Source organism: Prionailurus bengalensis, chromosome C2, assembly GCF_016509475.1.
Source record: "Prionailurus bengalensis isolate Pbe53 chromosome C2, Fcat_Pben_1.1_paternal_pri, whole genome shotgun sequence".
Lineage (NCBI taxonomy): Eukaryota > Metazoa > Chordata > Mammalia > Carnivora > Felidae > Prionailurus > Prionailurus bengalensis.
The window spans coordinates 59,937,239-60,467,752 of NC_057350.1; the positions used below are offsets into that span (position 1 = coordinate 59,937,239).

A 530,514-nucleotide genomic window follows, 5' to 3' on the forward strand; every position below is an offset into this window, starting at 1 on the left:
TGTGGGGCCTGGGGGCTGGAGCCAGGAGAGGGGTTAGTTAGCAAATACTGTCCTCCGTGTTCCTGAGGGATTCCTGGCAGAGCCCATCAGAGCTGCCTTTTCTCACCGCTGCACGCTTTATTGCGTCTGTCATGGCTCGCAGACATCATGTTCCTCGCTGGATTAATCCCGCCTGCCTTCATACTCAGGATGTGGGACAGAGAGGCAGAGGGTGGGGAGGGGAGGGAAATAAAGTGAAAGGTGAAAAAGAAACTTTGTAAGTACCAAGTGACAGACCTAGGAAGAAAAGCAAAATTAATTTACAAAAACAGAGGGAAATACAGTTTTGACAAATTAAAGGCAAAGGTCTGAAAAGAGAACAAAGGAATGAAAAAAAGGGGGGGGGTAAACTCTAAGCCCCAGAATGTGAGCGACATTCAGTATTGGAGCAGAGAGACTCAAGCTGCAAGGCTAGTGCTGTCATAAGTGGTTTATTATTTTTAGAAGGTTATAAAGCAGATCGATCATTCACAGATTCATTCTTTCCCTTAGTGCACATTTAGTGAGGGTCTATTATGTGTGGGCCCCATGCTAGCACATACTTGGGAGTTCTCATGTACTCAGTTCTGCCATAAGCTTACTCTGTAATGTAGAGAAGGAAGTTTAATACATCAGAGCCTCAGTTTTCCCTGTGTAAAGCTTATACCTAAATCAAACCTGTTAGAAAAGCACCTCAGCATCCCCTTTGTAATAGTCATTCTAGAAGGAAAAGGACGGCTGGCTTGGCACACAATGAACTCCAGTTATTACAGTGCCTGTGCATCTTAATGTCACAAAGAGCCTTCCCATCTGGACCCACTGACACTTCGATCTCTTCCGGTGCTATGGTTCTGAGACACAAAGACATGAGATCTCTGTCACTCTGAGTGAGTGTCTTGAAGACAGACTGAACCTAGTTCATTTCTATTTCCTCTTTGCCCATTGAACCTGATACTTAGTAGGTACTCACTTAATTTTGTTGATTGTTTCAAAGGATTCAGGGAAAGCATCAGAGAATCCATAAATATGAGCTGGGCCTTGAAACCTTAATGTACAGGCTGCATTTAGCATACAGAAGGTACTCAATAAAGGAAACTCAGTAAGTTCATGCAGACGAAAAGAAGAGTAAGGCAGGGGGACTGAGAAGTAAAATGCATGTTGAATTCAAGGAACAGTTTGCTGAGTGTGGCTCGATCAGTGTCTCCAAACCTTTTGTGTTTATAATAATTGCTGGAGGAGCTAGTTTTGACATGCAGAGTCCTGAGGTCTCTACACCCAGAATTTCTGTTTCAGTAGCCCCGAGGTCCAGCAAGGATAGCTGCACCTTAAACAGATACCGTCAATTTATTTTCTTAGGAGTCTGCAAGGTGCACTTTGAGAAGCACAGGCCCAGAGATTTGGGAGGGGTGGGGAGAAGGTGGGAGTGGCATGACTGTGTGGAAAGATGAGACCAGGGTTGGTTGAGAAGAGTTTGGACTCTATCCAGAAGGGGAGCCCTCCAGGGTTTCTAAGCAGGGGAGTGACAGGGCCAGGTCTGTGATGGAAATCAACTGTTCTTACTAACGCTCAGGGCATTTTCTTTTTGCTTCTGCTCCATTAGATATCATTGCTTCAAGGGCCCTGAACAAATAATGTTCCATTAAAGCCTCCAGGTTTTGTAGGACCCAGAGTTCCAGTTACCAGTGGAATGTGAAGTTCACAGGCCCCGTTCAGGCTTGCAAGGAGAGGATTAATTAGGTAAAAAGGCAGTTGCACACATAAGTGGGTGCCCACACCCCAGTCTGGCCTGGTGTTTTGGTGCACTCATTCAGCCATACAATACTCTTTTCAGTTCTAAGCGCCACCTCTTGAAACAAGTTAAAAAGCGAGTTCCAAGCGAGATGCCCAAGTGCTCTGTTTTACACAGACTAATGATCAACAGCCTTCTGTTTTTATGGTCCTGGCAGCCAGACTGGCTCACTGCTAAAGAAGCTACAGAAAAGAATTGTTACGTCTCACATCTTGCTACATAGCTAAGTGCTGAAAAATATGTTTTAGGTTAAAAAAATGGATTGTTTTACTGAAATTATTTGTTTCTAAAAATTTGTGCCTTGTGGGTATTTTTTTTTTTTACATTTAAGAAATGCCATATGTGTCATTGTGTTGGGACAGTGAAATTAAAATTAACATTTGTAAAGTGTTTTACCCTTTGAAAAGTACTTTCTCATGTAATATCTCCATTGATTCTCAAAATAATCATGTGAGATAGGTAATTGTCACTATCCCATTTTGCAGATCAGAAGACAAGCTGTAAATGTTAGTGATTTGTAAAAAGCCATATAGCTCGAAAACACGTGGTTCCAAGGGGCCAACCTGAGGTCTTCTGACCCCAACATCCATGATTTTAAGGTGGCTGAGGGAACCCTGGCAATCAGTGGGAATGCAGATACATCAGTTATCCCCTTCACACCTCAACACTGGGCCACAGCTCAGCTTCATAGTAGATGCCTCAACATTTTGTTCATTCCAAGTGTCCTCGACAGTGAGAGAGGTGGATAAGATCATGTGCACCATGTCTATGTTGGTGGTTGACTAGATTGGAAACAAGATTAACTAGGAGAATGAAACTATAACGTTAACTCTAATAGTTAACAAAAGATTAACATTAACAAAAGGTATTCCAGGTCACTTGAGAGGTAGACTAGCTTCCAGACCTGTGAAATGTGATTATCTGAATGGATATCTTAATGTGTCTAAAAAATAATGTGGCAGACAGAAGGGGGAATTGGTCATCCCAGAAACAAATGTTTCAGGACCCACTTGAGCTCTTGTTAGCTGAGGAGATATTATAGCCTAATGATTTGACCCATGTAGGCCTAGTGGCGTGGACGTATTCACTCTAGTAATAGACTCCAGTCAACGTTGGACCTTAACCCTGTTGTGTTATTTCCATGTTCATTGTCCCCCATTTGCGTTCTCTCAAAAACGAATAACACTTAAAAAAAATTGTTTTTAATGCTTATTTATTTTTGAGAGAGAGAGAGAGTGCACGAGTGGGGAAGGGTCAGAGAGAGAGAGAGAGAGAGGGGAAGACACAGAATCTGAAGCAGGCTCTAGGCTCTGAGTTGTCAGCACAGAGCCCGACACGACACTTGAACTCCCAAACTACGAGTTCATGACCTGAGCCTAAGTCAGACACTTAACCTACTGAGCCACTCAGGCACCCCAAACATTTTTTGAAAAAAAGAAAAACAAGAAACAAAAATAAAAATATTTCTGTCTCCCTGCTCCACTGAGCCATTCTGAATTCTCCTTCATTCCCAAAGTGCATGTTGTCCTCTCTCAGAGGATTTCAAACATGCCTTCCCCCCCTTTTCCTCTCTTGTCCCCCTCTCCCATTTTACCTGCATGATCTCCACTTGTTTTTTTTCAATTTTATATTTTAAGTAACTTTACAGAAAAGTTGCAAAGATAGTACAATGAATTCTCATATACACTTCCCCTAGTTTCTCCTATTGTTATCATCATTAATAACCCAGGCCAATAATCAAAACTAAGAAACTAATGTCATTACAGTTCTATTAACTAAACTATGAACTTATTTAGATTTCACCAGTTTTTCCACTGCTGCCTTTTTTCTGTTGTAGAATTCAATTCAGTATTTCATGTTGCATTCAGTTGTCATATCTCATTGGCTTATTGGTCTTAATAGTTCCTTAGTCTTTTCTTGACCTTGACACATTTGAAGAGTATTAGTTATTTTGTGGAATGCCCCTTAATTTCAATTTGTCTGATGTTTTCCAATTTAGGGCAAGAATACCACAGAAGCGAGATGTCTTTCTCAATGTATCATACTGGGGGTACATAACATCAATATATCTTATTATTAGTGATGTCAACATGAGTCATTTGGTTGAGGAGGTGTCTACTCTGTTTCTTCACAGTAAAGGCAGTTAAAAAAAACCTTTGTGATTCATAAATATCTTGAGGTGATATTTTGAGACTATGCAAATATCTTTTGCCCACTAAAGTTAAGCATCCTAAAATACTGTTGATGTGGTGTTCTATAAATATTTTCTATTTTCCTAACTCCTCATTTATTATTTGGAATTATTCTGTAATAAAGAGATTCCCCTTGTACTCTATTCTGCTCATTCACTCATTCAATTATATATATTAGTTTGGATTCAGGGATACTTGTTTTGTTCTATGGGTTATAATCCAATACAAGTGCTAGTTATTTTGTTACTGAAACTGTATCCAGCTTTAGCTGCAGGTTGGCTCCTTTGCCCTTGCCACATCCTCTCACCCTTTTTCTAGTACTTCCTTTCTTTTTGGCAACATGAGATGTTACTGGATCATCTTGTATTTTTCCTGTCCTAGCCCTAGAATCAAACTCTTTTTTTCCAAGAATCTCTAATTCCTTTTATTGGAGAATGGTATATAGAAACCAAGATTTGAGTGCTGGGTGTTTTCAGTTACTGGGATGTCATTGCTGCTAGGCCCTCTAAGCAGATAAAGCTAGGAAATGTATATATGAATACTAGGAGCATACTAGGTGCATGCACACATCTATGATTATTTCTGTACATGTCTCCCTATATATACACTTCATAAATCACAAGTTCATACCGATACCTCTGACTCTTACTTAACATCACAGCATTCATTCTAATCTTCCCCTTTTCCTTATTTGTAATGTCTTTCTCTGACAGTGAAACGCTTGGCTTTCATTTCTACAATGAAATTTTACATTTATCCACTGTATTTATTTGTTCAACCCTAGCATATGCACACAATAGTTTCAGAATTCCTAATCCATATCAGTGTGAGAAATAAATTTCTAACTAGAATACCATTTTTGTGTACAGTGGTTTTTGTAGGTTGTAGCTTTTTTTGTTTTTTGGAGGGTTGTTTTTGTTTTTTGTTTTTATCTTTTTTGCTTTTAGCCTTATGATATCTAATCAAACACTGTTTCCAAAGAAACTTGGGTTAGTTCTTTTCTTCCCCCCTCTACATTATCATTGGGTTATTAATTTGTATTATATAGTTATGTTCAGTTGTTACAGTTTGTGTTATATTTTGGATCCCCCTCATCCTGGTTAATTTGTAAAAAAAAATTGAATATAGTAACATTCTCTTTGTGGAGTAGCATAGTTTTATAACTTTTGACAATTGCGTGTTACGCATTTTTAAGTTATTTTTCTTTGTCCATAAAACATTTCTTTCTCACCTTGGATATTTCAACAATTTCTATTTTTCAAAATGCTGCATGACAACTTTATGAATTAGTCATTCTTGAGGAAGATAAGTATCAGTATCTCCATATTTGATATCAAAAGACCCCAAATTGAGGGGCGAGTTAACTGCCTGTACACAGCCACTGCTTCAAATTTGGTCAAATCATTATTTTCTATCACCTGAGCCACCTGTGCCTGCACAATCAGATTGGCTGTGCTGTCGATCTATATTAACTCCTAAGACATCAAACAGCTGAGGGAGGGGGAGACTAAGTGGGACCAGGGCTGGGAGAGAAAGAAATACTATACTTTGGCAGCTATGTTTCTTCCTCTTTTTCTCTCTCCTTTCTTTCCTTTCTTTGGCAAACAACTGCCTGCTGCCTACCTTATTCCAGAAGTTGTGCAAGGCATTAGGACTACAGTGGTGATCAGGGGTTTCAAGGGGATCACATCAGTAGGGGAAAATTGAAAATACACTACAGTGTGAATGGCATCCCCTGCGGTCGGAAACATGACCACTTAAAATACTTTATTGCAAAACAATGCAGTAGGTGCTATAATAAGGGTAAACACCACGTGATATGTGAGCCCTTGGATAATAAGCCCGTATCATGTTGGGAATGTATGGTGGGCAAGGAAGGTCAGAGAAGCTAACAAGTGAGCTCATTTTTTGCAGGACAAGTAGGAGCTTGGTGCGGCAGGCAGTAAAGATTAAACAAGGTTAACCTTGCTCCAGCAAGGTTACCATGTACACAAAGGTCCAGAGACATGAATGATCCTGGGACTTTCTGAAGAAGTTCTGTAAAGTAATGGAGGGGACAGGGTCAGGGTTGGGGAATGATGGGAGACCACATTCAGGAGATACTTGTTTGGGACTGGTGTGAAAAGTTTCACGTTCTTTGCTTAAGAGTTTGATTTCATCCAAAAGTGATGAGGTCATTGAACAATTTCAGGTGGAGGGAGAGATATGACCTCATCAAACTTGACATTTCTAAAGATGTCTCCATCAGGAGTGTGGAAAATGGACCAGATGGGAGGTAGGGCGATTAATAAAGAGGGTTTTGCAATATTCCACACACAAAAACATGATGAAGGTCTAGACTAGGGCAATTGCAGAGTAATGAATGCATTAGTGAATTTTGGAGAGACTTTGGATATGACACTATAGGAGTTAGTGACCACTGAATAAAAAGAGTGAAGAAAAAAGGCATCAAGGATGTTTTCCAAGTTTCTTTCTCAGACAGCTAGGTAGATCGTGGTGTTACTCACTGAGGCAGTTTGATTTAAGACTTTTTAAATTTTACATCAGATGTAAAGAAAGAAGTAAGTAGACTGTGTTTTTATGATAAATAAATGGGGCTTTGCTAATTTACTCATTTTCACTGAGGAGGGATCAGATATAAGAGAGTCTCGCTGCTCCAAGACATCATTGCTAGATTTTACTGGAGAATAAAAGAGAGGACCTAGTCCCAGAGAGACTAGAAGTTTTCACTTTCAGGTAGGTTTGGGTTTGGTGTATTCAGGCAACTTCATGGGTGTATGGCCAGTGCAGCTGCACAGAGCCTTGCACTCAGAAAGGTCTCACACTTGGTTTTAAATCTCTGCTGCTATCTTGATATTTTTCTCTTTGAATTTGTATTTTGTAAGGGAAGTTCAACTGAATGGTGGAGCATGCACTGGAGTTTTGGAGTCTCAGCTTGCATGTGGTCCTGCCTCCCACTGCCTCTTTGGGATAGGGGCTCAGCTATCCACTCGCTTGACCCCTGGTACCCTGACCTTCCCCAGCCTTTCCCACCATATGCTTGCTCCTTGGCTTCAGTCACCCTCTGCCCATGATGATGGGGGCATAAGTGTGGAGAGGGTTGAACTAGGGCATGTACCCCATTGCATCTCAGGGAAGGGTGAGGCAGTGGCTCTCCCCCCACCATGGCTGGCAGTTTCACAGTGCTTTTGGTAGGCATCTGGGCAGGGGCCTCTAGCCCGTCTCCTAGAGTATCTTAGTATGGACATTACAATCCCTTGGGGTTTAGCCATCTGCTGTGGGTATAAAAAAGGGATATTGACTTTCCCACTCCTGACTGGGACTCTGCATTTTTATTTTGCACTGGACTCTGCAAAATATGTAGCCTACCCTGGGTATGTTGGCTGATGGCAGAGAAGGGTGGATGGAATTGTTCCAACTCTTCAATGGATCCTCCAGGAAAACTGGCTCCTTTCTTGTCCTGTCAGAGGAGGAATAAGACATTCTACAGTGGGGTTTCAGAGAGTGCAAAGCAGAGACTTGATCAGGGATGAATCCTGTTACTATAAGCTTTTTGGGAGACACTCAAGCCCTTTCTTTATGGGGCCAGCTGGGCATGATCCTGACTCTTAACTGATTGTGGCCAGACATTCAGGGGCTAGGCTGCACAGACACAATAACCTACAAATCATTTCCAAAACGTACAACTATGTCATATGGAACACAAATGAATGTGCAAGTAAAACAGGCAAAATCTGAATAAGGTTGATAACTGTATCAAACTTGATTAAGATATTAAGACATCTTTGATTAAGATACTATGCTATAATTAGGCTAGGTATTGTGTTGTATTTAGGGAGAAACTAGGTATATGGGAACTGTCAGTAGTATTTCCTATAACTCATGTGAATCTATAATTATCTCAAAATAAAAAGTAAAAAAGAAATAGAGCTGAAAGTCAGTCATGTGCTGTCATTTCAAATATACCATTAGCATCTACATGCAGAATACTGTATGATAGCCATCCAACTTTGTATCTAAGACATATCAGTCATCACTTGCTTTAGGCACAGATCTGGTTTTGGTTTTAAAACTATGATTCTACCCCAGGTTCAGTATTGGTTATGGTATCCTTTCAGCATTCCAGCCCACATGGATCCAATTAAGCTCCAACTACTATGACAGATACTTGATTTCATTAACTCTTCATTCATCCATTTGATATATTTTATATGTTGGTCACCAAGTATGTGCTAGGTATCATGCTAAGCACTGGGGGTGGAAAGATGAATCGGGAATTGCCTTTTCATTTGGAGATATTCTGGCTGAGGGAAGTCAGATGGACCCACGGTCCCAACTACAATGTTCATGATGGATGCTGTCATAAAGGAGAGAAGAGGGTTCCATGGGCAGACAACTGGAGTTGGGGAGGGAAGGTTCAGGCAAGTGTTCCTAGAGGAGGTGATGCTAGGAGGAAGTCTTAAAGAGTAAATAGGAAGTAGATGACTGCAAAAGGAAGCATTTGAGTCAGAGGGACAGAAATGGGGCAGGTTGGGAAGCATGAGAAAGTATGATCTTTTGAGGAAGAGAAAAGAGATGCTGGAACACAAGACACAGGTAGGTAGGCCATTGGGGGGCCAGGCTGTAGAGGTGGGCTAGACCAGAGCAGGGAGCTCATGTCCCTTATATTAAAGGAACTGGGAGCCACTAAAGAACTTTAAGGTAGTGAGTGATGTGATGTGATATGATGTGATCTGATCTTCATCTGTCCTGGATAAATAAAAACAAGGTTCATGGGTTTTTTGTTTGATTTGGTGTTTTGTTCTTATTTTTTCTTTTAAAGGAATGAGGAAATTAGTGTAGTGGACTGTGTGATTAAATTTTTTTAGTCCTTCCTTATCCTAGGCGAGGTCCATAGGTAACGTACTTGTCAAATTGGGTCCACCAAGCCTCAAATGATTCCATTTCCTCATCAATGAACCAACAGAAGGCAACGATGATGAAATTGGTTCCTGAGTCTGAGTGGAACAGGTAGTAGGGAGTAGGGAGCCTCAGTATCTCTGTCTTTTAACTCCTCTTCCTACACTGTGGCCTCCACCGTAAGGGCTGCTCCCCAAAACCTAAAGAAGTGGCATGGGGTGAAGCAGGCTGGGTCATAGCTGGTTTTCTGTTGCTATGGCCAAAAGTCTTAGTGAATCCCTGGTACCTCATGAAGGAGAAAGAAAATATAGTGGGAGCAAAACAAGGCAGAACACTACCTATCTCTAAGCTTGCAACAGCAGCTTTGACATTTGATTCTGCCCTGCTCAGTCCCCGGAACATTGATTCCTCTCCGTGGAAGCATCCCATCACTAAACACCCTTACAGGATGTGTGAGAAACTCCTTCCCTCTTAAATGGCTGACTGAACAAATTTAACGGAGGCTGTTACCCACTGAGTTTGGTATCAAAGCTCTGAGGTCCAGTTCTCTTTGAGTTTTTGCTTTCATCTGGAGTCTCTAGCCCCCTGCCCTCGGCTGCCATCAGCCCGCACAATATCAAACAGCTGGAGTCTGGGTAGCTCCAGGATCCAAGTTTCTCAGCCTAACACGTTATGTGGGGGGGAGGGTGGGGAGGGTAGGAGAACAGACAGAGTTGTAGAAGGTAGAGGTATCATGTGGGACTAAATGGGTCCTGTGCTTGCTTCAGAGAATCTGATAGCTTAGAAAAATGGAATCTCTTAGAGCTCAGTGTCAACAGATTCTATTTTTCTGAGACTTAAGGAGTGTGCAAAATCAAGCATGCAGCACGGGTCACAAAAATGGCCTTGGATTATCCTGTTTTCCATTTCTCTGTCCTAGTTTCACCTCTGACTCAAACTTTTACTAATATAACTGCCGTTTATGGAGTGCCCACTAAAGGTTACGTATGTATATATACAACATATGTTATATATGTGTGTGTGTGTGTGTGTGTGTATATATATATATATATATATGCAATATTGGACATTGCATGACCAATCAGAACAAATGCTAGCCATAAGCAACCAGTATAGTTGTGTCAGATAACCCACTAACAATCATATACCGGGAGAGATACTTCATATGTATTTCTAATCTTCACAGATGAAAGAACTGGGATTCAGAGTGTCTAAGCTCACAAGCTTGTTTAAAGACCAGATCCAAACCTACATTTGTCTTGATTGCAGAATTTCAGTTTGTTAAATGTCATCCTCCCTCTAGGGTACCCTCATCCATAGGCAGCCTCAAGGGAATCTGAAGACTGATTCCTTAAAGTCAGGAGAACACTGGTGAGTAGGAATGCCTGAGTTTGGCAGCACTGGACTAGAGAAGTCAGTCCCAGCCAGCTCAACTTGTATGGGGAGTAGATGGCACTGTACCAGGCTCACCTGTAATTCTGCCTGAACCATGCAATTTAGAGTTTAATTACATGCTGTCTTGCATTGCTTACTAATTGTTGCAGAGGTCAATCTTATACTTGCATTCATCATTCAGTCATCAAATATTTTGGAGCAACTGTGCACACTTCTTCTTTGGCAGCCCTTGTGATATTCAGCATGGAGAGGAAGGTAAATGGCCCACTAACGAGCAAATGAGGGCTAATTTTCCTAGTAATAAACTAATGAGTTTTTGTATTTATTTTCAAAATGTTTGGGGACATTCCCTTAATAAATAAAGACTTTATACATTCAACAGCTAGAATTTGAAAGTAGGAAGTTGGATCCAATATTTCATTTCTGACACCTCTGATCAAGATAAAAAGTGTTAATCCAAACATTAGCTTTGAGAATAGGAATGTATACAAAAGCCAGTTTAGGAATTACTATTAATACTATGAATTTTAGTATCTAGCCTTTAATCTTAACTCCTACCTCAGAGCTGCATGCTCTTATGGTATACACTCCTTGGACTTTTCTATCAATTACAGTTTGTGAATTACCTTAGCTCTTTGAATGAACTTGGATGCCCTTAAAAAAATCAGTCATTCAGAAGCCCAGAAGAGATTCTTTAATAGCTTAACAAAATTCAAGCATCTTCTAAATATGCTTTTCTTACCCCACTAAGTAGCCTATACCTCATGAAACAGTTATAGGAAATGTCATACTGGAAAAACTTCAGGGTTAGGAATTAGTACCACCAATTAGTTATTGGGGATCTCAGGCAAGTTACTTAATTGTTCATATCTGTAAAATGGGCTGTTGTGGAGATTCAAGGTCATATGTACACACAGAATCAAGCACAGAGGCTGTGAGAGGTAGTAAATGTTACCTTATTTCTCAAGGGGTTGTTGGAAAGATTAAATAAGATCATAAATATAACTGAGCTCACACAGTAAGCAATTATTGTTCAACTTTTCCCACTTGAGTGCTGTCTCCAGTGTAGTGAATATATGGCAGCTGTTTTCTTTATCTGGTTAGTGCAGTCACCCAAACTGGATAATTCAATCAGGTCTCCACTTGGGGCCTTGTGTCTGATGATCTCATTGTTGTTGAGATCTGAGAGATGAAAATGTACATTGGAGCCACTAGAGGACAATTTTGCAATACCAACCAAAAGTGTTTAAAATGTTATTTCTGTTGATCCAAAGTGCCTCCTCATAGGAATTCACCCTTAGGAAATAATCAGAATTATAAATAAAGATTTATGACAAGATGTTTAGTTAACTGTGATGTATTATAATAAAAATGGAAACAATCTAAATATATGACAATAGGATAGTGGTTGAATAAATAACAATGTCTCTCTTTGGTGGGATAGTACACAGCTGTTAAAGCTGAACTTTGGAGAAGATTTAATCATATAGGCCATTAAAGTTTATTTATTTATCTATGTATTTAATTTATTTTAAAGTTTATTTTTTATTTATATTGAGAGAGAGAGAGAACATAAGTACAAGCAAGGGAAGGGCAGAGAGGGAGAGAGAGAGAGAGAGAGGGAGGGAGAGAGAATCACAAGCAGGCTCTGCACTGTCAGTGCAGACAGAGTCTGATGCGGGGCTCAAACTCATGAACCAGAGATCATGACCTCAACCAAAGTCAAGAGTCAGATGCTTACCTGACTGAGCCATCCTGGAACCCCTAGAATTTAAATTTAAAAAGTAGGATAACAACTTTTATATACAATAAACACAATTTTGTAAAATACGAAAGGACCAGATAAATCAACAGCAAAACTGGCTCCTGCTTAAATTACCAAATGCATTTAAAAAAAGTATAAAATGTTGAATACAGGTATCTTTTATGTTGCCTTTTAAATATCTTCCAATTCTGATCAATTAGAATCATATACTCAGTATAGAAAAGTATGTATTTGTATTGATGAGGGAAAAAAAAGAAAAACAAGAGAGAAAAATGACCAGAAAAAATACCTCACTCTGTTAACGGGGTTATTCCTAGGTAGTGGGTTTAAGATGATTTTCCCCCTTCTTTGTGCTTTTCTGTATTTTCCAAATTTTCTTCAATGAACATAGGTTTATACTCAGGAAGACAGATTTATATTAAAAGAGGGGAAATTATCACATTTGTCTACAAATTGGTCCCTATTTGTCTACATGTTAGTAATTTTTTCAGTACAATCCTCTCCAGATATGCTTCACAACCTAGGAGTTCTCTGTTTGTACATTAACGGGTAGAGAGTCTGTAGCACACTGCAGAGGAACACCCCTCTCTTGATGTCGCTCAATGGGATTCCTTCTAGTTCACTCTGAACAGTCTTAGCCATATAGTGACTTATATAGAGACAGTACTATACAGATACAGATACTGTATATAGATATAGTCCCTGCCTGCTTCTCCCCAACATAATAAATGTGATGATCACTTTCATGCTAAATGAAAGTGATGGAGGCCAGAAAGCCCGCAAGAAAGCAAGATGCCAAAGGGAAATCACCATGAACGGACTGGAGAGTAGCAGAAAGCACCTTACGCGGCCCAGACTCTGTTTTGAGATGGCTGGGAGCTAGTGTTGGTGGGGAGGGTTAGCATAGGGAAACTAACAGAGAGGGGAGGAGAGAATTAGACAAGGAACTTGCTCCAGGCAAAGGGGGAGAGGTCAGAGATTCAATGTTCTTATAGGAATAATAATAATAAACATAATTATGTTAATACAAAGAACCATGAAAACAATGAACACTTCTTAGGTGCCAACAATGTGCGTGGTGCCACTACAGAATTAAACCCTCTCAGTTAAACTGTGATCTACATTCTGTCTAAACTCTGGGAAAGACAAGCAGCCATGTGAACAGCCTGGGATGGAAGGAAGTACAAGGGTCTTTATCCTGGTTCAATACTGTTGGTAGGGACTGTGATCTTCTCTGTTTTCTGCTGTGCTCTGACTTGTTGACTCAGAGCTCAGTGCGAGACCCAGAGAGGAGAATGGAGAATGCTAGGAGAAAGTCTGAGGAAGAAGACAATGTAAAGGGATAAGGGACATCTTTGAGATGTTGAGCAATGAAGAGTATGTATAGAAATATAGAAGAATCGATCTGAGAACTTCATGCATGGTGTTTGCATTGGAATCCCACAATGCCAGTGGAAATGGTACTACTTGGAGTCATCTTTGAAAAACAGATAGCTGGATACCCTGCCTGGGACTAGGAGAGAGGGAGCATTCCAGTGCAGTGGAGGCTGCTGACCTATTCCCCTTGGGGAATTAAGAGTTGTGTATCCAGGGCGGACTCCAGGCCTTGTAGTCCTGAATTGTGCTACGGGAGGAGGACAATAAGAGTGGAAGCTAACAAGGTCATTGAGTGGGGAGAAAAACAGGTCTTGGAGAAAGCTTGGGGGAGAATGCTGGAGATCACAGGAGAAGAAAAATGAGGGAGGGAATTGGAGAAGAAAGAAGAGGAAAGAATACAGGTGCCCCCTTCAAAGAGGGAGCTCATTGTATTTTTCACCTTCTTGTTTGAAGGTGGATCATCCTGTTTTTCATTTTGCCACCAGGACAGGCCCAAGAATCCAGGCACACATTGTTGAAAGTACCAGATAAGTCAACAAAAGCCTGGCTGCCCGAATTACCAAATACATGGGGGGAGGGGGGGGAAGCAGTACAGCATAGTGAATAAAATGTTTATGTTGCCCTTTTAAACACCTTTTGATTCAATTCTATTAAAGTCATAAACTCAGTGTAAAGTATGTATTTTTACTGAGGCCCAGAGAGGTTTAAGGATATGGGACTTTATCAAAGTCACACGTGACTTCCTGACTCCCAGGGCAGCTCTCCTGCCAGAGGGGCAGCAGCACCCTCAAACTCCCACTGCTGGCCTGCGCGACCACCTGCGAGGCAGCTCCCTTCCCACGTTGGCACAGACCTGAGGTTCACTTTGAATAAATGCCTCAGCCTTTCTGGATCTTGGTTTCTTCAGCTGCAGCATAACGTATGGCCGCGAATGGCCCTACACCATCTCGGTTTGCATCCCTCAGCTGCTTGCCAGCAAGTCAGCCTACGTTTGACCTGCCCATTCCCTAGAACGGTGTCTTTAAAATGTGGCCCCAGAGCAGCAGCAGCAGTAGTATCACCTGGGAACTTACTAGAAATGCCAGTTCTCAGGCCCACCCCAGACCCTACGGAATCAGAAACCTGGGGGCGGGGCCTAGCAGTCTGTTTTAAGAAGCCTCCAGGAGGCTCTGATGCAGCTCAAGTTTGAGAACCGCTACTCTGAATTGTTTTCTGCCCAGCACTAAACCGAGGGTTTAACACACTCCTGCACACACACACAGAGGTGACCAACTTTTCTCTACCGCCACTATGCCTCCCTTCCCCCCACCCCCCCCACCCCCCCACCCCCCCACCCCCCCCCCGCCTCCCCGGAATCCTTTTCCTGCTTCATCATCCTGGGATGATGAATGGAGGTCAGGGCAGGGCGCTGTCAACGCAGGACGCTGCAATCCCTCCCTACCAACCCCACCCGGTGGGTCGTGGGTCGGCGTATGTGGCGTTGGGGCTTCCCCCAAAACTGGTTTCTTTATCATTTCTTGACAACCACTGCCCCACTTGGGGGGTGGGGGCGGGGCGTTTAATAACAAAGTTTGCTTTTAATGATTTATCCAATAGTTTGCAGAATGCTTGCTTTTACTGACTTATCCAATAGTTTGCAGAATGAAGACTGTTGAGAGAGGGGTGTCAGAAAAAGTCTTGGAGAGAAATGCCTGGGGGAGAGAAGAGAAAGATAGCATACGAGAGCAAGGGTCTGAGGTGAAGCTAAAGAGAAAATGAGGGTTCGGGGGTGGGGGGTGGAAGGCAGGCACAGGACATTGCTCTTGGAATGGGAAAGAGAGACGTTGGGGAAGAGCTCCGGGCTGGAGCTCAACAGAAAGAAAATGGGCGTTAGGAGAAAAACTGAGTTTGGGGGACTTTTTTTTTTCCAGCTTCCTTTCCTTTCCAAGAGTTTTTCTCTGCTCCATTTTGCTCCTCCCCCTCCTCCCCGCCTCCTCTGCTCCCCCTCCTTCCCCGCCTCGCGCGGCAACGGGAGGCTCCTAGGCAGGAGAAGCAAAAGAAGGAATTGTTTGCGAGTTCAGTCATCCAAAAAAGCTTCTTCCATATGGAGGGACCGGGTGCGCCGGGCGCGGCGTCCCCTGCCTTGTCCTCCTGCTGCTGCCGCCGCCGCCGCCGCGACCCCCGCTTCCTGCCGCAGGGACCCTGAGCCCCGGCTCGCCGGTGTCAGCCTCCGGGCGCGCGCACGCACACTCACCCTTGCACACACACACACACACACACACACTCACTCACTCACTCACGCCCGCCACAGCCACACGCGCCCGCACGCGCCCTCCCTCCCCGGCCGGCAACTTCTCGGGCCGGGGCTCCTTTGTTGCTCCCGCGGCGGCCGCTCTCCGGTTTTGCGAGTCCTCTGGTGTCACCGTGCGGGTTGTGTGTCCTTTCGGCGCGGTGCTGTGCGGCTCCCTCCGCGCCCGCCACGCCGGCCCCAGACGCCGCTCGCCCTCCCCAGAAGCTGCCGCACCAGAGGTGAGTCACGTCGCGGAAGTTTGTTTTCTTTTCGCAAAAAGTTGTGTTCCTGGGTTGGTGGGGGCGGGGGTGCGGGAGGCGGCCGCAGGCCCGGCGAACCCCAGGGAGCGCCGTCGGCGGGAGCGGGTCCCCCGCGGGGGCTGCGGCCGAGGCGGGCGCGCGGGGCGCAGGGACGCAGGAGTTGGGGCGAGACGGAGCCGCGGGACTGCCGCAACCCGGCCCGGGCAGCCGCATCTGGCTCCCTGCGGGGCGGTGTGGCCGTCGTTCCCGGAAGCCTGTCGGGTGGAAGCGGGGCCCGGACCGCCTCCGAAACTTGCCCCGAGGAGGCTTGACACCCGGCCTCCTGCTCCGGGAGCCTGGCGGCCACGGCGAGAAGCAGAACCCGCGGCAGAAGCCGGTGGCCTGTCCGGCAGAGCGGGTCATCCTCTGGGCGTTGGCCAGGAACACCGAAACGAGGCGCCGAACGGACCCGAGCGAAACAGCCCCAGGAGAGCATCGCCGGCGGAGGGGCGCGAGGGGCGAGGCTGCGGTGGGGTGTCCCGGACTGGGCGTGGGGAGCGTGAGCATTCCTTCTCGCGCGCGGCGTCCGCCTGGGGTCGTGCTCCTAGGTTTTGCCGGTGTTAACTGTGAGAGGTGGGGAAATGAACCTCTGGAACAGGTGGGAAGGGGCCGTAGGGAGGGCCGAGCGACCCAGGCACGAGTTTCTTCAGGGGTTTTGAAGGCCTGGCTTAGCTTCAGGGGGCCAAGTGTTAGTTAGCTCTTCCAGGGGATGGGCCAGTTTGGAGGGGCAGGGGGCAGACAGACTTGGGGGATTTGTTTGGTTTTGTTTGGGGGATGGGGGTGGCAGTGGCAGGGTTACTGGGAAGGTTGTTGAGTCCTTCCAGAGATGTGGCAGTGGAGCTAAGAATACCCAAACCACACACCAGTAATCCTAAGCAGGCACTTCATGGGCGTGGTGGGGTATTCTGTCGCTCCCCCACCCCCTCTGAGCAAGTTCAAATGGGTTCCAAGAACTTTTTGACTCAGTTACCTCTTTGACTGGACTGAGTGACTTCCAGGTCCTTGGGCCACCCCCCTTACCCTGTGCCCAGCTCACATTTGTCACCTAGTTCTTTGTTGTCCAGAACTTTGTAGACGCTGGACATCGAATAAATGGGATTCTCAAAATTCTTGACTACGCAAATGTTTTTGATTGATTCCATAACTGGGCCCTAAACCGCTCAGCTCTGTGATGGTTTTTTTCGTCCCTCTGGTTACAGCCAATAAATCAATCTCCATTTCCTCAAGGTCACCGTGGACGATATTATAACACAGTCTTGTTGGACTGAGGTGGGGGCTGGGGCACCTATACATCTGGGCGCCCTGTTTTCTGAACTTTACTTAAAGTGAATCTGAGGCAAGAGCTTCGCTGTTTTGAGGTGTGTACCAGGTTTCCCAAGAACGTTTCTGAGGTCTTATAATTGGCACTTTTTAATGGTCTCATAATTGAAACCCAGGAGGTTCCCGTGGTAATCTTGAAGCACCTTGGGGTCAGTGGGACAGAAGCAGGATGGAAACAGCAGTGGAGTTATGATTTTCCTGCCAGATGAGTTTTACAGTGAGTTTATGCAAGAGGTAGAAATGAAAGAGAGTTGCCTCACTGTGCCACTTTGCTGACACTGCCCACCCCTCCCCCCCTTTATTACTCAGTTTGGCCCTTTCAGGAGACTGGAGGCTGTCTATTCCTATGAAATCTGAGGGTTGAGAACTCAGACAGTGTCCCTTTCATCCTCTTTCAAGAGATCTGAGAATGCAAGAGACATTTCCTCAGGAGAAATTGCCCAAGACACAGGCATTGGCTTTACTCTGGAGAGGTTGCTAGAGGCGGTGGTGATTGCTCCTTGGCCATAGGAGTGGGTGGGAGACAGAGGACCCTGCTTAGCTGTTGATCGGTTTGCCAGCTTGTGATAAGATGGTGATTTATGTTCCTTTCCATCCTCCAAATGGACTTGGAGATTTTCCTTTCTTTGAAGTGCTCTTTCAAGTGTTTGGGCTCCTACCTCTCTTCGGCAACTTATCTGTGGTTTCCATTCCCTAAGAAGGAGTAGGGGACTTTACTCATTAAATAATTCAGTGGGCTTCCTCAGGGACCCCCAGGGTTTAAACAAGAAGACAAGAAGCGAGCCTGGTGGTCACAGTATTCCACGAGACCCTATGGGGTCTGGGTTCAGATTTCAGCAAAGTCCCTGATAGGGTTAATGAATAAGGGGTTTTCTGTCTGTCTTTCAAACAAGTAGGAAGAAGCTGAAGAAGAGCCAAATGCACCAGTTAATTGATGTCCAGTACTTTCTGGCCTCTGAGTAAGGAAGTATTAACTTGGCATCAAGGATATTATACATTTGAAGTCTGCTTTCTGGGGAAATCAGAGAAAGGGGAAGGGAATGGAAATTGGGAAGGCAGAGGAAGGAAAGTGATTTGTTACATTTAAAAAATCTAATAACTTTATCATTTAGAACTTCTTGTCATCTCCATACTTCAATTCAGCAAACATTTCTAATATACCAGACCCTGGGCTGGGAGCTGTCTTGTCCCAGGAGAATAAACTTTCTTAGTCAAAGGGTATTTCTCCAAACTAAATCCTCCCCCTGCCCCCAATTTTTATTTATTGCACAGCATCTACTAATAATTAAAAAATGTTTTTTTTGAGTGACCCGCATTCCTATACAATAGCACAACTCAATTTTCATCCATGTGCATATGTACTTTTCACACAGTTGTGATAAAAGTATAGACCTTTTTGTAGTCAACGGTGAAGCATCTAGAGATTTTTGTCCAAAGACTCACAGAGAACAGATATGTCCAGCCCACTTCTCCATTGGTGGGAACAACCTAAATCCTAAGAGTGCTCCCACATGGAGTCTTTACGTGTAGTATTTTCATCATTTATGAGGCTGAATCAAATATCTGGGACTGAGGGAGGTGGAATGGAAGAGGGTGTTTTTAATCTACAAATCGGTGTTTACAGAAAGCCTCTCTAAATAGGGCTTTTGCCTCCTTGGAGCCCTCAGGGTTGGTAATGGGTAGAGAAGGGGAGGAGGAGGGCAGGAAGTAGGGGTTAGAGGATCCATCTCAAGTGGCACTGCCCTGGGGATTAGGAAACTTGGGTGGGAGCCCTGGCTCTTCCTGTGGACTCCGTTCACACTGACTCAAACCACTGAACCAACTAATCGATCCCTGCATCCCCACTGCCACTGTGTTAGCCTCCCTCTCCAAGCTTGCCCATCTATCGCCTCTTTTCCATGCCTGCTACCACCATCCTTCTTCCTGCCCTTGACAATTGGTGCTAGACTCCCCACTGGCTACCTATCACACCATCCGTCCTCCATCAGTCCCATAAACAAGTCACCACCCAGCTTAAAAACAGCCTAAGTCTACAATCCAGATTTCTTAGCCCTCTCACACGTGGCACTGTCCCACCTCATGATACTAATACCTTACTAGGAACGTTCTGCTCCAGCCCAAACCTATCTGGTAGCTGACCCTTGATTTTTGCTGGACTCATTCCTTGCTTGCTGCCTTAACACCCCAAACCCCTTTCCTATAAGCCCACCTTACTTTGTATGAGACCTCCTAATAATGTATTCTTGAGAGGTGTTTATGAGTATTGATAACAATGGATTGCCGGATGCAAAGGTAATGGTTTTATAAGATCAGACTTTTTTCAATGTGATCATTATCCTTTAATCCATTGTTCATTTCGTTTCTACAAGGGGCCAGGTAACTGGAGACTTAAGGAAGACTAGGGTCTTAGAAAAACTGTTTTTTTCTGTTTTCTTATTTATAAAAGGGATTAATAAGGAAACACTATGCTTTATAGCACCGCCCCTTATGAAAAGCCAGTACTCCAGAGCTGTTTATTTTGTTGTTCAAAAGATAAGACACTTCTCTTTTTCCCCAGTCCCAGCACGAACTTCCTGGAACCCATGACCCATGAAGTCTTGTCAACACTCACACCATCTGAGGGTAGCAGCCATGAAGTAGAAGAAGCAGGTGAGGTTTTCTGCCCACAGTCTAATACCTCTGGCCTATCGGGTCAGTCATACTTTTTCATGTTTCGTGTTGCCACTTGAGGATAGAGTACTTCTCCATCCTTTAGTATTAGGAAGGGTCTGGCTCTGAGTGGAATCTGGACCAAACAGATCAGTGCTAGTTCATTTCAGATGCTTTTTCAGTCAGAGCCTATGGGGACCTCTTTCCCCTGGAGTGGCTGTGTGAATCTCCCTTTCCTTGAGGCAACTCTGTTTGACATGTTGGCCACAAACCATTTACTATGGAATTTGGAGTCTGAGGCTCCTGTGGAAAAGTCCTGCTTAGGTCTGGGTGAGGAGAGCCCTGTGTTTATGTCTCTGTCAGTGGTATTACAGCGAATGCCTTGTGATCTGCTGTACTGGGCAGTGTTTATCTCACAAAACCCAGAGGGATTCTGTGTCATCCCGACTTTTGAAATAAGGTTAGGAAATAATAATTCTCCTTTCCTAATGGTGAATTTGGCCTTATCTTCAAAGAAGCTCTTTGATGTTTGGGATAGGATTATTGGGCAGCAGAGGAAATCATAAGAGAAAGATCAGAGCCAATAATACACAGTCAACCTCATTTGGTTGCCAGAGAAAATGTTGAGGAAAGTCTCAACTAGTCCTCCTGGTAAGTAACAGGAAAGCACATAATATGGCCAGGGTAAGTGGGGCTGAATAAAAAAAATAACTCAAAAGGAGCTGAACAGCAGAAAGTATGGCAGAGGAATGTTTGTTCTTCTCTAAAAGGAGTTTGGATGGCATTGGACAAGATGAGGGTGATGATGTGTATGTAGGCTGGAGCCTTCATCCTCTCAGCAAGCTTTTATTGGGCACTTGCTGTGTACCTGGGATCCATACTGGAGCCCACGCTGTCCAGAATTCCATCACTGAAGGGAAAGCAACGCTGCAGTGCAACCTGTAGTGTTACAGTACTTGGACAGGGCCAGTTAAGAAAGGCTTCTTGAGGGAGGAAAGTCAGCGTCTCAGATGATGTCTTAAAGGCGGAGATGGGACTGGTCTGCCATCTGTGACCTCTGCTTGTAGGTGCTGTTCATTATTTTCTCCCTGAAGACTCACTTTTCCTCAGCAGATGATAGGCCGAAGTAGTCTTGAGACAGGCGATGGCAAGTTCAGGGTAGTTTTGTTAGTTTCAGGAAAGTTAAAAACAGGCAGCTCTTCATTGAATACAAATCTCAGAAATTCGAGCCTTAGACAAGTTTGTAAAACCAGTTACGGAATAGCTTTCGGGGGGAAAAGGAGAAACGTGTGATTTGTTTTTTTCTTTCTCATCTATGTCAGATTTCCGCTGAGAATTTTAGAAACACATGCCTGAACTCAGCTTTTTACCTTTGAATTTCATTTGCCCTTTATTCTACTGTCTGCACTAGGTTTGCTAACTCTGAAATCACTCCCAGAGTAGCCAGTGAGGAAGTGTTTGTTTTAGGGACAAATAAAAACCTCCTTGGTTGCCGAGAGGTAACAATCATAAGCATGGGAGCTACAGGTAAGAAGAAGAGGGCCTGTCGAGGTGGCTGACCTTGGAGGTCCCCCCCAGGCAGGGCTGGACTGGACTCTTGAACAGAACCTTTCCCCACCTTCCCTGGTCCTGCCAGGATTTTTCCAGAGTAGTCCCAGCCAAGTGCCTTTACTAGTCTGAGTTTACCTAACATTACAATCACGGCAGGTTTATTAGGTATGGGTCACAGTTAATTGGAGAGGAAAATTGGGGGGTTCTGGGTTTATTACTTTTCTATGAAAGTAGAGGCTGCTCTTAATTATTTCCCAGATCATCCCTGCTACTTGACTCTCTCTGCTCGCTAATGCCTGTCAGCCCACAGCAGTGCTATGGTAGCTCTGCCTTTTTTATGTACCTGTGTCCACGTGAGGGCGATTTCATAATGCAGTCAGTCAGCACAGTGAGACCACATAAAGCAATGGAAATTCACGGTTGTTTACCTCTGTCATTGTGAGTGGATGTCTTGTAGTGAACAAGTTACATAAAAATCCACTGTGTCATATAGCCAAGAGTTAGATTCTAATGACCCTTCCAGTGTGCAGGCCCTCCAAGCAATCACCTGCAACCTTCCTTGAGACCACTGGCGGTCTGCCATCATGAAGGCTGCGTTAGCTTCAGGCGAAAGCCTCACGATCAGGTGCTTTGCATTCTGTAGCCTTGTGTTACAGAGATGGAGCTTGGGTGGTTGGGCCCAGCTTTCGCCTGTCTGGACTGTGGCAGTTTGCCAGCAAGTTTCACTGGGTGGTCTTTGACAATGGGAGAGGGGAGGAGTGGGGGAGCTCAGCTCTCCTGCCCAAAGGGGAACGAGAAGGTTGGCAACCAATGCCCCGTCACCGAAACACCACCAAAGTCTTGAGCAGTGGTGAATAAAATGGAACAGGTTGCTGAGGGCGGTGTTGTGAAGGAGTTCATTTTTGTCCCCCCCTCCCCGATTTTATAGACGGAGCCTTGCGTTTATGCTGTGAGACCCCCTCAAGAGGGTGAGCACACACAGTGGCAGGTACCCTTTATCACAGGAGGGGGGAATTACTATTCTCACCTCGTCACTCAGGGAATCAGCTGTGGACCTAGAGGGCAGGCTGAGATCCTTGAAGGCCAGTGCCAAGGAGGCAGCCCTACCTGCCTCTCCCGTCCTTCCGGAGACGTGGAGAATGATAGCTGCCTTTAGTGGGCCCTGTGTACCAGGCCCTGTGCTAAGTCCACAGGCATTCTCCCTGCACACACCCCCCCCCCCCCCACTGTCCTGTGGAGACAGGCAGTGTGATCTTGTTCTGCAGACAAGGGGCCAAAGCTTGAAGCACTGGAGTGACTTGTTCTGCCCTCACAGCCATTAAGTGGCAGAGCCAAGGTTTCGTTGCAAGACTGCTGACTCTAAAACTCAGGCTCTGCAGGAAAAGAAAATGCCCAGTCTCTCCCCCTAAGCAGAGCCCCCTTAGCTTGGGGCTGTTTCCTTTTCAACTAACAAAGTGGAAGGGGCAGGTGGGGGCCTTTATGAGACTTGCCTTAAGAGACACGAACCGAAACCTGGGACCACAGCTGGAACGTTTTGACGGGGGGCGGCAGCACAGGGGAAGACACGCTTTGTCACGCAGCTCCCGTCAGACTTTGCAGACAGTTCTGAAAGCCGCCTGCACTTGGGGCTCATCTCGGAACATGTTTCCTGCCTCTCCCGCATCCCCTCCCCCCACCCCCCTCGCAGGACATCATCTGAACGGGCTGTCTGAGCCTCCGTGTCCATTGTAGATGCCGGCTGAACCCACTTGCTCCCTGGGTTTCTGCAAGTCTGATCAAGCAGGTCCTCTGTGCCCTCAGTGGGGAGAGGGGGAGAAGGTGCTTGGCCCAGCAGATACTTTTACTGGTCAGGAGAAGTGGCAGCTTGTACAGAAAAATAGCCTGGGGAAGGAGGTAGCAGCTCTGACAGACAGGTAACTGACAGGAGATGGTACCTTCCAGGCAAATACTCCCAGGACAGCCAGCGGAAAGAATTCTACAGGCAGTTACCTGCAGGAGAGCACAACAGACCTCTCCCTACTGGCTGAGGGGAGTGGTGGAGATTTGGCTGTGGACTCATAGCTGCTCTTAGTTGCTTGTTTTTCTTTAACAAATATGGATAGCCTGAAGCCAGGTGGGGCAGGGGAGGGGGGAGGAGGAACGACACAGGACACTTGGGTTTAAGAAACAATTATGCAAGATACCAGGGTGGCTCAGTCAGTTGATCATCTGACCCCTGATATCTGCTCAGGTCATGATCTCACAGTTCTTGAGATCGAGCACCACGTTGGGCTCCGTGCTGAGAGCACAGAGTCTGCTTGGGATTCTCTCTCTCCCTCTCAGTCTGCCCCTCCCCTGCTCACTGCTCACTCTCTCAAAATAAATAAATAAACTTTTTTTTTTTTAAAGAAAGAAACAATTATGTGACCAACTTGTCGGGTAACTGAGAGGAGTCCCAGAAACTGAATGAAACTTGACTCCTCTGTCCCCACAGAGCTGCCTTTTAGAGCACTATTGCGATGCAGAGAGAGAGCACAAGAGAATGCTTGGGATTGAGAATGTTTCTGCTCACATGAAAATCCCAAGTCCCCTGGCATCTGTGCTCTCCCAAGATGAGTTAGGAGACAAGGCATGCTGGGAACTGGCCAGAGGTCAGAGTGTGGGCCTATGGGCTGCATCTGCTTCTGGGGTTGGGTGGGTTTCTGTTTTCTGAGGGCAGGAGCCTGGACTAGAGGTGATTCATCCTATTACCAGAAAGCCTTCCCCATCTCCGGACAAGCTGTCTTTCCCCCTCTTGCAACAAGAGGCAATGAGGGGGTCTCAGGGTCTGGCGGGAGTTGGGAGAGGAAAAGATCTCATGGCCAGGGGATCCTGATTACCATTCTTCCTGAGAGAGGAACAACGGAGGAGTCTGGGGAGTGTCTGGGGCATCCCCTCTAAGAGGACAGAGGAGAATCTTATTACAAGGTTGTTCAGGAGGGAGCGGCATTTCAGGACCACTTCCAGGTTGGAGATGTGTGGCATCCTGGTTAAGTGTGGGCCTTGGAACCAGCCGGGCCTGGGTTTGAATCCTGGCCTCACCAATCTCTAGGTGTATGACCCTGGGCTAGTTATCTAGACCCTGAGAATCCAATCTCTTAAGGTTGTAGAAAGGAAGCAAGATATGGCATATAATGCATATTAACTGCATTGTGAGCATTCAGTAGAAGGCGGCTCTTAGGAGGAAGGGAAAGAATAGGAGAGAGGAGCAGTGGAAGTGGGGGTTATTGAGGAATCGGGCAGCTAGAAGGGTGAGTAGGTAGAGGGCTGCACTGAGGGAAGGCCCACTGCTGAAGGCTCTGCAGAGATACAGGAATGAGAAGATGGGGACAGAGGAGCCCACAATAGGGAAAGGCCCTTAGGTACCAGTCCTCAGACCTGGTCAGTAGGAAGGGAATCCTCACCCAGTTGCCTCCTCTGCTTCTCTCCAATTCAGCACCTTCCATGCTACCAGTGAGGCCAAAAACCTTGGAGTCCTCTTTGACTCCGGCCTTTCTCTCACACTGCACTTTAAATTGGCAAATAATATTGGCTTTGCCTTGAAAATGTATCCAGAATCTTGCAACTTCTTACCACCCTGGTCTGGTCTTGTATCACTTCTTACCTGGGCTGTTACAGTAGCTTCCTCAGGGTTTTCCCTGCTTCCACTCCCATGCCCGACCTCAATACACTTTAGTCTGTCTACAAGCTCAACTTCCCGCAGAGCAGAGCAGCCCAGAGCAACCGGAGGAGGTCACTTCCCTGCTCAGAACTCTCCAGGGAGTCCTGTTTAATTCAGAGAAAAACTAAAGCCTCAGTGCCCTCAGCCCCACCCCCTGCAGCTCTGCCCTCACCTTCCCCCAGCCCACTCCGCGGCCACCCCACCCCCACCCGGGCCTCCTTGCTGCCCCCCACCCCACCCCGCTGAGCAACTTGCTTTGCCTTCTGCAATGAACCTGAACCTAGCTGCCCTTTATTAACTCATGGTTCTGTCTCCCTGCAACCTAATTTATTTTCCCTCGAAGTTACCACTTCCCCGACAGGTGTTCATTTGTTCATTTGCTTACTGCCTACTTCCCCTCCAGAATGAAAGATCCATGAAGCCAGGGACTTTTTTCCCCCACTGTCTTCCAAGTGCCTGGAATGGAACTGGGTATGTAATTGGTGTTCTCCCCCCAATTCCCCACCTCCAACCACCACCACTAGCCTGCAGGGCTTTTTAGAAAGGAGTGCAATACGAGTTTTAAACAAAAGTAAATAATTACATATGGATTTATATAAGAAAAATACGTCCTGGGTGTATGTATAGGGGAGTGTGTGGGAGAGCGATGCAGAAAATTCTAATACTGTTTGAGTGTCTGTTTCAGAAATACCAGGGAGCTGTGTGCTAGGCCACGGCAGAAGTAGCCCAGTTCTCCTTTCTTCCTCAAGGCGATGGACTGCAGTATGGTCCATGGATGTGACAGGTGCCAGCTGTAAGGGGAGCATAAGAATGGCTGTCTCCTCTGCCCTTCCTCATCACTCACTTCACAAGAATTTGTTGAGTGTGTACTTTATGCCTAGCACTGTGCTAAGCCTGGCTAGGAGACGCGGAGAAGCCCAGCTCATTCCCTCATCCCACCAAGAGCTCTACAGTCTAGTTGTTCACCTGGGATTTCCTAAGTGTGCCTGGACAATCCATTTTACCGCTCCCTTCCGGTAGCACAGGGACCAGAGTTGAATTGGAGCTCTGTTGAATAGGGTTTGGAACCACAAGCCAGGGACATGAGGAGCGTGTGATGAATTTGAGAATAGTTCTGTTCCCTACACGCAGGAGGCCTGGTGGGTGTCGGGCCCCACACTAGGCACTCAGGCCACAGAGATGGTCTCCGCTGCTGGAGAGCTGACAACCATGTACAAGGGACAGCATGATTTGGGTGTCTGCCCAGAGGGAGATAGTTCTGACTTCAAATTGCATCTCAGTCATTTCTGACTTGCTTCTAGATTTAGAAGCTTGAGGAAGAATAAAAATAGGGATAAAGATCCCAGAAGGTCTTGTGCTGACAACAAATGTGCCTGAGAAATTACACTATCAGGATCCCCAGACCCAACATCTGCAGCATCTCAGGTTACTGAAGGCTTGAGCTTCCTCCTCTAGTTTTTAATTTTTTTTTTTTAACATTTTTTAATGTTGATTTATTTTTGAGAGAGAGAGAGAACGAGAGAACAAGTCCGGGAGGGGCAGAGAGAGGGAGACACAGAATCTGGAGTGGGCTCCAGGCTCTGAGCTGTCAGCACAGAACCCGACATGGGGCTCAAACCCACAGAGTGTGAGATCATGACCTGAGCCAAAGTCAGACGCTTAACTGACTGAGCCACCCAGGTGCCCCTTAATTTCTTAACTCTGAAAAATTAATGGCAATTTTAGGTTTACAGAAAACATTAAGTGAAAAATATAGAGTTGCCACATACGTCTCACCCCCAGAACAGTGCCCATATTATTGACATCAGATGTTGGTACAATTCATTTGTTACAATTGTACAGTTGATAAGTCAACCTAGATCCACTATCAATAACTAAAGCTCATGGTTTATGTCGACTGTATTATACATTGTATGGGTTTTGGCAAATGCATAGTGACCAACTCTTCACCATTACAGTGTCATACGGAATACAAGTCTCACTGCCTAAAAATCTCCTGTGCTTCACTCATGAGGCCCTCCCTCCTTCCATTCACCAATCCCTGGTGACCATTGCTCCTTTTTACTGATTGTCTTTTCCAGATTGTCATATAGTTGGAATCGCACAATGTATAGTGTTTCCAGGTCGGCTTCTTTTACTTGGCAAACCCTTCCAGTTTTAAACATGACCTTCTGTCCCCTCCCCCTCCCCCATGTACATCCATGCGTCTGGAGTAAGAGGGGTTGGCAGGGGAGGGTTCCAAAGCCTTGTGCTGATACCCAGCTGACCAGAGCGGGGGGGTCCTATCCCTTCGTCATCTCCCAGTGAGCATGCCTGGCCCTGGTGCTACCGGAGTTTAGCCCAGGCTAGTAAACTGTCAGGAGCTGCCTGTGTTTGGGTTCCACATCTGGAAGTATCAGCTGTGCAGACCTTCCTGTCCCATTCCTAAGTAGAGGCAGGAGGAGCACATGGGGCTGTTTGTCTTCCTCCTCGGTAGTTTGTTTTACTTGCTTTGGAGCCGGGTAGGAGGGTGGGGAAGTGAGCTTCCCCCAGTCAGGCAGCACTCCTTCACACCCACATCCGCTGGCCGGCCACACGTCCCCCAGCCTCTGCTGCTGTCAGCCCTGCGCAGGTCCCAGCGGTGTCTGCGCTGAGCCCTGAGAGCAAGCACTGGGGCCTGTTTTGTGGTCGTTTGGGAGGAACATGGGTAGGGAGCAGAGAGACTGAGAACATTTTCCCTGCCCAGAGAGGTTTCCTTCCTGAGTCAGCCTGGCAAGCCAGGATTCCTTGGGAGCTGGAGGCAGGAACCTCAGTATTCCGTGCACTCACCAGTCACTCCAAACAGGAAGGCGCTCTGGGGGAATAAGTGGTAATGATGGATATTGTAATGGAAGCAGAAGGAGGGAGCCCCTTAAATCCCACTCAAACCAGGGCCCCGGCTAGGGGAAGGAAAGCACATGTGAATGGGGTCCTGTGGGTTATCTGGTTGAACTTGGCTGAGAAGTTTCAGGGACTGAGGAAAGGCGGTTACTAGGTACAGAGAGTTACAACCCTGGGGAACAGGAAGTGAAATTTAGACCCCAGGTTTCGTTGCTTCCTGTCTGGAATAAACACCGAGCTGAGGTCAGCTAGAACTCTCTCGTGCTGAAGGACTCCAGCCAGGTGTGTCAGAGTTCACAGTGAAGGAACAAGAAGACTCTGGCTCCCCTGGAAGGTCAGCTTTTGGACTATGGAAATTCCATGCTGATGGTCCATGCCCATAGCCCGTCCTCCTCCGGTTTTTCCTTTTTCACCCAGTCCGCCACCTTCCATTCTGTATCCTGATCAGTGACTCACTAAAGAGCCCCAGGTTGCCATACATTGGCTCTGCCGAGTTGTCCCGGTGCAAGTCGAGACTAATAGTGCCGGTCCCACGTTTGCCACTAAGATTGTGAGCACAATTGCAATGGAGTGTAGGATACTCTCTACAGGCAAACTGCCCTTGACTTTGTTGTTAACTATGGATTCAGGGTAGAGCGTCCTGGCCTTTTGTCTTCCTGGGTCTCGTTCCAGAGCCTAGGAGGCTGGGACAGTGATTACTGACCATCAACACAAGGGGACCCTTGGCCCTTGCCTCAGTTTCCCCAAAGAGGCAGACGACAGAGGGCTGCTGAATCATGTTAGTGTGGGCCCCATATTCCTTACCAAACCCAGCCTTCACCCCTGCTTCCCTCCTAACATTCTGTCCCCACAGGAGGTACGGTGAGAGTCCTGAGAAAAAGAATCCCAGAGCAGCTTCTGTAGGTACATGCTAAGTAGAGTGTGTCTAGTAGCTGGGGCACTTTTCCTGAACCAAGAGATAAATATCTGATCTGCTAAAGCATTTGGGTTTTGGGGTTTTTTCCTACGGATTTGTGGGTGGAGGAAATCTCGGGAAGGTTGATTTTATAGCCTTTATATTTACTAAAATACAAATTTATAAATGCAATGCACTTAAAATTTATTTATTTATTTATTTATTTATTTGTTTATTTATTTATTTATTTATTTAGAGAGTGAGAGCAGGGGAGGGGCAGAGAGAAAGGGAGAGAGAGAGAATCCCAAGCAGGCTCCATGCTGTCAGTGCAGAGCCCAATGTGGGGCTTGATCTCACAGACCATGAGCTCATGACCTGAGCTGAAATCAAGAGTCGAACCCTTAACCGACTGAGCCACCCAGGCACCCCTATGATGCATTTAAAAAAAAAATCACCTTGCGGCGCCTGGGTGGCTCAGTTGGGTAAGTGTCGACTTTGGCTCAGGTCATGATCTCACAGTTCGTGAGTTCGAGCCCCGCATCGGGCTCTGTGCTGGCAGCTTAGAGCCTGGAGACTGCTTCAAATTCTATGTCTCCCTCTCTCTCTGCTCCTCCCCCACTCACGCTCTGTCTCTCTCTCTCTCCTTCAAAAATAAATGAAAACATTGATAAAAAAAAAATTTTTTTTAAATTACCTTTAGGATAAGGAATGGCATTCTATACAGTGGGGATCATGCCAGGACATCCCAAGATGTGATTGCCTGTTAGTACGGGATGCTCAAGGAGGCACGGCATGGGCTTTGCTCAATTTGGGGAGCTTCAGCAAGTGTTCATGGAAGAAAGTCTCTGGTGCAGTCTGGGTCTTCTCTAGTACTTTCCAGAGCAATATGCAGAAACCCAATTTTACCCACTGCCACTCTCCTCCCCTCTTTAGAAAAAGCCAGCCTGAATAGTAGTGGAACAGGGAGGCTCCTTATTAACTGTGCTTTCAGAGTCAGAAAGTATAGAGGAATAGCATGCCAAATTGAGCTGGAATCCTAAGTAGGCAGAACTAATTTTCCCCGCATGGGAAATGAACAAAAATTCCAGTGCTAACATCCTTGGTCTGCATGGGGGAAAGGCAGTGAGACCTTGTTTCTTTGCATCTCAGACAAGACGGGGTATGTTTCGCTGCCCCAGGATGGAGGGTCTGAGCTGTCTCCCTAGTGTGAAGCATGCCATCCTTTGGACCTCATGATGCCCACAGACTGCTTCTCTTCAGTTGCTTAAGGTTTCCTTTCATACAGCCAGCAGTAAGCCTTGCTTGAGAGCAGTCTTATTTATGCTTCTTCAGGCACTTTCCAGGTAGGCCCAAGACACGTTCAAAACCATGAAATAGTGGCCTAAGTTTCAGTTGATCAGTCAACAGATTATTGAGCACTGAGCCTGCTGCCCACAAGACACTTCTAACCTAGATTATGAATATCTCTGAAATCCAGACAAGAGGTCATTTCACATTGAATTGCATTATCTTCATTCTCTCATTAGAAAAGTGCTTGGTCTGAGTACATGCTGGATGCTCCTCATTCTCCTCCTCCTCCCCCTCCTCCCCCCTCCTCCTCCTCCCCTCCTCCTCTTCCTCCTCTTCCCTCCCCTCCCCTCCCTCTCCTCCTCCTCCTCCCCATTATCATCATCATCGTTATTACTTTGGCTTGAGATAAATGGCCAATTTGGAATTCTTACCCAAGAGCCAATATTCTTAGAGCATTTGGCTATTTAGAAGAGTTTGTCAATTATGATATGCTTGGGAATTTTATAGTAGAGAAAGAAATGGAGGCCCAGAGAAAAGTGATAGATTCAGAAGTTCAAGCCAGTTTTCTTGATGGTCTTTTTTTTCCTGGACCTTGAGGCATCTGCACTTGGTTAGTTCTGCAGTCAGAGAAAAGCCAGCCAGAGAAGTTGGGGATGTGTTGCTGGTGAGGGCACATTCTGGACAGAAAACCCCAGAAAGGAAACAGAGGGCATGGCGATGGGGGGATAGTCAGTGAGCTCTGGGTCTCTGCACCAGAGAGCTAGGGAGATAGACTCTGCAGGTCTCCCATGGCTGTGGCCAGCGGTCCCCTTTCAGGGATGGGGCTGCCTCTTTGGCCCAATACTGGGGAGACTTTCAAGGTCAAAAAGAACAACCCTCCCCCACCAGAACCTGAGCACTCCCTGACACCTGCTTTTGAAAATGCTGTTTGGTTAAACCAAGAGGACATTGGGAGGTTAGTGGCTAGGTGGGGGGGCGGGGGGGCGGTTCCTGGAAGTTAGTGTGGGGTTGGGAAGGTTTGAGAAGTTCTAGTTATCCTTTGGGAAAAAAAAAAAACAAGTTTCATTATTACTTGTTTATTTAAAACTCAAGCACACAAAAGCGGAAAGAATCATATCATGGACCCCATCTACCCGTCATCTAGATCGTCACCGTTTTCAGGACAAAGAGGTGCTTTAGTTTGCTTTCATGACTATCCTCTGTGCCAGATGGGACAAGGATGGGTGCCACAAGATTGCTCTTTCGAGAAGATGTGTGTGATCCAGTGTCCCCACCCGCCTCACAGTGGTGGGGAAAGGAAGGAACACCAGCCTGGGGCAATCAAGTATGATTCCCAGTTGTCCCGTGGGCTCTGAGATGCTTCTGTGTGACTTCCTACCAGATGCTGAGCTCTTCGAGCCCGAACTTTATCTCTGGATTCTGAGGACCTAGGATCAAATGGGTGTTCAGTAAACATTGACTGACTTGTAAGACAAGTCATTCCGCGAGACAGGGAGGGAGGGGGGCTTCCATCTGGGCAGGTGCAAGTCATGTGAGTGCTTAGTTCACCGTTTGGGGAGCACTTCACCCAAAGTGGGCGGATGGTAGGATTCAGAATTGGATAAGACATGATTATCTGAACCTGGGGAATCCTGAGCGTGTGGAGGGTTAGACATCATCATTCTAGAGGGAAGGGGCTCCTGCTTTTGCCTAGGAAGAGGGAAAGAAGAATGCAGCAACAAGAAACAACACGAGAGAGCTGGACTGAGGCTTCTCTCTGCCTGGCCCCCGGAATCTGGAGCCCGAGGGCTGTGGGTGTGGTGGAGCGGGCTCTGGGAACGGAGGCTCCAGCCCCAGACCCGTTTCTCTGGGTGGCCACAAACAGCCCACAAGCCGCCTGCACCACCAGGCCTGCGTGTCAGTCCAAGTGCTGTGTTATTTACTGTGGAGTTGGCAAGGAACAGGGTTCCTTCGAGTGTGGGGAATGGAGTCCACTTCCAGCCTTCGCAGTGCTGGGCAGCTCCGTGGCTCTGTACCCCTCTGGGCAGGGCTGGGGACGTCAGTGGATAGGAAATGGGGTGTTGGAGGAACATGAGGGCAGATGCTGCAAACACGTCCCTCTCAGATCCAACCCTGGGTGTAGCCAGCGGGGGGCCTCCGAAGGCCTACAGCAGACCCCAGGGAAACTCTCCAGGCCCTGACTTTCATCAGTGACCTGCCCCGCCCCACTCCCCGCCTGCTCTTTTTCAGTTTAAGCTCCCAGCCCTGTCCTCCCCTCCCATGCACGCATGATGTGTGTGTTAGTGTTTTAATTTTTATTCTTGGCAGAAGTTAAGACACAAGATGGATTTGGAAGGAGATGAAACCAGTCTGGGTATATGTTGGGCAGCAGCAGCTTCATTCCTGGAGTGGGTGGGCCGTGGAGGGGGAGGGGTTGGGGTGGGGAGCTGTCTCCTCCTCTGGTAGGGACCATACTGAAAATCCTGTCCTCTTTGGGGAAGGCCGGCAGCTAGAGGCTGTTAACCCTTTGGGACATCAAGGAGACAGTTCCAGTGGAGCCAGAACCCTCTGGTCCAGTATGGTGTTAAGTGGGTGTGGGAGCCCTGGATGGTCAACGCCTGTCCCACTTCCTAGTGGTCTGTGAGCCCCGGGAGACTGCTCTGCTTTGTGAAGGGAGTCCTCACTGCTATTTCAGGTTCCGATGTGCAAGCACTAGAATGCACTTGTGCTTGAAAAATTCCTGTCTTCTGGTAACGTCCCAGGCCCCAGAAGTAGTGGTGATGGCCCCAGACTGGCAAGGGTTACTGTGGCCCAGGAACCTGTTTGAATCTCATTTTCTACCGCGGAGGCTCTCTTGGCCCCCAAAGTAGGTGCTCTTCCCAGTGGTGGCCTCTCCTTGGGTTTTTATTTCTGGGTGAAGAATCTAAAAGTCCAGAAAATATCTGAGGGAATCTAAGAGAAACTTTGAGAAAATGTTTTTTTTGTTTGTTTTTTAATTTTTTTTTAACGTTTATTTATTTTTGAGACAGAGAGAGACAGAGCATGAACAGGGGAGGAGCAGAGAGAGAGGGAGACACAGAATCTGAAACAGGCTCCAGGCTCTGAGCTGTCAGCACAGAGCCCGACGCGGGGCTCAAACTCACAGACGGTGAGATCATGACCTGAGCCGAAGTCGGACGCTTAGCCGACCAAGCCACCCAGGCGCCCCAAAAATGTTTTATTCCTTAAAAATATATTAAGATACTCAATTTTGGGAATTGAAAAAAAAATTAGCTTTAAAAATTACAAGAATTTCTTTAAAATAATTTAGTAAGGAACATTTTTATACAAAATGCTCAATTCCAACGACGGCATCTAATGTAACCAAGGCATTTCTGATAGACATTCTTTATCAAAATGGTCCCCCAAACCACGGCAGAAACACCCAGTGGTTCCCCAGCTTGGCTGCACCTTATAGTTTCCAGGAAGGAGGTTGGAAATACTGATGCCTTGCCCCCGCCTCCACGGTGGGTTTATATTTATTTGTGTGAGGTGCTTCCAAGGCCTTGGTGTGTTTCAGTGTCCCCAGATGATTCTTCTGTGCAGCCAGAGTTGGCAACCTTCGATCTAATGCTTGTGTAACAACAGGAGGAAGATGAGAGAGGCCAGATTAAGAAGTGGAAGAGTTTTATTATCTCTTGCTGCATGCTGGTGCATAGAACTTGGATCCAGACCCAAAACACTGCTGCCAACTTTTGGATGAGATTCAGGCACTCAGACCTCAGGGCTGACTCTGAGTGGGGTTGGGGGCGACGCGTCTTCAGGAGGAGGCAGATGCAGCAGCGTGCAGTGTGGGACCTGCCAAACCACTCCCTCTGAAAACATAGTAGCTAGAGCATGACTCCGACTCAGAATGACTTTGGCTTTTTCCAGCCTTTCTGAGTTCCTTCTTTGGAAAACGGCTCATTGTCTGCTTGAAGTGACCAGGAACATCAAGACCCAACAGTCAGAGGAAGGAGAAAACCCCTGGCTTTGAAGCCTTCGCCTGAGCAAGATGCTTAATCTCTCTAAGCCTCAATCACTGCATCTGTAGAATAGGGATGGAAGTACGGCCTACTCGATAGGGTTTTTAGAGGTTAGACAAGATAATGCATGTGTACACGGTCCCACATGGAGTAACTCAACAGATGGTCGAGTACTTTTCTTTGATTTACACTGACTGATGATTTCTTCTAATTGTAAATATCTGCCTTAATCTCATATTGCAACACACCTGGTAGGTTCCATTTACTACATCTCAATGAATTTTGATTACATTCACAAATCAGTTAAATTAGGAAATCAGTAATTTAGGAGGAAAAGAGAGTCTTGAAATGTTCATGTGCCCAACACGATAATTTCAGCAAACTAACTTCTTGGTGGATACCTTACAAACCAAAGGAGTTGATTGTTAGAGATAGACACAGGAATCTCTTTGGATACGACAACGGGACAAAGAGCAGTCTTTTTATGGCCCAAGGGGTTGTTGGGTATTGAAGTCCTTGGCCTGTGGGAACATTAAATAGCAGTGATCACATCCTACTTGGATATAGCTTTTTTTTTTTTTTCAAATTTATCTTTTGAATTACAGAAGTGATAACTACATAGCTAACCACTTTGAATATTTCTGAAACATTTAATGTAAAAAGTACAAATCCCCTAATCTTCAAACATAAATGATGTTAACATTTAAGTGTCTCATGACCTCCAAATAACTATACCCCACATATCATAATGCAATTTTTTAAATTACAAAAATGGAATCATGCTGTTTTACAAGTTGCTTTTGGGATATCTTCCAGGAACCTCTTAGGCCAGCATTTCCCAAAGTATATTTGGTGAAATTCTCCTCACTAATGGTACTCTGAGAAAAAAGAGTAGTGTGGTCAACTAAGTCCGGGCCTGTGGTCATGTAAGTCCAGGCCTGTGGTTAAGTGAGTTCAGACTTCAGTGCATACTCTATCCCCCTCTTGGTGATTCATGATACATAACAGCATATTAAAGGCTCTGAAAAGGCCTGTAGTAAAAAAAGAAAGCTAATTAGTTTTTCGTAACATAGCATTTCCCTAAATTCTTCTTTTTTTTTTTTTTAAGGTTTTTTAATGTTTATTTATTTTTGAGAGAGAGACAGAGAGACAGACAGAGTGTGAGCCGGGGAGGGGCAGAGAGAGAGGGAGACACAGAATCCGAAGCAGGCTCCAGGCTCTGAGCTATCAGCACAGAGCCTGATGCGGGGCTCAAACTCATGAACCATGAGATCATGACCTGAGCCGAAGTTGGATGCTTAACCGACTAAACCACCCAGGTGCCCCCCTAGATTATTTTTTCTATCACATTTTAACATCCAGTAGTTTTAAAAGTGCCCTTTTAGGCATTCCTCTCTAACATCTCCTTCACCTATTTCCCTCTTCCCTCTGTGGCATAATCTTTTGGGGTAGGCAGGAGGAAAGGAGCTCATCTATTCATTTAATCAGCAAATACTGATTGCACTCCTACTATGTGCCAAGCATTGAGATGCTGGGGACACAATCATGAGCAAGATAGCAGGCTCTCTGCCCTCAAAGACGTTCAGTTTCCTGCCTGCGCGGTGATGGGATTAGTCATACCAGGATGGCTTGCACCTGGGAATGGCAGGGGATCCTCTTTGCAGCTGTTGGAGCCCGGGAACAGCAGGCTAGAATTATCCCCACCCCCGCTGCTCCTGACCCTTCACCACGCTGCTCCAATTCCCCACTCTCTGCCCCTGCTATAAATAGTGATGCCTGACCCAGCTGGCAAGACTCCATGTGTTTGCTTACTCTGCATGTGCCAGCCCTGCACTGAGGCCACTGTGCTTTACAAGTTGGAGATGGAGTAGGGGGCTTCCAGCAGAAGCAGGAACTGACAGACGGACCGAGGCGTGCTTCAGGTTTCCAGATGGGTATTTATTTTACATTTTAGGTGATTTAAAAGAGCTTTGTAATTGAGAAAAAGTGGGGGTGGGCTGCAGACTAAATGTGTATATTTGGGGGTCAAGGAAATGGTGAAGAAAGTGGGTTTGTATGAGGTCAGATGGGAAAGAAAGTAAACTGTCATGGTTATGAAGCACACTTCCCAGTTGGAACTGGAGTTGTTTGCTGTGTGGGCACACGTGTGCACACATGTGTGTGTATGCACCTCTGTTTTAGAGGTTGTGAATGCATATGCCCAGAGAGCAAGTGGGGGTGTCTGGCCCCTGAGATATTACCTATTCGTAAGACTCCTTTGTTGAGATACGAGGGATAAATCTGCAATGAGGATCAGACTAATGAAAAGTTTTCTTAAGGGGAATTCCTAAAGGGAAAGTAACCCTAAAGGGAATTATTCAAATTTAATAAGTGGTTGTCACTTATTGAGCAACTACTTTGTACCAGTCATTATTCTAGATTATTTACTAATGTGTTTTTTTCTTCATCATCCCCGTGTGTGATAGGTTTTATTGTCCTACATCAAAGTCATTCCTTCTAAGTTCAGGGTAAGAGTTTCTGGCTCGCAGAAAAGTCTAGGAGAGACCTTGTCCTTGTCACTGTGCAGTCAGATGCCAACTATAGACCGGTAGCTCCTGATGTCCCATCGTGGCCCTGACTTCAGCTAAGGTTGGCTATTTTACTCCGAGGCTTAGCTGTTCATTTGAACGCTTCGGATTTCCTGTCAGCACGCATGAGCCTGTTAGAGCGTAGTGTATGTGTTGGTATGTTGGGGTTGGGGCTGCTCTTGCCCAGCATTTGGTTGAATCAGTCTAGGAACCAGGAACCAGATAGACCAAGAAGCAGCAGCCTGATGGTCATTCATTCTGGGTCCCAGAACCTGAGTCTGGATTTGAGTCACGTGGAGGGTGTGGATATGCACCTGGTGGCATTGGTTGCCTAATCATCAGGAGGAGAGGGTATGGAGAAGGACTGTAGTTGACAGCTAAATTGGAGTTGGTGGTGATTATGTCACCTAGCAGAGTAAATCAAAGTCTTTTCAGCCCCAAAGCTTCCTAAATGTCCAGCTTCTCCTACTGAGGAAAAGCTCCCTCCTTGACTAGATGACTAGAGTTCTTTCCTATCTCTGCCATGTCCTTTGTGTCTCAGGTGGTTATTGGTGCACTCAACAGGTATTTGCTGAATACCTGGCACTATTTTACGCATTGACAGTGCCCTTGTGAATATCCTCACCATTCCTGATCCCTGAAGCCTTTGTTCTAGTAGCCAGGCAGACTGAAAATAGTGTGATGGTACTTGCACAGGGGAAATGCAGGACTCTAGGGGGATAAGAGCTGGGTTCCAAACCACTGCCTGACACACAGCGGGTGCCGGGGACCTGCCTCTTGAACGGAAGAGCATTTCCTCAGGTGCATACTTCTCTTCACATTTTCTGCCCCACCTCCTCCTTGGCAAGCCGGCCCCCACCCACCTCATGCTTGGATGCCATCACAGGAAAGATCTGTGTCATGCTTGCCTTCTCCACTTAATAAGAACCCCAGACCAGATCCTGGTGGGAGATGGGAACAGGGATATCAGACACTCAAGCATCATCTTCCCCAACTCAAGCAAGTTCTGCTTTGCAGTGAGAGTACCTTTGGGGGTTCGTCAGAGCCAGACTCCAAGGATCCAATAGTTGGACTTGGAAAAGCCCTTGGAGGTAGGTCTTTATAGCTTATCAAACATTCACTGAGCACCTACTATGTGTCCAGAAGAGAGACTTGTAAACAGGTTACGATACACTGTGGGGGGTGACGGTGACAAAGCTGAGGCTTAAGAGATCCTTGTTGACCTCTGTTAGCTCTAAGCCTCTATCCTACCTTAGCTGATGTACTGTGATCTTCTAGGACTATGCTAGGAATAAACATGGATGATAGAAAGGGGCTTTATTGGAGGACTGACCTTCTGTACTGAGCAGGGCCTGAGAATGTGCGCGTGCGTGCACATGTGCACGCTCAGCTGTGTGACCCATTTCTTTTGTCAATCCCCTAATGCCTTTGTTAGTGGGTCTGGTTCCTTGCCTGTGTTGAGTAAAATCTATGGTTTATCTTTGATCTTTTCCTGAGGTCGTGATGCATGTTAATTTTGGTGTAATAGAAAGATGTTGTCAAAGCTGAACGTTGACTGGGTTCCAAGTTCTTTAAGGGTAGGAGGCTGCCTCCACTCTCTGGCAGTGTGTGGCACCTAGTGGGTACTCCGTGGGGGTTTGCCGAACTGACCTGAATTCTGCCCCAGGGACTGTACTTCTCATCAGGTGTGACTTGGGGTTGCCAGCCGCACTGCCTGCTCTTAGCGCGATCGCGATGGTTCTGTGGAATGCCCTCGTTTGTCTTTCTGTGCTTCTGAGGCAAATCCTGCTACTGCTCCTGATGATTCGGGGAAGATGCTGTCTCTGTGGTTCTGTGTATGTGCAGACTGAGCAGTGCTTGCTCTCTGGTGTGCTTGCAGGCATTATACTTCCTGTTCTGAGGGCTCCATTGCTTTCAGTGGATGCTTTCAGATGGAGTGGAGTCCTGGCCTTAGGTAGTAAGGCTTGTGTTAACACACTGATCGCTTAAACGGGATCATTTTTCCTTTTTCCTAAGAGAGAACATTAAGCAGTTAAGATCTACTTTCAGCGCTCAGGTCCTGGAACAGGTTTGTTTTATATACCCTGTTTGTGCTTTCTATCTGGACTCTAATTAATGCATTTTACATTGACTCTTTTGTCTGCCATGAGCACCAGAAAGTTTGAGAGTGGATGCTCCTGTTTCCTCTCCAGTCACTATGTTACCATTTTACTTCATTGTTTACCTGTGTGGCTATAGCCCTGGCCTTGGGCTGTAATTAGAAACAGGTAGGTGGAAAAGAGCAGGTGGCTTTGTTGTGGCTTTGTTCGCTTGCTGATGAGGTTGGAGGTGAGCTCCTTTCTGGGGCTGGGAGGGGGGTTAGAAGGAGGGATCAGGGGAATGTTTTCCTCTCTATAAACACTTCTTTGTAACTTCTTGTCCCAAATGACCTATTGTCTGATGAGGATCTTTTCCCCTTTCTCTGTGAACATGTAGAGACACTACAGAGAAATTATGATCATTATCATCATTATCATCATCAAGAGAGTGCAGAGAGAGGGCATAAACAGGGTGAGGGAGAGGTGGTGGGGAGCAGTTATTAGCTTCAGTGATGTAAATGTGGGCTAGTGTTGGATGGAGGATAAGAGGCTGGAAACCAAGTCTTGCCAGAAACTTGAGAACACTATAGCACTGTCCACAGATTTATTGTCCCACGGGGCTATTGTGAAGCTCTGTAAAACACTATATAGGATATAGGTATTACTGCTTCTATTTTCCAACAGAGACTATCTCTTGAACTTGTGATGTGTGTGTGTAGTGCAGCAAAATCAGGCCATTGCTTAATTTTGGACAGCCTATAAGGAACAAGCAGAGATGGTACCACATGTGTCTGGAGTTGTTAAAATGCAACATCTTTAAGTCTTAAAGGACATTCATCGAGGGGCGCCTGGGTGGCGCAGTCGGTTAAGCGTCCGACTTCAGCCAGGTCACGATCTCGCGGTCCGTGAGTTTGAGCCCCGCGTCAGGCTCTGGGCTGATGGCTCAGAGCCTGGAGCCTGTTTCCGATTCTGTGTCTCCCTCTCTCTCTGCCCCTCCCCCATTCATGCTCTGTCTCTCTCTGTCCCAAAAATAAATAAACGTTGAAAGGAAAAAAAAAAAAAAACATTCATCGAAAAGCCCCCTCGGTGGCAGTGCTACTGTATGAAATTAGACCTCCAGTGAATGGCTTTCAGCAGAAAAGTTCCAGGACACCCTCAAATTATTGTGTGATTGCTATATGCCAGGCTGCTTTCACACTCAATCTCATTAACTCTTTTTAGCAGCTCAGAAAAGCAGGTGTTTACATTTTCATGTTCACAGAGAGTAAACTGAGACTCGGTGATTAAGCACTTTACCCAAAGCTGCCGTCTACCAAGGGAGAGAAGTGGCACAGCTCATATCTAAACCCCAGCCTCATGGTTTCTTAGTACCTGATCTTGCTGAGTCCCAACATCATCACTTAGCAGAAGAGCAATTCTATAATAAAAATTTGAGATGACTCCTAAAACCGTAATGTGCTAAAGCATTGAGAAGGGCTTTGATAACCTCTCCCTCCATCTGTAAAGTGGGGACAGTAACGCTCCCTGGGTTGTGAAGATTAAAACTGATCACATGCATGAAGCCCCCAGCACCCGGCTTGGAGCTCAACACATTTAGCTGCCTTTCCCACATCTCTGCTCTTGTTCCTCCTCCCTTCCCCATGCTTTCTCTTCAGGCCCGAATCCATCCTTCTCTTTCTGACTCAACAGTGTTCTGATTTCTTCTTCTCCCATGTCTCCATGCCTATCTCCTTCCACCCTGGCCTCAAGGTTAGGGTCATATTGATAATGGCCAGATATTACCTACTCACAATATCCTCCTAGATTAGATTCCTTGCAGTTCAGTGGCTGCAGGAAGCCAGATGTCTCAAGCTTGGTAGGGTGTTTGTTTTGGGAAGAGAGATAAGGAAAACCAAGAAGGTTCTTGAATGAGACCCCAAGCCATAGGAGTGTCTGCAGAGGCACTGACTTCTGTCAAACAACTTGGCCCTCCCCTCCAGGGATGCCTACACTGTTCTAAGGGCCATTTGGTTTTGGGAAATAAGGGCCATGGTTATAGTCCTTTTCGTGTAGAAAAACCCCTTGGTCCCACCACTGATAACCCTTCTGTATGCATTTTTCCTATAGGTCCAAGGTCAGATAACAGTCCTTCTCAATCTCAAATTTCTAATCTGGACAAACCCTTCAGTTTAGCAAACATTGGCTGAGCCCCCGCGATGTGCCAAAGGTTTTCTGGATGCTAGGGTTACTAAGATAAAGTTAACACATCCTTGCCTTCAGGAAGTTTGTAGTCGGGTCAGAGGGTAGATATCAGAGGCACATTACGCACACATGATCAAATCCATAAATTATTATGGAAATGTTATAATGTGCAAAACACTGTGGAAGTCATTGGAGGCATCGTACGGTGACATTTGCAATAAGTTTTGAAGGACAATTAAGAATTCCCCTGATGCAATGAAGGGAGAAGGGGGAGGTGGTTTTGCTAGAAGAGAGAGTGTGAAAATGCAGCTTGCCCAGATTTGGGGGCTTGTGGGAGGAAGACCTGGAAAAGGTTGACTGTAGCCCACTTACAAAGAACCCGGAAGGTTGTGCGAAGGAGTTTGGACTTCATTTAATCATACTTAGATAGGAAATTGTGGAAAGTGGGTCTGTTAGTTGCTTTGTTTTGAACCAACCTGAAAAGAGAAAAAATCACTCCTACTTCCTTCACATTTTCAAATCAGCTGCTGGTGTTTCCTATTCCTTTCTAGGCCTCCCCCAACTGCTTACATGTTTTATGACAAAATGATATGTTTTTCCCTTAACATTCTTTACACATTTTTCATGTTGCTGCTTGACCTTTATAGTTACCATTTTAATGGCTGCATAACAATCCATCAATTATTTTGCTATACTTTATTTAAAGCACTAGAGGGAAAAGAACCAAAAGGGTTTTAGAGTTAGAACCTGTTCAAATCCTGACTGACTTACCATCTGTATAATCTTGGACAAACTACGTAACCGCTCTGAGTTTTAATTTCTTCATTTATAAAATGTGTTGATCATATATACTGGCCTTACAGGGCCATTGGGAGGATTATATCAAATTAGATGAATTATGAAGTGTGGCCTGGAGGAGACAGGCCACAATTCATAATTGTGTATTCAGTGGGTGGTAGCTACCCATTTATCATCTTTACTGATTGGCTGAGCTTGATGTTCTAGAAGGAAGGTAGGTGACGATGGGGAGGCAGATTAGATGGGGGGAGGAGAGCGTCAGGGAGCCAGCTGGAGGGCTCTAGGCCTGTGGTGTCCAGGAGTAGCCTTTACTACGTGTGACTGTTGAGCACCTGAAATGTGGGTTGTCCAAATTGGGATGTGTAGTAAATATAAAATACACACTAGGTTTAGGAGACTTAGTATGAAACAATATAAAACACCTTATTAATTTATATATTACCTATTTAAATTATACTCTTTGGGGTATATTGTGTTGAAAGATATTAAAAGTTATTTTCACCTGATGTAAAATGTGTCTACTAGAAAATTGTAAATGACATATGCGGCTTGTGTTGTGTTTCTCTGGCTGCCTTTGGTACTTTATTTTTATTTTCTGTTTTTAAGAGAGGGCACGCACGTGTGTGGGGGGAGGCACAGAGGGAGAGAGGGAGAGTCTTAAGCAGGCTCCACGCTGTGGCTCCCACGACCATGAGGTCATGACCTGAGCTGAAATCAAGAGTCGGACGCTTAACCAACTGAGCCACCCAGGTGCCCCTCTGTGGCTGCTTTGAATCCATATGACTGACCATAGATGGGAAAGATGGGAGGAGAAGGTGAAGTGGAATATATGTGTGTATGCTCAAACTAGTGGGTGTCCTCTGAACAGTGAAATGAAAAGCAAGTATTTGTTCTAGACCGGAGAAGCTGTCTCCGCTTTCCCCGAGTGGCCGTTCTGGCCTTTACCACATCATGCACGTCAGTGGTAAGATTATTGACCAGAGTGTCCATTGCAGGGAAGCCTGGGGAGAGCGTGACTGCTCTGCTGAGCTCCCAGAGTGCTTCAGGAGTGGCTTTCAGTGACGCTCCAGGCATCCCCACTCGCTCTTCTGTGGAGCACCTCTCTGTAACACATGCAGTATGTTGGGGTCGAACAACTGGGAATGAAACCATGCAGAAAAAAGGAAGTGGGAGGGGCAGGCTTCCTCTGTAGAGAGGATAAGTGCTCTGAGTCCTGTACAACCCTGTTCTTTTGCGTGTCTTCACCTTCTCTGGTGTAGAGTCCCCAGGGAAGAAGGATTATCACCTTTATGGGTCCCTCATGGATATAAATGGGTTTGATGCTGAGGCTGGCATTTCAGATAACCACATGCTGTTTAGGTGTTCTAGCCAGGAATTGAAATTGTACCTTGGCTCTTAAAGTACCCACTGTACCATTTCTTGGAGGGTTGTTAGGTAATATAGCCTTAAAATCAAGCTAAAAGAAGCAAAGAAAAATTGTAAGGACTTTTATGTACTTTCCTACTGTTGGTCTCCCCTGGGTTGAGCTCAGGAAACCACAGATTTTGGATGCATCTCAGTGGGGTAAGAGCAAGGCAAGTGGAAGATACCAGGTTTGGAGGGCAAAAACTAGACCACAACCGGCACCGGTATCTGCCTTGCTTGAGAAGTTTCCTGTGACTTAGCCTGTCTGACTGTGGCATTTGGTTGATGTGGATAACAAAAAGGCCTCCTGGTAGATACTGGCGTCACTGTGGCACTGTCACAATGGCATTGCTGTACCTTCGCTAGGAGCATTATGCTTCTGCTAAAGCACTGTTCCCCATCTGAACCCTGATTGTGGTCATCAGTTGGATAAATAAAGAGTTTCAAGTTCTCTGTCAGCAGTGGTGAAACTATAGGAGCAAATATGTGTTTTTTTCATTCAGCAACCATTTACTGGTCTCTTTCTACATGCTAGACACCACAGGGCTAATGTTTCAGCCATAGGGGTGTATACGAAGGTTTTGATAGCTTTTCTTTGCTTTTATTTTCTATCTTGATTTTAAATTTGTGACTTTTACAGTCACAGGACAAATGGCTTCCACGACTTACGAAACCGATGCTTTACTCTTTGAGGACTTCTTGTGTCCTGGTTACCGATTTTACCTTTTCTAAGAAACTGGGAGAAATGCGTCCTTTTCCCCTCCCACGTTATCAGCCCTCCTTCCCTTGGAGGCGTTGAGGAAGGATCACTTCTGCTCTCCAGGACTCCCAAGTCTCACTTCCAGCAGATATACTTATGACAAGGCTTAATCTGCTAGAGAGCCCGCTCCCCCAGTGCAAAGGGCCCTGCATGCCCTAGTTTGGCTCTGGCCGACTACAGCTGCCACCTTTTCCTCAGTGCCAGCCAGCCAGAGGAGGAGGTGGGCCCCAGCATGGCAGGCTGGTGGATCCTCTGCCCCTATAGGGATTTATTTATCTTTGAAGTGGTTTCATCCCATTGCGTGGCCTGTGACTTTTCAAGGCAACTGTGGGGAGCCGGGAATTGGCCGAAGGCCTGACACCTCAGGGAGGTAGATGCCACTGGCTTTAATGACCTTAAATTGACTGGCATTAGAGACTGGGGTGATGTTGGGAGACCTAGGCGTAGGTGGCAGAATAAATGAGAAGGTTTCTTTGCTCCAAGGCCCCGATGGGCCGTGTCTACCCACGACCCACCACATGCTCTCTTACACTCTAGCCAGCGCACGCGTCCCCTTGCAGGTGCCGCACCTCTCTCCCCACTCGACCGCCCTGGGAGCCCCACTTCTCCCTTCTCCCCACCAACTCCACGTCCCACCCCAGCACTGTCCTTCCCAACCCCAAAGCCCAGCCTTTCTGCCAGCTGAGACCTCTCCAGGTTAGAGCTCTCTGGGGGCCGTTCCTTTTGAAAGGAAGAAAGAAAGTAAAAGGGAGGAAAACCAGAAAGAAAGAGGAAAGCAGAAGAATGAAACTGGACCGAAGGGGCAGTGGTGCCTTGAGCTATCTCACTGCATTACAATGAATATGGACTCTATTAAGCTCCGTTCTGCCTGTTAGTGTTTCCCAGGGCAACACAGCCCCCATATGGCAAGCATGCAGCAGATTAGGGTAGGCCCCTGGGCCTCATTGAAGGCGGGGGGCTTGACTGGCAGTTGAACCCCCTCCCACCTCCCCCTACTCCTCACACTTGACACTGCCTGTGTTTATCTAAAGCAAGGAGGGAGGGGGGTGCTTTTGGAAGGTTTTTGTCCCTCAGAGGAGGGAGAGCAGGCTGGAGGCAGGGTGGGTAGAGGGAGGTTGACGGAGGAAGGTGGGGTGGAGGTGGGGTGGAAGGGGGATAGGCTGGGAGGGAAGACCTCATAAATATTCACGAGGAGTGGTGAATGGAGAGGGAGAAATAAAGCAGATGGAATCCCTGTTAAAGAAGGGCACAATCACCCTGTTTTGAGCCCTCCAAAAACAAAAAAAAGAAAAGGGAATGGCTTTCTAGGAGTGTAGGAGTTGCGTTTATCCAATTAGCAGGGTTGTCAAATTGAATTTATATGGAATAGGGTGGGGGAATTGAGAAGGGAGTGGAGAAGAAAGGAAGTGGTTTTCCTTTTCTCTTAAGGTTTGTGGGTTCCTCCTCCCCCCCTTATGGCTAGATTTTTAAATTTTTCTTAAAGAGAAATTGAAGGAAGGGGTATATGTGACAAAGAAAGGTGACTTCCCCGGTAACGTTTTCCTCAAGTGGTGCAGGTGGGAGAAAATTAGATTTTGTCCAGTGGGCAAATCAAGAGACCACATCGTCCTTTTCCTCAGAAGGCAGAGGTGGCTTCTCTCTGTGGGGGGGATTCCTCTGCAGAACCAAATGGTATGTCTAGACTCCTCCTTTCCAGTTCCATGGGTGGTAAAGCGGTTCGCCTACCTGGGTGGAAATAGACTCTGAACATGTTGGTTAGCAGCTTGTTGTAAATTTTGGGTTCAGTGAATGAGGAGCCCAGGTTGTGCAAATGCCACTTTAGTTATATATTCCCTCTTCAAAAACCATCTGTCTGTGGTGTTAATTTAAAATTCTTTTCCCTAGGCTTCCGCAACATGACCTGATCTCAATTTCCTACCTTGCCTCTTTCCATTCTTCTGGAAGTCTCAAAATAGAGCGCAAGCTCCACAGGGGAAATATAAGAAAGTCCATTGGAATAGGAAAGAAATTCAGCTTTCCTGATGTTTAATATTAAGCGTTGACACTGGTACCTTTAGCCTGTACATCACAGTAATGTGCACAACAGTAGCAAGAGATCTCTATGGTGTGACAGTGGGGACCACACTTGCTTATTCACTCCCCAGTTTTCCTGTTCTCTTAAGTGGACTTACAGGTTATAGAATTTAGTCTTAACTAAAATAATGCTCATGAAAGGACAAGGTGGCTTAAAGAGCTTGCTTCAAAGAAACTATGGCGGAAGACTATGCAGATAATCCAAGCACACGCTCACAGGAAGTAAAAAGCAGAGCTGACCCTCTTCAAGCCGCATAAGGAAGTAAAAATAATGATAATGGAACCCTATCTGATGAGAAGTTAGCAAAATATTTAACATTCGGGGTCACTGTTTGAAAGAGGTTACATCCATATCGGTAGGGACACACCTAATCCTAAATAGGCTTTTCTGTCTTAAGCTATTAGCTTTAATTATATTATAAAATAATCATGATCAATAAGTCATTGAAACACCGGTTCACTTTTACCTACTCTTTTTAAATTTTAGTTCGGCAGCCCATGCATTTAATTTATGAATAAACGTGAATGTAGTGAGGATATTTGCCCAGAATATTTTACTCATAAGAAAGCAAGATCAGAAAAGTGTGGTGACCACTGTTCAGATAAGCCTTCTGTAACAGCCAAATTGCTCGATGTACTGTCCTCCAGACAGATCTTTCCCACCAGCCTTGCCCTCAGCTCTTTACATATGCATATCCCAAGGGGCCTTCCCAACCCCTTATCCAGAAAACCTTTCCTGAAGACCCAATATTGAAAATGCTCCCTTCCTGCTGCTCTCACTTGCCACTGTAATCAGTTAAGTAAGGTTTTAGAGTAAAGAATGCTAAAGTTGTTACATGAGAGGAATCCCCAAAATTTCAGTGGTTTTTTGCAAACAATGGTTTATTTTTTCTCCTGTCCTAGATTGCATTGACTTCTTTCATCTTGTAGCTATGCTTTCTGGAACCTGTGATGGTCACCAGGACTAGAGAAACGGAGAAATGGAAGCAGAGCTCTGGTTCTGTAGCTCTTAATAGCCTTAGCCTAGAAGCGACTCTTGACATGTTCACTTACACTTGATTGGCCAGCAGTAGTCACATGGCTCTAAGCCAGCTGCAGAGGCAGCTGGGTAATGAGGAGCTTATGGATATGTGCTGAACACTGGCTGACTTAATCCCCCAAGCCGTAAGTTACTCAGGACAGAATCCATCTTTTAGTACAGGGACTTGCATGCTGTCTTCAATGGTAGATCACAGTATTATTTTTTCATACCTGATAATAGTGAAATTGTAATATAATTTTTTTAATAGACAAAATTTGGACAAGAAAGAAGCTAGAATTATATTTAGAGACTGGCTAGAACATGGCTCAAACTTAAGAATATCAAATCTTTGCTGTTCCCTCCTGTTTAACATCAGAGTGGTCTGGGTAGTTATTCTAGATCTCAGTCTAAAACTGTACTGCCCCATGTGGTAACCACCAGCCTATCTGGTAACATTAAAAATGTGGTTCCTCAGTCACATTACCCACACTTCAAGTATTTGATAGCCACAAGTGGCTAGTGACTAGCGCTTAGAGTACAAATACAGAATATTTTCACCATTGCAGAAAATCTGCGAACAACAGTAAGAGAATGTTCTAGATTAGGATGTAAATGGTAAAAGAATGAAAATAACCACAGAGAAAGTTATAGATAATGATCCAGATGCATCATTTTTCTGCATAAGAAAGTAGATTCAAAAATATTCCAAATTTAGTTCTAAAAGTAGTTCCAAAAAGTTGGTAAATATGACCTCAGAAACCATTTGTTGGGAGGCAGTACTGGAATAGTAGAGAAAGCCGGGACTAGCAGTCCGAAGGCCTGACTTAGAGTCCTAAATCTCTCTTAAGTAGCTGGGAGACCTTCTGCAAATCACTTAGCCTCTCTGCCCCTTGCTTTTCTCATTTATAACACTCCATACCCATAGGTGTTATTCTAAGCTATTATTTCATTTTCTCTGAGGTCCCTGCTAATTAAAAATTTTTCTTTTTAATTAGGTCTGTGGGTAAAAGTACAACTTTTTAAGTAAAAATGACCTTTCTTAAACCGTTCTCCTAAGTCTATTTAAACTCACATCTTCAGCCCTCTGAGAATTAGAATCACTTGTTTCCCTGAGATTTCCCCGATGTCACTCCTCTGAGCAGGAGTGCACCCTCTTTTTGAGGCAGGGGGGTGGCTGCCAGCACTCACCCCTGCCCCACTCTTTGCTCTCCCCCGTTGGCACTTGGGAGCATCTCTTATGAGCAAAACTTCTGCCTGCCTTCAAAGACCTTTGGGAAAAGTGAATCTTACTCTACAGAATTGGGAATTTGCAAAAAAAATAATAATAATAATAATTTCGGGTCAGAAATATTTCTTTTTTCCGGGGCGCCTGGGTGGCTCAGTCAGTTAAGCATCTGACTTCAGCTCAGGTCTGATCTCCATGGTTTGTGAGTTCGAGCCCCGCGTCAGGCTCTGTGCTGACAGCTCAGAGCCTGGAGCCTGCTTCAGATTCTGTCTGCCTCTCTCTCTGCCCCTCCTCTGCTTGCACTCTGTCTCTCTCTCCCTCAAAATAAACATTAAAATTTTTTTAAAAATATGTTTATTTTTTCATGTAGCTAGCTCCCCTGAACGAAACTTTGTCATGTCTTGTTCTTGTCACTGAAAGAATGTTTTGTTTTTGATTTTTAGAAATAGGTCCCTCTATGGTATCTGTTAGATCACATGCTCTTCTCTTTACCTCATCTTGGTTATTGGCCATAGGATATCCAACGGGTGGGTTTTGTGTTTAAGACCAGGAAGTCTTCCCTTCCTTTCCGAGAGAGAGCTGCAGTGCCTGGGGGATCAGGTCAGGGATGAGCTGTGGCCTCCCGTTCCTCTGTCTCACTTATGCTCCAGCCAGTCCTCTTGGGAGAAGGTGGAGCTGGCTGCCTCCTGCTTTTGATCGATTCTCAGTTGTTTGTAATTTTCTCACAAAATAAATACTCCGAGGCTATAATTTCTCATTGGTCTCAACCCCAGAAGTATATTCTGTTGTTGTTTTGGGAAAGTTTAAAAACGTCTGCTTGGTGGAGATTGTTTCAGTGGGAACATGTATGTCAGCAGTTAAATTTCTCAGATACCTTTTCTTTTTCTTGTCCAAATAACGCTTAAAACTAGCAAGTACCTAAGCCGCAGTCAGGAATTCTTGTCAATAATTTATTTTCCCTTTCCTCGGCTTCTGATTTCTCCCCCCTTTTCTGAGAAAATGCATAGAAAATGAGAAGGATCTAGATGCAGTTTGCATTGCCAAGAAAAATAACAGGCCTTACTGTTGCCTTCAACCAACTTTGAAATTGTACCTTGTTCATTTCACAGTGGGACAGAGTTACACTGCAATTAGGTATTCCAAATAAGCCTTAGTTGCCTTTTATCTTTATCATCACCACAAAATTCTCAGAAACTTAGGTCTCTGGAATCTAGACCAAGCTCACTAGGTAACTTGGTCCAGGAAGCAACTCAATTTTCCTAGCTGCTAAATATATGCATCACAGCTGTAGTGATCCCCTGCTTCCCTATTTTTGTCAGAGTTCTGCTTTTTGTGAATGAGGCTCCATGTGACCTGCTTTGGGGTCATTAAGTGGTATCTGCTTACAACTCCATAGTGGGGATTAATGAGCTAACTAACTCCTTTCTCCCTCTTTAGATACCTGCTTCCTCTCACTCTCTCCTGCTCCCCAAATCCATTCTTTTCTCCTGGTTGCTTATAAAAGCAGGATGGTGGCCGGCAGCAAAAGTGGGGTCTGTTTTCATTTTGAATCCTATAAATTACCAAGGGTACAGAAGTAACAGTAATTGTTTGGCTGGTCCTCATTAAGCAGGAGGGGGTCTGGGCTGAATTTCCTCAGTAAAACCTTTGTCGACTTTACAACCCAAACACCTCTGGAGCCCCCCCTCCCTGTGCTCAGATAAGAAACAGCCCCCGTGTCCTCTTTGTCTGCTTGTCTTCTCTTTGCCCATTATTGCTTTGTATTCATATTCTTCGTCCTTGCCTCCTCCTTCCTTTCTTTCCCCTCCTTCCTTTCTTGGGGCAGAGATGGAACAGGTGTGAACAGTCTTCTTAAGGAGTTGAGGAAGCTGGAACACGTCAAGATCAAGTTCCCTACAGTCCTCTAATTGGTAATTCATGCAGTGTTCTAGATAAATGTTACTTCATTGGGGAAAAGTAGAGAATTAAAACAAGTAGCTGGAAAATTCAGAGGACACCAAAAGCTTGCGTTTTGGTACTAGTTTATGAATCTATTAATGTAAATTTCCTCTAGAAACCACTGTTAAAATCCCTCCCCATTCTACAGCACACCTTCTCCAACTCTGTCTGCTAAGCACCCACCGGGTGCAGAGCACGGATAGAAAGAATGTGAAAAGGCTCCTCTTGTGGGTTAAAAGTACAGAGCTTTGAAAAGAGCCCAGCCTGGGTTTCATTCCCAGTCTCTGGTTCTGGGACCTTGGGCAAGTTACTGAGCTTCTGGAGCTCAGCTGCCTCACCTGTAAAATGGAGGATAACAATCCCCACCTTGTAGCGTTTGTATGAAGATTGAAAGAAGACTTGTGCAAAGAGCTTAGCAAGACTCCCTCCCACATTGCTGCCGCCCCAGCCACATTCCCCCTTTGCCGCTTTTTCCCTAATTGCACTTTGCTGATAACATGACTTATTGGGTTGTCTGAGAAAGAGTAAAAGTTCTCTCTACACCATGAGGAGATTATTGTAACTTGACAGGAAAAACGTGAAAAGCTTCCTCAAAAATTTTCTTTCAAACCTCCAGAAAAGGCCCCCTTGTCCTTTCCAGGGCAGTGGAGGAGTCTTGGGGGTCCTTTGTTGTCCAAGACATGAAGCAAAGGGAGGGATTAAGAATCCAGGGAAAAGGACTCCGCCTTGGAAAACATTCTGAACGTGAGTGTGGGGCTAGGGCCCAGATCTGGTTTGGAGGGGTGCTTGTTGGACAGAGCAAATATGACCCTCTTAGCCAGGTAAAAAAAAAAACAAAGGAGCCTAGAGAAAGGAAAAGTTGAGGCAAATCCCAAGCACTTCCTGGCACAGAGCAAGAGTCTTGAAGGCCAGCTTTCCATCTGCCTGTTGGGAGTGATGGGGTTGGAGGGCTGAAGACGGGCTCTTACAGCAGACTGTATAGGTGCCCAGAATTCCGGAGACTGGTAAGCACAATATTTCTCTCCATTGGGCAGCTTAGCTACTTCCCTTCACTTTTCAGTGGTGACTATAGGCCTTTGATGGGGTCCCTGGTTAGGTAAACGGGTCCAAGGGAGTGGACAGTTTGAATATAGGTCACCCTCCTGGAAATCTACCATTTGTATTGGCGCATGTGCATGGTTCAGGAAGATGCATCCACTGCCTAGATCACTGACATGTTACCTTTGATGTTATCTGAAGTTCGTTCTAATGCCTCCCTACCTAATAAGGATGTTGGCCTTGTTGGCCTAATGTTCTGTAAGTACGACAGTTCTGTAAGTACCACGACAATAGACGCAAATCTTGATTTAAGCCGTGACAGAGGTACGTGTTACAATGTACACTTGCCTGCATATGACTTTGGTGAATCTTTTAAGGACCATAGCTTAAGGAAGGAGGCATGAGGAATTACTGCTGTGGAAGATGCAGAGTCAAAGCTCCAGGCAGGCAGTAAGAGGGCGGCTGAGAGCGGAGATGTGCCATCCAGTAGCTGGAGGTACAGTGTAGTGTAGAGCCTCAAAGTAACGTTGTTCCAGGGGTGGGGATGCATCACGGACAATGGTCAAGAGTACAAATTTTGTAGAGATGGAAAACACTAGGATTCTAGCACCCAGGGGCAAGAGAAGGCGAGGGGCCTTGGTGATGTGTGACTTCTGTCTGTGTTTGTGTTTGGGGGGTAGAGGTTACACACAAGCTGAGGAGGGTAGGCTGATCCCAGGAATCGAGAGAGTTGATAGGAAAATAGGTGAGGAGCCAGGGGTGAATCAAAACAGGAGATCTTCCTGGAATCTCTGAGACTTCAGGATTCATTAGTAACATCCCCTACAGGAGGGGTTTGGCATGCATGACAGTATTGTCTACAGGTCTCGTACCAGCGGCATGGCATGCCGTGTGGCCGTGGACATCTGGCTTTCTGCAAGCAAATGGTAAAGATCACGTCATCCTTTCCAGCATGTGTGTGAGGCACTCACTGCCTGGAGCCCTGAACGTGGCTGCCGAGCCCAGCCCCTCTAGTCCTGGGCTCCCCTGCCCTTGTCGCTGCTGGTATGCTGCGCAAGGCTTTAGCTGTTGTACCACAATAAAATCCTCTTCTAGCTCAAGGGGTCTAAAAAGAAGCTTCTTCTGGATGAGAAGTGACATGACCGTGTTCCTTGGTCTTCCAGCAGCCGGTCAGGTCAACATTCTGAATGTTGCCAGCACGTGTGATGGAGGCAGGGGGCAAGGGCACAAAGTCAGGCGCTGTGGCTATCACAGTGGCATCCCGAGCATCGTCACTCACCGCAGCCATTTCTCTCTTTCTCACGACAGAGTGGTGCAGGGGATTGTAGTAGCCATCTGAGTGACTCCGGTGGCTTATGGGACGTTGGCTTGGACCCTTTGTGACACCGTGCTGCATGGGATGATGACGACCCGGAGAGAAAAAAGGCCTGCGGTCACCCTCGCTTGCCTCCTCTTAGCCACAGCAGGCTGCTTCGCTGACTTGAGTGAGTGCTTTCCTTCCCTTTCTCAGCCTGCCCGTCTAAAAGAACATTTGCCCCTCGTGTCAAGTAGAAATACTACACATTCAGTAGTAACCTTTTAAAAAGGCCTGCCTTTTCCTGGATTTCGAAGAACACTTCATTCCCACTGGCCTCCAGGGGCACACTCAGGAATACAAGATGACAAATCATCTTGGCAAGACCGTATCAGTTATATTTTAGTATCATCATCATTTCGAATATATACCAGAGGAGAATGAATACTAACAACTGCCTTTTATTGAGGACGTACATGAGGTTATGGCAGGCAGTTCACGTGCATTTGTTGTGAGCTTCACGACAACCCTGTGAAGCGAGTATTACTAGCCCCGTTTTGTAGGCAAGAAATGGAGACACAAAAAGGCAAAAGTGACCTGGCTCAGAAGCAGTGGTGCTGGGATGGGGGCCCGGGTCTGTCCAACCCCAGAGCCTAAGCTCTTGCCTCTACATCATGCTGCCACTCCAGTCTGCCTTTGAGAACGAACACAGGTTCGAGAACGGACCAAGGACAGTAGAGTTCTTCAGAGAAAGACCAACCCCTCTGGGTTGCTCAGTTCTGAAAGGCTGCCTGGGGGCTGTGCTTCTAAAAAGGTCATGTTATTGGTATCATGAAGGTTGTCCGTTCACTTCTACGTCCCCGTTCTTCCTCCAGACCAGGTCCCCCAGGTCACTGTCCAGCCCTCTTCCACCGTCCAGAAGCTGGGAGGAACTGTGATCCTGGGCTGCGTGGTGGAGCCCCCGTGGATGAATGCCACCTGGCGCCTGAACGGGAAGGAGCTGAATGGTTCGGATGATGCTCTGGGCATCCTCATCACCCGCGGGACGCTGGTCGTCACTGCCCTCAACAACCACACGGTGGGACGGTACCAGTGTGTGGCCCGCATGCCTGCAGGAGCCGTGGCCAGCGTGCCAGCCACTGTGACACTAGCCAGTGAGTGCTGTTCCTTTGTTCTTCTGCCACGGTGCCCTCTTTCTCACTCTCTCCCGTTCTTGCTCTCTCCCCCAGGCCCTTCACACCCCATGTCATTTGTCTTCATATAAAAGGAGGCCTTACAATTTGACATTTCAAACCAGAGAGTGGTAGCTGCCGAGCAGTCCCCGATGGTGGGGGACCACTGTGCCCTGGGGACACTGTTTTCTCTGAGTAGGGACACTGTCTGCAGAGGGTGTCTAGAAAGAGGGGAACTCAGCATGGTTGAACTGTTTGTGTGGGCCCCAGAAATGGGCCACACTATGTGGCCGTGCCTTTCTACGTGGTTACCTGGGGGCGCTTGTGCCAGCTGCCCCTGTCCCTTCATCCCCCACACTCCATCCTCATGGCGGTTACTGTCAGAGCACTTACACGGCCATGTGTGGGTCTGAGCAGAGCTGCCCGTCCCACACCGGGCCTCCTGTTTCAGGGGCAGACATGGTCCACATGCCTGGGATACAAATAGTAGAGCACAACAGAAAGGAAACTGTGACAAAGAGTAAAACGAACAGAAAAGAGGATGAGATTGGGGATGGTTTGGTCCAAGGGGGATGCTGGGAGAACGCTTTATACTCCTCTTAATATGTAATTACCACTTGGGAATATTATGGTACCCAGGTGCAAAGCACACATTACCTGGTTTTCTACCCATTGTATACATATGAGAGACCAGACTTATCTGACGAAATAAACTTCAGAAGGCTGCAGGGCAGCCCCAACATCCATTCTTAATGTGGAGTCTGTAGCCAGGATATATTAAGAATGACCTCTTCTTTCCTGGAGCCTGAAGTATGGGGAATAGGGAGCCTTGTTGAGACTTTAGTGGTATTTGTATTAGAATGTTGAGATGTCCAGAGCTTATTTGCTCATGACCTAGCAGTGTCCCCTTACCCCTGACAGCCTTGCTTTGGAGTTCCATGTCACCATCATTGTCACCCTCCTGAGTATGTTAGGGGTCATGCCAAAGCAGCAAACTTGGGAAATGCTTCGCTCCTTAAAGTTTGGTTGGGGTCCCTGGGGGTATGTGAGGCATGAGGCCTGGGAGGAAAGTGGGAGGAGATGGTGAAGCAGAAAAGCAGGGGATAAAAGACACCCGCCCTGGTTCCCAGGTCCCTGGAGGGACTTCACTCCAAGAGAGAACAGAACAGAGACACCCCGCAGGCAATATTCATGTTCTTTTGGAAAGCGTCAGGCAGCCCCACCCTTTTCTCTGAGAAAGGAGAAGGCAGGGAGGGTTCCTCATCTGTCTCCCCAGGGGACTGGGAGGAGCCTGACTGCATCTTAGAGCCTCCCCACACAGTGAGAGCCATTTGCTGTGGTGGCAGAAGGAGCACCCATTGAATGTGAGCTCTAGGTCTCTGGGAAGCAGGGTAGCATACTCTGCATGCTCCGGGAGAGAGGCAGACCCTCACTGTGCTTGTGGGGTGCAAGGAAGGTGCTGGCTGATGTAGGTGAGGAGGGTAGTGGGCAGGGAGGGGTTATCTCATCCTATAAGAAGGGCTGAGGTCAGAGCTACACTTCTTCTGTCATATCCTCTTTCATGTTTTTATTTATTTTTTTTTTCCATGTTTTTAAATTGTAATGGAAACTGCATTACAGAAAGTACAGAATTCACAGGAGATACCATTTCCCCTCACCCCACCGTCATCACACAACCATTACCATTCCCATTTGGAGTGTGCATTTCCAGTCTTTATCCATACCAATACTTGCTTTTTTACTGAAGTATATAATTGACATACAATATTAGTTTCACGTGTATAGCATAGTGATTTAACGTTTGTGTACATTGTGAAATGATCACCGCAATGAGTCTCGTTACCATCTGTCACCATACAATGTCACTGTTACTGATTGTATTCCCTGTGCTATACATTATTATCCCCATGGCCTATTTTATAACCTGGAAGCTTGTACCTCTTGATCTCCTTCACCCATTTTTCCATCCCCACCCCCGCCGACCCCAAACCTCCCCCACTCTGGCAACCAGCACTCTCTTCTCTGTATCCATGAGTCTGGGTTGTGCTTTGTTTATTAGATGCTACCTGTGAGTGAAATCATGGGGTATTTGTCTCTAACTTACTCAATTAGCATAATGGCATGCCCGTACCTTCACACTATTTTAATGATACTAGTGAATATACAGTTTCTATCCTTATTCTCTCCCCCTTGACATTGTGTGATTAGCATTTTTCTGTTGGCCGTATGACCATATTTACTTGTTCTTTTGTATTGAGTATAAAATGCATCCAGTAAAGTACACACAGTGCACTAATAAGTGAATAGCCTGATGCATTTTTCATATGTATACAACTGTGTGGCCATCACTCTAGAAGGTTTGCCCATGCCCTTCACTAGTTAACCTGTCCCCCTACCTTAAACCCCCATCAGAGCAGGTTCATAGTTACTGATGGCCCTAGAACATCCCCTGAGGGACTCTGTCATATGTACTGAGCACTTTTTCTATTCGTGTGCAATTAGGTTGCTTCCATTAGTTTCTTATTACAAGTAAGATGTGCCTTTTAGCAGTGTTCGCGCCTTTAAAGGATAATCCTGCTCATCTACAAGGATTGCTCATCTGCAAATGGTCAGCACGTGTCTGTGAAGACTCAGGAAACTCCATAACCATTCATTCGGCCTAATTAGGAGCCAGCCTGAACCTTTTATATGGAGGAAGGGATAGTTGGAGAGTTGAAGATTTATGGTGGAGCCCTCCTTCTGCTTCAAGGTGCATCTGTGTGAGGAGAGACCATTTTTAGCCTTTATTTCTAAAAAATTCCTGGCCACTTCTTTCTCTGGTGCTCGAAGGGATCTGTGGTTGGCAGTGAGGACAAAGGGGAGGGTTTGGTTGCAACCCAGAAGGCACAGTGAGAGAAGAGGAGGCTTGTGCAGAAGCCCAGAGAGTCTTGCTTGAAAGCCAAGAGCTGTTGGCTCGTCATTGAGACATGAATCAGAAGTGACATGTTTGGGGCTGACCAGAGGGCCCGAGAAGCGCTGGAGACAGAGAGAGCGGGCTTCGAGGGGCCGCATCCCAGAGAACAGGGAGTCAGTGGGGTGGAACTGCAGCCTCCCGGGCTTGGAGGAGGCAGCGGGAAGGCGGGAGCAGCGGCAGAACGGGGTGCTGTCTTTGGGTTCGTGCCATGGGGGATTTGGCCCAGACCCGGCAGTTAGATTAAGTTTCCGAAAGCACATTCCTGAGCAGAATGGGGGCTGTGTTTTGCTGGTTGGCTGATGGAGGGCGGCCGAGCGGCGAAGGGATTACCGAGGCCTGGTCTGCATTTAGAGGGAAGGCCAGGCAGTGGCGTGCCCCTGCACACGCACACACACCCGCCCACACTGGCCACTTAAGGCTTCCTTTTCCTCTGGCCTCTTTTGCATGCATTCAGATGTCCATCCTAAGACAAAGCACTTGCTGTTCGGCCTACCTAGCAAGATGCCGCCTCCCCTGTCTTAGTGAACTCCTAGATCACTCAGACCTCTCCGTAGTGGGGGCTGGGAGCTGGCTTGAGGATTCAGGGGTGGGGAGGAGGCCCCCAGGCAGACCTTTTCCTGGTACACATCTCTTTTACTTAGATGCTGGAGGCTGGGGGTACTCTTGGACTTCACCCCTGGCTGTTGACCTGAGGCTTCTGGTCTTCAGGTAAAATGGAACCCACACGGGTAAATACCGTCTTCATTCCATGTGGCGGTGTCCATCCCACTCCTCTGCACAGAACTTGTTTTCCTGTTGAACCTAGACTTTGTGGTAGATAGACTTCGCTCTTGCTGCTGATGCCTCACCTCAGACCACCTTGTCTAATTCTTGAATTTTGAAATACTTTTCACTTTGATCTCCTTTCTTCCTTTCTCCTTTTCTATAAGCTTTACGCCAGGAGGTCAGCCACACTACGTGGCTCAAGTGTTCCCACTCTGCACCTGAACCAACAGCAGACCTTGCCAGGGAACACCGTATTCCTTTTTTCTGTACTCTGATTCAGGCTTAGAATTGTTCTCAACACAGCCTGGCAAGGAGTCACAATTCATCAGAGCTGGCATACAGTGTGAAAGCTCTTTTCTATCCCTTACCTCTAATAATTCAACTAAACTCCTACATAATTCTTCATTTTTAACTTTCTCCCATTTTTTTATCCTTTAATGCTGCCAATTATCCTATCACCCCAGGTCCCCTTCATTGTGGGAAATACAACAGGTGGTCACTGGGTAGTAATCCTATAGCTGGAAACTTGAGTCCTCAAGCTAATGTGGAGTCTTAAGCTGATGCTGGTTTAATTGAGACCGGATCTGTAACCCCTCTATAAGGCCTTTAAGCACTAAGACCCAGGCATGTACCTGAATTATCCTCTCTCTGCCCTCAGATCTTAGAAGGTGAGTCTGCTGACAGGAAAGGAAGGAGCTCCCCTTAGGCAGCTGTCTCTATGACTGGCTCTGAGGAATGTTCAGAAGGTGACAGGGCCCTTTGTCACCATAACTTAACCCGTGAATAAAATGAAGAGACAAACTAATATGGCGGGTGGGGGAGAAGAAAGTTAAAAAAAAAAACCCTGGGTTTAAGTTTTAACTCTGCCCCTAGAAGTCGGTGTGACTTTGGGCAAGTCACTAAATCACTTAGATTACCACAACTATGAAGTGAGCACAGTGATAGTTATAGCATCCGTCTCCTGAGTTTTCTTGTTTTTTGTTTTTGGGTTTTATTTATTTATTTATTTTTTAAGGATTGGATGATATGCTAGTAATATGTTGAAACATTTTATAAATTCTGGGCTTTCCTCATTCACCCCTTAGGTTGGTGAACTTTCGTGGAGTGCCCTCCCGCAGGAGGCTCTGGGGCCTGTGGCCAGCCATGTGCTGCCCAGCTCCATTCTGGGAACAGTCTTCAGAAGCTCAAGTCCAGGGAGTGGCAAAGCCTTCACTCCTACCAGACCCAAGACAAAGGGCTAGCTTGTTGGGAAGAGAGAACTAACTACCCCACCTCCTGCGAATTTCTCAGCTCTTTGTATACACACACTCTCCAACCCAGATTCCTACCTCCTAGCTGCCTTGGAGAATAGCCATGGTGTCCCTGCACTGCGTGCTGTCCCCATAGCCCACAGAGCTACTCCATTTCTGCTCCTGCTGGCTCACCACTGCTTGTTCTTCTAACCAGGTACTCGCTGGTTTGTGCTGGCAGGCTGGGCTGACCCTGGCCCTCGGGACAGTGATTCCACAAACAGAAAGCTGTGTTTCCTTTTGTTCAGCTTCCCCCACCTCTGATTTCCATCAGACACTTCCTTAAGGTCTTCTAGGCTCGGACCCTGAACTGGAATAGGCCATAAAGGACCACTGTGGACATGTCTTTATTACAGTATTTCTAGGGGCGCCCGGGTGGCTCTTTTCGGTTGTGTCCGATTCTTGATTTCGACTCAGGTTGTGATCTCATGGTTTGCAAGTTTGAGCCCCTCATTGGGCTCTGTGCTGACAGCATAGAGTCTGCTTGGGATTCTCACTCTCCTTCTCCCTCTCTCTCTGCCCCTCCCCCCCCTCAAATATTAAAAAAAAAAAAAAAAACAATAAATAGAATACCTCTAGCTTCCTTTATCCCTGGTTTGGTCAGGCTTTCCAGAGAAGATGAACCAGTTACACATACAGGCATACTTTGGAGATAATGCGAGTTTCGTTCCAGACTACTCACAAGAAAGTGAGTCAAATGAACTTTTTGGTCTCCTGGTGCTTATAAAAGTTGTATTTATACTATATTGTAGTCCATTAAGTGTGCAATAGCATTATGACTTAAAAAAGTACATACCTTAATTTAAAAATACTTCATTGTTAAAAACACTAGCCATCAACTGAGCTTTCAGTGAGTTGTAATCACTGATCACAGATCACCATAACAAACATAATAATGATGACAGGATTTGAAATATTGTGGGAATTCATAAAATGTGACACAGAAAATGAGCAAATGCTATTGGAAAATGGCACTGGTAGACTTGCTCTATGTAGGCTTGCCAAAAAACTTCAAGTTGTAAAAAACAAACAAAAACCCCAGTATCCACAAAGTGCAATAAAATGAGGCATGCCTGCCTAGATATATGGAGAAGGAAATAAAAGGAAAAATAGATTTATTTTACAGAATTGCTTCACATGATTGTGGAGGCTGTTAAGTCCAAAATTCACAGGGCAAGCCAGCAGTCTGGAGGTGAGGAAGTCCCACTGGGGAACAGCACTCATTCTCCAGCACTGAGTTTAGTGTGTGGGTGTTTTGGAGATTGGTGTCCTGAGAATTGGGGAGTGTTCAGAATTCCAGCAGAGTACCGTAAGACCTAACCCTTGCCTTTGAGGAGCTCTTAACCTAATGGAGAAGATTGACTGCAGTAACATGGTAGCCACAAAGCAAGTCAAACCCATGAGTTCCCTGACAGAGATATAAACAGATTTTACTGGGAGCTCAGGCTAACCGTGATTCATCTCAATTTCAGGGAATTGAGGAAGACTTGGGAGTTGAGCCTTAAAGAATGTGTGTGGGACAACCTTTCTCATTTTTTGAGTTCTCTCCTACCTTTCTCAGACCTACAACTGAATTTAACTCTTAGCATCGTGTACTTGGATTTAAGCCCAGTGTATTTTCTGGGATGGTGCAGACACTTCCATAGCGATTTTAATTTCCAGAGTGAGGTAATTCCGTGGGGAGTTCAATCAAACCCTGAAAGTCGCTACTAAGTGATTGTCTCTCTCTTGCTACCCCATCTGATTCCCCCGTAACTCCCCCCATTTCTCACCGTTTCTCTTTTCCCTTTGGGAATGTATGTTTTGTGATTAAGAAAGGAAACTTCAGAGCATTTTCTCCAATGCCATTCCTCTCCGCCAGTCTGCTTCAGCCAGCTGGTGAGTCCTTGACAAAACAAGAAGGAACCATTCGCTCCAAGTTGGAAAAACATTTGTTGTTAGCTTAGGCATCTTGGGGAATCCTGTGCAAGCCCTTTGCTTTGCAGTGAAGGGGCGGTGGCAGGAAGAAGAGCTGGGGAGGGAAAGGAAACACAGGTGGCCTCCTGAGCTGGTCCAGGAGGGGGAGGGAGTCTGCCGCTGAAAGCTGGGCTGGCGGTACTGGCAGGCTGAGTGGGAGAGACTGAGGCAGCTCTATGGTGGGGAATACACCGTTGGAAAGGGAGAATGAGCCTAAGGGTGAAATTCAGCTGCTTTATACTGTAAGGTTTGTTTTGCTTTGCCAGTTGGACAAGAAAATTATTGACAGCTTCAACCCAAAAGGAGCTAAGCAGCTTGAATGTCTAAATAGGAAATAACTAAGGAATACCTTACAGTATTAAACCGAAGTCCTATTAACCTTTTCTGTTTTGTACTGGATATAGGCGGTATCCGATATTCTAAATATCACAAGGATTTTCTGCTATTCTAAAGAAATCTCTAAATGACATTGGCAACACTAATCCCATCAGGCCTGGTATAAGTACTGAGACAAACGTGTGATGTGAGCTCAGCCCAGTGCATCATGGCAGTAACTGTCTACCCCAAATAGCCGGGGTTCCAATTCTCTATTTAGCAATGGTCAGAATTTACCAAAAGAAGATATCAAGTCCACAGTGCGTCTTCTACCGAGGGCACGCTTAGAACTCCTACCCTTTCCCCTCCTCAGCCTGTTCTTTGCACATACAGCCACATGCTTAAGTAAAATCTTAGGTCCACCTTCTAATCTAAGAGAGAAGGGGAGGACCTCCAGTTTGTTGAGCAGGTACTACCTATAAATTCAATGAGCCAGAACAGACTTTGAGAAGCCTTTTCTACAGGAAGGCCAGGGAAGCATTGATTAGCTCGCTTGAAATCCCTGGAGCCCTCTAAGGAACATGATGCAAGATGATTTAAAAAAAATAATAAAAAATCAAGACAGCCGATGAATCCCTTGGCTCCCCCTTTTTTGAGTGTGGAAAAATTTAGGAATTTCTACTTTGGCCCTTTTTTTTAGACTTTCAACCCTTCCTGGAATCTGGTAATAACCCCAAGAACAGTACAACCCCTGCAGGTGGGTCAGTGTTCCCATCTAAGATAAAGGACTATCACTGAATAGTGAGGAAAAAAAAAATGTAGGCAAAGGGGAAAAAAATCTAGCTGAGGCAAAACCAGCGTTTTGGGGGGTGAGGGAGAATCATGTTTAATGTTGAATGACTGTGTTCCTTTACTTAACAACCTGTGAAGACTCCAGGAATTACGGAATAGGACTCGGGCTGTGACATGGCCCATAAGCCTGTCTCTCGGCCTACCCTCTGGACCCACCAAACTCTGCCATTTCCTCATCTCATCTTGCACTTTCCCCTTATTTTGGGAATGGTGCCCCATCTACCTGCAACACTGTCCTCTCTACTCCCTTTCCTAGAGCATTGCCGTCTCCCTTGGGTTAACAAATTCCTTCTCAGTTTTTCAGATACGAATATCTTCTCTAGGGATCTTTTCTTGACACCCTCAACTTCCCAAGTATGGAGTGGGGTCTCCTCTTCCCAGCTTCCTTACCATCCTGTCTTTACTCCTGTAGCCCTCTCATTTGCCTGGAGGGCAGAGACTTTGTCATTTATCTCTGTGACCACAGGGCCTGGCACAGAGTAGGCCTCTAGGGAATGTCTAGAAAGAGGAAGACTCCTAGATAATATATGTTTGAAGTCCAGAAGGCCAAGAAGGGCATGCAAAAGGTGAACAAAGATTTCTTCACCAAATCCTGACATATTAAAAGGCTTAAAAAAAAAAAAAAATGAAGCAAGAACTCTGGGTATAAACAGGTTGAAGACACAAGTAGATTCAGGGAGGGCTCAGAAAAATTGATGGATGTCAGAAGTCTAAAGGTCTGTTTACAAGGAATTGAGATGTTTGGAGGAACCTCTGGAAACTTCGAAGGGAGATACCAGTGAATGTGGCTCCACGTCCTGTGAGACACTTCATGGGACACTCTCCGAGGTAGTGGGTGGTTGGCATCAAGTAGCCACCACTGCTTGTAGGAATATGTAATTTCCAGGTGTGTGGGCAGAAAAAGTAGCACCACTGTGGGCCCCAGTGGCCTTAGGGCAGCACCGCTGCCTCTCCGACCCAGAGTTCTGTATGTGAGGACCATGCTGAAGTGCTCATCTCCATTCTTCCCCAGTGCCTTGGCCTCCCGTTTTCTCTCCCCTCCCTCTTCCTGTGCAGGCTGCCAGCCTGCCAGACGTTCTGTCAGGATCCAGTTCTGGCTCTCATGATCCAGACCACCAGGATTCACATTAATTTTCCCATTGCTAAGTTTATAGTTTATATTTCGTTGATCAGAGAAATATGTATGATGTGGGTTACTGGCAACTAAATCTTTTTTTTTCCCTTCTCTTTCTCTTAAGTGTGTTTTTTCAAACCATTTCATTCCTTCATTTGGTCCAAAAGAAACTCCCAAGTTCTGCTAACCAGCCCTACCTCAGTGCAGAACTGAACTCAGATAAATGAGATGGTCTACAGACATCTCCGTGCATCTGGCTGCCAGACTCGGTGGAGACGTGGCTCCCATCCTTGCCTTGTCTTCAAGGATTAATCACGTCTCGCATTTTCTTATTTCTTTTGTAAAGAAGATTTTTAATGACTCGAGCCAAGAAATTCCTGAAACATTAGGCCAGTTTATTGCACATCGTTTTAGGTCCTTTTTATTTTCCCTTCTCTCTGTCCCACTCCTCCCTTTATATCCTCTCTCCTCTCCTGCCCACCTCCAGTCTTGATTTTGATCCTCTGCCCTCATTCTTGTGGCTCTTTCATCTCTTCTCTGCCCTCAGCTTTCTCCCACTGCTCAAATCTGAGTGCAAACCCCACCTCAACTCAAGGGGAAAGAAAGAAACACAAGATTGAACAACTAGTGTGTTTGGCATCTGCCAAGGCCTTTTTAGACACCCGTGGAGACTGTTTTTATTTAAATAAGAGAGAGCATATGCCTTGCTTTCATCAGAGAGTGTGTTTGAGAAATTTCATGTCATGTTTCCATGGCTCTCAGGAGAGAGGTTTGCAGCCAAAATTATTTGTGCAATTGGACAGGCAGAAAAAAATCCTAATGAAAGGAAATCTATTCATCCACTCTCGCGGCCTACGGAGGGAGGACGAGTACTCCCTCTGTCAATTCCCTTTGCCCTTTTAAGTTGCTCGGGAGCTCAAGGCCACCTGACCTAGGTTGGGATGCTCGTGGAGGTGGTAGGGACTAAGCCTGCCGACCCGACTCTTGCAAGCTATCGTACCCTGCTTTGCGTGTTGTTTTGACCTGTCTCATCTATCAAAGTACAGGTCTCTGAGGTTAGGAACTGCATTTTTGTCTTCATGATATCTTCTGCAGTGCCGGGCTTACTAGACAATTCTGTAGCTCCTGGCTGAATGAATAAATCAGTGATGCCTGGAGGGCATGGTGTGTGTCAAATGCCTACTATCAAGTAGGCTGATTTTGCCCAGCCTTGTGGGCTATAGTTGGGTTTGGCTTCAGCCGTCTGTGTGACAGGGCTACGTGCTGGCAAAAGGCTTAGTCACTACCCAGAACGTGTGGCTTCTGAGATGCTCACCCATTCCGCAGTAAACCCCATCCTTTCCGGGCGCCGGGCTTTCTGGCCTAATGGAAGCCCAGTTCTGCTCCAGGCTTCCTCTGTTTCTGTAGTTGGTTGCCATGGTTTCCCACCTGCAGAGCGCTTGATTTCAGAGGGCTCATCTTGGGGCCATGCCAAGGCATGGGTCCTCAGGTGAGTTGGAGGGTGAGAGTAGTGTTGTGATTCTCTGCCCACTGGTGAAGCAGTATGGGGCACGGGAGCGCCCCTGCACTGCCAGAGCCCACATAGGAAGGCGACGCCTAGGACCCTGCACCTTCTCAAACTCTACCCCCAAGTCCATCCTGCAGAGAGGTGAGCCATGGGTTCTGCCGGAGAAAGCTCTTTGTTTTACTTCCTTTGAAACTTTGCTGTCTTTCAAAAACCAATCGAGACGCAGAGAAGGGCCACCGGGTCAGCATGAGGGGTGCGATATTAGGGCAAAATCTTTCTATGCTTCGTAACATCAGCCATAGGCACAACAAGCCACCGCAGGGCCAGTTGAGGCCTGGAGGCCACAAGAGTTAGGCAGTAGAATCATCAGCCCGGAAACTTGCCACTGGCCAAGAGGCTACTAAGCTGTCCTGGCAGCATTGCCAAGCAAGCCCAATATGACACCCCCACAATCTGGTGGGTCCCGTCCAAACCTGAGCAGTCAAGTACATGCTTGTCCCTATGCAGGGGGAAAGGACAGGACTGACTGTACATAAGAATGCCTGGATGGGTAGAAGATGACTTTTTAAAATAAATATTGCGCAGAGTTCACGGAGATGGGGATGTCGGTGACCCCCTGTGACTTCCATACAAAGGCGCTGTCTTGCCTGACTTCTTAACTGTGACTTGCAGCCTAAGAGAGATCTCAGGGAGAGGAGGCCCAGATGAGGAAATGCCTTGAAGATCCTTACGGATTACACCAGAGGCATTCTGCTGTGATGCAATGCACCCTCTAACTGGATGTGTAAACTATAAAAATTGGGAGGATGAGCCTACAATTAAGATTTGACAATTTTGTGTCATGGGAATTCATGAACATAACCCAAATATTGTAATTTAATTCATAGTTCTGTTGAGCCAAAGGAAGGATCCAAGCTAGAAGGTGATAAGAAGTTCAAATGGACTTAACATAAAACCTGTCTATTTGTAGACAGATAGGTTTCTAAAAGTTCTTGTTTTCCTCCCCATTTTCCCTTGGCTCAGAAGGTAAGTGCCTGATGTACCCTGTAAATGGGAAGAGGAAACACTGAGCCTATCACATGACTTATGTCTGAACAAAGCCCTGTAATCTGTGTACCTAAGAGCCCTATGGAAGTAATATATCAGAAGATACATCTTCCATTAAGAAACTGAGGGCTTAGAAAAGAGGGAACTAGGCAGGGTTCTGTATGGAGCCTAAACTATTTTGGGCTTCTTAGAAAGCACAAAATCCTTTGAGAAGGAAATTCTATAAATCCAGAGATGGCCCTAAAGACCAGGGCTTCTGTTGAGAGCTGAGGAACAAGAGTTGGGTTTATTGGCATTTGATTAGTGCAGACAAGTTAATAAAATAGCCAAAAGAATACACAAAGAGGATGCACAAGAGGGGTCTGGGGGAAGGTAAGAGGATTAAAGCTGCAAAAAACATTCCTCTAATGGATTTCTCAAACACACCAGTCAACAGGCAAGGGCAGGTGTCCTGTCAAACCATTTCCCCATGAAACCCGATCCATCATTCTGCAGTGAGGCCTGTTAACCCCATTTGAAACTCAAGGGCCTGCCCCCCCCCCCCCCCCCCCCCAGTCCCAGTGAGGTGCCCTGAGCAGCCCCGGGGACTGGCCAGGAAACCGGCTTTGCAGACAAAGGAGCCTGGGAACAGACTGGTTTCCTTCACTTGCAGCCAACCAGATCTCTGCATCTGCCTCATCTGGTGGCTGCTTAGGCCATTACTGATCATGATGTCTCCACACCACCCCCGCCCCTACCCCCAGTCTCCTTCCTGCCTAAAAACACTAGAGAAGGGTGCTCTGATTTTCACATCCATCATCACTTTGTTACTCTGCCTTTGATCCCTTAGTGAAACTCAACTTTACTCCAGCAGCCAAATTGGATGTGTTTGTCTAGTGAAGCAGCAGCTAAGGCTTAAGCTTAGGAGGAACAAGGAGGGGACAGGGCCAAGGACCTAACTACTCCTTATTTCTTTTGAAGCCAGGAAGACTGGTCTGCCAGTGGGCCCTTGTGGGGAGCTGGATGCCCAGCTGGGGTGTCCTCAGTCCTGCCCACATGAGCTGTTGTGCACATGTTGGCATCAGAACAGAGGGGCTGTCTGGCCACATGGCTGACCGGTGCCCAGCTTTGCGCCTTCCCCACCGCACAGCCTTCTGTCTCCGACTTAGCAATTGTCACAGGGTGCAGAAGGAGCCAAGAGGGACTGAAGGAGGGGGTGGGGGTGCGTATGTTTTCTAGTATTGGGTCAGTGAGGTGGGTGGATGGAGGAGGACGTGAGCTGTGCCTGGATAAACTCTCAGTTACAATGGTAAGAGCCTGGGCCATTAACGTGGAGATGGCGTTCTGGTGCCAAACTCCTTTCTTGTAAAATGATCTGTTTAAGTATATTCTTGCTTGAGGCAAATTTCCTTGGAATGAAATAAAGAAGAGGAGGAGGAGGAGGAAGAGGAGGAGGAAAAAAACTCAATCTCTTGGTGGAGTAGTTTTAGATTTACTTTTTGATGACAGAATTTTCCAGATGCCCCTGAGCTGACAGTCGCTCACAGCTCTCTTTGTGGAGATCCTCCTGACTTGGCAGGTACAGCACGCACTGTGCCGAGGAGGATTAAGGCTTTTGCATTGTTTAAGTGCATTGCTTTTGAAAAGCAGTTAGTAATATTTAGCCAGAACACACTGCGCCCAGGCCATCCACCCCTTCCCGTAGTCCGTATCTCCTTCCTCTCCGAGAAAAAAAACACATCCGCTGTTTTCGCTGAGAAGCTCAGCCAGGACTGGGCTACGTAATTTTGGGGGTCTAATGCAAAATGAAAATGTGGGGTCTTTTGTGCAAACATTAAGAATTTGAAGACGGTGATGGCAGAGCATTGAGCCAAGTGCTGGCCCCTTCCAGGCTCAGAGCCACATTCAGCTATACAGATGGCAGTCCCATGAAGCGGGCCTGGGGCTCAACCTTTCAAATTGTTCATTCAGTTAACGAGGATTTGTGGGGAATTTGCTGTATCCTGCATACTGTGCAGTGGGGCTTAGGGCTGGGGCGTGGAGTGCAAAATTAATAGGCTGCCCCTTAGGAATTTCCAATTTAGCTGGACTCAGATATCACATATACAAAATTAAATAATGATGAGAAAATTCTTTAACAGCCCCAAAGACTCTACACCCACCCAAAGGAAGGAATCCTTGAGTGAGAGCTCCCCTTGACCCATGCGCCTCACTTGAGGCGTTTACTTACCCCAGAAAGTAAAAGGGGGCAGTAGAAATCAATCAGGCAGTCTGCCTTTGCTTTTGTCACCCGCTTGTGAACAGAATGTATTTCCTACTCCACATTCATGAGACTTATGTCACATCTTTTCTGTGACTCCGGAAGTGACCTCTTAAGAAACATTCTATTTTAAAAATAGCCATACTTTGATAAAAGTTTGGCCCATAAGTAGAGAGAAGATTTATAGAAAATTTGTTGTGCTAGGACTTTGTCCTTGAGCTTGTAGTATAGGTGAAACACAACTAGGAAAGTTGAGTTCATAGGCAACATAAATGGGTATCTGGTACCTACCTGATTTGAGGGTCCCAGTTTCTGAGATAGTCCCTCATTTGGTCATTCAGCATTTACTGAGCATCTAATGAGATCAGGCCCTGCATAGGTTTAGACTTGGCCCCTGCCCCTGAAAAGTCCTAGTGTTATAATCAGAGGGACAGTGATCCTTTCATAGAAACGAAAGGACTTTCCTGTCCTGGCACAGCTTGTCTAAGAGCTTCTGGCAAGTTCCATCAGGTGGGAAACCTTCTGACCTCACTACGTGCCTTGATCACTGTGGTCTCCCGTAGTGACAGTAGTTTGTTTTTGGTAACTAACTGCCTTTTCTGTGAGAAACCTGACTCCCACCTGCTCCCGTCACCTTCTTGCCTTCTCTGGGTCTCCAGGGAAAACAACACAGGCAAGTGGAGTCTTGCAGTGGAGTTGCGGTAAAAGCTCTGCGGGTGTCCGCTCTCAGGAGCTCACAGAATTTGGTGTAGACAGCAGAGAGGGTGCCTCCAGGGCTAAGTAGCTCTACGAAGGAGTGTTTGGGTAAATAGTCTCATCTTTCTTATCTTATGTCTTCTCTTCAATTCAGCTGCAGTCCTGATAAAATAAATTTGGCACGTGGCTTATGGCACAAGTATCTCGTTTTGTTCAGCAACTTCGGTGATTTGGCTCACGCAAAGAGAGTTTTGTTGTGTGAACTGTTAGATTGTTTGGGAAACATCCTGCTCTTGCTCCAGATGGATCTCCATCCTCTCCCAGTTTAGATTCCAGTCTTCCCACCAAGCCAAGTCAGAAGAGACAGCCACCATGCTGCAGACACTGCAGCCTGGCGTCAGGACCCTCAGCTCTCCCACATTCCACTGCCGTCAGCTACACTGGGGAGATCCCTCTTTGCCTTAGAAAGCCCTTAGAGCGTCCACAGATTCCCCCACCCCTAGCCCCGAGGAAGGATCAGCCGTGACATGGAGTATAGCTCGTGGGTACCATCAGCCTTCCTGTTATAACCATGGTTGGTAACTAAGCAGAATCTTGGGCCTGTCACTTTTATTGTGGATGACAAAGAAAAGCCAGGGAACTTGACTGAACTGGAAAAAAAAGAAATCACAATTCTCTTTCATCATTCCCTTCAGTCTCCGTTCGCTGAGCTGTGCCAGGGCACTTATGCCTTGATCATAACCCATCTCCAGCCAGGTTCAGTAGGGCCAATGGGCTTGGCCAACTTGCCGCCATGTCTCATTGTAACAGAAGAGGCTGGTGAGATATCGGAAGAGGTGAGATATCGCAGGCACCTCCTGATGGAATCCTGTATGTATGTCCCCACCCTCCAGCTTATATATACCAAGTTAAACTCCCATGTAGTGATAAAGGCCACACATTCCATCCTCAAACTCTTACAACAGAAAGCTGGAGGAAGGACTTAGACCACCCCCAGAAAGCCCCCAGCAGGTGAGGCTTCTGCAGCTGTTTCTTGTGACTGAAGACACCAAGGCATCAACCCACCCGGAAATGTCACTTTGTTTCTGTCCTCCATCACTGCCCAATTGGCACTTTTTCTTCTCTCCACAGATCTCCAGGATTTCAAGTTGGATGTGCAGCATGTGATTGAAGTAGATGAGGGGAACACAGCAGTCATTGCCTGCCACCTTCCTGAGAGCCACCCGAAAGCTCAGGTCCGATACAGTGTCAAGCAAGAGTGGCTGGAGGCATCTCGGGGTGAGTGAGCAAGCAGGAGCCCAGAGGCCAAGGCCAGGAGGGAAGCTGACCACCTCCAACTACCGCCTCCCGAACCCCCATCCACATGCCAGCAGTCCCCTCCTCACACCGGTCAGCTGTCTTCTATCTTGCTATTTAGCCCTGTAGGATGCTAGACTTCCAAAATGCAGGTCCTCTGCCCTGTTGCGAGGAATCTCTTCATCTTTTGAGGCTCTGGAAGACGTTGCTGAGCTTCCACCATTTGAACAAGACTGTTGGCATAGTGTTCCTTGCCTCCAGGCACACACCGAGAGGTCGCCCGATGAACCCAGCCATTGGTGGAGCTGCGGCATTCCCCGGGGGGCGGTGGAGCTCACCCCCCACCCAGCAGGGGAATCTCTTTAGTGGGACTTGGGTTTTTCCCTCTCCCCATCTTCTCGGTGATGCGGCTGTCTCAGCTGACCTAGCTCCTGCTCAGGCCACGACATACCGGTCCAGGGGGGGCCAAACTTGGGGTCACAGAATGCCCGTGAGGAGTGGGGATATCTCCCGAGATGAAGTCAGCTACTTCCCATAGCTGACCCTTCACTCAATGCCAGCTAGACCCTACGTGACTCAACCCACAGCTCAAAATGTATACCTTTTAAAATATCCTATAGAATTCAAACCTTTTCATCAACTTTTTCTGGTTATGAAGGGAAGATATGTTCCTATATTCTTATAAGGAATGTATATATGTTCACTGCAGAAAATGTAGAAAACCATTTTTTGGAAGGGTAAAACCCCTGATCCTGCCACTCAGAAATCACTGGAGAGTGCGAGGAATAGAGCAAGACTCTCCTTTGTCCCCAGCGGACACTTGGCAATAGCCTTCTGGAGGAAGCCTGCCCGTTCCATAGGAGGGGTCGAGGCGTTTTCTCTGTCAGGCATTTGCCTAAGCTGCTCTTACCTGGGGTGGCCCAGTGACAGGCAGGCACCAGGCTTAGTGAACCTGGATTTCAGACACCCCGGGACCACCAGGGCAGGCCACGCCACGCCACCAGAAAGCTTAGAGCTCAGGGCCAGTGCTTTGCCTGCCAGGAAGCCGACTGAACACCATCCCCAGCCAGTGGGGTGTCCAGAAGCCGTGAATCTGTCTCCTGTTGAAAGACAGGAAGCCCACCCCCGCGGCCCCTCTGGACCAGAAGCGGACAAAGTGTAGCAGACCCGCGACGCAAAGGGAAGGGTTTCAGTGACATGCGTGGAGAAGGTGGTGGTTGGGAGTGCGAATATTCCTCCCTGGTTGCAGAAATTCAGGAGTGAGGTGGCTTAGAGCTGTGACCATGACAGAGACCCACGGGAAGTCCTATGCATTTCCCTCCTTCCTGGTGGCTTGCAGGAATGATCATCTCCTCACCTGCGTGTGCAGCACGGGCCCTTCAGTCCTTACAGTAGGCTCTGAGGCGGCACATGTCATACCGTTCTACAAATGAGGAAACAGTATCTGAGAGGTCAGTCAGCTTGCCAAGAATCACAGAGTCCACAGCAGATCCAGCGCGTAAGCCCAGGTCTGGCAGACCCCAGACCTTGCTTCGTTTCCACCCTACTCCAGCTCCTTTAAAAGTATAAAGCGTTCTTCCCTAGACCTATGTGCTAACTCAGGGGTGTCCGCCAGCTAGCCAGTTGGTCAGCTAGTTGGTCAGGTTTACTCCTCAGCATTTCTGGCCCACTTGATTTGCAGTTTTGGTGGGAGAACAGCATTTTCAGTGTGGGCTTGTGGGGATTCAGGTATACAGCTCACAGCTCCTGCCCTGCCTGCCCCCCCGGGAGGTGCCGGCTGCAGCTTTCTGGACCCAAACTCATCCCGTGTCCCCTTTTCTCAGATAACTACCTGATCATGCCATCAGGAAACCTCCAGATTGTGAACGCGAGCCGGGAGGACGAGGGAACGTACAAGTGTGCTGCCTACAACCCGGTGACCCAAGAAGTGAAAACCTCGGGCTCCAGTGACAGGCTCCGCGTGCGCCGTAAGGGGCAACGGGGTGTCTCACTGATGGAAGAGGCTGGTCGGGCTGAGGAGGGGGGGGACTCGGGGTGGGCACAGTCCGTGCTCCAGGTCTGTGGTCTGTGCAGTGGGGGTGGGACCTGGGGGGCTTGGACCAGCAGAGCATCCGGGACTCAGACGGAGCGGGGGTCCTCTCCCCACCAGCCGGCCACTCGCGGCCTCCCGTAGGCCCTTGCCTCATTCTGGGGGGTGGCTGTGCTTGCTGGTCCCTTTCCCCTGCCCATTGAGAGCTTCCCTTCATTGTGGGACTTTCATAGCAGGGATCTGTTGGGGCGTGTCTGCTGGGGCAGGACGGCCTGGTGCTCAGCAGCTGACGGCACGTGCACGGGAGAGATGATGGTGTGCCCGTGCCCATGTGAGGCCACAGGGCCTGCCTGGCACAAGGCCAGGCTGTGCCTACACTGCTGCTCACTGAAGTGTGTCCAGCACCTCACTCTGGGGATGGTCCGTGGAGGCCCACACACTCCCCCAGTCGTATGAGAACAACACTCGCCTTTGCCAAGCATCTCCTGTGTGCCAGGCATTTTTCCAGCCTTCCCGCTTATTCACTGGAGGGACATCTCATGCGGAGTGTGGTCTTAGAGTCAGCACCAGAGGCAGATGTACTGTGAAGCTAAGGAAGCCAAGCTTCAGCATTCCCTCCCTCATGGAGTTTTGTATCCGTAATTTTGTATTCTGTTTCTTTTCATTTTTTTTTTTATGTTTTTTACTTATTTTTGAGAGAGACACAGAGACAGAGTGTGAGCAGGGGAGGGGCAGAGAGGGAGACACAGAATCTGAAGCAGTTCCAGGCTCCGAGCTGTCAGCACAGAGCCCGAAGCAGGTCTCAAACTCCCAAACTGTGAGATCATGACCTGAGCCGAGGTCACTTAACTGACTGAGCCACCCAGGCGCCTACATTATATTTCTTAAAGAAGGCCTCCCAACCTCTCAGGTCTTATAAAAGCTGGCTCTCCCCCTGGTTAGCTCATAAAGTAAAATCACACATAGTCCACGTGGAAGAGAGTGGCACATTGGAGAGCAACCAGCCTTCTGATGAGTGCTGTGCGGTTTCTTCCCCAGCATTGAAAAGAGGTCACGCCTTCCTTAGCTGAGCAGCCGACAAAGTAGTTGATTTGCTTTGGGGACCTGTAATACTGTGCAAGAAATGCATCTTTTTAAACAGTGGGTCCTGCTCAGCTCAGTGAGGTGCTCGCACTGTCAGGGACACTGGGAACCGAGACCTCTGGGTGGTGTGTGGGGGTTACCTCCGATCCTTGTCTCCTAGCTCATCCTCGGACTTGGGGTGCACTTTGCTTCTCTGTCTCATCTTTTTCTTTGCCAACATGCGTAGTTCTCCATGCATATGTTGGGTCAGTGCTGCTGCTCCGATATATTACCTCATCTCTTACAATAGCTCTCTGCAGAGGCAGGTCCTTGTCTTTGACAAGGAAACCAAGCCCAGGGGAATTCAGTCACTTTATGTAGGTCTCAAGCCCCTGAAGGGCTGTTTGATGCCAAATCCCCGGAGGACTGTTTCCTGGGCCCTGGCTGCCAAAGGCGGGGTGGAGGGGTTCCTCTGCACTGAGTCTTGGTCGCACGCTTTGCTCTTCACTTCCCGGCCCCTCCAGGCTCCACCGCCGAGGCTGCTCGTATCATCTACCCTCCAGAGGCCCAGACAATCATTGTCACCAAAGGCCAGAGTCTGATCCTGGAGTGCGTGGCCAGTGGGATTCCACCCCCGCGGGTCACCTGGGCCAAGGATGGGTCCAGTGTCGCTGGCTACAATAAGACACGCTTCCTGCTGAGCAACCTCCTCATTGATGCCACCAGTGAGGAGGACTCGGGGACTTACCGCTGCATGGCCGACAATGGGGTCGGGGAGCCTGGGGCAGCAGTCATACTCTACAACGTCCAGGTATTTGGTGAGTGTCTGTTGCAGACTTTCTTCTCCTCGGCCTCCTCTTTGGTCAGTGCGGCCTTTCTAGATGCTCATAACCCTAAGCCCTGGGTAGGGTCGTGTGCCTTGTGAGAGGTCCCATGCCCAGTGAGTAATGGAGGAGGAGAGAGATGGAGGTGCTTAGATCCCAGGGTCTAGGTGTATGTGCCTGACCGCCCTCTCCGGTCCCTTTCCGGGCATGACTCTGACAGAAGAGACACAGGACCTTTCCTTCCCTCTATCAACAGTCACAGGGAAGGAGGGAGCCATTCCTGACTGCAGTCCCTCCCCCCCCCCAGGCCTGTCTGGCCCTAAATGGGAGGACTCAGGCCCTTTGTCACCCCTGCTCCGGTTTCCTGGCAGAGCCCCCTGAGGTCACCATGGAGCTGTCCCAGCTGGTCATCCCATGGGGCCAGAGCGCCAAGCTCACCTGTGAAGTGCGTGGGAACCCCCCGCCATCTGTGCTGTGGCTGAGGAATGCCGTGCCCCTGGCCTCCAGCCAGCGCCTCCGACTGTCCCGCAGGGCCCTGCGGGTGGTCAGCGTGGGGCCTGAGGATGAAGGCGTCTACCAGTGCATGGCTGAGAATGAAGTTGGGAGTGCCCATGCTGTGGTCCAGCTGAGGACCGCCAGGCCAGGTAGGTGTCGCCCAAAAGGCTGGAGGAGATTTCAGCTGAACATTCACAGAACCCTTTCCTCAAGTGAAATCCAACTTAGAACCCCAGTATTATAAATGAGATAAAAGTGGCTTTTAGTTATGAGTGCAAGTTCACATTAACTTGTTAAAAAGTCAGAGGTGTACATTTTTACTAGTAGAAGTGATCTTACTATTGTATTTTTAAAAATGCTTTAGATCTGTGAGTTGCTAGGTTTCCATGGAATCCAGTTTAACAACCAGTGCTCTAGAGTAAAGAAAAGCAAATCTGCCCCTTTCAGCTTGATCCATTTCAGCTGACACCTACCCTGAGTAGTTACTTACATACTCAGTCTTGGACTAGACGGGGTGGCGGGGCGTGGGGGTAGGGTGCAGAAAGACATAACAAAGACCCAGTTTGCTCATCAAGGAGACAAAACTCACCAAGGAAACAATTTGAGGAAAATGTGACAACAAATAATGCTGAATCCTCACCATCAGATGCTAACCATCTGTGGTTCAGAGGTCAGCTAGAGGAGAAACTAGCGTGGGCACATTCTGCAGATGCTTCCTAAAGGAAGGGTTGCCTGTCCTGGGCTCTCAAGTTCTCAGAGGTGACTTCACAGGTGATTTACAGGTGACTTCACATCTCACATTCCAGGTGGCTGCAGTGGAGTAGGCAAAGGCCCAGAGTGTGCGTGGTGCTAAGACCCCACAGTGAAGGGACATGTCCTTCCCCCAATGTAGGCATGAGAAGGAGGGTGCAGGGTTCCTCAGGAGTAAGGAGAACACCTTCACGCAAGGTGAGGCTAGTCCGTGGGCTCAGGGAAACAAGCAGACGGCAGAGATGCTTGCCTGCTGCCCTGAGCCGTGGCGGGATGCCTGGGCACAAGGCCCAAGCCTGCCCTTCTCTCCCGGCAGGGCAGCAGTACAGTCCTGTCTCCTCCCACAAGGCCCGGCCATGTGTAGACTGGGCCCCTGGTCATCTCAGGCTCCCGCCCCAGGGGTTTCCTCTCTGACTTCTCTCTGCTTCCTCCCTCGAGGCAGCAACTCAGCCCATGACCAAGGGAACCAACATCCTCTTCCTCCGCTTCTCTTTCCTTCCTGGTCCTCCAGGCACGACCCTGAGGCCGTGGCGGGATGCTAAGCTGGACACTGCCACACCTCCCATGCTGCGCTCAAGACCTGGAAGCCCTGAGCAGATGCTGAGGGGACGCCCAGGGCTCCCCAAACCCCTGACGTCCATGCAGCCAGCTTCCCCACAGTGCGCTGGAGAGAAGGGGCAGGTGGCTCCTGCTGAGGCGCCCATCATCCTCAGCTCACCACGGACTTCCAAGACTGACTCGTACGAGCTGGTGTGGCGGCCTCGGCATGAGGGTGGCAGCCGGGCTCCTATCCTCTACTATGTGGTGAAACACCGCAAGGTATGGTGCCTGACCTCCCCTCCGTGAGGCTGGGTGTGGGTTTCTGCCTGCTGGCCACCTCCCCTTGAGTTCCTGCAATCCCTACCGCTGACCTTGACCTTCCTCTACTGAACTTTCCTACCACCTCCCAGGAAACTGGTTGTGATTGAGGCATTTAGGAACCTAAGAGGCCCAGGAAAAAGTCATGTGTGCCCCTTCAGGTTCTCTGTGCACTGGCTTCCCAGGAGCTAACACCACCAGCTTCTCCTCTCTGGGGAGAGTTAACAGTCTCCCTGGTAACCATCACCTGCCCTCCCCTCTTCCCTCTGTCATTTGTTGTTGATGTTGTTTTTTGTTTTGTTTTTTAACCAAAGTAAGCTCCTGTGGGTACATCCCTGCAAGAACTCTGCATGGCAAGCCAGCTCTAAGGCCAGGGAAACAAATATTTGTGAACAAGTGTTTTCTCTGAGGGCTATAAAATACCCCCTCGGTTTTGGGGACTCAACCATGGCTCAGGTTTGACAAGCAGGCGTTTGAGCTGAAAGCACATCGTGTTGTTCAGACCTCAGCTACTTCTCTTTGACAGAAGGAAGCCTGTCCGGGTAGATGTTTCAGGAGCTGTCAGCAGGGGGAACCTCAGGCCCTGGCAGGGTGTGGGGACAGCCAACTAGGCCATCCTCTTGGACACAATGTCCTGTGAGGCAGGACAGGGCCCCCAGCCTGCCCCCTTCATTCGAGGCTGAGCACTCACCTGATGTTACCCCCCTGGGGAGAAGGACATGAGATTTCCTTTAAGAAAATGTCCTTGAAGAGCATTTCTGTTCATCCCAGGTGTGTGCCTTTTTTTTCCCCCCTAAGGCCATTAGATGGTAGAAAATTATCGTTCTTAAATGGATTTTTAACAGTGTCATTTGATGATGTATTATAAATGCTGTATTTTATTATACCTTCATTGTTATTTTTGCCTATTAAAGTGCTATGTGCACTTAGTAGAAAGTATTGAAAACACGTGATTGTGGAACTGAAAGTATTTATCAACTCTTCTCCCCCCGCCAAAACCAACCAACCAACCCACCCAGCCCTGTGTGGTGCGAAGTGTTGGCCACACAGTAGCCATTCCCCTGCCCTGGACCCTGCCGGCAACCTCTGTTCTTTCTGTTCTTCTGTTCTTTCTGTTCATTCTGTTCTTTCCCTTCATGACCTTGGGTGAGGACAAGTTCACAGACATACGGGGCCGTCAGAAAGACACCTGAGGCGAAACTGCCTACGAGGTGGGGGCTGGGGGGTAGTTTCTCACTAACCCTTGGCCCCCTGGCCTCTTCGTAGACAGTCAGCAAAGGGGGTGAATACTTGTTTAACAAAAAGCTCATTGTTCAGACCAGGTTATGGGGCAGCCCTGGTCCTAATCCTTGTTTCCCCATGTAACCGGACACCTCCATCTCAGAGTTGTAGACAGAGATCAGGGCAGGCCAAGTGCTCCCGGTCCCCGCTAGACAAGAGCCAGCAATGAGAACAAGAATCATATTTTTCAGGCCAATAGGTGGCCATGAACCTGCCTCACCAAGAGGCAGGCTGGCAAAGGCGGTGCATGGTGATCCGGAAATGCCAGGCTGAGGCCACCGTCACCGTGTGTGTGTGTGTGTGTGTGTGTGTGTGTGTGTGACAGTGACTGATGACCATTCTAGTTCTTATTTTTGTTTCTGAGCCCAGTGGAAGTGTGAGGCCCGTGTTGGGAGGGCCAAGGGAGAAAGGGGCACAGGGAGAGGGAGAGGACCGTGCCCCAACCAGCTCTGGCTTCTGTCAGGCTCCGGCCTGAGGGGCACTGGGGCTGCTAGGTGGATGCCACCAAAGAGAAATGATGTCTCACAAGCAGTTCCTTTCCTGAGGGACTGACGGGTCTTAAAGATCATCTCACAAGAAAGGACTCTGAAGTGAAAAATCAGTGTTTGGGCTGTGTGTACAACCCCTTCTCTTGCAGGAGATTGGGAATCATTCCTCTCATTTTCACTTTTTCTTGTTCGGGAAGCCAGTTCCATTTCCTGCTGCATCTGCAGACCCTGGGCTACTGTGTTTGGGTTTCCAATACTACTGAGCATTCTCAGTTTGTGAAAACATCTCCCCTTGGAACAAATCCTGGAAGTCTGACATAAATGAGCCCAGACCATCCCTGTCCCTTGAATAGTAGGTTTTGTTCTACTCTGGAATATTCTGCTTGGGGATTAGGGCTTTTTCTACCAGCTGTTTGATTCTTCAGCAAACCACGGCTTTGGCTTCCAGCAGACTGGGAGATGTGCACAGTTGGCAGTTAAGCCTTTTGTCCTGAGAGGTGGGGTAGGTGAGAGGAAGCAGCCTCCCAGCATCGCCCTTTGGGGAGGGAGCCTGGACTCCTGTATTTTTTTTTTCTTTAAAGACCTAGAAATGTGGGGCCATTAAAGATCCATACTAGATATAATTCATCCACAGTTTTTAAGTACTAAGAAAGCAGTGAAGGCAGGAGCAGAAGGAGGAGGATTGAAATGGCAGAGACCTACTGAATGGAGGGTGTGGTGAAAGTCCAGAGAAGGGGGCCAGGCATCTGCTGGGAACCTGCTGTGTACCAAGTTCACTGCTTGACACTCTATGTAAATTATCTAGTTTAATCTTCAGAATAAGCTGAGAGCTTTTATTTGCCTCATTTTAGAAATGAAAAGATTAGGGATCAGAGAGGTTAGGGAACTTGCTCAGGGTTACACAGCTGGTAAGAGACATAACCGGGACTTAAACCCAAGATTTCCTGGCTCCCAGACTCTTTTTCTTTCTAGGAAGAGTTACATGTGATTATGAATGTGCTCTCTGGAGTCAAGTCACAGTTTCTGTACTCACTAGTGTTGTGGCCTTAGGCAAATTGCTCTCCAAGCCTTAGCTTTCATGAAGCGGGAACAAAACTAACACCTGTCTCTTGGGCTGTTGTCATGAAAGCACTTTATAGGGTACATAGTAAACACTCATCAGACAAAACTCTTTCTGTTGGTACTGCGGCTTTTATCATCATTATCGTCATCCCATAGTATGAAGAGACTGTGTTTATTTGGTTTAAATAGAGCAAGGAGAAAGAAAGTTAAATGTGGAGGTTTTCCGAAATACAGAGAGGAGGTCTTTGGAGAAACTCAGCAATGTCAGGACTTTTGACCCTCCCCACCGAGTGTTCTTTGATGGGCCAGTTAGCTGAGGGACCAGGGAGCTGACCTCGCTGTCCCAGAGCTGGCAGGACCAGCTTACGCCCTGCACAAACCCAGCCCATTCTCCTTCCCTGCCTCCTGCCCTGTTGGACTCCATTCTGCTTCTTATGTGAACCATAGCCACCGGTAGCTCCAGGCTGAGATGCCAGTGCTGAAACCAGCTACCTTCTCCAGCAGGTCACAAACTCCTCTGACAACTGGACTGTCTCCAGCATTGCAGCCAACCAGCACCGCCTGACCCTCACCAGACTTGACCCTGGGAGCTTGTATGAAGTGGAGATGGCAGCTTACAACTGTGCAGGGGAAGGCCAGACAGCCATGGTCACCTTCCGAACTGGTGAGGGTCAGATGTTGCCCCCAGCTTGGGGGTTTGTGGGCCTGAGCAAATCCTACCAGGCTCAGGTGAGAAGCCCTGCTCACCTTGCCCCACTAGTCACCTTGAACTTTATCTTCCTTTCAACTGTTGCTTCACCTTGGTTTGTGAGCCCAGGCTGAGGGTCCCAGCTCTCATGAGGAGAGCCGCCAGCTGGCCTCTCTGCCCTGCTCCCCACCCCACCCCCCAACCCCGCCAACACACATGCTAGGGTCAGGCACAATACCATGATGGTTAGGCAGAGCTAGGAATCAGTCCACACAGCCGGTGTCCTATATTATTTGTATCACTCTGCCAGATCCCCACCCCCCTGCAAAGTCTCAGGCAGAAATAACTGTCTGGAAAGGGACACCTAATCCACACTCTCCCACCCGCTGGTCTCCACCTACTTCCATCCAGGACGGCGGCCCAAACCTGAAATCATGGCCAGCAAGGAGCAGCAGATACAGAGAGACGACCCTGGAGCCAGCCCCCAAAGCAGCAGCCAGCCAGACCACGGCCGCCTCTCTCGTAAGCCCCCCCGGCGTTGGCGTCTCGGGGGCGGGGTGAGCAGCAGTCAGAACTGGAAGCAGGTTCACTCCCTCCCAAGGTTCTTTGTTGCAGGCGGAATGGGGTCTTGTTCTGCAGGTCTGGGAGGCCTTGTGACGTTTTCCTGGAATCTCCCCAGCCAACCCCATGAGAAAACGTAGATTGGAGTTTTTCAAGTAAAACGTAGTCTGACATGGGGAGGGAGCACTGGCCCTGTGGGTCCAGAGAATACAGAATGGAGAGCAGCTGACTTTCGGTCCTCCGCACTCTGACACTGCAGAAGCATGGCTTCTAGGGGTTCTAGCTGAAGGACTTCTGGGAGAGGGTGACCCAGGTAGCCCTGGAAGAGCTGATGTAGCCGCCAGAGGGCGAGGGCTGGGAGGAGAAATAGGTCCCAGTCAGGAGCAGGCTGAGTCCAGTCACAGTATATCACCTTATCGTGTCCCTCCTCCTGCTTCCCTCCTCCCTCGTGTCTGGTTTCCTCTAGCCCCAGAAGCCCCTGACAGGCCCACTATCTCCATGGCCTCTGAGACATCTGTGTATGTGACCTGGATTCCCCGTGGGAATGGTGGCTTCCCAATCCAGTCCTTCCGTGTAGAGTACAAGAAGCTAAAGAAAGTGGGGGACTGGATTCTGGCCACCAGCGCCATCCCTCCTTCCCGGCTCTCGGTGGAGATCACTGGTCTAGAGAAAGGTAGGGGTCTGGCCACTGTCCTACTTGGTCTCCTAGTTGTCCCCCACCACTCGGAGGAGGGTCAGAGCTTTGGAGGCTCTACTCTGTGCTGGTCCTCCACCTGCTATCTTGCTCACATTGGATGCTCTTGGTGGTGTCCCCTCCATCCTACAAGTCCTTCCTTCTCTGTCTCTCCATAGCGGTCCATAGCTATCCCCTCTGGGGCTCCTTTCCAAAAAAGATGGGAGTTCTTGTGTCCTTTGGGAGCAACCCAAAAGACCCTACCCTGGGTGTGCTGGGGTGGGTGGGTCAGAAGTGTTTCCCAGCTCCTTGGTTCAAGTGAGCGGCTCTCACCAGGCACCTCCTACAAGTTCCGTGTCAGGGCTCTGAACACGCTGGGGGAGAGCGAGCCCAGTGCCCCTTCCAGGCCATATGTGGTGTCCAGCTATAGTGGCCGCGTGTATGAGAGGCCTGTGGCAGGCCCTTATATCACCTTCACGGATGCTGTCAATGAGACCACCATCATGCTCAAGTGGATGGTAAGTGACCTTGTACAGACTGCAAAGGGGAGATGGGGCTGAGCTTCATGATGACAAGAGCTGGCTGTTGCAGTGGGGGCAGGAAGCAATCACTTTTCTATATTGCCCTTCTTCTAAGACCCCTTCCTGTATTTTTTCACAAAGGCTTCCTGTAAGTGGTCACCTCCCAACCCCCGTGTACCTGGGAATTGAGCCAGACTGACTTATCCTTACAGTACCCAGGCAGGTCAGAGGGGGCTCAGGTCTTTGGAGAAATGTCTGTTCCTTATCTCCAGAAGCTGGGGGACCTTTAGGCTAAATAACAAGTGACCTTCATAGCATTCCCCAGAAAGCCTTGGGGAGTATCATCAGAAGTATTTGCCAGACTCCTGCAGTGAATTTTTAAATCCAGGCTGGGGTAAAATTTCTGTCCACAAGCGGGTCTGCTCACATGAGGACTTCTCTGCTCCATTGTCAACTTGTTTCTTGTCCCTTCCCTATAGTATATTCCAGCAAGTAACAACAACACCCCAATCCATGGATTTTATATCTATTATCGACCCACAGACAGTGACAATGATAGTGACTACAAGAAGGATATGGTGGAAGGTAAGCACTTTGGGGACGCGGTTTTCTCTGTTGGCAAGGGTGTCTAGGTGTTGATGAAAGTTTAAAACTTGGTCATCTGGGTCCATATCATTGACTCCTGCCATGCGTGGGGTCATCAAGTTCATAAATCCACACACTTCCTTCCCTTGGTGATGGGACCACAGGAACTTGGGTGGCACCTAAAAAATTCCAATAGTTCTCCTCCACCTCATTCATGGCACCAGCCCAGACACACACGCCTGTCCAAGCCTGACTGCGATTGCTTCCAAGCGGACTAGGTGGTACACATCACCACGTGTGACTGACTCTCTTGCTGCCTTTTCCAGGGGATAGATACTGGCATTCCATCAGCCACCTGCAGCCAGAGACCTCCTACGACATTAAAATGCAGTGCTTCAATGAAGGAGGAGAGAGTGAGTTCAGCAACGTGATGATCTGTGAAACCAAAGGTGATTCTCTTTAGGCTCTCTACTCTCCCTGCTATTTTTAGCCCACCAGGACAAAGTCACTGCTCCATGTGACATGCTGGTCATGTCTTCCCCATGAAGACTCCTTATTGTCCAAATACCCCTAAACTTTGTCATTTTTAACCCTTCTCTTTATTTGCCTGTGCCTCAAGTATGAATTAGGTTGCCATGGTGATGGCTTCAGGGAACTTGGGAATTAACTCATACATGAACTTATGGAATAGAACCCATTCTTAAGGTTAGAACTTTCTATAAACACTATATTCCTATAAAATTTGGTACTTACATTGATTGGTTTACTTGTTTTAATTACAACCCCATGAGTTAGGAAAGAAACTGAGCATCAGGAATTGATGTATCTTGACCAAGGTCCTTTAGCCAGTTAGGGGTATTGAGCACACTCTGGGTCAAGTTTATCTAACTATAAGCCCAGATTCTTTCCTGCACTAAAACATGTTAAACATCTTCACAGAAAAGCTTAATATTTCCACATTGGTCAAGTGTTTAGATACCACCATCTCCATTTTGCAAATACTGCCAAGTGTATAACCCGAGTATATTGCGAAGAACATCATCAAGAGAAGATTACAAAGGAATAGGAACGGAGAGAAGAAAAGAACCCGTTTTCCTTATGTGGACAAGATTCTCTTTCTAGCTTTGTGCTCTTTCAGTCAGTTACTCAACAAATACTCAGTGCCTCCTGTGTGCACTCCTAACCTCTTTTGTTGTGCACAGTGAAGGGAAGGGGTAGACACAGGACTTCTGGCTGTGCATGTAGCAGGGGACTCACACAGAGTACCCAGGGCAAAGAGAGGCTTCACAAAGGCTTCGCACTGGTCTGGAGGGATTGACTCTTCAGGTGACTGAGAAGGGAGTAACCCGGGGGCAGGGCAAGCCTGAACACAGCTCCAGGTGGTTGGAGGGTGTGGGAAGGAGGACGAGAGAGAGAGAGTACTCAGAGAATGGCCAGGGATGGCAGTGGGCACTGTGGTCATTGAGAATTCTGTGGCTGTGAGGTTGAGAAAGCTCACAGGTATTTCTGCAGGCGTGGGCAGATGGGAGAGAGCTGAGAAGTAAGGTAGAAAGAAGGGACGAGATTGAGTCTCTTAAGTTTATGTACTTATCTTGAGAAAGAGAGAAGAGACAGAGGATCCCAAGAGTTTGGTGTAGGGCTCTAACTCATGAACCGTGAGATCATGAGCTGAGCTGAAATCAAGAGTCGGGTGTTTAACTGAGCTACCCAGCCGCCCAGAGTTTTAGTCTCTTTTGAGGCTGTGTGTAGGACCAGGGGTTGCTAGCATGTCAGGGCTGGGAGAGAATGAAGAGAGTTCAAAGCAAACCATGAGGTGTCCGGCATAATGTACACATGGGTGATATTGCCATTTATTGAACTGGGGAAGCCAGAAGAGAAGCAGAGTCCATGAGAAAGGAAGCAGTGACTTCCGGCAGCAGATTCTTCCGAGATGCTGAGAGAGAAGCAGGTCTCCCAGCAGGGGAGGGCCCTGGAGTATTTGGCAGTCACTGGGACACAGGCTGAAGTCATAGGAACAGAACAGAATACAGGATAGAGCCTGGAAGGGATTAGAAACCCTCGCAGATCTGAGAAGACAGAAAAATGTAAGCAGCAGCCTTCGGAGAGGTAGCGGGAAGTCACCGCCTGTGCTGTGGGAGAACCCAGGGGGAAGACGGCTCTGAAAGGGAGTTCTCAAGGTCAGGCACACCCTGACAATAGCACAACGCCGAGGAGGAGTCACCATCTTGTCACTGAGTTGGTGTTTCCCAGCTACTGGCTGTGCTAGAGTCCCTCCATCTCCTTGCTCTAGGCCCAGGCTCAGACTTGGCACTTTGCATCCCTTAATCTGCCCAGGAATAGCAAAACCATGGGTAGGATCTTCCATTCCCAGTTCTTTTGCTGGTTTCATGCATCCTGTTTTTACATTTTCTTCCAAAAGTTCACCAGCTGTTCTTTGAGAAAAGCCCTATACCTTTTCTGCCCAGAAGACCCATTCTGAGACCAGTGTTTGGGTTGTATTTTGAAGTAGAAGGTTCAGATGCCTTCTGCAGTAACAAATTTCCCATCAGAGGCCAGTTTCATGCTGAGCTTGGATACCACACTCATCTAACACAGAATTTTGAGGCCCTGCCTTGTGAGTTTGACCCCATTTCCCACACCCATGGAATCAGATCTGTTGATGTTTCCTGTTTGTTGTGAGAGAAATGTGAAGGAATCGATGCTGAAGTGTCTTGTTCACAATTATAGCCCGGAAGTCTTCTGGCCATCCTGGTCGGCTCCCACCCCCGACCCTGGCCCCACCTCAGCTGCCACCCCCTGAAACCATAGAACGGCCAGTGGGCACCGGGGCCATGGTGGCACGCTCCAGCGACCTGCCCTACCTGATTGTTGGGGTCGTCCTGGGCTCTGTCGTCCTCATCATCGTCGCCTTCATCCCCTTCTGTTTGTGGAGGGCCTGGTCTAAGCAAAGTGAGTGACCCCCTCAGCACCAAGGGGAAGGAGCCTGGGGAGGGGAGGAGAGGAGGAGGGGGCCTCCCAAGAGGCCAAGGAGGCCTCCACCCAAGGCAGGTTGGAGATGCCCTGCTTCACATGCATTAGAGCATAAGCTCCTGGGTCCCCCACAGAGCTTGGAGAGATAAGAATACATCAAGCCTGGGCCCTTTCCTCCCAGCTCATGGACCCTGGTGGATGGAAAGTATGAAGTGGAAAGTGGTCTGTCCCCTCTTTTCTGGAACTCAGTACTTGTCTGGCTTCAACTCCTTTTAAATTCTGAAGCTGCTGTTCTGACCACTTGCTCATGTTGAAAATGCATCCCACACTTTCCCTGCCCCCTCTCTCGGTCTGTAGATGCCTTGAGCTTTCCCTCTTGTCCTGTTGCTAATTTCTGCTTCAAATGACAACACATCGGGCCAGCTTGTCTCATTCAAACATTGCTTCTTCTGTTGGCTCACCGCTTCCTTGCCCAAACCTGCGCCCCTCTATCTCCTCACCTTTCTCCCCAATGAAGAAAAGAATCTAGATGTTAGGAGAAATGGGTGACTGAAAGAATATGTTCTGAGAGAAAATATTTTCATCCCTATGTGGTCAGAAATTTTCTGAGATTTCTATGGTATTGGAGGCTGCCTTGAGCTTCCTTGGCCTGAGCATACATCTGTCCTTCTGTCCTTCCAGAACATACAACAGACCTGGGTTTTCCTCGAAGTGCCCTTCTGTCCTCCTCCTGCCAATACACTATGGTACCACTGGGAGGACTCCCAGGCCACCGAGCCAGTGGGCAGCCCTACCTCAGTGGCACCAGTGGACGGGCCTGTGCCAATGGGATCCATGTGAACAGGGGCTGCCCTGCCGCTGCCATGGGCTACCCAGGCCTGAAACCTAAGCAACACTGCCCAGGGGCGCTTCGGCAGGTAACGTAGTCCTGGGAACGCAGACAAACAGGTGCGGGCCCACACGGGGGCGTTGGGGGGTGGGGGCTGCTTCCTGGGGCTCCTCCCTCCTAGCCTTTAATCCTGGGCTGCTGTGTCTGGCTTTCTTTAGTCAGGAGCAGCTCATTCTGTTGAACACGGAACAGGAAAGTTACTCGGACTGTGATGTGACCTTTCCGTTACTCTTTCTTTTGAGCAGCGGGATGACCCCAGCAGCCTGCTGAAGCAGACCGTTCTTGGCACTGGATATGACCCCCCCAGTCACCAGATTCCTAGGTAACTGGGCCTTCCCATCCCTGCCTTCCCCTCAAACCCAACCTCAGTCACTGAGAGGAGACGGGGGACCCACATCTGACAACCTGCTCAGCTGGACTCTTCTCAAGGTGTTGTGTTTGCAGTTATAATGCCCTTTCTGCTCTGAGGCATAGGTTGGCCTCCAGAAATCTGTCCTTCACTTGGCAGGCCAGAGTTGCACACATGGAGTTGGCTCTGTCCCCAGGCCTCTGGACACCTGACTGCATGTCCTCTTATGTACTCAGGACTTGCATGGAATAAAATGGAAATAGACTAGAATTACCCAGAGAAGTTGTGATACGACAATATCTTCATGTTCAAAGGGCACTAGTCCCTGCCCCATCTGAGCCCTGACCAGCCTCAGACAGGGCAGCAGCCAGGCACTGGGAATACAGGCCCACTCCACCCCCACCTCACCTCTCCATCTGGTCTCGTGCCTGCAGGGGTCCCAAGTCCAGCCCAGAGGATGGCTCTTTCTTATATACACTGCCTGATGACTCCACTCACCAGCTGCTCCAGCCCCACCAAGACTGTCACCACCTCCAGGAGCAGCCCGCCCCCACAGGCCAGTCAGGCATGAGGAGCGTACCCCAGGGTCCTGGGCTGGAAGCAACGTGGGACCCTCTTTTTCACCAAGGTTGGCGCCAGGGGCAGGGCTGGAAATTGACGAGGCTGGGAATGACCTGAGGGAGGCAGGCGTCCACAACCCAGAAGTGTCCTAGAGAGGTGGCCTGAAGTAGAGTCATCCACAGTTTTTCTGTGGGGGAGACACGGCCCCACAGATCCATGCGGATGAACCAGCTGGGTCCATGTCCATCTTGGCAAGCTGTGTCCTCAAAGGCCGAGAAGAGAACACGCTCCCATTTCAGAGAAAGAAGCCCTTTCGGTCTTGGCGTTTCACGACCATTCACAAATTCCAGCTGCCTCTCCTCACACCAAGAAGCGTTCCCTAATCACCCCAAATACCTTGCCCTGTTGGGTCTTGTCTCTTAATTAAGGAATGAGATTATATCAGTCATTAGGAAGCCGAGTTCTCACATCATCATAACTCTGCTTCCACAGAACTTTTTCTCCACGAGCCTCCATGCATGACCCCTGTCCTACCATCTTCCCTCGTGCCAGGCTCTTGGGAATCAGCGCACGCTGGTTGCAGTGAGGCTGGTTCCGTTGGCTAACGCTTCTTAGCTTCCATGGTAGGAATGGTCCGTTCGCATGCAGATCCTAGACACCGTCTCTGGGAGATAAAATTCTAAGACCGGCATCATCAAAACTGGACACCATCTGGGGTGGGATTATGCCCAGAAATCCTACCATACAGGTAGACTAGCCACTTGAATCTGGAAAGAACAGGGCTCTCTCCCACATTTCATGGCTCAGCTGACTTCATCCACCCCAGGTTACAGGCTAAGTAGTCGAGAGTCTCTGTGGTCCCACCACTGAAATGTGTAGGTGGGACATGGGCAACAAGTGGCCCACCCCATGTCTCTGAGACCTTAGAGGGAGCATAAATGTCACTGTCACAGTTGTTTCTGTCTTTCTCTTAGGGCTAGTATAACCAACTCCCATCACAGAGAGACACGGACCCAGTACCACTGAGCACTGATTCCTGGTCAGTCTGGATTTTAATGTTTCCCACCTTTCTCTCCCCTCAGGGCCCCCGTGCTGCTTGGGCCTTGTCCCAGTTGAAGAGGTGGACAGTCCTAACTCCTGCCAAGTGGGTGGAGGAGACTGGTGTTCCCAGCACCCCAAAGGAGCCTACACAGGGCAGGAGCTCGGGATACGGCTCTCCCCCAGCCCACCATTGCATGTATCTTTTGAAACACCACCTCCTACAATTTAGGCAGAAACCAGTATCCCAGAAAGACTATATATTGTTTTTAAAAAGAGACAGAAAATTGGTATTTATTTTTCTATAATAGTCATATTTATATATTTATGCACTTGTAAATAAATGTATATGTGTTTTTATAATTCTGGAGAGATGTAAGGAATCCTACCCATTGAGGTATGAGAAGGGAATCAAAGAAGCCCCAATACAGGATTCAACCAGGAAAGAGTAACATAGACTGAGAAGGCAGCCCTTCCCTAGAGCCTCTGTCACTGCCCAGGAGGCTGCAGAAGGCCCCCAGAGAAGCTTGCAGAAGGAAGAATCTTAGCACACTGTTCATGACAACGATGAAGGAAAAGCAAGGGCCCCGCTATCACAGGCTAGAGACACTCGTGAAGACGGCTGGAGCTGGTACTACAGGAGATGTTTTCAGAAGATGCCCACGAGAATGGACTAAGATGTGTATAGTCCTACAAGCATTAACAGACCTTCCAGAATCAATCTGTGGCAGCATATCTCTGTAAAAGCAAACACTGTAACTTCTAAATAAATGTTTAGTCTTCCCTGTACCGCTCAGCTTAGTCACATATGAGTCAGCATCCTCTTTAAACATTAGGATATGCTTTTTGAATATTTGAAGAAAACCTCCACTCGTGACATTTTTAGCTCTGTCAAGACAGAGCCGAGATCTGGAAGAGGTAGGAGACGTTTCATTTTTTTGTCTTTTAAAATACTGTGTCAGTAAGTGTTTCGTCCAAGAGGGAAATTGTGTGAAGGAGGCAAGGAGAAGCAGATTCGCAGTCTCTTACTGACTGGACTCGAGGGGAGGCTTTGGTCTTATCGGAGGAATGAAACTTCTCTTTTCTCTATACATACGTGTGGAAGACTACTTTCTCCAAAATACCATTTAGTTAAGTGCTAGGCTGCACATGCACACGTGGTGACTGATAAGATCCGCTTTCCTTCTTTCCTACAATAGACCAACATTGCCAGAGGAGTTGATTTTTAAACAACCAGGGAGTCAAGATTTACTTCTGTACAACCCTGGGACCAACCTTGATACGTGCAACTGGCACTAGATGGGGCTGAAGCTTTGCAGTGAAAGCGCTAGCACTCCCATTGTTCTCGTGAGGGAAAAGTATTTTCTAGATTGAAGGTAAGTTACAGATGAAATGCTGCTTGAGACAATCTGGTTAAGAGTCCGAGAGCCAGACTCCCCACTCTCTAGTAGATGCCAGAGGGAGAGACAAGATTCTAGGACAAGCGCACCCTCTGCTGGCCGGAAGAAATAGTGTGCCTGCTCTTAGCTTCCATGCTTTTTCCATCCAATAGCTAAATTGGATAAAGAGCTCTCATCGAGATGCAACATGATCTTCAGAAAAGCTGTATTTAAAAAAATATTTTAAGAAACAAAGTGAAAGCCTATAAGGAACATGGAAATGATAGAAGAACTAGCATGTAAGTTCAGCCACAACCTCGCACTGAGGACGGAGAAGTCGCTTCCCAGAGTGGGACAGAGCCAGTGCTCTCCATCTTTACTCAGTCCAGGGCCTCTCAGGTCTGGACTGTAACTCACGTCCTAGCTTAGTGGCTTAATTTTTTTTCTCTCCTTGATGATCCCAAATAGCTGTCAAAGTGAATTTTGGTGAACTTTGTGGAAGTGATACATAAAATTGCTTTCTATGCAGCCCTGGAACCATAACAATACTGAATGACTTTAGCTCCCCAAAAAAGTCCTAGGAAAGAAAAAACACTTCCAAGGCACATTAAATGAGATAAATATGTGTATTTACCTCAGCCAGCTGCAGGAAAAGAGGAAAGGCTGTGAGGCCTCTAAATTGTAGCCTAGAAAATGAAGTAGCTTATAAAATACACTGAAATTCAATATCTATTTCTTCAGGTTATTATAGTGCCTTTTAGAAGTCTGATTCAGCCTGCAAAGGCTGTATAATTTACTAAAGGAGGAGTAAGATCTAGAGGGCAGGCGTTGGTAGGGGTGCAGAGCCCTGCCCAGGGCCGACAGGCCTCTCCAGGCATGGCCGTCCTCTGTGACAAGACAGCCAGACTGAGCAGCAGTGGGTAACTGTGATGGAGGGGCTGCGCTCCATAGCTGCTTTTTTCTCCCAGTTTTGGTTTGTGATGGTACAATGGACGAGGGTTCAAAATTGCCAAGTTACATTAGCAGCTGACCCACGGGTGACTCAGTGTGGACAGATTTTGGCCTCACTCTCAGAAATAAGGCAGCCTTTTCTGAGACAGAGGCAGAGGCAGAGAACCGTTTGATCAGGGAAGCAGGAGTGAATGGAAAGTTATTCGCCCACAGCTGAAGCTGAACTTCCCAAAGACTCCGATGCTATACGTAACTATAGATTCAAGACTGAGTCTGGAGTCAAGTAGAAATGAAACTAAAGCTAGCTATAGGTCTTGTCCAATTCAAAATAAAAACTGAGTGTTAACTATACTGCCTACTGGATAAAAGCCTGAATATCGTGGACTTAGTGATGGTTTAGTCCAGTTTGATTTGGGAAAAACGGTAACGATCCTGGTTGGTTTTACAGAGTCGAAAGAGTCATGGAATCTTTGCCATGGCTCTCCCACAGACTCTAAAGTCATTCTTGCTGCAGTTAGAATCACAGAACTTCAGAATGGGAAAGAGACTTAGAGCTTATCCAAATCCTTCATTTGTTGGATAATAAAATGAGGCCCAGGAAATTACGTAACTTCCCCTGGCCCTCACTACCACCTAGGGCATGGCGTCTCCTCGGAGACCAAGCACTTGATCCAGGCAGTTGCTCATTGTGGTAGCTGGGTGAGGAGCGGAAGCCCGCAGCCAGACAGCCAAGCGAGTGAGGCTGGAAGGAGCCCTGCCTCCCCAGCCAAGCTTCAGATGGCTGCAGCCCCAACTCACAGCTTGACCGTAACCTCTTGAGGGACTCCATGCCCAAAACAGCCCGCTCAGCAGCTCCCAGATTCCTGACCCTCAGAAACTGGGTGAGATAAGCAGTTTTAAGCAATGTCTGGGGAAGAAATTTTCATGCAGCAGTAAACAGGTAAAACCCTCACGAGTAGCACTTTTTAAACGCTTGAAAGGCGCACACAGTTTAGGGCATACAGCAGAGAAAATGGCCTCCAATCTACTGGAGATAAGCTACTACACCACGGACAACAAGCACAGACTATTCGCGTCTCTTAAATAGGAACATGAAAGAATCTTTGAAAGGAAAGGAGTCCTATCTAATTTGGGAGACAGATCAGGCTAGTCGCAGGTTAGGAAGATTTGATGTTGCTGATGCATCTGCATGGATGCAATACTGCCTTCCTCACTGTTCCTTCTCTGTGACCAACTTCTATTCTGGGACAGTTCAATGGGATAGCTCATTAACATGGACCCACAGAACACTGGATCTAAAGTGCTATGTTCTCCCTCTTACTAATGGGAATCCAAATATCACATCATTCTTAGATGGGTACAGCCATGAATTCCCATGACCACTTACCCCCAAACGGAAAAGGACACTCTCAAATTAGTTCAGAACATTATGCACAATCAAAAGTGATTGTTAGAGGTGGTCTCTCAGCGTTATGTAATCATTCCTTACTTCTGGATCTACATCAGAAATAGGAAAAATGGCATAGGACATGAGAAGGTACTGGGCATACCTAGAATACTGTTAGAGCTGCAAACATCTACAAAGAAAAGCCGCCTTGTTGACCATTTTGCAAAACCCACTCTTCTCCATTCAGAGCTGAGGAGTTTGCTGACGCGAGGGGTGATTCAGGAAGCTGGGCAGTCTCCTGCTTCCTGCCAATCCAAAGGGATCTGTTCTGTCTGTCTGCATTTCCTGCATCCTGAGCTCCCAAATAACTGCTCTGTGAAGTTAACAATGTCAGAATCCTAATTTGCATTTCTTATGCTAAAATACTGTTGGCAGAATAGTTTGTGCTTTTCTTTTTTCATCCTCTCAGAGAATACTTAACATCAGAGTTTATTTTCCAAGGATTGAAAAACACAGATTTTCTCACAAATTGCTAGTTTTTCCTTGCTGATGGCTAAAAATTCAGATAACCAAACAAATTTCCCAAAACAGGATATGTCGCAGATGCTGAGATACAGCCTTCTCTGAGACTCCATATTCAATCCAGTAGTTTCCAAACAGATCTAAAATGGTTCAGTTCCATGGGAAATAAGATGTTGGCTGCGGTCATCTGTGCTAAGCTAACCAAATTGGAGAAAAATTATTAATACTATATAACTGGCTCTGGTCTTAGACTTTTAGATAAGACTTTAAAATAATAGGATTGCTGCAGGCAGCAAGGAACTTCTCTGGTAAGTTGTATGTCAGAAATCTGGGATGTATTGGAGAAAAAAGCAAACTCAAAGGCCCATGGGCTTCATCTCCTTCTCTTGTGGAGGCTGAATGGGTGGGAGGATGAGACCACCTTTCTTACGCAAAAGAGCGATCTCTTCCTTTAAGGCCAAGATCCTTTCTGCCTGGACTTGGATCAGTTCAGTGACCTTCTTTCTTGCCACAATGTCTGCTTTCCGAGGGCCCTGGAAGGCATTGCCCTGTTGAAAGAAAACACCTCCCTGCTTTAAGCATCATTTGGAGTGTGAAAAATTCCCCATCCTAATGTTAGTAGTGCAGACCCTACTGTCCATTTAAACACCATTGCTCCTTAATTTAAGGGGCTTTCAAGTCCTCCACTGAAATTCCACCATTAGAAATGTGTTTCTTTGGCCTACTGAGTAACTGTTAAAATGCAAGTCCCATTAAGCTAGCTATCCATCATTCCTGCTGAGGAGGGCTCAGCACTGCAACCATGAAAGACAAGGCACTTCCTTTTTTCATACAGCCTATATTTTGTTTTCCAAAAAGGAAATCTCTATTTCCTCATCTGACTCCTCCCCTTGTCCAGCCAACTCCTGCTCATGCTTCAGACATCACTTTTAGGGAGGCCTTTATCCTGTGGACTAGATAAAGACTTTTTGTTCTATGTTCTTTCAGAACATCCCTTATATATCATTGTGACTATGACATTGAACCTTCTGAAACTTCTATTTGAGACTCCTTTTTTAGGATTCAAAAAGTAGCGGTTTCATATGGTTCAACCTAAATGCCTGTTTGATGCCTGTCTTGCAAGATCCTGTGCCTGTAAGAGAGAAGGCCGGCGGGCCTCAATCTCACTACCCACCACTCGTCCCAGAGTTTGTTATAGAAGTATGGGCTCAATAGACTTTGAAGGCACATTAAAGGGAGGAAGATAGCAATTCTCTAGTGTCTACTCTGTGCCCAGTGCTTTCCATGTGCTATTTCATGTACCCCTCACAACTCTGAACAAGCTGTTATTCCAGTTCACAGATATGGACACTAGACCAAGAGATTCATTAAACTGGGCCTTGTCACTATATTCCTAAGGATTTGAAGCAGGGTGAGAACTGGGTTACCGGAAGCCAAAATCCCATGCTTTGTCCATTACCTCTACGGACTCACTTCATAGCTAAGTGGGGGTTACTGTTACCCAATACCTTCTGCCTCGTCTCCCCTGCCCACCTTCACTCTATGGGCTATAAAAGCTAAATATGCCTTCCCCAGTTTCTCTTCCATCTAGGGGTGGCCACATGGATATAAGCAGAAAACACTTGCTTTCTTAGTGAAAGGGACCTGAAAGGCTGACATTTGTATTCGGACGTGAAGCTTTGAGCTGAGGCAGCCATCATGTGACTTTGAAGGAAACTTCAAAGAATCACAAAGAATCAGAGGTATTGGCCCTGGTGTTACAGATCCACTAAGCCTAAAACCCTCAGATGTCTTCTCCAAACTTCTTGTTAAGTCAGGAAAAGAGCCCCTATTTTCAGCTACTCTCCATGAGGGCTTTGGGCCACTTGTAGCTAAACTTATGCACCAGCTCATGCTGTCATCACTCCTGGTGTTACCCCACCTAGTCACTTTGAAGTCACCTTAACATTCCCTCATTTTTCTCACCATATCCACTCAAAGTATGGCTATTCTTACTTTGAAATGTCCTCTGACACTTTTTTGTTCTTGCCATCTATATATCCCAATTCATGCCTAGATTGTTGGAAGAATGATAGCAATGGAGTCAACTTTGGAGGTGGACAGTCCTTGGTTTAAAAACTAAGCACCATGCAAAAACAAAAAAGCAAACCAAGAAATTAAGTACCATGCATTAGCTCTGAGCTAGTTACTTAACTACTCTGAGCTTAGGAAAGTAATATTTTGAGAGTAGTAGTATGAGACAGCTTATGTAAAGAGAATGTACATTTACATGTACAATGTATTACTTTATTGCTGTATGTATACCTATGTGTAAAAATATGTATATAAAGATATGTATATGCTATGTAAAGAGACATATACTATTAATTTCCTTTCCCATTCAACCAATCTTCTACTCAAACTCTTCAAACTCTTTTCTGTCCAACATGTCTAGACTTATCAAAGCACATAAAGTCAACAAAATGTTTATGACTGCTTATTCTGTGAAGGTCTTGTTTAGGCATTAACCTTCTGGAACACTATCTTGTTCTTCACTCAAAAAGTCTGGCGTGGCTAAATGGCCCTTGATACTCAGATTCCAGTCATCCTCTCATACTGAATCTCCAATTATTAGCCTCCCAAGTCCTCTTACTCATTCTTTCTTCTAGATTTGTGCTTGGACCAGTGATTCTTAAACTCTAGCCTGCATCAGAATCATCTAGAAGTCTTGTTAATGTAGTTGGCTGGGCGCCTCCCCCAATGCTGCTGATTCAGTAGATCTGCAGATGGAGCCCAAGAATCTGCAATTGTAGCAAATTCCCCAGGTGATGTTGACACTGTTCTTCAGGGGAACACACTTAGAGAGCCCTTGGCTTAAACCATTTCCAGTATGCTTAAAGAAAACAAAACAAAGAAAACCAAGAGAAACAATGGGCATTTTTGCAGATACTATTATAAGAATATGACATATATATTAAAATATGTCCTATGGGTCACCTGGGTGGCTCAGTCAGTTAAGTGTCTGACTCTTGGTTTCAGCTCAGGTCATGATCTTGTGATTGGTGAGTTCCAGCCCCACATCAGTCTCCATGCTGACAGTGCAGAGCCTGCTTGGGATTCTCTTTCTCTCTCTGCCCCTCCCCACCTCAAAATGAATAAAAAAACTTTAAAAAATAAAAAGCATTTAAAAAATAAAAATATGTCATGTATGTGTTAGGTTGCTAGAGGGTACCTCACCTAGGTGAACCTTGAATCAGGTGAACCTATATTAAATAAGAGTTATCTACCATATACTATGTATTATGTCAGGCTGAATAAGAATTATGTAAGAACAAGGTGAAAGCCATACAAAGTAACAAGTGTTTTAATAAGGTAATGTGAGATCCTACAATTAAAGATACCCACTTTAAATCAAATGAAATAAATATTGGAAATGGGTATTTAACACCAAATTTAGGGATTATATTGGTGTCATTTGTACCTAAATCTCATCTCACCAGGGCCAAGGTAAACCCCATAGGTTAATACATATGTAAATTCATGGCACCCAAATGGCATACAATAAAGCCAGTCCCTCAGACTCACTTATATAGTAGGTACCAGCAACTTCATGTCCTCCGGGACCCAGGTGGGCTGGACGTGGTCTTGAGATCAAAATTTGTGTAAATGCCAGTACTTGATAGTCTTGTGAATAGTTACCTTTAGAGTTTCCCCAACTGTGATAAAGGGTCTGAAAAGAAGTAACATACCTGCTGGTTCTGTAGTGTATTCAATCGAGAATCAAGTTTCTTCTTTTCGGTACATAAATCATTCATCTGATGAAGCTTTTTGGTGTGTTCCTTTGTCTTCATCATCAGCTCCCATCGTACTTGAGCAATCTTTTCCTGCCAGGGCAGGAAGATGCAAAATGGATTAAGTGAATAAGAGATGAATTAGAAAAATGCATGTCCAGATTTGATCAAAACCATTCAACAAACATGCATATGGAAAAATTTAATCAGAAATCAATATTAAGATGCAACCTGGGCCAACTGCCTTGTCTCTGGTTTGATTAGAGAAAAGCAGAATGTAGGTATGCTCAAGGATCAAAATAGGTAAAAATAAGATAGATACCGATTTATGTTGAAGAATGAAATGAGTGTGCATACTGAATGCTGCTATTCATTATTTAAAAGGAAGAACATTAATTGAAACAGCAAGCTCTCATATATTGTTCTTTTCCCAGTCTCGGCCCATGATCCTCAAGGTAGCCAGCTTGAATGGCCATAGGTGTCCTAATGGCTTTCTTTGTTCTCTTACTGCTTCAAAAAATTATTTTAGGTTGCCCCTATTATCTCCAGCATTCCCCTGAAAGGAACCAGTCCCACTGACATGAACGCTCCAGTAATTTGCTTCTTCAAAGCATTGTGGTGAATCTTGGATAGCAAAGATGAGACAAGATAGCACTAGGAACCTCTTCTCCTACCCTGTCTACGGATGAGGTAAAACTGGAAACTGAAGAAGTCACAGTGATCTGGTGACTTGCAAAGTTTTTATAAAAGCTCCTGTGTTTGAATCTGGCTGTAACTGGGGCACTGCCTCATCTCATAGCTCAGGCAACAATGTAGGCATTAACATCTTCTAAGATCCTACCAGCTAAATAGCCCATACCTGGTTATAGAATTTATTACTTAGAGATGTTTTCTAATTTCCAGATACTAAAAGCATGCAAAAGCAATAGGGAATAATATAATTGGGACCCTCAGAGCAGAGCAGTTCCATCTCTAACACTGCCAGAACATTTATTTATACATTAATGTAGACCTCAAAGTGGCATGTTTGTAATCATCCATGCCATTTTGTCATCGTATGTCCATGTACTTAAGACCCCAAAACCCAGTGCTGGTGTTTTCACTAGCACAAGATAGGCAAGTCCCTTAAACTAAATGAATGGTAAGGATGCAAGACAGGCTTAATATCATGGGGAGCCAAGTGGGGCTCACAGAATCATCTCTAGCTGCACAGATGTTTCATGGGAACCACTGACAGCATTTCTTGCCTCAACCCAAGTTCGACCAAGTTGGGTCACCTGTCCTCCCATCCGTTACCTCCCACATCTTCATTTCCTTTGCATTTGATAGCTCCTTTCGAAGTTTTTTGATCTTTAGCTCTTCAAGCGTTGTATTCACAGAAAGTGTCTGAAGGGCTTCTAGGTCTATCACACGGCCAAACTTGCTGATCATTAGCTGACGGACCGTTTCTTCCATTTCTAAAAGAAGACATCACCGTCTTAGGTTGTTCAGTAGTTCCATGGTTATTAAATGAACAATACCAGTAACAACAACATTCTATAGAACAGATTTTGCAAGAGGATGGTAAAGGATTTTATGTTACCAGTTGATTTTTCCTGTGAATCTTTACCTGCTCCTTTGCTCACCTACAATGCCCATTCCTGTGTTTTCACCTACTTGAAAATCCTGTATAAAGCCGACTCCGCTTTCCCCGCTGGCTTACATGCTATGAGGTGTCCCTCCGCAGACTGTTAATGGGCCCCAACTAGACTAGGGATGCTTCAGATTTTTTTTTAAATTACTTATCTCTATAGCATCTAGTGTTAGGAACAGAGCAGGCACTTAGAGGAAAAGTTCCATCCTACTCCAAGTAAAAATTAACGTCACTGCAGTAGTTCATGAGGCCTTACAAGGTCTGTCCTGCCCCTGTGATCTCTCCCCACCTCCTGCCCTATACTTCTCTCCTCATTAACTGCAGACACACTGGCCTCCTGTTTGCTTCTCAAACATTCCAGGCTCACTCCTTCTCAGTTCCCACTGACTGAAATGCTCTTCCCAAATAACCACATGGCTCCCTCTCCCCAGCGCATTTTCTGAAAGCAAGTTGTGAGATGGGTAAAAGGCTCATTTCCAATACACTCAGTCCTGAAGTGGTAACCAAGAGCAGGTCTTCATCCTCTAACCAGGGAAAACCACACCTTACCAGGTAAGCCATGTTTCCAGGGAGCAGTTCCTGGCCCCTACTCACCTGAGCACTCTCCTTTCAATTCCTTCTTAATTTCTCTTCTTAGCAATGATTTCCATCTAACATGCAATATATTTTACTTTTGTTTACTGCCTTTTCTCAACATGAGAACACTGGAACATCTGGAGAAAATTCCATTTGTGGGGTCTGAGCTCCCCCAGAAAATAAAATCTTGTAACAAGACTTTCTCAATCACCAGAGTGCCCCGTAAGTCTGAAGGCTTGAAAGTATAATGAGATGATACAATTCTGCTACAGTGCAGAAGTTTGTATTCTGGTATCATTGTTATGACTGAACATAATGGTGTAACCACGGCTGCCATTGTGCCCTATCCAGGGAGGGGTTATTCACTTCTATGTGAGTAGGGTTCCCAGTGACTTGTGTAATGTGGTCACGATAATCAGTGATACAAAAATTAAGGTTAGAACATTTGAACATGTGTGCTAGCCTGTGGCTGCCTGCTTGGCCTCTCAGTAAGAACTTCGACTCCCTTCAGCAAATGCCCTTTCTCAGGACAGCCTCATGTACTAGGACACGGACTCTGGTCCTTGCCATTCTCTCTGTGGAACCAGCCTATGCCTTTCTCCTACTCAGGCCAGCTAGTGTTCACTAGAGACATAAAGCCTTCTGGAATATTTACCACATGCATTCCCCATGGCTTAGAGCTGTGTCATCCTTGGAATGGAGTGAATGAACTTACCTCTTCCCATCACCATGTTCTAGACTCCCCTCTTCTTGCCCATGGGTCTGGGGAGGAAAGAAGGCAACAACAAGCCAACTGTGGTGTTTCTCATCACTGCTAAGCCTTTGCTTGCTGGCTTACAGAAAAGGAACCCATTCCTAGTTCTACTTTCAGATTCAGATCAGTCTTTAACCAGACTCACAACTTGCTTTTTAGAAAATGGGCCGGGGGATGGGTGAGAGAAGAACTGAAAGTTGCTGAAAAACCTTATATCACACAGATTATTCCCTTTTATTTCCATTCACATTCTGAAAATTTGAATACCTCATTTCATCTTCACACATTTTCCCAAACTGAGAGTTACCCAAAGGGAAACAAGCTTCTTTCCTTGTTTTTATACTAGCTTATTCCTTGGTTTGATGAATAGCACTTTCAAATATAAACAATATTCATGAGCTACAGAAGCCAGAGGAATGTGAAGTACATGAGAAGGCCTACACCTAAGAAAACTCTGTGTCTCAAATAAGTGTTATTTAAACCTGGAGTCTTAATGTGTATTTTTTTTAAATTTTATAATCCAGCCACCCATGAAGGCAGAACCATCAACACTCATTGGAAACTGGCCTCTACAAATCCAAGCAACTTGGATTGGTTGACCAGTTGACCACCATAGTCTTCCCATTTTTTCTTTTTCAAATTAAAAAATGTAAATATAGTTCAAACGTGGTAAAATACACAAAAGAAAAATGTATCATTTTAATCATTTTCAACTGTACAGTTCTGTGGCATTAAAGTAGTAAAGTATTGGCAATATTGTTATTTTTAAAGTTGAAAAATTCACAACTTACACTCATGTTCCATATATCAAATACTACAAAAAGTATTTTTTAAAGGATAGTACTCTTTATACTGTACATCTTATAGTAACCACCTTAACTCCAGATAGATTAAAAATGCAAATATGAAGAACACTAGTAATAGAGGAAACCGTAGACAAAATATCTTTATGATCACAAAACAGGAAAGGATTTCTTAAGACCTACACATAGACACAATGCAAAAAAAAAAAAAAATTGATAACATTAGCTATATTGATTTTAAATGTCTATATCCCAAAAAAGATACACTAAACAAAGTAAAAAAATTAACTCACAAACTAGAAGAAATTTGAAATGCACTTAATGGACAAAGACAGAATACAGAAAGAACTCCCCAAAATCAATAAGAAAACAAGAAATAGAAGTAAAAAATAGGCGAAGTATATAACAGACAATTTACAGAAAAGGAAACACAAATAAATGGCAATAAATGTATGCAAAGATGTTCAACCTCACCAGAATCCAGGAAACATGAATAAAAACCATAGTGAAACACAATTTAACATCCACAAGGCTGGCAAAAAAATATTAACACTTGACAGCATCAAATGTTCCTGAGAATATAGAGTCTAGACAATTCTCACACAGTGCTGGGGAAGAGGAGAGAGGCAGGAGTGAGATAAAATGGTACAACCACCCTAGAGGGCAACTTGGCAATATATAGGAGAGCTGAAAATGCATAATCCCCCTACAAACCAAAGACCCCGGTCCTGGGGATTCACCTTCTCACATGGGCAGGGAGAGGTGTACAAGAAGGTTTACTCTAACTCCATAATCACAAAAAATAGATATACCCTAAATATCCATCGACAGAAGATTGAAGAAATAAATTCTTTCCAAGTCCTATAATGGAATATGGTAGCAGCAGTTAAAGTGAATAAATTATCTATAACAATATGGATACCTCTCAAAAATTGGTTTAATAAAGTGAACTGAAAAATGATATGAACAATATAGTACAGTTATAAACATGCACAAGATTCCATATATTATGTGTGGATACATAGATATGCATGCGTACTTACCTGCCAGTTGACCCTGGGGAAGGGGATAGCAGATAATATCGGAAAGAGAAGGGGATTAAGTTGTCCCTTCCATGTTTTAATTTCTTAAACTTGGTTGTTAGCACACAGTTACCATGTTACTCTATATTTCATCATGCAAAAAAACCTTTTAAACTTAAGAGAAATAGTTTCTATGATAAAAGACTCATTCTTTTAAAACAAGAGGGGGACGCTTCAGTGATAGGAGGAGAGATGGCAGCTAGGAAGACAAGAAGGTGTTTCCTTGCTCTCAGTGGTTCTGATTCTGTGATTATTACTGTTTTCAGAGTTGGAGATGGTCACTTAATAGTTCCTTCTCTTATCAATAGATAGTGCTAGATAAACCATGGGCTTAGTTACTCACTGCTTATAGTTTTTGCCATCTCTCTCTTTTCTCGGATAAGCTGTTTACGCCTCTCCCGGCATTCTTTGTTGAGTTTTTGCTGCTTGGAATTTTCCTCATGAAGCTGTCTGATTCGCTCTTGCAGCCGTCCCAAGGAATGGTTAGAAAAGACCAAGGTTCCAGAAAGATCATTAGGTATTTCTCCAAACACTATATGCTCTATCTATCAAACAAACAAAAACAAAACAAAAACAAAGACCGAATGAAATGTAAGATCACAGAAAGCACTTCCTTCTCTGTCCCTTGTTTTAGGTCATTGCCTTTGGACTTCTATCATTCCCACTACTGAGTAAAGGAAAGCAGGAAGTGGCCTTCAGATAGTAAGCCACATTATGTCCCTTTAGAGACAGCAAATCTTCCCACAGACTATGCCTAATGTCTACTGCATAACCAAGGAACAAGCATTTCAGGGTGGGGATATTAGACAAATTGCTTTATATGGCTAATCCAGTTTGGGTCAGGTTACACAAAATATATGTGAGGCTGATCTAAGGCTTCCCTTCTAAAATACAGCTTTCCCTCTTTACCTGACAAAAGACCTGATAGGCCTTTTCTCTGATATGTATCTTTGCATTTAAATGTAAGTTGTAATTCAAATAGAGTGTGGAAATGGGCAAAGAGGGAAAAAAGAAAAAGGACGTTTTTCTTTTGTCTTGCCCTTCCTCATTAACAAGCAGCTGTTAAGACAATTCTTGCACCATTAGTTCTTGTCTACTTAAAGATGGTGTGAAAAGTGACCTGTACACAAGATCCAAGATTTCAACTTCTAAGACGTTTCTTTCTTAAGTCATAGGCTGGCTATTTGGAGCACCTGGCTGGCTCGGAAGAGCACGTGACTCTTGACCTTGGGGTCGTGAGTTCAAGCCTCACATTGGGTTTGAGGTTACTAGAAAAATAAATAAACTAAAAAGATAAATTAAAAAAAAATTGAGTCATAGGCTGCTCATTTCATCAGACTGAAACAATTAATTGGACTTTTGAAGTCATAATGGGCCATAGGGAAATACCTGTGTTTGGCTATTACTCTTTCATAACAATCTGAGAATGGATAAGAAAAGTTAGGGTGTCATTATTCAGACAGAATTCTCAGCAAAGGACTGCACTTCTTCCCACTAGTGATCTGCGAATCTTCCCTGGAAAAGCCTGGGTGTGGTGGCTTTTCTGCTCAGATGGGGTGGGGCATCCACTCCAGACCCATCACCTGGTGGAGCTTGAGGGGAACCACAACGAGCAGTTCATTCAGACGCTGCTGCTTCTCTCGTTGGTAAGCTTCCAGGGCCTCCTCCGCTGCATTCAGATTAGTTGCCACAATTTTTACCTGTGGAAAGCCCCATGTGTGAAATGTGGGCAAGAACCAGCAAACACTATACCTCAGGTGATAAAGGAGGACATCTTGGGAGATGAGCAGGACCTGGGCTGTGATTAAATGAATGATCCCAGTTTGCAGCCCAGAAATGTATGTTATTTTCTTTCTGCTAAGTCATGATCCACACCACTTTTTCAATCATTCCTATATCCCCAAGGTTGTAAAGGTGTTGTGAATAAAAGTTCAGAAGGCCTATCCTCATCTCCCTTTATTTGCTGCATGAAAAGCAGCACTTGGCATGGAATGTCTTGGTCAAAATGGTGGGAATCTCTTTTGGCCATAATGACCTCAATATATGAAAGGAAAAAAGCCCATTTAAAGCAACAAAACTACCAACTAAAGCATTCATAAAGCATGTTCTTCATTTAAAAAACTTGAAAATCCTCCAAATCATTTCCTATTTGCAAGAGGAGAAACAATCTATTAAAAATATTTGTGAATATGATTTAAGCAATGTGTCTCTAGAAAAGAGTATCTAAGAGGGAAAATGAGCAAATAAGGCGGCCATCCCTCAACATAATTATACCAGTTTAGCTTCATGGTCTCCAACATGGGATGCACGCACCCCAGAGGGTCAACAAAGTGATGTAATGGGGTACAGAAAGACCAGTTTCCATTCCCATTTATTTTTATCTTATTCTTTTTCATTTCTTTGTTTGTGAATGTACAAAATGTATTAGTACAGTAATTCATGAATATAATTTGTAAATAAATGTACATTTATTGTGGGGATACATGCTCCACAATTTTCTTTACATATAGAAGTATGTAGTAAAAAAAAGTTTAGGAATGCCTGGGGGGCTCCCTTGGTTAAGCATCTGACTTGCTTTTAGCTCAGGTCATGATCTCATGGTTTGTGGGCTTAAGCCCGTAGACACCATGGAGCCTGCTTGAGATTCTCTCTCTCCCTCTGTCTCTCTGCCCCTCCCCTACTCATAGGCACACATGTGCACATGCACTCTCTCTCTCTCTCTCTCAAAATAAATAAAAAAACATTAAAAAAAGTTTAGAGGTCAGTGATTTAGATAAAGGAATCCAGTCTTCAAAAGGGCAACAGCTGCCACCACAAATACACTTGAAGAGGAAACACTTAAAATGTAATAATTAAAATGTTTCTTCTCTGGAGAGAAGTCCTAACTTAGGTCATTGCTATGAAATGGCAGTACTGCAGCTGGAAGGACAAAAACAGCATGTTGGGAAAGGATAAACAAGTAGGCACACAACCGTACTTTTTTGGATAGTGTGTCATATTCCTTTTTGAGGTTATCTATAATTTTCTTTTCTTCAACTAAGGACTCCTCGATGTCCAGCCTTTTCTCTCGAAGTTGAAGGGCCAGTTCAAAAAGACCCACATCACAATCTGAAAAGACAGTCAAAATTAAAAAGAAGCCCCATTGCTATAGAATGTGGTAAGTTTAGAAGTGTAGACTTTGGAGCTTCAGAATTAATAATGACCAGGATGCCTGGGTGGCTCTGTCGATTAAGCATCTGACTCTTGTTTTTGGCTCAGGTCATGATCTCATGGTCCATGAGATTGGGCCCCACTTTGGGCTCCATGGTGTTAGTGTAGAGCCTGCTTGGAATTCTCTCTCTCTCTCTCTCTCTCTCTCTCTCTCTCTCTCTCTCTTTCTGTGCCCCCCCCCAAATAAATAAATAAACTTAAAAATAAAGAATTAATAATGACTACACTTAGGGCTCCATTGTTCCAGGTGGCAATTATTAATAGTATAAGTAATCATGATAGCAATTATGATACAGTATTGACATTCTGAGCAGTACTATGAGCCAGGCTTTCTGTTAAGCCCTTTATGCACATTATCTCACTCAAAACTCATAGGCCCCTGCAAGGTAGAAACTGTTGTTCCTACTTTATAGGTGAGGACCCTAAGTCTCAGAGAGGTCATGTAACTGATATGTGACACAGTGGGATTCACATTATCTATTAATTTCCACTATATCACATCACAGCCACATTTATACACCAAGCAATAGATAAAGAATGTGAAAATAAGAGTATTACAATAGAATTTAGAAACCTTAGTTCTGACCCTAGTTCCACCACTAATAGATGAGCTGTGAGACTTTTTTCAGACCATTTAATCCTGCTATAAAATAAGCTGTATTTAATCTTTTGAGCTCTATTTCACTCATGCATGTGATTTTAGGAAGTCTCTTGTTTACAACATTAAAACAAGATTTAAACTTTATTTGAAATGAAACTTTAAAATTTATATAAAATGGCTAGGAAGATCAATTTCAGACCAAAAAGAAACTGTTTTTCCTGCACTGGACTATTCATCTATTGAGACTGTAAGAATATTGGTCTAGCTGCTTCAGACTGCTTTTACCAGGGAAAACAGTGAACATAAACTGCTAAGCGTCTCCACGAAACTGGTACAAAGTACCCTTATACAAAGCAGATTTTAAATATGAAAATTTGAATGGGCACCTGTTGGGATGAGCACTGGGTGTTGTATGAAAACCAATTTGACAATAAATTTCATATTAAAAAGAAACAAAAATAAACAAAAATAGGCTTAAAAAATAAAGGTGATCATGATATATTGATAAGTTAAAAATAAACTAAATTAAAAATAAAAGTAAAAAAAGAAAATTTGAATGGGTTTGTCAAAATGGGAAAGCTTCATTAAAAATATACACACACAGTACAATCGATAATTTCTCTATAAAATGAAAATTTCTGCATAATTTGATTGTGAATAAACTATAAATTATCTGCAAATTATTTGCCATTCATTAATGGCTGCCTAAGGGAAAAGAAAATAAATCATCCAGAGAGCCAAAAAAAATAAATAAATAATCATTGACTATACTTCATACAACTTAAACCAGTCTTGCCTTAAATTTTATTATGAGACAACTGAGAAACCAAAAAAGGACCCCCTTGGTATGCTCAGTCCATCTCCACATTTCACAGAGAACACATGGCTTTTTCCAACTTACTTGTTGGGCAAATAGAATCATCAAAAACCTCATCATCAGATCCAGACTCATCTTCATCACTCTCTAGGCTGGATTCTTCTTCACTTGATTCATCACTATCTTCTTCTTCATCTAAATTGAGAGGAAGGCATTGTTAATAAGCAGAGAAGTTCCTGTGTTAAGCTAAATCCCAGATTTTAAAAAAAAGTATTTTTTCCAATGAGTTGGTCATTAGGAAAATAACAGAGAAATCAGGCACTTAGTCAATATGTTTGGAAGAGTTTAAAATGGTTAAAGACAATCCTATCCAAAGCAATCTACAGATTCAGTGCAATGCCTATCAAAACACCAATAGCATTTTTCACAGAATTAGAATGAATAATCCCAAAATTTGTATGGAATCACAAAAGACCTTGAATAGCCAAAACAAGTCTTAAAAGCACAAAACCAGAGGTATCACAATCCCAGGTTTCAAGATATGCTACTAAGTTATAATAATCAAAACAGCATGGCACTGGCAGAAAAATAGACACCTAGATCAAGAGAACAAAATACAGAGCCCAGAAATAACCCACATTTATACGATCAATCTGTGACAAAGGAGAGAAGAATAGACAATGGGGAAAACAGTCTGTTCAACAAATGGTGCTGGGAAAACTGGACAGATACATGCAAAAGAATGAAACTAGACCACTTTCTTTGGGGGGGGGGGGGGGCGGGAAGGCACTTTCTTATACCATACACAAAAATGAACTTAAAATGGATTAGAGACCTAAATGTGAGACCTAAAACTATAAAACTACTAGAAGAAAATATAGGAGGTAATTTCTTTGACACTGGCAAAAAAACCCATCTTTCTAGATATTCCTCCTAAAGCAAGGGAAACAAAAGCAAAAATAAACTATTGGAACTACACCAAAATAAAAATATTTTGCACAGTGAAGAAAACCGTCAACAAAACAAAAAGATAACATGGTGAATGGGAAAAGACATTGCAAATGATATAAACAATGAGTTAACATCCAAAATATATAAGGAACTTCTATGACACCAAAAAAAACCCCAAATAATTTGATTAAGAAATGGGCAGAGAACCTGAATAGGTATTTTTCCAAAGAAGACATACAGATGGCCAACAGACACACATGAAAAGATGCTCAACATCACTCATATTTCAGGGAAATGAAAATCAAAACCACAATGAGGTATCACCTTACACTTGTCAGAATGGCTAGAATCAAAAAGACAAGAAATACCAAGTGTTGGTGAGAATGCAGGGGAAAAGGAACCCTCTTGCACTGTTGGTGGGAATGTAAATTGGTGCAGCCACTGTGGAAAACAGTATGGAGACTCCTCAAAAAATTAAAAATAAAGCTACCATATGATCCAGTAATTCCACTATTGGGTATTTACTCAAAGGAAATGAAAACACTAGTTCAAAAAGATATATGCACCCTTACATTTATTGCAGCATTATTTACAATAGCCAAGATATGGAAGCAACCCAAGTGTCCATCAATACACACATATATACACAATGGAATATTACTCAGCCATAAAAGAGAGGTGAGCTCTTGCTACTTGCAACAACATGGATGGATCTAGAAGGCATAATGCTAAGTGAAGTAAGTCAGAGAAAGAGAAATACCATGTGATTTCACTTATAAATGGAATTTAAAAAACAAAAACAAATGAACTAAGAAACAAAAAAAGCAGGAGCAGAGCCATAAATAGAGAAAACAAACTGATGGTTGCCAGAGGGATGGGTGAATGGGAGTAGAAAGTATAGGCTTTCCAGTTATGGATGAATAAGTCATGAGACGAAAGGAACAGCATTGGGAATATTGTCAGTGGTACTGTACTAGTGTTGTCTGGTGACAGATGGTAGCTACACTTGTGGTGAGCAGAGTATAACATAGAGTCACTATGTTGTACACTTGAAACTAATGTAATATTGTTTGTCAAGTATACTTCAATCAAAAATTATTTTTATTTAAAAAAAATTTTTTTTAATGTTTATTTATTTTTGAGACAGAGAGAGACAGAGCATGAACAGGGGAGGGGCAGAGAGAGAGGGAGACACAGAATCCGAAACAGGCTCCAGGCTCTGAGTGGTCAGCACAGAGCCTGACGTGGGGCTCGAACTCACAGACCGTGAGATCATGACCTGAGCTGAAGTCGGATGCTTAACCAACTGAGCCCCCCAGGTGCCCCAAAAAATTATTTTTAAATAAATAAAATTCTACAAAATAAAATAACCAATTAAAAACAAACAAAAAATAAATAAATGGTTGAGGATGCAGAGACCATAAGCTCAAATGCCTGCAGAATGTTGTGCAATTAATTTCAATGCATTGAGTCCAAGAGGGTTGAGACCAAGCTGCCAAACTGCTTATGCTGTGACGCATCTAACACACCCTTGGTTTTATAGGTCCACAATTACTAAATCATAGTGCCTTGAAAAGAATATTTTCATAACTTCCCTTAAGTAATGCTATTTATAATCTTTATTTAACCTACTTTGTGTGAATATTTGTCTTGCTGCAAAAATATTAAGGTGTTTGATTTTAGAGATCCTGCACTAACCCCTGTTGGGGGTGTTAGTTGACAAAGTCTCTCTTCTTTGACAAAACTGAGTCAGGTTCCTCTGAGTCCTCTCTCTGACAAGTAGTGGACCATAGGTTTGGCTATTGACCCATTTGTCCAGTTTTAGCAAGAATCCTGCAGCATCAATTTAGTAAAATTCCCACACTCTTGTTTTTGATCAGATTCCTCCTTATTCCTTATCTTCACTATCTTTTTACTCTGGCCAGGCTTCAGTAAGAATCCTGTTAGGTCAGTCTTGCAAAGAATTACCCTACCTCTTAGTAATTTTCCACCCACTGACTCCCAACCTGTTCCTTGGCTATAACTCTCCACTTGTCCTTGTTATATTCAAAGCTGTGCTGATCTCTCTCCCCTATTATAAAATCCCACTGGGGGCACCTGGGTGGCTCAGTGGGTTGAGTGTTCGACTCTGGCTCAGGTCATGAGCTCATGGTTTGTGGGTTCAAGCCCACGTTGGTCTCACTGCTATCAGCACAGAGCCCACTTCTAATCCTCTGTCCCTTCTCTGTCTCCCCCCACTTATGCTCTCTCAAAAATAAATTTTAAAAATAAAATAAAATCCCCTTGTAGTAGTGACGCTGAATAAAGTCTGCTTTATTGTTCTTTAACAAGTGCCATAAATCATTTTTTCTTTAACAGTGCCATATACAAAGCTTTTATAAACTATAAAAAAATAAATACTAAAGCTCATCTGCTCCCAAGAGTTTTAGATAAGCGATTGTAGATTCCCACTCTATGCTGTTTTCTTTTTAAACACTTTGAGGCGATTTATGAGCCCTAGATCACCAATTGGCAATTTCTATTTTATGGAACATCAAATTAGAAATAAGACATGCACCTCATACTCTCTAGAAGATTTCTTAAATTTATTATCTCCTTAAAATTATTTTAGGTGGTCTGTATCATTTTATGAAATAAATCAGCAGAGTTTAAAATTAGACTAAAATTCTTTTCATAGATTTCAACTTTGAGGAAGATGAATTAGGCCCATTTTTTTCCTATTCCTCCTGCAAAATACAGCTAAAACTTGGACATTATATGTAAAATAAACAGAAGATTCTAAAAAATGGAAAGAAGGCAGACTAAATATGAACCTCAGGACCTGAGAAACAACACTGTGGTGAATTTTTTGGGTCTTCTTTTCCTCTTATATTTCAGACTTAGAAATGAATAAATTAGTGGCCTGGAAACACCAGTAGATACAGCTATAAAAAGGCCCAACAAGAGCCTGCTCTCTCTAGCCAAACAGCCAAGAAAGAGGAAGCCTAACAAGACAAATTTTTTAGATAATACTCTAAATAAACACCACAGGAAAAAAAATTGTGGTCCCACTCCCACCCCCATAAGTGAAGGTGAAGTGGGGGAACTAGACATTCACCCTTGCAAAGCTGCAGTCAGGTACCCCACATTCCCACCACCCAGGATGGTATCAGAGAAGACCAAGCAGGGAACCGGGATATTTGTTCCTGCTGGCTGGTAACCAGCCCTGCTTTCACCCCCCACCAAGATGTCTGTGGAGACCACATGGGCACCCTGTATTTCTACTTTTACCTGGCAACAATAAGACTCACTTCCTCCTCCCACACAGGTCATATTAGAAGAAACCTAATGGAGGAGGAGGAGGAGAGGAGGGGGAGGCGGAAGAAGAGGAAGGAGAAGGAGGGGAAGAATAAGAAGAGGAAGAAGAAGCAGAAGAAGCAGAAGCAGCAGCAGCAGAAGTAGAAGTAGAAGTAGAAGTAGAAGTAGAAGAAGAAGAACCCTAGTGGAGAGTCAGGACTTTCACCATTGCCCACAGGTACCAAGGCCACCCCCACTATGTTGTCAGTAGAGACTACATGGAGAATCAGAACTCCAGAACAAAGAGATCCTCCTTCCCTTGAGTGACAGTGAAGGCCGAGTACCTCCACCTGGCAATAAGGAATATACACATACCCTTTCTCTGTCAGAGCAGTGTTAGAGAAAGCCAAATAAAACAGAGGAATTAAGTAAGATACAAAGTCTCCTAACATAATATGAAAGTTTCCAGGTTTCAATTGAAAGTTACTAATCATACCAAGAACCAGGAAGATCTCCATCTGAATGGGAAAAGACAATGGATAAATGTCAACATTAAGACGACAGAAATGTTAGAATTAATTGACAAAATATTTAAAATAGCCATAATGAAAATTCTTCAGTGACCAATAATGAACACACTTTAAGCAAATAAAAAAATACAAAGCCTGTTCAAAGAAATAAAAAGTATCAGGAAATAAATGATACAAAGAAGAATTAAATGGAAATTTTAGAACTGAAAATACAATAACTAGAACAGAAACTTAGTGAATGGGCTCAACAGCAGAATGGAGGGAGACACAGGAAAGCATCTGTAAACCTGAAGAGGGAACAATGGAAATTAGCCAGTTTGAAAAACAGAAAGAAGACTAGAAAAACAACAACAACAACAACAACAAAAAACAAATTCCAAGCCTCAGAGCCTCAGGGACCTATGGGACTATAATGAAATGTCAAACAGTCATGCCATGAGTCCCAAAAGGACTCATGTAAAGGAGTAAAGAAAGAGGGGGTTCTCAAAAGCACTTGAAGAAACAATGACTAGAAACTTCTCAAATTTGGCGAAACATAAGCCTACAGATAAAAGGAGTGAAGCCCCATCAGTATGAACCCAAAGAATCTACTCCAAGGCACCTCATGGCCAATCTTCTGGAAACTAAAGATAAAAAAATCTTGAAGGCAGTGAGGGAAAAGTGATTCTTCACCTATAAGTGATGAACAATTTGAATATCAGGGTATTTCTCATCAGAAACCATGGAGGCCAGAAGGAAGTAGCACAATATTTTTCAAATGCAGAAAGAAAAAAAAAGTAAACCTAAAATCCTATACCCAGGGAGAATGTCTTTCTGAAATAGAGGAAATCAAAACACTTTCAGATTAAGGGGGGAAAAAAATTGCCACTAGTATACCTACCCCAAAAGAGCAGATAAAGGAAATTCTCTAAACAGAAGGAAAATTCTTTTTTTTTTAAGGAACTTGGAACATCAAGGAAGAATAAATATGATAAGCAAAACTATAGGTAAATATAATAGGCTTCCCTCCTCCGTTTGGGGGATTTAAAGGCAGATGAGGATTCTATACATGACTTAAACTGGTAAAATGATGACACTGGTGGTCTGGGATAAATTATGTATATATAATGCAATTTATAAATCAATCACTAAAGATGTTGCACAATGAGATACACTCAAAACACTAGAGAAAATTAAAATGGAATTCTAAAAAATGTTCAAGTAGCCCACAGGAGGACGGGAAAATGTAGAAGATAGAAAACAGAGAGAATAAAAAAAAAATTAAACGACAGACTTAAGCCCTAACACATCAAATGTAAATGGTTTAAGTATACCAATTAAAAGACAAAGAGTGGGTGAAAAACATTAACTATATGCTATCTGCTAGAAATTCACTTCTAATAATATAGTCAAATTGAAAGTAAAAGAAAAGATATATCATGCAAATATTAACCAAAGCCAAGCAAGAGTGGCTATATTAACATGAGATAAAGTAGACTTCAGAGCAAAAAAAAATTACTCTAGACAGAGAAAGACCTTATATAATGATAAAAGTGTCCATCTACCAAGAAGACATAGCAATCCTAAATGTGTATGCATAAAAATAACAGCGCTACAAAATATGAAGCAAAAACTGACAGAAATGAAAAGAGAAATAGATAAATTCATGATTATATTTGGAGACTTCAACACCGCCTCTCTCAGCATTTGATTAGAACTATACAGAAAATCAGACTACATACTACAGAAGTTGGTTAATAGCATCATTAACCAATAGGATCTAATTGACAGTAATAGAAGACTTAACCCAAAACAGCAGAATATACATTCTTTTCAAGTACCCACACCAAGACAGACCATATGTTAGACCATTAAACAAATTTCAACAACTACAAAAGAAGTATACATCATGCATAATGTGTTCTCTGACCACAATAGAATCAAACTAGGAATCACAAACAGAAAGAAAACAGGAAAATCTCAAAACACTTGGACCCAAACAACATACTTCTATATAATCCATGGGACCTAGAGGAAAGATCAATGCAAATTTTAAAACTGCATTAACATGAATGAAAATGAAAAAAAAAAAAACTTACCAAAATTTGTGGAATACAGCTAAAGCAGTGTTGGAAATTATAGCACTAAATTAGAAAAGAGAAAAAGTCTTAAATCAATAATTCACCTTAAAACCTAAAAACAGAAGTGCAGAATAAATCCCAAGCAAGCAGAAGGAAGGTAATATTAAAGATAAGAGCAGAAATCAATAAAATTAAAAGCAGAAAAAAGCAAAAAAAGTAGAAAAAAATCACTTCAGCAAAGAGCTGGTTTGTTCTCAAAAAGATCAATAAAATTGAGAAACCTCTAGCAAGTCTAAAAAAGTAGGGAAATAAGAAAAAAAGCTACCAATATCAAGAATGCAACAGGTGATATTACTACAGACATTACTAATGACCTTGCAGACATTAAAAAAGATAACGGAAATACAACATCCCTACACACATAAATTTGGCAACTTGGATGAGACAGACCACTTTCATACATACAAAAATACAAATTACCACATTTGAAAAGTTCTATAACTATTAAAAACATTGACTCTGTAATTTTAAAACTACCCTAAAGAAATCTATAGGTCCAAATAGTTTCTCTGGAGAACACTGCCAAACATTTACATGATTAACACCATACACATTATCTTCTAGAAAATCAAAGAGAAGACCTCCTGATTCATATTTTGAAGCTAATGTTATCCTGATACTAAAACCAGACAAAGACAGTACAAAAAGGAGAAACAAAGCAAGCTACAGACCAATGATCCACATGAATATATAGACATAAAATTTCTTTTTGTTTTGGGGGGGTTTAGGTATTTTTGCTGTGCGTGTGTGTGTGTGTGTGTGCGTGTGCGTGTGTGTGTGTGTGTGTGTGTGTGTGTTTTAAGTAAGTTCCACACCCAACATGGGGCTTACATCACAACTCCAAGAGCAAGAGTTGCATGCTCTACTGCCTGAGCTAGCCAGGCGCCCCTAGACACAACATTTTTAAATAAAATATTAGCAAATAGAATTCAACAACATATAAAAAGAATTATGTAACATAGGGAGAGGATATTTCAAGGGTGTAAGTCTGATTCAATAATCAGTAATCAGCCCATATAACCCACCATATTCACAGGCTAAAGAAAAAAAATCACATAATCATCAACCAATGCAGAAAAACATCTGAAAAAAATCAATACTCATTCATAATGAAAACTAGGAACAGAGGGGAACTTCCTCAACTTGATAGAGTATCTATGAAATACCTACAGGTAGCATACTTAATGGTGAAAGATTGAATGTTGTCCGCCTCAGATTAGGAATAAGGCAAGGATGTCAGCTCTTGGCACTCTATTTCAATATAATACTGGATGTTCTAATCAGTGCAATGAGGCAATAAAAGAAAATGGGCATAAAGATCAGAAAGAAAGAAATAAAACTGAACATATTTGCAGATGAAATTATTGTCTACATAGAAAATCCCAAGGAATCTATCAAAAACTCCTAGACTAAGTGATGTCACAAGTTAGGTGATCAATATCTAAAAAGCAACTGTATTTCTATATGCCAGTGTGAACATGTGACACCAAGATTAAAAATAAAACAGCATTGGGGCGCCTGGGTGGCTCAGTCGGTTGAGCGTCCGACTTCAGCTCAGGTCACGATCTTGCAGTCCGTGAGTTCGAGCCCCGCGTGGGGCTCTGTGCTGACTGCTCAGAGCCTGGAGCCTGTTTCAGATTCTGTGTCTCCCTCTCTCTCTGACCCTCCCCCGTTCATGCTCTGTCTCTCTCTGTCTCAAAAATAAATAAACGTTAAAAATAAATAAATAAATAAATAAATAAACAAACAGCATTATAAAATTGTACTAATGTGTATTATTAGTATGCCACTTATTTCATTTTCTAGGATTTTGTATGAGATTTTAATAAAATATTTCTACTGCTAAAAAAATTAAATAGCACTTAAAATCACTTTTAAAAAAGGAAATACTTGGTATAAATCTAACAGAACATGAACATGAGTTTTATGTTGAAAATGATGCAATGCTGATGAGAGAAATCAAAGCTCTAAATACACACTGTGCTCATTCACTGGATGATTCAATGGAGTAAGGATGCAAGTTCTCTCCAAACTGATATAAAGGTTTAATACAATTGCTGTCAAAATTCCACCAAGATTTTTTGTAGATATAAAAAAATATTCTAACATATGGGAAGTTACAGGAAATAGAATAGCTAAAATAATATTGGAGAAGATGAATAAAATAGAAGGAATTAGTCTACCTGACTTCAGAACTCAATGGCCTCTGTAATTAGGATTGTAGTATTGGTGAAGAGGAGACAAATTGATCAACAGAGCCAAACACGCAGAAATAGATCCACACAAATACACCCAAGTGATTTTTGACAAAGATCAAAAGCAATTCAATGGGAGAAAGCTTTTCCAACAAATGGTGCTAGAGCAATTGGACATTCACAGTAGGCAAAAACAGACCTTGGCCTAAGTCTCACGCCTTATATAAAAATTAAGCCCAAATGGATCGCAGACTTTAATGTAAAACTATAAAAATTTTGGAAATAGATAGGAGAGAATCCTTGGGACCCAGGGCTAGGCCATGAATTCCTAGACTTTGACACCAAAACAAGATCCAAAAAAAAGAAAAATTGATAAATTGGACCTCAACAAAAAATAAAACTTTTGTTCTGTCAAAGACCCTGTTGAGGGAATGAAAAGAACAAGCTGCAGACTGGAAAAAAATATCTGCAAAGCATCTGACACAGGACTAGTATCCAGACCATAACAAAGAACTCCTAAACTTCAAGAATACAAAAGCAAAAATCCCATTCAAACATGGGCAAAAGACATGAAGAGATATTTTATCAAAGATGACAATCAATTGGGAAATGAGAAGATGTGCTTATTAAATGAAACTACCCTAAAGCTGCCTTGGACCAGATACACACACACAAGTTAACTACAGATGGTTAGAGACCTACAGGTTTATAATCTCTTCTTCAACCTCAGAGCACCTCTGTCTATGTTGTAGTGAATAAAAGGTGAGAAATATGTCCTTAGCTACTTCTCCATTTCATGCTAACGAGAAAAAAGATAAGATCATATGTTAGAAAGAAATTCAAACCGGCATCTCCTTCAACCTCCTTTTTCTTCACCCGCTTAATCCTCTTCTTCAGGACTTTCATGAGAAAATTAGTAAATTTATTGTTTTCTCCAAGAGCTGCTTGGAAACCAGCATAGAGTGCTTTTTCTTGGTCCTGGAGCTTGGTGATTTCATTCTTTTTCTCTTCCATCTCTTTAAGAGTTTCATTTATTTTCCACTAAATGAACAAAAACAGGAACAAGTGATAGAGTATTTCTGATAAACCAGGCTCAGAGAACAAGGTATAGTACAATGTAAGGTTACAATTCACAAACATTTGGAGGGAGAAAAGACAAGAGAGGAGGATTAGAACAATGGAGGGAATTAAGCTGAGAAGATGAAGAAGGAAAAGAAGAATCAAGTCCCCTCCGTAACTAGAGGATACAGCCAGCCAGCACTCTCCTGTCCGTTCATACTTGCATATCCTGTTCTTCTTTGTCTAATGAATTAACACGCTCTTGAAGTATGTTCTCCTGTTTTTCAAAATTCTTGAGGAGAAGCATTTCTTGAAATAATGTGACATGGTGAAGGTCAGATAATTTCATCTGAATATCTAGTTTCAGTTTCTGATGCCTCAGAAGACGAAGCTCTGCATCAAAGGTGACAATCAGTTCTTTGATCTGAGGTGGAAAAAGATTTGAGAGTATATGAAAAGTTAAGACCAGGTAACTGTATTTTTAAAACTACCTAAAAATACCAGTTTGTTTAGGTAAAAGCATTTTCTCATTATACCCTTATTATGGAGAAATAATTATATGGGCTCATGTGGCATGTATGTGTAAGTCTTACAAATCAACTTAAGTGGTAGGGATTCTGTAACTATAGTCCTTCCAGCTGTTTCTTTACCATTGATTAAGCCATTAATTGAGAATGCCCTTCTTGCTGTACTGTATGGTTTAAATCGCAGACTATGAGCTCCTTGTGCATAGTGTTTATATCTGCCTCCACTTTACCCGACAGTATCTCTACAGTGCCTCTCATACAGGAAACACCAAACATTTCCCTCAACTTCTTATTCTGAAAATTTTCAAACATTTTAAAGGTGATTTAATTTTATAGAGTTGGGCTGAGAACAAAGTACTCCCCAAGCCCTGGTCTAAACCTTATCTCACGGCCATCCCAATGATTTTAAATTCTTGGTTTTGCTGATCGTGGCACAGTTTCCTCCTCACTCTATCCCGAAGGAGAGGAAGACATCAAGAGAGAGTCCCAAGGTCTGGTTCTCCTGAGGAAACTAGTACCATAGGTAGAAGACAAACCATTCCATGTTTTTCATCAGTCTGTGAATCATGGGGATCCTCAACAGTCAAAAACCTGAAATGAGTGAGGGCCCAGCATATGGCTGAAAAAAATTAAGAGATCTGTAGTTTGGGAACAGTGAAACTACTGCTAGAGAATTTGAGAGCTTAAAAAAAAAAAAAAAAGAGGAGTACCTGGGTGGCTCAGTCAGTTGGGTGTCTGACTTCGGCTCATGTCATGATCTCCCAGTTCGTGAGTTCGAGCCCCGCGTCGGGCTCTGTGCTGACAGCTCAGAGCCTGGACCCTGCTTCAGATTCTGTGTCTCCCTCTCTCTGTGCCCCTTCCCTACTTGTGCTCTCTCTCAGAAAGAATAAATGAATAAACTTTAAAAAAAAAGAAGAAACCTTTTAATTATCTATGGTTGTAGACTAAGTGGGCTCCTCTTTAATGTTTGTTCAACAAATTTGAATTATTTTGATATTTATTTCAAGGCAGGACTGTATTTATTTTAGTGTAACACCATTCTGGAACTGTAACACTTAAACACATAGGTGTTCACACTTGTTTTGCTGTCACTTATCTGATAGTCTATAAGCTTAATTAGGATAGAGAATATGTCTGGCTAGAGTACTGTTACATCCCTGCTACCTAACTACCACTATTCCTGCGCAAAGAATGTCCAATGCATATGTTAATACCATTAATACATTAGCTACAATGAAATCAATCAAACTCTTTATTGAATATCTACCATAGGTCTGGCATTTCCTAGACACTGTAGGCAAATCAAAAGATGATTATATGTGGCCTTTCTCTCAAGAGCTGTGAAATCTAATTTGCAAGACAAAAATAACACATTTGAGCACTGAGTGATGTACAGAATTGTTGAATCATTATATTGTACCCCTGAAACTAATACAATATTGTGTGTTCATTATACTTCAATAAAACAAAGAATACACATAAAACAGCAAGAAACATAAGTGCAAAACCTGAGGTGCTACTTATAGGTGCACTTGGAGCTTAGAAAAAAGATGAGTATGTAATGTGGACAGAAGGTTCTGGAGAAGATTTGGAACTGTGATGAGTTTTGAATGATGACTCACATTTGAAAGGAAAGCAATGCAAGTAGAAAGAGATAACAAAGGAAAAAGCAAATATAAAACTGAGAATGGGGTGGGGAACAGAAGCAGGGAGAGGGAGGAAGAGTAAGGCTGGATGAAGTACAGATATTGGGTGAAGAATACGTTTGGGAAACTTTCAGGGGTGCCTTCACAGGGTGGAGCTGGACAGACATTTAGGAACAAAATTCTACGCTGCTGGCAGCAGAGAGCTGTCTATCTGGGAAAGGTCCTTTTCCTTCCAGATTTAGAGCACCTCCTATACAACTGGCCCCAACCTGATCTTGTTTCCTAGGAAAAAAAATAGGTGCCATTCCAGCTCCAGAACAATTTTGAAGCCAGTCATCACCATGAACACTCCCACTAATGAGGCAAATCACACATTAGAGAAAGAGAAGGATGTAAAAACCAGAGGGAGTCCCATTTTCTCTGGAAAGTTTTTAAATTGTGTTCCATCCATCATCTGAAAGCTGCTCCATCACTTGCCCTTTACCAAGACTTGAGTTAGATGCTGATTAACATGGATTTGCTCTTAATTCTTAGCTTTGCAGAAAGCAAAATGTTTAAAAGCTCCAATGTTCTTGGGCAGAGGGCAATGATTTCCAGAAGGCCAGAGATGGGGAGGAAGCCAAGCCTTCAGTGGGCTGGTCAGTGAGAAAGATTATTATAGAGAGTGTGTACACACACACACACACACACACAATAGATCTAGTTCTTCCCTTCTCCTCTCTTTCAGCTTTAAAAGGCACAGTTTCACCCCTTACCCTGTTGGTCAAATACTCTTGCATGTACACATGCTTAATCTCGTCTCTCTTCATAATCTCCAGCTCTAGATCAATTGGATCTGCTTTTTCAAATTCCATTAACTTTGGAGTATCTACAATGAGTGCTAATGCCCTTGATGATCTAGACAATGAATCTCTTGTTGTCAAATCACCATCCTTTCCAGAAGAGAGTTTGAGAAATCCTCCACCTGCGCCTGTAGACTGTCTCTGTTCCAGTTCAGAGGGCTTTTCATCCTGAATTGTCATACGCTCTTGCTTAAAATTTAGGAGAATTTCCTCATCATAGTGAAATCTCTTTTCTGGAACTTCTTCTGGGTGTATCTGAGGGATTTCAGGAATAGGGATGTGCTTGGATATGTGAAGAGTTGACTGAATGCTCTTCAGTTCTTGCACCAGGCACTGTATTTCCTCAATAACAGCCACTTTAAGATCTCGAAGAGAGAGGATGCATTTGTTCATGTGCATTTTCTTTGAATGGGCCTAATAAAAAGAACAGAAGGAAACAAAATGACAACCCAGTTTGAAATATGATTTCTGTCCCTTGACAGGTATCCCTAGTAAAAAGCCAAAATAAAAATTTTGTTATCTAATTATATACAGGATTATTCCTATTCTCTACTAAGTTACTCTTTTGTCTAACTTTTAGGCTGTTTCCAATTTAGCTTCTCCAACAGAGGAAGACAGTATGGATGTGACCTCTGGTATCCCTCAGCTGGCCTGTAGGGCTAAGTTCTGCTGTTCTCTTCCTACCATCCAGGGGAAGTTCTTCCTGAAGGCTTGTACTCAGCCAAAACTTAGACAGTAAAAGCTCATTCTCTGGTCAGGAACACACACACATAACTGCCCTTCCCAGATGGAAACTCAAATTCCATTGGCTGAGACACATTTACGGTTGCCTACTTATGGCTAAACTACAGTTTAGCCTATATTTCTTCTGTATTTTGGCTACATTATTACTGTTATTTCTTGTGCAGGCACAAGAATTGCAATATCATAGCACACCAAGAGATTCCAGGATACTTCCTTTGTTCCTGATCCACTTATCTAAGCCAAGTTGTGGCCCCTACCTCAAGCCACAGGAGCCATTGCTCCCTCATTACGAGCTGTTTCCCCACTCTTTGTTTTCAAAATGTTCTTACAAGAGCCTATAGGCACATGCCACCCTAATCCTGTATACAATTAGGTAACAAGATGGTCCAAAGGCTATTAAGAGTTACTTTGCATAAATATACAGGTTAAAAAAAATCAAAATATACTTCTCCAAATTGACAGTAATTCTGTATTATTCAGGAACTTTAACAGCCAACTCACATCAATGGATACATGACCCAGATAGAGTATCAATAAGGAAACAGTAGCTTTGAATGACACATTAGACCAGATGAACCTAACAGATATATAAAAAATATTACATCTCAAAATGGAATACACATTCTTTTCAAGTACAAATGGAATATTCTCCAGGATAAATCACATGTTATGCCACAAAAAAAAATCTCAATAAATTTAAAAAGATGGAAATCATATCATGCATCTTTTTTGACCAAAGTGGTATGAAACTGGAAATAAATTACAAGAAAATATTAGAAAGAACATAAATATATGGAGGTTAAATAACATGTACTCAATAATGAATGGATCAACTGAGAAATCAAAGAAGCAGTAAAAAAAAAAATACATGGGGACTCATGAAAATGAAAAAAACAGTCCAAAATCTTTGTAATGCAGCAAAAGCATTTCTAAGAAGGAAGTTTATAGTGGTAGAGGTCTACTCAAGAAACAAGACAAAGCTCAAATAAACAACCTAATCTTACACCTAAAGGAGTTAGAAAAAGAACAAAGCCAAAAGCTAGTGAAAGGAATGAAATAATAAAGATTAGAGTAAAAGTAAATGAAATAGAGACAAACAAAACAAAGCAAACAACAATAAAAGATCATTAAACCAGGACCTGGTTTTTGAAAAGATAAACAAAAGTGATAAACATTTAGCTAGACTAATCAAGAAAAAAGAGAAGACTCAATAAATAAAATCAGAAATGAAGGAGGAGAAATAACAACTGACCTACAGAAATATAAGTTATAAGAGAATATTATGGAAAATTATACTCCAAGAAATTAGACAACCTAGAAGAAATTAATAAATTCCTAGAAGCATATAACTTTCTAAAACTGAAGAATAGAAAATATGAAGACTAATTATTAGCAATGAAATTGAATGAGTCATCAAAAAACAAAAGTCCAGGCCCAGATGGATTCGTAGGTTAATTCTACCGAATATTGAAAGAAGAGTTAATACCTATTCTTTTCCAAATCTTCCAAAATATATGAGGAAGGAAAGCTTCTAGGTACAGCCTATAAAGCCAGCATTACCCTGACATTAAAACCAGACAAAAATCACAATAATAACAATGAAAACTACTACTACTGCCACAGGCCAATATCTCTGATGAACATAGACACAGAAATCAATAAGATATTAGCAAACCAAATTCAACAATACATTGAAAAAATTATTCACCATAATCAAGTAGAATTTATTCTTGGGGTGCAAGGGTGGTTCAATATTTGGAAATCAATGTCATATATCACATTAATTAGAGAAAGAATTCACACTATATGATCATCCCAATAGATGCAGAAAAAGCATTTGACAAAATTCAACAACCATTCCTGATAAAAAATCTCCCAACAAAATAGGTTTATAGATAACATACCTCAACATAATAAAGGCCTTACATAAAAAACCCACAGCTAACATCATAACTCGATGGTGAAAAACTGAAAGCTCTTCTTCTGAGATCAGCAACAAGACAAGGATGTCCACTTTCACTACTTTTATTCAACATAATACTAGAAGTCCTAGCCACAGCAATCAGACAAGAAAAAGAAAGAAAAATGCATCCATATTGGTAAGGAAGAAGTAAAATTGTCACTATTTGTAGATGACATGATACTGTACATAGAAAAAACCCTAAGGACACCATCAAAGAATTACTAGAACTGGTCAATTAATTTTGTAAAGTTGCAAAATAAAAAAATTAATATACAAAAATTTGTTGCATTTCCATATCCTAATAATGAAGTAGCAGAAAGAGAAATTAAGAAAACAATCTCATTTACAATTGCACCAACAAAAATAAAATACCTAGCAAAACTTAACCAAAGAAGTGAATACTTGTACTCTGAAAACTATAAAACATTGGTGACACAAATTGAAGAAGACACAAATAAATGGAAAGATAGTCCATGCTCATGGATTGGAAGAATTAGTATTGTTAAAAATATCCACACTACCCAAAGCAATCCACAAATCTAATACAATCCCTATCAAAATATGAAAAGCATTTTTCACAGAACTACAACAAATAATTCTAAAATTTGTATGGAATCACAAAAGACCCCAAATAGCTAAAGCAATCTTAAGAAAAAATAACAACACTGGAGGTATCACACTCCCAGATTTCATGATATACTACAAAGCTGTAGTAATCAAAACAGTATGGTACTGGCACAAAAACGGACATGTAGATCAATGGGCAGAATTGAAAACCCAGAAATAAACCCACACTTATAGAGTCAATCTATGATAAATGATGCAGGAATATACAATAGGGAAAAAGGTAGTCTCTTCAACAAATGATGCTGGAAAATTGGACAGCTACATGCAAAAGAATGAAACTAGACCACTTTCATATACCATAGATAAAAATGAACTCAAAATGGATTAGAGACCTAAATGTGAGACCTTAAACCATAAAATTTCTAAAAGAAAACATAGGCAGGGGTGTCTGGGTGGCTCAGTTGGTTAAGTGTCCAACTCTTAGTTTTGGCTCAGATCATGATCTAACAGTTCATGAGTTTGAGCCCCACATGGGGCTCAGTGCTGACAGCATGGAGCCTGCTTGGGATTCTCTCTCCCCCTCTCTCTGCCCATCCCCTGCTTGTTCTCTCTCTCTCTCTCAAAAATAAATAAATAAACTTAAAAAACTTAAAAAAAATAAAGAAAATACAGGCAATAATTTCTTTGACATCAGCCATAGAAACATATTTCTAGATTTATCTCCTAAGGTAAGGGAAACAAGAGCAAAAATAAACTGTTGGAACTACACCAAAATAAAAAGTTTTTGCACAGCAAAGGAAACCAGCAACAAAACTGAAAGGCAATCCAGTGAATGGGAGAAGATATTTGTAAATGATATATGCAATAAGGAGTTAACATCCAAACTATATAAGGAACTTATACAACATGAAAAAAAATCCAATTAAAAAAAGGGCAGAGAACCTGAATAGACATTCTTCTAAAGGAAACATACATATGGCCAACAGACACATGAAAAGATTCCCAACATCACTAATGATCAGGGAAATACAAATCAAAACTACAATGAAATATTATCTTATGCCTATCAGAATGGCTAGTAACAGAAAGACAAGAAATAACAAATGTTGGCAAGAATGTGGAGAAATAGGAACACTTGTATACTGTTGGTAGAAACATAAATTGGTGCAACCACTATGGAAAACAGTATGGAGGCTCCTCAAAAAATTAACAATAGAATTAGCATATGAACCAATAATACCACTCATGAATAAATGAAAACACTAATTTGAAAAGACATATGCACCCCTATGTTTATTGCAGCATCATTTACAATCTTGATATGGAAGCAACCCAAATGTCCATCCACAGATGAATGGATAAATAGGTGGTATATGCATACAATGAAATATTATTCATCCATAAAAAGCAAGAGATCTTGCCATTTGGGACAACATGGATGGCCGTAGAGTATATTATGCTAAGGGAAATAAGTCAGAGAAAGACAAATACCATATGATTTCACTCGTATGTGGAATTTAAGAAACAAAACAAACAGAGAAACAAACAAACAAAAAAAACCCATACTCTTAAATACAGAGAACAAACTGGTGGTTGCCAGAGGTGGGGTGGGGAGATGGGTGAAACTGATAAAAGGATTAAGAGGTACAAACCTCTATTTAGAAAATAAGTCACATAAATGAAAAGTACAATATAGGGAATATAGTAAGATTGTAGTAATGTTGTTTAGTAACAAATGGTGACTACACGTATTGTGGTGAGCACTGAGTAATGTACAGATTTGATGAATCATTATATTGTTTACCTGAAACTCATATAACACTGAATGTTATACTTCAAAAACAAAAGGCACTTCTCCAGGCAGTCTTAGAAAACTTACCTGTATAATTACCACCTATGAACCAAGAACATTATAACAAAATAGAGGAGATTTTTTTTACATTCTTAAGAACAAACCTTTCAAGCATTAAAGTAAAACTCAAAATCCAGCACTTCTGTGAATGGTGGACCACTTGGAAGCACCTCAAGGACTAAGAATTAAGCTTAAAAGAACAAATCTAAGCCAGCCTGATGACTCTAAGGCTTGCCTCTTTGAAGAACCCTTTTTACATACCAACATTTTCTTTTTAGTTTTACAAATACCACACATGCCTAAATACTGGCCACAGGGAAGTGGGATATATAATATGTTATTTCCAAAAAAACTTGAAATGTTAGTAATTTTTAATTTAGTCATGACAGTAATGACCATTTGTTGACTTTGACCATCACATTAACGTTGTGAGGCAGACTAGATAAATTTTATTGTTGTTAATTGGTATTAATACTCTTTTAACAGACAATATAACTGAGGCTTAGGGAGATTTACATGACTAGCAAAGTTTATGTGCCTATTAAGTGGCAGAGATGGAAACAGAACTCTGATCTTCTGACTTGTAGAATAGCGTGCTCCACATTAATTTACACTGTTTTAATAAAATGGATTTCAGTGTAATGCAGTTCAGTTCAAGACATGATACATGTCCATCATCTCTAGCTAGACCATGAAGTTTCAGGTTGGATGACTGGCAATTGTGCTCAAAAAACATTCCTCTATGATGATGGATCAGACATGATAGATGAAATAAAAATTATCTTAAAGGAACAGCTAGAAAAACAATCTAGACACAAGAGAGAAAGATGGCAGTGTAGGAAGTCGCTGGGCTCACTGCATCCTGCTGATCACTTAGATTCCACCCACATTGGCCTAAATAACTCCAAAAACTGCCGGAAGAGTAGCAGAACGGACTCTCTGGAGCCAAGCGTAGACAAGAGACCCACGGAAGAGGGTAAGAACAGCGAGAGGCGGTGCATGCTATACAGGCTGGCGGGAGGGAGCTGGGGTGGTGGAGGGGCAGCCCACAGGGCAAGGCAAGCTCCTGAAATCTGGCTTGCAAAAGCAGAGGGGCTGGACTGCCTGAGTTCTGACAGCCAGTGGACTTAACACCTGGAATGTTAAAAGTCAACAGCTCTGCTCTCAGAGAGAATAGCAGGAGGGAGAGTTGTTGAGTCCCAGAAGGAGAGAGCTCAGCGGGGGATCAAAGGCGCTGGCAAGTACCATTTCCCTCTCCCATACCCCAGCTGAAATTCCAAAGGGAACCAGTTCCCAACGCCAAACTTGCTTGCACTGTGCAAACACCCAACACTGTGCTTCTGAGGATTCATTCCTCCGATGGGCCTGCCTCCCTCCTTATGCTGCAGGGCCTGTCCCACAGGGACCACTGATGGCAGAGCTAGCTAAGACTGCCCCTCCCACCCCTGTGCACCTTGTGGATCCACCCCATCTAATACACCCTGTCCAGATCCCATCGAAGCAGCACCACAAGCCTGGCAGTGTGCAAGCAGCCCAGACAGGGGCCACACCACTCCACAGTGAGTCCTGCCCCTGGGAGAGGGGAAGAGAAGGTACACACCAGTCTGACTGTGGCCCCACCCACCAACACAAGTTTCTCCAGACAGCACAGGGGAGGTGTCCTTCAGTTTAGAACTACCACAGGGATTAGCCAAAATGATAAAACGGAAGAATTCTCCTCAAAAGAAACTCCCAGAAGTAGCGACAGCTAACGAATTAATCAAAACTGATTTAAGTAATATAACGCAAGAAGAATTTAGAATAATAGTCATAAAATTAATCACTGCACTTAAAAAAAGCATAGAGGACAGCAGAGAATCTATTGCTACAGAAACTTAGGGAATAAAAAATAGTCATGAGGTGCAATACTAAATGCTATAATGCTATAAATGCTATAAATGCTAAACAATGCTATAAATGAGGTGCAAAATAAAATGGAGGCAGCCATAGCACAGAATGAAGAGGGAGAGGAGAGAATAGGTGAATTAGAAGATAAAATTATGGAAAAAGAGGAAGCTGAGAAAAAGAGATATAAAAAAAATCCAGGAGTATGAAGGGAGACTTAGAGAAAGTGATCCAATCAAACAGAACAATATCTGTATCATAGGAATTCCAGAAGAAGAGAGAGAGAAAGGGGCCGAAGGTGTACTTGAACAAATCATAGCTGAGAACTTCCTGATCTGGGGAAGAAAACAGGCATTGAAATCCGAGAGGCACAGAGAACTTTCTTCAGACGTAACTTGAATCGATCTTCTGCACTACATATCATAGTGAAACTGGCAAAATACAAGGATAAAGAGAGAACTCTGAAGGCAGCTTAGGGATAAACAGGCCCTAACATACAAAGGTACACACATACGGTTAGTAGCAGACCTATCTATTGAAACTTGGCAGGCCAGAAAACAATGGCAGGAAATCTTCAATGTGATGAACAGAAAAAAATATGAAGCCGAGAATCCTTTATCCAGCAAGTCTGTCATTCAGAATAGAAGGAGAGATAAAGGTTTTCCCAAACAAACAAAAAAAGAAGGAATTCAGCACCACTAAACCAACCCTACAAGAGATCCTAAGGGGAACTCTGTGAGTGAAATGTTGCAAGGACCACAAAGTACCAGAGACATCACTACAAGCATGAAACCTTCAGACATCACAATGACTCTAAACCCATATCTTTCTGTAATAACACTGAATGTAAATGGACTAAATGCGCCAACCAAAAGACATATGGTATCAGAATGGATAAAAAAAAAACAAGACCATTCTATTTGTGGTCTGCAAGAGACTCATTTTAGACTTGAGGACACCTTCACATTGAAAGTGAAGGGATGGAGAACTATCCATCATGCGACTGGAAGTCAAAAGAAAGCTGGAGTAGCCATACTTATATCAGACAAACTAGACTTTAAATTAAAGGCTGTAATAAGAGATGAAGAAGGGCGTTATATAATAATCACAGGGTCTATCCATCAGGAAGAGCTAACAATTATAAATGTCTATGTGCTGAATACGGAACCCCTAAATATATAAAGCAATCACAAACATAAGCAACCTTATTGATAAGAATGTGGTAATTGCAGGGGACTTTAATAATCCACTTACAACAATGGATAGATCATCTAGACACATGGTCAATAAAGAAACAAGGGCCCTGAATGATACATTGGATCAGATGGATTGACAGATACATTTAGAACTCCACATCCCAAAGCAAGAGACTATACTTTCTTCTCGAGTGCACACATGGAAAATTCTCCAAGATAGATCACATACTGGATCACAAAACAGCCCCTCAGAAGTATACAAGAATTGAGATCATAACATGCACAGTTTCAGACCACAACGCTATGAAACTTGAAATCAACCATAGGAAAAAGTCTGGAAAACCTTCAAAGGCATGGAGGTTAAAGAACACCCTACTAAAGAATGAATGGGTCAACCAGACAATTAGAGAAGAAATTTAAAAATATATGGAAACAAAAGAAAATGAAAATACAACAATCCAAACGCTTTGGGATGCAGCAAAGGCAGTCCTGAGAGGAAAATACATTGCAATCCAGGCCTATCTCAAGAAACAAGAAAAATCCCAAATACAAAATCTAACAGCACACCTAAAGGAAATAGAAGCAGAACAGCAAGGACAGCCTAAACCCAGCAGAACAAGAGCAATAATAAAGATCAGAGCAGAAATAAACAATATAGAATCTAAAACAACTATAGAGCAGACCAATGAAACCAAGAGTTGGTTTTTGAAAAAATAAACAAAATTGACAAACCTCTAGCCAGGCTTCTCAAAAAGAAAAGGGAGAGGACCCAAACAGATAAAATCATGAATGAAAATGGAATGATTACAACCAATCTCTCAGAGATACAAGCAATTATCAGGGAATACTATGAAAAATTATATGCCAACAAACTGGACAACCTGGAAGAAATGGACAAATTCCTAAGCACCCACATGCTTCCAAAACTCAAACAGGAAGAAGTAGAAAATATGAACAGACCCATAACCAGCGAAGAAATTGAATCAGTCATCAAAAATCTCCCAACAAATAAGAGTCCAGGACCAGATGGCTTCCCTGAGGAATTCTACCAGAAATTTAAAGCAGAGATAATACCTATCCTTCTCAAGCTGTTCCAAAAAAAATAGAAAAGGAAGGAAAACTTTCAGACTCATTCTATGAAGCCAGCATTACTTTGATTCCAAACCAGACAGAGACCCAGCAAAAAAAGAGAACTACAGGTCAATATCCCTGATGAAGATGGATGCAAAAATTCTCAACAAGATAATATCAAATAAAATTCAACAGCATATAAAAAGAATTATTCACCATGATCAAGTGTGATTCATTCCTGGGATGCAGGGCTGGTTCAACATTCACAAATCAATCAATGTGATACATCACATTAATAAAAGAAAAGATAAGAACCATATGATCCTGTCAATCGATGAAGAAAACGCATTTCACAAAATTCAGCATCCTTTCTTAATAAAAACCCTAGAGAAAGTCATGATAGAAGGAACATAATTACACATCATAAAAGCCATTTATGAAAAGCCCACAGCTAACATCATCCTCAATGGGGAAAAACTGAGAGCTTTTTCCCTGAGATCAGGAACACGACAGGGATGTATACTCTCACCGCTGTTGTTTAACATAGTGTTGAAAGTTCTAGCATCAGCAATCAGACAACAAAAGGAAATCAAAGGCATCAAAATTGGCAAAGATGAAGTCAAGCTTTCACTTTTTGCAGATGACGTGATATTATACATGGAAAACCTGATAGACTCCACCAAAAGTCTGCTAGAACTGTTATATGAATTCAGGAAAGTCGCAGGATACAAAATTAATGTACAGAAATCAGTTGCATTCTTATACACTAATAATGAAGCAACAGAAAGACAAATAAAGAAACTGATCCCATTCACAATTGCACCAAGAAGCATAAAATATCTAGAAATAAACCTAACCAAAGATGTAAAAGACCTGTATACTGAAAACTATTGAAAGCTTATGAAGGAAATTGAAGAAGATACAAGGAAATGGAAAAACATTCCGTGCTCATGGATTGGAAGAATAAATATTGTTAAAATGTCAATACTACCCAAAGCTATCTACACATTCAATGCAATCCCAATCAAAATTGTACCAGCATTCTTCTCAAAGCTAGAACAAGCTATCCTAAAATTTGTGTGGAACAACAAAACACCCCGAATAGCCAAAGTAATATTGAAGAAGAAGACCAATGTGGGAAGCATCACAATCCCAGACTTTAGCCTCTACTACAAAGCTGTAATCCTCAACACAGCATGGTATTGGCACAAAAACAGACACATAGACCAAAGGAATAGAATAGACTCCAGAATTGAACCCACAAAAGTATGGCCAACTAATCTTTGACAAAGCAGGAAGAATATTCAATGGAAAAAAGACAGTCTCTTTAACAAAGGGTGCTGGGAAAAATGGACAGCAACATGCAGAAGAATGAAACTAGACCACTTTCTTACACCATTCACAAAAATAAACTCAAACTGGATAAAGGACCTGAATGTGAGATAGGAAACCATCAAAACCCTAAAAGAAAAAGTAGGAAAAACCTCTCTGACCTCAGCTGCAGCAATTTCTTACTTGACACATCCCCAAAGGCAAGGGAATTAAAAGCAAAAATGAACTATTGGGACCTCATGAAGATGAAAAGCTTCTGCACTGCAAAGGAAACAGTCAACAAAGCGAAAAGGCAACCGACGGAATGGGAAAAGATATTTGCAAATGACATATCAGACAAAGGGCTAGTATCCAAAATCTATAAAGAGCTCACCAAACTCCACACCCGAAAAACAAATAATCCAGTGAAGATATGGGCAGAAGACATGAATAGGCACATCTCTAAGGAGACATCCAGATGGCCAACAGGCACATGAAAAGATGTTCAACATCACTCCTCATCAGGGAAATACAAATCAAAACCACACTCAGATATCACCTCACGCCAGTCAGAGTGGCCAAAATGAACAAATCAGGAGACTATAGATGCTGGAGAGGATGTGGAGAAATGGGAACCCTCTTGCACTGTTGGTGGGAATGCAAATTGGTACAGCCACTCTGGAAAACAGGGTGGAGGTTCCTCAAAAAATTAAAAATAGACCTACCCTATGACCCAGCAATAGCACTGCTAGGAATTTACCCAAGGGATACAGGAGTACTGATGCATAGGGGCACTTGTACCCCAATGTTTATAGCAGCACTCTCAACAACAGCCAAATTATGGGAAGAGCCTAAATGTCCATCAACTGATGAATGGATAAAGAAGTTGTGATTTATATATACGATGGAATACTATGTGGCAATGAGAAAGAATGAAATATGGCCTTTTGTAGCAACGTGGATGGAACTGCAGAGCGTTATGCTAAGTGAAATAAGTCATAGAGAAAGACAGATACCATATGTCTTCACTCCTATGTGGATCCTGAGAAACTTACCAGAAGACCATGGGGGAGGGGAAGGGGAAAAAAAAGTTACAGAGAGGGAAGGAAGCAAACCATGAGAGACTCTTAAAAACTGAGAATAAACTGAGGGTTGATAGGGGGTGGGAGGGAGGGGAAAGTGGGTGATGGGTATTGAGGAGAGCACCTGTTGGGATGAGTACTGGGTGTTATATGGAAACCAATTTGATAATAAATTTCATGTAAAAAAAAAAAAAGAGAAACAATCTAAATGATCACTAAGAAAATCTTCAAAATGTCTGTTTAAACAGAAAGGTATAGTTATGAGCTATGAACATTTATTTATGGATATTATTTGCCATACCAGGATCCTCCTACTTCTGGCACATATGGAATTTTTGGTGAAACTGAAAGACTTTTTTTTTCCTGAAGACACTTTACTGCCACTTGTCAGAAAATTATAAAATATTCTAATATGTTAGATCCGTGGTATGATTGGCACTTTCTCCAATGGGATGCCTTGTAGTGTCCAAACTGCATGTCCATAGTAGGTGGCCATGGACCACATTCTCCTCAAAATGGTAGCTAAGAGACTTTCTGAGTCTCTAAATGTGAAAAGTCACTTTTCAGTCCAAATTAAGGAATTACTATGACAGAGAGAGGAGACTTTAGTAAAAAAGGGGGGATGAGAAATCAGGATAATTGGAAGCAGTTTGGCAGAATGTAGATAAAAATTTTAAAAAGGAATATGTTAATAGGTTATTGTTGAGACACTTAAAAAATGTATAAGTCCTGGAAAAAAAAAGTCAAACAATGGCCTTTTCCCCTAAGTCTTTGGAAGTCTACAGCAGCCAAGGACATGTTTGAATTTCAGAAATTCAAAGTCTCTAAAATATAGAGCTTTAACCCATGAAACATATTGAGTCAAGTAATTAACTTGAAGGCTGGTTCTGCCATTTTAACTAAATAATCACAGATAAATCCCTTGTCCTCTCTGGGCCTCAGTTTCCTCATTTGTAAAAAGGGGGCATTATTCTAAATAATCATGAAGATCTTCTTTCAGTTCTAAGTTTCTATGACTATATATTCCTATAGACCATCTAGTGAAACAAGTGGTTTCAGCACAGAATACCACTAAAAACTCAAGGGTGCCTCTCATTGTCATGTAAGCAATGAGTAATAAGTACCATGGAGTCTAGATGTCCCAGCTCCTCTTCCTTCTTGGCAGCATTTACTCTCATGTGCTCAGGTATCTTGTAGTCTGGGGCTGTCTTCAGATTGAAGTCTCCCATATACAACTGGGCCTCTTTGATGGCTTGAACATCTTTGGGATCTTCATAGTCATCCTGAGGTTTACTCTTGTACCTATCAGAAAAAAAGGCAACCCAGCCACAAACTTAACAATAAAATTCAGTTTGTCCACTATATGTATATAATCAAATTCAGGCATCAAGCAAAAGTATAATTCTGAGTGTGTGGTACTACTTTTGTCCATAGCGCCCAAGCATTTTTTTTTAAGTTAATGACTACAGACCTTCCACAGCTTACAATGGGGTTATGTAGCAATAAACTCATAGTTGAAAATACCATAAATTGAAAATGTATTCAATATACCTAACCTACCTAACATAGTCTAGCCTAGTCCACCTTAAACATTAGCCTACAGTTGGGAAAAATTATCAAATACAAAGCATTTGACAATAAAGTGTTGAATATCTCATGTAATTTATTGACTACTGTACTGAAAGCGAAAAACAGAATGGTTGTAAATGTACTGATTGCTTATCCTCATGACCGTGTGGTTGACTTAGAGCCGTGGCTCACTGCTTCTGACCAGTATCATACTGCATACATCACTAGCCTGGGAAAATATCAAAATTCAAAGTATAGTTTCTACTGAATGCGTATCACTTTCACACCATTGTAAAGCCAAAAAATCATGAGTCAAACAATCAAAACTTGGGGATGATCTGTATTCTTAAGGCACCCCAAACAAAGTAACAATGAAATAAATAAAAACCAATTACCAATTGGTGCTGAAATAATCTGAATTATTCTTAGACTTTGGTTCACTTCTAAGTGATCTATATCAAGATGGTTATTTATTCCCTCAATAGACATTAAATCATAGAGATGGAGTGGGTATATTTTAATCACTAAAAGTTAATGTACCTTTTAAAAAATAACCTAAGTGATTGTCATTACATTTTCAAAAAGAGAATCTAATTAAAAATGATATAATGAGCATATATACTTGCCTCTCTCCCCCCAAACCCCCGTGTTCCATGAAAATGATGGGTAGAGGTATTAAAGGGAATAAATCAGTAAGGCTGAGAATAAGATAGAAAGCCATGAATAAACCAGTGATAGTAATTTTAAAGTAATTTTAAAGACCAGAGAAAACTGTGGCCCAGAATATCCCTAAGGTAAGATTATAAAAAGGATTTGATATGACCTTATTAGTAGATCATAGCCTCCTAGGAGGCCCCAAGCACAGAGCGGGCAGGTATGGTGCAGGTAACAGAATATTAGACATTATTTAGCAAAACTAATTAAAGGATTGAAAAGGAATTCCTGAACCAATTTAATCTTCTTCTCACTTTTCTCATTTCCACACATAAAAAGGAGTAGCAACTTTTACACCTCAATTAAAACTGGAAGAATGAGGGGTGCCTGGGTGGCTCAGATGGTTAAGTGACCAAAACTTGGTTTTGGCTCAGGTCATGATCTCACGGTTTGTGAGATCAAGCCCTGCAAGGGCTCCAAGCTGACAGTGTGATAACTGCTTGGGATTCTCTCTCTCACTCTCTCTCTTTTCTTCCCTGCTTCCCAAGATAAATTTTTTAAAACATGCATTTGTTTTTAAACTGAAGAACAAATCTCTATAGAAACTGACCTCCCTGCTTGGAAACTGCTAGTGCACCTGGGATAGGGGTTGGCACACCATTGTAGGAATCTTTATTGGAAGACCCCAACCTACATAATTCTTTAAAGTGAAGTCTTCCAGTCAACATGAACATGTACACAGAGCTTGCAGTCAGCCCTTAGGAAAACAAACATATACAATAACAGAGAAAACACATGTTATCTAAAGTATTAATTGACAATTGTTCCTTTGTGTAAAATAGCACTAAAAGGAAGGATTAAAATTTTTAAAAGGAAAGAAAGAGAGGTAGAAGGAAAGAAAAAGCAAGGAAATGAGGGAAGAAGGGAAGGGAAGGGAAGGGAAGGGAAGGGAAGGGAAGGGAAGGGAAGGGAAGGGAAGGGAAGGAAAGGAAAGGAAAAAAGAAAAGAACAACCAGATACTTCTGCTTTGACTGTGTGTGAGGGAAACATGGCCTATTTGTTATTCTCACGCTATAAATTATTATTATTCTCATGCTATAAATAACTAGAACACTGAACAAAAATTATGGAACAACTATGACATTGAAGGATAGGCAGCACAGGACTACATGCAAAAAGTGAAACAAAATAGCCAATCCTTAACTGTCTCTATTTCTGCATGGAGGAAATTAGCAAACTATGGAATAGTGTTGAGATCCCAAATATTAGTCCAGTAATCTCACTGATTAAGGATACAAAGTTCAGAGTTCAGAGAGGCCAGAGTGGTTAGAATTTTGTGGAAAAAATATTAGAGCTACAAACAAAATAATGCCTTCAGAAATTCACATAGAGTTCTTCTTGAGTTTTTGGCCAAGTATTAACTTATACATGTGTAATGTAAAACATCATAAAGATAAGTAAAGAACATCTAGGGAAAGTACAATTACTGGGAAATTATAAGACACATAATTCTCATAATTTACACTGTGCTGGAAATCACTCATGAATTCATCAGCTGGAGAGACCTTGTAAGGTAGGGAACATTCAGTAGAGATCCTTTAAAAAGTCATGCCTTCGGGGCTCCTGGGTGGCTCAGTCGGTTAAGCGTCCGACTTCAGCTCAGGTCACGATCTTGCGGTCCGTGAGTTCAAGCCCCGCCTCGGGCTCTGGGCTGATGGCTCAGAGCCTGGAGCCTGTTTCCGATTCTGTGTCTCCCTCTCTCTCTGCCCCTCCCCCGTTCATGCTCTGTCTCTCTCTGTCTCAAAAATAAATAAATGTTGAAAAAAATTTAAAATAAAATAAAATAAAATAAAAAAATTAAAAAAAATAAAAAGTCATGCCTTCAAAAATCTAGACAGTGTCATCAATCACTCTGTCCTCATTGCCATTTATATACAACTACACCAAGGAACACAAAAATATACATTCTTTCTCAAGCACACATGGAATTTTCATGAAGACAGACTTTATGCAGGCCCATACAATTCCCAATAAATTTATAAGAATTTAAATCATGCAAACTATTTTCTGTGACCACAAAAAAAATTATATTGGAAATAAAAAATATTTCTTTAAACCTCTGAATATTTGGAAATTAAACAGCATACTTAAAAACAAACCACAGCCAACAAGAAATCACAAGAGATAGTAGAAAATATTTTGGGAGGAATAGAGATCCTGGGAAGATGGCGGCATAGGAGGACGCTGGGCTCACGGCGCATCCTGCTGATCACTTAGATTCCACCTACACCTGCCTAAATAACCCAGAAAACCACCAGAAGACTAGCAGAACGGAGACTCCAGAGCCAAGCGCAGACGAGAGGCCCACGGAAGAGGGTAGGAAGGGCGGAGAGGTGGTGCACGCTGCACAGATTGGCGGGAGGGAGCCGGGGCGAGGGGCGGCCTGCTCGCCAAGCAGAGCCCCCGAGTCTGGCTTGCAAAAGCAGAGGGGCCAGACGGAGTGTGTTCGGACAGCAAGTGGGACTTAACATCTGGAAGGTTATAAGTTAACAGCTCTGCTCGGAGAGTGGGAAGGCTGGAGAACAATGGGAGGGAGAGTTGTTGAGCCCCAGACGACAGAGCTCAGCTTGGCGGGGAACAAAGGCACTCAACAGCGCCATCTCCCTTGCCCATCCCCCAGCCAAAATCCCAAAGGGAACCAGTTCATGTCAGGGAACTTGCCTGCACCGTGCAAACCCCCAACGCTGAGCTTCTGAGGATCCATCCCTCCGGCGGGTCTGACTCCCTCCCAGTGCCTCAGGGCTCCTCCCTCAGCAGATCTCTGAAGGAAGAGTGAGCTGAGCCTGCCCCTCCCGCCCCTGTGCACCTTGCTGATCCACCCCAGCTAATATGCCAGATCCCCAGCACCACAAGTCTGGCAGTGTGCAAGTAGCCCAGATGGTCCACACCACCCACAGTGAATCCTGCCCCTAGGAGAGGGGAAGAGAAGGCACACACCAGTCTGACTGTGGCCCCAGTGGTGGGCTGGGGGCAGACATCAAGTCTGACTGCAGTCCCACCCACCAACGCAAGTTATTCAAGACAGCACAGGGGAAGTGCCCTGCAGTTCCGCACCACTCCAGGGACTATCCAAAATGACAAAATGGAAGAATTCCCCTCAAAAAAACCTCCAGGAAATAACAGCTAACGAACTGATCAAAAACGATTTAAACAATATAACAGAAAGTGAATTTAGAATAATAGTCATAAAATTCATTGCTGGCCTTGAAAAAAGTATAAAGGACAGCAGAGAATCTCTTGCTACAGAGATCAAGGGATTAAGGAACATTCAGGAAGAGCTAAAAAAATGCTATCAATGAGCTGCAAAATAAAATGGAGACAGCCATGGCTTGGATTGAAGAGGCAGAGGAGAGAGTAGGTGAACTAGAAGATAAAATTATAGAAAAAGAAGAAGCTGAGAAAAAGAGAGATAAAAAATCCAGGAGTATGAGGGGAAAATTAGAGAACTAAGTGATGCACTAAAGAGAAATAATCTATGCATACTTGGTATCCCAGAGGAGGAAGAGAGAGGGAAAGGTGCTGAAGGTGTACTTGAAGAAATAATAGCTGAGAACTTCCCTGATATGGGGAAGGAAAAAGGCATTGAAATCCAAGAGGCACAGAGAACTCCCTTCAGACGTAACTTGAATCAATCTTCTGCACTACATATCATAGTGAAACTGGCAAAATACAAGGATAAAGAGAAAATTCTGAAAGCAGCTAGAGATAAACGTGCTCTAACATATAAAGGGAGACCTATAAGACTTGTGACCGATCTCTCTACTGAAACTTGGCAGGCCAGAAAGGAATGGCAGGAGATCTTCAATGTGATGAACAGAAAAAATATGCATCCGAGAATCCTTTATCCAGCCGGTCTGTCATTTAGAATATAAGGAGTGATAAAGGTCTTCCCAACCAAAAACTGAAGAAATTCATCGCCACTAAACCAACCATAGAAGAGATCCTAAGGGGGATCCTGTGAGACAAAGTACCAGAGATATCGCTACAAGCATGAAACCTCAGACATCACAATGACTCTAAACCCATATTTTTTTTATAATAACGCTGAATGTAAATGGACTAAATGCGCTAACCAAAAGACATAGGGTATCAGAATGGATAAAAAAACAAGACCCATCTATTTGCTGTCTACAAGAGACTCATTTTAGACCTGAGGACACCTTCAGATTGAGAGTGAAGGGATGGAGAACTATCTGTCATGCCACTGGAAATGAAAAGAAAGCTGGAGTAGCCATACTTATATCAGACAAACTGGACTTTAAATTAAAGGCTGTAACAAGAGATGAAGAAGGGCGTTATATAATAATCACAGGGTCTATCCATCAGGAAGAGCTAACAATTATAAATGTCTATGCACCGAATACGGAAGCCCCCAAATATATAAAACAATTAATCACAAACATAAGCAACCTTATTGATAAGAATGTGGTAATTTCAGGGGACTTTAACACCCCACTTACAGAAATGGATAGATCATCTAGACACACGGTCAATAAAGAAACAAGGGCCCTGAATGATACATTGGATCAGATGGATTTGACAGATATATTGAGAACTCTGCATCCCAAAGCAACAGAATATACTTTCTTCTCGAGTGCATGTGGAACATTCTCCAAGATAGATCACATACTGGGTCACAAAACAGCCCTTCATAAGTATACAAGAATTGAGATCATAACATGCACAGTTTCAGACCACAACACTATGAAACTTGAAATCAACCACAGGGGAAAGTCTGGAAAACCTCCAAAAGCATGGAAGTTAAAGAACACCCTACTAAAGAATGAATGGGTCAACCAGGCAATTAGAGAAGAAATTAAAAAATATATGGAAACAAACGAAAATGAAAATACAACAATCCAAACGCTTTGGGATGCAGCAAAGGCAGTCCTGAGAGGAAAAGACATTGCAATCCAGGCCTATCTCAAGAAACAAGAAAAATCCCAAATACAAAATCTAACAGCACACCTAAAGGAAATAGAAGCAGAACAGCAAAGGCAGCCTAAACCCAGCAGAAGAAGAGAAATAATAAAGATCAGAGCAGAAATAAACAATATAGAATCTAAAAAAACTGTAGAGCAGATCAACGAAACCAAGAGTTGGTTTTTTGAAAAAATAAACAAAATTGACAAACCTCTAGCCAGGCTTCTCAAAAAGAAAAGGGAGAGGACCCAAACAGATAAAATCATGAATGAAAATGGAATGATTACAACCAATCTCTCAGAGATACAAGCAATTATCAGGGAATACTATGAAAAATTATATGCCAACAAACTGGACAACCTGGAAGAAATGGACAAATTCCTAAGCACCCACACGCTTCCAAAACTCAATCAGGAGGAAATAGAAAGCTTGAACAGACCCATAACCAGCGAAGAAATTGAATCAGTCATCAAAAATCTCCCAACAAATAAGAGGACCAGATGGCTTCCCAGGGGAGTTCTACCAGACGTTTAAAGCAGAGACAATACCTATCCTTCTCAAGCTATTCCAAAAAATAGAAAGGGAAGGAAAACTTTCAGACTCATTCTATGAAGCCAGCATTACTTTGATTCCTAAACCAGACAGAGGCCCAGTAAAAAAAGAGAACTACAGGCCAATATCCCTGATGAATATGGATGCAAAAATTCTCAATAAGATACTAGCAAATCGAATTCAACAGCATATAAAAAGAATTATTCACCATGATCAAGTGGGAGTCATTCCTGGGATGCAGGGCTGGTTCAACATTCACAAATCAATCAACGTGATACATTACATTAATAAAAGAAAAGATAAGAACCATATAATCCTGGCAACCGATACAGAAAAGGCATTTGACAAAATTCAGCAACGTTTCATAATAAAAACCCTTGAGAAAGTCGGGATAGAAGGAACATAATTACACATCATAAAAGCCATTTATGAAAAGCCCACTTAACATCATCCTCAATGGGGAAAAACTGAGAGCTTTCTCCCTGAGATCAGGAACACGACAGGGATGTATACTCTCACCACTGTTGTTTAACATAGTGCTGGAAGTTCTAGCATCAGCAATCAGACAACAAAAGGAAATCAAAGGCATCAAAATTGGCAAAGATGAAGTCAAGCTTTCACTTTTTGCAGATGACGTGATATTATACATGGAAAATCCGATAGACTCCACCAAAAGTCTGCTAGAACTGTTATATGAATTCAGGAAAGTCACAGGATACAAAATTAATGTACAGAAATCAGTTGCATTCTTATACACTAATAATGAAGCAACAGAAAAACAAATAAAGAAACTGATCCCATTCACAATTGCACCAAGAAGCATAAAATACCGAGGAATAAACCTAACCAATGATGTAAAAGATCTGTATGCTGAAAACTATAGAAAGCTTATGAAGGAAATTGAAGAACATATAAAGAAATGGAAAAACATTCCATGCTCATGGATTTGAAGAATAAATGTTGTGAAAATGTCAATACTACCCAAAGCAATCTACACATTCAATGCAATCCCAATCAAAATTGCACCAGCATTCTTCTCAAAGCTAGAACAAGCAATCCTAAAATTTGTATGGAACCACAAAAGGCCCTGAATAGCCAAAGTAATTTTGAAGAAGAAGACCAAAGCAGGAGGCATCACAATCCCAGACTTTAGCCTCTACTACAAAGCTGTCATCCTCAAGACAGCATGGTATTGGCACAAAAACAGACACATAGACCAATGGAATAGAATAGAAACCCCAGTACTAGACCCACAAACGTATGGCCAACTCATCTTTGACAAAGCAGTAAAGAACATCCAATGGAAAAAAGACAGACACCTTAACAAAGGGTGCTGGGAGAACTGGACAGCAACATGCAAAAGATTGAAACTAGATCACTTTCTCACAGCATTCACAAAAATAAACTCAAACTGGATAAAGGACCTGAATGTGAGATAGGAAACCATCAAAACCCTAGAGAAGAAAGCAGGAAAAGACCTCTCTGACCTCAGCCGTAGCAATCTCTTACTTGACACATCCCCAGAGGCAAGGGAATTAAAAGCAAAAATGAATTACTGGGACCTTATGAAGGTAAAAAGCTTCTGCACAGCAAAGGAAACAACCAACAAAACTAAAAGGCAACCAACAGAATGGGAAAAGATATTTGCAAATGACATATCAGACAAAGGGCTAGTATCCAAAATCTATAAAGAACTCACCAAACTCCACACCCAAAAAACAAATAACCCAGTGAAGAAATGGGCAGAAAACATGAATAGATACTTTTCTAAAGAAGACATCTGGATGGCCAACAGGCACATGAAAAGATGCTCAACGTCGCTCCTCATCAGGGAAATACAAATCAAAACCACACTCAGGTATCACCTCACGCCAGTCAGAGTGGCCAAAATGAACAAATCATGAGACTATAGATGCTGGAGAGGATGTGGAGAAACGGGAACCCTCTTGCACTGTTGGTGGGAATGCAAATTGGTGCAGCCACTCTGGAAAACAGGGTGGAGGTTCCTCAGAAAATTAAAAATAGACCTACCCTATGACCCAGCAATAGCACTGCTAGGAATTTATCCAAGGGATACAGGAGTACTGATGCATAGGGGCACTTGTACCCCCATGTTTATAGCAGCATTCTCAACAATAGCCAAATTATGGAAAGAGCCTAAATGTCCATCAACTGACGAACGGATAAAGAAATTGTGGTTTATATACAGAATGGAGTACTACATGGCAGTGAGAAAGAATGAAATATGGTCCTTTGTAGCAACATGGATGGAACTGGAGAGTGTGATGCTAAGTGAAATAAGCCATACAGAGAAAGACAGATACCATATGTTTTCACTCTTAGGTGGATCCTGAGAAACTTAACAGAAACCCATGGGGGGAGGGGAAGGAAAAAAAAAAGGGGGTTAGAGTGGGAGAGAGCCAAAGCATAAGAGACTCTTAAAAACTGAGAACAAACTGAGGGTTGACGGGGGGTGGGAGGGAGGGGAGGGTGGGTGTTGGGTATTGAGGAGGGCACCTTTTGGGATGAACACTGGGTGTTGTATGGAAACCAATTTGACAATAGACTTCATATATATATTAAAAAAAAAGAAAATATTTTGGAATGAATAATGGTAAAGATACATAAGAACTTGCGAAATGTAGCTCAGTGTTTCATTTATACTTTATACTTCCATTTATACTGTAAATGCTCATAATTATAAAAGAATTAAAGTATAAGATCAAAGCTTATAGCCTAAACTTTAAGAAGAATTAACTAAGCCCAAATTAATTAGAATAAAGGAAATGACATGGAAAGCTGACAAGCAATAGTTCTAAAAATCTATGACCAAAAGTTAGCTCCTTGAAAGGATTAATAAAATTGATAAATCTTTGGCTGGAATGACCAAGAAAAAGACAATACAAATTCACAAAATCAAGAATAAAACAGGGACAACAGATACTAAAGAAACTAAAATAATAAGGCAACAGTATGAATTATTTTATGCCAAAAAATTTGATAACCTAGATGAAATTCACAAATTCCTTGAAAGACACAAATTACCTAAAGTGATCCAAGAGGAAATCCAAAATTTGAATAGCACTATAACAATGAAAAATTGGAATTTGCATTTATGAACTTCTCTCAAAGAATATTCCATGTCTAGATGCCTTCACTGATATCAAATATTTAAGAAATCAATCATATTAAGCCTACACAAAGTCTTCCAGAAAATAGAAGGAAAACTTCTCATCTCATTGTATGAAACCAGTATTATCCTGATAACAAACCAGAAAAGATATTACGTAACAGTGAAACTAGAGACCAATATTCTTCATTTAAAAAGACACAAAAGCCCTTTAAAAATGCCAGCAAATCAAATGCATTTTGGAAAATATCAAAAGCCTATTTTCCTGTTTATTAAGATATGATCAACACATAACATTGTATTAGTTTAGGGTGTACAATGTCATGATTTCATACATGTATCTATTACAAAATGTTTGCCACAGTAAGTTTAGTTAACATTGATCATACAGTTACAATTTTTTTTCTAGTGAAGAAAACTCTTTTTTTAATGTTTTTATTTATTTTTGAGACAGAGAGAGAGAATGTGTGTGAGTAGAGGAGGGGTAGAGATAGAGGGAGACAGAATCTGAAAAATCTCCAGGCTCCAAGCTGACAGCACAGAGTCCGACTCGGGGCTCAAACTCACAAACAGTGAGATGACGACCTGAGCTGAAGTCAGATGCTTAACCAACTGAACCACCCAGGCATCCCTTGTAATGAGAACTTTTAAGACCTACCTTCTTAGCAACTTTCAAATATACAATACACTATTGGTAACTATAGTCATCATATTGTAGACTACATCTCCAGAACTTATTTATCTTATAACTGGAAGTTTGTACCATTTGACTACCTTCATCCATTTCTCCATCCCCAACTCCCCACCTCTAGCAATCACCAATCTGTCCTGTTTCAATGAGTTCAGATTTGTTAGATTGAACATATAAGGAAGATCATACAGTTTTTATTTTCCTCTGACTTATTTCACTTAGTATATGCCCTCAAAGTCCATTTGTATCATTGCAAATGGAAGCATTTCTCTCTTTTTAAGGCTAAATAATACTCCATCGTATATATGTATCATAACTTCTTTATCCACTCAACCATTAATGGAGACTTAGGTTGTTTCCGTTTCTCAACTATTGTTATTAATGCTTCAATAAACATGGTAGTGCAGATATCTCTTCAAAGTCCAATTTTCATTTTCTTTGGCTATATACCCAGAAGTGAGATTGCTGGACCATGTGGTAGTCTTATTTTTAATTGTTTTAGGAAATTCCATACTGTTTTCCATAGTGGCTGCACAAATTTATGTTTTCATCAACAGTGTACAAGGTTTCCTTTTCTCCACATTTTTGCCAATGCTTATCTTTTATCTTTTTGATAATAGTGTTCAGCAGGTGTGAGGTCATATCTTGTTGTGATTTTGATTTGCATTTCCCTGATGATTAGTGATGTTCAGCACCTTTCCATGTATATGATGGCCTTTTGTATGTCTCTTTTGAAAACTGTCCACATAAGTCCTCTGCCCACATTTAAATCTGTTTGGGTTTTGGGTGGGTTTTTGTTGTTGTTTTGTTTTGTTTGTTTGTTTTGTTGCTATTAAGTTGTAAGAGTTCTCTATATATTTTGGATATTAACCCCTTATCACATGTATGATTGTGAATACATTCCCTAAGTTGCCCTTTCATTTGTTTGATGTTTGCCTTCACTGTAGAGAAGCTTTTTAGTTTGATGTAGTTGCACTTATTTATTTTCATTTTTCTTGCCTTTGCTTTTGGTGTCAAACCTAAAAAATCATTGACAAGACCAATGTTGAGGGTCTTACCATCTAGACTTTCTTCTAGGAGTTTTATGGTTTCAGGTCTTACATTCAAGTTGTTAATTCATTTTTCATTGATTTTCATGTTATGGTGAGAGACATTGGTCCAGTGTTATTCTTTTGTATGTGGCAGTTCAGTTTTCCCAACACCATTTACTGGAAAGACTGTCCTTTCCCCATTATATATTCTTGGTTCCTTGTCAAACTGACCACATACAAATGGGTTTATTTCTGGTCCCTATTCTATTTAATTGAATGTCTGTTTTTATGCTGATGTCATACTGTTTTGATTGCTATAGCTCTGTAATATAGTTTGAAGTCAAGGAGTATATTTCTAGTTTTGTTTTTATTTCTCAAGATGGCTTTGGCTATTCAGGGTCTTTTGTGGTTCTGTGCAATATTTTAGGATTTCTTTTACTATTTCTGTGAAAATGCCTTTGGAATTTTGATAGTGATTGCTGAAGCTATAAATTCCTTTGGATAGTATGGACATTTTAACAATATTAAGATGCTTCATGCATGAAATATCTTTCCATTTATTTATGTCTTCTTCAATTTCTTTCAAAGTGTACTGATATTTCATTTCCTTTGTTAAATTTATTCCTATGTATTTATTCTTTTTGATTTTATTGTGATGGAATTGTTTTCCTAATTTCTCTGAGAGTTCATTGGTAATGTATAGAAACACTGATTTTTATATATTTATTGTATCTTGCCACTTTACTGAATTCATTTATTAGTTCTAATGGTATTTTTTGTGGAGTCTTTAGGAGATAGATAGATAGATAGATAGATAGATAGATAGATAGATAGATATAGACATAGATAGATATAGATATAGATATAGATACAGATATATGTCATCTGCAAATAGAAAGATGTACTTCTTCCTTCCTAATTTTGATTTTTTTCCCCTAACTGTTCTAACTAGGACTTATACTACTGTGTTAAAAACAAGTAGCAAGAGTGAACATCTTTGTTCCTGATTTCAGAGGGAAAGCTTTCAGATTTTTGCCATTGAGTATGATGTTAGCTGACATCTTGTCATATTGTGGCCTTTATTTTGCTGAGGTATATTTCTGCTATATCAAATTTGGTGAGAATTTTTATCATGAGTAGATGTTGAATTTTGTTAAATGCTTTTTCTCCATCTATTGAGATGATTATATGATTTTTGATGGCTTGCACAAGCACAAAGTTCTGAGAGACAACTGAGCTCAGGCCAGGTTGATATAGTCCAAAATGGCAATAAAGGAAGACCTTGAGCCCATATCTTCCACAGACACACCAAATCTACACTTACTTATAAAGCAATTCCTTCTGAAGAAGAACTGAGGACTCACTTAACAGCTTCTACACAATAAAAGATATACCACACAGAGAACAGCAAGAGACATGAAGACACAGTAACAAAGGGAACTTTGCTTTGTTGAAGGTTAGTTGGCCATATAGTTGTGGTTTCATATCTGGGTTTTCTATTCTGTTCTATTTTTGTGTGTGTGTGTGCCAGTACCATACTGTCTTGATCACTACAGCTTTGTAATATAACTTGAAGTCTGGAATTGTGATGCCTTCAGCTTTGCTTTTTTTTTTTTTTTTCCAAGATTGCTTTGGCATTTGGGGTCTTTTGTGTTTCTATACAAATTTTAGAATTGTTCTAGCTCTGTGAAAAATGCTGGTGGTATTTTGGTAGAGATTGCATTAAAGGTGTAGATTGCTTTGGGTAGTGTGATATTTTAACAATATTTATTCTTCCAATCCATAAGTATGGAATGTTTTTCCATATCTTTGTGTCATCTTCAATTCCTTTTATCAATGTTTTTAGTTTTCAGAGTACAGATATTTTGCCTCTTTGGTTAGGTTTATTCCTAGGTATCTTATGGTTTTTAGTGCAATTGTGAATGGGACTAATTCCTTGATTTCTCTTTCTGCTGCTTCATTATTGGTATATAGAAATGAAACAGATTTCTGTACATTGATCTTTGATCCTGCAACTTTGCTAAATTCATATATTAGTTCTAGAAAATTTTAGGTAGAGTCTTTAGGGTTTTCTATACAGATTATCATGTCATCTGCAAATAGTGAAAGTATGACTTCTTCCTAGCCAATTTGGATGTCTTTTATTTCTTTGTGTTGTCTGACTGCTGTGGATAGAAATTTAACAAAACAAACAAAACAAACAAACATAGGTGGGAAAAAGAGGAAAACCAAGAAACAGGCTCTTAACTATAGAGAACAAACTGATGGTTACCAGAGGGGAGGTAGGTGGAGGGATGGGTTAATTAGGTGATTGGGATTAAGGAGGGCATTAATGGTGATTAATGGGTTAATTAAGGAGGGCACTTGTTGTGATAAGTGCCAGGTGTTGTATGTAAATGTTGAATCACCATATTGTACACCTGAAACCAATATTACACTGTGTTAACCAGCTGGAATTTAAAGGAAAACTTGGAAGAAAAGAAAAACTACTACAGGCTAATATCCCTGATGAACACAGATACAAAAATCCTCAAGTAAATATTAGCAAACTGCATTCAACAATACATTAAAAGGATATTCACCAAGATCAAGTAAGATTTATTTTGAGGATGCAAGGATGGTTCTATATTCACAAACTAATCAATGTCATTCACCACATTAACAAAATAAAGTATAAAAATCATATGATCATCTCAATAGGTACAGAAAAAGCGTCTGACAAAATTCACTATCCACTCATGATAAGAACTCTAAACAAAGTGACTGTAGAGGGAACATACCTTTACATAATAAAGGTATATATGAAAAACCCATGGCTAACATCATACTCAATGGTAAGAAACTGAGAGCTTTTCCTCCAGGATGAGAAACAAGAGAGAGAGATATCCCCTCTCAGCCCTCTTATTCAGCATAGTACTGGAAGTCCTAACCACAGCACTCATATAAGAAAAAAGAAAATGTATCCAAATTGGTAAGGAAGAAGCAAAACTGTCACTATTTGCAGATGATACGTACTATACATAGAAAACCCTCAAAGCTCCATCAAAAAACTATTAGAAGTAATAAGTGAATTTAATAAAGCCACAGGATACAAAATTAATATGGAGGAATTTGTTGCATTTTTATACATTAATAACAAATTATCAGAAAGAGAAATTAAGAAAACACTCCATGAGGATGTAAATGAAAAGAATTATGCACTCTTGGTAAGAATGCAAATTGGTGCAACCACTGTGGAAAATAGTATGGATGTTCCTCAAAAAAAATAGAAATACCTTATAATTAAATAATTCCACTACTGGGTATTTACCCAAAGAAAACAAGACACTAATTTAAAAAGATATAGGCGCCCCTAAATTTATTGCAGTATTATTTACAAAAAAAAATTATGGCAGCAACCTAAGTGTCCATCCATAGATGATGGATTAATTAAGTGGTACCATATACATAAACACACACACACAGACACACACACACACACAACACACACACACACACCATATACAAGAGAATATTACTCAGCTATAAAAAAGAATGCGATCTTGCCATTTCCAACAACACAGATGGACCTAGAGGGTATTATGCTAAATGAAATAAGTCAGACAGAGAAAGACAGATATATGATTTCACTTCTATGTGGAATCTAAAAACCAAATGTACAAAAAACAACAAAAAAGCAAAAACAGGTCCATAAGTACAGAAAACAAACTATGGTTACCAGAGCAGACAGGGGTAGGGAACTGGGCAAATAGGTGAATGGGAGTGGTAGGTACAGGCTTGCAGTTATGGAATGTATAAGCTACAGGGATGAAAGTTACAACATGGGCAATACAGTCAATGGTGTTGTAATAGTGTATGGTGACAGATAGTAGCTACACCTATGAGCACTGCATAATGTATAGAGTTGTTGAATCGCTATGTTGTACACCGGAGTGTGTCAACCACACTTCAGGTAAAAAATAAGGATTAAACAGAATTAGCATATCAGACCCAGCAAATCCACTCCTAGGTATCTATCCAAGAGAATTGAAAACACATGTCTACACAAAAATTACACAAATGTTAACAGTAGCAATATTCATAAATGTGAAATGGTAGAAACAACCTAAATGTGTTTCCACTGATGAACTGATAAATATGACATGGATTGTTTATTATTCATAAAAAGGAATGAAGTATTGAGGTACCTGCGTGGTTCAGTCAGTTAAGTGTCTGACTCTTGATTGTTGGCTCAGGTCATGATCCGCAGTTTGAGAGTTCAAACCCTGCCTCAGGCTCTGTGCTGACAGCGTGGAGCCTGCTTGGGATTTTGTCTCCCTCTCTTTCTGCCCCTCTTCCCCACTCTCTCTCTCAAAATAATAAACATTAAAAATATTATTAAAAAAGAGGAGTGAGGCATACATGTTACAACATGGATGAAATAAAAAGATGTACTAAGTGAAAAAAGCCAGTCACAAAGACCACAGAACCCATTATATATATAATTTCCAGAATAGACAAATCTATAGAGACAAAAAGTAGTTGCTTAGGGCTAAGAATGGGAGTTTGTGAAAATGGAGAGTGAATGCTAATGAGTAGGGTTTGTGGGGTGGGGGGCAGATAACGATATTAGAAAATAGTGATAATGGTTATGAAAGTCTGAATATACAAAAAAACCACATTGAATTGGACAGGAAATGAGAAAATTGTATGATATGTAAATTACATCTCCATAAAGTTGCTATAAAAAATTAGGAAATACAGATAAGAAAAAAGAAAAAAAAACCTGTAAGGTCCATAATCCTATCACTCCCAAATTATACTGTTGCCCTATGTGCTTTTTCATTAATAATATAGTGTAAACATCTTTCCATGTCAATTAACCCACTTCAACATCAAACAAAAGAGAGAGAGAGAGAGATTGAGTCTAGACCAGAATGAACATCTCCTACATGAGAACACATTCCATAAAGACTGGGAGAGATGGCTGTTTTATCTAATGTGCAGAAACCAACACATGGAGTCAAGGACAATGAAGAAACAGAAAAATATGTTCCAAAACAAAAGAACAAGATAAAACTCTAGAAAAAGACCTTAATGAAATAGAGAAAAGTGATTTACCTAATAAAGAGTTTAATATAATGTTTATAAAGACACTCACTGAGGTCGGGAAAACAACGTATAAACAAAGTGAATATTACAGCAAAGTGATAGAAAATATAAGAAAGCACCAAATAGAAAACATGGAGGTGAAGAATACAATAATTGAACTAAACGTTTACAAATGGTGTTCAACACCAAACTAGATCAAGCAGAAGAAAAGATTGATAAAGTCAAAAACAGAGCAGTGGAATTCATCTAATCAGAGGAGCAAAAGAAAAAAGAATTAAAAAGAGTAAAGATAAGGGACTTATGAGACATCATCAAACAAATATGCACATTATAGGGGTCCCAAAAAGAGAAAAGTGAGCAGCAGAAGTCTTATTCAAAGAAAGAATGGCTGAGGGGTACCTGGGTGGCTCAGGCAGTTGAGCATCCAGCTTCAGTTCAGGTCATGATCTCACAGTTCATGGTTTGGAGCCCTGCATCAGGCTCTACACTGGCAGTGAGGTGCCTACTTGTGATTCTCTCTCTCTCTCCCTCTCTCTGCCCCTCACTTGTGCTCTTTCTCAAAATAAATCAATACACTTTAAAAATTAAAAAGAAAGAATGGCTAAAAATTCTTTAACCTGGGGAAAGAAATAGACCTCCAGATCCAGGATGCCCAGAAAGTTTAAAACAAATAAATCCAAAAAGACCCATGCCAAAACACAGTATAATAAATTGTCAAAAATTAAAGACAAGGAGAAAATCTTTTTAAAACAGCAAGAGAAATACAAATTTTTACATATAAAGGAAGCCCTATAAGACTATAAGCAGATTTTTTAGCAGAAACTTTGTAGGCCAGAAGGGAGTGGCAGGATAAATTCAAGATGCTAAAAGAAAAAGACTGTCAACCAAAAATAACCTAACAAGCAAAGTTATCCTTCAGCATTGGGGAAATAGAGTTTTTCAGACAAAGAAATGTTGAAGAAGTTCGTCACCACTAGCCCAACCTTTTAAGAAATGCTAAAGGCATTTCTTCTATCTGAAGTACAAGGACACTAACTAGTAATAGGAAAACATATATAAGTATAAATTTCATTGATAAAGGCAGATATACAGTTAAATTCAGAACTTTAATGTTTTAATGGTGGTAGGTAAATCATTTATCAATTTAGTATAAGGGTTAAAAGACAAAAAATATTAAAAAATAACAATAACTACAATGGTTTGTTAATGGATATATAGGGTAAAGATGTGAACTGTGATATTAAAAACAAAGTGTTGGGGGTGTTAAACATACAGTTTTAACATGTGTTCAGAGTTGTTATCAGGTTAAAATACACCAATATGTTTTATGTTAAGTCTCACAGTAACCACAAAGCAAAAACCTATAATAGATACAAACAACATAAAGAGAAGGTATCCAAGCATACAACAACAGTGAGGTCATCCAGGCAAAAAAATCAATAAGGAAATATGGGACTTAAATGACATGTTAGACCAGATGGACTTAACACATATTTACAGACATTCTATTCAATAGTAGCAGAATACACATTCTTAAATGCACATGCAACATTCCCTAGGATAAATCATATTAGGCCACAAAACAAGTCTTAATTAATTTAAGAAACCTAAAATCATATCAAATATCTTATCTAACCACAACGGTATAAATTAGAAATCAATTACAAGAAGGAAACTTTAGAATTCATAAATATCTGGAGATTGAACAATGCACTCCGAACAACCAAAGAAAACATCAAAAGAGAAATGAAAAATGCCTTGTAATAAGTGAAAATAGAAATACAACATACCTAAACTTACAGGATTCAAGAAGAACAGTTCTAACAAGGAAGTTCATAGTGATAAATGCATACATCAAGAAACAAGAGAAATCTTAAATAACCAACTTAACCTTATACCTTAAGAAACTAGAAAAAAAAGCACAAAGTGAATGGAAAGAAGGAAATAACAAAACTCAGAGTAGAAATAAATGACATGAGATTTAAGAGATAGAAGGAGAGATCAATGAAACTAAGAGTGGGGTATTTTTTAAGATATAAAAAAATTGACTAACTTTTAGCTGGACTCATCAAAGAAAGAACTTAAATAAAATCAGAAATCAAGAAGGAGATATTACAACTGATACCACAGAAACACAAAGGATCCTAAGAGACTACTATGAATAATTATACACCACCAAATTGGACCACCTAAAGAAATGAATAAGTTCCTAAAATATACAACCTATCAAGACCAAATCATGAAGAAACAGAAAACCTGAGCAGATCAATTACTAGTAAGAAGATTGAATCAGTAATCAAAAACCTCCCCACAAACAAAAGCCCAGGACCATATGGCTTCAATGATGAGTTCTGTCAAATATTTAAAGAATTAATAAAAATTCTGGTCAAACTCTTCCAAAAATAAGAAAAGAGGAGGGAAGAGTTACAATTTTTTTTATGAGGCCAGCATTACCCTGATACCAAAACCAGACAAGAATACTACAAAAAAAAAAAAAAAAAATTCCAGCAATATTTTTAAAAGGAGAATACAACATGATCAAGTGAAATTTATCCTAGGAGTGCTGATTTAACATTTGATATCAGTAACAGTGACTCACAATATTAAAGAATAAAAATTTTAAAGCATATGATCATCTCAGTATGCATATAAGAATTATTTGATAAAATTCAATACTTACCCTTGATAAAAATAATAAATTAATTTTTTTTCAATAAACTAAGAACAAAAGGGAATTTCGTCAATCTGATACTGTGCTTCTAAAGAGCTGATATCACATTTCATAAAGAAAGACTTAATGTTTCTCCTTGGATTAGAAAAAGACAAGGATGTTTTTACCCCACCATTTTTATTGTATGCATTGTACAATACCATTGTACATATGCATTGTAGTGCATATCCTAGACAGCACAATGAGTCAAAAAATAAAAGACAGAGATTGGAAAGGAAGAATCTGTTTTACTCACATACAACATGACCATGTTCATAAGAAAGAAAAAAGTTACTAGCCCTAGTAAATGAGTTTAGCAAGATCACTGGATTAAGATAAATATAATAAAATCAGTGGAAAGAATTTCCACCTCTAGGAAGATGGAATAGACTTACATATTCTTATTTTTCCTGGCAAGTGCAAATAAAACCCCTAAACATTATATTTAAAAGATAAGAAGTTTCTGAAAAGTGAAAAGAAGATAGACTACAAAGAACCTTAGGACCCAAAGAAGTATATGATGGTAAGATCTCTAGACTTTCTTTTTGCCTTATATATCTCCACTTGGAGCTAAAGAAAATAGCAACTAGAAACACCATGGGGTTTAGACAATAAAAGCCCAACAAAATCTTCCTCTTCCTAGCTACAGGATCAATAAAAGAAAAGAATAGTAAGACCGAAAACTTTTAGATAATAAATGCTCTGAACTCTAGCCACACAGCACACATACACACAAATGTGGCCTATCTCCGCCCTGCCAGCAAATGTCAAGTGGGGACTCTACACTTTTACCACCACCAGGTTTTAACAAGGCAACACAACCCCTACAGGGATGGTGTTAAAGGTGAGCCCTGGGAACAGGACTTCATCTCATTATGAATATAGAATATATCCTGCTAAAGTCAGAGAAAGCCAGCTAAAACTGAATGTATAAATAAGATTCAGAGTCTCATAACATAATACCCCAAATGTCCATATTATAATAAAAAAACATTTGTCATACAAAGAGTTAGGATTATCTTAACTTGAATAAGAAAAGACAATTACTAGTTGCCAACCCCAACATGATAGAGATGTTAGAATAATCTGGCAAGGATTTTAAAGCAGCCATAATAAAGTGCTTCAACAAGTGATAGGAAGATGCTTGAAACAGATGAAAAAATAGAGTCTCGGAAAGAAATGAAAGATACAAGGAAAAACTAAATAGAAATTTTAGAACTGAAAAGTACAGTAACCAAATAAAACTTAATGAATGGGCTCAACACCAGAATGAAGGATACAGAGGAAAGAATCAATGAATTTGAAGATACAACAATAGAAATTACCCAATCTGAACCCCCCCCCAAAGACACTACAAACAAATAAACAACAAAAATTAAAAAGAAAAAAGCACACAAAGCGTCAGGGATCTAACATTTGTGATATTGAAACCCAAGAAAGGAAAGAAAAAGAGGACAGGGCTTCAAAAATCTATGTGAAATAATAGATGAAAACTCTCCAAATTTGGTCAGAGATACAAGCATACAGATTCAAGATGTTTTAATGAATCCCAAAAAGGATAAATTAAAAGATGTACCAAGACACATAATGGTCAAACTTCTGAAAACTAAGGACAAAAAAAAAAAAAAACCTTGAAAACAAAAAGAGAAAAATAATACCTTATATGAAGGGGGGAAACAATTTGAATGACAGAAGATTGATCATAAGAAACCATGGAGGCCAGGCTGACAGAAAGAAGCAAAACACTTTTTGCATGTTGAAAAGAACTGTCAACACAGAATTTTATGTCTAGTAAGAATATCCTTCCAGAATGAAGACGAAATCAAGCTATTCACAGATGAAGAAAAACTAAGAAATTGTCACTGGCATACCAACCCTAAAAGAATGACTAAAGGAAGTTTTCTAACCATAAATGAAATGATAGAAGAGGGAACTCTGGAACATGAAGAAGGAAGAGATTAAAATGTTAATGGTGAAAATACTGGCAAAAACATTTTACATCTACTATTGTCTAAGTTATGTTTAATGTTTAAAAAACTATGACACTGTCTGATGTAGTGCTAAAATGTGTGAGAAAATATTTATACAATTATATTATAAACAAAGGAAACAAGTGGCAATGGGAGGTGTAACGAGACATAAATGCAGGTAAGGTTTCTACATTTCATTCAAGCTGGTAAAATGTCAACTTGTGGACTGTGTTGTGTGTACATAATGTAATACCTAGAGTAAATGCTAAAAAGCTGTACAAGTGATATTCTCAAAAACACTATAAACACTTTGAAACTCTAAAATATTCAAGTAAACCACAGGAAAGCATGAAAAAGAAAACAGAAAACCAAAAAACAGAGAACAGAAAACAAAATATAAAATAGCAGATATAAGCCTGAAATGTCAATACTAACATGTGTAAATACATAAGTAAATACATGTGTAAATCATATAGGCGTAAGTGGCTAAATACACCAATTGAAGAACTGAGATTAACTGAGTAAGTTAAAAAAAACATAACTCCACTATATACTGCCAATAAAACACCAACTTCAAACCTAATAATATAGGTAGGCTGAAGAGCATGAAAACCATTCGAATACTGAATTCTTTCCCCCTAAGATTGGATACAAGTTATAGATGCCAGCTTTCCCTGTTTCAACATTATACTGGAAATTCTAATGAGTTCAATAAGAAAATAAAGGGAAATAAGGCAAACAAATTAGATTAGAAATAAAATTGTTCTTATTAAGAGATGACAAGATTGTCTACACAGAAAATCCTAAGGAACCTACCAAAAAACTCTCAGAATATGACACTTCAGCAAGGTCACAGGATACCAGATAAACATACAAAAATCCATTGTATACTAGCAATGAACATGCTTTGAATAACAAAGCACAATATCATTTACAACTGCCAAAAGAGTAAACTGTTTATGTCTAATTCTAACAAAATACGTGTAGGACTGAAAACAAAACACTGATGAAAGAAATTCAAAGAAGATCTAAATAAATGGATAATCATACCAGGTCCATGGATTAGAAGACTCAACATAATAAATACATCAGTTCCACCCCCCAAACTGATAACACAGGTTAACACAATTTCTATCATAATTCCAGCAAGACTTTATTTGTAAATACAGACAAGATTATTCTAAAATTTATATAAAAGGCAAAGTAACTAGAATAGTTAAAACAATTGAGAGGACCAATTTTAGGACCTATTACATAGCTACAGTAATCAAGACAGTGTGTTATTGGCAAAGGGATCAATGACACATAATAGTCAAATTATGAACCCAGAAGTAGACCTACACAAAACTCCCAGCTGATTTTTGACAAAGGTGCAAAATTGCAAAACAAATTCAATGGAGGAGAGAGAGAGACTTTTCAACAAATGGTGCTAGGGAAATTGCACATCCACAGGCAAAACAAACAAAAACCTAAAGCTCACATCTTATACAAAAATGAACACCAAATGGATCATAGACTTAAATGTAAAATGTAAAATTATAAAACTTTTAGGTAAATAGGAGAAAATCATTGGGAACTAGGCCTAGGCAGAGTTCTTAGACTTGACACCAAAAACAAGATTCATAGAAGGAAAAATTAATAAATTGGCTTTAAAAAGATAAAACCTTTTGCTCTGCAAAAGACCATGTTAAAGGAATGAAAAGACAAGCTACACACTGGGAGAAAATATTTGAAAACCACGTAACCAACCAAGGACTGATATCTAGAATATATGAAGAACTCTCAAAACTTAACAGTAAAATAGTAAACAATCTTATTTGAATATGGGCAAAAGACATGAAGAGATATTTCATCAAAAATATATGTAGGAGGCAAAAAAATGTAAAAAATGTGCTTGTTAAATAAAAGTACTTCATGCCAGAGTTTTTTTAAAGTCAACTTAAGATGACTAGACATCTAAAAATGAAAGCCAAAAACTATATGTTAGAAGAACATAAGGAAAAATAACTTGTTGGGATTGAAAAGAATTCCTCAATCCTTAAAAAAAAATTCCTGAGTATATTCACAAAATGGAATTCCTGGACCCCAAACCCTAAGAATCATAGAAGTTCCACCAAGGTATCACCACTCTGAAAAATACAGCTGATCTGTCTTCAATATCTCCATCTCTGTTTGTATTCAAAAATATTTTGGAACTCATATTAAAATGAAAGAGTTTAGGGAAAAAAAGAGAAAACTTACAGTTCCTCCCATTCCTTTCTTCGCTGCTGAATCTTAAATTGGGCCCTTTCAGCTTTTAATATAAGTTTCCTCGTTTTCTCAATTTGATTTTCCACCATAATTTCACTCAGGGTTTTAGGCCGAAATTTCTTCCCTTTGTCTATAATTGATTCTTCTGGTACATTAATACTCTCACCTGTACAGAGAGTCAACATTTTTCTTTTATTTGTTTTCAATTTTTCTGAAACATCAAAATGAAATTCTCAAATATGTTTTAAACCTGCCACATTAAAAGAAACAGAATACACTGAATTTGTAAATCACATTATTTGTTAAACAACTACCATGAATTCAATCCCATAATATGTATTTTAGAATACCAAAATAAAGAGATATAAGTCACAATATTTGCTCTAATGTACATTACTGAAAAGTTGGCAAGATAAAACATATATCAAATAATTTGAAAACAAAGTAAATAATGAGGGGGCACTGATGGATATACTGGGAAGTTGGGTAGGAACGCTTGTGATATGGTGGGAGAAGGAGGAATCAGCGAGTCCTATTTGACATATGTAATTTGAGGTGACCTATAGTGATTACAGTGGTCTGTGGCCAATTAAAACAGTAGTCAGGAACATACAATCAAACCTATGATTTAAAAATTTTTAAATTAAATATCTACTGAGGCAATTTCTTAATTCATGTTCAAGCTATGGAGAAATATACTCTAGAGATACTTTGGGGGGAAAGTTAAATAATAATATGGGATGGTCATATAGTTATAACTCACCATTTCACTTTTCATATTTCAAATATACGGTAATATGGAAAAGGAAGAGTTTAATGTGGCTTGGGTGGTCATGGAAAGACTTTATAACAAAAGTATAATTCAATCTGGAATCTCTAAAAACTGGTAGAATTCAGAGAAGAGAGGAGTGAATTGGTCATTCAGGTCAGAGCCTGGGTCTAAAAGTATCTGGCATATTTAGGGAGCATTAAGCAAGACAATAGGCTAAAAACACCAGTAGAACAGTATGAAAATGCACTAGGAAACAGAATTTGTAGGAAACAGAATAGGAATATACTGTGGAAGGATTAAATACCAGGATAATGATTTCAGAATTTATCCCAGAGGCAGAAAGGAGCCAGTAACGTTTTCTCAATAAAGAGGATAAACAGCATTAATGTCAGTACCGTATCATGGGCACTAGTTGCAGTGCCTTTTATTTATTTTTGACTGGGCTCTACAAGTCATTCCCAGAATTCTTATCCTCCTCTTACTCATCTGCAGTCACCCTGAGGGCAGTTACAACAGGCAGGCCACAGAGATTAAGTGCATTTCACACCTGAATTCTCAGCTCATCATTCTGTTTAAAGCATAAGCACTTAGAAGCTGGTTTGAAATGCTCTACCCCCACTCTCTGGGATGGAGCCCAAGAATCTGTAAAGAAACACTGCCTAGAAACCAGCAACTGGGGAAATCTTAGATTTAAGAAGAGTTAAAAGCGGGAAGTAAGAAATTAGCAGCATTAGGTATTCTTTACCCACTTCAGTCACATAACCAGGGTGGGTTTTCCTTAGCAACCTGCATCAAAGACCTGGTGTGAAGCATTTGCTGGAGGAACATGGCCTCTCATTCTCAGCCAAACCACTCACATCTGGCTCTCTTGATTATTATCCAAGGGAATAAGGAAAGGGAAATAACAGAGTGAGCTCAAGTCACCAGAAAGGGTTTGAAAGTTCTGCCCATAAAAAGATTATTCAGTTTTGAAATCTTAATAAAGATTCAAAGACTTTATGTCATTTAAGCTACCTGTATCTTTCTGGCTATCCTTTCTTCCAGCTCCCTCTTTTTCAAATCTCTCCAATTTGCTTGTTCTTCTTTCTGATTGACTTGGTCGTTTGGACTTGGAGTACTTAGAGGGCTTCACAAGCCTATAGGAGGATATCTTGTGATCACTTTGTATGGCGTGAACCACAATTGTATCACTTTCCAATGAATCACGAAATCTGAAAAAAAAATAGAAGATTTGCGATCATAGCCATTTTAATCATTTAATTATACCATTTTAATCATTCTGCATGATTAAGTAATAAAATAGGACCACAATAACTATGCTTATAAATGATACTGTATTGTGTGGATCCAAAGTTGGAAAATGCATTAACCAACAAGAATGTGATAGAAGTTGCATAGGACTTTGTTAAAGAGCAAGTGGAATTTTCTAATTAAAATATTAAACAACTGGTAGGAGGACGCTGGGCTCACCGCGCATCCTACTGATGACTTAGATTCCACCTAGACCTGCCTAAATAACCTAGAAAACCGCCAGAGGATTAGCAGAACGGAGTCACCGGAGCCAAGCACAGACGAGAGGCCCACGGAAGAGGGTAGGAAGGGCGGCGAGGCGGTGCGCACTCCACGGACTGGCGGGAGGGAGCCGGGGCGGAGGGGCGGCTCGCCGGCCAAGCAGAGCCCCCGAGTCTGGCTTGCAAAAGCGGAGGGGCCTGACGGACTGTGTTCCCACAGCAAGCGCGACTTAGCGTCTGGGAGGTCATAGGTTAACAGCTCTGCTCGGAAAGCGGGAAGGCTGGAGGACAAAGGGAGGGAGAGCTGCTGAGCCCACGGACGATAGAGCTCAGTTTGGTGGGGAACAAAGGCGCTCGCCAGCGCCATCTCCCCCGCCCATCCCCCAGCCAAATCCCAAAGAGAACCAGTTCCTGCCAGGGAACTTGCTCGCTCTGCGCAAACACCCAACTCTGCGCTCTGCGGAGCCAAACCTCCGGAAGCGGCAGCGGATCTGACTCCCTCCCGCTGCCACAGGGCCCCTCCTGAAGTGGATCACCTAAGGAGAAGCGAGCTAAGCCTGCCCCTCCTGCCCCTGTGCACCTTGCCTACCCACCCCAGCTAATACACCAGATCCGCAGCATCACAAGCCTGGCAGTGTGCAAGTAACCCAGACGGGCCACGCCACCCCACAGTGAATCCCACCCCTAGGAGAGGGGAAGAGAAGGCACACACCAGTCTGACTGTGGCCCCAGCAGTGGGCTGGGGGCAGACATCAGGTCTGACTGCGGCCCCGCCCACCAACTCCAGGTATACACCACAGCACAGGGGAAGTGCCCTGCAGGTCCTCACCACGCCAGGGACTATCCAAAATGACCAAGCGGAAGAATTCCCCTCAGAAGAATCTCCAGGAAATAACAACAGCTAATGAGCTGATCAAAAAGGATTTAAATAATATAACAGAAAGTGAATTTAGAATAATAGTCATAAAATTAATCGCTGGGCTTGAAAACAGTATAGAGGATAGCAGAGAATCTCTTGCTACAGAGATCAAGGGACTAAGGAACAGTCACGAGGAGATGAAAAACGCTTTAAACGAAATGCATAACAAAATGGAAACCACCACAGCTCGGCTTGAAGAGGCAGAGGAGAGAATAGGTGAACTAGAAGATAAAGTTATGGAAAAAGAGGAAGCTGAGAAAAAGAGAGGTAAAAAAATCCAGGAGTATGAGGGGAAAATTAGAGAACTAAGTGATACACTAAAAAGAAATAATATATGCATAATTGGTATCCCAGAGGAGGAAGAGAGAGGGAAAGGTGCTGAAAGGGTACTTGAAGAAATAATAGCTGAGAACTTCCCTGAACTGGGGAAGGAAAAAGGCATTGAAATCCAAGAGGCACAGAGAACTCCCTTCAGACGTAACTTGAATCGATCTTCTGCACGACATATCATAGTGAAACTGGCAAAATACAAGGATAAAGAGAAAATTCTGAAAGCAGCAAGGGGTAAACGTGCCCTCACATATAAAGGGAGACCTATAAGGCTCGTGACTGATCTCTCTTTTGAAACTTGGCAGGCCAGAAAGAATTGGCACGAGATTTTCAGGGTGCTAGACAGAAAAAATATGCAGCCAAGAATCCTTTATCCAGCAAGTCTGTCATTTAGAATAGAAGGAGAGATCAAGGTCTTCCCAAACAAACAAAAACTGAAGGAATTTGTCACCACTAAACCAGCCCTACAAGAGATCCTAAGGGGGACCCTGTGAGACAAAGTCCCAGAGATATCACTACAAGCATAAAACATACAGACATCACAATGACTCTAAACCCGTATCTTTCTATAATAACACTGAATGTAAATGGATTAAATGCGCCAACCAAAAGACATAGGGTATCAGAATGGATAAAAAAAACAAGACCCATCTATTTGCTGTCTACAAGAGACTCATTTTAGACCTGAGGACACCTTTAGATTGAGAGTGAGGGGATGGAGAACTATTTATCATGCGACTGGAAGCCAAAAGAAAGCTGGAGTAGCCATACTTATATCAGACAAACTAGACTTTAAATTAAAGGCTGTAACAAGAGATGAAGAAGGACATTATATAATAGTTACAGGGTCTATCCATCAGGAAGAGCTAACAATTATCAATGTCTATGCGCCGAATACCGGAGCCCCCAAATATATAAAACAATTACTCATAAACATAAGCAACCTTATTGAGAAGAATGTGGTAATTGCAGGGGACTTTAACACCCCACTTACAGAAATGGATAGATCATCTAGACACATGGTCAATAAAGAAACAAGGGCCCTGAATGAGACATTGGATCAGATGGACTTGACAGATCTATTTAGAACTCTGCATCCCAAAGCAACAGAATATACTTTCTTCTCGAGTGCACATGGAACATTCTCCAAGATAGATCATATACTGGGTCACAAAACAGCCCTTCATAAGTTTACAAGAATTGAAATTATACCATGCTTACTTTCAGACCACAATGCTATGAAGCTTGAAATCAACCACAGGAAAAAGTCTGGAAAACCTCCAAAAGCATGGAGGTTAAAGAACACCCTACTAACGAATGAGTGGGTCAACCAGGCAATTAGAGAAGAAATTAAAAAATATATGGAAACAAACGAAAATGAAAATACAACAATCCAAATGCTTTGGGACGCAGCGAAGGCAGTCCTGAGAGGAAAATACATTGCAATCCAGGCCTATCTCAAGAAACAAGAAAAATCCCAAATACAAAATCTAACAGCACACCTAAAGGAACTAGAAGCAGAACAGCAAAGGCAGCCTAAACCCAGCAGAAGAAGAGAAATAATAAAGATCAGAGCAGAAATAAACAATATAGAATCTAAAAAAACTGTAGAGCAGATCAACGAAACCAAGAGTTGGTTTTTTGAAAAAATAAACAAAATTGACAAACCTCTAGCCAGGCTTCTCAAAAAGAAAAGGGAGAGGACCCAAACAGATAAAATCATGAATGAAAATGGAATGATTACAACCAATCTCTCAGAGATACAAGCAATTATCAGGGAATACTATGAAAATTTATATGCCAACAAATTGGACAACCTGGAAGAAATGGACAAATTCCTGAACACCCACACTCTTCCAAAACTCAATCAGGAGGAAATAGAAAGCTTGAACAGACCCATAACCAGTGAAGAAATTGAATCGGTTATCAAAAATCTCCCAACAAATAAGAGTCCAGGACCAGATGGCTTCCCAGGGGAGTTCTACCAGACGTTTAAAGCAGAGATAATACCTATCCTTCTCAAGCTATTCCAAGAAATAGAAAGGGAAGGAAAACTGCCAGACTCATTCTATGAAGCCAGTATTACTTTGATTCCTAAACCAGACAGAGACCCAGTAAAAAAAGAGAACTACAGGCCAATATCCCTGATGAATATGGATGCAAAAATTCTCAATAAGATACTAGCAAATCGAATTCAATGGCATATAAAAAGAATTATTCACCATGATCAAGTGGGATTCATTCCTGGGATGCAGGGCTGGTTCAACATTCGCAAAACAATCAATGTGATACATCACATTAACAAAAAAAAAAGAGAAGAACCATATGATCCTGTCAATCGATGCAGAAAAGGCCTTTGACAAAATCCAGCACCCTTTCTTAATAAAAACCCTTGAGAAAGTCGGGATAGAAGGAACATACTTAAAGATCATAAAAGCCATTTATGAAAAGCCCACAGCTAACATCATCCTCAATGGGGAAAAACTGAGAGCTTTTTCCCTGAGATCAGGAACACGACAGGGATGCCCACTCTCACCGCTGTTGTTTAACATAGTGCTGGAAGTTCTAGCATCAGCAATCAGACAACAAAAGGAAATCAAAGGCATCAAAATTGGCAAAGATGAAGTCAAGCTTTCGCTTTTTGCAGATGACATGATATTATACATGGAAAATCCGATAGACTCCACCAAAAGTCTGCTAGAACTGATACAGGAATTCAGCAAAGTTGCAGGATACAAAATCAATGTACAGAAATCAGTTGCATTCTTATACACTAACAATGAAGCAACAGAAAGACAAATAAAGAAACTGATCCCATTCACAATTGCACCAAGAAGCATAAAATACCTAGGAATAAATCTAACCAAAGATGTAAAGGATCTGTATGCTGAAAACTATAGAAAGCTTATGAAGGAAATTGAAGAAGATTTAAAGAAATGGAAAGACATTCCCTGCTCATGGATTGGAAAAATAAATATTGTCAAAATGTCAATACTACCCAAAGCTATCTACACATTCAATGCAATCCCAATCAAAATTGCACCAGCATTCTTCTCGAAACTAGAACAAGCAATCCTAAAATTCATATGGAACCACAAAAGGCCCCGAATAGCCAAAGGAATTTTGAAGAAGAAGAAGACCAAAGCAGGAGGCATCACAATCCCAGACTTTAGCCTCTACTACAAAGCTGTCATCATCAAGACAGCATGGTATTGGCACAAAAACAGACACATAGACCAATGGAATAGAATAGAAACCCCAGAACTAGACCCACAAACGTATGGCCAACTCATCTTTGACAAAGCAGGAAAGAGTATTCAATGGAAAAAAGACAGTCTCTTTAACAAATGGTGCTGGGAGAACTGGACAGCAACATGCAGAAGGTTGAAACTAGACCACTTTCTCACACCATTCACAAAAATAAACTCAAAATGGATAAAGGACCTAAATGTGAGACAGGAAACCATCAAAACCTTAGAGGAGAAAGCAGGAAAAGACCTCTCTGACCTCAGCCGTAGCAATCTCTTACTCGACACATCCCCAAAGGCAAGGGAATTAAAAGCAAAAGTGAATTACTGGGACCTTATGAAGATAAAAAGCTTCTGCACAGCAAAGGAAACAACCAACAAAACTAAAAGGCAACCAACATAATGGGAAAAGATATTTGCAAATGACATATCAGACAAAGGGCTAGTATCCAAAATCTATAAAGAGCTCACCAAACTCCACACCCAAAAAACAAATAACCCAGTGAAGAAATGGGCAGAAAACATGAATAGACACTTCTCTAAAGAAAACATCCGGATGGCCAACAGGCACATGAAAAGATGTTCAGCGTCGCTCCTTATCAGGGAAATACAAATCAAAACCACACTCAGGCATCACCTCACGCCAGTCAGAGTGGCCAAAATGAACAAATCAGGAGACTATAGATGCTGGAGAGGATGTGGAGAAACGGGAACCCTATTGCACTGTTGGTGGGAATGCAAATTGGTGCAGCCACTCTGGAAAGCAGTGTGGAGGTTCCTCAGAAAATTAAAAATAGACCTACCCTATGACCCAGCAATAGCACTGCTAGGAATTTATCCAAGGGATACAGGAGCACTGATGCATAGGGCCACTTGTACCCCAATGTTCATAGCAGCACTCTCAACAATAGCCACATTATGGAAAGAGCCTAAATGTCCATCAACTGATGAATGGATAAAGAAATTGTGGTTTATATACACAATGGAATATTACGTGGCAATGAGAAAAAATGAAATCTGGCCTTTTGTAGCAACGTGGATGGAACTGCAGAGTGTGATGCTAAGTGAAATAAGCCATACAGAGAAAGACAGATACCATATGGTTTCACTCTTTTGTGGACCCTGAGAAACTTAACAGGAACCCATGGGGGAGGGGAAGGGAAAAAAAAAAAAGAGGTTAGAGTGGAGACAGCCAAAGCATAAGAGACTCAAAAACTGAGAACAAACTGAGGGTTGATGGGGGGTGGGAGGGAGGAGAGGGTGGGTGATGGGTATTGAGGAGGGCACCTTTTGGGATGAGCACTGGGTGTTGTATGGAAACCAATTTGACAATAAATTTCACATCTAAATAAATAAATAAATAAATACATAAATAAATAAATAAAGGTTAAAAAATTTTTTAAAAATAAATAAATAAATAAATAAATAAAATAAAATATTAAACAACTCATTATTAATCAGTATATAATGCCATTGTTTGGCTAATATGTAGAAAAACAAAAATTTTTTGTAATTTAATGGTAATTAATGGTAATGGTAATTTAATGGTAAATGTAATTTACTGGTAGTTTAATGGTAAATGGATCTTAAACTGTAAGAAAATATACTCTACTGCCTGTTATCTTATGAGATATCTATTATCATATGTATACATATATATCTCACATATGTTACCCTATTTGCTTCTATAAAAAATATTAAACTCAAATTCATACTACTCTACAGTTCACTTTTTTTTATAGCCCAAAGATATTTGTTCTTTATCAATTAATGCTTAATTCTTGCTATGTTTTTATCACTGGTTCATAATTATTTTCCCATCTTTTAATTTCAGAATTTAACTTATGTATATAGTAATTATTCCTAGTTTATCTTTCTTACTATTTTTCTAATTCAATCCTTTTAACTCTATTTCTTCTTTTAAAATGGCTTACTATTTCTGATTTTCCCTTTTCCCTCATAGCATAGTACCTTTCTCATCACTATAAAACTTTATTTTCTTGCCCACTGGAGTTTTACTCTTTAAATTTTAGTCTTTTCATGAGACACAGATAACATGAAGGAAAAATATGCATGGTTTTGATCCCATAAAAATATAAAACTTATGCACAGTTAGAAAAATGTGAACAAAGTTTAAGGCAAATGGCATTGGAGGATATAGCATTTGCAATATGTATAAAAGAAAAATACAGAAGTAGTGAATCAAATTAAGAAGAAAATCAGAACTCAAAGGAAAATGAACAAGGAATCTTCCTCCGAAGGTTAAATATAAATGAACTATAAACATACGAAAAGAAAGGTTCAGAAGACTAATCCTCTGAAGAACATCAGTGTATGAAAAGAAGTGCTTAACTTCACCAATAATCAGAAAAAATGCAAATGATTTAACCGAGAGTTATCACATTTGCTCTATTAGATTGGTGAAGATGAAAACACTGGTACTACCCAGTGTTACTCAGTGGTACCACGTTATTCTCTCCCCTAATCCCATCAGATATCTAGATAATGTGTTTCCTTCCATATGTTTGTTGAAGATGCAAAGCTGAGGAAGGAGGATGCAGCCTGGAAGGGAAGGGAAAGCCAGGAATTAAGGAAACAAGTATTTGAGGGCCAGAAGACTGGGGAGGAAGAGCTTCCACCTGACAAGGAGGAGGATGGGCAAATTGGGTCCTAGAGCTGTGGGTACATATTCCCTGCTTCCAACAGCCTCTGGGGAAACAAAAGTTCCCAAGGATAATGTTTGCAGGTGTGTTCGATTCTGGGAACAGGAGTTTCTGGCCTCACCAAAAACTGCCTGCTCCAGCAGAGCACAGAAGCCATAGAATCAAACAAATGAAAGAAGCAAGCAGCCTGGGAAAATGAGCTGCACTGGTTTGAGTCAAGATTCATACTTGCAATATATACACACTTACAAATATAGTATGAATATTTATTAAAGCCAAACATAGGATACTATGTCGAAGGTTCTTCCTGAGAGCACTTATAAGGTACTTTCATCTCTTGATAAGTAGTCATCTAGATATCATTCCAAGATTCAAATATTCATAGATTTAATATCAGGTAACAAGCCATGAATCACAGAGCAGAGTTTCAGAGAAGAAACTGCTGCACAGGAAGAGAGCTCTGGAGATCTGCAGACGTCTCTCTTCTAGCCTTCAGGTAATTACTGATCACCACGTGCATGTAAGGAGTCTACCTGAGGCTGGGGAAAGAATCACCAGAAGAGAACACAGAAAAATCCCCAGACCTCACACAGGTTGAAATAGCTTGTTTTCCCACAAGCCCAGTAATACATGGGAATAGGATAGAGCACTCAGGATTTTGTCTTAGTAGTGAGGAAAAATCAGCTCTAAAGGCTGCTTGACCCCCACTAACACAGATTAAAAGCAAGCCTCAAAAACTCAGACTACTTCTAAGTAACTTAACTGAATCCCAAAACAAAGTTCAAGAATATTTAAAAGTATAAAAAATATCGAGCACCCACATTGTGAAATTCATAATGTCTGGCATCCAATCTAAATTTTTCAGGAAGGCAAAGAAGCAGAAAAATATAACACAAAATAAACAAAAATTTTCAATTAATAGAAACAGACCCAGAAGCCTGCCTATCTATCTATCTATCTATCTATCTATCTATCTATCTACCTACCTACCTACATACCTATCTATCTAGCAGACAAGCACATTAAATCAGTTGTTATATTTTATATGCTCAGGACAGTAGAGGGGAAAGCATGAGCATATGTTTTTTAATGTTTCTTTTTTTTTTGAGAAAGAGAGACAGAGCATGAGTGGGGGAGGGGCAGAGAGAGAGAGAGGGAGACACAGAATCCAAAGCAGGCTCCAGGCTCTGAGCTGTCAGCACAGAGTCCAGTGTGGGGCTTGAACTCACGAACCATGAGATCATGACCTGAGCCAAAGCGGGATGCTTAACCAGCTGAGCCACCCAGGCACCCCAACATGAGTGTATTAAGGTAAACAAAATCCTTACCTGTGATACTAGGAAATCAGTAAGTAATGATTAATAAATTCATAGAAATACATTATTGAGATGTATGGTTGTAACCACTAGAAGAGATATTAAAAGTGTATTCTTTTCAGGATCTATCACATTTATGGATTGAAAGACTCAATATTTATTTTTAAAATCTATTATGTTGAAGTTGATCTATAGATTCAGTGTAATTCAGTCAACATCTTAGCAGGGTTTTTTGATGAAAATTGGCAAGTTGATTCTATTTAAAGGACCTACACAGTATTGAAGGTGAAGAACAAAGCCATAGGATTTAAGATATCAAATGTCAAGAATAATTAAAATAAAAGTTCTGAGATATATTATATATATATATATATATATATATATATATATATATTGACCTGATTTATGACAAAACTATCAATGCAATCTAGTGAGGAAAGGATGGCCTTTTCAACAAATGATACCAGGCCAATTGAATATCCATATAGAAACAAATGACACATGATGTCCATCTTAAACCTCCCCCCAAAAAATCAATATAGATAATGGCAAAACAATGGTGCTTTTAGAATAAAACATAGGAGAATTAGTTCATGAATTGGGAATTGGCAAATATTCCTTAGTTACAACATAAAAGCATCAACCATAAAGGAAAATATTGATAAAATGAACTTTATCAAAGTAAAAACGTCTGCTCAAAAAAAGCCACCATTAAAAGAATGAAAAGGAATACCACAGATTAGAGCAAGATATTTTACATGCATGCACACAATGTGTCATATATATACAGTGTCACAAATACCTGTGTCATTTATCTACAAGACAAAAGACTCCTATCTAGGAGATGTGAATAACTCTTACAATCCATTTTCAAAAATGAACAAAAAAACTTCAAAAAATACCTAATAAAAGAAAATACACAAATAACCAAGAAGTATAAGAAAAGGAGCTAAAAATAATCACTCACCAGGGAAATGCCAATTTAAATCACACTGAGATACTATGATAGAATGGCTGAAATTTAAAGAGATGAGAATATCAGGTGATGGCAAGCATGAGTGTTATGGTTGAATTGCGTCTACCCAGAAAGATACTTTGAAATCCCCCAGTCAATCAGAATGTGACCTTATTGGAAATAGGGTCTGGACAGAGGTAATCAAGTTGAAATGAGATCATTAGAGTGGTCCTAATCCAACATGTCGCTGTGCTTATAAAAAGTGGGGACTTGGACATGCACAGAGGGAAGATTATGTGGGGAAAACAAAGAGAGATAACACCACATAAAGGCAGAAGATTTGGAATAATGCATCTATAGGAAGGAACACCAAAGTTTGCTGGCCAATCACTAGAAGCTCAAAGAGGCATGGAACAGATTCTCCTACCCAGGTCTCAGAAGAAACTAATAAATAGTATTTTTCATGGAACTAGAACAAATAACCCTAAAATTTGTATGGAACCACAAAAGACCTCCAATAGCCAAAGCAATCTTGAGAAAAAACAACAAAGCTGGAGGTATGCCAATCCCAGATTCCATGATATGCTACAAAGCTATAGTATGGTACTGACACAAAAATAGACTCATAGATCAGTGGAACAGAATAGAAAGCCCAGAAATAAACCCATGCTCATATGGTCAATTAATCTTTAACAAAGGAGACAAGAATACACAATGGGAAAAACAGTCCGCTCAGCAAACGGTGCTGGGAAAACTGGACACTACATGTAAAAGAATGAAACTGGACCACTTTCTTACACCATACACAAAAATAAACTCAAAATGGATTAAAGATCTAAACAGAGATCTGAAACCATAAAACTCCTAAAAGAAAACATAAGCAGTAATTTCTTGGACATCACCCTCAGCAACATATTTATGGATATTTATCCTGAAGCAAGGGAAACAAAAGCAAAAATAAACTGTTGAGACTACAACAAAATAAAAAGCTTTGTACAACAAAGGAAACAATCAACAAAACATAAAGGCAACCCAGTGAATGAAAGAAGACATTTGCACATGATCTATCCGATAAGGGGTTAACATTCAAAATACAACTCAGCACCAAAAAACCCGAACAGTCCAATTTAAAAATGGGCAAAGGATAGGGCACCTGGCTGGCTTAATTGGTAGAGCATGTGACTCTTAAACTCAGGGTGATGAGAGTTCAAACGTCAAGTTGGGCATAGAGCTTACTTTTTTTAAAAAAAGTGGGCAGAGGACCTGATATTTTTTCAAAGACAAAGTGATAGCCAACAGACATGAAAAGATGCTCAACATCACTAATCACCAGAGAAATACAAATCAAAACCACAATGAAATATTCCTTCACACCTGTCAGAATGACTAGTATCAAAAAGAAATAACAAGTGTTGGTGAGGATGTGGAAAAAAGGGAACCTTCACATACTATTGATGGGAATGTAATTTGGTGGAACCATTGTGGAAAACAGTATTGAGGTTCCTCAAAAAAATAAAAATAGAACTACTATATGACCCAATAATTCCACTACTGGCTATTTACCCAAAGAAAACAAAAACACTAATTTGAAAAGATATATGCTATGCTACAGCAGTAGTATTTGTAATAGCCAAGATATGGAAGCAACTCAAGTGTCCATTTATAGATGAATAAAGAAGTTGTGGTATGTGTATATTACACACACACACACACACACACACACAATGGAATATTACTTAGTCATAAAATAGAATGAGATTTTGCCACTTCCAACAACCTGGATGGACCTTGAGGATATTATGCAAAGTGAAATAAGTCAGACGAGAAAGACAAATGCCATAGATTTCACTTACATATGGAATTTTTTAAACAAATTAACAAACAAAAACAGACTCAAATACAGAGAACAAACTGGAGGGGAGATGGGTGGGTGGACGGGTGAAATAGACAAAGGGGATTAAGAAGAGATTAATAGGGGTGCCTGGGCTGGCTCAGTTGGTAGGGCATGAAACTCTTGATCTTGGGATTGTGAGTTTGAGCCCCTTGCTGGGTGTAAAGATTACTTAAAAAAAAAAAAGAGGCAATTAGAAACTTCCAATTACAAATAAGTAAGTCATGGAGATGAAAAGTATAGCATAGGGAATATAGTCAATAACATTGTAATTGTGTATGGTGACTACACTTATTGTGGTGAGTACTGAGTGATACATAGAATTGTTGAATCGATATGCTGTTCATCTGAAACTAATATAACATCAAATGCCAATTATACTTCAACATAAATAGATAAATAAAACATATCTCCCCTCCAAGAAAACGTACCCCAACTTAACCAACACTTTGATTTTGGACTTCCAGCCTCCATTACTTTTGACTGTTATTTTAAGCCAACCAGTCTGTTGTACTTTGTTATGGAAACTCTAAGAAGCTAACACAATGGGGATCAATGGGAATTCTCATACACTGATAATCATGGTATAAAAATTGGTTGAACCATTTTTGGAAAACTATTTGGCAGTATCTAATAAAGCCAAACATGCATATAATCTTGACCCAGCAGTTCCACTCCTGATTATATAACAAATAAGTGTTTATGTCCACCAAAAAGCATGCACAAGAATGGTCATAGCCATTCATCATAGCCAAGAAGTAGAAATAACTCAAATATGCATCAACAGTAGAATGGATAAATAAATCATGGTATAAGCATTAAGACTATTACAAAACAATGAAAAAGAATAAGCTACTGCTACCTGCAACAACATAGACAATATTAGGCATGATGCTAAGTAAAAGAAGCCAAATACAAGATTTAGTACTGCAACATTCAATTTGTATGAAGTTCACAGACCAAACTAATGTGATAAACATTCATCTCTGGAGAGTAGATATTTACTGGGAGGGGGTCAAAGGTAACTTTTTGGAGTGCTATAAATGTTCTTAATTGGAGTAGTAGATAAATATATATATGGATATAGATAGATATATACATACATATATATACACACACATACATATATATGTATATATGTGCATATATATAATTTATTAAGCTGCTCAGTTAGAATTTTTGCATTTTGCTGAATGTAAATTACATCTCAAAAAGGCAAAGAAAAAGCAATTTCCTCTGAACAGTCTTATTGGACATGAGAGAGATTAGACAGGAAGTTGTTGGCTTTCATTATAAGTCTTTAGATTTTATTTTTGATTTTAAGATGTATATGCTCATGTGTTAACTAGATATAAAATAATTTGCCAAAAACAGAAAATAAATATGTATTTCATAATTTGGTTTGTAAAAAATCTAATTTTTTATTTATTAAAAAATTTGTATTGTATTATTTTTTTTTAATTTTCATGCCAGTAGAGTTAACATACAGTGTTCTATTAGTTTCAGGTGTACAATATAGTGATTCAACACTTCCATGCATCACCCGATGCTCATCATAAGTATACTCCTTAATCCCCATCACCTGTTTCACCCATCCCCTCACCTACCTCCCCTCTGGCAACCACCAGTTTGTTCAGTTTGTTCTCCATAGTTGAGTCTGTTTCCTGGGTTGTTTGGTTGTTGTTTTTTTTTCCTTTGCTCATTTGTTTTGTTTCTTAAATTCCATGAGTGAAATCATATGATATTTGTCTTTCTCTGACGGACTTATTCAGCTTAGCATTATCTTTCTAGCTCCAATCTATGTCATTTTAAATGGCAAGATTTCACTCTTTCTTATGGCTGAATACTATTCCATCTTCTTTATCTATTTATCAGTTGATGGATACTTGGACTATTTCCATAATTTGACTATTGTAAATAATGCTGTTATAAACACAGGAGTGCATTTATCCCTGTGAATTAGCATTTTTGTATCTTTTGAGTAAATATTTAGTAGTGCAATTACTGGATCATGGGATAGTTCTATTTTTAACTTTTTGAGGAACCTCTATACTGTTTTCCACAGTGGCTGCACCAGTTTGCATTGTCACTAATGCACAAGGGTTCCTTTTCCTTCACATCCTCACCAACATTTGTTGTTTCTTGTGTTTTTTAGTTTAGCCATTCTGACAAGTGTGAGGGGATATCTCATTGTGGGTTTTTTCCCTTTATACAACGAACATTTTTAATACACATTTTTTCCAGAAATTTGACTAAAAGAAAATGCATAGCCATGGAAAAATTAAGGCAGTTAATCAACAAAGTTGATTATAAATACACATATGTATACATATATGTAAATTTTAGGCCCTTTATAAGAAAAAATTTCACAAGTTCAAAAAAATTGCAAAAACAAATCTTTCCTTGATTACAAATGAAACCTTAACATACTTTTTTGAGAAATTTTTATCATACATTCTATAATTATAATCCAATAAAATTAGAAATAAATAATAAATGTTTACCTTAAAAACTTAATTGCTTGGAAATGAAGGAATATATCTTAAATAATTCTTAGCTCAAGGAATAAAAGCTTAATTACCAACTATCCAGAAATAAGTTAAAAATTGCAAAACCTAGGGAACACTGCAAAAATCCTCAAGGGAATATACGTAGCCTTAAATGTCCCTGTAGTTAAAAGTATAAAGAAAGGAACTTAATATCCATCTCAAGGCATTTTTTCAATGTTTATTTATTATTTCTGGAGGGGGGACAGGAGAAGAAAGTGCTGGAGCATGAGTGGGGAAGGGGCAGAGAAAGAGGGAGACAGAATCTGAAGCAGGCTCCAGGCTCCAAGCTGTTAGCACTGAGTCCTACACAGGGGTCAAACTCACAAGATCATGACCTGAGCTGAAGTAGGTCGCTTAACCGACTGAGCCACACAGGTGCCCCGTCAAGGCATTTTTAAAAACAGACATAAAATCAAAAGAAAATAGGCGAAGGGAATGCTTAAAGCTAAAATTGGAATTAATGAAATGGAAAAAAAAAAAGAATTAAAAATAGGATAAATAAGTCCAAAACCTGATTTTTAAAAAGTACAATAAAATAAGTAAGTCCTTTAGAAGCTTGATTAATACCTTCCTGATGGAATACTCAATATGTGTTGTTTTTTTAAGATTTAAGTAATATGGGGCACCTGGGTGCCTTAGTTGGTTGGGCATCCAACTTTGGCTCAGGTCATGATCTTGTGGTCCCTTCTAGCCCCACATGGAGCTCTCTGCTGTCAGTGCAGTGCCCACTTTAGATCCTCTGTCTCCCTCTCTCTCTACCCCTGCCCTGCTTGTGCATGCATGCACACATGCTCTTTCTCTCTCTCTCAAAAATAAATAAACAAAAAAGAGAAAGAGGACACCTTCCTTACCTCACCTTGACCTAGTGGGGTCACTATAAATATGTATCAAAAAATTCTTTTAAAAAAATAAAAATAAAGATTAAATAATACAAATTTGGAAGAAAAATTTGAAGACTTTATGTATAACTTAGGCTTTGAAGAGAAATTTTTAGCCAAGATGGGAAACCCAAAATATATTAAAGGAAAGAGAGACATATTTAGCTATATATACATTAACATATATCGCTTAGAAAAATATAGCATCAACAAAGTTTATAGGAAAATTATAGATAATAAAAAATATTTGAAACACACATGATAAATAACAAGTTAATGTCTATTACACAAAGAAGTTCTAAATTGATAACAAGAAAATATCCCAATACAAAAATTATAAGAATATTAAAATGCAATTCACAAAGGAGCACATCTAATTGACTGGTAAACACTAAAAATGTGCTAAACGTCCCTAGTAGTAAGGAAAATGCAAATTAAAAAAAAACAATTAGCTATATTATTTTACATCCATCAGATTTAAACTTTAATAGTGTTAGCCTCAAATATTGGTAAGAATGACAGTATAAAGTTATACACATTGCTGATGGAAATGTAAAAAGTTGCAACCTTTTTGGAAAGAAATATGGCAACAGATTTTAAATTAAAAAATGTATATACCCCTTTGGTCTAGCAATTCTACTTTTCAAAGTCTACTCTGTAGAACTAAAAGAAAGCATTAGTATGTAACAATATATATATGTAGGTATATTAAAGCAAATTACTTAATATTAAAAAACAGAAGTAAATGTTCTTTGGTATGGGTATGTTGAATATATTTTTAAAGAGAAAGCCTCTTATTATGGAAAGTTTTAACATACGTAAAGGTAGAGGGAATAATATAGTGAATTCCCACAAATTCATCAAATCATATTAAAAAATTATCAACTTTTTTCCCCCAATTTTATTTTATGTATCTATCCCTTTGTTTTTTTCTTTGGAATATCAAAACATATTTCACCCATAAATACTTCAAATAAGAATTCTTTTTAGAAAAGTAACTACCACAATATCATTATACCTAGGAAAATTAATAGTAAATATTTAATATCCAATATCCACTTGATGTTCAAATATTCTTTGATTCAAAAATGCTTTTTTACAATTGATTTATTTGAATAAGAATCCAAATAAGATCCGCACTTGGTGGATACTTTGTTGGTATATTTCTCAAGTTTCTTTTATTCCATCCCTCTTGTTTCTTCAGGCAATGTATTTGTTGAAGAAACTTGGTTTTTCTGTAGCATTTTCTTTTTGTTGTTGTTGTTTCAAGTTTTTATTTAAATTCTATTTAGTTAATATACAGTGTTAGTTAGTTAGTTAGTTAGTTAGTTAGTTAGTTTCAAGTCACTGTGATTTTGATTTGAATTTCCCTAATGATGAGTGATGTTGAGCATCTTTTCATGTGTCGTTGGCTATCTGGATGTCTTCTTTGGAGAAATATCTGTTCATGTCTTCTGCCCATTTCTAAATCATTTTTTGGGTGTTGAGTTCAAAAATCTACTAATTAAACAAATTTCCCAGAAAGCTCAAGAAGATATCAGTAGCAGTGACAGGAATATTCCTGGAGACTTCAAGAGTTAGAAGGTACTCAGGGTATTTCTTACCTGACCACTTCAATTAAGCCACTATGAACAACTTCATTCAAATACATGTTCTCAAACATCTTAACTTGCAGGAAATATGGATCCTACCTGTTCTGTAGCTTCATGAGGCCAAGTTGATGTTTCTCTTTTTCCCATGCTAATTCTTTTTCCACTTGTTGAATCTTATGAGCTGTTTTTCTGCCAATCTCAGCACGAATTTTGGAATCTAGATCAAAATCCTGCAAATAAGTAGATTTATTCATCGAAATGGGTACTTTCATCAATGTGCATTATCAATCCTATTTCATACACAGATACAGAATCAGTTTTGCACTCAATTTCATGTTGCATTATAATTTGCTCCCAGACATCATTAATTCTCTCTGTTCTAGAAAAAGAAAAGAACATACTTTTCATCTTACTTCCACAAAATATGGAGAAAAGTTCTCAGAAATCATTGACAATACTGTAAATAAAGTTGTATCTTAAAAGATTTTTCCCACAGTAAAAGCAGTGAATGATAACAGAATATTTGGAGAGTATACAGAGTTTAAAAAAAAAAAACTTCCACCACCCCAAAGCCACTACTGGTATATAACCAGCAGGGCACAGGGTAGAAGTTCATGGCACCCCTTCCCATGTGACCTCACCCAGGAAAGACAGCTAAGTCTTTGGTGTCTTCTTGAGGTCACCAAATTCTAGCTGAATGTCTGTCACCGGGGGAGCCATTCCTCCCATAAAGATACTTATGGGAGGGGGAAGGTCATGTTTTTTACCTGTACCCCGGGAAAAATATCAGGGCCCTCATTCAGACTAAATTGTAAGTAGTAGTTATTCTTTCCAAGGGTGTATCTGTTTTAAGTAATGATGTATGTAAAAATGCTTAGCCATAGAACTCACCTCAGGTGTTCTTTATTTTGAATTATGTTACCCATATTCTGTAAATGTCAACTTTTTTTTTTCATTTTATTTATTTTTGTAAGACAGAGCGAGAGAGGCAGAGCATGAGCAGGGGAGGGGCAGAGAGAGGAGACACAGAATCCAAAGCAGGCTCCAGGCTCACACTGTCAGCACAGAGCCCGATGCAGGGCTCAAACCCATGAACCGTTAGATCATGACTTATGCCAAAGTTGAACACTTAACCAATGGAGCCACCCAGGTGCCCCTGTCCAGCTTTTTCTTAGTAAAATAGCATAAACATCCTTTAACCATTATGATTTGGTCTTTTAACCAATACAATGAGTTAGCCATTATGATTTCACCAGAGCATTTTTCACATGGAATGGACTAGGGGCTTCAAGAATTATAGGTCATAGTCAGGATGATAAATTCTGGCTGTTTATTTGATTAGTTCTTGACAGCAGTTCCACTTAGGAAGAAGTACACAGTGGAAAAAAATCACGAACACGTAGATGGAAGCTTTGTGATAAGTCAGAAAAGAAAAACATTAATACAAAATTAGCTTAAATAATTTGTTAATCGTCCCCATAGCTACAACTATACTAAGCTCATTTTTCGGAAACTTTGTGGGACAACCAGGTACTATCTTTTTGATAGATTTGTTGAATTATAGAAATGGAATCACAGAGAATCAAAATATATGCGTACTTATACAAAGATTAGATATATTGGCTAGGTACACGAAGGGTTGAAAACCAGATTCAAACCTGTATTTATATATCTTGTCACCACAAGAAAAAGAAAAGTGAAGTACCTAAATCCAGAAGTAAACTGTGTTATATAAAGAGGTTCTTCTATATCCAAACCAAGTTGTATGTCAAATTCTACGGTATTTTAGCTGCTGCCAACACACTGGCCAGATAAAGGGAAGTTTAAAGATTTTTTAAGTGTTCCCCTTTATCAGAAAAAATCATAGTCTTGATCCAAAGAAATAGTGTATGTTAAAAATTAAAGTCAAATTTAATTAAGGCTTACTGTTCGCTTAAACTGCATATGCTTTGGTAATTCTTTATTCATTTCCAGAAGTTGCTGAAATTCATTCCTCAAAGCTTTGAGTTTTTCTCTCTTCCCAGCTTTTATTTCTTCCACTTCTTTCATTAACTTATCATGTTCTCTTTTTCTTCTAGCATTCTCAATACTGAAAACAGAAATTTAAAAGGATAGTAAGATCCAGAAACAGCATAAGAGGAATCAGGACTCAATAATTTGGAAATTCCATTGGCTTGGTCAACTTCTATAAAATGTTGTTTTGCAACAGCTCAAGGCTAGTATTTATCAAAAATTCTCATACCTATAGGCTTTGGGATCTTCAATATCTTCTGGAATTGGCTCTGCTTCAATTCCAAACTGTAGAAAGGGGAGAAACGGTTAACACTTTTAAATTGCATATTTCTCTTAAAATATCTAATAGGAAGTAAACTGAGCTTTTTCCCCCCTCTGCTGCCAATTTCTAATAATTATAGGCTTGCAACGTATTTTCACAAGAAATAATCTAGGGAAAACTAGAGGGAAATTTGTAGTTGACTAAATTTATTTGTTTCTGCTTGATTTAAAGAGGTACATAGAAAAAGTCTTAAAACCTAATATGCATGCAAAATGTTAATATCACCATAATTCCCCTTCAAAATGTGAATTACTAATATCATGTGTTATTAACAAAGGATACATGCAAAATTTCCTAGGTAATTTATTTTAAAATGCTATTTTTTTAGCATATCCCCTTTTATATATGCTTAATTCTCCCCCCAATACCTTATATGTATACAGGAAGGTTTTAAAATATATTTTTTAGGGGCAATAGGGTGGCTCAGTTGGTTAAGTATCTGACTTTTAATTTGGGGTTTTTTTTTAATTTTTTTTTTTAACGTTTATTCATTTTTGAGACAGAGAGAGACAGAGCATGAATGGGGGAGGGTCAGAGAGAGGGAGACACAGAATCTAAAACAGGCTCCAGGCTCTGAGCTGTCAGCACAGAGCCCAACACGGGGCTCGAATCCATGAACCACAAGATCATGACCTGGGCCAAAATCAGACGCTCAACCGACTGAGCCACTGAGGTGCCCCAAGACTTTTCAGTTTTTAAAGAATGAGTAATTTAACATTACTATTTTAAAATATTTTTTATCGTTGTTATTAGTTGCATACCCTTGGAGATGGCACTTTGGCTTTAATGGCTTTCATTAGTTCAAATTCAGAAAAAATGGTGAAAACAAAGATATTACTATCTGCTCCAGTGGTCACCAAGAAACGGTCATCAAAACTAGTAGATATGCCTTTGACACATCCATAATTATTGTCATGCAGGTTGAAATGCCAGTAGTCCACCATATTTGTCAATGAAGGATTATTCTGATTTAGGATATAGACTCGAATTGCTCCATTTTGCATTCCACAGAACATGAGATCTTGGTTAATGCTATGAAACATAAATTGTTCATATTAATTAGATATATAATTTTATACCTTTTTTAACATTTATTTATTTTTGAGAAAGAGCATGAGCAGGGGAGGGGCAGAAAGAGAAGGAGACACAGAATCTGAAGCAGGCTTCAGGTGCTGTGCTGTCAGCACAGAACCCAACGCAGGGCTCAAACTCATGGACCCGAAAACATGACCTGAGCAGAAGTTGCTCGCTCAACCAACTGAGCCACCCAGGCACCCCAGATATATAATTTTAAATTAATGACACGACTGAATTTTAATAACAAAGATGTTATGGACTTCATTGTGCACCCCCACTGTACATATTTTTAAGCCCTAACAAACTACTGCAAAAGAACAGAAGGGAAAAAGCCAATTTGAAATTTAGAGCTATTATATTTGATCTTCAAAAGAATGACTAGCATATATGCTTAATTCTCAATTATTAAAGGACTAAGGATTCAAGTTGTGATTTCTGTAGGATCACTGTAACACTGAACCTTCCTTATCTGACCATGCAGGAGAATCCTAAGTAACAGAAAGTAAGTCCATACAAACCTATTGTGTGATAAACAGAAATTCTGACAGAATATTTGACAGAGGGACTTGAAATAGTGTTTCATGACTAGCTTTGATTCTATTTATTCATTCAGTTTATTTAACTATAAAATGTTTGGGGCACTTGGGTGGCTTAGTAGGGTAAGCGTCCAACTTCAACTCAGGTCATGATCTCATGGTACATGAGTTCAAGCCCCACATCAGGCTCTGTGCTGACAGCTCAGAGCTTGGAACCTGCTTCAGATTCTTTGTCTCCCTCTCTTTCTCCTCCCTCTCTCTCTTTCTCTCTCTCTCAAAAATAAATAAGCACTAAAATTTTTTTAAAAAGAAAATATTTGAGTGCCCCTCCATTTGGACACATCTTTAAAAATGAACAATATTCATAATGGACAACAATAGAGACACAAATGAGTTTTTTTTAAGCTTTCTGAAATTTAGTTCACCTGAAAGTGATAGTATGGATGGGATTATCCTCTGTATCTTCAAGAAAACGAAAATCAAAAGGTTCATCCTTCTTTTCTGTGCCATTGATACTTTTCTCATATGGGGGGAACTCACAGTGATATAGAAAACCAGAATCATAGCCACCCTGGAAAAGAGATAAATAACATTGAAGGTAGTACTTGAATATAAGATACATATGACCACACAAGGATTTTTTTTTTATTCTTCAAATTTTAAAACCAAAAATAGATGTCTTAACACATCTATTTTTATATGACTTCTATTATTATAGATAGGTTTTATAAAGTAACTCATTGTCCATTTATATGGAACTATATGATTATGCAATAATAAAACACCTTACAATAATTTGCTTCCATTTAAAAGTCAATACAGGAGTTGCGGCAAGATGGCGGCTTAGGAGGACGCTGGGCTCACCGCACGTCCTGCTGATCACTTAGATTCCATCTACACCTGCCTAAATAACCCAGAAAACCGCCAGAAGATTAGCAGAATGGAGTCACCGGAGCCAAACGCAGACGAGAGGCCCACGGAAGAGGGTAGGAAGGGCGGCGAGGCGGTGCGCGCGCCACGGACTGGCGGGAGGGAGCCGGGGCGGAGGGGCGGCTCGCCGGCCAAGCAGAGCCCCCGAGTCTGCCTGGCAAAAGCGGAGGGGCCTGACGGACTGTGTTCCCACAACAAGCGCGACTTAGCGTCTGGGAGGTCATAAGTTAACAGCTCTGCTCGGAAAGCGGGAAGGCTGGAGGACAAAGGGAGGGAGAGCTGCTGAGCCCCCTGACAACAGAGCTCAGTTTGGTGGGGAACAAAAGGCGCTCGCCAGCGCCATCTCCCCCGCCCATCCCCCAGCCGAAATCCCAAAGGGAACCGGTTCCTGCCAGGGAACTTGCTCGCTCCGCGCAAACACCCAACTCTGCGCTTCTGCGGAGCCAAACCTCCAGCAGCGGATCTGACTCCCTCCCGCTGCCACAGGGCCCCTCCTGAAGTGGATCACCTAAGGAGAAGCGATCTAAGCCTGCCCCTCCTGCCCCCGAGCACCTTGCCTACCCACCCCAGCTAATACGCCAGATCCCCAGCATCACAAGCCTGGCAGGGTGCAAGTAGCCCAGACGAGCCACACCACCCCACAGTGAATCCCGCCCCTAGGAGAGGGGAAGAGAAGGCACACACCAGTCTGACTGTGGCCCCAGCAGTGGGCTGGGGGCAGACATCAGGTCTGACTGCGGCCCCGCCCACCAACTCCAGGTATACACCACAGCACAGGGGAAGTGCCCTGCAGGTCCTCACCATGCCAGGGACTATCCAAAATGACCAAGCGGAAGAATTCCCCTCAGAAGAATCTCCAGGAAATAACAACAGCTAATGAGCTGATCAAAAAGGACTTAAATAACATAACAGAAAGTGAATTTAGAATAATAGTCATAAAATTAATCGCTGGGCTTGAAAACAGTATACAGGACAGCAGAGAATCTCTTGCTACAGAGATCAAGGGACTAAGGAACAGTCACGAGGAGCTGAAAAACGCTTTAAACGAAATGCATAACAAAATGGAAACCACCACAGCTCGGCTTGAAGAGGCAGAGGAGAGAATAGGTGAACTAGAAGATAAAGTTATGGAAAAAGAGGAAGCTGAGAAAAAGAGAGGTAAAAAAATCCAGGAGTATGAGGGGAAAATTAGAGAACTAAGTGATACACTAAAAAGAAATAATATACGCATAATTGGTATCCCAGAGGAGGAAGAGAGAGGGAAAGGTGCTGAAGGGGTACTTGAAGAAATAATAGCTGAGAACTTCCCTGAACTGGGGAAGGAAAAAGGCATTGAAATCCAAGAGGCACAGAGAACTCCCTTCAGACGTAACTTGAATCGATCTTCTGCACGACATATCATAGTGAAACTGGCAAAATACAAGGATAAAGAGAAAATTCTGAAAGCAGCAAGGGGTAAACGTGCCCTCACATATAAAGGGAGACCTATAAGACTCGTGACTGATCTCTCTTTTGAAACTTGGCAGGCCAGAAAGAATTGGCACGAGATTTTCAGGGTGCTAGACAGAAAAAATATGCAGCCAAGAATCCTTTATCCAGCAAGTCTGTCATTTAGAATAGAAGGAGAGATAAAGGTCTTCCCAAACAAACAAAAACTGAAGGAATTTGTCACCACTAAACCAGCCCTACAAGAGATCCTAAGGGGGACCCTGTGAGACAAAGTCCCAGAGACATCACTATAAGCATAAAACATACAGACATCACAATGACTCTAAACCCGTATCTTTCTATAATAACACTGAATGTAAATGGATTAAATGCGCCAACCAAAAGACATAGGGTATCAGAATGGATAAAAAAACAAGACCCATCTATTTGCTGTCTACAAGAGACTCATTTTAGACCTGAGGACACCTTTAGATTGAGAGTGAGGGGATGGAGAACTATTTATCATGCGACTGGAAGCCAAAAGAAAGCTGGAGTAGCCATACTTATATCAGACAAACTAGACTTTAAATTAAAGGCTGTAACAAGAGATGAAGAAGGACATTATATAATAGTTACAGGGTCTATCCATCAGGAAGAGCTAACAATTATAAATGTCTATGCACCGAATACCGGAGCCCCCAAATATATAAAACAATTACTCATAAACATAAGCAACCTTATTGATAAGAATGTGGTAATTGCAGGGGACTTTAATACACCACTTACAGAAATGGATAGATCATCTAGACACACGGTCAATAAAGAAACAAGGGCCCTGAATGAGACATTGGATCAGATGGACTTGACAGATATATTTAGAACTCTGCATCCCAAAGCAACAGAATATACTTTCTTCTCGAGTGCACATGGAACATTCTCCAAGATAGATCATATACTGGGTCACAAAACAGCCCTTCATAAGTTTACAAGAATTGAAATTATACCATGCTTACTTTCAGACCACAATGCTATGAAGCTTGAAATCAACCACAGAAAAAAGTCTGGAAAACCTCCAAAAGCATGGAGGTTAAAGAACACCCTACTAACGAATGAGTGGGTCAACCAGGCAATTAGAGAAGAAATTAAAAAATATATGGAAACAAACGAAAATGAAAATACAACAATCCAAACGCTTTGGGACGCAGCAAAGGCAGTCCTGAGAGGAAAATACATTGCAATCCAGGCCTATCTCAAGAAACAAGAAAAATCCCAAATACAAAATCTAACAGCACACCTAAAGGAACTAGAAGCAGAACAGCAAAGGCAGCCTAAGCCCAGCAGAAGAAGAGAAATAATAAAGATCAGAGCAGAAATAAACAATATAGAAACTAAAAAAACTGTAGAGCAGATCAACGAAACCAAGAGTTGGTTTTTTGAAAAAATAAACAAAATTGACAAACCTCTAGCCAGGCTTCTCAAAAAGAAAAGGGAGATGACCCAAATAGATAAAATCATGAATGAAAATGGAATGATTACAACCAATCCCTCAGAGATACAAACAATTATCAGGGAATACTATGAAAAATTATATGCCAACAAATTGGACAACCTGGAAGAAATGGACAAATTCCTGAACACCCACACTCTTCCAAAACTCAATCAGGAGGAAATAGAAAGCTTGAACAGACCCATAACCAGTGAAGAAATTGAATCGGTTATCAAAAATCTCCCAACAAATAAGAGTCCAGGACCAGATGGCTTCCCAGGGGAGTTCTACCAGACGTTTAAAGCAGAGATAATACCTATCCTTCTCAAGCTATTCCAAGAAATAGAAAGGGAAGGAAAACTTCCAGACTCATTCTATGAAGCCAGTATTACTTTGATTCCTAAACCAGACAGAGACCCAGTAAAAAAAGAGAACTACAGGCCAATATCCCTGATGAATATGGATGCAAAAATTCTCAATAAGATACTAGCAAATCGAATTCAACAGCATATAAAAAGAATTATTCACCATGATCAAGTGGGATTCATTCCTGGGATGCAGGGCTGGTTCAACATTCGCAAATCAATCAACGTGATACATCACATTAACAAAAAAAAAGAGAAGAACCATATGATCCTGTCAATCGATGCAGAAAAGGCCTTCGACAAAATCCAGCACCCTTTCTTAATAAAAACCCTTGAGAAAGTCGGGATAGAAGGAACATACTTAAAGATCATAAAAGCCATTTATGAAAAGCCCACAGCTAACATCATCCTCAATGGGGAAAAACTGAGAGCTTTTTCCCTGAGATCAGGAACACGACAAGGATGCCCACTCTCACCGCTGCTGTTTAACATAGTGCTGGAAGTTCTAGCATCAGCAATCAGACAACAAAAGGAAATCAAAGGCATCAAAATTGGCAAAGATGAAGTCAAGCTTTCGCTTTTTGCAGATGACATGATATTATACATGGAAAATCCGATAGACTCCACCAAAAGTCTGCTAGAACTGATACATGAATTCAGCAAAGTTGCAGGATACAAAATCAATGTACAGAAATCAGTTGCATTCTTATACACTAACAATGAAGCAACAGAAAGACAAATAAAGAAACTGATCCCATTCACAATTGCACCAAGAAGCATAAAATACCTAGGAATAAATCTAACCAAAGATGTAAAGGATCTGTATGCTGAAAACTATAGAAAGCTTATGAAGGAAATTGAAGAAGATTTAAAGAAATGGAAAGACATTCCCTGCTCATGGATTGGAAAAATAAATATTGTCAAAATGTCAATACTACCCAAAGCTATCTACACATTCAATGCAATCCCAATCAAAATTGCACCAGCATTCTTCTCGAAACTAGAACAAGCAATCCTAAAATTCATATGGAACCACAAAAGGCCCCGAATAGCCAAAGGAATTTTGAAGGAGAAGAAGACCAAAGCAGGAGGCATCACAATCCCAGACTTTAGCCTCTACTACAAAGCTGTCATCATCAAGACAGCATGGTATTGGCACAAAAACAGACACATAGACCAATGGAATAGAATAGAAACCCCAGAACTAGACCCACAAACGTATGGCCAACTCATCTTTGACAAAGCAGGAAAGAACATCCAATGGAAAAAAGACAGCCTCTTTAACAAATGGTGCTGGGAGAACTGGACAGCAACATGCAGAAGGTTGAAACTAGACCACTTTCTCACACCATTCACAAAAATAAACTCAAAATGGATAAAGGACCTGAATGTGAGACAGGAAACCATCAAAACCTTAGAGGAGAAAGCAGGAAAAGACCTCTCTGACCTCAGCCGTAGCAATCTCTTACTCGACACATCCCCAAAGGCAAGGGAATTAAAAGCAAAAGTGAATTACTGGGACCTTATGAAGATAAAAAGCTTCTGCACAGCAAAGGAAACAACCAACAAAACTAAAAGGCAACCAACATAATGGGAAAAGATATTTGCAAATGACATATCGGACAAAGGGCTAGTATCCAAAATCTATAAAGAGCTCACCAAACTCCACACCCGAAAAACAAATAACCCAGTGAAGAAATGGGCAGAAAACATGAATAAACACTTCTCTAAAGAAGACATCTGGATGGCCAACAGGCACATGAAAAGATGTTCAGCGTCGCTCCTTATCAGGGAAATACAAATCAAAACCACACTCAGGTATCACCTCACGCCAGTCAGAGTGGCCAAAATGAACAAATCAGGAGACTATAGATGCTGGAGAGGATGTGGAGAAACGGGAACCCTCTTGCACTGTTGGTGGGAATGCAAATTGGTGCAGCCGCTCTGGAAAGCAGTGTGGAGGTTCCTCAGAAAATTAAAAATAGACCTACCCTATGACCCAGCAATAGCACTGCTAGGAATTTATCCAAGGGATACAGGAGCACTGATGCATAGGGCCACTTGTACCCCAATGTTCATAGCAGCACTCTCAACAATAGCCAAATTATGGAAAGAGCCTAAATGTCCATCAACTGATGAATGGATAAAGAAATTGTGGTTTATATACACAATGGAATATTACGTGGCAATGAGAAAAAATGAAATCTGGCCTTTTGTAGCAACGTGGATGGAACTGGAGAGTGTGATGCTAAGTGAAATAAGCCATACAGAGAAAGACAGATACCATATGGTTTCATTCTTATGTGGATCCTGAGAAACTGAACAGGAACCCATGGGGGAGGGGAAGGAAAAAAAAAAAAAAGAGGTTAGAATGGGAGAGAGCCAAAGCATAAGAGACTGTTAAAAACTGAGAACAAACTGAGGGTTGATGGGGGGTGGGAGGGAGGAGAGGGTGGGTGATGGGTATTGAGGAGGGCACCTTTTGGGATGAGCACTGGGTGTTGTATGGAAACCAATTTGTCAATAAATTTCAGGAAAAAAAAATATTGCAATAAAGTGAGTCAAATTATTTTTTTTGTTTCCTGGTACATATAAAAATTATGTTTACACTATAGCATAGACTATTAAGTGTGTAATAGCATTATGTCTAACAGTGTACATACCTTAAATTTAAAAATACTTTATTGCCCAAAATTTCCAACCATAATCTGAGCTTTTGGAAAGTCTTAATCTTTTTGCTGGGGGGGTCCTGCCTTGATGTTGATGGCTGCTGACTGATCAAGGTGGTGGCTGCTGAAGGATTCCATCTCACTTTCTTTGCTCATCCATAAAAAGCAACTGCTCATTTGTTAAAGTTGTATCATGAGATGGTAGACATTCAGTCACATCTTTAGGCTCTACTCAGTTCTAGTTCTCTTGCTGCTTCCACCACATCTTCAGTTACTTCCCCCACTCAAGTCTTGAACCCTCAAAGTCACCCATAAGGGTTGGAATCAACTTCTTCCAAGAACTCCTGCTAATGTCGATATTTTGACCTATTCCCATGAATCTAGAAGGGTAAATCCTTTCCAGAAGGTTTTCAATTGGCTTTGCCCAGATCCATTAGAGGAATCACTCTCTATGGCAGTTAAGCCTTACAAAATGTATTTCTTAAATAATAAGACTTGAAAGTCTACTTTACTCTTTGATCCACAGGCTACAAAATGGATGTTGTGCTAGGAGGCATAAAAACAACATTAATCTCATCATAGGTCTCCAGGAATCATGGGTAACCAGCTATGTTATCAATGAACAATAATATTTTAAAAGGAATCTTCTTTTTTTCTGAACAGGTCTCCCAGCTTTGTTGTTCCATTTATAGTGCACAGGCAGTAGGGATTTAGCACAATTCTTAAGGGCCCTAGGATATTCGGAATGGTAAATGAGCACTGGATTCAAATTTAAGTCACCAGCTGCATTAGCCCCTAACAAAAGGGTCAACCCATTCTTTGACACCAGGAATTGACATATCCTTTATGAAAGTCCTAGAGGACATCATCCAGTAGAAGGTTGTTTCATCTACATTGAAAATCTATTGTGGTGCACCTAGGTGGCTGACTGAGCATCTGACTTTGGCTCCGGTCATCTCATGGTTCATGAATTTGAGACCTATGTCTGGCTCTGTGTGGACAGCTCGGAGCCTGGAGCCTAGTTCAGATTCTGTGTCTCCCTCTCTATCTGCCCCTCCCCCATTCGCACTCTGTCTCTCTCTCAAAAATAAATAAACATTAAAAAATTTTTTAAGAAAATCTGTTGTTTAGGGGCGCCTGGGTGGCGCAGTCGGTTAAGCGTCCGACTTCAGCCAGGTCACGATCTCGCAGTCCGTGAGTTCGAGCCCCGCATCGGGCTCTGGGCTGATGGCTCAGAGCCTGGAGCCTGTTTCCGATTCTGTGTCTCCCTGTCTCTCTGCCCCTCCCCCGTTCATGCTCTGTCTCTCTCTGTCCCAAAAAATAAATAAACACTGAAAAAAAAATTAAAAAAAAAAAAAAAAAAAAAAAAAGAAAATCTGTTGTTTAGTGTAGCCACCTTCATGACTGATCTTTTTTTTAAATGTTTATTGATTTTTGACACACAGAGAGAGAGAGAGAGAGAGAGAGAGAGAGAGAGAGAGAGCATGAGCGGGGGAGGGGCAGAGAGAGAGGGAGACCACAGATTCTGAGGCAGGCTCCAGGCTCTGAGCTGTCAGCACAGAGCCCAATGCAGGGCTCGAACTCACAGACCGCGAGATCATGACCAGAGCCAAAGTCAGACGCTCAACCGACAACCACCCAGGCACCCCATGACTAATCTTAGCTAGATCCTCTGGATAACTTGCTGCAGCTTCTCCATCAGCACCTGCTGCTGTACCTCACACTTCTCTATTATGGAGATGGCCTCTTTCCTTCTTTGCTTAAACTTCATGGACCAATCCCTGCTAACTTCAAACTTTTCTTCTGAAGCTTCCTCACCTCTCCCAGAATTGGAGAGAGTTAGGGCATTGGTCTGTATTAGGCTTTGGCTGAAGAGAATGTTGTGGCTGGTTTTATCTTCCATCCAGGCCACTGAAATTTTCTCCATATCAGCAATAAGGCTATTTTGCTTTCTCGGTATTTGCGTGTTTACTGGAATAGCACTTTTAATTTCTTTCAAGAACTTCTCCTTTGGAGGGCATCTGGCTGGTTAGGAGATAGAGCATGTGACTATTGATCTCAGGGTAATGAGTTCAAACCCCATGTTGGGCATGGAGCCTACTAAAAAAAACCTTTTCCTTTGCATTAACATCTTGGCCTACTATTTGGCACAAGAGACCTAGCTTTTGGCCTGCCTTGGCTTTTGACATGCGTTCCTCACTAAGCTTAATCATTTCTTGTTTCTGATTTAAAGTGACAAACGTGTGACTCTTCCTTTCAAGTGAACAATTAGAAGCTATTGTAGGGTTATTAACTGGCCTAATTTAAATATTCTCAGGGAAATATCTCAGGGAAGGCCCAAGGAGAGGGAGAGAGATGGGGGAATGACTAGTTAGTGGAGCAGTGAAAATACACACAATATTTATCGTTAGGTTTGCTGTCTTATATGGGTGTGGTTCATGGCTCCCCAAAACAATTAAAATAGTAACAAAGATCAATGATCACAGATCACCATAACAATAATAATAAGTTTGGAATATCCCAAGAATTACCAAAATGTGACACACAGACATGAAGTGAGCCAATGTTGTAGAAATAATGATGCTGATTAGCTTGCTCAGCACAGGATGGCCACAAACCTTCAATTTGTGACAATCACAGTATGTGTGAAGTATAATAAAATCATGTCAATTATTAGTTTTTTTGTTAATGGAGCTGAAGTTTGTGACAAATTTATAACGAAGGAAATCTTGTTTTGCAATCAATTGTTTCATGACAGTAGAAAATATATAATTAGAGAATGTAATTATCACAACTTTGTGACAGTCCTCTTTGACTCTCTGATATCTATTTTTCTCTTCTTCCATATTAGCCAAGTTCCAATTTTGTTCAGGGTGACGATGTGACCATCTAAAAATAGTCATCTTCCCAGACTTCCACGTGGCCACACAGCATAGCTGCAGATAACAAAATGCAAACAAAACTCTGCAGGATAGTGTGGCCATTATTTTCAAAATGTCAATTAGTTTCAAAGAAACAATAGTAACAGCCAGAAGACTCTTTAGCCCTTTGCCCTTCCTTCTACCTTTAATTCTTCTTCTCTTTGATCCCCTGAAATATGAATGATCATTATAGATGATAGCAGATATTATAAGCAGACATAAAAGATATTAAGATGACACAAAAACTGTAAGTCACATTCATTCATCAAAATTCACAACTTATTCAATAGTATTTAACAAATGGTCTCACCATAAGAGAAAGTAAGAATGGGCTGGAAATTCATGATCAGAAACAATTTAATCAAAATTATGTATTACATTATTACTCACCAAAGAAACCCAGAACTTCCCTGGCTCAGAGTAAAATCCACAGAGTATGCGACAGGGGGTTGATGGAATAAAGATTTCGGGTAATGGCTCCTCTTCCTCTCTTTCCTCCTCCTCCTCCTCCACCTGGAATTCCTTTTCTCCATCTTCTTTCATCTCGGCTGCTAGCTGCTTCCTCCTTTCTTCCTTCTCCTTCTCCTTCAACTCCTTTTGTTTCTTTCTCTTTTCTATTTCTATTAATCTCTTTTGCAAGAGACATTAAGAAGATAAAAAACTGTAAATCATTCATTCATTTACAGTAATGGGATGACAAAGAAAGTGGAAGGAAAAACTCACAGCTCTGATGTAACAAATAGTGTCATTTAAAAATAAATCAATATGGGGGTATATCTTTAAACTTTTCAAATCATTTCTGTATTACCTGCTTCGATCCTAGTTTTATAGAAATTATTTTCTCTTTTTTTTCCTAATAGAGAAGCTAAATACATTTTCTTTCAGAGTCCATCACCATCAACCCATGAACTAGGTAGACCAAAATAACATGGAGGAAAGGTGTTTCTATTTTAGTAGATACTAAAATAGTAACAGCAAAACTGTGAGTTAGGCCTTCCACATCTATCAAATGGTGGTTTCAAAAGTCACCTAACACTAGCATCTCTACCTCCCATCTTTTATTCTTTTTATTCCTCAGAATTACTTCCTAATTTATATGATCTCATCACATCAATCTCCTCCTCAAAATCTCACAATGGGAGGAGTGACTGAAAAGCTTCTGCAAAACAAAAGAGGTGGAGACACAGTAATGAAGGGAACCTCCAATCCCAAATGCCATGCACTGCAGTGGGAAGGGATACTACTGAGACATCCTGAGCAGAATCATCTGCCCTGGAACACAGGGGGGAAAAGCCAAGGTTTAAAAGAACAACTAGTATGTGAAAGAACCAGCCCTAAAACCCTCCCAAACTAAAGGGAGCTGCTGGAACTCTCTCTGGGTTAGAAGGGCTGACAAGCACCCCAGTTTATGCTCCCCCTCCACCATGACAGTGCAATGGGATGAGAGGGTCTGGGCACCCTAACCAGCCTACCACGTCAGTGAACCTCAGACACCTGGCCCCAGCAATCCCACCAAGGAGGCTCTAAGGCGGTATACACCAGGACACCCCTTGATAGCACTCAGTACAGCTTCAGCTGTTGCACCAAGGTGACACAAGTGCGAAGCATCCTTGAACACTCCAGCTCCATACCCACTTTGGCTTCAGCTTGCTAGGCACCATCAACACAGAGTACCCTAGGACCTCCTGGCTGAAGTCTGTTTGGCCCAGCTGTCCCACCAGGGTGCCCCCTGTACAGAGCATCCCAGGACACATTGGACTCCACCAGCCTTGGTTTCCATTGCCCCACAAGGGCACCCCCTTTGCTGCACACTGAGGGACCCTCCAGTTTATACCTACTTCACCTTCAGTTGTCCTGCCAGGGCATCCTCAGGATGGAACGCTCCTAAATACCCTGGCTTGCACACATTTCCACTTCAGCCGTCCTGCCAAGGTCCCTTCTGTATGGAAGGTCCAGCCCCCCACTCACCCCCCCGCTTAGCTTCCATCTACTTCAGTTTTAGCTGACCTGCCAGGGCATCCCTGAAAAGAATGCCCTTGGACACACTGGCTTGTGCTGGCCTGGGATTATCACCCCATCAGGGCACCCCCTACAATGGGCACTGCAGGACACTCCAGCTTGTACCAACTTCAGCTTCAGCTGTCCTACCAGGGCACCTCTGCACATAAGGGCCCAGGATCCTTCAAACTTGCACCCACTTCAGCTTTAGTTGTCCTGTCAGGGTGTCTACTATATGGAGACCCCTAGGACCTCCCACTTGCACTCACTTCAGCTATGATCATCTCACCAGGTCAGTCACAGCATGGAATGCCCTGCAACCCCCAGCCTACACCAACCACAGCTCCTGCCAGCCAGCAGAAGTCGCCAAGCATACACAGGGGACGACCAGACACAAGACCATTGCTTCAAATTCAGAAGTAGCTGTTCTGCTAATTCATCAAAATAAACATGGAAGTCAATAACAATGGGGAAACAGGAGTATGTTCTAAAAGAAAGAAAAAGACAAAACCTCAGAATAAGTACTAAGTAAAAAGGAAATAAGCAATATGCCTAATAAAGAGTTTAAAGCAATGATCATAAAGATGCTTACCAGGCTGGAGAAAAGAGTGAAAGAACTCAGTGAAGCCTTCAACGAAGAGATGGAAAATATAAAAAAGAACCAGAGATGATGAACACAATAACCTAAGTACAAACAAACAAATAAACAACAACAAAGAACACTAGAGGGAATCAAAAGATTAGAAGGTGTAGAAGAATGGATCAGTGATCTGGAAGAGAGGGTAATGGAAAGCACCCAAGCTGAACAGCAAGGGGGGAAAAAAAAGCAGGATAAGTTAAGAGATCTTTTAGACAACATCAAGCAAACAAATATTTGCATTATGGGGGTCCCAGAAGGAAAAAGAGAGAATGGGGCAGAAAAGTCAGTTGAAGGCATACTAGTAAAAACTTCACTCATCTGGAAAAAGATATAGACATCTAGGTTTAGGAAGCACGGAGCGTTCAAAATAAGATGAACCCAAGAATGTCCACACCATGACATAATAATTAAAATGTCAAAAGTTAAAGATAGAAAAAGAATTTTAAAAATAGCAAGAGAGAAGTATAAAAGGAAAGCACATAAGGCTATTCATTGGATTTTCAGCAGAAACTTTGCAGGCCAGAAGGGAGTAGTACTACATATTCAAAGTCTTGAAAGGAAAAAACTACAACCAAGAATACTCTACCTGGCAAGGTTATCATTCAGAATAAAAGGAAAGAGTTTCCCAGACAAAAATTAAAGGAGTTTATCATCACTAAATTGGCCTTACAAAAATGCAAAAGGACTTCTTTAAGTATAAAAGAAAAGCCCATAATTAGAAGAAAATTATGAATAAAAATATGTAAAATATGGTAACCTAAACATAAAATGTGGAGAGAGGGGTATAAAAAATAAGTTTTTTAGAATGTGTTTGAACTTAAATGACCATCAACTTAATATACACTGCTATATACTTAGGAAGCAATATACAAACCTCATGGTAACTACAAACCTATCCTAAAAAAAACCTATAATAGATACACACAAAAAAGGGGGGGGGAATAATGACACTACAGAAAGTCAATCACAAAAAAAGAGAGTAAGAAAAGAACTAAGAACTCCAAAAAAAGCCAACCAGAAAACGATTAACAAAATGACAATAAGTACATACATATCAATAATTACTTAAATGTAAATGGTCTAAATCCTCCAATAAAAAGGTAGAGGGTGACAAATCAGAAAAAAAGAAAGACTCATCTATATGCTGCCTACAAAAGATTCACTTCAGACCTAAAGACACAGACTGAGATTGAAAGAATTGAAAAATATATTCTACTACAAATGGAAGCAGCAAAAAAGCTGGGGCAGGAATACTCATAACAAATAAAACAGACTGTAAACTCTAAAATAAAAACTATAATAACAGACAAAGAAGAGCATTATATAATGATAAAGGGATCAATCCAACAAGTAAATATCTATGTACCCAACATTGGAGTACCTAAATAAACAAAGGAAATATTAATAGATATAAAGGGAGGAACTGACAGTAACACAATAGTAAGGGACTTTAACACTTAATTTACATCAATGAATAGGTCATTCAGGCAGAAAAATCAATGAGGAAATAGTGTCTTTGAATGACATATAAGACCAGATAGACTTAATATATACAGAACATTCCATCCAAAAACAACAGAGTACACATTCTCTTTAAGTGCATGTGGAACATTCTCATTCTCATTAGGCCACAAAACAAGTCTCAATCAATTTAAGAAGACTGAAATCATATCATTCATCTTTTACAATCACAACACTATGAAACTAGGACTCACAATCAAAAGAAAAAACCACAAACATGTGGAGGCTAAACATACAACCAGTGAGTCAATGAAGAAATCAAAGAATAAATGAAAAAAAAAAGACATGGAGACAAATGAAAATGAAAAAACAAACTGTCCAAAATCTTTGGGAAGCATTGCAAGCAGTTCTAAGAGGGAAATTTATAGCAGCACAGGCCTATCTCAAGAAACAAGAAAAAGTTCAAATAAACTAACTTTACGCATGAAAGAACTAGAAAAAGGACAAAGTCCTAGGTAAATAGAAGGAAGTAATAAAGCTCAGAGCAGAACGAAATGGCACATAGACTTAAAAAAAAAACAGACCAATGAAAGAAAAGACCAATGAAATCAAGATCTGGTTCTTTCAAGAGACAAACAAAATCGATAAACCTTTAGTCAGACTCATCAGTAATAAAAGAGAAAAGACCCAAATAAATAAAATAAAAAACAAAAGGAAAATGTAACAACCAGCACCATAAAAATACAAGAATTATGAAAGAATACTGTGAAAAATTATATACCAAAAAATTGGACAACCTAGAAGAAATGGGTAAATTCCTAGAAACATACAATCTTCCAAAACTGAATAAGGAAGAAAGGGAAAATCTGAAGAGACCAATTACTAGTAATAAAATTGAATCAGTAATCAAAAATCTACCAAAAAGCAAAGCCTGTGACCAGATGGATTCATAGGTAAACTCTACCAAACATTTAGAGAAGAGTCAATACCTCTCCCCCTCAAACTATTTACAGAAAAATAAAACAGGGAAAGATTCCAAGTATATTCTGAGAGGCTAGCATTACCCTGATACCAAAACCAGATGAAGATCATTTTAAAAAGAAGAAGAAAACTACAGGGAAATATCCCTGATAAACATAGATGCAAAAATCCTCAACAAGATATTAGCAAACCACATTCAACAATATATTAAAGGGATCATTCACCACAATCAAGTAGGATTCATCCTCAAGATGCAAGAATGGGGTAGGAGGACGCTGGGTTCACCCCACCCTGCTGATCGCTTAGATTCCACCCACATCAGCCTAATTTACCCAGAAAACCGCCAGAAGACTAGCAGAATGGACTCTCTGCAGCCAAGCGTAGACGAGAGGCCCACAGAAGAGGGTAGGAAGGGCGGAGAGGCAGTGCATGCTACATGGACTTGCAGGAGGGAACCGGGGTGGTGGAGGGGCAGCCAGCCCACCCGGCAAGGCAGAGCCCCCGAGTCTGGCTTGCAAAAGCAGAGGGGCCAGACAGAGTGTGTTCTGACAGCCAGCAGGACTTAACATCTGGAAGGTTATAAGTTAACAGCACTGCTCTGAGAGTGGGAGGGCTGGAGGAAAATGGGAGGGAGAGTTGTTGAGCCCCGGAAGACAGAGTTCAGCTTGTCGGGGAACAAAGGCACTGGGAAGTCCCATCTCCCTCACCCATCCCCCAACCAAAATCCCAAAGGGAACCAGTTCCTGTCATAAACTTGCTTGTACCGCGCAAACACCCAACGCTGTGGATCCATCCCTCCGACGGGTCTGCCTCCCTCCCGGTGCGACAGAGCCCCTCCCGAAGCAGACCACCAAAGGCAAAGCGAGCTGAGCCTGCCCCTCCTGCCCCTGTGCACCTTGCAGATCCACCCCGGCTAATACGCCAGATCCCATTGAAGCAGCACCACAAGCCTGGCAGTGTGCAAGTAGCCCAGACAGGGGCCAGACCACTCCATAGTGAGTCCTGCCCCTCAGAGAGGGGAAGATAAGGTACATACCAGTCTGACTGTGGGCCCAGTGGTGGGCTGGGAGCAGACATCAGGTCTGACTGCGGCCCTACCCACCAACTCAAGTTACTCCAGACACCACAGGGGAAGAGCCCTGCAGTTCTGCACCACTCCAGGGACTATCCAAAATGACACTCCAGGAAGTAGCGACAGCTAATGAACTGATCAAAAACGAATTAACCAATATGGCAGAAAATGAATTTAAAATAATAGTCATAAAATTAATCGCTGGGCTTGAAAAAGCATAGAGGACAGCAGAGAATCTATTACTACAGAGATCAAGGGACTAAGAAACAGTCAGGAAGAGCTAAAAAATGCTAGAAATGACCTGCAAAATAAAATGGAGGTGACCAAAGCTCAGATGGAAGAGGCAGAGGAGAGAATAGGTGAATTAGAAGATAAAATTATGGAAAAAAAGGAAGCTGAGAAAAAGAGAGATAAAAAATCTAGGAGTGTGAGGGGAGACTTAGAGACCTAAATGACACAATTAAACGAAATAATATACGTATAATTGGGGATTCCAGAGGAGGAAGAGAGAGGGAAAGGTGCTGAAGGTGTACTTGAAGAAGTCATAGCTGAGAACTTCCCTGATCTGGGGAAGGAAAAAGGCATTGAAATCCAAGAGGCACAGAGAACTCCCTTCAGATGTAACTTGAATCAATTTTCTGCATGACATATCATAGTGAAACCAGCAAAATACAAGGATAAAGAGAAATTTCTGAAAGCAGCTCTGGATAAACATGCTCTAACATATAAAGGGAGACCGATAAGACTAGTGACAGACCTATCTACTGAAAGTTGGCAGGCCAGAAAGGAATGGCAGGAAATCTTCAATGTGATGAACAGAAAAAATATGCAGCCAAGAATCCTTTATCCAACAAGTCTGTCATTCAGAATAGAAGGAGAGATAAAGGTCTTCCCAAACAAACAAAAACTGAAGGAATTCATCACCACTAAACCAGCCTTACAAGATCCTAAGGGGGATCCTGTGAGACAAAGTACCAGAGATATCGCTACAAGCATGAAACCTTCAGACATCACAATGACTCTAAACCCATATCTTTCTGTAATAACACTGAATGTAAATGGACTAAATGCACCAACCAAAAGACATAGGGTATCAGAATGGATAAAAAACAAGACCCATCTATTTGCTGTCTACAAGAGACTCATTTTAGACCTGAGGACACCTTCAGAATAAAAGTGAGGGGATGGAGAACTATCTATCATGCTACTGAAGTCAAAAGAAAGCTGGAGTAGCCATACTTATATCAGACAAACTGGACTGTAAATTAAAGGCTGTAACAAGAGATGAAGAAGGGCATTATATAATAATTACAGGGTCTATCCATCAGGAAGAGCTAACAATTATAAATGTCTATGTGCTGAATACTGGAGCCCCCAAATATATAAAACAATTACTCATAAACATAAGCAACCTTATTGATAAGAATGTGGTAATTGCAGGGGACTTTAACACCCCACTTACAGAAATGGATAGATCATCTAGACACATGGTCAATAAAGAAACAAGGGCCCTGAATGATACATTGGGATCAGATGGACCTAACAGATATATTTAGAACTCTGCATCCCAAAGCAACAGAATATACTTTCTTCTCAAATGCACATGGAACATTCTCCAAGACAGATCACATACTGGGTCACAAAACAGCCCTTCATAAGTATACAAGAATTGAGATCATACCATGTACAGTTTCAGACCACAACACTATGAAGCTTGAAATCAACCACAAGAAAAAGTCTGGAAAACCTCCAAAATCATGGAGGTTAAAGAACACCCTACTAAAGAATGAAAGGGTCAACCAGGCAATTAGAGAAGAAACTTAAAAAATATGGAAACAAATGAAAATTGAAATACAATAATCCAAACACTTTGGGATGCAGCAAAGGCAGTCCTGAGAAGAAAATACATTGCAATCCAGGCCTATCTCAAGAAACAAGAAAAATCCCAAATACAAAATCTAACAGCACACCTAAAGGAAATAGAAGCAGAACAGCAAATACAGCCTAAACCCAGCAGAAGAGAAATAATAAAGATCAGAGCAGAAACAAACAATATAGAATCTAAAAAAACTGTAGAGCAGATCAACGAAACCAAGAGTTGGTTTTTTGAAAAAATAAACAAAATTGATAAACCTCTAGCCAGGCTTCTCAAAAAGAAAAGGGAGAGGGGCGCCTGGGTGGCGCAGTCGGTTAAGCGTCCGACTTCAGCCAGGTCACGATCTCGCGGTCCGTGAGTTTGAGCCCCGCGTCGGGCTCTGGGCTGATGGCTCAGAGCCTGGAGCCTGTTTCCGATTCTGTGTCTCCCTCTCTCTCTGCCCCTCCCCCGTTCATGCTCTGTCTCTCTCTGTCCCAAAAATAAATAAACGCTGAAAAAAAAAAATTTAAAAAAAAAAAAAAAAAGAAAAGAGAGAGGACCCAAACAGATAAAATCATGAATGAAAATGGAATGATTACAACCAATCCCTCAGAGATACAAGCAATTATCAGGGAATACTATGAAAAATTATATGCCAACAAACTGGACAACCTGGAAGAAATGGACAAATTCCTAAGCACCCACACGCTTCCAAAACTCAATCAGGAGGAAATAGATACTAGCAAATCAAATTCAACAGCATATAAAAAGAATTATTCACCATGATCAAGTGGGAGTCATTCCTGGGATGCAGGGCTGGTTCAACATTCACAAATCAATCAACGTGATACATCACATTAATAAAAGAAAAGATAAGAACCATATAATCCTGGCAATCGATGCAGAAAAGGCATTTGACAAAATTCAGCAACCTTTCATAGTAAAAACCCTTGAGAAAGTCGGGATAGAAGGAACATAATTACACATCATAAAGGCCATTTATGAAAAGCCCGCTTAACATCATCCTCAATGGGGAAAAACTGAGAGATTTTTCCCTGAGATCAGGAACACGACAGGGATGTATACACTCACCACTGTTGTTTAACATAGTGTTGGAAGTTCTAGCATCAGCAATCAGACAACAAAAGGAAATCAAAGGCATCAAAATTGGCAAAGATGAAGTCAAGCTTTCGCTTTTTGCAGATGACATGATATTATACATGGAAAACTCAATAAACTCTACCAAAAAGTCTGCTAGAACTGATACATGAATTCAGCAAAGTCGCAGGATACAAAATTAATGTACAAAAATCAGTTGCATTCTTATACACTAATAATGAAGCAACAGAAAGAAAGATAAAGAAACTGATCCCATTCACAATTGCACCAAGAAGCATAAAATATCTAGGAATAAACCTAACCAAAGATGTAAAAAATCTGTATGCTGAAAACTATAGAAAGCTTATAAAGGAAATTGAAGAACATATAAAGAAATGGAAAAACATTCCGTGCTCATGGATTTGAAGAATAAATGTTGTGAAAATGTCAATACTACCCAAAGCAATCTACACATTCAATGCAATCCCAATCAAAATTGCACCAGCATTCTTCTCAAAGCTAGAACAAGCAATCCTAAAATTTGTATGGAACCACAAAAGGCCCTGAATAGCCAAAGTAATTTTGAAGAAGAAGACCAAAGCAGGAGGCATCACAATCCCAGACTTTAGCCTCTACTACAAAGCTGTCATCCTCAAGACAGCATGGTATTGGCACAAAAACAGACACATAGACCAATGGAATAGAATAGAAACCCCAGAACTAGACCCACGAAAGTATGGCCAACTAATCTTTGACAAAGCAGGAAAGAACATCCAATGGAAAAAAGACAGACTCTTTAACAAATGGTGCTGGGAGAACTGGACAGCAACGTGCAGAAAATTGAAACTAGATCACTTTCTCACAGCATTCACAAAAATAAACTCAAAATGGATAAAGGACCTGAATGTGAGATAGGAAACCATGAAAACCCTAGAGAAGAAAGCAGGAAAAGACCTCTCTGATCTCAGCCACAGCAATTTCTTACTTGACACATCCCCAAAGGCAAGGGAATTAAAAGCAAAAATGAACTATTGGGACCTCATGAAGATAAAAAGCTTCTTCACTGCAAAGGAAACAATCAACAAAACTAAAAGGCAACCAACGGAATGGGAAAAGATATTTGCAAATGACATATCAGACAAAGGGCTAGTATCCAAAATCTATAAAGAGCTCACCAAACTCCACACTCGAAAAGCAAATAATCCAGTGAAGAAATGGGCAGAAGACATGAATAGACCCTTCTCTAAAGAAGACATCCAGATGGCCAACAGGCACATGAAAAGATGCTCAACGTCGCTCCTCATCAGGAAAATACAAATCAAACCACACTCAGATATTACCTCATGCCAGTCAGAGTGGCTAAAATGAAAAGATCAGGAGACTATAGATGCTGGAGAGGATGTGGAGAAACGGGAACCCTCTTGCACTGTTGGTGGGAATGCAAACTGGTGCAGCCACTCTGGAGAACAGTGTGGAGGTTGCTCAAAAAATTAAAAATAGACCTACCTTATGACCCAGCAGTAGCACTGCTAGGAATTCACCCAAGGGATTCAGGAGTAATGATGCATGGGGGCACTTGTACCCCAATGTTTATAGCAGCACTGTCAACAATAGCCAAATCATGGAAAGAGCCTAAATGTCCATCAACTGACGAACGGATAAAGACATTGTGGTTTACATACACAATGGAATACTATGTGGCAATGAGAAAGAATGAAATCTGGCCTTTTGTAGCAACGTAGATGGAACTGGAGAGTGTTATGCTAAGTGAAATAAGTCATACAGAGAAAGACAGATACCATATGTTTTCACTCTTATGTGGATCCTGAGATACTTACCAGAAGACCATGGGGGAGGGGGAAGGAAAAAAATTGGTTAGAGAGGGAGGGAGCCAAAACATAAGAAACTCTTAAAAACTGAGAACAAACCTGCTGCTCCAGGGTTTATGGGGGGTGGGAGGGAGAGGTGGGTGGGGGATGGGTATTGAGGAGGGCACCTGTTGGGATGAGCACTGGGTGTTGTATGGAAACCAATTTGACAATAGATATCTTATAAAAAATAAACAAATTAAAAAATAAAATAAAAAAGCAATAAAAAAAGATGCAAGAATGGTTCAATATTCAAAAATCAATCAATATGATACACATTAACAAAAGATAAAAATCATATCATCTCAATAGATGCAGAAAAAGCATTCAGCAAAATTCAACATCTGTTCATGATAAGAACTCTTAACAAAGTGGGTTTAGAGAGAACATACCTCAACATAATAAAGGTCATATATGAAAAATCCATGCTAACATCATACTTCATGGTAAAACAGAGTTTTACCTCTAAGATCAGAAACAAGATGAGGATGTTCACTCTTGCCACTTTTATTCAAAATAGTACTGAAAGTCCTGGTCACCTCAGACAAGAAATTAAGGGCGTCCATACTGGTAAGGAAGAAGTTGAACTGTCAGTATTTGCAGATAGTATGATATGATACATAGAAAACCCTCAAGACTTCATTAAAAACTATTAGAAATAATAAATAAATTCAGTCAAGTTGCAGGATACAAAATTAATACTCAGAAATTGGTTGTGTACTTAAGAACAAAATAGCAGAAAGAGAAGTTAAGAAAACAATTTTATTTATAATTGCACCAAAAAGAATAAAATTACCTAGGAACAAAACTTCACCGAGGAGATAAAGACCTGTATGCTGACTCTAAAACACTGATTAAAAAAGAATCTAAAGACAATACAAACAAATAGAAAGATATTCCATGCTCATAGATTGAAAGAATTAACATTGCTAAAATTTCCAATACACCCAAAGCAATCTACAGATTCAACACAATCCCTATCAAAATGCCAATGGTAATTTGCACAGAACTAGAATATTAAAATTTGTATAGAACCACAGAAGACATCAAATAGCAAAAAGCAATTTTGAGAAAGACGAACAAAGTTGAAAGTATCACAATCCCAGATTTCATGATATATTACAACTGTGATAATAAAAACAGAATAGAATAGTACTGGAACAAAAATAGACTTGCAGATCAAAAGAACAGAACAGAGAGCCCAGAAGTAAGCCCATGCTTATATGGTCAACTAATCTATGACAAAAGAGGCAAGAATATACAGTGGGGAAAAAGTCTCTTCAACAAATTGTGCTGGGAAAACTGGACAGCTATACTCAAAAAAACAAAACTGGACCACTTTCTTATACCATACACAAAAATGAATTATAAATTCATTAAAAATTAAAAATTATGAAACCTAAAACCATAAACTTCTAGAAGAAAACATAGGCAGTAATGTCTCTGACACCAACTGTAGCAACATTTTTCTAGATATGTCTCTTCAGTCAAGGGAGGTAAAAGAAAAAATAAACTATTGGGACTACATCAAAATAAAAAGCTTTTGCACAGCAAAAGAAACCATCAGTAAAACCAAAAGGCAACCTAGTGAATGGAAGACAATATCTGAAAATGATACATCTGATAAGGGGTTAACAGCCAAAATATATAATTCATACAACCCAACACCAAGAAAACCCCTAATTAATCCAATAAAAAATTGGGCAGAGGACCCAAATAGACATTTTTTCCAAGGACGACATCCAGATGGCCAACAGACACCCAAACGATGCTCAACATCACTCATCATCAGTGAGATGCAAATCAAAACCACAATTTGGGGCACCTGGGTGGCTCAGTTGGTTAAGTGCCTGACTTTGGCTCAGGTCATGATCTCACAGTTCATGGGTTTGAGCCCTGCATCAGGCTCTGTGCTGAGAGCTCAGAGCCTGGAACCTGCTTTGGATTTTGTCTCCTCTCTCTGCCCCTCCCCTGCTCATGTGCTCTCTGTCTCTCTCTCTCTCTCCCTCTGTCTCAAAAATAAATAGACCACAATGAGATGTCACCTTACGGCTGTCAGAATGGCTAGAATCAAAAAGACAGAAAATAGTAAGTGTTGGCAAGATATGAAGAGAAAGGAACCTTCATGCACTGTTGGTGGGAATGTAAATTGGTGTGACCACTGCAGAAAATGGGACAGAGCTTCCTTAAAAAATTAAAAATGGAAATATCATATGATCTAATTGTTCCTCCTTGGTATTTACCCAAAAAAACCCAAAAACACTAATTCAAAAAAACATAAGCCCCTCCCCTATGTTTATTGCAGCATTATTTACAACAGCCATGATATGGAATCAATCCAAATGTCCATTAATAGAGGAAAGAATAAAGAGGACGGGGTGTAGACATATAATGGAATATCACTCAGCTATTTAAAAGGAAGAGATCTTGCCATTTGGACAGCATGGATGGACGTAGAGAGTATTACACTCAGTGAAACAAATCAGACAGACAATTACCGTATGATTTATATGTGGAATCTAAAAAACAGAACTAACAAAAAGCAGAATCGAACCTATAAATACAGAGAAGAAACTAATGGTTTCCAGATGAGAAGGGGCAGGACAATGGGCAAAATGGGTAAAGGGGAGTGGGAGGTACAGGCTTGAAGTTATGTAATGAATAAATCACGGGGACAAAATGTACGGCACAGGGAATATAGTCAGTGGTATCATAACAACTATGGTGACAGATGGTAGCCACACTTGTGCTGAGCAGAGCATAATGTATAGATTTGCTAAATCACTATGTTGCATACCTGAAACTGATGTCACCTATGTCAACTAGTCAAATAATTTCAAATTACTTCAGAGAATAGGGAGGAAAAAAACTCACAATGGATCTCAATGGTCTAGAATTGCACTGAAACATCTTGGCTGGTATTTAAGGAGCCCATGCGCAGCTCACAGATTCCTGCCACATCCCTCCCACATAATGCATCCCTCTGTTGCAATTCCACTCTTCATTTTCCGAAAGCACTACAAATTCTTACAACTCTGCCTTCCCTCAGGATGTTATTCCAGCTCTTATTGCCTTCCTCTCCATTTTCATCCTCTCAAAATCCTTCATACTTTTTTATTACAACTTTTTAAAAAAATTTACATGCAAATTACTTACCATATAGTGCAACAATGATTTCAGGAGTAGATTCCTTAGTGCCCCTTGCCCATTTAGCCCATCCCCCCTCCCACAACCCCTCCAGTAATCCTCAGTTTGTTCTCCATATTTATGTCTCTTCTGTTTTGTCCCCCTCCCTGTTTTTATATTATTTTTGTTTCCCTTCCCTTATGTTCATCTGTTTTGTCTCCCTAAGTCCTCATATGAGTGAAGTCATATGATTTTTGCATCTTTCTCTGGCTAATTTCACTTAGCATAATACCCTCCAGTTCTGTCCACGTCATTGCAAATGGCAAGATTTCATTCTTTTTAATTGCCGAGTAATACTCCATTGTGTGTGTATATATATATATACACACACCACATCTTCTTTATCCATTCATCCATTGATGGACATTTGGGCTCTTTCCATACTTTGGCTATTGTTGATAGTGCTGCTATAAACATGGGGGTGCATGTGTCCCTTCGAAACAGCACACCTGTACCCCGTGGATAAATGCCTAGTAGTGCAATTGCTGGGTCATAGGGTAGTTCTATTTTTAGTTTTTTGAGGAACCTCCATACTGTTTTCCAGAGTGGCTGCACCAGCTTGCATTGTCATCAACAATGCTAAAGAGGTCCTCTTTCTCCACATCCTCGCCAACATTTGTTGTTGCCAGAGTTGTTAATGTTAGCCATTCTGACAGGTGTGAGGTGGTATCTCATGGTGGTTTTGATTTGTATTTCCCTGGTGATGAGCAATGTTGAGCATTTTTTCATGTGTCGGTTGGCCTTCTGGATGTCTTCTTTGGAGAAGTGTCTATTCATGTCTTTTGCCCATTTCTTCACTGGATTCTTTGTTTTTTGGGTGTTGAGTTTGATAATTTCTTTATAGATTTTGGATACTAACCCTTTATCGGACATGTCATTTGCAAATATCTTCTCCCATTCCATCAGTTGCCTTTTAGTTTTGCTGATTGTTTCCTTCACTGTGCAGAAGCTTTTTATTTTGATGAGGTTCCAGTAGTTCATTTTTGCTTTTGTTTCCCTTGCCCCTGGAGACATGTTGAGTAAGAAGTTGCTGTGGGCAAGATCAAAGAGGTTTTTGCCTGCTTTCTCCTCGAGGATTTTGATGGCTTCCTGTCTTACATTGAAGTCATCCATTTTGGGGTTTTTTTTGTGTATGGTGTAAGAAAGTGGTCCAGGTTCATTCTTCTGCATGTCGCTGTCCAGTTTTCCCAGCACCACTTGCTGAAGAGACTGTCTTTATTCCATTGGATATTCTTTCCTGCCTTGTCAAAGATTAGTTGGTCATACATTTGTGGGTCCATTTCTGGGTTCTCTATTCTGTTCCATTGATCTGAGTGTCTGTTCTTGTGCCAGCACCATACTGTCTTGATGATTACAGCTTTGTAATATAGCTTGAAGTCTGGGATTGTGATGCCCCCTGCTTTGGTTTTCTTTTTCAAGATCGCTTTGGCTATTTGGCATCTTTTCTGGTTCCATACAAATTTTAGAATTATTTGTTCTAGCTCTGTGAAGAATGCTGGTGTTACTTTGACAGGGATTGCATTGAATATGTAGATTTCTTTGGGTAGTATCAACATTTTAACAATATTTGTTCTTCCTATCCAGCAGCATGGAATCTTTGTCCATTTTGTGTGTGTGTGTGTATCTTCTTCAATTTCTTTCATAAGCTTTCTATAGTTTTCAGTGTATAGATGTTTCACCTCTTTGGCTAGATTTATTCCTAGGTATTTTATGGCTTTTGTGCAACTGTAGATGGGATCGATTCCTTGATTTCTCTTTCTGTCGCTTCATTGTTGGTGTATAGGAATGCAATCGATTTCTGTGCATTGATTTTATATCCTGCAACTTTGCTGAATTCATGAATCAGTTCTAGCAGTTTTTTGGTATAATCTTTAGGGTTTTCCATATAGAGTATCATGTCATCATGTCATCTACAAAGACTGAAAGTTTGACCTCCTCCTGGCCGATTTGGATGCCTTTTATTTCTTTGTGTTGTTTGATTGCAGAGGCTAAGACTTCCAATACTATGTTGAATAACAGTGATGAGAGTGGACATCCCTGCCTTGTTCCTGACCTTAGGGGGAAAGCTTTCAGTTTTTCCCCATTGAGGATGATATCAGCGTTGGGTCGTTCATATATGGCTTTTATGATCTTGAGGTATGCTCCTTCTATCCCTACTTTCTTGAGGGTTTTTATCAAGACAGGATGCTGTATTTCAAAATCCTTCCTATTTTCTAAGTGACTAAATGTCACCTGCATCTAGTCATCTCTGATCTTCTCTTATCTCTCCATTAAAAGCATATTTGTTGCACTGCACACCACTAAAATTATTTTCTTTGCACTTTGATTTTGACATCTGTTCACTACTGCCTTCTAATACAGTCAGCTGTTTCCTACCAGCTTACAAGCTCTCTAAAGCCAGGGTATAGGTCTTATTCTTCTTTGTACTTCACCAGCACTTTTATAGGACATTTTGTATTCTAAGACAAAACATATTAGAAGGTAATGCTTCAAGGATCTTACATACCAGGATCTTAGATTTGACACTTGAGAAATGAAAACATTTTATGTGCATGTCTTTGATTTCATAGGAAACTGCATCATGATCTTCTTCCTCCTTTATAGTTGGAAATGGAGTTTCAAGAACATAGCCATTCTCACAGAAAATCAGTAAAGTACTTTCAGGCTAAAAAAGAAAGATTAAATATATCATTTACATTTAGGCAAGTTTTTAGAAGCATAGCTCAAAAAGATTATAAACGAGGAAAAATATCATTGCTATATATACTATACACTTTTGAAAATTAATACTTAATTCCTCACTTCAGTAATAAATCATCTTATTAATCACTATGTAAAGTTATTAATATCTATTATATTACTATTAATAAGCTGTTAAAATTAGATTTATATTTGTTTCCCTTATAGATGCCATAACATATTTTCTGAGCCAAAAATGCAGTTGCAAAATATGTTTGCCAAAGGGCAGAATTTTGAAATTAGGAGTGCCAAGGGAAACATGCAGTGTGTGGATGGCACATACAGTCTCAGCCTCCTTTGATGGATCATCCTCCATCTGCCCAAGTTCATTAATTGTGGACATTCCCAAGGTTTTTGTCCTCTACCCTCTTCTCCTCTCACTCCATAAACATTCCCTGGGAAATCTTATAGGCAACCCAAAGCTTCATTACCATTCATGCACAATTAAATTCTGAGTGAATCTATCTCTCTAGGCCAGACCTCTCCCTTGAGCTCAAAAATCACATATTTAACCATGTATGGGAAATCCCCATCTTTTTTTAATGCCTATTTATTGTTGAGAGAGAGGGAGGGAGAGGGCAAGTGGGGGAAGAACGGGTTGGGGGGGGGAGACAGAGGCCCATCTTGATACTCCATAGACACATTATTCAAAATTTTTATTCACTCTGTCATTCTATAATTATTATGTATAGACTATGTATCTAGCATTTTGTAGTGCACTAGGGGTAAAATTATAAGAAAAATAAATACAGTGTCTGGCATGATGGAGTTTACCTCCAACAAGAGGGCCTGTCATTTAACAAATCCTATAAATAAATGTAAATTGTAACTGCAACAAGTGTTGCAGGAGCGCCACCAGAATAAAGGAGGCTGTGTAAGGCTTCCCGAGAAGGTGGTATCTAAGCTTCAAGGTGAAGGAGGAGTAGAAGACAATTACACAGTAAGTTGTGGGTAGGTTTGAAGGGTGTGCTATACAAAGGATATACCATCTGCAAATATCCAGTGGCACATCTGGGCTTTTAAGGAATTTATGGGCTTGGGAATGAGAAGAGAGATCAGGACAGAGCCTTAGGAAAACAATACTTAGGAACTGGGTGAGGGAGACTGAAAAGGAATGACAAGATGTAGACGAGGGAACTAGGAGAGCATAAGGTCACAAAAGCCAAAGGGAAGTGGTATTTAAAAGAGAAAGTAAGGGTCAACAGGTTCAAATGAGGCTAAGAGGTCAAGAAAGATAAGAATGGAAAATGTTAAATGGATGGATATCACTGGTATCTTCACAGGAGCTGATTTGGTAGAATGATGAGAGTAGATACTAGCAAAAGTCAATAGGAATAATTAATCCTCTTAGAAAAGTCAGAAGGAGAAAGATGGCACAGCAGCTAGAGGAGAACAGGAGGTCAAGCAATTTTTTTTTCCCCATGGGAGATACTTGAATATATTTAAATGCTGATGGAAATGATCCAGTAAACAGGTGAGGCTAAATTTATATGACAGAAAAGAGAAAATAAGTAATATGAAATCTTGAAAAAAGTGGGAGAGAGTACAATCCAAAGGACAGGACTCAGAATTGGCTCCATGTGGGAAGGAAGAGACCACCTCTATTATAAAAAAAGGAAGAGGGCAGGCAGATGCAGAGGTAGACAGGAATCGATGTCGGATAGTAGGAAGGACCAATTGCCTCCTAAGGACAAATTGCCAACAGTTTGCATGAGACCTAGAAGCCAAACACAAGGCAGTGTCCTAGAGCTTTGGGGATTCTCTCAGAGATGAAGAGACAAAAGCTGCAGTTCAAAGCTACTCAAACAAATTAGGACTTGAGAGGACAGGATTCCAGCAAAACGGGAAATGCAGGAAAGGGAGCCTGACGTTCTGCTGGGCCTTTGCCGTAAAGCATTTACACCTCTAAACTACATGGGAACAGGGTTTGTTCATTTCTTCCAAATGGTCCATTAGTTTTCACTTCACTTTCATTTATTTGAATGCTATTTACTTTTACCTACACTATTATGTTTACATCTAGGATATCGAAGAGAAGGCAGGGATGTTTAGGATGCATAATCAAAGAAGCTTAGTGAACCACTGAAGGGCAGGGTGGTTAGAGGTAAGGAAGAGACTGGAATGATTCTCAAGATTTTCTGGTTTCAGCAACAGAGAACAGTGGCCCCAGAATGATGTAGGCAAAAGAACATGTCTTAGAGAAACTAAGGAGTTTCATTTAGACACTTCAAAATTACCCCCCAAAATTCAAAAGATCACCAAATTCTGTCAATTCTACCTCATACATAGCTCTTGTCCACATAGTATTTCATGCCCCGGTCACATGTCTGGAACACAGCTGCCCAGTTGTCCCATCTGCCTCTCATCTGCCCAAAGTGATCATGGTAGTGACCACGGCAGGCCAAATGATTCTCTGTGCAGAATCATTTCCTTATTGGAAACACAAATTATAAATAATGGGCAGAAGTTTAATGCATTCAGGAAGGCAGGAGGTCTGACCATTGAGAGCTAGTGGAAGCTAACATCTATGGCAATTTAGACAACTAAAGTATGCAGGGTATCAGCTACGTATGGTCATTTACCTTTTTCCACATCTCTATTGAAATATAACGATAGATGGTTTGATACATGTATATATTGTGAAATGAGGGTAATTTTCTTTGACATTAGTAATTCCCAAATAATATTAGAAATACAAGCACTTATTGGCAGCACTGCCTGAAATAACTTTTGAATTATGTTGGGGGGGGTTTCGTCTCATGCCTATTAAAAAAAATTTTTAGCTTATTTTAAAATAATTTTTGATTCACAAGAAGTTGCAAAGATAGTACAGAGAGGAACCATGTATCCTTCACCCAGTTTTCCCCATTGGTGACTTCTTAGGCAACAATATGGAAACCAGGAAATTGACATTAATATAGAATGTGTGTAGAGTTCTAGGTCATTTTATAGATGTAGATTCGTGTAACCATTCACCACAATCAAGATGCAAAACTATCCCATCACCATAAAGATCTTCCTCAAGAGGCCCCTCTATAGTCACACCCACCATCTTCCCACCCACCATTCCTAACTTTTTTGGATTTTTTACTTTGAGTCTAAGGGAAATGATTAAAGGGTGTACATAATACAACATGTTGTGTTCATGCTTTAACACAGAGCTCCCTTGGCAGCTTTTGTTTCCTTCACCTAAACCATCTGCACTTACCTTCTCTCCAAATGTCCACATCCTACCAATTCCTCAAAATTAAGATAAAATAGTACAAAATAAGTTATGTTAACTTATCCCCTTCTTGACATTTCCCTGCTCCATATTCAGAGCACGTATTGTCTATACCACTGACATTTTAGTCACCAATTCCCTTGTGAAACCTTGTATTGTTCTGTGATAGTTATTTAACTTCTTAAATAGGTGCATTTTTTTCCCTTTCAGAAGAGATTGTTTTATACTGCTTATTGAATACATCAGTGCCTAGCAAAGATGAAAACAATGAGTATGTTAACTTAAAAAAAAGTTTTTTCTATATACCACTATATTGTTATAGCCCTTGTCTTTAGAAGATTTTAAAGTAGGCTATACATGTTACTTCAATAATCCTGAGAACACCTCCATGCAGTTCATCACTATTTTTTTTAAATTTTTTAATGTTTATTTATTTTTGATAGAGAGACAGAGTGTGAGCAGGAGAGGGCAGCGAAAGAGGGAAACACAGAATCCAAAGCAGGCTCCAGGCTCTCAGCTGCCAGCATAGAGCCTAATGTGGGGCTCAAACCCATGAACCATGAAATCATGACCTGAGCTGAAGTCAGAAGCTCAACCGACTGAGCCACCCAGGCACCCCAGTTCATCACTATTATTATCCTAGAACCCAGTACAGCACCTGGTTTAGACAATCGATATTTAGACAACTGAATTATCCTATGCTTGAGCTTAGGGAAATTAGAGGCATTAAAGAAGATCAATAGTTAATACCTAATCACCAGCTGATGTTAGGAAAGAGTCAATGGAAGATTAGAAGACAAAATGGAGGTAGAAGGGGGGTAGAAGAGAAGTAAAGAGATAAAGATGAGGGCAAGTACATTCAGACCTTTGAAGTGAACTTCTGAATGTCAAAAGGACTGACAGATCCAAGCCAACACATTGCAACATATATATCTCAATAGAGTCACCATTGTTACTAAAGCAAAGCCTGATAGACCCCAATGTTCTCAGAGAGGATCATGACCAACTAATTAGAGCATGGAAGAGAGAGGAGATAGTGAGTAGGACATTGGGCTCCTCAGTGATACGCTACTAGCCAAGCTAAGAAGCATTCTTGACCCCTCACTGCAGGACCCAGGAGTGGGACTAATCATTCTACCTGCTATTCTCTATCTTCCAGATCACTTCATTATGCAGTAATTGAGATTTAAGCATGAAGACAAATAATAATTACTCACATGGGAAACTGAAGACCATACTAACTGGCAAACAGGTCCAGGAGTAGTAATATAACCGATTGGCTTATAATCCTTTTCTACCTCGAAGAAGAAGACAGTTTGATCTCTACTCTAAGAAAAAGAGAAATACCCATCAAATATGTATTCTTTTTGAAATATATCCCACAGAGTATAGAGTAGCATTTAATAGTTAGAGTATACCCACTGGATATTTATACCTATGATAATCATAGATCCCAGATTATGCTGGGAAAATTCACATTTCAAGTATTTGCTTCATGTCCCCCATGAAAATGTCTGACAAACCAAGTGTTCCAATATCTTTCTGAAAAAAACAATCACCATACCTGTATATAGATTAACTCACCAAAAGTTCCACAAAGCATATGCTCCCCTATCAACGCATGAAAAATTTACATATTCTCTTTGCTTATGGCAATTTTATATACGAACATACCTATATGATAGAATATTGATTATGTATAAAACACTGATCATAATTCCCAGTTGAAATTTTCCATTCATTTAAAATAAGCATTAGAACTCAATCTGCAAGTTCTAATGTCATGCACTGACTACACTGAAAGAATATGAACACAAAGAAAGCAAACTGCGTTTTTCTCAAAAGTGCACGTTAGCAAAAAGAAAAAAAAAGTGTACCTCAGCAAATACGTTAGATCAAGTAGGAAGACTGATAAGACAAGTTGAACCATGAAAGCTCAATAGGAAACAAAAGGAAATCTACCACTTACCCCTGTAGCTAGAATTTCTCCATCACGTTCATAAGCTAAGGCAGTGACACGAGCAGTATGGGGCTTGAAAACCTGTTTCAAATTAATATCTGCATCTGAAATTTTCTTCCGTCCTGCAAAAACTGTGAGCCCTTTTGGATCATAAAGTTCAAGAATTCGAACAACTCCATCTTCGAATCCTACGATAATCTGTGCTCCAGTGTAGCTTACCTTGGATAAAAATTAAATGCAACAAATGTGAAATTAGTTGATTCAGAAAGTTGTGCTACATAACAGATAACTTTGTATTTTATTCAGCTAAGTAATTTAATATTGACTGTTCACTGCTAATTCCTTATATCACTTTCTGGGAACCTCTATTTTAGAACAGCTCCTTATCATTGCTGATCGTGAGACAGGTAAATAATGGCAATTCAAGCACTGGAGCAAACGTTGGCGGCGCATCCTTCTACCACATGCCAGGCACCTATCACCAGCCACCCAAGGGAGCACATGAACAGTTTGTCCCTGGTTTCACAGAATTTAGGATCTAGCGGGAGGACAGATGTTAATCACACAGATGAGTGTTAAATTCTGAACAGAAATAAACACTAAAGGAAAGAAATGATCTCGGAGAGCATATAACAAAGAAAGCTGACCTAGACTGAGGACTTCTTTAAAGAAGAGATGGTGGAGCGGAGATCAGAAAGATGCCCAGAAATTAACTAAGTCTAGGGAGGTGGGAGAAACACTCCTGGGAGAAGACATAGCTTGTGGAAAGGTCATGTAGCAGGAAAGAACGTAACTCAGGAAAAAGTTAGTTTGACTACAGCAGACTGAGTGAGGGAACAGGGCTTCCACAACAGGCCAGAGAGGGGGATAAGCAAGCACCAGGTCAAAAAGTAGCTTATAAGGATAGTCTTCATCCCAAGAGCAGTGGGAAGCCATTAAAAGGTTTTTAGTTGGGGGCTTGGGTATGTGTGGGTAAGGGAGGTGATGTGACCAGACTTGATATTTCAGAAAAGTCATCCTAGATGCATTGTGCAAAACAGAACCAAGATGGCCTAGATAGGATGCAGGAAGACCTTTGGAGACCTTTGAAGAGATGGCTACCTTACTCCAGGAGAGTGATTATGATCACTGGGTTTGAGGTGGCATTGCAGAGAGGAGGGATATGGGCATAGTTTAGAGAGAGTTATAATGGTCCTATTTGGTGACAACTGAATATGGGGGAGGAGGACAGAGGGATTACTGAGACATTTACTGAGTTAGGTAACACTAGGAGGAAGCCAAGCACGTGTGTGTGTGTGGTTTGTTGCTGCCATTATTGTTTTGGAGGGGGGTTGGGGGGAGGCCAACAGAGTATCATGAATCTAGTCTTGGACACGTTGGGATTGAGGTCCCCTGGGAAACTCAAAATGAGGATGGCACATGGTCTGCAGCTCCAAGAAGTATGGGCTGGAGATAGAAATCTAGCAACATCTGAATATACTAAATCTGCTATCTTGGAAGGCATTCAGGAGAAAGGCAAGAGCCCTACTGTTCTTTAGAGCAGAGCGATCATCCCTGAGGCCAGGCAGTTATGAGAATCTTGGTAATAAGAAAACTGTACTCCATCCAATTCCTTGAATGTTGTTCAATCAATAAACATATACTGTGTGTCTAAATGTACTATAGAGGTACTGGAGGTTCAAAGAAGAATAAAGTGTGGTTGTCACCATGAAGAACAGTCTGGTGGGAAAGATACAATAAAGCAGTTTATCTTAGTACATTGTGATATGATAAGTATCATAAAATTGGTATATAAGCAGTGCTTTAAAAAAAAAAATCAGAGGAAGTAGTACCTAGCTCTACTAGAAGATAGGGTCACAGAGGGCTATGCAGAGGAGATGATGTTTGACCTAAGCTGAGTCATAAAGACAGAGTTTTCTAGAGAAGCGAGAGGGCATAGAGAAAAGGCATTTCAATTCCAGCATGATATCCAATGATCATTACTTGGATATGAGACTAAAAAAGGGAAACATTCTATGGACATCGAATGACCATCTGATAAATTATTTAATTATATAGCTGTATTTTAAATACTTCAGGTAAGAATGTAAATGAAATGGAATAGAGTGAGCCAGGTTTGGTAAGGCAAATACTCTGTGGTTTCTACTTGTTCTAAACCTCATCATTGTTCTGCTTCTATTCCCTGGCCTGAGTTGTCCTTCTGGTCTTGATTCTATCACTAAATTCTCCTCCATTCTAGCCATGTCCACATTTATTTTGGTCCTGAAACATTTTCTCTTTGACTTCAACCCAAAACAGTAAAGATAAAACATTCCCCAAATACTCCCATGATATTTTGAAAAATAGCTGCAAATTCTTTGACATGCCTCCCATGGAGAAATTCCCTCCTTGAATCTGGGTGGGGCTTGTGACAGCTTCACTCAAGTGAGTATGGTATAAATGACATTATGTGACTTCCGAGACTGGTCATAGAAGGCCAGCAGCTTCGGCCTTTTGTTGAAACACTAGATCTCGGAGTCATTAGCTGCCATGTAAGAAGTATGTGGCTGTCCTGAGGCCACCCTGCTGTGGTAAAGCCCAAGCCACAAGGAGAAGCCATTAAGCAAGCACTCCTGTTGAGCGCCCAGCTTAGCCTAGCCTTCAGCCCAGATGCCAGGCTTGTGATAAAGAAGACTTTACGTGATTTCCCAATCCAGAGAAAATGTGAGCAAAATAAAATGTTTGCTGTTTTATGCCACTACATTTTACGGTAGTTTATTACATTGTAATGGATAAAGAATAACTCTCTACCTCTGCCTAATTTTCTTCATAGCTCTTATTATCACGTATGTTACTTATTTTTCTGTATTGTCCATTTCTGCCTCCTCCCTCCCACTAAAGTGTAAGGTGTATGAGGGCAAGTATTTTTGTCTTTCTGTTCCCTGTTACATTGCCAGAAGCTAGAACAAGCCCCAGCACACTGCAGGCACACCAGGAATATAACCAGAATGAATGAAATCAGAGTCTGATAGAGGATAGATACCCAAAGTTCTGTTGGGCAATAATTTTGTAACATGGAATAATTACTAACCTGCAGGTGGCATAAAAATAGATTTTTATTAAAACAGGACCATAACCACAAAAGCAAGGTCATGATATGAACTAGATTCGCATTATGAGTGAATAAAGTTAAAATTTTTATTTTCCTCTAAAACCCAGGGTATAAAATAGATTTCCAAGAAATAGCACTGATAGGCCATATTTACCAATAGATCTTAGTAGAAGATCATCATAATAAACTCACCAGTCGGGGTACCCAGGTGAGGGCAGTACCTCCTTGTTTGAATCTCATCTGAGCCAAAGGAGTTTTGCCAGCAAAATCATAGATTCGAACAGAGCCTATAGAAAACCAGTTTTAAAAGAAATAAATTATATATATATATACATACACACATATACACACACACACACACACATATATATATATATATATATATATATATATATACACACACATATATATCTTTTGAAATAACCTTGGCTTCCTTTACATGTTGAGCATTATAACAAGAAATTTCACAAATAGTTCAATCAACCAATAATCTAATAGGCTTTCTTCAGTCAAAATTTTACATGTATATCCTCAACCAGGTAATTTGCAAGCATGGATAATAAAGAAAACAACTACTGATCAAGTTCACCTTGCACAGCCCACATAGATTCACCATACATCAGGAAGAAAGAAAGAAGGTGAAAAATAAATAGGAAAAGCACGAACGTGGATAATGCCAAAATGAATAGCATCTTCTTGAGCAACTTACTGTGCCCTTAATCTCTCACAATAACCAAGGCTGCTGCACTTCAGTTTCTCTCCCCTACGTAAAAACTCACCTCTCTTGCAGCAACAGGCTTCCTTTTGGAAAAACTGTCAAGTGCTTTTCATCAAACACATAGAAAAGTTTATGTGGAAAACAAAACAAAAAAGGCCAGCTATATTTTCATTTAGAGTTCTACTTACAGTCCAAGGCAGTAGTGGCCATGAGATAAGTGAGAGGAGAGACTGCCAAGGCTTCGATAGCTCCAGAATGGAAGGAGAAGAGGCAGTCTGGATCTTGGGTCTAATAATAAAAGAGACCCTATCAGATCTCAAAGATAAGTTAACATCAAATTAAGGTCAAGTTTAAAAAATATATACATAGTTGGGGCGTCTGGGTGGCTCAGTCGATTAAGCGTCCGACTTCGGCTCAGGTCATGATCTCGTGGTTCGTGGGTCCGAGCCCTGTGTCCATCACTGTGCTGACAGCTCGGAGCCTGGAGCCTGCTTCGGATTCTGTGTCTCCCTCTCTCTCTACCCCTCCCCTACTCACACTCTGTCTCTCTCTAAAATAAACATTTAAAAAATAATAGATTTATATATATAACCCTATAACACGTGTGATTTTATCTGAATAGAAATTTTTAAAAGCATAAGTTAGAAAGAGTGCTGGACCCTTGGAATTAGGAAAAGCAAGTATTGGAATTGTACTTGCAGGCTTTCCATTTCTTCACCAGTAAAATGAGGTAATAGCAAAAGCCTACTGCTCATCGGGGTAACTGTGAGGGTTACAGAAGATCATATAAATGAAAATGCCATAAGTTTATGACAACTGTAAAGCACTTGATAACGTTAGGCATTGTCAATTGCCACTTTTCTGGTGGATTTTGCTAGGAGATACCGCCTTTTCTTTTTTATAAAATCAGAGAGAGAGATAATAAATTCTCAGGACCAGGACATGTTGGACAAGTTTTTGATGGGAACAATGATCAAATATGGAGAAAGATAAAGTATCTTTTAAAGAAGAATAACAGATTGTTATTATAAGAATTAGGAAAAAAGATAAGAAAAATAGGCAACTTACAATATTTGAAAAACTAAGGTCAAGCTTCCATATGGCTCCATTGGCATCCTAAAAAATTAAATACATAACAATAGTTTGTTTTATCATTTTGAACTTTTATCAAATAAAAAGAAATTTTCTTCCTGTGATCTAGTTAAAATAAAGGACAAACAGTAATACCAAAAGTTTACATATATTTTAAAGTGTGATTGAGGGCACCTGGGTGACTCAGTCAGCTGAGCATCCGACTTCACCTCAGGTCATAGTCTCAAGGTTGGGGAGTTCAGGCCTCACATTGGGCTTGCTGCTGTGAGTGCTTTTGATCCTCTGCCCCCTCTCTCTCTGCCCCTCCCCACTCTCTATCTCTCAAAAATAAACATTTATAAAAAATAAAGTGTGATTGAAATTTAACAAAAGCAACTTCTATATATCTTAGAACACACAATAAATGAAGCATTTTTGTATTACAAATAGTTTAATATAATAAGAATGCTAAGTGGCTTTCTGTGTAGAAGTCCCAATTGACTTGAGATAGAAAAGGCAACGATTTCTTTAATATCATTTTGTGTTAAAGCACAGTTTGCTGTAAATAGGGTTGTGATAGCTCATAGGTATAGTGTGAGTGTTTGAATGGTTTTGTTGTGCTCCAGGAGTGGATGGAAGCGAATTAATAGAAAGACCTTAGCTACTACTGTGGTGCTTGAGTAGAATAGGGTGGAGATGAGTGTAGGTTTCTCTATAGCAGATGGAAGTCATGGGTGCAGGCCAAACTGGGCAGATTTACCAGTGGCTCTAATGAATCCTACATCTCCAATGCGGTTGTAGAGAATTGCTTGTAGGGCAGCAAATACCAAAATTAAGGATATATCAATAGTAGTTTTAATAGTAAAATGGACTTAGTAACACAGTGGCAATAAATTGTTACTTTAATTTTACGTGCAGGTAACTTTAAAGAGCCAAGAGGGAAGAATGCAACTTACTTGAGCCAACCAAATGTTATTTCCCATGTCGCTCATCTTTATCATAGAGAAGAGTTTGACATTCTTGCCTACTTGAAGCTCATTAATGGGCTCGATCTCTAACAATCCAGTCTCGTCTATAGTGTCAGCAGTATCTATGGTCTCAAAATCCCAGATCTTATAAAATAAGAAAATATTTCAATCAATCAGCAGTTTCTGAATTTACATTTTCTGTAAGAAAAGGCTCTGACTTTTTTTTTCAAAAGTCATTTCTTCTTGGTGCATGCAAATTAGTGAGTAGGGGTAATGATAACACCAGCCAAAACTCAACCCCTGGGATACTGGTTCCAACTGGAGGATAATAAATTATGATCGTTTCCTTTGTACGGATGGAGCTTAGTGAGAAAACTCAGCCTGAATAAAAATTCTAATTAGCCCAGAGTAAACTTGATGTCAAGGGATCTATCAGGTCTTTCCGCATGTAAAGTGGCCATTTGGAGTAAATGGTTTGGTTATTTGGCAAGACACTATAATGAGCCCTGTTTTGATTTTACCAGTGGGCCTCTGGAAAGGGGAAATAGACTTCATGATCCATACTCAATCCTCATTACAAGCAGAGAAAAGTTGTGTAGATGAGGTTGTCATGAGAAAGTGTTTTTAATCATTGATTTAGACTGTACTATTCAGGTAAGGATTGCTGTTCTGGGACAGACAACAGAACACTATGGAAAGCATGAGGGAGCAGTTTCACCTCACACAGCAGAGAGATTGAGAAGGACTTCCTGCACAAAGTGCCAGAGCCCACCCTGCATGGATCTGTTGACACACCCCACCCCGTTAACCCATACTCAATAACTCAGCCTTAGGGAAAGTAACTTCAGGGAGGACTAGTGCTGTCCCATAGACTAGCCCCACAGGGGAGAGACCCAGATCCACAGGTCAGATGGACTCCTGGGAGTTGGGCTAGGTTTTTCCCAAAGGGTTAGAGGTAGAGATTTACTATAAAAGACTAAAGAGATTAGGGTGACATTTAAAAAGGAAGCCAGTTTAGAAATTAGTGGTGTTGATTAAAGGACCATCTGTGAAGTATTTAATTTCTTTAATCTTGAGATTTCCCTTCAGTTGGTATTTTGACATTTTGGGGTGACCTATATCTTAGATGGACAGTAAATAGGCTATATGACAAAAGAAAGGACATAAAAATTTCCAGAGCAATTAGTAAAATCTAACAAAATTAAATTTAATATGGTAAACGCAAAAATTTATACTTGGGTTCAAAAAGCCAATGGTAAGAAGACAGACTGGGAGAGATATAGCTAGACGTTGTAATCTCAATATATGTCAACAGGGTGACGAGATTATTTTCTAAAATACAGTCTGACTTCTGAAAATAATACTTCCTAAGGAAAGTCCAGAGAATACTACCACTTTCTTGGAAAGGCACCAGTAGGAATATGTGCCAAAAGGACCACAGGGCAAATCATAAGCCTCCAGGTTTGCCAGTAGCAGCAGGGTCTATATACATGGGTGGGTGGGAGAAGTGGTCTGATAACTACTAGGGGGACTTAGATGCTGGAACAATGTTCCAGCTTAGCCCACACCATGGGCAAGATAGTGTCCACAGGGGAGGACAAGTGAGTTCACCAGTGTAAAGAGAAAAGAGAGTGGAGTATCCACAGGCAAACCCTATTAGCTCACTTTTGAGTGTATTTCTAGTTAGTAACCTCAAAAATAAGAATGTTTGGTACTTTCATCCCTAAAACATGACCCATTCACACTGTGTGTTTTGAAAGGACACCTGTGTCCACTGTTTATAGTCTGCTAAAATAGGTTTTCATTTTCCCAAACTACTATTTCAACCAGAGAATCAAAATAACAAAAGGTCCCCTCAGAAAATTTCACTGCTAAGATGCTATAAATTAATTTTGACTAGAATTTAAATATTTACCAAAAGGAAAGTATGATTTTAAATGCGCTGGCCGTAGGAGTAAATGACCCCTGATGTCCTTTATAAAGTGACCTTTGTGAGAAGTAAAAATCTGATAACACCAGTAGGGCGATCTGTAAGTCTTTGATGTGGACGCTCCTGACCAAGCGTCAAGAAAACTTACCCTAATACATCCATCTGCCCCAATAGTGATGACTTCACCCTCGTCCAGCACTATCTGATTAATGGGACCCTGATGACAAGACTTCCTTGCAGCTCGACAGAGCTCAACTTTGATGAGGCCGCCTTCCCACACCAGCATGTTGCCCCACTCTGACCCTGAGAGCACCTGGCAGGGATGCAGAAAGGGAGGAATGTGCATTAAAACAGACAAACGTGGATATTTATGCCTCACATTCAGGTGGAATTTATTTTTAAAGATTTTGTACTTACATAATCAAGAGAAGCAAAGTAAGTATAGAAAAATAAGAAAATGTAGAAATGAAAATTCACTACTTCAAAAACAAGCACTAATCACATTGTGATGGGTTTCCTCCTAGCATTATGCACAGTGTTACATCACCGTGATTACGCTCTAAGTTGCTGGTAATTTTTCAAATATCTGAAATAGCCTTCTTTGCCTAGCTTTTAAGGGCCTAATCCAGGAGTGGAATTATGGAGTCAAAAATTAGAGACATTTTTAACCTCTCGATAGATGAGATTCTACTTTTTAAGAGTGATAATATCAAATGTTACAAGTTTTTTAAACTGTGAACTCAGAAAAATTACTGAACTCAGAAGATTATAGCATAATAATATCCAATTTCAAACAAGAACAATCATCTGGAACCAGTTCCTATTAATCCATTTAATCCAGCACATCCAAGTATGTACTGCCAAACACTAGTTCTTAGGAATTTTAACTGGTATTACATAATAAGTCATACTAATTAAGTATCGATTCTGTGCCAAGTGATACTTGAGCACTTTACATACATTAATCTTAAAACCTCATATGAACTAGGTATATTTATTGAGGGTACCATGTACAGTTATGCAGGTTGGCCACTTTATTTTCCCAGAAAACATAGTTTTCCTCATTCACACAAGGGAATCATATGGATCAATAGGAGTCCTAACTATTATTATTCCCATTTTACAAAGAAAAAAACTGAACAGAACAGTTAAGTGGCTTGCACAAAATACCAATAGGAATCAGGATTTTCAGCCAGGAACCTTGGCTCAAAAGCTCCTCTTCTGACTAACATTAACTCAGAAGACATATGCTTGGATAAACAAAATCAGACAACTTTCTTTTCTTTAGGATCCCCTGGAAACTTTAATATAGATCACTGAAAGAAATTTCTAGATACAAAGGAATTTGACCAGGAAAGTCTTATTTTTACAGAGATTCTGTGCAGACTAATGTTCCATGAAACACCTTTGGGGAAACTCGGATCTAATTCTTGCCTGCCTGCTCCAGCATTCTGCACCCCATTTCCTTCATGCCAAGTAATTTACTCCATCTTTTCTACATCCCCAGTCTACTAATCTTATCCATTCTACCTGGTTTACCTATTATTAAACCTCAGCTAACTTTGGATAATCTTTATCTCGACTTGCTTTCTTCTGTCCAGTGACAAAACCACCCAAAACCACTGATACCTGGAAGACTTTCCCTTCTGAAATATCACTCATGTCTAGCTTTCTTTTTCCATTTGTCCTGAAAAATGAAATGAAAGTAATATCTTCCTTCTTAGCTCATCTCCTTGACTCCAGATTTTCCTTCCTCCAACTCATTTGGCATTTTGTGGCCAGATTAATACATAACTTCATTTTCAACTCTACTCTTCCAATGTATAGTAGTTCTGCCTGGCTGTTAATCTCCTCATACACTAGGACCCAACCATACCTCTCAACCTAGTTTCCCACTCTTTCCCAACATAAATGCTCCCTCCTAAGTAGAATTCCAAATATTAGCTATTTATTCCTAACTCTAAACATTTCCTTTTGTGTGTCTCTCATTTAAAATGGCTTCTTTTTTCTGTACAGCGAAGGAAACCATCAGCAAAACTAAAAGGCAACTGACAGAATGGGAGAAGATATTTGCAAATGACATATCAGATAAAGGCTTAGTATCCAAAATCTATAAAAAACTTATCAAACTCAACACCCAAAAAACAAAGAATCCAGTGAAGAAATGGGCAAAAGACATGAATAGACACTTCTCCAAAGAAGACATCCAGAAGGCCAACCAACACATGAAAAAATGCTCAACATTACTCATCATCAGGGAAGTACAAATCAAAACCACAATGAGATACCACCTCACACCTGTCAGAATGGCTAACATTAACAACTCTGGCAACAACACTATGTTGGCCAGGATGTGGAGAAAGAGGACCTCTTTAGCATTGTTGGTGGCAATGCAAGCTGGTGCAGCCACTCTGGAAGACAGTATGGAGATGTCTCAAAAAAACTAAAAATCGAACAACCCTATGACCCAGCAATTGCACTACTAGGCATTTATCCACGGGGTACAGGTGTGCTGTTTCGAAGGGACACATGCACCCCCATGTTTATAGCAGCACTATCAACAATAGCCAAAGTATGGAAAGAGCCCAAATGTCCATCAATGGATGACTGGATAAAGCAGATGTGATACACACACACACACACACACACACACACACACACACACACTGGAGTATTACTCGGCAATCAAAAAGAATGAAATCTTGCCATTTGCAATGATGTGGATGGAACTGGAGGGTATTATGCTAAGTGAAATCAGTCAGAGAAAGACAAAAATCATATGACTTCACTCATATGAGGACTTTAAGAGACAAAACAGATGAACAATAAGGGAAGGGAAACAAAAATAATATAAAAACAGGGATGGGGACAAAACAGAAGAGACTCATAAATATGGAGAACAAACTGAGGCTTACTGGAGGGGTTGTGGGAGGGGGGATGGGCTAAATGGGTAAGGGGCACTAAGGAATCTACTCCTGAAATCATTGTTGCACTATATGCTAACTAATTTGGATATAAATTTAAAAAAATAAAAAATAAAACAAGTTAAAAATAAATAAAATGGCTTCTTTTCTCCCTACATACACATGAATCCTACTGAACCTTTTAAAGATCTATCTTGTGGCATGTTTTAACCATCTTTATCCTAGCTTAATTCTTGTAGGATTCAGAAATTTGAAGCTAAAATGACTTATGATCATTTTATACGTTTGGATATGTATTTAACCAGCATCCAAGAATTGTTATTTCCTCCCACATAACATGATTTCAGATTGAGAATATCTACTAGGTAGATACTAGGTAGAGAATATCTACTAGGTGACCCATTTTGTTCCTCAAAATTATATTTGTATGCTGGCATTTACTTATAACGGAGACATTCACAAATAATACTATATAACTCATCCTAATAGGAAGCCAAATGCATCATTAATGCAGAACTGACCCTATAGGCAAGATGCCCATAAATTTTGTAAGGGGAAGAGAGAAGATAAACTAACAATGTTACAGAATAAACAGGCACAGTGGGTCTGTAGGAGCCACTATAGGGTGGTTCAATCTTCCTAAATAATAATCTGACAATAAAAACAAAAGCTGCAAGACTATATACAACTTTGAGCCAGGAAGTCTTCTTGGACCATCATGACAAAAGAGGAGGGAAAGATAAACATTATAAACACTGCAACTCCATGATGTAATAAAAAACAATATGTCACTATGTTAACATATTAAATATGTTATGCGTTTGTATAATATTTAGTAGACACAAAACAAAAATAATATTTATATGTGGATTAGGACAATTCTGTGGAAGTATATTAATTAAAATTGATAATCTGAAGAAGCAAAATGAAATGTTCATTATATTCACAATTATAGTATTCATTAGTACTAACATTGGCAGTGCTTTTCACAATGTATAATGTGCTTTCATCTATTTTCATCACTTGGAAACATAATCTTATTATTGTAGAATAGTGGCTACACTCACCTTCCCATCTGGGAGCTCCATGTAACCTTCTATATCAGTAGTGGCTGTTTTGCCAAATCGACCCAATGAACCCTGAAGCTTGAGACCAGTGAATGTTAGAGCCATTTCCCAGAACCTGTAAACAAACCAGAAGGTGACTGAATGTACCTTAAAGAGGCCTTATTTATTTTTATTATCACCCAAACATTTACATGTTTCATCGTCACATATTATCTCATTTATTCATTCATCTAATATGTATTAAGTATCAACTACCTGTCAGGAAAGCTCTAGGCAATATGAATTCAGCATTGAGCAAAACAGACAAAATAAACTCCCTGCCTTTGTGGATATTATATCTGAGACTCATGCTGTCCTATGCAGTCAACTGTAGCCAAGTTTGACTATTTTAACTTAGACTTAATAAATTAATGCTAAATAAAATTTAAAGCTCAGTATTTCTGTCAGACCAGCCAATTTCAAGTATTCAATAGCTACATGTAGCTAGTGTCTACTAGGTTGGATAGCACAGAACATTCCATCCTGGCAGAAAGTTCTATTGGATACTACCATTTTAGAACATGTAAAAGTTTTCCAAAAAATTCTAATTTACTTGCTGTGTAACTTAAGAGTGAGTTTCTAAATAACACTGTGCCCTCATTCCTTCATGTATACAGTGAGCATATTAGTAGTACCAACCTCAAAAAATTATTGAAAAATGTTTAGAACAGTGCCTAGCACATAAAAGCAGTAATAACCAACATTTATTCATTAATATTTCTTATTAATAGTCTAAGCAATGAACAGTCAGATGATGAAAACCATGTAGGAAAAAGAATCTGGTCTACCAACTAGATATAAAATAGATAATGGATGATATCAACAAGCCAATATGAAGCCAAAAGATTAAATAACATCCTTCTCCAAGGCTATGGTAGGTCCTCTGTTCACACATTTCCATATACTTTGTTTCTTTCATAGCACTTCACACATGAAATTATTCCATTTCTATCCCTCTACAAAGACACAGTACATAGAAAATATGCACTTTACTAAATGATGGGCAAATGTAAAAGAATTGGACATTTTTAGCCTATAGCTAGCAGAAGATTACTTGAGAATTCCCCCAAGTTTCTATTTAAAATCTGTTCAATTAGGGGCGCCTGGGTGGCTCAGTCAGTTAAGCGTCCGACTTCGGCTCAGGTCATGATCTTGTGGTCTGTGAGTTTGAGCCCCGTGTCGGGCTCTGTGCTGACAGCTCAGAGCCTGGAGCCTGTTTCAGATTCTGTGTCTCCCTCTCTCTCTGCTCCTCCCCCATTCATGCTCTGTCTCTGTCTCAAAAATAAATAAACGTTAAAAAAAATTTTTTTTTAAAAATAATATCTGTTCAATTATTCTATATTTCTAATGAATGAATAAGAATAGGGCCAGGTTTAAATTGAACTAAGAGAAACTTAGGTAAAAATGTCTTTCTCAAAAAGGACGCTGGAAATCTAGTTATGAGCAGTCTGAGGGTGGTGGTAGAAGGTTGTTAGATAAATGTTTAAGACAAGGTAGAATGAAGACAGAACAGGACAAAGTCATTCCATCCTAGAAAACAGAGCAGAGTATGATAAAGTGAAAACGACATGAAATTTAGACCCAGAGACCGAGATCAACAGTAAACTCTGTTGCAATTTAGTATTGAGGGCCCTGGGTTAGGAATGATTCTGTTATAATTCTTATTTTACAGATGAAGACTGAGTTCAGAGTCAAAATGACTTATCCATCATACAGTATTGCTACAACAAGTTTAATGGTGGGTCTGAAAAGTCAACATGCCATGTTAGTAAGACATTATACAAACCTTTTGAGGTGGTAAAGCCTATAAGGCAGTAGGCTACATTTAAAAGCCCTTCTTTAAAAAAAATAAAATAAAAGCCCTTCTTTTTATCTATACTGTCTTTTTTTTAAGTGTATTTATTTATGTCGAGAGAGACAGAGACAGCATAAGTGGGGGGTGGGCAGAGAGGGAGGGAGAGAGGGAGAATCCCAAGCAGCCTCCACACTGTTAGCCCAGAGTCTGATGCAGGGCTCAAACCCACGAAATGGTGAGATCACGACCTGAGCAGAAACCAAGAGTTGGCCGCTTAAGCAACTGAGCCACCCAGGCGCCCCTCAGGTAAGAAAATCCCCATATCCAATTAGAAAAGCAGCACTACAGTTAAAGATAACACATTTAAAAATTATCCTAATGTTAACATCAGCAAAGATGTCTCCAGCTGGTCACCTCTTAGAAAATATCATTAATGATAATCTACCAACACCTGTATCAGTCACACAACCTACTTGATGTGGCCTGATCCCGATGTAGTCAGCTGCTCATCATCTTCAGGATTGAAAGTAACCTTAAAAACTTCCTGGGAAAAAGCTTTTGTCCTCAGTATGGGCTGTTCTTCTCTCCAGTTCCAGATGGTCAGCGTGTGATCAGGGCTGCTGCCAACAGAGGCTAGCAAGGTACCATCGTAGTTAAAATCCACGTAAGCATAAGCCAGCTCAGTCCCATCTGAAAGGGTGAATGGGAGGCCAATGAACAGAGGCAACACTTATCTCATTTTCTAAAGTGTATTCTTTTGAAAAGGAAAAGGAGAGAGCAAGCAAGCATCCTTGGTGATAAGCATTGATGAAAGAATGCCAAGAATCCCCAAAGAAACAATCCAAAATCATTCATCACCCTTGGCTTTAGAATGAATTATATTAAGTGAGTGGGGAGAGTGAAGAAATCTTAATCACATTTTGCAAGAGAAAAACTTTTGATTGTTTTTGAGGACACATTCCAGTTTATGAAACGGAGGCAGGGGGACACAAAATCATGTGAGATAGCAGAAAGAAATCAATCTATAATTAGAAACTTGCCACTGGAAAATTCACCAAATAAAAATTGAGGACTTCAGGTTTCTGGTTATGCATGTAAGGAGCTTGGAAGTCACCATTCCATCCTAACAACAAATAAAAAGCTGAACACACTAAAAAATCACAACTCTTCTTGGATTCATAAGTGAGGGAAGGACACAGGGCAAACGGCTGCTCCCGAGACTGGAGAGATACAACAGGGGAACACGAGCATTTGCAACTTACTATAGCAGGGACTCACAGCAGAAATAGCCAAAATATCGGAGCCAGGTAGTAAAACCTGAACTATCACTGATGAATTGCTGGAAGCTCAGCATGGACAAATCTGAGAGTTAAAAACTCCAGGGAGGCCCAGTCATAAGATGGCCCTCAAAATATTGTGAGCTTTATCTCCAGGAGCTTGACCAGGTCCCCACAGTAAACACCTAGAAAAAACCCTCAGGCTTTCAGCAGGGAGAGGGGAATAGGAACCATTTTTAAATACACCAGAACAGGTGCACCTGGGCAGCTCAGTCAGTTAAGCATCTGACTTTGACTCAGATCATGATCTCACAGTTCATGAGTTGGAACTCCATGTCGAACTCTGTGCTGACAGCTCAGAGCCTGGACCCTGCTTTGGAATCTGTGTCTTCCTCTCTCATGGCTCCTTCCCCCTCCCTCCCTCTCTCTCAAATAAATAAACATTTAAAAAAAAAACTGAAATACACCAGAACACTCTGCTCCTCTTAATGAGGCCTGTCCTCAGGAGAAACTAATTAACAAAAGCCTAACCAACCTAACTAACCTGGGAAGGAAATACTCAACTCTAGCCCCCTCTAGCCATCCCATCCCACCTGAGGGGGGAAAACTGCTAAGAAACATTTATGAAGTTCGGTGGAGAGAGGCTCCCTAAAAATTTGAGACCTAATCACAGAACCATAGAACACTTCCTCTCCCTCCACAGCTTACCACCATGTTACAAGAAGCCTATTTACAGCAATTATTTTTATCCACTACACCATGTCTGGCTACCAAGAAAAATCTACAAAGCATACAAAAAGGCAAAAAACACAGTTTGAAGAGACAGAGCAAGCATTAGAACCAGACATGGAACAGATACGGAAATATCAGATTGGGAATTTAAACCAACTATGATTAGGGTGTCTGGGTGGCTCAGTCAGTTGCATCCGACTTTACCTAAGGTTATGATCTCATGGTTCGTGAGTTTTAGCCCCACATCAGGTTCTGTACTGTCAGCACAGGAACTGTTTTGGATCCTCTGTCTCCCTCTCTGCCTCTCGCTTTTTCTCTCTATCTCTCTCTCAAAAATAAATACATATTAAATAAATAAATAAATAAAACAACTATGATTAATATGCCAAGGGAATAAAGCAGACAACATCCAGGACCAAATGGACAATGTCAGCAGAAAAATGGAAATCCTAAGAAAGAACAACAAGGAAAGGCTAGAGATATAAAACATTGTAACAGAAATGAAAAATGTCTTTGATGGGCTCATTAGTAAATTGGACACAGCTGAGGAAATCTCTGAGCTACAGAATATATCAATAGAATCTTTAAAACTGAAGAGCAAAACAGAAGCGGTATCTAAGAACTATGGAACAACTACAAAAGATGCAATGTATGTGTAATGGGAATACCAGAAGGAGAAGAAAAGAGAAAGGAAGAGAAGAAGTATGTGAAACAATAATGACTGAGACTTTCCCCCAAATTACTATCAGACACCAAACCACAGATCCAAGAAGCTCAGAGAATACTAACTGGAATAAATGCCCAGAAAACTACAGAAAATGAAGATAAAGGAAGAACTCCTGAAAAAAGCAAGAGGGGGAAAAACACCTTACCTAGAGAAGAATGAAAAACTATATCCAACTTCTCCTCAGAAACCACACAAGCAAGAAGAATGGACTGAGATATTTAAAGTGTTGAAGGGGGGGCGCCTGGGTGGCGCAGTCGGTTGGGCGTCCGACTTCAGCCAGGTCACGATCTCGCGGTCCGGGGAGTTCGAGCCCCGCGTCGGGCTCTGGGCTGATGGCTCGGAGCCTGGAGCCTGTTTCCGATTCTGTGTCTCCCTCTCTCTCTGCCCCTCCCCCGTTCATGCTCTGTCTCTCTCTGTCCCAAAAATAAATAAAAATAAATAAACGTTGAAAAAAAAATAAAAAAAAATAAAAAAAATAAAAAAATAGTGTTGAAGGGAAAAAACCCACCAACCTGGACTTCTGTACCCCATGAAATTATCCTTCAAAAGTGACAGATAAAGACTTTCTCCGACACACACTGAGGGAATTTGTTGCCAGGAGACCTGCTTTGCAGGAAAAGTTAAAAGAAGTTCTCTGCACAGAAGGAAAATAATATAGGTCAGAAACACACATCTACATAAAGAGATGAAGAGCACTGAAGAAGGAGTAAGTGAATGTAAAATAAAAAACTTTTATTTTTACTATTCTTAATTGGTGTAACAAATAACAGTTTGTCTAAGAAAAGAAAACGATAGAACAGTATCTTTCATGAACATAGATGTGAAATACCTCAACAAAATATTAGCAAATCGAATCTAATAATGTGCAGAAACAACTGCATTATTAGTTTGGGGATATCAACAAACTGATTTTAAAGTTCATACAGACAGGCACAAGACCCAGACTAGTCAACATAATACTGAGTGAAAGGGGCAAAGTTGAACTGATAATACCTGACTTCAAAATATACCATACAACTACAGTAATCAAGATAGTGTGACACTGGGGAAAGACTAAATAGACAAATGGAACAGAATAGAAAGCCCAAAAATAGACCCGGAGAAATACAGTCAACTGATCTTTGACAAAGGCCTGAAGACAATATAGCAGAGCAAAGACAGTCCCTTCAACAAATGTGCTGGGCCACCTGGATATCCATAGGCAAAAAATAAACAAGCAAACAAATAAATTACTGAAAACATAGGCCTTACATCTTTCACGAAAATTAACTCAAAATGGATCACAGACCTAAATATAAAATGCAAAAAATGTAAAATTCCTAGAAGTTAATGTAAGAGACAACCTAAGTGACCTTGGGTATCATGATGCCATTTTAGATTCCACACAAAAGACATCCATAAAAGAAATCACTAATAACTAAACTTCATTAAAATGAAAACCTACTCTGAGAAGGGCAATGTCAAGAAAATGATACAAGTCACAGACTGGGAGAAAAATGTGCAAAAGCATATGTGATAAAGGACTGTTATGCAAAGTATGCATACCCAAAATATGCAAAGAACTCTTAAAACTCAACAATAAGACATGAACAACTCAATTACAGAAGGGGCCAAAGGCCTTAACATGTAGCCTCACCAAAAATATGCAGATAACACAGAAACATATGGAAAGATGCTCCACATTCTATGTTATCGGGGAAACACAAACTTAAAAAAGGAGGTACCACTACACACCTATTTAGAATGGCCAACATCCAAATCGCTGAGGACACCAAATGCTGATGAGGATGTGGGGCAACTGGAACTCTCATACGTTGCTGGTGGGAAAGCAAAATGGTACAGCCACTCTGGAAGACAGCTTGGCAGTTTCTTACAAGACTAAACGTACTCTTACCATAGGATCTAGTAATTATGCTCTTGGTATTTACCCAAAGTAGTTGAAAATTTATGTTCACACAGCAGCAACCTACACTCAGATGTTTATTGCAGCTTTGTTCACAACCTGCCAAAATTTGGAAACAACTAAGATGCCCCTTAATACACAAATGTACACTGGGGTACATCCAGGCAATGGAATATTTTTCAGCACCAAAAAGAAATGGGCTACCACGCCATGAAAAGCCAGGGAGGAATATTAAATGCATATTACTAAGTGAAAGAAGTCAATCTGCGAAGCCTACATACTGTATGATTCCAACTCTATGACATTCTGGAAAAGGCAAAACTGGGGAGACAATAAAAAGATCAGTGGTGGCCAAGGTGGGGACAGTTATAAATAGGCAGGACACAGAGGAATTTTATGACAGTGAAAATACACTGTATGATATACTGATGCATATACATCATTATACATTTATCTAAACCCATAGAATACAACACTAGGAGTAAACCCCAAGGGACACTGTAGACTTTGGGTGATTATGATGTGCTAATGTAGACTGATCTTCAGTAAATGATGTACCTGGTGAGTGATGTTGATAATGGGGAAAGCTATGCATGTGTGGGGGAGGAGGGATATGGGAGATCTCTGAACCTTCCCCTTAACTTTACTATAAATCTGAAACTGCTCCAAAAAGCAGTCTTTTTAAAAAACTAACTACTAAAATTAATTATATGGAAAACAAAATTACACGAAAATGGTGGTGATTAATTTTATGTGAGGTTATTTCAATCTGGGTGGGCCTCAATCAGTTGAAAGTCCTTAAAAGTCAAAACTGAAGTTTCCCTGAGGAAGAAGAAATTCTACCTGAACATGTAGCATCAACCCCTGCCCAAGAACGTCCAGCCTGCCAGCCTGCCCTACAAACTTCAGACCTGCCAGCTCCCATAAGTACACGAGGCAAGTCCTTTAAACAAATCTCTCTTCTGTCTCCTCCTAGTTCGGTTTCTCTGGAAGACCCTGAATATCATTAACCTTGAACATGGAATATTTCAAAAGTTGTAGTGGGCTCACCTTGAAGGATTCTGTAGGGCCTCAAAGAAGGATATTCATAGATGATAATCTTTGGGAAAACTCCTTTTTCAGCGACAGTGAAGTAAGTTTTATCAGGATGAACCTATAAAAAGTAAAATCTCACTTAAATAATAAAAGGAAGATTTTCTTATAGATAGCCCTATTAATGCAGTATCTGTGATTTTATCATTTATTAGGATCCACTCCAACAGAAAACTAAAAAAAAAAAAAAAAAATGGGCATCTGATACATACTTGGTAATGGATGTGATTTAAACTGAAGCCTTTACGAATATTCATTTTAAGTTTTGCTTTTGTTAATAAAGTCATCTCTACATCTGCAATTATTTTAACTGCCATCAGGAGAGCTAGAACGGTGGTTCTCAATCATTAGAGTGTGTCGGAACCACAGGGAGGGCTCGTGAAGGCGCAGAGGGTAAGCCCCAGCACCGGAGTTCCCGATTCAGTACTTGAGGGCCAGGGGGGCCCCAAAATTTGCATTTATGTCTCTAACAAGTTCCAGGTGATGCTGATGCTGCCGGATTGGGAATCACTCTTTGAGAACAACCAAGTTAGATGAATTGTTTACACTGCATAAATAAATCAACCTAAATTTTTGTACAGAAAAACTCATGTTTCCAGAGTAGGTTCCATCTCAGTTTAAAAAATTTCACCTTGGACAAATTTACCACAAATGGATATAAACTTACTAAAAGTGAGAAAGATACTATATTTCCAAGCCAGATGCAGAGGAAAAAAATAGTAAATATTTGTGGATAAACTATTTGCTTAGCATTTCGAATGACAGCCGTATGAATTGTGAAGTGTATGTTTATTCTTGTTAGTTTTGTTCATTGGTAAGCCAATGTGCAGGAAGAGTAAATGGATAGCCTAAAAATAAAAATAGGCTGTTTTGAAAACAAACTATTTAAGACACATATTGTGCTTTATAAAATTCTATTTTCAGGGGTGCCAGGTGGCTCAGTCGATTAAGCATGCAACTCTTGGTTTAGGCTCAAGTCATTATCTCATGGTTTGTGAGTCTGAGCCCTGCATCAGGCTCTGTGCTGACAGTGCGGAGCCTGTTTGGGATTCTCTCTCTCTCTCTCTCTCTGCCCCTCCCCTGCTTGTGTAGTCTCTCTCAAAATAAATAAATAAACAAACAAATAAATAGATTTTAAAAGAATCTTATTTTCACTTACCATTTTGCAACTCCTGATTTTATACCTAGGGGCCAGGAGCTTCCCTTAGAGGATTGCACTCTAAATTCTGGTACCCAAGATAACATTCTTCTCTCCACACATGGGGCCAAAAGACCTATATAAGCTGTCTTCTTACTGACAACTGGTCTTTTATTCTTCCAGTCAAATAAACACCCACCCCTTCAGCTTGAAACAAGGCTTGGGTTTATAGGATGGACACTCAGTGAGAGAATAACCAACATTTATTGGGTGCTTATTATATGCCAGACACTGTTTAAGTTTTATATGAATTAATCCCCTTAAATTTTACATCAACCTGGTGAGTTCAAATACCATTATCTTTCCCATCTTACCAATGGGAAATAGGCACAGAGAGGCTAAGTAACTTGAAGTCATACAGCTGGCAAATGTGAGAGGTAGGATTCAAGCCAGGTGTTGGAGCCAAAAAGAAAGTGGAACTAAAAAAACAGTGGCTACTGGGGCACTTGGGTGGCTCAGTTGGTTAAAATGCCGACTCTTGATTTCAGCTCAGGTCATGATCTCACAGTTCGTGAATTCAAGCCTTACATCAGACTCTGCACTGACAGCACAGAGCCTGCTTGGGATTCTGTCTCCCTTTCTGCCCCTGCCCCACTCGCTCTCTCTTTTTAAAAACAAATCTTTAAAAAAAAATTAAAAACAGTAGCTACCAAGAACTTAGGGGGAAATGTGTTAAGGTATATGTTTTTCTAGATGCCTATTTATGGGAGAATATTGTATAGGATATGTGGTCGCAGAAATCTGAATGAGAATTCGGGCAAATCTTTTGCTCTTCTGCATCTTGCCTATAGTAAGTGAAAAAGTTTCAGCCCTTTCAGATCAGAAGCTCTGTGGGGTTGAGTTTGGTGTTTTATTTTTAGTGGGGAACTAATAAGAAAATAATTACTAGGAACTAATATTATTAGGAACAAATTATTATTAGGAACTAATGAGTCATTTACTTTATACCTAACATACAGATTCACCCTATCTTTTCTGACAGTTGATATGCCCCCAGAACACATTTCTCACAGATTTCCCATTGCCTTGCGAGAGTGCTTCTCATCCACAATAGATAACTGTTTCAGAAAGAATGAACCGACAAGGCCAGTTGAGGAAAATCCCCACCACTATCCAGGCTTCAACACAATCCGAGAAAAGTCCCTGTGGACATACAACTGCCCAGAGTCCAGGCGGGGATGAGGATTAGGATTAACATTCTTGACCACAATACACCTCTAACTACTGACCTCAGGCCAACTTACTGTATAACAAAATAGAAACTTCAAAACTACTATTGGCCGTAAAGTGATAGAAAAACAAGTGATAGTTCCCCGTTTCTCCGTACTCTGCAGATGATGTGGACCTCAGGGCTCAGGACACCTCAGAGTGGCCCCTGACTGACTTCCCTCCATGGAACCTGTGACCCTACTGCTAGGCCTGTGTTTGCACACAGCTGGTGCCACAGGATCATGTACTTTTATGCCTCTAGTTTTTTGGTTTTTCTGCTTTTTGATATGAGTCCTGTCTCTTTGGATGGATTTTGAACTCTTTGAATTCATAGAGGTCACGAACACTTCTTCACTTAAATCCCTGCATGTTCTGAGTTAGTGTTGGACTCACAATGTAGTATAATAAATTCTTGCTGAGGACAGGGGGACTTTACTATTTACACCTGCTATATATACATAGATGATCAAGGAAGACAGAAACATGAGACTCTCCTTCACCCTTCCATCGCACCATTTCCTGTTTCCGTAGCCAGTCTAAGTTCTATTTGTGGATCTCTGATTTTCCTTACCTTCTCCATTCCCGTTCATCTTCCTGCTTCGCTTCTCAGAGCAAGAATCTTCCAAACCTCTCCACTCATCTCCACTTCTAATCTAAATATCCTACCAGGTAAGCTACCCTACCATCTAGTCTACTCAAGAGCATTTCCCACTACTCCCTGCTAGCTTGGCCCAGTCTCTCTGTTGGAGCTGCATCAGCCTTTCTGCCAGAAACCCTCCACCTCCACAGGGTACGGTGATGTCACCCCTGCACCTTCTAGTTCTGAATGGGCTGCTCACACCTGATAGGCAGGGCAAGAGCAGGGCAGACTTCTATTTGGTTCATGATCCTTCTAAAAACCCTTTGTCTGCTACGGAAGCGTAGCTTGTATGAGCCCCAAATCCTGCATATTTCTCCTCCTCTCCGTGTCTCACACAGCCTAATCTGAACAGGTGCCCTCTCATGACTCTAAAGACACCAAGATGTGCTTCTCAGGCTGTTATTGCTGAGAGAAGATCTAGGGACTTTTAAGGATCACCTACTTTTAAGGATCAGAGCAAAAAGCAAAAGGTCATCAAGATAAAAGCGCAATCATGGGGCCAATTGCTATTGAGAGGTCAGATAAGATACAGTTAGAAAGGTATTCTTCAGATTTGGCTATTCAGGGCCATTGGTCACTTTAGTAAGGGCAATTTCAGTGCGGTTGTGGGGAAAAAGACAGCAGAAGCTTGGCTTTGAAGGGAAGATCAAAAGTCAGTGTAAAGAGAATACATGGTTAGAGAGGAGACTTTTAAGGTGAGAACAAGTTGATTTAGTGTGCTTTAATGCTGAGGATGAAAACCCTAAGGAAGTAGAGGCTGAAGGTACAAGAAAAAAGGTGACTGATGGAGACAGGCACCTGAAGAGGAAGGAAGAGACAGCCTCAAATCACATACAAGTCCTTCTGTCAACTGCTCAAAATTATTGAACATACAATCTATACTTGATCTCTTAATGTGCAACTATACACTTATATCTTATCTGGCACTTATCTCTATTTATTATTTGAATTATCATCTGTGCCACTCATTTGAGTATTTTTGCAGAATAGCAACATAGCATTAATATGAAAAAACTTCACAACTGTGGGAAGCCACTTACCCTCTATTAGCCCCAGTGTCCTTATCTGCAACATAAGTATTGGTAAAATGATAGTATTATTAACATGATAGTATGATACTGCACAGAGACAATGTCAGTGAATGGAGTGGTTGCAATTGTTGACTTGAAAATGCCTTAGAATTGCATCTCCTGTAATTGTGGCATCCTGCCCATGGTATTGGCATCTAACAGCCTGGCTGGTCCACAGAAGAAACAAACAAAAGGATGGAATTTTTTCCGAAGTCGCTAACAGCGTACCCCAATAACACCAATTCCTCTACCACTGCTACTTCGCAGGTAGATCTGTTCCTTGGTTTTCAAATTCAAAAGGATCAGCTGGTTCCCAGCTATGTACATCACAGTACTGCTGTCCAGAAGTTTTAGGTTGGCCCGCTTTCTACAGTCATAACCAAAGGAATGACTGAGGGAATATTATTAAGGAAAAGAAGTGACACAAAGTAACCATTCTAGAGACAGGAAAAGCAATGTAATAAATATGTTTTTAAACTCTGTGCCCTTCAATAAAGGCTCAGTGTTGAAGTAGTTGCATTTTACTTTGAAACTCAGAGTTTTTTATTTATCACTAATGCAACCTTGCTTTCAAATTACGTGAAAATCCTCATACTCTGATTTAGTCAATATTTTAATTTTCCCAGGGAAATCCTGAAAGCAGATTAATTTTATAAAAGTAAAAGTATCAAAAAGGCCTCTTGATGTTGAAAGACCAGCTGTTTAAAATTCTGACACATTTTGAAATCCTGAAACACCAGTAATATTACATATTATAATAAATCTACATAAATATAATTGAAATTTAATTCATATGAATTATGAAAATGGACTAAATAGTATATGGTATATAAGTATATATAATAAATATGCTAACATTTCCTTTCTGAGTGCATTAATATGTATAGGTGTATAGATGAGTGTGTGTGTGTGTGTGCATATTAATGCTATACAGTAAATCTGCACTAATTCAAAATAAAGGTTAAAATAATCAAAGTTTTTATAAGACATCTTTTAAATGTACATTGTTCAAATTAATTCAAGTTCAAGTTCAAATTAATATAACCTAAGATATAAATGTAATAAGTAAGTTAAATGAGGTTCATCTATCAAAACATTATAGTTTGCAAAAGAAACATATTACATAGTATATCTTAAGTAGATGGTTTCTTATTTTCTAAGAGTTCACTGTTGAACACAAAAGTTAAAGGATCATTGGAGAAATCTTTATTTCTTGCCCTTGTTTAAAAAAATAAATTCTGATTTTAGAGGATTATTTTTATTTGTAAGTGGATATTTTTAGAGAAAAAACTATGTAGAATTATTAACAAGAATATATAGAATGTAAAAAAGGAGAAAATTTTAATTAATGCAATTTGAATTGTGAGGTATATACAAACTATTAACCAACTATACATAACTATACCTACCTCATTGTCTAAGAGTTAAATTGAAAAAGAGACAGAATATTTCAGGGCTTTTTTATCTGTTCAAGAAAAGGGAATTTTATCAACTCACTAAAGACACGAACACCTAACATTAATTTTTATATATAATTCCTGGGTGACTCAGTCAATTAAGCGTCTCTCAATTTCAGCTCAGGTCATGATCTCACAGTTTGTGGGTTTGAGCCCCATGTCAGGCTCCACACTGGCAGTGAGGACAGCCTGCTTGAGATTCTCTCTCTCTCCCTCTCTCTCTCTGCTCCTCTCCTATTCATGCTCTTTCTCTAAATAAATAAATAAACAAACTTAAAACTTAAAAAAAAAAAGAAATGCAAATGAACATGTGATCCAAAGATTTTGATGAAGCTATTCAGACCTCATGGGTACTGAGGCCTCCTTACAAACAAAGAATGGGATCCACATGTTCCTTATCTTCCTGGTATGGGCAGGAAGTTTCACCTACTTTCCTTTTCCCTTTCCCCAAACTGCTGCTCTCACCTTTCTTTCCTCCTCTTCCTTCCTCTTTTCCCAGTGCCAGTGTAACACTTGGAGGGCTAATAGTGTGTCAATAACTGAGAGTAGAAATGGGCTACCATCTCTTCACTGTCTTGGGTGACAGTTGGGAATCACTTATCTGGTATTAACATCTCTAATTTCAAGGTAGAGTAGGACTCCCTTTTACCTGCTGCTGTTCTGATCAAAGGCCCTTTCAAATGCAGAATGGGTGAGACTGTAACTTCCCAAACTCTCCCCCTCCAAATTACAACCTGCTTCTTCTCATAGCTCATCTCTACTTCCTAGAATGCCTAGTGCAGTGTCTTGAGCCTATGAGGCATTCAATAAACATTTCTTGGATGCATTAATTAATGAATTAATTAATGTATAACTAGAGTCTGATCCTTCCCTTTTAACCCCAGACGACAGCGGATCCCCTAACCAGAGCTTTGAAGATGTTAAATTGTGTTCTGCTATACCTTCAACTCCTTTCTGCTTTATCCCATCCTGTCTTCTGGTTTGCATTTTCTTAACTTCCTATCTGAGACCCAGGGCCTTCACTGTCTGTTCATGAGCATCTAGGACCCTCACTTTAAAATCGTGTTTAAATACATCTTGTATAAATTATGCTATGGTTTAGGTAATACGTAATACATGACACATTTCTTGACTTATAAGACACTGAACTTTGAAACTGAAGTTGACTCAATTGAATTAATAAAGTATAAAGGATTGTGTAGGGGATACATGACAGCTAACTTCTCCTTGGAGCTTCACACAAGAAATAGAGATCATATTTGTTCCAACCCTGGAGAGTAGAACTGTCTAATGCAAGATGTTCCAGAGAGGCAGCTTTTGATTCAAGGCCTGCAACAGCTAATAATGTGAGCTATCCAGAATTTGTGACTTCCTTGGCTTTGAAAGTGTTCATGAAAAGTCTATAGCAGATACAGCCACTCATCCAGCATCAGTAGAGGTAATTCATATATCGAGTCAAAAGTCAAGGTCACTCTGACTCTGTTATCTGGAATCGCAGCATATCTCTCTAATACAGAGATCCCTGTATCCTGGAGCAATAAGTCTCCAGTGTTGGGGGCTGGGAGAAGGCAACACAATCAAAAGTACTTGGTAAACTTTTTCAGACTACATGTGCCCAAGTCCCTCTACACACAGAAATGATGCAGTTGGTCCAGGAAAGGTATCAGAGCATGTGTATTTCAGGAAAATCTTCCAGGTGACTGCTAAACCACCTCATTTGAAACAAATAGGCTAGAAGGAAGGCAACAGCATAACTTCTATCAGCAACTTGTCCAAAGATGACATATACAAAAGAAGTCCTCAAAAGAGAAAATTCCAGGTTATAAGATTCAAGGCGAATTAGTTCTAGTTACACCTGGGATTGAAACAGAAGCTATAATAACTTGTTCTATTTTTATATGAAAAGCAAAACTGAGTCAGTGAGTACACCACCCTCCTCTTTAAGCACACTTTTATAACAGGCCAGTCAGTGTTTCAGACCATATGGTCATCTGAAGGCAGGCATACCAAACTGCTAGCCAAGAGCATTAATGGAAATATTTTCCTAACTAACCACCTTACAAACCTAACATAATACAGTGACAGCAAACCCTAAATCCCCTTGTTAATCATCCCCACCTTTACAATTCTTCATGAACTCTTATTCTCCAGACCAATTAAAGTGTGTTATTTTGTGCCTTATTTCCTCAGGGTTGTCTTCTCTGATACTCATCTGATAAATAATGTGTAAGTACTAATGTCTGACAATTGGATCAGTGTTTTAAGAAATCAATGATTTTAACTTGGTAGGCATTGAGAAAGGGATGCCAGCCTGGTAGAGGATGTAAACCAGGATAAGAGGCCTTTTGATCTCCTTTATATCATGTCTCATGAGAGAACAGCCAGAAAAGTATCATTTCTCTTTATGGTTATTTAGCATCAACAAAAGGTTAGTTTAAATTAAGGTCCCGTATTTCTATCTCAGCTTCTCTAAGGGCCAAGCTTCCTAGAATTACCTAAGACAGGGATCGGCAAACTTTTTCTGTAAAGGGCCAGATAGTAAATATTCTAGGCTTTGTGGGCCAGGTGACTTCTGTTATAACTACTTAATTCTGCCCTTGTAGTGTGATGGCAGCCACAGATAAAATGAAAATGAGTGAGAATTGCTGTGTTCCAATAAAACTTTATTTAGAAAAATAGACCGGAGGCAGATTTGGTCCATGGGCTACAGTTTGCCGATCCCTGACCTAAGAAGTTGAAATCCAAAAATTATACATATGTAACTGGAGTGGATACACAAGTGTGAGAAGATCCAGTGGTATGTTCGAATCCGGAGTCACAAAAGGCATCGAAATCAGCTCTGCATAATCATAGAAGAAGCTTTCTGATATTTTCTTCTTAACTTCCTCCTCTGCCCTTTCTGAGTCTGGAGCTGGGGTTTCCATATACCGAGATTCTAAAAAAATAAAATATTTTAACTAAAAAGAGCATCTGGTGAGTCCTAAAATTGTATTTCACAAAGACAGGAGGAATATACCTACCCCGCAATACTCTAGCAGTACTACAAGTGGCTGAACATGGGATGCTACCCACCAGTGAGCATGGGAAGAGGAACCAACATGGCTCTGTGCTTGGGAGGAAGAGAAATCAGCAAAGGGTGAATGCTAAACTCTGGTCATGGTTTTGCAGTCTCAAACAGCAACTCCCAGTCAGTTCCAAGGGAGAGTTATAATTCACTAATCTGGGGTAGAGCACTCCTGAGATCATCCAACCCCCAGAAAACCAAGTATGAGAGTCCTGTATGTGATCCTCAGAAATGTAATCTACAGCTCCAGAGATGCTACCCTATTAGAATATGTTCCAAGCTCTTACTTTTATCACTGCAAAATATCCTGAAAATTTTTATTTCTATGGATTTATAACTGTTCATTTTGGGCAATTTGTCTTTAAAACAGTGACAATTACAGATAGGAAACTAATAACACTTACCTCCAATGCTCTCCACATAGTCATCTTGAAATGAACTTGAACTTCCTTCCAATTGTTCCATAGAATGATCATCATCGCCTAAATGTGATTCTCTCCCTTCGGTAAATGTTTCTTCTGTGGCATCTTCTAAAAGTTTGTAATCCTCTTTCATAGCAGCTATTAAAAGTAATTTGTTTTAATAATTTCTAAATCTTGAATTCAACATTTCCTTATTTCCAAAGTAGCTCATATTTTCTGATCACAACAGAAGTAAATTAAAAATAAACTGTGATAAGATCTGGAAAACCTACAAATATTTGGAAATCAAACATTTAAAAATAATGTGTGGATCAAGGAGAAACCAACAAAGAAATTTAAAAATATTTTAAACTAAGTGATAATTAAAATATAACATATCCAAATTTGTGGGATGCAGCTAAGGCTATGGTTAGAGGGAAATTTATAGTTTTTGTACATATAAGAAAAGAAGAAAAGTCAAAACTCAGACCTCAAGAATCTAGAAAAAGCAAAAAAGAAAATAGAAGTCATAGAAATAATAAAAATAAAAGCAAGAGCCAATCAAATAAAAGGCAAGAAAACAATAGAGAAAATTAGCAAAACCAAAATCATTCTATTACCAAATGGAGAAACTCTACCTCTTGTTGAGTATGGGAAGAGTCAACTTCAATCTCTCTACTTAGTGGACAACCCAGAAACTGGTTCACTCTGCATGAGAATTCCAAAGGGTAAGAAGTTGCTCATATTTTAGCAAGCCTGAGAACAGGTTCAGGTCTCCAGGCAAAAAAAAAAAAAAAAAAGCGTGCATGGGGGAGCTATCAGGAATGTGGCCAAACCAGAAGAGATACCTCTTCTCACAGGACCAAGAAAAACGGTTTCAGGATACCAGCAAATTACTTCAGGTTATCATTTGGGATACTAAGAACCACAATATATGAACTAATTTATGAGCTGAGTGCAAGGTCAGGCCACACTTGACAGGCCATCCCCTGTAAGGATCTGACATAGAAGGGAAGATCCTGAGGCAGTGCTAGACAAAGGGTCATTATTATTAAATCCATCCATCTAGGAAAATGCTGCAAAGGACTGGACACCAAAAGGTAGACAATCCTGGGTCAGAAATTAGGGAGTGGAGAAAAGTGGAAATGGAAAATCAAGAAAGAAGCAGACTAACAGTTTTAAAGACAGTGATATAACCATGTTTTTTGGAAAGATAATTATAGTGGTGGTATGGAGAGAGACTTGAACAGAAAGGCTTGAGTCCAAGCAAGAGGAGATAAACACCTCAAATAAAACATGATATGGAGAAATTAGGGATTTACCAGATGTGTCTCAGATACATTGAAATAGTGTCATGTCAATTTTGTGAATGAATTGATTTCCCCAGGACCTGGTCTCCTCTAGTTGAATAATCAAAATTATATTTCTGAAACTATATTTAGGATTAGAGCTACAAAAGTCAAGACTCCCCTATGACACCTAACACCATGATGCCCTGTCAGAAAGAGCAAGCCATTTTTTAAAAATTCTTTTACACAATTCCTCACATTTTATTCTATTTTTTTTTTTAGTATAGTTGACATACAGTGTTACATTAGTTTCAGGTGTACAACAAAGTGATTCAACAATTTTATATATTATGCTCATCACAAATATAGCTACCATCTGTCACCATACAATGCCATTACAGTATCATTGACTGTATTCCTTATTCTATGCCTTTTGTGACTTATTCCTGTGACTTATTCATTCCAAAACTGAAAGCCTGTATCTCCCACTCCACTTCACCCATTTTGCCCATTCCCCACCCACTTCCCTTCTGGCAACCATCAGTTTGTTCTCAATATTTATAGGTCTGATTCTGCTTTTTATTTATTCATTTACTTTCTGGTTTCATAATGGACCTTACTGGGAAAAGTTAGTGTTAAAAACATTCAAATTCATAAGATTTAAATAAGACATTAAATTATACCTTGTAGCTATAGTAATCATATGATCACCTGATTCTTCTTTTTGTTTATTCATTTGTTTTCTTTTCAGATTTCACATATAAATGAAACCATATGATCTTTGTTTTTCTCTAACTTATTTCATTTGGCATTATACCCCCTAGGTCCATCCATGTTGTTGTAAATGGCAAGATCTCATCTTTTTATGACTGAGTAATATTCCAGTGTGTGTGTGTGTGTGTGTGTGTGTGTATCATATCTTCTCTATCTATTCCTCTATCAATGGACACTTGGGTTGCTTCCATATCTTGGCTATTGTAAATGATTCTGCAATAAACATAGGCATGCATAGATCTTTTCAAATTAGTATTTTTGGTTTCTTTGGGTAAATACCCAGTAGTAGAATTATTGGATCATAAGTATTTCAATTCTTAATTTTTGAGAATCTCCGTGGAGAGAATCTCCATAGTGTTTTCCACAGTAGCTGTACCAATTTATGTTTCTACCAACAGTGCACAAGTCTTCCTTTTTCTCCACATCCTTGCCAACACTTGTTTCTTATCTTTTTGCGTCTAGCCATTCTGACAGGTGTGAGGAGCTATCTCATTGTGGTTTTGATTTGCATTTCCTTCGTGATGAGTGATATTGAGCATCTTTTCATGTATCTGTTGGCTATCTGTACACCTTCTTTGGAAAAATATTCAGGTCTTCAGGTTGTTTTGGGGTTTTTTTTGTGTTAAGTTGTAAAGTTCTTTATATATTTCAGAAATTAACCCTTTATTGGATATATCATTTGCAAATATCTTCTCCCATTCAGTGGGTTGCCTTTTGATTTTCTTGATGGTGTCCTTTGCTCTGCAAAAGTTTTTTATTTTGATATAGTCCCAATAGTTTATTTTTGCTTTTGTCTCCCTTGCCTTAGGAGACATACCTAGAAAAACGTTGCCATGGCTGATGTCAAAGAAATTACTGTCTCTATTTTCTTTTGGGAGTTTTATTGTTTGAGGTCTCACATTTAGGTCTTTAATCCATTTTGAGTTCATTTTTTTGTATGGTGTAAGAAAGTGAAAGTGGTATAGTTTCCTTCTTTTGCATGTAGCTGTCCAGTTTTCCTGGCACCATTTGTTGAAAAGACTGTGTTTTCCCCATTGTCTATCCTTGCTGCCCTTATCACAGATTAATTGACCATAAAAGCATGGGTTTATATCTGGTCTCTATTCTGTTCCATTAATCTATGTGTTTATTTTGGTGGCAGTAACATACTGTTTTGATTACTGTAGTATATCTTGAAATCTGGAATTGTGATACCTCCAGCTTTCTTCTTTTCAAGATTGATTTGACAATTCAAGGTCTTTTGTGGTTCCTTACAAATTTTAGTATTTTTTGTTCTAGTTCTGTGAAAAATGCTGTTGGTATTTTGATAGCAATTGCATTGAATCTATAAAATGTTTTGGATAATGTAGACATTTAAACAATATTAATTCTTTCAATCCAAGAGTCTGGCATATCTTTCCTTTTGTTGGAGTTTTCGTCAATTTCTTTCATCAATGTTTTATACTTATCAGAGTACAGGTCTTTTACCTTCTTGGTTAAGTTTATTCCTAGGTATTTTATTCTTTTTGGTGTACTTGTAAATGGGACTATTTTCTTAATTTCTCTACTATTTTATTATTAGTGTATAGAAACACAATTGATTTCTGGGTATTAATTTTTCATCCTGCCACTTTACTGAATTCATTTTTTACTTCTAAAAGTTTTTTTGTGAAATCTTTAGGGCTTTCTATGTATAGTATCATGTTATCTGAAAATAGTGACCATTTGAGTTCTTTCTTACCAATATAGATGTCTCTTATTTCTTTTTCTTGTATAATTTCTGTGGCTAGGACTTCCAGTACTATGTTGAATAAAAGAGGAGAGAGTGGACATCCTCATCCTGTTCCTTATCTTACAGGAAAAGCTCTCAGTTTTTCACCATTGAATATGATGTTAGCCATGGATTTTTTTCATACATGGCCTCTATTATGTGGAGGTATGTTCTCTCTAAGCCCAGTTTGTTGAAAGATGTTGGCTTCTGGATGTCAAATGCTTTCTTGCATCTATTAAGGTATTCATATGATTTTCATCCTTCATTTTGTTAATATGATGTATCACGTTAATTGATTTGCAAATATTGAATCATCCTTACATCCTGAGAATAAATCCCACTTGATCCTGGTGAATGATTCTTCTAAGGGATTACTGAATGTGGTTTGCTAATATTTTGTTGAGGATTTTCACATCTAGTTTCATCAGGGAAACTGGTCTGCAGTTTTCTTCTTCTGTAATGTCTTTGTCTGGTTTTGGTATCAGGGTATTTCTGTTTTATTTGCAGTATATGATATTCTTCTACATATGTTATCCAATTTAATCCTCAAACTACTCACAATTATCATCTTAATGGGTGAGAAAATTGAGGCTCAAAGAGGTAAAATAATTTATTCCAGATCAAGTGTCTCTAAGTGGTAGACCCAGGCCTCAAACCTAAAGTCCAGCTCTTTCTACTATACTGTATTAGAAAAGTTCAGTAAAGACTCACAGGAGAGAGCAAGACCAGATTTGCAGAGAGATCATTATCAACACAGAGATGATAGTAACTTCTATGTGTCAGGCTCTGGAGATTAAATGGTTAAAACACAGTCTCTGCCCTCTTAAAGAACTTAGAATTTAACAATAGAACGAAACAAGTAAACCATTTCTGTTGTATAAACTTAAAAACTCTTTAAAAATGGTTTTACCTAAATTTAGTAAAAGCCTAAGGGTATATTATAATCTTTACTTACATCTTGATGCAGATTTAGAGGAGCTCTGAGACTGCCTTCCATCACTCTTTGATCCATCTAATTTCCCCCCATCAGTGTCCTGATCACCTGGTTCCTTCATTTCCCCTGTAAGCACAAAATTGAGACAAAGAAAGAGACACAGCTATAAAACAAAAGTCCTTTACAGATATTTCTCACCTAACAAATTCCACAAGCACCAAATACCATGTGTGTTGATCACTATGCGTGCACAGTATCTGAGATGACTTCACCAGCAGGACAGAGAGCAGCCAGCAGAGACCTGCAGAATGGCAGAATATAGTCAGCTAGTCCCTTTCTCTAGGCAAACTTACCATGGTTCCCTCTGGTTTTTCAGAAGTCCACAGTGAAATGTCACGCCAGTCCATGTTTCCTCAGAATATTCCATCATTAAAGGTAAACCTCTGCCACCTGTTTTTTGGTTTTTTTTTTTTTGGTTTTTTTTTATTTTATTTATTTTTTTGGCTCATCCCTCCATTTCCTCTTCCCATCATTTAATCCCCCTGGTGTTACTAATTAATTTTAATTAAAAAACATTTGTTCAGGGCACCTGCTATGTATCAAGTCTTACAGTAGGCACTAAATTACAGTACTGAACTAGAGATGTGATTTCTAACTTTGTGGAACTTGTTGTTTAGAAAGAAAGATATTAAATGAGCAATTAAAATGCAATCAGTGCTACAAAAAGGGAAGAATAGGGTCCTGTAGGCATGCCTAGCCAGATGATTAAATCGTGTCCTGGGGTTAAGGAAGAGGTGGTGAGTAAAGGTTGACCAGGCACAGATTGGAAAGAGTGTTTTAGGCAGGGGGAAGTTCAGAGAGAGGGTTGTGTCTGTGAAGGGCTGAAAGCAATCTGTTGTAGAGTGGGAGAGTGAAATGGACGGTGAGGAGGAAGTCGGTAGCAGATTGTAGAACTATCTTTAAGCTTTTGCTAAGAAGTTTAGAACTTATTTCTATAGCTACTGAAAGCCACCTTAAGGTTTTAAGGAGGGGAGTGGCAAAGCAGGTTTTCCCTGTGCTCTCTGTTGCACTTCCTTAAGTCTTTGAAAGCAACTGCTCTATCTTCCTTCTAAGGTCTTCGCTTCTCCACACTAAACATCACGTATTTCCTCAACATTCGGTTATGGCATGGCTGGCAGCTCTATTTGAATCAGATTTTGTGGTTCATTTCAGGTTTGAATCTCAGTTTTGCCATATTACTAGCTAATAATCCTTTACGTTAATTCCTCAATTGTAAATGGAAACGAAGAAGAAACAATTGACAAGGCTTACAAGGCTGCTATGAAAATTAACTGAACTAGTGCATCTTTATCCCTTCCTGGTCTCTGAAAAAAGACTGGATGCCCAGAGCAGATAGGATACACACCACATGGTCAGCTGAGAGTGCAGTATGAACCCCACCTCTCTTCCTTTGGACCTTGGGGGGTCATTCCATCTGTTTTCCGCAGTGACATCATAATGATGCCCTGTCTTGATTTGGGGGACAATAGAGCAGGGTCTAAATGTTTTCCTTAAAAGCTATTATCAAGAAAGATAGGTCTTAAAATGACACTTATGTTATTAAGTTTTGTGTTTAGTACTTTGGAGCCATTTTTCTGGGTTATTAAGATGATGTTTTACTTTTCAAAAAGTATGTCTGTGTGTTCCTTTTTTTTTTTTTAAGTTGTTCTCCCTTTCTTCTTTCTTCCTTCTTCCCTTTCTTCCTTCCTTCCTCTCACCTAATTGTGAAACACATGCCTACTGGGGTTGGGAGGTGTGTAGGAATCAAATGATAGAAACATTTTACATAGCAAGATCTTTAAAATCCAAATTCAATGATCCAGTGAATTTCCCTTCCCTTCCAGATTGGATATGCAGACTGCTTTCTACATTTATACGAGCTGATGATTTGAAAATAAATATTTAATTATAATAAAGAATTTTTAAAAATTGATATGGCAAGGTCATATTGGTTATTGCAGCTTGGTTGCAGATTATCATACACCTTGAGTAAATTTCTTTAGGTAGTAGCTACAAACATACCTAAATGCCATTTTCTCCCTCCATTTCAAGGTTCTTCATAATGTAAATCAATTCAATTCTTAAAACTACTGAGCACATTTATATGCAAATGATATTCTAGTCACTGCAGGGGATACAAAAATGAGCAATATAGAGCCCTTGACCTTAAATACTTTATAATCTAAGAAAAAGAAGTTGACAATTCTCTTTTATGACAGCCTTCGAATACACTTCTCTAAACCACTGCTCCAGATCCGAGGCTGACTAGAAAGTCCTGAATGAAGGCTGACTATAGCTAAAGATATCCTTGATAAAAAAACAACATTTAAATTATTTCAATGAAAATAAACTATCCTCTAAGTTGCCATGTGGTGCAGGCTCCAAATAAGTGGAGCAAAGCAATCATTGGGTTTACTGACAAAAGTAAACTGATATTCTATTGTTGCTAGTCAATTAAGAACCAAAAGACAACTTTTAGTCTGCAAATTTCAGTAACGTTTCAGTCTATAAACAGGTACTGCTCTGGTTTCCTATTGCCACCATACAAAGTTAGCAGCTTAAAAATACCACCCATTTCTTACCTCACACTTTTGGGGGTCAGAAATCTAGGTACAGTTCGCTGCTTCCCAGAGTCTCACAAGGTCAAAAACAAAGTGTTGGCAGAGCTGCCTTCATTTCTGAAGGCTCTGGGGAAAATCTATTTCTAGGCTTATTTAGGTTGTTGGCAGAATTCAGTTCCATATGGTTGTAGGACTAAAGTCCCTGTTTCCTTGTTGACTATAGGCTAGGAGTTGTTCTAAGCTTCCAGAGGCCACGTGGCTCATGGCCCCCTTCAAAGCCAGCAGTGGTAGGTCATGTACTTCTCAATGACTTAAATCTCATAGTTTTGGGGGCGCTTGGGTGGCTTAATTGGTTAAACATCCAACTCTTGGTTTCAGCTCAGGTCATGACTTCACAGTTCATGAGATCAAGCCCCACATCGGGCTCCACACTGTCAGTGAGATGCCTACTTGGGATTCTCTCTCTCTGCTCCTCCCCCACTTGCTTACTCTCTCAAAACAAAGAAACTTTTTAAAAATTTAAGCAAATAAATAAACAAATCGCATAGTTTTCTGCTTCCTACCAATAAAAGCTTCATAAGATCATTTTCTGAGTCTTCTTTTTTCTAAATACATTTATTTTTACCATACTGTAACTGAACATTACCTGGAAACATATATTCTAATAAAGAGCTTATAAGACCTAATAAATTTACTTACAAGTTAATTATAAAGTGGGTAAGAAACAATTATAGTAAACAATTATGGTAACAGATACGGTAACAATCATGGTAACATCACTCTGTAAACAAAGGATTTAAACCACAATCAAAGGTAAATTGGTATCAAGACAAAAGTACACTCTTTATCCTATTCCGTTACAAACAATATACTCCTCAAGTGGTTAACATTACCAAGCAATAAGTTTTAATATCAGAAACACAGTTAATATCAAGTTGTCTACAGTATGGAAGAAAATACTGGAACCCAAGCAATTTTCCCAGTGTTCTGAACTAACAATACTGGACACAAAATTAAACTATTTGAGACCCTTTCTTAGTTTTTGTTGTTGTTGTTTCAGAAAGGGTGGCTGAAGAACCTGTAAAAGGCAACTGAGTAGGGTCCTGATGTGGAGATTAGCAGTGTAAATGCTGAGATGGAATAAGGTGGTTTTTATTTGTTTGTTAGGTTAGGTTTGGGTTGTTTATAATAAAGGGATTGGGAAGTTGTACTGTAACCTGATGAGGCTTTGGAGCCAGAAAGGCTTGGGTCCACATCCTAGTTTGGCCAAGGGTATAGCTTAGCTTGGCCAAGGGCCAAGTCCCCAGCATCGCTTAACCCTTAGTCCTTTTCTATGTAAAATGGGGAGTATAAGGTTGCCTGACAGAGTCATTCTAAGTATTAAATGAGATCTTTTATACCTATAGTTCTCAACTCTGGCTGCACTTTAGAATCACTTCGGAAAACTTTCACAGCATGGCATTCTCAAGGCCTCACTCCCTATGTAATTATTCTGTGTAGCCAAAGAGAAGAACCTGGGTTAAGGACCAGGGGTTCATATAAAGCACATAGTGGGTACTCAAAAATCGTAGTTGTTTTTAACCATAATTACTACAAACTCCCTCTAATACAGCCAGGGCTCAATAAAGGTGACCATGAAATCTTCAGAGTTGAAAGAGGTCTTACCTAGTCCAACCTCCCACTCGTGAGAATCACACATCTACAACATCAGGCTCAGCACCATGAGAAAAGTAGGTTGGTGTATTGGCCAGGCTGAGAATTGGCTACAGTCTGACTGTGCTTACAGCCTGGCTCTCCTCTTACTCCTCCTGTGAGGTGTTCAACAGGTATTTAACTTCTCTGTGCCTTGGTATTTTCATCTGCAAAGTTTAGTACCTACTTCATAAGATTGTTCTGAGACCTCATTGAGTTAATACAGTAGAGTTTTAAGAACACTGGTGCCTGGGGGCACCTGGGTGGCTCAGTCAGTTGAGCGTCCGACTTCGGCTCAGGTCATGATCTCACGGTTCGTGAGTTCGAGCCCCGCGTCGGGCTCTGTGCTGGCAGCTCAGAGCCTGGAGCCTGCTTCAAATTCTATGTCTCCCTCTCTCTCTGCTCCTCCCCGGCTCATGCTCTGTCTCTCTCTCCTTCAAAACTAAATAAAAACTTAAAAAAAAAAAAAAAAAGAACAGTGGTGCCTGGCACATAGGTACTCAGTATATAAAATGATTGAAGGGATAAATGTATTCATTCCTGAATAAAGGAAAAATGAAGGAACATGATCAGTCAGCTTCAATGTAAACATTTCAGGTAAGCAGGTTAATGCTCAGTTCCAGTTCTTAGTTCATTTTATACTCACCTGAAATCAGCCTCCCTGCAATTTACATCCATTTGCTCCTTGTTCTTCTGGGGACACATACAAGTGTTCCTGTGTACCATAACCACTCAAATAATTGTAGCAACTTTACTTGTCTCCCTAGACCCTCTCATTTCCAGCTAAAGCATCCCAATTCTTTCAATTATTCCTCACTAACCTGGTTTCAACTCTTTTCAGCATCCTGATAGCTCAAGAAGTTACTTCCCAATGCGTTAAATATCCCTCCCAATTTTGTATCTTCTTTGAAGGATCCAGGCATTTTCCAAAAGAGATAAACTATTACTTTACCTGGTGGCAACGTTGTATTCCTTTAAGGCAGCCTGATATTAAATTATCTTTTTGGGGTGGGGAGGTGGTAGGTTCATCATATACTGACTCATCATAATCAGCTTGTAACCAACCAGAAATGACTACACCGTATTTGTGTGTTCTCAGCCATGTCCCATCTCGTATAACTGAAGTAGCTAGGTTTAGGAGTCTACTTGCAGAACTATCTTAAATCTTCTTTTATTACACTCAGGGTCATTGATCCAGCCTATGACTCATTCTGTTAACCAACTCATTGAGTATACTGTCAAGTTTTGAGACAACCCTGAGGAAGTAGAAAGAAAAAAAAGAGTCATAGTTACACAGTGGTGCAAAGGCATGTGTTGTTAGAAGGAGGTTGGCTGGAAACCAGAGAGAATGGTCCCCAAGATGGCACTACTTGGATTCATCCATCAGATTCTAGGGTCAGTCTTCAGTCTCACCAACTCAAACACTCCACAGCAGCGTGCCAGAGCTGGCCATGTTAAGACTCAGAGGTTGTCGTATAAAACAGATGCTCAGTTTTTACTTTACAATGTGAAATACCACTGTGGAAATAATAATGATAGCCCATGTTTTCTGAATGATTACCATGTGTCAAGCACCATCCTAAGGATTCGTCACATACTGTTTCACATATTTCTCAAAACAACTGTATGAGTTAAGTGCAATTTACAGATGAGAAAGCAGAGCAGTTACTCTTTGAAGTCTTCCCTCTCACTCAACTCATGTAGTTGGTTTCTATGTTCTGTTGCCAAGTAAACAGTTATTAAGCCTTTTGAATTCACCCTCTCCCTTCTATTCCCACTGCCAGTACCCTACTCTGGTTATGCTGTCTCACCTCTTCCATTACCACAGTCTCATACCTTGTCTCTCTCTCTCTTCTCTACTCCATTTCTACCTGCCTCTTGTAGTTTCAAAACACAGCTTTTAGGGTGCTACTCTTCCTGTTTGGAACCTTTAATGGCTCTTCACTGCCACAGAATAAGAACTCGGATTCCTTGGCATGGCACAACGGTCCCTCATCTTCAGGTCTGCAGCTCATCGCCTGTCACTTTCCCCTTTCCTGGTCCCTCCTTAGCTCCTTCTCCTTCTCAAAAGTCTTAGTAGCCATCTGGGACGACTCACAATTGACCAGACACACTGAATACTTACTCGTATGCTACTATATCTACTTGTATGCAACAAGTATTTACTCTGTACCAACTACATGCCATGAATGTGCTACTCACTTTACCTGTAATATCCTATTTAGTTGTAACAAGAACCCCATGAAATAAACATGATCATCTTCCTTTTCAGAGAGTAGAAAGCTGAAGTGCTGAGGGGTCCATGTGCCGAGTGTCACACAGTTAAGTGTGGTGTGGGCTGGTTTGCGTGACCCCAGAACCCAGGCACTTTCCCACCAGACTCCTTGCTTCTGGAGCCTGGGCTTAGCCCGGTCTAACTGGCACTCCTGGGTCTGCTGTCTTCCGCCCCAGCCGGATTAGGAGTTCCTTGCAGGCAGGAACCGTGTCCACTTTGTACCCAGTGTCTAGCTCCATGCCTGCCAATACTAGCCGTTTCAACGTTTGTTGAACGGATCGTAGCAAGGACGAAGGACTACGTCTCAGCAAGCCTGGACAACGCTGGCTCAGTCTAAGAGAAACCCTAGTAGGCTCAGCTGCTCCCTGACTCCCTAACAGATCTGAGGACGAGTTCGCGGGAACTGCCTTGCTGCCAGGCTCCAAACTTACCCAAGGCACCGACAGCCGCCACGCATTTTAGTCCCAGAGTCAGCCCCGGGTCTCCGTTTACAGAGGTCACCACGGCAACGAAGCCTCGCCTCCCGGCGGGCGGAGCCGAGGGGCCAGGAGGCGCATGCGCCACCGGGAGCTGGTTTTCTGGGAGATCCCGCGGCGGTGCCACTGGGACCCTCAATGTCACTCGCCCTTTGGCCCAGCTGTTTCGTGCCACATGACCCAAGTTGGAGACAAACAGAAAAGCCCAACATCCTATGAGTTTATCATCCCATTTTTAATTTTATATACAGTTTATATTATAATTAACCTAAGAATGGTATATTGATAAACGAAGTGACTTTTGAATACTTTCTTAGATAACTGCCCAGGAATAAAAAAAAAAAAAAAAAAAATGGCCCAAAGGAGCCCTGATTGGGCACTATCATCCTCAAAGGTACATCGCCAGGCTTCTTTATTTAGTAGTTGTTTATTTTCCGCTGTTATCTCTGTTGGCTTTTACGGTAACAGATTGTATGTTGTGGGATCCTTGGCCTCCTGACGCTGGGCACACAAAGTATAGGGCAACCTTGACAGATCTCGGTTTAGCAGTTTGCTCTTTAGCCGCTCTGTGGTACAGGCAGCGCTCAGTATTGAATTTTAAGTACTTAAAGTCACTGGTTACAAACATCATTTTAAAATGGCTACATTGCACACCGGAAACTAATAAACTGTGTTAACTGGAATTTAATTAAAACGCATACAATATTGCAATAAGTGACAAAAGACTTTGTATCCAGAATAAAGGATTCTTATAATTGAATGAGAAAAAAAAAACCCGACAAGTTAATTTTTCAAATGGGCAAAGGACTTTGACTACACCATATCAGCGGTATGAACGGCCAGTAAACATATGGTAACATGCTTCACAGTAGTCCTCAGGGAGATGCACACCACAATGCATATACACCACACCTACCAGAATGGGTAAAAATTCAAAAACTGCCAGCACCGAACGTGGGAGATGTGTAGATACTGTAACTCTCATGCCCTGCTGGTAGGAATGTAATAAGGCACAACGCTTTGGAAAACTGTAAGGTAGTTTCTTTAAAAGTTAAATATATACCAAGCCATTCCATGTCCAAGTTATTTACCCAAGGGAAACAAAAATTTATGTCCATACAAAGCCTTGAATGTAAATGTCCATAGCAGCTATATTCACAATAGCCAAAAATTGGGAAGAAAGCCAATGGCCATTGACAGGTGAATGGATAAACATTCATATAATGGAATACTACTCAGAAGTAAAAAGGAAGAAACTGATACACACATGAATGAATCTCAATAGTGAGTGAAAGAAGCCAGACACAAAATAGTGCAATTATGATTCCACTTAGATAAAATGTAAACCAATCTATGATGACAAAAAGCACATCAGTGGTTGCCCAAGGCTGGAGCAAAGGGTAGGACGCACTGCAGAGACAGGAGAAATCTTCTAGGCATGAAAGAAATGTGTCTTGTGGTTGTTTTGTCTGTCAAAAGTCAATGAATTATTCTCTTTAAATGGATGTAGTTTATTGCATATAAATTATTTCTCAATAGCTTATTTTAAAAGGCTATATTCTATTTTTGTTTATTGTTTTCCATAATGTTACACAACAATTTTCCAAGACCTTTATACCATGCATTTGTTGGTAATATTGAAATGTTTTCTTTAGTCAATTATTCTTGACTTAAAGTCTCCTGACTTAAAAAAAAAAAAAGGATCATTATCTTTGCTGTTAATTATAAATGGCATATGCAGGGTGTCTGGAAAGCCAGAAAACAGGAAAAAATTAAACAGCTTATTAGTTACATTTTCAAATAAAATTCTCAACATGTTTTCCTTCAACTTCCAAATATCTTTTCAGGTGAAATAAACTCTAAATTTAAAGCACTGGGTCCAATTGTTAATCTGAGAAAACCACTATAAATTCACCATTTAATATCTTTAAAAATCTGGAAGCACAGAGAAAATAGTGTATTTTTTTGTATACCAAAAAACTGGCAGTCATCATTACTGAAAGCTTATCGTGAGTCGGGCTCTGTTCTTACATATTTACATATACTCACCTCACTTACTCCTCACAATCCTAGAAGACATACCATGTCTGACTCTCAAATGGGAAAAATGAGATTAATTTACCCAGGGACACAGCCCAACTGGCAGAAATGGCACTTGGATCCAAGCTTTCTGCTTGCAATACTTGCAGACTTAGCCACTGTGCTAGATTAGCTATTTCTCGTAAGTAGGAGAAGTCCAGTAATTTTTTCAAAAGAGCTTCAAGTCGTGGCTTTACCTCATACATTCTGACATTAGGCAACTTACTTCACCTCTAGGGCTCAATTTCCTTGTCTGGAATGGGGAGGTGGGTGGCATTCAAACACCTCTAACTCACAGTTTTATTGAAATAATGGAGCTACTTTTAGCTCAGCACCGTGCACACCACAATTACAACTCTATAAAGATAGCTATTACTATTATGGGGCTTCCACATCATATTCACTGTAAGATGGCAGCACGGCATAGGTTGTGTAGAAAGACTTCCTATGTCCCATCCCAGGGCCACCATTCCCAAGCTGTGTGACCTTGAGAGGCTACTTAACTTCTCGTACCTCAGTTTCTTCATCTGCAAAGTAAGGATAATAGGATCTACCTCATAAAGGTGTCATAAAATCATGAGGAGTGGCTAAAACACTATCTGGCATTTAGTAAACCATAAACTATTATTAAATTCTGCTAACTTAAAGAATTCCACTATATACTATAAGAATGATTATATCATTAACCGTGGATTTGATTATCAATCTAGTTTCTCTCCCAAGCTGTAATACGGAAAATGGAAAATTTTACTAAAGTTTAGCAAGTGCTTAGCAGCTTTCTGGGGCACTCTAGAGAAGTCATGTGTTGACCAAAAACATGAATCTATATATGAGCAATACAAGTACTCTGAGTTTGAACTGTGAAAGTAAATACAAATCATCAAATATAGCAGAGTACACGCTTTGTGATGCCATAGATCCAATGGTTCCCAAATTTGAGCATGGATCAGGATGACAGTTGGGGCTTATTAAAACAGAAACAGAGTTTCCTATCCATAGGTCTGGGGTAGGGCTCAGGAATTTTCATCTCTAACAAGTACCCCTGGTGATCCTACTGATGGTGCTGGTCAGGGTTCATACAGGTGCAGCTGGCTCTGAAAGCTAATAAAGAGGGCACAAGGTAGTGTTAATTAAAACCAAACATGCACCACTTTATGATTTAGGGATGATAAATCTTTATAATGTTTCCCAGGCTTGGCTATACACTGGAATCATCTGAGGAGGTTTCTCAAAATGCTGATGCTTGTGTCCTGCCCCCAGAGTATAAGTCAACTGGTCTGGAGTGAGAGTTGGGCAATGGGAATTTTAGAAGGTTCCTCAGTGATGAATGGTGGCCAAAGCTGAGAAGCGCTGCTTTAGAAAGTCTAATAAAGCCCTTTTCTCTGTATCTGTTATTATTGGAGTATTTTCAATCTACTTTTGTATTTTATCAACAAAAACAAATATTAGCAGGACAGATACTTCAATGTGACCTCCACAAACCTGTGGAGGTTTGTGAGCACTGGTTCTCTACTCTGGCTGCACGTTAAATCATCTTAAGCAGTTTTTTAAAATGTCATGCCAAGGACTCACTCCCCAGGTAGTCAGTTTGGTCTTTTTTCAGTGCTCCCCAAGTTGAAAATCATGGCTTTTGAAGCTTAAAGAGTTATAAAGGAAAAAAGTAAAGAGCCAACCAGTTGAAGAATATTAATAAAAATGTATGTCAGGGGCACATGGATGGCTCAGTCAGTTAAGTGTCCGACTTTGGCTCAGGTCATGATCTCATGGTTTGTGGGTTCGAACCCCGCGTTGGGCTCTGTGCTGACAGCTTGGAGCCTGGAGCCTGCTTTGGATTCTGTGTCTCCCTCTCTCTCTGCCCCTCCCTGCTGACACTCTCTCTCTCTCAAAAATAAATAAACACAAAAAAAAAAGCAAAGAAAAAGAAAAATGTGTGTCAAAAGAAAGCCTTCACATGGAATCTTGCCATTTGCAATGACATGGATGGAACTAGAGAGTATTATGCTAAGCAAAATAAGTCAGTCTGAGAAAGACAAATACCTTATGATCTCACTCATATGTGGAATTTAAGAAACAACAAACGAGCAAAGGCAAAAAAGAAAGAGAAAGAGGCAAACCAAGAAACAGACTGCTTACTAGTGAGAACAAACTGATGGTTACCAGCATGGAGGTGGGTGTGGGGATGGGTTAAATAAGGGATGGGGATTAAGGAGTGCACTCGCTGTGATGAGCACAGGGCGCTGTATGGAAGTGTTCAATCACTATATTGTACACCTGAAACTAATATTATGCTGCATGTTAACTAAGTGGAATTTAAGTAAAAACTTTTAAAAATTAAAAAAAAAAAAGAATTCATTCACAAACCAAGCAGATAACTTGACATTTAATAACAGAAGGAATGGTACTAAAATGGTTTTATATTCCAGGCAGGGGTAGTACTTATTAAATACCAGGTTTCAAAAAGTACAATACAGATGGAAGAATCTGCAATAATGCAAATGAGGTCAGATGACTTCATGAAAATACATTCAGTGATACTAGAAAAAATTTTTATTTTTGTCACCATAATGATGAAGCCCATATGCCACTTCCTAGAACAGTGGTTTATAACTGCAAGACAAGGGACAGCGTTGTCTGAAAAAGTTCCCCAAGTAGTTCCAATGTGTTTCCCCAACCCCACTCCCACCATTCCAAGCTGAGGATTCTCATCATACAGCAAAAGGACAGAAATAACTTAAAAGGTAATTTTAAAATAAAAACCAGTGTCTGAGAGCCAAACAGGTGCCTTGAAGAAAACTACTTTGAACGTGTAGTAGATTCAGGGCTGGGAAAGTTGACTGCAACTTTTTGTACTCATTGCTGTTTCAACATAAGCTCTATGATCACTACCTATTTGATGTGCACTATCATTATTGATGACATTTTCACATTAGAAGACTATATAAGAATTTTATAATACATACAACCACTCTTACCTGTGTAAGTAAATATAAGCAAATGTTCCCACACCTATTTTTTAAAGCTGTACATTCCACTTGATGGGAAAGTGATGAACAACAGTGACTTCCCTCCCAAAAAGAGATCAAAGGGAGTGTTAAATTTTTCCGAAAGCCAGACATTAACTACCGCAGCCCATTTTATTGTAAGCTATATGCAAAGCAACTTAGTTCTTCAGAAAAAAATAAATAAAAGAAATACATCATTTAAGATATACTAAGACAAAAAGAAAAAAAACTATTGAATAAAGATGATAAAGGTAAAACTGTGTTAAAAAAACCTTAGTTATGAAATTATCAGAATACAAAACTTCAATTTTCCTATAGTCAAAATTTTATTCAAAGAAGGTTGTACGTTGGTTAGTTGTTGGAAATTTATTTGCAAAGGTCCAAACTGAAATAACTGCTTTATTCTTTGTTCCATAAGTACTAAGTCACAAGATCTTTGAAGGTTTTATCTAAAGGGACATGAAAACTTGCAAGCAGGGGCAGGGATATGGGAGTGGAAGTTCAAGAACATGCTACCAAGAACAAACTGTACAACTAACTTCATTTATGACACGTGGGTAGAAAGAGCAAACCAGCCTTCTTCGTTTTGCTTCTCAATCTGTTGAACAAAGATGCAAAAAGGATTTAGAAAGTAATCAGAAACATGAGCCCATTCCAGGTTTACAATTATTTAGATCAAGTACACAGAATCATGTTATCCTATGCCATCAAATGGTACTGAAAATTAAATTGCTACCGGTAATTTTAATTCTCCAATAGAGAAATTCCCAAATAACTGATTCCCTGGTCAACATATCCCCTTATTGATTGAGGGAAACTAATTTTTAAATAAAGGATAAATCCAGTGTTTTATACAACTTGTATGTGCAACTTCTTAAAATAACAAAGGTATTTGATCTTAGTAAACTAAATCTGTTACTAAATTCCAGAAACTAAGGGCAAGTTAAATAAAATAATTTATAACTTTTTTAGGATATAGGAAACAATAAAGGATAAATCTTCTAGTGCTAGGCAACTGGGATATGAGCCTATCGATTAATTTGGGCTATAAATACTCAGTGTTTACTGAAGCATTCACTATTTGGTATAATCTAGAACAAAGCAGAACACATGAGGAATATGTACAACATTGATTCACCGGAACCTCTCTAACTAGTGGCACACTCTGATACAGCACACTGGGGTAAAGGGACAAGGAAAGTGGCCCCAGGGCTCTGTCTATCCCAAGTCCCACACAGCCACAGCAAGCACTGAGGGAACCAGTATCTCGGCATACCTACTACTTCAAGGCATGCCTGTATGTCCTGCCATGTAGGAATGCTCTGCCCGAAACCAGTAATTTCCAGTCTATGTTGAAATCCTATTGAATTTCACCTTGTTCCTTAGCTACCCCAGAACACAAAAGAAACTGTATGGCTGTTTCTTTTTTTTTAGCAAAGGTGAATTAGGAATTCTTCTGAGAATTTCATGTCACATTAATAATGGAAATCACTAAATCGGCCCCTTCCACCCTCACTCTCCTGACCCTTACACACATTTCACAATTACATTTTATCACATACCTTTGCTCTTGGATTAACAGGAGTGAATCGCCCACTTCCTGAGGTGGCGTTTAATGGAGAACAAGAATTACTAGTAGCCCCTGAAGACCTATTTATGAGAAATGAGAAATAAAAGAGGGTGGGAGAGTGATCTATCATTACTAACCTTGAATGATAGAAGAATGACAAATCTCAGGATTGGCAAGAGTTTGAAAAAGATTGGCTGAGTTACATCCAAATTATTTACAACATTTTTACCAACCTAAGTCTTTTTTTTTTTTTAAATAATAGACTTTCTTTTTTAGAGTAGTTTTAGGTTTACAGAAAGATTAAGTGTAAAGTACAGAGAGTTCCAATATACCCTTCACCTCCCTTGCCCAGTTTCCCCTACACATTGCATCATTTGCATCATTTATTACAATTGATACTATTGATACATTATTATGAATTAAATCCATAGCTTAAATTAGGGTTCATGCTTTTGTTATACATTCTATGGGTTTGGACAAATGTATAATGAGGGCATCCATTGTGATAGTATCATGTTGTAACATTTTTAATATTAAAGGGGAAAAATGCATGTGCATGTGTGGGGGTGAGGGGGAAAAGGCCAGGGGGTGGAAGAGTAACGAGCCTTGGATCAGCAGCACAGCATCATGGTAAGCACAGAGAGTGCTGACAGAAGAGCCAGGTCCATCCTCAGTGCCACCATTTACCAACCACGTGACCCATCCAGAAAAACCACCCAATCAGCTAGCTCTCTGAGCTTCAGCTTCATTTACTGTAAAAGAGAAAAATACTACTGTTCAGTTACTCACCCTGTCATATGTGATCTCCTAATTTCGTAACCTACCAAGAGCTCCATATATGTGCTACTATCCTATTTTTGTTCTTAGTAACAACCCACACTGCTCTACTTAAAGCTCGTCCTCACTCCTTTTCCCCCCCAGAAATTCTCTTCTCCCATTACTTTATTTTCTCTACAAGAGTAAGTCTGCCTGAACCTAAGTCAGATACTATGCACTTTCTTTTTTCCCCCAAAGAGAATACACTTAATCGCTTTCTTGATTTTTTTAAGTAACTATTCACATTGTAACCCTACCTTCTTGAATTTATCCCACTGGTAGGAGAGATAGTACTGCATTTTGAGCTTTCTGGGGCTTCTGCTCCTGGAATGGATACTTCAATCGTCCTCTTTCCTCCTTCTAAAATATAAAAATAAATATCAGTTTCATTAACTTTCATTAAAATAAAAGCAAAAATTTAACTTGATTTCTATCTTACTGTAAAATTTCACATTATAAATTTGGGGGTTCTTTCTATATTTTCATTATGACCCACAGACACACTGGAAGAATTTTTTTTCAAAATGAACTGTGAGACAAGAAACTTTAGTTACTAGTATCAATTCAGTAGCATGCCAGGTCATACAATGCCAGAATCTTCAGACAAGTGGTATCATGTCAGATCTGGAAGTGAAAAACAGAAATTAAGAGCTAGCCCTAAAAAACTTGTGATTTTTGTCAAAACAGCTTATCTCAAGTTTTCAAAAAGAAAAAGAAAAAGGAAAATTTCTGAAGTCATTCAGTGAAACTTCAAATCTTCTAAATCTATTACATTATTCGATTCCTGAAGACAGCTTAGGTAGGGGGAAGGTAGCTGAGGAGATCACATGGCCAATGGCAAGTATAGTTGTGTTCATTTTCAGTATTTCACAAGAAGGTTATCAATTAACAAATATTTACTATCTACTAATGAAAGACTTAATGTTTACCCCCAGTTTCAGAGACTCCTATGAATCACTACTTAACACCAGTGATTTCTGGGCTTTAATATTTACATATTTAATACATATTTAATTGTATAACATATTCCTCCATTACTCTAGAAAACAAAAGAGGTTTTGCATGGCATATGATTTATTTTTATCTTTATCATCATAGTGCACGAAGGTTCTCATGAAAGCACGAATTTTACTTTAAAAAAGAATATCTTGGAGATATAACCACTGGAATGAAAAGAACACAGTTGCAAATTTACCAATTTGCTTTAGATAATCAGTTAACCTCTTTTGCCTCACTTTACTCAGGTAGCAAATAGCTATAATATCAGCTCTATCTACTCACAGGATGTGTTGAGGACTAAATAACAGTAATGAAAGTACTTTAAACCTTAAGGAACTATTGACACACAGATGTCTAATGTAATTACAAAATTATTCTTAAGAGTGATTTGCTTTATTCTTCTTCACTGCACTTAGCACTAACATTATCTATTTATTTGCTTCTTTGTTTCCTGCCTGCTCCCCAACTTGAATGCTAAAGTAGTCAAGCTGGACAGGGATTTGTCCTGTTTGGAGCAGTCTCCCCAGGGCCCAGAACAGGCTGGCAGGTAATAAATGTTCAGACTTATTGAGTGATTTAATGTACTCATTCTAATCAGAAGTCGTCTCTAGGCTTCGTGACTACGAAGAACAACAGACAAAGCTGTCATGTGAAGAAGCCTAGACTAAACAAAGAAAGATCCCCAAGGAAACGGATTATCCGTCATTTTCCAGTAATTTTCAAGAGTCTGCTCTCTAGGTCTGAAGTTTCAAAACAGAAATGATTTGTAACTGAAAGGAAAATTCTTTTTGGCAAAGAGGAGGTGGGTGGGAGGATGGGTCAAACAGGTGAAGGGGATTAAGAGTACACTAACCAGCAGGCACCTGGCTAAGCATTTGACTCTTGGTCTCAGCTCAGGTCATGATCTCAAGGTTTGTCAGTTTGAGCCATGCATTGGGTTCCGTGCTGACAGCTTGGAGCCTGCCTGGGATCCTCTCTCTCCTTCTCGCTCCACCCACCCTTCTAGTGCACGCTCTCTCTCTCTCTCATCTCAAAAATTAATAAATATCTTTAAAAAAGAGTACACTAGTTGTGGTAAGCACTGAGTAAGGTATACAATTGCTGAATCATTATATTGTACACCTGAAACTGATGTAACACTGTATGATGATTACACTGGAATAAAAATTTTCTAAAAGTCTTATTGGCAGATACCTTAAAGGTAGCCTTCCTTCTTCAACCACCACAGGACATATGAATCCCTCTAAAACACGGATGCTTGAGCACCTTAGGGAAAATACCACTTACTGATATAAAGATTGTCCTTCTTTTATCCTGAGCCAAAATTAGTTTCTCTATAGCTTTCACACAGCTCGACCCTCTTGAGGGTCTTAGTAATTCAATTTTTGCCTAAAGAACAACTTGAGAGCCACTTCATCAGTACCTTTTTGAACGTAAATATTATGACAACTAATTTTTTAGTTGCTGTTCTATTATTTAGAACCCCCTCTGGTTTTTCACATTCCTAAAAGTAATAACAGAATGGAAAGTTTAATTTACAAATAAAAATGTTTTAATTAGTTTTAACAAAATAACTTGTAATTTGTTGCTGATGAAACTCTAAATCATTTTGATGCTTAGGTTTTTGTTTTTGTTTTTGTTTTTATTTATTTTAGAGAGAGGAAGGGCACAAGCAGGGCGGGGAAGAGCAGAGAGAGAGACAAAAAATCTCAAGCAGGCTCCACCTTCAGTGTGGAGCCTGACATGGGGCTCAATCCCATGACCCTGGGATCATGACCTGAGCTGAACTTGAGTCGGACACTCAATTGACTGAGATACCCAGGCACCCCAATCCTTATGTTTTACACTTAGCCACAGCAAATATCCTAAGTGAATCATACACTTTAATGAATCCCACTTACACATAGGGCAACTTAGGAACTCAGACACCAAAGATTACCTACAGGCACCATGGAATAGCTTTCTACCCAGAGACTTAGGTCTTTTTCTTTCTATGTAAAATTGACATGACTCAGGTCTATTTCTTTCTATGTAAAATTGAAGGCACTGAAATATATGCTCTGAGATTTCTTTCAGCTCAAAATCAAGAAAGTGAAAACTCTCATGTGTCTAGCTTTTAAATCATGAATTTGTGACCAACCAGTCCATGCTCTGAGAGGTGATGGAATAGGTGATACTGGTGGGGAAGAAAGATTCAAACCAATAAGTTTCTGTTGCTCTATTAACTGCAAGAGTTTTCCACGAGCCTCCATACTTTGCCGATTCAATTCTGCAATCCGTTCCTCCATGCTACTTGGTGTGAAAGGCTGTGTTGTTGGATAAGTCTTAAAAAAAAAAAAGGCACAAATTCCATATCAAAAATAATCCAAACAATTTTGACTGTCTGTAAACATAAACTCTTCCACTAAAAGCCAGCTAGTTAGTATTCACCACCCTTGCTATATGTAAACTTGAATAGTAGGCAAAGAATAAAATCTACAAGCCATTTAATTGAAAAATTAGGGCTGGGGCACCTGGGTGGCTCAGTTGGTTAAGTGTCCGACTTCAGCCCAGGGCATGATTTCATGGTTTGTGAGTTCGAGCCCAGAGTCGGGCTCTTTGCTGACAGCTCAGAGACTGGAGCCTGCTTCAGACTATGCGCCTTCCTCTCTCTCTCTGCCCCTCCCCTGCTCATGCTCTGTCTCTCTCTCTGTCTCTAAGGTAAACAAACATTAAAAAAAAAAGGAAAAAAAAAAAAGAAAAATTAGGGCTAAAGGAAAGGGATACGAATCCTTCTGCTACTGGTACCACACAGACGTTCTACTCCCTCTCTCCATGGGGAGTACTGTAAGGCAAAGCTTTCCTGTATCTCTTCACGTTTGCTGAGGGGCACAAAAGATCACATGAGCAAAGACAGTACTGCTAGTGACCTGGCTTCTAAATAATTGTAATGACACATGTGCAATTTGAATAGCAACATACAAAAGAGGATCTGCTGTACTTGAGAGATGCTTCTGTCACCCCAATCTTCATACATGTACCATGAGTTATTTGGCAAAGATTTCTAGGAATCTTATCGCTCTCCTTGACCACAGGTCAGCCTCCCCAGGCCACGTTTGGCCTCAGAGATCTAATTTGAGAAAGGTGATGACTGTAAAGGAATATGGGAGGTAGAGTGAAAAAAAAGACATATACATATACATGTGGAATATAACTACATTTAGTATGAAACTTCCTGAGAAGAATATATGTGTCATTCTTATTTCATTTAGTTAAATATGTCCCTTTGGGAAAAAAACAATTCCTAATAGAAATCACTAATTTGTAGCTTATGCCCATGAGTAAAAAAAAAAAAAAGAGAGAGATAAGCAAAACAATGTAAAGATAATTTTGTAATTCTGATTATGACAAAGAGGGTGGTGAAAACAAAAATATTAGACTGTGTCCACTAGCCCGATCTATATACTAATTAGAAAAGAAGGCAAATTCAATTTTTAACTCTGTTGCCTTTTTAAAACCAAGACTTAGTTAACCTGTTTTGAATAACTGTCAAAACTCTGTAAACATAGAAACACCTTCAGTGACTCAAAATTAAGGCAATTTGTACTTACACACATCTACACTGATGTCCTGCTCACTCCTAATTTTTTTCTCCTCTTCTGCTAGTCCCTTCTGACCGAGTAATAACTCAGTGACTCCATACTCACATTGCCCTTATCTCCCAGGAGCCAGTGCTGACAGAAGTGGCCCTTGTTCCCCCGCCCCTTTCTGAACCTCCTCATAGAAGCCCTGAATCTGACATCGGTAAAGCTCTTTATAGAAGCAATCCCCTCTGGAGCCCCCCTAATCCATAAAGGTGCCCAGCTCCTTCCCACTGCCAAAACACTATCCCATCCCCTATCAGAACCCTCACAGGAGCCACTTTGGCTCATGAAGGGATAAAAGGAAGTCTCCCCCATCACTGGGACCAGCATGAGAACATGTGTGTATAAACACTTACCAGTTGGAACTTAGAATTCCTTTTCTCCCCACAAACAAGAAAATGAAGATTTTAAGTTACCAGCTTATCCTACAGTTTATTTAACTTACAAAACTCCTGGACTATAATAAGCAGACTTTTGTTATTCAAAGTATAATCCTCAGTCTACTATCTGGGAACTAACTAGAAATGCACAGGTGCTATCTCAAAACTATCTAATCAGAAACTGCATTTTAGAAAAATCTCCAGATGACTCATACATACATTAAACTCTCACTTTAATAATCCTTTAAAACATCATTTCTATAGGAAAATGTATTCTGCATCCTAAAAAATTAACTCCTCATGAGTTGAGGGCCAGCTACACATAATTCTCTTGTATAAGCCCCTTTAAGAGTAAAAATGCTTCTGGGGTACCTGGGTGGCTCAGTTGGTTAAGCATTCGACTTCAGCTCAGGTAATGATCTCACAGTTCATGGGATGGAGCCCCGTGTTGGACTCTGGGCTGACAGCGCAGAGCCTGGAGCCTGCTTCGGATTCTGTGTCTCCCTCTCTCTCTCTGCCCCTCCCCTGCTCATGCTCTATCTCTCTCTCTCTCTCCCAAAAATATACAAACATTAAAAAAAAATTAAGAGCAGAAATGCTTTCAGTTAAAATGTAGCTGTATGGCAGACTTTCAATTCATACTAATTCTACATTTTATATTTACAACTTCATTCCCAGTTTAATTTTGGCTTTCTTTCATATTTTACCTTGTCCTATTTTCCTCATTCATTTTCCTTGTGTTCTATTTTATATTATCCTCTTTTACTGTATGTGTTAAATAAACTGATAAATAACTTTTCCTTACTCTGTGATGAGGACATGACTAAGCATAAACCTTCGAGTAGCAGCCTCAAAGATATCCAGGATCACTTCAGGAAAGGAGGCCCTAAAGATGTTCCAGCAATATAGTTAAACTCCTAAATGTTCCTAGTCGATCCTTAACTGGTACTCACTGCAGCCACGTCGCTTGCATGACTGGTCTCTTGTTTGTTTAATTCCCGAAGTCCATCCCCTTGCTCTCCTCCTGGCCCAATAATATTATTCAGATGTGCTTTGATAGCTGAGTTCTGCAGTGTCAACTCTGCGATCCGGGCCATGATGTCCTTTCTTTGTAAATACGCCTCATTTGCTCTAAGCTGTTGCCCCTCTCCCAGTACTGGGGGCTCTTCTGAGAACTCGGGGTTTCTGGCCTGCTGAGTGTGTGAATGGGAACTATAGAAGGGCTGTGAGAGGTTAACAAAAGGAGCCTGGACTTTGTTCTCCAGATCTTCCCCCATGTGAGAGACCCTCCACCTCTGAGTGAAGAGGTGACTTTCTTCATTTGGATTCTGATTGTCTGTGCCAGTAGGTAAAGTCTTCCTTTCCCAATTTTGTTCCTTCTCAATTATTTCCACAGTTGGAGGAATTTGTGGAGCAGGGCGAGTTTGAACAGTCCTCCTCAATACTGTAGATAAAATATCAGAATAAACATGCATCATTTAGCCATAGATTCGCACTATAATCTTTTCATTACTCATCATGGTAGTTAGAGATGTATTTCAGTAGACGGGTTTGGCTTCTGAATGCCTGAATTATTTCAGCAGGGAATATTTCAGCAATGCCACCTCTAACAATCAAATCACAGGCAATTTCATATTCCTTAAGGCTTCGTCAGTATCCTTGTAAAAAAAAAACCTGCCAAGTTCACATTTTAATACATGTATTAATTCATACCAGGGAATCCTGGGGGTAGGGAGAGTATAAATACCTAATGTAAACTGAGGATGGTCAGGAAAGGCATCTCTGAAGAAGTAAAAATTTTAAATGGTTACGTATGTGGCAGAAAGCAGAGCAAAAACATTACAGGCAGAGAGAACAACATATGTGAAGGTCCCAAAATAGGAAAGAGCAAAGAAATGAGGCCAGTTTAGCATAGCACAACAACAAGGGAGAACTGGAAAAATATGAGCCTGGAGAGGTATACAGAAACTTAAGCCATGTTAGGAATTTTATAATTCTTTTAACATTTATTTATTTTTGAGAGACAGAGAGACAGAGCATAGGCAGAGGAGGGGCAGAGAGAGACAGGTGGACACAGAATCTGAAGCAGGCTCCAGGTTCTGAGCTGTCAGCACAGAGCCCGATGCAGCGCTCAAACCCATGACCGTGAGATCATGAACTAAGCCGAAGTCAGACACTTAACCAACTGAGCCACCCAGGTGCCCCTGGAATTTTATAATTCAATCCAAGAGCAATGAAACCTGGAGAAGGTTTGGCAACGACTCAATTTATATTTCATAAATGCTGTGGTTATTTGGAAGGCCCAGGAATGGAAGTAGGGAGACCAGTAAGCCATGGTAGTCTAGAAGAAAGATGACAGTAGCTCTGATGAAGGTATGTTGATTACAAAGATGGAGAAGTGAATAAATTTGAGAAACATTTTAGCAACATAACTAAGAGTGATGAACTGGAAGTGGGGAGTAAAGGAAACACCGATCAAGATGGCACGCACAGCTGAGTGGGTAGTGATACAATTTAGAGATGGAGAAGATAAGAACAGATTTGGGGGAACGGAAGCTACCAAGAATTCCATTTTGGGGGCACCTGGGTGGCTCAGTCAGTTAAGCGACCGACTTCGGCTCAGGTCACGATCTCAGGGTTCGTTAGTTTGAGTCCCACATTGGGCTCCATGCTGTCAATGTTTTGGATCCTGTGTCCCCCTCTCACTCTGCCCCTCCCCCACTCATGCACGCTTGGTCTCTCTGTCTCAAAAATAAATAAACATTAAAAAAAAAAGAATTCCATTTTGAACAGGATAAGTTTAAGGTGCCTTATGATTTATCCCAATATCCATCCAAGCAGATGGATTCTTCATGGGTCAGGAACTCAAGAGAGTCATCTAGGCTAAGATACAAAATTGGAAGTCACTGGCATATACATAGTATTAGAAGCCAATATTATCTGGAGAAAAAGAATAGAGTCAGAAAAGAAACCAATACCAACAAAGAAGGAAGTCAGTGTTTAGAGCTTCATAAAGGAGGGGGGGCGCCTGGGTGGCTCAGTCGGTTAAGCGTCCAACTTCGGCTCAGGTCACGATCTCGCGGTCCATGAGTTCGAGCCCCATGTCAGGCTCTGTGCTGACAGCTCAGAGCCTGGAGCCTGCTTCAGATTCTGTGTCTCCCTCTCTCTCTGACCCTCCCCCATTCATGCTCTGTCTCTCTCTGTCTCAAAAATAAACAAACATTAAAAAAAAATTAAAAAAAAAAAAGGAGGGGAAGCTAGCAAACAAAGCAGACTGAAATGGAGCAGCCAGAAAGGAGAGAGAAATATTATAAGAATGTGGTATGAAGGAAACAAATGTGGTATGATTGTATATTAATCATATATAATGCTACTGTAAGAACTAGAACACAAAGACAGAAGAAAAATACACTGGAGTTATTAACCTGGAGGCCACCAGAGCTCTTAGCAAGAGTAGTTTAGGTGAAATGACCTAACAGGGAGTGAACTGGGGAGACAGATGTTCCTAGTTCAACACCATAGGCTCGCTTCCTTTCACTGACAACAAGGAAATGAAATTTAAAAAATTTTAAAACCCACATCAGTAAAGATAATGGTTTAGGAAGAGAGTCATTAGCAAATGAGATACTTCACATTTCTGAAAGACTGAAAGTAGATGAGAAGGATGTGAAAGAATGAAATTGAGCAGAAGACACGGTGCAGAACACATATATGTATTCTAAGGAAGCTACAGGTAAAAGCCAGTCTTTCTGGGGGAACCCTAAAAAGGCTGTTAGCTCAAAGACGACAGTACAGAGGGAGAAAGTGAAAAGTAGGACTGAAAACTGGAGAATAACTTGGAAGTTCGTCTACTGTATAGTTATGTCAGTCAGGCTGTGCTCACTACTTACCCCCACCCATCCTTGAAAGCAAAAACAAAAAACAAACAAACAAACAACAACAAAACAGCATCGGGGAAAGTAAATGTGGTAGCCCCAGTAGAACAGCTCAATCTTACCTGCATATTGCATACCCTAAAAGGAGGCCAGCAGTTAACAGAGCATGTCCACATATACAAAGTAACTGCTGAAGGGAAAGCCTACTGGGAAAACAGACCAAGACTCACCTACACAGAAGAGCAAATGTATGCCAACCACCTATAACATTCAGTCATGTCATTTATTCTTAACTATCATGGGCCATGAAGTAACACCAGACATATGAGGAAAACTGACAGCACAAAGAGAAAAACCAGGATAGGTAAACAGAACAAGAGACTAAGAGGAAGAGAAGGAAAATCCAGGTACAGAAGATAATGTAACAAAATTCTAAATGGTCTACTCAGAAGAGAGTTTCTAGGAGACAATGCAGTTGTAATAAGCATCAATGAAAACAGATTAGACAATAAGAAAGGGCTCTTGCTTAGAAATTAAACATACAATTTGGTGAATTAAAGAAATCTAAAAGACAGGTTTGAACACAAAATGAAAAAAATCCTCCAGAATATAAGAAGGAAGATATAAAGCTAAATACATAAGAAAATAATCCAAAAGGTCAACATACAGTTTTCTAAAACTGCAGAAATTCATGTGTCTTTAGTCCAAAAGGTCTCACTGGTGCCTCTTTGTGCAATGAGAAAAAAAAAACAAAACAAAAAACTATTATTTAGACACACATTATGCAATGTCAGAATTACAACAAAGGAACCCTAAAGCTTCCACAGAGAAAAAGTAGGTCAAATACAAAGAAATAAAAATTAGATATTGCATCTGACATCTCAACCACAACACCAGATACTAAAAATCAATGGAACAATGCCTTTGATTTCTCAGGGGGAAACGAATATGAACCTAGAATTCTGTATCTAGACAAATTATCAACCACGTATAATAGAAAAGTAAAAATATTCTCAAATTTTTAAGAACTTAGGGTTTACCTTCTATATACCCATTCTGACGATTTCTTTCAAAAACTTGAGGGAGAAAACCAAAGAAGAAGAAGAAATCGCATCCAGGAAATAGTAGATGCAATCCAGGAGTGTAATGTTAGCAATTCCCAAGATAAGAGGCGTGCAGTGGGCCCAGCGAGCAATCAGTCAAGACCAGACCAGGGGATGAAGAGCTTTTGCAAAGCATCTCTGAGATGAAAGTGGATTCCATGCCACAGACAGTATAAGGACCAGAAGATATTATTCACGTGTAAAGCACATTATTCTTGTGAAAACAAGAGGTAAGAGCAATTTGAAATTCCAGGCAAAACAAAAACTGAGCAAGAAAGTCACCATAAATGCAGAGCAAGCTTAAAGATTCTGAGCAACTGATGAAGTGAAATAAAGAAATTCACACACATACACAAATTTCACTTTGATCTTCAGAAGAACTTTTTCCTTCCTGTGGCACAAGGATTGATAGTAACAATGGATCAGAAAACAAAAAATAATTGTCATTTGTTTTCAACTTTCAGTATCCATCTGTAGACAAGACACAGAAGACCTAAGTGTGGTAATGGAACAACGTAAATGTTACCAACTGTGGTCCTGTAAAAGGAAAGGTAGGCTGACTGAAGGTGGGAAGTAGAAGCAAAGGAGAGCCAGAAAGGGGAGCCAGGATCCTTGTCTTACATAGCAGAAAGCTGAGATATACTGCCTAAAGTGAACCAAGAAGAAATAAAAAGTATTTGAAAACACAAAGTTAAACAACAGGACCAAGGCGGCAAGATGGCGGCTTAGGAGGACGCTGGGCTCACCGCACGTCCTGCTGATCACTTAGATTCCATCTACACCTGCCTAAATAACCCAGAAAACCGCCAGAGGATTAGCAGAACGGAGTCGCCGGAGCCAAACGCAGACGAGAGGCCCACGGAAGAGGGTAGGAAGGGCGGCGAGGCGGTGCGCGCTCCACGGACTGGCGGGAGGGAGCCGGGGCGGAGGGGCGGCTCGCCGGCCAAGCAGAGCCCCCGAGTCGGGCTTGCAAAAGCGGAGGGGCCCAACGGACTGTGTTCCCACAGCAAGCGCGACTTAGCGTCTGGGAGGTCAGAAATTAACAGCTCTGCTCGGAAAGCGGGAAGGCTGGAGGACAAAGGGAGGGAGAGCTGCTGAGCCCCCTGACAACAGAGCTCAGTTTGGTGGGGAACAAAGGCGCTCGCCAGCGCCATTTCCCCCGCCCATCCCCCAGCCGAAATCCCAAAGGGAACCGGTTCCTGCCAGGGAACTTGCTCGCTCCGCGCAAACACCCAACTCTGCGCTTCTGCGGAGCCAAACCTCCGGCAGCGGCAGCGGATCTGACTCCCTCCCGCTGCCACAGGGCCCCTCCTGAAGTGGATCACCTAAGGAGAAGCGATCTAAGCCTGCCCCTCCTGCCCCCGAGCACCTTGCCTACCCACCCCAGCTAATACACCAGATCCCCAGCATCACAAGCCTGGCAGGGTGCAAGTAGCCCAGACGAGCCACACCACCCCACAGTGAATCCCGCCCCTAGGAGAGGGGAAAAGAAGGCACACACCAGTCTGACTGTGGCCCCAGCGGTAGGCTGGGGGCAGACATCAGGTCTGACTGCGGCCCCGCCCACCAACTCCAGGTATACACCACAGCACAGGGGAAGTGCCCTGCAGGTCCTCACCACGCCAGGGACTATCCAAAATGACCAAGCGGAAGAACTCCCCTCAGAAGAATCTCCAGGAAATAACAACAGCTAATGAGCTGATCAAAAAGGATTTAAATAATATAACAGAAAGTGAATTTAGAATAATAGTCATAAAATTAATCGCTGGGCTTGAAAACAGTATACAGGACAGCAGAGAATCTCTTGCTACAGAGATCAAGGGACTAAGGAACAGTCACGAGGAGCTGAAAAACGCTTTAAACGAAATGCATAACAAAATGGAAACCACCACAGCTCGGCTTGAAGAGGCAGAGGAGAGAATAGGTGAACTAGAAGATAAAGTTATGGAAAAAGAGGAAGCTGAGAAAAAGAGAGATAAAAAAATCCAGGAGTATGAGGGGAAAATTAGAGAATTAAGTGATACACTAAAAAGAAATAATATACGCATAATTGGTATCCCAGAGGAGGAAGAGAGAGGGAAAGGTGCTGAAGGGGTACTTGAAGAAATTATAGCTGAGAACTTCCCTGAACTGGGGAAGGAAAAAGGCATTGAAATCCAAGAGGCCCAGAGAACTCCCTTCAGACGTAACTTGAATCGATCTTCTGCACGACATATCATAGTGAAACTGGCAAAATACAAGGATAAAGAGAAAATTCTGAAAGCAGCAAGGGGTAAACGTGCCCTCACATATAAAGGGAGACCTATAAGACTCGTGACTGATCTCTCTTTTGAAACTTGGCAGGCCAGAAAGAATTGGCAAGAGATTTTCAGGGTGCTAGACAGAAAAAATATGCAGCCGAGAATCCTTTATCCAGCAAGTCTGTCATTTAGAATAGAAGGAGAGATAAAGGTCTTCCCAAACAAACAAAAACTGAAGGAATTTGTCACCACTAAACCAGCCCTACAAGAGATCCTAAGGGGGACCCTGTGAGACAAAGTCCCAGAGACATCACTATAAGCATAAAACATACAGACATCACAATGACTCTAAACCCGTATCTTTCTATAATAACACTGAATGTAAATGGATTAAATGCGCCAACCAAAAGACATAGGGTATCAGAATGGATAAAAAAACAAGACCCATCTATTTGCTGTCTACAAGAGACTCATTTTAGACCTGAGGACACCTTTAGATTGAGAGTGAGGGGATGGAGAACTATTTATCATGCGACTGGAAGCCAAAAGAAAGCTGGAGTAGCCATACTTATATCAGACAGACTAGACTTTAAATTAAAGGCTGTAACAAGAGATGAAGAAGGACATTATATAATAGTTACAGGGTCTATCCATCAGGAAGAGCTAACAATTATCAATGTCTATGCACCGAATACCGGAGCCCCCAAATATATAAAACAATTACTCATAAACATAAGCAACCTTATTGATAAGAATGTGGTAATTGCAGGGGACTTTAATACACCACTTACAGAAATGGATAGATCATCTAGACACACGGTCAATAAAGAAACAAGGGCCCTGAATGAGACATTGGATGAGATGGACTTGACAGATATATTTAGAACTCTGCATCCCAAAGCAACAGAATATACTTTCTTCTCGAGTGCACATGGAACATTCTCCAAGATAGATCATATACTGGGTCACAAAACAGCCCTTCATAAGTTTACAAGAATTGAAATTATACCATGCTTACTTTCAGACCACAATGCCATGAAGCTTGAAATCAACCACAGGAAAAAGTCTGGAAAACCTCCAAAAGCATGGAGGTTAAAGAACACCCTACTAACGAATGAGTGGGTCAACCAGGCAATTAGAGAAGAAATTAAAAAATATATGGAAACAAACGAAAATGAAAATACAACAATCCAAACGCTTTGGGATGCAGCGAAGGCAGTCCTGAGAGGAAAATACATTGCAATCCAGGCCTATCTCAAGAAACAAGAAAAATCCCAAATACAAAATCTAACAGCACACCTAAAGGAACTAGAAGCAGAACAGCAAAGGCAGCCTAAGCCCAGCAGAAGAAGAGAAATAATAAAGATCAGAGCAGAAATAAACAATATAGAAACTAAAAAAACTGTAGAGCAGATCAACGAAACCAAGAGTTGGTTTTTTGAAAAAATAAACAAAATTGACAAACCTCTAGCCAGGCTTCTCAAAAAGAAAAGGGAGATGACCCAAATAGATAAAATCATGAATGAAAATGGAATTATCACAACCAATCCCTCAGAGATACAAACAATTATCAGGGAATACTATGAAAAATTATATGCCAACAAATTGGACAACCTGGAAGAAATGGACGAATTCCTGAACACCCACACGCTTCCAAAACTCAATCAGGAGGAAATAGAAAGCTTGAACAGACCCATAACCAGCGAAGAAATTGAATCGGTTATCAAAAATCTCCCAACAAATAAGAGTCCAGGACCAGATGGCTTCCCAGGGGAGTTCTACCAGACGTTTAAAGCAGAGATAATACCTATCCTTCTCAAGCTATTCCAAGAAATAGAAAGGGAAGGAAAACTTCCAGACTCATTCTATGAAGCCAGTATTACTTTGATTCCTAAACCAGACAGAGACCCAGTAAAAAAAGAGAACTACAGGCCAATATCCCTGATGAATATGGATGCAAAAATTCTCAATAAGATACTAGCAAATCGAATTCAACGGCATATAAAAAGAATTATTCACCATGATCAAGTGGGATTCATTCCTGGGATGCAGGGCTGGTTCAACATTCGCAAATCAATCAACGTGATACATCACATTAACAAAAAAAGAGAGAAGAACCATATGATCCTGTCAATCGATGCAGAAAAGGCCTTCGACAAAATCCAGCACCCTTTCTTAATAAAAACCCTTGAGAAAGTCGGGATAGAAGGAACATACTTAAAGATCATAAAAGCCATTTATGAAAAGCCCACAGCTAACATCATCCTCAACGGGGAAAAACTGAAAGCTTTTTCCCTGAGATCAGGAACACGACAAGGATGCCCACTCTCACCGCTGCTGTTTAACATAGTGCTGGAAGTTCTAGCATCAGCAATCAGACAACAAAAGGAAATCAAAGGCATCCAAATTGGCAAAGATGAAGTCAAGCTTTCGCTTTTTGCAGATGACATGATATTATACATGGAAAATCCGATAGACTCCACCAAAAGTCTGCTAGAACTGATACAGGAATTCAGCAAAGTTGCAGGATACAAAATCAATGTACAGAAATCAGTTGCATTCTTATACACTAACAATGAAGCAACAGAAAGACAAATAAAGAAACTGATCCCATTCACAATTGCACCAAGAAGCATAAAATACCTAGGAATAAATCTAACCAAAGATGTAAAGGATCTGTATGCTGAAAACTATAGAAAGCTTCTGAAGGAAATTGAAGAAGATTTAAAGAAATGGAAAGACATTCCCTGCTCATGGATTGGAAAAATAAATATTGTCAAAATGTCAATACTACCCAAAGCTATCTACACATTCAATGCAATCCCAATCAAAATTGCACCAGCATTCTTCTCGAAACTAGAACAAGCCATCCTAAAATTCATATGGAACCACAAAAGGCCCCGAATAGCCAAAGGAATTTTGAAGAAGAAGACCAAAGCAGGAGGCATCACCATCCCAGACTTTAGCCTCTACTACAAAGCTGTCATCATCAAGACAGCATGGTATTGGCACCAAAACAGACACATAGACCAATGGAATAGAATAGAAACCCCAGAACTAGACCCACAAACATATGGCCAACTCATCTTTGACAAAGCAGGAAAGAACATCCAATGGAAAAAAGACAGCCTCTTTAACAAATGGTGCTGGGAGAACTGGACAGCAACATGCAGAAGGTTGAAACTAGACCACTTTCTCACACCATTCACAAAAATAAACTCAAAATGGATAAAGGACCTCAATGTGAGACAGGAAACCATCAAAACCTTAGAGGAGAAAGCAGGAAAAGACCTCTCTGACCTCAGCCGTAGCAATCTCTTACTCGACACATCCCCAAAGGCAAGGGAATTAAAAGCAAAAGTGAATTACTGGGACCTTATGAAGATAAAAAGCTTCTGCACAGCAAAGGAAACAACCAACAAAACTAAAAGGCAACCAACGGAATGGGAAAAGATATTCGCAAATGACATATCGGACAAAGGGCTAGTATCCAAAATCTATAAAGAGCTCACCAAACTCCACACCCGAAAAACAAATAACCCAGTGAAGAAATGGGCAGAAAACATGAATAGACACTTCTCTAAAGAAGACATCCGGATGGCCAACAGGCACATGAAAAGATGTTCAGCGTCGCTCCTTATCAGGGAAATACAAATCAAAACCACACTCAGGTATCACCTCACACCAGTCAGAGTGGCCAAAATGAACAAATCAGGAGACTATAGATGCTGGAGAGGATGTGGAGCAACGGGAACCCTCTTGCACTGTTGGTGGGAATGCAAATTGGTGCAGCCGCTCTGGAAAGCAGTGTGGAGGTTCCTCAGAAAATTAAAAATAGACCTACCCTATGACCCAGCAATAGCACTGCTAGGAATTTATCCAAGGGATACAGGAGCACTGATGCATAGGGCCACTTGTACCCCAATGTTCATAGCAGCACTCTCAACAATAGCCAAATTATGGAAAGAGCCTAAATGTCCATCAACTGATGAATGGATAAAGAAATTGTGGTTTATATACACAATGGAATATTACATGGCAATGAGAAAAAATGAAATATGGCCTTTTGTAGCAACGTGGATGGAACTGGAGAGTGTGATGCTAAGTGAAATAAGCCATACAGAGAAAGACAGATACCATATGGTCTCACTCTTATGTGGATCCTGAGAAACTGAACAGGAACCCATGGGGGAGGGGAAGGAAAAAAAAAAAAAAAGAGGTTAGAATGGGAGAGAGCCAAAGCATAAGAGACTGTTAAAAACTGAGAACAAACTGAGGGTTGATGGGGGGTGGGAGGGAGGAGAGGGTGGGTGATGGGTATTGAGGAGGGCACCTTTTGGGATGAGCACTGGGTGTTGTATGGAAACCAATTTGTCAATAAATTTCAGAAAAAAAAAAAAAAAAAAAAAAAAAAAAAACAAAGTTAAACAACAGGAGAATTAAAAATTAAAATGTAATCTTCCAAATTAGAGAAGAGAAGTAGGTTAATGTTAATTAAAACCTCTTCTTTAATACGGGGCGCCTGGGTGGCTCAGTCGGTTAAGCGTCTGACTTCAGCTCAGGTCATAATCTCACCATCTGTGAGATCGAGCCCCAAGTCAGGCTCTGTGCAGACAGCTCAGCCCTTGGAGCCTGCTTTGGATTCTGTGTCTCCCTGTCTCTCTCTGCCCCTCCCTTGCTGGCGCTCTGTCTCTCTCAAAAATAAAATAAAAAAATAAAAAATTTTTTAAACCCTCTTCTTTAATAAAGGAGAGTTTATAATTATTGTGTAAAGCTGACATCTAAGCAAAGAAATATAAAAATATTTTATATTAATTATGCAGACCACCACAAGATAAGCAGAAATCAAATTGGAAAAAAATGATTCCCTCTTAGCACAGGCCTAAAGATGAAAGAGGAAGAGACCCTTGTACGTGCTTTTTTTTTAAGCACATGGAAATATAAATTAGAATTAACATCTGAAAGTAAAAAACGAATGGGAGATAAGAAAATGAAAACAGCTTAATATACTACTCCTTCAAAAAGTGTGGCTGTAAGTAGAAGTCGATTAGTAGCTAAAGGAAAATATCTATGACAGGAAATTCTAGAGTGAGCCTGTCCATTATCATAGCCTCTGGGCATATTCAGCTATTCAAATTCAAATTCAAATTAATTAAAGTTAAGTAAAATTATTAATTCAGTTCTTCAGTAATATTAGCCACATTTCCAGTGCTCAACAGTCCCCTGAGGCTAGTGGCTACCATACTGAATGGAAAAGACATAGAACATTTTCATCACTACAGGATGTTCTATCAGGCAGAGTTGTTCTAGAGCACAACTAAATGCTGATCAAGGGCCCTATGTATCTCCTACCTTTATCCACATGTTCAGTTTAACTGAACAATTCTTTACATGTGAGCATTCTAAACAAAATGCTGAAAAATATGATAAAACTTCAACTAACAATACACACTCAAAGGTTATCCTATCTGCACACTGTAAAAGAAATGTATACTGTTATTTTCAGTGCAAACCTGCTAACAAAGTGTTGTCTATAATAGTCCCCAAATAATTTGCTTTAGTAAACATTTAGTATTATTTGTAATCAGAGTAAAAATATTTACCGTCATCATTTTTTTAAAAGAATTTCAAGCTATTTTACTATCACCAATGGAAAATAATTTAGAATATCTCAAAAAAGATCATTAGACAAGCTTACTAATACCATGTAAACATTTGAAAGATTACTTTAAGGAATGAAAATCTAACCTGAACAGAAATCAGAATTGAAATCATATTTCCTAAATCTAACCAGACTTAACAACACTCTCTAGCCTCTGAAGAGGAATACTGAATCAGAGAATTACAGAGCTCGAGGAACATTAAAGATAAAAGAAAAATCTTTCATTTTAGAGCTAGGAAAATGAAATGCAGAAAATGCATGCCTCACGGCTAGTCATTGGGTTGGCCAAGACTTCAGCACTTCTGACTCTCAGTCTAGCACTGTCTCCCTACGCCACACAGATCTGACAGATTCTGCAATCACATATTAAATGCCAAGACAAATTTTATAATGGTAAGGATTTGTCATTTTCTTTAACCTTTATGGCCTCTTCCTGTCCTTTATTGAAAAGTACAGAAAATCTGACAAAATTTGTAAGTCCCAGTGACAACAAAAGCTATTACAGTGGGGGCGCCTGGGTGGTTAAGACAGTTAAACGCCATACTTGATTTCAGCTCAGGTCATGATCTCATGGTTCATGAGTTTGAGCCCCACGCTGGGCTCTGCACTGTCACTGCACGGATCCTCTCTCTCTGCCCTTCCCCTGCTCATGCTCACACCTCCCTCCCTCCCTCTCTCTCTCTCTCTCTCTCTCTCTCTCTCTCTCAAAATAAAAAAAAAAGTTATTATTCTGTTCCCCTATTCAAGAATGTAAACACTCTTTTTAAAGAAATAAAAATGTAGGCAAATCAAGGCTGAATTAATATTTCTCTAAAAACACTGGAGAAGAGTCTAAGGTACTTTTTTGATTAAAGAACTATTCTGAAAATGGGGGAGAAAAGGCTATAGTTCCAGAAGAATGCACAGGTGGACAAATAAATATAATTTTCCAAACAATGAAGCATTCCATGGAACTTCTAAAGACCATCCATGAGCCCCCAAGTGAAGAATCTCTGACCTAATTTTAAATTTAAATGTTTTTATTCTTAACTCTATATATGTCCTGCAAAAAGTGGCTCTAAAGCTATTTTTAATTTTCATTATAAAATTACCTCAACTGACTAATAAGCTAAAAACTTTCCATGAGAAAGAAGTTAACCACATCTGAATTACAAATGCCTAAAAGTCACAGCTCTTACCCTTTTTTGGTTAAGCTTTCATTACTCTCTGGAGGATAATCTCCTCCTGTTTCTTACCCTTTCCTATGTTCCTGGAACATAGGGAAAAGAGGATTTCCCTTACTCGGCATTTTAATGCTGAGGACTTTGATCCTTTGATCTGATTTAATATTTACAATGTCCAACAGAACAGATACATAATGAAATTCAACATGATATTTCACCATTGATGTAACATACATGATATAAACAACCCTGAAAAATCCTCCTCCAGCTTAAAGATTATGTGTGGCAATCAATAGCTTTCAAAATTCAGTTTATCAGGTAAAAATGGACACAGTGTTACATATTTAAGGCATAAAAAGGCAACAGGCACACCACTCTAGAAGAAGCCTGCTCACCTTCCTGCAAGGGAGAGAATCCGGAGCTGCTCTTCTGCCTGGGTGGTGTTAACAACACAGCTGGCTCAAATACATGTGCCGGAAAACTGGTGGCCACGTTCGCACTACCCGGCGGGGCTGGCACCTGAGACAGTTTAACAGGCAAGTCTTCCTGTGCCAATGCAGCCACTTCTTCCCCTCGGAACACCGACGGCACAGAGACATCAGCATTTACAGCTGGGCCCTCTGAAGAAGGTGAGAGGCCATTAGCACTTAAAGAAACCATGGACACACTGCAGGTGTTTATACTTACATGCATTTCCATTAAAGGCAAAATCACATGGACTCTAGAGCCTTCACTTTCTAGGCCACATCTTTCTTAGCTGTAACTCGTGAGGGGGCAGCACCGGGAAGAAGAGGCCGTTTTTGAGAAAAGCACTGGTGGCCCCTAGCCCTTGAGGCCTGCCCTAGTCATTGAGTGTATCTCACACAAGTCAAATTTTACTCAGCCACTTCTTAGAATCCCTCATGAGAAAACACTCCTACATACATAAAACACTCTCCACACAAGACACTCATCAAGATATTACTTAGAAGCAAAAAACATGAAAAGGCCTCAACGCCCTATTCAGCCAGTGGCATATGAAGGTACACAAAGTGAAGAAAGGTTTTCAAAACATCAGAATTTCTAAAACCCGGTATTTCTTTTTCTTTCCAAGACCATCTCCTCTCCTCCTGAGTTTGGTGCACAGTGATGAAAAGTGCTGGCACGAAAGCCCCACTGGTATAGGAAGCAAGTTCTGCTACTTTCTAGTTCTATGATCTTGCTAAGTTACCAGTTCTCTCTAAGCCTTGGTTTTCTCATCGAGAAAATGGGGATAACAAAGATACTTACCTCATAAGACTATCATGAGGGGTATATGAGATAATACATGTAGAACACTCAAAAAGTGCCTGGCATACAGCAATAACCCAAAAAATATTAGCTGAAAATAGAAGTGGCCATTGCCATACTGACAAAGTAGTGACAGTGCTGCATATGTACCAACAACCAATAACTCCATGTAAGTTTAGAGTCTTGTTTACTCTATCAGTGTTTTAATACCAACCTGGGGTAATAAGACCACACCCACCTGGACTGTCTATAATTTTCCTACTCGTAGATCCCCTTCCTGATGCCTGATTTTCTTCATTGCTTTTTATCACAGGACAGTTCTTCATGGCATGTGTGAGCGATATAAGTTGCTCATCTGTTGTGACCATGTACTGCTGAAGCCTTGCCTGGAGAAAAAAGAATTAAATAACATCATTGACATATCAGATATCAAATCATCACCTAGATATGTATAACCATATCATTATCTTAAATAGTCTAGGAACTTTGAACTTCCATTCAAACACTAAAATAGTGCCTTTGTAAGAACACGTAATCATAAATATTTTAAAAGTCTCATGATAGAAGAATGGTTAAATGTATCACAGAATATTATTAATAAATACACTGCCAGAATAATAAGGATTAACCTTTTATAGGGCTTTTGATTTATAAAACCTCTTTTATATAGATGGTATCAACTGACTCAAGCTACCCCAAGAGGCAAGTATATCAGGTGGAGGAAATTTAACAGAATATTATACGGGCATTTAAACTGAAAAAAACGTGATCTTGTAAGTGTTAATAGTAACGTATATAAAATAATGTTAAGAGAAAATATATACAGAGAGAAGAGATATTATACACACATAGATATAGACATATATATCCAAGAGGTACAGACATTTGATAAAAATCAGAGATGGCCAGAAGTCAGAAGTATTATTGGTAGGACTAGTGAATGAAATCTACTAAACAATTTCATACCAGCCCAAATTTTTTCCCAAATTCCACACTCCTCTCCAATGACCTACTCAGCATCTCCACCTAGAACTCACATAGGCTCCAACTTTACATGTGCACAACCAAATTCTCCCTGAACACCCCCACCTCATCAACAGCACCTCTATCCTTCCAAATATTCAGTCCATAGCTTTGGAATCATCCTTGACTCTTCTCTCACATCCTCTCCTTGGCCCCATATCAGCAAATCCTACTGTTTGCCTTCCAAATACATTCACAATTTAGTCCCTTTTCACAGCCTCTCCCACTTCCAACCTAGACCAGGCTGCCATGTCTCACTTGGATTATTTCATTAACTCCTGTCTGTAACATTCTGCTTCCATGTTTGACCACCTACAGTCTAGTTCTATACTGTTCCCCAAAAGGTTTGAAGCACTTTGGGCCTCCACAGGGGCACCACAGGACATCTTATATTTTTAAGGAAAACACTGCTGCTCAACATCTGTTAGGCACCAGTGAACTCCTAGCTTGAGGTGGTTCACAGCTTCCATATTAGATCAAAATACATTCCTTTTCATGATGTCGTATCTTCATGAAGCTGGGCTGTCAGTAGCTGCTATGATAAAACGCAACACTGCATAAAAATTACTGTGGAATAGGAAATAAGAATGGCAATATCCAAAATGATTCCAAGCTTTGAGAAGCTGTACAGTACCCAGCAGGTAGACATATCCCATCAGCAAATAATTGTGGTTATTTAATCATGAATACAAATAGAACTTTTTCTATCAATACTTTGATATTTTGTGCGTTTTTTTCCAAACAGCATCTAAGTTGTTGAGACATAAATACTTACTAAGTAGTTTGAGCCGAACTACTTAATAAAGGAAACTGTTGGGTATTTCTTTCAGCCTACGGGGATCTTGAGATAATAAGGGCACCATGAACCGAGAAAGGGCAGTGATCTCTGATCTAGTCTCCGCACAGCCGCCCACAGTGATCCTCATAAAACCTCAATCACATCACATCTCTTCTCTCCTCAAAACCCTTCCGTGGTGTCCCTTCTCACCCAACATAAAAACCCAAATTCTTACCCAGCTTGCAAGCCCTCATGACACAGCTTATCTATTGGCTCTTGCCTCCTAGTACTCTTCCACACTCGACTCCAGACATTCTGGCCCTCATGCTTTTGCGCTCAACAGCCACGCTCTCACCTCAAGACCTTTTCACCTGCTGTTCTTCTGCCGAGACTGCTCTTCTCTTAACTATCGGCACACTCGCTCCCTCACCTCCTTCAGGCCTTCCTCACAGGCATGGCCCACCCCAATTACAATTCCCATCCTAGGTACTTGCTATGCCTCTTACCTGCTTTATTCTTCTTTATACCACATACCACCATCTAACTTACAATATACTCCGCTTTTTTTTCCCCAGGATTTATTTAGAATATAAACTCCACGAGGGTAAAGATTTCTTCTTTGTTCACTACTGTACTTCCTACACCTAGAACAGTGCCAGGCCCAAATCAATAAAGACTTGTTGAGCCAGTTAGTACATTTAAAAACCATTCATTTTCCCAAGAGAACTGAAAACCTGTGTTCACGCAAATACTTGTACATGAATGTTGACAGCAGCATTATTCATTCATAATATACAAAAAGGTGGAAACAATTCAAAAATCCATCACTTGATGAATGGATAAGCAAAATGTGGTGTATCCACATAATGGAATACTAGTGGACAAAAAAAGTAATGAGCTACTGACAACATGCTACAACATAGATAAGCCCTGAAAACATTATGCTAAGTGAAAAAAAACACAGACACAAAAGATCACAAATTGCAAGATTCCATTTATATGAAATATCCACATTTGGCAAATCTATAGAGACACAGAGTGAAGAGCAATATCCAAAGAATATCCAAAAGGCACAAATGAAGAGCATAGCATTGAGGCAGTAAGATTTCCTAGAAGAAATACTGTGTAAGTTTTTTTTATTTTCAGTTTTTTGGTTTTGTTTTTGAGAAAGAGAGAGAGCATGCATGAGCAGGGGAGGGACAGAGAGAGGAAGAGAGAGAATCCAAGCAGGCTCTGTGCTGTCAGTGCACAGCCTGATGCAGGGTTCATTCTCACAACTATGAGATCACGACCTGAGCCAAGAGTCAGATGCTTCACTAACTGAGCCACCCAGGCACCCCCTGTGTAAGCGTTTTAAAAAAAAAAAAAAAAAGCAATTATCCAGACAAGTGGCAAAGAGGACTTCTATAATAAATTTATAGAGACTGTAAACAATTTTAAATGGCATATGATTACAGCAAGCTTCCTCAAATGGTATCCCCTGACGTTTTGAAATTAAAAGTAGCTATCATAACATTTTTTTATTTCACATTTTGGATCAACTACTAGAATACTGGTAGTTACCATTTCAATGTAGATTCTGTCTTCCCCACTAAATAATACGTTTCTTAAAGACAGTAGATTTATTCTATACGTATTTAAAGTCCAAGTTTCTACTATAGTACTTCCAATGTAATAAATGTTCAATAAAAGCTACCATTGATGATAATAAAGAAGTGAGAGGTAATCACATCAGCATAACAAAACCAAAGGCAACTAGAAGAGAATCTTATATATTCTTTTTTTTTCTTTATTATGAAATGTATTGGCAAATTGGTTTCCATACAACACCCAGTGGAGAATCTTATATATCCTTAGACGTTTTATGATACTAAACACAGAAAAGCTTGATTGCATCTAAGTACCTGGGTTGCGGTATTTTCTTCTCTGAGAAGAAGAATTTCAGCTGTAAGAGCATCAATGAGCTCTCGATGATCACCTAACATTTGTTCCAGTTGCTGCCTTGTCTCCACTTCTTTACGCAGTTGGAGCTCACTCTACAAAAAAAAATCCACTTCCATCAATAAAACTCCCATCCAAAACTAAACTACTATCAACAGCATCAAGTACTGAAAACTGAAAGTTTCTACTCAAAGCTGTCAAAAAAATACTTACAGAGTATATATTATGTGACAGTAATGAGAATGAAATATTTTTATTAAAAGGTTTATATTTCATTAAAGTGAAATACTGTATCCTTTTCCCTTCTTTAAATAGAACACAATAAACACAATGGTACGCAGAATTAAATGACTACAACTTTTGCAGAATGAAGTGGAAGGGGAAGTACATATACATATTGGTTGAATACACACAGAGCATCTCTAGAAGGATACACTCACACCTGGTCATCAGAGCTGGTGCCGAGGAAGCAGACCCATTAAATGGAAGTTAAGGATGGGAAGTAGGGGGCACCTATGTGGCTCAGTCGGGTTAAGCATCCGACTTTGACTCAGGTCATGATCTCACTGCTTGTGGGTCTGAGCCCTGCGCTGGGCTCTGTGCTGACAGCTCAGAGCCTGGAGCCTGCTTCAGATTCTGTGTCTCCCTCTCTGCCCCTCCCTCTCTTGTGTGCACACTCGCTCTTTCTCAAAAATAAATAAGCATTAAAAAAAAAAAAAGGTGAGAATTAGAATTTTTATCTATATCTGTTTCTCTGAATTTCATACTGTATGAATGCATCACCAATTCAAAATTTAAGTTTGTTAAAAGAAAATTAAAAATAAATGACAGGCTTAAATGGTTTAACTTCATAAAGCAAGTGATTAGCTAAAAAGTATATGCTTCTAAACCTGTAATACTTTCAGAGAACCAAAAGTACACTCCTAGAGATTCCTAACTTAAGAGTGGAAGAATGTGAAGACTTTCCTAAGTCTGACCATACAATAAATATTTCACTAAAAAGCAATTTTAGGAAGACATCTCCAGAGAAATTGGAACATCTGGATTAGAGAGACTGGGGCACCTGGGTGGCTCAGTCGGTTGAGTATCCAACTTCGGCCAGGTCATGATCTCATGGTTCATGAGTTTGAGCCCCACGTCAGGCTCTTTGCTAACAGCTCAGAACCTGGGACCTGCTTCAGATTCTGTGTCTCCCTCTCTCTCTGCCCCTCCTCCACTTGTGCTCTGTCTCTCTCAAAAAATGGATAAACTAAACATTAAAAAAATTTTGAATTAGAGCAATGAATCAATAATTTTAATAATAAAATGTCCTTGAACGTTTTTTGTTGTATTTAACAAATTTAAATGTATAAAAAAAATAGTTTAAATAGATTTTTTGAAAGATGAAATGTTTACCCAACTCTAATTCCACAGCATTCTGAAGACTGATTATTCACAAATGAACTGAAAAACAATTCCTGCTAGTTTTACAAATTATTTTCACAACAACAAAATATCTCCCACTTCATACACTAATGCAAAGCCTGAGTTAGTCACACAGATAACATGAAGAACTTTCCCCATCTGTGTCTATAGATTACAGGTATGCCGCTCTCCAAACTCAACTAAAGTGGGAGTAGGAAGCAGAAAAAGCATCAGGAGGACAGTTGAGTAGTTCTACTGAATCTAATACTGCCAAACAATAATATTCAATATCAGCATAAGACATGATCTTATTTATAGCAGATTAACCCCTCTAATTATATTTTACTAAAGCTCATATTAAAATCAACATCACTTAGCTGACCATGTATCAGTATATTAGATGATACATAAATCAGCATGCAGAGGAAAATTAAGAGGATAAAACTTCACTGCAGCTAATCTAAAGCTGAGGTATTTTATTTTTTATTTATTTTTTTTTAATTTTTTTAAGATTTATTTTTGAGAGTGAGAGAGAGAGAGAACACAAGTAGGGAAGGGGCAGAGAGAGAAGAAGACACAGAATCTGAAGCAGGCTCCAGGCTCTGAGCTGTCAGCACAGAGCCCAACACGGAGCTCGAACCCACGAACTGCGAGATCATGACCTGAGCCGAAGTCGACACAACCGACTGAGTCACCCAGGCGCCCCATGCTGAGATATTTTAAATAAAGCTATTCAGATTTGACTATATTTCATTTGGAGACTGCAATAAATTAAGGGTAGAGCAAAAAGAAAAACAACAAAAAACAAAAAACAAAAAAAACAACTCTAAGCATATCTACCCGCACTCTGAAGAGGAGACTCTAATAACTTCTTGCTCTTACCTCTTTAAGGTACCGAACCAGGCGACAGAGGGAGCCCACCAGAGACAGAGTGAAGCCTGTGAGACCCTGACTACTTTGCAGTCCCTTGACCTCACGTCCTGTACACCGTTCATATTCTTCCATTTCATGTTCCACTTCATTTATCATGTGTTTGAGGACATCCAGGCTGGAATTATTGCTATTTGGTAAGTCTGTGGAGGCTGTGCTAGCTGTTAGTATGCTCTTTTTCTGCTTGGAAGGAGCATGAGAATCCAGTTTTCCTTTCACTGATAATGAGAGAAGTCATTCTATTATAAGACCAAGAAAAATTATACCAGAAAGCTACTAGAGAAACCTTTGACTGTTATTCACAATTTATAAACAAAAAGTTTTCAATGTTTATTTATTTATTTTGAGAGAAAGAGACAGTGCAAGTCGGGGAGAGGCAGAGAGAAAGAGGAGAGAGAGAGAATTCCAAGCAGGCTCTATGCTGTCAGCACAGAGCCCAACGTGGGGCCTGACCTCATGAAACCGTGAGATCATGACCTGAGCCGAGATCAAGAGTTGGACACTTAACCAACTGAGCTACCCAGGCGCCCCTATAAAAGGTTTTTATAGAAGTTATAACCATTTTTTCATAAAAATCCATACAGGTTTACACTGTGTATAACAAACACACTAAAACTATCTTTCTACAGAGTTACATGGCATAGAACATTTCTTAGCCACCATCCAACAAAGTCTTAATCAGTTGGCTCTGACTGGATGAGTTTAAGGGGAAAAACTTTACTAAGAGATTAAAGAAGTTGTATCAAGTTATGTGTTTACTAATTCATCTTGGCAAATTAAGGGATTGAACCTTTATTTAACAACTGTTTTTGCTTCCTTGAGTTCAGCACTTGTCCCACAACATAGCTTGAGTCTAGAGTCTCAGTAGATTCTTCAGATTGAAGCCTGGTGTGGATTCTCTTGACAGCATTGGTAGCATTCAGAGCAGCTAAAAGAAAAAGTATTTCCAAAAGAATCTCCAGTGAACAACAAAAAAGTTTTAAGCATTCCAATTAACAGATCTATCAGTATCTTATTCAATTAGGTAAAGACAGTCAAGACTAAATAACATTGCTTTAAAAATTGCTATGTTTAAAAAAGAACATACTAAAACAAGTCACTGTTCTGGGAGAAGTAAGACAATGGGGGAGCAAACCGTTTTGTTCCCCTGATGGAGGAGCAGATGATGGAGTTTCTGGAAGGGTTGTTACTTGTGACTGTGTTGTTATTTTCTGCTGAATATCAGTCCACAATTTTTTAATTAAGTCAGAATTATCTTCCTTTAGTTGGTGGAGAAACCTATACATTATGAGACAACAAGCTACATTAGAATTAATAAATGCTGTCATTTAAACTGTTCAACTGCTTACATATTTGATTGATGGAGCTTTTAATACTTCATAATCAAAGAAAAAATACATTTTCTTCAACTTATAAGACAGATGACTAAAATGCCAGTCTTCTTAGTATTAGAAGAAATCATTCCATCTTCCTCCCAGTTTCCTACCTACATGGCTCCTAATCACAGGAGCAATTTGCCCTTTCTGGACTTCGGTGATATGGGCCCCATCCTCCTCCCTCTTTCCCAGAGAAAATGCATGGCTTGGTCTTTTCTATTTTCTCTCTCCTGTGAAGGCTGTCCTCAGAACACAGCCTCCGCTCATCACTGAACTGAAGGGACTGGAGCAGACTCTGCCCTGAGTCTCTGGGAGCAGGGGAAGGAATGGAAGAGCTTGCAGTACAGGGAGTTAGAGCACTAAGCCTTTTGCTATAATCATCTTTAGTACTGATAAGGCTGATATTTTATCTCCAATCACCTGATTCCTTTGTCTTTTTCTCAGTTGGACTGAGGCTTAGAAGAGGTAGGAGACAAAAAAGTGGAAACAACCCAAATGTCCACCAACTGATGAGTGGAAAAGTAAAACGTACTACAACCACACAATGGAGTATTACATAGCCATAAAAAGGAATGAAGCGAAGATACATGCTACAACATGGATGAATCTTGAAAACATGCTTAGTAAAAGACACCAGACACAAAAGATCACATATTGAATGATTCTATATATATGAAATGTCCAGAACAGGCAAATATATAGAGATAGAAAATAGATTAATCTGATAGATCAGACAGGGCTAAAGGGCTTGGGAGGAAATGGGATTTGACTATTAAAGAATATAGGGCTTCTTTAGGGTAATGAAAATGTTCTAAAATTGACTATAGGTTGCACAATTCTGCATACACTAAAAATCACTGGTTATACTTTATGTGGGTGGATTGTATGGTATGTGAACTATAAATCAATAAAACTGTTATAAAAAAAAAGAGGAAAAGGGAAATCTTATTTAGTGGCTCCACAAATGTCAACCTAAGGGAGTTGCCTTCAAGGAAATTATGCACATTGCACATTAGTTGCTACGAAACATATTTAGCAAAAGGCCTATAATGCAATCCATTCAAAGGGGGCTAGTTATCAAAGCATCAGAAAGAGTTCTCTGTAAGACAGTATTAGCTCTAAGTCCAACCTTCAGGATAAATCCTAAGAAAAGTGCTGTAATGAGATTTCTGCACAAGTTAGGAAAGTCCAAACCAATCTGAACTCACTGTCTCTAATGTTTATACTTTTTAAAGTCAGGTTATATGAAATAATAACAAAAATGATACAATGCTACTTATGGTAGGTTTAAGAATGGCCTCCCCAAAGATACTTACAACTGAATCCCCGGAACCTATGAATGTTACCTTATCTGACTAAAAAGGGCCTTTGCAGATATGATTAAGTTAAGAAGGATCCTGAGAAAAAGAGATGATCCTGGATTATCTGGATGGGCCCTACATGAAATCAAGTGTATCCTTATAAGAGGGAAACATAGAGATTCTGACACAGAGATGGTAATGTGAAGACGGAGGCAGAGGCGGGAGGTATGTGGACTCAAGCCAAGGAAGGACAGCAGCCACCAGAAGCTGGAAGAGGCAAGGATTGGATTTCTCCATAGAGTATCCAGAGGGAATGTGGCCATACCAACACCTTGATTTCAGCCTAGTGAAACTGACTTCAGATTCTGGCCTCTAGAACTGTGAGAGAATAAATTTCTGTTGTTTTAAGTCACCAAGTTTATGGTAATTTGTTAAAGTGGCCACAGAAAACTAATATAGACTTTGGTACCTGGATATGAGGTGGTAGCGTAACAAAATACTAAAAATGTGAAAGGAGCTGTGGAATTTGAAAACAAGTGAGGCCGGAAGAATTTTTAGGTGAATGACAGAAAAATCCTAGATTGCCTTAAATAGGCTATTGGTAAAATATGAATGTTAAAGACCCCAGCACTGAGGGTTCAGGAGGAAGTGAGGAACATGGTAGGGAAAGCCTCGATCATCGTAACAGAATACTGGTAGAAATATGACTATTAAAGACCCTACCACTGAGGGTTCAGAAGGAAATGAGAAACATGTTATTAAACTGGAAGAAAGGCAATCCTTATTATAAAATGGTGGAAAACTTAGCTGAGTTGTGTAGAAAGCAGAACTTGTAAGCAATGAACTTGGATATTTAGCTGTGGAGATTTCTAAGCAGAGTTGAAGGTACAGCCTGCTTTCCTATTGCTACTTAGAGTGAAATGCAGGAGGAAAGAAATACGTTGAGGGAAGAACTATTAAGCCAAAAGGAACCAGAACTTGATGATTTGAGAAATTTTCAGCCTGTCCAGAATGCCGAAGATGCTCAAATTAGGAGACACTATTAGGAAAGCATACCCTGGACAGAAGGTCAAGTGCATGGCTGAACGATGCTTTGCTAATATGAAAAGAGTAGGCATCTGACTCATGGATCCCCTCAATGATCTCAACAGAGGCCAGCAATATAGATGGGATTATCCAGGAAAGATCTCTGGAAGGCCTCTTATCTAATGGCATACAACATACAAAAGAGACCCATAAAGTCTCTTAAGAATGTTATACCTGCAGAAATACTGCCAGCTTGGACTGAAAGGGACAGAGATAGGATAAAGTGAAGGAAGGGTGTCAAACTCCCAAAATTCTACAGTCAGCAAACAGGCTGATAAAATTACTTGGTGTAAGCATGGGCTTCAAGGAAAATGAAGAATGACTTCAAAGCCAGAGCTGCAGGTATAAAGGCGTGCATAGGCTAAGGACAGAGCCACAGGCCCAAAGGACAGAGCCATGGGCCCAAAGGGTGAAGCTTCAAGTCACAAAAGATTATTACCAGGCTTTGAAACCTAATGGAATTTGCCTTGCTGAGTTTCAAAGTGGCTTAGGACTGGTGACCCCTTTCTTCCTTGGATTTTCAAATGGCAATGTCTATAATTATCCTATGTCTCTTCCATCATTGCATTTGAGAAGCAGATAACTTGTTTGGGTGCCTGGGTGGCTCAGTCAGTTAAGTGTCTGACTTTTGATTTTGGCTCCAGTCATGATCTCGTGGTTCATGAAATCGAGCCCCGTGCTATTAGCATGGAGCCTGCTTGGGATTCTGTGTCAAAATAAAGAAACGTTTAAAGATAAATAAATAAAAGCAGATAGCTTGTTTTCTAATTCCACAGGATCATCCACAGAGAGGAATACTGGCCCAGGATGGCTCTTATTCAGAGCTCACCCATACTTACTTTAAATGCTAAGATTTGGTTTGAGTTGATAACATTTAGAGGAGATTTTGAACTTGAGTTCATGCTGAGACACCGGGGAATACTGGAATGAGGGTAATTATAAATTTTGCATGTGGGCCACTGGGGGCACTATGGTAGAACCTGAAGATATGTCCAAGAGAGGCAAAGGAAGACTTTAACATACAAAGAGAGGAAGGTAGAAGATAGAGGCAGAGATTGGAATGATGCAGCCACAAGCCAAGGAAGACCAACAGCCATCAAAACCTAGAAGAAGCAGGAGCACCTGGGTGGCTCAGTCAGTTAAGCATTGAACTTCAGCTCAGGTCATGATCTCACGGCTTGTGAGTTCAAGCCCCACATGGGGCTCTGTGCTGTCAGCTCACATCCTACTTCAGATCATCTGTCTGTCCCCCCCTTTCTCTCTCTCAAAAGTAAATAAAACATTTTTTAAAAATAATAAAACAAAAACAAAAACAAAAAACAAAAACAAAAACAAAAAAAAACCCTGGAAGCGCCAAAGAACAGATTCTCCTCTAGAGCTCTGAGGGAATATAGCCCTGCCAAAACCTTGATTGGTCCGATGAAACTGATTTCAGATTTCTTGCCTCCTGAACAGTGAGAGAATAAATTTCTGTTGTTTTAGACCACACAGGAACATATATTTACAGAAATCTTCAAACCAGAAGGCACCTTAGAGTTCTAACCCTCATATTTTACAAGTGAGGAAATACAAACTTACAGATTATCCAACTATTAAATAACCCAAGGCTTACCCTCCAGATTCCAAGTCTAATGCTTCTTCTGATACCTCATGTTTAATAGTTAACAAGTAACACTTTGAGATATTAGGTATTCAAAAAAAATGGAAACTGTCTATTCACACAATTGATGAGATAAAACTAACCTTGCCCAAATAAAAAACAGTAATTTGATTCAAATGTAAAGAATAAAAGCAATTTGTACAAGATTAGTTGTATTTGGGTTCTGAAAGAAAAAACTGCTTAAAAGATGATACATGTTTCCAGGTGTCCTTAAGAAAACAGTGACCAGCTAAATTTGAATCACTCTATGCCAAAACCCACGAGACAAGGCAACAGGAAGAGCAAAAACAGCATATAACCCATACCTTCTACATTAATGGAATACAGAGAATACTACTAACTTCAAATTACTTATTCGTAGAAAAACACACACCAAGTTCCAGCAAAGATATTTCCTGAGTTCCTGTCAGAAACTTTAGCTGGATGTGAGGACAGTTCAAAATGACTGCACGAAGAAGAAAGCTGAGAGCCTAATGGTGACAAAATTACCTCCAAAAAGAAAATATGCAAATACTCTAGGTATGCAAATACTTAAAAAGAAAAGAAACACACACACACACACACAAAACTCCAAACCTAAACATCACAATACTACTAAGAAGTGTATGGATCCCAAGGTGGTCTATCTTGGAAGGGCATCACTTCTTGATGTGAACAGGAAGGAAGAAGTGTTCTTAGGAGGTGAGTGCTGAGGGCAAAAAGAAGTGTATTATCTTAACACATCTAACTAGGGAGCACGGTTTAAGACAAAAAAGAACAACAGTACTGGAAGACAAACCAACTTCCACCTACTGATACTTAAAAAAAAAAAAGCACCCATTAAAATAACTCTGCTTCACTGTAACTGAGAGAAAAACTACCCCAAACCCCCAACCCTCTCCACAAGATACACAAACTAAAACAGTCTATATCCATACAAAGACAATATAACAAAACAGAAAATTTAATTGAAATATTCCAGCTAATAAAAATTTCTCCCCTCCAAAGAAAAAGCAGAAAATAAACTGTGACAAAACACTTTAAATGGAATTAAATATACTTAAACAAGCATTTGGAGATATATATCTTTAATCAGAAATTCCAACACTAAGACCAGATATGGACAAAATCCAAGAAGAAACAAAATAAGAAGTGACTAAACTCAGGAAAGAATAAGAAGAAAAAGAAAAACTCAGAAATAAAGATTAAATTACAATGCATCCAATGGAGAATTGCTAAATAAACATTTAATAAGGAAGACTGAAGAATTATAGGAAAACAAAAAAATATATAGAAGAATAAAAAAGGTTAGAAAGTACTAGAAATAGAAGACAAGAAACATCATTATATGTATATAAAAGGAGGCTCTGAAAAAGAAAAACAAAAACAATGATATCAAACTAATAGTTGAAACTGTAATCCAAGGGAAAAAAAAAAAAAGAAAGAAAGAAAGAAAAGAACTGAATCTATACGCAAAAAGGGCAGCTGTGTTGGAAAAACTGACCTGGAAAGGTAAGCCCAAGACACAGCTTAGCAATATTAAATTTTAAAGACAGAAGAAACAAATTTTAAATATAAAGGAAATTAAGTACCTACATAAAAATGCCAAATTATTTATAAGGGCAAGAACATTATTCTAGCATCAGACTTGTCAAAGCAACATTCAAAGCAAACTAAGAATGGAGGAACATTTTCAAGAAAATGGGGAAATTTAAAGAAACAATGCATCAGTCAAAGATTTTCTATCTGGCCAAGCTGTCCCTCAAACTTTTAAGCCTTTCAAGAACTCAAGGAATACTATATTCACAAATGCTACAGCATGAGCCCTGACAGATCCAACCAAGAGTTAACTAGGGAAACATCAAAAAAAGACCAATGATGACCATTTACTATATTTAATTGTAGCTCCAAAATAAAACCAAAATGGCAATACACCGGGAAGAATAATATGCTTTATGTTCTGTCAAAGCAAAAAATATGCAGCTAAAAGAGGAGAAGGCCTGAGAGAAAAGGGAAAGAATGAGAATACAGAATAACTTATTTGTTGTACAGGAAGCAGGTAGAAGTCAAAATACCACTTAATGCCAACACACCAGACAACAAAAGATTAAAGAAAATAGGGGAATGAAACCCTCTATAAAAGGTAGATATAAAGGCAACCAACCAGAACAAAATTACCAACTTCCTAGACACCAACAGAAATTTTTAAGAGAACAGAGAAAACATCACATAGAGAAAGAAAACCGTAATTACAGTATAACACCATAGTACTATAAAATAATATGACAAAGTTGACATCAAACACATCAACCATATTAATAAATATTACAAGCTTACTTTACTAATTAAAGAAAAAAAGATTCTCAAACTGGCTAACAAGGCAAGACCCAACTCTATGCTGAAAATAAAAGACACACCTAGCACCCAACAATTTATAAAGGCTAAAATAAAAGGATGAGCAAAGATGAACCAGGTAATTAGAAGCAGGAAGGCAGAGATTTCACTCCTGATATCAAAGTAGAACTGAAGCCACAGGTATTAAATGTGAAAAAGGGCACTCATAATGCTAAAAGCCATACTTCACAATGAAGATACAATACTTCTGGATATCCATGTACCAAAAAACACAGCAGTCACCCATACAAGGATGAAGGTATTCAACTACAAAGAGAATTAAATATATGTAAACATCAAATGCGAAGAAAAATAGAAAACACTAACAGAGACTTTAATACACTACTCTCAATATAAGATCGTGGCAAAAATGAGACACAGAAAAAGTAAACAACATAATCAATGAAGTAAATTTTATGGATATACATATAGAACTTTACACCTTGTTAATATAGAATATACCTTCTTCTCAAGCACACAAATGGAGCATTCACAAAAATTTAATCATATATTAGGCCACAAAGAAAACATCATTAAGCTCTACAAGTAGAAATATCATAAACCACCCTCTGAGTATAATAAAACTAGAAATAAGAAAAGCAAAAACAAAGAAGCCCCTCTGTCTGGAAACATTTTTTAAAAACCTTCTATTAAACAACTCTTAGGTAAAAGAAAAAATATAAACTGAAATTACCTAATTTCTAAAATAATAAAACACTACGTATTAGAATATATGTTACACATTTAAAGCACAGACCAGAATAAAATTCAGAACCTTAAACATATTTACCAATTAAAAATAAAGTATGAAAATAAATATATTAAATTACCAACTGCAAAAGAAAGCAAAGTAGAAAAAAGCAAAGTAAATGAAAGAAAACTAAAAGAAGCGAAGATAAAAGTGAAAATTGATAAGAAGACATCAGAAAAACAGTAGCTCTAATTAATAAATCAAAATCCTGGTTCTTTAAAAATTTAACAAGATAGACAAACCACTAACTAACCTAATTATAAAACATGGGAGGGAGGACAAAAAGAAATGAAGAAGGGGAGATAAGCATGAAAGCAAAAGACATTTTTTAGAAGTACAGAAATTATTTGCACACCTCTATGGAAATACATTGACAAGCCTACAAAAAATGGATAATTTCCTAAGAAAATATAATTTACCAAAATTGCCTTGAGTAGAAGTAGAAAGTTTAATCCACTCTCCATGGAAGAAGAAAAGTTATTATGACACTTCACCACAAAAAAGCACCACATTCAAATAGTTTCCCAGGGAAATTCTACAAACCTTTTGAAGAACACAGGGTCCCAAACTACATAAATTGTTTTAGGACTTAAACAATTAGAAAATGTTCTGGATGCTTCTCATGAAATCAAGTATAATATTGTTACCTCAATCTGATATTATATATTTAAAAAATTATAGACAATATTATTTAAGAATATTAATGCAAGAATACTAAATAAAATATTAACAAACAACATCCAACAGCACAATAATGAAAAGAATACACCATGGCCAAGTGGAATTTATTTCAGTAATGCAAGAATAGTTCAATATTAGGAAATCCATAATCTAATGCACCATATTAATAGATCTAAAGCAGGAAACTTACATGATTATCTCTATAGATCTTGAAAAAGTCAACATTCATTCCTGATTTAAAAAAAAAACAACAAAACCTCAAAATAAGAACTGATAGACCTTTCCTTAGCATTGTTAAAAAACAAAAAACAAAAACAACAAAAACTTCACTTCTAAAACCAGCACCTTACTTAAGAGGAAACAAAAGAGTCACTTTCACAGATCAGTGACAACACATAGATGCCCACTATTTCCACTATTTTTTTTTCACTATTTCCACTATTATTTAATACTGTCCTATAGCTACTACAATATACAAAAGAAACCAACTAGAGATATAACACTTAGAAAATATATAAACTATGTCTATTTGCAGATGACATGATGGAATACCTGGAAAACTCTAGAAAAACAATGCTAAAACTAATTCAACCAAGATTCAATAAGTTAGCAGAATATCAAGATAACACACTGAAATCAACAGCCTTCGTAAACACAAACAACTACTTAGAAGGTATAATGGAAAAGAAAAATCCCATTTAAGAAAATAACAACAACAACAAAACATTAACTACTTAGGGATAAACCACAAAAAATGAGCAAAATCTATATAAGAAAAATATTAAAACACTGCAAAAACAAAAATGTAGACATTAACAAATGGAAAAATATACTTTGTCCTGGATAGTAAAACCCAACATAATAAAGATGTCAGTTCTGCCTAGTTTATTTATTTTATTTTTTTATTAAATTTTTTTTAATGTTTATTTTTGAGGCGGGGGAAGGAGAGGGGAAGGGGGAGGGAGGGCCAGAGGGAGAGGGAGATGCAGAATCAGAAGTAGGCTCCAGGCTCTGAGCTGTCAGCCCAGAGCCTGACACAGGGCTTGAACCCACAAAACACAAGATCGTGACCTGACCCAAAGTCGGACGCTCAACCGACTGAGCTACCCAGGCGCCCCTGCCTAGTTAATTTATTAAAAGAACAAAAATACCAATAACCTTTTCTTATGAAGCTGGATAAATTGATATTAAAGTTCACATGGATAAATAAACATGTAAAAATCATTAAGAAAATTCTGAATTAATTATTCGGCGGCAAGATGGCGGCTTAGGAGGACGCTGGGCTCACCGCACGTCCTGCTGATCACTTAGATTCCATCTACACCTGCCTAAATAACCCAGAAAACCGCCAGAGGATTAGCAGAACAGAGTCGCCGGAGCCAAACGCAGACGAGAGGCCCACGGAAGAGGGTAGGAAGGGCGGCGAGGCGGTGCGCGCTCCACGGACTGGCGGGAGGGAGCCGGGGCGGAGGGGCGGCTCGCCGGCCAAGCAGAGCCCCCGAGTCGGGCTTGCAAAAGCGGAGGGGCCGGGCGGACTGTGTTCCGACAGCAAGTGCGACTTAGCGTCTGGGAGGTCAGAAATTAACAGCTCTGCTCGGAAAGCGGGAAGGCTGGAGGACAAAGGGAGGGAGAGCTGCTGAGCCCCCTGACAACAGAGCTCAGTTTGGTGGGGAACAAAGGCGCTCGCCAGCGCCATTTCCCCCGCCCATCCCCCAGCCGAAATCCCAAAGGGAACCGGTTCCTGCCAGGGAACTTGCTCGCTCCGCGCAAACACCCAACTCTGCGCTTCTGCGGAGCCAAACCTCCGGCAGCGGATCTGACTCCCTCCCGCTGCCACAGGGCCCCTCCTGAAGTGGATCACCTAAGGAGAAGCGATCTAAGCCTGCCCCTCCTGCCCCCGAGCACCTTGCCTACCCACCCCAGCTAATACGCCAGATCCCCAGCATCACAAGCCTGGCAGGGTGCAAGTAGCCCAGACGAGCCACACCACTCCACAGTGAATCCCGCCCCTAGGAGAGGGGAAGAGAAGGCACACACCAGTCTGACTGTGGCCCCAGCGGTGGGCTGGGGGCAGACATCAGGTCTGACTGCGGCCCCGCCCACCAACTCCAGGTATACACCACAGCACAGGGGAAGTGCCCTGCAGGTCCTCACCACGCCAGGGACTATCCAAAATGACCAAGCGGAAGAACTCCCCTCAGAAGAATCTCCAGGAAATAACAACAGCTAATGAGCTGATCAAAAAGGATTTAAATAATATAACAGAAAGTGAATTTAGAATAATAGTCATAAAATTAATCGCTGGGCTTGAAAACAGTATACAGGACAGCAGAGAATCTCTTGCTACAGAGATCAAGGGACTAAGGAACAGTCACGAGGAGCTGAAAAACGCTTTAAACGAAATGCATAACAAAATGGAAACCACCACAGCTCGGCTTGAAGAGGCAGAGGAGAGAATAGGTGAACTAGAAGATAAAGTTATGGAAAAAGAGGAAGCTGAGAAAAAGAGAGATAAAAAAATCCAGGAGTATGAGGGGAAAATTAGAGAATTAAGTGATACACTAAAAAGAAATAATATACGCATAATTGGTATCCCAGAGGAGGAAGAGAGAGGGAAAGGTGCTGAAGGGGTACTTGAAGAAATCATAGCTGAGAACTTCCCTGAACTGGGGAAGGAAAAAGGCATTGAAATCCAAGAGGCACAGAGAACTCCCTTCAGACGTAACTTGAATCGATCTTCTGCACGACATATCATAGTGAAACTGGCAAAATACAAGGATAAAGAGAAAATTCTGAAAGCAGCAAGGGGTAAACGTGCCCTCACATATAAAGGGAGACCTATAAGACTCGTGACTGATCTCTCTTTTGAAACTTGGCAGGCCAGAAAGAATTGGCAAGAGATTTTCAGGGTGCTAGACAGAAAAAATATGCAGCCAAGAATCCTTTATCCAGCAAGTCTGTCATTTAGAATAGAAGGAGAGATAAAGGTCTTCCCAAACAAACAAAAACTGAAGGAATTTGTCACCACTAAACCAGCCCTACAAGAGATCCTAAGGGGGACCCTGTGAGACAAAGTCCCAGAGACATCACTATAAGCATAAAACATACAGACATCACAATGACTCTAAACCCGTATCTTTCTATAATAACACTGAATGTAAATGGATTAAATGCGCCAACCAAAAGACATAGGGTATCAGAATGGATAAAAAAACAAGACCCATCTATTTGCTGTCTACAAGAGACTCATTTTAGACCTGAGGACACCTTTAGATTGAGAGTGAGGGGATGGAGAACTATTTATCATGCGACTGGAAGCCAAAAGAAAGCTGGAGTAGCCATACTTATATCAGACAAACTAGACTTTAAATTAAAGGCTGTAACAAGAGATGAAGAAGGACATTATATAATAGTTACAGGGTCTATCCATCAGGAAGAGCTAACAATTATCAATGTCTATGCACCGAATACCGGAGCCCCCAAATATATAAAACAATTACTCATAAACATAAGCAACCTTATTGATAAGAATGTGGTAATTGCAGGGGACTTTAATACACCACTTACAGAAATGGATAGATCATCTAGACACACGGTCAATAAAGAAACAAGGGCCCTGAATGAGACATTGGATGAGATGGACTTGACAGATATATTTAGAACTCTGCATCCCAAAGCAACAGAATATACTTTCTTCTCGAGTGCACATGGAACATTCTCCAAGATAGATCATATACTGGGTCACAAAACAGCCCTTCATAAGTTTACAAGAATTGAAATTATACCATGCTTACTTTCAGACCACAATGCCATGAAGCTTGAAATCAACCACAGGAAAAAGTCTGGAAAACCTCCAAAAGCATGGAGGTTAAAGAACACCCTACTAACGAATGAGTGGGTCAACCAGGCAATTAGAGAAGAAATTAAAAAATATATGGAAACAAACGAAAATGAAAATACAACAATCCAAACGCTTTGGGACGCAGCAAAGGCAGTCCTGAGAGGAAAATACATTGCAATCCAGGCCTATCTCAAGAAACAAGAAAAATCCCAAATACAAAATCTAACAGCACACCTAAAGGAACTAGAAGCAGAACAGCAAAGGCAGCCTAAGCCCAGCAGAAGAAGAGAAATAATAAAGATCAGAGCAGAAATAAACAATATAGAAACTAAAAAAACTGTAGAGCAGATCAACGAAACCAAGAGTTGGTTTTTTGAAAAAATAAACAAAATTGACAAACCTCTAGCCAGGCTTCTCAAAAAGAAAAGGGAGATGACCCAAATAGATAAAATCATGAATGAAAATGGAATGATTACAACCAATCCCTCAGAGATACAAACAATTATCAGGGAATACTATGAAAACTTATATGCCAACAAATTGGACAACCTGGAAGAAATGGACGAATTCCTGAACACCCACACGCTTCCAAAACTCAATCAGGAGGAAATAGAAAGCTTGAACAGACCCATAACCAGCGAAGAAATTGAATCGGTTATCAAAAATCTCCCAACAAATAAGAGTCCAGGACCAGATGGCTTCCCAGGGGAGTTCTACCAGACGTTTAAAGCAGAGATAATACCTATCCTTCTCAAGCTATTCCAAGAAATAGAAAGGGAAGGAAAACTTCCAGACTCATTCTATGAAGCCAGTATTACTTTGATTCCTAAACCAGACAGAGACCCAGTCAAAAAAGAGAACTACAGGCCAATATCCCTGATGAATATGGATGCAAAAATTCTCAATAAGATACTAGCAAATCGAATTCAACGGCATATAAAAAGAATTATTCACCATGATCAAGTGGGATTCATTCCTGGGATGCAGGGCTGGTTCAACATTCGCAAATCAATCAACGTGATACATCACATTAACAAAAAAAGAGAGAAGAACCATATGATCCTGTCAATCGATGCAGAAAAGGCCTTCGACAAAATCCAGCACCCTTTCTTAATAAAAACCCTTGAGAAAGTCGGGATAGAAGGAACATACTTAAAGATCATAAAAGCCATTTATGAAAAGCCCACAGCTAACATCATCCTCAACGGGGAAAAACTGAAAGCTTTTTCCCTGAGATCAGGAACACGACAAGGATGCCCACTCTCACCGCTGCTGTTTAACATAGTGCTGGAAGTTCTAGCATCAGCAATCAGACAACAAAAGGAAATCAAAGGCATCAAAATTGGCAAAGATGAAGTCAAGCTTTCGCTTTTTGCAGATGACATGATATTATACATGGAAAATCCGATAGACTCCACCAAAAGTCTGCTAGAACTGATACAGGAATTCAGCAAAGTTGCAGGATACAAAATCAATGTACAGAAATCAGTTGCATTCTTATACACTAACAATGAAGCAACAGAAAGACAAATAAAGAAACTGATCCCATTCACAATTGCACCAAGAAGCATAAAATACCTAGGAATAAATCTAACCAAAGATGTAAAGGATCTGTATGCTGAAAACTATAGAAAGCTTCTGAAGGAAATTGAAGAAGATTTAAAGAAATGGAAAGACATTCCCTGCTCATGGATTGGAAAAATAAATATTGTCAAAATGTCAATACTACCCAAAGCTATCTACACATTCAATGCAATCCCAATCAAAATTGCACCAGCATTCTTCTCGAAACTAGAACAAGCCATCCTAAAATTCATATGGAACCACAAAAGGCCCCGAATAGCCAAAGGAATTTTGAAGAAGAAGACCAAAGCAGGAGGCATCACAATCCCAGACTTTAGCCTCTACTACAAAGCTGTCATCATCAAGACAGCATGGTATTGGCACCAAAACAGACACATAGACCAATGGAATAGAATAGAAACCCCAGAACTAGACCCACAAACGTATGGCCAACTCATCTTTGACAAAGCAGGAAAGAACATCCAATGGAAAAAAGACAGCCTCTTTAACAAATGGTGCTGGGAGAACTGGACAGCAACATGCAGAAGGTTGAAACTAGACCACTTTCTCACACCATTCACAAAAATAAACTCAAAATGGATAAAGGACCTAAATGTGAGACAGGAAACCATCAAAACCTTAGAGGAGAAAGCAGGAAAAGACCTCTCTGACCTCAGCCGTAGCAATCTCTTACTCGACACATCCCCAAAGGCAAGGGAATTAAAAGCAAAAGTGAATTCCTGGGACCTTATGAAGATAAAAAGCTTCTGCACAGCAAAGGAAACAACCAACAAAACTAAAAGGCAACCAACGGAATGGGAAAAGATATTCGCAAATGACATATCGGACAAAGGGCTAGTATCCAAAATCTATAAAGAGCTCACCAAACTCCACACCCGAAAAACAAATAACCCAGTGAAGAAATGGGCAGAAAACATGAATAGACACTTCTCTAAAGAAGACATCCGGATGGCCAACAGGCACATGAAAAGATGTTCAGCGTCGCTCCTTATCAGGGAAATACAAATCAAAACCACACTCAGGTATCACCTCACGCCAGTCAGAGTGGCCAAAATGAACAAATCAGGAGACTATAGATGCTGGAGAGGATGTGGAGAAACGGGAACCCTCTTGCACTGTTGGTGGGAATGCAAATTGGTACAGCCGCTCTGGAAAGCAGTGTGGAGGTTCCTCAGAAAATTAAAAATAGACCTACCCTATGACCCAGCAATAGCACTGCTAGGAATTTATCCAAGGGATACAGGAGCACTGATGCATAGGGCCACTTGTACCCCAATGTTCATAGCAGCACTCTCAACAATAGCCAAATTATGGAAAGAGCCTAAATGTCCATCAACTGATGAATGGATAAAGAAATTGTGGTTTATATACACAATGGAATATTACATGGCAATGAGAAAAAATGAAATATGGCCTTTTGTAGCAACGTGGATGGAACTGGAGAGTGTGATGCTAAGTGAAATAAGCCATACAGAGAAAGACAGATACCATATGGTCTCACTCTTATGTGGATCCTGAGAAACTTGGCAGGAACCCATGGGGGAGGGGAAGGAGAAAAAAAAAAAAAAGAGGTTAGAATGGGAGAGAGCCAAAGCATAAGAGACTGTAAAAAACTGAGAACAAACTGAGGGTTGATGGGGGGTGGGAGGGAGGAGAGGGTGGGTGATGGGTATTGAGGAGGGCACCTTTTGGGATGAGCACTGGGTGTTGTATGGAAACCAATTTGTCAATAAATTTCAGAAAAAAAAAAAAAAAAAAAAACAAAGCAAAAAAAAAAAAAAAAAAAAAAAAAAGAAAATTCTGAATTAAAAAACAGCTACGAGGCAAGTCTATTCAAACACCACAAACTCTAATTAAAATAGTGTGGTATTAGAGCATAACTAGAGAGACAAGGCCAATGGACCAGAATAGTAAATCCAGAAATAGACCCAATATTATAATATGTCAATAACATATGTCAATATATATATAATATTATTATATTATATCTCAATAAAGCTGAAAATCAAAAGAAATATACTTGGAAGAAAGGGAAGCACTGTAGAGATTTATGCCACATATACATACCTGTCTACATTCGTATTTGACAGAGAGTTGATAGAGTTATCCAATTCATTCTCACTTTCTCCAGACTGGCTGTTAACGGTTCCTTCTTCTTCTTCATCATCTACTTCATTAAGAGCCTTTCTCAACGTAACAATAAAAATAAAAATACAAGTTGGTTATATATACACTCATCCTTTCTTTCTTTTTATCGTAACAATTAAGAGGTCCCTCCTTCTAAGGCTAACATCTCCACAAGTGCTCTAGAACCTAAACCCTCTCACCTCCATTCTACTCCATGACCTTCTATCTCCTGCCTCTCCAACCTCTCTCTCTGTACCGGCTTCAGCTCATCCACATTTAAATGTGAACAAGTCTCTCTCATTGTATCTTCTCCCTTTCACCACCAAACCTCTTGAAAGAGTCACCCCCCACTTCCCATTTACCATCTGTGCCCTACAACTTTGCTTCTGCCCTACCATTCCACTCAAACTGGTCTCTACAAGGTCAACATCCTCTTCTGATTTGTTCCTAAATCAAACATATTTTTTTTTAGTTTTTGCCTTCCCTTACTTCTTTGATTCATTAGACATTAATTACCACTCCTTTCTTCCCTTCAAGATCTTCTTGATACACTCTTCCTTTTAATTGGCATGATACCAGATTTCCCTGTTGTTTTTTGTTTTTTGTTTTTCTATTCCCAATCTCTTTTATTGGTTCTTCTTTCTACTATTTCTTAATATCTAATGGGACTCAAGGTCCTCCCTTTGGACCTTTTCTCCTCTCGTCTGATTCCCTTTCTGAATGATTGTAGTTCCAAAGCTGCAATCACAAGTAAAATGCTGTGAATTCTCAAATTTCTACCTTTACCCAGATTTCACTGGAGCCCTAGGCAATTATATCCAACTGCCTAAAAGATATCCCTAGTAGACATCCTATATACATATAATAAACATGTCCCAAATTAGTCATCTTCCTAAGCCTCTCCTATTATTCTTCCAGAAGCCTTGTTCCTGCCATATTACCTAAGACCATGAACAGCATCACTATCTACTGATATGCTCAAGCCAGCAAACTGGGAGGTATTCTTCTTTCTCATACATCACATCCAATCAGCTCCCAAATCCTGTCAATTCTATCCCTTTTTAAAATCTCTCAAATTTATCCCTTTTCCCCTCTACCTCCTTCTCTACTGCCACTGCTTAGGTTAGGCTCCCACTACTTCTCACTAAAATTCTATCCTAGGGTACCTGGGTAGCATCCAAGTTCAGCTCAGGTTATGATCTCACGGTTCCTGAGTTCAAGCCCCACATCAGGCTCTCTGCTGCCAGTGTGGAGCCTGCTTCGGGTCTTCTGTCTCCCTCTCTCTGCCCCTCTCCTGCTCACACTCTCTCTCAAAAATAAATATACATACATACATACATACATACATACATACATACGTAAATAAAATTCTATCCCGAGTCTTCTAATCAGATCCTCTCACCAGTCTCCTCCCTCCCAAACCCATCTTTCACTCTACAGTCAATTTCATCATGACTCTACTCTTCCTATAATCCTTTGGTGGCTCTACTCTTACTTTCTGGTTCCTTAGCCCTTCACTACCTAGTTCCTCCCTGTCTCTCTAATCTCAGCTCTTGCCAATTCCCCATCCCCATAAAAGAGACCATGATATCTGAAAGCTAACATTTTTAGTAAATGCCGAAACATAATGGTTTTTGGCTAGAGATACGGCTAATGGGTGTTGGCTATTTAAAACGTGTAATTTTACTTAACTGCCTTTGTAAATAGAAAACAATACTTAACATGTTTTTTTATGATTTTGGACCTTATAATTCCCTAGGATCAACCCTCTAATTGATGATTCTCCTTTTCTTCATAGGACATATACATAACCTAGGAAATTGCATTAAACAGGTATTGAGTCCTAATCAGTTCTAAGAAGTTGTTTTATTTTAGTATTAAATTCTTCAAGTGCTTTCAAAAAATGTGTCCCATCTCAAAATTCTAAACATTTTGAGTCATGAGTTAATCATTAATGAATTAATCATTAATTAATTAATGGTTTCAATTAGCTTAGGATATGGTTAATTAACATTTTACTACTAAAATAAATTTTCCCATCTAACTAGACAATAAATCCCAAGTTTCCTGGGTAGCTACTTTTTAAACACACTATTAGAAGGGACTAACATTTAATGAAGAGCTAGTATCTGGAATTATGCTAGGCATTTTACATAACTTATCTCAGCTGATCCTCACAACAACCATAGTAAGTATATTCTATTCCCATTTAACAAAAAAACCAAAAACACTCTGAGCCAATTCAGACACCTTAAGAAATCAACTCCAGATCAAAGAGCTAGTAAGTAATAGAATACAAACATAGATCCACCTGATTCCAAACTGCAAGTGAAAAGACTCCCCACTCCTTCCATACTGGCAGATGGAGCCCAGCTTGAAGGCCATCTCTGATGCCAACAAGCTATGTGATCTTGGACAAGGCACTTAATTTTTCCGAACCTCAGGTTTTTCTTCTGCTAAATGGAGATAATAATAGCTTACCTTGTAGGTAAGTACTCAATAAAAGGTAGCTATCATTATCCAGTCCTGTCTTGTTTGGTACAAACATTACTCACAGAGAGTGCAATAGGCTTCAGTAAGAACAATTCTAACAACCATAACTAGATATCTGTTGATATTTAAGCTTTTGAAATGTTTACCACAATACCTACATAAGCTTAATTTCCACATAAGTATGATGGCTATGAGAATAGCACATTACCTGAGGCTCTATGACAGATTCACTAAGAATGGCCTGGGTGACAGGGTCTTGATTTACCACGATGGGACCCTGAGAGGAATCAGGAGCCACTGTTACATTCGGAAACCCTGCAGAAAGAAAATAAGCAATGATGATTTTATTTCATTTAGTTAAATTGACTTTACAAACAATACACATTGCCCTAAGTTTGTTATCACATGAAAATCTTAAATAATACTAATAGTAGCTCACATTCATATAACACTTACTATATGCCAGGCACTGTTCCAAGTACTTTTACATATATTAAGTCATTTTACCCTCACAAAATCTGATGAGATTGTTACTAGTATTATCTTACAGACCAGTAAACTGAAACTCAGAGACATGAAGCAAATGGCCCCGAGTCACACTAATAAATGGCTAAGCCAAGATTGAAACTTTACACTAAAAACTAATGATCTATTTTTAGGGATTAAACAATAGATTACATACACATTAAAGTGAATAATGCTATGTATCTGAACAGAGGCAAAGTCCCTTTTAGAGACTGAAGTAGATTTAGACTTCAAATTAAGTTTTACTCAAGTTACACAAATACAAATACTTTATATGGTAACTTAATATTAATAAACTGGAAATTAAGTCATATTTTAAATTATAAAATCTTGTATATTGCCCTATAAAATATCCTAGTAAATAATAACAATTTACCTTTGCTTAGCTCAGTAATTTGTAATAGTTAATATTCTTAGTGAAAAAAACCAAATTATAATGAGTCTATGCCTAACAACTCTTATATGCTATCCACTCTAGAATACTTGTGATATAAATAATGTGGTGCCCAAGGGGCACCCGGGTGGCCCAGTCGGTTAAGCAGATGACTCTTGGTTTCAGCTCAGGTCATGATCCCACGTCCTCGTGGGTTCAAGCCCTGTGTCGGGCTCTGCACTGATGACGTACAGCCTGCTTGGATTCTCTCCCTCCCTCTTTCTCTGCCCCTCTCCCACTTGCATTGTCTCTGTCTCTCTCAAAAATAAATAAACTTTAATAAATAAATAAATAAATAAATAAATAAATAAATAAATAAAGTGGTGCCCGAGAAATGATTTAAAATTCTTCCAAGTAGCCAGCTATGGGCTATGGTTAATAAGAAAACGAAGTTTTTGTTTGAATTGAATACATTACCTGTGCGCCTACGAGGAAAATCAACAAATAGATCTTTTGCTTCAGCCATCAAATGATCAGATTTTTCCAAAACATCCTGCATCTGGTATTGATCAGAAAGAATCTAGATACGTGTTAATGATAAATATATTACTCAGAAAAATATATATACATATACTTATGAAATCACAAAGGAAAAGTCCATACAAAGGTAGCGGGCATAAAAATAACCAAAGGCCACTACCTTTCTAAAATCCTTCAGTGACAATATCCTTAAGTACCAGTAGATGGGGCTATTACAATAATTAGTAGATTTCATGTGCTTGGCCACAATCCAAGTAAGAAATACATTATTTAACTGCGAACCAGCACACATACAAATGTAAATGTATAACAGAATAAAAGTTTTACTTAACCTTACTCTTTGAGAACCACTCTGAAATTTTCCTTTTAGCTCCTATTTCATTTTTTTAAAATAATGGCTATAACACACTAACTCAATTTCACAATCCACTAAAAAGTTGTGATCCACAGTTTGAAAAACACTGGTTAAAGACATAAATCTCTGAGCCATAAATTCAGAGGTGTTTCAACCTTTAAAGTGTATTTCATAACCTACTATTGGATCATGATCAACAACTTAGAGAATATGAGCTAAGATATGAGGTTTAGGGCATCAAACAAAGTGATGTTTCTGTATTTATAAACAAGATGGATTTTTATCATGGGGGGATGAGAACCAAAACAATACCATTACAGTAGTGCCTCTGATTAGGCACTTTCAACTTAGGAACTTTCATAATTACAAGCAAGGACAATGCAGGCAAGTCAACTCTAGCCACCACCGCCAGATGGCATTCTTAAACTGAAATGAGTCACAAAATTGGAAACGATCCACTGTTTCCAACAATGATTCAAAACAATAAAGCATCTGGCAACAAATGCTCTTACCAGAATCTCTCTAGCCCATGGAAACAGGTATATAATATAACCTTAGTTACTGTTTTAGGACACTGACAAAAATAACAAGAATAAAATTCTATTTCCCTTCTTCTCCTGCTGTAGCCAACCATGTTGGCTAGCTCACTAGATGAGAATAAAGTCCTGAATTTGTTCCTTCCACAAAGAGTAAGCTTTGGAATGCTATAAGGCAAAGAGTACATTTGGAGCCAGAAGACTGGGATCCTAGGCCCAGTCAAGGGATACTAAGCAAAATCCAACCTCTCTAAACTTAGTTTGCTAATATGGAAATGAAAATACCACCACCTTCCCCAAACCCAAAGGGGTATTATCAGGATGTAGACACACTGAAAACCTGTATCATTCTAGAGATATTTGACAATGTTGTTACAACTTAAATTGTTTTATCCCATGAACCAAATTTCAGTCCCTGGTTAGCAATCTTGCAAGTACATACAATACATGCAATTAGAGCTTAGGAAAGAAAGTAAATGGAACATTATAATCTATCATTTAAACTAGAAAAACTACACACAGAATATTTCCTAATAGCAGTTTGATATTACTATTTAAAAAAACAAAAATCACTGACCTTCCATCAAAATAAAGAGATATAACTGACAGAAGCAGATTACAGAGGAATAACTTTATCATATCAAGACCTGATATTAATTATAATGAAGTCTCCAGTAAAGCCGCTGCCCTGTTGTACTCTGCCAGTCTGCCCAGCCTTCTAGGGGCAGATGGTTTGAGAGACCAGAGATCAGTGTATTGGCTTTCTTTTGCTCTTTCTAGATTTACTTATCGCTTCTTTCGGTTAAAACTCATCCTCTTGATAGGTAAGCCAATCTCTGCAAGCCCATCTGTATACATTACTTTCCCAGATGGGTTCACAGAACACAAGGCCAAAGTTATGAATGGTGGTACACAGCCTGGATTTGCAAAGGACTGTCCAAGATTCCTTCAAAAACATTATAAAAAATTTCCCATCCTAGCACTTTTGTTCTCTGATAATAAAAACCAGATTGAAATAGGAAATTGCAGAGAGACTTGGGAAGTTATTATACTTTTAGAATTTATAAAATCTTCATCAAAGTCTCCCTCTCTCTGAATCTGGACCCTCATTTGCCTGATTCCCATAACATGAATGCATCCTACAGCAAACGCCAAAGAGCTTTTCTCTGAATTTTTGTTAATCCAGGAGTCCAGCCCTGGGGGCTGGACGGGTGGCGGTAGCTCTTAATACATAATGATAACTGCCTACATGAATATTCCCAACAAGCCTTCTTCATTTGATCCCTTCACATCCCTGAACAGAGACATTACAAATTGAACATTGAAATAACAGATATACATATCCTTTGACTCAGCAATTCCATTTTTAAGAATTTGTCCTATAAATAAAGTTTTACATGTACTTAAAAACATTCAAGGATATTCAATGTATTATTTGTAGAACCAAGACAGGTAATAATCTGTGGGTGACAGACCTGCCACTTATCCACCAATCTCCTTTCTTTCCATTTTCCTTTCAACAGCAGAATCCCCAAGTTTTAGCCAAGTACATAGCTAGATTTCCTAACCATCATTCCAGGTGAGAATGGTCATGTGATGAATTTCTGGATAATGGGAGACAAGCCAGAATTTCTGGGCAGTATGTGAAAGGAGTAGCATGCATTCTCTTCCCCTTTTCATGCTGGCTGGAATACAGCTGAAGGAAGCTGGAACAGCCATTCTCTACTCAAGAGGTGGAAGTCCTGGAATAAAAGGCCCCAGCGTCCCAACCAACTACCATTTTCTTCTCAATTGTTTTATAGACAGAAATAGATTTCTATTTTGTTTAAACCACTATATCTTGGGGTCATTCTTCTTCCAGAAGCCTAAGCTTTACTCCAGTACACTTCCTAAGTGCCCACAAATAAAGCAGTAAATAAACTGTGGTACATCTATATACTATCTGGCCAAAAAAAAAAAAAAAGAAGAAAAAAAGAAAAGGTAGATTTCTAGATACCGACATGGATAACTTCCAAAATATATTGTTAAATGGAAGTACCTGAATCCTACTAACAGCAGAGGTTCTCAATCCTGCAACGTACTAAAATTACACAAAAACTGTCTAAAAAATACCCACATCACAGGTCCACTAAATCAGAACATCCTTGTACAGCTACATCTTGGTCCAAATGTGGTGATTATTTAATGGAAGTTCTCAACCCTGATCTACTGTGCAGTGAGTGTTGAGAACCACGACACCAGAGCCTGAGGAGCGGCCCTGGAGTGGAGGCAGAGAGACTTCACACACCCTCTTTCACCGCTCTTCCTCTGATCCCTACTTCTACCACACCCATTCCGTGTATAAGCAATTCAGAACCTGAGCAGGAGCCACAAGAGATGGGACACAAAAGCCCAGAGCCACCTCAAGGGGGCTGCCTTGTTTCCTGGTCACTGAGAATTACCCTATAACGTTGAAATATGCATGACGGTCCAAGATCACCAAACCATACTTATCTATAAAGAACCATATTCCCTCCATCCACTGTTCTTTTTATAAGTTCATGTAAACGTTTATTTGGGAGCTAGAATTCTTCCTGCTGATATATAAGATCAAGACTTTTACATTTCACTAAGAAGCCTAATGGATTCCTCAAAAGACAGAGTGATTTAAAGCTGCAGTGAAAGGTCACCCAGACATCCAAGTGCCATAAGTTTCAATAATGAACAAGAAGCAACACGACAAAGTATATTTCATTTACAATGATTACAGTGATATCATCCCAAATAAAAGATTTTTTACTGTGGTTTCCTCTTATTTGCCATATTGTTTATTCCTATACATCTGATTACTTATTCAAACACCCTACATCTGTCAAAAGATTAAGCCAAAGACAAATGGCTAACACATTTTTTTTGCAAAGTAATCAATCTAACATCACTTGTGTGAACTGAGAAAAGTAATTATCTATATGACACTAATTATGTGCCAAGGACTGTCCTAATCCCTTTATTACTACATATCACGAAAATCTCTTAACAATACAGTCAGACAAGTCACACAAACAGTAACTTGCAGAGCAGGAATTCAAACCTCCAAACTAGACTAATCATCACTCTGCTGCTTTTTTCAAAGTCCATGTGTAGATCACTGTATAAGGACGCAATCATTTGCCAGACCTTCTCCAATGTGAATCAAATTTAGGGGGAAAGAGAGAACCCCATTTATCACTTCTTCTCTAATATTATGCAGCTCAGCATTACCTCCCTCATGATAGATAATCTCCTTCTCTCAAGATGAGAAATTTCTGGTTTCTGCTTCTTCCATTTTCTCTTCAAAGCTTTTTCTTGCAGTTCCCAGTGTACTAATGCTCTGTTCTTTGATTTGTGTATTTCATGACGACGTATCTGTACAGAAGGAAAAAAAATATAAAAGAATGTTTCAGGAACAAAGATGTTACCTATTCAGATGGTGGGAACACCTAATCTAACTCATCTTTTAAAAATATTTTTCTGGTCCAACACATATATATTTATTCATATTCACAACCAAAATTTTCACAGTCTTCTACATTTTCAAAAGAAGTTAAAAAAAGAAGTCTCTAGAACTAGTAGACCTAGCAAAAAGACAAAATGAAAAAAATATCAATTTTTACCTCCTTTGTACAAGACTACTCAACAAACTGCTATTTTTCAAACTGCAGGTGAAGACTCATTTAATGGGTGGCAAAATCAATTCATGGGTCAAATCAACATTTTTGAAATAAAATAGAATATAGAATAGAAAATATTAAGAGTACATCACATTTAATAAAGTTAAAAACTGTGTTTTATTAAACTTTTCAGTTATGCATGTGTGTATATGTACAATTACATATACACACACAGTGACTAACCACAATGTAAAAGATACAAAGCCCACTGAGTCACCTTTGGCAAAGTCACACCCATTTCATAATACTCAAATCATGACCAAAAACTAACAATGCACTATTTTTTTAGAGCCCTGCAAAGGCTACATGTGGAAGAGGGTCGCTGGAGATGCAGAACTCCAAGAAAGTAGAATTGCTGAAGCAGAAGCAGAGATTTGAACCACAACTTAAGAGTTAGAGGAGAGGGGCGCCTGGGTGGCGCAGTCGGTTAAGCGTCCGACTTCAGCCAGGTCGCGATCTCGCGGTCCGTGAGTTCGAGCCCCGCGTCAGGCTCTGGGCTGATGGCTCGGAGCCTGGAGCCTGTTTCCGATTCTGTGTCTCCCTCTCTCTCTGCCCCTCCCCCGTTCATGCTCTGTCTCTCTCTGTCCCAAAAATAAATAAAAACGTTGAAAAAAAAAATTAAAAAAAAAAAAAGAGTTAGAGGAGAGTTCACAGAGATGGCTAAGGAAAAGGAGCAGATACTGACTTCACAAGCACTCTAGTATTCAGAACTATGGAGAGAACAAGATCTATAGGGCATCTGATAAAACGTACCGCAACAACCAAATACCGTGTAAAGATTCTGAAGACCAAAAACCAACTGGGGAAATACGAATATGGACTGGGAATTAGGCAATACCAAAAAATTATTGTTACTTTTATTAGGTATGATAACAGCATTGTGGTTATATAAGAAAATATCTGCATTTTTTTAAATGCAAACTGAATATGTTGGCACAAAATGACACGTTCTCTGAGATTTGCTTTAAAATGCTACAGTGAAGGAAGAAAAGGGTATGAAAAATGAAGCAAATATGGCAAAATTTTAATAACTATTATATCTGGGTGAACACTGTATGGGTGATCTTTATACTTTTGTCTCCATTGTCACATAAATTTGAAATTTTTCATAATAAAAAAATTTAAGTCAGTAGGGGATCATTACTATCCTCAACAAATATTTAATGAGTATCTACTAGGATTAAGATTCCCAGATGCACAGAGACATATAAGAGGCAGCCCCTATCCCTCAAAAGCATTAACAATCTGCCCAGGGAGATTGGGAACATACAGCTGACCTTTGAATGACAAGGGTTTGAACTACGTGGATCCACTTGTACATGGACTTTTTTCAATAAATACAGTACAGTACTATAAATGTAATTTCTCTTCCTTATGATTTCTTAGTAACATTTTCCTTTCTTTAACTTCATTTATTGTAAGAATATAGTATATAATACATATTACATACAATATACATGTTAATCATCTGTTTATGTTATCAGTAAGCCTTCCTGTCAATAGTAGGCTATTAGTAGTCAGGTTTTGGTGGAGTCAAAGCTCATACACAGATTTTTGACGGTGCAGGGGGTTGGCACCCGTAACTCCTACACTCTTCAAGGGCCAACTGTACATGTAAAAATAAATGATATGCATTAGGCAGCACGTACTTAATGCCTCATACACAGTACGTACAACCACAGTTCAGAGGAGATACCAATTGTTGGGCAGCTTCAAAAAACTTCACACTTAGAACAGAGCTATAATAATCAAGACAACGTGGTGAGGCATAAGGATAGACATATAGATTGGTGGAATAAAACTTAGTGTCCAAACCAAACCCTTATGTTTACAGACCATTGATTTTCAACAAGGGTGTCAAGATAATTCAATGGAGAAATGGCACATAGGACAACAGGGTATTCATTTAGAAAAGAATGAAGTTGGACCCCTATCTCACACTATATACAAAAATTAACTCAAAATGGATCAAAGACCTAAATATAAGAACTAAAATTATAAAACTTTTAAAAGGAAACATAGAAGTAAATTTTTATGAATCTTGGGTTAGATAATGGTTTCTTAGATATGACACTAAAAGCACAGGTGACAAAAGATAGATAAACAAGTTCATCAAAAGTAAAAACTTTTAGGGGTGCCTGGGTGGCTCAGTCAATTAAGCATACGACTTCGGCTTAGGTCATGATGTCACAGTTTGTGGGTTCGAGCCCCGCGTCAGGCTCTGTGCTGATAGCTCAGTGTCTGGAGCCTGCTTCAGATTCTGTGTCTCCCTCTCCCTCTGCCCCTCCCCTGCTCATGCTCTGTCTCTCTCTGTCTCAAAAATAAATAAACATTAAAAAATTTAAAATTAAAAAAAAATTTAATTAATTAATTAAAAACTTTTGTGCTTCAAAAATACCTATCAAGAAAATGAAAAGAAAACCAACAGAATGGGAGAAAGTATTTGCAAATCATACATCTTATAAGGAACTTGGATCCAAAATGTGTAAAGAACTCTTACAACTCAAAAATAAAAACACAAGTAATCCAATTTTTAACTGTCTAAGGAATCTCAATAGACATTTCCCCAAAGAAGAAAATAATACAAAGAGCCAATATGCACACAAAAGGATGCTTAACATCATGAGTCATTAGGGCAAATCTAAACCACAATGAGATTCCACTTTACACCCACCAGGAAAACTAAAACCAAAAATACAATAATAACAAGTGTTGGCAAGGGATATGGAAAAAGTGGAACCCTCATGCATGATAAGAATGTAAATAGTGCAGGGGCACCTGAGTGGCTCAGTCGGTTAAGCATCCGACTTTGGTTCAGGTCATGATCTCACAGTTGGTGAGTTCGAGCCCCGCGTTGGACTCTGGGCTGACAGCTCAGAGCCTGGAGCCCGCTTCAGATTGTGTGTCTCCCTCTGTCTGCCCCTCCATTGCTTGCACTCTGTCTCTCACATTGCCTCAAAATTAAATAAACATTAAAAAAAATTAAAAAAAAAAAAAAAGAATGTAAATAGTGCAGCCACTGTGAAAAACTGTGAAAAACTGTTTGGCAGCTCTTCAGAAAGCTAACTATAGAGGCACCATATGACCCAGCAATTCTACTCCCAGGTATACAACAAGAGTACTAAGAACATATGTTCGCCCAAAACTTGTACATGAATGTTCATAGCAGCATTATTCATAACAGTCAAAAAGTGAAAATAACCCACATATCCAACAATGGACATATGGATAAATAAAATATGGCATATCCATATGATGTAACAGTATTCAGCAATATAAAGAATGAAGAACTGATACATTCTACAACATGGATGAGCCTTGAAAACGTTATGCTAGACACAAAAGGACACACACTATATTCCATTTATATGAAATGTCCAGAATAGGTAAATCCATAGAGACATAAAGTAGATTAGGTGTTGACAGGGATTAGAAGGAGGGGGAGTATACAGAGTGACTGTTAATGGGTACAGGGTTTCTTTTAGGGAGTGATGAAAATCTTCTAAAATTAGAAAATGATGATAGGTATATAACTCTATGAATACACTGAAAACCAATGGGTTGTACACTTTAAAATGGTGGATTTTATGGTATGTGAATTGTATTGTAATAAAGCTGCTTTTTTAAAAATCACAGTAGAAACCTTTCTAAAAGTAAGCCTTGAACTAGGATAAGAAAGCAAAGTAATATTTGGACATGCACACAAAAAGGCACACAAACTGTTCCAAGTAAAGAAAACGGCATGAATTGAGGCTCAAATGTGGAAATATACATGGCATATTCAAGGAATAAATTAGTACATTGACTAGACCAGTACGTTTGTATAGGGAAGTAATAATAAAGCTAGAGATATCTATGATGTGTACAGGACAATACTGACCACAGAGATTTGAACTGTAAACCAAACCTATCTAATAAAATTTTAATACACACTAAGTGACATTCCTAGGTAAATTCAGGAAATACTGAAGATATGCTTTTCAATTTTATATAGACATAAGATTAAATAAAACTAAACAACTTCCAGGAAGTGTCTCTGGTTTCTATTCTGAATGTCAGAAACCAAATACTAAATGAAACATTGAATAAATCTTAACTTTTGATATTAAACTTACCAGATCCTCAGGAGTTGCCCGATGAACTGTAAGATCATTCACAGTATTCTGCAAAAAAAGAGGACCTTTCTTTAAAAACAACAAAAAAAAGATTTCTTGTAAAATATTAGTATATATAGGATTTTTTAAAAAATAGGACTTCAATGTTTATTAACTTTCTTTGAGTTATTTCCTTACAGGAAAATTTGTCTTTAGACTAGGTTAAAAAACATTTAAAATCAGTTTTAGTTTATTTTTGATAAATTCATTTTCCTTTTTTAAAAAAAACCTTCTTTTTTAACTTTTTTTTTAAGTAATCCTTATGCTCAGTGTGGGGTTCAAATTCACAACCCTGAGATCAAGAGTTGAATGCTCTACTGACTGAGCCAGGCAGGCGCCGCTCAAAAATCTCCTTTTCTTAGTTTAAGCCTTCTGTACCTTTTTTTCTCCTATATGCCAGATGGGCCTCAGTTATAAGATTATGTACTTAACTAAGCAAGCTAACCTCCAAGAAACCTTTCTTTAAAGAGTTAAGGGATTTGTCTGATCATCTCATTTTAGCAAGATAAAACTGCTATTTTAAACTGAAATAGGGGTACCTGGGTGGCTCAGTTGGTAGAGCTTCTGATTCTTGGTTTAGGCTCAGGCCATGATCCCAGGGTCATGGAATTGAGCCCTATGTAGCCCCACATCAGGATCCATGCTGAGCAAGGAGCCTGCTTAAGATTCTCTCTTTCTCTCTCTGCCCCTCTCCCCTGCTCACACACTCTCAAAGTAAATAAACAAATAAATAAAATTATTTATATTCTTACATAATATATAAAACAAATGCGTTTATTTAAATTAAAATAAAATGTTAGTTTTATTATTCAAACTTCTTATCACATTTTTTCACATCCTCCAGAAAGTTATATCACACCTATGACCTTATATTGTTCATTTATGTGTGGTGAGGTAGGAGTATGTACTGGATTTTAATGGCTGAAAATGGATTCAAACTCCTGGGACCAAAACGAATTTCTGTCCAGGAACCAGTATCCTCAATTTAAATATTAATATGGATTATTGTTAGTTGTCTTGGTTAAAAAATAACAGGCTATTTTTAGATGTCTTACAGAAAATAAGCAGTGTATTTACCAAGCAGTCATACATTCCATTAAAACAATAAATAAAACAGGGTAGTATGTAATTCAAAATGAGTAAGTTTAACTAAAATTGTAGTTTTCAAAATGCACTCCGGAATGAGGCACCTCTCAAGATTCCTGAAAGATAAACTGTGATCACTACAGAGAGGTTAAATCTGTATCCATGTAAACAACTTAAGCATAGAATCTGTCACACATAATAAGGGATAAAGTCCGAGTGCACTGTATAATTTCATAAAATATGAAAATAGTCACTTATGTAAAAAGGTACTAAACCTACATGGCAGGTCTACCACACTGCACAACTCCAGGAACTCCCACTATTACTGTAGTCCATGTAAAAGTACCCCCTTGGAACTAAGCAATGCACAGCCTACACAACTTTAAGTAGCTGCCCTACAATTTGGCCCTTTCCAAAATGACTTCAGCCATTTTGTCATACAGATTTGGTAAGGCAGGAAATAAAAGAAGTTAGAGTTCTACTTCTAACAGAAATAGAACTGGATCTGGTGAAATGGCTTATATTAGAAGATGGATATATTCAAAGACCTAACTTTTTGGTCACTGTTCATACTTAACTCAAGGGTTCTCTATACTAAAATTGCCATTCCTTTCATATTAATTTTGAAAAGTACAAGATAGGGGCACCTGGGTACCTGAGTCAGTTGAGTGTCTGACTCCTGGTTTCGGCTCAGGTCGCGATGTCAAAGTTCATGGGTTCGAGCCCGGAGTCAGGCTCTGTGCTGACAGCAAGGAGCCTACTTGTGGTTCTCTCTCTCCTTCTCTCTCTCTCTGCCCCTCCCCCGCTCATGCTGCATGCTCGCTCTCTCTCAAAATAAAAATAAACTTTAAAAAAAGAGTTTAAAAAAAAAAGTACAAGGGGCGCCTGGGTGGCGCAGTCGGTTAAGCGTCCGACTTCAGCCAGGTCACGATCTCGCGGTCCGTGAGTTTGAGCCCCGCGTCAGGCTCTGGGCTGACGGCTCAGAGCCCTGGAGCCTGCTTCCGATTCTGTGTCTCCCTCTCTCTCTGCCCCTCCCCCATTCATGCTCTGTCTCTCTCTGTCCCAAAAATAAATAAAAACGTTGAAAAAAAAAATTAAAAAAAAAAAAGTACAAGATCTAACTATAAGATCTTGAGAATTATTCTTAATAATCATAACAAAATTCAAGAATATAAGTTATATGCTTGGATTTAGTTCTCATGGGAGAAAATATAATTTCATTAATACTACTATTGCTTAAAACTATTTTCTTTTGAAATTGCCTTTATATATAAATTATAAGCCATTTCAAAAAAATCTCATTATTTTTATCAAAACAGTATTATTCAGTTTGATCTCTCCTCCTTCATTCACCATTTACTCCAAATGACTTAAAACTACTTTCAAGTTCAGTCTACAAAAAACAGATTTTTCCAGCACTAGAGATAATAAAAAAGCAAATGAGGAAAATTCTGAATGTAATTTCAAATGGTGGGTTTCGATTATGTTTTGAGCAATAGCAGCATATCAGAACAAATATTAAACTTCCCAAAGTAACCACTCTGAAGTAGACAACTTAAGTTATCATATCCATTTTTTTCTTTTAATCAGTTTCATGTATTACCTTAGAGTCACACCCTTATAATATCTTATAGCAAATCAAATGACAACAAAGTAATATAAATGCAGATAAGTCCCCCTGACCCACTTCAAAAAGGCTGTCAGTTTGCCCAGAAGTTTCCAAGTCCAAAAGAATCCCAGAGATCCAAAGTAGTCCCTGACTAGTTGCTCTCCACAACTAGAAAGAAAAGGAACCTAAAGTGTTATGGTCCAAACTAAAGTACCAAGCTGCACAAGATAAAGATCCCCTTGATAATACCAAACAGTATCAGAGTGGAAGCCAGGGATCACATGTCCCAAGTACTTGAGACTTGTCTTACATCTTAACAGAACCTTTCTACTGAAACTGACCAGCCTCAGGAGGTGAAAAACAAACAATTCAGGAGAGAGAGTAAGAATCACCCATTTTATCAGCCAAAAATGCCACTCATATGATTATGATGTCACTGGTTGCCATGGGCAAATCTAAAAAAAGTACCAAAAAAATTCAGACTTCAGCAACACAGGTTAGCTACAGTTGCCTTAAGCAGTGAGTTTTCAAAGTTCGGGAGGGGAGATTTTTAAAAACACTCCCCACCCTCTTAAGATTCTCTCTTCAAAGGAGGTAGAGGTTACGGGCCTCGCATGTGTATTCTTAAAAAAATCCCCAAAGGATTCTGCTCTTAAACACTCCCAGAAATCTATTGAGCCCTATTACATTTAAAGCACTGTCTTGTGTAGACTAGGTTCATGTCATCACATCTATTCCTCCAGAGCAATCTTACAGGTTTATTATCCCGCCTAGACTTACATCCCATTCTTGCTTCACTGATGTTTTCTTCTTCTTTACTTTCAGCGCTTTCCTTCCGCCTCCTCGGGTACCATAACGGTTCACTCTGACAAGTGACATCTAGAAGTAATAATCATACCACATTTTTAAAATAGAATAAAAAGTGGTAATTAGGTATCACCAGATGGGAACAAAGACATCTAAGAAAATAAACTAAAGTGTCAGTAGAAAAATTTAAGCATTATGAAGGGAACAGCCTACCAAAAATACTTGGTTCTTGGGGCGCCTGGGTGGCACAGTCAGTTAAGCATCCGACTTCAGCCAGGTCACGATCTCACGGTCCGTGAGTTCGAGCCCCTCGTCAGGCTCTGGGCTGATGGCTCGGAGCCTGGAGCCTGTTTCCGATTCTGTGTCTCCCTCTCTCTCTGCCCCTCCCCCGTTCATGCTCTGTCTCTCTCTGTCCCAAAAATAAATAAACGTTGAAAAAAAAAATCAAAAATACTTGGTTCTTTTACTTCACAATTAGAAAACTGTACTGGTAACTATAGTAAAACAGGTTTCAAGTTAATAACTTATGTATATCTGCTTAACAAAGAACTCCAGGAATAAAAATTATGACCTAAAACAGAGCTATGGCAGTAGTCACAAGCTTTGTCATCAGTTAAACTTCACCATTAATAGAGAAAATGTCAGTCAACATGCTAACAATCTAAAAGAAAAAGGAAAAAGGCAGAGAGCTGGAGTTCTTTATTAAGCATTCTAGCATTCAAAACCACTACCAGATATGTATGTGTTTACTTAAAATAAAGGTGGCTAAAGTTTACAAAACAAGTGAGTTATATCATTTCTAGTATATTTCCACATAACACTAAATGGGGATGACTATTGATACTAAACTAGCATTTGGAAATTGCCAACATTTGCTTGGCACTTGAAATAGCAATGCTAAGGATACTGGACTAAACATTACACAAAATTTGAAAAAGACTCATACTAGGATTTTACAATATGTATATATGACTTTTAACAAGCAACACATATACATGAACTTCATTACACAGCTAAATAATTACAGAACTTTCCAGCTGACCCCCTTAGTCCAAATTATCTTAAAACAAAAGACTGTAGTATTTTCCTTATGTACATTTTAAAAAATTATTTAGTCGACTGTAATAAAAACACCTAAATGCAAGTATTTTCATAGGCTTCTCCTTAGTCCTCTTTGCATTCTGTCTTAATCCATCATATTCATTCCTCGAACATGTTATCTATTTTCAGGTTTTACAATCCAGCAAAAGAGAAAAGCCTGGCTTTTACAAGTTAGAGAAAAATCTTTAACTTGTGTTATAGTGATCATGCTGATAATGATGAGGACAGTGAAGATTGTGATAATGATGGCATTAGCTAACACATATTATGTGCATGCTGTCTACAAGGTAGTGTTCCATGTAAGCTCTTCCTACACAGTACTTCCCTTAATTCTAACAATAATTCCATTAAGTACTTACTATTTGTCACTCATTTTACAGCTAAGGGACAAATAGTTAACCAACTGTGAAGGTCACACAGTAAGTGGCAGAACCATAAATACCATTTTAAAAATGTGGAATAGAACAGAACTAAAAGTCCAGAACAAACCTTTACATTTACAATCAGTATATTTTCAACAGAGGTGCCGAGAAATAATTCAATAGGGAAAGAACAGTCTTTTCAACAAATGGTGCTGGAACAACTGGAAATCCATACAAAAAAGAATGAGTTAAGACCTCTACCTCACAACATATATACAACTTAACTTAAACTACCAACTTCAGTGTAAGAGCTAAAAGTTCAAAACTCCCAACAGAAAACATAAGCATAAATCTTCATGAAACTTGGGTTAAGCAATGGTTTCTTAGATATAACACTAAATATAGAACACTAAAGAAACCAAAGAAAAAATAAAGTGGACTCCATCAAAATCTAAAACTTCTGTGCTTCAAAAGACACCATGAAGAAACTGAAATGAGGGGGCACCTGGGTGGCTCAGTCAGTTGAGCATCTGACTTCAGCTCAGGTCATGATCTCACCATTTGTGGGTTCAAGTCCACAACAGGCTTTACACTGATAGCATGGAGCCTGCTTCAGATTCTCTCTCTCCCCTTCTCTGCCTCTCTCTTGCTCATGCTCTCTCACTCTCAAAAAAATAAACATTAAAAAAAGAAAGAAAGAAAATGAAATGATAGCCAACAGAATGGGAGAAAATATTTGCAATTCATATCTGATAAGGAACTTGGATCCAAAATATATTTAAAAAAAAAAAGGAAACCTTACAACTCAACAATTAGAAACACAAATACTCCAATTTTATTTATTTATTTATTTTTATTTATTTATTTTTGAGACAGAGAGAGACAGAGTGCAAGTGGGGGAGGGGCAGAGAGAGAGGGAGACACAGAATCCGGAACAGGCTCCAGGCTCTGAGCTGTCAGCACAGAGCCTGACACGGGGCTCGAACCCACGAACCATGAGATCATGACCTGAGCCGAAGTCGGATGCTTAACCGACTGAGCCACCCAGGCGCCCCATACTTGATATTTTTTAAAAGTGGAATTGTTTCACACATTTTTTTCAACATTTAAAAAAGCTAAGCATGTGTATCATAATGTATTGAATTAGTGATTTAGTTGTAAGATTTTTTAAATTTATTTAAATTCAAGTTAGTTAGCATATAGTGTAGTACTCGTTTCAGTAGAACCCAGTGATTCATAACATACATATAACACCCAGTGCTTATCCCACAAGTGCCCTCCTTAATGCCCATCACCCAATTAACCCATCCTCCACCCACCTCCCTTCCATCAACCCTCCATTTGTTCTCTGTATTTAAGAGTCTCTTATGGTTTGCCTTCCTCTCTGTTTTTAAGTTATTTTTCCTTCCCTTCCCCTATGTTCATCTGTTGTGTTTCTTAAATCCCACATAAGAGTGAAATCATATGATATTCGTCTTTCTCTGATTGACTTATTTCGCTTATTATCATACACTAGTTGCATCCACATTGTTGCAAATGAAAAGATTTCAGTCTTTTTCATCACCAAGTAATATTCCACTGCATATATATAGTATAATGGGATATACATACATTATTAATTAATTGTTGATTAATATATCTTATAAGCACTTATTTATGCTAAGCACTTCACATTTAATCCCACAACGCTATGAGGCACATACTTTCTTGAGAGACAATACAGCACAGTGGTTAAGAGTATACTCTGAAACCAGACTGTCTGGGTTCACATCCCAGCTTTGCCAGTAATTGTAAAATGGAACTAATTAAATACATAAGATGCTTAGATCCCCTGCCTCACACATACTAAGTTCTATTTAGGATTAATGATGATGATGTTACTGGCAGCTATTAACCATTTCTCAAATGAGAAAAATGGGGCTTAGAGAGATTACGTATATTATATTGCTTAAAGTCACAAATAAGGGGCAGCTTGGAGGTGACATTCAACACCAGGTCTAAATGTAATGCACCGCCTAGAAAATAGTACCAACACTGCATTATCTCTGATTGGTTCCATGTTTTCCAAATTCTCTACAATGAACCCAGGTTACTCCTAAGATAATTCATTTCATGTTACATTATTTATAATCCTATATTTATTCAGGGGCTGAAATTCTACAAGCCTCAATTGTGAAAAACCTACCATGAATCTGAAGTATGCAAAAACTTATGAGCAGTCAAAAGGCCCAGGTACTTGTTTCTTTCATTCATGAGGCCCTCAACATCACAATATTTGAAATTTAGGAAAAGCAGTACTTTTTAAATCATAGCTATTTGTACACTAATGGTGACTTCTGATGGTAAATATAATGTATTCAAACAGAACTTTTCTTAAGCAAAGAGACAAGGAAATTAATATAAACAATTGATCAAATGCCTGAGTATTATTTGTGGAAATATCAACAGTTATCAATTTTAGCATAAGAAGATGTTATGTCCAAAACACCTCCATATTCACTGCCAAAAACAGTGGTGAAATGAAGGGATATGCTATGGTCCGAATGTGTCCCCCCAAAATTCATGTTAAATTCTAACCCCCAAAAGTGATGGAATTAGGAGATGGATGGAGCCTTTGGAAAGTGGGGTCTTTGGGAGGCAGAGCCCTCATGAATAGGGCTAGTGCCGTCATAAAAGAGGCTCCAGAGAGATCTCTAACCCCTTTCACCATGTGAGGACACAGCAAGGTATGCTGGCTATGAACCAGGAAGAGGAGCCTTACCAGAACACGACCATGCTAGAGCCTTGATATTGGACTTCCCAGCCTCCAGAACTATGAGAAAAAAAAAACTCTCATTTATAAGCTATCTAGTCTGGTATTTTGTTATGGAAGTCTGAATGAACTGAGTATACAACTGTTATCTTTTTTTTTTTTCCACTTCAATTTAGCCTAGCAAAGCTGGCTGTGGTTACTCTAAGACAACTCACAATGAATCATGACCACTGTATAATCCCTGACCCTTGAGTTTGGGCAGAATCCATGGCTTATTTAGTTTTTTTTCCCCCATGATTTGTTTTATCCAGTAAAACAAGACAAATGTGAGATATCATTCCTTTGATCACATTATGTTATATAAGTCTTATATATAGTCTTATAAGTCTTATATATAAGCCTTATGTTATATAAGGAGAGTAGAGCAAGAGAGTCCTCCTGCTAGCCTTGAAGAAGCCAACTGTCACTGTGACTGTCTGTAAAAAGGGCCATATGGTGGGGGCAGGGGGTGGGGGCAGGGAGGGTGCCTGGATGGCTCAGTTGGTTGAGCGTCTAACTCTTGATCTCAGCTCAGGTGTTGACCTCAAGGTCATGAGTTCAAGTCCCACCTTGGGCTCCACACAGAGCACACACTGGGCGTGGAGCCTACTTAAAAAGGGGGGAGGGGCCGTATGGCAGGGAATTCAGACAACTGTGGGAAGCCCCGAGCAGAAAGTCAGTATGAAGACCATCACGCCCCCCTCCCAAGCCATACAAGGCATACAGACACAAGGAAATGAATTCTGCCAGCAACCTAAGTGAGGTGAGCCTCAAGGAAGATTTTTCCCAAGTTGGGTTCCAGATGAGAATGCAGACCACCAACACCTTAATCACAACTTTGTGAGACCCTAAGCACGGCACCCTGTCCACAGGAATTGTGAGATAATAAATGAGTATTGTTTTAAGTCACTAAGGGTGTGGTAATTTGTTACACAGCACAGGAGACTAATGTACTGGCCAAGTTCAGCCTGTGTGTGCTAAGATCATAAAGGTAGAACTAAGCTGCTATCCCACCTATGGACTTCCTTCCACCAACAAATTTCATGAAGGAATGAAGGAGAGGCATATTTTGGCACTTTTATGTACTAACCCACAGTTACACATCAAACTTTCAGTGCAAAGGGAACCACCTTTGCACTGAAAAGTGTTCTCCTGAACATCACCAATAAGGATGACCATATTTTTCTTAACCCAGGATTAGACTCTATGGTCTGACAGAGAGATTCTTGTGCTACTCAGAGAAATCAGATTTCATACGGGAACTATAGTTTACATGTTGAAATGTCAGACTGTAGAGATATTCTGACGGTTTGTGGTACTAAGGAGTACAAAATCAGCACAGCCCAGAAAATCTAGGCCTGTTTGGAGAAAATCTAAAATATCAATAGCTTCCTAACAGATAAAATTATTGGTGTTGTCTTACCTTTTAAGCCCTTTCCAACTCTACAGACTCCCACTCCTGGAAGCCCTCCCCTCCCTTGACTTCGATGGCACTCTTCCTCCTGATTTCTCTATTCATCTATCCTTTTCTTTGCAGGCTCTGTTGGCGCCTCCTCAGATACCACATAACCAAGAAGCCTCACCCAGTTGTATCCCAATCCTCTTGTCTTTCCACCGGACACCCTCTCTCTTCATGCAATAATTCTTTTGGGATGACACTGGCAATAAAATAGTAAACAGGTCTAATACGGTGCCAATTCTTATGGAGCTTGTTTGCTAGATCACCAATAGGCAGTTCACCTCTTCCCTCAGTGATCTCACCCACACCCTTAAGCAAAACTACAAATGCACTGGGCAAACCAGCACAAATCAAGGCTCCACACCTTTCCTCAACACACTTCATTTCCAACTGCCTTCTGGGCACATCTTCCAAATATCTCACATACAGTGTAGTCAAAATACAGCTTATCATCCATGCTCCTCCCTCCCCGCCAACCTCTAGTTCTTGATACACAATTGGCGTGCTCCGAACTTAACAGAATTACCATCCTTCTGGTTGCTCCGGTTTAAAACCTTAGCACCATCTTCTGTTCCAATCAGATACCAGATCTATTCATTCTTTCCCTGAAATATGTCTCTCCCCTATCCCCACTTCATTTCTACCACCACTGTTTTTGTCCAAGCTCTCATTTCTCCTAATTGAACTTCCTTTCACCCATTTGCTCATTTCATTATCTGTTATTTCAACAAATATTTTGAAAGCACCTGCCAAGCGCCAGGCACAAGATACAGAAAGAAAGTACAATAGGCTGCACCCTCACAGAGCTTAGGGTTTATCAGAAGACCACAATTAAATGAGTAATTACAATAAATGGGTAACACAGAAAGTAAATTCAGTGTCATGGAAATACCTTACTCTACAAAGTAAGAAAAGACCACTGCATTCCTCTAATTGCCCCCAAAATGTTTAAGCTGAGAGCTAATGTATGAATAAAGCTAGAAGTGGGGGGAAAAATGTTTCCGGTGGCAGAAAAGGCATTTACAAGTGGTTTGAGCAGTTTGACTAACAGATTTGAGGCGAGAGGCTAAAAAGAGGATAAAAAGAAAGGCGGAGGCCAGATCATGGCTTTGTAAGCTACAGTAATTTGGACACTTATCCTAAAGAACCCATAGGAAGTCACTGGAGGAGGATTTTAGATAAGGTAAATTATGATGAGATTTGACTAGTGGAAAACTGATGAAAGGGAAACAAGTCCAAACACTGTCCTTTCAATCAATCCTCTACCCAGATGTAAGAATGCAATATAGCTCTCAGCCCTTTGCTTTCTTCCCCAAAAGATTTTAATGGCTCCCTCCTGCAGAAAGGAATCCAACTCAGCTAGGCACTCGGACCCTCTCCCTGCCTTGTGGCCCATCTGACTTTTCTTTCCAGTCTTTTCTCCTCACATCTCCCAAACATTCAGCTCTCGTCTTCACGAGTAGTTTCACCCATTCTTTACGTTCCGCGCGGAACACCCTTCAGACTTTCACTGCCTTCCTTCCACGCGGTTAACCCACTCATTCAAGTTGCCCCTCATGATACACTCTTTCCCGGCCATCAGTCGACTTAAATGACCCTCCCAGTCCCCAAGTACCCTGGGTAGTCAGTCTGTCTCCTACTAGACTGTAAACTCCTTAAAAGCTACAACAGGGTAGCCCCAACTCTCAGCTCTGCGCACAAGTGCCCGACAGCGGTGCGCACACTCAGGGTACGCGTAAGGGGAGCGTGCCAGACAGCAACACACCCAGACACGCAACCTGACACGCACACACATTAGCAAAACACAGAGTCGCCGTGCGCTTTCCGTAGTAAAGATCCTCCACCCAGACGCCCGGAGCTCTAGGGAACAGAAGGGAGACGCCACCACCGTTCTCCCCGCCCTGTAGCCCGGTCCCTAAGACTCGGTCGGGCTGCAGGCTGAAGGCCTCCGCCACGTCATCGCAACCTGCCTTGCCGTTTCCCGACGGCTGCCTCCACCGCCACTAAAACTTCAGGCTCCAGAACGGCCGGGCCCGCCACAGGTTAACGTAGCCCGCCACTTCCGGAATGTTGCCTAGGCTACCCGAGCGCCGTACTTCCGGTGGGGCCAGAGCGCAGGCGCGTCCCAAAGGCTGGCAGGGAGTGTGGTGGGTGGAGGTAGTTCCTCGTCTGTGTGCTCTGTGCAAGGTTCTGGGCAAAGCTTTCGAGGGTAGGCTTGTAACATTAGCCAGTTTCTCGTGAATTCTCTAAGAGAAAGATGTCGCTCTCTACACGAAGCTTCACATATAATATTGACTTGCTTTCACCTTTTTTTTTTCCAGAAATATTACCGCCTATCAATGTGCCATAGACTAATGCTAGGTCCTGCGGGATCTAAAAATAGGCAAGATCCCTGTCTTCAGAAAGCTTACTGCATAGTAGTAAACAGCTGTCAACAGACACAAATGTAAAATTAGGACTGTGACAAGTGCTAGAAGATACTAACTAGATACGAAATTTATAGGAATATTTGTTGGAATTACTCAGGAAAGCTGAAAAGCATGAGTCAGCTACCAGGAAAGAATAAAACATTCCTGCAGAGGGAGCCACATACGCAAAGCTGTGTGGCAAATGCAATTAAAAAAAAAAAAAAAAAACCAAAAAAACTGGAAGTTCAGTATATCTGGAGATCAGAGAGCAGTGGGAGCTTGTTAGAGAAGCTGACTTAATAGGTTAGCCCCAGGACAGGAAGAGCTGTGTAGGCTATGGTAAGGACTTTACAAAGCATTTTATTTGAAAATGGAGTTAATTTGCTCCAGTAAGACAACTTCGTTTAGTCCCTGGTTTTCTACTGTTAAGACACATCCGTACAGGGATCAGCAAATACATCTTCAGCACCTTCTAGATGCGAAGAACTACCTTGAAACAGTTTCCACTCTGATTGGGGAAATTTTATGTACATATATTGACGGGTCAATCAATCTAATCACTCCCTACAAACATTCTCAACTCCCTGCCCCTCTCTGAATTACTGTAATTCTGGGCAAAACCATAGTTCTGGCCATTGCAAAACTCCTCACTAAGTGCCTGCATCTTTGCAGCTGAAACTGGAAGGAGAAAAACACCCAACATGCTAACTTTAAATTCATGATTACTAATTTTAAGTATGCCCTTAAAGATGCCTGAAGACCATATTAAAGATGCCCCAGTGATTTCTCCCACCTTCCTACAGGACGACTTTATATCTTCTGTCATGGCCAACGTATCTTCCTCTGTCCTCAGTCTTAGCCAGTGACCTTGCTTCCTACTTCATTGATAACACTGAAGCAATCTGAAGAGAATTTCCATAAGCTCCCATTGCTAATTCAGTCCTTCTATCACATCTTTACCCACAAATCTGCCTTCCAGAAGCTCAACAAAACCTAAACAAAAGAAAGATGAAGAACATTACATCAGTATACGTAATAATTAAATTGCTCAGAACCAGTAATAATAATTTTTTTAAAAATGTTTTAAGCAGCCAGAAAGAAACATTACAGAGAAAAATAAGGATAACATTTTATTTCTCATTAGAACTTTGTAAGCAAAAAGACAGCATAGAACATTTAAGTGTATTGAAAGAAAAAAGCTGTTAACCTAGAATTCTTTTCTGTCAAAAATATTTTTTTCAATGAGAATGCTTCCACACATAACTGCTTCCACACATAACTGATACAATTTATCACCAGGAGATCCTCACTATGAGAAATGTTAAAGTAAATACTTGAAGCAGAAGGAAAATAATACCAGATAGAAACCTGAGTCTACATAATGAAGAGCACTAGAAATAACTTTAGGGATAAATATATACAATTATTTTTCTTATTATTTTAATCTCTTTAAAAGTAATTAACTACTTAAATAAATACAATAAAAATGTATTATGAGGTTTATGGTATATGTAAAAGTAAAATGCACAGGAACAATTGCATAAAGGCCAGAGTAGACCAGTGGAAGTCTATTATTGTAAGGTTCTTAAATTATTCCTGACATATATAATATTACTTGCAGGTAGATATAATAAGTTAAAGATGTGCATCATAAACCTAAAGCCATCACTAAAATAATAAAAGAGATATTTATAAAAAAAGACATTACAAAAGAGATACTAAAATTTATTTGATTAATCTAGAAGCAGAAAAAGCACAAAAAAGGAAACAACAGGTTAGAGAAATAGGAAATAAATATCAAGATGATAGATGCATATCAATTATTATATTAAATGTAAATGGTCTAGGGTTGCCTGGGTGGCTCAGTCGATTAAATACCCGACTCTTGATTTCAGTCAGGTCATGAGCACACAGTTTCCGTGAGTTCAAGCCCCACTGCGCCAACATCGTGGAGCCTCCTTGGTATTCTCTCCCTCTGTCCCTCTCTTTCTGTTCCTCCCCCACTCATGCTGTCTCTGTCTCTCTCAAAATAAATAAATAAACTTTAAAAATAAATAAATAGGGGCGCCTGGGTGGCGCAGTCGGTTAAGCGTCCGACTTCAGCCAGGTCACGATCTCGCGGTCCGGGAGTTCGAGCCCCGCGTCGGGCTCTGGGCTGATGGCTCAGAGCCTGGAGCCTGTTTCCAATTCTGTGTCTCCCTCTCTCTCTGCCCCTCCCCGATCATGCTCTGTCTCTCTCTGTCCCAAAAATAAATAAACGTTGAAAAAAAAATTTAAAAAAAAATAATAATAAATAAATAAATATTGCAAATGGTCTAAATACCACTATTAAAAGGCAGAGATGGTCAGATTGTAGTTTTTTTAATTGATGCCTATTAGAAGAAACATACACTAAATATAAAAACGGAAGTTTAAAGCACAAAGATGGAAAAAGATATATCATGTTAACATTAGTTAATTGAAAGTTGGGATGGCTTTATCAGTATTAGATGAACTAGTGTGCAGAGCAAAGAATATTACCAGGGATAAAAAAAGATGATTTCAGTGGTGCCTGGGTGGCTCAGTCGGTTAGGCGGCTGACTTCTGCTCAGGTCATGATCTCGCGGCCTGTGAGTTTGAGCCCTGCATTGGGCTCTGTGCAGACAGCTCAGAGCCTGGAGCCTGTTTCAGATTCTGTGTCTCCCCCTCTCTCTGCCCCTCCCCCACTCTCTCTCTCTCTCTCTCTCTCTCCCAAAAATAAATAAACATTAAAAAAATTTTTTAAAGATGATTTCACAATGGCAAAAAGGACATTCAATCAAAAATATGTAAAAATCCAATATATATATCCTATATATAAAAATCCTATATATATATATATATATATATATATATATCCTAAACATTTATTCACTTAATAAGAGAGCTTCAAAATAAATGCAGCAAAACTGATGGAACTGCATTGTAAAATAAAATATTCATAATTATACTAAAAAATTTCAATGCCCTGTAGTGCCTGGGTGGCTCAGTGGGTTTGGCATTTGACTTCAGCTCAGATCATGGTCTCACAGTTCTTGAGTTCAAGCCCCATATGGGGCTTTGCATGCTGACAATGTGGAGTCTCCTTCAGATTCTCTTTCTCCCTCTCTCTCTGCCCATCCCCCACCCATGCTCACGCTCTCTCTCTCTCTCAAAAATAAACATAAAAAAAAACTTTTTTAATAAATTTCAATGCCCTTCACTGAATAATTTATAATACAAGTAGGCAGAAAACCAGCAAAGTTATAATAGGCTTTACAACACTATCAATCATTTTGACCTGATTGATATTTATAGAACACTACTCTAACAACCAGAAGAATACACATTCCATTCATGTATATACAGAAATTTTAGCATGATGGACAATAATCTGGACCATAAAACAAATTTCAATAAATTCAAAAATATTCAAGTCATACCAGGAATATTCTCTGACTATAATGTAATTAAATTAGAAATCAGTAATATAATGATTCTTGTCAAATCCCTCAAAATTTGGGGAAAAATAATATACTTATTAAAAAGCCATTAGTCAACAAGAAATCAAAACAATGTATTTTGAATTAAATGAAAATGAAATACAGCATATCAAAATTTGTGAAATGTAACTCAAATAGTACTTCAAAAGAAACATATAGCACTAAACGCCTATATTAGAAAAGATCTCAAATCAGTGACCTCAGCTTTTGCCTTCAGAAATTAGATAAATAAAACAAATTAAATCCAAAGTAAGAAGAAAGAAAATAATAAATATTAAAACTGAATCAATAAAATAGAAAGGCCAAAAATAATAAAACTAATGACACTGACAGTTGAATATTTGAGAAGATTAATTAAATAGCTAAACCTCTAAACAAATTAATCAGGAAAATTACCTATAAACTACCAATATCAGAAATGAGAAAGGTGAAATATTCTATGGATGAAAAGAATGTATTTTGAACAACTGTATGGTAATACATTTGATAATATAGATAAAATGAACCACTTTCCTGAAAGACATAAATTACCAAAGCTTTCTCAAAAAAAAAAAATGCATAACCTGAATGAATAGCTCTGTATCTATTAAAGAAATTTAAATTTCAGTTACAAAAAAACCTTCCCACGTAGAAAACTACAGGCCCAGATGGCTTTACTGATGAATTCTACAAACATTTGGGGGGGAAATATCACCAATTCTAAACAAACTATCTCAAAAAAAAAATGGAAAAGGAGGGAATACTTCCCAACTCACACTCTGAGACCACCATTACTCTGATACCTAAACCAGACCATTACAAAAAAGAAAAAGAAAAAAGAAACAAACAAAAGCAAAAAAAACAAAACAAACAAGCGTAAAAAGAAAAACTACACACCAATATCTCTTATGAATATAGATGTAAAAATTCTTAGAAAATTTTTAACAAAACTCTTCTAACAAAATAATTATGCTGAGCGAAAGAAGCCAAACTAAAAAAAAGTACATACTGTGTGGATCCATTCATATAAAACTCTAGAAAATGAAAACTAATATAGTGACAGAAAACAGACCAGCTGTCACTTGGGAATAGAAAGGAAACAAGGAAGGAAGCAGGAGAGAGATATAAAGGAGGAAGGAAACTTTAGAGAGTAATGAATATATAGGTAATGATTTCATGGATATGTATGTATATAACACAGGTGATATGTGTGCTTTAAATATGTGAAGTTATACTAAGAAATATGTCAGTTATACTAAGAAAGCTGTTTATATAGCTTTCTCTGGGTGGTCCAAATGTGAGCCAAATGTATTCCCCAAACCATAAGATATCCTGCTTCTACTTAGTCTACCTCCAGCTTCCCCATTCCAACTTCGAATCAATGTTTTTGAAGTCTTCCCTTTATAGTTTATTTCACTATAAACCTTTTCCACTCCCCTCCTGTCTTTGAGTCTCTGACAAATGCAAGTGATAGTGGCCGAAATCCTCCCTATATTAAGTTCTGAATAAATAGTCTGTTTGTTCTCATATCAGTTGACTTTGTTTCCACAACTGCTTATATCTTTTAATGACATTGATTCTTTTTCATATTGGCAAGATTTGTAATAATATCTGATAAGATCCCTTTCAGTGAGGTTTAAGAGCATTTTTTATCCAATGTCTCTTCCAACATGAAATTTCTGGGTAATGGCCATAAAGAGCCTATTTTAGAAGTGTTGTGGCAAGCCGGGCTTAAGCTGTTCATGATAGGACTGGGTATAGTACATGACTCCCTTGCAATATTTTGCCACATATCCGTGCAGCAGAGAAGAGTCTAATATCAGGCATATAATTTCTAAATGTATGGGCCTTCCTGTTAACAGTTCATAAGGGCATAACCAATGTGTCCCTGAGGAAATGGATCAGATGGCCATATGGGCTAGTGGGAGTACTTTTTACCCAAGGAAGCTCGAGTATTTCTGAAAGTTTTGCTAATTTTAATTAAAGGACACCATGTTTCTTTGGATTTTTACAGAAGTTTGTAGGTGGTAAGGACAGCACAGTTTTTGAGAAGGGGCAATGCCTTACAAAGTTCTTTTAAAAGGATTCATATAAACCATGTCTTGGTCATTTAATATAAAAATTGGTATGTCCCAGGTTGGAAACAAAATCAAGTAGCTTTTCAGAGACTGAAAAAAATTTCAGCCAAGATTTTCAGCAAGAAAATGCTTCAACCCATCCTAAAAATAAACAAATCCTGTGGAGAGTGATTGCTGGATAAAATTCATCTGAAGGTGAACTTTCACTTTCAGACCAGTGTTGGTTTGAAATAGTAAGCAATTTGTCTTTACCCTGATGAGTAGCTTCATGGAGAAATTCAGCTAATATCCATGAAATCTTCTGGTGCCACCAAATGACCTTCTTGAGCATGCTGAGGATTATCTTAGTGAAGGGTATGCTGCATTTTTCCATTCTTCTGTTTCCAAATCAGAGGCTAAATGTGAGTATTTGATGATAGCCTCTTTGACTCAATCCAGAGATTTATCCTTTGGGCATTTAGTTAGTATCATAAACTTGGTTGAGACAGCTTGTTGGCTTCTTGGCAAAATGATCTGCCAAAGCATGTCCTTTAACTTCCATATTATCTCTGTTACCATGGGCCTCAATCTTTACAATAGCTGTCTCACTAGGAAGTAGAAATGCATCTAAAAATTCCTGAGCTTGTTGTCCACTTTCGATGGGGTGGTGAGGAAAGCAGAGGTGAGGAAACCTTTTTGTTTCTAAAAGCATCACGTACTACTCCAGAAGCATACCTGCTATCTGCATGCATGTTTACTCTCTTGTCTTTGGCTGGTTAACAAGTTCTAAGTGTTATCAATTCTGCCATATGGACTAACTTTACTTCAGATAGAGGACTATCCTATAAAGGACAGTTTAGATTAGTGACAGCATTGGAGATAGCTTGATAACTTCAGTTTCAATTTCGAAGTATGACCCATGAACAAATATTAGGTCAAGATTCTCAATGTAAGTCTCTAACAAAGCCAAGCAAAGTACAGAAAAGTCCCATCACTGAAGTAACACAGTTATGGGGTTCCTCTTCTTCAGAGCAGAAGAGTGGTAGGATTTAGGGTGTTGCAGCAATAGTAATGTAAGGGGGAGAGGGTCAACAGAAATTCATAAGAGGTTAATCAACTCACTGAAATGTGTTGTGTGTTTTCAGTCAGCAGTAAAGTCTGTACTGCATGAGGAACCATAAAGTCTAACAGGGAACCTGGAGCTAATTCCCCAGAAGCATCGACAAGTTTTGCAGTGGCAGTATTGCCCTAACACAAAGGGTATCAGCCTTTGCAATGGGGTGAGGGTGAGGCTACAGCAAGTGATGGGTTTTTGATGGTTTCCATGAAATTGAATTAAAACTCCAAGGCTTTAAGCCCCAGAACACTCATGCACAAATAGGCAAAAGGGTTTCTTTTGTTACGGATGTCAAGAGAAGCAGACTGTTGAAGAGCCTTCTTCAGGTTAAAGAAAGCTTATGTAAAACCTGGGACCCCAGAAGACAGTGGATCTTACTGAAGACTTAGCCATTTCATAAAGAGGTGCCACAGTCTCAGAAAAAAATTGCACCCATTGTCTGAAATATCCAGTGAGACCCAGATGTCATCTCAGTTGTAGTTTTGTGAGAGGTCCACGATAGTCGTGGATTGTCTTTACCCTGTCATGAGAGAATGTTTTTCCCTCCCTACCCTAAATATACTACTATGTTTTCACAAAATTGTAATTTATCTTTTTGAGACATTATGCCTTTTTTCTGCTAAGACTGAGAGCTATAGACTTCTCTAACAAAGTAGGAAATCATCTATATATTATATCAGAAATAAACCACAAGGGAATGTCGTATCTTTGCGTTCTTGATTAAGGACCTAAGAAAATAGGAGGGGGCTTTCAAAAAACCCTTAGGGCCTAGCTATCCATGTATATCCATGTCCTCTCAGATGAAGGCAAAAAAAATACTGACTGTTCAGTGTAGGGATACACCCCGAAAAGGCACAGCAATGATCCACTACATTGAGGGAGGTGGCTTGGGGAGGAACTGATGACAGGATGATATTTGGGTTAGGTACCAATGGGGAAGGAAAGATAACAATTGTATTGATATCCTGAGATCTTGAATAAATCCATATATTCTGTCCATTTCTGGCAGGACAGAAATGTTACAAGGATTAGTGCACGTTATGAAAAGACTCTCAATATAAGGCCCTCAACTAAAAACGTAAAGACTTTTTGGCTTAGGTTTCTACCCTTGGTGATATGTGGGTAACAGTTTGGTAATATCTATCTGAACTTTAATAGATTCTGTTCCAATTATTTTTCCTATGTCCATGGGAACATTAGCCCATAGAGTGTCAAGTACAATCTCAAGATCTGTATCTGGAGTATACATTAAGTATAGTGGAGAAGGAAAGGATTATATAGAACAGACACAAGTTGATCAGGAATTGACAAGTCCTCTGAAACCTCAAGAAATAGTCCCTCTGGTGTCCGTTTTTAATATTACAGTTCTATTTGTGAAGAATATCTCTTGCTAATAAATTTGTAGATGTGGTATCACAGAGCAGGAAACGATGTTTTTTGATCAAGGACCCAAGAGTTATAGTTAAGGGCTGGGAGATAGGGACAAATCTGTGAGTTATCTGAAATACCTACACTCGTGTTCTTTATTTTCTCCAAAGAAGAGGTTAAGCAAAGATGACAGGATTTAATACAGCAAGATTAGTGCCCGCGAAAGGCATTTTTATTTATCCTGAAATCTCCTGTAGTTTCATCTTTTTGTTTGCACGATTGAATTATGATGTAATCAACTTTTATTAAAAATGTTTCAGGTATGGCTTTAAGAAGACTTTGAGGGGCGCCTGGGTGGCGCAGTCGGTTAAGCGTCCGACTTCAGCCAGGTCACTATCTCGCCGTCCTTGAGTTCCAGCCCCGCGTCAGGCTCTGGGCTGATGGCTCGGAGCCTGGAGCCTGTTTCCGATTCTGTGTCTCCCTCTCTCTCTGCCCCTCCCCCGTTCATGCTCTGTCTCTCTCTGTCCCAAAAATAAATTTTAAAAAAAAAGTTGAAAAAAAAAAAGAAGACTTTGACTTATTTTTCAAGCCCATTTCCTGACCCTAAGGCTTTTTGTGGAGAGAGGAATCCTGTAGGTCCCTCTCCAGATCGGTCCAATCAGCTTGTGTTATCCAGGATTTAGCACTAGAGGTTCTGATCAACATGCATACAAATTGATATAGGTTAGGAAACTCTGGGTTATGTGCACCCAAAGAATTACAGATTCTTCTATGAATCTTTGCTAGTCTTGTTTGGGATTAGGAAAATCTTTCTAATTCATCTTGGGTCTGAGGTTTAAATTCTATAGTCATCTGCATACCTGGCTTATGGGAGGGATAGACCATTGGAGGCAATTAGCATTTGGAGGTTTTAGAGAGTTGTTGGGAAAAGATAGGAGGTCTGGACAAGGGAAAGAGGAAGGAGGAGGCGCAGAAGGAGGAATATTAGGGGGAAGGGGGCCACAGGAAGGCAACTGGAGGACCAGGAGGGGGAAGGCTTACTATGGAAATGAATCTAGATTATTGTTTAAGTTTGCCAAGTTTTTCACTAGCTTTGACCAAAGAATATTTTAGTGAAACAATTTTTGAACACAAAATTTCATTTGAAGGCCTCTGCAAACCAGTCAAAAAGTAGGCCCTGTTGGATCTGAGAAAACTTCGTTCCTTTTCTTTTTTAAGACACCTGTCAAATGATTTTGTTCAAGTCTAGTGTCCCACAGAGTGGCCATTGAAGGCCCAGGTCATCCTTGGTGAAGTTATGTCACTTGAAACATAGGTGTAAGAATTAGAACTGTACGGGGGCCTGGGTGATTCAGTCGGGTAAGCGTCCGACTCTTGGTTTCAGCTCAGGTCATGATCTCATGGCTTCATGGGTTCGAGCCTTGCATTGGGCTCTGTGCTGGCAGCATGGAGTCTGCTTGGGATTTTCTCTCTCTCTCTCTCTCTCTCTGGCCCTCCCCCACTTGTACTATCTCTGTCTCTCTCAAAATAAGTTAATTAATTAAAAAATAATAATTAGAACTGTAGTGAGCAGACACTTATCAGGAACTTCTCCAAAAGGAAGAGAAAAATTAGACTTAGCTGAGCCTGTAAGAGCTGGCAACTGAAAACGATGCTTGTGCACTTCGAGTCTTGAGATCCAGACTTAAAGGTAGCTGCCTCCAAATGTAGACCCAACGACCTACACCTGAAGGCAGGTGGAAAAACAGAATGCTCTCTGTGGATCAAAACCAAACTCTAAGGACAAAACAAATGAAACAAAGAATAGGCGATCCAAAGCAAAGTTTGTCCAGAAGAATGCTGGCCCAGCGTTCTACGTTGTGACAAACAATACTTTTAGACAACATAGCACAAAACAGAAGCAGAAGAGAGAGTAAAAAGGGATGGAAAAGAACAGCCTGACTCCACCAAAGATGCCAAACAAATGGGAACCAATAACAAAACCCACGTATCCAACTGAGACTGGGTAGCCACAGAACTCAAAAGCGAGGAAAGGGGAGCTCAGACACAAAGCTCACTTACCATGTCAACACACATTCAACACTGCGAGGGGTAAGGCGCAGGGGCCTTGGTGTGTATCACATCTGGTTAAAGGATGGAGTCCACGGTGACAGGCAGTGCAGACAACATCTCATCGGAACCTTCAAGGAAAACTAGGGACATAAACAAAAACCACTCAAATGAAAACAGAGGTTATTTATTCAGAGCTTGCTGTAGCAAGCCACCATCACTTGTGTTTAACCAAGACTCAAAGGCAGGCAGGGAACTGGGAAAGCTTTATAATGAAAAAAAGGGAAGGTTTCAGAAAATCTCTGATTGGACCTCGGTAGCACAGAGAAGCTGCGAGCAGGCTAACTAGAAGTGGGCCATTTTATGATTTGTAGAGCATATTTAGCTTCCTCCAGTTGATCCTGAGCTGGAAGCAGAGGCAAAAATTGGGGAAGCTGGCAGTCACTGACCAAGTCCTGATGGTTCTGGGCCATTTGCTACAGAGATTGTGTTTTGTCTTCCAGGACCAGTTGCTGTAGAGGTTGGGGTCAGAGGTCTATTTTCATATATGGTCTGGTCATGATCTGTTTGTGTATTTAGCCTCTCACAGTGCAAGCTTGGGATTGTTAGATATTTTTCAAGCCTGGCTGATGGACCATATTTAACCTTTTAGCTGTTGAACTAGGAGTCATACAATAACAATATTTGGCCATATGACATTTTAAACTTTCTAATACAATGTCAAATACATTCTTCTTCCCACCCCCCTTATCCTTACAGCACCCTTGTGATCCTGGGAGGTTAATTACCTAAGGTCATTCTGTGGAATGACGATTAGATCACAGTATAGAGTGATTTGTAATATATAATTCAAATTAGTATATATATCATCTATAATGGCTTTAAAGTAAATATTTTGGGTTCTTTGCTAAGATAAAGGATCTGTTCTCATCGCTTCTAATTTCATTACTTACAGTTAGGGTCATAGCTCCTTCAAATACCTACAAGGCTGTCATGTGGAAGAAGGATTAGGTTTAGTCCTATGGCTCCAGAGGGCAGAATTCATGCCAGTGAGTGGAAGAGAGGCAGATTCCAATTTAGAATGTGAAATATCATTCTAATAAGTAGCCACTTGCCCCCAAAAGAAGGATAAGGAGTTCCTTATCTCTTGTGGTATTGAGCAGAACTCCATGACCCTATCCCTTAGAGGGTGCCTCAACTGGCCAGTCCAGTTAAACTGGAAGAACTTTAGAAACTTCAAGTTTATGAAATTTTGTTAAATCCTAACAAGAGGCATAGACATTTGAAATACAGCAGTTTAATATCATTCAAATTCTGGATGAAATTATTATATTTCTCAAAACAATGAGCTGCACTTTAAACTTTATTTTTTTAAGTGAAAATTATCCTAATAAGGAGTCTCTAACTCAATCTTCCATCAGCATTGGTTTCTGATTGCACAGTTATAAAACATTATACCAAATGTTTGGAACTCATTTTTGATATTTTAGTAAGTTATAGGAATTCAATGAAGTTTTAAATTAAAAAAAAAAAACCTTCCTTTGAACAGTAAATGCTAGGATTTCAATCTGTAACTTAACTCTTTGAACATCATCTCTTCTTCGTGGCTTCTCTTTAAATGTTCCTTCAGGTTCAATGCAATTATTTTATTTTCTAGTTTACAAATAACTTGAAGCTGAAATAAAACAGTAAGTCCTCTTCTACACCTGAAGTGTGATTGTTCGACCTTCCACAAAGACTTCCCTGGGATCCTCTGCCCACTTCACCCTTCATCTGCCTCTTCAAGTGTTTAAATTGAATCCCCTAAATTTTGCCAGAAGGGTATTTCCTTTTAATGATGGACTGTGGTTTCTCTCTTTTCAAAAACAATCCCGAATCCCAGGGATTCTCCCAGAATTTAAGAAATCATTGCAGAGGTAAAGTAGGCAAGAACTTGGGGCAGAAAGAAATGCCCACTGCATAAACCTTGCTGCTCTGAGTCGTCCTTGACAACTTCCGGGAACAGACTTCAGGCGGTGTTCGAAATCGTCTCCTTTACCCTGTCTATTCATTGCTTTTATGACTGTACATATTTAATACATACAGCGAGGGAGAGAGAAAGCGATGATGTGAGGCACTGCTGGAGAAGAGAAGATGATAAGGAAATAAAACAGGTGTCTGGGAAGGGTTGCTGTTAGAGAAGGAAGAACTGAGCATTAATAGCCATCATTCAGATGGGCAGGAGTTCTCTGCAGGTAGCAGACAGGAAAAGCGAACTCGTGCACCCTCTTTGGGGACAGGCTCTGTTGCTTTCTATTTCTTCTCTTGCAGCCAGGGTGCACATTTACTTGAAACAGACTGTTATTTCCTGTTCGGTGGCTGGTCAGGTTGACTCTTTAAGACTAGTGAACATTTCTAATGTATCTTATGCCTTTTTTTTTTTTTTTTTTTTTTTTTTGAGGTTGAGTAGGGAAGAGATCTGTTGAAATTCTAGCTGGGTAAGTGGGGGATTCTCAGAAATGAGAAAGGGGGAAGGAAAACGATGTAGAAGCCGGAGAGCACAGCAGCAGCCCGAGACCCCCCCACCCCCAGCCTCCACTACTCTCGGCCCGCGACCTCCCGCGGAGACCCCAGGCGGCTGCATCAATATTTGATCGACCCTTCGCCCGAGCGCGCGTTGCCAGCACTCGCCGGTGGGGCTTGCCTGGCATCGTCCGCGCTGCGCTGTAGCGCCGGGGCCCGCAGGGGGCTTTGGAAGGACCAGTTCTGCGCTCGCCCCCTCGCCAGGGCGGCTCTGCTTCGCGGCAGGGGCGCGGCGCCCACCATGCGGGGCTGCCCGCGGCTGGCGCTGCTCTGTGCGCTGCTGCCCTGGCTCCTGCGGGCGGCGGCACCCCCGCGCCCCGCGCAACCCCTGGCGCGCGAAGACCCCCGCGACCCCGCCAGGGGCGCCGATTTCGATCGCGTCTACAGCGGGGTGGTGAGCCTCAGCACCGAGAACATCTACTCCTTCAACTACACCAGCCAGCCTGGCCAGGTAAGAGACTCGCTCTCCTCGCTCGACTCCCAGGAACTTGCCAGATCTCAGAGCCCCGTCGCTGCTTTGGGTCCCCCGGGAATTGACCTCGGGAGCCCTTGGGGACCACAGGACCCTCGCTCCCTTTTCTCTTCAAAGCAATCACTGCCCTGCCAGAGCTGCCGCATCCCCCGCAACCGGCCTCCGGGACAACTCCGGTTCATCTCGCACCTTCCCTGGCCTGGTCCCCTGGCATTTCGGGGCTTTGTAGAGGCGCAGGTTCCCTGCACCTTCCGTGGCTCCTGCCCCCTGGTGGGCCTTTCTCTAGGAAACTCAAGGTTTCTAGGGTTGCGGAGGGAAAGGTCCGCACCGCTGTTTCTAATCCCCTGCGGAGAAGGAACCTCATTTCATTTGGATGATTCGGCCAGACCCTTCTATTTCATAGCGCATGGGGAGGGAGAGCTGCTCAGAATCTAAAATAGGAATGTGTGAGAATGGACGCAAGCTGCCTGCCGAGCCTCTGTGTGTTCAATAGTCATTTCCTGTGTTTTTGTACTACTGTCACACGTATGTGCTTCAGGGAAAGCCACAAGACCCGGCCAGAGATGTCTGAACTGCAGCCAGCAGCTGATCTATGGAGGTTTTGATGTGAAATAAGGGTGGGTAATTGTCTGAAAGTTCTAGACCTATTTCTGTCAAGAACGGAGGTGACACAAGGGGAGGAAATGACTGTCACAGCAACTATCCCTTTGACACATATATTCTGATTATATAATGTAAAAACAAAATGCACAGTTAGGTCTTTCCTTCTAATATGGTACCCTCTAGGGCATAGAAAAAAAAAAAAAAAAAACCTCCCCAGTGTACCTGCCCCAGGCTGGTACCAAATCCTAAGGTGCTGTCACCATGGCAGCAGAGCCCTGACCCTGGCTTGTCCTCTGCTGACCTTCAGGTTGTATGTCCTGAAGTGAGCAGGGTGACTCTGCAGAGCCATTCTATTGTGAACAAGTAAGAGGGGCAGCTTTTATCGCCCCAGTTCCATACAACTCATCTCTTCCTGTCCAGTGTGCAGTATGGGCCAGCTGACATGCACATGAGTTGTGTTACTAGCCCTATAATTTGATCAGAAAAAAATTCCGTGATCTCTGGGGTATCCTGTCAGTTTCCCCCTAAATCATCAGTAAGGAAACTCAAATGGTATGTGCAAAGTTCTGACATCAGGCTTTAGTAGTTCTTTGCACTTCTGCTTAGAAATGGATTGACCGTGTTGGGGGGTTGCCTGGGTGGCTCAGCTCAGTTGGTTAAGCGTCCGACTCTTGATTTCAGCTCAGGTCATGATCTCACTGTTCGTGGGACCAAGCCCCATGTCAGGCTCTGCACTGACAGCAAGGAGCCTGCTTAGGATTCTCTCTCTCTCTCCCTCTCTCCGCCCCTCCCTCAATCAATTCTCCCTCCCTCTCTCTCTCAATAAATAAATAAATAAACATTAAAATAAAAGAAACAGATTGACTTTTTTAACTGTTGCTTGGCCTTTCGCCCTTAATATCTTGTGAGTTTCTCTACCACAGCACAGGTGCACTGCTTGCTTGACTTTCCCTAGAACAGTGTGAGAGATTGAGGACAGGGCAGAGTCACGTTCATCTCCATATTCCAGTACCTAGCACAGTGCTTGGCACATGAGAGGTTTACTAATGTCTTTGAAAAGTGAATAAATAAGTAAAGAAAGATTTGAGGAACCTGGAATAAAACTAAATAAAATAGAATATGTACTTTTTAATTGGTTCAGAGTATGAGACCATTCCAGATAAAAACATTTTTAACAGTTGTTATGAAATTGGGCCCTTTCCATGGTGCCTGTCTACATGTTTAAATACCTTTTATTGGGGCACCTGGGTGGCTCAGTTGGTTAAGCATCTGACTTCAGCTCAGGTCATGATCTCATGGTTTGTGGGTTCAAGCCCCATGTCGGGCTCTGTGCTGACAGCTAGAGCCTGGAGCCTGCTCTGGATTCTGTCTCTCTCTCTCTCTCTTCTCCTCTCTTGCCCTCTCTCTCTCTCTCTCTCTCTCTCAAAAATAAACATTAAAAAAAAATTTTTAAATACCTTTTATTTTATGAAACAATGGTACCTTTGTTAAATAAATACCTTTTGTTTTATGAAAAATTAGTTTGTAAAATATCTTTGCGTAATACAATAAAAAGTTGACAACCCCAGCAGTCCCTAAAAGTCCACTAGTCTGAGAAATACATTTGGGAACCATGGGACTGGTAGATAACTCAAGTGTTTATACTAGCAATCCCACCTTACGATAACATGAACACAATGCTTTTGGAGATAGCAGGATTTCATTGAAGGTTTGGAATAGCATAATGGAATTACAGAACAGCACAGGGTAAGTGATAGATGAAAGCAGAAATCTAGGCAATACTGTCATAACGTTTACCGACTGTTCCCCACCAAGGGAAATTTCAAGATGGTGGCACTACTATTTAGACCCTGCCTTATCACCCTCTTATTGGCTACTTCCCTACCCCAAATGCTAGCCTCCCACTCTAAATTCTTGTTATTCATGAGAAGCAGTTTTGCCGTCATTACTGAAGGGGTCTGCTAAGTGAAGATCTATGAACCCAAGAGCAAAAGCTTGGCCAGGACCTTTTTCCTTTAATCTGACAAAGTGTTGGTCAGGGATTCCTTCCCTGTAGGGGTCATTTCTCACCTATTGCTCTTCAGTGCCACAAAGAATTTGGTTTAGAAAAAGACATAATAAAGTATAACTTTGTGAGTTTTAATCTTTTTTCCTTTTCTCATCAAGCCATTGTTCTGTTTGCCTTTATTTTTTCTTCAGTTTGGAGGAGAAAAGCTATTCTCAATTTAGGCTTTGGGGAGGAGAGGAAGCTGCTTTGGGAGCCTTTGGCCCTAATCTTTCCTGTCAGCCACTGCATCTCCCTTACCAAACACTGTCCCAAGGAACTAGTTAGCCAAGCATTTGTCATGCTAATTAGCTGAGGTCAGCATCAGGAAAGGTCTCGCAGGCCTTCTAGGCAGAGTAATGTAAATATGAAGCTGCCATTAAAAAAAAAAAAAAAAACTGAAAGAATGGAGTGACTGCTTTAAAGAAGAAAAATGAAAATAAAGATCAAGTTACAGGTTAGGCAAGGTCATGAGTCATTTCATTTCCCTGGAGGGGAAGTGTCTGGAGATTCCTTTCCAGGGGAGTAGGGTTTTACTTTGGCAAACAGAGTGTTCTAGAACTACAGGGCTGGAACTAAACTAGAAGGAAATCACCTTGTTGAGAAAGTCACCAGGCATATGTTTGACTGGGACAGAGGGCACAAAAGCAGGTTTATTGAGAAATGAGAATACTCTTGTAGAGACAGGTGGTGGCAATAATCAAATGTTTAAACTTGGGCTAGATGCTGATAAGGAGCTTTTAAATAAAAATCAAACTACCATGCAACAAAATGTCTTCTTGGAGGCTTTCAGTAACAGAATACATTGGTCACCATAGATTTTTAAAATTGAAATGTTTCCCTGGAAATACTTCTTGTGTTTATTCAATGGAGACATGGAGACATGTATCTTTTAATGACATATGCTTTTCTATGCCCAAGGAACAATCCTTGGCTTTATTCATACCAACCAGTAGTTGCAGATCTAGAACCAGTTATACTGCCTCTTGGATCCAGATTCCAAAAGCCTATTCAATTCTCATGAACGATGAAATACATATCAGGATGTTCCAGTAGTAACTTCTAACCACACGTTACTGGTTACATAAAAGAATTAAAACCTTGGATGTGATAGCCTCAGCTCCCCCAGTCTGAGATGTACTCTTCCTTTGTTCCTTACATACTGAGGCAAAGAAGCCCCCTCTGCTGGCTTCATACTTCATACTTCCTCTTACTGACCTGCTTGTTTGTGAGGAGGAAATCATCTCATTAGCACATTATCTGGCTGAACAGAATACCATAGACTGGGTGGCTTAAAAAACAGACCTCATTTCTCACAATTCTGGAGGCTAGATAGTCCCAGATCACAGTGTCAGCAGATTTGGTGCCTGGTGACAGCCGGCGTCCTAGCTTGTAGACAGTGCCTCACAGCTGTGTCTTCTCATGGCCCAGAGATCAGGGAGAGAAACAAGCTCTCTCCCGTCATTTTTAAGGGCACTAATCTCATCATGAGGGCTCCAACTTCATGATCTAATTTCCCTCCAAATACTGTCACGTGGGGGATTAGGCTTCAACATGAATTTGGTGGCAGAGGGGGACACATTCAGTCCATAGCAGTCACCTCCCGCATTTTCCTCTGTGTCTCTGAAAAAGCAGCATCAACATATTATAAGGATGTTTAGGGGCTGACATTACTTCAGTTACAGGTCTGATTTTATAAAGAACCCATCTTCTTCCTCCCTAGACCTGACAGTCATGTGCTAAATTATATAATGGATTCTGTAAGTGTGTGATGTCCAATATGGTAGCCATTATCTACACGTGGCTACTGAGCACTTGAAATGTGGCCAGTCACAAAATGAGATGTACTGTAAGTATAGATTACACACCAGATTTCAGACAGTATAAAAAGACATGAAATGTGTAATTAATATTTTTATTGATATGTTTAAAAGATAATATTTTAGATATATTAAGTTAAATCAATATAGTAATAAAACTAACTTTGTTTCTTTGTACTATTTTATTTTTTTTAAGTATTTTGAGAGAGAGAGAGCGAGCACATGCGAGCAAGTGGGGGATGGGCAGAGAGAGAGAGGGAGAGAGAGAATCCCAAGCAAGCTCTGCACTAGTCAGGGCAGAACCCGACAATAGGGTTCAATCCAACAAACCATGAGATGATGACCTGAGCCAAAATCAAGAGTCAGATGTTTAACCAGCTGTGCCACTCAGGCACCCCTCTTTGTACTTTCTAAAGTAGCCACTAGAAAATTTAAAAACACATATGTGGGTCATATTATGTTTTCTTTGGACGGCACTGTTCCGAGTACTACAAGAACCTTAGAGAAGTCATTCATCCCACAGATAGCTTTGTTGGAGGAAATGAAGCTTGGAAAGGTCATAATGGATAAGCAGAACTTGGATAGGCAGAAAGAAAGGGGAAAGGCCTTTCAGGTATGGAAACATAGATCAGATTTCTGTTTTAACAATACTACATTGAAAGCGGTGGTATATTTTACCAGGAGGCACATATTTTACCAGGAGGCACATCTGGTTGTCTCTTTTTGTGATGATAGCCACCTTTGGTCATTATTGCCTAGTTTCATGAATTCATTAGGAACCAGGTGATAATATATATATTTTTTAAATACTTTATTTTTAAGAGGGAGAGAGACAGAGCACCAGTGGGGGAGGGGCAGACAGAGAGGGAGACACAGAATCTGAAGCAGGCTCCAAGCTCTGAGCTGTCAGCACAGAACCTGATGCAGGGCTTGAACCCACGAACCGTGAGATCATGACCTGAGCAGCAGTCGGATGCTTAACTGACTGAACCACCCAGGTGCCCCAACAAGGTGATAATATTTTAATTATCACATATTTCTTCTTTTTTTTAATGGGTGAGGTTTTTTAAAAATTATTTTAGAGAGAGAGTATGGGCAGGGGTGAGGGGAAGAGGGAGGGAGAGAGAATCTTAAGCAGGCTCCACCCTCAATTCAGAGCCCAACGTGGGACTGGATCCCACTAGCTGAGCTGAAATCAAGAGCATCAAAAGTGGGATGATGCTCAACCAACTGAGCCACCCAGGCACCCCTGTTTATGAGCTGGAATACTTCTTCATTTTTTATTCTTTCCTTTCTTTCTTTCTTTCTTTCTTTCTCTCTCTCTCTCTCTCTCTCTCTCTCTCAAGAGCATGTGCACGTGAGCGGGAGAGAGGCAAAGAGAGAGGGGGAGAGAGAGAGAGAGAAAGAGAGAGAGAGAGAGAGAGAGAGAGAGAGAGAGAGAATCCCAAGGAGACTCCACGTTGTCAGGGCAGAGCCCAACACAGGGTTGATCTCACAAACCATGAGATCATGACCTGAGCAGAAATCAAGAGTCAGATGCTTAACTGGCTGAGCTACCCAGGCGCCCCAAAGAGCTGGAATAGTTCTATAATAAGAAACCTCTCCTCATCAGCTATTTGGGCACCTTAGGCTACTGTATGTAAACAAACATAAGATAAAGTCTTCATTTTTTTACCTTTATTTAGCAATTTTCAATATAATGAGTTGGTCTCCTAGCATTCTATAATAATGATCAATGAGATTTCATTTAGCATAATCATGAGCTCATGAATTTAAACCTATTTGATTTGCCTCAACCTATTGTCATTACTAACTTTATGTTCAAATTGTTCATTGGCCAGTGAAAGCCAATTTGAGTTGGAGCCTGAATTCTCTTGATAAAATCCAAGTGCTCTCTGACATCTTCCTTGCTTTCTGGTATGAAAAGTTATTCCAGATTCATCAGGTTCCGTTCTCTTTTTTTTTTAATGTTTATTTTATTTATTTTGAGAGAGAGAAATAGAGTGTGAACATGGGAGGGGCAGAGAGAGAGAGAGAGAGAGAGAGAAAGAGAGAGAGAATCCCAAGCAGCCTCCCCACTGTCAGCATACAGCCTGATTCAGGGCTCAAACTCACCACCTGTGAGATCGTGATCTGAGCTGAAATCAAGAGTCAGATGCTTAACCAACTCAGCCTCCCAGGCACCCCATAGTCACATTCAGTTCTTGTCTTCAACATGGAATCAGCCATTTTTCCAGGTCAGGTTCCTTTGAGTAGCAAATAGAGACCACAGTATGCTAGTAGTCAGTCTGCTAGTGCCATTAGGATTGCTAATGGCTTGGTAAGTTTTTTTCTAAATCTTTTCAATAGATGGAGCTAAAGGAGAGACCATATCATGAGTTCATACTAGTACTTCTGATTCAAATTCAGAAACACAGGGTTTTTACTTAACCTCATCCATCTTACACATGTATGTATTTCCTTTCTCCTGTGCCAAAAACCCTGTTTCTCAATGATAACAACTTACTCATTTGCTTTAATATACACACAACAGTTTTAGATAACAGTACTAATATTGCCACAAACAATAAGATTGCTGGCAACAGTTAAAGATTTATTTTTACAGTTCCTTTTACCTTAGGGCATATTTCATGATTGATGTCGAGACAAATTCCTATGTTTTAAAGTAAGGTAGCAGGACAGTCATGTTACCCTTTCAGGGCAGTTATGTTATCAACTTGTTAGGTTCATTTGTGTCCTTTTATGTTTGAATTTCAGGGATGCTTCTTAATTTTGTTTGAAAACTAACAAATAAAAATCTAAAAAACATGATATATTTGCAGAAGTCCAGCTTCTACCTCTGTTCCCTGCATCTCATTCCCTCTGTTCTTCTATAGGTAGCCATTTAAAATTTTATAGCCTATAAACTAAAGCAGTTTTGGGGTGCCTGGGAGGTTCAGTTGATTGAGCATCTGACTCTTGATTTCAGCTCAGGTCATGATCCCAGGGTCTGCTGACAGTGCAGAGCCTGATTGGGATTCTCTCTCTCCCTCTCTCTCTCTACCCCTTCCCCACTTGAGCTCTCTCATGAGCATGCTCACTCCCTCTCTCCCTTAAAATAAATAAACTTAAAAACAAATAAAGCAGGTTTTTGTTGCTCTAATAGTTTCCTCTTTACTAATATATTTATATAATGCCATTAGCCTCTTCTAATTTCATCTCTTAGTTCTCTGTGATGAGCAATATTGAAATTAGCCGGTATCTTCTTCCCCGTCTCTTTTTCCAACTCCAAAATCTAAACCCTAGTTAATACCTATAAAAAAATTAATTATCTTATCTACTTTTCATTTAACTTCATTATTTCATTATTCTTCCCATTCTCATCCCATTTTTGGTTCATAGTACTTATCTATATTGTCAAAGCATATCGTCATTATGAGCTAGACTACCTTCCTTACAAACAACATTTAGTTTTAGCTCTACAGGTACTTATATATTAAAAATACACAACTCGTCTTTATATTAATGTCCTCCAGCCATTTTTCTCTAAAGCTTATTCTCTAGGATTTTCTAGGATCCTTTCAGGTTTATAATGCTTTGTCCACAGACTTTATACTTATAGGACTGTTTAGCTGAATATAAAACCCTTGGCTTACAGTTTTTTTTTCCTTCAGTTTTAACCATATTATTCCTTTGGCTTCTGGCAAAACTGATGATAAAAGGGATTCTTCCCTTTGCAGCAATTTTATTTTTCTGCCTGGATTCCTGACTCTTTTTCCTTTTTCTTTGAAATCCAATAGTTTTAACAGACAGGTCTGGTAGGTCAGTCTTTCCCAGGTATGTGATGTAATCTTTCAATATGTAACTTCAATAATCTTTTTTTAATTCCAGAAATTTTCCTTATAGTTTTTATTGTATGTATGTATGTATTTAATTTTTAGAGAAAGAGCACACGCACAAGTGAGCAAGGGGCAGAGGGAGAGGGAGAGAGAGAATCTCATGAGATGCAGCAAGAGGGAGATAGAGTGAAGAGCCTACAGTGGGGCTCGAGTTCATGCAAAGCAGGGCTGGAATTAATGACTGTGAGATCATGACCTGAGCCGAAGTTGGATGCTTAACTGGCTGAGCCACCCAGGCACCCTTCTTTACAGTTTTTAACATTCGTTTATTCCAATGCTTGGTTATCTTCTTTAGGAATTCCCTTTATACTTATGTTGGCCCTTCTTTATTGTTTCCTATAGCTATCCATTTTTCTAGAATTGTTTTTTTATATCCTGCCCAGATTAAATTTTTTCTCCTTTCCATCTTCTATTTTCCTTCTTTCCTTCATACTAAATATTTATTTATAACATAATTTTAAAATTTTTTTGTAATCTTTTCCTGAGTTCTGCCATTTCTTTTTTAAAACTTCATTTTCTCCAATAGCCTCATTTCTTAATTTTTAAAATTCTGATTTATGGCCTTTTTCATAGATTTTTAAATGTTCATAATTTGAAATTTGGAAATATTAGGCTATGCTTTCCACCTGTTTTATAGGTACAGCTTTCTGGCATAACTTCACCATCTGAAATGGTGTTTTCTCCTCCTTATTCTCTTTGACTTGCAATGACTTTGTGTGGGATTCAACTGCAGTCCTTGTCTATTGCTCATCTTTACTTTAGATGAGTTTTCCTTATTTTATTTTTTTAACTTATATATATATATATATATATATATATATATATATATTTTTTTTTTATTTTAGAGAGAGAGAGAGAACATGAGTGGGAGAGAGGGGCAGAGGGAGACAGAGAGCAGGCTCCACTCTCAGTGCAGAGCCTGACTCAGGACTCCAACTCACGACCCTGGGATCATGACCTGAGCTGAAAGCAAGAGTGGGACACTCAGTACACTGAGCCACCAGGCACCCTGAGTTTTTCTTACTTTAGAAGGGAAAGATAGACCTGGATAGCTTTCCTAGCTTTCTTCTCTTATCGTGATGAGGTGATCAAAACATGATTTTCTTTCTGAGAAATTTCATAGGTCCTCTCCCCCATTTTATGGAGACTTCCTCTTTCCTTTGTTTCCTTTGTTCTTGCTTCATCCTGTTCAGTTTGGGTTCCACTCCCACAGCTTTTCATCAGGCAGAATTTTTTTCTAGGAAGGGAGTTTTGATTAGTTTTGAGAACCCATGAGGCCCAGACTACTCCAGAAGGGTCTGGATTTCCTCAAGTGTTCTTACACCTACTCACAACTTGAAGCCTATAAAGCTGCCTCCAGGTTCAACTACTGTTCTCAGGTTGGCCCTCCCATCTTTTTAGGGAGCACTTTTAGATGGATTTTGGGTTCTCTGATTCTCAGAGCCAGCAGAGCTCCATGCTTCCTTCTGATTCTACCCACACAATTGCTGATACCACACAGGTGTTGAAGCTGTTGGTAATTTTTCCCACCTAGTCATGTTTTGGAGTTTGTGCAGGATACCTTATCTTGGTAAATGTTCTCCATGAAATTTTGGTTCTGTCTTCCCAGTTGCCCTATTTTCACAAGGCACACTTGAGATTTAAATTCTCTGCTGCTACTGACACCATATTCTCAGAATCCTCTCTCCATTCTTTTCTGTAAGTTATAATTTTGAAATAACTTCAAATATACAGAAAAGTTAGAACCATATAAAGAACTCCAATATGCCCTTCACTCAAATTTCCCAGTTGTTTTTGCCAAATTTGTTTTATCAGTCTCCCTCCCCATAAGCAAATTTTCCCCCAAAACATTTGAAACTAAGCTACAGATATGATGCTCCTTTGTCTCTAAATACTTCAGTGTATATTTTCTATGAACAAGAATATTTTCTTATATAGCCATGGAATAATGATGAAAATCAGAAAATTAACATTAAATTAAATTAAATTAAATTAAATTAATCCCCTTCACCTATTTCACCCATCCCCCCACCTACCTCCCCTCTGGCAACCACCAATTTGTTTTCTATAGTTAAGAATCTGGGGTTTTTTTCTTTTTTTTTTTACCTTGTGGACCTCAATGTTTTTGAAGAGTACAGCCAGTTATTTTATTTTAATTTATTTTATTTTATTTTATGTATGTATGTATTTATTAAATGTTGCTCAATATTTTTTTTTTTAAGAGAGAGAGAGAGCATATGAGTTGGGGGTAGGTTGGGGATGAGTGGAGGGGCACAGCCAAGTGGGGAAGAGAGAGAAAGAATCTTAAGCAGGCATCATACTAAGCACAGAGCCTGAAGCAGGGCTCCATACCATGACCCTGGGATCATGACCTGACCTGAAATCAAGAGCCAGACACTTAACCAACTGAGCCACCCTGGTGCCCCAGCCAGTTATTTTATAGATTGTCCCTCAATTTGGATTTGTGTGATGTTTCCTCATGATTAGATTCAGGGTATACATTTTCAGCATATCATCACACAAGTGATATTGTATCCTTAGTGCATCATATCAGAGGCACATGATACTAAGCTTTCCTATTGTTATTGTGGGTAATGTGGGTTACGTGGTTAGGATGGTCTCTCCCAGGTTTCTCCACTGTAAAGTTACTATTTTCCTTTTGTAATCAAAAAAGTAATTCGTGGAGCAATACCTTGAGACTGTAAATATTCTATCCCTCATCAAACTTTCAACCACCAGTTTTAACATCCATTGATTATTCTTGTCTAAGTCAGATATTAACCATAGTGGTTTCCAACTAGTCATTTCCTAATTCATCATTCCACATTTATCAGTTGATATTCTACTATAAGAAAGAGCTTTTCTTTCTCTCCTATTTATTTATTTATTCTTCTTAAAAAAATTTTTATGGATAACAGGTGATTTTTTTTCCTCTTCAAGTCAGTCGCACTCCTTGTCTATCATGGGCATATTAGGGAATCTCTCTTTTAACTCCAACCCAGAAAGTAGCTTTCTTCTCTTTGCTCCTGTAATATCATGATTATAACAAGACATATATATATATATATATATATATATACACACACACATATATATATGTGTGTATATATATATATATATATTTGGTTTTCAGTTTTTGGCACAGAGCTCCTAAAACCCTTGGAATTTTCTAAGTGATAAGAGTGATAAAGATGTCTTATCATTGAACCGCACCTGAGTTTATGTTAATGAAGTGATTTTTGGAAAGACCCTAAAGATGGGACTGGTTGCCAGAGGGAACCAACCATATAATTGGAGGGTTGGAACTTTCAGTCCAACCCCGTTTGACCTCCTGGGTGGGGAGGGGGCTGGAGTTTGAATTGCCAATGGCCAATGATTTAATCAATCTTTACTATGTAATGAAGCCTCCATAGAAACCCTAAAGGATGGAGCTCAGAGAGTTTCTCAGTGAGCACGTGGAGATTCAGGGAGAGGTGTGCGCTCCAAAAGCATGGAAGCTCCACACCCCTTCCCAGATACCTTGCTCTGTGCATCTCTTTCATCTGGCTATTCCTGAGTTACATCCTTTGTAATAATAAACAGGTTATCTTGGAAGTAAAATGTTTCACTGAGTTCTGTGAGCCACTCCAGTAAATTAATTGAACCCAAGAAGGGGGTTATTGGAATCTTTGATCTATAGCTAGTTAGGTGACAACCTGGACTTTTTTTTTTAAGTTTCTTTTTCATTTGTTTCTTTAAGTCATCTCTACACCAAACCTGGGGCTCCAACTCACCACCCTGAGATCAGGAGTTGCATGTGCTGACTAAGCTGGCCAGGCACCCCCAACCTGGACTTTGTGATTGGCATCTGAAGGTGGGAAGAAGTGGAGAGGTAGTCTTCTAGAACTGAACTCTTAACCTGGGGATCTGACGCTATCTCCAAGTAGATAGTAGATAGTGTCAGAATTGAGTTGAGTTGCAGATCACCCAGCTAATGTCTGAGAATCTTTTGGTGGTGTGGGAAAAACACATACTGTAACTGGGGGTGCAGATTTGTACTTCTCCATCACTAGCAAAATAATAATATTTCAGTGGCTTTTAGGGAATCACAAAGGAAGATAACATCATCAGTTATCATCTAGGGCATCTATTGCAACCCATTATCCAGATTATCTGTTGAGTTCCAAGCAAATCTGTCTCTAGACCATTTAATAAGTATAGTGATCCTCAGTTTTGAATTTGCAGTTAAAAGGATAAGCATATAATTATTTTTTTACTCATGAGAAACTGAAAGCCAGAATAGTCAAACAAATTATATAAGTAATCACTGCAGCTAGAATATCTGAGTGTCTGAATTCAGTTTCATAATTTTATCCATTTCAAGTCCTTGACTATGGAGTTCTCAGTATGTTTTTTTAAATGTAGGTTTTCATTAGGGATCTTTGAAATATGATAAACTTTACATTGTCTCTGTGTGGTGAGATTATGGTGAATTTTAATGGTCTTTTCTCTATTTTCTAAATATTTCACACAAAAAAACATGTTTTACATTCCTAAGGCAAGGACAACAAAACACTGACAGGCTGAGCAGTATTGGGGAAGAACACTGTGTGGGGCACCAGAAAATGTGTGTTTTTATCTCCTTAACAACCTGTGTGCCTCCAGCAAATCCTGTTTCCTCTCTGAGCTTTATTTCCTCCCACTGAGAAGAGAAAACTACATCTTTTATCTTTATTCAAGCACTAAAGTTCAGGGCTCTCTCTTTTTTAACCATGTGTGAGACTGTAATTTTTTTCTTTTTTTTTTAATGTTTATTTATTTATTTTGAGAGAGAGAGAGAATGAGAGAGTGTGTGCTTATGGGAGGGACAGAGAGAGAGAGAGGAAGAATCCCAAGCAGGCTCCCTGCTGTCAGCACAGAGTCCAAATCAGGGCTTGAACTCACAAACCATGAGATCATGCCCTGAGCTGAAATCAAGAGTCAGACACTTAACTGACTGAACCACCCAGGTGCCCCCGCCCCTTTTTTTAATTCTTGGCTTTATATTTTTTTATTATTTTATTCAAATCCAAGTTAGTTAACATATACTGTAAGAATGGTTTCAGGAATAGAATTTAGTGATTCATCACTTACATACAACACCCAGTGCTCATCCCAGCAAGGGTCCTCCTCAAAGCGCATCATCCATTTAGCGCCCCCCCCCACCTCCTTCAGCAATCCTTAGTTTGTTCTCTGTATTTAACAGCCTCTTATGGTTTTCCTCCCTCTCTGTTTTTATCTTATTTTTCTTTCCTTTCCCCTATGTTCATCTGTTGTGTTTCTTAAATTCCACATATGAGTGTAAAGAATGTAAAGAATGTATACAACTTTTTTTTTTTTTTTTTTAAATAAGCTCTCTGCCCAATGCGGGGCTTAATCTTGCGACCCTGTATGCTCTACCAACTGAGCCAGGCAGGCATACCTAATTTTTTTCTTAACTATTGACAAGTAGGAGAAATTTCTTGCCAAAAAGATCATTTCTAACTCCTTGTCTTATAAAAGCCAGTAAATGAAATCTTTAAATTATTGTTTCTAAAACACTACTCTTTTCTCCTTTGGTTGGTTTTCTTTTCTTTTGAGAGGCTTCCCGTAGGGCTCCACCACCTGGAAGTGTTTTATTTTGTCTCCCTCTTTTACCTCCACCTTTGCCACCAGTGCTGTGCTTGTATTCAAGTTCCATTCTGTTTCTCTCTCACATTCCGTTTGTTTCTTCCTGAGTGCCATGTCAGTAGGCTTGCTATAGTGTTGGGTTTCGTTTTTTGGTTGTTATTTTGTTTTGATGATATTGTTGTGTTGCCCCCTTCTGACGGGGTATTTTAAGGTATCTGATACAATATGTAGGGATTTTCAGTGTTCGTTCCTTTCCCGCTTTGGTTTCAACATGTTACCTGAAGGGTCTCCTGTGTCATTTCTCCCCGTTGGCTTGAATGTAAAAGACCAAGGGACTTAATGCTTGTGAAACCGTGAAACTTCTTTGCTTCAAGAAGATGCCAGTATCTCTTTTTTCCTTTCAGACTGATTGATAATTATCACACGTTGCCATGCAGCAGCCAGAGTTTGACAGCCAGCTCTTCCTACATTGTTTAACTCTGGAGCTAACAGAAGTTCCACGTCAACACACCAAGATGGTGCATTAATGATTGAAAGGCACATCTAATGAGCTGTTCGAATTGGGGCCTCACCATCCTTTCTGCTCATTTACGAAGGAAAATATCAAACATATCATGATGCTTCAGGCAATAGAATCACAGTCCTTTCTGTTTTGCCAAAAAAAAAAAAAATACACTTTTAAACATTATTTTCTTTTCTTGGATATTGTGAAAATGGAAAATTTGAAGGTCTTTTTTTGAGGTATTTTAGTGGCTATGCAAACCAAAACCAAAACAAAACCCAAGGAACTGTATTTTGCTTAAAATAAACTAAGGTCAGCAGGGACACCTGGGTGGCTCAGTCGGTTAAGCATCTGACTTCGGCTCAAGTCATGATCTCATGATTCGTGGGTTTGAGCCCCACATCAGACTCTGTCCTGACAGCTCAGAGCCTGGAGCCTGCTTCAGATCCTGTGTCTTCCTCTCTCTTTGCCCCTCCCCCACTTGTGCTCTGTCTCTCTATCAAAAATATAAACATTAAAAAAATAATAATAAATAAAGCTAAGGTCAGCAATAAGAACCAACTGTCCGACTTAACCCTTAAGTCCTCAGTCTGAGATCCTTCTGCTTTCATATGAAATGAGTTTCTAAGAACATGTGTAAAAATTATTGATACAGGAGAAACAATTGATTTACCTGTCAAAAGATAGTGCTCCATTCCTGGAGAGAGAAAAAGCAAAGCTGAGTGCCATTACATATTAAATGTTATTAATAATAAAATTAATTGAAATGATTTGCTGTAGTAATTAATTACTTCAAATTCTCATTTGCCTTATCCCCTCAGTTTATTTGAAGTGACAATAATAGACAAATAAATTGATTTTGCTGTTAGAAAGAAGGATGTGCAAATGTTGATTTTACACAAGATGGAACAAGGGACTTTTCAATGGGTTGGATAAGAAGAGTGAAACTGGTTTGAAGGTATCTTATATTGAAAAATGTGTCCAAAGAAAGTTGAGTGTAAGCCTTCTTTTCTGACAGGAAATCTATAGGAATCCATTTCCCTATCATAGCTCCCAAGAACTGGGAAATTTTCCCTCTGTTCCACTGAAAAGCTTTTCAAGAACTAGTTCTCAGCCCATAATTTTAAGGAAGTTTATTTGGGACCCAGCCTTCTATAGTTGATCCCAAGGCTGGCCAGGGGTATCTATATGTAATTATGAAAGTATTGGCTTCTTTGAAGGTACAGACCACCTGTTTTGGCTAAACTCATAAGTGTTTAAATAAAATATTTTATTTCTGAAAATGGTGGCAAAATTAAAGTTTATCTAACATCATCAAGTAGCATGTAGTCCTGAGTAAAAAGCACCCTCTGGCTACCTGGAGTATTTACCATTGATTGGACCATTAAACGTGTAAATAAAATGGGGTGCCTGGGTGGCCCAGTTGGTTAAGCATCTGACTCCTGATCTCAGCTCAGGTCATGATCTCACAGTTTGTGGGTTCAAGCCCCGCATCGGGCTCTGTGCTGACATTGAGGAACCTGCTTAGGGTTCTGTCTCCCTCTCTCTCTGCCCTTCCCCACTCCCACATCTGTGGGCTTTCTCTCTCTCAAAATAAATTAAGCTTTAAAAAAGTAGTGTTGGGGTTTTTTTTTGTACCAGAGCAGGCATTTTTAAATTTGAGAAAGTACTCAAGCGCCTGGGTGGCTCAGTCAAGCGTCCGACTTCAGCTCAGGTCATGATCTCACGGTTAGTGAGTTTGAGCCCCTCTTGGCTCTGTGCTGACAGCTCAGAGCCTGGAGTCTGCTTTGGATTCTGTGTCTCCCTCTCACTCTCTGCCCCTCTCCTGCTTTGTGCTCTCTCTCTCTCTCAAAAATAAATAAAAACATTAAAAAAGTTTTTAATAAATAAAAGAGTATTTAAATTTAAGAAAGTACTACTTACTTACCAATTTTTTTTTCATGAATCGTGCCTTTGGTGTTGTATTTCAAAAGTTGTCACCAAGTCTGAGATCACCTAGCTTTTCTCCTGTGTTATCTTCTGAAAATTTCATAGCTTTGAATGTTACATTTAAGTTAATGATCCATTTTAGGTTTGCTTTGTGAAAGGTATAAGGTCTCTGTCTAGAATCTTTTTTTTTTTTTTGATATATGACATCTAATTGTTCCAGCACCATTTGTTGAAAAGAAAACCCTATGTTTTTAGTATTACAGTGTTGTATGTGTGTGTGTGTACATTTATAGCCCACCTTGAACCAAAGAGTTTGAAGCAGCTCCTTACCTGGGGCTCATTATTCTTGTCATAATTCCCAGCCTTCCATTCTGCTGCCACCACCTCTAATCTCTACCATTCTCTTGTTGCTACTTTTTTCTGTGTATCTTCTGCTGCCTGCTTCTCCCATCCTTTTTGTCTTGCAAATCTTTTACAAATACTGTAGGTCCTTCAAGGTTCTTTCTTTTCTCTGGCTGTTCCTCTTGTTTGAGGCTTTGCTACTGGCAAAGACGTTCCTTCTTCTTCATTTTGTTTTGTTTCCTACTTCCTCATTCAAAGCCATGGTGGGTAATCTCGGTTACTAGAGAGCTGGTCTCCTGATTTTTAAAGTTTTGCTATAGAATTTTAGTAATACCAATAGTGAAGGGGCGCCTGGGTGGCTCCGTGGGTTAAGCATCTGACTTCAGCTCTAATCATGATCTCTCAGTTCATGAGTTCGAGCCCCGCGTCAGGCTCTGGGCTGACAGCTCAGGGCCTGGAGCCTGCTTCAGATTCCATGTCTCCCTCTCTCTTGGCCCCTCCCCTGCTCACACTCTGCCTCTTTCTCTCTAAAATAAATAAACATTTTTAAAAAATTTTTTAATAATACCAATAGTGGAGGATGAAGAACATATGCTATTTGGAAAGTCAGTATGTATTTGTGTTGACTTTGTGTGCCATTATTTCCTTTGTTTACATCAACAGGATTTTCTTGTCAAGTCTTTTTGGCTACAGAAGTATAACTAGGCTTGCATTTGAGACTTTTTTTCTGTTCTTTTTTCTATCACTAAAAGAACCATATAAAGTATCACTTGAAACAATTGGGATGGAAAGGGATTATTTTATTTTATTTTTATTTTTATTTTATTTTATTTATTGTTTTTTTAATGTTTATTTATTTTTGAGAGAGAGAGAGAAACAGGGCTCGAGCTGGGGAGGCCAGAGAGAAAGGGAGACGTGGAATCTGAAGCAGGCTCCAGGCTCTGAGCTGTTAGCACACAGCCTGACTCAGGGCTCAAACCCATGAACCATGAGATCATGACCCAAGCCGAAGTTGGATGCTAAAATGACTGAGTCACCCAGGTGCCCCTATTTTATTTTTAATTTTTTTTAGGTTTATTTATTTTTGAGAGAGATACAGAGTGTGAGCAGGGAAGGGGCAGAGAGGGAGAGGGAGACACAGAATCCAAAGCAGGCTCTAGGCTCTAGGCTGCCTATACAGAGCTCAACGTGGGGCTTGAACCCACGGACCAGACCACGAGATCATGACCTGAGCTAGAGTCGGACACTTAACTGACTGAGCCATCCAGGCACCCCAGGAATAATTGTATTTTAAAACTTAAGAGCTAAAACTACCTTTTGAATCACCCAGTGTCTTCTCAACAGGGAAGAAAACTGAAAGCCAGTGAAATAAGCCACTTGTCCACAATCATGTAACTAGTGCGAAGCAAATCCCGGAACATAACTCCAGTTCCCGTGTATATTTCTTCAAGATATTTTTACTAGACCACTCTCCCTCCCACAAGAACACATCTGTATACTTAGCAACAATAAAGCAAATAATTTAAAATACCACAGTCACGCTTTCAGTCAGGTCATTTGATCATGCTTTATGTTGGATTCCCTTACAATTTCCTTCATCTATTTGAGTCAGGCCAGCAGGACTGACACTAAGTAAAACGTAGAAGTTGGCAGATTTTCTTCAGTGTTTCAGAGCCGTAGCCACCCACCAACCATGATGTTACTTGGACTCCCTGTGGACCCAGAGGACTGAGCTTCATCTCTTTGGTGGTTGATTTTCATCAGTGCTGGTTTCCTTTGCGACAGACACAGGGCAGCTTGGAGACCCAAGCAGTTAGCCTATGTGTCACTCAAGGACAGGATTAATCCTGAGAACTGGTATTTCTGGATCTCCATTAAACAGCCATGAAGATAAGCCATAGCAAACAGGAATGACCAACTGTTTCTGTCCCTCTAGATTTAACTGCCCTGTTGTGGACAAATTGACTCATAACCATTTTAGTTATCTAAACTGGGAGAATATATTAAAAATTGACATGAAGGGCACCTGGGTGGCTCAGTCGGTTGAGCGTCTGACTTCGGCTCGGGTCATGATCTCACAGTTTGTGAGTTCGAGCCCTGTGTCAGGCTCTGTTAATAGCTAAGAGCCTGGAGCCTGCTTTGGATTCTGTGTTCCCCCTTTCTCTGGCCCTTCCCCGCTCATCCTATCTCTCTCTCTGTCTCTCAAAGATGAATAAACGTTAAAAAATTTTTTTTTCAATTGACATGAAAATGCTCATAGGTTTTTTTTTTTTTGTTCTTTCCAATAGTTGCAAAAAGAAATTCCATGTTTGTCCCCACTCTCTCCCCATACCATTTTCACCAAAGCAGAGCAATTACAGCTTTCTAGGACAGAGACAATGTTTATCTGGATAATAAAGGGACAAAAAGTGGGGGATAATGAGAGAGGCAAATAGGATGACATTTGGGTATGCAGAGGGGGTTTGGCTTGTGGACAGTAAGTTTCCAAAATAGCTGCGGTATGAGTGAAGTAGAAAAGGAAGGAGAATATAGGATTAGGCAAAGTTCTTAGTTGCAAGCAACAGAAATCAAAGGGCTAACTCAACCAGAAAAATAACTTATTAGAAGGGTGTTAGGTAGCTCACAAACCTGAGATGCCAGACTCAGACTATGATTGGAGACCAAGAGAGACTAAACTGCAGGAAATTGTAGCAACAGTCACGCTATAGAATGGTTTTATCAAGATGCTCCACTGGGAACCACCACCTCCTTTACCATTAGATATGGTCACCCCTGGACCCTGCTGCCATGGGCACTACTGGTGTCTGTATTGCCAGTGAATTCTAAACTCTCCCTTCATCTTTGTATCATGTAATCATCATTGAACATACCAAGTGGAAGCATCCGACTATCTGAGCATAGGTGGTATTCTTGGCTCCCTTGGCATTCAGCAGCAGCCTTGCCTCCCACAAAACTCACGCAGTTCAAAAGGGTAGAGGAAGCTCCTCTAAAACATGCAAAGGATCTGGATGCTGGGTAGGCCCCGAGTCAACTCCATCAAAATTTCTCATGGAGTTTTCTCAAGCAAGGGCATTTGTTCAAAGACAGCTCTATAAATCCAGACGTGGTCAGGGACCAAGATGTGAGAGGGAGAAAAAGGGGTGCTATAGCATTCTATCTATGCCCATTAGAGAGGAACCTCTAATCTGAGCATCAGAGAATTTCAAGTAGCATATACCATCCCAGTCACCATGTTCATTCCAATTACAAATAGTTTCGTCTCTTAAACATGGCCTTCCCTGAGGCCTCTTCTGCTAACCTCAAGAAATTTTGTTTTCGGAAGATATTTGCAGACAATCAGTTTTGTCTTGTTTAGAAAGCAGTTTCCTATAAGTAATAATTATATCCTGACAATACTTATTTAAAATTATAAATGGCACTGGTCTAGCAATAAATACCACTACAGGGGTGCCTGGGTGGCTCAGTTGGTTAAGCATCCAACTCTTGATTTTGGCCGAGGTCATGATCTCACAGTCATGAGATCAAGCCCCACACTGGGTTCCATGCTGGGTATGGAGCCTGCTTTGGATTCTCTCCCTCTCTCTCCTTCTCCCCCTCCCTTGCTCACATGCTCTCTCTCTCTCGTGCGCACGTGCGCTCTTGCTCTCTCTCTCTCTCTCTCAAGCATTTTAAATAAATAAAATAAATTTAATGCCACTACAGAAAAAAACTGCTTATAAGTGTCAGATCATAACTCTGACAACCATAACAATAATTTTCTAGTGCCTTCCCATCTTCAAAGCATTAATTAATTAGGCCTCAGAATAGCTCTAGATGAAACTTGCCTGCAGTGCAATCACTCAGCATATAAATAAAATCTAAGGAGTGGATCCTTGAATTCTGCCTCAAACCATAAAATAATTATGTTTCCCTCTTCAACCCTCTCCACTTGTACTCCAGAGTGAAGGAATTATAAGGAGACGGAGTTTAAGTGGGAGATAGAAAAAGACAGGAAAGGTAAAGAGGAGAAAAGGGATCATGCACAAGAAATGATCAGATCCTGATACCTGGGAGTTGTCTCCCAGGAACCAAGTCTGGAGATGCCTAAAGTCGGAGGAGGGTCAGGGGACAGAGGAACTAATTCAAAGTCTATGAGAAACCCTGGAGAGACAGAATATGGTTAGCTCTTGGAGTTAGAGGTAAATGGCAGCCCACAATGTAAGAGGCCACTGGTGAGGAATAGGTTGAAGGAAGGCTTTTTTGTTGTGCTTTTTGCCTCCCTCAGTTTGGCCTAGGTGGATTGCCACCTGCCCTGCCTTAGTGCCCTTGTGAGAGAAAACCAGCAGCCCCAGCCCAGGGCTGGCTGGTCTCCACGAGCTAAGGTCTGCGAGGGCCTGCTTGAGTGCAGAGGATAACCACTGTGGCTGTCCACCTGCTGTCTCTGAGCATTCCCTCCTTCCCCTAAACCCCCTTCACAGTTCATGGGCTGGCCTATTACAATGGGAGCAAAACAGTGTGTGGATGGGGAGTGGAAGTAAAATTATATGGAGCGGGAACAGACTGGACCCGTGTGTGGGGGTAAAAGGGGTGTGGTCAACTCAGAGCCTGTCTACCCTAAGGGGGCTTTCCTTCCAGTCCCTCTTGATTTTGGCGTAAGTCATGATCCCACAGTCATGAGATCAAGCCCTACATTGGTTTCCATGCTGAGTATGGAGCCTGCTTTGGATTCTCTCCCTCTTTCTCCTTCTCTGAACCTCCCTCTATTCTAAACCCCCTGATGTTTAACACCTCCCTTCTGGGGTTCTCAGTACTGCCACAGGTAGCTGATACCCCAGGGAATTCAAGCTCATAGGATAAAATAACAACACATCTGCAGAAGGAAGCTACCTGAGAGATGTTAAACTGGATGGCCTTTACCAGATGTAGCTGAATTAACAAACAAGAAGAATAAGACTTTAAACTAAGCAAAGTGAATATCCTGAAAGAGATGGGGACAGAAGGGCTTTGTTAAAGTAAAGCAGGTTACAGTTATAAAGAGGAGCCAACTGGAAACCTCAGAGTTAAAAATAACACTTTTCACATAAAGAACTCAGCAATGGGTTGGATATTAGAATGAACAGTGGATTAGAGAACTGGAGGATCTACCTAAAGAGATGTAGGGTATCAACAGAAAAATTAAGAAATTGGGAGGGCAGACCCAGTCATGACATCAACATAATAGAGGCCCTACAAGAAAACAAATAGGGAGAAAGAAATCTTTGTAGAAATGATGCTGAAGAATTAATAACAGCCACTTACTCAACATCATGGGAGTGCTTTCTTAGGGCTTGTTGAAAGCTGCAAGCTTAGCTGGACTATCCCCACTCACATAAAAACAGGAAATTTTGGGGCACCTGGGTGCCTCAGTTGGTTGAGCGTCTGACTCTTGATTTCAGCTCAGGTCATGATCTCATGGTATATGAGATCAAACCCCGCTTGGGGCTTTCCACTGACAGCACATGGAGCCTGCTTGGGATTCTCTCTCTCCTTTTCTCTCTGCCCCTCCCCCACTTGTGCTCTTTCTCTCTCTCTCAAAATACATAAATAAACATTTTTTTTAAAAAGGTAAATACTTGTAGTGTATGTACTGTCAGATACATTGCTAGATCCCAAATATGTCATAGATAAAATCTTCTAAGAGAGACAAAACAAATGCACGGAACAATGACCAAATATAAAACATGGAAAAAATGATACAATTGAGTATAAAATTGGGTAATACAGTCCACAAGTTTTATAGGTTATGGTCTTTGGGGTATACTTGACCCCCATTCTTGTGAAGAAAATATGTAGGACAGCAGTTCCCAGTGTGCTGTGTGGAATATTTGTTGTATAGAATGGTCTTGGTGTTCCATGTAAAAGACTTTCCAACTTGGCCATGTTTTGACTGCCTAACATCTGAGCTCCATTCCTATATGTTTGGGGAAATTCCTCATTTCATAAGTCTCTGCTGGAGCAAGAGCTCCTTCTTGTACACAAGTGGAACAGCAGCACCTGCTTTCACACACACACACACACACACACACACACACACACACACACACCAAATTCAAGCATGGCCTGTGGCCTCGGTACTACCAATCCAGACTTTGATTTGGGGGCAAATGATGCAGGGAAGCAGCTGTTCAGCAGCAACAGAGGCAACCTTGGTTTCCATAAATGGCCATGGCAATGGGGTGGTGGCACTTAAAACCCTCCAAAGGCTTTCTGTTGCCCTTAGAGTAAAACCCCAACCTCTCCCACATGGCTTTAAGACTCTTCGGGACTGTAATATTCCTCATACACTCTCAGCTTCAGTCAAACTGATTTTCTCTTAATTTTTCAAACCTCCTTCTTGCCTTCTTCCTTCCTTCCTTCCCTCCCTCCTTCCTCATACCTACTACACTGTTCCCTTTGTTTGGACATTTCTCTTGTTCTGGTTAATGTTACTCACTCTTTAGGATAATACTCAACCTGAAAATCTATGTCATGGACTTCTACAGGAACTTAAATATTAATGCAATTCCTTGTTTAATTGGCATTCCATAGGCAAACCTGTGATCTCAATGAGGGCACACTATATCTACATTGCCTAGTAATGTATCTCCTGTGCCAGAGCAATGCCTGGTACAGGACAGGGAGTCAAATATTTAATGAATGAACAAAGTCCATTGCCAAGCAGCTGGAATTTAGACTGTGTATTGTTCTATACTCCTGGCCTGCCAATTATTATACCTCTCTTTAATGTTTCCCATGTTTTTATTGGAATTGAAATGCTCAATATAAAATTTACATCATAAGCCTAAAGAGGAAAGTTTATATAGATGTATTTGTGTGTAGATTATTGTTGGCATAATGAAATTGGTGAGATGAGGTATGTAAATCATGGTGCTTAGAAAAGTGCTTTGAGGGGCACCTTGGGGGCTCAGTTAGTTAAGTGTCCAACTTTGGCTCAGTTCATGATCTCATAGTTCATGAGTTCGAGCCCCACATCGGGCTCTGTGCTGATATCTCAGAGCCTGGAGCCTGCTTTGGATTCTGTGTCTCCCTCTCTCTCTGCCCCTAGCACACTCATGCTCTCTCTCTCTCTCTCTCTCTCTCTCTCTCTCTCTGAAAAAATAAATAAATAAATAAATAAATAAATAAGAAGAAAAAAGTGCTTTGAATGCAAAATGCTGAGAATCTACAACTATAGAGAATAAATAGTTCCCAAGGGTAAACTGCTCTTTTCAACAAGATGAATACACTGTTCCAGGAAAGCTGGAAGCCAAATGGTGAGAGGAAATTAATATCTTACATGAGATGAACCATATAAACTTCTCCTTTGCCAGGGACAATTGGACTTATAAGTGTGTCTGCACACATGAAAGACATCAACACCGATTGGTGTGTCCATGAGAGTGGAAAAGCACTGCCCAACCCAAAGCCCTGGTGGGACACCTCTGCTTTCTGCTGGGCCTGGTGCTCTGCAGGTCACAGAATACTGTCACCCGTAGTCTATGGAGGTGGATAGCCTGGGTGTTACTGTTCCTATTCTACAGTTGAGGACACTGAGGCCCAGAGAATTTAAGTGATTTGTCCAAGGTCACCCAGATAGTAGATGTCAGTGCCAGAAGTAAAAGCTAGGTCTATATATTTTTCTTCATTATGGTATAAATTTACATAAGATGGTTTTCTAAGGCCGAATCAGGCAGAGAGAATTTTAAACAGTCACATCAATAACTATAGGAATTATTTTAATGCTTATCTCTTTAAAAAAAAAGGTATAATCTGTGATTAAAGTAACTTCATTCCTTCTAGTAGTTATGAAAATTTGGGGATGAAATGCTTCATTTAATAGGACTTTCTAACCTCTAATAAGAAAGGGATTCATAGGGTACCTGGGGGACTTAGTCAGCTGACCATCAGACTCTTGATTTCAGGTCAGGTCATGATCCCAAGGTCATGGGATCAAGACCCATGTTGGGCTCCACACTGAGTGTGGAGTCTGCTTAAGATTCTCTCTCCCTCTGCCCCTGTTCGCCAGCCCCCACCTCCTTCTTTCTTTCTCTCTAAAATAAATTAATTTAAAAAAGAAAGAAGGATTCAGAACTGCAAGGCCACTTTGCTCAGGAGAAGGTGTTTTCATACAATAGTCACATAATGGACCCTCCCAACAGGCCTGCTTCACTCAGCTCAAAAGGTCTTGGCAGGTGGGTACAAGTTGAAGATACAGTGATGGTCACGGAGAGATTCAAAGTCTTGGAGAATGACTTTATTGTTTAAAAATCCTATAAATCTAATGTTAGGGTTGATTTATGTTCCCTCCCCCAAAAAAATATATGTTGAAGTCCTAACCCCTGGAATCTATGAATGTGACCTTATTTGGAAGTAGGGTCTTTGCAGCTGTAATCAAGTAAAGATGAGGTCATTCAGGTGGACCCTGGAAAAAAATCACACTGGATTTTTTTAAAAGAGAGATAAGCAGGGGCGCCTGGGTGGCGCAGTCGGTTAAGCGTCCGACTTCAGCCAGGTCACGATCTCACGGTCCGTGAGTTCGAGCCCCGCGTCGGGCTCTGGGCTGACGGCTCGGAGCCTGGAGCCTGTTTCAGATTCTGTGTCTCCCTCTCTCTCTGCCCCTCCCCCGTTCACGCTCTGTCTCTCTCTGTCTCAAAAATAAATAAACGTTAAAAAAAAAAAAATTAAAAAAAAAAAAAAAAAAGAGAGATAAGCATTAAAATAATTTCTATAGTTCTTGATGTGACTGTTTAAAATTCCTTATTCCTGAATCAGCCTTAGAAAACTATCTTCCGTAAATTTACGCCATAGTGAAGAAAACTATGTAGACCTAGATTTTATTTCTGGCACTAAGAAGAGGGAAATTTGGATACAGACATGCACAGAAAGGGCATCAGCTTGTGAAACAGACACACAGAGTGTTGAAGAAATGAATAAAGTAATGCACCAAAGATGGCCGATGGGACTAAAACAAGCTCTGGTCTCTGACTTAGAAAGCCCTCTTCCAGGTTCTTCTAGCATTGTTTGCCACACGTGCGAAACCTCCCTCCCCCCAAATATGGAGGCTGACAACTATAAATTACCCTTTCTGCTTGCATTCAGCACTCAGATCTTTGGAGAATCAGTCTCCTCTGAGCCTGCTGGCATTAAATAAATCTCCGATCCACCAAGATCTCCAAGTGCCACTTGGTTTTCCTGCCAGCATTCCGGCTGGTTCCATAACATATTTGGTTCCCTGCCCGGGAAACCCAACTGCGCTGGCCCATTGTTGCCACCAGTTTGGGAGAATGGCGAGGCGGTGACGGAATGAGGGATCGCAAGGGAGAAGGCGCGCCCTGCCCTAATTTTGGCAGCCTCCCTCTAGGTTGCCTCAGACTGACCCCCACTCCGCCATCCCCGCCAGACTCAAGGAGACTTGGCAGGTAAGGACCTGTACCCGATGTCAGAACTGGTAAGGCTGGGGCCCAATCTATTCAGGCCCACTCGCAAGAGTGGAAGGGGGACTTGATCACTTCCCGGAGACCTCAGAAGTCTCACAGGTAGGAATTCTGTGGGAGGGAATGTAATAACCTCTGGTGTGTATGTGAATGTGAATGTGTGACTCGGTCTAACTTGCCTGCTGTGTTCGATTCTGTAGTTCCACGGGCGGGCACCCTTAAGATCCCCAAAAGCCCAAGAAGTCTGAGTGGGCTGTGATTCCATGGTGAATGGCACACAGTCTATAGCTGCATCAGAATAGTTTCTGATTGTAAGTCACAAAGCTGAGACCGCTACTGCTAACCGTCACCTAAGTTCCTTTGGGACACAGCCATATGGGCATCTGACTGGTCTCTTCATTAGAGGGGGCACCCCTATCCCTCTGTCTGTCTTTGCGACTCTGCCTCCCGGGAGCATTGTGGGGTCAGGATGGAGCAAGGAAGGGGTTTTTGGGAGACTGGAATTGGGATAGCCCCTGGCATGTTGGGGGCCCTGTGTGAGTTGAAATGGCCCACTTTTGGTGTGTGGGGGGGCCCACTGGGGGAACCTTTGATGTCCCGATGGTCCTCTGCATCTGGCATATTGTCTCCAGAGACCCAGGTCACCCTGGTCAAATTCCATGCATCAACTCCTGGCTTGAAATTTCCTGAAATCCTCCACCTTGGGTGTGATTTGTCCATGGCGGGTGGAGCCAGGCAGGAGTTTTGGCCACTTTATCTGGAAACTCACCCAGGGAGCCAAAGAAGTGACCCACCGCTCCCCTAGTGTTTACAGGAGACAGAGGAAGGTATCATCTTTCTTCCTCCTTATGACTCATCAGGGTCCCTCCCCCTTGCCCCTGAGCTTGAAACTCCTCCCCGCCTGTCTCTCCATCACCGCTGCCCATCTCTCTTCCCCTCCCACATGTGCTGGTATCAAGAGGCTCTCCTCCAGAGATCAGAGCAGGGGCTGAGAAGCCCATAAATATGCCCAGTAGCAAGGGGATTTCCCCCCATGCCCCTGGCATTATTATAAGAGACTTTGCGAGGCTTAAACCCTGTTTGCTCCAGATGCACAAAAGAGCCAGGACAAAAGGATGGGGAAGGTCTAGCCGCCAAAAGGGGGGAGGCCCAGAACCTCCTTAGCAAGTGGTCAATGAACCTACTGCAAGAGGAAGGACATTAAAAAGAATAAGTGTCCCAACCAGGGAAAGTCCCAGAAATCCAGCCGATATCAGGAGGAACCCCAAGAAAGGGACTTTATTGGTCTAGCCAAGATAGAATCAGACTAAAGGGGACACTGACTCTCTCTCCCTGTTCCTCTGCCTAACAGATGTGAGGGATTCTCCCTCATTTCCCAAGTTAATGGCTATAATTGGAGCCAAATGTGGTTAGTCTACCTCGGGACAGGGACTTTAAGGAATATTCCCAAGCAGTTGCTGCTTCTGCCTTCCCCTCCCCCTCACGTTTCTGTACCAACTTGGGTGTGGTCCTATACCACCCTCAGTGTCTCAGGCACCATTGGTTCCTCCTCCCACCCTCCAGGTCAAGGAGCAAAGTGCACCCCCTTGGACCACCCATTTCAGATACCTCCACTGGTGCCCCAGGTGAAAATTTACAATGGGGAAAAATGGATTGACTTTTAGGTGGACACAGGTGAAACATATTCAGTGTTTAAACTAATTTAAGTTTGTTGGAAAGGTTATCAGCAAAGGTCAAATAAGCTCATGTTATCTCTGTTGCAATTTGTTAATGATAGTTAATTTTGTCTGTCTCAAAGTTTTCATGGGTAATTGTTAAGAAAACTTTCAAGGTCCTTGGTTACCTGAAACTTTCCAAATAGGATGGAATGCTAAAGCTTTGATTATTGAACATAGGTTTGTGTTTTTAACTTCTTATTGCTGAGAAATCAAGGCTATTCATACCTATTGGAAAACATGCTTTGTATTTAATTGGTTCACGAACTTACCATCTAAAAAAATTCTGATGTAAACACCTCTCAGTTGGTTACTAAGTCCTCAGTTGGAGACTAAGGTTTCCTAAGAGTTAAAATTCTGCTAAGTGTACTTAAGACTGATGGAAATAAAGAAAGCAACCCTGTATGTAGGAAAGTAGGAGGTATGTAAGAGATATAAGGAATGGAAATACAGTTTTATTGAGGGTAGAAGAAAGTAATTTTTGGTTATTTGGAGAGAAATGGCTTTGGGACAAAGTTTGAAGGCAAAGCAAAGAAGGTTCATGAAGGGAAATCTTTGGAAAGGAATTTTGTGTGTGCTCAGGATGGACTAAGGTTGAGATGAATGGAATTTTACAAGTACACTGGTATAAGGTTGAAATTCTGCTTTTCTCCGTGCTCAAATTACAAAGTTTTCTTGGACTGTTGATCTGCTCTTGATAAGACAATGCAAACAAAGGTTTGTCTTCTGGGAAAGCCCAAGTATTAGGTTTCATTTCTACCAGGTCTTTGATTACTTAGTCAAAACTTCTCAATATTAAAGGAGCTAGGTTTTGGTAACAACTATATAATGCTATACATTCACCTTTGGGATCTTTTATTGCCACCTTGGTTGAGTAAATAAAATTTTAAGATCTGTAATGATCTGTAATCCTATTTAGGATGTGTTTATGACATCCTGGGGTTTTAACAAACTTCCCAGGATTTGAATGGTAGGTGAAGTCTTTTTGACCGATTGGGCCCTTTTATTTGGGATGCTAAGTTACTTGGAAAAGCACTGCCATACAATGGTAACCCTTAGGTTGTATTGCACAGGTAAAAATGCTGTAACTGTCCAAATATATGCAGTTCCTGAAGCTTTAATGTTTTGGTATAAGGTCATCACTTAATATTCTGATTACTTGAAGTGTTATGCATCCCAGAAATAACTGAATTTCTTTGTCAGTTGCATCATAATGAACTTTCATCAGATCTTTAACAATGTCTATTTCTGAGATTTTGTCATTTATAATTGTTCTTATTCTCTCACCAAAACATGTTTCTTCTTCAAGTAGATTTATAAAAAGGACTTTGGGGACAAATACAGGTATTTGACATCTTTAAGATTAATACTAAAATGGGTAAGAATTTCCAGAACTAAAAAGCTACATTCTAATTGAACAAGGATTAAGAACATGGTGATTAAATGAACTGAGGAAGATTATAGTTTTGTGATTCTTGTTAAAAATATTGCTGGTTCTCTAATGTTTCCTTTTACAGATTAAGGAAACTTTCTCTTAAGATATCTATGATATACAAAAATGTCATAGAGTATTCATTTGTAAACTGAAGCATTCATCTTTTCTCTCTACATAATTCCCCTGAAATTCAAAAACTCTCTCAGTATTCTTTCTTTCTGACAATTACAATTGTTTGCATAAGTTCAATAAGAATATGTTCATCTTATAACTGGTCACCATTGGAAATACTGGTTATTTTACCAAGGCTTTGACTGGAAGGTCATATTTGAGAGTGACATTCATAGACTCAGATATGACCAGACAACTTTAAGGAACTAAGGTTGGCTTTATGAAACATGGAGCCATAAAGACCCTTGGAAATGTTGGCCTGATACCTTGCTTACAGAGCTCCCAGCAGCCCCACCAGGTGAGTAAAGAAGGTCACTTCCTGGCAGATGCAGGAACCTCAGGATATCTTGGGGACCTCATGAAGAGGAATTCGCCCAATTCTACAGATATTGCAGGCCTGTCTGATGGCGAGTATTTGGCTTGGCTTCTGGCCTGGAGAGGCTACTAAAAGTTCAACCTGGAGATTCCTTATGACAGGTTCCAGAAAAGCAAACTTCAAAAGATCCTCATGATCAATCACTATTCTTGCTGGGCTTATGTAAATAATTAGGCCAAGTTTGTTAAGACTGGACTTGTTCTACAAATGCATTGGTCTCAATTTGGCTATCTCTGGAAAGGGGGGTTTTTAGAGAGAAAAACTATGTTTCAACAATGCACCATTATGGATATTAAATTCTTTGTGATTGTCTTTAAATGTTTGCTGTTTGCCTAAACTAGACAACTTGAGGTAAACTGCAGAAAAATCGTCACAGTATTTCATGTATAGGCAATCTTCTATGCTTGTTATTCTATGAGGATAATAATAAGACCCCATGGGCATATGATTATTTAAACAACTGGAAAACAGGATGGATCTCTAAATATGCAAACCTACCTTCCCTAAACCTGATCTGACAGTTACCAGAAACCCACCCCTTTCGAAGACTTGGAGGTGGACTTTACAGATGTACAACCAAATAGAGGATTCAGTTTCAGGGTATCACCCCATGGGTCCATCACTCCAGAGTTAAGAAGGCCAACTCAGGGGAATCCACAACCTGGAGAAGTGATCCAGATCCAATCAACCCGCTTAAACTGACCCTCAAAAAGACACTGGACCCTGAGATCTCCAGCCCTGCTCCAGCCACACCCCAGAAGCTGGCTGGCCTGTGCACGGCAGAAGCTTGAGGGATCAACGTGTGGACTGAGCCCAGGGGTTCGGATGCAACTCTGCCAGCCCTTGCCCCTTACTGGTGTCATAGCCCTGATCTTGCTTCTTGCTGTTGGACTGAGAGAGACTGCACCAACAAGCTGGACGTGGAACGGATGGCAGACTCCCTGGTAACCTGACAAAGCCAAATAAACTCCCTGGCAGCAGTGTCCCTCCAAAATAGGCGAGCCCTCGATCTCCTCACTTCAGAAAAAGGAGGGACTTGTATCTTTCTGGGGGAGGAATGTTGCTATTTCATAAGCCAGTCAGGAATAGTCAAGACTAAGGTTAAAGAACTCAAGGAAAGAATTCAACATAGACAACAGGAAAGTATCAGTCAATGGAGAGGATGGGATCTCAGAGACTGGGCATCCTGGCTCTCTGCCCTGGCAGGGCCTCTCCTTTCCATAATTTTACTTGTGACCATTGTCTCCTGCATACTAAATACCCCGGTACATTTTATTGAAAACACTGTTGCTCGCCAAACTGCAGCACGTATCATAGCCTTCTGAGAGTACAACCTGTAAAACTGAAAGGTGATGCCTACTGAAAGTTTTTTAAAAGGCATCAAAGAGGGGAATGTTGGAGAAATGAATAAAGTAATGTGCCAAAGATGGCCGATGGGACTAAAACAAGCTCCTTAGAAACCCCTCTTCCGGGTTCTTCTTGCCCTGTTTGCCATGTGCATGAACTCCCCCCCCCCCCAATATATGGAGGCTGACAGCTATAAATTACCCTTCCCGCTTGAATTTGGTGCTCAGATCTTTGGAGGAAATGGTCTCCTCTGAGCCTGCCAATGTTAAATAAATCTCCAATCCACCAAGATCTCCGAGTGCTGCTTGGTTTTTCCACCAGCGTTCCAGCCTGGTTCTGTAACAAAAGCACCATGTGACAACAGGTAGACACTATGGTGATGTAGCTGCCAGCCAAGGAGTACTAAGGATTGATGTCCACCAGCAAAAGGTACAAAGAGTCAAGAAGGGATTCTCTCCAGAGTTTCAGAGGTAATGTGGCCTGGCTGACATCTTGATTTCAGACTCCTGGCCTCCAGACTCCAGGCCACCTCCTTCCTGTTGTTTCAAGCCACCCAATTTGTGGTACTTTGTTATAGCAGACCTAGGAAATTCATATGCCTGGTACAGAATCTAGGTCAGGCAGCTTACCGTTTAGGGCAGTGCTAGCTTCATTAGGGCAATATGGCCCTGACCATATTTCTTTTCCAGGGTAAAGCAGTGGGGAAATGAGCTGTGTTATTTAGAGCAAAGACAATGCAAAGTTCTGCAGCTAGCTGAGAGAGAGAGGGAGAGAGACAGAGGGAGAGAGAGAGAGAGAAATCAGTGAAGTTAGCATAAGCAGGTCCAGCACTAAAATAAGGATAGACTATAACAAAATAAGGCAGAAGAGCAACAAGAGTGTGTTGGTAACTGAGTGTTTGCTGCATCCCTGAACAACAAAGAGACTACATAAACTGAGGGCTGTCCCTCAGAAATGGGTAAAACATCATGGCTTCCTTTTTATTATTACAATGAAATATTTTAGATATGTAAACAAGTATAGAAAATAACGCAACACCTGTGTGACCACAACTCAGCTTAAGAAACAAACAAAAAAAAAAAACAAGGGGCGCTTGGGTGGCTCAGTCAGTTAAGCATATGACTTCATGCTCAGGTCATGATCTCACAGTTCATGGGTTCAAGCCCTGTGTCTGGCTCTGTGCTGACAGCTCAGATCCTGGAGCCTGCTTCGGATTCTGTGTCTCCCTGTCTCTCTCTCTCTCTCTCTCTCTCTCTCTCTCTGCCCTCCCTCACTCATGCTCTATCTCTGTCTCTCAGAAATAAATAAATGTAAAAAAAAATTTTTTTAGAAACAAAAAGACAATTAGAATTCTCTATTTGTCCCCACCCTAAAGTAGCTAGATTCTAGACTGTCCTCAGATGTCCTTCATCCCCCAGAGTAATCATTTTGGGGAGACAGTTCTTCATGGGTCTCTTGATTTCTGCACATCTTACAGGGAGACACTGACTGAATTTTTTTCTATACTATTGTCTCAAGAATATTTGTATAGCAAACAGCCTCAGAAGATAGAGTGTCAGTCTCTGGAGCAAAGGTGAGGCAGGTTTGCTGCCCATTATAAAAGATATGCATTCCCTAAGCTCATAGTTCCTCTTCTGTTGTGCAGCCTACCCATATATGGGCAGCAATCTGGGCCCATTCACATCACCTTAGTGGTACTTGATGGCAAGAGGAACTGTTGCAAATGTGCTGATGTTCATGCTGCTTGCTGTGACAAGAGGAATAAAGTCCTTTGTCCCTAACCCAGAAGTCTGTCTTCCATAGTATCAATGAAACTGTGGCAATGGGGGTAAATAAAGTCTCAGCTCCTTCAAAGCTTTTGAAAACAATTACCTTTTATTTTATTTTATTTTTATTAGTTTTCTTATTTTTGAGAGGCAGAGAGAGACAGAGCATGTGTGGGGGAGGGGCAGAGAGAGAGGGAGACACAGAATCTGAAGCAGGCTCCAGGCTCCGAACTGTCAGCACAGAGCCCAACGTGGAGCTCGAACTCACAGACTATGAGATCATGACGTGAGCCGAAGTCAGACTCCTAACCAACTGAGCCACCCAGGTGCCCCTAAAGATAATCTTGTCCTTGAGGAGTTCATGATCTAGTCAGAGAGACAAATGATGTTATCACCAACAGCATAATGTGATGTTGTGGTAGCAATGTAAGCAGGTACTGTGGGCACACAAGGATCAAAGTGGCTATCTGTGTGGGGGAGTCAGGCAATACAGCATAGAAGCTGGTTGGTCATTCCCCCAACTGTAGTTAAGTTGGACTTGTCCACATAGGTCCTGTCATTGCCTGCCTGTGCACATGACCTTGACTCATTAGAGAAATTTATTGTATCTGGGAAGGTGCTCAAGAAGATGATCTAGTCCCAAGATACTATTTACAGATGAGGAGCCCAAAACATAGAGGTGGTGTGACTTCCCCAGGGATACTCAGCTATGGAAGAATCATGACTGGAACCCAAGCTTCTTGCATCCCAGTCTGCACACAGTGCTTGGTCAGATCATGGTATTATCACCATTTTGAATCCCTGACTCCATTGAGCACCGCTATGGATATAGGTTTCTCCTATTGTTTCACTGTGAAATCAAGAAACTATAAATACCATGAATGAAGGAAAGAAATGAGCTATAGAATAGGAGATGTTATTGGTACATATATAACAGACAAAACATCAGGAGCATGAACATATAGAACTCACAGAAAAACAGAACAACCCAACAGAAAAATAGGTAAAGGATATATATGAAGAGCAACTGCAGAGGTGAAGAATGACCAAAGAATATGTGTAAAGATGTTTAGCCCTCTACACTCACAGAAAGGTAAAGCCTCAAAAGTATGATACACATTTTCAAGGATGCAGAGAAACAGGAACTCTTGCATATCACTTATGAAAATGTTATTTAGTACAATCACTTCAGAGGGCAAGTTGGCAATCTCTGCTAAAGCTGAATATGGGTTCATATTACATGCCAGCATTTCCACTAAGTTTATACCCAAGAAGAACCCTCTTACATAAGCACAAGGAATTATGAACAAGAATGAAATGAATAAACTATGATATGGACCAGTATGGGTCACTCTGAAGAATATCAATTGAGAGAAAGAGCAGGTTGCTGAAGAATACATACTGTGTGATCTCATTTACATAAACTTTGTAAACAAGCAAAACCTTTCTTTCTATCTGTCTATCTACCTATCCATCTACCTATCATCCATCTGTAGTAAAATATACATACACAGAAGTGATAAGCACCAAATTTAAGATTATTGTTTTCAAGGTACACCTGGCTGGCTCAGTCGGTTAAACATCTGACTCCTGGTTTCAGCTCAGGTCATGATCTCATGTTTCTTGGGTTCAAGCCCCGCATCAGACTCTGTGCTGACAGTGTGGAGTCTGCTTGGGATTCTCTCTCTCCTCTTCCCAGTGCACCTCCCCTGCTCGCTCTCTCAAAATAAAAAAAAAAAAAATAAGCATTAAAAAAAAAAGGTAACTGCTTCAGATTCTGTGTCTCCCCCTCTCTGACCCTCCCCCGTTCATGCTCTGTCTCTCTCTGTCTCAAAAATAAATAAACATTAAAAAAAAAAAAGATTGCCTTTAGTATGCCCACTTCATATCCCAGTGCTCTTAACTCAGGGGATGTTTGATGAATGTTGGAGAGATCGTGGAAGGGTAGCAGGAAATGGTGGAAAGAAGGAGGGAAGGAAGGAAAGATCAAAGAACCTAAACACTCCCAAGATATACACCTTCTGAAAATAACACAGTTACTAAAACAACACACATTAGGAAAAGCAAATTCTATTTTAGCTATTTTATAAGTAGACTCTGTTTTTCAAGATCACACAGGAAAACAGGGCCATGCTTAATAATGGAAACCAATAATCTCTGATTTATAATCTGATGTTCCAACTAATAGAGCCTACAGCCTCATTAATTTAGCAAAACCAAACCAGATTTTAAATTAAACTCATTTTCATCCTCTTTATGCAACAGAATTATATTACTTATAATTTTGAACTTTCCCCTATTGACATGTTCCAAAAGATTAAATTGGGAGTCTCAAAGCTTTAAGATCTTTCATAATTGTGATCTATATAATATCAGTAATGAGAATACTTAAATAATTTTTCTCCCTTAGCTATAACACAACCCCTTACTTGTAAAAAACATAGAAAGAGGGGCGCCTGGGTGGCTCAGTCGGTTAAGCGGCCGACTTCGGCTCAGGTCATGATCTCGCCGTCCATGAGTTTGAGCCCTGCTTCGGGCTCTGTGCTGACAGCTCAGAGCCTGGAGCCTGTTTCAGATTCTGTGTCTCCCTCTCTCTGACCCTCCCCTGTTCATACTCTGTCTCTTCTTGTCTCAAAAATAAATAAAACGTTAAAAAAAAATTTTTAAAAAAACATAGAAAGAAAATAATATATATATACACACTGTATATATATACTGTATATATGCATATACAGTATATATATATAATGTGTGTGTATATATATATATATATATATATATATACACACATACATACAGTACCCCCCCCCCCTTATCTGTGGTTTCACTTTCCACAATTTTGGTTACCCATGGTCAACCACAGTCCAGAAGCAGATAATTCTCCTTCTGACATATGGTCAGAAGGTCCACAGTAACCTAATACTATGTCATGATGCCTATGTCATTCGTGTCAAGTAATCTCATCATGTGAGAATTTTATCCTCTTACATCATCGCAAGAAGGGTGTGTACAGTAGAGTAGGATATTTTGAGTCACAGAGAGACCATATTCATGTAACTTTTATTACAATTATTGTTATATTCTATTTTATTATTAGGTATTGTTATCAATCTCTTACTGTGCCTAATGTATAAACTTTATCATAAGTGTGTATGTGTGGGAAAAAGATGCTATAATAGGGTTTGGTACTATCTGCAGTTTTCGGCATTCACTGCAGGTCTTGGAACATAGGCCCCATGGGCAAGGGGGGAGCACTGCTAGGTGCTCATGACAACAGAAAAAAAAAAGCAATAGGAGGGAAAATCTTGGCTCTTAAGAATGGTCTGTTACAAGGTGCCATGATCCATTATACATGGTCAACACTGTCCTTCATTCACTTTTGCCTTTACATGGCTTATTTCACTGCTACAAATATAATCCAATCTTCTCAGTTGTGTGTTAGCCTCTTAAAAAGCAAAGCAAAATTTCAACAGGACTCTTTATCCCTTCCTGGGGGCAATGCGTTATTTATTTGTCTCAAAAAAAAACTGCCCAGTTTGATCTCCTACTCTAATATATTTTTCTGCAATTTATTATGTCAGTATCTCTGAGTTTGTTTTTATTATAATTAGTAAGATAATTATTAAATAATACAAAAGTAAGTGAATTACAAGAGCCAGACAAGGATAAAATTAGGGTGTGGCAATGAGCAGTGAATGGGGTAACCATGGTGGTGATACATCTGTTCTCCCTACAGACTTCCTTCCTTCCAACCCAGTTTTAGCCCCAGACGACACCAGCTTCCAGACATGCTAGTGACATTTGGTGGTCTCAGGATTGTGCATCTCATAATAATGGGCAGTTGGCAAGTTGCTGACAAATGTGGTCATCCACTAAATGGTTTCATTGGAACAGTACTTCCCAAAGTGTAGGCTCCAAGTCATGTGATCAGAATCTCACAACATGCTTAAGATGCATACTTTTAAGTTCTATTCTTGATCTGCTGAATCAGAAATTTATAGGGGTGGGCTTGAGGGATTTGAATGCCAAAAAAGCAAGCTAAAATTTAAGAATCACTGTCTTAAAGTGTGAAAAAACAATGGAGGGAAATCCCTTCTGGTACTAAGTACCTAAGAAGGGAAGAGGAGACTGCATTTCTAGGTCCAGAAAAGGGAGCAGACAGGCTAAAGATGAAGCTTGTCTAGTCCACAGCTTTCTTTAGGTTGTACCTCAGTTCTGACTGCTGTAGATTTAAGCCGCCTAAAAGTGTGCTTTTAAATCATGTGCTGCATGCATAATGCTGGTGAGTGTTCGTATTATGCACCACAAAAGTGAGCTTGCTTCTGAGCTAATTCATTCTGTCAACACTAGGGATACCAAACATAAAGTTTGCACCTTCCTAAAAGAGTGCAGGATGTATTCAGCTGCCTCTGCCTATCACCTATCGAAACTCCCCTATACATTCCCAGACTGGCTAATGTTGACCCATAGCTAGGGACGTCTTTATGCCCCCATTCAGCAGGAAGAAATTACAGAAGATGAGACCTTCTGCCTCCAGCAACTTTAAAGATTTAAGCGTCAAAATTGTTCAGGGGGGATAGGATGAGGGATCATAAGGTAAGATGAGGGCAAAGCACAAGCAACACCCTCCCCCAGCCCCCGGGTGGGATATGTATGACATTCCTCAGGCACTCCTGGCTGCCCAAGAACAAAGGAAAGGGGAAAACAAATGATTAACTGATAGAGATCACTGTCATGCAGGACTGGAGTCTCCATCAGTTTACAATATGTCTTAGTAAATTACAAGAGAAAGGCAATCTTATCAACAGCCTAGTCTCCAGAAACCTATATACTCTGTTTCCTGGAGCCCCTAGTATCATCCTCCCCTCCATATGATGTGGGGAACAAAGGCAAGAATAAAATTTTAATAACATTAAATTTCCTTATAACCTGCATCCCATTGAGGAATACTTGAGACAAACACAAAGTATAACATTTCTCCAGGAACTCCCTCCTGTCTTAATGTTAATGCCTTACTAAAGAGAAAACATCCTTAGTTGGAAAATAGCAAGGTGTCCAGTATCTTAGGAGTACTCTTTAGCATATGAAAGTCCTTTTGGAGACCTCCCTTTTGCCTTTACTTCCCCCAACTCTATAGTATATAACTAGTCTTCAAAACCCCAGTGCAGTGCCCACAGTTCCTGTTCCCATGCTTTAATAAAACCATCTTTTTGCACCAAAAAAAAAAAAAGATAGGCAGGTAAACAGTTAAAATACCATGTGGTTTACAAGGAGGTACTCACACCTACTAGGAGAGTTATAGGCAAGAAGATAGTAACAAGTGTTGGCAAGGATGTGGAGAAATTGAAACACTTATATATTACCAGTAATGTAAATTGCTAGAATGTAAAATGATGAATCTCTTTGGAAAACATTTTGGCAGCTCCTCAAAAAGTAAAACATAGAGTTACCATGTCATGTAACAATTCTACTCCTAGATATACACTCAAAAGAATTAAAAACATATTCATACAAAAACGTGTATATAAATGTTCATAGCAGCATTGTTTGTAACAACCGAAACAGCCAAAAGGTGACAACCAAAATGTCCATAAAATAAAAAATATATTTAAAAAATGTGGGATATGCATACAATGGAATATCACTTAGCAATAAAAGAAATGAAGCATTGATGCATGCTACAACATGGAAGAACACTGAGAACATCATGCTATGTGAAATAAGCCAAATACAAAAGAGCATATAATGTTCCATAAGTCCAGAATAGGTAAATTCATAGAGACAAAAATCAGTTTAATAGTTACCAGGGATTAGGGAAAGAGGGAGTGAGGAGTCATTGCCATGAGTACAGGGCTTCTCTTTGGAGTGATGCAATTTCTGGAAGTAAATAGTGGTGATGGTTGTATAATTCTGTGAATACTGAATTGTACACCTTAAGAGTGGGCTGTGTGGTGTGTGAATTATAGCTCAATTTTGAAAGTGATGGAAGAAATGTCCAAGAAAAAAATAATAATTGACTACATGAAAAAAAATGCTTTGTTGTTGTCTATAGGGAAAACTCACTTCCATTTTCTTCTACTCAACACTTCTGATACCAAATGGGTAGATCTTCCACACATCAAGTAACACTGTGACACCAGCTGGGTGTCCTGCAGTTCAGTTCAGGTCTAGCTGGTTTCAGCATCAGATCTCAGAGGTTAAGGGCTCAGTCCCACAAGGCTGCCCATCGCCTCATTTAAGATGTCAGTTGCATGGCATCTGGGTGGCTCATTTGGTTAAGCATCCAACTCTAGATTTTGGCTCAGGTCATGAGCTCACGGTTCATGAGATCAAGCCCTGGGTCGGGCTCTGCCCTGACAGTGTGGAGCCTGCTTGGGATTCTCTCTCTCCCTCTCTCTGCCCCTCCCCTGACTGAATGCACATTCACATGTGCGCTCTCTTTCAAAATAAATAAACTTTAAAAAAAAAAGATGCCAATTGCACATCCAGGTGTTGGGGTAAATCAGAAAATTCCCAGAGCCACTAAAGGCCTTTTCATATAGGAGGATGCCAAGATGGAATTGACATCTGAGGGGGCAGAGTCCTGGGGATAAGACTAGCTAAGGTACTGTTGATGAGGAGATAAAGTATGAGAACTATGACAGCATCATTGTAGTGGGGAGAGTCTGGATATGGACATAGTGAAGGAAGTAGAAGCAATAAAACTTGATGACCTATTGACTGAGAAAAGCTAAAGAAGTAGGAATCAAGGATGACTCTCATCGAATGGTTGTCATTAGATGAAATGGCTGCATGCTGAGGCCGTTCAAGAAGCAAAGAAATTTCGAGGAAATTAAAGATGAAGAGAATGATAGATTCCATTTCTGACAGGTTGAGATTGGGGTGCCTATGGAACATCCAGAACTTAGGAAGGAGGTCTGCACTAGAGGTAGGGTGTTGGCATTTATCGGCTGCACATAACTTCCATGGAAACATGTAGAGTTTAGGCACAAGGAAATGTTCCCTTCATGAGCAAGTGCTTCTTATCAAATTAATTACTCTTGGACTGTTTCAACATTAAAATAGCAAAGTGGTTTAATGAAGAATGATATAAGAGAACCAAAGAATAGCATATGATATCCATGTGGTTCTGCTTCCCCTCAACTTTGATTTTTTTTCAAGTTGATTTATTTATTTTGAGAGAGAGAGTGTGCATGGGAAGGGAAGAGGCAAAGAGGAAGAGGGAGAGAATGCCAAGCAGACTCTGCAGTCAGCACAGAGCCCAGTTCAAGGCTCCATGTCACGAACTGTGAGATCATGACCTGAGCCAAAACTGAGAGTCTGGCACTAAACCAGCTGAGCCACCCAGGTGCCCCCCAATTTCTGTTTTCAGTATGTATAGTTCTTCAGGGTTTAAATGAAGATTTTCTTGTTTCATTTCTTCTTCCCAATAAAGAAGCTTTCAAGCGAACACTAAGGCTTTCATACAACATTGGGGTGGTGGGGGGAGTCTCATGTGAAAGATCAGGTTTTACTTTTTCTTTCTTACCTTGTCTTTTTTCTATTTTGTTCTTTCCATTTAGCCTATGGTATTATAAAAACAGAAGGAAAACACCAAAACTATCTAGATCGAGGGCCACAGTTCAATTTTCTGTCTTTAAAACAGCATTGATAGTGTTAAATCCTTGGGTTGAAATGTGTATTCAGAAGGAACCATGGAGCTGCTGATGTAGAAAAGCATTTTGTCTAAGGGATTGATTTATGCCTCGGAGCAGGGCAAAGAGAAGAATTCTCAGCCCCTATGGTATCTGTTGCTAGGGGAGCATCAGGCCATCTGCTAGGCTTGAATAAAACGTGGCAATAACATTTTGGATTAAAGCACAGAATGATTTTCCAAAAACAAAATTAAAGTTTGTCAGCAATTGAGGAGCTTGTAGGTCTTTTTTTTTTTTAAGGTATTTGAATCTGTAGTGTTTATATTCCATTTCTTTTTCTCTTGTGGACTTATTCCCAAAACCTTGTATTGACTGCCCAATTCAAAATATTCAGCCTGCCATTTGAAGCTTCCAGAATCTGGTTTCACCCAAGATGATGTCAGGTAGCAGCTATGATGCATATGCTGTGTGTGTGTGTGTGTGTGTGTGTGTGTGTGTGTGTGTGTGTGTGTGATTTACTTTATCCCCCTCTCTGCCCTGGCTCCCAGGTGAATGCTGTGCGGGTATATGTGAACAGTTCCTCCGAGAACCTCGACTACCCAGTCCTCGTTGTGGTTCGCCAGCAAAAAGCGGTGCTGTCCTGGCAGGTTCCTCTGCTCTTCCAAGGACTGTAAGTGGATCTTCTCCTGGACAATTTCACATTTGGTTTCTTTCAGTGATTTAGACCTTAATTGGTATTTTCCCTAGTAAAGACAAATCAGGCTTTTGGAATGCTGACATTGATTGCTAAGGGCAAATAATGATCATGAACATAGCCTGACCGTTTCGAGCATGTTCAACTTCCATCCTCTTAGAATTCAGATAAACACTCTGCCTAGATTTGTAGCACCTGGAAGAACTTTTAGCATTTTGATTATATCCAGAATATTCTATAGCTCTGGGTCAGTGGATTATCCACTAAGGATAGGGTTAGGCTCATCAGTCAACGTAAATGAGTAACACCTCCTCCATTCTTCAGAATGCCCACAGAGTATGCATTCTTCATTCCATAGTATTTATTAAGCACTACTAAGTTCTAGAGCTAAGAATACAGCAGTGGGAGGTGGGGGGAAGAAAAACAAAATCCCTGCCTTCAGGAAGTTTATATTTTTGCAGAGAAACTATGTAAGGTACTATATAGCACTACTAAGAAAAAAACCAGAAGACATTCAGACATATGTACATAGTATGGTGTTAAATCATTTTTAGTGGCTGAGTAATTTGAGAATCAAAATAGTCACTCTCACAGCCTTGACTTGGGCTCTGGGGCGCTTTTTTTTATGTTCCATTCAGTGAAAGCTTGAGTAGAAATATGAAATCAACTGGTTGTTTTACCAGGAAAGTTTCCCCTTCAAAATGTGGTATATTTTCCTCCTTGAATTAGGAAGATCATTGAGTATAATGTAGACATGAGTGAATTGAACTGGCCAGCACTGAGAAGTACTCAAATCCCTGTTATCACATCACACAAGCTATGCCAAAGACACTAGTTCTAAATCACTATCAATAGGTCCAGTCTGAAATTCAAAACATAAGGACTCAAAAACAAATTTGGAGAGAAATGAAATAAGATCGGCTTTTTTCCCTGCATGTTCACTGAGTCTCTTTCTCTTGTTTTTGCTGGTTTTTCCTTCCATTGGCTGCTACAGATACCAGAGGAGTTACAACTACCAGGAAGTGAGCCGCACCTTATGTCCCTCCGAAGCAACCAATGAAACAGGACCTCTGGAGCAACTGATATTTGTAGATGTAGCCTCCATGGCACCCCTGGGGGCCCAGTACAAACTGTTGGTTACCAAGATCCAGCACTTCCAGCTACAGTAAGCAGGACTTATTGTGGCCTTTCTCTATCCATTTGTCTGCTGCTGCTGTGCTTGGGCATGCTCAATCCACTTTCCAAGTCAGCACTCAAGAAGGAAATTATTCACTTGGCGTCTTGTCTGAGAACCTTCTGAACTCACCTACTCACAGCTGGGCAGCAGGGCCATAATCTGTGCAACAGGGAAGCAGTAGAGACTGGTGCAGAGGGGAACGGTGCTTGACATCCTAGGTGTATCTGTTCTCAGGGGTCTGTGAGGACCCCGTCTGTCTGTAGTCCAAGAAAGAGGCCCTGGTGACCAGGTACTTTTGCATTATGCATCAGTGCCACTCTCCTGAAGGATTTTATTCTAAGGAATACCTTAACCTATTTTTCTTGTCTTTACTGGTAGGGATGTGTACAGGTAGAAAATAATGCTATGTGGCTTTGTGCTTTGTGCAAAAACTCATGGTAATTTCCCCCTTCTCCTTGCACTACCATCCTTTGAAACCAAAATCAGTTGGGATTCACCATCTCAAACTGTTCATCTTAGACATACATATAATAAAGTCAATTGGGGGAATTATCTCCAAGGGATCTGTTCTCTTCCAAGGGTACCTTTTGTAAAATATTGCATAAATCTGTGTGAATACTTAAACAGAAAGACTAAGATCATTCCTTCATAAGGCCAGAAAGTTCAGGGATTTTCTGCCTCATTCTCTTCTAAGACTAAGGCTTCTCAAGGGTTCAGACCACTTCCTCTTCTCTGTTTTAAATAAATTTTAAAAGAAAATATTGTTAAATTTGTTATATTAAAATTAGAATTTTACTCATCAAAATGTTTCACTAAGAGAACAAAAAGATAAATCATAGACTAAAAGACACATAACTGTAAAGGGTTCATAGCAGGATATATAAAGAACTTCTACAAATCAATAAGAAAAAAACAGGTAAGCTCTTGGCTGCTCCCCCCCATTATCACCCACCCTTCTGTGGTTCTGGCTTCTTACAGGGAAGAATCTTGGAACTGATGAGTTTGGGTACCGCTGAAGATGGAGACTGGCACCCAGGTGTGTGCAAGCCTGTGTGCCCATAGGGCCAGACTCAGCTTCACTGGAACAATATGTTTTCTGAGAAAAAAATGAGGAGATCTCAGGGGCAGAAACTATACTGGAGAAAAAAAAAATCCTGTGACCTAGACTTCTCACTAGAACTTTGAAACAGAGAGTGAAGAGTCTCAGGAATTGAATCAATGTTTACATTTACCCAATGAAAAAAATATATATAATATAAACAGACTCAAATATGCCAAGAAAAAGACTAAGAATGTCAGTGAGATTTAGAAAAAAAAAAAAAGGAAACTATGTGTTGCTTACAAGAGTACAACCTTAAATAAAAGAATATATAAACATAAATAAAAGGATAATAAAAGAAATATACTAATACTAACCAAGAGAAAGTTTGGTTAAATAAATTTGTATATACCATATTTATCATATTTGTATATATCATATTTGTAGTATATCATATTTACAAGATATTCCTTAATGCAAGAAGCATTACTGAAGATAGAGGGACAGTTCATATTTCTAAAAGAATCAATTCTAAATTTATATGCACCTGCTAACATGACTTCATAATATACAAACAAAAATTTCAGAATGAAAATAATTGGACTAATTTGCAATTGCAGAGATTTCTCTATAGATAATAGAATAAATAGACCAAAACATAATTAGATAGAACAGGCATTGGCAATCTATGGCCCACAGACTGGCCACTGGGTTTTGTAACTAGAGTTTTACAGGAACATAGCTGCACCCATTCATTTACATATTGTCTCTGGCTGCTTTCATACTACAATGACAAAGGTGAGTAGTTGGTTTGGAGGCATTATGGCCTGGAAGCCTAATATATTTGCTATCTAGCCCTTTAAGATATAAAGAGCAAGTGAATATGAACAACAAGCTTGAACAAATTAATGTATTTAGGAAACTGTATCTCAAAATGATAGAAAGCCTAACCTTTTCAGGTGCACATGCAACATTTACTAGTTGCCAAGCTCTAATGCATGTCTTGATAGATATATTTAAAAGAACTGAAATCCTGTATATGGAATTGAGGTAGAAATCACCTACAAGATGATATCTATAAAAGTCTCCAAATGTTTGGAAACTAAGTAGCTTACTTCTAAATAAATTATGAGTCAAAGAGTAATTACCATAAAAATTAGAAAATATTTAGAAAAAAATGATAATGAAAATATGACATATCCAAACTTCTGGGATGCAGCTAAGCACTGCTTAGAGGCAAATGTATAGCTTCAAATGTATATGTTAAGAAAAAAGAATGGCTGAAAATCAGTGTGGTAAGTGTCCATTTCAAGAAGTTAGAAAATAAAACTCAAAGAAAGTAAAGGAAAGTAATAAAATAAGAGCATAAAACAATGAAATAGAGAACAAATCAACAGTGGACAGAACCAACCAAATCACAAGTCAATTATTTGAAATGACTAGTATTGTTTTTATACCTGTTTTTTAAAATATAATAAAGCAAGCCCATTGGAAAAAAAATAAGCAAGAGAGCTTAACAGACACTTTACCAAAGAAGGTATCCAAATGGTCCTAAAACCCAACCTTATCAGCTACCAAATTAAAACTATAAGGAGATTTCCCTACACGTACCAATTTCTATAATTTGTGAAGACTGACAATGCAATTTCACACCTACTTATTATAAACCCAACTCCTAAATATATAATTGTCCTATTCATCCCAGGGAATACTCTACAACAATAAAAATGAACAAACCATTGCTATACCTAGCAACATGGATAACTCTCACAAACACAATGTTAAGCAAAAGACACCAGACAAAGGGAATACATACTGTTTCGTTACATTTATATGAAGTTTAAAAACAGGCAAAACTATTCTGTAATATTGGAAGTCAGGATAGTGGTAACTTTGAAGAGGAAAGAGGAAGTATATGGTTGTTTACCTGGTGAGGATTCGTTCAGATACATATTTATGACTTGTGCTTTTTTCATATGTTTTTTATGCTTCAATAAAAAGATTAATTTTTTAAGTCAGAATATTTACAAATAGTATATAATACTTCTGCAGTTTATTTTTGTAATCAGAATGTTTTGTTCTATTATAAATCTCACCTTAACTTTTCTAAGGCAGTTTATAAAGAAGTCGATAGCCAGTAGAGTTGCTGATAGGAATCGGATATTTACCTTGGTCTTCTGTGCAGCTCTTGACAATGTGTGCCCATAGCAATGGATGGACAGATGGAGGAGTGAATGGTTAGAAGGATGGAGGAGTAGTCACAGCATTTTTTCCAAGTCCCTCCATTAATTTTGGTGTAGAAAAAAGTGACATGGTAATTTCAAGAGCAAAAAACTCTCACTCCCACCCTCCCCCCAAAAAAGACAGAAAAAGTTTCTCTGATAGACAAAATCCGCCCAGATCAACTAAGTCAGAGTTTCTAGGAGGGAGGTTTGAGCATTCGTATATATAATTTTAAAGTTCCCCTGGTGATTCTAATGTGTAGCCAGAGTTAAGAACCACTACCTTTAAGCAATTTCTAAATATGGTGCTTACATTTAATGATTTTAATACTTAACTATTTATGATATTAAACAATGTGGGAATTCACGGTGATACGTTTGAAGGAGGTTGTCGCACATTACTTGAACAGAGTACAGTTTGAACTTCAGAGAAGCATCGCATTTACTGATTGGTTCTGTGTCTTCGACCTGTGACTGTCATCTGGTGGCAGTGTACTTGAATTCTAGGGCTGGTTTTCCTGTGAGGCTAATTAGACCCTTTGGAGAACTGAATTCTGTGAAACTGAAATCATAAGGTCACAGGTCTGCGCAAGTGTTAATGAATGATATGCATGCTGCTAGAACTGCAAATCTGTTCCTCCGTGTTGTTTTCTGCTTCCACCTCTTATCATGTGATGACCTCAGCAACCAGACATTCAGAGCATTTCAAACTGTATGGTTACTAGGGTTTTTATGAGAATAAGATAAGTCTGAGAAGAGATGGTTACTGAAATATGTATGTCTCTTTCTCCTTGGCTCTGGTTTGTCCCACACCAACTTTGCTGGTGACTCAGAAATCCAGAGGATGATGATAACAAGCAGGAGCTGGGGACTGTGGTGAGATCTGAAGTCTAGGTGTTGGGAGAGATGCTGAAAAATCAACTCAAAAATTCCCAACATGGCAGTTTCTGTTGCAAGTTTTTGAGTGGCACACTAGAAGGTATATGAACCATGTTTCAGGATTTTTTTCTAGAAGCATATATTTTAACAATGAAAGGACCTTTTGAAATTGAATCCACTCACCTCATTTTTACAGATGAGCAAACTGGTGCCCAGAGAGGTTAAGTGACTAATCCAAACACACAGCTAGGAAAGGATAAAATCAGGACTAGATGCTACTTCTGACTCCCAGCTCTGAGCAATTGCCACTATAATATGCTATTTCTACTTTGTGTTTAAAGCTGTCCTCCCACTGTTTATGTTGCCCTAAATATATTTCTCAATTCCATGAAGCATTTATTTCAATTGAGTCTTAAAAATAAAATTCTGTCTTAAAGCATTACTCCCTGCCATCCAACTATCCCTCACTCATGTTGCAGACAGGGAGGAGCAGGAGGCTGTTGGAGCAGGCAGGCACCTGATCATGGGCTGGGCAGAGCTCAGAAGGAGCGTGAAGAAATTCTGGCAGTTGTCTAAGTCAGAATGGTTGCGTGGAGGATTTGAAGGGGACGAAACTGGATGCAGAAAATTGAAGGAGGATGCAGCAGGCAAGATAATAATGAGATGAATGGAAGAATTTAGAGGTGACATTGACAAAACTTGATGGGGTATGAGGAGTAAGGGAAATGGGAGAGTCAAGGGTGGCCTGCTACCCCATAAAAGGTCACTAAGGGAAAATGAGAATGTTGAGGAAGGAAGGAAGAGAGGATAAGTTCACTCTGGGACATGTTGAACGTGACGTACAGATGCTTGGCAGGGTGTTGGATACACAGCAGCATGATGCTCAGAAGTAAGGTCTGGCTTACAGAGAGCATCCTGAGTAGAAGTGCTTCAAGGAGGCAGGTCCACGGTGCCTGAAGTGGAATAAGAGGAGACAGGGTGGAGACACGGGTAGCAGTACCCAATCCTTGATTTTGAGATCTTCTATGCTTAACCAGGGAGTTTGGACTTCACCTTTCAGGTTACAGGAGCCACTAAAGGATTTCAAGCAACGGAATAAGATAAACAAATTTGATTTTTAGAGATGAATTTAGTAGTCACGTGGAAGATGAACTGGAGAGAGGAGAGGGCAGAGACATATAGACAAATGAAAAGTTATTTGAGTAGAGAAGAATAAACAATGATTAGGGACTGAATGTGTTATAGCAGCAATAAAGTTGTCAGGGAGAAAAGGGGTTAAGTAATATACATAAGGATAATTCACAAATTCAAAAAATACATGTGGCAGAATAAAAAATATATAGTCCTATATGAGTACCTGCAGCCTTTGACCCTCCTCCAGTCTTCTAATCAAGGATTTGAGTCTGTGTTGAGAGAGTTTTGAGTGAGATAGTTCAGCTACCAAGCTGTGAAAAGTGGTAGATTTTTTTGAGAAAATAGGTAAGTGAAGAGGCTTTTAGACCATTTGGTCATGTGTCACACTAGGTAATCACCCTTAAGTATTTGAGGGTAGACCACAGTAATGATTTCCGTTACTTTTCCAATTGTTTTCTTTTTTTTTTTTTTTTTAATTTTTTTTTTCAACGTTTATTTATTTTTGGGACAGAGAGAGACAGAGCATGAACGGGGGAGGGGCAGAGAGAGAGGGAGACACAGAATCAGAAACAGGCTCCAGGCTCTGAGCCATCAGCCCAGAGCCCGACGCGGGGCTCGAACTCACGGACCGCGAGATCGTGACCTGGCTGAAGTCGGACGCTTAACCGACTGCGCCACCCAGGCGCCCCTCCAATTGTTTTCTTAGTGAATGCTATATTGGGCAAAGATAGTGCTTCAAGTGGGTCAGGTGCATCCAGGTTACATTTACACTAAGAGTAAGACTTGGTGATGAATCAAATGTGGAAGTCAATAAAAAGGGAGTCCAAGATGACTCCAGCAATGATGTCAGAAGTCTGGTGAGGTTTCCTACCAAAGAGACCTAGTGGCTCAGGAACAGGGAAATTAACAGCACATTCCATTTTGATTACGTGCAGTTTGAATGTTTGAGGGATAGCCATGTGCAGAAGCCCAGCAGATAATTACTCCTCCATGACTGGAGTTCACGTGATAGCCCTGGGCTGGACATGGAAACCCAAGATTCACTGACATTTGTATGGATTTTGTGGCAACTGAATATACATTTAATATATAGTAATTAAATATAATGTTTACTATTATATTAATGACAAAGTATTAAATATAATATGTAATATATAATATTTAATTGCCATTATATATTGTATAGATATATAATGTACGTGGCTAAGGAAAATGAGAAGGTCAAGAATGGGACTGTGGGGAACGTACTTATGTAAGGGGTCGTCTGAGAAACAGAACTATCACAAGAAGCTGAGTAGGCATAGCCAAATGTGTGAGAGAAAACCCAAGGAAAGCAGGTGTCACATAGCCCAAGGGAGGAAAGTTTCAAGGCAGAGGGAGTGGTCGTCAGAGTCAAATGTCACAGAGAGGTAAAGAAAGTTAAGGACGAAGTCACTGGCTTTAGCAATTAGGAGGCGACTTACCCTCAGCAAAGGCAACTTCAGGGGGATGGTGGGAAAAGAATCCTGATGGCAGTGGGGAGAGGAAAAAACAAATGAGGGATGAGAGCGGAATACTATTTTAAGAAGCTAGTTTGTGAAGGAGAGGGAGAATATAAATGACATCAAAGGAGCAAAATATAGGAAAAAGGGAGGCATTTTGTTGGGGCGTTTTTGTTTACTATTTATTTTGAAAGTGGTTGAGATTTTAGTATATTTATAAACCAAGAGTGTATAAAATTTATAGGACTGTTGAACTTTGTAGAAGCAGAGTCCCAGAGGAGGGAAGAAAGGATAGGATATAGCACATCCATTCAGAGTTTGTACTTCTACTTAGACCAGAGCGATGAGGTGGAGGGTTACACATGACCAGAAGGTGGGTGGAAGGGTTGGGGTGAGCGAAGGGAGTTCATAACAGATGGCAGTAAGGAGATAACAGGGAATGATATTCTGAAGTCCATAGTCCAAATGAATAATAGGGCATAATTTCCTTCAACAAACAAAGTGGGGGTTTTGCACGCCCACTGGGCTCTGTGCCAGGGGCTGGCTATCCTAAGATGAAGAAGATGTCGTGTATCTCACAGTCCTCTCTGGTACCCACCTCAAAAACTACTTAGCTTTTGTCCCTGCCTGTCTTCCCACCTACCCTTTCTTCCAAACCCCCTTTCTTTTTTCTTCTTGTGTTTTTTTCTTCTTCTCTTGTATGTATCTCTCCTCTCTCTTCTACCTTCTCCATGGGCCTCTCTCTTCCTCTTCTTTTCCTGCCTCCCTTATTTGCACACCCACCTCTCTTGACACCATCTGGTCTCTTTCTCTTCCCTCCTCCCTTAAACTAACCAAAACAGGGGAACAAAGTCAGCTTTTAGTTTTTATTTATCAAATAAACCTTTGTTTCCTGTGTTGAATTTTTTAAACAAATAAGTTGAAATGTTTATACCTCTTTCTCTAGAGGTATATGAGAGTCTCAGTTAGCTTTGTTCTGTTGGTTAACGACTCTTGGTTAATTCAACCTCCCCCAGCCTCTGACAGGGCCCATGGGGAAGGAAGCAAAATGTTTCATCTGCAACAGACACGATGTTTATTTTATACACACTGTTGACTCTATGAGAAAGAGAGGACTTAAATGTGATAGTCTTAAAGAAAACAATGTTTTGGAAGTTTGTATGTGATTATACTGGTAAAGAAAACATAAAGGACAAGGGGAAAAAATCATATCAATGCCCACACTTTCAGAGTATAAAAAAGAAATTCCTGGCCAAAGAATACTGGTTGCATCTGGAAATCTCATGCTGTCTGTTGCTAGCCAAGAAAATCAGTGTCGTTTTCCTTCCCCTGACCTGGCAACGAACAGAATTGAAGGCCCCATGTTGCCCTGGCAATAGCAGATGACACAACACTACCCAGCCACGCACGGCACCAGGGTCCTGACTCTGGTTGTGGAATCTCAGGATCAAACACACAACTAGATTTGGCTTCGTTAGCTGACTTAGAGCCACAAGTTTTCCACTGTGCTTCAGCAGAATGAATCCTTGACACTGATATATCTGTTGAGAGTAAATACATACACATTGCACCCATTGTTAAATTCTGAGCCCAGTCTGCCAACAGCCTAAAATCGTTGGTCGTTAAATTTAGAAACAGTGCTCAAGTTTTATGACTTCTAAACAACACCTCCAATTATAAACCTCTTGTTAAATGTCTTGACATGTCCTTTATAAAGGAATCTTTAATAAGGTTTTAAAAACTGTTTTACTTTTTGAAAAGGAAAACTAGCAGTGGGGAGAAAGACTTGTTAGAGAGCACCAAGGGATGAAGCTGGGAAGGGCCCCAGAAGAAGTTCAGGCTCAGGTTCCCCAAAATTCAGGCCAAACAAAGTAATTATTTCCATAGGCATGACATCATGGGTATATAGAGACATAAAATTGATCCCTCCCCAGTTTGATCATTCTTGAGAGTTGAAACCAAGTCCCCATGCAGTTTATTTGGTCAGTTTGACAGAACTAGAATTCCTTTCACAAAGAGTAAGGCTCTCCTTGCATCTAGTTTAGGGTGGTTTTCTTTTACATAATATTTTTTGCTTGCTAACTTAGCTTTTCTCTCACTTTTCCCCCTTTTCTTTCTCCCACTTACATTTCTCAGGACAAATGTTGCCTTTCACTTCACTGCCAGCCCCTCTCAACCTCAGGTAAGTGAAGCATTTCAAGGTTATCATGATTCTACCTACTGACATTACCCAACAAACCCATGGTAATAGGCAGAGTCAGCATGTGGCATTGCCCTTGACCTTTCACAATTTGAGATATATTTGTATTTTTGGAATGTCGTTCATATTACTGGGACTTTAGACACAACATTCGATCTTATCCCCTTAACTGGTGTGAAATGAGAGGCATGACATTTGTTTGCAGATGTTCCTTGGCTCAACTGTTAGCAAACTGTGCATCTATTATGCACCAAGGACAGTACTAGACTGAACTAGGTGCTGAGGATATGATATGAAGAAGATGGAGATATAACTCCTGCCCTTATGAACCTTATTATCAAAATGGGGAGGGACAGGGAGTGGAAGGCCAAACACAAAACAGGTACACAAATAATTAATCAACTGAGAAATACAATTAATCAACTGAGAAATACAATAAAAATGGCCAAACACAAAACAGGTACACACAAAACATACAAAAAAGGCCAAACACAAAACAGGTACACAAATAATTAATCAACTGAGAAATACAATTAATCAACTGAGAAATACAATAAAAATGGGACATACTTCAATTTCTAGAGTGTTATGGTATAATAGTTTCCCCTGTCATAAAGAGAGAACAGGAATGCTGACATTAGAAGAATTAGATATGTGTGTTGTGCTCTCCATTAAACCATAATCATAAGCAGAATAAATACATGAAAAAAATACATGAAAACTTTAAGCTGCTTTTCCATGGACACTTCTAGCTACCTTTTTATTTTTTCACAGCCTCTGAAAGAGTTAAGTCTATGCAATAGCAGGCTTATCACAGATTTATTTAATGTCCCGATATTTATTGTAAATCTTCTGTAGGCTGTAATACAGCTTAGGTCATAAGTCGCTACTTAATTTTTGCATTGAATGTATTAAAACTGGAATTGACACAATATATGGATACTGTTTAAATCTATTACAAGCACTTATGTGTTGGTAAATATTTAACAACCAGTTCCCAGAGAGAAACCCTGATTTGTAGCATTTGCCCATTTCTGTGGTGTAAATACCTCCATTATGGCCAATCATAAGCTGCCAACATGATGCCCTTGAATACAGAGTTGGGATGAGATGTGCACAATCAGCCCCCCAAACCTGTGTGGGCCAACTCCCATGCATCTTTTAAGACTTCAATTTCCCATCAGTGAAGGCCTCCACAGTGCATATATACTGCCACCCAGTGACAAAAGAGGACTACAGGCCCACATGAATTGCCCTCAACATTTATTGGCCACTTAATTCATGAAATATGTGAAAGCACTAGTTGCTAGGTGCAATGGGAGATATCTGAAAAGAGAGGAAAAACTTACATCCCAACCACACAAAGAGTATAGTGTAATAGTGCTGTACGGAGATATACTAAATATGGTAACTAACTGAATGCTGAAATGCACTCTCAGTTTGTAGAAAATCAGTGATGAGGGGAGCCTGGGTGGCTCAGTGGGTTAAGCGTCCAACTTTGGCTCTGGTCATGATCTCATGATTCACGAGTTTGAGCCCCACATTGGGCTCTGTGCTGACAACTCAGAGCCTGGAGCCTGTTTCAGATTCTGTATCTCCTTCTCTGTCTGTCCCTCCCCCACTCGCTCTCCGTCTCTCTGTCTCAAAAATAAATCAACATTAAAAATTTTTTTAAAAAAGAAAATCAGTGAGGATTATATATTATAGCTTTCTCTCATTTTAAAAAAGGTATGTAAATATGAAATTCTAAGTAGTTTTTTTTTTAATTTTTTTTCAACGTTTATTTATTTTTGGGACAGAGAGAGAGACAGAGCATGAATGGGGGAGGGGCAGAGAGAGAGGGAGACACAGAATCGGAAACAGGCTCCAGGCTCTGAGCCATCAGCCCAGAGCCTGACGCAGGGCTTGAACTCACAGACCGCGAGATCGTGACCTGGCTGAAGTCGGACCCTTAACCAACTGCGCCACCCAGGCGCCCCTGAAATTCTAAGTAGTTTTATATAAACCTCAAACTAGAGTAAAACATACTTAAACTAAAAAACAAAATAGAAATTATTTGATATTTATGAAAGTTTTACTTTACTATTAACTGTTCCCATTTTGACCTAGATTTTATATCCCCTTCAACTGTAGGAAAGATTTTCTATTTATATAAAACCATCCAAATGACTGCACATTCTCACAGAACCTTGATTATCAGATAGAAGCAGGTTACAGAAACTGGGTGGGTAATGAAGACCCAAGATGGTGATTTGTGGCCTAAATTCCAGCCATTGCTTTGGGTACTTGTCATTTGCTTCTTTCTGATTGAAGTAGATTCTCAAGGCAAGGGTCAAAAGTATTTATTTGGGGTTTATGGTAATTTAGAGATAAAAGAAGACTGATAATATTTTGGCAAAAAGAGAAAGCTTCAGTAGATGTCTGATTTTTGCACAAAACCAATTCCTATAATAAAAAGAAATAGATATGATACTCATTATTGCTAACAGTAATCATAGCAATGCTCTTAGGTTACAAAGTTTGGCTTCCCTAGGAACCAAGAACACCTCTTGGGAATTCCAGACCATTCGCCTTTGGATAGACCTCTGTCTTACATGTATTGAATCAGGGTCCAAGATGAAAGGTCAAAATGAAGTGGGTTCTTAGAAGTGTTGCCATCTGTGACAAGGTGTGAACAGACTTCCAAACAGCAATGTTAATGACATTCCTTAATCTTGAGGTTATTTTTTTTCCCCATCAGAAGCCTTTGGATTATTGAAAAATATTCTATTTTTATTCTCTGATTCTCAGAATAAGGTTAGTAAAGAGGATGTTAGAATTCAAAATTAAGTTTTTACATGTTTTGCCTCTCCTTTAAACTGATAGATTTGTGGCGCCTGGGTGGCTCAGTCGGTTGAGCCTCCAACTTTGGCTCAGGTCATGATCTCAAGGTTCCTAAGTTTGAGCCCCACATCAGGTTCTGTGCTGTCAACACAAAGCCTGCTTCGGATCCTTTGCCCCCCACCCCCACCCCAGCTCTACTTCCCGCCCCTCAGCTCTCTCTTTTCTTCTTCTCTCTCAAAAACAAATAAACATTAAAAAAAAAAAAAAACAACCTGATAGATTTATTAGAGTCCTAGGATATTGGGCTTGTTTTAGTTGGTATCCTCAAAATCTTAATCAGATATTTAATGTTAAGCTTCTCAACCAGCTACCACATTTATAATTATTGACAAAAGTCCCCTTTCTTCATTTATTAGCAATATGTTTAAAACTCAACGTTAATAAACGGTGGATTCATAATCTAATCTAGGTAAATGGTATAACTTCTGATTTCCTGATTCTTATGATATCTGATAAATACTTTTAAAGAATATCTCAGCCTGCTCAAAATTGTGAACATATTTCAGGGGAATAGATGTAGTGCTTGATCTTTGAATGGAAATATTGTCTCTCTATATTCCAGCCAGGAAACAGATTCTTTAGCAAGAAGTCTAGGGGCCCAGTGGGCCTGGTAGTAATTCTCGCCTATAGGAAGGTGGTTAAGAATCTTGAAGAACCACTTATCTGCTTTTCAAAGTGGAATTTCCTATTTCAAAATGATCCCATGGAAGTAAATCTTGGCTCAGATTACATCTTGAATATCCCTAGTTCAAAGGGTTGGAGGGATTTTCTTAAGCAGAAACTGGAATGAAGTATACCCAAGTTTAGTTAGGAAAGAAATGCTAGCAAATGAAATGACATTGTCTGAAATGGCTACCTTGTTTTGTTCACTGCTTATCCCTAATAATCTGGCACAGAGCCCAGAGCCCTGCACAGAGCAGTTGCTCAATATGTATGAGATGAATGGCTGATGGAATGAATGGAGATTTACATCTGAACTTTGTGCCTTGTACTAGAAAGGAAACAATCCTATTCATGTAAATCTAGTTTTGAGTTCATATCTGTAAACATTACTTAGTATTAACAAATCATGTCTTTCTTTTTTCTTATTCTCAGTATTTTCTATACAAATTTCCTGATGATGTGGACTCAGTTATTATTAAAGTCAGGTCTGAAATGGCTTATCCATGTTCTGTTGTCTCAGTCCAGAATATCATGGTGAGTCTTAATAAATTGTCAGTTTTTCAATATGGAGCATTATGTTGTCACAGGGTAAATGAAAGAGAAGGGTGGGGACTATGTTGTCCTCTTACTATGTATCTCCTGCAAAACTGTTAAATAATAAAAACAGTATCTTGTGCACACAAGTGGATTGTCTGTTTGGAGACACTGATTTGGGGAGATAGAGAATAGTTGACTCCTCACCAAAATAAGCAATGGAAAGAAGGGAGGGAGGATTATGACAAAGAATAAGGAAGACCAAATTGTGGGCTGCACAAGAAATATCGAAACCTATCATTTATTCTGTTTTAAAAGTCTTACTCTAGGGGCGCCTGGGTGGCGCGGTCGGTTAAGCGTCCGACTTCAGCCAGGTCACGATCTCGCGGTCCGTGAGTTCGAGCCCCGCGTCGGGCTCTGGGCTGATGGCTCAGAGCCTGGAGCCTGTTTCCGATTCTGTGTCTCCCTCTCTCTCTGCCCCTCCCCCGTTCATGCTCTGTCTCTCTCTGTCCCAAAAATAAATAAACGTTGGAAAAAAAAAAAAGTCTTACTCTAACAATGGGCCCTTTTCTGCCTCAAATGTGTTAATAAAAAATGGGAAAGGTGTTATATACTTGAAGACCATCTTTTCAGTTCTTTTTGATATAAAGTGACCTTTAGAGGACTTTAGAAGGCAAGGCACTAAGCTTTAGGAGGACTGTTTCATGACTTTCCTCAGAGAAAACTTTTCATGCTTTCTGGCTTAGTAAGGAACCCCTTGCTCTGTGATCCTCTGGGTAGAATGTGTGTTGTGTGTAGTATGGCTTTAGTGATGCTTTCCTTTTTATCCTTCATGCATGTTGTAGTGCCCAGTATATGATCTCGACCACAATGTGGAATTTAATGGTGTCTATCAGTCCATGACCAAGAAAGCTGCCATTACACTGCAGGTGAGACATCACTTTGGTGGTCACTATTGTCAAAGACAATGCACAGTTTATAGTCAGGTTACCTGCTGGACGAGCATTCAAAACGTATTGTCATTCACTGTGTCCTTGGATCTCTTTCCTTTATGATTGGCTTTAAAACAAGGATTCCTATTCCTGAAATCAAAGACCAGGCCATGGTGGACAATAGTGCTCTGCCAGGGGCCCCATTACCTTATAGGGGGTCTTGGGAACCCATAATGCAGTGGGACATATAACTGACAGATTGCTTGGAGAGGTAAGGTGAGATGCCAGTGTACTTATTGGGAGATGCCGATTTAGTGTAAAGTTTATCTGATCCATTTAAAGCAATTAAACATATTCTAATACTCTGTATACCTGTAACAGTATCCAAAAAAGGACTTCAACTCTGGACAGAATGGATAGGTTCAAAGGAATATGGACCTCATGGGTACGGCCATTTGCCCTTTTGTTATTTGTAATTAAATTATTTCAATGGTAATTTTATAGCAAAAATGATTTTCAAAAAGATTCTGTCCCTGCCTTTAAGGTGGTATTTACTTAAGGTACCTACCACTTCATCTGTTCTCCAAAGTAAGGTGATACTGTCTACTAAAGGACAAAGAACGAGGGCTTCTGGGTGGCTCAGTCGATTAAGCTTCCAACTCTTGGCATTGGCTCTGGTCATGATCTCTCAGTTTGGGGGATCAAGCCCTGCATTAGGCTCCACGCCATCAATGTGGAGCCTGCGTGGGATTCCCTCTCTCTCCCTCTCTGCTCCTCCTTTGCTCACACTCTTGCTCTTTCAAAATAAATAAGTAAACATTAAAAAAAAAAAGAACAAAAAATGAGGATTTAGCTATCAAATGTAAAAACTTCTCTTAGGCTTTGATTTCCTAGTGCCTCAGTTTTGATAATCCCACATCTCTGCTCCTGTTCACTGGTGAATAAGGAGACTGGGACACAGAGAAGCACACTTAGAGAAAGTCAAAGCCAAGACTATAACCCAGGTCTCACTTTTGCATCCCTAACCTAAATTATTTAACTGTGACTGTTGACTGTTAGGAAAGTCATGTATCATTGGATTTTCAAATAATAAAACCTGAACATAGTGAACCCAAAACAGACTAAAAATAAAGTATGTTAATTTTAAACATATAAAGTACAAGTATTATTATTAAACATAGGCTGTTGACATATTTTTTTACATGGGGCCTATTACAGTTCTAAGCACATAAGTGGGTACAAAATACATTGAGATTAGAATAGTGTACCTGTTTAATTTTTTGGATTTAACAATTATTTTATTGTGGCTAAACTCTGGAGTAGATGATAGGTATCTGAAAGTTCTTTCTAAGAAACTAGGGGCAGGGGTGAATTTTACTTTTCTTCTCTTTCATCTCTTTCTGCTCCCACCCCCACCACCATGGACTTTCTCCCCTCTTGCTATCCTTTCTTGCTATCATAAGTTGTTATGTCTTATGCAGAAGAAGGATTTTCCAGGCGAGCAGTTCTTCGTGGTATTTGTGATAAAGCCTGAAGATTATGCCTGTGGAGGATCTTTCTTTATCCAGGGTAAGAGATAGTGAGGAATGTTTGCGACTTAGAAAAACCTAATGAAATGGAAGAGAAGGGAAGCCAAAAGCTCCCATGGCCCCTTACTACCATCTCTAATTCTCATTGGGAATCATCAGCAGTAACTTGCAAGGCAGTCTGAGAGATCTTTGGAAAAAAAAAAAAACATAGGGAAGAAAATGATAAATCTAAAAGGATTACTGATACTACAAAATGTCATTTAGTGCACTACACCTTTTCAAAGTCTTGGGCTCTATCAGACCATGTGAGGTATATTCACTCAGTTTGCCTTTTACTCAACAAATATTTGCTGTTGTGAAATAATGATTTTATGTAGCATATCAAGGTCCACTGTCTAAGACTGGTTTGGTAGCCAGCAGTAATGGAGCCATTTGTGTTAATCAGTAGTCCTCATTTCCACAAGGACATACAAGGAAAATTCAGAGTTCTCAATTTCAGTTGCCAAAATTATACCTTGCAAGATAGTAAGAAAGCAAAGCAGGACCATTTATCCCAATGACAGGGACTGTGTGTAATACCCTTAGGCATAGTACAAATGGCTATGGGTAACTACCCAGTCACTACTGTGGGAATGCAAGAGGCTATTGATTGAAAACACAGACCCCCAGCAACTGATGAGCCACATGTGATCAACACAGAGGGTGTTTAATGTTCAGTATAATATGGTTCTCTTGACATTCATGTGAGATGTATTCTTCATGTATTCTTTAATCTCTTGATTACCTAACTCTAGAGTTTTGCCAGTGTCCAATGTTCTTTGGCAAACTACAAGTCATTTTATGACTATATAACAAAAAAAAATTTTTTTTTCACTGGCTAGAATAATGCAAAGCAAAAGACAAGACAGCTTTCTATTTTTGTAGCCATTTTCTTCAGATGTCTATGGCACATTGGGCCACATGGATATCAGAGGATGAGTCAAGCTTTCTTTACTCAAGAAGGGAGGCTACAGTCTCACTTCTTCAATACTACCAAAAATGCAGTGAGGCAAAGGCTATCGTGAAAGTTTAGCCAAAAGCCATATTAGATAGTTTGCAGCTTTGGGAGTTAGGTTTTCCTCTAGTTCTTGCTAAAAGAAAATTCAACAAACAGAGCTAATTGTGGACAGTTTTTGAACAACTGTTCAGATGAGAGGCCAAGAACCAAGTATCTGATCTATATTGCCTTTTTCTTTTTTACCAGAAAAGGAGAACCAAACCTGGAATCTACAACGAGCAAAGAACCTTAAAGTGACCATTGTTCCTTCCATTAAAGGTCAGTATTGGCTCTAGGATTCCATGGAAAGATTTCTATGTCCGAAGGCAATCATATACTTCAACACTAATGTCATCCTTCCAGAGAAACATCATAAGAAAACTAATATTTACCTTGGAGATAGAAGAGAGAATCAAAGCATGTTGTTAAATCTCTTCCAGAAAGAAAGGGAACTCAATTATGACATTGTATACAGGAAGTCCCTTCCTGGCTTCCACTGGGAAGTCATCACTGTGATAGGTAGCCATTTGTGGAGAATGTCTGAGTGACCTTCAGTAGCTTTGCTGCTTTGAATGGAATTATATTAGGACTTAAGAGTGGGTGTGATGGAGATGAGCCCTTGAAGCCATCCTGTCCCGAACATGGTTCTCTTTTTTCCTGAGGACACCCTGACCAAAGTTGTTTCTCTTCCCACAGAAACTATTTATGTGAAATCCATCCTTCTCAGTTTCCTCATCTTCTTCTCCTTCTACTTGGGATGCCTGCTTATTGCGTTTGTTCATTATATCAGGTAGGTCAAGAGTATCAAGAAATGTTAACTCCCTTTGCCTGTCTCTGTGTGGTGAGTAGAGCATTAGGCTTTACAGCCATATTGACCAGATTCAACTCTACCTCAACCACTAACTGTGTGACCTTGGGCTAGTTACTTAACCTCTCTGTGCTTCAGTTTCCTCCTCCTCAAAAATGAGATAATAATTTACCTCATAGAATTGTATAGCTGCAGTGTTTACGTCAATGTCCTGCACAGAGTGAGTACTGTTTAGAGTATTAGTTATTTTCATAGTTAATAAAACCTCAACAGAAAGACAGCTTGGGTATTTTTTTGGATCAGGAAATACTGTAAACCCTATGGAATGTAGGAAATGAGGAGTTCTTCCTACTATGGAGATTTAGGAACAGCTTTAAAAATTCCATCAACAAGTAAATTTAATGTCTAAAATAAACCTTGAGGTATAATAAATAGCAGGAGTGATGTGCTTTGATATTGCATTGCCAAGTGCTTTCTTACTATTATAGCATCAATTTTCCAGTAAAATGTCCCTTGAAGGGAAAAAAAAAAGGAAATTATTATATTGTAATTTGACTAAGACAATTTCCCTTCCCAAGAGATTGGAGCCCCTAATAAAAAGAGCTCCAGTTTTTCCTGGTGTCTCTGAGCAGGCCCAAACATTGAAAATTCTGTACTTTGTTGTGGTCTCTGTGAAGCAACTACAAAAGAATGGCAGAAGGCCTACAATAAACAAATGTTCTTTCCCCTCTTGAACATCTGAAGAAAACAAAGCCAGCCCAGAGTTTTCAGACTATTGGGCAATTTAACAGCATCAGTAGAAAAAAATAATTCTCTTCTGTGACTTTACAAAGCTTTTCAGTTGAGAAATTGAATTTTAAAACCCTGGGACTACCATTAACCATATCTAGAACAATTTGAGCATCAGAATACTTAAGGAGAGTAATAAATTATAAACCATTGAGAAAAGCAGAAATTCATGAATCCATATTGATGGAGGAAGGAAGGAAGGAAGGAAGGAAGGAAGGAAGGAAGGAAGGAAGGAAGGAAGGACCTAAATATCTCCAGATACAATCCAAAGTCAATAAAACAGGTATACATTGAGGAAGCGAGTCATTAGCAAATGCCCACAGTATAAGGAAGAACTCTTGCCTACATAAGAATGCCAAAAGCTGACTGGAAAAAATGGAGGGAGTGCTGGTATTGGAAAATCATCATCCTGAATATATCAGGTTAAGAATAATTAGTGGATACTAAAACTAAGAGGAAAATCTGATGAAAATCAAAATATATGCATGACCATAAAGTGTATCCCCACAAGTTGCTTAGTTATTCTAAGGGAAAACATAGTAACTATACAATGGAGAACTCAGACAAGGATTGACTGACTGGGTGATCAAAATTAATGTGAGCAAGGGGAAGGTAAGACACTGTGTGCCTGCACATGTGACAATCTGAGGACACAGCACTACTCATGCAGTATTCCAGCCAGAAATACATATTTTGAATATAATCCTGAGGAAAAATCAAACTACCCCAAAATGATAAGCATTCTATTAAAGACAAATGAAAGGCTGTGCAAATGATCCAGATTGAAGGAGACTAAAGAGATATGGGCTAAAGACAACACCTGGTCTCAGATTGGATGTTTTACTAGAAGAATATACTATAACGGACATTATTGGGTCAATTGACAAAATTATAATACAGACAGATTAGAGTATCTTATCAATGTTAGATTTGCTGAATTTGACAACTATACTATGGTTAGGTATGAGAATATCTTTATTCTTTGGAAATATTTAGGTCGCCTGGCTGGCTCCGTCAGTAAAGCATGTGACTCTTGATCTTGGGGTTGTGTGAGTCAAGACCCACATTGGGCATAGAGCTTACTTTTTAAAAATGGAAATATTTAAGAATAAAAGTTCATGACATATGCAACTTACTTTCAAATGGTCCAAAAATTATATATAATATATATATAACATATGTATAGTTATATACATATACACACATACAGAATGATAAAGCAAATGGGATAACATGCTAACAAATGAATCTAGATAAAGCATATGTGAGTATTCTATATTTTATTCTTATTCTTACAACTTCTCTGTAAATTTGAAGTTATTTTCTAATAAGAAATTAAAAACAAAAACCCCAGTTCACAGGCAAATATATCTTGAAAGTATATACATTAACTGATTATCAGCCCACTTAATTTATTAGATCATAATCACTGACATTTACTAGGCACCGTGATTATCTGAGATTATCTCAATTGATGCCCTACCACAAGCACTAGTATTATCACCATTTGACAGTTAAGGAAATTGAGGCACAGAGAGGTGAAGCAGTTTGACCACAGATTCACAGCCAGTAAATGAGGGAGCTGGGATTTGCCTGGATTTCCAGGCAACGTGGCTCCAGAGCCTTACTTATGAAGCAGGCTGGTCAATACAGGTCTCGAGTGGTAAGGGCATGCGAGGGAGGGCAGTCCTGATCAAGGAGGGCAGACCAAAAGCCTGGTACCCCAGCATGGATTCGAATGGAAAAGGATCCCAAAAGCTGTCAATTTGGACTCAGATGAACTCCAAGATCATGGAAAAAGAAGTTCATCTCTTATGCTCTCTTAGGAAGACTGTCTCTACTCCTGATGTTTTAGATTTTAGAAAATATGATTTCACTTCTTTAGTTAGCTAGCATGCATAATCAGCATACAGACAAAAAAAGTAGAGACGGATATCAATGTCCCTGACATTGTCATGCAGCTACAGCAGGAAGTACAGGTTTTGAAAGCTGTGGTAAAGGCTTTGTTGAAACCTCTGGCTGCCAGGTTATTTTGCTATAGTCAATCGCACAAGCATAGATTCTTCCCAAATACAGAGAAAGTGAAAATTGAAATCTGGAGACATAAGAACCATTTGGCATTCTAAATAAAATAATAGACTGAGGAAAAATGCTAACAGAACTCTTTCTCATTGAACTAAGCAAAAATAACAAAGTTTTCTACAGAACCAAATGAAACTAGTCCTGGAGCATAACGCCATTTGCTTGATAAGTTCTCTGTACTTTATTATTAGTACACATGGGATTTGTAGTACATGCTATGAAATTAGGATGAAAATATGGATAAGAGACATGGCCCTGCTCTCAGGAAGCTAAGAATCCAAAGTATTAGCTATACTGGCTTGAATCTAAACACCATCCCCCTCCCATTGCCAGCCACAATCCATTCAGCAAGTATGTAAGGAGTCACTACAGTAAATGTGCAGGACCGGGGCCAAACACTGGATACATGTTCTCTTATTCATTTCTTTCAACCACCCTACCAGACATTGAGTTCAAACTGCACAACCCTGAGTACTCATCCCTCCCTTGATTCTTGCATCAGTTATCTGTGGCCACAATAATGCTGCATAAAAATCAACCATAAAAGCTCCAATGGCATACAGAAATAGTTAAGTTTACTTACAAATCTCTGGGCCAGCAGGATGACACTGCTAATCCGGACCGGGCTCAGAGGTCGCAGTTGGGTGTGGCTATAGAGTGCTATCACCTGGCGTCAGCTAGGCCTCAGCTGCACGTGGTCTCCCAAATTCCAGCAGGCTAGCCCTTGTTTATTGTATCGCCAAGAGAGATAGCAGAAGACTTTAAGGCCTCCTTAAGATGTAGGTTCAGAAGTGGCATGATATCACTTCTCCTTTCTATTAGCCAAAACAAGTATGAGGGCAGTCCAGACTCAAGAGGTGAACACACTAACTCCACCTTTTGATTTAAGGAGCTAAATACAAGATGAGGTGTAGCCATTTTGCAATCAATCTAGCAGAGTTCTCATTTACTATCTTCTCCTTTGCTCACTGGATACAGCCTGCCTCAGCCTAGCTTTACTAAATCATTTAACCTCTACTGAAGAATCTTATCAGCTCCTAAATCTATAGCAAATGTGGGTACAGCCTGTTAGCACAAACATGTCATTTTTTCTTTTAATGTTTTATTTATTTTGAAAGAGCACAAGTGGGGAAGGGGCATAGAGAGAGAGGAGGATAGAGGATCTGAAGCAGGCTCTTCCATGAAAGAAGTGAGCCCGATGTGGGGCTTGAACTCATAAACTGTGAGATCATAACCTGAGCTGGAGTTGGACGTTCAACAAAATGAACCACCCAGGTGCCCCCAACACATCATCTTTTATGAGTGCATATAATTGCTTGCCACTTAATCTCACTAGGATTGTTTTAAAAAGGGATTTCAACAGGTGTTGGTGAGGATGTGGAGAAAAAGGGACCCTCGTGCAATGTTGGTGGAAATGCCAACTGGTACAGCCACTGTGGAAAACAGTATAGAGATTCTTCAAAAAGTTAAAAATAGAACTACTCTACAACCCAGCAATTACACTACTAGGTATTTACCCAAAAAGTACAAACGCACTAATTGAAGAGTATTATGCTAAGAAAGAATTACAGGCCAATATCCCTGACGAACCTGGCTGCAAAAATTCTCAACAAGATACTAGCAAATCATATTCAACAATACATTAAAAGAATTATTCACCATGATCAAGTGGGATTCATTCCTGGGCTGCAGGACTGGTTCAATATTTGCAAATCAATCAACATAATACATCACATTAAGGGATAAAAAGAAGGGATCACAAGAAGGGATAAAAACCATATGATCCTGTCAATAGATGCAGAAAAAACATTTGACAAAATACAGCATCCTTTCTTAATAAAAACCCTCAAGAAAGTCAGGATAGAAGGAACATACCTTAACATCATAAAAATCATATATGGTTTTATACAGCTTTATACAGCTAATATCATCCTGCAAGCTTTCCCCTGAGATCAGGAACACAATGGGGCTGTCCACTCTCCCCACTGTTGTTCAACATAATGTTGCAAGTCCTGGCCTCAGCAATCAGACAATGAAATTAAATAAAAGGCATCCAAATTGGCAAAGAAGAAGTCAAACTTTCACTCTTCGCAGATGACATGATGCTTTTCATGGAAAACCCAAAAGACTCCACCAAAAAACTGCTAGAGCTGATACATGAATTCAGCAAAGTTGCAGGATATAAAAGCAATGTACAGAAATCGGTTGCATTTCTATACACCAATAATGAAGCAACAGGAAGAGATATCAAGGAATTGATCCCATTTACAATTGCACCAAAAACCATAAAATACCTAGGAATAAACTCAGCCAAAGAGGTAAAAGATCTGTATGCTGAAAACTATAGAATGCTTATGAAAGAAATTAAAGAAGACACAAAGAAATGGAAAAACATTCCAAGCTCATGGATTAGAAGAACAAATATTGTTAAAATGTCAATACTACCCAAAGCAATCTGCACATTCAGTGCAATCCCTATCAAAATAGCACCAGCATTCTTCACAGAGCTAGAATAAACAATCCTAAAATTTATATGGAACCACAAAATACCCTGAAGAGCCAAAGTAATGTTGAAAAAGAAAACCAAAGCTGGAGGCATCACAATCCCACACTTTAGCCTGTACTACAAAGCTGTAATCATCAAGACAGTATGGTATTGGCACAAAAACAGACACATACATCAATGTAATAGAATAAAGAACCCAGAAATGGACCCACAAATATATGGCCAACTAATCTTCGACAAAACAGGAAAGAATATCCAATGGAATAAAGACAGTCTTTTAGCAAATGGTGCAGGGAGAACTGGACAGCAATAAACAGAAGAATGAAACTAGGCCACTTTCTTACACCATACACAAAAATAAATTCAAAATGGATGAAAGACCTAAATGTGAGACAGGAAACCATCAAAATCCTACAGGAGAAAACAGGCAGCAACCTCTTTGACCTCGGCCATAGCAACTTCCTACTTGACATGTCTCCAGAGGCAAGGGAAATAAAAGCAAAAATGAACTATTGGGACCTCATGAAGACAAAAAGCTTTTGCATAGCAAAGGAAAAAATCAACAAAACTAAAAGCTAACAGATGGAATAGGAGAAGATACTTGCAAATAACATATCAGATAAAGGGTTAGTATCCAAAATCTATGAAGAACTTACAAACTCAACACCCAAAAAACAAATAATCCGGTGAGTAAACGGGCAGAAGGTGTGAATAGACACTTTTCCAAAGAAGACATCCAGATAGCTAATAAGACACATGAAAAGATTTTCAACATCACTCATCATCAGGGAAATACAAATCAAAACCACAGTGAGATACCACCTCACACCAGTCAGAAGGGCTAAAATTAATAAGTCAGAAAACAGTAGATGTTGGCGAGGATGTGGAGAAAGGGTAACCCTCTTACACTGTTGGTAGGAACGCAAATTGGTGCAGCCACTCTGGAAAATGGTGTGAAGCTTCCTCAAAAAATTAAAAATAGTACTACCTTATGACCTAGCAATTGCACTACTAGGAATTTATCCAAAGATAAATTTTTATAGCAATGTTTATAACATCACTAATAACAATAGTCAAATTATGGAAAGAACCCAAATGTCTATCAACTGATAAATGGATTAAGAAGATGTGGTTTATGGCACAAAAACAGACACATAACCAATGGAATAGAATAGAAACCCCAGAACTAGACCCACAAACATATGGCCAACTCATCTTTGACAAAGCAGGAAAGAACATCCAATGGAAAAAAGACAGTCTCTTTAACAAATGGTGCTGGGAGAACTGGACAGCAACATGCAGAAGGTTGAAACTAGACCACTTTCTCACACCATTCACAAAAATAAACTCAAAATGGATAAAGGACCTGAATGTGAGACAGGAAACCATCAAAACCCTAGAGAAGAAAGCAGGAAAAGACCTCTCTGACCTCAGCCGTAGCAATCTCTTACTCGACACATCCCCAAAGGCAAGGGAATTAAAAGCTAAAATGAATTACTGGGACCTTATGAAGATAAAAAGCTTCTGCACAGCAAAGGAAACAACCAACAAAACTAAAAGGCAACCGACGGAATGGGAAAAGATATTTGCAAATGACATATCGGACAAAGGGCTAGTATCCAAAATCTATAAAGAGCTCACCAAACTCCACACCCGAAAAACAAATAACCCAGTGAAGAAATGGGCAGAAAACATGAATAGACACTTCTCTAAAGAAGACATCCGGATGGCCAACAGGCACATGAAAAGATGCTCAATGTCGCTCCTCATCAGGGAAATACAAATCAAAACCACACTCAGATATCACCTCACGCCAGTCAGAGTGGCCAAAATGAACAAATCAGGAGACTATAGATGCTGGAGAGGATGTGGAGAAACGGGAGCCCTCTTGCACTGTTGGTGGGAATGCAAATTGGTGCAGCCACTCTGGAAAACAGTGTGGAGGTTCCTCAAAAAATTAAAAATAGACCTACCCAGGGGCGCCTGGGTGGCGCAGTCGGTTGGGCGTCCGACTTCAGCCAGGTCACGATCTCGCGGTCCGTGAGTTCGAGCCCCGCGTCGGGCTCTGGGCTGATGGCTCAGAGCCTGGAGCCTGTTTCCGATTCTGTGTCTCCCTCTCTCTCTGCGCCTCCCCCGTTCATGCTCTGTCTCTCTCTGTCCGAAAAATGAATAAACGTTGAAAAAAAAAAAATAGACCTACCCTATGACCCAGCAATAGCACTGCTAGGAATTTACCCAAGGGATACCGGAGTACTGATGCATAGGGGCACTTGTACCCCCATGTTTATAGCAGCACTCTCAACAATAGCCAAATTATGGAAAGATCCTAAATGTCCATCAACTGATGAATGGATAAAGAAATTGTGGTTTATATACACAATGGAGTACTACACGGCAATGAAAAAGAACGAAATATGGCCCTTTGTAGCAACGTGAATGGAACTGGAGAGTGTGATGCTAAGTGAAATAAGCCATACAGAGAAAGACAGATACCATATGTTTTCACTCTTATGTGGATCCTGAGAAACTTAACAGAAACCCATGGGGGAGGGGAAGGAAAAAAAAAAAAGAGGTTAGAGTGGGAGAGAGCCAAAGCAGAAGAGACTCTTAAAAACTGAGAACAAACTGAGGGTTGATGGGGGGTGGGAGGGAGGGGAGGATGGGTGATGGGTATTGAGGAGGGCACCTTTTGGGATGAGCACTGGGTGTTGTATGGAAACCAATTTGACAATAAATTTCATATATTGAAAAAAAAAGAAGATGTGGTTTATATATACAATGGAATACTACTTGGCAATGAAAAAGAATGAAATCTTGCCATTTGCAACAACATGGATGGAACTGGAGGGTATTATACTAAGCAAAATAAGTCAGAGAAAGACAGATATCATGTGATTTCATTCATATGTGGAATTTGAAAAATTAACAGATGAACATGGGGAAGGGAAGGAAAACTAAGGTAAAAACAGAGAGGGAGACAAACCATAAGAGACCATAAATACAGAGAACAAACTAACAGTTGATGGGGATAGTGGGCTGGGTTAAATGGGTGACCAGCATTAAGGAGGGCACTTTTCAGGATGAGCACTGGGTGTCATATGTAACAGATGAATCACTGGGTTGTACTCCTGAAGCCAAGACTACACTGTATGTTAACTAACTTGAGAATAAAACAATAAAATAAGGTTTTTTTAAAAAAAAAAAAAAAGAGTATTATGCCACGTGAAATAAGTCAGAGAAAGACAAATACCATATGATTTCACTCGTGTAGAATTTAAGAAACAAAACAAATGAGCAGACAGGGAAAAAAAGAGAGACAAGCCAAGAAACAGACTCTTAACTACAGAGAACAAACTGATGGTTACCAGAGGAGGGGGGGTATGAGGGAAGGGTGAAACAGGTGATGGGGATTAAGGAGTGCGCTTGTTGTGATGAGCACAGGGTGATGTATAGAAGTGTTGAATTACTGTACTGTACACGTGAAACTAATATTGCACTGTACATTAACTAACTAGAATTTAAATAAAAACTAAAAAAGGGGACACACATACCCCTATATTTATTGCAGCACTATCTACAATAGCCAAATTATGGAAGCAGCCCAAGTGTCCATCAACTGATGAATGGATAAAGAAGACGTGGTATATATACAGTGGAATATTATTCAGCAATAAATAAAAAAAGAAATGAAATTTTGCTGCTTGGAACAACATGGATGGAGCTAGAGAGTATAATGCTAAGTGAAATAAGTCAGAGAAAGACAAATACCATATGATTTCACTGTTGTGTGGAATTTAAGAAACAAAACAAACAAGTAGAAGGGGCTGGGGAAGAAAGAGAGGCAAACCAAGAAACGGACTCTTAACTATAGACAACAAACTGATGGTTACCAGAAGGGAGGCAGGTAGGGGGATGGGTGAAATAGGTGAAGGGAATTGGGTACACTTACCGTGATGAGCACTGAGTAATGTATAGAAGTGTTGAATCACTATATTGTACACCTGAAACTAATATAACACTATGTGCTAACTGTACTGGAATTAAATTTAAAGCTTAATTTTTACCAAAAGGGACTTAACCATAGCCTCATTTGCCAGCTAGAACAGTCAGGCCAAATTGTAACCATTCTTAATAATCTGCCTTGCTCGGTCAACAAATATTTAGTTATCATTTTCTATGTGCCAGGCTCTGTCCTAGCGTTCAGGGATACAGTGGTGAACAAGACAGTCCAGATCCCTGCTCTAACAGACTTTACATTGTACAGAGGGGAAACATAAGCAAGCAAGTATTAATAAAGCAAATAATTTCAGCTAGTGACAGGAGGGAAAAAAAAACACTGTAGTGTGAGAGGGAATGGTTGGATTGGGAATCTACATTAGATTTGATTTGTTCAGCAAGGAAGATATCTCAGAAGGAAGACTTTAATAGGAAGAAGAGGCTAGCCATGTGAGGATCTGGGGAGAGAGTGGCCCAGGCAGAGAACAAGAGCAAAGGCCCTGGGGTGCCTGTGTGGCTCAGTCACTTGAGCATTCGACTTGGACTTAGGTCATGATCTCACTGTTGGTGGGTCCGTGCTCCGGGTTGGGCTCTGTGCAACAGCTCCAGAGCCTGGGGCCTGCTTCAGATTCTGTGTCTCCCTCTCTCTCTGCCCCTCCCCCACTTGTGCTCTCTCAAAAATAAATTTAAAAAAAAAAACACTCAAAAAAAAAAAAGAAAAGAAAAAGAAAAGAAAAAGAGCAAAGGCCCTGAGGCAGGGATGAATTTGCTGTCTCTAGGAACAAAAGAGGTATAAAGAGAAGTTCTTCCACCAGACATACCAGGATCTGGGGTGTGCAATTTTCTAGAGTCTCTGTCTAGACGTAAGAGTATGTATGAAAGCACAAACACATCTAATCCCTAACTTTCCTCCTCCCTGACCAACCTCACATCCAAAAGGGAAGCTCATTTTGCAAGAAGACAGTGATTCACATTTTAATGTTTGATAGATGTTCCCAAATGATATATCTGGATTTTTTAGTAATAGTTTTATTGAGATATAATTCACAGACCACAAAATTCACCCTTTTAAAGTATAAAGTTCAATGACTTTTAGCATATTCACAGTTGCACAACTGTCTAATTTTAGTATATTCACAGTTGCACAACTGTCTAAAACCACTATCTAATTTTCATCACCTCCAAAAAGAAATCCTGAGTTTATCAAGATTACAGGATACAAGATCAATATACAAAAGCCAGTTTTATTTCTATTCACTGGCCATGACTAATCCAAGCATGAAATTAAGAAAACAATTCCATTTACAATAGGATCAAAAATAATAAAATACTTAAGAATAAATTTAACAAATTAAAGACTTGTACATTGAAAATGACAAAACAGGGGCGCCTGGGTGGTGCAGTCGGTTAAGCGTCCGACTTCAGCCAGGTCACGATCTCGCGGTCTGTGAGTTCGAGCCCCGCGTCAGGCTCTGGGCTGATGGCTCAGAGCCTGGAGCCTGTTTCCGATTCTGTGTCTCCCTCTCTCTCTGCCCCTCCCCCGTTCATGCTCTGTCTCTCTCTGTCCCCCCAAAAATAAATAAACGTTGAAAAAAAATTAAAAAAAAAAATGACAAAACATCCTTGAAAGAAATGAAAAAGGACCTAAGTAAATAGACATCCCATGTTCATGGTTTGGAGGGCTTAATATGAAGATGGTGTAGGGGCGCCTGGGTGGCGCAGTCGGTTAAGCGTCCGACTTCAGCCAGGTCACGATCTCGCGGTCCGTGAGTTCGAGCCCCGCGTCGGGCTCTGGGCTGATGGCTCAGAGCCTGGAGCCTGTTTCCGATTCTGTGTCTCCCTCTCTCTCTGCCCCTCCCCCGTTCATGCTCTGTCTCTCTCTGTCCCCAAAATAAATAAAACGTTGAAAAAAAAAATTAAAAAAAAAAAAAAAAAAGATGGTGTAGTAAAATAATGGCCCCCAAAAGGTGTCCACATTCTAATATCCAGAACCTGTGAGTATGTTACTTTACATGGCAAAAGAGATTTTACAGATGTGATAAAGTTATGGAGATTGCTTTGGATTATCCATGTGGGTATAATCTAATCACAAGGGTCTTTGTAAGAGGGAGGCAAGAGGGTCTAGGGCAGAAGGAGGATATGTGATGATGGAAGCAGGGCCAGAGCAATATACTTTGAAGATGGAGGAAAGGGCCATGAGTCCAGGAATGCAGGCAGCCTCCAGGAGCTAGACAAGGCAAGGGAAAGAGTAATCCCCTGGCAGCCCCTAGAAGGAATACAGCCCTGCTTCATACCTTGATTTTAGCCACAGTAGATGTACTTTGGAATTCTGACATCCAGAACTATAAGGTAATAAATTTGTATTGTTCTAAGCCACTATGTTTGTGATAATTTGTTACAGCAACAATACAAACTAAAACACATAGCAACACTCCCCAAATGGATGTAGAGATTCAAAATAATCCCTATCAAACTCCCAGCTGACTTCCTTACAGAAACTGACAAACTGATCCTAAAATTCATATGGAAATGCAAGGTGGGGAGACCCAGAATAGGTAAAATACTCATGAAAAAAAGAGAACAAAGCGGAGGTCTTACACTTCCTGATATCAAAACTTACTACAAAGCTACATGATTGAAACTCTGGCACTGACATATAAAAAGACGTATAAATCAATAGAAAGGAATTGAGAGTTCAGAAATAAAGCCTTACATTTATGATCAATATATTTTTGACAAGGGTACCAAGACAATTCAACAGAGAAAGGATATTATTTTCAACAAATGTGTTGAAACAACTGGGTATCAACCTGAAAAAAATTTTACCCCTACCTCATACCATATGAAAAATTAACTCAGAACAGATTAAAGATCTAAATATAGAAGCTAAATCTATAAAACTCTGAGAAAAAAACTTGGGTTTAAATCTTTGTGACCTTGAATTAGGCAACAATTTCTTAGATATAACACCAGAAGAACATGTAACAAAAAAAATTAGATAAATTGGACTTAATCAAAATTAAAATTTTTACACTTCTAAAGAATGCTATCAAGGGAGTGAAAATACAACACACAAAATTGGAGAAAATGTTTGCAACTCATATATCTATCTGGTAAGAGTCTAGTATCCACATGATATAAAGAATTCTTACAAGCCAGTGATACAAAATAAATAAATAAATAAAATGGGCAAAGAGTTTGAATAAATATTTATCCAAAGATCTACAAGTGGCCAATAAACATATGAAAAGATGTTCAACATCATTAGCTATCAGGGAAATGAAAATAGAAAAAACAAGGAGATACCACTTCTTATCCACTAGGCTAGCTACAATATTTTTTTAATGGAAAACAACAAGAGTTGGTAATGCTGTGGAGAAACTGAAACTCCATACATTGCTAGTAGGAACATAAAATAGTTTCTGCTATAAAGCTGCTGTGGAAAAGTTTGGGGAAAAAAAAAAACACAAAACAGTTACCTCATACTTAGCATATCTGTACCTAGGTGTATACCCGAGAGAATTTAATACATATATACCCAGAAAAACTTGTACATAAATGTTCATAGCAGTGTTATTCATGATAGCCAAAAAGTGGAAATAATCAAATGTCCACCAAATGTAAACATATAAATTAAACATGGTGTATCCATACAAAGGAATACTATTTGGGGGCACCTGGGTGGCTCACTCAATTGTGTCCAACTTTGACTCAGGTCATGATGTCACAGTTTGTGAGCTCGGGCCCCACATCGGGCTCCGTGCTGACAGCTCAGAGCCTGGAGCCTGCTTCAGATTCTGTGTCTCCCTCTCTCTCTGCCCCACCTCGTTCACACTCTCTCTCTCTCTCTCAAAAATAGACGTTAAAAATTTTTTCACATAAGTAAATAAATAAATAAACTAATCAATAAATAAAGTAATAAATAAAATGAAGGAATATTATTTATACATAAAAGACCAAAGTGTTGATTCATCCTACCACATAGATGAACCAGAAGCCAGTCAAAAAAAGACCACATATGCTATGATTCCATTTATGTGAAATTTCCAGAACAGGCAAATTTACAGAAAGTAGATTCATGGTTGTCAGAAAGTGTAGGAGTGGGGAATGGGGAATGACTGCTAATAGGTTTTAAATTTCTTTGTGGGGGGTGATGAAAATGTTCTGGTTGCAGTTTTGTGAACATATTAAAATGCATTGAAATGTGCACATTAGAGGATGAATTTTGTGATGTATGAATTATCTGAAAATAAATGAATCTGAAAATAAGTAAATGAATTTATGTATGTATGTACATGCCTAGGAGCGGAATTGCTGGGTCAGATGTTAAGTCTGTTTCACTTTCGAGTTTTTCAAAGTGGCTGTACCATGTTACAATCCTGCCAGCAACATGTCAGAGTTCCAATTTCTCCATATGCAAAGGCTCGTTTTAAGAGATCCTAGCAGACAAATCTGCAACAAATGTAAAATGCTGAAGTTTTCACAGTCTTAGGAGCATGTGTATGTTCTTGTTTACAGATTTCAAAGAAAATCCATTGATGGAAGCTTTGGTTCCAGTGATGGTAAGAAAAGTTCCTGGTAAGAAAAGTCAATTCGAAAGATAGAGAGTGTGCGGCAACATCCCACTTGGCACTTTTGTCTCTCTGACTTTCATCATTGCCAAACCCTCCCTTGGTTCCTATCCCACAGACTAATCTAATCTACAGTCTTTCTAGAGAAAGCAGAGCTAGTGAGAACCAGTTTTCAGAGTTGGTAAGTACTGAGATATGGAGCTCCTACTAAGACCCTTTGCTTAGAGTGTCCCTTGCAATTGTCCATGGCTCATTTATCAGCCACTCATCTTCTTTAGAAGTTTAATCTTTTATAGGATGTAAATTGTTCACACCTATTTCATCCCAGAGCCAACTTGCGAACAATAAGAATTTATTGTCTCAACTCTAATACACAGTTCAATTTTCCCAAATTGAAATAGAGGCTTTTTTGTTATTGTTGTTCAAGTGGCTAAAAACCTGAATTGAGACTAACAAGTGTAATAACTTTGGGAAATCCAGCATAATTGATTATTTGACCATTGTAATGTGCCCTTTCCTCCACTCTGATAATTTGAAGAAACTCAATTACCTGATCTTTTTATAAAAATTTTTTAACAATTAAATGTCCTCATTTTTTTAAATCAAGAAATAACTGACATGTAACATTGTAAGTTTTGAGTATACAACACAATGATGCAATATTTGTATATATTGCAAAATGATTACCACGATTAAGTCTAGTTAACATCCATCACCACACAGAGCTACAAATTTTTTCTTGTGATGAGAACTTTTAAGATCTACTCTCTTGGGCGGGGGCCAGGGGCGGGGGGTTGTTGCGCCTGGGTGGCTCAGTCAGTTAAGCATCTGACTTCAGTCAGGTCACGAACTCGAGGTTCGTGGGTTCAGGCCCTGCGTCAGGCTTTGTGCTGACAGCTCAGAGCCTGGAGCCTGTTTCAGATTCTGTGCCTCCTTCTGTCTCTGCCTCTCCCTTGCTCACACTCTGTCTCTCTCTGTCTCTCTCTATCTCTCAAAAATAAACATTAAAAGAAAAAAAAGATCTACTCTCTTAGGAACTTTCAAATACACAATATAATGACCAGCCTGTACCTTATATCCCCAGGACTTAGTTATTTTATAACTGGAGGTTTACACCTTTTGTAAATATCCTCATTTTTAAAAAGTCTAAGCATGAGTTACTCAGTGTTCATAAGTTATTTGGCACAGAGTGATGATTTAGAAAAGGAACGATGAAATGAGACTTGATTTTTAAGTCACATGCAGCAGATGTTCAGTTCTGTGTTTTCTGTACTTAAACTGAGCCCACAGAGTCTTAGAGAAACACAAATTGATCCCCTACCCACCCACCAGGAGCATTTCTCACTCTGCTTCTCCTGCCTTCCTTTGACTTTTGTCTTCCTCAATGTCAGCATGTTTATTTTCCAGCCACCCAGGCAATTGGTTTTGACAACATTCGACTAGCAATATGAAAGACTATCAAAGGACACCTGCTCTAGCGTCTTTAAAATACTAAGTGCTACTTTCTCTTTTATTCGTAAAATGTTTAAATGAATTTGTCTTCTCTCTGGATCTCTTCCTTTTTCTTCTAGTGCTTTCCAAGTTTTGCTCTTATTTTAGGTCCTAGTTGAACTTAGAAAGCCTGATTAGTCCAATCCCATTGGTGCTCTGTGAAAGGATGGTCCGTTATTTTTATTGTATCAATGAAGTATTTTATTACCATATTGATAATTGAAAGAATTTCCGTGTTCAGAAGAGTTTCTTGAACAGTGAAGTGTAGGTAGACAGAGCTGAAACTTTAGCTCAGATCATTATCTAAGATCAAGAAAGCTCTGAAAATTAGCTCTGAAGGGACCCTTCAGATGGCAAGCAGAAGTGAATGAGTGACAAGAAAAGAAAGAAAGAAGAAAAGGAGGAAGGAAGGGAGGGAGGAAGGAAAGAAGGAAGGAAGGAAGGAAGAAGGAAGGAAGGAAGGAAAGGGGGGAGGAAGGAAGAAAGGGAGAGAGGGAGGGAGGAAGGGAGAGAGAAAGAGAGAGAAAGGAAATGGAAGGGAAAGGAAGAGAAAAGAAAAGAAAAAAGAAAAGAAAGAAGATGGAAAGGAGGGAGAGATGGAGGGAAGGAAAGAAGATAAGAGTAAAGATGCATCAGTTAGGATTCACATAGCTGCAAATAACAACAAATTATATCTCAAACCACACTTAAACAATATAGATGCTTGTCTCCCTGGAAGTTGAACAAAAGGGTGCACTTAGGACTGACGGAGTCTGGTGGCCCTGGTCCTTTCCCCTGCCATTTCCTTGGCTCTGCTTTAATTCCAGTGCCAGTGGTGAGATGAGTCACTTTGACACCCTCACCTGACAATGTCCAAAGGGAAGGACTTTTTCAGAAGCACCCAGTAACTGCTCATGTTTCATTGGCATAGAGTGGATCATTTGCTTGTTAAACCAGTCACCGCAAAGGAATAGATTTACCTACAGATCAATCAAGCCTCCTTACAGAACTAGGATGAGATCATCTTCCTCTAAGACTGGTGTTTCTCAAACTCAACGTTATTGACATTACAGGCCAGATAATTATTTGGGAGGGGGGGGGGGCTGTCCTGTACATTGTAGGATGTCTAACTCCATTCTTCACCTCTACCTACTAGAAACCAGTAGTACACTCCCTCCTTGTGACAACTAAAAATGTCCCTAGACAATGTTCTCTTGGGGGCAAAATGGTTCCCCCACCCCTACCCCCAATTGGGAATCACTGACTTAAACACGCAGACTGCCTGACGAGGATACCTGAACAAAATCCCAGCTTAGTTAGGAAGTAGGGACTAGGAGTGTTCACCACAAAGGACTTTGAAATAGGGAGGAAATACAGCACCTTTGTTATGCGGACAGGCTACAGGGAGAGAAGGCACTTGACAAGTGAGATGAGACCTAGATGCGGGAGACAAGAGCAGAGAAGGCACACTCTACTCTAGGAAAGAACCTAAGCATATCCAGTGGAGCATTGAGAAAGCAGCCTGGAGCAAGAGACACAAGCAAGTGAAGGGCACTGAAATGAATGTGAGACATTCAGGGGAGGAAGGTTTGCAGAGAAGCAAGGATATAGAAATGTCTTTCTCAGGACCCCTGGGTGGCTCAGTGGGTTGAGCATCCAACTCTCGATTTCTGCTCAGGTCGTGATCCCAGGGTCATGGGATTGAGCCCCTGTGTCAGGCTCCACACTGAGCATAGAACCTTCTTGAGATTCTCTCTCTCTCTCTCTCTCTCTCTCTCTCTCTTTCTTTCTCTCTCTCTCTCTCTCTCTCTCTCTCTCTCTCGGCACCTGGGTGGCTCAGTTGGTTAGGCACCCGACTTCGGCTCAAGTCATGATATCATAGTTCATGGGTTTGAGCCCCGCATCAGGCTCTGTGCTGACCACTTGGAGCCTGGAGCCTGCTTTGGTGCTGTGTCTCCCTCTATTTCTCTGCCCCTCCCCCATCCATGCTCTGTCTCTATCTCTCAAAAATGACTAAACATTAAAAAACATTACAAGAAAAAAAAGAGTCTCTCTCTCTCTCTCTCTCTCTCTCTCTCTTCCCCGTTCTCTGTCTTCCTCTCTCCCCTGCTTGTGCATGCTATCTCTCTCAAGATAAGAATAAAAGTAAAAAGTTAAAAAATATTTCTCTCCCAAGGGCCAGGATCAGTGTGACTGTGGGGGCTACAGGAAGTTCAGTGGAGCTCAGAGCTACAGGAATTTTTTTTTTCTGTATTTTCTGTATTTGCTAATCAGAGAAAATGCTAGGAGCAGTGTCTCAAAGGGAAGGAGGATCCCATTAGGCTTGGCATGGTGTCCACCCGAATCAGTGTGGACCTAGACATCTGAGGAGCTGGGCCTGATGCTTTCACCTTGCCTGTGCTTCACGCAGAAAACATGGAGCCAGGTCCCTACAGGCTGTCAAATTGGTGGCAGCCCTGTTTTAGTTACATAACAAAAGGAAGGCTGCATTTGGAGTATCTGTCAGCTCCCCTGTATTTGTTTTTCTTTCATTTGCCTGCCATTCTTTAAGTTCTATTTGAAAAATATTGACATTGGTTCTGATTGTGCTTAAAACAAAGAGATGTCTTTCATACTTCACGGGATAAAGATGGAGATAATTTCGTGGAGCCAGGTGAAATGGAAATAGTGTTTGTAAAGACTTTCTTGAGGCCATGAAGGCATTTTTTACTGTATTCCCCACTCATCCCTTAGCACTGAAGGCAGGGACCTCTGGGGTATTGTGAGGGGTCCTAGGAAAGGCTCTGTGCTCTAAAAACCTTTAGTGGCCCTGTCAGTGAAAAATCCCACATTTCACATCATTGTAAAGAACCTATACAGAAATTCAGCCACAACTGGAGAGAAAGGTGAATGAAGTATGTCTCACAGGCTTCTGGGACCACATGAGCTGTCAGCATGGAACCTGAGGGTAAGAGAGGGTTACTGTCTCAAGTGAGAGAGCTTAACAAACGTGACAAGTTGTTAGATTTAAGAACCCAATGGCCAATCAAATTCTTCCCTCCATGGAGCCATTACCAAATCAGCCTCTTAGCAAAGAGCAGGGTGCAGAGGGAATGAAGACAAGCAGTGTGAGTTTGGAGGAGTCAAGGAGCATAGGCCACCATCAGGTTCTGTGGCAATGGGTCTCAAACTCTAGTCCTGATGCTTCTTTTTACAAATTTTCTTGGCTTTTCTTGCCACTTTTTCTTTAAGAGAAATCTCATTTTTGTGGTTTTCCTCATTCTCTCAACTTAAAAACAAAACAAAACAAAACAAAAACCTCCAGACTCACTTTGTTTATCTTACCCCACTGCACGTGCCATTGTGACCCCAGAGAAGGGGAGAGGTTGAAGGCTACCACAGCAAGAAGACAAGGCAGAGAAACTCTTGCAAGAGAGAATGAGGCCACTTCTTTGAGCCCAGTGGTATGGTGGGAGGAAAAAGGGACCAGCTAAACATGACGTGTATTTCTTCCTCTCCATGCTGGCATCTGGAATGTGGCCATGGAGTACTGATAGGTTACAAGGAGTGCCAAAAACAGAGATTTTACCCAATTTGCCACTGGGGACTCAGGATGCCTGTCCTTTTATTTTTTTCCCCTCAGAAACATTCTCTTCAATAGATACGCTTAACGTTGGTGGCAAAATTTTACTAGAGTAGAAAGGCTTCACTGTATATGGTTTATATTTAAAGTTTATTCATCTTTCTGCAGAGAGAAATTCTAAAACTAATGTGCACTAAGGAGGTGGGCCAGCTATGACACCTGGGCCATGCTCCCCTGTACTCCATCCAGGTAGAGGGGGACAACGAACCAAGACCCTGGCCAGACCCTCCCAGCAGAGAGAGTTCCAGTAGCTCTCCCACCGTTTGCTGGAGTTTGAAGGCTGGATCTTTCATATTCGAGTTGCCCTTTTATTTTTTTTAAGTGTTTTTATTTATTGATTTTTGAGAGGGACGATGTGCGTGTGCATGTGAACAGGGGAGGGGCAGAGAGTGAGAGAGATAATCCCATGCAGCCTCTGAGCTGTCAGTGCAGAGCCCATCTCGGGCTCGAATCCACGAACCATGAGATCACGACCTGAGCCGAGACCAAGAGAGTCAGATGCCCAACCAACTGAGCTGCCCAGGTGCCCCTAGTTGCCCTTTTAAACCGTGGTTTTTGTCAGCGCCCCAAGGTACACAGATCTGTTCATGGTCCCTCCCACTGTAGTTCCCATAGTGCCCTTCCTTACCATGTCTTTGTTTTTCTTGCTGTTCTATCTTTACTTGCGCAGAAGCTACTCAGGCAGCCCTAGGTTCTTCGGGAGGAATTGCTTTATAAATGGGTGTAGATTTGGTGTGTCCGTGGAGGAGGTGAGCTCGGTGTCTTCCCATGTTGCCATCTTGGACTGGAACTCTCTCCTCATCTGTTGAGACTAGTTGGGATAGGTAGCCTATTGGCATAAAACTGAAATTTTCCAGCAGCTAGTTCCCATCATCTCTGACTACCTCTTCAACTTCCAACCTCCTGAGTCCAGAGACAGAAGGCAAGACAATTATAAATATGAAATCACTGAAAGATCCAAACATGCTCAAAATGAAGTAAAGTTTTTCTCCTCATGTTGAGCATTTAATATTAAAAGCCAACATGCAAACATATCTTATGCAGTGTAAGTAAACAGATGGCAAAGGGCTCATGCTCAGAGAAAAAGATGCCAGAATAACTCTCTTCATTAAGATGAGCTCATTCACAACTTTATATGTTTACTTATTCCCAGCCAGAACATCTTGGTCTGTCCTATAAACTGATATTTTGTGTTTAATTCTTTCTAAATACCGTACAGTTAAATATAAATATAACTCTCCTTCTGGGAGCATACTTGAAGTTTGGGAGCCAATGTTCTGGTTTTTTGCATTCTGAGAAGGTCTTAAACATTAGAAAAATTAACAGAATACTGTTATACAAAGTTGCCAATCTCATATTTAAATTGTGCCTATAAAAGTCCACGGAGTTAGGGGCGCCTGGGTGGCTCAGTCGGCTAAGCGGCCAACTTCGGCTCAGGTCATGATCTCGCGGTCCATGAGTTCCAGCCCCACATCGGGCTTTGTGCTGACAGCTTAGAGCCTGGAGCCTGCTTTGAATTCTGTGTGCCCTACCTGCCCACCCCCACCCCCGCCACTCTCTGCCCCTCCCCCACTCATGCTCTGTCTCGCTCTGTCTCTCAAAAGTAAATAAATGTTAAAAAAAATTTTTTTAAGAGCACATTTCTTTTTTTTTTTTCCCCCAACGTTTATTTATTTTTGGGACAGAGAGAGACAGAGCATGAACAGGGGAGGGGCAGAGAGAGAGGGAGACACAGAATCGGAAACAGGCTCCAGGCTCTGAGCCATCAGCCCAGAGCCCGACGCGGGGCTCGAACCCACGGACTGCGAGATCCTGACCTGGCTGAAGTCGGACGCTTAACTGACTGCGCCACCCAGGTGCCCCAAGAGCACATTTCTTAAAAAAAAAAAGTCCACAAAGTTAAAACATCTTTATGTTCTGGCACTTGTCTTGCCCGTGAAAATCTTGGTTCTCTTGTCCATCCTAGAATTAGTGATGTTGCAGATGCCTCAGAGTGAAAATGGCTAACAACCAGATTAGAATCACAGCTTGCTCAATCATGAGCCAGAGCTGAGTACAGAAATCAGCGACACATCCAAGTCTGAACAGACCCACACAGCTGGCTTTTGCTTTTTAATGAAGTGTCACCTAAAAAAACAGCGATTGTTTTTGTTTGCTCACTAGCTTTGATTTTAGGTTTTGTGGGTTTTTTTCTCCTTTGTTTACACCCACAAAAACATTGCCTCCCACAAACCATTTCAACCTCCTGTCATAACCAAACTCAAGCACTTTCCTATGCACACTTCTGCCTCTCGTGGTAGAGGGCTTCTCAGTAGCACCAAAATGCCAAAAATTCTGGGTTTTATGATTTTAGTGTCATTCTTCACTTCCTACTTACACATTTAATAATTTTAAAATTACATCTTTATAAAAGGACATAGGGTAATGGCAGAACTTATATGTAATGTAGATCTTACATCTACAGATTTAATCCCTATCAAAATACTAAGAGTAGTTTTCATAGAATTGGAACAATAATCCTAAAAGTTGTCTGAAAACACAAAAGACCAAACAGCCAAAGCAATCTTGAAAAAGAACAAAACTGGTGGTATCACAATCCCAGATTTCAAAATATACTATAGAGGTATAGTAACCAGGGGCACCTGGGTAGCTCAGTTGGTTAAGCATCCAACTCTTGATTTCGGCTCAGGTCACGTGTCATGATCTCACAGTTCGTGAGTTCAAGCCCCATGTGGAGCTCTGCACTGACTGTGAGGAGCCTGTTTGGGATTCTCTCTCTCTCTGCCCTTCCCTTACTTGCTCTCTCTCTCTCTCTCAAAAATAAATAAATAAACTTAAAAAAAATATATGTGGTAATCAGAACAGTGTGGTACTGGCATAAAAATAAGACACATAGATCAATGGAACAAGATAGAAAGCCCAGAAATGAGCCCACACTTTTATGGTCAATTAATCTACAGCAAAAGAGGCAAGTATATACAATGGGAAAAAGACAGTCTCTTCAGCAAATAGTGTTGGGAAAGCTGGATAGCTACATACAAAAGAATGAAACTGGGCTGTTTTCTTATACCATACACAAAAATAAACTCAAAATAGATTAAAGATCTAAGTGTGTGACCTGAAACCTAACATTTCTAGAAGAAAACACAGGCAGTAATCTCTTTGACCTCAGCCTTAGCAACATTAGCTATGTCTTCTCAGGCAAGGGAAACAAAAGCAAAAATAAACAATTGAGACTACACCAAAATAAAAAGTTTCTGCACACCAAAGGAAACCACCAATAAAACAAAAAGACAACTTATTGAATGGGAGAAGATACTTGCAAATGACATATCTAATGAGGAATTAATACCCAAAATATATAAAGAACCTACATAGCTGAACACCATAAAAACACATAATTCAATTTAAAAATGGGAAGAGGACATGAACAGACATTTCTCCAGTGAAGACTTACAGATGGCCAACAGATACATGAAAAGAGTGCTCAACACCACTCATCCTCAGGGAAATGCAAATCAAAGCCACAATGAGTTATCATCTCACACCTGTCAGAACGGCTAAAATCAAGAAGGCAAGAAATAACAAGTGTGGGTGAAGATATGGAGAAAAAAGAACCCTCATGCACTGTTGGTAGGAATACAAACTGGTGCAGCCACTGTGGAAAACAGTGTGGAAGTGCCTCAAAAAATAAAAGAATCAGGGCACCCAGGTGGCTCAATCAATTGAGTATCCAACCTCAGCTTAAGTAGGTTCACGCCCATCAGGCTCTAAGCGGTCAGTGAAGAGGCTGATTTGGATCCTCTGTCTCCCTCTCTCTCTGTCCCTCCCCCACTTGTGTGTTCTCTCTCTCTCTCTCTCTTTTTCAAAAGTATATAAATATAAAAAATAAAAAATAGGGGCACCTGGGTGTCTCAGTCAGTTAAGCATCTGACTTCAGTTTAGGTCATAATCTCGTGGTTCATTAGTTCAAGCCCTACATCGGGCTCTATGCTGATAGCTCGGAGCCTGGAGCCTGCTTCAGATTCTGTATCTCCCTCTCTCTCTGCCCCTGCCCTGATCACGCTCTCTCTCTCTCTCTCTCTCTCTCTCTCTCTCTCTCCTTCTCAAAAATAAATAAACATTCAAAAAAATTTTTAATTTAAAAATAGAATTACCATATAATCCAGCAGTTCCACTACTGGGTATTTATCCAAAGAAAACAAAAACACTAATTCAAAAAGATTTAGGCACATCTATGTTTCTTGCAGCATTATTTACAATAACCAAATTATGGAAGCAGCCCAAGTTTCCATTGGTTGATGAATGGATGAAGAAGATGTAAGGTGTGTGTGTGTGTATGTGTGTGTGTAATAGAATATTACTCAGCCATAAAAAAGAATGAAATCTTGCCATTTGCAATAATATGGATGGACCCAGAGGGTATAGTGCTAAGTGAAATAAGTCAATCAGAGAAAGATAAGTACTATATGATTTCACTCATATGTGGAATTCAAGAAACAAAACAAATGAACAAAGAAAAGGACAAATTAAAAAAACAGACTTTTAAATACAGAAAACAAACTGGTGGTTGCCAGAAGGGAGGTGGGTGGGGTTACAGGTGAAATAGGTGATGGGAATTAAGAGTACATTTATGATAAGCACCGAGGAATGTACAGAATTGTTGAATCATGTTGCATACCTGAAACTAATATCACACTGTTTGTTAATTACACTTGAATTAAAAACTTTAAAAGAGGGAGTTTGAGCTTGAAAAGAGACAAATATGAAAGACACTGAGGGAAATGACCCAATAGAAAATCATTGGTAAGCAGTAGCAGACAACCTAAAAAGCAAATGTTGCCCTTAGATGCTTCTTTAAAGTATCAGCTTATAGTGGAGATGAGAACAAGTCTCAACCTCCTTGTCTTTTTGAAAGATATTCTTGAATACTCCATGAAAGTAACATGCTTGCTGCCAGTTATTCCTATACTGAAAGAAAATCCTGGTGTTGTTTTTCAACTAAGAAGATAAGTTTTGGGGCACCCGGGTGGCTCAGTCAGTGAAGCGTCCGACTCTTGGTTTCTGCTCAGGTCATGCGTGATCTCAGGGTTTGTGGGTTCGAGCCCCACATTGGGCTCCGTGCTGACAGCACAGAGACTGCTTGGGATTCTCTCTCTCTCTCTCTCTCTCTCTGTCCCTCTGACACTCTTGCTCTGTCTCTCAAAATAAATAAAAAATAAACATTAAAAAACAATAATAAATAAATAAATGAATAAATAAAAAGAAGATAAGTTTTGACTGAAACTAACACAACAAACCACTCTCGGTGCCTCTCTTTTGTTATTTTAAAATGGTGAGAATAGTACCCACCTCATTGGGCTGTTGAAAACTTAAATGAGTAAATTCTTGAAAAGAAATTAAAAGGTTGTCTGACATGCAGTAAGTTCTCCATAAACATCAACTAGCATCAACAACCACAGTAGTGAGATGCAGTAGTTCTATAATATATAATAGCAGTGAGATCATTAGTTATCATAGCAGTACTAGAGGTGGGAGTCATAGTAAGTAGTACTTGTTATTGTCAATAGTAGCCAGCAGCAAAGCTCTGTGCTGTAACTACGACCAAATCTGTCCTAGAACGAAGAGTCAGTCAAGTTGTACAAATCTCCACATAACGTTATTATTGGGCACACAAAAAAATTTAATACCTCATACGTACGGGTCTGAAAATAACCTGTTTCTTTGTCTGGAAGTTGGATGAAAAGCAAAGATGGTGGTGAAACCACGTTCCATATTTACGGGTAAGCCCAAGAAAGGCCAAGGTACATCTACTTTCTTGACGTGATGAGAAATCTATCAAGGAATCTCCAGGCCTAGGAACAGTGCCAGGGAGTCTGCACTCTGAGGGCCTGGGAACAACCCTGCCTGCCAGGAATGCTGTGTTAGTTAAAGACCTTGACTGAGCCAGCTCTTGGCTAAGCTACCAAAAGGAGGAAGGAAATTGAGTCTCCAAGGCCATCTCTCATCACCTGACTAAATATTTTGAACTCAGGATTTAAATATTTTCCTTTCTTTTTTCTTTTAAGTTTATTTATTTTGAGAGAGAGCAAGAGTACGAGCAGAGGAGGGGCAGAAAGAGGGGAGTGAATCCCAAGCAGACACGGGGCTCAAACTCATGAACCCATGAAAGCATGACCTGAGCGGAAATCAAGAGTCTAACGCTTAACTGACTGAGCCACCCAGGCGCCCCTTAAATCTTTTTCTTCATGAAGAAAATGAATGGACACAAAAAGACTAAAGATATGATAAAGCCTACAAATTGGCCTGAAAAACCGTGAATGATTTTACTGCCCACCAGAGGAAGGAAGTTTGAGAGGTGGATGAGGAGAGCTGGCTGTGATAAATGATGAACTGGTGAGGCTTTTGGTTCCGTTGTGCGGGTTACATACTGCAGCATGAACGCAAACTGTAACAAACTGCATTTTCAATGAAGAAATGGAAATACATTTACAGTGAGGGTATCATAGAATATCCTCAGTTATGTGTCTTCACTGAAAATCTATTTCTCTGCAACCATATAAGAGACTGACTTGGTAACACACAGACCTTTCTGCCTGTAATGTGATACAAGCGATCTCACTTCAGAAGGAAGATACTATATTGAAATGCCCACCAGCCTGACAATATCCTAGATCCTTGACAAAGCTCAGGAGGCGTAAAGAAACATTTTCAAGCATCTCTGCGGATGAGTGTGGCTCCTGGAATATTGTAGCATGAAGTCAGAGTCAGAGAAACTGCCTAGATACCCTGCTTAATTGTGGTTTCTCCTCTCCTTGTTCAGATCCACCTAATTCTTGGAGGTGAATAAACTCAGTGAATAGCATCTTGCCTAACAACCAAGGAGAAGGTTGGAAGCTATTTCTCTCTGATATTGGTGGTGGCATGGCTCCAGATGACAGCACCAGACACAGAGGGATGAGTTCACTCCCTGTGCTACAAGGAGTACTTCAGTGGAAAAGTTTGAGGAACATTATCTTATCTCTCACTGCCAACAAAAATTTGGCAACAGATACAGAAATATCTCTCAAAATATCTCATATTCTTCCATATCCTTAGTTCAGTTTTCACCATTGATTGCTCCAAGGAGTGCTGTAATTCCCTCCCTATCTGGGCTTATCCTGCCAGTGGTTAAGGTGCTGCTAAATGCTATTTTGAAAGCCTCCACATTACAGCGGTTTAATGACAGACAGATACTTCTGTGTTTCTGTTCAGTGGTGACCTTCCTCAAAGTGATTTCAGGACCTGTGCTCCTTTGTTCTTGTGATTCTGCAATACTTTCAGGCAGGAACTGGAAGATTTTTTTTTTCTCTGTAGAGTGCCAAATAGCAAATATGTTAGACTTCACAGGGCCGTATCGTCTCTGTCACAACTGCTCAACGCTGCCACCATAGCCAAAAGCAGCCATAGACATCCCCAAGTGGCCGTGACTGTGTTTCAACAGGACTTCATGTATGAGTACTGAAATTTGAATTTCATGTGATTTTTACCTGTCATGAAATCTTTTGATTTCTTTCCCCAACCATTTAAAATATTTATTTTCCTTTCCAAGATTTTACCTAAATTTAGGTTAGTTAACATATACTGTAGTTGTGGTTTCAGGAGGAGAGTTTAGTGATTCATCACTTGTATATAACACCCAGTGTTCATCCCCACAAGTGCCCTCCTTAATACCCATCACCTATTAACTCATCTCCCCACCCGCCTCCCCTTCAGCAACCCTCAGTTTGTTCTCTATAGTTAAGAGTCTCTTATGGTTTGCCTCCCTCTCTGTTTTTATCTTATTTTATTTTTCCTTCCCTTGCCTTATGTTCATCTGTTTTGTTTCTTAAGTTCCACATATGAATGAAATCATATGGTATCTGTCTTTCTGTGACTGACTTATTTCACTTAGCATAATACACTCTAGTTCCATCCACATCATTGCAAATGGCAAGATCTATTCTTTTTGAAAGCTGAGTAATATTCCGTTGTGTATATATAAACCTCATCTTCTTTGCCCATTCATCAGTTGATGGACATTTTGGCTCTCCATAATTCGGCTATTGTTAGTGCTGCTGTACACATTGGGTTGTATGTGCCCTTTCAAATCAGTATTTTTGTATCCTTTGGATAAATACTTAGTGCAATTGCAGGGTCATAGAGTAAGTAGTTCTATCTTTAACTTTCTGAGGAACCTCCACACTGTTTTCCAGAGCGGCTGCCCTAGTTTGCATTCCTACCAACAGTGTAGGAGGGTTCCCCTTTCCCTGCATCCTCACCAACCTCCATTGTTTCCTGAGTTGTTAATGTTAGCCATTCTGACAGGTGTGAAGTTGTATCTCATTGTGATTTTGATTTGTATTTCCCTGATGATGAGTGATGGTGAGCATTTTTTCATGAGTCTGTTCACCATTTGTATGTCTTCTTTGGAGAAGTGTCTGTTCATGTCTTCTGCCCATTTCTTAACTTGCTTATTGATTAGGTGTTGAGTTTAATCAATTCTTTATAGATTTTGGATACTAGCCCTTTATCTGGTATGTCATTTGCAAATATCTTCTCCCATTCCATAGATTGGCTTTTAGTTTCATTGATTGTTTCCTTCACTGTGAAGAAGTTTTTTATCTTGATGAAGTCATAATAGATAATTTTTGCTTTTGTTTACCTTGCTTCCAGAGACATGCCTAGTAAAGAGTTGCCACAGCTGAGGTCAAAGAGGTTGTTGCCTGTATTCTCCTCTAGGATTTTGATGGTTTCCTGTCTCACATTCTAAAACCATTCTTAGTTAAAGGGTTATACAAAAATAGGTAGCAGGCTAGATTTTGCCTGTAGGTCACAGTTTGGTGAGTCTTGTATTGGACTGATGATTCAAGCTACTTAGAGTTGTGTTGTTTTAGCAACTGGACATGAAGTCTTTGCTTTTCTTTTTAACAGGCTCTGGAAATATGGCGGTGTCACATCCCATTGCTGCCAGCACCCCTGAAGGAAGCAATTATGGGGCAATAGGTATTGCCTACTATGAGTCCATTCATTGATGTATTTCTTAATTCTCCAGAGAATAGGATAAAAAGGGCCTTCCAGCCACTATTAACTGTGTGAGTGGGCAAGGCAGTCATCGTCTAAGATTGTCTTCTCTTTATAAGAGAAATTGGTTGGAAGATCTGGAAGGCTCCTTCCAGCTCCAACCTTCTCTAGTTTGTTATTCTGTGCTAGCCACACTTGAGCAGAATTCCCTACCATGGTTGCCGTCAACTCCCAAAGTCCGTGTGGGGATGTTTTCATACCCGGCCTGAGTTTAGGGCATGAACAGTATGTCAGAGCCGGTGTCAGGGAGCCCGAAATCAATTGACGAGCTCTTTCATTCTCAGGTTACAGTGGAGTAAGGGCGATCAGAAGACTAAGGCTGTGCTGCAGGTGAACATGGCTGTAGCCTGACAATCGTTCATTTTGGCTAACTTCATAATTGAACCTAGTCATTCACATGGCAACCCCTCAGTGTTCATTGCGTGGCCTGAAAGAGACAGAATTCCTGTGGGTCTGTGAATGGTTTGCTTAATATGTCAGGGAGATGGGCTGGAGTCTTTCTTCCTACTCTGGTGTACTGTAACTTTGAGAAGCATGTGGGTTTCATGCAGGCTACTTATTTCTGGCTCTGCAAGAACAGGATTTTTTTTTTTTAACTAACTGAACAGAAGCAATAAAACAGAAGGTAGGCTCAGCTCATGTGTTCATCAAGCTGCACAAATTCCCATCTGCTCTGGGAAACATTCATGAGAACACAAGGATTCTTCTTCCTGAGAGTGTTGTTCTCATTATATAATCATAGATGCGGCATGTGGGGGGTTTCAGTGTACAAATACTTTACCCACGAGCAATGTATAGCTGCTGGATATGCGTGTGCTTACACGGGTCTGTGGTTGATGCTATACATAACTGTGCATGTGTATGTTTATATATTTATGTTCATATTGTAAAATATGAAACATGACATATAAGCATAATCTTATTTTTTGCATCCAAGTAGTTAACAGAGCAGTTGCCTTTATGTTCTTAATATGCATTCAGCCCTAGAAATAGACAATTTAAATATAAAAATAGGAGAAGTGGCAAAGTAGAAGTCCATTGAGGAGGTATTAAGAGAAAGAACATGTGTTGTGGGTAAGGAGTTCGTTTTTACCAACACAACATCTTCAAGAATGAGTCAGCACTGCTTTTTGCAGAGAGGGATGGACTGCATGGGTTCTTCCTAGCTTTGGAAGGCAGATGAGTTTTCTCTCTTTCAGAGGAGTCAAGCTCCAGTCCTGGCAGGCAGATGTCCTCCTCCGATGGTGGGCAGCCATGCCAGTCGGACACGGACAGCTCTGTGGAGGAGAGTGACTTCGACACCATGCCAGACATTGAGAGTGATAAGAACATCATCCGGACCAAGGTACCTCTGCCTGGCCGTACTCTTGGCAAGGGCAGAATGTTCAACAGTCAAATACACCTTCAGCAAAGGTCTCAGTTTCCTTTATTTTTTCCCTTCAAGGGAAACCATATTTCCCTGAGGGCTTTTTAGATAAAATATAACTACAGACTAAAAGCAATACCCTGCTAATTAGCATTTCTTTCTGGAGGAAGAAGGTGAGAGAATTAAGGAGAGCAGTACATTAAAACACTCAGGGTCTGGGGACACCTGGCTGGCTCAGTCAGTAATTCATGTGACTCTTGATCTCTGGATTGTAAGTTCAAGCCCCACGTTGGATGTAGAGACCACTTAAATAAATAAAACTTAAAAAAAAATACTCAGGGTCTGAAGTGGATCCACCAGATGAAAGAAAAGATTCATGAGGGGTATACCTGGGAAAACTCTCTGTTTCTGTACCTATCATCCCTCAGGAATAAAGCTCATTTCTTTTTGGCATATATTTATTATATTGTGTTGTATCCAGTAAGGGTATGAAAGTGGACTGCACAGTTTCAATCGTATAATTCAAGAACCACACAGTGGACATCCCCAAAAATGGCAAAACCAGTTCCTGAGATGTAAGAAGCAGTTGAGACTCCCAATAGGTTTTTCTACATCAGCCAATTCTTACTATTTCAGAGAAAATACTAGGGTGTGTATTAGGGTATTCTGGGAAAAACAAAATTGAAAGAAAAGTTTATTAAATAATTTTAATCCCTAGCAATGGATTGGATTGAGAATTTATAAAGCTTTCCTTTGTGTGTCTTCCACAAAAAAAAAAAAAAAAAAGCCAAGTACTTGTTTGCATTCTTTTTTTATTTGATATTTTAGATGTTCCTTTACCTGTCAGATCTGTCCAGGAAGGACCGGAGGATTGTCAGCAAAAAATATAAAATTTATTTCTGGTGAGTAGGTGGCCACTGGGACCATGGTTCCCTTAAGTAAAATGAAAATTTTCTTAGTAAAAGCCATGATCACTTATGGCACACCTTTCAGTTTAATGGGGCAAAGATATAGATGCTTCAAGGATTCATGCCACATTCTATAAGAAAAACAAAAATAAACTACAAAAAGCAGCCAGCCCTAAATTAAATACATAAAAGTAAAAATAAGAATGGTAGTAAAGTGGGGGGATGGGCATTAAGGAGGACACTTGTTGGGATAAGTGTTATATGTAATATGTTATATTGATGGGATGGGTGTTATATGTAAGTGATGTAAGTGATGAATCACTAAATTTCACTCCTGAAATCATTATTACACCATATGTTAACTAACTTGCATTTAAATAAAATTTTAAAATTAAAAATAATAAAATAAAAAACATGAAAAAAAAAGTGTTCATAGTGATTAAAAAGAATCATAAGAATAGTAGTAGAATCCCATATGTTTAGGGAACACACTCAATCCGTTTCCGGAAAGGCAACCTAACAATAACATGTCACTATCTTCCATAGGACACGCTAAACTGAAGCCATTCCCTCTTCTCACCCAGCCTTGCTCTTACAAAAGCCAATGATTTCAGGGACTAGATGTCTACAGCGTCTCAGAGTAGCTGGGAACCACACTGAGAGGAAATGATACCACAGCCAGTGCTAAATAGACCCTGATGCAGCCTCTCTCCAAGCCAAGAGGCTGAGCTGCCTAGCAGGGGACCCCTCTCCCCTCAGAAATCCCAGGCTGATGCTGTGATAGCTCTTTCCATTTTTTTCTCTTGAAGGACGCACTTTTACTTGGATACAGGTATTCGAGGGAAGCAAGGGACAGTGGGGGCCCCATGGAATTTCATAGTGGGACCATCATTTTGGAAGTAAGAGTTATGTAAGAGAGCCACATCCTTTCATGTGATCCATCTCCCGTTACTTGTGCTCTGGTCACTTTTAATCGAAAACATCTAACATCTAATCTAAAACAACCTAAGAAATAGGCCCTCATCAATAATTTGGTTAAAACAGAAGCCGGTATCACTTACAGTTTTACCAATGTTTGTAGGAGTGGGAGGCTGAAGAAATGGGAACTGCATAATCAGTTTCTGATTACTTTTGTAAGTTAATTAGAGAGTTATGGAGTGGAAGGATTCTTATGTTAAAAAATTGAGCAAAAATTCCATTGTTAATTTGGAAATAACTATTTCCGGTTCTTTCTGGCTGCTTAGGAACATCATCACCATTGCTGTGTTTTATGCACTGCCTGTGATCCAGTTGGTCATCACCTACCAGACAGTGAGTACTGCCCAGAACCCCGGAATCCCAGCTTTCTTGCTGCAGGGAGGGATCTTTGCTATGACTTGCAGAGAAAAGTCTATATAACTTGATCTCAGTCCAAGAATTAACTTCCGATTTCGTCTTCAAATTAGACATCTCCATTTCTTCATCTTTGATGGATCTTTAAATCTAGTTCCCAATTGTTTTATCACAGAGGGGCCTGGGACCTCGTATTATTTTGTCTACCAATCTGAAGTCATTACCATAAGCTCATTGAGTCATAATATCTATCAACTATATCTGTTATTTACCAGTCTGAACTTCTGATTATCAAGGGGTAATGAGCGGAGTAAATAAAGTTCCAGTCAAAACAAAGAAACCTGGTATTTAATTTAGCCTGTGCCCTCTCATTGAGGGTACTTTTTAGAAAACTACAAACAGCTTCTTAAAAAAAGGTAATAAGTTTTTAAAAAGCCAATAAGATAATAAAATTGAGAAAATATAAAATAAGAACTAAAATAGAGTAAAAACAAATAAACAAAGATAATAATTAAAACACCTTGAGAATCCCCATTGCGCCTTCATAGAACCTTGGGTCCAGATCACATAATGACCTTCTCTAGCATTTATTTTATGCAAGAAAGCCTACGTAGAAAGCACAAGGGGCTGATGGTGTTTCTAATGCAGTGATTCCCACACTTTGCTGTGCATTAAAATCACCTGAGGAGCTTTGAAATCCTGGTGTCCAGGCTGTACCCTACACCAAATTAGGTCCAAGTCCCTGAGAGTAGAACCAAGCATCACTACTGATTAGACCCCCAGTGATTCTAATGTACAGATTTCTAAGTTTGAAAGCCATTGGTCTAATAATTTGGCCAGTTTCCTACTCACTATGTGATGAGGACAAGGACTTTTATGAGGTTTGGGCAGCACTGCTTATAATTTCCATACTCTCTTACTACTCCAGGGCCCTGTCAGAAGATACCGCTGTGCTATGGTCTAGGAAGGTTCTTAATGATAGAGATGGTGAGAAAAATGGAAAACTGAACACATGCTTCCTCCTGTCCACATGCCCTGTGGTTATCACTCCTACATAGAGAATGGGATAGCTCCACACCCTCCCAACATGCATCCAGAAAATAGAACATATCATGACGGTCCTAGTTAGCCTGTGCTGCGTAAAGGCAGCAGACAATGACCCGTCCCCTGCTGAGAAGGAACACTGGTTATATGGTAAATCACTGTGAGCATTGCCTGCCTTTTGTGGTTTCAGGGTGGGCTCAGTAGATGGAGAAAAACTGCATCTGCTCCTCTCGCTCTTGATTTTGCAGGTGGTGAATGTCACAGGCAATCAGGACATCTGCTACTACAACTTCCTCTGTGCTCACCCATTGGGCGTCCTGAGGTGAGCCCTGGCCTCTGGTTGCCCATGAGACATTTAGAGATTCCTTTCTGTGAGATGCGATTTCAGTTTTTAAAAATACTAAACACTGGGGCACCTGGGTGGCGCAGTCTGTTAATCCTTCGACTCTTGGTTTCAGCACAGATCATGATCTCACAGTTCAGGAGTTCGAGCCCCCTGTCAGGCTCTGCGCTGACAGCTGCAGGGTCTGCTTGGGATTCTCTGGCTCCCTCTCTCTCTCTGCCCCTCCCCCCACTTGCTCTCTATCTCTCTCTCTCAAAATAAATAAATAAACATTAAAAAAAAAAATACTAAAAACAACTATGGATTACTACCCCAGTCAAGGGTAAGGAGGGATGAAATCAAAAAGTTGAGCCCAGATATCATTCTTTCATTCCTGTATAGGGGCCTCAGGAAACATTCCTAAGAAGAAGACAGGGACATTTTTGAAAACATCAGGTCCTAGCTGTGACGACACTCATCCACGGGCATGAGCTGCTCATATGTTAATCCACTGAACAACCTCATAAGATAGGTAGGATTAGCATCACTTCCATCTTCAGATGAAGACACTAAGGCTTACAAAGGAACTTGCAGAACGTCCCTCAACTATTAGTGATGCCAGGACCTGAACCCAGGCCTGCTGCCTCCAAGGCCATGGTCTAGCCACCAGAACATAGTGAAGTGGAAAGAACAGACTTCTTGTTCCAGAACTGAACCAGCCTCAGTTGCCTGAAATAAAGCAACTGACCATGACCGGCTGACACGTCACTATTACAGAGCTGAATATTGACACATATAGCATGGGTCCATCTATGAGAATTCCCTCTCACAGTGTAGCTGAAACACTTGGCTAAACTGCCCATCTTTGGAGCAGCTCTGTTTCCTGGGATTCATTCCATGCCAGTGTCGTCAGGATAAGAGAGGATTGGGTGGGTGTTGGGGAAGCCACACAGGCATCCCAGGGAGGAAATGGGCATGTGATCACAGGTTAGGCATTCTAAATTAAAGGAGTAAGGTTAAAGATGATCTCTGATGATTTGCTAGTCCTGAAATCTTATGAAAAGTCTAGGTAGAAAACGTGGAGTGCTGAGTGTACTCACTCATTCAAGCATTCATTCATTCTCTGAATATCTTGGATCACCTCGACTCTCTCATGGTTTCCTTCTCCTCCTTTAGTGCCTTCAACAACATTCTCAGTAACCTGGGCCACGTGCTCCTGGGCTTCCTCTTCCTGCTGATAGTCTTGCGCCGAGACATTCTCCATCGCAGAGCCCTAGAAGCCAAGGACATCTTTGCCATGGTGAGGAGAGGGAGGGTAAATTGGATGTGGGAGCTAGGAAGGGTCATGGTTCCAAGAAGGATATGCAAAGGGGAGGGACATCTGGCTTGATGGTGCGGTGATGGGTTATGTGTAATGAACAACAGGAGGCCAGAAGCTTGGGTTTCCAGATCCTGTGGTTCTGTCACTGATGGTGTCTTTCCATTGACAACACTTTCTCCTTTTTCAGGATTATGGGATTCCTAAACACTTTGGTGTTTTCTATGCTATGGGCATCGCGTTGATGATGGAAGGAGTGCTCAGTGCTTGTTACCATGTCTGTCCTAATTACTCCAACTTCCAGTTTGGTAATTAGAATTTACATCAACCACACAAATTTAAGTTATGGGAGTCCGGTCCTGGGACCCTCCACAAAATACCGAGGTCATGCATGCAAGAATTAAATATTTTATGTGAGCTAAAGTGATTCAAGGGCACTTCCCCACAGGGTGTGGTTTCTACATGTTGTACCATTTTTTCTCTCTGACCACTTTCAGACTAGAAAACACTCAACAGTGAATGATGATCCCATGACTAGATTTGTAGGTGGGCAATGGGCTAAGTATTAGGCAGCAGGGCAGATAGAATTCAACAGACACCTGGAAAGTTTCCTCAGTATAATTTGGCCTTAGTCATTAGACTGCTTTGGGTCGAAAATAATAGAAAGCCCAATTCAACTGGATTAAATAATAAGGACAATTATCAGCTCACCTTCTGAAAGTCCAAAGGTGGAAAGGGCTTGCAGTTGATTTATCTGGTGGCTCTGGCTCCAATTCTCCATAATCCCTTAGGTTATGCGGAGCCTGCAGGCTGATTTTATCCTCAGGCTATCAGGAAACTCATGATGGCAAAAATAGCTACAGCGAGTCCTGGCTTCCTGTCTCTATCTACTTCATGATGTCTGGTGGTTACAGCAAGCTGGTTTCCACGAGCCTTCATTTAAGAGCAAGGAAACTTCTGGGGCGCCTGGGTGGCTCAGTCGGTTGAGCGTCTGACTTTGGCTCAGGTCATGATCTCACAGTCCGTGAGTTTGAGCCCTGAGTCGGGCTCTGTGCTGACAGCTCAGAGCCTGGAGCCTGCTTCAGATTCTGTGTCTCCCTCTCTCTCTGCCCCACAGAGCCTAGAGCCTGCTTCGGATTCTGTGTCTCCCTCTCTCTCTGCCCCTTCCCTGCTCATGCTCTGTCTCTCTCTGTCTCAAAAATAAATAAAAACATTTTAAAAAATTAAAAAACAAAAAAAAAAACAAAAAGAGCAAGGAAACTTCTTTGCGAACCCCCTCTCCCCCCAGATAACATTCTTCCACACCTCAATAGTTTAGTCATGAGCCATTCCAGAATTATTCTCCAGGTGCTGGTTAGCTCAAGCCTGGGTTGGGACATCAATCATGGTGGCAAAGGAGGCAGATCACCTTTTAGACCAGTGAGAACCATCCGACGCACCACAGGTGGAGTTCGCTTTGCTGGAACCAGTAGGCTAAAAAGGCATGCATTTCTGAATTGAAAATGGGGCTGAGGCAGTTGAGTTACTAACATGCTGTCAGGAAGGAGAAAGGTGAGAACAGGTGCCAGTAGTAGTGACCTCCACACTCAAGGAGAAGAATTTTAAAAAGTCATTTTTATCTTTGTACTCTAGCCTCTGTGGGCCCAGAACACCACAGAAATTCTCTGCCACATTTAATTTTTTTTTTAATTTAGAAACACTTTTAACAGAGAAAACTACAGAGAACAATATCATTCACCACTCAGAATGAACAAATGCCAACATTTAAAAAATACCTGCCTTAAATCTACCTTTTAAGAAATAACACGTTGTGGGGCACCTGGCTGGCTCAGTCAGTACAGCATGCAACGCTTGATGTCAGGGTCGTGAGTTCAAGCCCTGTGTTGTGCATGGAGATTACTTAATTAAAAAGAAGAAGAAGAAGAAGAAGAAGAAGAAAGAAAGAAAGAAAACGTGACAAAGTTGAGTCCTTTGAACTGTTTTCCAAACTTATTCCCCTCTTCCGTCCTCAGAGGCAACAGCTTGACTAATTTGATATTTTATCAGTCTAGTTTTTATAATTTTACTACATTTGTAGTAAGTTAATATTTACCTATCAAACTATGTTCTACAATGTTTTTTTGTCCAACAATGTTTTCAAGATTTATGAATATTGAATCAAAGGCATCCAGTTCTTTCATTTTTAAGGACTGTCATCTTCTGTAATAAAAATATGTATACTACATTTGTCAATTCCTCTACTGAACAACATTTAGATGTTGCCAATATGTTGCTATTGTAGACAGCGCTTCAGTGAACACCCTTACATACTTCTCTTTGTGCACATGTGAGAGAGGTTCCCTGGGACACCTAGAAGTAGAATGTTGGAGTCACCTGGACCAGTCACCATTTTACCAAGAACTTCCAAGTTTCTCCAGAGTGTTGATTCCTACTCCCACTAGCTGCCTGAGAGTTCCCATTTCCCTATATCATCACTAATATGTTACCATCAGACATTGAAATGTTTTGCTACACTCTTGAGTAATATGGGACATTGCCTTGTTGTTCCAGTTTGCATTTCCATCACTGTCATACAACTAAGCCACATTTAATTTCTAGCTACTTTCCATCCCTAGGCTGTAAAGCTATATATGAGCAATCAATTATATGAGCTATATATTGAACAATCAATGTGGTTATGTTTCAGGACACGGATAAGGACCTTCCACACCCACCTAGCATTCTTTCCATGGTCACAGTGCCCTAACTGTCACCAGTATGGACTCTTGCTGTTGCTGTTGAACACCAGCATTTAAACGCAAATACCCCTGCAAGCGGGGATAGTCAATTATTTATCCTATCATCAGATACTTTTCTTCTGTGAGTGGAGTATGTGGGGTCTGGCCAGAGAATGTGCCTGTGGAGGCTGCCATGTTGGAGGTCTCCACTCAAACTGAGGGCAGCAAATATTCTAGGGCCTGAAGGCAGGGGGTTTTTCAAGACTAAAGAGAAATTGTCTGTCACCTACTGGATCCTGATTGTTTTGGCTCCCCCTGTGCGCCCTCAGACACCTCCTTCATGTACATGATCGCCGGCCTCTGCATGCTGAAGCTCTACCAGACCCGCCACCCAGACATCAATGCCAGCGCCTACGCTGCCTACGCCTCCTTCGCGGTGGTCATCACGCTCACTGTCCTCGGAGTGGTGCGTCCCTCCCCGTGGCCTTCAGCCCGGCTTTCCAAACATACCCCCTTGGGAGGTTTTTTTGTTTTTTTGTTTTTTGTTTTGTTTTGTTTTGTTTTGTTGCTGTTTGTTTGGTGGACCTCAGGGGAACAGGTTTGAATTAATTACAATCCTTGGTTCCTGCCACATGGCCATCATGAGTCAATTCATGGCATTTTATTCAGTTATTTAGCTATTTATCTCTAATAATGTAATAGGCACCTGTAAAACTACCACCCCTGGAGAGTTCCACTGTAAAGCTGGGACCTCACTCATGTGAGAATGGAATAGAGATGTTCAAGCTGATGGGAAAGGCAGACTTAAAAGAGCAGAAGCGGCTTTCTAAATGTGCAGGGACACATGTCCATTGTCTGCAGTCATTGTCAGAGCATTAGCTCCCAGCTTTAGACCTATTGCCCCTGTTGATGTTCGGTGCCTCACCCATTTCCTCCTTCTTCCATTTTTGCTTGGCCAGGTAGCCATTCTTTTTTGTGCAGTGTGATCCCTGCGAGCTCACAGAAGTTGGGGGGGGAGGGGATCAAAATGCATGCACAGCTCAGTTTTTGACTCCTTATGCATACATGAGAGAATGATTTTCCGGAGTTCTGTGGGGAAAACCCTGGATGAAGGTAACCTCCATCTTTACTCCTAGGTGTTTGGAAAAAACGACCTGTGGTTCTGGATCATCTTCTCCGCAATCCATATCTTGGCATCTCTAGCCCTTAGCACCCAGATCTACTACATGGGTCGTTTCAAGATAGGTGAGTCACCTGTTGCTCTACACTAACACACTGATTAACTTACCTCAAGAAAGCATTGTCTTCGCTCACCCTAAATGGAAGTGTTGCTGGTCATCATGAACACGTGCTCTGAATTCTGGGTATTTTATAACGTCCTCTCCTGTGTAGGATTACAATGAGCTATTGCCACTGTTCTGATTCCAACTGAGAAACTAAGGTGGTCATACTCAGACTTGAGGCAGACCCCCAGCCCCAAGACCCAGTGCTTTATAACTCACAGACTTTGAAAGTGTGTTTGAAGAATGGTTGGTCAGCACTCCACCCATTCCACCTACAGAAATAGCTTTCAGACTGTAACATTTAAAACGAGCATTTCTCCAAGTAGCCTACATGGTTATCAAGAATGAATTTTATATTGTTTTCAAATCCTGGAACTGGAGCGTTTTGAGACTTAGGAATCATAACAGGTGGGACATCTGCTGAACTACCCCGACAATGTGAACGTATCACATTAGAGCACTGCGTGCTCCATGGGACCAGCTTCTGCCCTGCTGCTGTCAGTCAGCATGCACGGGAACAGATAGATTGAAGTCATGTTAGAGCATTTAAATATCCCCAGGCCGTTTAAGGTCCAGGAAGCCACACTTAAATATTCTTTTGTATATTTCAAGAAAAATAATTGTGTATAAGCATAGGCTGAACCCTCGTATTTGCAGAGCCCAAAGCAAAAGTGTAAATAAAAGCCCACTAAAAAAAAACTTAAGTTGTAAAGCAGACTTAAAAATCTATTAAATACGTGGATAGAAGGAAGGGAGGGAGGAAGGCAGGGAAGCAGGCCAACAAACTGATAAATATATATGCCTTCATTACAACCTAGAAGGTCCAGGTTCAAATTTAAAATTGTCATTTCCTCAGAAGGACACTCCAGAACATAACTGTATTGGAGAGCTGGTCCCCAGCCCCTGCCCCTCTCTTCTTCCCACGCTGGCTCTGTCCTGCATCTTAAGGGGTCTCACAAGTATGTACATGGATATTCTTGCCCAGCATTCAGCTGGCCCTTCCTTGCCCCTAGAAGTGCCCGCTCCAGGGGTACCATCTGTCCTCAGGAAGGTAGACTAAGGAAGGGGGCTATCAGGTTCTGCGAGGGGACTCAGGTCCATCTGGGCGGGGAATTCTGGGATCTGGGAATTCAGAACGTGGCCTAGAAGGAGTATTCATTTGCCCGGCAGACCCCTTACTCACTAGGGAATGAGGCCTTTAAAATACAGCCAGGTCTAAGAGTGATTCTACATAACCAAGTAACTTTCAGATTAGAAAGCTGAATAAAACAATTTCTCATTTTGGCAGCTTAGTTTTCCCCTGTGGCACAGTCAGTAGATTTGCCCGTGGCAATAACAGAGCCAATGTACCTCCAAATCGCCCAGTGGAAGCATCATTAAATGGTTGTGCAGAGCATTTGGCTTGATGCTCTGGTCATGCCCCATCCTCCAGATTCAAAGGTGAGTGAAGGCATACAAAGTCAACTTTGAAAAGGAAAATAATTTGGATCATGGTTGTTCTGGTTGCTCCCTGAGTTGGAAAAATAAACTTGAATACAGATGTATGTAACAGTGTGACCGTTAATAATACATACAGGAACTTTTAATATATCTATACCACTTTTGCCCCATACAATTTTGCAATACCGTATTGGTTTACCTTCTGAAAAAGGAGAGATGTAATGTAGCATATTATGACCATGTAATAGTCTGTAGGGTCTCAACAGGAAAAAGATGTCACACAGAAAGATGAAGGTTTTAGTCACAAAGGGACTGTTCATAAGACAAGGTCAAGGTAGAGGAGAATGAACGTGGTAGTCTGGCAACCTGGGGTAAGTAGCAGAGAAACTCTCATATCCATTAGTCCAAAGGACAGGAAGGAAGTAGTTACCAAAATGTGGAAGGAGAGGAAGTCACCCTGAAAGACACGGCCAGTCTGAGGCAACCTCACAGGGAGGGCAGAAGGTGGATAAGTACTCTGAGCTCACTTTTCTTCTTGTGTCCCTCCAGTCTCCTACTGGGGCTTCCCATTGTCCAAATCCATGGAGAGTGAGAAAATCCACTTACGTGGTCCTACAGTCAGGCTCGTGGGCCTGGTGCAGGACAGAGATGCGGCAAATGGGTTTGCAAGGGTAAATGGAAGACAGCCAGTGCATAGCACTACTGAGTATTTTCAATTTCTCTACCCACCTCTTCCCGAGGTGGTCACAGACTTACCAGAGTCCAAAGGAAAATGTCCTGTTCTATGGTGACAATGATTGCATCTAAATTTAGTCCAAAGGCAGGAAGCTGAGTTAGCGGACAATGGTTCAGCCAACACCAGCCTCTCCGCCCATTTCATAAGCTGCCTTTGCTTTCTGCAATGACATACCTTCTCCGTGGCCCTCAGGCCGCATCTGCAAATGAACGTGGATACAGGAAAGGCAGCAGCAATGGGGCAGAGCATCTTCTAAGGAGGACAGAAAACCATGGAGCCACTTGCCCAGATCATGACTCTGCTACCAGAGCCCAAGGAAAGGATGGCAGGGATCACTTGTGAGAGAGAATGGATTGCAAAATGCAAGTGGTGCATAAAGGAGATAGGGAGAGACAGACTCTGATTCACTCTTTGAAGAAGAGGAAACGTCTGAACGTTTGAGACAGGCAGGAAGTTTCTGTGTTCTTTATGATGAGCAAACATTACTTTTTTTAATTGGAAAATAAAACTAAAGTCATCGTTTTGAGAGAAAAATAAAATGACCAGTAGTTTACCTGTTTGGCTACCTTCTTATATCATTTTCTTTTCTCATTTATTCCCTGCTTCCCTCCGATTCAGATGTGTCTGACACAGGTAATGTTCAGCCACCCTTCCCAGGGCTCTAGATTGCTTTCTTAACACAGCGACCTGTGTGACTGTCTGCCAGCCTGGCTCTCTGAACACCCCTTCCAGGTTGGGCAGGATCAGCTTATGGGGAGGGGGCCAGAGAGAGGCTCAGAGGAAAGGATACACTCCAGCCCAGCCTGCCCTGCACGTCTTCTGGACTATTGCATGGACCCATCCCATCCCCTCCCTCCCTCAGTATATCTGGTCTAGTGAAGTCTGGTGAAACTGACCCCAAGGGTAAATGTGAGGAGGAATGGCATTCACAACACAGCTGGGGTCCCCCCTGGTTGAAATGCTTGCTTTGAGCAGACCTCAGCCTTGCCTGTGATGTCTACAAGTGTAGACTGTTCACAGAAAGACAGCTCCACCTGTGACCCTCACTCTGTTCATAGAACAATTGTAACACACACATGTGCTGTGTTTCATTCTATGCTTCTGAAGGATCGCATTTAAAAATTCTTCCCGATCTTTTGCTCTCCATCGTAACTTGCATTCCTTTGATTACTGTTGCAGTACAAGTTTAGACTCTCTGAATGTGCTCCATAGACTTCAGTGTCCCTTGGCTCAATTCTTACTGACTTACAACCACATGGAGAAATACAGATTCGAATTTTTACAGGCTAAGATTTCCCATCCTCTAGAGAGAGAAGATGTTTTAAGGTACCTGGAGGGGCCCCATAACATCTCTGCTATAAAGGAAACACCTCTGCACTAAACTGTACACAAAGGGGAACTTAGCTGATGGAGACGATAGAGGCGCTGGCCGGCCACTCAAATTATTTGTGAGCATTTGTCACATGGGTCCACCTCACTTGCCTTTTTCTGCAGTATGATGCCTGGATACAGCACACCTTACAGGACAGCACAGGCATGTACAGGCACAATTTTTTTTAATTTTAATTTTTTAAACGTTTTTTTCATTTTTGAGAGAGAGAGGGAGAGGGACAGAGAGAGAGGGAAACAGAGGATCCAAAGTGGGCCCTGAACTGACAGCAGCAAGCCTGACGCAGGGCTCAAACTCACAAACCGTGAGGTCATGACCTGAGCCAAATTTGGATATTTAACTGACTGAGCCACCGGGGCGCCCCACAGGCACCATTTTTTAAAGCAAACATCTGTTGCTGACCTAATAAGTACAAAGCACCATTTTTATAAGGTGAAGACGACATCATCTTGGCCCTAAATCTTGGGCCGTATGGGAGTATTCTGTAGTATCTCTGACTAAGCTTTACTATGCAATTGTGTCATCGGCAGATTTGGGGATTTTCCGAAGGGCCGCTATGGTGTTCTACACGGACTTCGTCCAGCAGTGCAGCCGGCCTCTGTATATGGTACGTGTGTGCTCCTGTGTGCCTTGGCCTTGTCCCAGAGAGAAGGGGAACAGTATGAGGGGCAGGCTCAGGGCAGACACTCAGGTTCCCTAAATCAAGAAGGCCAGATGGCCCAGGGTGGCTGAGCTCCAAGTAGGGGGAAGAAGCATGTTCCTTACTCTTCTTCTTGCTCATAAAAAACAGACTGGGATAGATCCATTTTTATACATGAAATACTGCTAGTGTTTAAAGAAGAAATCTGTGTATACATACAAAACTACGGAACAGTGACAGTTGCTATGGGGAAGGATCAAGGCAGGGTGTCATCCAAAGAGGTATGATTGTTTCACTTGTGGAAGTGCAAAGGGCACTCACTGGATAATTATACCATGACAGCAGGCATAAACCAGGCTTGTCCCAAGAAAACTGGGCATCTGTCACTCCGGTTGCTTTCATCAAGAACTGAACACTTTAAGGGGCACCTCAGTGGCTCAGTCGATTAAGCATCTGACTTCAACTCAGGTCATGATCTCACAGTTCACAAGTTTGAGCCCCGCGTCGGGTTCTGGGCTGACAGCTCAGGGCCTGGAGCCTGCTCCAGATTCTGTGTCTCCCTCTCTCTCTGCCCCTCCCCCATTTATGTTCTGTCTCTCTCTTTCTCAAAAATAAATAAACGTTAAAAACTTTTTTTAAAAAAGAACTTAACACTTGCCACACCATACACTGGTTTGATTTGTGTACATTGTTTGATTTTTACAGTAAGCAAGGATATTTTCTTCAAAATTGTGGTTATTACTTACTGGTTGAAATGCAAGTTCTAAAAATTCTCCATCACTGTTTTCAGTATATCATACATTTCTACACTAGGCAGAACGATTGGGACCCTGGTCCCAGCTATATCTTGGCTCTCTGGCCAGTGAGTGACCTTAGGAAGGCCACATACGTGCTGGGAGCCATTACCCCAAACTTTCCACCATGCTGTGGTCAGAATTCCTGATACTGTTTGGGCCTGACACACAGGAGTTCACAAAGTACCTGCTAATAATTTATGATCAAATAGTTTACGATCATATTGACATAAAGGAATATGAGAATGTTTTCACCCTCTAGAGCTTGGGCAGGAACTCTATTGAGGGGACTGAGGCTGAAGGGTTTTATTTACATGAGAACTTAAAAACCCAGTAGGGCTGGGGCTCCTGGGTGGCTCAGTTGGTTAAGCGTCCGACTTTGGCTCAGGTCATGATCTCGTGGTTTGTGGGTTTGAGCCCCATGTTGGGCTCTGTGCTGATAGCTCAGAGCATGGAGCCTGCTTCAGATTTTTTATGTCTCCCTCTCTCTGCCCCTCCCCTGCTTGTGCATATGTTCTCTCTCTCCCTCTCTCTCTCTCTAAGAATAAATAAACATTAAAAAAAAAAAAAAACCAGTAGGACCTGTGAGTATTTTGAGAGTTAAGCCTGCCTTAGCTGTGAGCCATGAGGAGCAATTAATGTTTGTTTGTTTACTCACATTATGTGATGTAGACTGTCTTTTTTTCTAGCAGACTATTTTTCTTTTATTTTTTTTTAATGTTTATTTTTGAGAGAAAGAGAGAGAGAGAGTGAGCAGGGGAGGGGCAGAGAGAGAGGGAGACACAGAATTGGAAGCAGGCTCCAGGCTCTCAGCACAGAGCCCGATGCAGGGCTTGAACCCACGAACTGTGACATCATGACCTGAGCCGAAGTCGGACGCTTACCCAACTGACCCACCCCGGTGCCCCAGAGCTAATTTTTTTAAAGGAAGATATTTCCTCCAAGCTAGATGGATCACCCACAAAGACAGAGAATCAGCACTTTTAAATAGTCCATGAGGACATGCAAATTAAAGTACAATCAGATGCCACCTAAAAGTTTTACACTGTATGCAAAGAAGCAGGGCCAGGTTGTGAATTAATCTCTATCAGAGGAACTTTCCTTTGAGGTGGACCTCTCCTAGTTCACCCACCACCAACATCTTTAGTGTTAAGGGCTGTGTGTTTAGAGACCGGGAGCCTGAGCGTTGCAGGACCTCCTTGGAGTCAGAGTAATGGAGAGGAAACGGGAGCCATACGGGTGAGCCCCGAGAGCTGCCTCGTGGCTCGCTAAGTAACGGCGCAGGGAAACAGTGCTGGATTACATTACAGCAACGGCAGAATTCTTTTCACTACCGAGTAATCGACACACATCACCAACTTCCTCAAGAAGTGGGGCCGGGGTGCCCAGCTACCCTACACACTGGTGGGGGAAACAGTAAGAGTCCTGCTTTACTCACCGTGTTTTCTTTAACAGACACAAAGTCACATCCGTTCACAGACCGAGGCCTCGCCATTTGTTCCCATAGGAGATTAGTGTCCGCCTGCAGGCACAGCTCTCTTAGAACCATGGAAACTCTTTTCACCAGGCAATTGTTTCCCCATAATTGATGCTGCCCCTACAAGTAGGTCAAAAGAAAAGAGATGTGTGCAGTCTCTCATCTGATGTTTTCTTTCCAGGATAGAATGGTGTTGCTCATCGTGGGGAATCTGGTTAACTGGTCCTTGTAAGTAGTCTTAGGAAGACACGTTTTTCTCTTTATTGATGTCTGTAACACGGCGGTTTAGCTTTCCTTGGCTGTCATTTATATAAAGAAATGTGAAATTAAGGAGCGTGTAGGACTGTGCTTGCCCTAGGGACTTGGAAGAAAGGTATTTTTCCTCCACAAAGAACACACTAGGAAGCCTTGTGTACCAACGGTGGTCTCTTTTAAAGTGCTGCGTTCAGCACCTTGATGCATTGAGCTCATTTGCACCACAAGACCAACATCAAATCTGTTATCTACATGGATAGACTATGTAGATAGTTAGATGCTAGAGATTATTCTAAAAGTTACAAACATGAAGCATAGTTTTAAAGTCTTGTAGAACTTTCCATCAAGGCTACCCAGTAGACATTTCCCTTTCTTACTAAATGTGTGTGTGCTTGCGTGTGTGCATGAGCGTGTGTGCATGAGCATGTGTGTGTACAAGTCTCTTTCCTCTTTATTTCTTGCCCTATGGTTCTCAATCTTCCTACTGAACCAATATCCCTTTTCTTCTTTTCCCTCATTATTACCTGGGCTTTTTTCCCTCCGATGGCTTCAAAATAGAACAGTACAACAGACCTATATTTTTGTTATCTGTAACTATTTTATACAACCTATTCTCAACTTTAAAATGTAAGTGAGCTGTTTCATTAGTCTACCCCAAGTCAGTAAGTTTAGTTGCTTTTATTAGTGGTTCTTAGCTGATATGCTAAAAAGGTCAGTGACCTTTGATAGAAAGATGACTCCTGCCCCCCTTTAAGACATGAAAGGATTGAAAACAGAGGCGTACCTTCGGGGAAAGCCAGAATCGGGTTTTGAGAATTCAAATCTTACTTGGGGCATATGCTTGTGGAAGAAATTTCCCATTATGTTGTCACCCAGGGATTACCTCGGGGTAAGCGCCATGCCTGTGAAGGACCCCTCCTTGATGTAGAGACACGTCGAGATGGGTGATTCTTGGCAGTGGTCACCTGTGGCACTCTTCTTGACCTCTCTTTTAGGGAGGACCCCACAGTCCTGATGACTCTGTAAGATAGGGTGCAGGGTGCTCGTGGGAGAAAAGGGACCAGCCCCTTGATAATGAGCACCTGATAACTATGTCCCCAGTGCTCACAAACACCTGGCTTGTCCCCACCCCTCCCATGACCAAAACCAAACCCACGATCTGCTCACAAGACAAGGTAAATGGCCTCTCTTTTCTTACACAGGCGCTCTTTGGGCAGCAAGGTCTGCAGGGATGAATGGGGTGTGACAACACACCGGCACTATGGGAACCTTGTGGAGGGTTGGCTTCCTTTTTGTTTCTCCATCTTCAGTTTCCCATGGACACTACAAGACATGGAGTGACTTCATGTGAATCTTGAATGTTATTTTAAAAGAAATTTGGGGAAAAAAAGCAGTGCTAAACCCCAACCAAACTAAACTTCAGTATTTTTTTTAATTTTTTTTTAACGTTTATTTATTTTTGAGACAGAGAGAGACAGAGCAAGAACGGGGGAGGGGCAGAGAGAGAGGGAGACACAGAATCAGAAGCAGGCTCCAGGCTCTGAGCCATCAGCCCAGAGCCCGATGCGGGGCTCGAACTCATAGACCGCGAGATCGTGACCTGAGCTGAAGTCGGACGCTTAACCAACTGAGCCACCCAGGCGCCCCTAAACTTCAGTATTAATGTAAAAACCATAGGGGAGCCCGAGTGGCTCAGTCGGTTGAGCTTCCAACTCTAGATTTCAGCTCAGGTCACGATCTCATGGTCAAGGGATCAAGCCCCGAGTCCAGTTCCATGCTGGATGTGGGGCCTGCTCGGGATTCTGTCTCTCTCCCTCTCTCTCTGCCCCTCCCCCGCTCATGCTCTCTCTCTCTCTCTCTCTCTCTCTCTCAAAAATAAACAAACATGGGGCGCCTGGGTGGCTCAGTCGGTTAGACGTCCGACTTCAGCCCAGGTCACGATCTCGCAGTCGGTGAGTTCGAGCCCCGCGTCGGGCTCTGGGCTGACAGCTCAGAGCCTGGAGCCTGCTTCTGATTCTGTGTCTCCCTATCTCTCTGCTCCTACCCAGCTCGTGCTCTGTCTCTCTCTCTCTCAAAAATAAATAAACATTAAAAAAAAATAAAATAAAAAACATTTTTAAATAAATAAGTAAATAAATAATAAAAACCATAGACAGTTTTTTGTTGATAATGTGTGGCAAGCCAATTTCGAGATAATTCTATTTCTAGTAATCTAGTCTAAGGAATTAATCTTAAATGCAAAAAAAGAGAAAAGCATAATACGTCTGAAGGTAGTGATTTATCCATTGCACTGTTCTTTGTAATGAAAAGCCACAAGGCAAAAGGAAAACTATTTCAACTAGAGAGGAAAGAGGATTGTGGTACATCCACTTATGGGAACCTTACAATCATCAAAAATGCCAGGTCTGAAGGAGGTGTTGTAATTTACTTGCATTAGAGGTTTTTCTTTAACTCCCTTCCTCCCCAAAGTGGAGGTGAAAAAGCCAACAATGTTACCAACCCAGCTTGATGCCTACATACTAATCCCTCCCTGCACCCAGTGCCCTCTTTGGACTGATCTATCGACCCCGGGACTTCGCTTCCTACATGCTGGGGATCTTCATCTGTAACCTGCTGCTCTACCTGGCCTTTTACATCATCATGAAGGTGAGAGTGGGCACCGGGAGCCGCCCGCCCTGGGTCTGAAAAGGCCGCGAGCTGCATCTGCTTTCCATCCACAGCTCCGCAGCTCGGAGAAGCTCCTCCCCATCCCGCTCTTCTGCATCGTGGCCACGGCTGTGGTGTGGGCCTCCGCTCTGTATTTTTTCTTCCAGAATCTCAGCAGCTGGGAGGTAAGAGGGCAGTTTTCTTTTCAGAGGAAATGTTCTCCCTCCCTCTTGCCTTTTTGATCTTCCCACTTCCCTCTCCGTGTGCTTGTTGCTGTTTGTCTTTGAAATGAAAGCTTTCTCTAAAAGGGATGGTGTTTAATGTCCACACATAAATGTCATGCTGTCGTCATTGTCAGAGTAGGCCTCGTCAAGGTGTGAGCCCTCCAAACAGGGCAGATTGGATGCTCATTACGTGTTGTATTATGACTCTCTTGCCCATGGATGTTTAACGTGTGTCAAACCTTCATTAGTGTATCTTCTCATAATCCTATCCATAAACAAATACCCAGCTGCAGGTGTTTATAAATCCATTGCATAGATGGGAAAACTGAGGCCTAGGAAATAAGTGATACATTGAGTAGCAGAAAGGAAGCCTCAGCTCTCCATCACAATCAATTTTAGAACATTTGTTATCACTCCAGAAAGAAAGCCTGCCCACTAGGAGTCGCTCTCCGTTTCTCCCTAAACCACCAGCCATAAGCAACCACTAATCTATCTTTGGTCTCTATAGATCTGCCTGTTCTGGACATTTCATACACATGGAATCATACCATATGTGGTCTTGAAGTCTAGCTTATCCATTCATCCATGTGGTAGCATATATTGGTACTTCATGTCTTTTTAATTGCTGAATAATTTTCCATCGTATGCATGCAGCACATTTTACCTATCATCAGTTGAGGGACATTTAGATTGTTTCCACTCTTTGGCTGTTATGAGTGTGGCCGCTGTGAACATTGTGTACAAGTTTTCGTGTGGACTAATGTTTTCTTGGAAGCTAACTTTTTGAGCCGGGCATCCAATAGCATTTTTGTGGCTTTCTGGACGCTCAGCCCTCTAAACAGTTGAACTGTAGGAGTGCTCACCCACATTCTGCCTCACCTTCCTCCAGGGAACCCCAGCCGAATCCCGGGAGAAGAACCGGGAGTGTATCCTGCTCGATTTCTTTGATGACCATGACATCTGGCACTTCCTCTCTGCCACAGCCCTGTTTTTCTCATTCTTGGTGAGTTTACAATACCTGTCTGTCAATTTCTTCTCTCTTCACATCCTGTACTTTCTTCCCCTGCGTTCCTTACTTTTTTGTATTTCTAACTTCTCTTTCTAATTCCTCATTATAATTTAATATACAGATTCTTTTATATCTTTTTTCACATATCCTTCAGTTAGATCTTTATTTTCATTTTCCTTTTACTCTCCAATATTTCAAGATACAGAGTTAACAAAATGATTTTCCTTAAATGGCACAACATTTGGACTGAATCGGTTATTAGAACTCACATGCCCAGAATCGCCCCAGGAATCACTTCTGGCACTCATTCAAATTTCAGTAACATTAGATTCTTCCTTCTTGTGCTCACATTCCTCCTCCTCTTCCAGTCTCACTGAATATCCCACAAATATTTTACAAGTTTCTGGAGCGGCTGGGGATAGCAGCCAGGTCTCTTGCTTCTAACCAGTCTGTCCCAGATCTCTCCTGTAATCCTTCCATTTCTTGTGGCCCAAACACCTTTCCAGAAGCTATGCATACTCTAACAATGGATGATCACTGCTGGCTTCCTTTCATCCTAATTTAGACTTTTCCAAATTAAAAGTCCGCTGTGCCTGTGCACAGGTAGCAAGCAACAACACTGGGAGACCTGTGCTCCCAGCACTGCTCACGGTGAGCGGGCTCTGCCGCCACACGGCCTCGAGAGTGGAGCGGGGCTGCCCCCTTGTGGCCAGCTGGGGAAGTTCAACAATCTGTATAAACCTCACTCCTCGTGACGTGTAGTTTTGATGAACAACACCTTCATGAGAGAGACAGAGACCACAAAAGTGGAGTGAAAGTTTCCATGTGAAGAGAGTGGTGGCAGAGGGAACTGAAAATGGAGGCGGAGTATACATTGCTTGTATAGCAATACTCTATGCAACAAGATTTCCTTTCCTCTAGATCTTGGGCCACATGTCCCCTTTTAAGTAATGACTTCCCTGGCCACCCCATCAGCACTTTTTTTCAACCTTTCCCTACCCCATACTTCCTATACTCCCTCCGTAGTTTAATTTTTGTTACTATTTTCATTACATATTATTATCTAGTACACTGGACTTTGCACACATCACTAACATGGCTGTATTGTCCCCATTTGCTTCATGTCTGAAGCTCTCTCAAATGTAAGCTCCAGGAAGGTAGGGAGTTTTGTCTCTGGCATCTAGAATAGCACATAATAGGCCCTTGGTACACATCGGAATTAATAGATGAACTAGGTGATCATAATTGCCCATGTAGAGCACAGCACTGCAGACAGCCACAGAGGACAGGAAGGCGCTTGTGCTGTCAACCCAGGTGAGTCTCAGAGAGGAAGCTGGGTTTACTATGGCTGTGACCGTGCACTGCTTTCATTCCTCCGCCCCTCCCATTCCAGGTTTTGTTAACCCTGGATGATGACCTGGACGTGGTTCGGAGGGACCAGATCCCTGTCTTCTGAGCCTCCAGCACTAAGAAAGGGAGGGGGAGCAATCGATCTCGGTGCTGTTTCATGAAAATACAGGGACCGCAGCAAAGTCACCACTGCCAAATGCTCCACTCACCTTGTCAGGTCAACTTGGTGTGCGCTCACACAGGGAGGACAGGGGCAGGAGGGACATTCAAACCTGAAAGAAGGGAGGCGGAGGGGAAGCCACGGGTCTGGACAGAGGCAATCCCTGAAGAGTCTAGAGACACCCATCCCCTTGTGTTTGCAGCCCTGAGCTAAACGTGGACACAAGCTGCATCCAAGTCAACTCTGTCTTGGGACCCCTCCCGCCCTCCTCTGAGACTCGACGGCAAGGACAGAGTGATGCTGCCCTCTTCTGTCCAGCTGCCTTCAGGCCCGGAGAGGCCAGCAGCTCAGATCTCCTGCCCAGACACTTTTTAGATGGGCCCCCTTCGCACCCCCACGATATCTGCTGCTTGACACATCCCAGAGCACCAGCTCACTTCTCCAGAGTCCAGGGGTGATACAGCTCCTCAGAGTCTGGTGGAGGGCTGAACCCACGCCCTAGGGCTTAGTAGGACCAGCTAGTCACCTCCTTGGAAGGAACGCTGTATGCATCCCCCAGGTTCCTGACCCCATTAGAAGGGCTCTGGATTGGGCTTTGTCACGCACTCGTACTAACAGGTAACTGTTCCCAGGACCAAGGCTTGGGTGCTCACCTACTTGTTAGTGTCTTCATGCCACCGCTGTGTGTTGACCCCACAACTCAGGCTCTACTTTCCTGGGTTAGGCCCCGGCGTTCTCTCACCAGCTCCAAAAACTCTTCTAGCAGCAGAAGGAGTGAGAGAAATGACCGACAGGGCTAAGAGACTGGTGACATCAGCCTCCAGCAAACAGACCTCACGCTAAGGAAGTGGGTACCTAGAGCACATGCAGCAAAGCTGAAATTGCCTCCTCGAGCGTCCAATTCTAACAGCTCGATTCTGTGCCCATGTCACCTGTGGGGAATAAATAATTGTTCAAACCAGGGATGCTGCATTGGGGGTCCTCTGCCACCGACCAAGCCCCTTACCTGTCACTTGAGGCAGGTTAAGGCCTCCAGATTTTCTCTCTGAAGTTCTCTAGAAGTAACTCTCAGGATGAACACATTTTACTCATCCTCTTGAGTTGCAAAGAGCAAGCTGATTGAGGATTGCTTCTTGGTTGCACCGGATTCTCATTCTCTTGCCAGTAAGGTGCTGCAAAGCCCACTTCACTGCCACCGTCTGACATCTCTGCCCCTGCCACGCCCCATTTGGACCACGCACCCGTGGAACCTGGAGGAAGATGTAATCAGAAAAGAGACATATGAATGTGCACCCTATATATATTTGCCTGTGAAGTTGAAGTCACCTGTCACCTCTGCTTTCCTGATCGTTCATTAGGGAAATGGATCAGGCGTCCTTTTTGTTTAAAAAAGTATTACTCTGTCTCTAAAATATTTGTATAATGTTCAAAGTCACATTGCAGAAGTTTCAATAGCAAACTTTCCCGGATTTTAAAAACACAAAGATGCTTTTAATGAAACTTTTTGTGATTTTCTTTTCTAAAATGTTCCCAAACCTATCATTGCTTTTCTACTATTCTTCCTTCCTTAAAAACTGTTGGCTTCCATAGGCTATATAAAGGCCACCTATAAAAATAGTTGTGATAGTCTAACATCTAAAACAAATTTCGAATCCATTTAATAATGGCTCATTTGACCTAATTCTTTTATTTTAATGCACTGATGGCTTCAATCAAAAAAAAAAAAAAGGTGCACTAAGGATATGTGGACAAAGTCTGTTCGAGTGGCCCTGTGGCCCAAAGTGAATAAATTGTGAGATGCGTTACCTGGTCCAGCAGCTTGTTTGGAAATGTATCTGTGGGAATGGGGAGGGGGCTCTGAACTGTGTTGTGCTGCGGTGTTCTTGACCGTTTATTCCCATCATGTCTATATTATGCTGTAAACTCACACACTGTGGTCAGTTCCCTTCTCTGCAGCAGGACTAAAAACCCAGACCAAGCCTGCTCCTACAACTATCAATTCTAAATGTAGTTGTTGCTACTTCTCTCTACAGTACGAATGTCATGGCTGGAGGACATGAGAAAGTTGTCCGACTGCATCCGTGGTTGATAGGAATGCCGGGGTGGAGGGAGGCAGCCTCCCAGCTGAATGATCCCTTGTCCCTGTGTAGAACAATACCCACGCAACTTTTGTCTGTGCTCGTGGACTTCGCTCTTTAAAGAGAAGGGAAGATTAATCTGAAAGCCAAGTTCAGCCAGAGGGTAACCGGAGAAAACAGCCACTGTGAAGAGGTTTTTGGCAGACAAGGCACAGAAGTAATAGGAGTAGGTCAGCTGGAGCAGGACTGAGATGTGGCAGCCAGGGCAGCAAAGCTGTGTGCATAAAAAAATGACCTCTTCACACCTCTGACGAATGCTGGAGAGGCAAGTCCACCTGTTGACGTTGGATGGTTGAGGGATTAGCCTGATTTTATTTTAGCAGCAGGAGAAGCCAGTGGAAAACCAGAGTCTATCTGGGGAAGGGACTTTCCATGACTGAAGGAGATCACCAAGCCAGCTCCTGGTGCAAAGAAAGTGGCAGCTGCTTCCTTTGTAGCTCTGAGCAGCCACCAGAATGTTCTGTGAGATCACAAAATGCCTGTGTCGGTAAATCAAATAACATCCAAAATGTTTCTCATTCTGGGAGATAGTCTCTCTGTGTAAAACTTAGGGGAAAGGGAGAAACAGATAAACGTTATTCACAGAAGGAACAGGGGAGCCTGGAAAGATTCTTGGGTCAGATTTTCATCCAAGTATGTTCACGTGCTCACTGTGTGACCTCAGGCAAGTTGCTGGAACACTCTGATCCTTGCCTAACACATCCACTTGACAGTACATTAGAGGACAAAAGTAGAGACGTGCAGAGCACCAGAAGTAGTGCCAGGACAGAGAAGATTGTCACCCCGTCCCTCTTGAATCCCACGGGGTGGGCAGGGCAAGAGCGGGTCTCTCCACTGGGCTGGCATCTCTCTCCTCTAGAGGCTCTCCATTGAAATCTGCTGTCCTGTTTCCTGTCCTCAGTTCCAGGAGGCCCTGAAGGGTTTGGGAGGCCTCTTCACCTTCAAAGATACTGCCCAGAGTTCTCAAACCTCCTAGTCCCCGTGTCCCCCCACCCACCCCACCCTTTATGGCTGCATGTCACTGCCTCTGGCCCTTAATACTCTTACCCCAACCCAGATGAAAAATCACTACCAAATCTAGGGCCAAGTGGAAAATCTGGCTGTGTAGGTCACACCTCATTACCGCCATCTCTGCCCTGGGAATCTCAAAGAAAACCTGAATTTTCTCCCTTTCTCAGTAGCTGTTACTACTGTGGTTCAGCAAAAGCCACAGCAAATGTTTCCCCGCCCCTCCCTACCCCCTCCCAAATGTTCTGTAGAGAAAGCCTGGATGTTCAGCCTGCATGAAGATGGGAAACAAATCTGGCTCCAGAAAGAAGCAGGGGAATGTCCCTCAGGTTTTGAAATGACTAATATCCCTGGTGAAACTAAGGAAAGGCATTGTGAGTAAAGATACAATCTGCCTCTGCCTGAAGCAATGGAAAACGCTTGATTCTGTCCAGTTTATGGTAGGTGTTTTTGTTGTTGTTTTTAACGCTGTTTGGTGGAAGCAACACGTATTGCGTAACTAGGTTTTAACGTCTCCTCAATATTAAAGCACCATTGTCAAGGAGGTAAAGTGCCTGTCAAATCTTCGGCCTTAACACACATGAATTCAAAAAAAGTTTCACAGGAGTCAAAGATCAGCCTTCACCATGAGTTTCTAAAAGGCCATAGTAATAGTTTTGCTTGGATGGGACTCTTCTGTAAGAAGAGACCCCTGCTCTATGAACTCCAAGGCAGGACTTATTACACTTTTCCTTGACGTGTGGTCTGGCTATTCTCATTGAAACACAAAGAAGGCTAAGTGGTTACCATTGTTCACACAGAAGTCCCCTTTACTCCCCAATATTAGGGAAATGGACTCTGCCCTCTTCCTAAATATCCCTGGATTAAGAGATTTCATAACTTTTCCTGAACTTCAAATTTTAAAAAAAATTCCTTGGCTCTATCCTACATCCTTTTCATTGCCTTAGAGTTTCTGTCATCTCAGGATTTACCCGTTTCTCTGGAGATGAACAATAATTAACCACCATATTTTAACATAGAATGGCCTTGAAGTCATATCACATCTCAGTCAAGGGCTAAATAAAGTCTAGGTGTTTTATCTCTTGTTCAGCAGTATAGTTTTGATTTAGCAAATAAGAGATTGAAACAGTGAAAGATGTTCAAGTCAGGACAAGAGAAGACTGACACCCAATCGTAGTATGGCTTTCTTCTGGACTCTCATCTACCCTATGTTCTAACATTCTTCTTGAATTAGGACTCTAAGTCATTTAAACAGAAGATAATCCAAAATAATTCAGAGGATGTCTATTTTACGGGGCTATAACATTGCCATCACAGAAAAGAGCTGATTTGCACTTTATGATTTTTATTATGTCACCTATCCGAGCCTTTCATAAGTAAGGTTCAGTACCCGGTACTAGGCAGGTCCCTTCGAGGAAGAGCACAAATTCAGACCTGAGGTTGACTCTGCTTCTCTCTCAACCTAGGATACTTGATAAAGTAACCTACTTTTTTAGGGGATCCATTTCTCTTTTAACCTCTTCTTCCTTACCACTTCTCTGTCCACTTCTCTGTCCGTTTACACAGAATCGGAAATACGGCTTCTGCTAATGGTTAATCAAGAAATATTTGGGCCAGCCTCCACAAGGAGCAGGACCCAGCAATGTGCAAAAGGCACACAATTTCTTCCGTCACAGGATCTGTGGTCCAAAAAGGAAGATGGACATGAAGCACATCATCATAATTTGTTCATTTTAAGTGGGCAAAGAGCTCCAAGAAGAGAGTGGCGTTCCGAGAATCTTATCATTAGGCGCAGAGCAGAAAAAAGTCCAAATAGGTACCAGCAATTTTTATCCCCATGTGTGAAGCCCTAAACTTGCTGCTGATACAACATAGCATCTCAAATTCTTGGAAAGGATACTTGCTGGGTCTCCAGAAGAGATGTTTTCAGAGGTGTAGGCTTTCTCCCTCTATGGTTCCCAGTCTTACCACACAAACAAATAAAATAATTAGAGGGGACTTTCTCAGGATCAGAGAGGTGGGTGCTATTCTCAGCGACGGGTAACCTGGAAGGAAGAGGCTTATTGCTAAAACTACACCAAAGATGTCTGAGAATTCCAAGTTGGCTTGTGGGTGCTAGAACAATGTAATGCATAGGTAGATGAAGCATGAAAGAGAAGGGAAACTGAGAATGAGGCAGGAATAAGGTATGTAAACCTGGAAGACCCAGCTGAGATTCAGTCAAAGGTCAGGTTCAAGCAGTAGTATCCTCTGAAAGCAGAAGCGGAAGGCAACAGATGACAGCCTGAACCATCCCTAAAAACTATATATGGGGAGATACAAGAGGCTTTACACAAAAGGGTAAATTGAGGCTTGGTTGGGATGTGGAGGGGAAGATAGCTGCTGCTTTGTGTCATGAAGAAAGAGAAAGTTGTTTACCTGGTAATGGTGTTGGTGGCTCACATGATGGATAGAGCTTACTGGACCATCATTTTAGGGAACACCTTGTAAGAAGGGATGGAGAAGGACTGGGCCCAAGTAGGAGGTTCACGTTTTGATGTGGTACATTTGTGGGTTTGATGTTATTTACTTGTTTTCAGGCCGAGTGAAAGCAAAATGAAAGAGACCCCCGGGCTCCACCGGGTTGAGACTACAGGACTGGACAATATTTTAAAATACCACACTTGGACTAAGAGGGAAGCCCACAGCCTACAGGACTCTCACAGCCTGCCCTGTCATGCCCAGAAGAGGAGAATAATTGTGTCTTTCCCAGATAAAAGGAGAGAAGTCAGAAAAATTGAGAGGTACCTTGATGACCACCTCCAATTTTTCATAAGAAAAATTAAAGTCCCAATTTTGATCTTAGCAGAGAACAGAGATCCAGAAAGAGAGAGAGAGTTGGGGTGGGGATCATCTCAATCCATCCTTGAACAAACAAAAACTGCTCCAACTCCCTAATTCTGAGGAATTGCAACAACCCGTCCCTGCTGGAGGACAAACAGGGCACTGAGCTTTTCGATCTGCCCTTTTAGTAGGGTCTTCCTGTTGGAAACTGTTGTCCTCAGTTCCCGTCTCTGACCCGTAGAACATTAAAGTCAGCAGAATTGATCATTAAAACAGCAAACATTTGTCATCAGGCATTCTGTCAAGGGTTTTGTATGCATTACCATATTTAATCTTGAACCACCCAACCCCACGAAGTAGGCACTGTTAGGACATTTGCCGCATGGAGAAACTGACACTTAAAGAAGTCACTGTTCACTAGATGAAGTGGCTGCTGCAGAAAGCTGGATTGACAGTCAGAAGGAGTAGCCTAGGTAACGAGACCGGAGAAAAGAGAAGACGGATTATGTTGTAAGGAAAGGTCAACTCTTACTTACTCATGTATCTATACATGCAAAACAGAGCCTAAAATTATATCACTATTGAACAGATTAACAAAAATTGAAAGTTTCAGCAAAATTCAGAAGATATGTTTCTGTTATATAAACATGAATAAAAATGAAACTGATAAAATCATGGCTTTGGATCACTTTGACTCTATAAAGCTGGAACAGCTGGATCCATGTGGAGACTGTTGCTTCAGTCTCTAAGCTTGTAAAAGTTAAGAACCAAAGTCCTTTTTCTAAATTCAATGATTGTCCTTGGCAAAGGGCTACACGTCCAAAGATTCATTTTAAATTAAAATATATGTAGCATGAGGTGTCAGGTTTCCACTGGGAGCCTGCTGCTCCAGAAACAAAATTAACAATGGAGAGAAAGTACAGGGATATAGTCCTAGGTTTTTATTTCCTAAAAAACATTCACAGATTCGGGGTGCCTGGGTGGCTCAGTTGATTAAGCGTCTGACTTTGGCTCAGGTCGTGATCTCCCGGTTCGTGGGTTTGAGCCCCATGTTGGGCTCTATGCTGACAGCTCAGAGACTGGAGCCTGCTTCGGATTCTGTTGTCTCCCTCTCTCTCTGCCCCTCCCCCACTTACACTCTGTCTTTCTCCCCAAAATAAATAAACATTAAAAAAAAATTCGCAGATTAAAAAAATCGTCAAGGCAAAAAGTCTTCCAAAGCTACCTCTAAGACTGATCTCTGCTGGTCCAATAGATCAAGTAGAATCTACCACTAGCGTCAATGGCTGGCCCATCCTCATACTTGGTGACTGTGCCCAGCTGTCCCCTCATATAAGGGAGTGATTTCATCCTGATGAATTGAGGCAGAGGAACCAGCCTCCATTGAACTGAGGAATTACAATTCTCCATTTGAAGTATAATGATAATAGTGGTAAATGTTTTTAAATGTGTCCAGAAATAAGACAAAAAAGAACATGACTTGGTTTGAAACACTGATATACTAACCAATTTTCTTCTCCTATACTAAGCTATCTGTTGGGCTTATATATATATATATATATATATATATATATACACACACATATATATATATATAGTGTGTTATAATATATATTTTATATATATATATTTATATTTAATGTGAATTTGCACATCCGTCACTCAGCAGCATTTAAAAAAAATAGGATTTAGTTTAATCGAATCATGAGTTCCCAGAAAACTTCCCTGAAGCAGTAAGTTCTCCACTACCACAATTTGGCTTCAGCCTCTTTCCAAACCACAGATCTGAATATGATTAAACAATGTACAAAAACAAAACCAGACCTGCCCAGCACAAACTTAGTTAAAAGCTGGATTTTCGTATCTCCCCCCAAATCTGCAGCTTACCTGATAATGTGAAAAATTAAGTGGCACATCGATACCAGTTTAACCAACCTACCAGACTTCTGAACTTATGTAGGTAGCAAATTAACATTATCTCCTTAATTTCCAACAGAAAGAAGGAGAGGTCAAAGGGGCTGTTGACATTGACCAAGAAACTGAATTCTAGTGTTCCCTGCATTTCAGTCTCCTGGATAGGGGAGATGGAAATGAGGATTTTCATAAAAAATAATTGCCTCTTTACATTCAAATGTTCCTTTGCAACTGTGTGAAAACACTTTCAAATATCAAACCTCATTTGTCCCTCATGTCGGCCCTGTGAGGCAGGATAGATAATGTTCCAACAAATAAACGAAGATGCAAAGAAATTATACGACTTGCCCAAAGTCACATAGCCGGGCAACAGGAGCCAGATACAAAACAGTGGCATCGTTTTTTCTTTTTCTAAAGAGTGACAGTAAAATAGCTTTTAGATTTTACCAATTCTAGAAATTCATCAAGAGAAAACTAACATCGGTTCAGACTTCCATAGATAATTTTTTCTTAACCTTTTTATTTAGGGACGTATAAACTATGTTCAGTAAGGCATGTATGTGCACACATACACACCAATGTAAACACCACCCACACTGAGATAGAAAACATTTCCCATATCCTTGTGCCTGTCCCGAGTTAAATCCCCACCCCAGAGGTAACCACTCTTCTGGCTTTGCTCCTTATAGGTTAATTTTGCCTGTTCTTGAACAACACATACATGGAATTATGCAGTAGATACTCCTTTTTGTCTGGCTTCTTTCATTCAATATAATGTCTGTGAGATTCATCCATGTGTATTAGTACCTTCTTTTTGTGAGTATATAGCATTTCTTTACCCATTCCCCTACTGATGGATGTTTGGGTCATTTCCAGTTTTTGGCTGCTGTAAAAAAAAAAAAAAAAAAAAAAAAAAAAGCTTCTGTGAACATTCTTATACATGTCCATTGTGAACTTACACAAACATTACTTCCAGGCTATATACAGAGTGCACTATGGAATTGCTGAGTCATGGGGTAAGTCTTTTTTTTTTTTAATGTTTTATTTATTTTTTTGAAAGAGAGCGAGCGCGCAAGCATTGGAGGGGCAGAGAGAAAGGGGGACAGAGGATCCCAAGCAGACTCCACGCTGACAGCAGTGAGCCCACGTGAGGCTCAAACTCATGAACCATGAGATCATGACCCGAGCCGAAGTCAGAGGCTTAACCCACTGAACCACCTAAGTGCCCTGGGGTTGGTAAGTCTTCAGTTGTTGATTTTTTTTTTCTTTTCTTAAGTTTGTTTATTTTCTTGGTAATCTCTACACCCAACATGGGGCCCAAATTCCCTACCCTGAGATGAAGACTTGCATCCCATCAGCGGAGTCAGCCAGGTGCCCCTGGTAAATCTTTTAATTTTAGAGGATAGTGCCAACAGTTTTCCAAGGTGGTTATACCAATTTATGCCTTCATCAGCACCATAGGAGAGTTCCAATTATTCTGTATCTTTGCCAACACTTGACATTTGTCAGTTCTTTCCATTATCTTCCTTCTGTGTGAGGAGTAACAGTATCTCATTGTATTTTATTTCTCATTTCTCTCAAGGTGACTGAAGTTGAGCACCTTTTCATAAACTTCTTGGTCATTTATGTGAAGACTTTTTTCAAATTCTTTGCCAATGTTTCAAATCAGCTTATGAGTCTTTTTCTTTTTGATATATAATCTTTGCCAGTGTGTGAGTTGCTGATGAAAAACTCTCAATTTTAATGAAGTCTCAAGTAACAATTTTTTATAGATATGGCCAGACAATATTTCCTATGGTTTCTTCTAGAACATTAGCTCTCAGATTTTGTGGTCTCAGGACTTATGTACACTCCTACCGATTATTGAGGACCCCAAAGAGGTTTTATTTCTGAGTTACACCTATCAATATTTGCCGTTACAGAAATAAAAATTGAAAATTTACAAATAGGTAACAATAAGCTCATTACATGACACAAAGAACATATTTCATGAAAAATAACTATATCTTCCAAAACAACAACAAAAAATACTTGTGAGAATAGTAGCAGTGTTCCACATCTTTGTAAATCTATTTAATGTCTGGCTTCCTAGAAGATTGCTGGATTCTCCTAATAATTTCTTCCTTCACTCTGCTGAAGTATGTGTTTTGCTTGAAGTATGTATGTGAAGGAAATCTAGCCTTACAGAAATACATAGTTGGAAAGGGGAGTAGTCTTTCCAGACAACTGTAGATATTCTTCTTTTATACTCCACCAAAACTCAACAAATGGTAGTTTCCCAAAGATTAGTTGCAATGTGGAATTTGAAGTTATCATCAGTGAACATTTCATGTATTGCAGCATTAAAATCTATTGTTCTAGCTTGCAATTTTTTTAAATGTTCATCTATTTTTGAGATGGAGAAACCGAGCACAAGCGGGGGAGGGGCAGAGAGAGAGAGGAAGGCACAGAATCCAAAGCAGTCTCCAGGTTCTGAGCTGCCAACACAAAGCCTGACGTGGGGCTCAAACTCATAAACCGCAAGGTCATAACCTGAGCCGAAGTCGGTCACTTGACCAACTGAGCCACCCAGGCGCCCCAGTCTAGCCTGCAATTTGAATGGATCATTTTATCCATGCACGGTTTTGTAACAGCATCCTTTGGTCGTTTGGAAAATCTTGGCTCACTGAATTGTGGAAATCTTCCAAACATTTGCACATTTAATTATGTATACATATGTAAAATATATATACTGGGGCACCTGGGTGGCTCAGTTTGTTAAGCATATGGCTCCTGATTTCAGCTCAGATTTAAAAAGAAAAAACGTGCTCTCGGTCCCATATTGAACTCGAGTTGGAAGAGGCGAGTCCGGTCTCAAAATGGAGGTAAAACCGCCGCCCGGTCGCCCCCAGCCCGACTCCGGCCGTCGCCGCCGCCGCCGGGGGGAGGAGGGCCATGATCCAAAGGAACCAGAGCAGTTAAGAAAACTGTTTATTGGTGGTTTGAGCTTTGAAACTACAGATGATAGTTTAAGAGAACATTTTGAAAAATGGGGCACACTTACAGATTGTGTGGTGATGAGAGACCCCCAAACAAAACGTTCCAGGGGTTTTGGTTTTGTGACTTACTCTTGTGTGGAGGAGGTGGATGCAGCAATGTGTGCTCGACCACACAAGGTTGATGGGCGTGTAGTGGAACCAAAGAGAGCTGTTTCTAGAGAGGATTCTGTAAAGCCTGGTGCCCATCTAACTGTGAAGAAAATTTTTGTCGGTGGTATTAAAGAAGATACAGAAGAATATAATTTGAGAGACTACTTTGAAAAGTATGGCAAGATTGAAACCATAGAAGTTATGGAGGACAGGCAGAGTGGAAAAAAGAGAGGATTTGCTTTTGTAACTTTTGATGATCATGATACAGTTGATAAAATTGTTGTTCAGAAATACCACACTATTAATGGGCATAATTGTGAAGTGAAAAAGGCCCTTTCTAAACAAGAAATGCAGTCTGCTGGATCGCAAAGAGGTCGTGGAGGTGGATCTGGCAACTTTATGGGTCGTGGAGGAAACTTTGGAGGTGGTGGTAACTTTGGCCGCAGTGGAAACTTTGGTGGAAGAGGAGGCTATGGTGGTGGAGGTGGTGGCAGCAGAGGTAGTTATGGAGGAGGTGATGGTGGATATAATGGATTTGGAGGTGATGGTGGCAACTATGGTGGTGGTCCTGGTTATAGTAGTAGAGGAGGCTATGGTGGCAGTGGACCAGGATATGGAAACCAAGGAGGTGGATATGGTGGCGGTGGTGGAGGATATGATGGTTACAATGAAGGAGGAAATTTTGGAGGTAACTATGGTGGTGGTGGGAACTATAATGATTTTGGAAATTATAGTGGACAACAGCAATCAAATTATGGACCCATGAAGGGGGGCAGTTTTGGTGGAAGAAGCTCGGGCAGTCCCTATGGTGGTGGTTATGGATCTGGTGGTGGAAGTGGTGGATATGGTAGCAGAAGGTTCTAAAAATTTTCAGAAGAAAAGGGCTACAGTTCTTAGCAGGAGAGAGAGCGAGGAGTTGTCAGGAAAGCTGCAGGTTACTTTGAGACAGTCGTCCCAAATGCATTAGAGGAACTGTAAAAATCTGCCACAGAAGGAACGATGATCCATAGTCAGAAAAGTTACTGCAGCTTAAACAGGAAACCCTTCGTGTTCAGGACTGTCATAGCCACAGTTTGCAAAAAGTGCAGCTATTGATTAATGCAATGTAGTGTCAATTAGATGTACATTCCTGAGGTCTTTTATCTGTTGTAGCTTTGTCTTTTTCTTTTTCTTTTCATTACATCAGGTATATTGCCCTGTAAATTGTGGTAGTGGTACCAGGAATAAAAAATTAAGGAATTTTTAACTTTTCAATATTTGTGTAGTTCAGTTTTTCTACATTTTAGTACAGAAACTTTAACAAAATGCAGTTTTGAAGGTGTTTCCTTGTGAGTTAACAAGTAAAGAAGATCATTGTTAGTTACTATTTTGTATGAATTTTGCTAAAGTTAACTGTAAAGAAACACCTGCTGACTTGCAGTTTAAGGGGAATCTATTCTCTGCATTTCCAAACCATGAAATGAATGGGCTCTGACATGTGGAGAGAATAGATATTTGTATGTTTGCAATGTGTGTTTTAGATAAATAGAATTGGGTATTTAAATTAGCATATTTGTGAATTTAATAGCATTAAGATTTACCTTCAAATGAAAAATCTCAAAATTCAACATAAATAAATAAATAAATAAATAAAAAATAAATAAATAAATAAAAAGAAAAAGAAAAAACGTGTGTGTGTGTGTGTATACACACACACACACACACATATATATATATTATTGTTTATATATAAACATATATATTATTGTTTATATATATAAAATACATATATATGTATTATGTTTATATATATATAAAACATATATATAAAATAATTCATTGATACTACCACTGACTTCATCAGAAAGTCCTTAATGGAAACCTTTCAAACTTACAGTACTGGATATAGTGATGAGCTCATTTCATTAATTTTTGAGAATGCCAAATAATCAGAGATTTCAATAATTCTTTCAGCTAAAACTAGTATTCCATGAAGAAAGCCACTATTTCATTCCATAATCCACACACTAGTAACTTTTCCTACCACAACCACCATACTTTGGTTTCTAGCAGAAGCGCATTATGTTTGTTTTCCGTGTGCTCATAGAATACTACATATTAATGCAATGTTTAAAAAGAATATTAAGGGGCGCCTCGGTGGCTCAGTCGGTTAAGCAGCCAACTTCGGCTCAGGTCATGATCTCGCGGTTTGTGAGTTCAAGCCCCGCATCAGGCTCTGTGCTGACAGCTCAGAGCCTGAAGCCTGTTTCGGATTCTGTGTCTCCTTCTCTCTGACCCTCCCCCATTCATGCTCTATCTCTCTCTGTCTCAAAAATAAATAAACCTTAAAAAAATTTTTTTAAAGAATATTAAGAGGAAGTGTACTCATGACCCAAGTTTTAACAAAAGTATTAATCTGTACTGCTTAATCAAGAACATTCTGAAATGAAATCGGTTTTTTTTAACTGTAAGTTTATGATGATTAAAAGTACAATGACTCAATGTAATCCCTATCAAAATATCAACAGCATTTTTCACAGAACCAGAGCAAATAATACTAAAATTTGTACAGAACCACAAAAGACCCTGAACAGCCAAAGCAATCTTGAAAAAGAACAAAGTTAAACGTATCACAATTCCAGATTTCAAGAAATACTACAAAGCTGTAATAATCAAAACAGTATAGTACTGGCACAAAAATCAACACATAGATCAATGGAACAGAATAGGGAGCCCAGAAATAAACCCAGCTTATATGGTCAACTAATCTACGACAAAGGAGGCAAGAATATACCAGGAGGAAGAGACAGTCTCTTCAATAAATGGTGCCAAGAAAACTGGACAGCTACATGCAAAAGAATGAAACAACCACTTTCCAACACCATGTACAAAAATAAACCCAAAATGCATTAAAGACCTACGTGTGAGACCTGAAACCATAAAAATCCTAGAAGAGAAGACAGGCAGTAATTTCCCTGATACGGGCCATAGCAACATTTTCCGAAGTCAAGAAAAACAAAAGCAAAAATAAGCTATGGGGACCACATCAAAATAAAAAGCTTTTTCACAGAGAAGGAAACTATCAACAAAACAAAAAGGCAACCTAGTGAATGAGAGAAGAGATATGAAAATGATATATCTGATGAGGGGTTAATATCCAAAATATATAAAGAACTTATACAACTTGACACCAAAAGAACAATCTGATTAAAAAATAGAGGACCTGAGTAGACATTTTTTTTAAAGAAGACAAACAGATGGCCAACAGACATATGAAAACATGCTCAACCTCACTAATCATTAGGCTAATACAAGGCAAAACTACAATGAGATATCCCCTTATGACTGTCAGAATGGCTACAATCAAAAAGACAAGAAACAACAAGTGTTGGTGAGGACGCAACGTTGGTGGGAATGTAAATTGGTGCAGCCACTGTGGAAAACAGTATGGAGAGTCCTCAAAAATTAAAAATAGAAATACCGTATGATCCAATAGTTCCATGACTGGGTATTACTCAAAGAAAACAAAAACACTAATTCAAAAAGATATTTGCACCCTTATGTTTACTGCAGCATTATTTACAATAGCCAAGATATAGAAGCAACCTAAGTGTCCATTGACAGACGAATGGATAAGGAAGATATGATACACACACACACACACACACACACACACACACAGGAATTTTACACAGCCATAACAAAGATGAGGCTGTGACATTTGTGACAACATAGATGGACCTACAGGGTATTATGCTAAGTGAAATAAGTCAAAGAAAGACAAGTACCACAGGATTTCTCTCATGTGTGGAATCTAAAAGCGAATGAGTAAACAAACAAATGTTATGCTGTATACCTGAAACTAATGTAGCATCATGTGTCAACTATACTCAAATTTTTTAGAAAAGGAATACAATGACGATTAGCACAGCAGTGGTGCCACTGCCTTGATTGGTGCTAAAGCACCGACAGTTTTACACACCACTGATTTTGCCCCATCAGTGCAAATGCCAGTACAGTTACAGGCATCTTATATCTTAGTAGTATCGTAAAAATAACTGTGACCTCACAGATGCCCTGCAAGCGTCTCAGAGAACCCCAGGATCCTGGGACTACATTTTAAGCACCACTGCTCTACAAGCTTCAGTGTTTTACCTTTTACATACATGTAGGCCTATGACTACAAAGGAATTTTTGTGTATAGTGTGGAGTAGGGAGGCCCAGGGTCTTTTTCCCCCCTCCATACTGATAGCCAGCTGCTACAGCCACATTTATTGAAAGTACCACCTTTTACTCACTGAAACGCAACTGGCAGTTTTGTCAATCGAAGGACTATAATGTGTAATCTATTTCTAAGATTTCTGTTCCCTCCCGTTAGTCCACTATCTTTCCTTGTGCCAGTATCACACTGTTTGAAGTGTTAGAGCTTTAGAGTAATTTTAAATGGTTTTATTGAGATATAATTGCCCTGTTAAGTGAGTTTCAGGTGTGCGACAAAATGCTTTAATATTTGTATCCTTTAATTTCTACCAGCAACGTTGTATAGTTTTGGGTGAAGAGCTTTATTCTTCAGTAATACACTGGCTAGGAACATCAATAAGATGTCAAATAGACAGATAAATAATGATCATCCTTGTCTTGTTCCTGACTTCAGGGGGAGATCATCAGGTATAATATGAGCTGTAGTTCTGTGTTTGGTGTTTTGTTTGGGTGGTAGATATGCTTTATCAGATTGAGAATGTTCCCTTCTCATTTTGTTTAGAGTTTTTACCACAAATGGAGGCTGAATTTTATCAACTGAATTACCATATAGTTTTTTTTCTCCTTTATTCTGAGACAATGATGCCTAAATTGATTTTAAAATGTTAACCTTGTATTCCTGAAGTAAACCCTGTTTGGTCATGATGCACAATTCTTTCCCTAAATCACTAGATGCAATTTGTGGACATCTTTAGAATTTTCACATCTATGTTCATTAAGGATATTGGCCTATAATTTTCCTTTGCTATAATGTGACAGATTTGGTATCAAAGTTGTTAACTTCCTAAAACAAGTTTGTAGGTGATCCCTTCTTTCTCTATGTCATGGTAGATCAGTGTTATTTCTTCCTTTAATATTTAAAGTAATTTTCCAGTAAAACCACTTGAAGTTTTCCTTGTGGAAATACCTTTAAAAAAAAAAAACAGCTTTATTGGGGCAACTGAGTGGCTCAGGGGGTTAAGTGTCTGACTTCGGCTCAGGTCATGATCTCACGGTTTGTGAGTTTGAGCCCTGCATCGGGTTCTGTGCTGACAGCTCAGAGCCTGGAGCCTGCTTCTGTGTCTCCCTCTCTCTCTCCCCTTCCCCTCCCCCACTGGCGCTCTGTCTCCGTCTCTCCCTCTCTCAAAACTGAATAAACATTTTTAAAAAAGAGCTTTATTGAGATATGGGAATAAATGATCTCTAACATCCTCATTTTACCCATTTTAATATTAGAATGTAGTTTATTCATTTATAAAACAAAATCTCCTGGTGTAAATGAGACAAACACCTATCTACTATTCGGTTCAATGGAACATACCAGTGCTTTTGATGTACCCATCCTTGACACAACCCCCCTCCCTCCTTTCCTAAGAAGTACCCATTGTACTGAACTTTGGGTTTGTCATTTCCTTAATTTACAATTTTTATCACGTCTCTTGGTATCCCTAAACAAGAAATTGTTTCATTTATAGGCATTTAAAATTCTGTCACTTTGTGCTGTTCGAGCTCCCCTGCAACTTGTTTTTTCCTCTCAAACTTCACGGTTGTAAACAGTAACCAAGTTGATGTGGGAAGCTATAGTGAAAGGCCCATTTCTGGGTCCAAAGTTCTGTGCTTCAGGTTCCTCCACTATAGCGACTTCAACTGAATCTTCTCTCAATACTCTTCCAGATCTGGGATTCTAATTTTACTTTTTACAATGAGTACAGAGGTGTATAGTTTGCTCTAACACTATAGCACTGGTCTGGTTTATTTGAGGCTGACTCTTTGATCAGGAACACAGTCCCCAGGGGAAGTGGGTCACGGTATCATTTTCAGACATTGTGGTAATATTGGAAGATTCCTTGAATAGAAAACTTTGGTATACGAGACAAGTTGTTTTAATACCAGGTTTGAGGTGGCACGCGGCAATGATCAGAAAAGACAGAATTCACAATGCAAAAATGCAAAGTTTATTTTCTTAAATAAAATACTATATTCATATCTATACAAATAATTATTACAACCATTAAAATGTTACATTTACCAATAAAAATTTCAAAACTTTAAACAAGAGCATGGTTCAGAATATTCACACCCTAATACAATGCATTTGTAAAAAGATGTCAAAATAAACAGGACCTATTCTTATTTACAACAGGGAGGACAATCCTGATCATATTATACATATCTGCTCTGGATTCCATTACAAAACAAATTAGTTCCCATTAGTATTATAAACCAGGTGATTTACAGTAATAGGACACAGTACACAGCAGACATCGCTGGCATGGGAATAGATACAAATATTACACTATTGAAAGACTACAGTTAGGTTTTTCTGGCGACTGCCCTACAGTAAGCCTCTCACCCAGTGTATCTATAAATAATTTGTGAAGGTAATTATGTCTTCCGATTTTCCACCTATTTTTACCAAATGAATATATATATATATATATATATATATATATATATATATATATCCTGCTGAAAGTGGAAGCAAATCTTTTCTTCACAGTAACACAACTGCAGCATCTTAAGCAACACTGTCTGGTCCCTTTCTTCTTGGAAGATCAACAGTTTAACTCCCTTAAAGGTTACCAATATAGTCAAGTCCAGTGCCTCAATGACCTCACAGATGAAAATGGTTTTAAGACTTGAGGGATGGGGGTAAAGAGATCCAGAGAAGTGAAGAAGGAGTTAGATGGAGCAAGCTCTAAGTTCCTAGGACATCATATGGTGTCAAGCTGTATACACAACTGAGCCAAAAAAATAAAACCCCACAACTTATGATCTTCTTTAAAAGTGTTAAATTACAAATGAAGAGTTATCTTCTATGTCTCATGAGATCTCTAGTGACAGATTATGCAGATTATCATCCAAAATAACACCAATTTGAATATTATATCCACTTTCAACCCAAGTTGGCTCGTGTTTAGGAAGCATCTGAACACATGCGTGCACCAGACCCCTGCAGTGGATAGGGTTTGTGCAAATATAGAAACAAGGATGTTGAATGACCACCACCTACAAGCTCTGAGTTTAAAAGGAGTTTTGCTTCTAGTACACTTTTTACAAGATCGGCATCAAAGATGGCTCAGAATGATAAGGCAACAGTGAGAAACATCAGCTGTTCTTGTCTTCTAGGTGTTTGACTACACAGCATGTACCATTCCGACTGGTCCTTTGCTATGTAACACAGGAGTGGGTAATATATTCCAATGGCTGGTCTTAGGACCAGAGGCACAGTTTCAAGTAAAGTGCAGTACCAGGATAGAGGCATGTGGGCAGAACTAGAAGCTCTGTGTCCAAGAAGGGCCTCATGCTGGACTGCCCCGATCCAAACTTGGTGTCCCCCACAGACTCCGGTAAAAACACTGTCAAGCTCACACAGGAAGGTATAGAATGCAGACAAAATATGGTTAAGTCCAAAAAAAAAAAAAAAAAAAAGGACCTTTTTCTGTTCATAGCATTTGGCCAAAAAAGGTAGTTCAAGAAGGAATGAGTTTCTGGCCTTTAACTTGCATATAGGTATCATAAAATCATCACTCACAGATTAACTTCACACTAGTTTATTTGGCTATTATTATTGCCCTCTGGATATACACAGCCATAGGCAATTAGCTCCAGGCAAAGGCAGAATTTATACAGACAACAGAAGTACGACCTCCAGGTTCCTAAAGTATCAACCCAAAGCCATCTGATTTGGGTCCCACCTTTGAGCTTTCTAAACTCCTCCATGAGGAAAAGCAAAAACAAACACAAAGCAAGCTCATCAAAACAAGGAAGAGAACTGTATGGCACATTCAGTATCTTAAATTAATTCTGAACTAACTTTGTTTCAAGAAATTCTTGTTACCTCTTGATAGAATAGGAGATACAGTGGTTCCCAAAGCCAGGAACTGGGACTCACTCACTGATATAGGAGCATGACTCACTGTCACACAATGATCCAATAGATGGGTGGGCCCAATAAACATTTCAAGGCAGAGAAGTAATCATCCTAAGGAAATGAGCAGGTTCCCTGCCACCTGCTGACTCACAGCAGATGGAAGAAAAGAGGAGCCTCGGTACCTATCTATCAAAGGGAGGACAAAGCTGAGAAGATGCTTATTAGTGAGTCTATCCTTTCTCAAAATTTTACAACCTTACCTCCATTAAAACACGTTTCCACATTTTTTTGGAGTATAAATTTCAGCCTTTCCATGATATGGATAATGTTAGAAGGCAAGAGCAAGGCAAATGAATTATCTTTAAAATGTTTAAATAATTTTGTATTTTAAGAAGGCTGATTTTTAAAAATGGATCTTTATTGCAGTTCACCCTGATACGCAAATGGAAATTGCTGCAAAAGAATATTCCCTCCTCATTCTTCTCTTTCCACAGTTCTAATACATTAAATTTTATAAAGCATGATCACTGGGGGATGTGGCTCCTTACTTAGAAAAAAGATGCCATCCCTGGTCCCCCCAAAAGGTCTTATGATATAAACAAAAATAAATTTCCTGAAGTGGTATAAAATATCCTAAAAAGAGAAATGACATCAAACTTGATTTCTTTTATCCATGATTGACATATTAGAAGTTTATACAGGATGAAGTATCTGAAATTTTTCACTTCATTAGAAGTTACTGTGTTAAATGGTCAGTCAACTACTTTCTCTAATTGATTCTATGTGATCAGTAACACTAAAAGAGAGAAAAACAATTTAATTAATGACTCTCATTTATGATTCATAGGTTTGTATGTTTGTGTATTTTCATAAATTACAAAATTATCTGTGGAAATGGTTTTACATTCTATAGTCATATATGAGCAAGCCAAGAATAACATTAAAGTTTACTATTTGTTTTCTGCTGTACCTTTGCCAAAAATTATATCCAGAGATTGCTAGATATTAAATAAAATTCCTCCCCAAAATCATTTAGCTCTAATTATCAAATACTTAATATACTGCTGATAAATCTTGTACACTCATGCTTTTAAATCAAATTAAGATTACTCTTCTCTGAACACTTTCAGAACTGAGTCCATATATACAATGATCTCTTACATATATATGCACATGTCTGTAAGATAATTAGAGCTACATGTAAGCAGGAGCCAAATTATTTGCCGAGAGTCATATCTTTCTTCAGAGGGTCAAATAAGCCTTACTTAGGGGTAGGGGTTCATTTGAGATCAAAGTACATTCTTGGAATGAAAGCTCTGAAATATGTAAACGCTATCTCTGAACAGGGCTGAGCAGAAAAATAAAATCAATGCAACAGAGAAATATCTGAAAGTGCCAGGCTTTGAGGCCTTTCTATTGCAATGTTCAAATTGATCTTCTCCTTAGCCTGTTACCTTCGTTCTAACAGTGCCCAGTTCTTCAGGACTCAATAGCCACCACGCTGTGCGTGCGTGCGTGCATGCGTGCGCGCGTGTGTGTGTGTGTGTCAGAGACAGAGAGACAGAGAGACGGAGGAAGGGAGAATGAATAACCAAACATATTTAACACTACCTTTCTTGAAATTGGCAGGCTGGACCTTTCAAGTACAGAGAAAAACTTGAATGTTACAACCTAAAACTCAATTAAAAACAAGCCATAAATTTTATGTTTCCCCTCAATTAAAAGTGTTAACTACTTTGTTTATCTGTTGTCTTATTTAAGTAACTCCTATTCTTCCCCATGAGTATTTTGAAGGAGAAAATACAGAAGCTTTTCTTGTTTACATTTTTTTTTTCTTGCTCCCAGGAGGCTGCTTCAGTCAGCAGCAGGAGGAGGGAGGAAAGTTTGGTAAGAACAGTTCAAGAGGCACACGTGACCCTTCCACTGAGTCTTCACAAGAGGTATTCGCCAGAGTTAACAGCTCTGACCCAGCCTGAGGAGGCATTTTTAAGGAGGAAAAAATAAAATGCTGGCTCTTGGGTTTACTTTATTAACAGAGCAGACAGAACCATGTTATATGTATCTCTCCCACTTGATCCTATATTTGGCAGAATATAACAACAACAAAAAGTAATAGGTTTGAGAATATGAGTATATATGGTTGTTTTCAGAGGGTTTTTTTTTAAATTTTCAAAATTCAATATATGAGTGTGTGTGTGTGTGTGTGTGTGTGTGTGCGCGTGTATACACAATTAACTGCTGTGGGGCTTTTAAAAACCCTAACATCCCGTTTTCCAATACTTCAGCAGGTCTCAGGTCTCAATTTCCATTTCCAGATGGCAGGCCAATTTTTAAAGGACCAGTTTATATTTTAAAATCTATGTCTGTGTTCTGTCACCCTTCCCCCCCTCCCCCACACACTCACACACAGAGACATATACAGAGACAATTTTTTGAAGCACCATTTCACATCTACCATCAGGAAAAATAATGAACAAATTCGTCTTCTCATTATAATTCTACGATGCGGGGTAATAATGTAACATACAATGCCATCTTTTAAATATAAATATCAATAAATGAAAACACTGACAGAGCTTAAGACTCTGCTCAGAAATATTTAAAAAGTAAGGCTCATATAACTGTGTAAATTCCAAACACACTATTTACTGAGCAGTCCCTAATGATTAACAAATATAAAAGAAAGCATTTAGAGCTCAAATAAATAGAATGAAGAAAATGTTGAAAACAAAGTTCAACCAATGAAGCAACAATCTTTGCCAAAACACATGTAAAATTCTGCAATACAACTGCTTTTATCCTTAGGACCTGATGCAAAAATGCAAGCACAAAATGGACAAAGTCTATGTACTTTGCTTTTCAGATTGCTATTTTTAAGGCTAAGTAAGGAAGACCTTTGCTTTCCAGGATCTTGGCACACTGAAAGATAACATGGCTCCCTAATTTGAAGAATGAGACATTAAAATTCAGATAGCTTAGGCATTGTTATCATTAAGAAAGAAGCCTCTACCTACAGGAAAACTTGGGAGTAAAGGCTGATCGAGCAACTCATTTATTTGCTAACTGCTTGATTTGAACCATGGACATTCATTCTACATTAATTCAATACCTGCCAGGGGCAAGAAACTGTTCTAGATGCTGTCATCAGCCAAGCACTTGGTGATGAGCCACTGCGTTATATCAAAATTGTCTGTATTTTTGGAGAGCAACTCAAATACCTCAAGTTATCTATTTTACAAATGATCAGCAAATTTAAAATCTAGGTTCTTTCCTACTACCCCACACATGCCAAAGGGATTTTCCCCCAACTTCCAGCTGGTAAGTATTTAGGGAATATAAGATTACAAATCAAACTTGAAAATGCAACTCCGCTTGAAAAACTTAAAAAGCACACCGTGCAGTTAAAAATGAAAGATAGTTTGTTGCTGGCAACCCAGTATTCGCATCATCTCTGATGTGGCTTCCCTACATTCGGAAGATAACTGGAAACTGATTACACAAACACAAAGACATACACACACACACACCACCTCCCTCACCATGTGCATTATGTGTGCATGCACACACAAACACATTTGTAATCTCACCCGATACATTTACATTTAGTCTATCAGTATTTAAACAGCTGAACTGCAGTCATGACCTAAAATATGGCTTATGTTGTGGGCAGGTCTGTTTGAGGACTGCTTGGAAGAGTCAGAGGCAGAGGAGTTTGCTATTGTAAGCAAAGGTGACATTGCCGAGCCATCGGGAAGAGCTGTAGCTATTTCTGGAAACAAAGATGTCATATTAAAGTTAGACAAGTGAGAATTGGTCATGTGCATTGGCGGCATGTCAGGGAGCAGAGGAAAACTTGGTTGAGCAAAACCAACAGGTCTAGGAGGAGACAGAATTGATCCAAATCGGTTATTTAAGCTTCCACTGTTTACTTTCTCAGTGCTAGGATTTGAGAACATTTGATTAGAAAAATAGGGGATGGAAATATCATTAGACAGCGTAGGATGAGCAGGGGAGTAGGGGGGATAGAAGGAGGGCAGAGTATTTTGGGGATCTACAGGGATAAGAGCTGGCGTTCGAGTGGCACTAGGCTGAGTAACCTGTGGAATGAAAGAAGTATTAGCATTTATTGGTGGATTCATGCCACCCTCGGGAATAAAAGGAAAACCGAAATTTTGTGATAGTGTATGCTGGTCAGGCGCTGAGTTATCATTAGGTACTTGTGGGCTATCGGGCATGAAACGAACAATACTTCCTCTCTTCTCTGTAGCGGCTTGTTGGCGTCCAAGAATCATACTGCCACTAGTGGACAGAGGAAGATGGGGAAGACTTGGGTCAAAGACATTACTATGTCTTTGGTTTCCGGAACGATTCCTTTCAGGTTGACGAATTTTGGAACCACTGCTGTCTTGCAAGGGATGCCTTGATCGCTGGGGAACTGAAGAGTTAGTTGGACGTACAGGAGGCCCTTGTTCAGCATTTCCGTGAGACACAGACGGATGGGGCAAAGCTGGCCTTGCAACCCCATGCATGTTGGTTGTGACCGGAGGGTTCATGTGGCCCTTGGTCCCATGACTATCAGTTATCCTCATGGGATTGGACTTCTGTACAGACACATTGGGACTTGTGTTTCGACCCTGAATATCTCCTGAAGAAGAAGAACTTGAGAAAGGAATATTCAGGGTGCTGTTCCTGGTGTTAATCGCACCTAGGGACATGTCACAACTCTCCCTGTTTTGACTCTCACTCTCTCTTCTAATATGGACACTTTCATGGGTTGGGGGACAATTATAGTCAATTGCAGAGGATGGACCACACTGTGTGTTCCTCTGATGTTCTGAGAGTGATCTCTGGCTTCCAAGGACCTGATCACCAAGGTGAGGGGCAAGTAAACTCTGCATGAAACTCTGGTGGCATGTGTTCTCACTGTCCCTTGGTGGGATGGCATTTCCTGTCGGAATACTCTGAACTGGTGGATAAGATAATCTCTTTTGGCGGTCGATTGGTGGTGGACCAGGGTTTTGACTAATTCGAAAAGCCTGGGACTGCATACTCCTCAATGATGATACCGGGTTACCTATTTCACTATTTCTTGAAGACTGTACTTCAAAATTACTCTGGGGCTGCTGACTGGCTCCACTTGGTTTAAACGTCTGACAGTCAGTAAGGCGGATATCCGAGGCAACAGTATGGTCCACGCGACCCTGCATATTGTGAACGGCCAAACTCTTATTTCTGGGAACATCAAGATAGCTTCTCATTTCAAGCTGATCTGAAACTCTGGAACCCTGAAGTGACATGCCCATTCTCTGCTCTGAGTTAGAAGATGTCTTTCCAATAAGTGCCTCGGCAGAATAACTTGAAACTCTATTTCTCTCTGGCCTGTGTGGAGTACAGGGCATGTCTGAAGGCCTAGTCACGATACTGGGCTGGGACACCATTTGTTGCTCTATGCCCCTTGAAGTCAAAAGCCTCTGTAATGGATTATGCCCAGATACATGTTCAGAAGAAACCCCCGAACCTTGCTGCCTGCTTCCAACATCCTGCTGCTGGTGTATCATATCTTGACCGAGATGGTTCTGGGGATGGTTGTGGTGGCTCCGGCTGGTCGAAGGGTTTTCACAACTCTTCTCTGGCTGGGAACTTCCAAAATGTTGCTGCATCTGTTGCTGCATCTGCTGATGGTGGGGATGTGGCTGACCACTCTTGGGGCGGGACTGGTCAGTTCCGTGGTGCTTTGGTTGTAAGGAAAGCTGAGAGGCCTGAGTGCCCTGAACGAGATTCCTCTTTTTCTGCATCTGGACTTCCTGCTGGAGAGTTCTCTGTTGGTGGACGTTATGTGGCTGAGAGTGGACAGAGCTCTCTGCATGAGGCGCGTGACGCTGCAGTTGGTACAAGTGATGCCTCTCTCTTAACTGTCCTGCTTGCTGCTGCTGCTGCTGCTGCTGCTGCTGCTGCTGCTTTAAGTAGAGGTGGTTACCGTGCAGGTGAGATACCCCTTGGGCTGGAACATGCTGTTGCAGGGCCTGGAGATGTTGACTGGCCTGGGTTTGCTGCTGCTCGGTAACTGAATTCTGAGAACTGCATTGAACTTCCGTTTGTCTCAATGCAGGGGCCCCAAAATTGTTACTCGGTGGAAATAATCGTGCGAGGCCATCTCCATGTGCTGGGTTGCTAATAGGCACAACAGAGTTTGCAGAGTTGGGAGGGAGCTGACTGACCATCATCTGAGTCTGATCAGAAATGCTGTCCGGAGTGCGGTTCATCAGCGACATAGCTTCAAGCCTCAGCGGGGCTGGCTGACAGTGCTTTTGACGTTTAGCTGAAGACAATAAAAGGTCGTCTTGGACAGCACGCTTGGCGGAGTCTTTGCGGCTTTCCTGACTTGGCTTTAAGAGTGGCTCTTGAACCTGTGGATTTGGTATGGTGCCAGTAATGGTGTTTAGCTGTTCTTGGGAATATTCGGTCATCAGAGCTGGCCCGGGAGGCTGACCACCGTAGGAACTAGATGCAACAGTCAGATTAACCGTTGCCGGAACAGGTGCTTGCTCTGCGGTTTGGGATAGACCAGCACAGCTGACCAGAGGATGGCTGATGGTGCTCTGGTGGATAAGATTATTGACACTTAAACTGGTGATGCTTGGTGGCTGAGAAGTCGAAACCTGTAAAGAGGCATTTGATGTTTTGATTCCTACAGAACAACTTGGTTTTCCGAGGGATCGATCCACAGTTGCTTCGATTGAGTCCTGAGAATTAAATTCATTTGGTGTTGCTTCTGCCTGTCCTGGGCCACTCTCTTTAGACATCTGTGTTTTGAAAGGCTGGTCTCCCTCTAAAGGTGAGGCTTCAGAAGGCTTTGAAGTAACCTCCCTCATATCAGCCTGGGTGCCAGCTCTTCCCTTCTCAAGGTTCTCCTGGTCAAAAATAGCTCTTGCAGCAAGAGCAACTATATCAGTTTGCTCTACAAAGGTACAGCTGTCACAGGTATTCGTTGTTGCATTGCTGGTGACATCCTCTCTCGTGGTTTCAGGAAGCATGGATGCAACTGAGAAACTACGACTACTGCCAGAGCTGGTGGACATGGGAGAGTCGGCCTGCCTGCTGACAAGCAAAGAGCCATTAATAACCTCCTGATCAGGGACGCAGGAGTGATGTTGCCCCGGACCTCTGTCATCACTGTTCATCAGTAACAGCTCCTGTTTGGGATGTAAATCGACACTTGAATCCGCCATTTTAGAATTTTCAGAAGGAAAGTCAGGATGGTCCACCGGCACCGAAAGAGACAATTTCTGAGAGTCTTTTTCTTTAGCAAGACCAGACAGCAATGCAGTCAAACCCTGCCCCTTTAACAGACCTGTCGTTTGCATCGTATCTGATGAGTCTTGCTCCACTCTGCAAGGTTCAGCAATGATTTCTACCTCAGAAGCACAGTCAGTGCTTGTAGTGCTAGTGGTGGATGAGAGCCCAGAAACCTGAGAAACCAAAAGGTGGGGATCATTTGGAGATGGAATCAACACGCTGGCTGAAGTGCAGCATTTGGCAGCATCTGACAATGCCAAACTAGCTGGTGGCTTATCCTGAGATGCCTCTTGCTGCAGAATGGGGGCAGAATCTTTGGATTTTGCTGGGGCCATTACAAAATGTTCACTCGTTACAGATGCTTGGGAGGGTGAGCTAGACTCTTCTGTTGCCTTAGATTTGGGTACAGATTCGGGTATCACGGATTCAGGATTTAGAACATCCAAAGAATGTGAACCAGAAACACTCACACAATTTGCCTGGGACATGGTGACAGACGGTAACACGACAGGGAGGCTTTCCAGCAGTCCATCACCACATGACGGCTCTGCTGTGGCTTCAGTGCTGGGGCAGGCTAACTTGCCCACCTCTCTGACTGGATTCGGGGGACATGCAGACTTGTGAGCTGCTAAGTGTTTCTTGGCACCTGGCTTCTTAAACCTTTTTGACTTCACATTAGGTAAACAAGCTACAGTGTTCACTGAGGGAGTAGTTACCAGACTATAAGTACTGGGTAGTGTGGCTGAATTATCGGTTGTCATGGGAGATGCTACCGTTGTTGTTAATGAAACACTGTGAACTGGGATGGTTTGACTACTTGCGGCAGTTGGGGGATTGGCAGGCTGGCTAATAGACAACTGTACACAGCTCTGCCCAGCCATCTGTGATATGCTTTGATTGAGGCTGGCCAAAGCTCCAAATGTATTCAGGGCAACATTGGTGTTTGGATCTTCGCTGGTGGTGGGTTGGATAATTTGCATAGGGGTTTGATTTGTAGTTCCTGATGAGGACATCACAGGCTGCAAAGCAAAGAGCTGTCCATTTAAAGAAATGGTTTGAGGCTGTTGTTGGTTTGACATGGTAACAGAAAAAGTTTGTGTTGAACTAGATGTTGATAGAGATGAAGGTCTTGGTAATATATGGACAAGATGCTTTCCTCCAAAAGTCTGGGGGGTTGAAACATTTTGCACTGAACTATTAGACCCTAGTAGAGCATTGGCTCCACTGACAGGGAGTCGAACAGAACCAGGAGGTGGAGCTGAGAGGAGCGGCAAAGGGTTCTGATTAGCTGCCTGTATGATCACTATCTGCTGACCCACTGTTTGGTTGGGAACCTCTGCTCTCATCACTGTTGGGCAAGGGGTGGTGCTGGGGGGCTGAAGAATGATAACATTTTGATTAGCTGTAGCTGCATTCACAGCCGACCCAACTGGCTGAGCCATCTGAATCACTTGCATTGCTGAATTCAATGGAAGGATACTTTTTGGAGGCTGAGATTTAACTTGTGGTTGGGCAATTAGTGGCTGCATAGGTAAAGATGGACAAGAAGGCAAGGTGACAACTACTTGCTCAACCACCTGCCCGTCTGCGGGAAAGGAATTATTCACGTTGACGCCCGTAGCGACGTGTCTACTGTGGCTGGTCGTGGGAGGGCTGCTACCAGACTCATTTAATACCGGAGTCACTGCAGAAGAAGGTGTCTGGCTTAAGGGCTGAATAGTGTTTCCCGCCAGTTGCAAAGTAGTCCACGTCGTCTGTGTGTTTCCAGCGGAGGAAATTCGGGTAAGGCTATTAATGTTTTTCAAATCCGACGCACTAACACTGGAAGAAGGCAAAGAACAAGAAAGAGTCCAACTATTGTCCAAAGGGTTTGCAGAAAGAGTGCTTACAGGAGTGGTGGTCTTCCCTCCTGCAGGGGCAGAAGGGGCCACCGCTGCGGTAACACTCGCCGAGTCTGCACCCTTGCTGATGCTCACTGGACAAGCATCACCTGCAGATCTGGGAGGCTGGGAACAGACTGTGGTGGTAACTGAGACAACAAAGGTGGTTTGAAAATCATTTCTGAAATCCTGGATGCTCAGGCAGGACTGGCTTCCATGGTGCACTTTAGTGGCAGTCGCTGAGGAAGTGGTGGGGACGCCTGTGGCACAAGGGACTGTTTTCTTCAATAATTTGGGGCTCTCTTGCCCATTCTTATTTTCAGGAGAACTTTGATCACTTAGACACGTGTGCACGGAACGATGTTGGTGAGGTTCAGGCCCAATGGGAACTGCGATCAGTGGGCCGTTGGTGGCACCAAGCACGCTCGATTCGCTTTCGGAGGTGGAAAGCTCGAGAATATTTTGAGCAGGAATGGTAGCAGGAAGACAAAGAGGAACAGGCTGGTTGGCAGCCAATGCAGAAACTGTGGTCTGATGCCATGGCTTGTTTTCAGAAGGGTAAACTCCAGAAATAGACACAGGAGTCACAAGATTGCAAGTCCTCTGTACTGGCACCACATTGGCGGTCTGCTTTTGTAAATTATGACCAACATTAAAGGTTATCCCCTGAACAGCTGTTCCCTGGCTATTTCCACAAGGCTGACTCTCGTTGGAATAAACAATGATATTTTTTTGAACCTGATCACTGGGAATAACAACAGAGACCTTTGAGTTTTTAAGATTTCCTTTCCAGTGGATTGTAGGGTCATCATATAGGCATATGTCATTTGCTTTCAGTAATTCAATATATCGGCCATTTTCTTTTTGAATTTCTTCCAGTTGTTTACGTAGCTTTTTAATTTCTTCAGCTACAATATTAAAAATAAAAATGAAACAATTACCTGGTAGTGTCAGTACTTACAGTAACTTAAGAAAAAACTGTGTGCTAACTACCAAAGTCTAATTCTAGCATTTCGAAATACCTCATCTGAGAATCTTCAGTTCTTTTCTAATGCAAGTTCTTTCTCCTTTTTACATTGGTATAACAAGCCTCTATCCTATCCTTTTAAAAATAAATATCTTTAAAAGTAAGGTCAGAAATTACCCATAATGTAGAAATCTCAAAATTCCCAATTCAAAAATTCCCAATGGGGCAGCTACCAAGGTAAAAGAAGGGAAGGCACACTGATATCATGGTCACATGCTAGGAAAATAACACTGAATATCAATATAATAGCATTTACATGCTATAACAGCTAACATTACTTGTGGTGGTAATAGTCAGTCTCTTTTATAAATGGCTTTAAACTCACTTCTATTTTACTCTTTGAAATGCCAGAGACAGTGGAACAGGTTGAAGGTAAAGTAGTAGAGCACCAAAGAAAGCATCAATAACGGAACTTCAATCTCCCTTGACAGGGCCAATGGACATATGTGACTGTCACAGCCCTACTCTTTTCTAACGGAGAGAACTTCATCCATGGATCCTACTACTGGGGCAGCCTTCGCTGTTGGTATTTATGCTCTGTGACCCCAGACATCCCACCTGTCTTGCCACAGTGGTAGATCTCTCCCCTCCCCATCCACCAAAGGCAGCCAATCTTCAAAGCCAATGCCCTGTGAAGTGGCCTGAAATAAAAAGTTCTGTTCTGAAAAGGATGAGCTGAGACTAATGGATTCTTTTTCTCAGACATTTAAAATAAGAGACACAGAAGAATGATGCCAATGTGCCATGGGCATCAGAAGTTAAGGGACAATTTTTATGAACCAAATAATAATGATGATTGTCCTCACTTATTACACACTTACTACATGCCTGGCACTTTTCATTCATTGTCTCATTTCATAATAATAACAACAATGATGATGGTAATTACTATATGCCAACTTTACTCAAAGTACTTTACCTGCATTATTTCTTTTAATCCTCATAACAACCATGAGATGGGAACTACCTACTCTCATCAGTATTTTAAGATGTGAGAAACAGACTCAGAGTAATTACATAAATTTGTCTAAAGTCAACCAGACACGTGCTGTGATTATCTTCATTTTAAGATGGGGAAACTGAGATCAGAGAGGTGAAGTAAATAGCCACAGGTACTGAGTGCATAAGTGAAGATGAAACTCAACCCAGGTGGGCCTGATTCCCAAGGCCGCTGGGAATCAGGCTCAGACTATGGCCCAGCCTGTCTTATGGACAGAGGATATGTGGGAAGTTTCTGGGAGGAGAAAAGAGAAGAGAGCAGATGCACAAAAAAGAGCCAAAGAAAGGATGGTGACAGAGATTACAATGTAGTGAGACTTAAGCTGCCTCAGGTGCTGCCCCAAGCCCTGGCCTACCTGTTCAGCCTTTCCTGAGCCCTACGCAACTTATATTTTTCCAAAACGTTCCCTTTTCCCTAATGTAACTCAACTGCCTCAGCCTCTGGGATGTGAAACCAAAGAAACTCTCCTTAGAAAAGTCTACACATCATTCCAGTCTTAATATCTCTTCTATGGGATGCCTCAGAGTGCTTACCAAACATGTATGACGAATCTAACTACCTAACAGCATCATAAAACAGGGCCTGGACTGTAAAAGACAGCTGACGTGGGGGAGGGGGTAAGCTGTCATCTAACTTACGGCAAGCAAAGAGAATTCAGAATGCTGACCGTCTGGGTATACAATAAAAGTAGCCCAACACTGCCCCCACCTCAGCAAATTCTACCTTTGTTCCTCTTCTTTTAAGGTGACCTACTGAGTTGTCCCAGGAAATTCTTTCTCTGTTTTTGTCAGAGCCATAAATAAAGGACAATTCAAACTGCCTACCATTCTGAGCTTTTCACTTGCCTGGCATTTTTCTTTTCAGCTCTTACAAGGAAATCTCTCTAGTGAAAATGGAAAAACAGAACTTATGTAGCATAAAAATGTCACTTCTAATTAAAAATCAAATTTCAGTATACCTGAAACTAATGTAACATTATGTATTAACTGTACTAGAATTAAAATAAAAACTTATTTTTTAATGTAATTATCTAAAGAATAATAATAAAAATAAAATTTCATTAAATGATCAGGCAGTCTGATACACACATTACATGCAGTATAAACAATTATGAACGGAATGTTTTGACCTTTTGAGTTAAGTCACAGTTAAATCTTGGCCCAGGCAGGTCTTTGTTTTGTTTTTAAGTTACACTGAGCAGGACTCTCCCCTATATCCTCTCACGGGATTCCCCTAGCTGGAAGATCCAAGTGGAATAAAAGCGACCTAGCATTATTTGTCTCATGAGCTCAGCAAATATGAAGTGCACGGAAGAGTCCAAAATCAAAATTATGTATGCCTGCAAGATTAGAGTTGCTCGCAGAAGAGGGAAAAGAGGTAAACTAAGATGAATTTATTTGCAACACTATTCTCTGGCCCACCGAATGCATGGACAATCTTAACAATGTTTCTGGTCAAAAAAAGCCTCTGTATCCTCATATAAGTTGCCCTGTGACACGAAGACCTGAACACTGAAAAAACAACAAAAATGAAGAATCTTCAAATCTTTACCTTGTTCATTGTTTCCTCCATTAAGCAGGAGTTCATCATTTTGCCTTTTCAGTTCTGTTATATATTTAAAGGCTTGGTCCAGGATCATATTCTTGCTCTGCCAAAGAGAATTAACCACTTAAAAGTTTCACTGAAGAGTAAGAACTTGCCAGAAGAAACTTAAAGCTTTGGTTTTATCACATATATGTGATATGTATCTTTTCAAAATTTAAAATGGGCACCATATTCAAATGCTTCTGCTGTTCATTTTTCATTTACTAAGTATTTAAATTTGAACAGCCACTATGCGTCAGGCTCTGTTCTAGGCACTGGGGATGTAATAAACAAAACGGAGAAAATTCCTGACCTTCAGGAGTATTTTCCATACATACAGTTGGGTAGAGCTAAGTGCTAGGAAGAGAAAATAAAACAGAGTAAAGAGGGGCCCAGAGAGATGGCAAAGGTCACTCTGTCCTATGAACTGAATGTTTGTGTCCCCCTATAATTCATGTTGAAACCCTGATCCCTGATATGATGGGAGTTGGAGGTGGGCCTCTGGGAGGTAATTAGGTCATGAGCATGTATCCCTCATGAATGACATCAGTGCCCTTAGAAGAAAAGACATGAGAGAGGTGACTGCATTCCCTGTCACACAAGGACATAATCAGGAAGAGCAGACACCAGGAACCAAACCAGCTGGCACCTCTATCTTGGACTTCCCAGCCTCCAGAACCATGAGAAATAAATTTCTGTTGTTTAAATCACTCAGTCTATGGTATTTTTCTTTTTTTTTTTTAATTTTTTTTTTTTTTAACGTTTATTTTTGAGACAGAAAGAGACAGAGCATGAATGCAGGAGGGTCAGAGAGAGAGGGAGACACAGAATCTGAAACAGGCTCCAGGCTCCGAGCTGTCAGCACAGAGCCCAACGCGGGGCTTAAACTCACGGACGTGAGATCATGACCTGGGCCGAAGTCGGACGCTCAACCGACTGAGCCACCCAGGTGCCCCTATGGTATTTTTCTTATAGGAGCCCAAACTAAGGCACTGTACTGTAATCTATCTTGCATGGGAAGGCTGAAGAAGGCCTCTCTGTGAGGCAAAGCAAAAACCTGAAGGAAGTAAACCCCGTGGATATCTGGAGGAAGAGGGTCCAGGTAGCAGGATCCGCAAGGACAAGGCCCTTAGGCAGGGCTGTGTTGGCACGTTGGAGGGGCCCTGGTGAGGTGAGCAGAACTAAAGTATATAGGGGAAGAGTGGGAGGAGAAGAGGCTGGAGAGGGCCTTCAAGGCCCTGTAAGGATTCTAGACTTTAATATTGTTTGTATCCTATGAACAATTGTTAAAAATAAAACATAAGTGACATTCTTTTTGGCTTTAGCTCTCTATACCTTTTTCCAGAGGTAACAGTCATAGTTATTTGTGTATCCTCCCAGAAATATTCTATGCTGATACATGGATCTATCTTTAAAAACAAACAAACAAAAAAACAGAAAGAAGGATACTATAAGCAGTATGCTACATTGTTGTTTTCTATTTACAAATATATCTTGGAAATACTTCCATATAGGGTTTAGATATCTATGTTATACTTTCTAAAGGCTGTATTTATTTTATTTTCCAGTATAGTATAATAACTATTTAACCAAGAGGCATTTTGGTTTCTTATTCTTCAGCTATTAAAAATATTGCAGTGAATGTTTAACTTCTATTCCAGTATGCTTATTATTAAATATCCCCAGTACTTTATCAGATAGTTCTTTTCAGGTAGGAATCAGGGATTTAGGGCTTTGGTTCACAAAATTGCAATTCAGGGCTTCTTAGACTGAGTCCCAACAGAGACCCAATATAATCTAGGAAACGTTTTACTCTAGAGAGAAAAAATAGTTATTGCCTTTTTGTAAAATTTCGTTTATTTATTTAATTTTTTTTTTTTTTTTTAAAGAGAGCATGAGCAGGGGAGAGGGGCAGAAGTAGAGGGACAGAGAGTGAGAGGGAGAGAGAATCTTAAGCAGGCTCCATGCTCAGCGCAGAGCCCAACACAAGGCTCAATCCCATGACCCTGGGATCATGACCTAAATCTAAATCAAGAGTCAGACACTCAACCAACTGAGCGCCTACACGCCCTGATATTGTTCTTTCTTAAAGGAAGAATTGATACAAAGGCAGAACATAATAATGCCCATCCGCCTCCCTACTGCAGATGGGCTGAGGGAGGACACATAGAAATAGTGAAGAAAATCTTAATCTACTCGGCTTCTGGAAGCCAAATACTGACTTCCACCGCACATGCTAGGACACCAAGGAAGTGAAATGATCATAGTTTCCTTTCAGAGAAACTTGTAGGAATGACCGTCAAAAGCAGGAAAATAAGATTTTCCTGGGCAAACATCAATATTTCCTGAGAAGCTACTGTACATTGAGATGTGGAGGAAAAAAAAAAATCTGCAGACATAGAGCCTGCCCTTAAATTTGCGATCATGTAAGAAAACAAAGTACTTTAAATAGATAGATAGATAGATAGATAGATAACATGTTTATGCAAGACAAAAGTACCATCCTGCAGAAGGAACTGATCTGGCCATCTGAAAGCCTGGGAGGTCCAGGACTGGGAAGCTCTCTAGCCACCACAAAAGGTAGGGTGAGGTATGGGATCAAAATTGAGGGGACTGGTGGAAAGACTCTTCTTACGCAGTAATAAAACTACCCTCCACCCTCAGCACACACACATATCCTATGCAGCTTCATGACTTCTCATTCCTGCCCAACCACAAGAGACAAGTTTGTTTTCTGTGAAATTTGAACCAGAGAATTTCAGCCTCGGAGATGCATGGCACAGAAGTGGACAAGATGAGACTCCTCAGTGAAGACAGGAGGGTAAAGTAAAATTCTCCTCCTAAAGCAGCACACCTTCCCCCACCCAGCTCCCAGAATATGGCAACCAGTTTTAAACTCCTTTCCACTCCTAGATCGGGGGCTGAAGGATTCTTCTCTGGAAGGTAAAAGTTAACGGCTACCCCCAAAATAAAAAGATACTGATATTTTTTAGTTCCACAAAAACAACACTAGCTTACCACCTAATCACTCAATAGTTAGGGCACCAAAAATCAACCTATTCAATCAGCTTTTAAATTTTAATGCCTCATTCTCAAATATGAAAACAGTTAAGTATCACCAAGCATTTAAGGAAAGTCTCCAAAATGAAAAACAAAACCTCAAAACAAAGGGGGAAAAAATCAGAAGAAAGACAATATGGAAAACAGAAGAAAAATTATTTTAAAAAACCTATATAACATTCTCAGAGATACGATGGTATTGTATTCATGAAACAAAACATGTGACATGAAAAAGGACAAAGAGAATAAGAAAAAGACTCTTGGAAATTAAAATCATGAGACCTGAAATTAAAAACAGAAGAGTTAGAGGGGTGCCTGGGTGGCTCAACTGGTTAAGCATCCAACTCTTGATCTCAGCTCAGGTCTTGATCCCAGGGTCATGAGGTAGAGCCCTGCCCTGGGCTCTGCACTGGGTGTGAAGCCTACTTAAAACAAACAAAAGAAAAGAAAGAAAAGAAAGAAAAGAAAGAAAAAAAGAAAGAAAGAAAACATAAGAGTTGCAAAAGACCAACCAGTTGAGATTGAAGAAGGGCAGAGGGTTCCAGAAGGAAAGTTTCAAAGGAAAAAGGACAAAATAGAAATTATGTGGTACACTTGACTATGTAGAAACTCTACTAAGGGACTGTTGAAAGTGTGGAAAGAAATAAAGATAGGTATATAGAGGGGCACACGGCTGGTTCGGTTAGTAGAGCATGCGACTCGATCTCGGGGTCATGACTTCCTGCACTGGGTGTACAGCTTACATAAAAATAAAAAATAAAACATAAATTTAAAAAATCTAAAGTAAATAAATAAGTAAATAAAAAGATAGGTATATATAAATTGATAACAATGAGGCAATTACCAACCCTCCCCCAAAAAAGTTTCATATGAAACAAAACATAATAATACTAATCTTTGGCTCACCATAAACAATATTTACAGTCTTAATAACATAAGAACTGAATACTGATTTAATCAAAAGTTGTGGTGGAATTATATTGGGAGGATTTAACAAGGGAAAGTCAATAGATAAAATCTAAAATAGAAAAAGTATGATACAATAATATACGCATATTATTTCAAAATATAAAGGTGAATGCCAAAAGAAACAGTAGAGAATGGATGCCTTTAAGTTGCTGTATTGGATGTGGGAGGCAGGCAAGCCAGAGACTAATGTTGTTTTAAGCTTTTTAGTACTATTTGTTATGTTTATATATTAACTTAACTAACAATTAACCAAAAAAGGCTAACATGAACTATGATATCTCACTATCATGAAACACTATATAATCATTAAAAAGAAAGGAGATCATATGAAAAAAAGTCTACTATGTACGACTGAGTGAAAATGACAAGGCAGGTTATGAAACATTTTATGAATATATATATGAAACATATTTTACAAATATATATATATACATATATATTCATAAAGCAATGTCCAAAGAGATGTGTAACAACATTTGTAATAGTAGTTACAACCTAGGAGTAGGATGTCAACTTATTTTTCAAACTTTTTATGACTTCCATATTGTTTCCATTTTGTTTTGTTTTCAGTAAGCACACTTTATCCTCATTATCAGAAGAAACAAAAAGCTATCTTCATGAGAGAAAACTTTAATAAGCTGAGATTTAAGTGCCAGTGGAGGCTGACAGGGCACGGAGAATAAAATAGAGATCCTTGGAAGATTCTAGGTAAGAATTTAAAGGTAATTAAAAAATATCATTGGCAGAAAATAAAAGAAATGCCTGGTAAGTACTGTAGCACAGAAATGAATGTAATCGTGGGACTGAATAATTCAAGATCTTAAAGATCTAGAAATTATATGGTCCACTTGATCATGTAGAATACTCTACTAGAAGACTGTTATCAGTATGGGAAAAATTAAAGATAGGTATATAGAAAATTAAGTAAATGAAAAACAATGAGGTGATGATTAACTCCAAAAACCAAAAGTGACAGGAAACAAAAATAAGCACTCTGAGCAATGAAACAACTTAGGAAATTATCTGTTCACAAGTAATGAATGAAAATAGGAGTAGACTTCTTACCTGCTTCAGGGCAGGGGAACATGGGATCAGCTCTCCTATCCTGTTTATTCCAGCATTGATTTTCTTCTTTCTATGCCTCTCCACTAGATAGGGGGGAAAATCCATTTATCAGACCTTATGGTACACAGCTATAGTTCACTATTCTCCCTGGGTAAAGAAATTTTAGGTAAAGAAATCTCTAACAAAATTTTATCAAACAGTATCTACTGAAGACAAATAACTACAAGACAATTTCTAAGAATGCTGCATTATAAGTCTAGCATTATGGGCACTGATATAAGCAATACTTTTATAAGCATTTTAAAAATGTGATCTATAATAATTAAACTCAAATTAAAAACAGACAATGCTAATATTACTTTACTGTTAGGCCATTATTATGTTTCAAGTAATTACTGGACATTTTAGTGATAACTAAATTTTAAGAACCCCTACTAACAAGCTAAGTTAGTAGAAAGCTGCCTTTTTATAGCAAATAGGCAAATGAGACCTATTTAGACAGATTACAGAACCTTCAAACACCTTTTAGGATGTCTAGAAGGCATTTTTGAAATAGAACAGCTATCAGTTATGACTTAAAATTTCTAGGAGTCTGGTTTATTCACTCTGGGCACATAGGATTTTTCCCATAAGAAACTGGGCAACTGACAACATCTCAACCAAATTAACTGAGAAATCTTCCAGGCTTACATGCCACAACTTTAAAGATTGTATGGAAAGGGCAAGAGGGAATGAGATGATCTAAATAATTTCAATAAGACACTGTAAGTAGAAATATTATTAGTCTTGGCTTTTACTGTCAGAAGGGTTTCTAAAACCTCCCTTCCTAACAAGATTCCAGTGATCTTTCAGATTAACCATAAGCAGCTCTTGTTTTGCAAAATCATACTTTTTGCTTCACAATCTAGCAGTAAAGACATATTTTCAATGACATCTAATTACTCTCTCATAATAAATTACTATCAGGACATATTTATGACACCATGTGAGTTGGTTCCAATAAAAATACTTAGCTCCTATGGCTAAAAAGATTAGATTTAATTCATTTGGCCAAAGAAGGGAAAACAATAAAGTATGATATCACCTTTTTTCTAAATTCTCTAATAACAGTATTTGTTATCACCCAGGAGTGGATTTTTTCATGTATGGAGGTAGAAAAAAACCAACATTGAGACCCACAGTGATAAAGGGGAATTCAAAGGCAGGAAATTCTCATTCTGGAAAACAGCAATATTCCATCAGTGTTCACCCCATCTTCCCATAGACAAAAATTCCCCCAGGGTCCTTTCCTTAGGGAAAGGAAGAATATCAGTTATAGAGTAATAGACATTAACTTCTAAAATATTTTGTTTTCGGGGCGCCTGGGTGGCGCAGTCGGTTAAGCGGCCGACTTCAGCCAGGTCACAATCTTGCAGTCTGTGAGTTCGAGCCCCGCGTCAGGCTCTGGGCTGATGGCTCGGAGCCTGGAGCCTGTTTCAGATTCTGTGTCTCCCTCTCTCTCTGCCCCTCCCCCGTTCATGCTCTATCTCTCTCTGTCCCAAAAATAAATAAACGTTGAAAAAAAAATTTTTTTAATATTTTGTTTTCAATCTGACTGTAACCCCTGGAAAAGAAAGTGTTCTAAAATGTACCAAAATATAAATGTAGACACAATCACTTCTATAAATGTTTATCTGGCTTTGGCCTATAATCTGGACGTTTGAGATAAAATCAAACGTTTATTTTCTACATTTCTTGCTGTGACTGAGGACTCCACAACTTCATTTAAGACTGTTTACATTTCAGGGACTTTTAAGCTCCACAGCCTGCTGTTCATCTCTCCCCTGCTCCTCTGGGCAGCCAGCTCCCTCTGGAACTTCTGCAGACACATTCTCTTTATCCCATTTGGGAGAAGTAGAGCTCAATTTCCTCAGTGGGTGAAATCACTTAAAACACTAGTTCCAAAGGCGTATTAGTCCTCGAGTTATCTAAATAGACAATGAATCAGAAGATGATAAACTAGCCATCTTCATGAGACTCGAGGGGTGTTTTGCCAATTAAACCATAAAGGAACAAACAAAGTAAAGGAACATTTTCCTAAAACATAAGGAATAATGATTCTATGCTTGTAACATAAAAACTTACAATCGACTACAGTATAATTTCCTTGTGAATGCAAAAATGCTAACAAATACAATTGAAATTGTTTCTACCTGCATTGTGTGTCTCCCGGTTTTTCTTTCTGAAACAAAAAGTGCAGATAAAAGGAAAATGAAAATAACAGGAAAACATTTTCTCCACTTTATATGTTGAGAACCACAGAAATTTTATGAATTTGTATTTGTTGCATCCGTAAGAAACCATCTTATTATGGTATGAAAACCTAACTGCAGATACATCAGTATAAATTTAGAATCTACAATTTCCAAATTCTACAATTCTCTATTCATCTATACCCAAAAGTCAATGGTTGGGAAGTAAATCAATCATTGAAAACGTTAACTATTTGAAAAATGTAATTAAAGAGCTAGTCAACTCTCAAAGTGATGTACCAAGTAGGTGACTTCTGATGTCTGCCCTGGCACCTGGCAAGGGGTGTGGTGAGTGCGTCAGGGGTACAAGCAACAGTAGAAAGGAACTTTTTAATCCCCGGGGGTGGGGAACCATGGCAGCCACCAGCACCAACGCACAGACAATTGGCATTTGAGCCATCTTTTGCATCTGTGTGCCTTAGCTTATCCAAACTCTTAGTTTTTCTTAAAAGCTAATCTACTCAAACCATTGATTTCCCTTTTATGTACAATTACTCAATACATTAGCAATCCCTAACAGTTATTTGGTAAGGAAAGAGAATGGGGATTTTAATATTAATGAAAGCACTGATCATGCAATTTTAAGCAGAAACACTGCCTAAAATGCTAGAAATTCAGAAGGGGGCTTATACAAAGAACCAGAAGTAATGTTGTACTGACGTGCATATTGTAATGTCACAAAATTGTAATGTCACAAAATGTCTATTCAAATTGACTTCGGCCTAAATGAACTTAACAATCTACAAAGACTGTGATACTGTGAGCAAGTAAAAGTTTCAGGAGAAACTAAACACTGAGGATAGATTTGGTATTATACAATTTTAATTGCTCATTGTCATTCCCGTTACACTGTCCATAAAATAAGGAGGACAGGTAAATTTTAACTATGTACTCCTTTCTGTAAACCTGTATTTATTTATTCACACATATTGCTGAAGAATAATGGTCTTCCAGGCATTTAATGAAAGTTCCCTGAGGACTGCCTATTTAACAAAGTGGGGACTAATTCTGTTCATCTCCCCAAACTATATTATTTCTGGACCAGGACTACATACCTGTGCTGCTTTTTTGTAGGAGTCTCATTCTCTGTCATTTCTGGCATGGTTACAGTGATAGGAACCTACACAGCATGGAAGAACACGCCAGAAAGTTCAAGTTATTCTAGTATGTTAGAGAAATTAATAGCACTTTGGTTTGAATACCAAAATGCTAAAAAAACAAAAGTGACACCACGAAAAAGCACTGGATTAGCTGCTGTGGATAGAAAAAGGTATAAGAAAACAGGACAAAAAATATTATAACTAGCAGGTGGAGAGCATGGTGAATGCCAAATGTGAGGTATCGCCAGAAAGTTCTTGAGAAGACTGGAGTAGAGAAAGATCATTATCAGGTTAGAAAGGCTTAAAAAGAGGGTGTGGATTTGAGCAAGACCTGGAAAAACAGGTAAAACATACTTGAGTTGGGAGAGTATGTTCTTTGTTCATAATATTTGAAGTGTTCTACAAAATTTAAATGAGAACACTGGTTCTCCTCTCTGAATGCAGAAAAAACAAGTGACAAGCACACAAACATGTACACACAAACAGCCATACAAGGAATATTCCTTGTATGGAAGCAAGCTCATTCATTCATTCACTCACTTGCTATCCTTCTCTCAAACTGCTAGAAGTCTTACATCATCACTTGACACTCATTAATATCTGGGTAGGAGTAGGAAAATTCTACTTATATTTAAAATATCAGGAGGGGCGCCTGGGTGGCTCTGTCGGTTAAGCGTCCGACTTTGTCTCAGGTCATGATCTCACGGTCCGTGAGTTCAAGCCCCACATCGGGCTCTGTGCTGACAGCTCAGAGCCTGGAGCCTGCTTCAGATTCTGTGTCTCCCTCTCTCTCTGCCCCTCCCCTGCTCTTGCTCTGTTTCTGTCTCTCTCAAAAATAAATAAAGATTTAAAAAAATAAAATAAAATAAAATAAAATAAAATAAAATAAAATAAAATAAAATATCAGGATACTGGGGCACCTGGGTGGCTCAGTTGCTTGGGCATCTGACGTCAGCTCAACTCATGATCTCATGATCTCATGATTCATAAGTTTGAGCCTCGCATCAGGATCTGCACTGACAGTGCGGAGCCTACATGTGGTTCTCTCTCTCTCCCTCTCTCTCTGCTCCTCCCCAGTTTATATGCACACACTGTCTCTCTCAAAATAAATAAACTTAAAAAAAATTAGGACACTAAAGAATATATATATATATATATATATATATATATATATATATATACTATAGGGAAATATATTCATATGCCAAAAAAGCCTGAAAGCAAATACATGAAGATAATAGTCATAGTTATGTAAAGCCAGCTACATTATAGGGGGTTTCTTTCTCTTCTCTGATCTTTAAAATTTTCATAATGAAAACTTTAATGCTTTTAAATCTCAGGGACTGACGGCCTGGCCTTTCAAAAGTGGTCTGTCCAACTGGGATACCTGTTGTGGTACACTGGAGTAGGTGCAAGTGCAGTTACCATTTTCTGTGTATGGAATTGGAAATCAGAAAGCGTGAGTTTAGGGGTGCCTGGGTGGTTCAGTAGGTTAAGCGTCCGACTTCAGCTCAGGTCATGATCTCACGGTTAGTGAGTTCAAGCCCCACTGAACTGTGGGTCTTGACACACAAGTGGGTCAGGGTCTGTGCTGATGGCTCAGAGCCTGTAATCTGCTTCAGATTCTGTGTCTCCATCTCTCTCTGACCCTTCCCTACTCACACACGCTCTCTCTCAAAAATAAATAAACATTAAAAAAAAAGAAAGAAAGCATGAGTTTAAAATCTGGTTCTGCCAAACTGGTACAGCCACTCTGGAAAACAGTATGAAGGTTCCTCAAAAAATTAAAAGTAGAGGGGCGCCTGGGTGGCGCAGTCGGTTAAGCGTCCGACTTCAGCCAGGTCACGATCTCGCGGTCCGGGAGTTCGAGCCCCGCGTCGGGCTCTGGGCTGATGGCTCAGAGCCTGGAGCCTGCTTCGGATTCTGTGTCTCCCTCTCTCTCTGCCCCTCCCCCGTTCATGCTCTCTCTCTCTGTCCCAAAAATAAATAAAAGTTGAAAAAAAAAATTAAAAGTAGAGCTACCCTACGACCCAGCAATGGCACTACTAGGTATTTATCCAAGGGATACAGGTATGCTGTTCTGAAGGGATACATGCACCCCAATGTTTATAGCAGTATTATCAACAATAGCCAAAGTATGGAAAGAGCCCAAATGTCCATCGATGGATGAATGGGTAAAAAAGATGTGGTATATATATATACAATGGAGTATTACTCGGCAATCAAAAAGAATGAAATCTTGCCATTTGCAACTATGTAGATGGAACTAGAAGGTATTTGGCTAAGTAAAATTAGTCAGTCAGAGAAAGACAAATGTCATATGACTTCACTCATATGAGGACTTTAAGATACAAAACAGATGAACATAAGGGAAGGGAAATAAAAATACTATAAAAACAGGGAGGGGGACAAAATATAAGAGACTCTTAAATATGGAGAACAAACAGAGGGTTACTGGAGTGGTTGTGGGAGGGGGGATGGGCTAAATGGGTAAGGGGCATTAAGGAATCTACTCCTGAAATCATCGTTGCACTATATGCTAACTTGGATGTAAATTAAAAAAAATAAATTTTAAAAAACAAATAAACATTTAAAAATTTAAAAAAACAGATACAGAAATAAATAAAATGAAATAAAATAAAATAAAATAAAATAAAATAAAATAAAATAAAATAAAATAAAATAAAATAAAATAAAATAAAATAAAACAAAATCTGGTTCTGCCATTTCCTAGCTGTGAGGTCCTGGGCAAGACATATAACCTCTTGGAACCTCAGATGTTTCATCTACAAAATGGATCAAAATCATAGCATCTGGACCATTGGGTTGTTTTGAGAAGGGAATGACAAATGCAGGGAAGCAGAGCAGCACGGTGCCTAGCAGCAAAAAGAATTCAACAAATGTTAGCTATGAATAATAATGAAGGCATTTCAGACTGGGCTCTAGCCCTGTAAAGGTGGAGGAAGGGTCCTGGGGAATGAGTAGAAGTGAATGCAGACAAGGTAATGACAGGAAGTACTGACTGAAGCAGCCTGAGGATAAATGTGCACTCAAGTCCCACTTCCAGCAGCTTACTCTCCCTTACATGTGTGATGGTATACATCAGCCTAAAAGCAACAAACTCACATCAGGTTACTACATAATGACAATGCGGGACATGTGAGTAAATAAGTCCTTGTCACCTTTATCACCCAAGGGCTTGCAGAAGTTCTTCACTTTTGATTCCTGGCTTCCAGCGCCTCCCGTTTCTGATCCAAATCTATCATCTTCTACCAGAAGATGGTCTATAAGTTATGTTTTCTTCTTACTACACAAGAGAAAAATCAATGAATGTTTACAGTGGCTAGGTTTCCATTAGCATGTAAAACAACTGGCAACTTAGGGCATGCAGGCAGATTTTTGGTGGCAAGCAGAATGATCCGAAAGCTAATGAATGTAGTTGCTTTAAAAAGTCACTCTCCAATAGGCGGCTCATGCTCCACTCCCACAAAAATGGTAGCAAGTACTGTAGTCATTGGACAGATCCCAAGAGATTCTCTCCTTTCTCTTAGGCATGCTCACTGTCCCTCAAGTTCTTATTGTCCTCCACCTATGTCTTACACTAAGGTCTGTCCTCAATTCTAAAATTATCTTCCTTCAATCTCCCACTTCCCTCTTCTCACTTGTGAGAGTGACAAAACTTACTCAAGGATCTTCCACGAAGGCAGCAACACTAGGATGACAGCCTTCAGAACTGTGCATTGTATATACTCCAGAAAATGCAGATTTGGGGGCACCTGGCTCAGTTGGTTAAGTGTCTGATTTTGGCTCAGGTCATGATCTTGCAGTTTATGAATTTGAGACCCGTATCGGGATTGCTGCTGTCAGCAAAGGGCCTGCTTCAGATCCTCTGTCCCCTCTCCCTGCCCCTCCCTGGCTTACGCTCTCTCAAAAAAAATAAATACAAACATTACAAAAAATGTAAATTTGGGGGCTTCATCCCAGACAAATGAGAAGTACTGGGTAGGGCCCAGGAATCTGTATTTTCAACAAGATAATAGTTAAAAAACAGGAATTGTCAGCCCACTGTCAGCCTGACCCTGAATCAGTCTCTAAGGGAGGAATCCCAATCTTTAAGGAAGGAGTCTGAAATTTAGAATGCCCCCAGGGGATTGTTATCTGGAAAATTTAGAAACACAGGCAGGTATCTTTAGTTGGTGGAATTTCAGGCATCTGACCAACACCCTACTGGAGGAGAGATTATTTGGGATGGGGCATGACAGGTGAACACATAATTTCACCTATAAACCCGTAAAGTCAGATTTCCCTTGTGCCCGTGAGTCAGCATTTGGTCATTAACATTACAGTTTCAGTTTTGAAACTGTAAAACTTGTAAGCGCTTTTGAAAGTTTGCAGATTCATGTTACAAGTAAGATACATGACATTAAAGTTCTAAACTTCTGAACATCTAGAATCTTAAAGTAAATGATACTAGAGGTCTATCACATAAGTAAACATACTCATCGCATGGGGGTGAGACGCAAGAGTTTAACTGAAAGAGGTACATCACCCAGTTTACCAAACATCACTGTAAATATCCATCTCAAACCACATTTTAACAAATTCAATTACATCTATCAGTGTATAATTGTTTCCATATGCTATTCCTCCTGATATTAAGCTTGCATTCCTCACATTAAAAAAGAACACTTATTAAAACAAAGAATACTTATTGAAATAATGAACTATATAATGTCATAAACGCTTGTCCACTGACTCATTAACCTACTAATAAGGAAATGTTACTTTTAATACAATATTTAATTTTTAAAGAAAAAATTCAAAATGTTACATTAATAATCTATGAATCACTATATTTTACGGTAAGAAAGAATTATTTCTGAAATTAGTCAAATCCAATGGTTCTCAGAGTGTACTTTTGAGATCACTTGTATCAAAATCACAACTTTTAAAACTGCTTTTTCCTCTTGCAGTAAAGCTTATGTATAGTAAAATGCACAAATCTTAAGTGTAAAATTCAGTGAGTTCTGACTAATGCACATACCTGTGTGACCCAATCCCTATCAAGGTACAGAACATTATTATTACCAGAGAAAGTTCTCTCACGACCCTTCCTAGTCAATACCTTCCCCTTCTCCCACAGAGGCAACCAGTGTTCTCATTTTTTTCTCTACTGAACTTTACAATGCATTAACTGAGAATTCTGTTTTGTCAACCTTTCACTCAGCATATTTCTGAAATTCATCCAGTAGTTTGTTCCTTTTTATTGCTGAGTATGAATGTATAACTGTGTGTCAGTTTATAACATAGCTTGTTTATTTTCCGTTGATGAACACCTGTTCCTGTGTTTTGGTGACCAGGAAGAAAAGCTGCTCTCCATGAATATTCTTGTGCAACATTTTTCATGGGTATAGTCTTTCTTTCTGTTGAGTAAACACCCAGGAGTAGAAATGCTTATTATATTCCCTGCAGTTCTACTCCCAAGTATCTACCCAAGAGAAATAAAAAAAAGTATATCCACAAAAAGACTTATGTAAGAACATTTGTCACACTTTCCCCAGAGTGACAGTACCATTTTGCATTCCCATCCAAAATGTAAGAGTTCTGGTTGTTCAATATCCTACTAACATTGGGCTTTGTCTGCTTATCAATTTCAACTATTCTGGTGGTTAAACAGTGGAATCTCATTATAGTTTAATTTTCATTTCCTAGATGATTGATAACATTGAATAAATTTTTATGTGCATATGAAGACCATCTGTAGGGGGCCCCTAGGTGGCTCAGTCAGTTAAGCATCCGACTTTGGCTCAGGGCATGATCTCACAGTTCCTGAGTTCCAGCTCTGCATCTGGCTCTATGCTGACAGCTCAGAGCCTGGAGCCTGCTTGAGTTCTGCATTTCCCTCTCTTTGTGCTCCTCCCCCACCTCTGCTCACTCTCTGTCTCTCTCTCTCTCTCTCTCTCTCTCTCTCTCTCTAAAATAAATAAACATTGAAGAAAATTTAAGACCATTTGTAGATCTTGTTTTGTCTGCTCATATCTTTTTGCCAGTTTTTTTTTTTTAATGTTTATTTATTTTTGAGAGAGAGAGAAAGGGAGAGACAGCGTGAGCAGGGGAGGGGCAGAGAGAGAGAGACACACACAATCAGAAGAAGGCTCCAGGCTCTGAGCTGTCAGCAGAGCCTGATGCAGGGCTTACACCCACAAACTGTGATATCAGGACCTGTGCCGAAGCCGGACACTTAACCGACTAAGCTACCCAGGCACCCTATCTTTTTGCCAGTTTTTTAATTGGATTGTTTATTGTAGGGGACAAGCTTAGGAATCCTCCGGGCTTACACCAAATGGATTAACAAGGCATAAAGAAATACAAAGTCATAAAATGCTTACACCGGAGTTTGGGTAAACCAGATTGGCACTCCAAGAATAGGGGGGTGCAAAGATACCCCGAGAATAGGGAGGCACAAAGGTGCCAGGATTAGGAAGATGTGAAGGCACCCCAAAATACAGAGGGGGTACAGAACCTCCCAAAATAGAGAGAGGCAAAGGCCTGAAATAGAAATGGCACAAAGGTGCCCAATACATAGGTATATGAAAATAAACAACATTAGATGTACAAGGTGGAAACACTCCCAATTTAGTACTATAGCAGAAAAGCGGCTTTCACAGGAGAATAGGGCCAGGTTAGGTAAATTGGTGAATTGGACTATGGACCTCTGTGCTGCAAGCAAAGCAGCCCAGAGCGGAGATGGTGAACAAAAGAAAAGGTGCCTTATTAGCCCTGTGGTTATTCCCCCTATCTGTCTCATCCCCTAGGCTAGCTAAGATAAATAGGCACGGTGCCTCCGGTCTGCTGTTGACAACCATCTATCCATCTGCCCGGCGCCGGGAGTTTTATATTGACCCAAACCCCAAACACTGTATATCTTCAAAACCCCCCTTTTCCTTCACGTCCCCAAGTTAATGTTCCTAGTTTGTCTCTTTGTACATGCCCATCACGTTTGCAAGCCTTCTGACCTGAATAAATACGAGGCAAGGACCCTTATTCAGGGCTCTTGTCTTTTCCCGGACATTAGCCCTCTCTCGCTTTAATCCTGTGTCCCCTCTTTTGCTGGCCAAAAGAGAACTTCAGACTTAAGAGTTTACAACAGTTTGTCCTTTTATGATTAACTTACAGAAAATCTTCATATATCCTGAGTTACTTATATCTTCTGCATACTTGTCATTTGTCTGAAACATATTTTGCAAAGATTGTCTCCCACTATGTGGCCTACCTATGCCTTTTCTTAACTGTGCCTTTTGGTAAGCAATAGTTCTTGATGAAGTATAACTTACCAATTTTTAATTTATGATTATTTCTTTTTGTGGCCTGTCCAAGAAACCTTTACTCATTCCCAAGATATTCTACTATGATTGTTTCTACAAAGTTTATGATATTGGCATATTTAGATCAATGATCTGTATGGCAAGAGGAGGGGTTAAAGTTCATTTTTTTCCCATATGGATATTTAGTTGTTCCAACATCATTTGTTGAAAACATTTCCTTTCTTCAGTGGTACCTTTGTTAAAAATCAAATGTCCATATTAGTGCAGTTCCATTTCCAGGCTCTCTGTTCTGTTGCTCTCTCTTCTGAGCTATCCTTATGTTATGACCACATATACTGACTAAGCATACGTTTAAAATATTGATTCATACGCCCTACACCAGACCTACTGAATCAGAATCTTAGGAAAGACAAGTCCAGAAATACAAGCTTCCTAGTTGATTTTTCTGTAGCCTAAAGTCTGAGAAGTGCATTATTTTAACACTGTTCTCCCTCTAAAACTAATAAAAATCAGTGAGCTCACAACCAATGAGGCCACCTGGAAAGAACAGTGAACTTGGAATTGGGAAAATGAGCTCTAATTCTAGATTTGCTACTGAAAAGCTGGGCATCATTTTACTTATCACAGCTTAGGGCCCGAGTTTCTTCACATGTAAAACAAGAGGATAGGACTAGACTCAATCATTCAGGTATAGACCAAGTGCCCCCACTGCCTAGGAATTACAGATATAAAGATGGAAAAGGCAACTCTTCTCTCAAGAAGAACACAGTCTAGGTCAGGGCTATCCAAAAGAATTTTGTGCAATGCAGATATTCTATACCTGCATTGTCCATATGGTCGCCATTAGTCACATGTGTATATTAAATGCTTGAAATGCGGCTAGTGAGACCACCAAACTTTTAATTTTATGTAATTTTAAGTAATTTAAATAGTTACATGAGGCTAGTGATTACCATATTGGGCAGCACAGATAATTTAAAAAATTGAAAAGAAGATGAATTTAAAAAAATTGGTTAATGAATGTCAACTTCCTACTTGTGTTATTGTCCTACAGCTACATATCTCTACTCTGGGAAACTGGGTCAGCAGTACATGGATTCATTGTAATATTTTTGTAACTTTTTTTGAGTCTATAATTCTTTTAAAATAGAAAGGTTTTAAAAGTGAATTTAAAAACTGGTAAATGCTACCTCAAAGATTTGTTAATAAAATGCTATGAGGGGCGCCTGGGTGGCGCAGTCGGTTAAGCGTCTGGCTTCAGCCAGGTCACGATCTCGCGGTCCGCGAGTTCGAGCCCCGCGTCAGGCTCTGGGCTGATGGCTCGGAGCCTGGAGCCTGTTTCTGATTCTGTGTCTCCCTCTCTCTCTGCCCCTCCCCCGTTCATGCTCTGTCTCGCTCTGTCCCAAAAATAAAATAAATGTTGGAAAAAAAAATTTTTTTTTAAAATAAAAAAATAAAAAAATAAAATGCTATGAAAGAACACAGAATGAGGCATGTTTCTTGTGGGACTCAAAGAAAGCTAGGTTTTAAAGAATACATAGTATTTTTGTCAGTCAAGATGGAGAGAAGAAAGGATATGAGTTAGCAGAAGAGAAGTGCAAAGGCAGTGAAACATTAAAAATGTCTTGTGAGTCTGAGGATTGCAGCAGGAATATAAAAATTATGGGAGAGAGGGAAGGAAACAGGAGGTGCGGACAGCAAGAGAACTTGGACTAGACTGTGAACAAATTTTCTGTGCCTAGTAAGGGTGCTCAGATTTCACTTCTGAAACAAAGTTCCCCTGGTCTACTTTAAACAATAAAAAGTACAATGAAGTACGGATTTTTTTTCTTTTTTATTGACATATTACATATACAATAAGCCACTAATTTAAGTTCACTGCTCAATAAATTTATATATGTGAATACACTCACGTAACCACCACTAAGATCAAGATACAGAACACTACCTCAAAAGGCTCTCTCAAGGTCCCTGCCACTTAATCAATCCCTTGAAATTTCTTTCAAAAATATTCAAAGAATATATATTTCCAAAGAAGACATAAAAATGACCAACAAGTACATAAAAAGATGTTCATCATCATTAATCATCAGGGGAATGCAAATCAAAACCATAATGAGATCTCACCTCACACCTATTAGAAGAGTTATTATCAAAAAACGGGGGCCCTCTATGGCTCAGTTGGTTAAGTGTCTAACTCTTGGTTTCGGGTAGGTCATGATCTCATGGTTCATGGATTCAAGCCCCACATTGGGCTCTGTACTGACAGCATGGAGCCTACTTGGGATACTCTCTCCTCCCTCTCTCTCTCAAAATAAATAAACTTTTTTTTTTTAAGTCAAAAGACTATCAACAATAGCAAAAGTATGGAAAGAGCCCAAATGTCCATTGATGGATGAATGGATAAAGATGTGGTATATATATACAATGGAGTATTACTCAGCAGTCAAAAAGAATGAAATCTTGCCATTTGCAACTACGTGGATGGAATTGGAGGATATTATGCTAAGCAAAATTAGTCAAAGACAAAACTCATAGGACTTCACTCATATGAGGACTTTAAGAGACAAAACAAATGAACATAAGAGAAGAGAAACAAAAATACTATAAAAACAGGGAGGAGGACAAAACATAAGAGACTCTTAAATATGGAGAACAAACAGAGGGTTACTGGAGGGGTTGTGGGAGGGGGGACGGGCTAAATGGGTAAGGGGCATTAAGGAATCTACTCCTGAAATCATTGTTGCACTATATGCTAACTAATTTAGATGTAAATTTATTTTTTATTTTATTTTTTTTATTTAAAAAATTTTTTTAATGTGTATTTATTCTTGAGAGAGAGAGAGAGTATGAGCAGGGGAGAGGCAGAGTGAGAGAGGGACACAGAATGTGAAGCAGGCTCCAGGCTCTGAGCTGTCAGCACAGAGCTCAATGTGGGGCTTGAACTCACGAGCCATGAGATCATGATCCGAGCCAAAGTCAGACACTTAACCAACTGAGCCACCCAAGCGCCCCTGGATGTAAATTAAAAAAAAATAAAATTAAAAAAAAAAAGTCAAAAGATAACAAGTGTTGGTGAAGATATGGAGAAAAGGAAACCCTCATACACAACAGATGGGAATGTAAGTTGGTGCAGCCATTATGGAAAACAGTATGGAGGTTTCTCAAAATTAAAAACAGAAATACCGTATATCCAACAACCCCACTTCTAGCTATGTATCCAAAAGAAATGGAAACACTTTCTATAATCCCATGTTCATTACTGCATTATTCACAACAGCCAAGACATGGAAACAACCTAAGTGTCCACTAATGGGTGAATGGGTAAAGAAAATGTCACACACACACATACACACACACATATATAATGAAATATATAAATATATATTTACATATATACACATGTATATATTTTATAGACAAATATATGTACATAATGGAATATTCACCTCTAAAAAGAAGGAAATCCTGATATCTGTGACAACATGAATCAACCTGGAGGACATAATATTAAGTGAAATAAGCCAGATGCAGAAAGACAAATATTGCATAATCACACTAATATGTGGAAACTAAAAAAGTTGGACTCATGGTGATAGTGGGCATAATGGTAGTTACCAGTGGCTAGGAGATAGGGGAAATGGAAGAGGTTGATCAAAGGGTACATTCAGTTATAAGATGAATAGGTTCTGGAGACCTAATGTACAGTATGATGACTACAGTAAATAATAATTTATTGTATATTTGCAATTTGCTAAGAGAGAATATCTTAAAATCTTTTGTTCTTACCACAAAAAGTAACTATGTGAGTGGATTGATATGTTAATTAGGTTAGCTGTGGTAATCATTTCACAATGTATACACATACCAAAATATCATGTTGTATACCTTAAGTACATACAGTATCTATTTGTCAATCAAACCTCAATAAAGCTGGAAAAAATATGTTTATCAAAAGTGTGCTATTTCCTCATACATTGCTGGTGGGAATGTATAATGGTATAGTCACTTGGGAAAACAGGTTGGCAATTCCTCAAATAGTTACAACACAGAGTCACTCTATGATTCAGCAATGCCACCTAGGTACACACCCCAAAAAACTGAAAACACACGTTCACACAAAAACTTGTGCACGTATGTCTGTTGCAGAAATATTCGTAACAGCAAGTGAGTTGAAACAAGCCAAAGGTCCATGTGAATGATGAATGGATAAGTAAAATGTGCTATGTCCACACAAGGCAATGTTATTCAGCAATAAAAAGATATGGAGTAATGATACATGCTACAGCACGGTAATCCTTGAAAACATGGAAATGAAAGAAGCCTGACACAAAAGGTCACATATTCCATTTATACAAAATGTCCAGAACAGGCAAATCCACAGAGACAGAAAGCAGTTTAGTGATTCCCAGGAGTGGAGAGAGGGAATCAAGAGTGACAGCTAATGGGTATGGGTTTCTTTGGGGGATGATGTTCTTGTATGGAGATGACTATGCAACTTTGTAAATATGCTAAAAATCACTGAATTCTAAACTTTAAAAGGGTGAGTTTTGTGACATGTGAATTATATCTTAATAATAAATACAAACAAAAAATGAAGACAAAAGCAAAAAATTTTGCTATGAATAGAAAATGTTTGACATCTCCAGATTAATCAATGCTCTGTTGGTAAACATTTTAAAAAAATTTTTTTAATGTTTATTTATTTTGAGAGAGAGAAAGAGAGATCAAGCAGGAGAGCGGCAGAGAGAGAGAGAGAGAGAGAGAATCCCAAGCAGGCTATGTGCTGTCAGCACAGAGCCCAATGTGGGGCTTGAACACACATTAGATCATGATCTGAGCTGAAATCAAGAGTTGGACAGTTAACTGACTGAGCCACCCAGGTGCCCCACGGTGGTAGACACTTTTTAAAAATCATTTTAAGACACATAATTATATAATTATCTGTACACATTATATAACTATTTTATACACAGAGTCTAATCTGATATTCACTAATTTATAAAGTGTTATTAAAATAATTTAGTAATTTGTCCACAGCCACACAGCTAATAAATAGTGAGGCAGGATTCTAACTTACTACTATCTGACTCCAGATCCCAAGTCCTTAACTATTTTCATAGTGATTCCCCACCTCTGCCACCTCCTGCAAAAAAAAAAAAAAAAAAAAAAAAAAAAAAAAGCAAAGCAAACACACTATCGTACATTTTAGCAAAACCATGTCTTCAACTATTATATTCCTTCCATTTCAATATATATCTTATTGTCCTGGACATACGTTAAGTGGTAATATCTAGCCCAGAAAACTTATTTTCTCATATGGCTCCTCCTCACAAGAAAACAAAAACATCAATCAAAAGCCATATGCAAATAAAAAGCAATTGGATTTATAGGTTTGTCATAAAACAAAATATTCAAATAATCTGCTTTAGACAGGTGCTAAATGTTTAAAGTGGAAGCCTACTGTCAGCACTGTGTAAAAAAAAATTTTTTTTTACATTGATTTATTTTTGAGAGACAGAGCACAAGTGGGACAAGGGCAGAGAAAGAATGAGACACAGAATCCGAAGCAGGCTCCAGGCTCTGAGCTGTCAGCACAGAGCCCAACGCAGGGCTCAAACCCACAAACCACGAGATCATGACTTGAGGTGAAGTCGGACGCCTAACCGACTGAGCCATCCAGGTGCCCCGTCAGTACTGTTTAGAATAAAGACAGCTCACAATATTAAAAATTACTACCAAGTTACATTAATCAAGACAGTGTGGTACTCGCATAAAGAAAGACACATAGATCAATGGAATTGAATTAAGAGCCAAAAAATAAACCCTTAAATTTGTGGCCAACTGGTTTTTGACAAGGATGCCAAAACCATTCAATGGGAGAAAGAATAGTCTTTTCAACAAATGATGCCAGGGTAATGGGCTACTCACATGCAAATGAATGAAGTTAGACCCCTATCTCATAACACATACAAAAATTAACTCAGAAAGAATCATATCACAGTTCAACATTATAGCGAAGACTTTAAAACTCTTAGATACAAAATGAAAAGCACCAGCAACAAAAGAAAAATATAGATATATTAGATTTCAAAATTTTAAATGTTTGTGGTCAGAGGACACCATCAAGAAAGTGAAAAGATAACCCACAGAATAAGAGAAAATATTTACAAATATCTAATAAGGGAAATGCATATACAATATGTAAAGAACTCTTACAACTCAATAATTAAAAGACAACCTAATTTAAAAATGGGGGAGGGGTGCCTGTGTGGCTCAGTTGGTTAAGTGTCTGACTCTTGATTTGGGCTAAGGTCATGATTTCACAATTCTTGAGATGGAGCCCTGCCTTGGGCACCCAGCCGACAGCACAGAGCCTGCTTGGGATTGTCTCGCTGCCCCTACCCTGCTTGCGGTTTCTCTCTCTCTCGCTCTCAAAATAAACTTGTTTTAAAAATGGGCAAAGCATCTGAATAGACATTTCTCTAAGGAAGACATACAAATGCCCAATAAACACATGAAAAGATGTTCAACATCATTAGCCATTAGGAAAATATAAATAAAAACCATGTGAGATATGACCTCATACCTGCTAGGAAGGCTAAAATAAAAGAGATAATAACATGTGTTGGTGAGGATGTGGAGAAATTAAAAGCCTCATATATGGCTGGTGGAACTAAAAAAAATGGTACAGCCACTTTGGAACAATCTGGCAGTTCCTCAGAATGTTACACATAGAGTTAACATATGACCAAGCATTTCTACTCCTAGAGATATAATCCAGAGAACTCAAAACAAGCGTTCACACACAAAAACTTGCACATGAATGTTCATAGCAGGAGTATTCATAATAGCCAAAAAAGGAAAACAACCCAAATGTATATCAACTAAGAAGGGATAAATTGTGGTATATTCACACAACAGAATATGATTCAGCAATAAAAAGGAATGAAGTACTGATACATGCTACAGCATGGATGAACTTTGAAAGCATTATGCAATGTGAAAGAAACCAGTCACAGAAGACTGCATATTGTATGATCCCATCTACTTTAAGTTCTGGAACATGAAAATTTATAGAGACTGAAAGTAAACTGGTGGTTGCCAAGCCTGAGGAAAATGAAGGGGGTTAGGTGGGAGGTCTGTGTTCTTTTGGGGATGATGAACGTTCTAAAATTATACTGTGGTGATGGTTGCACAAGTCTACAAATATACCAAAACCCACGAAATTTCACTTTAAATATGTAAACTTTATGGTATGTGAATTGTATCTCAATCATCCTTGAAAAAAAAAAAAGAAATCTTTTGATGTCTCTTTGGGTAATCTGAAATTCTCTACCCATTCATCTTTTTCATCAGTTTATATATCTGTTTTCTTTCAACATAAAATTCTATTTAGCTACCAATCACCCCCAATTTTCCTAATACAGAGAAAATGTGAAGCTACCGAAAATAAGTACTAGCACTTATTTTTTTTAAAAAACTAGGTCTAGGGGCGCCTGGGTGGCGCAGTCGGTTAAGCGTCCGACTTCAGCCAGGTCACGATCTCGCGGTCCGCGAGTTCGAGCCCCGCGTCAGGCTCTGGGCTGATGGCTCAGAGCCTGGAGCCTGTTTCCGATTCTGTGTCTCCCTCTCTCTCTGCCCCTCCCCCGTTCATGCTCTCTCTCTCTCTGTCCCAAAAAAAATAAATAAACGTTGAAAAAAAAAAAAAGTAAAAAAATAAAAAACTAGGTCTAGAGGCGCCTGGGTGGCTCAGTCGGTTAAGCATCCAACTCTTCGTTTCAGCTCAGGTCATGATTTCACGGCTGGTGAGATCAAGCATGCGCTCCATGCTGACACTGGAGAGACTGCTTGGGATTCTCTCTCTCTGTGCCCTTCCCCTCTTTCTTAAAATAAACTTAAATAAACTCAAAATAAACTAAACTAAACTAAACTAAACTAAAATAAAATAAAATAAAATAAAATAAAAACAAAACTATGTCTCACTGTTCAGGGGCAAATTGTGTTTTCTTTCCACCAAGAAGCAAATTAATGGTAAAGATTAATTTAAATTGTGTCTTGGGGCACTCGTCAGTTAAGTGCCCAACTCTTGGTTTCAGCTCAGGTCATGCCCTCACAGTTGGTGAGTTTGAGCTACACACTGGACTCTGCACTGACAGTACAAAGCCCGCTTGAGTTTCTTGCTCTCTCCCTCTCTCTCTGCCTCTCCCCTGCTCATGCGTGTTCTCTATCAACATAAATAAACTTAAAAAAATTTTACTAAATATAATAACATAAAATGAATTGTGTCTTTAGATATCATGAAGAGAAAAACCTAATTCTTATCATCAAATTTCGAATTAGAATTAAAATGTCTTAGTTGAAAACATTTTATGGCACATCGTTTAAACATATTTGCCCATGGTTTGAGGAAAATCTTTTCAACCTCTACACTTAATTCTGGTTTTTTGCTGCTTAACGCATTCCTAAGTATTTTACAATGATTCAAAATGTTTATGGAAGATGAACACAGATAGGCAGTTTTGCAAATGTGTTCTTTGTCTTTATTTGAGACCTCTAGTAAATCCTTAGTTCTCGCCAATCAAAATGCTTTAACCCACTGAACTAGAGTATGAACCATGAAAATAATGACACAACTAAGCTTATATCCCTGGTCTGGATTGCAGCGATTTATACCATTAGTATAATTAAAATAAATATCATTTTATATGCTTATTTAACACTTTATAAAAGGTTTTCCTTATAGTAAAAGTAATACATACCTAGAAAAGCCAAACATAAAGATAAAAATGAAACTACTCTCAATCACATCACCCAACCAGAATACACAAGAATCATCATTGACATTCTTGTGGATTTCGTAATTCTTTTTTGTATGCACTTTATAAATGTTAAACCATAAGTAACTTTGTATTCTGCATTTTACTTAAGGTGAGCATTTCTCTATCATTAAATATACAAAATTGTGATTATAGTTTTATATTTAACATCATGGATGTGTATGTTCTAATTTCTATCTTATTTAATGCTTTAGGCATCTTTGCTCTCTGTATTTTGCTATATGAACCATTATGTGCATTTATCATCTTTACTATATTTTAGGTTAATAATCCTCTACCTAGAACATCCTATTACTTGTCTACCTGGTTCAACTCATGAAATCTGGCACATCTGTATTCTAGAGTTCAGGGATAGCACAGGGGTACTCTTCATAGCCCAAAGAATCCTTCCTCATAGTGTTTAGTTTTAGCAGCAGCTTTCCGTCTTGGCAGGCACTTGAGGACGTTATTTATGAGTGTGCTGTGCTGTCTTCTGCTTTATATAACTGCTATCAGAAGTCCTAATTTCCTTTGCCATTACAGAAATCTTACATCCTTTAACAACATTGCTGGCTCCTTCCTGTGAATCGCATCATCATCTTGCTTGGAGCTATCAGTCAGGGTGGTTCCTAAATGCCAACCTGGAGATACTATGTCATATATACAAAAAGGAAATTAAGGAAGTCCTGCCACTGGAGCTTTCACTGTGAAGTTGGGCCAAACTGTATCTCAAGAAAAAGAAATAAGCCAAAGATTTTAAATTTTTACTTACGAACTACACAAGTAACCAATTTGCATAAAAATTATTTTCAAGGAATACAGAAATATATAAAGTTAAATGGAAAAGTTCTTCAGCTCTACTATCATGCTTTCCAGGAATACCCACTGTGGACAGTTTAGAATTTGTTAGACTCTTACCCTTCCTTTGTTCTTCCCATACAAGCTATAAATACTCCTGGTTAAGAATATATAACTAAATTCCATTATTAAGTTTTTAAAAATTCAATTGCAAAAATAACTTTTGTAAAAATTTTAAACAGCAGAGATGTGAAGAAGTACCAATGCCCCTCCGCTTTTAACAGTCTGGTGGTATCAATTCCAGACATTTTCTCTACATAAGTCCAAGCAATTACCTACGTACACACTACATACATACTAGTACATACTATTACGCTGAAGGAGTAGGACACATAAAATGTAAATAGTACAAAATACCTTCCACTCTCAGTTCAAACCTCTTCCATGGGTGATCCTGCTCCTTGGATAAATTTAGGGTGGATCCCATGACTCTACTGATCACGACTATATGATACAAATCCTCTAGTTATTTTTAGTCACAAACAATCCATTGAGAATATCTCAGTACAGTTCCTCTGATGCAGGTAATGCCTCTCCCCACACTGTCTCTTACATTCTCTCCCCCACCCCCAATTTCTACCTCTGTCTTTAGGGCCCCAGTCTCTTTCTGCTGAGGTAGTCCTGCCCGTGATGGAAAGCCTAAGGCAGAGTGCCCAGACCAGCTCCTCCTAACACGCTGTGGACCCACATCTGGTCCACAGAAATATGTACCTCTCTGATGTAGTAACTCCTAGAAATTTACTCTACAAGTCATATTCATGTATGTGCAACAGGACATTTATCCAAGGATATTCATTATAAAATTGTTTCAAGTAGCAAAGGACAAGGAAACACCCTAAAGGCTCATCAAAAGAATAATTTAAAAAAAAAAAGAGGGGCACCTGGGTGGCTCAGTCGGTTAAGCGTCCGACTTCAGCCAGGTCACGATCTCGCGGTCCGTGAGTTCGAGCCCCGCGTCAGGCTCTGGGTTGATGGCTCAGAGCCTGGAGCCTGTTTCCGATTCTGTGTCTCCCTCTCTCTCTGCCCCTCCCCCGTTCATGCTCTGTCTCTCTCTGTCCCAAAAATAAATAAACGTTGAAAAAAAAAAAAAAAAGAATGATTAAATATGTTACAGTATTATGTTGAATCATCTGAAATTGCCCATATTTGACTTTTTCTGCCTCTAGAAACTACAATTTCAGATGGTTCAATCTAAAATAGATTGAGGGGCAACCGGGTGGCTCAGTTGGTCAGGTGTCCGACTCTTGGTTTCGGCTCAGGTCATGATCTCACAGCCTGTGGGTTCAAGTCCCACTTTGGGCTCCACGCTCTAACAGCACAGGATTCTCTCTTTCCTTCTCTCTCTGCCCCTCCCCTGCTCATGCTCGCTTGTGCACACGTGCTCTCTCTCAACATAAACTTGAAAAATAAAAGATTGAATCATAATATCTAAACATTCAATCTAAATATATGTATATGTATGTACACATATGTATAATATAAATGTATGTATATATGTGTAATATATATGTCTGTGTATATATATTATATATATAAAATATATATGATTATAAAATGGGCTGTATTGTGTCTCCTCCAAATTCATATGGTGACATCCTAACCCCCAGTACTCTGGAATGTGACTGTATTTAGAGATAAAGCCTTTAAAAAGGTAATTAAGTTAAAATGGGTCATTAGAGGGGTACCTGGGCTCTGAGCTGTCAACACAGAGCCAAACACAGGCCTCGAACTCACAAATCGCGAGATTATGACCTGAGCTGAAGTTGGACACTTAACCTGAGCCACCCAAGTGCCCTAAAATAAAATGTTTTTAAATGGGTCATTAGGGTGGGCCCTAATCTGACTGGTGTCTTTTTTTTTTTTAACGTTTATTTATGACACACACACACACACACACACACACAACAGAGTGTAAGTTGGGGAGGGACAGAGAGAGGGAGACACAGAATCCAAAGCAGGCTCAGGCTCTGAGCTGTCAGCACAGAGCCTGACGCAGGGCTTGAGTCCACAAGCCGTGAGATCATGACCTGGGCTGAAATCAGACAGTTAATCTACTGAGCCACCCAGGTGCCCCTGGTATCCTTCTTTTAAAAAATTTATTTATTTATTTTGAGAAAGAAGCATGAGCAGGGGAGGGGCAGAGAGAGAGGGAGAGAGAACCCCAAGCAGGCTCCTCACAGTCAGCATGGATAGCGGGCTCGAACTCACGAACTGTGAGATCATGACCTGATCAGAAATCAAGAGTCAGATGCTTAACCGACTGATCCACTCAGGCACCCCTGCCTGGTGTCCTTATAAGAAAATGAGATTAAAACACAGACCACACAGACATGAGAACTACCACATGAGGATACCACAAGAAGGCAACTATCGACAAGCCAAGATGAGAGGCCTCAGAAGAAATCAAACCTGCTGACACCTTGGGCGCTTGGGTGGCTCAGTCGGTTAAGCGTCTGACTTCAGCTCAGGTCATGATCTCATGGTTGGTGAGTCTGAGCCCTGTATTGGGCTCTGTGCTGACAGCTCAGAGTCTGGAGCCTGCTTCAGATTCTATGTCTCCCTCCCTGCTCATGCTCTGTCTCTCTCTGTTTCAAAAATAAAATAAAAACATTTTTTAAAAAATGAAAAAAAAAGGGGCGCCTGGGTGGCTCAGTTGGTTGAGCTTCCGACTTCGGCTCAGGTCATGATCTCATGGTCTGTGAATTCGAGCCCCGCGTCAGGCTCTATGCTGACAGCTCAGAGCCTGGACCCTGCTCTGGATTCTGTGTCTCCCTCTCTCTCTGACCCTCTGCCATTCATGTTCTGTCTCTCTCTGTCTCAAAAATAAATAAACATTAAAAAAAAAAAATTTAAAAAAAAAACCTGCTGACACCTTGATCTTGGACTTCTAGACTCCAGAACTGTAAGAAAATAAACATTTCTTGTTTAAACCACCAAGTCTGTGGTATTTTATGGCAGCACTAGCAAACTATACATATATACACACACATGCGCACATATGTATATATGTACACGTAAATATGCATATGTATAAATGTATATATGTGTATACTTATATAAGTATATATATTTTTTAACTTAAAAAATTACAAACATATAATACCTATCCTTTGGGATGGGGAGAAGAACATAAATGTGTATGTTGACAAGTGCACAGAATTTCTCTGGAAGGATCGCCTTTGAAGAGGGGAATGGGGAAAAGGGTACAAGAAATACTTACTGTATATCCTCATACAGAATTTTAATCTTTTGCTACCTGAATGCATTTTTTCTTCTACAATATGAATTAGCTTTTCAGTCTTCCTAATAAATGTATTTAAGACTATAATATTTCCTCAAGGACAGCCCATAGATTTTAATATGTGGTATTTTCAATAGTCATTGATTCCTAAATAATATGTAGTTTCAGTTAAATTTTAAATTATTTCTTAAATTACTATGCTGAGGGGTGCCTGGGTGGCTCAGTCAGTTAAGCATCAGACTCCTGATTTCAGTTCAGGTCATGACCCCAGGGTCGTGGGATCAAAGCCCCACATTGGGTTTGGGGCTGAACATGGAGGCTGCTTAAGATTCTCTTTTTCTCTCTGCCCCTCTCTCCCACTCATGTGCTCTAAAATTAAATTTAAAAAAATAAAAAATAAATACTATACTGAAAACCAAGAAAGTAAATATTATCTATAACTACATCCCTTTTTTGGGGGGAGAAAAATTAGAGTACCCACTATCACCTATTCAGTTTTATTCTCCCCTAGTTGGGAATCAATTTGACACCAATTTTCTTTATCTTTCTACAGAGTTATTATATATACATATATAATATAATATATATAATATATATTATATTATATACATATTATAATATATATACATATATGTATACATACATATACATATACATATAAATACAAACAATATACATATAACAATATGTATATATTATATATATTATATATATAATGTATATTTATATTATCATATGCACAAATTTTTTATAAAAATGAAATCATGCTGTCACTCTGAAACACGCTTTCTTTTTACCTAGAAATTCATTATGAACATCTTTCCAGGTAAGTACGTATTAATTTACCTTATTCTTTTAATACCTACATAGTGTTATGCAGCATGGAGCCATAATTTATTTAGCTGTTCACCATTGATCAATACTCATTTTTTCTTTCTTTCCCTTTTACTATTTTTGCTATTAAAAACAATCCTGAAAAAAAAGGCTGCAATCAACATCTCTTAAGCTTTTCTCAGTCCAAAAGGCAAAAGATACCTTATTGCTTAACTTGCATCTCCTTGATAACTCATGAGGCTGAATACCCTTTCATATGTTATGAATCATTTATATTTCTTTTTCTGTGATTAGCTTTTCATTATCTTGACTTTTTCTTCCTTGTAATTTCAACTTTTATTTCCTCTAACTTGAGTGGAAACAAAAAACTTTCCAAGTAGTTATATTTCTTTTTTGGTTCCCATTTTGTTAATTTCTGTGTGTGTGTGTGTGTGTGTGTGTGTGTGTGTGTGTGTGTGCGCGTGCATGCACACGTGCTGTTTCCCTGCATTATGACTGGCAATAAATAGTATCTGATTTTTAGGAGCCTGGCTGGCTCAGTCGGTGAAGCATGCAACTCTTGATCTTCTTTGGGTTGTGAGTTTGAGCCCCATGTTGGGTGTAGAGATTACTTAAATAAATAAAATTTGCGGGGGGGCGGGGGGGGGCGGCGCCTGGGTGGTTCAGTCGGCTAGGTGTCTGACTTCGGCTCAGATCATGATCTCAGACCCAGCGTCAGGCTCTGTGCTGACAGTTCAGAGCCTGGAGCCTGCTTCAGATTCTGTCTGTCTCTCCCTGTCCCTCCTCAGCTCATGCACTCTCTCTCTCTCAAAAATAAATAAATATTTTAAAAAATGCTAAAAATAAAAATTTTTGGAAGTGTCAAATTTTTAGAATTTGAGATTTTTTATAGCCCTCCTACATGATATATTTTTATTAAGTGTTACATGAGTATTTGTTTTTTAGGTAATCTCTACACCCAACATGGGGTTCAAACTCACAACCCAGCAGTCAAGAGCTGCACACTCTAACAAATGAGTCAGCCAGGTGTCACACCCCTCCTTTCAAAAAGTTTTTATTACCTTTTTTAATGTTTATTTATTTTTGAGAGACAGAGTGCAAGCGGGCGAGGGACAGAGAGAAGGCAACAGAGGATCCGAAGCAGGCTCCATGCTGATGGCAGCAAGTCCAATGTGGAGTTCAAACTCATGAACCGTGATCATGTAACCTGAGCCAAAGTTGGATGCTCAACAGATGAAGCCACCTAGTCACCCCTCCCTACTTTTTTTAAATGAGTATTTAAGAAGAATATATTATTACCTACTTAGGTATAACATTATATAAGTACTTTTAAAAGAAAATGTTTGCTCTTTGAAACAAACTTTGGTAACAAATTACTATGTATGAATTTTCTTATATTCAACAATTGCCTGGGGCATGTACATGTGTATTTTATTTTTAAACTGTCTACATTATTTTGTTTTATATTTCTCTGACATAACACAAATCTGGAGATTTGTTTCTACACAATCTAAGAGCCTTAAAAAAAAAAGAAAAGAAAAAAAAAGAGAGAATTTATTCCAGTCACATTTATTGTAAATATTGTCCCATGTGGTCATATTCTCTTCTCTCTCCTCCCACCTATGCTTTTTTACTTTTCCTTGCCTGATTTTTTTGTTTCTTATTTTCCTCAACACCTTTTTTCCTCTTTCATCCGTTCAATTTATGAATTTCCCTAGCAATTCTAAGAAACACACTACAGTGGACATTTGATATTTTCTCCTCTCCACTTCATGGAACTCCCTGATTTTTCACTTAGGTATGTACCCCTAAACCAGCCTTTGTGCTTCGGTGGTGGACCTTGGCAAGTCTCGGCAAATGACTTTTTTGGGGGCACAGTGACTGGTCTCAGATTGGTACAAATATAGCAAACTTCAGGACTTTTCCTTGATGGTATGGATAGCCATCCTCTTTCCTTTTCCAATTTAAAGAGAATGCATAGAATTCCAAATATGGACATTACAGACATCATGCAAAAGAAAGAAGCCAGTGTGAGGATGAAAGTGACACACAAAGAAATGCAAAGCTGAGAGAAAAGGAATTGCTTATTGATAACCTATCTTCATATTACAACTTAAATATATTTTCTTCTTCTTAAAAACAGTATCTATGGTCTCCTCCCCTCTCATTACAAAAGGTTTTTTTTTAATGTTTAATTTTTTAATAAGAGAGAGAGAGCACACATGCAAGAGGGGGAGGGGCAGAGAGAGAGGGGGGGACAGAGGATCTGAAGCGGGTTTTGTGCTGACAGCAGAGAGCCTGATGCAGGGCTCGAACTCACAGACTGTGAGATCATGATCTGAGCCACAGTCAGATGCTCAACTGACTGAGCCACCTTGGCGCCCCATTACAGAAGTTTTAAAATACTCTATTTCTTACCCACCAACTGCCCACTGCCCATCTCCCATGCCACACTTACTGAAATTGTGTAGAATTTTGGCACCAGTGGTTAGTTCTCCTTGATTTATCCTGCATGTCCAACAGCTCATAATTTTCTTGTCTTTTTGTACCATATTTTAAAAATATATTTTCTTTATTTTGGGGAGAGTGCAAGCAGGGGAGGGGCAGAGAGAGAGGGACAGAAGATCCAAAGTGGACTCTGTGCTGACAGGCTGACAGCAGCGAGCCCCATGTGGGGCTCAAACTCATGAACCGTGAGATCATGACCTGAGCCAAAGTTGACACTCAAGAGATTGAGCCACCCAGGTGCCCCATACCATATTTTAGAAGAATTCCCTGGTTTGATTATCTAGTTCATTAGTCATATATTACAATCATGTTGCTATTCAGCCTGCTGTTGAAGTTTGTATTTCAGAAAACATGTTTCTAATTTCCAAAAACTTTTTTGTTCTTTTTCATAGCACCCATTGCTATTTTATGGAAATCACATGCTCTCAAATTTTTTAGAATTTTTTTTAACAAAAATGTTATCTTTTGTCCATTACATTCAATTTGTTTTCTCAAAAATCAATTCCTCTTTTTGTTCGGCTTGATGTCACTATTTCATCCTATTGGTTTTCCTTAAATATTTAGTGAGAATTCGTTAAGTGAATTGGCAGATAAAGTTGGTTTCCCCAGCATAGTAGTTTTCAATTCTGGATGCACTGTAGAAATTATCTTTTTAAAGAAAGCTCCCTAGGTGATTTTAATGTGTTTTTACCACTAAGAACCAATGCTTTAATATATGTGAAAAATCACTCTTCTCCCTGCCATGAATGTGCATGCTAATCATAAAAGTTCTGGCTATCAAAAGTATCATACATGGATCGAGGAGGTGAACAGCTAGATGGGTGGCTTCTGAAGGAAGGAGCTCTACATTCACAGTGACAACTGGAAGTTCTCTAAAATATAGCCCTGATTCTCTCTCTGGTCTTAAAGCCCAGGATGGAGATGCCCTCAATTTATGTAAATATGTTCTACTAGTTTAGCCTGTGAGGAAAAACTGTAATTAGGTATTGCAATTGGTCCCGTTACAGCTGTTCTGAAGTCTGCTAATTAATTACCTTTGACCACTGCAATGGTCTGAATGTGTCCCCCCAAAATTCTTATGTTGAAATCCTAAATCCCAAGGTGATAGTATTAGGAGGTAGGACCTCTGGGAAATGATTAGGTCATGAGGGCAAAGCCTTGATGAATGGGATTAGTGCCCTTACAAAAGCTGTCCCAGAGAGCTTGCTTACCCCTTTCCCCACGTGAGGGGTTACAGCATGAAGTAGGAGAACACAACCTGGAAGAATCCAACTATGCTGGCACCATGATTTGGACTTCAGCCTCCAAAACTGTGAGAAATAAATTTCTGTTGTTTATAAGCCACCCAGTCTATATTTTGTTATAGCAGCTTGAATGGACTAAGACAACCAACCTCAAGCCCCTCCTACTTTTCAAAGTCTCTAAGCTTTGGGATTTTCCAGAATTGCAGTGGGAAAACTCACTTTCCTACTGTTTCCCCTTTAAGTCTGTAATGGGTTGCATTTCTCCAAACTGTATAGTTTTGCCATCAACCTGATTCCATATGCTTTGCATTTTTCATAAATTCCTCAGTGTTTTTGATCTTTAGATGACACCCTTACTAGCTTTTCAATGTTAATAAAGATGTATATTTACTTTCCTATTTTTAATTCTGTTACTTAACTAGATTTTTTTCACTATACAAATAAAACATCCTTATATTAAATTACTTAGATCATACTGAAGTCATAAAAGATGTAGTCTTTCACACCAACTTTCCTCCTCAAATTTCCTGTTAACACGACTCAAGTAATTACTCCTATGTTACTATTTTTCCCTTTCCATACTCTAGTCTTTGGAAGTGGGTACTAAGTCTAACTCATACTCAAGGAGAGGGGAATTAATCTCCATCTCTTAGAGAAGGGAGTATCTAAATAAATTTTTTTTAATTATTCTGCAAAGAAGATTTGTCTCTTCTCCAATTTATTTATTCAATAATTCATTTATATCAGTATTGCCTCAAAGAAATATTTTACCCTTTGGGTTAAAATATAATGCTATAGTTATTTTATTGTTGAAATTATTCGAGCTTTGGCCACTGGGCACTCTTTTAGGCTTGTTCCTGTGTCCTTTTCACAAGCCCTCACCTCCTTCCCACCTCCATATGATACTATATGATGCTTTGGGCTCCTCTTGTGATATATATTCTATTCATTCTCTTTCTCTGGAGAACCATAACATAGTAGGTAATAAGTATGTTGGTGGGGCACCTGGGTGGCTCAGTCAGTTAAACGTCTGACTTCAGCTCAGGTCATGATCTCATAGCTCATAGGTTCCAACCCCGCATCAGGTTCTGCACTGACAATGCGGAGTCTGCTTGGGATTCTCTCTCTCTCTCTCTCTCTCTCTCTCTCTCTCTCTCTCTCTCTCTCCTGTCTCTGCCCCTCTCCCACTCGCACTTTCTCTAAAAAAATAAATAATTTTTTTTTTAAAAAGTATGTTGGTGAAGGAATGAATGACTGGTGCAGGGTGCAGGAATTTTTTTAGACCCCAAAAGTAATTCTGAAGCACAGCCACTATACTCACTAACACCCCATGTATCTGTCACCTCAAATTAATGAATGAATGGTATAGGAGAATGGCAATAGTCTTTGATATCAGACCTAGAATCAAAAAGCTGACATTTACTAGCTACTTGGTTTTAAAATAAGTATTCCCTGGGGTGCCTGGCTGGCTCAGTCAGTGAGTGTGTGACTCTTGGTCTCGAGCCCCACACTGGGTGTAGAGATTACTTAAAAAAATAATAATAAGGGGCACCTGGGTGGCTCAGTCAGTTACGTGTTAGATTCTTGACCTCAGCTCAGGTCTTGATCTCAGGGTCATGAGTTCAAACCCCATGTTGGGCTCTGCATTGAGGTAAAGCCTACTTAAAATAAAAAATTTTAAGTCAAAATAATAATAAAATCTGGGGTGTCTGGGTGGCTCAGTTGGTTAAACATCTGGCTAGCGTTCAGGTCATGATCTCTGGGTTCATGGGCTCGAGCCCCATGTCAGGCTCTCCACTGACAGTGCAGAGCCTGCTTCAGATCCTTTCTCTCCCTCTCTCTCTGCCCCTCCCTTGTTTATGCTCTCTCAAAAATAAACATTGTAAAAATAAAATAATCTTTTTTTTTTTTTTTTTTTTTAAGTCTGAGGGGTGCCTGCATGGTTCAGTCAGTTAAGCATCCAACTCTTGGTTTCTGCTCAGGTCATGATCTCATGGTTTGTGAGATGGAGCCCTGCATCCAGCTCTGTGCTGGTTGGTATGGAGCCTGCTTGGGATTCTCTCTCTCCCTTCTCTCTCTCTGCCCTTCCCCCATTCATGCTTTCCTTCTCTCTCTCAAAAGAAATAAACTTTAAAAAAAAGTTCCTCCATTAAAAAATAAAATAGGTCATGATCTCACTGTCCATGGGATTGAGCCCCACGTCAGGCTCTGTGCTGACAGTGTGGAGCCTGCTTGGGATTCTCTCTCCCCCTCTCTGCCTCTCTCCCACTTGCACATGCTTACGCACATGCGTACACACACACACGCTCTCTCTCTCTCAAAAATAAATAAATTTTAAAAACTTTAAAAACAGTAAAATAAAATAAGTATTCCTTGAAGTCTTGGCATCTTCACATTTAAAATTAAGAGACTATCACCAACCTCCGGGAGAACTGTTATGATTTTATATGGTAATACCTTTAATGGATCACGCAATGTATCTGGTACATGGCAAGAGCTCAGTACATGATAGTTGCCTTTTTTCCATTTCCCCCCTAATTCACTGGGAAGACAGAGGTCATCCAGTAAGACTTCCTTCACTGCATCCTACATCTATCAAAACAGACTCTGCCCATGCATCCTTTCAGCCCTCCAGAACATCCCAATGAGAACTCTTCCATCTATGGAGAAGGACTCTATATTTGATTCCTTTCTCTCTAGCACTTTATTTCCTCCTTAACCATTTTCTCTTTTGCTTCCAAAATCGGAACTTATTAAACAAAAATTTACTGCCTTTTCTATCATTCCATTTCTTTCCTACTATTCCTCTGAAGCTTCTCACTTTCCTGCATTGGTCAATCCCTCCTAAACCCATGGCAGCAGTCTTCTGATTGTCCCTGCCCACCAAAACTACTTTCTTAGAGGTCTGGACTACTCTTCCCCACACCAGAGATCTTTTCTCTGCCTTCCCTCTTCTCTCTGCAGGATTGGAGGCTGCTGTTGTCTCCCTTTTCTCCCAATTTGTCTTCCTCTTCCCCAATTATGCATTTTCCTTCTCTAACATGAATCCTTGTCTCTCACTTTGACTTCCAAGGCTCAATGCTATTTGCTTTTCTATTTGCTTTCTCTCTACAAAGTTTCAAACTGTTTCCATGTAAAAGGCATTATGTTTTGCTTTATTTGTTTATTTATTTCTTATAATAAAGCCAACTTTCAACACAGATCTTGTCCCAAACCTTTGGTTAGACAAGTTCTCTTCAGAATATTTCATTTCAAAACCAATTAACAGGTTTTTACAACATGTTGAATTGCCTTGCCTCTTAACAGACCTACTTCCAATTTCTCCATTTTTATCACTGACATCAAAACTTTACCCAGGCTCTAAACCTAAAATTAATCTTCAAAATTTCTCCCCAAATCCTATCAATTCTTTTCACAATGTTCATCTCCTCCTGTTTATTCCTACAATCTCAGATTAGGCCCTGTTTTACATGTCTGGCTCTTTTCTTTTCTTTTCTTTTCAAGTAGGCTTCATGTCCAACACGGGGCTTGAACTCACAACCTGAGATCAAGACCTGAGCTACGATTAAGAGTTGGACACTCAAGCAACTGAGCCACCCAGTTGCCCCACAAGTATGTGTCTTAATAGTCTTTTCAGTTCCCAGTCTTTCCCCTCTTCTTCAAAGGTTTCATATGCCAGTGCCTCAGTAATCTTTCCAAGTTACGGTACTCCTGCTTCAGAATCTACAGTACTATTTCCCAGTATCAAATCCAAACTCTTGGGTCCTAGCTTTCATGGCTCTACCTAACACCATCTTTTCACTGGCCAGTCTCACTTATCCACTTCCACTTAATACAATACACATAGGAGAAGGGCTATCAAGCTAATCATGTCATCTACCCTTCTCTCCAATACAGACAGGTTCTTCCCTAGGCCCCTTATCAGCTAGTTCATATTTTGCTAAATCTATGCTATTTGCCTATTGAAGTGACCTTTCCACTTTGCTCTGCTTGTTCAAATACTATTAACCCTTTAAAGCAATTCTGTCCTCCTCTCTAAAATCTTCCCTAATATTTCTAGCTAACACTAAACTCTCTACCTTTGTTCTGGATTCTATCATTCTCACTTCTTAGTAATCTTATTAGGTAATATCTCTTCTCTCTCGTATATTATTAATCTCTCCTCCTCTGTTAGTGCTTTTCCACTTAAATATATCCTTATTCAATTTTTCTTTTAAGAGGCAAAAAAAAATTTTTTGTTCTGATCTTGTAACTCCTTCCCTGTGGTCTCATTCTTTCTTCCTCCCAACCATCAGGCTTCTTCAACAGTAGTTTATACTCACCGTCCCTTCTTCCTCACTTCCCATCCACTCTTCACCATTATCTGGCTATTATTCATAAAACTGCTTGCAAAAGATCTCCACACTATCAAATCCAATGAACACTGTAGGAAATATCTGTTGTTTTTTAGCTTTCTAGCAACAATAGCTTACTTTTCCTTTGGAGAGCTTCTCTGCCTGATTTCTGAGATCTGACAGGACCATCAAACATGGGCTTATCTCTGAGGTGTGGGCACAGGGCTGACATGTAAGACCACACAAGGAAGAAAGGCCGCTGGGGCTCAGTTAGCCCTATGGGCCCATGGGATCCTGGAAGATGCTGTACCCAGGCCTTTCTATGGCTTGATTATTCTGCCTTCCTTCACTTCTGTGACCTTAGCCAATATCTACCCATAAATCTATCCATAAAGTTTCTGCTTAAGTTAGCCAAAGGCAATTTCTATTGCTCATTACCAAAGAGAAATCAGAGTAGAGGTAGAAGTGGTATGTCTCATGGTTACACCACAAATTTCTCTTTGTCCCCTTCCCTGTGGCTTCTGCTGTTTAAGAAATTACAGTAGCTAAGGTGAAGATACTTTCACCAGGGGACACAATAATGGCTTCATTAACTGTGAGGCAAGGCTATCTGAGGCTCCACACACAGCCAGGCAATAGTTAAAAGGGGAGGCACAGGAGCATAGATGGAAACCAGAGAATCCTGGGGCACCTCTCTGTATTAACACTGAGAGTGAAGTTACCACTAGATTACTGCTACCCTACACAGACAAGACCTGCAAGGGTCTTTTATTCCTACCAGTAATAAAAGTGTGCAAACCACGTATCTGACTCCAAAGCCCATGTTCTTTAACATACCAGTTTCTACTGATACCAATCTACTTGCAGCTCCTTACTCAAGAAGCGATCCCTCTCATTCCCATGCTTTTGTACCTGTTAGTTCGTCTGGAATGTTCATATCAATCTTCCAACTGAAAATTCCTACCTTCTCCTCTTTGAAACTTTCTCTGATAATACTTCACAATATCTTAACATGAAATACACTTTATATGCTTCCTGGTTTTCCTCACTAGCCTGTAAGGCTTCTAAATGGTAGAAACCACATCTTTCATATTTGTATCCTCAACAATTAGTACTCAGTATATGGGAGTAATAAATTCTACTGAAAGAATATCTGGTCTTTCTTAATTTTCCATAGTATTAATCATTGCATCTTAGATTTGGGGTATTTATGTTTAAATCTGCATCTAATGTACCACGTTCAGTCCCTTAATTATTTGAAACAGTGTTCCTCAATCCTTCCAGTAAGTCTAAAAACTTAAGAGCTGAGTCCCCACTTTTTACTATTTCTGTATTCTCTTTAGCACCTATGAGTATTAGGCACATGGTAAGCACTCAATAAATACTTGATGAACTGAATTTAAAACACAGTATTAGCACATTAATAGGAGCAACTTATCATGCTCTACTGATCTAATTAAAAGATCTGGCCTTCTGAAGTAGTGCAATTGTACTCATATGGAAAATTTAATGAGAAAAAGAAAAATTATCCAACTGGACAGTTAAAAGCTGTTCTCTTAGTGAGAGTTCTGCAAATATTTTCTGGATAACAAGAGTGAACCTCTAGAGCTCAGAGGTATACATCCCCATGCATATTGGAAGGAAGATTACATGTGTAAGGGATCTGCCACAACCATAATTACTTAAATTCCACTAACCCTTACCAAATCCATAACAGAAGTCATAAAAATATTTAATAGCAAATCAACCCATGTCAAATCAACCTATGCTAAAGATGTATAAGGCTATCTCTGCATAATATATAACATGGCAGTCACTTACTCAGCAAACATTTATTTAGTCCCTACTAATGACAAGTGCTATGTTAGGTCCTAAAATTACAAAGAAGGGGGTACCTGGCTGGCTCAGTTGATAGAGCAGGTGACTCTTGATCTTGGAGTTGTAAGCTCAAGCCCAACGTTGGGTACAGAGATTACTTAAAAATAAAATCTTTAGGGGCGCCTGGGTGGCGCAGTCGGTTAAGCGTCCGACTTCAGCCAGGTCACGATCTCGCGGTCCGGGAGTTCGAGCCCCGCGTCAGGCTCTGGGCTGATGGCTCAGAGCCTGGAGCCTGTTTCCGATTCTGTGTCTCCCTCTCTCTCTGCCCCTCCCCCGTTCATACTCTGTCTCGCTCTGTCCCAAAAATAAATAAAAAAAAAAAAAAAAAAAAAAAAAAAAACGTTGAAAAAAAAAAAATAAAATCTTTAGGGGTGTCTGGGTAGCTCAGTTGGTTGAGTTCAGACTCTTGGTTTCAGCTCAGATCATGATCTCACAAACCATGAGATTGAGCAGCATGTAGCCTGCTTGGGATTCTCTTTCTCTCTCTCTCTCTCTCTCTCTCTCTCTCTGCCCCTCCCCTGCTCGCACCTGTGTGCACTCTCTCTCTCTCAAAATAAATAAAACTTAAAATAAAATCTTTAAAAAATAAAAAAAATTAAAAATTACAAGGACAAAGAGAACACACTTCCCATGTTTGGGGGTTCTAACTTTGCCATGCTGCAATGGTATTAAGAATACAACATGAAACATACCTCATTGAGTTGCTCAACATGGAGGCTCTAGAGAACAGTCTGGTAGAAAAGGTAGATAAACACATACTATGGCAACGTAACAGCATTATCCCAGAAATAAGTACAAGATGTTATGGGGCCACAGAGGAGAAAATAACCAACCTACTGAAGACAACAGGAAAAGATATGGAAGACACTGACATCCATACATGAATTCAATGCAAGTTAAGGTGAGAGAAAGCTACCACAACACAAACATCTGGGACAGAATCAAACCTGAAACTAGGGTTGCAAGCAGTGTCAGAAGGATTCCAAAGCAAACCAATCCAAGTCTTAGCAAATCACTGTAGAAGAGCCAAAAAGTAAAGTACTCCTTGCTGTTAAGCTTGAGAGTAATAAAACACATATACAATTAAACCACCATATGGTATAAACATAAAGGGAGTCTTTTAAACAATATGTGGCATAAAAGTTCAAAGGGAACCAATCGCTAAGAGAGAGAGCTGTTAGGAAAACCTTTATAAAAGTAGAGTTAGAACTATTGTCGGTGGGGAGGAGCACAAGGAAGACTGCCCACGTGCTAAGAATGACCAATGTCATTAACAAAAGCAAGAGATCTGAACTACAGAGTTGCGGGACCATGAGGAGGTCCAAAGGTTTGGAAGCACTGGGTAAAAACTGGACACATGAGTGAAGGCTTGATTCAGCAGAGCCAGGAACACAAACCTAGCAGCTTGGACATTGTTCTAAGTTATCAACCATGACTGCTAAATAGAAACACCTGGGGAACTTTAAAAACTATGTTTTTGGCTAGGGCTCACCCCATATCAAAAGTACCTGGGTGGCTTAGTCAGTTAAGTGTCCAACTTTGGCTTAGGTCATGATTTCTCAGTCTGAGTTTGAGCCCCACGTCAGGCTCTGTGTCGACAGCATGAAGCCTGGAGCCTGCTTCAGATTCTGCTCTATGTTCCCCTTCCCCCGCTCACACTCTATGTGTGTGTCTCTCTCTCAAAAATAAACATTAAAAAATAAAAAAAAAGGAGCGCCTGGGGGGGTTCAGTCGGTTAAGCGTCGGACTTTGGCTTGGGTCATGATCTCGTGGTTTGTAAGTTCGAACCCCGTGTTGAGCTCTGTGCTAGCAGCTCCGAGCCTGGAGCCTGCTTCAGATTCTGTGTCTCCTTCTCTGTCTGCCCCTCCCCCACTGGTGCTCTGTCTCTATCAAAAATAAATAAATGTAAAAAAAAATTTTTTTAATAAATAAATAAATAAATAAGTATGAGAATCTTTGGAGGGAGTGGCATGGACATGAAAATGTAAAAGCATACAAGGTGATTCTACTCTACAGTCCAGATTCAGAACGACTGGACTTGAGGCTAGAAAAGTAAAAGATGACAGGTATGGTTAAGACCTAAGCTTGATTTCAGTCTCTGTTTATAAGTAACAATTCTGAGCTGATTACCTGTTGAAGTTTATCTTCTAACCTCAAACATTCTGTTTCCTTAGTGTTTCTTTTCCCTTGTTGACAATGTAACCCATCAATTTCTCTTACATGACTGGTTCACATTTCCATGATGTCCTATAGACAACTAACTGAGAAAATAAATATTTCAATCCTATGCTGCCCTTATATCCCTGCTATGAAGTGCTTTCATATTAAGGAATGTTCTAGGCTGCAATCACGTTTGGATTTTACAAAACTCCTCTTTTAAATATAGATAGAATATAATACCTACGTATACAAGAGCCATGTTACTTAGACTAGATCAAAATGTGAGATTAAGCATTCATTCTTATAGTATCTGGAGACATTATACTATTTCTGGTTACAGACATGCAATGATTACAAAGTACTTTGCTTCAGAATCCTTTACAAATAAAGGGAAACAACAAATGTATCCCATACAGTAACTCTGTGCTACATTGAACAAGTGTCCTATGTGAGAGGTAAAAATCAACAAGATGATTAGAGAGTAGGGCAGCCTGTTGATCCTTCAAAAAGCAGGCTGGTTTGTTTGCTCAATTGTTTTGAAAGAAAAAGCAAAGGTACCGATATGCTTCAGGTTCCATGTTACTCACCAAAGTGTTTATTCAAGAAATCTGCACTTTGTCTATAGGTAAGCAACCTTCTTCTTGATGCAAACTTAAGTTAGCCACAACTGTCTTATTTTTGGTAGTGTTAGGTCAGTATACCTACTTAATGTTATGAGAAGGTAAGTTGGAAGGTCTTAGCTGGGATTACACACACACACAGGTTTGTGTAGTCTCTTATTTCCAGACAAAGTTAATAAACTCGTACGGCCATATCCCAACGTAACCGTGGGGCGGGGAGAGGAGAGTGAGTATTGGAAAACCCAATGATCAAAATGTGAAACATGAAAAAGACTCCAGAAATATTTCTTCAGAAATATGGAGCCAGATTTCAAGAGTTGGCCATATGCTTGTGCCGATCCTATTAAGAAAGCAAAAGAAAGGCTTCTGAAATGAAAACGCAAGCCTAACTCTCTGACTGTAGGGGTGAGACTTAACAAGCAAGTCTCATGAGTCGGACCAGTGGGTCCGAAGAAATTCAGAGAGCAAGGAATAAAGTGGGGATGAAGGAGACAGGAAAAGGTGAAGGAGGCAGGCAAAGGCCATCCGGTGTGAACCTTGATGCCCGGCTCTTTATGCACCTAGGGCAGCGTGGAGCCTCTCTCGCCCCGCGCGCATCTGGGAGCCGGGCCGCAGCGCGAGTCCCCGACCGGCCCGGCACCAGGGGGCGCGGGGCGCCGGAGACCGGGGAGAAGAGGGGTAGGTGCACCGCCCACGCTCGCACCCCACCGGGCTCCGCACTCAGGGTCCCCAGGAAGGAGACACACTCCAAGCAGCCCTAGTCTCCGGGACCGGGAGGGGGTGGGTGGAGCAGAGCCCGGAGCCGCCCCCCGGAGCCGCCCCCGCAGCCCCGGCCCCCGCCCCCCGCCCCGGCTGTCAGCAGCCCCCTCCCGCAGTCACTCACCCACTGGCTGCGCGGTCTCGGCCGCGGCGGCAGCGGCGGCGGCGACCCCCGCCTGGGTCATGATCCCAGGCGGGTACGGCAGGGGTGTCCGACCGCCCGGGCGAATCTCTCCGTCCGCGGCCGCCGCCTGCTCCTCTGGGGCTGGGGGAGCGCGGGCCCAGGCCCTCCTCTCCCCCCGCCCCCGCCGCCTCTTCTTGCGGCCACCGCCGCCGCAGCGAGCCCGAGCCCTCAAGGCCGGAGACCCGGCGGCAGCGCGGCCTCAACTTTCCCAGCCCCCCTCCCCCCGCCCCTCCCCGCCCCTCCCGCGGCCGCCGCTCCGCAAGCGAACAGCCTACCCTTGGTGCTCCGCGCTCCCGCCCCTGCCACTCAGCCCACCAACCCGACCCCGGGGAGGTTGCCGCGGTGGCCAATCAGAACCTGGGACGCCGTTGCGCTAGGCTAGAGGGCGGGAGGAGTTGGAGGGAAAACCGAAGACTGAACGGGCCTCGGGCGGCCCAATGAGGAGGGCCGGGGGGCGGAGGTGTGCAAGTTGGGTTGAAGGAACAGGAAATATTCTTAAAGGTAGAGTGATGGGCAGCAAGGAAAGCCAGTAGGTGAATGGGAGAGAGGTGGGCCTGGTTCCTTAAAGGGGACGACTTGAGAACCTAGAAAACGAGGTATTTTTAAGAAACTTCTTTATATCTTGTTCTCTGTGCTGCTTGTCACGTCTTTCAATAGTTTGGAAGTGGAAAAACTAAAAAGGAAGAGGGCGTGGAAGTCTTCCAAGAACGATTAGAGAGCTCCTCTTAGCCTAGAGGGTAGGAAGGGAAATGATCCCTCCGTCACGAGAAGTGGGGAAGAGAATCCAGACGTCTCAGACTGCCCTTTCCCTGGAAGATCAGCCAACCAGACGCTGCTCGAATTTGTAGGTTGCGGTCATCTGTTATACTGCGTTTACAACAAAGCATGGATTCCTCTGAACTGGAGATGACCGTGTTCAGAAATGTTCTGGCGGCCTCCCAGCTGGGGGAAAACAGTATGGGGCAGTGGGGAATGGATTTTGGAACCTCAAGCTTGAGTTCCTAGAGACCTAGATTTGAGAGGTGTAGGGCCGCGGGGTCATGAATGGAGACCTGGGGGTCCCCTAACTGCAAAATGGGCTTGGAGCCCTGGAACCGTGGTCATAACTCCCTTTTCCTCCTTTCGCTTCGTATTTCACAACTCTTCCTCTCCGGAAACAGGTGTCCTCCTCCTAGTGGTGGTGAAAGATTCCCAAGCGCTTCCACAACCAGGTTTGGAAATGTCCCAGATTATAGACGCCCGTGGGCCAGACCAGGTAACTTCCAGGAGATGCACACAGGGCAAGGCATAGTGGTAATTACTGAAGCCTGTGCACAGAAGACGCTGCCCTTGTATTGAGAAAAAGTGTGAAGTTAAACCGTAACTCCATGGTAATGTTTAAAAGGTGTGATGAAACAGAAAGCCTTTCACGTTGCCTATAAACTGTGGCACTACAAACAGACTGGATATTTTCTTCAACTCGTCTACCTAGGCGTATGAAGTTCTGATTAGCCTCTGGATGGACTTAGCACACTGAAATCAAAGCTGCAGATGAGGAAGACTCTACAATACAGAACCTAATGGCAATGCTAATGGCACCTCCATGAAATTGTATAGTATTAATATGTCCAGATGTAGGAAATAATTTCCATTATGATCAGAGTATAAAGTATTCTTGTTAAGAAACTATTCTGGCTAGGGGCGCCTGGATGGCTCAGTTGGTGGAGCATCTGACTCTTGGTCTCCGGGTGGTAAGTTCCAGCACTACATTAGGCATGGAGTCTACTTAAGAAAAAAAAAAGAAACTATTCTGGTTAATAAATATCATATCTAGGGTGTGTATTATTTTCTAAACAACTACAATTTATCAAGTCTAAAATAACAGTTTGGATGGTTCAGAAAACAGAATTTAAGAGTTTCTTTGGACCACTGTTTAAAATAACACATTAATACCTTTCTAGCATAATTGAGAAGTATTAAATAAGAGAAATTTCTGTTTGACCAAAGATTTGAATGTTAGCTTAATTTTATCCTCATTCCTGACTGAAGCTGAAATTCTAATCATAGATCTTTCTATCGGCTTTGTGCATTCGACACTGGTTTACTACACTGGATATGAGAGGAATACATCAAATAATAGCACCAGTCCAATTTTCAGGCTAGCTGGCATGTGTTTGCAGTTCATAAACTAGTGATGAAATATGGTGGCCAAGTGAAACTGGTCTTCCTGCCTCCAGGCCCAGTCCATTTTTCACACAGCCTGGGTGAATCTGGTTTTCACTCACATACTTAAGACCGTTCAGTGGCTCTGAAAGACTATTTGCATGACATACAAGCCCCTCGCTGGCATCTTCAATTTCATTTTCTAACATCTCTTTTTCTCTATTGGTGGGGATGTAGGAGTAGGAATAGGAATGGAGGGCGCTGACAGCCAGGCCTGAGTTCATGGTCTGCCGCGGGGTGGAGGGGAGGCTCCACCTATCCCCTTCAAGTCCCGAGGTAGGGGCTGTGCGATGTGCCTCTTTCCTGGGACTGAGTACAGGGCCCAGTGGGGTGTAAACGTGGGCGGTGTGCTTGTCCTCTTGTCCCAGACCTCTGAGCTCCCCACGCCCCCTCGTGCCAGGTGCATGGGGTCTCCCACGATGCCGTGATCCCTGATCTATGCGCTGGGCAAGAGAGGCTTCAAGCTGGTGTTTTCTTTTTAGAAGGTTTCAGTAATAAATGGCAGAGACGCAAGCGAATCTCTTGAAATCTACTTCGGTATTTCTCGTGGCAACTACCCAATTATTTTCCAGAGTGGTTGCAAGATTTCGTGTTTTCAACAGCTATACATGCAGATTCCAGAGATTCCACATCATCTCCAACCCTTGATATTGTCAGTCTTTTTAATTCTAGGCATTATAGTGGGTGAGATGTGGTTTCTCTTGATTTTAATTTGCATTTCTCTAATTACTAGTGATGTTGAGAATATTTTTGCATGTTTATTGGCCAGTTGCATCTATGGTAAAGTGTGCAGATCCTTAGCTCACTTTTAAATCAGTATGTTCTGGATAAAAGTCCCTTCTCAGATATGTGTTGTGTAAATATCTTCACCCATCTGTGACTTTACACATTAAAAACAAAATAGCTTGAGGCATGTGGGTGGCTTAGTCAGCCAAGCACCTGACTCTTGATTTCAATTCATGATCTTATAGGTTGGTGAGTTCCAGCCCCTGGAATTTATTTTTATGTTAAAAATAAATAAATACATAAATAAAATGTACAACATAAGTCTGATGTTTGTAAACACCTTTGCAAACATCTCCACAATCAAAAATAATGTACCTATCCTGCCCTCAAATTTCCTCATGCTCCTTAATCCCTTCCTCTCGCCCTCATCTGTTCTCAGGCAACCATTAAACTGCTTTTTGTTGCTATAATTCACTTTGATTTTCTAGAATTGTATGTGAATGGAAGCATTCAGTGTATACTGAATGTCTTCTTCTTCTTCTTTCTGTCTGTCTTCTTTCATTCAGCATACCTTTTCTTGTTTTTGTTTTTGAGATTCATCTACTTTGTTGTGTGCATCAATAATTTATTAGGTTTTGTTGCTAAGCAGTATTCCATTGTATGGATATGTTGTATATACTCAAGTTGGAAAGCAGTGGGACTGTTTGCAGTTTTTGACTATTAACAAATAAAGAGGCTAGAACATTTGTGCACAAATCTTTTTAGGGACATTTGCTTTCATTTTCCTTGGCTAATACTTGGGTAAATATCCAGTGGAATGGCTGAGTCAGATGGTAAGTTATCTTTAAAAAAAAAAAAAACACCTGACAAACTTAGTCATAAAAAAATGAAATCTTGGTATTTGCAACAACATGGATGGACTTAGAGGGAATTATGCTAAGTAAAATAAGTCAGACAGAGAAAGACAAATGCCATATGATTTCATTTAAATGTGGAATCTAAAAGACAAATCAAGTGAACAAACAGCAATAACAACAAAATCCAGTAACAGACTCAAAAATACAGAGAACAAACTGGTGGTTGCCACAGGGGTGGTAGGTGGGCAAATGGGAGAAATAGGTGAAGGGGGATTAAAAGGTACAAACTTACAGTTATAAATAAGTCAAAGGGCTGTAAAGTACAGCATGGAGAATATAGTCAATAATATAGTAATAACTTTTTTATGGTGACAGGTGGTATTACACTTATTGTGGTGGGCATTTCTTAATATATATAAACGTCAAATCACTATGTTGTTCACCTGAAACTACTATAATATTGTATGTTACCTATACTGCAATTAAAAATAATTTTAAAATGCATACACACATAAATACTGCCAAACAGTTTTTCAAAGTTGTACCATTTTGTGTTCCCACCAGTAGAATATGCAGGTTTGAAATCTGAATCATACCATATCCTTGTCAACACTTAATATGGTGATTCTTTTCAAATTTTAGTCATTCTGATAAGTGTGTAGTGGTATTTCATTGTGACTGTAATTTGCATTTCCCTAGCAACTAATATACTGAGCATCTTTAATGTACTTACTAGCCATTCGTGTATCTTTTGTGAACTGTAGTTCAAAATCTTTGGCCATTTTTATTGAGTTTTGTTACTTATTGAGTTTTCAAGGCTTTTTTTTTTGAAGTCTTTTTTTTTTTTTTAAAATAATGTCTACAAGCACATTGGGCTCAAACTCATGACCCTGAGATCAAGAGTCACATGCACTACTGACTGAGCCAGCCAGGTACCCCAAGAGTTTTAGGTTTATTTATTTATTTTGAGAGGGAGAGCATGCATAAGCAGGGGAGGGCAGAGAGAGAGGAGAGAGGGAATCCCAGGTAGGCTCTGTGCTGTCAGCACCAAGCCCTATGCAAAGCTCGATCCCACCACCCTGGGATCCTGACTTGAGCCGAAATCAAGAGTCAGTTGCTCAACTGATTGATCCACCCAGGTGCCCCTGGGATACATATTCTTTATTAGATATGTGATATGCAATATAACCTATATATAACCTATATAAGCAGCTTATTGAGTTATAATTCACATACCATACAATATACCCATTGTGGCTGACATTCCATTGTAGGGATATGGTACATTTTGTTTATTCATTCATCAGTTAATGGCCATTTGGATTTCATCTACTCTTTGGCTACTATGAATAACACTGCTATAAACATTCATGTATAAGTTTTTGGGTAGACATATGTTTTCAGTTCCCTTAAGTATATACATAGGAATGGAATTGCTGAGTCATATGGTAACTCTATGTTTAACCTTTTGCAGAACTGCTACACTCGATTTCTTCTTAAAGTGTCCTGAGTGATTTGTGTCTTTCAAAAAATTTGTCCATGTCGTCTAAATTGTTGAATTTACTTTTAACTTTTTTTAATGTTTATTCATTTTTGAAAGACAGAGACAGAGCACAAGCAGGGGTGGGGCAGAGGGCGTGGGGGTGGGGTGGGGGACACAGAACCTGAAGCAGGCTCCAGGCTCTGAGCTGTCAGCACAGAGCCCGACACAGGGCTCAAACTCATGAACCAGGAGATGATGACCTGAGCCAAAGTCGGATGCTCAACTGACTGAGCCACCCAGGCGCCCCTAAATTGTTTATGAATAAAGTTGTTTGCAATATCCTTTTATTGTCAGTAAGTTCTGTAGTGATGTGCCTTTTCTTTCCATCTTGGTTTTCTATTTGTCCCATCTATTCTTCATTCTGTACAATTTTGTATCTTGCCTTCTTCCACTTTAATCATATTATTGTTTAAAAGCTACGTAATATTGACATACTTACCCTTATCATTCAGCATTTTGGTGGCTTCCAGTTATTCATTGTGAACATTATTATACAGGTGACTTCCCCCGACTTGGTAATTATGTCAGTAAGATTTATTTCTCCAAACTTAAGTTGTGAGTGGTTATGGCTTGGGCTCTGGAGTCACAAAACATGGACCCTAATCCCAGCTTAGCTCATTAACTAGTTATGACCTTGAGAAAGTTACCTTCTCTAAGCTTGTTTCTAAAACTGCAAAATGAAGCTAATGAAAGTTCCTACCACCAAAGATTGCTGTGTAAATTAAATAAGATGTACGGAGCACTGATCGATGCCTGATACATGGTAAACTTTCGATATGTGTTAAAGCAATGAGTGAATCCAGTGCAAGCAAGTAGGTTAGGCCTGGCAGGACATAAATGTTTCCAAATTCTCAGCATTAGGTAAAATAAAGCATAGTTTTATAAATTGCCTATTTATTAGAATTCCCTTTTCCATCATTATATTTCCTTTGGGTTTTTTTTTAAATTCGCTAAAATGTTTAATTTTGAAAGACAGAGCATGAGCGGGGTAGGGGCAGAAAGGTAGACACAGAATCCAAAGCAGGCTCCAGGCTCTGAGCTGTCAGCACAGACCCTGACACGGGGCTCAAACCCACGAACCGTGAGATCGTGACCTGAGTTAAAGTTGGATGCTTAACCAACTGAGTCACCTGGGCACCCCAGTTACATTTCCTTTGTGATAATTTCCTCTGTAAATTGTTTTTATCATCAAAATCTCAATGTTTTTCTTAGATATGAGCTCTTTAAAGAGTAAGTTCTTAACTAACATTTTCCAGTCTTTTTACTATATACATTTGTAATTGCTTAAATCTGACCATATTTAAAAAATTTTTAATGTTTATTGTTGAGAGCGAGTGGGGAAGGGGCAAAAGCCTGCTGAGGGGCTCGAACCCACAAACTGCAAGATCATGACTTGAGCCAAAGTCAGAGGCTCAAGTGACTGAGCCACCCAGCTGCTCCACTCTGACCGTATTTTTTTAAAACTTTGTGATTTCTGGAATTTTCCTGAATATGCCTGTTAGACTTTCCTGTTCTGCATTTTTAGGAGCACTATATTCTTTACATCCATGAATGTGCTATATACCATCACTTTTTCTTCCATTAATTTTTTCAGTAAATTCCGAAGAACTTCACGTCTTGTATATATACAAACTCATAGATTTTACTAATTTACTCCTCATCCTTTGTGGTAGTTTTCCATTTTCTAGCTGGTGAGTGCAGGCAGAATGCTGCTTATATTTGTATATAGCTTTTATTAAACTTAGTTTGCTCTGTATTGAAATGTTCAGATATCTTGCGTTTTTCAATTCCAAAGCATTTTAACATTTACAGTGCTTTTTTTCACACTTAGGTACAAAAAGAACAATATTAACAGTAATTATTCATTTTGTATTGAGAACCAATGTCAAATTGTCTTAAATATTTTCCCCAAACTCTAGAGAAGCCAGTAAGTATGGAATAGTTGTGGTAGTTACAACTGCAGGAGTTACCAGTGTTTTAACTACAACCTAGTATGTAAGACAAGGTATGAGGAATCTCGCACAAAGCGTAAACAAAGGTCATGTAGATTTGCTTATATGTAAAATAAATTAATTGAATCAAGTCTCCAATAGGTGGTCATTCCTAGCATCAGTTATCAGGGTTCGAAGAAGCCTGTGTTAACACTCAGAAACCAAATGATGAAGGAAGACGGAGGGATGCAGAAGTTCCCGCTTTGGAGTCTGGTGCAAAAGGTCAGCTGTGTGGAAGGTCATGCCTAATTTGGCTGATGGTATGATCTCCAGCTAAGATGCCAGTCTGGGCTAGTCTGCTGTTAATTGTAGCTTTCTCCAGGAAGTTGAGACTGGAATAGGCTGAGTCCAAGGAGACAAGCAGAATCTCTACAATGTAAATTAGATGGTTTCTGTTGCATATTCCTAATTTGCACTCCTCCTACTTTTAGTCTTTTTTGCACTCCCTCTCATACTTTTAGTCTCGGCTCTTCTATGCGAATTAGTTTTGTTTTTTCATTTAAACTATTATTATTATGAGAAATCAAGTCTGTATAAGGAAATATTCCACTCCAAGTTCCTTCCAAAGTTAAGGTAAAGTCAACATCCTCGGAGGCTCTAATCATTAT

The 530,514-nt window shown here is 40.6% G+C and overlaps 7 protein-coding genes and 1 long non-coding RNA gene across 18 annotated transcripts; 5 read left to right on the forward strand and 3 right to left on the reverse strand.

Moving 5' to 3' along the window:
• Nucleotides 1-8,538: 8,538 nt before the first annotated feature.
• LOC122490979 lies at nucleotides 8,539-52,729 on the forward strand. Its single transcript, XM_043593286.1, has 7 exons — nucleotides 8,539-8,595; nucleotides 10,202-10,269; nucleotides 15,496-15,943; nucleotides 16,032-16,576; nucleotides 19,881-19,972; nucleotides 37,814-37,887; nucleotides 52,621-52,729. Exons 1-6 carry the CDS (start codon nucleotides 8,539-8,541, stop codon nucleotides 37,861-37,863), a joined length of 1,260 nt encoding a protein of 419 aa, XP_043449221.1. The 3' UTR covers nucleotides 37,864-37,887; nucleotides 52,621-52,729.
• Nucleotides 52,153-88,280, forward strand: BOC (BOC cell adhesion associated, oncogene regulated). The gene is made up of 20 exons (XM_043593287.1): nucleotides 52,153-52,238; nucleotides 52,408-52,481; nucleotides 52,653-52,796; nucleotides 53,482-53,760; nucleotides 69,643-69,789; nucleotides 71,631-71,774; nucleotides 73,423-73,716; nucleotides 74,094-74,366; nucleotides 75,479-75,786; nucleotides 79,161-79,320; nucleotides 79,756-79,866; nucleotides 80,372-80,578; nucleotides 80,915-81,096; nucleotides 81,579-81,684; nucleotides 82,011-82,133; nucleotides 84,412-84,633; nucleotides 85,336-85,571; nucleotides 85,789-85,865; nucleotides 86,327-86,520; nucleotides 87,536-88,280. Exons 1-20 carry the CDS (start codon nucleotides 52,153-52,155, stop codon nucleotides 87,721-87,723), a joined length of 3,555 nt encoding a protein of 1,184 aa, XP_043449222.1. The 3' UTR covers nucleotides 87,724-88,280.
• A 3,689-nt stretch (nucleotides 88,281-91,969) lies between these two features.
• On the reverse strand, nucleotides 91,970-249,172 carry CFAP44 (cilia and flagella associated protein 44). Its single transcript, XM_043594190.1, has 35 exons — nucleotides 248,994-249,172; nucleotides 242,017-242,121; nucleotides 237,252-237,407; nucleotides 236,559-236,718; nucleotides 232,555-232,717; nucleotides 228,168-228,270; nucleotides 222,952-223,168; nucleotides 220,645-220,759; nucleotides 216,802-216,966; nucleotides 214,712-214,867; nucleotides 213,753-213,800; nucleotides 212,873-212,972; nucleotides 212,159-212,253; nucleotides 208,885-209,094; nucleotides 208,133-208,243; nucleotides 203,460-203,618; nucleotides 187,185-187,424; nucleotides 177,421-177,566; nucleotides 176,144-176,414; nucleotides 175,290-175,345; nucleotides 174,974-175,136; nucleotides 173,147-173,277; nucleotides 156,210-156,406; nucleotides 154,415-154,589; nucleotides 130,917-131,094; nucleotides 118,036-118,536; nucleotides 115,328-115,531; nucleotides 114,894-115,089; nucleotides 105,061-105,171; nucleotides 103,326-103,456; nucleotides 101,932-102,048; nucleotides 100,692-100,893; nucleotides 96,797-96,957; nucleotides 95,459-95,593; nucleotides 91,970-92,278 (listed from the first exon to the last, which is right to left on the reverse strand). The coding sequence occupies exons 2-35, from the start codon at nucleotides 242,114-242,116 to the stop codon at nucleotides 92,087-92,089; spliced, it is 5,565 nt and encodes a 1,854-aa protein (XP_043450125.1). The 5' UTR covers nucleotides 242,117-242,121; nucleotides 248,994-249,172; the 3' UTR covers nucleotides 91,970-92,086.
• Nucleotides 249,173-254,500: 5,328 nt separating this feature from the next.
• Nucleotides 254,501-323,642, reverse strand: SPICE1 (spindle and centriole associated protein 1). 9 transcript variants are annotated; one of them, XM_043594197.1, is made up of 18 exons: nucleotides 323,526-323,642; nucleotides 315,816-315,914; nucleotides 312,302-312,349; nucleotides 307,738-307,881; nucleotides 303,544-303,625; nucleotides 302,377-302,483; nucleotides 299,616-299,731; nucleotides 284,031-284,173; nucleotides 283,686-283,823; nucleotides 282,848-283,113; nucleotides 280,525-280,656; nucleotides 277,058-277,205; nucleotides 275,946-276,170; nucleotides 262,461-262,951; nucleotides 259,645-259,828; nucleotides 256,763-256,865; nucleotides 255,682-255,769; nucleotides 254,501-254,717 (listed from the first exon to the last, which is right to left on the reverse strand). In XM_043594197.1, the coding sequence occupies exons 2-18, from the start codon at nucleotides 315,912-315,914 to the stop codon at nucleotides 254,664-254,666; spliced, it is 2,568 nt and encodes an 855-aa protein (XP_043450132.1). In that variant the 5' UTR covers nucleotides 323,526-323,642; the 3' UTR covers nucleotides 254,501-254,663. The 9 variants fall into 9 exon arrangements, 7 of the variants coding, with proteins under 7 accessions (XP_043450132.1, XP_043450129.1, XP_043450130.1 ...); XM_043594194.1 differs by having other exon boundaries at nucleotides 283,983-284,173; XM_043594195.1 differs by having other exon boundaries at nucleotides 303,544-303,646.
• A 12,820-nt stretch (nucleotides 323,643-336,462) lies between these two features.
• Nucleotides 336,463-449,253, forward strand: SIDT1 (SID1 transmembrane family member 1). Of its 2 annotated transcripts, XM_043594199.1 has the most exons (26): nucleotides 336,463-337,046; nucleotides 378,237-378,358; nucleotides 379,377-379,547; nucleotides 388,451-388,496; nucleotides 392,493-392,594; nucleotides 393,440-393,523; nucleotides 395,008-395,095; nucleotides 396,299-396,370; nucleotides 396,788-396,881; nucleotides 410,791-410,834; nucleotides 424,888-424,959; nucleotides 426,237-426,382; nucleotides 427,232-427,305; nucleotides 428,556-428,622; nucleotides 429,936-430,009; nucleotides 431,186-431,309; nucleotides 431,518-431,635; nucleotides 434,374-434,510; nucleotides 435,181-435,289; nucleotides 438,122-438,136; nucleotides 439,424-439,500; nucleotides 441,986-442,032; nucleotides 444,600-444,705; nucleotides 444,780-444,890; nucleotides 445,819-445,932; nucleotides 447,332-449,253. In XM_043594199.1, exons 1-26 carry the CDS (start codon nucleotides 336,837-336,839, stop codon nucleotides 447,392-447,394), a joined length of 2,487 nt encoding a protein of 828 aa, XP_043450134.1. In that variant the 5' UTR covers nucleotides 336,463-336,836; the 3' UTR covers nucleotides 447,395-449,253. The 2 variants fall into 2 exon arrangements, with proteins under 2 accessions (XP_043450134.1, XP_043450135.1); XM_043594200.1 differs by lacking the exon at nucleotides 438,122-438,136.
• An 8,885-nt stretch (nucleotides 449,254-458,138) lies between these two features.
• On the forward strand, nucleotides 458,139-459,713 carry LOC122491451 (heterogeneous nuclear ribonucleoprotein A3-like). Of its 2 annotated transcripts, XM_043594203.1 has the most exons (2): nucleotides 458,139-458,195; nucleotides 458,262-459,713. In XM_043594203.1, exons 1-2 carry the CDS (start codon nucleotides 458,190-458,192, stop codon nucleotides 459,321-459,323), a joined length of 1,068 nt encoding a protein of 355 aa, XP_043450138.1. In that variant the 5' UTR covers nucleotides 458,139-458,189; the 3' UTR covers nucleotides 459,324-459,713. The 2 variants fall into 2 exon arrangements, with proteins under 2 accessions (XP_043450138.1, XP_043450136.1); XM_043594201.1 differs by having other exon boundaries at nucleotides 458,142-459,713.
• A 5,361-nt stretch (nucleotides 459,714-465,074) lies between these two features.
• USF3 (upstream transcription factor family member 3) lies at nucleotides 465,075-522,817 on the reverse strand. Its single transcript, XM_043594204.1, has 7 exons — nucleotides 522,528-522,817; nucleotides 491,006-491,130; nucleotides 487,779-487,843; nucleotides 486,625-486,653; nucleotides 484,433-484,515; nucleotides 479,306-479,402; nucleotides 465,075-476,635 (listed from the first exon to the last, which is right to left on the reverse strand). Exons 3-7 carry the CDS (start codon nucleotides 487,823-487,825, stop codon nucleotides 470,169-470,171), a joined length of 6,723 nt encoding a protein of 2,240 aa, XP_043450139.1. The 5' UTR covers nucleotides 487,826-487,843; nucleotides 491,006-491,130; nucleotides 522,528-522,817; the 3' UTR covers nucleotides 465,075-470,168.
• On the forward strand, nucleotides 475,520-477,428 carry LOC122491456. Its single transcript, XR_006299363.1, has 2 exons — nucleotides 475,520-475,629; nucleotides 476,051-477,428. It is a non-coding gene; the product is annotated as an uncharacterized LOC122491456 (long non-coding RNA).
• Nucleotides 522,818-530,514: the final 7,697 nt, after the last annotated feature.

Bases quoted from the DNA above. Each gene is read 5' to 3' on its own strand.
- CFAP44 (XM_043594190.1), bottom strand. From the start codon at position 242,116: ATGAAGGAACCAGGTGATCAGGACACTGATGGGGGGAAATTAGATGGA. The intron at 228,271-232,554 runs GTACGCTGTTAG...TACTTTTTATAG, and splicing joins GAGGAATTGGTGTTATTGGG to GTTCATCCTGATAAAACTTA. The intron at 175,137-175,289 runs GTATGAGAATTT...TTCTGTTTTCAG, and splicing joins GAAGATCCCAAAGCCTATAG to TATTGAGAATGCTAGAAGAA.
- SPICE1 (XM_043594191.1), bottom strand. From the start codon at position 315,914: ATGTCACTTGTCAGAGTGAACCGTTATGGTACCCGAGGAGGCGGAAGG. The intron at 255,770-256,762 runs GTAGGGTTACAA...TCTCATAAATAG, and splicing joins AGTGGGATAAATTCAAGAAG to GTCTTCAGGGGCTACTAGTA. The intron at 254,718-255,681 runs GTATGTGATAAA...TTTGTTCAACAG, and splicing joins CTGTTAATCCAAGAGCAAAG to ATTGAGAAGCAAAACGAAGA.
- SIDT1 (XM_043594199.1), top strand. From the start codon at position 336,837: ATGCGGGGCTGCCCGCGGCTGGCGCTGCTCTGTGCGCTGCTGCCCTGG. The intron at 396,371-396,787 runs GTCAGTATTGGC...CTCTTCCCACAG, and splicing joins CATTGTTCCTTCCATTAAAG to AAACTATTTATGTGAAATCC. The intron at 445,933-447,331 runs GTGAGTTTACAA...CTCCCATTCCAG, and splicing joins CCCTGTTTTTCTCATTCTTG to GTTTTGTTAACCCTGGATGA.
- LOC122490979 (XM_043593286.1), top strand. From the start codon at position 8,539: ATGAGAAAGTATGATCTTTTGAGGAAGAGAAAAGAGATGCTGGAACAC. The intron at 10,270-15,495 runs GTGAGTAGGAAT...TTGCGAGTTCAG, and splicing joins TTAAAGTCAGGAGAACACTG to TCATCCAAAAAAGCTTCTTC. The intron at 15,944-16,031 runs GTGAGTCACGTC...AGGCGGCCGCAG, and splicing joins CAGAAGCTGCCGCACCAGAG to GCCCGGCGAACCCCAGGGAG.
- USF3 (XM_043594204.1), bottom strand. From the start codon at position 487,825: ATGCCAGAAATGACAGAGAATGAGACTCCTACAAAAAAGCAGCACAG. The intron at 486,654-487,778 runs GTATGTAGTCCT...TTTTTGTTTCAG, and splicing joins CCTACAAAAAAGCAGCACAG to AAAGAAAAACCGGGAGACAC. The intron at 476,636-479,305 runs GTAAAGATTTGA...TTAATATTGTAG, and splicing joins TGGAGGAAACAATGAACAAG to CTGAAGAAATTAAAAAGCTA.
- BOC (XM_043593287.1), top strand. From the start codon at position 52,153: ATGCATGACAGTATTGTCTACAGGTCTCGTACCAGCGGCATGGCATGC. The intron at 81,685-82,010 runs GTAAGCACTTTG...TGCCTTTTCCAG, and splicing joins CAAGAAGGATATGGTGGAAG to GGGATAGATACTGGCATTCC. The intron at 85,866-86,326 runs GTAACTGGGCCT...TCGTGCCTGCAG, and splicing joins CCCAGTCACCAGATTCCTAG to GGGTCCCAAGTCCAGCCCAG.
- LOC122491451 (XM_043594201.1), top strand. From the start codon at position 458,190: ATGGAGGTAAAACCGCCGCCCGGTCGCCCCCAGCCCGACTCCGGCCGT.